Here is a 551881-nt window from a genome sequence, read left to right as displayed (position 1 = left end):
CCTAATATTTGTGGCTGCCGTCGGATACCGTCCCCTAGGTAATATGTCGAATTGGTATTATTATTTATTTATTTAACCGTTAATTTATTCAAATAAGCATTATATGAAAAGTCTGTTGCTACCGGAAGTACAATTAAGTGAGTGGTGCAAATTAGAACTAACGTATTCATTAATTTTAATATTTATTTGTTTTTATTTATTGTTTAGTGAAACCATTTGCTGTGAATTAAACTGGCCAAGCAGTTACATAGCCATAGATAATGGTTTCACTACACGTTAAAGAAAAACAATTACAAAATAATTTGAATCGAATGAATTAAAATGAATTTATCAGACGTTAAGGAAAAGCGAAGTAACCGTCGAATCAGTAAATACTCTGAAAATAATTAAATTTTAACAAATAATTTTAAAATTCAACATGTACTTTTGTGATTGTATAAGTTGCAATAAACTATACTTTTAATATTACATTTGCTAGTATATTTGTCTATGTTTCCTTTTTGTCGTTTTTAGAATTAGATTTAGAGACCACATTTGATAGTACGTATTTGAAATGCGAATAACAAGTGCATAAATGATGTTGTTTTTAAAAAGGTAACAAAAGCAACAATATTTATACCTGAAACGAATAAGTTTTGATATGAGAGCTCGGTGGCTCAGCTGGCATGTGCGTACGCTAGCATGCCAGGGATTTGTGGTTCATGGTTCGAATCTCAGTTGCAGAAAGCAGTTTTATTAAATAATAAGAGACTTAAGAAATGTGGGTTGCATACCACAAATATATAGATTCAAATGTTAGGAATAAGTTGAAGAGCAGAGTACGGAGCAACAATAGGAATAAGTAGAAGATGGTGGAAGGGCGAGCAAGTCGAGAGAGCAGCAGGAGAGAATATTAGAAGTAAGAAAAGAAGAGAGAGAGAGTACAGGAAGAAAAGTAAATAGGGGTGACGGAATTTTTAAATTTTTTCGCGGCGTGTCGTTATAAGACACAGTCACTGCTTCGATGCGTCCATTGCTCCCGGCCCATCCTACAGCTACCATGTCTCTGCGCTTCATCCCCGAAATACTCAGGCATATCAATAATTTTTATGGTGGGGGATCACCTCCAAAGAGAGGGAATTCCTTATAAGGACAATCCTTATAAGGTCTTGTTCAAATATTTCTAAGTTTTAAGTCGCCTCAAGAGAGGGGACACTTAAAAATATTCTTACAAGTTCTGACCTGTATCTGAAATGAGAGAAGGAGTACACAAAGCATACAGGATACCTTAACAATTTTTATAGTGGGGATCATCTCCTAAAAGAGGGAACTCTCTTAGAGACCTGTTCCTGAAATGATAGATGGGGTACACAAATCAAAGAATTCAATATATCTTACTATTTATTTATTACCAATAGAATACAAGTTTAGATTGTACAAGCTAACAAAATACATGCCGCCATATTGACACAGAACTTACGACCTGCATCGTCGCGCACATATAAGCACGTACAACGTCAAAATGTCCGATAAAGAAATTAGCAAATTACTCATTTTCTAGGTGATGGAAAATGGAAACAAATATACGGGGTGTTACAAAAGAAAAAATATAAGTGCAGACAGAAAAACATCTAAACACTACAAATATTGCTCGTTTTCATCCGATGCTCCGGGAAACTGATATACAGGGTGTTACAAAAAAATTGGAGTGCAAAAAGAAAGCACTAAAACCACAGCTGAAGGAAAATTTTCACGGACACAAAGAAAAGCAAATATACAGGGTGTTCCAGAAGGAAAATCCCAAGTTTAAAACAAAAAACACTCAAAACTCATAAATAAAGGGGATTTACTACATACTATTAGGAAAACTAATACACAGGGTGTTACAAAAGAAAAAATTTAAAAACTACAAATATGGTCAATATTCACATCATAACCAGAGAAATTTATACGGAAACAACTATATTTTGACATAAATTCAAAGATTTTACCCGAAAGTCAACGGAAAATTGACATTTTAATATACTGTGTATATATTTATCATTGGATGATAGCATTAACTGCATAAGGTATCCGACGGGTGAATAATCATCATATATTGTTCTATCAATCCGGCGGAAAACATCCAAATCAGCAGACGGCAAGCGACAGCGCGTGGTATTACAATAGGTAAATACAATAAAAATAACTAGTTACTTGTAAATATTAAGATGTATGGAGATTATGATAGCAAAAAACGTTGAATAGCGTACAAGATTTTATTAGATCAACAAGAAACTTTTTAATTTAATGATGCAAATGAGTGTAATTCGATTAAAAACGTTCAGCGAAAGGAGGAACGAGCAACGAGACTGTCGGCGGCAAAATAAGCGTGGTGGACCACATGGATATTGTCATTTTAATAATTCTTAGATACTTTTTTATAACAGTGCTAGTAATAATTAAATTATGCCTATTATTTTAGGAAACAGGGCTATGAATTCAGATAAAAATGCTACCACGTGTAGGTAATTTGCAAAATTAATATCCCTCAAATGGAGTAATCAATTTAATATAAACCGTCTTAACTTTCCTCGAAAAATATTAATTACACACCTACCAGTGCAATGATGAAGAGATTTTAGACCCAGGAATATATCTTATCAACTGAAAACTCGTGCAGAAATGAACAGACACTTATTTCTTATTAAGAACACTCTAACCGTCACAACTCATCAAACAAAACAGCCACACATCCTCGTTACGAATATTTAGCTGAGGGCGAAAAGAATACACGGCGATTAATAAATTGAATAATTAAAGTCTGAAAACGCGTGGCTAGTAGTGAGACGCGCTCGTGGGCCACGCGGTGAAACGACTGCCGTGAACGCTGCGCGTTGCCAGGTACAAGGCAGGTACGTCGCGATAATACAGATCAGTGGAACAAAAAAGATGTTTATAAACAAACGTAGTGGTAAATTCGTACTTGAGAAGACGAAAGTAAAAATTCACAATATTGAAATAACACACATATACGAAATCTACTTTTACTTTCAATATTTCCCGGCATAACAAAAGAATACATTGGTTTTGGGATGCAATAAGGATGAGAAAAAATAGGAATTTGTAATTTACCAATACAAATAAAAAAATTTATTGTCTTCTAATTGTGTTCGTATAAGTTTACTGAATACCTTAATTAATTAAATAATTGATGTTTACAACATCGCGACTAATTTAAATATTCTCTATAAAATAAAGTATTAAAATCGGACGAATTGGAATCGGAAAAAAAAGAAAATTCATAACAAAAAAATACAACGGTCGGTATTTTATATTTTATGAATACGACCCACTACCGCTACCTACGAACGGTGCCCTGAACACGAGTTACTTCTACCGCTACCTTCGTAGGGTGCCCTGAAAACGAGTCACTTCTACCGCTGCCTTCGTAGGGTACCCTGAACATGAGTCACTTCTACCGCTACCTTCGGTGTATTATGACAACGCGTTCGCATGCTACACTAAAAAAAAAACTAGAATTCCTAGAGCAATGAGTACTACGGCGCATGTACACAACTTTCAATATAACTGGCGTTACGGAATTTTCTCGTAATAAATTCAAATACAGGGTGATACAGAATTAAAATCAGAATCTGGAAAAATTATTATGAACTTATTATGACACCGCGTTCGCATGCTATACAAAAAAAACTATAATTCCAAGCGCAACGTGTACTACGGCGCATACACACAACTTGCATTCAAATACAGGATAATACAGAATTAAATTCCAAATCTGAGGAAATTATTCTGAACTGATTATGACACCGCGTTCGCGTGCTATACTAAAAAAACTACAATTCCTAGTGCAAGAAGTTCTACGGCGCGTACACACAACTTACAATATAACTCGCGTTAGGGAATTTTGTCACAATAAATTCATATACAGGGTGATACAAAATAAAATTCCGCATTTGCGAAAATTATTCTGAACTTATTATGACACCGCGTTCGCATGCTATACTAAAAAAACTACAATTCCTGGGGCAATGAGTACTACGGCGCATACACACAACTTTCAATATAACTCGCGTTACGGAATTTTGTCGCAATAAATTCAAATACAGGGTGATACAGAATTAAATTCCGAATCTGGGAAAATTATTCTGAACTTATTATGACACCGCGTTCGCATGCTATACAAAAAAAACTATAATTCCAAGCGCAACGAGTACTACGGCGCATACACACAACTTTCAATATAACTCGCGTTACGGAATTTTGTCGCAATAAATTCAAATATAGAGTGATACAGAATTAAATTCCGAATCTGGGAAAATTACTCTGAACTTATTATGATACCGCGTTCGCATGCTATACAAAAAAAAACTACAATTCCAAGCGCAACGAGTACTACGGCGCATACACACAACTTTCAATATAACTCACGTTACGGAATTTTCTCGCAATGCATTCAAATACAGGATAATACAGAATTAAATTCCGAATCTGAAAAAATTATTCCGAACTGATTATGGCACCGCGTTTGCGTGCTATACTAAAAAAAACTACAATTCCTAGTGCAAGGAGTTCTACGGCGCGCACACACAACTTACAATATAACTCGCGTTAGGGAATCTTGTCGCAATAAATTCAGATACAGGGTGATACAAAATAAAATTGCGCATTTGCGAAAACTATTCTGAACTTATTATGACACCGCGTTCGCATGCTATACTAAAAAAACTACAATTCCGAGCGCAACGAGTACTACGGCGCATACACACAACTTTCAATATAACTCGCGTTACGGAATTTTCTCGCAATGAATTCGAATACAGGGTGATAGGGGACTGATTATGACACCGCGTTCGCGTGCTATACTAAAAGAATTACAATGCCTTGCGCAATGAATACTACGGCGCATACACACAACTTTCAATATAACTCGCGTTAGGGAATTTTGTCGCAATAAATTCAAATACAGAGTGATACAAAATTAAATTTGCAATCTGGGGAAATTATTCTGAACTTATTATGATACAGCGTTCGCATGCTATACAAAAAAAAAACTACAATTCCAAGCGCAACGAGTACTACGGCGCATACACACAACTTTCAATATAACTCGCGTTACGGAATTTCGTCGCAATGAATTCAAATACAGGGTAATACAGAATTAAATTCCGAATCTGGGAAAATTATTCTGAACTTATTATGATAACGCGTTTGCATACTAAAAACTACAATGCCTGCGCGAATACTACGCGCATACACACAACTTTCAATATAACTCGCGTTACGGAATTTCGTCGCAATGAATTCAAATACAGGGTAATACAGAATTAAATTCCGAATCTGGGAAAATTATTCTGAACTTATTATGATAACGCGTTCGCATGCTATACAAAAAAAAACTACAATTCCAAGCGCAACGAGTACTACGTCGCATACACACAATTTTCAATCTAACTCGCGTTAGACAGAATTAAATTCCGAATAATTCTCAAGAAAAAAATGCCAATGGGGGGTGCTTGATAATTTTTATCGACGATTTTCAATAATTAATATTTTTTAAACTAGAAAAAATAGCAACCAACAAATTGCTAATTATGAAAGATTGGAAAATTCTCTATCAAATAAAAAAATAAAATAATTATATTTCCATAAGTAAAAGGTCAAAAAACGCCACTAAAAGTACAAAAAAGTGACATTTTTCAATTTTTGGCGATTTTATTCAATCGCGAATATCTCGTAAAGAAAAAATGATAAATAGGGACGTATCGCAGCATCTTAGTAATTCTCTAAAAAATAAGGTAATTAATTTGGAAATCTAAGAAATACAATTTTACTTCGAAAGTAAATGGTCGTACAAATCAACAGAAAAATTAACAAAGGGTTTTGTTGCGCTATCAGAATCTGATAAAAAAATTTGAATATTTCACAAAGGTTTTCCGCAATATGATCCGTTCCATATTACCATTAAGTGAAATATATACGGCCCCCCTAATTCGTGGGTTATTGAAATATGCAGGGGAAATGTGATAAAACATTTCACCAAATAATATAACTAAATTATAAACTTAGCAATGCAGCGCTCATCGGATTGCAAGGGTACGGCAAGTACTGTAATTAAAAGAGACCATAAGTTAAAACAAAAACATTTCATACAATATGATAATATTGTATTCACACATGGGAAAAACCGACCACGTCCCACAATAACCGACAATAAAACTGCAATTTGAAATATAAATATCAAAAGCAAGCATAAACAAACGTTTATGCACATTAAACGCACAATTTCTTATTAAGAAAACACTGCAGATGCATATTTCGACTAAGTCGGTTGCTGACCGAATATAATGCAAACTTTGAAAACAGAAGTCTGATAAAACGAAACGCGTTGCGCGATATACATGCTAGAGACCGGCACGAAACTAGCTGCAATCCATCAATAGAGATGCCGAAACCGAAAGTTTTGACGATTTATATTATTTCAATTGCGAATATCTCGTAAACTAAAAGAGATAGAAAGGAACAAATTGCAGGGTCTTAATCTACGGACAATTCTCTATAAAATAAGCTAGTTAAATTGGAAATTAAAAACATGAAATTTTAATTCATAAGAAAAAAATGGGCAAGAGGGGATGCTTGATAATTTATTTCCACGATTTTCGACAGTCAATATCTTCGAAACTAAATGAGATAGCGAGTTGAAAAAAACAATTAAAATTAATTAGGTGAAAGGTCTAAAAACGCGACTAAAAGAGCTAAAAATGGCCATTTTTAAATTTTTGACGATTTATTTCAATTGTGAATATCTCCAGTATATCTCCAGTCTAGTTTGTGTCACAGGTAGGTAGTACGTGATAAATAGAAAACTTTTTTATAAACAGCCAATGTAAATTTGACCGAAAAATATAATTAAAATACAAACTTACCAGTGTACAGCTTATCGGACTGTCAGACACAACGAGTGCTGTAACTAAACGAAAACATAAATTAAAACAAAAATATTTCATACAATTGAATTATGTTATAATTAACAATCAACACAAAATAAACAATCTGTGTTGTTTAGTTAAAAAATACTTACACGAGCCTGATGGATTTTTCTTAATGATGAGAATCAACATATCCGATTAATTTAGTAATCGACACCAAACACAACGCCTGTTCAAGTCAATAACATTGAACAGGGCAATGAACTATCGAGACGTCCACGGTCTAATCATGATGATGTCAATGGCTTAGTAAATAGGTGATAGTATATTAATTGTAATGTCTTAATAAATAGTTTGATAGCGTAGGGCGACCGCGGCGTAATCATAATGACGGAACAAATAGATGATAGCGACCTAATCATTATGTTAGCGTAAGACATGCGGGAGCTTAATGACTGTAAATGCAAATAATGTAACGATATATATATATGGAGGAGATTTTGGAAATAAACTAGTGTCATAACCTGTACCGTGCAGTTCGCTTGCCAGCTACATATCCTTGACTCTCCTCACCAAGAGCTTGTAACCTGTACTCTGCTACATATCCTCAAGCCTTGGTGCAGCTCTTTGTGGCCACCGTCCACAGACTACATCACCAGCAAGGGATTGTCCATTAATCACGTGAGTCATGAAGGGGGGGGAGGGGTTTGTTAAAAATCACGAAAAATCACCAGGGGGAGGGGGAGTGGAGTAAGATATCACGTGTATTTATTTTTTCGTCAAACGCACGATTTCTAAAGAGAAAAGCGGCGTGTTGTTGTTGGGATTAAAATACACGTGATGATGGGGGTGGGGGGTGGGGGTAATCTTAAACCTCACGACGTATCACCAAGGGGGAGGGGGGGTCCAAAAAATGAAAAAAAAAGATCACGTGATTAATGGACAGCCCCCAACCAGTACCACGAGCTACCACGCTCCACTCGCACCACCGCGTGCACAACGCCGAGTGAAGAATGTTATCAAATCCATTATCACGTAACTTATAATATACATAACAAACGCGATCAAAAACCGGCATTTCCGAATATTAAACAAATTACTATAATCCCAAAGTACAAATAAATAGTCGACCGATCTTCGAGTATAACGCAAATTTAGAATAATGATGTCCGCACAAACGATATAAGTCTCTCAAAACACGACTGGATTAACCAGCGACCAGCACGAAACTGGCGGCAATCTACCGATAGCGCATGCCGAAACAGCGTAAACAACGACGGGACAGTATATGATAAGAAAGCAAGAGGTGCGCAAAGACGGCGCGTCGAAGGCACGCGACCTTGGACGTGAATTTGCAATAGTCACATTACTTGTGATTTGCATTGTATACAAAACTACTCTTGTGCCCACGTTTCTCCATAAATATTAAAATAAGCCGTATAACTCGATTTTATGATTTTTAGTGCATCCTAGTGCCATCTATAAATGCGACAGATACTAGTCCCACAATTTAGACTATTATAATCAACTATTATATGGCATTGAGAAAATTAAAGGAAGTTAAATAGTTCAGGAGCTACAGGGCGTTATCCAAATCATGTTTTCAAATATTTATAAAACGTATGGAACGTAAATTAGTTTAGGTCATACAGGGCGTCTCCCATGTCATCTCTTTTTTATAAACCTGCCAACTTTTAAAGGGCATTTAAGGTCACTTTTAAAATGGTTAGCGGGATAAAATAGAATTCACCGTAAAGAGGATTTCTTGGCTTATAATTAATATAAGGTCAAGAAACTGTGGAAGTAAATTAGTGCAGGAGATACAGGGTGTTTTCCACACCATGTTTTTACATTTTATATAATTGCCCATTTTTAAAAGACATTTTAGGGCACCTTTCAAAAGTTTAGCAGCTTGAAAAACAATGCAACGTAAAAAGCGTCTCTTGACCTATAATATGGCTCCGAGAAACTTAAAAAAATTAAATAGTTCACGAGATACAAGGCGTAGGTAAATTGGAAATCTAGAAGATGAAAACAGAATTCTTAGGGAAAAATAGCCTAATGGTCTGCATCATATTTTTTTGTGTAACGATAAAAATATAGAATATCTTCGAAACTAAAAGCGCTAGCGACCAACGGATCAAAGAATATAAACCTTTGAAAAATTCTTTATAAAATAAGGTAAAAATATACCTTACACAGCGTTCAGAAATCGTACTATATTTCATATCAACTTTTTTATTTTCTAAAAATATCAGTGATACTTTTAATTGCACCAAGCGCATAGTGCCGAGCGCCTTGATCTGTTGCGCAACAATTCGTCCCATTTATTCGCTTCGCTGTCCTCTTTTTGTAATACTCATATTTTCAGTGTTCACGTAACAATTCTTGTAGTTTTCAATGTAAATGGACTAAGTTTTCTGAATTCCTTGCTGATATAACTTCCTGTACAATATGCGGACATATACAAAGCAACACATACATAGAAAATTAGGTGCGATGAACAAGCGTACAAGAGCGCACACTCGTTTGGCCACGCCGCTGCCACCTCCGCTGCCGCCGCCGTCACCGCCGCGGGCGTCGGTTGTTTCATGATCATTTTCGTACGTTTGCTTGCCGCCTCCAGTCGCTTCTCGACGGGATCCAATTGGCGCGCGCGTTACGTTTCCGAAGCTCACACCAACTTGCGCGTCTTTCAAACAATTAACCAACACATCAAATAATCCCTGTCGATTAAATCAGTTACAAGTTGTAAATAACTAAAACAATTGTTTGACAAAACAATGCACTAAACCTGTTTTCCAACAAAATGAAGAACTTCAGCGATGTGCCGCCGCATGTCTACGCGCTAATCGAAGAATTTTTGGTCGGAGCCGGACATGACAATGTCGATCTTCGAGAGGCGCACATTCGCACCTCGATTAAAGCATTTTTTCCGTTTATTATTATCATGTACGCGTTGATAGTGCTCGTTGGGGTTGTTGCCAACATTTCGGTCATGGTGCACGTGATCTGGCACAAATTGTGCAAAGATGCAACTTATGCGTTCATCATCAACAACGCCATCAGCGACATCGTCAAATGCATCATTGTTTTGCCAATTTCGCTCTATGTACTGGTAGTACAAAATTGGATGCTCGGAGAACTCCTCTGCTCCTTTCTACCCATGCTACAGGTGAGTTTTAATAAGGTGCACAAATACCACTAATGAAAAACAAGCTGGACTAATAAATCAGCAAGTTTTTTAATATGTACAATATTGAACGCAAACAGAAATTTATTGGCACAACAAATGTTTTTAATCAAAAATGATTAAAATGTCCATTTGATATATAAGCCCCAATATTTATTTTTAATGGAATATTTACCTATGTTGCCTTAAATGTAATCAATTTGAGTGGGTTTTTATTGAAACAACAAAAAAAAAACTAATTTTATCCTCGAAAAAACTTTAAGTAATGCTTTCTAATTTTATTATACAATTACTCAAACTTGTCTCCAACACCCGTTTCCGCCGTACGGGTTTTAACATTGCTATCACATCGCCATCACCAAGAATTAAAATTAAAATTGAGACGTGCGTTGCATACGCGAAATTAAACCCGCTTTGAGATAAAAACATTGAAATGATTTTATAAGTAGTTGACGTCACAAAGCTTTTTATTATTTCCCTAACGCAACTGTTCGTTTCGCAAAAGTTTAATGCGATTATAAATTTAGGACGTGGTTTGTTGAAATGCCATGATTTAAATACTCAACTTTGCGTCGTCTACAAGTAAGTTGAGACCGACACTTAATTTCTTGCTCAGGCGACTCAAGTTGCAAAATAAATTTAAGACATTAATGGAACAAAAGGTTTTATGCAAATTTTCAAATGTTTTGATTTTGACAATCTAATTTAATTAAAGAGAGTTAAAATATTATTGATCACAAATACAGTTTAACATGATTTATAATTTATTTATATATTTATGTTATTTATGTTGTGCATTTCTGATTATTCCTGAACTCTCAACAAGAATGTAGCAGGCAAAATCTAAATTTGTACTGAAAAATCGAAGACATTCTATAATGTGACAATTTTATATGTATTCTGGTATATTTTATAGAATGCAGTTTACCTTTTCTAATATAAATTCCGAGAAATACCTGAAACTTGAAAGTTAAAATGTTCAATGCGCATTTTTCTTTTACAACGACTTAAGAGTATTAAAGTTTAAAGGTTATAATTTTAGAAAGAAACAATGTAATATGCAATGTTATTTTAAGAAATAATTGATAATGGCAAAAACTAATGCGTAGCTTTCTATTTTTACGACTTTTAATTATGATTGCGTGTGCGGTGTGAGTGTGATATATGGGTGGGGCAGGAACGACGGCAACAGTGCAACGTGAATGAAAAATTAATTAAAAGAGGGTGTCAATTAAGTGTCATAGAAGTGCGTTGCACAACATGTCCATGCACACGGAATAGGATATCCAGGCTCGAGAACACAACATTTTATTTCTACAATTTATTCATTAAATTGTTTTTCGGCTTGAATTAATTTCTACATATTATGAATAATAGTTTGATAAATAATAAGTAGCTTACAAAACATATTAAATCCTCTCTGAATTTTCCAACTATGTTACAAACAAATGAGTTTGGGCAATTTTAGAAATGTTTATCAGTTGTTTATCATCACTGTGGTACTTTTCAAACAATTCATTATGAAGCAAAATAGTTATTTAACAAACATTATTAACATAACAGGTTGTTTACGTGGATTATATTAAATAGATTAGATTAAGACGTGGTTGTGTGTGTTTATGTTTGTGCACTTGATCGAGTATTCAATTTATAATGCGGTAATGGTTGTGGCCATTTCAACACAAATTGTTTTTGCAATATTTTACATAAGGAGGATAGGTTGATAGGTGCATAATGAATATTCATATCGGTAATATTTTTGCGAAAATTTGCACGCATAACTTTTTTCCAACTCCCGAGAATCCGACACGCAAAATGGAACACGCAGCCAACAACAGCTCATGAATTTTCATTATGTCCCCATTTGAATGAGGGACGTGTCAATGCTGTCGCCTCTTCGTTTATAATTTTTCGTTTAAGCAACCTGTCGAACCATATTTTTGAAGACGCTATGATAGGTTTTTGCTTCGTATTGTTTTTTTTTTGTTTTCTAATGGGAAAAAATACGAATTTTTAAAAAATGTCGAGGTACAATGATTGATTGCACTAACCATGTTACCATGACAGTGTTAGGATTTTAAGAAATCTCCTTGTTTTATTTTTTGGTTGCGTAACAAATAAACGCAATTCATTCCATGTTAAACATTCCAAGAAACTCGAATGTTGGAATGCTGCCAATATATTATCACTTAACTATTCGGCACATACGTACCCATTTGGTTCTGGATGAGCTGCAGCTTTGTGCTCTCGAACAGCTTGTTCCCAGATGTTTATAGATTATATAGTGCGGAAACTGTGGTCTTTAGGGAATAGGGATTTGAGAGGCATGAACCAAAGAGGTGTTACAGACTTTATCGACCGAGAGGCGAAACCACATCGTGGTCATATGTTACGAGCCGTGACTACTTACAGGAGTTACTTTTCTCACCATTGCGCTGCGATTCCAGCCATCCTCACCCCTGCAATTCCTCTCTTGGAACCCATTTGATTAAACATGCTCCTTTTTGCGTTCGTTTGGCTTCTCTGGAAATATACTGAGTGATTATCGCAACTTACATAATCCCTTCTTTGAATTAACTAGTAGGTACGCTTGTTGTGCATTTATTCTTGAAAATAAAAACTATAAATCTGCCAAAGCATAAAATCTCCTTGTAGCAAATCCTTAACCCGCATTTGATTCTTTTTTCTTTTCTTAACTCTCTGGAATAATTACTTCTGCGAATCGAATCGCCGCGTCAGTTGTTCACGAGAAGTGGAAAAGTAACACGGTCTCCCTTTTGACCAGTTCTACAACAAGTGTTTAATAGCGTTGACAAAAGGTTACTTTCGGAACAAGCAAGAAGATGAAAATGTGGCAATAGCCTAGGCCATTCCACTTGCAAAACAATCGATAAATCACATACATTTTTAAGCATTCTAAACAAGAGCAGAGTATCGATTGCGTTTCGAATAAATTATACGCCGTTACAAGTGATTCACCGAACTTATACAAATTTAATCTGACAACATATTGACAACTGAATCAACACAAGAAAAGATTTGTTTTTTATGATTTTTCAATGAACTTGGATTACTTTTTGACTCCGGATAATTCAGCGTATTGATTTCTTTTTTTGCAGGATATTCCATTCCACGTGACAACGCTGACATTTGTTTTGACAGCCTGGGACCGATATCGTTACATCCGCAATCCGAATAAACCGCGGCTACCAGCATTTGTGTGCGCAGTCGGTTCATGGCTGACAGCGCTCTGTCTGGTTCTGCCTTATCCGATTTACATTATCTACGTAGACCTGGGTGTAAGTACTCCTCTTAGTAGCTTGTTATCTGTTTAGCACATGTTCGCCGTTTCAATAATTTGGGTTTGGCCTGTTGGAACTGCACACTTAGTGCGATCTGCATGCGCGAAAACTTAATCAAGCAACTTGAAACTGGCGCCTTGAAAGGATAGTGAAGACCTTAGCAAACTATGTTGCTATAACCTCAGCTTAAAACGGGTTATTAGTTTGGAACCGTGCGGGAGAATATCTAACGAGGCCCTAATGTGTTCGAAATGGTGGTGAGGTGATAAAAGACGAAACAAAAACAAATATTTAAGATAATATGCCATTATATATGCATAGTTTTATAATTATTCATTTGTCTAAAAGCATAATAGACTTCTTAATGGTATTATAATTAAATTAAATTGAAATATACTGAGGTTACCTCCGTAAAAGTGAGATTGCATAAGCTTTATGTTTTAAAATTAATTAAAACGGAAGTAAATATTATTTTACCATTCGACATTACCATTACCGAGAATAAATAACATAAATTATAAGTAATTGAAATTCCGATCATTCCAAACTACGTAGAATTTAATCCTAATCAAACTTTTCGAGCGTTATATTTGGAGCTAATTAGTAAGTGCACGTTCGAAATGATTTTAGCTAGATTGATTACAACTCGATAAGCAAACTGAATACACTATATTGTAGTTGTTGATGGTATAATATTGTAAACATGATACGAGAGGAAGATATTTGATACGTGTGCTATTTTCATCGAGTATTTTAATTTGGTAATAGGAGCTGACACATTTGTAAGAAAAATTGCATTGAAATTGCCAGGAATACTAAAAACATTCTTTAATTTTTGGCTATTTTTGGCTATGATAGATTCCAGTAAATCCGTGTTGGTCAATATTGTGTCAACACATTTATTGGCTTGATCATTTGCGGTAATAAATCAGATTGATATTATGTAAATTCTGTACGTATATATATACAAACTGTGACCGTGGCCCAGCCTGAAACTAATCAACAGGCGGTAAATGGCGCGACAGATATGTAATGCACGGATAACCGGAACTCGCCGCACGAAATTGGAATGCTAAATGCCATTGAAATTTGGAATGGAAATTGAGCTTCTCGGTACGCTCTGAAATGAGAGATACGCGCCTGCATGAAAACACAATCACCACTTGATGGAAACACAGTGCGGCCACATTTTAATTTGGTGTTGATTTATCGTTAGCACTCATTGGTTTTCCTCTGAAGTTGTGAATCATTTGTGATGCACATCGCACAATTTCCCAATTATTAATCGTTATCGATTCACTGATTACACAGGTAACAATTAATGTGTGTTATTATTGATTTGTTTCGTTTGCTTTGCAAGGTTAGCGAAACGTGTTGGTTGGACTTTCATATTCGGAAAGCTGTTACGCATCAGTAATTAATTGTTAACTAAGTTGGGTATACGCCACCTTTAACGCTTTTATTATTTGATATTAATGGAGGATGCGAAAAAAGCACAAAAGCGAAATCATTTATAAATAATTTTTCAAAAGCTTTGAACTCTCGTTTTACGCTTGCCAATTTCGTGCGCGGCTTTATACTTCTAATAAGGCAATTAAATACGCCGCTTTCGTGCTTCGATCGGTTTAATTGATATACGTGCACATCCACGGTCAGAAACGGAACTCGGAATTAATTAGATTTTTGTTTTCCTTTGGTCTCGACTCTTGAATTTGCACTCGTGCTGAAAAGTTCCAAACTTACGTAAAGTTTCAAGAGCAATAGGAAGCAAGAATTACATTTGATGAGTGAAAAGATGAAAATTTTCGAGACGAAATATTAAGAAATGGTTTATGTATATGTATTTTCAGAGATATTCAAATGCGTTCGATGGAATTGGATTCTGCGTCGTTAATCTAACCGACGATATGCAGGAATACATGCGAGGAATATTCCTTATTATGTAAGTAATTACTACCAGTAATTAAGAATTACAAATGTTTGGGTACTTTGTGTGTTAATTTTCTATGCAATTGTTGGCTGTTAATTAACTGTGGGCTGTTATCACTCTAAATAACATTGGTATTAACATGCTGTTCTAAATTAGTAGTAATAAACGTTGTTTTGTAAACGACAACAGCTTAATTTTCACCACAAAAAAAAATTTCAACGTTCAAATTATTTATTAACGTGTTTGTAAGCAATCGTCCATTTTATTTTCTTTGTAATCGTCTACGGTTTCTAATTAATTTCCTTTGTCATTCGCGACAGTTCTGGCTTATTTACTGTGTACCCAATAAGTCAGTCAGGAAGTCAGAGATAAAGACGGATACAATACACGAATCGAGTTGACCTTCCAGGATATTTAAAGTTTGTATTATTTAATAAAGTTGCTTATATTATGCTCAACAATGAATAGGAGAATATATTCTCAAATTAAATGGTCGAACAAGTTTCTTCATTTTTCTCAGCTGGCAGGAATTTCATTACGCTTGTTCTTTACACGCTTGGTTTCTTTTTGTGAATTTCCACGACGTTGAATCAGTTGGAATAAATTCCAGCACCTGGAATTAACATCAAATGCAAAAGCAGAAATTTAGCTTTGAGAGAATTTAGAGAATTATACTAACATAGCAGTTAGAATAGAATTAAATCCAAAATCTTTTCGAAATTATTTATTAAAGGTATTTTTACACCTTGTATATACCTAATCATGGATTATATTGTTGGGAAAAAATGTATTATCCTTGCTACGCACAAAAATCCAATACTTCATAACACACATCTGTTTGTGACACGATATCTTGGATTTCTATTTCGTTTTCGGGTTTCTACGACTTGATATTCAAAAAATAGTTGTTGACTTGTTGAAATTGAAATGTCTTCCAATGAATTGCGCAAAATTTCGCGAATATATCTCAGAATTACTACAATTTCCAGGTTCATCGAAGCATATTGTAGATATTAGTAGAATTCTATTATTTTCAGGTATGCTGGTCCACTGGCGACGATTTCCTACTTGTACGTGAAGAGTTCGCGTGAGTTGCAGACCACAGCTACGATCGTAATGTACGAAACGCGACATCGCGAAAGCAGGTCACGTCCTACCGACTCCCAGCGTACTTCTATTGACATGCGGTGAGTACTAACTACCCTCCTTAATCATAAAACATTCAACATTCATAAATGTCCAGAACTACGAATCTTGCTCAACTTACTAATTCACATCTTTATCAATTGAAGCACTAAGTAAAGGAAATTTTTATTAGCTCGGGCGAATCAAGAAAAAGAGAAATATTCTGATATTTATTTAGACATTTATACACCTACATAGAAAAACTCAAGAAATTCTTGAATATTTCGCTGTAAACTTTATTTGATTAGGGAATCCCTTTCCTGATTAGATTTCTTCCCTTTTAGGGTACAAATTTGCCCTAAGCATTTTATATTTACATGCATACGTAGATAAAAAAGGATGAAAAATGGAAATCCCTTTGCGCATAAGAAAAATCATATCGGACTCGTAAATATTCTTTCGACAGTCTTATAATATTCTAGGTTTGTGATTTACTATGATCTGATTTTCCGTGCACATTTTCATTATGTGAACTGGACCATGCCGTTAAAACGAGACAAACATGCAAATGATTGATTATTTATGTCAGTTTGCGTTGCCGAAATGATGTAGCGAAATAGATTGATTTTCAGTGAAGAGCTGTTTTATCAAAATAGCATTTTTGAAAATGTACATCCATAAATTTGTCCGATTGCGAAAGATACAAATGTGCACGTATTGGAGTGTCAAATAACATTTGAACGGTTATGCGAAACGCACGTTTCACTCCAAAAGTCAAGCAAAAGTAGGATTAAATATCCTTTCGAGTTTTTTTGTGTGTGAGTGCATCCTGTTCCCATCGTTTGCTCTTATTTCCCGTCGCTCGGAAAGCACAAAGGATGCGCTGCCTCGTATACAAGCAGTGCGCACTTTTTGAGGTCGTGTAAAGCCAGGTGACAAGGCGACACGCAGGAAACTACTATTGCGCAGGGTAAAGATCTCGCCTCTAACACCGGAAAAAAACAAGAAAAGCACTCCATGGAGATTGTGATTCATGTCACAAGAGAAATGATCAACAAATAGTTTGTCGCGCACTTTTCCGAAGGTTATTTTGACAATTAACAGCTTGCAGCGCTTTATTTTAGTGATAAATAAAGAAATAAATAAATAGGTCATAAGTCGTAATAATATTGGATTAATGGTAGGCGATAAAGTGAAGGAGATCAAATTAAAGTAGAAATATCCTGGCAAGTAAGCAGGCGGTATCCTGCTTATTCTCGAGCAAAATTAGATGGCACTAATGGAGGAAGTCAAATGGAAGCACTTTTGCTTTATGAGCTTTCCACATTTATTATTAAACTAATAATCAGTTTGTGCCTACTTTATATAGCTACTTACAACTTCCGCATGAGAAAATGTAAATAATATTGGAATTGCCTTTGTTGCCAACTTTGAAGTTGAACTTGAAAGAAGTCTTCTTATTTGTGTTTTTATTTTGTTTCTTTTTGGTTTTATTTTGTGGCTTTTTTTAAGACCGGTAATTTAAAAAAAGAAAAAACGCGCAGGTTTATACATAAAAAAACATCAAACTTGTTTGCATGTAATACAAAATATTCAATCTTTGGTTTAACAAGGCTTCCGCTTCTGTGTTTCCTGTAACGTATTTTTAGAATCCATACAATATTGCAGCCGGTAATTGTCTCGTCCCTGCGCGCAAGAAGGACAAAACAAACATAAAATAAACATCAAATTGGTTTTCCGTTTTTGTACTTTGCCGTTTTCAATGTCAGTTACAACACGTTTTGTTTTCTAAAGTTCGTAATAGCAAACAAATAATATCTACTTACTCTATCTGTATAATAATAGAAGCATTAGAATAAGATTTGATTACACGTAATAAAAACACAATTATTTTTTGTATCACAACAACCCAATTGTGTCTTTTAGTATTATTTGTTGTTTATTATTATTGCGAAGCCAATAAACACGAAATTGCTTCATAAACATTTTCTTCAGGTCTTTTGTCAAATTGTAGACATACTTAGTTGTATTTCTGGCAACAAATGAACACAAGACTCAACTAGACATTTAATTCCACTTCGGGCATTGTGTGGATAATAAATAATGATTGCTAGAACTTTACTTGAGCATAAATTGGAATTAAATCCGCCCATTTCAGCCAGCACTGAATTAAATCATGTGTACGAGAATTGCGTAAGTATCTGCTTACACAGAGCACCTTTTAGATCGTAATTTAATGCTCACCAAGTATCTCCCAGATTCCAATTCTCTGCGTATTGTTAAAAACTTTTTTAGACTGTTAAGTGCATTCCGGTGGAGGATATTCAACATGTTGTGAAAATTTAACTTTAGCCTTTTGGGAAATGGCGTACATGTATGTTGGAATTCAAACTCAAAAGTTGTGGCCATTACAATAATTCCAGCAATTTACAATTTACACTGCTTCAGAACTGAGAAATTAAACGGTTGCAAAGTTAAATGAGGTTTGACGGTTAAAAAATTCACAGTGCAGTTAATTAATTCTTCGTAAAAGTTTCACAAAATTATAATTAAAATACTATTTTTTACTGTAAACTAAAAATACATTTGTAGCATGTGTTAAGGTTCAGCGTTGATTAAAATTGTAGATTAAATTAGAAGAACTCGAGTTCTTGCTGAATATTCAGATCACTGAAAACTCTGAGGATTCTATTTTTTTTTACAACAAAAGCAACTGAAGATTTTAATTAATTCTGAGAAATAATAAGTACGAGTACCAGTTTAGCTAGCTTGTTGTAAAAATAAACTTTCCACGCTTTAAATTCAATTTACATAACATTAATCGTGATTTGCAAATTTTAATAAGAATGGTATTGCTCTTTTAGATTTATTGAAAAAATTACTAAATAATTATTTACAATTTAACGCGGAAATTCGACATCATGGGAGTGATAACAATTGATGCAAATTACAAGAGCTCATACGCGTAAAACTATAATGATGTTCCAATTAAACGACTCACACCAAGAGCTCAAATCAAATTTGCATGCGAATATAACGAAGCTGAGCGGCATGCCCAACGGTGGTATGAAATTAAATTCAAATTGTCGTACAGGAAATGTCGTATGAAGGCATAAAATATGAAAAAGACTCGTGCGTGGAATTTACAAACGTTACCTTTATCTTTTACACACACTTCAATATTACGCAAGCTAAATTGCGTTATATTACGTTGTTCTTCTTTTATTTTTGATGCGAGATGTAGATATTACGTTAGCAGTAATTTATTTTACAGCAAAACTTTTAAAACCCGGTAACATATTGTTTTTATATGCCGTTTGCATGCGAATTACGTACAGCATTCTAGCAACTTGGCATGTAGAAAATTTATTAAGTAGATTTTTATATGAAAATGTTTTAAACCATAGCAAATTTACCAGGAGCTCAAGCAGGCTTCACAAAAATTTCCTGTCTAGTTTTCCAGGATATTATTAGGATTATGATCAGGTAAGACGTTAGAGAACACCGGAGCGTTTGAGAAATTTACTTTTTTTTATGAAAGATCTAAGTTACTGAAGAGAGCTTACCGGTAACTGATTTTAGCAGCGCATGCAAAATTCAGCGGTGTATTGAAAAGACGACCGCCCGAGCGATATAAAATATAAAATAAACAAAAAATAAACAAATAAATGCACGATTTTCTTGTAAAAATATATTGAAGATTACTGGTTTAGAGTAAAAGATGCAAAACGTTTTGCATCCAGAGTTTTGATTGATCTCTTGCGTAAAATATCATCAATTTTCTTTTAACAGCACTTATCTTTTTTTGTATACACCTGATCCATCCAGCTTTATAAACCTTGCTAATTTTAGCTGCCATTTTTGCCAAAAGAATTACGTTAAAAAATAAGATTCTAACATTTTAATTAAATCGTTATAATATGTACTTAAAATGTTCGTTTATGACATTTTAGCTTATTGCAGTGTTAGCTGGTCTCGCCACAACGTTTAATATTGCGCGAACGATGCAAAAAAATATATATACGTATATAATTTCGTTTTACACGAAAGAAATAGCAGGATACCGAAGGTAATATCGTCAAGCTTATAAAACGACGCGCTGGGGTGATTTTTCCGGCTTTATACTCGTAGAGTCGATTTTCACGACGGTATTTTGGCTCTGGGTGCGCCCGGGTGCGACCATAAACGAGAAAAATCTTTAGATGTCTTGTGTCTTGAACATGCTCGTTGCTAAGATTTGTCATTGAAATCATGCTCGTAAAGTGTCTCCTTGTTTTTATTGTTGCGACAAAGAATCATTGCCAATATAACAAGAAAAATGTTACTTGTAGCTGCGCAAAATATGAAACTATCAGCAACAAAAAAAAAGTCATAAATTCATTTTGTTTGGAAAATTATTACCACACTGTATAAATTCTAATGGAAAAACGTGACGATGAGCCCATATCAGAGGTAGACGTTTTGGTCGTGTCGCTTAAAAGCAGCACTCAAGTTAAATCGACCAGGGATGCATCCCTATTCCCTAACTAATGGAACTTATGGGAGGTGTTAAAGCATCTCCCGAGTATTCTAGCTAAATATTTAAGCGTATAGTACGAAAATAAATATTTTAATAGGTAATTAAATCAGTCATAAACATAAGTGTTGATATTTATGTCAAATCCACGAATGTAACAAGCGTGTGACATAAAACTAGATAAGAGAAAACGAGTGCGAATATTCTCGCACGTTGAAATGGAAAAATATCAATGAATATGTTAATTGAAGGTTATCTTCGTGCGCTAGACTGAAGATTTATAGAGCGAAAATATTTTATGGATCGAGGGTGCGACTGATACGCGAATACATTTGGTTAGGATTTTTATAGGTTTGGTGTACATTTCTCCACTTGAGATGAAAACACCGTATTTTTCTCAAGTGTCATTCACGGCACCTTGGATCAATGCAACTTTACCTTTACCTGACGTGTTTACTTTACCTTTTTAGAATAAACGATTCGGCCTTATCATTTTAAAAACACAAGCGCACAATACAAGCAAATATTGAATAAATAATTGTTTATATTTGTTTTTTCTATTGCACGTCGAGTGTTTTCATGTTCAATATTTATTTGCGACCCAAAAAAATTAATCAGTATGGATGGCATGTACGTTGTCAATGATATGACCGTATAGCAATAAATATATGTCATGTATTGTATAATAAAGTGAGTGATATATTGCGGGCTGAATTTTATTCTGCATTGTTTTTCGTTTGATCGGAATATGACAAAAAACGCCGAAAAAACATATTGACTCGTGTAGCCGTGCGAAATTCTACAATGTTACCGCTATTTGTACACCAGCCGAGCGACTAACAACATGTTGGCGTTGCTCAAACATGATTTACGAGATGGAAATTTTATATCCTCATATATTGAAACAACATTTATATATATATTGCGAGAGATACCTGCTTCTCTACTTGTGCATTCATAGTTGCAAGCTTTAATGCATGATTTTATACGCTTCGATAGTAATTTCGTAAATAAAATAGTAATATGCTTTCTGATGCATTTGAAAATGTTAACACTTGTTGCTATCGAAAGTATACAAGCTTTCTTTAGAATGTTCGATTGACCCATTCCTATTGGTATTTTAACAATACCTTAGGTTGCTATGGTAACCTGGGTAGTATTATTCAACTCTCCGTACTTCTCAACAATGAAACAATTGAAACTATCGAACACTTGTACATCGTTCAATAATTTGCATCTATAAATTAACAATCAGCAGTTATTGCGTCACTAATAATCTTTTCACGTCACTATAAGTAATATGTATGACTATCATAAATTTATGGATTAATCTATAAATTTATAACACGTGCAATCGCGTTTCCAAGAAATGCTTTACATATTTATGATTTAACCAGGAAATGAAATTTTACTTCTAGTTGCACTTTAACTTTGACCTTTGATTTAACGCAGCAAATCACTGCAATTCACTTTATATTTAATAAAGTTCTTATAAAGACATTTACAAAGACCAGATGCCGTATAAAACTCAAACCAAAAGGCATAAAATTTCATAACAACATGATTAAACAAAATTTAGAAAAGTTTATTATTGCAGAAGCCCTGTATTTATTTCCACAGAAAAGCAGTGCCTGCAAACAGCAGGAAAAAAAGGCGGCTAGGAGCAAACTATATTTAATGAAGACTAATGCCTCTTAATTACATACTCCCTTTTAGTCCATAGGGGCGATAATTAATTTAATTACGTGCTATCTACAGCTATTTATCTACTTTTATTTGAAAACCCTTCGTGTTTCCTACCATCCGACAAGCACTTCAAGGCTAAATATCAGTTAATTATCATCACTATAAACATAAACTTAGTTAACACATGCTATGTTTACCATTTGCAGTGGCAGTCGAGGTGAAAGCGACCTGCTAAGTCAGTACAGCCGTGGCAGCTACCGAAACGAACGCAACCATCTGCCAGGATCAAACCGTCACCGTTTGAGCCACTCCCAATTCGGGGATTACAACGACGAAGTCGAACTGGACGTGGGACGTGAAAAGCGCACGAATAAGTATCAGGCGTCCATGGTGACCATGTATGCGATACTTTTATGTCCACTGATGATTCTCCGGGTGGCGCGATTAGCGCTTCTGGAAACTTATGAAAATGCCGCACATTTTGACATCACGTACACTGCGTTTGTCTGGTTTGCGTTTCTTCCAACTTGTACCACTCCGGCGTTGTTCGCAGCGTGGCATATGAGCAGGTACACATTATGCATGATAATTGCTTTTGTTTCTGAGTAATGTTTTTCGTGCATTATCATTATACGTGAGGTTACTAATAATTTCTACAAAAGTAGGCAATTTTACAAGTTTTAAAATTCACAATCGCATTAAAAGAGCTATTTGCAAATAAACAGTTGGGTAAATAGGTAATAAACTTTGAGGCCAATAATCTACTGCAATTGCTCAATTAAATATACTCAAGAAATCGGTTTAAAATTAAAAATTCATGACTTGAGACCCCATGAAGAAGCTGTTTACCAATTTAGGAAGAGTCAAAGAAAAAATGTTGTTTGCGAATCGTTTGTGATGGCATTTACGATAACATCCAAGCGCTTCGATGATAAGTGATGGCAAACAGGCTGCACGACCGTCTCGACGTCGTAAGTATTTATCTAGGGGGCGTTTTATGTTTGCAGCAGGTTTTTATGCTGTGCTGCCGCCCGGAAAAAAACCGCACAAAGTAAACTCTGCTACTAAACAGCAATTGGCTAGAATGACGACGCACTTATAGTGTTAAATTATGATTATATGAATATGGTAATTTCAGCGAAGAAACAAACCTTGCAACTAACCTTGTTTAAAGTTTGACATGCTTAACTTTTCAAATTTCCATTCTGCGTTGCAGACCCACCAAGGAGCGACTGCGTGGTTACTTCCGCATCAGCAGCCGGAAAATCCGTCGGTCGTGTGATACAGTGGAAACGTCCTGCGTGTCAGCGCGCTCTTCGCCGCCGCCGCCGTTCGTGCGAACAGAATCCAACCGCAGCACGTCGCGACACCTCCAGCCGGCGCCGTCCGCCCATCCGCAGAAACACAGCCTGCAACTTGAACTACGACAGAATCACCATCACTACCAGCAACAGCAGCAGCGCCAATTTAATCCCAGTCCTGACGTTCATCGCGAGCAGGAAATTTCACATGACTTTGGATATTATACACCTCCACCGCCGTTGACCGACGACCTTGTCGAAATATACCCGGAGCAACAGGAAATGCTCTACGCCAGCCCGCATCGACTGTCATCACGGCCCGATTGATCTCGCGAGCAACACGGTCGGCCCGTGTCCACTCTATCAATCTCACCAAGGTCCTCCATTGTCTACGACAAGACCGGTCATTACACTCATAGGTTGGTTTAATCAAAGTATCGCTTAATTGAAAATGTTGTCAACTTCTCTCAACGCGTGCGAAACTTCTCAAAATGGGTTAATCTGATTTGTGTTGACGAAGTTTTCTTTAGGTCGTCAACGCCAAGAAAGTTACGAAACACGACTCACAACTCCAGGAGGAAAACTCGATCGTTGCCAAACGCATCGTTCAGTCTGGAACAACTGATCTAAGGACTCCAAATTTCTTCCCTAATGGCTGTGTATGCGTGGAGTCGAGAGTCGAAGCAACAGACTGCAATTGTGATAGTTTAGACAATGTGCAAGACAAGTAAGTTAGGATTAGCTCGCAAAGGCATGTGATGTTATGCAATTTAGCGTGACGTAATCTAATTTAAGCATAATATAAGAGTAAGACAACAGAAAAGTTAAGAAACTAGCAGAGTATCAACATAGATCAACGTTAAGCAAACAGTTAACACAGTTTTAAAGCGATTAAACCCAATCCTATTATAACATCGAATTTGAATATACCGAACACCCAACCAGCACCGAATGAATACTCAATCAGCTCAAACTATATCACATCCTAATTTGTGACCAAAATGTCGGATCAAATATTAGCATAATAATTATAAACGGCCAAAATAGTGACAAATATTTGATATACATATAACTAATTGTTAATGTATAAGTTGTAAAGTGAGTTAGGCAAACGTTATAATGAACTTTCATTACATTTTCATAACACTGAGCCCATGAAATCATGAAAGTTCTTTATACTGTTCTAACCTCAATTGTAACCTGGAAAATGCTTAAATTTTTAGGCAATTTAAGTAATAAATAAATATTGTACATTTTATATTCTCGTATTGTCGTTGAAAAAGTAGATAAAATTATATAAAAGTTTATTCGTCAAAACAACGAATAACGTATTTTAAGAATTTTAAAAGTAGTTATGTGACAAAAAATTTAAAAATACCAAAATTGTATTTCAATTGCTCTTCGATTGCTGAGAGTTACTTTTGAATCTTTTTAAATGCTGTTTTTACTCACATATTGTTCAAATGTTGTCATAAATAAATGTCTAAATGATTTAGAATAATTGAGAATAGTAATATTATACCAATAAATGTTTTATGGACAATGAACATACAATATATCCCTACTAATATTATAAATGCGAAAGTCCTGATGTTTGTTACACTTTCACGCAAAAATTACTTAACCGATCATCATGAAAATTTGTACACGTATTCTTAGTGGTCCCCGAATGGTTATAGGCTACTTTCTATTTAATAAAAAAATTATTTTTTAAATAAAATAAAGAAATTGTTTAGCCAATAATACCTCTGCATCTGGCTATTTGACTACTTTAACTCCATCTAGCATTCCAGAAATGAAGCTCAAACATAAGTACTATAGTACCATCACATTGTATTATCACACTGTATTACCGACAGCTACGTCAACATTAAATCCAATTGACTACACTATGGAGACTGTACCCTATATTTCCATAGACTATACTTTCAGCCATTTTAAACTTCCCGCCATTCTACTTCATTGTTACTTCTTCTGTGACTACAGACGCGTACGGAAGCAACTTCATTATTTTAGATATTCGCGAGCGAAGCCGCGGGTTAAAGCTAGTAATATATATTTCAAGAAATAATTTAATTTTTTCCTTTGCTCCATTTTCTTGTTTTTTATTGTAAAGTAAACGCTTAAAAAAGCAGTACGTTTGCCATTTGCCATTTTCTTCAATACGGTCATGTAACGCACTTTAACTCTTTAACACATACAACCTACTGTGTTGTATTTTATTACTTGTTTCCCAGATTTCCAGTTTCAACTGAGTATTTATTACTATTGTCGTCCTTCTGAGAAAAAAAACCGTACATTACTTAAATTGCTTTTCAAGTTCTTTGTGCGCTTTGTTTGGGTTCCTTCCTTTTTTTCAATGCGGAGATCTTTCAGAACATAAAAATAATAAAATAATAAAATCCGAATAATAATTTAATTAAATGCTCTCGCATACCACAGGACCTTTGTTGCTCACGTAAAGGTCTAATAATAGATTTTTTCATTGAGCAGCTATTTTCATCTATGATTCAATAAAAAGAGCCCCTTGTTGTGGCAATGTTCACGCACCGCTAAGTGCTCTGCAAAGCGTGTACGAATAATATTTCCAGGCACTATTATTATTACCATCAAGTGTTCGCGTACTAAAAATTTAATTTTTTAGTGGGTAAAACGTTTTTGCTCCAAAATACCTGAATGTTGCTTTTTATCGGCCTTAAAAGTCAAAGTAGAAAACGATGTTTTCGCAGAATTCGTCAAGTTGTCTAAAACGTATAAATATTTGATTGTTTTCCGATTTGAGGATTTGTGGACGATTTCCAAGAATAAAAAATGAATTTATTACCAAACAAACATTTTTTTACTTGGAAATATATCTGGCACTATACAACATTACGTGACATTGCACAACACAGTTAACGAACCAATTATTTTGATCCTAAATATAAATAAATTGTATTTACGAAAAAACGGGTATAGATTCGATTTAAATATAATATTTTAAACGTGTTTTTTTTTTTATTATAAACTAGATTTTGCCCGCGACTTCGTCCCGGTAGTGTTTAATAAAAATGTAATTCGTTTTTCATCTCTTGCTAGTAGTAAAGTGTCACTATTACAAAAAAGAGCACATTACTTGGAATGTCAATATCACTAAGGATCACCAAAGTAAAGAAAGTTCACGCGCACGTAGCCACAAAGATAGAAGGATGCACTCATAGATATCGTAACTCGTAACACAATATAATAACGTAATACTTTTTTCCGTGCTCTGAAATGCGACAGGATGGATTGGCATATTAGTTGGTTGTCAAATCTATTGTCAAATATTATCGTTTGTATTGGAAATAGAAAAATGCTTTTTTGAGGATTTTCCCGGCAATTATTCGAATTTTTCTCACCTTTTAAACCTTCCCTAGACCTCCACGAATAATTCAAGACCAAGATAAGATAAATCCGTTCAGCCGTTCTCGAGTTTTAGCGAGACTAACGAACAGCAATTCATTTATATATATATAATATATATATATATATATATATATATATATATATATATATATAGATTAAAATAAAATAGATATCTATACTCTGCATTGTAATATTGCAATTGTAATGTTATATTATGAACAAATAATAATAATATTTGAATGATAATGACCGGAATGACCGGACGGGTCTTTCATTTAAACTTCAAAGCATATTGCTTCAAATCCAGCGAATTACAGTTAATCTCATAATCAAGTCCGCTACTTTATGCACTTGTTTTTTGTGACGCGGGAATGCTTTGGTGTGTTTTACGCAAAGGATTGTAACGCTATCCGCAAAAAGCAATTTTGAACAGCTAGTGGGTTGCGATTCATTTAGCGTGCGAGCATGTGATATGCTAGTCTGAGAGAGATTACATCAGGACTAATGAGTTGCTAGAATTACTAGGTGGGCAACATTTACCTGGCATAAATGATGAAAAGGAAACCAATGAAATGAAAGGTATTTGGTGAACAATTCTTTTGTTACTTTGCAGAATCTGTTAATAAAAGCACACACATATTGGTCTAAATTCGTTACTTCTATTTTTTTAGATGATGAAATTTGTAACTAATTATTAACACTAATTTTATATTATTTGTTTATTATTATCTAATAATTAATTAACAATAATTTTCTACGTTTTCTTTTTAATTCTTACAAATTTTAATTTCTTATTTAATAAATAAACAAAAGTTTAAGCATTAATAATCATGGTAGGTGCTCAAAGAAACAGCGCGGTTGGATACGACGTGCGCAAAGTACGAGTAGATAGTGCTTCACTAGCAGATCAATCATGCAACTTGAAAAGACATACAAAATTTTCCTGAACGCAAAATCCAATTTATTTTGATCTGTGATGCATCATGCTTTCCGAGTATTTTCGTTAACAGGTATCTTCTAAACCAAAGTCGATAGGAACCAACTGATTAAAGATTATAAAAGTTTATAAATTTCTTTTATAAAATAATTTAAAAAAAGATTTAAAATTAGGGGCGTAAAGTTTTAGAAATTGTGATCAAAAGTGCAAAAAAGAGCGCATTTTTATTTTTACGAGTTTATGTTTTGATTGCAAATATCTCCTATACTAAACGCAATAGCGGCCAATGAATTAAAAAATTTTAATATATGGAAAATTCTTTAGAAAACAATTTAAGGGATTCAGTGTATTTTCTTCACTATGATTCTAAATTTTATTATTTTCAAAGTTGAATACGTAATCCATGGTTTATAAAATGTATTTATTAAAATAATTTTGTGATTTTCTTGGATTTTACAATTTTGTAAACTTTCTGAGTTTCTGATGATGCCCACAGGGCGAAACATGTAAAACTCTCATACAAAATTGTAAAATCCAAGAAAATCACAAAATTATTTTAATAAAGAGATTCTAAATTTTTAGTAAAATCACAATTTTTAGTGAGCATGTACAGTAAACCTAAGGTTTTTTTGTACTATTATACGACGCCAAACTAAAACTAAACAAATAATATAAAATTAGTGTTAATAATTAGTTACAAACTAAAACTAAAATGGAATGAATTCATGCACACAACTAAGGTGTTTTCATAAATCTGTATCGATAAACACAGGTATTTAATATCGAAGAGCATCCTAGCGTCATCTGTGAGGGGATTATGGAGTTATAGTTCATAATGCTACCTTATTACTTTATTTCTGTGGAGCCGATTACATATCTGCAATCATACATTAATAATAGCTTACACTAACAAACAATACTAGACACTAAACACTAAATTAAAACTATTCTTCGTGCAGTAACACAGTCTTTGAACATTTTCCACTTATGTACTGTCAATGTTGACAGTTGCAAGGCCAGATGGGTCATATGACTATAGTGTACATATGACCATGACAAAGAATTTCCTCTAATTTTTTAATTTCACTTTGTAGAATTGTGAATTATATGTGCCCACGTTAATACACAAGAAATACTGATACCTTATCTACTTTTTAACGACACAACAAGGTATATAACATTATCTTAGTAGGTAGAAAGAAACCAATGGAAAACTAACTATCGTATTCATTTTTGGCAATTGTAAGTAATATCTTTGTGGAGTTTAATTTACCTAATGTATTGTGCTGTAATTATTGTCTTAATTTCAGATCTCCAATTTCATACTAGTATGTCACACAAGCTTGGTGAAACAAGTTGTTACATGGATGGCATCAGAGTAAAAATCTCTGAGAAATACAAACCACCTCCAAAGATTACACTAGCAATGACTTATGCTCAAAGACTAACACTAAACCGGCAATTGCAAGACAACTTACAATCTTATAATTTTGATACAAGCTTCTGTGTTAAAGAAAAAATGAAAGAATGGAGAATGGCCAGATGCAATATAGCAACTCAACAAAAAATTAAACTAGAAAAACTTGCAATAGAAGAGAAGTTAAAGAAAAAGAAGGAATTGGAGAGTGTGCAGGTGAATGCAGTAAATGCAGATTCTAACAAAATAACTGGTGGCAAGGAAAGTGAAGAAGGGTTATTGATTCCTACACAATCTAATATATTGACACCTATACCATTAGCCCCACAGAAATATGTTCAGACCATCAATGATGCCAGCCCCATAAATATCAGTGATTTTGAGCCAGATACATCCAGTCCTTTTGACAATTTAGAACTGAAATCAATCAATGATCTGGAAGAGTTGAAAATTGTTTTACAAAATGAAGACAAAAGCAAGTATCAACACAAGTTGGATAAGAATAATCACTATCCAATACCAAATAATCAGATTTGTGAACCTAGTCATAATAGTTATTGCAATTTATCAGTTTCCTTGCCATCCACAATTCCAAATCAAGCTCATCATCAGTATAGCACAGTATCAGCAGCCACTTCCACGATGGACACGAATGGTTACGCGCCGTATTATGGCAACTCAAGTGATTTATATACATTCTACAAAAGTAGTGATCACAATTCATTGAATAACTTTACTAGAAATGTAAATAATGCGGACAGTGGTTGTGCAACAGACAAAGAATTATCACAGGCTTATAATATGGTTCCTGATATTCTAAAAGCCTTGCAGAATCAGCTTAATTTAAATATTCAACAAGAGCAAAGTGTCAATGTGGATGCAAACTTAATGGCTGCCGGAGGTCAGATGCAACATTCTAAAATTAAATCGATTGACAATCATTTCAGCATGGAGGATGATAAGTTGGAGAATCCATATCACAACTTGAGTAAATCTACTCAAAGTATTTGTGATTCCATTGCAACTATGGGCTTTCCAGTTGCAAGAGTTGCAAGGGTTTGTAAATTAGTAGGAGATGATGAGAAAAAAGTAATTAGATTACTATTATATGTAATATTGATAAATTTATTAATTATATATGCTTCTAGATTGTGGAATATTTATTATGTCAATCTCAATTAATGGATTTGGGATTCAGCGAAGAAAAAGTTACATCTGCATTAAATGAAAGCGATAACAATCGCGACAAAGCACTGGAACTTTTAATTTCATAGTATTTAAATATAACTAGCTTGATGAAACGTTAATATGCATTATACGGCTGTGCACAAACTACTTGTCTTAAGGTGCTTTGAGATATATTTATTTCAAAGAGTCTCTTGCTTTTCCTTAATTAAATTGAATCGCATTGATTAGATGATGTTTACTATAGAGTGAATATAAAATGAAATGTACATATTTGTTGTATTGTTTGTGACAGTGTTTTTTCTATGTTTTAAAATATGATTTTGTAAGATTGCTAGTTTTGCTATTTTGGTCCATTTCCTGTATGAGCTACTGTCGTCAATAAATTAAACAGATCTGAAAGTAAAATTGATGATTCAGGTACTTATTTCTGTTCGATTATTCTGTTTATTTATTTTTATTGTTTGATATCGATATGAAAGAAGTAAAATAAAGGGTGCAAGTTTTAATAAGTCTTAGAATCGAAATATAAATTAGTTTTCAAATTTCGCGTAGTGGTTGCTAGGGAAAATTTCGTGAAGTAGTGCCCTTAGCAACCACCAATAAAAACGCTGCAAAAGGCGGCCATCATTTTTTTAGTACCCTGACGTCACAGAAATTCATGATGGCCGACTTTGTTGGCCAATGAAATGGCAGATTGAAGGTCGTCTGCGTCAGTTTGAAATTCAAACTTATAACCTCTACATCATACCCTAATTATTAGTGTGATCAGCTTAAATTACAGGTTATTGCCTTAAGTAACAATCCAGAGACGAGATATTGGTCTTAACTTGGTGGTAGATATATAAGGACATCGTCGTGACATTTGAACATCTTCTAGTTTTCGTTTAACCCTTAAAAGATCCGAGAATAATTCGTAAGTATATGTATATCTATACTTTGAGAACTATATTTATATTTACAGTTATTTTCAGATTCATTCAGGAGTTCAAGTGGTGAACACAATTCAAGTTCATTCAGCGCGTCTTAATCTGGTATTTAGAGTGGACCAAGTTGTAGCAGTGGAAACAAATCATCATCAACATCAAGTAATAGTTCATCATCTAAGCCTACATTATTTGCTACAAGCAGCTCTATTGTGAGTGCTCATAAGAGACTTCCAACTATGAAGAAATAGTCTGCAAAGTTGTATGAGAAGAAGAAGCTACAATGATTAATTATTTTTAATTTAATTCCATAAAATGTCGTTCCATGTTCCATAAAATATGGAATTTATAAGACAGTTTTATAAAGTTTCTAAAGTAATCTCATTCCAAAAATCTGGGTTTCCTATTTTAGAACTTTTCATCTGCATGTTTTCTAATTCAGGTCCTTGAATAAGTAGATAATTGGTTGTATTTGTTTCATTTGAGTTTACGGGAAGCCAGTTATCCAAAAGAATTTTTCTGTAACCGAAATATTATAATAAACACTGCAAAATCATGCAACTTCATCTTACCCAGTTTGCATAAACTCGACATAAACATCCAAAAAGAAATTCATCATATTTTCATCTCGAGGCGTTCTTTTCTCCTCAGGTAATGCTTCAAATCCAAAAATGAAAATATCATCATCTCCATGTGATATACCAAGGCGTTGATTAGTTGCGGAGAAAAGCTCAGAAAGGCTAGGAACTTCTTCAGACGTGTAATTAAATCGATATGAGTATACAGGAAAATGAGTTGTTTCCGCATGCAATCTCAGCGATTTTCCCAAAGCGTAATCAAAAAATTTGTCGCTAAACATCTGCAAAATAATTAGTTAATTTATAAAACGGTCTAAAACAAGAATATTAGCTAAGTAAAGTTAAGTATGATCGGCTTTGATGATTAAGTATGATTAAGTAGATGGAATATCCATGATCTAAATAAACGCGTAGCTTCCAGCAACTCACTTTCAGGTACACGTTTCAAACATGAAATCACTTCTCTTGTAGGTACTAAAGGGCAATCAAAGTGTTTGCAACAAGAATATTAATTAGCGTACCTGAATTAACCGGCCGAAAGTCCTGTTACTAATTGCCTCGTTAGCAAAGTAATGCTCTCTAATCAATTGGGTCGTTTCGATACTTTCAACTTCAGGAATTTGTCCTTCATACATCAACACAACTGGCCCCAGTTTGTCCCAACGTTCATTAAACTCATTTAAATATGAATCATTATAAAGGAACTCTGTAAATCCACAAACAATAGATGTATTAATACATATTTCAATGCAATTAAATTTCCAATCTACCTGCGCCAGGATACAAGCCTTCTTCGGCAACAGACGAGCTGAGGAAAGGCACATGATTGAACTGTTTTGATTTGAATATTTCTATGGGATGTTGCTGCATAAAGGGTTCACTGCTCCACTTATCAACAACAGGCGAAAAGGGGGCATATGGATGGAATATCCATGATCTAAATAAACGCGTAGCTTCCAGCAACTCACTTTCAGGTACACGTTTTAAACATGAAATCATTTCTCTTGTAGGTACTAAAGGGCAATCAAAGTGTTTGCCTAAAGTCATAGCCTTCTTACGTGGAGTGGCTTGCAGAGAACGCAAAGCCGAACCACTCATAGCAATGGCTCGATGAAATAGTCCTTTTGATAGCGGTGAAAGGATATGATAATGAATGGAAATAGCACCGGCGGACAAACCGTTGATTGTCACCGAGTTTGGATTGCCTCCGAAGTACGCAATGTTGTCGCGCACCCACTCCAACGCCAAAACTTGATCCTTCAGACCCAAATTACCGGGCATTGTAGCGTCCTCAGTGCTCAAGAATCCAAAAATTCCAAGCCGGTAGTTCATGCTTACGAGTATCAATTCACGATCCATGATATATTTGCCTCCTGCACTTGCTTCAGATCCAAAACTGAATGAACCTCCATGGATGTAAACCAAAACGTTGTAGTTTTTTGTTGCGTCAATTCGATCACCGGGGACTTTTACTGAGAGATACAAACAGTCTTCTGAACCAAGGGAAAGTCCTCCAACTGGGTCGGGTACGTGGGTGATTTGGGCACAAGAGTAAGATTTATCAGCTATAAGTGTATCATTCCATGAATCAGCAACTTGTGGCGGCTGTTAAAAGAATAGAAAACAAAATCCATTAAAGAAAATAATAAAATTTATCATTATATACTTCAAATCTTAAATTTCCAATTGGTGGGTTCGCATAAGGAATGCCAGTGAATTGCATGTAAGTTTTTCCATTGTATGAAGTTTTTAGTGTTCCTTGAATATTTCCATTTGGAATTGTTACAGTTGGTAACTTTTGGCAAGCTACAAAACCTGCAACTCACATTTATTTAAAAATTATGCTCAAATATAGCTAAATATAGTTTACTTACGTAAAAATATACCAAACAATATAATCCAAATCATTTTATTGCATCTAGTAACGTTTAAAAACATTTTTCACTATTTATATCAACAATTATCTGTCCACTTAAAGAAACTTGTCCTGAAAAGATAAATTTGTAAGTATCTACTTGACGGGTTCTAAAATTATAACAAAATATTCAATGATTTTATTTGGTTTTAATTCAATTAAATCTCATACATATCCCATACATTAATTGCGTCTTTAATATACGTAAGTTTGTTATTTAGTTAAATGTCAGTATAATAACATTTCGTAAGCTAAGGAATCCGAGTTTTTATCAATAGTTCTTCACCATTTTACTCTTTCATATTAATTGTTACTAATCCGTTTGTTTTATTCTTCTTTGGGTATTTGGTTGACTAGAAGCTAAATATCTTTGCATTGATTTAATATGTAATAGTTTGTTCATAAATTTATATCATAACTATATAGATAATATTTGCAATTATTATAATGATTTAATAATACAATAGAGTAATAAAATTGCCAATTTGTTTAAATATAACATAAATAAGAATAAATACATTTTCGTCTTTGTGTTGCACTAGATTTCCGTTCGTAACATTTGATCAAATCTCTTGTTTTGAATAAATAAACATTTAGACATCATAGTGTATGATAACAATTTATCCGAAATGATGAAGTTTCAATGCAATCGAGCTGTTTATTGTGCGTTACAGATAGATACACGTTACCAAACCAAAAATTATTATTAAACCAAGAAGAATTCAATTTCCAATACCCACGTTTGCATGCGTTACCGTTGAGATTGTTATTTTGCTGACCCGATGATAATTCATTCGTTGACATTTTCCGTTGCTTCATTTTACATTGAAATTTCATCAACTAAACCAGCACGAACTTTGCGATGTTTCGATTCAATTTCATCATCATTCGTCCTCCGTCCAACCAGCTGTCAACCAAATTCTTGTGTTTGTGTGTGTTTGATTTTACATCCTGTTCTGTTCGCATTCGTTATCTCCGCAAGGCAATCTTTGTTTAGCACCAAACTTACATATTTAGTTAACAATCAATTAATGGTTTCTTTTAAATTTTGTTTAATTTCCTTCATTAGTTCAATAATTATTGTGATACTACGTTTAAAAGCTCAAGAAGTTTTTCATTATCAAGTTCTCATCTCTAAACAAATATATAATAGATGATTCTTTATCATGTTTAGCAATTAGTTCTTCACATAGTTTGCAATTAATTCGTGTGGCATTGATCTTCATGTATGCATAGATATGAGACGTAACCATACCTAATAAAATATAGTCTCTAATAGTTTTTCATCTTCCCCATCGTCAAATTTTCATATTCCTATAAGTTGTTTAGTTTAATTACTCATTTGTTACGTAAACAATTCGTTAAGTAATCATTACACAGTCGTACTTGTTTTTGAATTACTGCATCAATATATTTATTAGAAGCATTTTCAGTGTATTTTCTCTAACAAAGGAACCAAACATGAGCTCTAAATAGATATAGGCCATTGTAATTCATAGCGATAGCAGACATCATTGAAACATACAAAAACCGTCACACAACGGCGCTATGACCATAAACGAAGAATATTACAGAAGCTCGATCATTATTAACACAAAATTATTATGAAAGGGTATCACATCACATAGTATGTTTTGCCACATCGAGATCATTCTAGGAATGATTTTCACATGTAACAAATTCGTATTCTGACTCGGTTAATACATCAAAAGCAATTATTGGATTTTAATTATTCAATTACACTTGTATCCATATTTCTTACGCTCCTTATGCTTGGTTTTCAGGATAATTCGAAAACTACAAAATGTATCCGCGTAGGGTAATATCAAATATTGCATTCTACGAAATCTCAAATGTAATTCTTCCGTGTCAAACACTCATTTCCATCTTGTAAACACATTGTTCGCATTTTAAACAAATGCGCATGTAGTTAGTCAAACTCGAAATCGATTGATGTTGTACCAGCAAAGTATGAATCAAAATAATTTGTATATTTTATAACTGCTGAAAGCCACCATTTTATAAATAACTCTAAACACAGAAGTAGTTGATTTTGTTTAAAATTTTCAACGCTGCAATTTATCGATTTCTAAAAATCTGCTTTTCAGAGAAAAGGAGACATTTCGAAAAACACGACTAGGTCATTCAAAAATTGAATGCTCTCTCCTTGCTACCATAAACCAGTCTACTTTATGAAGTAATCAATTTCTTCCTCTGTTTTTATAAGATATTTCGTAATGCTTGAATATTTCTTTGTAATTATTTTAAATTTATTAGTAATCTAGCTACAGTACTCTCCTCGGGGATCTTTTTTATCATGGCTCTTAACTTTTAATTAGAATTATAAGTAAGTTTTATATTTTCAACCTAGCTAAAATGACTTGTCATTTCTTTCCTCTACTCGAAAAAGTTTGAAAGTTTCTTATCGCCTTATCATATAATGGAGACGCGTATTTGCTTTATGTAAATTTTGAGATGTTGAAATGGAGCCATTTGGGGGGAGAATGTTTGAAAATTTTATATTCAAAAAAGTTTCTTGTTTGTAATCTCTTAGTAGTTTAGTGGCATTATGGCGCAACGCTGCGTCTTTGTTCTTCTTGTTTAATTTTGAATGGTCTGGAGCAATTGGACGTTACGTTTTTGTTTTTCATTAAAAATTATATGATGCCAGTTGTCTTTCTTCAGTTGTTTCAGCTATTCGTTGTGACTATAATGAAATTCAAATGCGTATTTATAAACGTCGAAAGTTATGATGATTCATGATGAAGTGATGAATAAATATTTCATGGCAAATGGGCAAAAACCTTATTTTTTCTCTCAAACCGAAGACGTCACTTAAAATTCTAGGCGGTAAGCTGAACATGATGTCTCGTGATCTTGCAAGTTAATGGTGCAGCGACTGGCCGAAGGTGAGAGGTCAATTTTAAACTTTGTAAGCAATTCTTCATTCTCGGCGACCCAGTATCCCAACACGTCAGTGTCATAGGTCGGGATTATCGTCACTTCCAAATCCTTATCCTCCCACGTTTGCTTTGCCTCCAGCAGAGCGTTATAAACGTCCTTGCTGGGTTCAATGCCCGAAAACACATAGTAGCGTGCCCTCACTCGTTTGAAGAAATCGACCTGGCTGTAATACGAGTTGCCATGATGTGGAACATATGTTAGGTCGACGTAAACCGGATTGATCTTCTTTTTCTTTGACGGTGATTCTGATCTCTGATTTAGCTTGTTTTTGACGCTCACATTCATAGGCAGTCTTTTCTCTTTCTTTGGTGTTCCTTTGTTATCGTTTGGAGGCGCTGGACTAGGCAAACCCAGTGGTTTACCCCAAGCCCGAACTTCTTCTTCTGTTTTATCATCTGTTGGCAGATCGCCGATGAAACTAGACGTCATTAAATTAGGTTCATTGCGTGGCTGAACCCGATCGATATCCTCTTCATCACTATCCACAGGTAAAGCTCCATAAAACGATGTACTCATTGGATCAGCATGAAATCCCGACGCAGACATTAATTCTCCCTGCGACGGTTTTCTTTCAGATTTGCTAGGACTAGGTGTGGAATCAGTTTGTCGTTCCGCGTCAATAAATGCTTGAACTGTGTGTTTTTCTTCTTTTCTATCCGGAGTGGACTTACCGGACATCATTGATGATGTTTTGGTATTTTCTGAAGTAATGGAAAACTTTCTGTAGTCTGAATCATCAGCCCCGGACATAACCGAAGACTTTCGCGAATCTTTTGCGAATTCAGGCGTTGACTTACCGGAGATTGTCTCTTTAACCATCTCCAATTTGGATGTGTCGTGTTTTTCATGTAGTATATCCCCGTTTTGTGTTTTTTTCTCATCGAAAGACGAGGTAATTGTCTCCTCCATCAATTCACGGAATACATGCGCTGATTGAAGCTGCGTTACATCGAATGAGCTCGATACATCGCTAATAGTAGTTGTAGTTTTACCCTGTTCATCCGATACATGAACATCTGGACTAGATTTGCCTCGTAGAGGTGTGGATTGACCGGAAATTGGCAAAGAATCTTTCTTCGTCAAATCTGAAGGAGCTGCAAAGTCTGGGGTGGATTTACCGGAGAGTAAATGCTCTGCCTGCATACTGCTGCGTTTGCCAAAATCTGGTGTTGATTTTCCTGAGTCATCGTGATGCGATAGTTTGGTGCTGTCTGGAGTTGATTTACCTGACAAAATATGTTCTGCTTGAATACTACTCCTCTTTGCAAAGTCAGGACTTGGAGAGCCAGCAAACGAATGCGTTTTAATTTCTTGTTTTAAAGATTCAGCTGTGGTAACTATTGAAGATTGAATTGTACTTGACGTGGTTGTAATAAAACCTACTTGCATTGAAACCTGAATCAGGTGTTGATTTTCCTGACAGTGCTTTCATTTCATCTTTTAAATCTTGAAGATCAGATTTCATTGGGAAGGCGGGTTCTGGTGTAACTTTACCTGATGAAATGTCTGGCTCAGGAGTCACTTTACCAGACAATCCAGGAGTTGATTTCCCAGATGCAATGCTATCACGGGACAAACCATTTTGATGGTCAGGTGAAATAGGCGTTGATTTACCAGATGGCAAGTGGCACTGTAAATCGTCCACATCAGGAGATGATTTACCAGATAATAATTCAATTTCATCTACTCGTACTTTATGTGTTTCTTGTGATACTTTTTCATCTATTGTCATGGTCTCTAACCTGCCAAGATCAGGAGTTGTCTTTCCAGATGTTACGCTTACTGTATCCTCTGCTTGAAGTTTATCTTTGTGTGGGTCAGGTGTTGATTTACCAGAAACATCTTTAGGAATAGTGACACTATCGCGTTTACATTCCAAAGTTTGTACATCTGGACTAGATTTTCCTGATTCCTTTGTTTCCTTTGAAATGTCTGGAGTACTTTTACCCGATGGAGCTTTCTCTGTTGTTGCCTGAAGACTCTCTTTCCGAAGAGTTGCGGATTCTTCTATAGAAGAACTTATTTTCTCTGAAACAACTTTTTCTAATTTCTCTTCAATAGAAACTTTTTCCGATACTAGTTTATCATCAATCTTTGTAATGTCAGGTGTAGATTTACCCGAGACAACATGATCGGCGTGAATGCTGCTCTTGCGACTATCGCTCGCTTCACTGGGTTTCAAATCTGGTGTTGATTTTCCAGTCGCCAGAGATTCAACTTTTAAGTTCAAGCTGTCATCGAGCTGAATGCTGTCCTTTTTAGCAACAGGTACTTCAGGTGTAACTTTACCACTTAATATTGTCTTCTGATCTTTTCCCAAATCAGGAGTGGATTTTCCAGATTTCAAATTATCATCGATATGTACAGAATCATCTTTTGTGTCAACAGCTTTAGAAGGTAATATTTCAGGTCCCTTTTGACTATCAACACCTGATTCTCCATTTTGTGGGCTGGATTTCTCAACACATCCTGAATCTTTATTGCTGCTTGGTGTTGATTTACCAGAAGAAATCGAAGTCTTTTCTTCTGCTAAACTTTCAGGATGACCCATGTCTGGTGTAGATTTACCAGATAAAACTTCCCCTTTGTGTACATCCGGTGTAAGTTTACCCGAAGCTAAACTATCTGTTTCAATATGTGTGCTGAATTTATCGACATCTGGTGTTGCTTTCCCTGATGATAAGTCATGCTTCAGATCTGGTGTCATCTTTCCTGAGGCTAAACTATCCGTATCCATTTGAACACTGTAAGGCGCAACACTACTCGGAAGATCAACATTTACATCAGGTGTTTGTTTACCTGATGCAAGACTATCTGTGTCCAATTTGATGCTATCACCTTTTCCAAAATCAGGTGATGACTTTCCTGATTTTGATACATCTGGAGTACCTTTGCCAGACAATGCCGGCGATCTTGGGATACTACCTCGTGGCAATACGTCAGTTTTTGGAATTTCAGGTGATGATTTTCCTGAAATATTATTTATTTCTGGAGTTGATTTACCTGAGCCAATTTCATCTACAATATGATTTGACAATTCCTCAAGTTTTTCATTCTCGATTCTTGTACAACATGTCATATTTGACAATTCTGTTGTTACCTCGTGTGTGCTCAATTGTACTTCCTCCTTGGAGTCAGATAAAGTTTCAATTGCAGTTGTAACAGATGAAATTTCACACTTCTTATCTTCAACTGTGGTCGACGTTGATGAATTTGTTGTTTTAGTAACTTCTTCAACTGAGTCAAACGTTGGTTGAAGATCTGGAGATATTTTTCCATTTATTGCTGATTCAGTTTCTATTGAAGTAGTTTTGGCAACTTTTTCATCAATTTTAGAAATTTCGCTATCAGCTAATATCTTTTCGACTGATTTAACTGTTGATTTTTCTTCGTGTGTTACAGTTTCAACAATTGATGATTTATCAGATTCCAGTACAATACTACTTCGTTTTGCCATGATTGTATCCGATTTTGTAATATCAGGAGTTTCTTTGCCTGATTTTGGAATATCTGGAGTAGATTTCCCTGATTTTGAAATATCAGGAGTTGCTTTACCTGAGGGTATGTCCGGTTTTGAAAGATCAGACGTGATTGTTTCAGGTTTCAATACTTCAGCTGTTATTTTCTCTGATTTTATGTCTGGAGTTGATTTGCCAGATTTCAAAATAACATCATCGATTACAGTATCTTTAGTACTATCGGGAGTTATTTTACCATTTGTAATCTCAGGAGTTGCTTTTCCTGATTTTAAAAGATCTGAATCCGTTTGCTTGAATGTAGGACTTTCGGGAATCGCTACTCCTGATTTTGGTATATCAGGAGTTGATTTACCTGATTTAGGAATATCGGGAGTACTTCTGACAGGTGTTGGAATGTCAGGGGTTGCTAACCCCGATCTGCTGGTTCCTAATAGTTCTTTATCTGCTTTAGATAGATCAGGAGTTGATTTTCCGGATTTTGAAGTATCAGATGTTTCCTTAATTGAGGTGGAAATATCTGCTTTTGCTAATGGAGAATGAGGTACGTCAGGTGTTGCTTTGCCAGATGGGATAACATCTGGGGTTGATTTTCCAGATTTTGGAACCACCGGAGTACCACGATCAGAGGCAGGAATGTCTGGTGTTGTTGATCCTGATTTTGAGACGTTGGCCATTTCTTTCTCTGATTTTGGAATATCAGGCGTCGATTTTCCTGATGTTTGAATACCTGGAGTGACAGAAATATCAGGTGTTGCTGGTTTTGAGATTTCAGGAGTGGCTTTATCAGATTTCGTAACATCAGGTGTAGACTTTCCAGATTTATGACTATCTGGTGTTGCTCTATCAGTTTCAAGAATATCAGTTCCTACCGCAGTTTTCGATGTATCCGTGAGTGTTTTGTCTGATTTTGAAATATCAGGTGTTAATTTTCCTGATTTGGCAACACTTTCTACTGTTTCATCAACAGATATAGGAATATCCGCCGGAGTTGCGGTAGATTTTGGAATATGAGGAGTTTCTTTGCCTGATTTTGGAATATCAGGAGTAGATTTACCACTCTTTTGATTATCACTTGTTGCCACTTCAGATTTGGCCATATCAGGTGTAGCTTTGCCGGATTTTGAAAGTTCTGGCGATGATTTTCCAGATTGTGCAATGTTAGACGTAATTGGTTTCTCAGTTGCTGAAACAGTAGCGGAAACCAAATCATCTGGAGTAGATTTTCCTGATTTTTTGTCATCCGATATATCCTTGTCAGCAGTTGTTGGAATATCAGGTGTTACTAATCCAGATTTTGAAACGTCTGGTGTAGCTTTTCCCGAGGTTGGAATATCAGGGGTTGCTTTTCCTGATTTAGAAACATCAGGCGTTGCTTTTCCAGATGCTGCAATATCTGAAGCTGCTAGTTCCACCTTGGACACATCAGGTGTTGTTTTGTCCGATTTCGAAATGTCTGGAGTAGATTTTCCTGATTTTGGAATATCTGGTGTTGCTTTATCAGAAATTGGAATATCAGGTGTCGCTTTTCCAGACAAAGGAATATCAGGTGTTGCTTTACCAGAAGTTGGAATATCAGGTGTAGCTTTTCCTGATTTAGAAACATCAGGTGTTGTTTTTCCAGATTTTGCTAAATCAGGAGTTGATTTTCCAGATTTGGATACCTCAGTAGATTTCTCCGATTTGTTATCGGCGCTTTCAACAATTGACGATTTCCTAGACTCACTTTCCTTTTCCAATCTTTCTTCGGTTGCCTTATTATCCTCAAATTGTTCAGCAATCTCAGGTTTCTTATCATCCTTATCAACTTTGTCTTTGGTCTCAGGAATATCCTCACTCTTCATTTTAGCTGATATTTCTGGTTCCTTTTGTAAAACGGATGGAGCATCTTGACTAGATTCGGGGCTTGGAGTTTCTGGTTTCTGATTTTCATCTTTGCGTAAATCTGGACTTGATTTTCCAGAACTTTCAGAACTCTTCGGGAACGTTATTGACCCTGGAGGACAAATAACAGTCTCTTCACCACCATCTTCACTAGATGCCGTTACTAACATTCGATGTACAGTGCCAGTATCAACATTCTCTTCAACCTCTTCGTCTTCCTCCGCAATTTCATCTTCTTTACGTTCCTTAATGTCAGAAATAATCTTTGAACTGGCTTCTAGCAATTCATTGCTGGTTTTAATCAAGGTATTGATTTTACTCGTATTGGAATTTGAATCAATGTCATCTTCCATCTCCTTTAAAACCTCATCAATCTTCTCCTCCTTTATTGGGGTTATTTGACCCGGCATATCAGTAATTGGCGAATCCACAGTTGTAATATGAGTTTCTCGTAGTTCAGTTGTGTATGGAGTAAATGTAGGGAAAGTAGTAATCTCGAGTGGAATTTTTCCTTTAAACTCCTCCAATGGCGCTTCTGATTTCAAAACTTCAGCCACACTGGCGACTATTTTCGCAACATCTTGTTCGCGTTCTTTTGGAGATTTCCGACCCAAGTCAACTTTATCGATGTAATCAAACGGTGTGGGACATGGCGATTCTGGACTTTCTTTGAGATTAATTACTTCGGGAAGTTCTACATCTACATTTTGCACAACAATACTTGTTTCGACTGTTGGTACAGATTCGGCAATACTTGAATCAGTTTCTTTTAATTCTTTTGTTTCAGTTTCTTTTTCGTCAACTTTTGTTTCACCTAAGACTTTTCCAACTTCCTCAACCAACTTATCACCAATTGATTTCGTTGTTTCTTCCAATTTGGATAAACCCTTTGAGAAAAATCCACTGATAGAATCAGTTTCTTCTTTGACAGTTGTTTTAACTTTATCGACAATCTCAACTGCCTCTTGTTCAATGGCTTGCTTTGACTGTGAGATATCTTCTGAAACTTTAGATATTTCTGCTTTAGCTTCGGAAACTAACTCGGTGGTCATTTCTTTAATTTCTTCAATTTCAGTAGACGCCTTGGTAATTGTCTCACGCACAGTTTCTTTGGTAGACTCAATTTTTTCAGTAACGGATTCTTGAACTGCTGATACTTTGGTTAACACTTCATCTTGAACAGCTGATTTTATCTGTTCGGTAGTTTCTTCAACTTTTGTAATTGATGTGCTAACAGTATCATCAACAGTTTTTTCAACATCCTTCAAATCTTTTATTTTTTCATCAACTTGTGCATGAATAACTTCACTCACTTCTTCAACTTTCGAAATTTTTGAGTCTACAGTCTCTTTGGTATCTGTAAGTTTTTCATTTATGGTATCTTCGATTGTTTTTGTTATTGCACCTACAATTTGTTCAACTTCTTTTTCAAAACTGTCAATTGATGGTTTTTCTTCATCAACTTTTTCATTCACTTCGGTAACACCTTTTTCTTCTGAAATTGCTTCAACGTGCTTGACTTCATCAAGACTTTCATCTTTCTTAGTTGTCTCCTGTTCTTCTTTAGTCTGATCAGATTTGATAGTATCCACAACTTCATCAGCAATCACGGGCACTTCATCTTTAACCTCACTTTCTTTCTTTTCAGCAACTTTAATTTCTTCGGCATTTGTTTCAGTAATCACCAATTCTTTAGTTTCTTCAAAAGTATGCTTGACAACGTGTTTAACCTCACTTATTTCTTCAACTGCAACTTCTTCCTTCACCTTTTCTTCAACCTCCTTGGTTTCAGTTTGGACTTCTTTTATTTCTTCTTTCTCTACCTTTTCATCCGTAACTAATTCTTTAGTATCCACTAAGTCTTCTTTAATCACATTGCTAACATCAACGGCAGTCTTCTGAACTTCACTAATCGTTTCTTCCACAGCCTGTTTTGATTCCTCAACAATATTGATATCTACACTTTCCTTTTCAGCGTCAACCGCTTCTACATCATTTACGACAGTCTCTTTGCTTTTGTCAACAATATCCTTGGACTCTTCGATTATTTCCTCGACAACAGCCTTCACTTTATCCTTAACCTCATCGAATATTTCATCGACGACAGCTTTCACTTCTTCCTTCACCTCTTCCACAGCCTTTTGTACATCCGTTTTAGCATCCTGCAGTGCTTCCTTCACTATCGTCGTTGTTTGCTCATCCGTGGTCTTCTGATAATCGGCGTAATGGTCTGCAACCTCATGAACTGGAAGATCAGCCACTTCGTCGGGAGTCTTAACAATGTCTCTGATGTGTTGCTGTTTGTCTAAGCGAATGCCCACGACTGGAACAGCTTTAACAGGTGGTGTGGAATCAATGCTCTTCGATGGAAGTTGAATTACTGGAATCGAATCTTTTTCTTTTGTTTCCTCCTTGACATGTTTTTCTTCGATAACCTGCGTATCATCCTTCTCTTTAATTTCATCAAGTGGAATTCGTTCATCTTCGGGTAGGGTGGGTGCAGTAGTCGCGCCCGATTCAACCGTAGCTGAGAACTTTTCATCAGGTTGAGTACCACTCTCAACTTTATCAACTTTTTCTTCCGGACTAATTATTTCCTTGGCCGGTTCAACCTTTGGATCACTTAGTTTGCGTTGTTTTTCGGATTCCTCGCTGTCACGAATAAGTTTTTGAATTTCATCTTCCTGAACTTCAACTTCGACTTTCTCAATAACCAAATATTCTTCATCCGTTTTTTCTTCAATGGAAATATTCTTAATCTTGCGCATTTCCGATTCACTGGCTTCTCGCTCTTCGCCTTTCCTGAAGACAGCTTCAATTTCTTGCACTACTTCTTGCTCTTCTTGTAAATCCGCTAGTTCTTGAGCTTTCAATTGATCGAGCTCTTCGGGCGTTAGTTTAGATATGTCGCGTTTTACATCAACATCAGCAGTCGGGGTGCTAACAGTACTCGAATCGGTTGTACCCTCTTTATCGAGTTTAGCCTTCTTTGCAATCGAATCCGGCTTCTTTCTGATTGGACTACCGGTGGCTGCTTTAACTGCAGGTGCCGCTGCTGGCTTGGGTCGTCGTGAAATCGGTTTACGTTCAACTTTCTTTTCTGCATCCCCTTTTTTGTCGGCTGGCTTAGACTCTTTCTTTTCTTTGGGTAGTTGCTTCTTGGATTCTAAAACCTTTCTATTCGATGCTTCCTTTGCGCTTTTCGCAGGTGTTGTGGTTGGAGAAACTTTAGTCGCTTTCGGTTTAGTTGCATCACCGTTGGCTATCGTTTTCTTGGGTGTTGTTGGCGACGGCTTCTTCTCAATTTTTGCAGATGGTTTCCGCTCCACCGATTTTGAGTCTTTGTCTCTTATCCTTGGCGTTCGAGAGGTTGTTGTGGTTTCCTTCGCGTCTTTTGCAGTTTTTATCTCCGCTTTATTATTAGGTTTAGCTGCACTCTTATCACTATCAGTCGAGTCAGATTTTTTTATTTCTTTCTTTATTTCAGGAGTGTCAATAGTTTTGTTGTCTTGTTGCTTTGCTGCTTCTTTCGGCTCCTTCGGCTTGATGTCATTAAGTCTAGGCGATTTCTCTTTCTTAACCTCTGGAAGTATTTTCTGCGACTTGGAAGAATCAAAGATTTGTTCTTTGGTCTTCTTGGGTGGGTTCAATGAAATTTCTGAACAAATAGGGTATTTGATGCAGTCTAATTGTTTCAGTCGATCTAGTCCTTCGAATATTTTACTTTGAGGAGTACTTCCAGGGAAGAGGATTCTGGTAATGTTTTCCGAGGAATTGGAAGGCTGCCACACGAGAAGTGCACAAATTGACACAAGATTCGGAAGTGGGAACGAGAACTCTTTGGTTTTCGGGTTGGAGAATAGTCGATTATCGTTACTATTCCATTTCTGAATAAACTCGCGCACTTCACGAGAATCCTTCGCCGGACTAAGAACGTACATGTCAAGCGTTCCATGGCCTACTTTGTGATATAGGTTTATGGGCTCAGAGTCCCGGTAGCATGTCTGCGGGTGTAGATTAAGATGTTTCAAGTTGGTTACAATGTCCTGTCCCTCGTCCATTAAATTAATCAGAAGTGGATCACGATCTTTATCGCCGTCCGGGCTCAACAATGCCTTCCTTTCCTAAATAAAAACAGAAACAAAAAGACATAACAACTACGCATCAACAACCCACCAATAAATTACATACTTGTATATTGCAGAAAAAGTGTCCAATTTGTGGATAAACGGCGTTTTGTCGTTTCCGCTTCAATACTGATGTAATGCCGCTCACGTTGCTATTATTTAATCTGGTTAATAGGACGGCGTCTAATCGATCGAGATGCCGCACAAAATCCCAAAAACAAGCTTTCCTTGAGAAGCCACCGTCCAGGAGCATATTGAAACCGTTGATGCCAAAGAGTGCGGCGTCACCCTGACCGCCCGGGAACACATAGAGTGTGGGATGCGAGAAGCGAATATTGCCAACTACCTCAGAGCTCTCCAATGCTGTGACGATGTCAAGCGGAACCAAATATGGCGTGATGTAATTGAGAAAATCCGCGATTGCCAGACTACTGCTCGGCAAAACATCGACGGGATTAAGACGCACTTTGCAATTCTTCGCGAATGGTTCCTTCGGTACCCGCGTCCAGTCGCCCTCCGGTGAGCAATGAATATCAACAGATATGCCATTGTCATACGCACGAATCACGCGCTGCACTTCCAGTTCCTGAAACGCTTCCGAAAAATCCGCGAGCGAAAACGTGCCATCCTGAAAATTTGTCAATATCACAGACGTCTGTTAGTCTGACCGCCCCCAAACAAGGAAACAACATAAAACGTACTTGCAGCGCCCATGAACCGTTGGCAGCGAACGTGTAGCCCGAGTGGATGATGTGTCGGTGTCTCGTAAAACTGCTTAGCAAGTTCCTCACGCACTGCGACAGCGTACTCACGGCCGGATGAATCAATATTTCCGTCACCAAGTTCTCGGAGGCATATTGGATTAAACGTTCGCCTGTAACAAACGAAAAGTATGTATTAATCATCCACACCTAGCGCAAAGAATCGAATTTTGATGCTCGACTGCTTCACGGCAGGCGACGTAGAATATTGAATAAGTAATACTGTAATTAATATCAAATGCGTAACTGTAGCGGCGTCTCTACAGGTACGTACATTAATACTGCATGCATTAATCAACCAATTTTCCGGCTGGAAGTTGGCAGCTGTGTCAAAACTTGGGTGTCGTGCAGGCTAATGTTGCGGATTAGTCTGCGACAGTGCAGAACTAAAAATCGCTGGGATCACAGAGCACACTGCTCAACTAACTTGCGACACTAATTTAACTTTGTTGCAAGAGTTATACGTTCAAAAACTTTCCTAACTAAAATGCTGTTTGTCGTAAACTTTCATCAGGCGATGGTGACTCTCAGATGGGAAAAAATATGAAGCGTATATTCCATTTTTCATCGTTGGCTCAAACATAAACAAAATTTATTTGCCTTTTCTTTTCGTACAATGTCGAAGCTCGCTGATAGATCAATATTGACACGACAAAGCACTCAGATTATATTTACGCAGCCTTTGACATTTTAAATTTTCTTCAGTATTCAGCCTTAGACTTTTATTAAATGCTTCTACACACATTCTACTACATTTTCTTGCTTTTAAGATAGTCCTAGTAATTAATATAATGTTATGTAGTAGCTTTATATATGCCATAAAAATAGGAGTAAAGTTACCTAAAAATAAAGTGTTTGCTGAATATAAACGTACATTTACATATGTGAATAAAACGTTTGTGATGCTTGAAAAATGGAATATATTAGCATTTATGAGAAGAGCTTTATTTGGAAGCCCAATTTTGCTGTTTTCTCCCTTTCGGCCTATCGTACATTCCCGCTGGCTTTACATCCGCTGCCAAAAACCGGTAATATTAAATATGTAGCCACACCTTTCGACGCTTTATAAATTCTCAATTCGGCGTGAATTATTACTCGGTCCTTTGCTTTCGCGGTGATATACGCGAATTTAAATAAAAATTCTTTGATAGCGTATTTTATTGATGTGAACACAAAAAGTAACGCCGTGTGCATGGGAATAATTTCCGACTTTGGATTAGATTCTTGGCGCACAAAAGTTGCGCGCAAAGAAAAACGACAAGATGAACAAGTTCAGATTGAAAATATTGAATGTGTCCGGGAGTGCAAGGTAGAGTACTCGACTGCGTTGGCAAATACTCGTTTCAACAATGCTCCCCGACTTGTCGGCGACTTTTTATATCACAATTGTTGAAGCTGATGAAATGTGTTTTCTTGGCAAGCATTCCAGTAGTAACGTATATTTCGCATGTAAACTGCTTACCGATTGAAATTCCACTGGGTATTCTTAACAATTACGTATTACGCGTAAAAAATAATAAAAAAATGAAACAACGCAATAAGTAATGATTTTCTTTTTTTAGTCTGAATCAGCCCATCGAGGGGTCCAGAGAATTTTCCATTTAAACGCGTCTGGCTTTTGTTATGCCGTATTTTTCAGCTGTAGCAGAGGAAAAAACAACGCAATCTCGTATTTTTCATCTAATTACATTGAGCACGACGACGCAAACCATTTCCACGTCCCCCACATTCCAGTCGTAACGCAATGACTTGTTTTTCGGTATTTTTTGTGGTGTGGCTTGAAAGATTGTGAGATTGGAAACGTAGAAAATAAAAACCGACGAGAAATTTTCCAGCATACAAAATGTGCACCGCCAGCATTATGTAATCTGTAGTTAATTAACGCGATGGCAAAATCGTATAACAGGCTTACCGTAACGAGCCTCTTCACCTTCCGGTGCCTGCTCTGTAATTATGGCAAGCTCTTTCTCCAGGTCCACCATGCAATCGCTCAGGTCCCATGACAGCAAACCTGAAACAAGAATATGTAATATTAGAATCATTCGACGCATTCATCGAAAAATCTGCGTGCTGTCATTACATGGCAACAGCAACACAAAAAACATGAGCGATAAATGTAACAAGATAAAATAGGCCGACAGAGGGTGTAGGCTGATAACGATAAATTCACACGAAAATCGCTTGAATGAATCGGGCGTTAAAAATACATTATTTACATGGATGATATATCGGTGCTTATTTATGTTCAGGACTTGTGGTAAAGAATTTCCGTGGAGCAACACTACAAGGCGGAAAATTGTGAAAATCGCAAGGAAAAAGAAAAAAAAAGGTAAAATTCTGGGATATAAAATCCAATTTATTAGACACGCTGGCGTTGGCTCGCTACGTTTTAGCACTTTCGCACGTCCGAGCGTAATATAACGCGTTACTAAAGCAAAGTACCCTTACAGTATTTTCTAAAGGACCATATTCGTAATCCTTCAGAATTTAATTATATACCTCTACGATTACACACAACACGCTTGAGATCCTGTCCGAATTTCAGTCACCGAACACCGGACAAGTGATGATTAAGTCCTGAATGCTAACGAAAATGTCACAGAATTGTGAACAGAATTGCGTAATTTTATTTAAATTCCGAAAAGCCATGTAAACACTACATTCGTTACAATTGTATCAACATCTTGCCGCTGGGAGTTAGCACTTCTTGCGCGTATGTATGTATCTACATAAATTAACCCCGTTGGGTACAATTACTTGGCTTGGCAACTACTTCTCTAACTTTTGCAGCCCGAATTCACAACCTAATTAGGTTTCTCGCTGAAAGTGCTCGGCAAACCGAAAACCGTTTTAATTGTTGGGAATTAAATGTAGATATTGCAGTGGTGAGACGATTTATGTTTTATTTGAGTGGTAAAATGTTCAAATTAGATATGAATTATTTCATTATCATTATTGTATGCGTAGTTGATGTTTAAAATCAATAAACATAACGATCCCATTGTCCCCTTTATCGAATGTAAACGTCATTAGAAGGGAATTGAATATATCATCCGCCGTTTGGACATTTGAGCAAACAGAATAAATTTGTATTAATGGAGTAAACAGAGATGTTGTGTAAAGTTGTTATATTTTCGCCGATAGAGGGTGCAAAATCAATATTTATATAGAATGGCTTTTTGTTTCAATTTTGGTAATAGGTGGGTATCCGTTAGGCTACTAATGAAGCAGGGAAGCAGCGATTATAAGGGGTACCGCAGAAAACTTTTCCAATTATCTACAACTCGAGCAATTTCAAGAGAAGCTAATATTTCCATACAATGCTGGCGCGGTGGCTGGATTCGAGCGTTCGAAGATGAACAACATGTACGAGACGGATGGCATTAGGCGGTTTCATTTTCAGCCACAAAAGCCGCAGGAAGTGGGAAAGCAAATTAACGCGACATTGTTTCAAAATTGTTCGATACAAAATGTTTGGGTATTGTTAAGCCCTACCCTTCTCATTTCCCAACGACACTCTTTAACGTAGAATTAATTAAGTTATCTGTTTTAGTTTCGCGCGGCAAGTGTCGACGCAAACACGTTTATTGTGCGAAAGTGGTGTTTCAGAAACTGCAAATCTTTCAATGCTTCAATACCTGCACTTGTGCAGAGAGTGGGAAGATACTCAGACTAATGGGATGTCTATAATTAAAGCAACATTTAGTCTGAGTGCAATGTGAACGACCCCAGCACAAAATATGACAAGTAGAAATTTATCTAAGCACATAATTAATTATAGAAATGAAATAATGATTATTTCATTATTATGGGGGCCGTACGAAGATAATAAATTAAATTTAGATCCATTATGGAATGTCTATCAAATTAGTTATTAGTATCTTTTCCTCGGGACGAAAATAGATTGCGTTCGTTCAGTGTAGTATAGCAATGTAGCGTATCGGAGTGTTTATCGATTGTGGAATACTATTAACAAGAAACCCGTAAAGGTCAGCTGACCGGCATTATTTAATATGCACACGAAACATACTTCCAAGCAAAAGGAATGTAAATTATAATGCCAAAATTGGAAAACGCTGCATTGCAGATTTTTAATATTCGCGTCAGGAAAAGAACCAATGCGTAAACATAAATCTAAAACTACTTCACGATCACGATCAAGGCACTAGTTTTATTTAAAAACTCGTGGGAGGTGTAGGCTGGTAGACTCAAGTCTAATTTAAGAACGTTAAGAGTGCGATTCTGAAAGACAAGACGAGAAATGTTAGGTCAGGGCGTTGACAATTCGTGAGCGCGTCTTAATTCTAATTTCCTTCTTCGTGCTTCGACAACATAAGCTCGTGATGTTTCACGATCGCATACTTTGCGTCTCAGTGAAGCTTAGAGTTGGTTTATAAATAAATGTGCATGGCAAATGCATCCGAAGAGTTGCGATATTCGGAAGATTCACGTGCGGACTGAAAATAACATATTTATTTATATATCAGCGAGACACTCCAAAGTCAGTAATGTGAAGAAGCTCCAAAGTCATCGAAAACACTTGAAACATTAATAATTCTTCAGATTTATACGCAGAAACTTTGATTTTTAAAAAAAACAATTCCAATAAAATTCCTTTACGTAATATTCAATGTAAATATTATTTATAATCGGATATTCATTGGAAATTTCATTCGATTGTAATTGGAAATGTTATTTACTCAGAGATGCAAAAAGGTTCAAATGAAATTGTATAATAATTGAACATATTCATGAGTAACTTTTTTATACCAAATTATACCAAATTTTATACCAAAATAAGATGAAAACTTTCGACAATTCAAAAAGTATTCAAAAGTAAAAAGTTCCCAAAGTATAATTAATTTAAAATTCTTTCCTGAACAAGAATTTCATTCGTAGCCGGACAAAATTTCTATTACTTCCTTTGCTTTACGTTAAAAGCAGAAATAAAAATTGTTTTTCAAAAACAAGCGTTTGTTTGAGAAATTATTAACGCATCCGTAAGCTTCGCACTTGCTCGCAGATTTTCCACACAACAGCCAGCTGAAGCAGCTTTTCATTGCGTTCTCATTGTTCGCAGCCAGGATCTGTGAAAAATGGGTTTAACTTGATACCTTGCAAAAGCCCTGCATTGTGTGCAATATAAAGAAAGTGCAGTTAACACTGCAGGAAAATTAAACGGAATTTATATTTCAGATAGCTTAAAAGATTACGTTTATGGTTTATGTTTATTCGAAATAAATCATCGTAAGTATTCAATCTGTATGTGTGTGCGAGAGTTAAATTTGCAGTTCTTCGCCCTCTTGTGCTCGTTGACGTTTTGAACGCGAGCCAATTTTTCGGAGATTCCTTTTGTACTTGCTCACTGCGCGATCTAAGTGCATGTTCCTTTACGTTAGACAAGCGTGTACCACACAAAGATGAACGACAGCATCTAATATATCTGAAGGGTTTATTGTTCCTCTTTTATCTTTCACTCCGAGACGCTTGGTTTCGGCAGTCTTTATGTATTAGCAGCCAAAACCCCGGGGAAAATTCAGCGTCTATATAACATCTCATTAAATGCAGAAAATTGTAATATTCCTCACAAAGTGAATCCCAGCTTTTATCGCAAAGTGTTAATCATCAGTTATGAGACTTGGTTACGTCAAGATGATGAAGCCAAGGTGTTATGAACATGCGTAGCGCTGCATTTTAATGAATTCGTGTCCTATTTAGCAATTAACGTGTTGAACATGGAAAGCGCTTGACACAATAAATCTCCACCGTTGACCTTATGAAGCAGTGTTCACGACAGGTTGAGAAGATTGATGATGCAAGCTCAAGCTCAGACAGTGGTGTACCGCGAAATATTAAACCCCTTCTTGCATTGTGTATGCACCCACTTCAAATGCTTGCAAGACCGCAATACCAGGATGTCGGGCGCACCACCAAACCTCCACTTGTAATATTATTATAGGATTTTCGTGCGACGGATGTCGGATATTGTTGAAATATAAGGTGAGGGTAGCCAGCGTGTGCAGCAACGTGTAAAATTTAATATCCTTTTACTCTTTGCTCTCTGGCTTATCGCAAGCGCACAACAATGCGTCTCCCGGTGTGTTTACAACCTCAAAGTCTTAAAAGACTTAACAAGGACGACAGTCGCCAAAGCCTGCGGAGATTTTTATTATGCTGGTTTATTTTTTGCCATCTCGGATTATTTATCGATCTGAATCTCTCGCGTGCGCATTGCTTTTTAGAAAAGAAAAAATATGATTGATGCCCTAAATAGATCTAAAAGCAATTTTCGTATCAATTTGTTGCTCATATAGGTAACACATGCTTTCAATTGATTTTTTGATGTAACCTTAAAAATATATTCGACCAGTTAATAAACTAAAAATATTCTACGGTCCTAAACAAATATTTTAAGTTCAGGTTTATAAAATATTCAAAAATATGCTGCCACGCGCAGAAATATTTCTTGCACAGCGTAAATATTACTTTAGTCAACCGTGGATGATAATTTAATGCTGCCTAAAGAGTTTTTCCTCCGGTGGGTATGTACCAACGCGGCAATATGTCAAATTCACGTGCAACGTACACAACCCCCAAAGACCACACATCCACCACATTCATATGTCTCGCTTTTCCCGCCTGCTACGCGGAGTCTGGTCTGGTTTTTATGCTTTCATGACCATGACATCGCAAACAACGATAAATATTACGCGAAAGTCAAATAAAAAGACGGAAACACAACAGAAATATTCGCCGCATGCAAATAACCATTTATCATTGTTGTAAGTTATCAAGGTTGGATTTATTTTCGCGCATATAATTACAACGATTAAAACAAATAAGTAAGTAAATAGAACTCGGTCACTAGACGATGTGTTTCACACGCGCAGCAATCAAACATCCATGAAGGTCGCCGAATTGTCCAGTTCGGTTTCCACTCAAGCAAAACGGAAACCTAATACCCTAATACGTTTTATATCACTTGCTCAGTTCGCAATATCCGCGATACCTACGTCCAGCAAACATACTATTCACAGTTGTAGTTTATTAGTTTACCAGGCGGGCCTTTTCCGTATTTTCAACCGAAACTTCTGCGGGTTTGTCTCGCAGCCAGCGGCTTTCTCGTAACTTTCACAGTTTTATTTTATTTACCAAAATGAGGCACCCAGATCTTCCCTCTCTTGCATGCGCCACCATAATGGCACATTTCTCTACATCGCTCGTGTTTGCGTGCAGGAGAAAACACCAATCGCAATTCGCTGGAGAACGCCGCGCGTAATGTACAACAACTCCGCCTACATTACTTTTTATACAGAATATAAAATTCTCAGACGAGGCTTCGCATTCTGCGCATGGAATACGTCGGAATGCGCAATGATTCAATTCGAAACGCATTTTGTGCTTACACTTTTCAAATCTCAATAGACATTCATTCAACGACAGAAATAAACAGCTCGTTGGTTTTTTTTTTCCGCGTACGGAATGCTAGTCAAAGCAGATTTATAAATTTCAATTAAAGCTATGTGTATGTTAATTGCACATGCGTTCGTGAGCACGTGAACGCGAATAATTCCAATAAAAGTTACTCACTTGTGAAGAAAGTGAACAAACGTCCGTCTGAAGCGAACATGAATACCGCTATGAATAAGTTCCCTTGACGCGCCACTGAATATCGTAACAAAAACTAGCACACATTTTAGCATTGTTAATGACCAAAGCTGGCACAAAGCAGGAGCATTGTTCTGTGTAATTTTAGAAATTGATAATGTTTAAGACAATCAATAAAACACAATCCATTAGTAATGTCTAGACAGTAGCTAGAATTTATCACCTGCTAGTGATTCGCAATTTCCAGTCGGGAGGATGTGTTGAAAGCACTTAAATTCCCGGAATATGACATTAGTGCTTCCCGGAATCGCGAGCAGCAGTAATTCAAAAAGAAAAAAAATCTCAAGAGTGCTGGAACTAAGAGATGTACGAGTAAAATGTAGGAAGGATGAAGGAAAGAGTTAAGCGATACATAACCTCTGCACTGCAGGGAATACTTTCAGAATCTACTAGAATCTTCAACCATCAATTTCCAATAAAACTCAACGTTGTAATTTAATTTCAAAGTCTCAACTTTGAGTGTATGCTGTCAAATTGCTTTTATCCATCGATCGCAAGGTGATATATCCACTCAAATTGTGTGGAAAATAGAGTTAATTCCGGCAAACGAGATTAAAATACGAATTCGTCTTATCTTTTCCGCTTATCTCTGTTCCCACGAACGAAGAAAGACGTTGTAAGTCAAGGACATATAGGTATTGATACCACACGCAGGATATATTGAAGAGTCATTTATGTAAACGATGTTTTCGGATTTGGTATGTGTGCGACGTTAATAACGATAATTGGCAGAATATTCCGATTGCTTAGGAATGTGTGTCAATGAGATGACTAAATATTTAGGCACCGCGAAAACGCGCAATGTGTGCGAAACCGCCGCCGGCAGCGTGTGTGCAAAAGTGTGTGCTTTCGGGGTAGCGCAGAATTGCAAATTCGGGCAGGAGGGTTTTACCATCCTTCTCCTTTCGGCTGGTTGTGTATGTCGGGGTATATTGATCGATACGCAGGGGCCACGTCGGCTCCGAGGCTGCGCAGGTCAGTAGTGCGCAACTGCCGAGAACCACCACCATGGCGCCCGCCGACGCGCACATCCCCACATCGCTACCTTTCTGACCTCCAACGGCTCCCAACACTAGGCCCACGCCGGTTACGTAGTCCCTGTATTACATACTATTTTTCAGGAGCTATATTTCATCAGATATACCCGAATAAAAAGCGGGAACTAACGGAGAAGTTGTTGGCATATAAATGGCGTGGATGTCAACTGCTTGGAAACAGCTTGAATTGATTTATTTATATTTTATTTGATTTTCTTGCCCTCGTGGAATCCATGCGGACCACGCGTGGGTTACTCGAGTGTAACGTAGACGTGTTCCGGAAATATAAGTTTGGTATGAATATTAATGTCCAGCGCGAAACACAGCGTTACTCGGCAGACGTTTCACGTACTCTTATAACTTCTGCACGGCTGACTTCCATCGAAAAGAAATGTGAGGTCTCCCCAGACATCGATCCTAGGCCCGGTTTATAATTCGGCGCGTCGTTGTTATTTTATCCTCTGTCCTCATTAAAATATGTATATTCTCAATCAATACCGCCAGAATACCCGGTTTGGTCGATTGGACTAAAAGGGCATTCGGTGATGTCGAGAAGTACCAACTCGTTGAAATAATTAAATCAATTTCGGGCCGGCGAATTGGGGTTACCTCGGCGAGTATTTCTCACTTTTGTAGTAAATGCCGACGGAAAAGGAGTCCAGGACTTTTATCGATTTAACTATTTTCTTCCTAGCCAGCCAGTCTCGCCACTATTCGGTGGGCACCACACGCGACGCCAAACAAATAAAATGGAATTGTCGCCGAAAGCAGATTAAAACCCTAAATACCAACGATCCACGCGGCAGGAATATTGATTAATCCCAGTGGTGTTTTAATTAATGTCAATTTGGTTTGTTAATGTAAAATCCGGCGATAAAAACCGGCGAATTTCAATTCCAAGCGGAGAAACTCTTCAATCTATCGAATAGTTGAATGTATAATGAATTTACTTGAGAGTTGATAAAGGAGGGTTGCAGTAATTTGGAAAACGACGATACGAATGCGTATTTCGTAGGGATAATACATACGATAAAAGTTTAACGATACTCTAATGATTGCATTTATTTACTGTATACGTAATGTGCGTGTATGGGATGGCAATTGCAATGAAAAACCTCGCCCATTTTTTCCGCATGATGCGCCCGTAACTATAACCTCCATTAGGGCGAAAAACAACGGGTTGCAAACATTTTCATTTAGAAGGCGTGCAACCAACATCACTTTTATGAACAATACCGCTCGTTCAACTCCAGTTGGATGTTTTTTCCGCCGCACGCGGCTCTAATCCGCATTTAAGCACGTTTCCCTTGTTGACGAAGCATTAAATTTCATGCTCCGAAAGGGTGCAGATTTTCGCCGGCAGAGATTCCGCTCGTTGTTGGATTTCCGCACCTCAGCACACCCGTTCATTGCGTTCACAATGAAGATATAAAATACGTGTATTAAGCGATGTTATAACAATACAAACAAAACGTGCATGAGACACGCAAACACCTCACGCTCGCAGATGAGAGTGAATATAAAAGCTCATAAAATGCATTCACCTGCATGATACGAACAGTAAACCTAGTGATTCCTGTCACTAATTGATTTATGATGAATCCAACATTGCATATCGAATCGAATAACGGTGATCGATATAAAAAACTTAACGGATGCGCGACCATAAATAAGGGTACAGTACATAAAAATCAGCTGCGGAAAGATGTATGGCTTCCCGGATCCCCGATTCGTTATCCAGGCTGTCATCCCGCTTTTTCGATACTTGGCCATCGGTGGAAGCAATTCGTTATTATCGCGCATTGTGGCCGCAAAGCCATTCAGCAAAGAACGCGCCCCTCATTCAATAGAGTACTTGAGTTAACGAGCGACATATGTTTCGAAAAATATCCAGCTATAAATTTGACAGACACATTTCGCTTATTACTTTATTAGCCACAATCAAACTCAATTACCGATGAGGTCTAAGATAATATTTTCTTTGATTTGCATAGCTAAATTAATGAAAATATTGAAAATAATATGATAATCAATATTTACTATTATAACGTGAAATATAGATGAGTGGATCATGCTACTTGTGTGCGATTGGGGGTGGTAACTGTATTTTTATGCAGGTGCCGGGTGTGGAAGCAGAGAGGTCTCTCACCTTTGGCGACACGCCGCAATATAATGTCCTTATGCTCCTGGGAGTGCGGTTCGCCGATGACAACGAGCAGATAGCAGCCGGTGAGCGGACTCGGGGGCGGCGGTCCGCCGTCCGAGACGCCGTTTACAGCCTCCATGCGATATTTTCGACCCTGTGTTTATCACCGATACAATATTAAACTACAAAATCAATGTTTAATCGCGAGCCTATTTCTACTCCAATAGATTATAAATGATTTGTAAAAATAAGAAATAAAATGCAAAAAACACCGGCCGGCACAACTAATCCAGTGTCCCTCGTCTGAACAAAGCCAATTTGTGTCTTTTTACGGGAAATAAATAGGTGTGTGAGTAATTTTTTTTAGAAGAATATTTAGTTGACTAGTGTGTTCGCGCCGATGAGTCCGGAACGCACCGGAGGATCGACGACTCGCGAATGCCGGCCGCGCACCGCTATGCAGCAACTCGGCCGCCTCCCCCACTTCTTCCGCGGCGGCTCGCACTACACCCTCATACGCTTCGAGGACGGCGTCGCGGCGCACACAGCTGATTCGTACACGAACGCGCAACACCCAAAGAGGGGGCATGCCGCGGGGAGAGGAAGGTGGGAAAGACCCCGGCGCCCTGGACAACGATCGCCAATTTCCTTCGACCAATTTTACCGCCGCTAGCTACCTACAAATGCTGCAGGCGGCGAAAAACACGAGTGGCGACCCACGCAACGAAAAATTATTCTTATCGGGATGGCGGTGGTTATTCGTGTCCGTAACCGGCGCAAATTTTCATCGGAGGAAAAACCGCTGCTCTCTCGTGTTATTGCATTCCAAGTGTGTCATTAATTTCCACCTACTACGCAAGATTACGCCGTACGTGCGCCTGTCCCCTGTGTTTGTTCTAATCAGACCGAAAATAGATTATGCCGAAATTGCAGTTTGAATGCCGGCCTTCTCTTCCGCGTGTGCGAATGCCATTGAAATATCGAGCCGCTCTGCAGTTCCGCACGCGTGCGCCATGTTTGCGCCTCAATTGAAATAAAAACTAAAACGCGAACGTATCAATAACGTGCTATTCTTCTTTCACTGCATGCCTAGGGAAAGAAAAGAAAAGCATCGAGCAAATTACATGCTAATTTGGGAAGAGATTGTGCATGTACGATTTTATTACCGTCTCATCATTTGCGGCTCGTTAATTGCCAATTAAAGGCGACCCTTGGCAATCGCCAAGCATGCCTTAATCATTCGACCATCAAACTCTACCCACGTATTTTAAATTTTAATTAGAATAATAAACTTTGACGAGCCTCTTTAGTTTTACCCACATTACACATTATTATGATTTATTAATTCATAGCAAAATTAATAGAAAGGAGAAAGGTTCGTAATGTATAATAATTATTATTTTAAATAATAATACTTACTCGTATTTAATTATATATAGTTTTGTGTATATTGGGTTGCCTATAGTCGACGTAGAATAATATTGAGCTGGTGCAAGTTTGTGTAGCCTACTGCACTTGCTGCTCTCCTGATCGAAATGGGGAAGATGGTGCGCGAGTGCCGCATTCTCGCCGCCTCGAGTTCTTCACGCAGCCTCCGCATCTTCCGAAAAGTTGCTGCGACGCCTCTCGCGAACGCCCCATGGACAGGCGGACGCCGGCACCGTCGTCTCGCGATGTCGCTCTATGTATGCATGCGCATTGGAGGCAAACAAAAAAACCAGCGACGAATCGAACGACGCTCGACTGGTCACCAGCGGCAGCGGTCTGTCCGCCGCCCATGGAGATGCCTTGCATAAACACCTGTCAGCCGTCTATCATTCGTGGCACTGCGACGTCACAATCCCGCATTTTGTACCAGGCGAGCAGAGAGTAGTGAAGGCGAACGCGTGAACAAAGTTTGAATTCGTGCGAGCGGTACTCCCACTACGATCAAGCACTGTGTGTAGAGCGTAGGCAAGGCGAGGTTCCAACTCACGTCCTGATACCAACTCAATGGCTGACGGTGAAAAAAAGTAAAAAGCAATACCGAGTAGGCCGGAATCTCAAAATGAAAACGTAATATTTTTTTTATTTTCAATACTCACAGTGATTAGGAGACCAAAACCTTTGGGAGATGGTTTTTTAAACAAAATTTTAAACAAAAAACAAATGAATTTTGATTTTGTGAAGGAGGCAGCTACAATAATAACGAAAGTTCATTTAATGTAAAGATAGAAATAGAAATATTACTTGTTTCTTTGTCGTGAACAAGAAGACGAATACCGGAGTTTCTTGCGAAGCAAAAACCGATCCATCCCCATATATGATGCAACATTTATGGTTACACATGGTTGCTGAAATGCGAGCACAGCGAACAGGAACACAGCAATGTAGTAAGCGTTAGCGCGCTGTAAACGCTGTAAGGTTCGTGTCTCTCGAGACGTCGTCGAGTTAAACTTATTCAAGGCTAAGAAACCGCGCGCGTATCGATTTTATATTAATGTTTTCAAAATATAACTAAATAAATAAACTGAGAGATTATCTAAGAAATAAACTGCATGAATATATTAATTAACAACACGCAATCATTTTTTTACTTCGTATTGTTTTATTTGTGTATTGTTTAATAATATTTATTTATTTAATTGCACGTATTTAATTTATTATTTAATTTAGAGAATATATTATAATAAAATGTGTTTGCACATGAAACAGCGCGATTTTCTAGCTTTTTCCACAAAATTTTTATATAAGGTAGCAGGATAACAGGAAATAAAGACAGAGTAGTATCAGCAGACAGAAAAGACGTTGAATTTGTCACGGTGTGGATAAAACTGCACAAAAGTTCATCGCTTCTTTTATAAAATACAGAAAACACAATAAAATTAACTAAAAGCCTCGAAGGTGATTGAAATGCAGTGTTTCTCTTTTAATTGCATGTGAAGAATTAATATAAGCATCATAAATAAGTATCATAAATGAATGTTTCAATAAATTAATCAATTTTACTCATTGCATGCTGTTTACTTTTGTAAAAGAAACAATTATTTCACCGAAAAACTGAATTTTTGAAACTTCTACTTTTCTTTCTTTGTTATTTCAAAAATTAAACATGAAATATAGTAACCCGAACTGGTTTTGGCACTTGGGCACACAGTTCACACATGCACCTCCGCTCCCTCATGCGACCCTAATCGTTTGAGACATTCATTTGCATATAGGGATTTGAAACGTCCTCATATGTGGTGGCACGCACGAAGCCGCTCGCACGCAGATGTAGGAACAAAACAAAAAATCAGTCTGCCTACTGTGGGTGGAGCCGGTTGGTTTCGAGCACTTGTCGGACACACATGGGAAATCAGGGGAACTGTTTACACGTCTTTGAAAGTCCCCCAAGTGACGGGACAACAGAACCCGCGAGAATGCTGCCTTCGGGAGAGAAAGAAACAAACTGTGCGTGGATTGTGACTAAAAAGGTGCATTTCATCTTCTTGGGCGTAGAAATTGACTACTAACTACTAAGAAGAAGAAAGGCTCGAGGAAATGTTTTAGAAATAAACAAATAGACTTAATTAAGAAGTAGTAGAAGATGTCCAAGATTCAAAATGGTTGGTTATAGATTTTCTCGTGTTGATTGTGTAGGGCGTGAAATTTGAAAGGCGATTTCAACGAACAGGTACAATAACGTAGCGGCTTCGGCGCTTGCAACTACCAGGAATCTAGGATAAGATCAGTGAATGAATGCAATGTAGAACTGGATGTTATGTTACACGTCACTCACACAAACACATATTTCCAAATGGGTGTTGCTAGGAGCGTGCTGCAGTAAGCGACGAAAACTCTTGTTCTCTGTTCTCGCCTACCGCAGAAGTAGGCGTGGGGGGTTCTCTCCCGAAATCCGTCGTCCAACGACCCGGCTGCATGCTTGCGCTCCTGAACTTGATGTGTTCCTGCTACGGAAAAGTCCACAAAGGCGGTCCTGGGGGTTGGCTGTTCCCGCTGGCCCTACCCAAAACGCACACCCTTATAATCCGCGAGCACCGCTGCGCTATCGTGAATTATGGGTCCTCCAGGCGAATCCACTGAAACAAGCATCAGGATTGGCAACATTACCCTTTTCGTTTCATTGATTTTACCATATCGCCATAATGTATTTCATTCGAAACATGAGCCCAATTTTAACTGGGTGGGTGTTATGTTTTATCAACGGTCGTGTTCGCTTTAAATTCCTGTAAAATAATGTTAATCGTATCGAGTATCAACATATAAAATCAAATTATAGCTGCAAAACATGTTTATGCAGTGTAATCAGTGATCGATTCGCAATTCGAACGTTTCGCTTCGTAATAAAAACAATAATAGACGTAATTGCTTGGCGAGGCAGAAATGCGCAACGTAATCAAAATTTCCTTTTATATTAAATAACAGAGAATATAAGAGCTCGTAAAAATTGTTGTTACGTAAGTGAAAATTTGTATAAAAATGTTCTGGGTGATAAAATAATTCGAAAAAACATCGAGAATTTTCGGTTACAGATATCTTTTAAAGTAAAAGCGCTAGACACCAACGGATTAAAGAATATAAAAGTTTAGAAAATTCTTTATGAAATAAGATAAGAAAATAATTAAAATTCTGGGCGTAAAGATTCAGAAATCGTGTTTAAAAGCACCAAAAAGAGCGCATTATCATTTTTTCAAAATTTTTTTCGATTTTCTTGAATATCTCGTAAATTAAAAACGATATAGAGGCACAGATTGAAAATTCTTAATCTACGGAAAATTCTCCACAAGATAAGATATTATATTTAAATCATGAAATTTCAGAATTTCAAAGTTCTTAAATAATTAATAACCAAAAAATAGGCGAAATTTATCAATAGAGATTTTCGATTGCGATTATCTCATAAACTAAAATTGACAGAGATCAACAAATTAAAGATTCTGATTGTTTATATATCTAAGCACTCAATTAAGGTGCTACACTACTTATGTGTTTTCTGATAGTGAGAGCGCTCGAAATTTATAAAAATAAACACGAAAACACGAAATGCAAAAGTGAATCAGTGCGAATCGGCGTTGCGGTTTGTTAATCATCATGCATGCCAACCGAACCTATTTCCTATCAAACTGAATTTCTATTTAGTTAGTTTTTAATTTACAAATTAATAATCCGTAACCCCATAAACGAATTATTTGCAATTTGGAGCGCAAGCTTCACAACTCCACGTGCTGCACAAATCGAATTAAAAAGCCAATTAAAGCCAATGCGAGTTGCAACACGCGTCCCACACTAATAACATTATCAGACGTAACTAACGATTGAAAAACACACTGTTGAACATAGTTTCCAATGTTTCCATAGTAATATGACTCATAACATTGTACAGCGCACAAGCGGAATGTGTTTCGATTGCATAGCAGTACCAGTACTCGCAGTAGATACCTACAAGTATTGCTTGATGTGCGGAGACTTACCTGTACCTGCAGTAACCGTTCAGCATAATAATCTGTGTACGGTGTGTGCGCTTGTAAATGTAGTTGTAAGTACGTAGAGCGAGTACCATGCACGTGATGCGAGACGTAGTAATTCCCCCGCCTGACAACTCAGCGAACAACTTTGGCGTTCGCCGTAGTGTCCGATGGCTGTGTTTTCAGTTCAAACTATGCTGTGGCAATAGCTGCACGCGGTGCCCGCACTTTTCTTTCGCTCGCGTCTTGCTTGTGTGTATGAGTATTCAGTGCGTTACAAGTGCAAACTGGATAATTACCAACTGCAAAATTAAAAATAATTAAATTGTGGTAAGTTGATATAAACACAATTATCGGTGACTAGACAATAATGAAAAAATTGTGCAAATGGAAGCACTTCCTAAAATTATGCAATAAGAAGTTATTTTGTTGTTTTTTTGTTGAGTAAACAAAACACGCGTGCGCACATGGCGGAAGTTTTTGAACCGATTTAAAACCAGTTTTTGTCAAACTCAAAAAACTAGCGCATTGCATAATGAATTTTAGCTGTTGTATAAAAAAAAATTACTTTGTGATAAAGCGCTTTGAAGCGTGAAGCAATAAATAACAATATTCAGGGTTTTGTAATGTCCAAGGTGCGGTGCGGTTAATGTCCGAAGTTTTTCTCTTGAAACAATTATCGAATTCGAGAATCAATGATGTGAAGGTGACGCAAAAATGGAAAGCAAAAACACTTCGGCAAGGTCAAGAGAAAATGGCGTGCAATATCAAAATCTTTATTGTGAAAAGATTTGTCATTAGCATGATAAGCACGCAGTGTAGAATAGAATTTGTTTTCACGTCGTTACCGCAACGAAATGGAAAATAATTCACGCGAACGCAAAGGGAAAGTGTGGTCAAGAAGAGTTTTGCACAATCTCCGTTTACCAAACAACAACGCGCAACGTTGTTGGTAGCTGTAGTTAAGTTAAGACTCTAGATTGTTGCTCATTCATTCTATTTGTGGCTTGTTTTGTTGGACGGTGATTACGCGCTGCTCGAGTTGTGCTCGTACCTTCTTCGCAATCATCTGAATCATGATCGCCATCATGAAACCCGAGGCTTCAAATGTTATTTGATGGCATTTTGTGAGGCCAGTGGCCTCGTGCCACGACTTTATCCTTTGTGCACGCGATCGTTCTTCAGATTTATTTCTATTTGTTATAATGACCATGTTGGAAAGGCCACAAAATATATTTTTATTCAAAATAGAAAAAAATGAATAAAAATACAACAAGATAATTGTAAATTTATTAATTTATCATTTTTATCACGCCGCTTATTTGGATGAATTTAAAGCGAATTGATAACGGTGCGCACGTAATGTGCGGGTATTGTTCGCTTCATGCTTCGCATACATTGCAAAACAATATCTACGTACCTAGGCACATGAAATCCACTTTGATAAAAACAAGATATTTTTTATTTTGCAATCAAGTCACGTTTATTTCTATTAATCACGAATTATTTCGATAGTTTTGGCGTCATTACAATAGCATTGGAATGATTTCAACACAATGCACACGCGTTCCACGAAGACCTCTCGACATTTACATACACATTCCAAGAGTATTACAAGTACACTGTTTCCATTCTGTGAAGTTGAAGTGCAAGCCGCACAGGCAAGAGCATCACAATTAAAATTCTCGCCGCGTTTTGACTCCTGGACGACTCACAATCAACACAAACGCAAAACGTGCATGTCACACATTTGCATGACGAATTGTTTTCTTTGTACAGCTTATGAAATTCCATCACGTTGGTAGCTTTTGTCTTGGTTTGCAGAATAAAAAATTAAAAAAATTAAAAAACTGAAAGTTGCAATTCATAATTGTTTTAAACATGAATTCATATTTGCAAATGACGCATGCGGGCATGAACAATACCTTTATCGTTATCGCATAGTTTTATTTCACATTATGTAATTGTGTATTTTATGATATTACAATAAAGCAGGTGATAAATTTATATATCGGACGGTTTTGATGAAAATAATCAAAAATATTCATATTTAAACTGATGTAATAAACTGGTTTATACCTACATACTTCTCACATTGCTTGATTATACCGAGAAAATCTATTCGATGATGATAAAATTTATGCTATGGCCGGTTGCTACAGGTATAAAACCCGTTTAATGTTATTCACGATCGTGATCGGCCGCGCGGTGCAAATACAAATTCCTCTACACACTGAAATGAAATTATTGAACAATCGCATTCAAACTATGAAATAATTATGCAGGTAATACTTGGAAATGTTATCAGCTCAACATAATACACACTAATAGAATTATTCGCGCCTGAATAATAAGTTTTATTAAACGAGTATTTCTGATCGTTTTCCAATGTGTAGTTAATAATTCAATACTCTAAATGATTTATTTTGACCTTACGGTGTTTTTTACGTCGAGTGTTCTGGAATATATTAATAATATTCATGCATTTGGAAGTGTGTCGATATTTGGCTTGGAATATATGACATTATGAGTCATTTGGATAAGTTAACATGGTTAACTGAAGTTGGTGGTTATTTTGTTTTTAGCAGTGTTTTTCAAGAGATGCATTAATTGTTGTTGTGATGTAGTTAATGGCGAATGGCGGAGTGGTTTTTATTGTGCATAACAGATTGAAAGTGGGACAGTTGAATCGGTAGTTTCAAGTCGTACTTGTTTGCCATATTTGATGAGTTGATTTGCTTGATGTCATTTTGTCCACTTCTAGAGTAGCTTTAGGTTTAACATATGATGCTGAATTGGCAAAAATTGTTATATTTATCTTGAAAATTTAACAGATGGAGTCTAAGTTGTCGAATTTTTGTAGTGGGTGAAAAACACGCGTTGGAAATTTTGCTATATTTCAGTAATTATTTTAGTCATTCACAATTTTTTTCATACTTAGATTAGGAAAGAGTTTCTCTTTACAATACGTGTATTCCGTTACCAAAATTTCATACATACAGCCTCAAAAACGTCTCCAAAGTTGAGCAATTTTTGTTCTCGTTCAAAATCACGATTTGAAAATTTCGTTATATTTCCGCAATTATTTCAGTTATTTATAATTTATTTTCATATTTATATTGAGTAAGAGTTTCTCTTTGCAATACGTCAGTTCCACCACCAAAATTACACCCAAACAGCCTCAAAAACCGCGCCAAAGTTGCGCAATTTTTGTTCTGGTCCGAAATCACGCTTTAGAAATTTCACTATATTTCCGTAATTATTGCAGATATTTATAATTTCTTTTTATATTTAGATTATACAAGAGTTTTCTATAAGATTGTCGACAACCATCTTTAATATTCCGCTCTTTGCGCCCCCAAATTGCCGCTAAAATTTCACAAATTTCTGTTTTTCTTTATTATCTATTTATCTGTTCTGCAATAAATGAATTTTAATTGCTTCAAGAAACGTCGTTTTATACAGTGTGGGATCGGTGAGTGAGTGCAAATGTTATAATTGATGAGTGAGTAAAAGACACGATGTTTAATTATCACGAACAATGTTTATTAAGAAGTATGAAGAGAAGTGAAGTTAGTAGAACTGTAGAGTTTGAAGTGTGTGGAATAACTGTCTTTCCTAAACCCTTGTCACCCACCAGCAACCCTTCAGGTTGATGGGTGGTGACAAGAAATTTGGAAGTAGGAAGAAAGTAATAGATTGGATTGGTAGAAGAAAGTGTATGACATTGAAGAGAGGGAAAGCTGACCATTGGATTCTGGGAATCCGAGTCGTGCCAAACCGTCCGACTCGGGGATTAGGTTTTTCAAGGTAATAAAAGATATTAGGAAATTTGGGAATTTTGGATGAAGAATTACGGTATACAATAAAGATGAAGAAAGTTATAAAGTTTTGAAATACAGAAATAAGCTTTGGGTAAAGATCCCCACAGTACCCCCCTACCAGTGATAAAGTTACCGGAAAGGCCGGAAGAAGCTCTTCGGAGTTGGTATTGCATGCAGCAGAGGTGATGCGCGTCGCATTGAGATGAAATCTTGAGAACCACGCCTGGAAACAGTCGGTGAGTCGTGCCTGCTTCCCAGCTCTCGTCGTTCGAGAGTTGTTGGCGAGAGGTTGCAGCAGTGGTGTGCGCGTCGCATTGAGATGAAATCTTGAGAACCACGCCTGGAAACAGTCGGTGAGTCGTGCCTGTCTCCCAGATCTCGTCGTTCGAGACTTGTTGGCGAGGGGTTGCAACAGTGATGTGCGCGTCGCACTGAGATGAAATCTTGGGAACCCAGTCCGGAAACAGTCGGTGAGTCGTACCTGTCTCCCAGCTCTCGTCGTTCGAGAGTTGTTGGTAGAGCATGCAGCAGAGCTGATGTGCGCGTTGCACTGAGATGAAATCCTGCGAACCCAGCGTGGAAACAGTCGGTGAGTCGTACCTGCCTCCTAAGTCTTGTCGTTTGAGAGAGAGTTGCTTAAAGAGACTTGCGGATTCTCCGGGATTGGTTGTAGTTGCTGCTGCTGGATCTCTGGTTGAACTGGGATCTCTGTCGGGTTGGTCGAAGTTGTGAGCACCATGCTTTTTAGAGTACAGTTCTGGAAAACGTCTCTAGGGTAGGTACATTCGTGGCAAACGTGCCACGGCTATGGTGTTTGTTTTCTTCTTAACCCTGGCGGTTTTTCTTCTGTTGTGCCTGTGTAGACATACCACTTGTGGCATGTTGTTACACTTTAACGGCAGGAAGGATGTTGTACGGTCGAAGGACCTGGTGATGTGATGCGATGCAATACCTGGCTGTGATGATGGTACTCCAGAGTGTGGTTGAGAAGGCGGTGGGTTATTAGAGTTAGACCTACCCTTGTGGGTGAGAATGAAGTGGTATAGAATGCGGAGGAAAAGTATGTGACGGGAGTTTAAGATGCGGCGGCATGTGCGGTGGTGGACCACCATGTGGACACATGCCTGGCAGTGGAAAACAACTGCATACTAGGCATACCAGGATGAGGCGGCACCTGGTGCGGCGATGTTGGACGTCCTGGGTGATAACTCGGAACGTGCGGTTGATGCATCGTAGGTGCAGAAGTATGGAATGATGCCTTCTGCGGTGGAAGTTGTAGCTGAAGAGGCATCGAAGATTGAGTCCTTGGTAGCGGTTGATGTTGCGTTCGTCGTAGACATTGTTGTGTTGCACTCAGATATTGACTCACCAGATACCCACAAAATAAAAACTAACGTGTGTTTAATGTTCGCAAATATCACGTCGGGGTCACCAATTTGTGGGATCGGTGAGTGAGTGCAAATGTTATAATTGATGAGTGAGTAAAAGACACGATGTTTAATTATCACGAACAATGTTTATTAAGAAGTATGAAGAGAAGTGAAGTTAGTAGAACTGTAGAGTTTGAAGTGTGTGGAATAACTGTCTTTCCTAAACCCTTGTCACCCACCAGCAACCCTTCAGGTTGATGGGTGGTGACAAGAAATTTGGAAGTAGGAAGAAAGTAATAGATTGGATTGGTAGAAGAAAGTGTATGACATTGAAGAGAGGGAAAGCTGACCATTGGATTCTGGGAATCCGAGTCGTGCCAAACCGTCCGACTCGGGGATTAGGTTTTTCAAGGTAATAAAAGATATTAGGAAATTTGGGAATTTTGGATGAAGAATTACGGTATACAATAAAGATGAAGAAAGTTATAAAGTTTTGAAATACAGAAATAAGCTTTGGGTAAAGATCCCCACATACAGCTTTCCATTTTATTTTCCTCTTACTTAAGATAAAAACATACACATAATGAAAATAATAATATTGTAATTTATGTACAACACGTTCGGACTCACGGAAAGCAAAAATTAAGTCCGTGCTACATTTTCCCCACATCCACATCCGTGTTTCTCCTCGAATATTAATGTCGCTGCTGTCTGAACGAATCATCGCAAGCATTCAAGCGTTTAGTTTGTTATTAGGAGCATCAAAAGCATTAAAATTTGCGTAGGCACATACACAATATTCAAATATTTCCGTTATTTCCATCATATTTGATCATCGTCATAGATATCGTGTGTTTTTGTCAACTTTCCAATACGGAAATGAACTTATTTACGAACGGAATAATATTCAGGTACTTATTCATACTTATTCCTTTTTCAATGACACGGTTTTGATATGTTGTTGACAGAATGCGTTATCGCATTTTATCTTATCATGCAGTAGGTACCGTCGGGGAATATTACACCCAGTCGGCATGAATATTCTACCTGTAAGGTAAACACGAACTTCAATTTATCTATGTCACATCTGTGAGCGAACAGATGATCACAATGTACTCACGTATCATAATAACAATCGGAACATAGCAATACAATCGCATTCCATTTCCATGATACATAAATTTTGATTTTGTTGATGACTCATTTACTTTTTGTGTTTAACCGGCCTTAAACTTTTAAAATTCATTCCCTGATAAATACAGTTAGTAATCAGAGTAGCCTTAAACATGCAGTGAATAACATGCATCAAGTTCAAAATCGATAGTCTAATTTATTGCTAACATTAAGGTCACGCTAAATTCGTTGATTGACTGACATTGAGGCGGTTTAAATTTTAACTGTGATCTATAACATGTAGCGGAAAATAACACAAAGTTTTGTATTGAATAAATGTGTGAATGATTTTGTTATTTTGTTATGAAAGTTTAAATTTGCACGTCTGGTTGAAGGCAACCAGATGAAATCAACGGATGTTGATATTTTTAGATGAAAATGAAACTAATGGAAAGTGAAAATAGCAAGTTGCTAAATGTCTCTTGCTAATTGAACTGAACTAGCGATTTGAAAGTTTCAACTAAATCAATATATGCATAAACACTTAGAAATAAAGTAACCTTTAGCAACGCGCATAACATGCAGATTATTAATAATACAGCTGTTGAAATGCTTTCATGAATCAACATATTTCAATATAAATAAAAGTTGAAGATGCCTAACGAACGTGAATGCAAGCAAATGAGCAAAAAAGGCGCACGAAACACTCAACGTGCTTTTCGTTCATGTTGGTTAACCTTGAAAGAAAGAAATTGCAAATGCAATTAAAATTAATACGGCGTTGCGCAACCTTTGAAACTCTACGTACTGTAAACATAAAAATAAAAATAAGTTCAACTAGAAAATAGAAAATACGCAATCAGTTTTATTACCTACGCCGCGTGTTGTAAAATTTGTAATATTTCATGATACTCCTCGTAAAATATAAAAAAGATGTTTGCGACAGGTTTGCGCAATGTAAACAACTATATACTTGAAGTGACTACTTGCTGCAGACAAAGGTTAGCGCAAATAACAAAACAATAATATGTAATGAATAAAAATCAAGCAATCGTGATGTGAATGCAAACTGCACGATTGTCTTTGAATACGGAATATGAAATGAGATAAGAACCTTCTAAATAATAAAGAATGAATGTACAAACATAACAATTGAGTGTTGTTTGTTCTTTATTTTTATATTTTTATATTTTATGTGCGTTCGAATGTCTCTTACGCATATAAATTATTATACAGTGCGTTTTGTTCTTCTTCATATTAATTTTTTTAAACAATTGGATAATTGTTGGCTTTTTCTACAACATTTCGATTTCTTTTTATTCAGTTGACTGCACGCATTCTTTAGTTTTATATCTAAATAGCAATTGCGGCTATAAAACAATTAAAAAAGTAAAATTTGATTTCATGTGCAAAAAAATGACACAATTAGAAACTCAGACATTTGATTTATTTAACCCTTATTTTGTAGGTCAAGTAATTAAACAACTAATTAGAATTTTATATTTGTTTAATACCTAAACCATTAGAATCGTCCTCGTACAATTTACTATATATATAAATATTGTAATTAAACACGTATTAAATAAAAAGTTATTCTCGTGTCAGCTGCTAATGATAATTAGAGAATTATCAGGCCGGAAAGGATACGTTCTTTCTAATAATTCATGTCCACTAACTTTTATTTTTTGCGCTGGTTTCGTTCGTGGTGATAGCAGAATATTCTCGCCGTCAGTTGTCGCGTTGCATTCAACTTCAACGAGTCTTGCATTCATCGTTGATACGTTGATGATTATTTAATGGCATTACGAGCGCACGGCAAAGTGGAGCGAAGCACTTCATCGCTTGTCTGTCATTTGCTCGAACCGCACTTCATGCAAGAGTAGATAAAATACACTTGTAGCTGGATTGAACAATAAGGAAGTGATATTATCAATTATTATAATTGTTAGTGATTTACATAAGTCTTATTGCATTTATTCCTGGTTGTGGTTATATAAAAATTACTTTCTTGTGGTTTATTGTGGTTTATTTTTATTATATTATTTTTTTTGTGTGTTTGCAGATATAAAGCTTATAATCGTAGTATTATAATGCAATCATCACAGACGTGTCAGCTTATCAAAACGTTCAGTTAATCCACTTAGGATGTGATTATGGTCTTTAAAGAACGAAATTTATTGGGTAAGTTGTGTTTTTATATATTTTAAACAATTTTTTGCACTTTGGGGGCTTTTGGGGGGTTTTGAAGCAGATTGCGTGGTCAGAAGCGGAAAATATGTATCGTAAAGATAAGCTTTTAAGCTATCTATATATGATAAAAACAGATAGATAACACAAATAATTAGTGAAATATAACCCAATTTCTATCATGCGTTTTTGATGAAACGCAAAAGTTGGTTAATTTTGGCGGCGTTTTTGAGGCTGTTTTCAATTAATTTCAAAGCGTAAAAATACGCATCTTAAAGAGAATCTCTTACACTTTCGAAATATGAAAAGAGCATAAAAATATTTAAAACAGTTTACGAGATATAATTGAATTTTCATTACGTTTTTTGATAATCTATCAAATTCGGCTTTTTCCAGCTTTATTTTTATAATTTTTAATATAAATTATTAATATAAATTCAGAATATTGATGTGTAGGTACAATTGATATAAATTTTCATTGCTTTTGTGTAGGCACACATTTACAATGTCATTGTCCGAAAAAATTTCCTTGCGCTCAGAGGCGTATCCGTCATGCATCGAATTACGGTATTATTAATTATCAGCACACTCGCTGCTAAATATAAACGTGTCTGAGGCTTGATGTAAATTTTTGTTTGCATATTCTGTGTATTAAATGAGGCAGCCAGATGCGACACACTCAGAGCGACAAAATGGAAAAATTACACTGCTCTGATTATTATGCTTTGCGGCAGTGTGAAATGTAAAACAGTTATTTCTACGTGCAGTTAATGTGCCGCATAAACTCTCTTCACCAAGGAGGAGGATATATGAGCAACATTGCAGCTGTGCAAATTACGCCCCGTATTCAAACAAACTTGTTCATCAAAACATTTAAATTTGCTTACTTTGCGCAATGTATTTACATCCGCATTTCTCGCGTTATTAATGTGAGGATATTTGTTTTGCAGTTGCACTTCTAGTCGCATTATGCGCAACTGTAAATCATGCCGCGTCCATTTCAACAACGACTGAGGCGAGCACTACCGTAGCAACCACAACAACAACAACACCGACTGAAAGCGATGAAGCGCAAAAGGAAACGAACTTTAATCGCACGGATGGACGCACTGAAAATGCGCGCTCGTTAGATCTCGACATCAACAAGTACACATCCGTCGATTTCCACAATAAGGTATACGATCTACAAACGTCGCCAGAGAATGAGAAATTCATCTCGCAGGAAGTATCTAAGGTGCACACAACGTACCGAACATCGTACACGTCGCAAAACGTAAATGATTACGAAAATTATGAATTGACCACGCCGAAAACGATATTTTTGATGAAAAACATAAACAAGTTCAGAATGATATCAAAATGAAGCTCGAAATTGACCAGAATGTGCAAATCGAAAAACCGTCATCCGATGAAGTCGTGAAACATAACGAAACCAATTTGGATCTCGTACGGTACACAAACATCCTCGGCGATGACGATGTACGTAACAAAACATCAATTCATCGTAATTACGAAACCGAGAAGGGCTTGAAGATAAACTACGAGAGTGTCTATAACGAGTCCGATGCTGTACAGAAAGTGCACAATGCGAAGAGTCCATTATTGAACAACAAGATCGAGAACGACAAGGCCATAAACATTTCGAAGCGCGGTTTTACCAAGCAGCCGCAAACAGGAAATTCCACCACTGATCGCCCGGCCACCGACCTACCGCAAGACAGATCCAATTTGATACCGTCGCTTGAGACTACTACCAACAACCAAGAGCAGGCCCAGCAGGAGAATAATATCTATCCGGTTTTGGTGCCCATACCGCTGACCACAACTGCGTCCGTTTCGACCGAACCCTCCTCGCATACGAAACTCTATGAAATGACTGAGAACGATTTCGCTACGACGACCGAGAGTGCATTCGAGGTGAATGGGTCGGAGGAAAAGTTTTATGAAATGACGGAGACTGCGACGACAACTGCTGCGCCTGAGGTGGAAACCACTACGGAAAATTTAAATAAAACAATTGTAACAACCAGTACAACTCATGAGGATGAATTGATTACAACTACAACTGAACAGCAAGAAGTTTTACAACTGAAAATGCTTTACAAACAACCATTTCTGAAGAAAAAGAAGATTTAGAAAAAACTACAACTTTTGCTCCTACAACTACAATAACAGTAACAACAGAAGCAGAAAACCTAACAACAACTTTACAAGCTGTAGATGATGATGCAACTACACCTACAACTACAACTACAGCTGCAACAACAACTGAATTAGATTTAGTTACATCAACAGTTGAATCCGCATCAAAATCTGTTACAATAAATAATCAAACAACAACCGAACCAGAACTTTCCGCATCAACCTTATTTTCTCTAATTACAACAACTCTTCAACAAATCACAGACACAACAATTGGATATGAATCTACATCAGTAGCAGCGCCGAGTAATGAAATAAAAAAAGCTAATACATCATCAGATCATGAACTAGATGACTTCACAGAAGAAGTCACAGATGATGATTACATGGATGTACGTAAAATAAAACCGGTTCCACAAAATATCCCTAAAAAAGCAGAAGTAGAGGCTGTTAATGAAACACACTCAGTCACGGAAGCACCAGAACGAGTAACTACTACAACAACAGTTGAAACTACAACAAATGAGGATGCTGCGTCTGATGTCCCGGAAGAAGCTTCACGAACGCCCGAACCGGAAGGCGCAAGCAGCGGGACTATTATTGCAATAGTTTTATCCACCGTTGGTGCTATCTGTTTGATATTACTAGCTGTACTTTTGGTTAGTTCTCGTATATTATTGTCTATTGAGGTTTATAATTATAATTTGCTTTGTTTCCGAATAGTTTGTGATGCGCCGGAGGCAGAAACGATTCAATTATGGCCAACGATGCACACCTGTTAGTTTGGACGCTTACAGTATGGACAATGTTTCTGTTTATAACAGTGTGAGAAGAAAGAACGCCATTCGTGGCTCCAAACGCTCCTATGGCAATCCAGCCTTTGATGATGATGTAAGTTGACAATATTCAATATAAATCGATAAATATGTTTATTAAATTTTATTTTGTTTTATTTTTTAGACGAGTATTAGTCATCCGATAAATTTCCAAGCAATTGTGCGTTTTGCCAACCAAGCCGACGAGATCCGTGCGGAATTCGAAGAGATTCCACTCGTCAGCGCCAAGATGCATGAACTGCCCGACGGTTGCGCGAGCAAGAATCGTTACGCGAACGTGATTCCACTGCCCGAGAGTCGTGTGTTCCTCGCGCAGTTGGAGGACGATCCTACCAGTGATTACATCAATGCCAATTATGTTACGGTGAGTCTGTGCAATGTGCTTTAATCTGTGACCGAGTTTGTTGACCAATTACCGCAGGGACCCAAAGGTGCCCGAGGCTATTACATCGCATGCCAGGCGCCATTACACAACACCGTGAATGATTTCTGGCGTATGATTTGGGAACAACAGTCGAAAGTCATCCTAATGTTGACGCATCTCTTTGAGAATGGTGTGGAGAAGTGCGTTGATTATCTGCCACCATCCGAGGTCGTCGATTGTCATCGTCTCTTTGGCGATTTTCAAGTGACATTGAAAAAACGTGAAGTTAAGGACAAGTATATCATATCCAGTTTACAACTGAAAGTAAGTTAATGTTAAATTTTGTTTAATACACGTTGGTAATATTTACGTAACTTTCAGAACATGGTATCTAACAGCTGGCGAGAAGTCACGCACCTTTGGTATTCAGGTTGGCCGGAGAAGGGCGTTCCAGAGGAGGAGAACTCGATCATTGCATTCCTCATTGAAGCGAGAAGTTACATTCGCCTTGTTCAGAACGCCGAGCCAAAGGTAAGTTAACTCCTACAAAGTTTAAACAGAAACTTTAATGCTATATATTTCATTGTAACAGGAAAATGGTATTACGTCTACAACGTCAAATGGTAGAAGTTCACAGCCAGATTCAAGTCCGGTTGTTGTCCATTGCAGTCCGGGCACGGGCCGGACAGGATCCGTAATTGCATGTGATATTGCGATAAGGGAATTCGAGCTGCGGCGTATTGTCGACATTCCCCGAATCGTGTATAGGATTAGGCGTGACAGAGCTAGTTCTGTCCAAACTAAAGACCAATACCATTTTATTTACAAAGTAAGTATTTAATCATCAATTAAAATTAATTTTTTAATATTTTTATTAATTTTAATAGGTAATAAATTTATATGCTACAAAATTGACTGGCGGGGCCCTGGATTCCATATAAAATATTTGTGATATGAACTTGTTAAGATTGCTAAAGAAAATTGAATTAAATTTAGTCTAGTTGTCCAAAAGATAAATTTTGGTGTGATGTCCACGTATTGTAAATATATCTAAACGTTGTTATGTATTATAAAGATGATCATATATTATGTTATGCCTGCTCTCTATCTGTAAAAGAATAAATAAGCGAATTTCTATATCTTAAAAATGTATTTACAGACACATTCTAGGCATATTAGTATACAGATAGGTAATCACAAGAAATTTACGTCCTAATCTACGTCATACGTCATATTTGATAAAAGTATAAATATATGCGTTGCACTAATCTCAATAGTTAAATAATACAATACTGATAATTGATGGATGAAGTTGTCTACGAGTAGAATGTCAGCACTGATTGCTGATTGCCTCTGACCAATAAATATGGCGGCAGATCTTTTGTCAATGTCTCCAACCACGCCATGTATAACCGCGCTGAGACGGTCCCTTTGCGCGGCATCGGTAATGACCTAGAAAAATTTAAAAATGTAAACATAAACACTTGGATATTTTTGGCACACGTTCAACACGTTTGAACACGTGCAACTCACATCACAACTAAATTGGCATCTTTCGACTTCTCAAGAAGCAGCTCGCGCAATCTTAAATGTCTGTAGGTTTTATCCTGCAGTGCTGCCAACTCCAGCTCTGTGACCATACCATCTGTGAGAATATATAAACATTAATTAAGCATATGCTCATCTTGAGTTTTACTGCTTCCGAGTTTCAGTTTAAAACGATTTTATACCTTGCGCTGTGGTTCCTGATGTGGTGAAACCACTCAAAAGATTATCGAAGAATTTAATCGTCGAGTCCTGTGGGCGGTCGGAAATATGCAGCATTTCTAGGCTGTAGTGATTCAATCGGAACTTTTTGAGTAAGTCAGACATGCTAAAAATAAAATTTATACATGAAATGATTTATTTCGATAAAATTTTTGATTTTTTACTTTTCTTTGTCGATTTCAAGTTGATTCTTATCACCAGCGAGTGAGAATACACGTAATTTACAACTTTCCCAATCCTGGCGACAGGAAATGATATAAGGCAGCAACATTGTCAAGCCGCCATCGTCGTAAAGCCACCAGACGTCGATAACGCCTTTACCTTGCTTTTTCTTGAATATCGACAGACTGTCAATGGCATTCGCGGGGATTTCCTTCCCGGAAGGCGTTGTAAAGAGAATTTTATCCACTGCAGTCTTCTTTTTATTCTTTAAAATCCCACTTGGAGCCGTAGGAGGCGCAGACTTTCCAGTTCCAGCTGTACCGTCTGGAAATTCAGTTCAAATTTACGCAACACTCATAAAATTTTGTTTGTTTTGTCTTACTGAGGACGGTAATAGACTGCACTGAGTCCGACACAGATGGGACATTTGAAATATTCAAATTGGAGTCGGCGTGCACCATGCGCGTAATAGCGAATGGATTCGAATGCAAATCGGGACGAGATGGTGTCTGTGTTAGTGAAATATCAGTGCTGATTGCATTGTCTTCTTCATTGTCTAGGATTCTACTAAAGTCGAGTCCTTCCGGTGTGCGTAGAATAGCCACAGAGAGACGATTATCAAAAGCAGAACTGTTTACAACATAAATCATTAGTACATATATTTATTACAGCCATATATCATGGTATTGTTTGTTTTCTTACTGGAGTACTTCAAAGTAAGCGGTGAGTTCATTTGTCGAGCACACGCGCCAATTGCTTTTGAAGCCCATCATCAGCACGTTGGGCGTGAGTTTTCCAATACCGGATGTTTGCATTAATGTTTTCGCGCCCAGCTCGAAACTGATGTCGTCGACGAGCGAATAGAATGCCTTTACTTTGTTTTCTCGGAACCATTGATAAGCAGCGCGACGTTTGATCGAACGCTGACGATGCGACATTTTCTTTTGCAGTACTTCCCCGATGACAAGCAGCGCATTGTTTTTCGTTATTAAATTGGCAAAGTCCAACAGCGGTGGGCGATGCTGCGGTGAACCGCAAAGCAGTAAAATTTGTGGCTCGTAGTTTTTCACATGTTGGTTGATGCTGTTCAATTTATGACATGTTGCCAAGGCACTTTTATACGTTTGCGCTTGTGTCGAAGATCCCCAATTCACGTCTGTTAATGACATTGAAATGACTGTAATTTTCGCCGGGAATGTCGAGTTGTAATTTTACCTGGTTTCCGGTAAACGACAATGAGGTAGAGCGCCAAAATGACGATGAATGTAATCAGCGAGGATTGCCAATTGATCAGGAACATGATGACAACGCACATGAAAAACCCGCAGAGGCTTAACCATGTGTTGTAATACTATAAAACAGTTTTTTAATTTTTTCTTGGAAATCGATTTTTAAAGTCCATTTACCTTAAACGTGGGTCTCCATCCTAATGGTTTAATTAACGCCGCGTGGAACGTGCAGAAATTAATAAGAGCATACGAAGCCAAATAGAAGTTAGAGATCAATGGAGCAATGGCGTTGAGATCAGCTGCAGAGAAAAAAGCAAAACAATATTGACAGACTGTTATAAATACAGCCGAATTGATGGAAAATATCGGAAAATTCGATGTGTCAACATCTCCAGAGATATGTGAGAACGTTACTCATAACATTCATAATTTCAAGATGTGCCAAAAATAGTCGACGCCGAATTGTTTACATCATCGGCGAGTTGTTTTGGCGCCGAACACTTACCGATGAGTACAAAGGCGGACGAGATGAAAAACGTAAGCACGTAGCCTCGATAAGGCTCGCCCGACTTTCCATAACCCTTCGAGAAGAAAATCAGTCCTGGATAGATTCTATCAATACCGAGCGCTTGTAACAGCCTCGGCACTGATAGTAAATTGGTGAGTGCTGTACTGAGCGTAGCGGCAAAACATCCAGCGTAGATAAATGGTCCCCAGGCGGACATCAACTGCATCACCGAGTAGCTATTAAACAGACCATATTTGCAGGAAAAGTCGCTGGTGCAGTTGGTCAACGTTCCGTTGATCAAATCAGTAACATTTCCGCTTGCATCCCTCATGGCTGCACCACCGGCGAAAACAACAAACAGGGCGTACGAGAACATCGATATCGCCAAGGCCAGCATTGTGCCCTTCGGAATGGACGACGCCGGGTCCTGGAATTCGAAATCGACTCATTTGATTACCTTCGTATTAACACTATTATCGGGGTTTCGCAATACGTAGAAAAATATACGTCGTTCACACCTTTAAGTCTCCTGATATATTAGCACCTGCTTGGATGCCTGTCACCGAGGGGAAAAAGATCGCGAATACTTGGAAGAAATTATAATCGATGTCGTTTTGTGTGCGGTAATCAGGTGCCCAGTTATTCGAGAATGTTTCATCTGAAATTTAATCATTATTAAGTCTATTATTCATCCAAATATTTTTATTGACTTACAACTGAAGCCTGAAAATCCTTGCGCGTTTACCTCGTCACTCCCTGGACCCATCGCAGTCCCCACAAGAAAATCAACAATAGCTCCGACGATGATCGCAATAAGAAAATTCTGCGCCTTGCTTTCCCATTCCATTCCAACGGCGCAAATAATAATCATGATAAGCAGCGCAACGCAGCCAACAATACGCACGTCATTGACGCCGTTATCGATGATTTTCAAGCCTTGGCTTTTCAGCAGGTCGTTTAGCGAGTCGCAAAAACCGATTGTGTTCATTGACGCCGCCACGGCGTTGGCGAATGCAAACACGACGCCGACGGACGCGCCGAATTCGGGGCCCAGTGACCGCGAAATAATGTAGTAAATGCCACCTAGAACCATCGCAAAGAAATCCAAATAAGCAACGCGCGTCTTTTTTTAAAACATATTTATTTGTGGAAGATGGCAAGACGTAGATTTATGATATGAAACAGATTGCGCTATTTATTACCTCCTTTTACTTCGCCGTTTGTACTAATCGCCGAAAGAGAAAGTGTCGTAATGACGCAGACCACCGCCGAAATAGCAATGATTACCATCGTCATTCCTGCGAATAATATTCTAAAGTTAATTGCATTCTGTTCTCATACAACGCAGATGAGCAACAAATCAAAGTTGTTGATTTACCGATGCCAGACTGCGCCACCACCCAGGATAATCGAAGAAACAGCATGACACCCCAAATGTTGAGCAAACAAGGGATGAGCACACCTTGTATCCATCCCAGTTTAACACCATGCCCGGCTGGTGATTGTGACTCGGCGACTTCGCCATCCTTGTTCGGATCCTGCACACCAGCCACGCACAAACAAGCACGTGAAATTAATTAATTACTCTCGCTTGGTAGTAATTTCTTTTTATCACACACAATGTATCAATATTTACGGGTGGAATCGATGCACCATTTTTGGATTATCGATAACAATCGCTAATTGAAACAAGCACTCAGCCATCCAATGCCAATTAAGTTCAAGTTCATCAGCGAAGTGTTTACACAAACATTTGCACAGGTATGTGTGTCTTACGTGTGTAGTCCGATAGCCTAAACCTTGAGAGGCATTGAATTCAGTCTAGCAATTAGGTGGGAAACGAGTTTCGGCGAAAAGGCGCACTAATTGTCGACGGCAGTCAAAACGCAACAGTTGTCGCCAAATTACCGAAACATTTATGTATCGCATAGGAAAACATGTTTCAAACTATGTTCGACTCGTTAGAGATTATCACGTATTGTTTAAATATTCCCATAACAATAATATCGATATATATTTTAAGTAAAGTTTTTAAACTAACTACACGTATTGTTCAACGCAACAAAAAATTGTTTTCACGAATTTTAAAACTTAATTACACACGTAAAATTTTTTGCATTATTAGAATTGCTAGTTTTATAATTGGGAATGAAAAAAATGAATGTTTAATTATTTCAAACACATATTTCAAACGTTGCTTTAAATATTAAAGTTTTAGAATTAATCTTGTGATAAAAAAAAAACATAACGGTGGTTTATATAACTAAATCAAGTTTGAAGATTGATTGACTTGAAGAATTTTGCACGCTTACCTTAACAACATCATCTCCGCCATGTAGTTCTCCCAAAGATGGCCTCTTCAGCGCGCGTTTTGATTGCCGATAGTTTTCCAGCCGTGGAAAAGCCTCCCTTGTGAGTTGCACCAAACTTTTCTTCCTCTTCGGCGTGTTATTGTACAAACAAGTTGTCGATGTGTTTTTACCATTTGTACCATTAGCTGCGTTCAAACTACCGTTGGAAAACCTCGTCAACTGCACGGCGGTCTCCTGGGGCTCTACGATTTTTATCGAAAATCTGTGATCCATTTTATTTCACTTTTAATTCTTTTTTAAATTTTTGAAGCACTGGACACTTATGCACTTTATGTTGTTTGACAAGGTAATAATTCGCGTGCGGCAGGTAATTCACTGTACCTATAAACAATACGAACAATATGTGTACTTAACAGCGATATTATCAGTAATATGTGAACGCTGAGCGGCGACACATCGAATAAATAATAATTCCCGTGCGGAGCGCTTAAAAGTGGGGAGTAGCTTTTCAGCAACGAGGCAATGAGACACCGAAATCGGCGAAAAACGCCCGGCGCTGACTCGCTGAATACACGCACTTAAGATTTTTCGAATTTCCCGATTGATATTTTCGTCGTTACCTGCCAAATTTTACAATTTAAAAATTCTCTGAATAAATACTAATATTTTAAGTCACATTATCGAAAAAAAAGACACCTCATGAATTATTTTATATACTCATCAATAAATCCCGCAAAAAGCCTCTAATAGTCAAAATTTACTTAAATCTTACACCTTTATGACTCCTAATTAATTTTATCGCCGGTGAGAATATGTTTGTAGACACTCTGCGGTCTCTACGCGTCGTCGGCGCGCGGAGACAAAGCCCGTCCGCGGATGGTTATGTATTGGCCCGAACTAGATTCAACCAGTGCTGACCGACTCGACCGAAAAACCGCACGAAATTGGCGCAATTTTACCTATATCCTGCACTAACACCAAAGAACTAATTCGCGCATGACACATACGACGCTACGTAACACCGCCGCAGCATTGAACTTCTAATCGGGGGCTGTCGGCGCGCGCTGAAGATGACGGATTAGCGAAATTCAATTGTGATAATGGACAGAGGAGCGGCAGACATGTGTACCTGTTGCGTCGCGTATTATTTTCTCATCAAGTCAGCGATTAGTATCAGGAACCTGAATGTCTACACCGATTTGATAATTACCACCATATTATATACTTGTAGTTGTCAAGCAAATTTATGATTCAAAAACCGACAAAATTCTTACGTAAATAGTCGGGATTTATTTTGATTCTCATAGACAATATTTACCTGAGCTAATATTTGTTTAGTGACACATACAAACAAGTTTATTGGTGCATTTTCTTTAGTAAATATCAAAAATCAATTTTTAACAGAAATATTAATAACTATGAGTTATTTTTCACAAAACCACTAATACCACTAATAACAATGACCTGAATGTCACTAAATGATTGTGCAATAGTACGATTGTTGTCTTGACTTAAATACTCACTTAATTATCACATTTTTGCTTTTGTTTTCGTTAAGTTTCGGTTGAGTTTTTCATAATAATATAAATTATAAGTACATCTTGATGATTTTTCATTAGAACGACAAAGGTCTGGAGTACATTTGAAGGTTGTACATTAATTTCTCGATGCACGTGTAAAATGTGTAGCAGGTAACAACGTTGACAAACATGCAAGCATGTAGGACATAAAAACGCGTGTACCTAATACCGCACATATGACGATTTCAACGTTTCTCGTTCATTTTACTTACTTAAATCTTTTTCCTGCAGCGATTAAAAATATAAATATAAAATGTATAGTGAATTACTACGTGCTCCCAACTTGGATACTTTAATTGAAAAAAAAATGCAAACAGCATTCAAAAGTCTGAAATATGTTTATGTTTTCTAGTACGAAATTTCCAAAAAAAATCCATGGTATTTATCTTATCTATAACCACACATTATTTTACCACTATTTTGCTTTCGTTTTGTACGTGTTTTTATGCTGGTTAATAATAATAAATATATCTAGGTAAGATATCTAATTCATATTGTTTACCATTTCGGTTAGTTGTTCGCTAATTTCACGAGAAAACAATGTAGTTATCTTAATGGTTGCTCGTGCGTTCGATGCATGCACATCGGTTACAGCAATCTTAGTTGATTACAAACCAATGCAAACTGGATCGAACTGAAATCGCACTTCATCATCGCTCCAGCCCCCAATGAAATATACGACTGAAAGGTGCGCGGTGATTTACTCATCTAGGTACACAATACACCGCGGGGACAAGCACTTGTTTGGCTAATAGATTATATCAATTATATACGTGTAAATAAGCGCAATTATAAAAAACGTGTTGTGGATTCAATGTCAAATATTAGAAACGCGCACGCAGAGCGAGTAAAATCTATCTAATCGATAAATAATTGGATCTGATGGGATTAAAATTAAAAGGATGTCAAGCAGTGTGGAATAATGGCAGTGAACTTTTATTTATTTTCGCGAGTGTTTGCAGAGTAACTGTTGATTTCTGACGAGTTATACAATTCGATACGTTTGTTTGTCTAGTTTTCGACACTTTTTATACACCTAGATGAAAAAAAAAAACACAACATATAGTTAATTATTTGCTTCCAGCAATTATTTTATCAACTTCAAATACAGCCGAAACTTTCCACAACAAACGGATTTTACGCTGTCAATAATAAAATGATTGTGGTTAACCAGATATATTATTATTTGCCTGGGAGGCGTCTTTTTTCGATGTTTTGACATGACATTTACTGCAAAAAATCTAAGTCCATGTTTAAGAAGTTTAAGATTGAGTATGGTAGTTTAATAAATTCAGAATTATTACGTCTATATTACGTTTATACGCGGACTTGCCTCAGGCTCCGGCGAAAGACACGGCACAATACTATAAATAGTTTTTTTTGGTTACTTTCAGAAAAGGGTAACATATTGTAAAGCAAATAGGCAACCCAATATACTTTTGAAGTCTTGACGTGTCAGAACATAACCTTATATGTAAAAATATTATTTTTATTTCTAGAGTAATAAAAATAATGATGTAGCAATATTAAGATTGTATTATTTTCGAGTTTATACACAAACAATATTTTTCATTGACAAGTTACAACCTAGTTTTAGTCATTTACTTTTGAACAGCAGGTTTAAAACTGTTTAAAATACAATTTACATACAAGGATGGTGTTTTCACTTCGCCAACCAGGACAAAAAATCAAATTGTAAATCTAACAAATGCAAGAATCACAGTTCAAATGACAAATTTGAATCAAAAATCGAATCTTGACTGGCTGTTGTTAACAAAGCCTAAGACAATACGTCAATTACTATAATAGTACAACATTTACAATATTCTGTACAATCTATTATTTCGTAAACGGTTGACGCAGATAATACAATAACTTCCATGCGGCTTCTTCGTCTTGGAAGCGAAAGATGTCCTTTTTACATTTTGATGCCAGAATTGTACACAAGCACGTGTTAAGTTTCAAAAAGTATGCGCTGTGTTTAAGGTACACAAGAGTAGTAGGTAGGTAAGTATTCGAATGATTAGGAATCTATTAATGATCGATAAAAACGTTATATGCTTGAAGATCAGACAAAGTCGAGTAGTGCTGGTTCGGGTTCCCACGCAATGCGACACAACAAGTTGTACTACACCGCCGTGGGAGCCCGCGGGTGTCAATGCCACTTGGATTTTTGAGCGAATATATCAGCGCGGAGATTTTGAGCGAAGCAGATTCCCAGTATCTGTTATCAAACATGAATCATAATTAATAAATATTTATCAGCACTATTTGCACTGGAAGTGCATTAGATGCATTTTGGAAATATTGGAGAACAGATAAAATTAAAATAAATATAAAAGAAAAAACACTCACTTGAAAAAATAAAACTATAATGGCAAATGTGGTCAATGAAATCATATTTCTCTCCGTCCATTCTTCAACTGCCATCAAGCATCCTTTTTCATTTACTATCTTAGATACATCGTCATTCTGAATCAAAAATTAAAAATAACTAAACAAAGCAGAAGAAAACCAATGTTTGAGTTGCTGTACAAGTTTTGAACATAAATGAACTTATGTTATTTTATATCACAACGCGTTGAAGACTAAAAGAGAAAGAAAACTAAAGAAACATAGAAACCTGCTCCTAGGACTACTAGAAAATCAGTTGTAACTTGCAACCCGCAAAAACTAGTGGGGGTAAACCGCGCAAAAGTACAAATACCTGTGTTTTAATTAAACTTAAAAAAGAAAAAGAAGTCAATAAATAACTAGAATAAATAATAAAGCAAAAACACTTTTCTACATGAACCCTTGCGTTAGTCTTTAGTCTGAAGAGATACCTTAAGCACCATAATGCTGACAGTAACAGCAGCAACCGGCACCAAATTGCTTTCGATCCATTCCTCGCCCGCACGCAAGCAGCCGCGCTCGTAAATATGCCGCTCCCCCGGCTGCATGCACCGAAATGTTATCGCATTAAATATTCGTTACACACATGTGAACAATGCACCCGAGCGCGAATGCAATCGTCATTGAACAAAAAGCATCGGAGTTACCCAATCAATACTTACAAAACCCGGCTTCCGGACGTCATAGCCGCACTGCTTGTTCTTAATCAACTCCTACAATCACAAACAGATATTAAATAATATTAATTAACGGACAAGTTCAACGCACGTGTGGTTTACGCTTGCAACACGAGAAGGGAACTCCGCAGGCCTCGCGACTACCGACATCGTGCGACGAGCAATTGAAATAATTGTTTCTATCCCAGTCTTTTGGGCCCTCGATTCCACAACATTGTAGCTATAAATTAACACAATCAGTATTGTTTTAATTATTCAGATGATTGGAGGAATTACTTACCCAGTCTTCTTGAATCCAATCAATAAGATTCTGCTGATCAGGATCCTCACGATAATGAATAATAAACGTTTGAAATCCGATAGTCGCTTGTGATTTAATCTACGAAACGCGGTCAACGCATAATTTAATATTTTATTATTCAGAAGTAAAGTGAAACTTACCCAGTCTTTAAATATGAAACCCATAATTCCGGCAGTCATTTCAAACAATAGCAGTATGGCCAAAAACAATGCGTACTAAAAAAATGTAATTCGTTTAATAGTTTAATGTCTTTTAAATGAAATGCTACCATTTCTTCATCGTTTTATATGAGTAGAAAGTTGATGAGCATATAATTACCGTTCCAAGTAGGCAAGTGTTTTCTCTAAGCGCGCCCACGCAGCCGGTGAATCCGATAACGAATGTAAGAGTACCTGGATTAAAATTCTGATTATTTTTTGCGTTGTTTTTTAATAGGTAGCTATTTACCTATACACATTAAAATGAACGCCGGGTCCAAGGCGACGTTAGCAACCTTCGAAATATTGTTGAATATATCTTTCTCTGTCCATGCCCAAACTCCAATTGTAAGAATACCGAGACCCAACCACTGTAAATTTATTTTTTTTAATAAGTAAATAGAAGTAAATTGTTTTTTTTTTATATTTCTTACCCAAAAAAGAACGTTGAATCCAAATATCATGTATTTCAGACAACTGCTCACTTCGCTGGCGTCCCTCCGATATTTCCGAATGGGCACCGGCACATTTGGCACATTTACCGCTGCCATTTGTTCGAAATTTGTTCGCGAGATTAAAAATGAAGATTGGTGATCACGTTGCGTTAGAGTAGAGGTGGATTCATGGTGGCTGTGTGCAATTTGCCCTTGTTTTGCGCACTTTTTCACTTAATTTACGTTTAGAATTGCTAATTAACTCACATTCTATTGAGTGGTTGGATGTGGGATGAGAAAATGGCCGAATCAATGAGAAAACAAACAAAATCGACGTCGATTTCGATGATTTCGGCCACAGCTGTTGTTATTATTGTCTTCTCGTGCTACTGACGCTGACCTGCTACGCTGCTGCTAGCACAACAAGCAGCGCGTTTGTGTGAGTCATGGATTGTCAGTGTTGCTGCTACCGTCGACTCGCATCAGAGAGTTCGACCAATGGAAGAGGCCGCAGCGGCAGGAAATATAGCTGCAGGAGCGAAGGAGCGCAAGTGAGCGCCATCGATCGTTGCAGTAAGAGATGCGTGACTCAACGGTATTGCAGGAAACTTGAGTCATTTTGATGAGGTCAATTTGTGACCTTGGGGAGTTATACTTAGAAAATTCAAGTAAAAAGTAAACAAAAACTATAAATCATTTCTAAAGAAGTATTTTGTGTAGTAATATTGATTTTATTTAATTATTTACAGTAAAGTATTTATTTTATTAATCCTAGCTCCATCTACATTATAGAAGAGATTCCTGCTGAGCTACCAGAACTAGAAATAGCTAAAATCATCTAGGAAGCAATAATCTCCAAAGAGAAACCTGTTATGCAACTTTAATTAATCACTAGAGGTCCTTAAAATGTGTTTTCTGTCAGTATTTTTGTTTATTTGCGTATAAAATGTTTGTTTTTAATATTTTTTCTACTTGTATCACATTCAAAGAAGAATATGTACTGATTTTACCATTTTTTACTTGTCCTAGTCCTCTACTCCACTATTCTCCTAGTAAATCATATTTTACGACACCGGATATCCATGGAGCTTTTTCTGAAATAGCCTTCTATTCCTCAAAAGTATTTCCTGCCCCGTCTAAATCATCAACTGCTGAAAAATCTACTTTTCCAGTCTTTGTACACCTACAGATCCATTTACTTTTACGACCAACACAATGTGCATCAAAACATACCTGCCGTATACTCATATTGCAGACTTAGACATAATTATTACCAACAGCAAAATATTGTACACCAAATATATTCTATAGATATAAACCGTAAGTACCTCTAGCCTGCTGAAAGTTGGAAGGGTATTGCGTTCCGGCTGATAGTGATGGAGCATTGGCGCTCTTGTGAATGGCGGAATGGAGGTCTTAAGCGACATCCACAATAAATTTTTATTACCGAACATGCCATGCCACGAAAAGTGTACACGGAAAAGAATACACGTCGGCGAAAATAATTGGAAAATAAGGGCCGGCAAGCAAGGTGCCCTGCGGGTCAATACGAATGCCGATTTTCTTCGAGCAACATTTTTCTGCTCAATTGACGCCTGGAGTGTGATAAAAACTTGATTGAAAATCGCCAATTGCATATGAGTAAATAATTGGACGCAACCATTTGACTGACTAATTGGACAACGAGTGCTTTCACTAATAAAACGCATTGTTTTAATCTAACAATGCGTATATAATTTAATTAGCTATTATAGTCTATTATGAACGCTTGAAAAAAGCTTTTTTTTATTGCCATAGTTTATATTTGAGGTTATTTTTTTAAAATTTTGATAAAAATCATATTTAATCGACAGTTAACAAGCTGTGTGGACGAGATAAGCCTGTCAATTTTTGGCGCAGCGACATATAACATTATAACGACGCGTTGGTGTCAATCATGTTTGTTTTATGGAAAAACTTTTAATACTCTACTATGTACGCAGCGAGCTATGTGGTTATGAAAAGTGTTTGCCTATAGCCGCGGGAGAGTCGAAAAATATGAAGATGCGTATGCTGTAAATCAAGTATCGTATCGTCATGCAGTCAATATAAAAGCCGTAAAAAGCGTGCGCATTAATCTTTTATGCGTTGTTACTACACACTGATTTCACGTTTCGGCAGCGCGATATTTGTAGCACTGGAAAAAAAAACGTCTCGATTAAGAACGTTCGCTGGGCTCGAAGGGGTACGACGATAAATTTGTCAATTCTTTACCTCGCTGCGTGCCTGTAAGCCGAAACTAAGCTCCTTCCACCAAGTTCCGGCCCGCGATATTTTGTTCATTGGCAAATCCCGGCAGAACCCAAAGGATTATCCGCTGTTGGAGCTGGGAAATTTTCATTTTCCAATTTTCCACATGCATTTAACTATCATATTGTATCAAATATTATGATCCCTATAGTTTCACAGATTTTCGCCATCTTTTTATAAATAAAACCTTAGATTGTGTAAAATATAGGCAACCAAATTAACTTTTCTGGATGTTTTGGTACAACTGACGTGACTAAACTTGATTTTAACATTTGTAATTGATGTGTGCATTTAATTTGATGTGCCTCCGAGGTATTTTGTTTAATTTAGTAAATTTGAGCGCTGAAACAACATTCGAAATATATTCTCGTGCGGCCCAGCGACAATTAGCCGCCGTTACGACACTGCTTTGCATCCACAGCACCCCAAAGGATTGTCATCGGCGATGGCAGTTTGTTTGGTTGCGTGCACGATAGCCGCAAATGCCGCAGCGGCGGCGTGCGCGCTTTTGTGCGATCGCCGCCCGCCACTGGCGCGTTTCGACGGCACCGTTGCCGGCGCCGCCGCCAACAACGCCTGCGTACGAACTTTTACGCGACGCGCGGCGCCCGGACCGGACGGCAGTACTTCGCGCTCTCGCCACTGTTTCGGATACGATTTTGAAACGGCGGGACAATCTTGAGCCGCGAAATTAAACATCACCAACTTAATCTAATCCTTCATCTAACCACAATCAAAATATGTAATTAAATTTTAAATATAATAATCATTAACTTAGAAAATAAATCACAGAGTAAATTAATTAATTAAAAAACAAAATAATTAAATAAAAATACAAATGAATTAAAGTTTTCTATGCGAAAATGTCAACAAAATAAACGCGGTTATTGTGCGGTCGATCGCGATTGCCGAGCGTTTGTTTTTGTTGAATTATTTCATTTTGTTCGCAATGCCGCTGCGCAACTGGTTATTGCCCGTGAAGCAAAAGTGATTTGATTAGAAGATTAAATATTTAATACGCCTGCAAACATTAACACGCACGTTGTTCAAACGTAAAGTAATCATACACTTTCAAACGTAAGTATTTATGCAATTAATATGCAAATATTAAGTTTATTAAGTTTTGATTGAGTTAAAAATATATACCAACACATACCCTGCGATATTTAAAATGGTCGCCTGCCGCTTACCAGTTTACAGTTGATTATAACGTTCGCAAATCGATATTGAATTTAATCTATTTTTAGTCAATTAAGTGTGCCCCAACGGTCCAAGCCGTATATAAACGAGGCGGCATCTCGCCGACTTAATTACATTCATAATTTTTTACATAAATAATGCCACCACGCTGTGACTAATTAATTCTTATAAATTTCGCTTCGTATTTTGATTAATCGCAAAATCCCTCGGCTTTTTATTATTATTATTTGTTGGCATGATGTTGACTCAGTTTTGCACAACTTTTAACGATACTGAAAACTTTTGATATCTGGAAACTTCTGATTCATTTTTTTTATTAAAAATGTTATAGTTTTCTAACACAACAAATAAAAATTTTAATTTCATCCCCGAAAAGTTTTTATTACAAGTGTATGATATAAATAACTTCATAAATTAAAACAGATGATATTATTCTTGGATTATAAGCAAATTGCGTGTCATTCATACATTATGTATGAATTTTTACGCCACTTTATGACTTGAGATAATTTTTTCACTTTTAATTCAACATGTAAATATTCTGCATACATATTGATGTGGAATCAATTAAACATACGAACTGAATTATTGATTTCGAGTGCATTGAAACATTGCATTTATTAACGAATCCTAGTCATCCAGAAGAGTAACGAGATAATTATTACTTGTTACCGGCGGATACAAAATTAAATGAAAATAATGAATGCACGCACAAATTGGCTGCCAAATTGCTGATAATGTTTGACTATCAGCGAAAATCAAGTGACTTGAAAGAGCAACACTAAATAAACAATTTCGGTTGAATTTCAATTAAAGTAAAAACACACAAATTTAAATTTGATTGCTATTTGAATATGTGCCTGGTAATTCACTGAAATCGCGTAACTATTTATTGCATTGCGGATTACATTAGCGGGAACGCGGATTGCAATCAATAACTGATTACGATGCACTGATGTTGATTAGGGACGTTAGAATATGTTGCGTGGGTAGTCTAACGCGAATATTCAAATTAAAAAGGCATTTTGCGCAGCATATGAGCTTCAAAAGTTAATAATGTTCAAATCATGTTCAAACTTGTATTTGGATCCCTTATCATTAAATTTTGATGGTTTTGGTTTAGTACATGATGTCACACAACATAACTTTATCCGGGAAATGTTGTTGTTAAAATTCAACGTATTTATGATCATAAACATTGATCCAGCAGGTTTTTACATTCATAGATATTTCGGATTGAATTTTATAACATTTTCAGTGTGAAAATTTTAAATAGCTCCGAAAATTATTATTTCATTACCATGAAGAAGTAAATTTTTAAATGAAAACATAATAAAAACCAATAATAAATCTGTTTACGACGATTTAAATTTTAAATGTTTAATATTTTTGGATTATACTATTCCACTATTCCAAGATAGTCTGATATGCTGTTGCGCATAAACTTATATAAGTAGACTATCTATTTCTGTGCATGTGTGCGGTTGATAAGATATATCTATATCGAGTACCGGCGGTGTTCCATTCGGCGCGGATAAGGGAATGCGGTTCGACGTCGGGGTGTTCGGTTCCTTTGCGGTCGCTCTGCCGATAAGGGCGGGTGATGTTATCCTAGCGGAAAATATCGCGGTTTTGATCCAAAGCTTGTGATCATCCCTCTGTCTCGTTTAATTTGATGCATACACCGACACGCCGGAGCGCAACCAGCAGATTCTCACCGGGGGCCAAATCGCGCCGCATACATGTGCAGATGTGCGATGAACACGTTTACAGACCTTCGCAATGTTATCGGAATGCTTTTTACCGTCGTCAGCGCGTCATCGGGGCTAATTTCGGATTTGCTTTCGTAGACATTTTATTGCATATCAATTTATTATGCGCGATTTCGATTTTTTCACGTGGATAACCTAAGTTTAATACAAATTATTACTAAAAATCATGATGAATGTTATTTTTATTACAAAAATTAAATAATTTAATAGAATATTAAGAATCAAGTGGCTAAAAAGGAGTTTTAGTCACGAGATTGATTAAGAGCAATAGTTGCAATCGTTTAATCATAATTTGTATGATTTGACTTGTTTGACTGACGGCGCATGGCACTTTATATGGTCTTGTACTGCACCGTAGGCAAATGCACAGGCGCAAACGCCACCCCGTGACTATAGCCCGTGACTAAAGTAATTTTTCTTTAAATTCCAAAAATTAAAATTCGATAAAATTTCTTCCACCAGTTTCTGAATAATAAATAAATTGCTAAATTTTTATTTTCCGTGAATGTAAATAACCCCGTAAGTACTAAATGAAATATTTTATAACAATGGCTAAAGTATCGTATTATACTTGTTTCTATTATAGTATATAGTTGCACTTAGTCTCAAAACATTCTCTCAGGCCGTGTAAAGTTGCACAAAATACCACATCACTTACGATCCCGCTGTTGAAGCGCATAAAACCGGCAGTAAAATGCGATTTCATGCGTCCAGCAACAAACCGTCGCCGCCGCCGACGCTGTAGTGAGTCAACAAAATGTGAGGAGTAATAAGAAGCTAGTTAGCCGCTTACGTAAATAGCGAACGCTGCGAACATCGGCAGCGCAAACGGATTGCATCCGTGTGTTAAACACCAACACTAGTACTTTTCAATTGAAAAGCCTTCCAACAAAAGTGTTGCGCATTCCATTTTGAAAATGAAGCGATGTGAATGCGCTCCGTTGGATCGAAAGGGCAATTATTCTAAAATTACAAACAAAAAATCATAAACAATTCATTGTAGTAACTTTTAGATTGCAAAAATAAAAAAAATTAATCTACTTAAAATTATTTGGCTTGACTTGACGTAAAAGTAAAAACAGGACATTTATAACAAGAATAGCGTGTTTCCACAATTGCGTGATCAAATACCGATGCGCGCCATGAAATATCTTCATGCTTTCACTTCCATTACAAAGTTTACCAAACAAAAAAAAAACTACCTGCCAAATACTAGTAGACATTTTGATTAAACACATTGATATCAATCAAAATACCTAACATTTAAGTGTTTAATATCGGTATTATCCTGTTTTGTGTACAAGATAAAGTTACGGTTCATATTGTTGCGAATATGCGGCGGGTGAAAAGTCACAGGACATTTATTTTGTGCAACGCGTGCGTGGGTGCTTTATATGAACCAGGTTACCACCTCTACCTTCCCTCAGCGGTAGTAGTCTGTTATATAAATAATGACTAGCACAGCGCGTCGAAAACCACACCATTACCCGCCATCGCCTTTGCGTTCTCATCTGTTTTATAACTTACTGAGCCGCGACTGTTGCTGACACCCCGTGCGTGATGACGGGGGCAAACATGTCACGTACTTATTTGCGACGACGTTGTGTACGCGAGCGCGATCACTGCCTTATCGTATGTGTCGTGCATGTCTGCCGAGAGCAGATAGATCGCTTCGGCACGCATCTTGACATGCGAGTTACGGTGACTTTTTCTGCGTTAAACGCCAATTGCTTGCGATGGCGACGAGATATAAACACGCTTGTAAAGTGTCTCAGTGTTTGACAAACATTTACTACTATAATACGATGTTTTTTTTTGTTTTTGTCAATCGTTTATTGCTTATAAAAAAAGTGGAGGCGCCGGGCAATGTGGAATGACGTCATGGTTGTTGTATTGATAGATATAAAAAAATAACACATTAATCGATTTGATATTAACTGCGTATCAGGAATGGTTCATAACTTCATTACAAGTAGATCAATGGCTATTTACATGTTACACATTTTAAAAATTTAATCGATACGGTTATAAAGTTCATTGCAGCAAGAAAATGAGTACAGAAATAGAAAAAGTTAAAAGCTTTTACGTTTAATTTAATTTTTTCTTTGAATAAACCCAAGAAATTCATTAAAATACAAAGAAAACCAATCAGCGCAAATAATTCAACACTGACGTCACAAAAATATATTAAAAATCAACTGTCTGGGTGTAATTTTTCTTAACTCTGATGCTGAGTATTTATGCTAATTAGAAAAGCATAACACGATGAAGTTTGAAATACTTTAAGGACACTTTAGACTTTGGTAATCTCATAAACACCACCTCGTTCATAAATCACAATGGAATTGCTAGACGAAAGTCATCGCGTCGTCAATGTCAACATTAAAAGCTCAAGGGTGTGTGCATTTTATGTAAATTATGTAAACGCTAGGCAAACACATTTTAATCTGTTGATGTATCTTTGTTATTTCAGTAATAATGCTGCAAAGCCAACAATCAACATGAACGCCACCGAATTGTACTACTTCTCCGGTCTGGAGGTAAACAGCAGCCTGGAAGTGAACTGGACCAACGTTTCAAATCCTGAAAGAGACGCATGGGAGCACTGGAGTTCCCTGGTGCAGGACCGCGCGGTGGTTGTGTCACTTTTACTCGCATTCTCAATGGCGACCGTGTTCGGTAACATGCTAGTGATAATGGCGGTAGTGCGCGAAAGATACCTGCACACGGCGACGAACTATTTCATCACTTCGCTGGCAACAGCGGATTGTTTGGTCGGACTTGTTGTGATGCCCTTCAGCGCGCTGTATGAAGTATTAGAACACACGTGGTTCTTTGGACCGGATTGGTGTGATATCTGGCGGTCGTTGGATGTGCTTTTCAGCACCGCCTCGATTCTGAATCTTTGCGTAATCAGCCTGGACCGATACTGGGCTATCACCGACCCCATTACCTATCCGATGCGGATGACGCGGATACGCGCCGCGTGTCTCATCGCCGCCGTCTGGGTGTGCTCCTCGGCGATCTCGTTTCCGGCGATTGCGTGGTGGCGCGCCGTGCGCACCGAACCGATACCGGCATACAAGTGCCCTTTTACGGAACACCTCGGTTATCTGATATTCTCGTCGACCATCTCGTTTTACCTGCCGCTGTTCGTGATGGTCTTCACCTACTATCGGATTTATCGTGCTGCTGTCGAACAGACGAAATCACTCCGCTTAGGCACCAAGCAGGTGCTCCTGGGGGCTGGTAATCTTGAGCTGACGCTGCGCATTCATCGCGGGGGTGCGTGCAACAACGAGTCGCGGTTGTACGCGCAGGAAGACGAGCCACTCACGGCGCTTGCGAACAATGGATTAGCACGAATGGCATCCACCCGCCTGGGTCCACACAACAAGGCTTTCTCGCTCAGCCGTAAGTTGGCCAAGTTTGCCAAGGAGAAAAAAGCGGCGAAGACACTGGGCATCGTGATGGGTGTTTTCATTGTCTGCTGGTTGCCGTTCTTTGTCGTCAATTTGCTGAGTGGTTTCTGCATCGAATGCATCTGGCACGAGGAGATTGTGTTGGCGATCGTCACGTGGCTCGGCTGGATCAACTCGAGCATGAATCCAGTTATTTATGCTTGCTGGAGTCGAGATTTTCGAAGGTAAGAGAAGATTTTTCGCACCTTGAACATGGTGTATATATAATTTAGTTTTCAATCAGAGCTCTCTCTGGTGTACTCGTATAAACATGGCCATGCCGCGTTTACTTTACACCCGATCCACGGCTGACATCTGTTGATTATGCGATTTAATTCCATCATCACATTTTCGTCGAGACGTCGCAGTCTCCGGGTGTGCGGATTTGTATTTATTGTGTGAATCAACTTAGGGTGCGTGTGCGAAATGTGTGCACCGAGGTTCGTACTGAATGTGTGTAATTTTCGGGTTTACCCTCCAAGTCGAAATCAAATCGACAAGCTTCGCTCTCCTACGGCTTCTTCCAAGAAATATATATATATATTCAGATTGCAGAGAAACCGTGCGAATTGTGGCGTTAACAGATTTATGCATAAATTTAATTACGCGCGCAAGAAAGCAACACGAAAACGACGATAAGCAAAAGCTTCAAGGGGCAATACAACTTTTTTTCATCCACGACACTTTACTCCTTACGAAAACTAGATTGAATATCGATTGGTGAGTGCCTCGCATTTTCGGGTGCACCCTTTTTCTGTCGCGGATATGTTTTCGCAGCAACTTATGATAGAAGCGAAAAACGACGTCGCAGCGGGAATATTTACGAGTTTTGACACGTTTTTATAACTCGACCTTTGAGAACTCGCCAAGAAGAGCCAATCTTGCCGGTTGCGCTTTTTATTTGTTTTGGCACCTCTTCACTAACAGCCGTAATGGCTGCAGGCGCAAAACTGTATCTTCCTCTAGTGTCGGGCTGCGTGCGATGGAGATTTTTATTCGCGCCCCTCTCGAGTGTAAGTCTGTCGTTCGCATTCAGTCTCGTTACGTAATTGTTCCTCGGGGGGTTGGCGAATTTTTCTCGTTACTTCTCATCTAGCGAATTACTTTTGTGTGGCGGTCGGCAGGCGACGATAACAAAAAGGTATAAGACGCACAAATCTCATCAATTTGTCACGAAAATTGAATGTAATCCACCGAAAGCTTGGATGTCGTATCGAACTACATATATTGTCGCATAAAATACCTCTTAATATATTATTACATGAAAATATTTTAACTAGACTTTTAATTTATAGATGGCGCTCTTTAAAGTGACGTTAAAAGATTTTAACCTTACTTTATAGATAGAATTATGTAACAATTAAATTATTGCACGCAATCGATGGTAATTTTCAAACAAAATTAAATTTTCGTCTTGTAATATAAAGGAAATGAACAAGCGGCTAAAATGTGTAGGCGGGGAAGTTTCTCGACAATAGTTAGTACGCTTGATGGCTACGGAAAAACTCCTGAAAGGAGTGCAAAATCTAATTAGAAGTGGAAGTCTGTATCGTGCGAAGCTAAGAAACGACGAAATTGTGCGCAACATTACTCAAAAGTTTCCTAATTCCGATACTAGATGATCCACTTGAGTTTGAAATTTGCGCTGAAATCGTCCTCGACAAAACTTGCGCAAGCAATTCAGCGAAAATTATAATTGTTACTTAATATAACAAAAGTTTTCTTAAATTAATTATTTTGTTTCTCTTTGATTTTCTTTGCGAAAAAAACAACTTGCTCGCATATATTCTGCGGGGAATTACAGTGCAACTTCTTTTTATCCTGTTGGTAGTACACAAGTGCACTTTGGTAAGTAGTTACCTACAAAACACTCCATTAAGAAACATTTCACTTGAAAGAACAACTTCAATCCCACGCACAGACAGAACTCGCGCTTGCTACGATTTGCATTAATAAGAAACGTTTTAAAACCGCGACTTAGATCTGACGTGCATTTCATTGTCAGCAAATTGCTTTTCTAATGCGAGTTAGGTTTCCAATTTCAGCTCCGAAATAAGGATGCAAACGCGGCGGGAAAAAAAATCTCCGAGTGCGAATTGAGCACGCGCGCACGCTGAGATTCGTTCGATTTTCTGCGCCGATGTGTCGATGTTGGTTTGGCAAAGTATGGAATTAAGGAAGCAATTTATTACACGGCAAAACGATCGACTTTTATACTCGTATTTGCTATCGGAAGCTATGCAGTGCTGATGCGAAAAAAGGGCGCCACGTCAACGCTGAGACGGCGGCCAGGCGTGCCGTGGTTAAAGGTTTTCTATTTTGCACACCTGAGATGAAGAGTTGCCGGGATTTCGCGCGAGAAAAGAGAAATCGACCCGAATCAACTTCTTATTTATATAAAACGGAGTGTTTGGCCGCTTTCGTGACCCATTCGTAATCAATCAATCATGCCTCGTCTAACGCCATCCGAGCGATTGGTGGGAGGATGTCTGGCTGACCACTTTGAAATATTCATGGGCGTTTTGAGCGCACATTTGTACACGAGGCTTGAATGTGACGAGGGAATGGGAAAATTATTATGTTGTCATATTATTAATGTTCGCCAAGGGGAGCGTCTTTTGTGTGTGTGTTTTTATATTTGTCTGCTGCGCCGCAATCGTTACTTTGATAAATATTTAAAAAAACCCTGTCTAAATATAACGAGTTGTATTAAATCAATAAGAAACTTAAAAAAAAAATTAAATTGTTTCTACTTTCACTATTAAAGAGCAGACGGGCAAAGCCGTGACTAAAGTACTTTAGTCACGGGCTATAGTCACGGGCACGTCATTTATAACTGTAAATTTCCCAGTAGTGTGCGAGCGAATTTTGAAGATTTAAAACAAAAAATTCAAATACAAAAACTCAACGTGGGAAGATAGTGAAAGTAGAAAATATATCGTAAGCAACTCATGGCTAAACGTTATTAAACACTGGATTGATTAAACGCTCCCTACGCTTGCTCTCAATCAATCTCGTGACTAAAACTTTCATTTAGCAACTTGATACTTAATATACAATTATTTTTGTTAAAAAGTGTGATTTTGAAGTAAAAAATAAATCAAATCATTTGCATATAAATTCAGATACAAGGTGCTTGCTTATCATTTTTATTTCTTGCAAACTTCGAGCGTGTACTTAATAACTCAATTTACAACTTTACATTCAATTTATGTTGACGAACAAATTTAAATAGCTCTACGGATATTTTTACGGCACATACATTTATACATCTACCTTGGAAGTTTTTCTTTGAAATTAACTTCCACTAATATTTATTTTTACAAAAATAGCATAATTTAAAGTAGATAGTAATTATTTTTTTAAATAAAACATAAAACATGGAAATTTTAAACCTAAAAGCACTAAAAACACATTTTTCCATAAAATGTTTATGCAATGAAGAATAAAAATGCGCAATTTCTAAAATAAGCATTCGTACGTGTGCTACTCAATTAAACATTTTACATTCCCACTGCATCACACTGGCCTGCTCAATTATATAAATTGCCGTTTCGTTAACCATAAATTAACTCGTAATCAATAACACATATATAATTTGCATGCAACGTTAACAATATCGGCACATGTTGTTAATATCCGAAAATCGCATTATGATGCACTTTCCGCACAACTTGTTCGCGCTGCTGAATTATTGCCAAATTTATATGTGCGTATTCGACAAGGATTTATGAGATTACGCATCCAAAATATTTCCATCTACCAATTTAAAAGTAAATTATATTTTCATGGTCCGGTTAAATTATATTTATTTTAATTTCAATTTGTTTTAAGCGCGACTTGAGGCTTTGCGAAGCGCGAACGCAATTATACACTTCTTGTTTTCATTGCAATAAAAAAAACTTTCAAAATGTGTAACTGCGGGCAAAGTGTTGCATTCTTTTTAATTAAACTACGCTCTTGTTGTGGAGGCAATTGTTTATTTACATACCTCTATAATACAAAATAAAATAAACACTTTCAAAATTAAATTTTTGGCTCTCCAAGGCAAAAAATCTCCTTTTTTTAAATTTTTGTGAAAATACTATTTTGGTTTTGTCCTAATCCCTAAATCCTTAATTTAATCACCGAAATAAACTGAATAAATATGCTAAAAGTGATTAGATCAGAAATACAGAATGCAGGGCACACGAAATCGTTGTCTCTCATGCAGAATTTATGCAGGACTGGAAAAGGGTCGTAAACTTTTTAATTTCACTCGTATTCGGTAAAATACGACGAGTTGGGACACAAATCGACCAGCGCCTGCTTGCAAAATCTGTTTTCATACTGATTGTTACTAATATCTTCTAAATTTTACAAAATATCATTTACTACCACTTTGTATCCCTGAAAACAATCACATTATATTATTACAGGATTAGAATTTAATGTCTAAATTGAAATTGGCACCGCATGCGGTGGTGGGTTGTAGAATACTAAATGTAGATATGGTTTTTATTTCATCGCGGTGAGGCCCTCCTAAACGCTGCTGGTCGGGAAATTTATACTCGAACCCTGCGGGGCTCTCTGAGGTTTTTGTCCGCATATCGCTGTGTTCGCAGGTTGGCGTCGTCGTATATGAATTATAATCCTATTGTGTAAGACTTGCGATAACATGTACCTTAATCGCGATGTTTTCAATTTGGGCGGGCTGACAAAAGGCAACGTGCAAACTTTTCAGGCCTCGTCTAGCGTTATCGTGGTTGAGTGCGTTCATTATTCACCCGAAAAACGGCCATTCGGGAAAAAAAGAGTTTGAATTGTTTTACTGCGTCCGATTTTCGGACATGAACATGTCACGAGGTGGAGTTTTTAAATGTTTTATTGAAAAATGCCTCGGGTGGATCAATTTTTGTATTTTTAAAAATAAAACATATTTCCGCTTTCAATTTGACGAAAAAAGTTTAATTTATTTACGTGTCGTTGATAAATGTAAACCTATAGATAAAACCCGTGCAACGTGAATTAATGTTGAAATGGTAATTATTCAGTGCCCACGAGTGTATTAATTTGGTTAGCACATCTTACAACTTGTGCAGAAATGCGTCAACGTCAAGCGCGCTTGGAGCGCGAGGAATTAGAAATAATCCGAAACAAAGTTTGATGAAATTTGCTCGTTAATGTATTCAACAGCAAAAAGGGACAATTCGCCATTATTTCATAAACCTACAGGTGGAAACACCTCCAATTTCACAACCAAATTTATTCACTCGGTGCTAATGTTATTATAAGGCTCCCACGCTCACGAATTAACATACTCAACTATATTTGCCAACAGAATAAACAGCAATCGATGATATTCAACGATAATTCCCATGTCAGTCAGTCAGGTACTGCAATTGTACGAATTAAACGTCTAACGTCATCAGCAATTTCAACAACATGCGCTGGATTTGTAGGAAATTAAACATAAATGTACGATTACCATTTCTGCAATTCCTTTCAACCTATGTACATGAATCATAGCACTGCGATGATTTGTGTCGATATTCACAATCAATCAGTTTGCATATTGGATATTGGATGGTGCGGAGTGGGAGGGGTTTAGTACCTTCATGCATTTCCGTTCAATTTGCGCAAATAGACAAAAAACACACACAGAATGCAGCATAAAATATTTGACCGTAATCGAATTCCGCTTTGAATTGATTATGCAAAGATTTCCTGTGTGTGGGTTTCCCGAATTTGTATCCGAAATAACGAACGACGTAATAAAATCATCGTTAGATTCCGCGTATCGAAAAGAAATGTTTTAATGGATTGTAATATTATTTCGTTGCGGAATGAAACACGATACGACCCGCAGGTAAATCTAAACACAAAACATGTATTATTCAAAAGCATTATTTGCCTTTCCGCAATACCGAGAATTTTTTCACATTTTTTTCAAAATTGATGTAATAAAATATTCTCTGCAACAAGCGGAAAAAAAATACTTGCCGCTTTGCTTGTAGTCGTTCACCACACATGGTGATCGCTAGTTTTCAATAGAAAAAGAGGTCCTGTGGGCGCGCAAGGGCTGCGACCACCTCCACGGCGGTGAGGCGTACAGCCCAGCCGTCGGAGAGTTTATTCTCAGTTGGTGCGGCCGTAATCTGGTTATCCGGGTCACGGCGTCAACTAATTCAGTCACCCTTGTGGACGCAGCCCTCTCGCTCCTGTTCAATGTGATGCAAAACGTATTCACTTTGTATCTAAACGATCGCGAAGATGTGAAGAGATTGGAAAAAACACACAGCAGGACAAAAACTAACATCGAACACCACTCGTAAAATCAGCAGCGTTTAATTATTGCAGAGATGTTTGAGTTACAAGTTTACGGAAGCAGAGAGGATAGTTATAGTGATCATTAATTTAATTACGACATCATCACGCCCGCTATTCTCGTATTGGTTTGATGCTTTTCAGGTTTAAGCAGGTGAGCAAACGTGTTTGTTCCGCTTGTTGTTAATCTAATACGATTAAAAGCGGGATGGAATTGAATTCATGTCGTGCTACTACAAATAAAACATTTACTTGTTTACTCATGGGAATACGGGATTGATTAAATACTAGGTGTCGCTAGTAGTCACAATAACATAACCTAAATTTTGTTTTTTGACATTTTTTATTTCTCTTTTAACTTTGGTTTTTCTTAAAATTTTTCAAACATTTTTGGTTTTTTTAAATAAAAATAACATAAAATAAATTAATAATATACCAGTTGTCACTAGCTGTCAAAATAACATAACTTATTTAATGTTTTTTTTAATTTTGGTAAATTTGTCGGTTTTGCTAATAAAGATGTCTCTATTATTATTATCAGGATGTTATGACTGTTGTCGACATTGGCTGATGATGCTTTGTTTGCAAATTTGCTTCCCATTGTTGAAATATGCCTCCTCGAGTCGAGCGTCCAGTGTATTGTGCAAAACCGCTTCGATGCCGCTGCCACAAAACACACTATCCAATTAGCTCCGGTTCTTGTCGTTTACAGCAGTGTTTACAACAAAAGTGCGCGCCGTCTATGCGACTCACAAAAGACCTAAAAGGTTGCCTCGGTTGCTTTATGACTGGCGAGCGCATGAGTAAGGTTAATGCATGATGTCATCAAAAACATTTCGAAGCAATGTCATATGCTCCACGAATAGAATGAAGGTATAATTGCAGACGAAATCGGACGCTTGGAAAGCGGCGTATTTGCAACTTTTACAAAACCGTTTTCCCTACTGTGTTTTACTATCAGGCATTTACTTGAAGAGGCTGGGCGTACACGCAACCCGTTTGAAACCAAAATGAAATTACGGGATCTTACGGATTTCCCATCGCCTCGAGGCGGCATTTCGGAGTGAAGTAAAGTAACGAGAGACGCGCGAAAGTGCGAAGCGACGAACGCGCCCAAGTCGCGCCCGAGATAAGGAGATAAATCGAGTGCGCCAAAACAAAGAAGGTCCTTTCATCTTCGAAGGAAGTAAAGTACTATTTGCGATGGGCGGAAAGGCAGTCGGTGTTCGTTTTCAGCCTGGGGAGGATATATAGGCAATTTTAGAATAAGAATACGTCTACCCGCATCTATTCCTGGACCTCAAGAGATTATCCTCGGCCCGTTGTGTTGCGCCATATTCCCAGATTACACGCAGATAACAGATTCTTCAAAATGCGCCGTTTTTTCAAAAAATCTGCACAAAACACTCGCCGCTAATAACACAAACAGAAAATGATGTAATTATTATTTGCAGTTGGGATATTTTTTGCATACAAAACGAAATTAAGTGCAGCTGAGTGCGGGCCATGTGTGATTTCATAATTTATTGCGTGTTATTTATTATGTCGCACGCCGGTTGTGTATTCAATTCTGCTCCTGGCTGCAATAACGTGTGCGCGCCGGGCGCTTGTTACAAAATATGCGGGCTGCGAGTTATTACATTGCAGGAGTGCTCGTTGTGGTGTGTTGTATATGCCTAAAAGCACATAAAAAGAGGCCATGAGCACCACCCCAACATGTGGCGTCATTTAATTTTAATTCTAAAAGTATAAAAATTATTTAAATATTATTTGATAATCATGAGAATTAAATAATTTTTTTCCTTGGTTTGGCAACAGGAAAAAACGTAACATTTACAAATGGAAATGGAAGTCGAAAGCTACAAAAGCGTGTATGTTTTGCTCTTCACATCTCCATCCCAGTGGTTTTCTTTTATTTGTTTTCCATTCGCATTCTTTCGCGGGGATTTATTGTGCTTGCCTCGTTTCGAATAAATTTTATTGCGGTTACATCAATTTTCCCCCGGTTGAAAACTATGTCTTTATATTTAGAAATTTAAAAAGTAGTTTTTGTCAATACAAGTGCACTCAATACAACTTCCTATTACTTTGTTAGAAGTTTGGAGAATTTATGACATGCCACTATCCGAGACGAGATAGTGAAGACAAGAAAACGCCGTTATTACATTAACATGCCAAGAGAAACTTTTCGCGTCATTCATATCTCAAACGAAAACACATATAGATCCATCTTGATGTGAGTTTTTACTGGCTGTTTCCTACAGAAATATTCAGCTTTTTCTTGCGTGGATGTAATCGAAAAAGCAAACAAAACCAAGCCTTAAATACTAACATCAGTGATAGTGGCAATGCAGGATAGAAAACCAAGTCACGGAGTGTTTAGAAAACAACTGACCCGTTTTGCTTGCAGCCACCAACACTTCTGTTGTCTTCGGCTGCCAGGAAACGTGCGTGGCATTCAAATGTGGGAATACGAAACCCCTAAAGAGGGTTTTCTGTAGTTATCTCATTTGCATGTGCTCTACTCCGAGGTTTCACTGGGCGCGAAAGAAATAACAACATAGCTTTGCTTTGTAACTACGCTGTTAATATTCAATATACCGCAACAGTTACGAGTTCGTTTTTTTTCTCGTAGGAAGTAAAAATAGAAGCAAAGCAATGTTTAAATCTCATAAGTATTCAATTTACATGAAGTGCTGCACGCGCGCCGCTCGCAATCGGATTGTTTTTTTCGCGCCTTCCAATTCAAGTGACTACAACGTAATTACGTCTTGTTCGCCTATCGAGCACGAGTTCGTGCGGAACGACTAATTCAAATGAATTATGAATTTTAGCTTGCCGACCTGCCTATGTCAAGACCAGCAAAGCGCCGATGGATTGGTTTGCATTGTTGCCGACGGAGCAATTAGCGATGGACAGACGTTTTCTGCGCATTTAATTTTAATGACCTGACGAACAATTTTCACTTTAAAGCGCATCCGCTGAGCACCAAACTCGGAATTTGCGACAAGCAACGATTAATTCAACATAGACTTACTGATAATTATGCTGTCAGCCAAAGTTACCAGCGCGCAAACTTCTGTAACTATCACTTCAACTTGTGACGCAACTGTTCGAACATGCTTAACAACTTAATAATAGTTTCAATAATACAAAATAATATTTGAAATTTATATCGAAGATATTTGCATACGCGTCATGCAGGCGACCTAAAAGGGTTTTTGTCGAGTGAATATTTACCATATGTCGTATATAAATATCGTCGTGGTGACAGGTGCAGTGGACGTTTCCTGAAATATTAGATTCGGTTTTATGAACTTCAACCAGGCGTTTTGTCGATGACGAGCTTAAACGTAAACGTTTTCCAAACCTATAAAAAAAGTTATCTGATATCTACATAAATATTGTTTTTGAATTTAAAAATATAAAAATTTTGGTGGAGGCGCCGATGAAAAATTTTCCTGTCAGATAATCCAACCAAGAGAGTTGTTTTGGTCCTGTTTGCGTGTAGTCCACTCAAGCCCTCAGGTTATTGGTGGAAGGTTTCACTCTAACGGAAACTATAAATATCGCTGGCGAACGAACGCAACTAAAACTAATAAATTTAAACTGGCCGCCCAATACTGTTAATTGGCAAGATAAATTTCCGAAATATTTAACCCTGCAGACGTACATACTGATCCGGAGTGCGCTGCTCTCTTTACTTTCCTCTACGAGTACATCCAAGCGATTATATTATGATATCCGGGCGCTTGTAAGCAAACAATTAATTTCAGCGCATAACGTGCGAATTCCTGCCCTCAAGAAGCGCAAGTGCGTGTCATAAGCTTATTTCAAGCTGCCGAAATTGATACATATACAAGTATGAAGCAGTTGGGACCTTAAACACGGGTTGAAGGGAAGTGGAAGTTGGTTCTTTCACTTCGCCTGGTCTCCGGTCCGCGTTAGGTCTCGGATAATTTGTTAGAATTCCCCAAAACTGCGTGCGACCAAAGAACGACGCTTCATGCTACCCTTCCGGTTGCATAACTCTCGTCGGGAGTTTACGCTCCGTTTGCTCCATGGTGCAAAAGATTTCCACGCGTTGCAGGAATTATGACTGAGGCGACAACTTTTCTTCTCCACGGTTTCCACAGGTCGCTTTTAATGTTTCAGACGTTGATATTTATTGTTTCCGGTTGGTGGAAGTAAAAATTGATTTCAAACAAAACAAAAGATTTTTTATTTTTTATGTGAGGTTTACTTTTGATGGATCTCATGTGTACGTTTGGGAAATATATATTCAATGCATTTTTATTAAATTTTTTCCCATCCACAGACGAATATTTCAGCAAATGCCCAAAATGTATCTCGAATTTGTTTTTCAATTGAAGGCCACAAAAACAACGCAAACCAACAACATTAGATGGATGTTGAACTATTGAATTTCACTGGATTATTCCTTGATCATTATGAGCAAGTTACGCAAAATCAATATAACATATCTATGTTTTGGAAGCGGGAACCATTTCGGCATTTCATGCGTAGGTCGAAAGCTCGCGCTGGCGAAATTCTCCAAACCCGTTGGGAGGATGTGCACATGTGTGTTGGCAGCGGTGCCAACATTTTGAAGCTGCGCGACAATTGTCTGCTGACCTTGTAGTCAAGGATAACGCTTCGATACGGATCGCCAATGACGCGTAGGGCGCTAGGAAGCGACTTTGCGTCTGGTACTTAATTTAAAACTTATACACGACATGCGAGCGCCTTCCAAATCGGATCATTGAAAGTTTCCGAAACGAAAGATACATAGATACGACTTTTAGTGATCGTATGTTTATTTCTCCTCACAGGAATGGAACTTCTAACTAGCCTAAAGTAAATAATTTACAACTTTATAGAAAGTTTTTGGCTAATATTTGAGTATTAAATGTTGATTATTAAGTTGATATGTAGGAATTAGCGAGTAAATTGGGATGTTGTGTGGATGCTTTTGTCGGCGTAGATAATGCACATTCGACCGCTGCGCACGCGGGCTGGATATAAAGGACATGCTAGACTTGGCTCAACAGCTAAACGGCTTGGAATAATTCACTTCTACTTGTATAGGGATAATCACAATACAAGCCGCAGTACTCTCACGACCAAATCCCACGCTGGACTAAGTAAAACATTACAAAAGGTGGTTTTAAGAGAATTACTCAAGCGATTTCAAGATAAAATGTACATCAAGCAGTTTTATCAACATTTTGTTTTATCTATTAAAATATTTAAATTTACCATTACTTAAAAATATAATTACTGATTTTTTCTGGTAGTGTATTTAAAAACACTGTTTTCCGCACAGTTATGAGGAGTTGAAAACAATGTTTTCTAAATCAGTGTATGGAAAACAGTTTTAATCATTTTGATGTTTATTATTTCAGATTCTTCGCTTCAAAATAAAAATCACGTGAATGTAATTCATTGTTTTCCACTTTTAGTAATTAATGTACTATTTTACCATAACGTAATCTGCCCCGACGTAATCTCAGCCAGCGTTTGCACATTCACATGCATTCTACTGATATACCAACACCATTTTTTACTCGTTCGCATTACGTAATTCATTTTTCTTTTCAAGTACAACGTAATCATAGATTAGTTGGATGAAAAGTGTAGCGGGATTTGTGTCAGGTATGTACCTAATCCTCATGCCACGCGTAAAATGTGTTATAAAGCAAGGCGCCTCCGCCAACTGCGGACGTGTAAGCCTTAATTAAAGAGATTCGACGTTTAAATGTTTAAAATTCAAGCCGCACGACACTCGCCCCGTCGAGATTCCAGATTCGCAAATCCATACGGCGTTGAGCGTACCCTCCGCGCGTGCACTGAAATAACTAATGGAAAAAATGCATGCAAATCCAGGTGATTTTAATTAAAAATCAACGCCCGACCTGCCGACATTATGTCAATGGACGAATTTGTTCAATTCAAAAAATCCCCGGCTGTGAATACAGTGTGTTCCATGGGACATTGTGTTGAACTTTTTGAGAATTTGGCCGAGACGCGCTGGTAATTAATTCACAAATCATATTAACGAAAAAAAGATAAAGTTGTTTTTGAGATTTATTCGGAAAAGTTAACCAAGCGTCCCAGGCTGATAAGAACCAGCGTGGAGGGCGAAACGAAGAGAAAATGCACGAAAAGCACGGCGAAGGAATAGATTTTATTACGCTTGAACAGAATTAAAAATTAATTCGATTGAGTATAATTACGCATTTTAAAAAAATCCTCCGGGTTGATTAACGGCGAAGGCGACTAAAAACTCATCAGAACTCACGGCTCTATTTGACCGTGGTGAATTTTTACGTAATAAAAGCAAAAGTTTTTCGGCGCGCTTTGAACTTTTACCACCGCTTCGATAATTCAAGAAAATTGCGGATTTAAGTCGCTGCGGCAAATTGAAATTCACGACACGTGTTTGTAACTATCCATCTAACAGTCGTGAGAATTGGCATGTTGGATTTCAGAACTCTCGGCGAGCAAGTTTAATGAAGCGATTGATTGACGTCGGTAGCAGACGTTCGTAAAATTCCACGTACGGCGACCCCAAATTCGTTTAAGGGATGTAGAAAATACCCATGCTTTGAAATAAGCCCGAGCTGCGGATTTCAACATCCCCTTTTCACGATCTAGATCGAATCACGCAACATACGCATACGTTACATTGTTTCAAAGCTCGAAAAAGCTTTTAATTTTATACTGATCAAGAGTATTCGACTTTTCTATTCAAGAGATAATTATCTAATAAATTTTTATGTCCTGAAAGGTTATGTTATGTAATCTCACTTGAATGCGTACAATTAATTTAATGATGACACATAAAGTTTCCTCATTGGAACAGCTGGAGTCGGATACTTTACCAATGTCATGTTGTGTTCGGTGTAACGACAGCAAACCAAAATCCTTGGTGGATTCGCCTGTAAAGAAGCATGACGACCCGCTGGGAAATATAAGTCGAGACACATTTTTTACACAAAGTCTCCATATCAGGAAGCGTGCACAGCAGGGGGCGACAACGTGTCCCGCGATTAGTTGCCATGACTTGAACGCGTCATATATCAACATTTATGTGGTTAATTTTGAAAAAATCACTCGGTTTCTTTATATTTTATGCTTAGCATGAATGAAACGCATAAAACTACGAAAACGTTTTATGAATACTAAATACGTCTATTTCCATACATATTTATGTCTCCTGGATTCTTATGGAATAGAGAAATAAAGAACGTAGTTGCTTGTAAACAAAAATATAAAATAAACGACTCATATAAGGTTATGTTTTGGTGGTAACAAACAAAAACACTAATATCCACTTTGGAAATTAGTGTCTTTCTGCTGAGATCTGATTAACTTTAATAACATGGGTCGATATACATCAATATATATTACATGGATAATGTATAAATAAGTTTTTAGCGAAAACGGTCGATTGGGTGAGAATTGAATCGTTTTGAATATTGTATGCCTTCCCACGATACACAAGAGCTCGATAAATGGGTTCATTTAATACTGGCTAACTGGTATCTTGGCTAGGGTGTCAGTGGTCGAGTGCTGGCTATTTGCAAAGGATTGTTTAATGGCTTACGTCCCAACTACTTCACAACTAATTGTGCCGGACGCGGACGCGCTAAATGAGAAATCGATATTTTCAAATTGTCTTCCAAAAACAGATCATTTATACGCTCGAAACTTGCCACTTGATGGTATAGATTAAAGTTTTGTAATTGACTGCTTAGAAATGATATTAAATTTTCGAGAGGAAAAAAAATTATTGAGTAAACAAGATGATTAAATTACCTAATCGGAGGAGTTGAGTTGAGAAGTGAATTCAGCTTGTGTATCGATCTGAGAAAAGTTTTACTTTCTTTACAAGTTGCTTTGAATTAAATTAATCATTCGCGTCGACAGAAAAGATGGAACGATTTTGTCGGTGTGGGAAAAAAATCTGAAAAAATTATCATGCTGGAAGAGGCAATTACGTGCATAACGTTTGTTTCAAGGGATTTTCGCACGCCAACGATTTCGTCTAATGTGTTTCGTACATAGCGCAATATTACGATTGGTTGTTCGATGAATATTTGAACAATATCAGTGTGAATTTCAGCATGCGGTGTACGAAATATGTTCACATCGGAATTTAATATTTTTTTCATGAAGTAGATATTTTCATTCGTCGTAGGACACTTATAATTAATTAGATGTTGACTAATAAATGTTTTACTGCTACGGCATTGTTTTGGGGTATCTCCGCCTAGCACCAAACAGATAAAGTTTTGTCCTTGACACAGGCGACTAACGAGCGTTCAAATATTCATAATGTGTGTTAACTTCCTCGCCGCATCGAACTATAATGCAATCAAATTCCCAAACTGAGCTTAGCTCAAGTTTCGTATACGGAAATTTCGCATGCAGATGTGTCATTAACGCCTATTAATTCGGAACAATAATTAAGCAATTAAACGCAAAGTTTTAGAATTTTTTAAGCAAATATTTGTTTTTATAAAACAATTCTCCTTGAAGCAGGGTGACCCTTTAGGAGATCTTAAGAAACAACCCCTCCGGGTCGGTTGGTGACGACCATCGATGCGCTTACGGTTGACGATGTGCTTTTTGAACGAAACGCGAGAGTTCCATTTCAAAAGACCCACTTTACCGCCGGGCGCGCTTCAGCGTCTTCTGCGAAATGCTAAAACGGCGTTACGTTTCATTAGACTAACCATTGGATTAACTTGCCTCGTGCGGCTAAGCTCGGTTAAAATGCTATGTAACTTCATACGCAATCCCAAAAAGCCTTACAAAAGAAAATATAAAAGGGGCAAAAACCAAGTGAAGAATTGGCTTTTATTAAAAAAATCCTTGTTATATTACAATCATTACATCGACTGTACGTAAGTCTTCTGTATTGAATTCAAAAGAAAAAAAACAGTTGCGTTAATTAACAATTTGTTATAATTCCCGTGCGTACGGATAAAACTCTAAATTACAGGGCTTGTCTTACATCAATGCCATACAATGAGCGTTGTTGCGCTCGTCGAGTGTAATTTGTGCTGTCTTCCTGCGCGCCGTTTACGCAAAATAAGTTACGTGCAATTTAACACAGCCGCTTCGCCGTAAAAGATTTTCTATTGCGCCGTGTGTGTGAATCGGCGTGCTGGGCCTGCAGATCGTTTTATGATGACTTTGGTTAACAAACGGTAGGTGTGCTTTGCTGCTGCGTCTGACACGAAATGCGACGAACCTAAAACCAATGCAAATTTATACGTTTAACTTTGTGCGCGCGACGGACGTCCTGGAAATGATTTCGCAACTTGAGCAAACGCAAAGGGCGAAGCCATAGTGCATTATGCCAACGCGGCTGTGTGTATTGTTCGTTTCCTTTTCTTCAACGTCGTGGATTTGCACGCTGAAGGTAAAAGGGGTCTTATGTAAAATGTAAAGCAAACAGAACATTTAAATCTTTCTCTTATTCATAATTACGAGTATATGACGTTTGTGAGTGTATCTTCCTTAAGCGTTTATAACAAATTGCAGCTTTTCTAAATATCCTACTTTATTTATGTTTGGTAAACTGCTGGCGTTTTGCGAGTCGCTTTGTGCATTAGTTTGATTGGAATAGCTTGCGTAAACTGATCAAACGAGATATTTATTTTTGCGAATTTGAATTGGGTTCTTTTTGATCCGGCATTTACATCGCTTATATTTGGCGGAAATGCAGAAAAGCGTGATGCACTTTAGCGAGATCCGCTTTTTTTCCAGCGACATCCGCTCGCTAGAAATGAAGGTATTAGTGAATTCGAATTCCCATTTCGCAAAACGCACAATTTCCGACTCAATTTTGCATATTTAATTCGCGCAAATCACAAACTTTTATTCTAACGCATTCGCGCCGAGCCAAGCGTATCGATTACGTAACGAAAAACCAAGAACACCCACACACACACATAAAAAAAAACTTTATGTTCCATCCGACACGAGCGTTCAGATAATGCAGATGCTCTCTATTTTAGTGCTCGCGACGCATACCAACTTGTTTGGCGTTTCTTCGATACGCCTTACGATAAAAAGAGGCAATTTGTGTGTTCCGCGACGATTAATTATGGGCTCACTTAAATTAATCACTTCACAAACTCGATTGGCAGCGACAGCGAACCACTTTTAAAAAGGGGAATGTGCTCCATCGAACACGAATGCCCTTGAATGAACGACTGTAGACTGTAATCGGACCGATGACCCATATAACCATGCCCAATTCGGCGCATTTACAATCCAGCATTGTCTTCGGCAGCTTTTCGCCTCTTTTCACACGCACAAACACATATTTGCATGCGATTGTTGGGAGGGAAAACAATAAAAGCACACGCCATTTGTTTAACGATGAATTATTAAGCGTGCCTGCTAGACGGGAAGTCGAGCGTTTATTAAAAAAGTAAATTATAGTTGTTTGCATTCCGTTTCTTCCATGTCTGACCTAGACACTTCTTTTTTTCTGCTTTCTACACACATAACAAGATAATAGGTAAATAGTTAGCGCGTGCGTCAAATATTAATTAAAAACAAAAACAATTAAACGCATCAGGCTGTTGACAGGCGGCGTGATTAGTAAGCTAAGTCTAGTGGTACGTGCGCGCCTTAATAATAACACAACAAGCCTTCGGGGTGCAAGTCGATTAATTTTGATTAAGGCTGAGATAACGAGCTATCTGCTTAGTATACAGGGTGCAAAATCATAAATTCTCGGTGAATATTGCAGACGCCCTTAATATTTGTAATTATTTCATCACTTAAATTATTAAATAATCAATAGAATTATAATTGCATGTATCAACTTTAGTGTATGTTGATATTTCGACGTGATTTTGAAAATCGCGTTAAGTTTTGAGGCCGCAGCGGGTGCGGCCATTGGCAAACAGCTTACGGATGTAATTAATAAATTAATAGTGCTCGTTTCAACATGTGGAACATAAACCGAAAGTCGATACAAATACGGACGTAAAATGAATCAAAGTGAAATGTTTTAATTAAATATTTGTTGTATTAAACAATAGTTTTATATCAAAAGAAAATTTGTAATTAATTTTTTAATATTTGCTTTAAACCTTTTGAATTTCCTAAGTTTTGGTGAGTCAAATTGAATTTCGCCAAGTTTTACTCAAGAAATTTCACTTATATATTTGCTTTTCAATTCACTTGATATCTTGATGTACACGCGCAACCCCTTCTAGTGAAAATTAGTATTATTACAGCCGGTTACTTCTTCACATCTTCTCACAACGTTGCGCCGCGTGAATCCATACCAGTAATTAAATCACAATGCTTACAACGCCGCACGTTGTGTAAAATTCTGAAATATTAGCCTGCGCAAATAACACTAAACAAGTAATAACACATTGCGTAAACAAAGCAAGCGCAAAGATAAAGTCTACGCACAGACAAACAATGCGTTTGAACCGAGCGGCTAGTAGGATGTTGGTTGGCGGCGCCTCCACCATAAAAAAGGCACCGGCGTAAAAATTGAAAACAAGCGTGTGCTACTTGTTTTAATGTCGGCATAAAATTAAAAGCACAGTGCCCTCTTGGACTGCGGTGATGGTGATGCATGCTAGTCAGTCGTTTACAATGTGCACGCCATGTTTGACCCATATGAGGCCTTCATTTTGTTCTTTTTTAAGTGAAAAAAGTGTTAAGTTGGTGATTTATCAAAATTTTTAAGATTATCTTGTAAATTAAGAGTGATAGAGAGGAACGAATTAAAGATTATTAATCTACGGAAAATTCTCTATAAAATAAGCTGGTTAAATTGGAATTCGAAGAAACGTAAAAACAATTCAATACAAAAAAGTGGCAAAAAAAACTTTTGAGTATTTTGTATGTTGTTTTGTATTTAAGTATGGAAAATTCTTTTTAAGATGAGAAATTAATTTAAATTTTGGGCTAAAAGGTTTGGAAATCGTGATTAAAAGAGCAAACATTTTAAATTTTTACTTTTTTGCGAGTTTTTTTTGTTTTAATTGAGAATATCTCGTAAATTAAAAACGATAAAGAGGAATGGATTGAAAATTCTAAATCTACTGAAAATTCTCTATAAGATAAGATATTTAAATAAAAAGGGTCAAAAATAATTCATAACAATACTGAACTAAAAAGAAGGGATTACCCCACATTCACCCTTTCACTATTCGGTTTCCCTTATGTAAAAGCATTTCGATCTAAGTTGAAAGCAAGTTTACATAGTGGGTAAAAAATCATAAACGAATAAAAATCCACGAAATTTCACCAGGTGAAGCGTGGCGCAAATATGTCATGCATGCATTTATGTGCGAAGGTGTTTTCCACACGAGCGACAATCGGTTATGCGCCATATGTTATACGCTTGTTCACAATACCCGACGCTTTCTTTGAATACTTTGATATTTCGCCCGGCGCAGAAAAAGCTTTAACCTCCAGTTCCTCGCATCTATAATACTTTGCTTTCGCAGGCATACCTTCAATTCAAGATTATTGAATTTTTCTCCACACGATGCAGAATAAATTTTTACCAAAAATGCCTAGCTTATACAATAACATTTTCATTGTGATTAGAACAATAGCATTAAAAGCCGATTATTGTTGCAGAGCTTTCCTGCGCATCCTGTGCGTATGCTGTCCGCGATCCATCCGCAGACGTTATCAGCCGGCCTTCAGGACTAAAGCTAGTCAGGTGAGTGGTGCTTGTAGCGCGGCTAATCCGCAGCCACAGGTTGAAACAATAACTTTAACAGTGCGCACTCAAGCGTAGCACTGGCGTACAAATACGATAAAAGGACGAGGAATTGTTTGGCGTCGATAACCACCATTTTAGTTGTGTCAGCAATCGAGTGAACTAATTCATGCGCATAAACAACCAATTTTTAAACAGCTATCAATTAGTTTCAGCTTGTATTCTTCTCACGTTACAATATGTCAACTGATTTTGTTATAGCCTGCGGAGACATGGTCTTAAGGTAGTTACAAGATGTAAATAACATGTATATAAATATTATATACCTATTTACTGATGATTTTGGGACAAGCATGGGATAAAATGTATATATTATCCTTTTGATACTAAGCGAGAAATATTTTCGAATGATTCTGACTGGGAACGTTGTAAATATGCACTAGTAACGATATAAAACAGACAGCAGTAATATGCTTATATGCTAACCAACACAAACCTTAATATGTTCCAGAGTATCTCATCGAGCCGTTATTACTCGTCCTACAATTTGCGGCACAACTCTTGCGAGCAGACATACATTTAGCAAACGGCCCCGCCTCGGCCTACTAACATCGCGTCCAATCTACCTTTCACCCGATCGACGTCGCTTTTCTATTTTTAAATATAAAATATGTAGTTTCAAACACCACCCACACACACACACACATGCTTAAAACATACGCCCCCGCAACTAAAAACTTCCAACCACACATCAAATGATTAGGTGCGAAGGTAATAATTTTCGAAAAACTTGTTCCGACCAATAAAATCAATAGATTCAGATTTGCGTCAGTGCTACGGTTAAAATTTGAGTTCCGAGACATAACCTCAATACACATCTATACATTTACACGCAAAATCTCAATATGTCGACGCGTAACAGCTGCAGAAGGTAAATTTCACCCTCCTCCGATTGTGATATTCTTCTCTGGTTGTTTCTTGCATTTATTGTTTTGGTGAATGTAACAAAATGAGTTTTTCTGCCTGCACCATCACTGCCCCCGTTTTTGACTGTGAGCACTTAACTGAAATCTAAAGGCATGTCGTGATTTTAAATGTGAAATAAACGAACAACAAACACTCGACGAGTGGAGCGACTGAAGCGATGCACGAAATACGCATCACTTCGAATTCTAAAGGGCGCCGAGCGACGATGCCGCGGTTGTATAAATTATAGACTCGAAGCACTTTCAATAAACCGGAAACGCACGGTTGCCCTCGAATACCTAATACACTTTCAATGCGTATCCTTTCGGATGCGTTCACTGAAACACACCTTCGACAGCGGACCGCCTACGAAAACCGTCGCAAACTCAACCGGTAGATATTTACCTGAATTCCGAAAGTTACGATTTTATACCTACAGTCTTCCAATATAGATAAATTGATTGAATTAATCAATAAACAAGAAAATTATATTATATTAAAATCATTTGTATGATTAAATTTAGTTTTTTTACGAAAATAACCAAAAATAAATTTGGAGCATTCAGTATAGTGAATATAGCGCAGAAATGTGTTTCCGCTTTGTAAATCTTTCTTTATTAGGGCCCATTTATTAGCATCCGAGCGAATAAAAGCCGCTTCGCAAGGTGTTTCCCATAACACAACACCGCCAAAGTATCTCCGTGCTACTGCATGGTTTAAATAAGGAGTATATATATATTTATTTCCTATCTGGATAATCTCACAATATCAGCTCCATTCTTCTGATAATGTGCGAAATATTTACAAACAGTGTTTGGTATTATTATGTTAAGCTTTCACAACAAGTGAAAAGCTTGCCGCATTAGTATGTTTTTGATATTACCACAAAACATTACAATATTCACCATTTGGTATTTTTGTTGTGAATAAAACACCGAAATGTTGATTATTATTCATAAAGAATTCATTATTCTATCTATAAATAATAAATAAAGCTTATTATAATCCATAAATTGAAAAGTATAGGTTAGGAGTGGAAAATAATTTTGTGGATGAGGTTATGTTCTTTGACAACAGATTTAATTTAATTTTTAAAATATTTTCCGATAAAAATACGTTTTTTGTTCTCTCAGACATCAAACGCATATATTTTTCGATTTGTGTCACCATTGTTGTCAGCATAGTTTTCCGCGAGTTGTGCCGAAATTCGAAAGACGCTATCAGGAAAAAGTCATTCCATTTACAGTTTCGCGCCGCTGTTTCATGCGGCTATCGTTAACTCCAGCTTACCGAAAAAGAAATCACCATTGTACCGTCGTCGCCCGAAAGGCACTTGCGATCGCACAGGCAGGAGAGGCAGGACGCGCAGACATTGAAATCCTCGTTTTATTACGCTGATTGGAGCCGAGAACTGGAAGGAAATGTATAGAGCCTGTATAAAAGCGGCAGATATGAGTTTCTTTTATAGGTGCATCCTGGCGCGAATTCAACACGGGTGTGAACAAGTCCCGACGTATTGAAAATGAAGAAAAAAGTTAATTTCATTAAAAATATATAGAAAACCAATTACCTTGGACTTTTCTCAATTTAAAATTAATATTAAATTCAGTAAATGAAATCCCTACACATGATATTTACCCTCAATCAATATCATTATGGGCACATAAAGCGAATTAATTATTCTACACTAAATATTTGAGTGTAGATATTATTTTAACCCTCGCCCAAAGTATCGCCATGCAGTACCATCGATAGTTCTCATGGGACTAGCAAAAACAAACATTCCCTCTGGCATTCGACGGCAATCAACCACCAAAACCAACAGAAATAAGCCAGGCATGATCGTCGTCCTGATGACCCCCTTCTCTGTTTGCAAACCGAGCAACCCCATATGTGTGATATGAATGTGTATTTGTAATCTTTGCCCCTCAAATATCGTTCTGTATTTATATTTCCATTTGATGAAGTACGTGCGTGTTTTTCACAACACTTCGATTGTTTCTCAATACGCGCTTTGTTTTTGCAGTATTTCAACTCGCATCACCACGTGATGGAACCCACTCCCAGTAATACCAGTTATTCTTCGGTGAGTGGTCAACAGCATGAGTTATACACGTTGTGACGACATCGCCGCCGCTCTCCAAGCCGCCAGCCGCACAAGAGTACATCACCGCATGGCGATTCAGCGGAGTCACCGACAGGAACCAGCGGAACCAGCGCGGGGGCCGTGCCCTGCCCGCCGTCCGCCATCAAGAAGGCAGGCGATAGCAATAAGAAAACAACGCACAGGGTCATTATACGTTCATGTTCGCCCACGCCGGGCACGATAAGAATGTCCTAAGAATCTGAATATGTATTTTCAAGACTGTCAGCCATTTTTTTTGTTCCGGAACACATGAAAAGAAACAAAGCGTGGCTATAATAAGTGTTTTACGATGACATTGCAAATGTGGCGCTCAACCGTAGTCACCACAGACGCATCAATCACTAAATGTTATATTAAATCTCCGGATACTCCAATGTGAAATATGTAAATAGCATCCTGCAATATTCATGTGCTTGTGTACTTAAACTCTACAAAACTATAAAACTAGTGCCTTTATGTAAATAGATTTTTCTTCGAGATAGCGAACCAGAAACTTACTACGCCTTCAGACTTCTCTGATAAATGTTCCACTATCCGAACTCGATAGAATTAAGAACATAAAGTTGAGATTATTTTTTAAAAATTAATCAAAATTATTTACTTGTGTTTAACGCGATAGAGATTATCCTTAAAATAAATTTCGCACATGATTCAGCTACAAATTTATACATTTATCTGTGATAATATAATATTTAGTTGAAAACTGAATAGAGAATAACTTTTCCTATTATCCAATAAATACGTTAAAACTAATTTAATATGAATTCTCATCTTAAGATGTACATATAATATACACTTCATTGAATGTATCTTTGTGTGTATTTTTTATAACTATGTACCAAAGACAGATCAATCTATTCTGAACGATGTATTGTCACTAACTGTAAGTGTAAGACCTAAGTGTACATATGAGTATAACCCAAATATGAGAACGCATAAGCACATAAGTAAATACTTTGGGGAAAGGTACGTTTAACCAATTTAGCTAATGATAACTACGATGTTTGAATACTGTATAAATTAATATACATACACAAAAGGGTATTACACGTGTAAGAATGATTTTTATAAACGTTACTCAAGTCGCAACAATCCTTATCGTTACTCAATCATCATATGAATGCCAGAATTACGCATAATACAAGCTGGAGTATTAAAACTCTGCGTTTTTAATTGCTGCCAGCTTGTATTATGCCTATGACATAGATTAAGAGAGAAACTTGAAGATGATGCAATCAATTTAAAATATATGTCAAGTAAACAAGATACTTCAAAAGGTATCATTAAATAGACATCTTTTTAATGTAACTCTTTACTGTGAAATTTATCAATGTGTTAAAAACAAAACGTGGAAGAAAATAATATACTAATGAAAATCATTACATCGACTTTCAATTTTGTCGTGGGGCGGAAAGATTTCGTGGCGAAATAAAAATGCGGAAATTCCAGCTAAACTGGATTCATGGTGTGGAAGCCATAAACGTAATTTATATCCCCTTTTACTTTCCACGCGCCGGCAATTCTTAAAGATCACAATCGGCACATTATACCGAATGGACCTCTTTAAACAATTCACTCCCGGCATTTTTAGTTATATTGAAGTTCAGTGGTAGCATTTACGTCAATAAAAAACTAAAAATATGTTATAATTATGTTATTACCACGATAAACTAATAATTAGTTTATTAGTTCAAAAGTTACGAGGTATTTTGCACCTGCGTCAACCTGGCAAAGAGAAATAGAGAAAAAGAGATTCCCGAACATATTACCTTACCCCCACCACTTTTTGTGGGTCGCTCGCAGGTATAATCACGCCTGAATCTTCCAACAGTTCCCTCGCTGGTCCCCAAATTTATCTCTCCTCCCTTTTGGTCTTTGTTTCGTGTTTTGCGTGTGTAATACGTTTTGAAGTACACAAAATAAATACAAAAATCACATAATAATTAAACTTTTATTACAGTGTCAACCAAATGGCATTATTTAGGTAAAAATCGATCCAAAACACTGCCTGTACCCTGAATTTTCTTCTTCTTTCCACCAGGTTGGATTTCCGCACGTACTTGTTTCATATTTTTAATAAACTCCTTCTTAGCTTCCCCTTGGACAATTTTACGATTACGTGCCAAGTTCGCAGCGCCACCCTTACCTTTCATTTTATTTCTCGGCTCGTAATTAATCTTCGGCGGTTTCAAATACTGAAAATTATAATAAAGACATTATACCTGTATATTGTGCATGAATGTATATATTATTATCACCAGTAGTTTCTTCTTCATTTCCACTTTATCCTGGAGTGTCGGCACGTCCACATCCGCAATAACAGCGGGATGCAGCGTGATCAGATCCGGCTGTATCTTTTCTAGCAACGACTTCACTTCGTGTTCACGACGCTGTGATTTCGTCTGGAATGGATTGAGTTCTAATGCGTCGAAGTTCGGCTCGCCAGATCCAGGCACCAATAAACTGGTAAAGCCTTTATCAGTACTGACGCCTAATACGTCTTCGAACGGACAGAAACCCATGTTTCCTATTGTATTATTAAACCGGTGTCGGAGATATGGCCGCTTCGCAGATTTCGTACAACAATCTCTGTAAACCTCAACAACGTTTCCCATGCCTATCGCGAGCATATTCTGCTGCGAAAAGTTCAAATTCGAAGCCGGCGCATGCAACTTATAAGTCTGCAAGGGACCTTCGAGATTTCGGACGTCCCATATTTTAACTTCGTTGTTAATGGCGGCGGTAGCCATGTAAACTCCCCTGGGATCCACATGCAAGGCAGTCATTGATGCCTTGTGGCAAAGGAGTTTCGCTAGAGGTTTCGGCGAGCTCGGTGCCCACATGGATACTACACCTTTGGCATGACCAACGCATAAAGTTGCGTTGTACGGATTTTGTGTCAGCATCGATAGTGGACCCAGTTTTGTATTCAACCTGGATACTAATTGACCTATTGATATATCCAGCCATGCAAGATAACCTTCATCATTTGCTGTGGCTAAGAGAAAGTGGTATGGAAGAAATTCCATCCTAGAGACTTTATTCAAACGTTTAAGACAATGCAACTCAATGCCTTGATGATCATAAATGTAAACCCATTCTTTTTGAGCTACAGCAAACATAGTCTCCAAATGAAGCCAAGAGATGTCATGAACTGTTTCCATAACATTAAGTTCACAATGCAGCTTTTTTGTGACCCAATCAAAGGCTGCAACATGACCCAACTTACCACCCAGCAATAAATGCCGGCCATTTCGTGTGTATTTTGATCTGTATGGACCAAAATCAGTCAGTTTTAACTCAAAATGCTTTGAGGCTGCTGTTATATCAACACTGTCAGCAATTTGCTTCTGTGTAAATTGTGTGGTTGTTTCACCATCATCAGCATCCAAATAACTGAAACATTTTCAATTGTTTTTAAAATTAACTAATAGTGGTTTAAAATGAATTACCCTGATTGTTCAGTGAGTAATATTTCAACTCTGGCAGCCTGTTCATGTGCAAACTTCAATTGTTCTTCTTTTCTGGCAAACTTTTTCTTGTGAACACCAGTTTTAACTCCACCTTTAGCAAGACCTGTACCTCGACTGTGTTTCTCCAGTACTTTTGGATCAATTACTTTCCTGCTGGGATACTTTGGATTTGGATTTTGTACCTTTTTCTTGACCTTACCATCCTTTGTAAGTTTTGAGGGATGAATAAACTTCCTGTTTAGTTTGGCATTATAAGTAATTATATCATTTGTAGTCTTCTTTTCTTGTGCTTCTGCTCGTTTTCGCTGTTTGCGTGTCGACGGTTTTGCGTCTTCATTTTCTGGTTTATCAAAATAACGTACAACCTTAAAGTGATCATTAATTAGTTGAATAATAATTAAAATTATAAAATATTCTTTAATTTACCTTAGTCATGTTTTATTTCGTTATTTTATATTAAATTTCGCACATTCAAAACCACATTTTCTAACCTCAATAACATCAAAACATGCATGTGCAGAAGCACGAGTGCGCGTGCGCTGTTCTGTCAGTATTTATCCTTTTTGAATTTAGTTTCTTAGATACAGGAATTACAAGAGAGTCCAGATTCAAAAGTAGTAATATGCATGTATATTGGAAGGCTTAATTATTACAAAATTATTTTACAATTTGTGTTTTAACTCTTCGTGAGCTGGCAATTTTTCGAAGTGGCTATTTACTAAGGCATCACTAACATCTTCGATCCTGGCCGGATTCCACTTTGGCGACTTATCCTTGTCGATCAAAAGGGCACGCACACCTTCATAGAAATCTTTATTTGCTAAACAATGCGACGCCATACGATATTCCATCTCCAAACATTCCAATAGATTCATTTTCGCTCCGTTCTCCAACTGCTTTATAGTAATCTTCAAACTTGTTGGAGACATTTGACACAACAGTTTCTGAGTATCCTTAGCCCATTGTGAGCCATCTTTTTCTAAATTAGCATAGATTTCTTCCATTGTAGAGCCTGCGAAACATGCGTTAATTTTATCCATGTCCTTCTTCAATGCAAACTCCGAATCACTCGGTGCTGAGAACTTTTTCAGGGTTTGATTGATGTCCGACTCGTTTGCACATTGCATTAGCGCACTTTCCAAGTCCGCTAAACAATCGCTGTTTACATAATGAGTAGCAATACCAGCTTTGTATACATCAGCACCTTTGAGTCTTACACCAGTGAGTGCCAGGTAAAGTCCTAACTTTCCACCCAATCTGGGAAGGAAATATGAACCACCAACATCAGGAAACAGACCAATTTGTGTTTCTGGCATGGCAAATAGCGTGCGTTCAGTTGCCACGCGGTAGTGACCATGAACTGAGAGGCCCACTCCTCCACCCATGACAATACCATCAATAAATGCAATGTAAGGTACTTTGTAAGTACCTATTGTGCCATTAACAGTGTACTCACACCTGAAGAAATCATTACCATAACGTTCCCCGCGTAAACCAGCTTCAGTAACAGCGCGAACATCCCTCCAGCACAAAATGCTTTTCCTCCTGCACCTTTCACCAGGACAAGGGTTTTATCATGCTCCCATTTTTGCAGTGTTGGGAGCAACTTCTGAGTCATTGATAAATTCAAGGCATTCAAAGCTTTTGGGCGATTTAAAGTAATAATACCTTTATCTTTGACTGTTTCAAATAGAACATCATTTTCTGTAGACATTGTTCGCTGTTGGAATAGTTGAAGTCTTCCAGTTGAGCAATACAAATTGTTTTTCACATATGGAGAAGTTAAGAGCCGTCTTGCCTAGAAACCGGAACAATTTGTAGAAAATAGATCATTTTAGTTATTGATGAATACTCTTACCATCGTTGGTGATGTATTCGAGCTCGAAGTGTAATCTAATCAATGTTACGATTACAGAAAAAGTGCGACGACATCAAGGACACCATAACTCGTTTGCGTTATACGAGGTTGATATGTTGTATTAAATTAAATAATATTACATAACCTCATAGTAATAAACAAGGGTATTATTTAATAATGCACTATCTATAACAGGTTTAAATGCTGCCAAATTTAATGTACGAACCAATGGCCGCAATAAATAAATTGGTATAAAACTAAGCAAAAAGTTAGAAATGCAAACTTGTATTTGGGTGCAACCCAACAAGCATACAAACAATATTAAACTTTATTTATTATTTAGGTCTGTAAGGTAGTATCACTCCACCATTCCTCTCATTAATGATATCCCAACAACCACAAGTTAAAGTTTTCCTATCCATGATGTCAGTATACAATTTGCCATTCAAATGGTCCATTTCATGCTGGACGATTCGCGCCATCCAACCAGACAGTTCCATGTTCATTTCTTTGCCAATTTCATTATGCCCTAAAATATTGTATACAAAAGTATATATTGATGTACTACTCTAATATGTTTAACTACCTTGTAATGTAATTGCTTGATATCTAGGAACTTCTGCCCAGAATCCTCTGACACTTTCACAGGACTCAGGAAACAATATTTTAGTGTAATCAGTCACTTTCACTACAGGATTAATAAAAATCTATAAACATTAAATTTCTGAATGATTATAGTATTATTTGGTTGTTACTCAACTTACTTGAAAATCAAACTCTTTAATTTGTTTAATTTTAATCTCTTCTGGTGTATGTTCCTTCATTTGTTTTTTATTCATGCCCACCATTATTATCCTCAATGAAACCCCTACTTGTGGAGCAGACAGTCCACAACAATTGTATTTTGTATAAACATCTTTCATTTTATGTAATATTGTTTGAATTTCCTTGGAATCTATTAAATCAGTTGGTACTTCCTCAGCAGTTTGTCTGAGGGTTGGATCGCCAATTTGTACAACATGTTTGTATGGCGGTTTCATGCGGCGAGGTTTTCGCAATGTTTCCATACCAATCTCTTATAGAATAAAAACTTATCCTGCGAGTACTATTAAGAAATAACATTTTCTCTGGATGAAATGAGTAAGAATAAAACGTTTTTGAGGTTATAAGGAGAAATTCAAAGCAGATTCGATTAGAAATTAGAAATAAAATTTAATACTTTGATACAATCTTAAAAGTAATCCCGTTAGTGTTGAGCCTTTGAATTAATGTCGTCCTAGAAAATGCAGCTGCAGGTGTAAATACACCACCATTACCACTAAAAATAATAAAATCAATATGAATTTATCTTTAAGTTTAAGTTTTAATATCTTACTTATTTGGTAATTTATCACTTTCTTCCAATAAAGTAATTGCTGCAAGAGTCACAATAGTGCCAGTGTTTCCATAGGCTGGATCCTGAGCGGCAATTCGGCTTATAATAAGATCCTTCGGTTTATTTGAATACTTTTTAGAATTTATATCAAGGCAGCCATTTCCTTTCATGAATATTGTTGCCTTGGATTCCTTTCTTTCTTCGTCAATAGGAGCATCATGACTGAATACTCCAAATGAGAATAATTTTGGATGCTACAAAGGCAATAAGTTATGTTGTAGCAACATATAATTGTTATTTTTACCTTCAATAGTAACTTTTTGCCAAATTCACTCCGCGACAACGTAGATAGAGTCATATAAAGAAACAAGCTGCTAATAACTGAAGATATAGAATCAACGCAAAAGTACATATCAAATTTAATTGGTTGTTTGTTTTGTTCTTCATAGAAATATTGTTGGGAGCGCTTTACAACCGAAGTATCAGCGCCTGGGAACGGTAAACTCCATTGTCCAGTTATCTGATTTTTAAAAATAGTTTTCCTGTAAATTTTAACGTAAATCTAACATAAAATGCCACTCAAATTATTTCATATAATACTTTTTATCACTGCGTTTAGGTGGAACTTTGCTCCTTTTTTCATTCAGTTTTTGCCTAATCAGTTTCAAATTCGCGTAGTCATTCATCCCGTTAACCGCGGATTCCCATGTTGCATAGTTAAAGAAAGGACCTTGTCGTGATTTACTACCGGAAGATGTTTGTAAATGCGCTTCAACTGAGTCTAATACTCCCTTAAACTGTTCCTGGAGGAAAACAACGCCCAAATCAGCAGGTATGCTATCAAATCCGCAGGAACTGATGATGTAGGATTTATTTGCAGCGGCTGCTTCCGCATATTTCAGTTGGATTGTTTCGATGAATTGCGGCTCGCCACTAATGTCCAAGTGATGTGTTCCGTTGGCAATACAGGCTTTGACAATCGCTTCGCCATAAAACCTAAAGGGGCCGCAAACATTTATAATAACCTGCGACTTAGCAGCCATTTCGTTTAAAGATGCTTCATTGTTGACATCGGCGATTATTATTGGTATATGGCTTAAACTAGTGCCTGCAATGATATATTTTCAAGTATATTAAAAGTATTGTGTCTTTTCCTGAGTGGTTCCTACTTAATTCAGTACTCGCGTCCTGCAAAACTTTTTCAAGTTTTTCGCGCGACCTGCCAGCGACCCCCCATGTCAAGTTGGTTGCACCCTTTTTTGTAAGTTTATATAAAGCGGGAATCGTAGCACGACCAGTATAACCCGTAGCTCCAAAAAGCACAATATTTAGGCGATGCATGTTTACGACTTACTGAGCGCTCATACTTATGATAGCATTACTTTTTCAGAAAGATCTAAAGGTCATTCCCACTGCTCATTACTGATTTAGGCAACCAAGTATGCATTACTCTTAATACACAAAACTTAAAACTATTAGATTAATATTAGTATAGATTATGTTTGGTTTATACAAATATCAGGATCCCTCAAATAACTTTATTAATTACTAAACATGAAAAAACATGAGAAATAATTTACTTGAGGGAATGAAACGCGAACTGTGTGTAGCACCAATACCGGGTCTACCGTGCTTAACGGGCTTGTATGTCAGGGAGAATTCGCCCAAGTAATGACCAATCATTTCAGGCTTGATTTCAACCAAGTTGAAGGCTTTGCCGTTGTACACGCCGACAATGGATCCGACCATCTCAGGGACAATGACCATGTTACGCAAATGCGTCTTGACGATCTCTGGTTTCTCATTTGGCGGCGCCTCTTTCTTGGCCTTACGCAATTTCTTGACGAGGGCCATTGGTTTGCGCTTAAGACCACGGCTAAAACGCCTCCTTACACGGCAATGCAACAACTCCATAAGCTGCTCACTTAAAATACAAAATAATTTATTAATTCAAACGCATTTTTCGGACACTACGGGGTATTACTTTGGCATATCCAGAAGCTGGTCCAAATCCACGCCACGGAAGGTAAACTTACGGAAAGTCCTCTTCTTCTTAATTTCAATTTCCTAAAATCGTGAGAAAGTTAGGTTAGCTGAAATGCTCCATGTCAACAATAAAATGTTTTCCATATACTAAACGTAACAATTAAAATATAAGCATTACCTTATCCGCCATGGTGAATTTTATTTATTTGCGTCTCACACACTTTAATTATTCTTCGGATTACGAAGAAAACCACCGATTCAACTCACAAGTTTACAAGAAAAGGCCGCAGCCATTAAATTCTTGACAGAAAGAGAGTTTACGCCGACGTAACACGATCATAAACGATTAGTATGTTTACGACAGCTTGCGATGACAACCGAGGTAATAGGCAACCAAGAATACTTGCGGTTTGAAATATTTTCAACATCTTAGTTATAAATGCTTAATTTACTATTTGAAATATTTCACTCAGTTTATTGTAGTTATTTTAATTATATATTTAAATAATTATACTAGATTTATTGTTAAAAAGTTCTTATTAATTAGATTTTGACAGTCGACAACTGTCATTCATTTCAAGTTCAAGTGGACACAAATATGTGTATTACAAACATCTGCGGAATACGCGGAGATTATTTAAACAATATTGCATTTCGAGTGTGTTGTTTATAGGTATTATCATGTTATAAAGGTACCAAATAAAATGAACGAGCCATCAACGTCGTTTGTGCCGCTGGCAACAAACGAGAAGAAACTTCGTTTCCGACCACAGGCCAAAGTGTTATTCTCAAATGAGAGCCAAGTGGAAGATTTATTTAAAACTGATAAGAATGATAAGACTGATGAAGTGGATTCACCCAAAAAATGTAACAATCTCTTGTAAGTGCCACCAATACACAATGTGCATTACATTGCATTTCTTTCAGGCAAAAGTCCCTCATTGTTTTCATTCCTACAAGTTGAGCTAACCAGAGGTTATGCACTTGAAAATGACGAGGAGCGGTATTCGGCGCGCCGTGAAAAAGTATATTCTTTCATGAAAATTCCAAGAGAAGTCGAGAAATTCATGACATATGGATTTATGCAGTGTGCTGATTCATTTCTTTTTGTGTACACCTTTTTGCCACTTAGGGTGTTACTAGCATTATGGGCACTGTTTACCAGACCATTTGCAAAGTGTTTTGGGTATGCATATAGAAACCAATTATTTACTTCAGTTCATAATAAATAAATGTAATTTCAGGCAAAGAAATCCAAACAAAACACTTCTATCACCAGCAGAAATTTGTGATCTATTGAAAGCAGTCATTTTAGTCATGTGCACTGTGTTGATGTTCTACATAGACACCAACATGATGTACCATTTAATTAAGAGTCAGTCAGTTATTAAGCTATACATATTTTATAATATGCTGGAGGTGGGCGATCGCTTGTTTTCGGCGTTTGGGCAGGATACAATTGATGCGCTGTTTTGGACGGCGACAGAACCAAGAGATAGACGTCGTGAGCATCTTGGTGTAATTCCCCATCTTATATTTGCTATTGTCTATGTCTGTATCCTTTTAAAACACACATTTTACTCATCTACGTTACCTATATTGTTTAATAATTACCTTAATTATTAATTTAATAGTTTTACATGCATTATTGGTGCTGTGCCAAGCTACAACGTTGAATGTTGCGATCAATTCGAATAATAAGGCCTTACTTACGATTATGATGTCAAATAACGTAAGGTATTGCAGATAATACACCCTAAAATTACTAATTGTAATTTATATTTTAGTTTGTGGAATTGAAAGGCAGCGTTTTTAAGAAATTTGACAAGAACAACTTGTTCCAAGTGTCATGCAGTGATGTCCGCGAGCGTTTTCATTTGGTGACTCTTCTTTTCATTGTGGTGCTGCAAACAATGAAGGAGTACTCATGGAAATCCGATAGGTTTTGGGTACTTTTACCAGACTGCATTATCGTATTAACTGCGGAGATCTTCGTCGACTGGATTAAACATGCGTTTATTACACGGTTTAATGAGTTACAAGTTGATGTCTATAGAGATTATACGACTAGTTTGGCGTATGATATGGCTCAAACACGTCAGAAGCATGCATTCTCAGATCATTCGGATTTGGTTGCACGAAGAATGGGATTCATCCCGCTGCCATTGGGCGTTGTGATGATGCGCGTGCTTGGCCATGCCCTACACATTAACGATTTAGCATCTGTAATTATCAGTTTTGTGGCGTTTATGTGCATGGGTGCAATGAGAGTACTCAACAGTGTTCTCATACTGGGCTTGGCTTGTTATCTGATAACACAGCACAAACAAGAGAAAGCATCATCGCAGTCTCCGTCTACAAACAGGTCGAATAGTCCTCTGCCTACAAATAAAGGGCCTCCAAAAGATTGGCTTCGGGACACTGCAACGAGTCCGACGAAGCCTATCCTGGATATGCCGATATTGACTCAACCTGTTTCTAATGGCGTCGAGGGTAAAAAGTCACTGAACAGTGAACTTGGTCCTGCAATTTTTGCTAATAGCACGGTGGATTTAAAAAATGTTACACTGAATGAAGAACTTTTGAAGGTGGAAATAGAAGACGTACGTGTGGATAATATAGATGATATTTTTGCTCGTAACGACGTGAGCGTCAAAAGTCAGGAAATAGTGATGAAGAAACGAGCTGAGTCCGAACCTAATTTAACTAATTGCACTGATGAAGAGGAATAATTATTATTGTAGTAGGTTGAACTGTACTTGGATTGTTATTAGTTATTTTTTTATTTTTACGCGTATTTTTATACATACATGTAAATACTTTTGATACGATATATCACTATTATATTGTTTTGTTTGCAATCTGAACGTTTGAATAAATCGTAATGTTACTATTTTGAAGCAAAATTATAATATTACACCTTTCTACATCATCCGGAAATGCCCTAAACTTCCTTTTGAAAAGTGGGATTTTTACAGAAGTTTAAAAACATGACGCGGAAAACACCCTGTATATCATGAACTAATGCACCTTCTTTAAGTTTCTCATTGTCATATTATAGTTTGGGAGACCCTCTATACGATGCATATCTTTTCTACCTAATAAACTTCCTGGAAGTACCCCAAAATGCCCTTTAACAAATGGCAATATTACAAAAATTTCAAAACATGAGGCGGAAAACACATTGTATCTCATGAACTAATTAACTTTCTTTAAGGTTCTCATCGTAATATTATAGTTCTAAAGACCCCCTATAAGATGCATACCCGTCCAAAGCTCTAGCTCTTCTAGAAGTGCCCAAAATGCCCTTTAAACATTGGAATTTTTCAAAAAAATTGAAAACATGATGAAATTTTTTGAGTTAGAAGAAAATGGAAAACTCTAATTGATTGAGTTTTCCAAGGGGATGAAAAATATGAAGTCAATTTTCCGATAACATCAATATTTCGGAAAATGGGTGGTATATTCAAAACTGCTTAAATATAACTACCTCTCCAATTTTCTCTAAACTTTGCAAACTGTTGAAAAACAATACCAAGAATGCATTAATCCAGGTTTGGTTGCGTTATCTTAATTAGCTTTTAAGTTATTGACCATTTTTAATTACAAACTTTAGAGGGTTGAAATAATATGCGTCGTAGAAAGGGTCTTTTAGACTATAATATGGCGCTGAGAAACTTAGAGTAAATGTTTTATTTCAGGAGATGCAGGGTGTTTTCTACACCACGTTTTCAATTTTTTAGATGGAAAGTTTTGAAAGACATTTTAGGGCACTTTAAAGTAAATTATAGGATTACAAGGGTACGCATTGTGTATAAAATCTTCCGATTCACAATATGACCGAAAAAAGCTGTAAATAAACTTGTAAATAAACTGTCGAGACAGGAAGGAAAAGTGATTTTCTTACGGTAATTTAAGATACTTCTGAAAGGTTTAGGAAGTTGAAAGTGTATGCATTGCATAGAGCATCACTTTAACTATATTATGACGGTGAGAAACTCTAAAAATGTTAATTAATTCCTGAAATACAGGCCACTTTGAAATAACAATGTTGCTTAGGCAGTATTCGAGGTATCGCTATATAATTCAAGTCAAGATGGCGCTAAGATGCACTAATTTGCATTAAATTGTTAAAATATATTATTTTAAATCCGCTGAGATGGCGCTAGGATTTACTTATTTGCATTAAATTAAACTTGATTCCATTCAATTGTTTTGTAGAACAATAACAACAAATTGCATCAAAATTTGCACAAAGACTGACTGATAAAAGTAGCAAAATTACGAATTGCTACAATTTTAGCTGTCGCTACAACACATCCGATATTATTGACTCAGGTAAGTTATTTATATAGAAATTGATAATTATAAATGGTTATCTGTCTGTAATGACCAAAAATATCCCTGTCACACTCCTCATCCGTATAAAACAATGCACACGTATTTGTCACTGGCCAGAATATCCCACATTGAGAGCATTTCAAGGCCAATCCGTAATAATTTCCACGTCCACATCGCAAATATCGATTTTACAAAAACGGCATCCCTCTACCATCAATCGGCAGTCCTGCGCACTCCTCTATAATTTATCTCTAATGACAATGACGTTCGTACTTCGAACATGCTTGGTAAACAGAGATTGGTCGTTGTCGGGAAATACGCATCGATTCACCGGGCTTCAGCTCTCGGCAAGGAAAGCAAAAGTTCACACTGATTGTCAAGTTTACGCACACACTACGTTTATACCACGCTGGGATTGAATATACAAACACTCCATTCGGTCAACGTCCCACTGTCTCTTGTCAGAGTATCATGCACCTGTAATCATCTACATATCACGATAATCTAATCATCTAATCAATGAGCATACATGAATTAGTAATCATATGTTCTCCACATGCGTCATTCAAAGGGCAGTGTTTCGAGTTATTACAACACAGAAACACGATTTTGTTTATTTATAGAATTGTTGACTACTATTACTTTTATTTAAATTGAGGGTAATGTTTTTGCTTGGAAAGGACTAGTAGGTCAAGGAAAAGTCTATTTTCGTCGCATCGATACAAAGGGTTGGGTTGGTTTGGACCATTCCTATCGTGGCCGCAGTTGTGGTGCCAAAGTAGGGGTGTAGCAACACTGTACGCCCACGCTTTACAGAGTCCAAATGGAATTACACTATACGGCGTATGACGTCAAACGCGCACCGTATCTCTGACGTCAAGATGGCATCGATCTGCTTCCGTTGCCGTGACGTCAAACAGCCAGGACATGCGCGTGTCCTGCACGCCCTGCGTTTATGAATGAAAAGCGCTGCGAATATGGCCAACAATGGTAACCTAGCCCTAGACATTGAACCTCTCCCATCAGGGTTGAATTGGAAAGCGGTTCAATACACACAAGGCGAACCTTTCACCTGCTCATCGCCCGCAAGGATAATGAAAGCGAAATTTAAAACTTTGAATATTCAGCGGAAAATTATGACTTTTAACCTTTGGAACTAAAATATTTGATATTCATTATATTATATCCACCAGGGTGAGGAAAGTCTTGCTGCATTTCAAATCGTTATCGAAAGGTCAAACAACGTAGATTCCATCCCTGGTGTGGTATTATTTTCGGCAATAAATAATTTTTATATTAGATTCATATCATATCATGTTAATGAAATCTCATGACGCACGCAGCAACAGGTACGGACTGAATTGGATCACCATGGTAACACACGAGCAGAAAAAGGTGAAGTGACGGAAAAAGATCTGGACGCTGAATGTTTTCCACCCCGGAGAGGAAAAGTCGACTAAGTTTAACTTTAATTTCTCGCTTTCATCCAGCGCTTGACAATGTCGTATTATTTTTTATCCTTTTGCAATGTTGCACAGAGCCATTGTGTTTGGCAAATTGCAACGCGGTTTAGTCCTCAACGCCCACGCAATTTGAACAGCATTCAAATTTTGTGAGATTGTAAACATTGTATCGATAAGAAGTCTATCGGCAATTTACATTCACGGAACTAGCAGAAAAGTCACACGCTGCTTTATATTCCATATTATTATGACATAAATTTTGAATAATAAGCTGCGAGGAAGAAAAATTTGAAAAAGCGTTTGCGGTACCGACTCGTGCGAGGCTCATATCGTTACCTATATGCTATCACCGGGAAATTCTACGTAAACCATGAGTTTCCAAGAAGAGTACACAAATGGTCGTGATAATGCTCCCTCGGGTGTTCAGGGAAGCGGCCAACCATATATTTCATATAATAAGAAGCTTTGCAGATCAGAGCACTAACAAGTATGTTAACTGCGACAAATACTATGCAGTTGCACAGTGAATATCAATGATATTAGTATGTTTCCAGAGACGCAAATTTCCATGCGCACAGGATTTCACCTCTAGTGTTTCACTCATATTTAATAATTGCCCAGAATTGTCTGTTTTGGTAATAGGATGCGCTTTTGTAACATGATCCTATAGGTATACATACTATGCAGCAGCGTCGAGCATCGCTGCGGATAAATTTTCCGGGAAATGAGCGCTATTCCAGTGAAAAACCCACGCACCCCTTTGGTGCACACATTATCTCCATTAATCACGGCGTGGATTACACCCCCTTGAATTAAAAAGTTTTCAAAATAAATTATTGCACATCACCTCATCATAGACAAACATCATCCAACAATAACACTGCGCATTATAACTTAGTCATTATTTCAATTTGTTGAATAATTAATGACTAATTCGATGCAGCAAGGTAATTGCATACAATTGTCGACCACATTTGGCAGTTTGCTTCGTTATGATGTTGATGCGGTGTGGTAATAGTTTAGTAATCTTTGTTTTTTATTGTTTCATTCATGATTACAATTTACCTATGCACAGGAAACACACCATATGCTAGATAAACTCTAAAACGAAAATTTTGAAACAGTTTGCAGCCGGCGGATTTCTTAGTGGGACGTATGAATCAGTGGGCGAGTTGAAAACCATGAATGAAACCAACCTCTCGGATACTATCATTGCGTCTGCTGGTGTGTTGCTGCGACTGCGAGTGAAGCAAGAGTTAAATAAGCGAGTAATATTTTCACAACATAGGTGTTGGGTTCACCGCGCGCGCACGTTGCATGTCCGACGAAAGTTCGACACACGCGCTTACACAACGCATATTCATATTCACATGCAGCTGCATCAATTATGTCCAATAAAACGGAAAATAAATGCGTGCCATCTGTTTCGAATGTACGAAAATGCGCAGCGGATCAAAAAATCAGCGCATAGTTTAATAATTATGCGTCTGTCATCTGTTTTGGCCTATATTCCGGTTTATAACTTTGCGCACAGGAAACACACTCCTATCATTAGCATCTCACTTCGCGTCATCAATTTATAGAATGGTAGAAACTATATGTCAAGTGGAAAGATATATTTCCATGGTACACGCAAGATGTAGGTCATCATTTTCTGCGTCTAGAAATGTTTTTCAGTCGTAGTTGTTGAATGTTTTTGGTAGCAAACAAATTTTAGATTATGAGGTGAGAGGAATAAAATAAGATGCAAATAACAGAATTTGCATTAATGCACAGCGGAGGCACGAAATTGCATTAAAAGTTCGTAATTCATATGATTTTGCATTAAAAACAAGTTTTCTATCATCTTTAGAAATTCATATTTGTGAATTTTGCTTCTGCACGAACTTCCATTGCACATGTTTAAGATAAACTTTAGTTTTGAGTCTCCTCTGTGCATGAACTTCATACATTCGGTCCAGCGGTAAGTAAGTACTAACTGGCAACGCGTCGAGATTTAATCAAGGCGCTATTTGCGCGGATGAATATTGCGAATAGTAAATTGACGTGAAGTTGTTGCTAATGCACACATTAACTTGCAACAGTAAATGTTGCAAAAAAGACTCAACAGTACAACCACTGTCAGGCTAGAAAATAGAACACAAATGAAACGTTAAAAAACAATAATATCTTAATTATTGACTGAGAAAAAAAACATGGTTTGACCACAAGAGTACATATTGAACAAAGTTGATTACGACGTCGGTATTTATTTTGACTGCTTGTTCGGTGGCGTCGTCAAGCAGTTTAAGAGAGCCATCGGTCTGGCCGGACACTATAGTATATTGCGAACATCTCTCTCGCCACAGTTCACGGACGAATGCAGCATCTTCGTGTGTATTGCGCGGCTGTCAATACGAATGAATTGTACGGCGCGCACTCGAAATGGTGCGTCGTGCGTACAAACAAAAAGTAGCAATTAAAATTTGTTTGCATTGCCAACGTCGTGTAGTAGTCTCGGTAGGTACGAAAACCTGGCGACCCGGCGACCAGTAATAGTTATTGTATTTGCTATTCACACGGGAGTCCGATATGTTGATCGGCAGCGTCGTCGAAGCAACGTTGATTTTCAGAGATGCGAAAGACGTCTTATCGTGTGTGTTGACTTTAAAAATTATTTGAACGCGCGCAGAGAAAGAATACCGCCCGACACGATGGGGCCGCTTAATTGAATCCCAATAAGCGTTTAAGTTTTGTTGTTATTGTAATTAGTGAAATTGCGATGGGAAAATGACCACAGGATTAATAATTATCCTTTGTAGTTTATATTTAAATTAATAGATGTCGTTAGATGTTTAATTTTTTAGTAAAAATTTAAAAAAAAATTTTGACTTAAAAATGCGTTTTTTGCGTTTGTAATTTAAAAGTGTCAACATTTACAAGACACATTTTATTCGGATTGTCACTTGCGCAATGGAAATTTGTCAAGCGTTAATATTTATCTAATACACGCTCGCAGAATGTAGAATGTAAGAATAGAGAATTAGTTTCTTCGTTGTTGGTTGTTGGTAGGTACGCTCATTTCATTTATCGCTCACAACTTTTCAACGTATGACATTTCGCTGCCGTTTTTCCATTTATGGCACGACGTACGTAGGTTTTTCATTCAACAAATCTCCGCGTCGTCGACGCCGTCGATTATTACTTACCAGCCGAGGTGAAGTCAAGCCAGCCGCATAAAGAACGTTAGATATTGACACGTCACATCGACTCTTCGGCGAACAACGAAACGAAAGCCATTCAAGAGTTGCATTCGCCGTTCGTTGGACGCGCGAAGTCAAGATATCTGCATGCGATAACCATTAACATTTATAAACATGCGCTATTTAAATTGCAAATTTCAATTGGAAATAAATGATTGCCGCTTCAATTGGTTTTCAATTGGTAGGAAAATGGCGCGCGCGTACGCACGAAAAAAGAAGAACGAATACGCAGCAGCAGTCGCGAATCAATTATCGCTTGAATTATTGATCGAATTAAGATATCACTAATTATTTTCCCTTATTCGTTTCAAATGCTTTAATTGGCTTGAACACCGCCTTTCTCTAAAGCCAATCCATTGAGCGCTAGCGGAAAAATTCAAGCTTGGGAAAATAATTGATTACTCCGCTCAATGGAGAGTGAAATTGCTTTAATTCAAATTCACGACTTGTTATCAAAACTTAATTTAAAAACATACGGCTTTTCATTATAGAAGTAAGTGTTCCTAGGAAAAAGCTGCCACTTAAAAAGGCATGGGTGAATCATCTTCAACGCGCATCTACTGAAACTACTGAATGAATGATCCTGCGACCGATATGACTGCATACAAGAAAAACTTAACGAGAACAATTCCTTAAAAAGCCGTACGGCGCAGAGCAGTTGACGATTGACTGACCACACTGTGATGAGTGTGACTGCTGATAGGAGACGCACATTAGATGGAACGATAGAGCACGTGTGGAAGGTGGAAGAGAAGCCGGGGACCCGGTGTGGATAAATGTCCAGTTTGTGTTACTTCACGACGTGCTCGTTCCCAAACAGTAGTCGCAATAAAGTACGGAATTGTGATACCGAGCGCGAGATTAATGCCGGCGTGCCGTTGCTATTGTGTCGCCGTGCGCTCCATGCTCCATGCGCTGATAACCGATAAGGTTTTTGATATAACAAGCGCACGTACGGCCAGCGCCGTACAGGTAGTACATGTCGAATTGAAGGTTGCGCCTTGTTTGTAACTACCTGCAGCGGCAACACTGATATCTCAGATTTTAAGAACAACAAACTCGAAATGAAAATACTACAACGCAAAATGCGTAAGCACCCAAGCACATGAAATCCAAGCTGACAGCTTGTTATATTTGTCTATTACTTATTGACCAAAGTGTGAATCGAATAAAAAGCAGCGACTTGTAGCTGAGTCACTCTAATCGCATCTTTCTTCATGTGTGGGCTCAACGCTGATCGTTATTGTATTATGGTCTTATAGTCTTCGCCAATGATCGGTAATGTGTTGATATTTGCGTTGCGCGTGTATGTAGCATGCATTTATAATGATGTTGTTGTGGTTCATAATAATTAATGTTGTGGGTAGCTCTTGATTATATAGTCGTGTTGTTGCAAAATCTAATATGCCCGGCAAATCCAACACTGCGTAAAGGGGCAAAGCTCGGCTTGACTTGTAATGCCCGGTGCCTTGTTCTTCAACGTGAAACGTGAACTATGTTCTTTTGCCTCGCTTGTAGAAGAGAGGTAAGATGCGGATGGCTATCGTGGAGAGCTCGCGCCTCTTGCGCGCATTGTGTGTAGACGCACAGACGATTAGGAACTGGTTGGGACCGCACCTCCGGATAAATGTAAACGAGACACCACACACAACAACGGCGAACAACAACAATGAATGTGCAACTAAGACCTGACCAATACAAGAGAAAACTGAAATGTAACAATGATCGAGTCGGGTATGTTTTTAATTTTTATCTCGGTTTTTTTCGATTTTTTTCTCTGAGTGCAGAGGAATGAATAAGCAACAGAAATTGGAGAATCAGCACTACAGGTTTAACAACAACTGACACCCAAAGAAGGAGAGAAGCGCCCAGAGAAGACGAAGAATGGATGAATGAACTAAGCATAATGCGACGGAGAAAAATGTTTAATAATAGACATAATAGCCGGAGTTGAGTTTCAAACAAATGTTTGGTCACTTCTTGAATGGCGTCACAATTTATGATAAATATCGAGTGCGTTTCCATTGCGGGTCGAGGGTCCATTGTGATATTATGTATCCTGCTAATTGTAGTCTTATGTGCATCTTCGAAACATTCAATTAACTTTAGAGTCCATTGTTTGTGACTTTGACAGATGTTTGGTTAAAGATTTATAATTTCGTCATTGTGTATGTGCGCGCACACTTCCAGAAATGCAAATTTGACCAAATTATGAATGCTACCGCGCAAGACCAGCGGGGTATGCTAATGATATTTAAATCAACGTGGAAGGTTTTATATTTGTCGCCCTGCGTCGCGCTTTTAATGTCACCTGTTTGGCCGTTCCTCGCCGCTCTGAAAAATCGAGACATACGCGTAGGCTGTCACCCGAACCCGGCGCAGAAGGAATTCATGTACGAGTAGATTGCGGTTCAATCGTTCTCGCCTTTTGGTTGGCTTAAGTGTCCGATATATTACGACCTGGTTTCCCGTAGATTACAACTCCATAAATTCAATTTATATTCAACCGGAGTGTAAACCGAAGCAAAGCGCGAGCCAAGTGTTTGGTGATCGCCTTCGACGAGCAGAATGCGCATATAGTCGACGGTATTATTGCTTTCTTATTCTTAATACACACACAAAACACACTCACGTATAAATATATTAAAATGACACTGGCGTCTCTTCACGATTCATCTGTAATAACCTTTCGCTTTAGCAGCGAAAATTGTGTTTGAGAATAATTCTTCATTTGACTCGCGCGTTTCATTGATGAAACACACTTCGTTATGAATGAACCAAGACGGATTGCTCAAGAGTTCCATGCAACGCTGAGCAGCAGAAAACATTGAGGTAAACTTCGAGAAATCTACGCGCGCCTTATTTGTGTCGAGTAGGCAGGACTCAAATTATACATATGCCATTAGCATATCGGACGATAATCACCTCTTCGGATAATATGCGCGCGTGCGTGTATTCTTTTCCAAACACACACGCAGCTTAAAAATAATTTCGGAAATTGTGAGGAAATAAAACTGACGATCACCTATATAATTAACATGGAAGTGGCTTTATTCAATTTCGAAATGTTTCATTCATGCATGGCGAAAAAGAAAGTAAAATAAACGCGTCAAATGTAGCCACAGAGCACAACCAGAGAGACCAACAACCATTCATAAAACCGTTTCACGTTCAGCCCACGCGCGCGCCTCGTAAGTACCATTCTAGTACTTGTAAGTACATTCTGATGTACGCTTCTATAACCAAATACAAGCCTTGCAAGTTTTCCTGTACGGCAAATAGGTACCTATGGTCGGAGGACTAGAAAAATAGGAAGTGAAGTTATACGTTATTTACCAATGTGATGGTATGAGATGACTCGGCGATATCACAGTTTGCTTACTTCTTATTTTAATTCTCTGCCCAGACGATGAAGGAAGGCTTGGCTAAGGTGGAGCACGCGCTAACAGGATTATGACGTCATGTGTAGGATGTCCATTTGTTGCCCTGTTAATTATTCTCCGATTTTATTTATTAATAAATCATTTAGTTGTAAATGTAATTTTAATACTGCTGGCCTAAATTTCCACATGACGCAATGTTGTATTATTACACACGCACTTACCATTGTTGTAAAATTGAAGAAGGTGCATCATAGACTTTGACATTCATGGTGCATCATATTAATTCACAACTTTCAAATGTCAGCAGGAATAGAATTATTATTACCTGTTTTACAAAATAAAAATTAAAAACACATTTTGTTAAGTTTTAATCATTTACTTGTGATATAACACATTTTATTTGCATTTCTCAGTTTTCCATTCGCATTTGATACAAGTATGTATAATTAAACCCTCTTTCGCTACATGTATTCAAATATCACATTCACAAAAATACAAAAGACAGCCTCAATGAGTCGAATGTGTGTGTATGCTCTCCACCTGTTTCCGCCACGTTGACGTTGATCGAAGTATTTGTAGATCGATGCACGATGAAATATTGAATTAGGTAATCATTGATTCAATATCATATATATCTGGATTAAATAGGTAACATTTATGAATATAAAAAATACATTATATATAAATAGAGGTGCATCCTGCAAAAACATCCCTCAATCCGGGCGTTTATCCATCAAATTTTGTAATTGTCAACAGCTACGATAGTTTTTTTGTTTGGTTTGGTTTTCAAATGGAATTTGTTATGGGGATAAAGACAATCGTGTAGACGTTAGTTCGGGGTCCCACGTACAACAATAATTATGACAACAATCGTTAGGACATAGTGTTCAACAATATTATTTTCATTATCTTTTGCTTCATATCGCCATAAAATATTTTTTACAATTAGTTCATCACATCATCATAGTCCATATAGGTGACCATTATGACAATTAAAAGTAGTTTTAGGGTTTTCTTTCTTTCTTTCATTATTTTATATACCAAAGGTCATTGTTTTAAATTAAAAATAATACTATGTACAATATTACAATATTTATAATCAAATGTTTATAACATTTCTTGTTTTATCTCATCATAAAGATTTTTTTATGTACACTCATAACATGCACACGTAACAAAATCGCTTCACAAATGTTCGAGTATATGATTTAGGCCTTCGAAGTCATCATTTTTGTGTGATTAGTAGAAAAGCTCAGCTAAACAAGTAAATTGTTGGTGATCAGAGTTTAGTAAAAACAGAGAGCGTTTTGTGTCAAATGTAAATTTTCTGTCTGGTTTTGTGCTCTTCACATTCTACAATTTTTTTCAGTTTGTTTGTTTAATTGGAGGCATTTAGCGTTGGTAACTTTGCTGTTAAAATATCTCTTGAGCCTCGTCCTCACGTCGCTTCACAAAAGACACATGATTTAAGGCAAAAATTTCATTTTTCTACCCTTGATTCCAACGTATTTTTGGAAAAGTACATTTAGCAGTTTCAAAACGTTTGAAATTTGTCCCTGACTGTTCCACCAATTAACAATTGTATGCGAAAATTTTTAATACTGCAAGATATGTATGTTTTGTTATAATTTGCGTGCCTTTTGTCTGAGACATTAAAATAGTTTCTTTATAAATAATAAAAAATAGTTAATAAAAAACAGGAACCCATATTTCTATAAACTCGTGACATTCATTGACTATTTTCATCTACGTAACATTTACTTTCTGCGCTATATATGAATTATTGACAAGTGCTCTTCGATTCGATCAAAAACTGAAATTCTATATGGAAAATTAGCTTTTACATTATCACAAGCCATATTAAGATTTTGATTCGTTAAATACAAAAAAAAAAAGTTGCATCTTTCCGGTGTGAAATGTCCAACAATATAACTTCTAATAACATTTGTTAATTAAACTAGTACGGAATGTAATGTCATGCACCAAAAATATGAAAACAATCATTTTTAAATCTCTATAATGTTATTTGGCAACAATTTTTTAGATTATATTAATTTCTCAATAAAATAATAAACAATTTATTATCAAGTAAAGTTATTCGTATTATTAAATAATTAAAGCCGTTTTGTTAAGGTTTTCGTTTCTATTCGCTAAAATTCATTCGTCATCTAAAACCCTTTTCATTTGTGCATGTTCCACGATAAAATATTAGACACATCAACAACAATGTTCAATCAATATTTATGTATGTAGAAAACACGTCCAGATTAATTTTTAATTAATTCTTTGCTTCTTCTGCTTGCATCTAATTGGCCTAACAATTACAAATCTTAGAAAATGTTCTGCTCGTAGTTTATTCTGATGATTGCCTAAGCTCCCTATTTGCTTATCTTGTTTAATACCTGTGTCAGTCTACAAAAAGAACTGGCTTTTTGTCACCTCCCTGCTAACGTCTCCTACTTTATTATAACAATATGGCAACAACAAATCGATTCGTCATTCTCTATCTAGAATTTGTGTGTTTGTTTCTCGGGGTTCCAATTCGACGCAAATTACAAATGGCACACGATACGGGCGCACTAAGGCCAGTCACTTATATACTCATATAACTTTACCACACAACAAAGTACGAAGAGATCAATGGGGTTTCTTTTATCAGGTCGCGCAATATACCACATTGCCACACCTGCCTTTGTGTTTTCTTCTTCGCGAAAAAAATACCAAAGGTCAAGGAGATAATGTTGACTTTGTGTTGAAGGGAAGTAATTAATGCATTAAGTGATTCACTAAATTGAGATGGACGCGACTTACTTGCGTGTTTGTCTTTGCGCGTGGCGTTTAACACTGTCATATGCATTCGCGATGCTTTTTACTCGATGCGCACGTAAATCAGCCGAGCGCTCTCGGTGTCGAGATCACAGTCGTCGCGGATGAAGAGAACACATTCGCCGGGTGCCAGCTCGGCGGTGGGCAATTCTCACAGGGTCGTAGTCACCACGGGCAACGCAAGGCCGCCATCATCGCTGGTCATCGAATGCATGTGATGTTGTTGATGGGGCAACATGTGATGGTGATGATGTTGGGGTTGTTGTTGTTGCTGCGACGCCTGTTGCTGTTGTTGCTGCTGTTGCTGTTGTTGTTGTTGTGCGTTCATCTTGTTCTCTTTCTTAATGCGCTGTTTGAGATGCACCTTGGCATGTCGCTTCTTCTCATCACTACGCGCAAATTTCCTTCCACACACATCGCACGAGAATGGCTTCTCGCCGGTGTGTGTGCGTATATGCGTCGTGAGATGATCAGAGCGAGAAAACGAGCGCATGCAGATGCGACACTGGAACGGTTTTTGCCCGGTGTGGATGCGTATGTGCCGGGTGAGCTCGTCGGAGCGCGAAAAGCGGCGGTCGCAGTTTTCCACGGGGCATGCGTACGGCCGCTCGTGGACCGGTGTCTTGCTGGGTCGATTCGGGTACTTGCGCGGCTTCACCGGCACCAACTTGAGCGGAATCGGCGACTGCTGATAGACTTGTGAAAGGATCTCGTGACCTTTACTTGTTGAAGGATTGTACTCAGCTAACGCGACGCTGTACCCGGTCGAGCCCTGTTGATTTAAGTCACCCGCGCAACCGGAGCTAAAGGGTTCCTGCTTGGGAATAAGCGGTGAAGCACCTGGGACAATCAAAGTACTTGTCACCTGTGGAGTGTACTCTTGCGTGTCCCATTGATACTTCCCGGTGCTTGCCACAAGAGGTTGACCTACTCGCGAATACACCAAATCCTGCTGCATGTCTAATTGAAGTGAGGTCGCAGTGGAGCAACTCGTATATGAGGGTGGGGGTTGTTTGAGGGCAATATTCGTACTGCACTCCATGCTCAGCATCAGCTGGTCAGTCTGAGAGCGATCATCATATTGCGTGCCAGCAGGACTCGGCGTTGTCGAGTGATACTGCTGTTGTTGTTGCGGTTGCTGCTGCGGTTGCTGTGGCGATTGTGCCGCACCACTCTGTCCCAACAAACCGTACATTGCAGGATACAGTGGTTTATCGCCGGCCGATAAAAGCCATGGATTGACCGCCGAAGGAGAGTGCATATCCTGGTTTGACATCCCCAGCGGACTACCCATCTGCATGTTACCCGCCAGACTCGGACTGGGCTCGGACGTATACACCGTGTTTCGGTGCAGCATTTTCGCGCCGTTATTGTGATTGTTACTATACATGCTGCTGAGTGTGCTGCCGTTGGTGGCGTCCTCCTCGTGCATGCCAGGACTAATCGCACTCTCCTGCGGGGTGCCGCGCTCGCCTACCTGGCTACAGACGCTCGGCGAGTGCCGTGCCGGACTGCTCGTCTGCTCCAGCGATAATTCTTCGGTATCCAACGAACCTGCAATGAAAAATTCAGAATACCGCTTAGAAAAGTCCGCCCGTTTATTTCCGTCCCAAATAGAAATCAATAATGGATGCGCATTTCCTATAGTTCTTATTCCGACGCGTGTTTCATTCAGCAGTATCATTCTGAATGGAACAAGTTATTGATCGGTTGTTTTTTGCGTTGCGATAGGTCCGCACGTCGGCGCCGTCAACGCCCGGAAGGCGTGCGCGGAAAACTTGTTGATTTTCGCATTATCTCTATTTTCCCGCAGCGTATTGTGCACTAGGTCGTGCGTGGTTAGTTATAGTTTACGCTTGCCTTTGACTATAAAATCGATTCGATCGGTACTGCCGCGAAATGACGTAAGTGAAGTTAGTCGACCGGCCGTCGGATCACGGTTCCGCAATTTTGAAGCCCAGTTTTCCCACAAAATTTGACAAGGGTGGTTTTTAGTGGTCGAAGTACTCACCAGTAATCGGTGGTGGTTCGACGACGGTGGACGGTCCAAAAAACGACGGAATGTCGCTGGACGTCGTCACCGGGGTATTGAGATCGCCGGGTTGCGGCTCGGAGGGAATCGGCTCCTCAATGGCGGAGCAAGTTACCGCCGGCACGGGGCTGCCGCCGCTTTCGACCACGCTGCCGGTGCCCTTATAGAGACACGTGTCGAAGCTGAGCACGTTGAAGTGGTGCGCGGCGGCCGCCGCCGCCGACTCGGTGATGAGGAACGCCGAAGCGTGATGATGATGATGGTGCTGGGGAGGCAGCGTGTCCAAGCCGTCCATGATCATCGTGGCCGCCGGATTCGGGAGACTCGCCGCCGGCGTCGTCCCGCCTATCGCAACAGAACAAGCAGGACTTGTAGCGCCCGTTTGCACCACACTCAAATCGCGCTTGTCGCCACTCGTCTCGACCGAGGGGTGAGCTTTGAAACAAAACAACAACCACGCGCACCCACAAACAAGTTGAGTAGAAGAACCACCCGGACGCGTATTGCGTCTTCGCGCGGCGCAAAGTGCGGAGGCGCACACGGTCAAGGATGTGTGTTCGTCTCGGGTGTGTTGCTAGTGTGACCGGCCGGTACAACGATCGTTCGAAAACTGGTCGCGACGCGCAACGCGACTATACTTTTATGAATGGAGCATCTGTTCCATATTTGGAAGTCGCAATCAACACGACGGACCAATCCGCGCCCGCGACGCTCTCTCCGATGGGCCCCCGCTCCGCGGCCAGCCCCACCAAGTGGTCGCGAGTAGCGTGACGTCGGCGTGACGCAACGCGGCGCCTCGCGCTTCCACAAGACTATCTCCTCCACCACCTCCACCCGGCTCCTCGCGGGTCGATCGCCCCAAGGACGAACGCTTCCAAGAATCGGCTTCCATAAACATCCCTACTGGCTACACCCTTCAAAATAATGACCAGGGTCCTTGCTACCTGCTTCAGATATCCCCTCGCGACAGTCATAACAAGTTATTTGACTTCTGGAGTGGGCACGCGATGAAAATAGAAACTGGATGCAGTAAACTATCGTGGATTGCAACTCATGCGCTATTTTGGGCTACCGACAGCTGTTGCCTTCGATTACGCAGGGAATCATTGCCCGAAATATACCTACACGCCATCAGCTGGGCCCAACACGAATTCGTGATGTGTTACATTTTTACCCAACTGACTCACGGGTCTACGTGACGCCGGGAAAACGCGCAAACTTGCAATTACGTAACGCCGCTGAAAATATCGGAATCCACTGGAAGGATCGCTTCGTAAACACATACACATAATATAGACGTCAACGATTCGGTATATTTTTAAACCACGCGAATGTGCATGTGAACGCACGACAGGGTTAAAAATATCCTCCGTCTAGTACGCGTCTATTGTGTAAGTGCAATCGCGTTTCGTGTGGGCACGAAAGGAAAACAGAACGGCTAGCGCCAAACATTTCATTACACATCCGAGAAGCGCGTTTATAGTATAGTGCAGTGCGAGGAAAACAAGCATAGCACAACACCCCTCCATTTGCCCATCCGGCGTGATGGCCTTGGCGGTGGTGGAGGTGGCGATGTACGCAGTGACGTAAGTTCATTCATAGAGTTTCTCACCCGGGAACATTTTCCCGCCACCTTGCGTGTCCTTGGCCTCAGCTACCACACACACACACAGAGAACCACACAGACCGCGTGGAAGTGGAAAGGGGCGGAAAACGCGCACGACCCTTCAAGGACTTACAGCTTACCGCGTGACGCAGTCCGAGCGTAATCGACCCTCTGCAAACTGTGCGCTCCTGATACACGATTTCCGGCCTCGCGCCGAGTTTCCGCGTTTTCACAACTGCGTCACTTATCGCCATTGGCATACAATTAGCGCCAACGTGCGCATATGTCGGTGATTTTTTCTGTTCTTTGTTTTGAACGCAAAAAAGCAAACTAATACCGCCGCCATTGTGACGTTGCGAAAATGCGTTGGAAGTAAACCGTGTGGGTATCATACCATATGGATGCGATGGTAATATATGTTAACAGGCCTTGCCGTGTTTCAATAAAACATTCATTATGTAAGTTGGGCCCAACATGGTAATATTTAAATTGGCCGATAATTATAACAAAACAGTAGGTGTTCATTAAAGCAATCATAATTAAATTTCTGTTGCTTTAGATTTCGGCTGTGCTAGTTTATGGTCATATCCGGGTGTTGTTTAACAATTCGGACAAATTTGGCGTCGAGATGAAAATTTTCTTATATTATGTCGTATTTTTAGTTTATGTGTCACATTTACTGCGAGGTTATTTTAGCTTTCCGCGTGAAAACATCCCAAGCGTTAATTATCTCGTCATGGATACGTGCTGCTTGATTTTCATCTGTTTCTTTGGCTTCCGTACGCGGTAACACGTATATATGTAGCACGTGTCTAATTATACATTTAATGTCTTTTAAATTGAACTGCGGTTTTGTGGTCGTTGAAGAGAACAAGTTTGTATACCTGAACCTGAAGGTCCCGCAAACCAAAGCGCGACCAAATCATCCACGCTGGTCGTCGGCGGTGTATGATGGCCGTACCCGCCGTAGTAGTAAGGCGGCGCATTGGCGGCAAAGTCCAGAAGTCGTCCGCGGGGCGGCTCCGCACCACTCACCCCGTAGTTTCCGGCGCCGCCACGCGGATTCCTCGCTCGGGCAATCCCATTGCCAACCCCTCCGGCGCTGCCATCTAACAGCAGCTGTTGTACCTGCAGGATATCCACAAATTCGTCACCACTTGTTGCACTCTCGCGCGATCGCTGCCTGGCGTATCCGCTGCCGCCGCCGGCGTCATTCCGCACGTCCTCGTGTTCGCGGCGCATCGTGAGTGTTAACATGTTGATGGCGCGCCGCACCGCGAACCCTTGCACCCGCTGCGAGCATAACAATTCACTGGTAACTTGGACCACTTTGGGTTGTCGCCGTCGCACCACCACCAATGGTCACCACTTTGTACGCACAACAACTTGGGTCCGAGTAACGACGCGCTGCGAAACGGTCGCGGCATGAATGAACGCTCCTGCTCCGCGTGTTGTGCGCCGCAGGTACGGCCGTCGAGAGAAAACGCCAACACACTTTGTACGCCTCTGCTCAAAACGCGGGCAACAACGGTGACGTCAGTGGGTTCGTCACAGACATAAGGCAAGGTGGTCGCGTGAAGTATCTCCTGACCCTCTGTGCTCCAATACCCAACCATCACATCACCTCACATCCACCACACTTTTTGTTACATTGTCACAGGTCCTAGGCTATCTACAACTACCACAACTTGTCCGTTTCTATATTACCCACAGCGCCCACTAACTGGTAGTTCATTGGCGAAGTTTATAGCATCGTTATGCGATCAATTCTAAGCGCGCACCGGCGAGCGTCGACGAAAATATATGGCCGGTTGGGCCAGTGTTTCGGACACGCACAGCAGTCTCACGCCGTCACCGCGGCCGCCAGCCTGCCTTCCAACTCCTAGAAAGGCGGGAAAATTGTTATTCTTATGCGACGTGCACGCCGCTGTGATGTCATCGGCTCGTGCCGGCGCTGACTCTTTCGACTATTTATAAATCCACCAAGTGCGCGACGATTACGGACCATCTAGAATGTGTAATAGATCTCGTCGTGCCAATTTTTTCCATCTCAAACACTGCTTAGCAAATGTCTATGAAAAATGAAAACATCGGACATCAACCTAAAATCCGCATTTTTTCTCACCCACGCAACAAATTAATCCACAATGTAAACAACGCCGCGAAAATAAACACCGAATTGTATTTTTATTTCGCCGCGAAAATCCTAGCCTCCTCACCAACCAATACATTCTATATCTTGAATATTTATTGAACTTGAATATAAATGAACAACATATATTGCAAGGCAGTTTTATTTCATGCAATAAAACGGATTGTCTTTCTGCATTGTGCACCTAAAGGGAACATAAACAGCGTAGAAAGTATATATAGGCAATCGTTATTTACGAGTGACTTACTTTAATTATACGCCGGACATGTTTTATCACAATCCACCGCTGCACTTATTCTTATCATCTCGGTTACACTTTATGACTATTTCATTCATTTTCGTTCACAACATTAACTAGTTCCCTCGGCTGTGTGTACCTATCGGTCGAATACGCTTTTGGCCACTTGCGAAAATATCAAATTGCGTTCTACATCTGCAGAAAATGATTCGAAAATAACGATCGAATTTACTACGCGCGTCTGTGAGCAAGAACGGAACGAAACAGCGATAACACTCACAGATTAAACGTGTCTATCTATCTCGCAAACGGGAATGTGTTCCGGGAAGTCGCTTACTGAACAATTGATTAACGCGTCGAAATTTTTTGTTAAGTTTTTTCAATTTTCATAATTTTAATCGCTGTGTTGGCTTGCGTTCGCAAGATAAAACTGTTTAGTGTTTAGTTCTCGTTACATTGTCGGTCGCGAGAAGAAATTTTATTTATAAACGAATTTCGTGTGCGCGCATCATGCGCCGAGATATTTCTATCCTATTCAAATGTTTTCCTTGGCTTCTTGATACACATAACCATAAAGTACGCGCCATTTTCGACATTAACAGCAAATAAAAGCAAACAAATATTTTATCTGTGAATAGACACACGCGGCGAAGAAAAAAATTCTTCGCAGAATTTTACGGGTGATGATGTCTAGGAAAGATCGGTGTGCTAATTAAATATACAAGTTGCGCGGAGAATACCTCGCGCGGGGCTTATCACACCCTCGGAATAAATGTTTCGCCACTTCAACTTAAATTCAGGCGGCGCGCACACGTGCAATGAGTATTTCCACGAAGCAAAACGCACATCGGAAAGAAACGGCCGCGGAAGAACAATGGCATTGATTGTGTACGTGAGCGAAAAGTGTGTGAGTGTCGACGAGTAGTGCTCTAGTCGTGTGGACGGTGCAAAAAGACTTTTGCTGACAACAAGGCAACGCGCGCGTGAAATACCGCAGCCGAGCGGAATGGATGTGTAACGAATGATCGACTTCAGTTACTTACTTCTTGTTGGCGTTATTCGCGAAGTGTGTAGAAAGCGCCAACAAGAAGCTTGTTAATTGTCACTTCTTTCCACCACATGTCTTATCACAATCGATATAAGTCAATTAAAAGCTTTCCATTCAACTATTTCGTGTTTTAGTTAAAAATATAGAAATTGGAAAACAATTTCGGAGATATAAATAAAAATAAACGGCTTATGTTAGGAAAAATCCGAAAACATGTCGCGAAGTAACTTATTGCATTGCAACATCGAAACGATCTTTTTTTTTTTGGATTTTGAACGCGCGCCAGATATATTTATAAGTTTTCGTTGATTGTGCAGCCACTAGCCAGCAGGTTTATACACAAGATGCTAGAACACTATTATTCCAACACTCGAAACACAGAAAACAACAGAAAAAGTTGTGATATTTATAATTTCGATAAATATACGCATTCTCAAACTCATTTGAAATCGTTCAGGAATGTCGCATTCGCGTGTGTTACGACTCCGACTAATGAATTACATCAATCTGAGCTTTGATAAATTAACTCGAATGCAATTTCCGTGTGTTCTCATTTAGGCGCGCGGCATTTGTTCTCCCTCTGATGTAAACACTTAGCCAGGGCACGTGTGTATATATTACATCACGCGGTGTGCAGCTAACTGGACGTTGATGCAGTGCTTATAATTCGCTATATTTTAGCCGGACTGATATTGGATTGACAACTCCGAGCAATGCATTTCTATTCTGTATAGGAGCAGCTAAGATATTGGCTGTTTTGAGAAGCAGTGCGGCTTATCGCTGACTGGCCCAGATTGTCAATTGGAGGGAACACCTTGTGTATTAGATGGAAGTGCTCTCTGGGTATATCGGTGCATTAGTTTTATAGACCCGGAGAGATTTATGGCGGACACGTCGCGTACATTCTATACGATTTCTCTCATTCCCGACTTCCCCATACATAATTCTTCTAATAAATAAAAGTTTACATTTAAAGTACCCAATTACATTTCTAACATTACAATTAATTAATTGTCAGCGGAGCGATAGTAATTGGAAATTGTGAAATTGTACAGTTCCACATAACCTCAACCATAGCAAACAACTCAACTACGACGTTTTTTATTTTACAATTTTTGTATTTTTTTCTACTTACACTTTTAAAGCGATAGTTTTTTCATAGTTTGGGGTTAGAAAAAGTAGTAATTTAAACACAGACGCCATAGGCCATGATTATAATACTTTAGCCACGGATTTTAGTCACGGGGTGAAGCTTGCGCTTATAACTTTACATTTCCCAGTAGTGAGCGAGCAAATTTTGAAGATTTAAAATACAAAAGTTCAAATACAAAAACCTCAACGTGGAAATAGAGTAGAAGTAGAAAAAATAGTGTAAGCAACACATGACTAAACAATATTAAACACTCGATTGATTAAACGCTTGTGGCTAAAACTCCCGTTTAGTTACTTGATATTTAATATACTATTAAAATGTGTTATACATAACCTCAATCATAGTAAACAACTCAATTCTGACGTTGCTTTTTAAATTTTTGAATTTTTTATACTTTTATGTTTGTTTTGCATATGAATTTTGTTACCATGAGGTTTTGTTTCGACTCGTAGAACCGTTGGTTCTTTTTTCGTTTGTAATGATGTATTGTAATAACATTTTTCTGCCTTGGGTGTCTACCTTTCTATAATTATAGATTTATGAGCTGCGAGCGCATTTAAAATCGGTAATATTTTGAGGAAGTGTTGTTTCCATGCTCGCCGCTGCAACATCATGCTCATAGGCATCGGTTTTCCATCGCGCCTTCGTTATATCTGTAAATTATCGCGGCCGATAAACTTCCACGAGCATTAGATCGAAACGAATCTTTTTCTTTCCACACTCTCCGCAGTCAGACGGGCGAAAAGCGCTCGGAGTCAATTCGATGCGCGAGAATTATTCGTTGCGTTATAAAGCCTCGGTGCGAATGATCTAAGCAAGTAAGGTGTAAGTATAATAAGTACAATAACGACTGAAATAAGAGTAACAATATTTTCATGCCTCGGGATTCATTTTTCATCGCAAAATTGCTTGAAATTGCAAATTTATCGCATTATAAACTTGAACCCAGCTGGAAATAAAACCAAAAACTGATCGAATTAAGAAATTACGTTCACACATCACATGATATAGATTAGAATGTTTGTCACGTGCTTCAAATCGGCTCGCTTGCACCAATTAAGCTGTAGCCACGAAACAATCCGTCCGGCTAATAAGGAATGACTAATGAGTAACGCTCGAGCGGCGAAGGCATCGAACCAACGAAGTTGTCCATCACCATCGCCGAAAATACACACACACACGCCGATGGAGAAGAGTTAACCGATCGTACCTGAGTGACTCTTGTCCAAATACGGATAAACGTTGCGTCCATCCAGTCCTCACTCCTCTCGTTAATGGTTTCGAGTGGTGATGAGTTCTGCCAGCCCCAGGGCAAATATTATTTATAACCAAGACGATATTACACAAAAAGCGCGCTAGCGCAAACTGCTTTGTTTTTCGAATTTCTTTCTTCCTCTTTCCTACTTCGCAACACAACATCACAAGTGTGGAGTACTTGCAATTATATGTAAAACCCGAACCGCGTTTACGATGCTCTTCTAATTATTGAGCCAAACAACGCATATGTAAATCATCGCATTATACTTGTAATGCGTTGATACGTTAAGACCGTAATCAATTACACGATTGTCAGACGAGACTAGACGAGTGCGTTAGATGCGTTTATTTTTACGACCTGTCGTCGCAAACTAGCGACTGGAAAAGCAAACATCAATTAGTGGTGAACAGGTGTGTTCGGTGATCGGATCATGTACAGTGCGAATATCACACTTTTGTATTGACGCCGGAGATGATAATTGAAGTTCGAACCACTTTTGTGAATATTTTACGGTCTATCGTAAAATATAACAGTGCACAGCATCATTTAGGGTTGGCTGTGTTTTCGTTTTATTTACTTTTGATATTCTTCGCATGCAAATTTTCTATACACAACACTCGATGCGTCCGGGCGAACCAGCGGAATGTCATAAAAAATCGAATAAAACAAGTCCAAACAAATTGTTGCTTTTTGAACAAATCGATATCAACTTCGTCAGCTTTTCAAAATGTAAATATTCGTTGGTATTGTTGAATTTATTGCATCACATTAAAACGTTACACGCTCGGATATGTTTTATAAATGTTTTTTTCGGTGATTTATGTTTATAATATAATATTTCCATCAAGTTATCCAAACGCCCCATAACGGCACTATCAGCACGATTACGATTATCGTAATAAGAATATTTATGCGCAAATCATACGTTTACAACCTTTAAACAAATATGTGCACAAATATATACGTTTTGTGACCAGCCTGGGGCTGTATACAGATCTGTTTCACTTCCTGCTTGTCTGAACCACAAATGTCCGAAAGATTTCGCGCGGAAAAAATGAGATCTTCTAATTATTTTCGATATATTAGTCTATAATTGCACAATGGGTCTTTCGCGCTCGGAACACAGCACACACCGTTCGGAATACAATAGAACACGAATGACTGCGCCTATTAAGGTAGAAAAGGTATGGGAATACGCTGCGGCCGGATCGAAACGTGTTTATAAAGTGTTCGTAGGGCACACAAGGATACGAGCGCGCGTACTTACACCGCACCATTGTTTTGAAGCATAAACAGCAATAAATTAGCGCGCGCGCTAAACTTTTAATACTTTTGGTTTCCCTCGGCCACATATGCACTGGATGTTGTCTATGCGTACATGGGAGATAAATCATACGCGGAGCGAAACGCGGAACCATATCCACCACAACGAATTGATAATTATTCCGAAGCGTGCGGAGAAAAATATTCGACGATTATAATGATCGGCATGGGTTATTATTATGATGGTGGGTTTTTTGGTCCTGTATGTTAGAGAAGTTAAATCTGACCTTATCGATGTATGTTCTCGATTCGGGACATTTGAAGCACACTGCGATAATAATGCTTGGTTTACTAAACGAACGACGGCTGGTATGCAATTGCACTGAATGCGATATCAACATGGAACTTGTTTTCAATAGTTAGTTGTGCTATGGAAAACTAAACAGGTCAATGGAACCTTCAATTATGTTTGTCTTTTTTTGTAAACATGGCTAAATTTATGATTGATCAAAAGACGCTCTGTAAAATTTGAATTTATCTTGTATTTATCGATTATTTCAAAAAAATTTGTCTGAATTTAACGTCAAATTTGCATAAAGTCGAAATTTGTATAATTTTGTTGGTTTTTATTAATTTTTCTGTGTTAGGACAAAAAATATTTTTATTTCTATTGATTTATGAGCTAGAATATTTTTTAAAAACATGATATCGTTGGTAACATTTGAAATATTGTTGTAATTATGATACCAACATCCCTACAAAGTGCAATGCAAATTTCTATAACTTAAGCACGTTACTGCGTTACTAGAAAATCATTTAAACATAACACAAGTGAATACAACTGAGCGACGCGGAATTCTTATTTAGACTTTAGGAAATATTTACCGGCATTTTTACAAGAGTAATTGAGTATATAACCAGCCTACAAAGATTAGACCGATGTCAATTTGCGTAAATCGCAATATTTGCTTATTTTTTTGTTTCTCGATGTTTTTATTTACTTTAAATGCTTTTTTTGAGACAATTTTCAGTTTAATTGAAAAAATATCCAATTTAACATTGGAAAAGTGAAGTTAAGTTGATTTCTATACTTTTTTATTGATAAAATTTAAAAAATAAGAAAACAATACGAAAAATTAATCATTTTCCACAAACAATATAATTGTAGGCACCTAGCCGTCAAAATGTAAATAGAAACAAAGATTCAATCTTGATAGCTATGCATTGAATAAATTCGAATCGGTGATATGCCGGTCGCAATTCCTATTCCTATTCCTCTACCTATTCCTACTCGAAATTGAAATTGGAATTGTTCGTACCGTTCGTCGCGTTGCCATTACAAGGCAGGCGCATTTACGTGCACACCATTGAAATGCAAAAGCTGCTAGGTGTAGGCCAGCTAAACCGCGGTGCGTAAAATTCAATTCAATGCATTCGATCTTTTTATTGCGATACCAATGTATAGTAATGAATGACCACTATGCTATGCTAAATTCCCTGCTATCGTTTCCTCTACGGGTGACTTGAATGCTAGAAATTTACTGGACGCGTGTTGATTAAGTTCAATCGCGCTGGCTATTCAGCCAGGAGTGTTTTCAACATTAACACAAATATTTGATTTACCAAATTCGTTGCTTTCTATATATCCTCTTACACTCCTTACAAGAGTCTAGGTATACTTATAGAATTGAAACATATCTGTGTATTATATAGCGGTGTAGATTTGCATAAAATGCTTTCCTATTCGCATTCAATCCGCAGCGACGCTTTAACAAATCGCGGTTTCATTACACTCTGAAACTATTTCGCGCAGATTAGATTCGCAATAAAAACATCTAAATGTACCATTTTAATCCAATAAAGTTTACTTAGAAGTAAATAACCGGTCGAGTCAGAGGTTCACTTCTCGGATTGTCGAGCGTCCAGTTCCAGTTGGGGCCTAACGATTTCAATTGTAATGGGTAAAAGGCCGGCTGCGATATGCAAATACCTAACTTCTATCAGCATACTGAATGCGATTCGCGACCGGCACAAATGCGAATAACAAAATGATTTACGTTGATCACTTCAATTATTCCATTCAATGGCAGATATCTCTACCTAAGTAAATAAATAAGTAACTTGTATCAATTTTGAATATTTTCGCCTAGAGAAAGAAAAATTCGAAGACATACGTTGGTGGTCTATCGAATTTAAATCAAATTAAACTCACGCACAATGATTTCACATTGCGCGACATTACTGCCGTTAGATTTGTTTTTAATTTGTTACTAAAATAACATTCGAGTGCAGCAATAAAGGCGGCCATTATAAGCGAATGCGCGGACCCACCTACGGCGCCAGTCTTGCTGGATCCATCGATACTTGAAAGATTACAAATTTAACGAGTGTCGTCAATCTCTATGGTGATTTTACAGTCAATGAAACGCATTCGGGAAAAATCAATGCGCATGATGCGCGGAGGACGGCAATTTCAAAAGTGTGCTTAGTCATTATTTACGCATTGAATCTTTCATGCGGTCATTACATTTAAATGAACTTCAAGACTTTGCTTTTAAGACATTTTCCTTCAATTACATGCGCGGGAATACTATAATTGGATAACTGTTTAAAATAAAAAGGAAAAGAAAAAAAATTTGATTTTTTGAGGTTATAGGAAGATTTATTACGAAAAATTGAGCAAAATTGATAAAAATTAATAATTTTGTCCAGTTTAGTATTTATATTGGGTTGTAAGTCAGTGTAATATACATGATGATAGAGGAAATGAGGTCAGTGTTGCGTTTTTTTTGCTCTAATTAGTTTTTTTTTTGCATCTTGGCGGTTTATTTTATCAAAATTATCGTCAATGTTGGACTTGATAAACTAAAAACGTGTGTTTTGTATTCCACACTTCAAATTTCATTAAAAATTCTTCAAATTTAAGTAAAAATTTTGATTTTTATGTGAAAATTGCTTCCAAAAATTTTTTAGAAATATTTTTAACCCAAAATTGATCAAAAATTGTAAAATTTCAACATTTTGGTTTAGTTTAATACCTATATTGTACTGTAACGCTTGCTTGTTTCCTCATAGCACAATAGTGATTCAGAAAAGGTCAGACTGTCTTTAGAAACATGACCTGCAGATCAAGTGGACGTCATTAGGAAGCGCATCGAAACGTGTACGGTGAATTGACGGCCCTGCAGACGTAACGGCTGTTAATCGAATCAAGAGTTGGTCAACCAACATCGTCTTTACACTGACGTCGAACATTGTCAACGCTCGGATTATAGCTTATTGATTTATTAAACGGGCAATTAGCCGTCTTATATTTCATATGACAAATTAAAACTTAAACGAACCATAAATTTTATTTCATCAGATAATTAATTAAAATTAGATCAATATTTTTATACACACACTAAAAGAAAAACAGTAGCCAGATGATAAACTATAACAGGAAATCAAAATAGAAATCAAAATAAAACATTTATTATTCATCCATCAAACTGATGTTACCAGCTTGTTATATGTTGCTATGTGAAACATTCGGTGAGCGTTAATCACAACGAAATAATTCTGTAATAGTTTTTCGGTGAGGCTGCTGCATGCCTCACATTAAATAAGAAGTTTATTAGTGAAGTTTATGTTATCGATTTAAATACCACTACTGGCATATAACTTGTGTGTCCGAGCGCGGCATTGATTGTCAATTAAACGTAAAGGAATTTTTATTTGGTTTGACTACTGCACTGATTGTGGACATTCTCATAACGCTAACGCTTTCTACAACTCACCGGCGTTAACAACTTAACACTTGCATTCTTACCCGAACTGATTAGATTCTCGAAAATGTTTCACCAGGCAATTTTTATCGCGGCGTTTGATGGAGAATACGCTTGACCGCGCGCGTGATTAGTGTCACATGTGAGCGCATACGAGCCACACTGATAAGATCTTAATTTATTGATGAATATGCTAGGTGGAACGTCGAAGAATCGATTTACGGATAGATTGCAAAAGTGGTTTTCTAGCCGGCGAGTATATAATGAGTACAAATTGGTGGATTAACGCCTAACGCGAATTCACGTCCGTGTCGCAGAAGCTAAATGCGCGCCCATTACAGCAAATTATAGGCGAATTTCGTATGCATTGAGTGATTTAATCATTAAATATATAAATAAAAATATTCACCATCATAGCATCGCGGCGGTGAAAATATAAGAATACGTATAATTCGAGGCTCGAGATGAACATGACATGTCTTTGAAGATTAGTGTTTGTACGGTTTGTATCAGAAATGTTAACAACGTCACGCGCGCACGCCTGACGGCTGGACCGTTTACATGAAAGCTGTGACAAAGTAAATTAACAGCACAAAGAGCACTAACCGTTCATCATTCCGAATTAACTTCCATTAAAAACGAAATCCTCATTAAATCATCACGAAAAGGGTCGCCCGTGAGCTTTTATGTGCATTTCGTCTCGGTTTTCAGTTGACTTGTTATTTATAAGACGTACAAGAGTACAGAGTGTTTTTATTTTATTTTGTTCACAATAATATATAAATATAAAGCAGAATAAAAAATTATTTCAGAAATTATTGGTTTAGTTAGTGAAAATTTTGATTTTACGCTGTAATTTTTGAATTTATGTCAATAAAAAATTTGGTTATGTTTGTGACGTCACTATTGAGTTTATAAAATTAAAAACTGGTTGTTATTGGAAGTAATTTGTAATAAAAAAACGTAATCTAAACAAAAAACAGCGTATTTTACAAATTAAGCATATTTTTCTGTTTTTAATCAAGTTTTGAGCGAAGAAGTGACGTCAGAGTTGAGTTCTTTGCTCTAATTGATGTATTTCCTATTTTGGCATCTTATTTTATCAAAAATATTCATTAATCTTGCAGATATTAACCAAAAAATCGTAAGTTTGTATTTAATTTCTCAAGTTTTACTAAAAAACACAACATTTTTTGATATTTTTTACTTTTAAAAGTGTTGTAGGTTAATATCTGTAAGTCTAGATACCAATTACGCTGGGGGTTGTGCCACTGTCATAATTCCGATCCATAATCACCGCATCGGACATCGGTAGCGTATATATCAAACGCGCAAACGGCAATCATAATTGAAATTTATGGCAGCCGGGATAAATTAAGAGCCAATCAGTGTGAGCGATATACAACACAGACACACAGCACACACAACATTGTTATATATGTGTATAAAATGAATAGGACTAACAAATTGAGTTTATTCGCGGCGTCTGAATGACCAGATGGCCGGTGCCCGCCAACGCGCATCGCTTCCATCGCACGCGGTTTCACCTCCAGCTCGCGCGGCACGGGCCGAGGTGTGCGCGACACATTCGGTTCCATTCTTGCTCTTTGCTTATACTACACACAGCCATGCACATATAGTATACGTGGCCATTCAACGCAGATTCATCCATTCTCAATAGGCTTTCTGCGTAGGACACCGGCGGCTTTAGGTGGGCACACGGCACGCGCGCCGGATGCTCCGCATTTTTTATCATCATCAAGAGGCGACTCGGGATAGTAAGAAGCGACCCTTCCGAAACAAACGTCTCATTCAGAATCAGTCTATAAATATTTTTAGGTAAGCGATGTTTGAGTTGTATGATGAAACATTAAATCAAAACCCGCAAAAGTTGATTCGGCACGAGAACAGTGTCACCGTCGTTCAGTCATTTTAAAAACAATACATCTCATTTAGTGCCTTCCTCAATGCGTACATGCCATCATCGTGCGCGCGTTGAAAATGTCCGTGCGCTGGCTTATTATTTACTTGATCATTTATAAGACGAGTTTATGTCATTTATGCCGCACAGCGCTCGCGAAACAACGGGACGGAAGCATGCGGTCATCTTATGGTTATCTCATTAATAAATCAGAATTATGTTATAGAGATAAATTGGCGTGCTTATGTCACTGCGGAAAATGCGGCGCGCTCGTAATTAGTTGTTGCTTGTGCGCGGATTGGTAAAAATCAATCAATTCACGGAAATCCAAGTAAATGAGTTGTTGGGGCACGTGTGATGTCTTCGTTATTCTTATTCCATATTCTGATTCACGTTTCTTCAATTATTTTCGTTTTGAGGAGGGAAAAAATTGTGTGAATCATCACCTTGAGCTTGTCAGTACAAAATTAGATACTGGAGGAGTTTAGTGTACATAAAAGTAAATATATTTTAATAATCTTTAAAATATTAAGCTTTGAAGATGAAAAATTGAATATTTTTTGCAGAAAATTCTTTATTTTTCAGTTTTTTGTAAAATAAACAAAAATAAACGTTTTTCGTGTTTTGCTTGTGTTGTTTTTGGTAAAACTATGCTCCATAGATGAGAAATTGAATATTTGACTCAAACAAATATTTATTTTGTAGTTTTTCTTAAATTCAAGCGAAAATATATGTTTCTCGTGACGAAAAATTTAAAAAAATTTCTCAAAAAATTAATATTTTGCTTCTTTTTTGCAATTTCAAGCAGAATTAAACGTTTTTCTTGTTGTTTTTTCTTGTTATTTTGCAAAAAATTCAATTTTTTCAAATTCAATAAATAAACGTTTTTTACCTTTTCCTGCGTTGTTTTTGTTGATTTTAAAATTGAAAAATGTAGTTACCTCAATAAAAGTATTAAGTTTCGACTCTATGAAATGTTTCTCAAATGTGCTCCTTGAACGCGGCATTCTGTGCGATGATTTGATGATAATAAAGCGCCGCCTGAACAACGACGTTCTGTTCCTTATAATAAAACATTAAAATGTGTTGATGGCGTTCCGAGGCTCTGACAATTTATTTTCGTATACGCGATCACATTCGACCGCACGTGTAAACTTTACGCACGTTTTCTGGCTTGTAAAGAAGCACGCAGTCCAGCGCACACACAGGCGCGTGTATGCATTGTAAACCTTTGGAGAAGAGAAACCCGAGATGCATTCGAAGTGTATAATCAAAACCTGTTAATTGTAAAGCTGACCTGGGGCGATTTAGCCGGCCGAATCCAGACCTGCGACAAGCCACGCTCCAAACACACTTAATGATTGAAAAACTTCACCCCAGAATACCGGCCGCGTTGTGGTTGACATCGACGATCTTTCCAGATGAGTAATAGTTGATACTTTGTGGTTCGATAATGCGCATTCTCGCGTAGAAAAATTCTGGAGGCTCGTCCGTCATGCATACACGCACTGTCAACTCGTATAATAAAAGCGGCCGAGCTGTGAAAACGGCGAAATAATAAAGTAAAATATAATGGTTAATAGTCGTATAGATTATACATGCGCGCGGTGCCAAACATGTCCATAATAACAACATTAACACCTCAATGTCGACATTATGACGGCAAGCTTTATTATTAAGGGTACTGGTAAAAGGTCGGACGACGGACCACAATTACCGGTAATGATAGCTGCGTTTACATCTGCATATTATATTCGTGGAATCGAGGAAAACAAAAAATCCACATGCGGTGGAGGAAAAATAATCGTGACTTGTAAAAAAGTTTTTCGATTCGCCGTTTTTATTGCCCGCCGATAACGGTGTGCAAATTTTAATTAAATTGAGCAACATTAATGCCCGTAACGTAACAATGCGCCGATAACAAATAAAACTACACTGCAATTAAATTATGATTTGCATTGTTTACTCGTTGCGTATCGGTTGACAATGAATAAAAAATGATGCTATTGTTAATCATTTCTATATCTTTTTCTTATTGTTAAATTATGTGTGATGGTAAATAAATATTTTATTATTTATTGAACGTGTGAATGGAATAAAATGCGCTTTCCTCGAACTGTAGAAACTATCAAACTATAACCGCATTACAAGAAGTTTAATATATTAACTTCTGTCAAACGTGTTGTACACGAGAGGGTATTTATTCTACGAGAGTCGGCTGCGGCCGGCGCGCATACGATAAATAAAATAATATTAATTAAAACGTTCTGCGCCCGCCCAAATGCTCATCAATTATACGTTTTCTGCGCACGCCGCGCATTGCCGAACCGATTAATTGATAAGAGCGTAGAATAGACATCAGGAGAGATGACTAATTACATAGGAAAATGTGCTCGCTAGAGACGCAAGGAAAGAAATAATTTATAAAAGCCGCTCGATGAATTATCGCTTATGTTTGATAAACACGTACGCGTTTGGAACTTAGGTATAAACTAGAAGCACGAGCAGAGATGTGGGAAATGGACAAAACGCAAAAAAATTAGAATAATCATAAAATTACAAGGAAAAAAGAGGTAAAAGTAGGAAAAAAGTTGTTTTCTTTTTAAAAAATTGTGTTTTTGGGACTTTTTTGTAAATATCACTCATTTTGGTATAATTTTTAGATTTTGCAATGCAAATCCATTAATAATAAGAAGTTTTTATCGTAATAAAACTTAAAAATTAGAATAATATCAGAATTATAAGAAAAAAATTTAAAAAAAAGCAAAAAAGTGAAAAAATGTGGTTTTTCTTTCATAAAATTGCGTATTATTAGAGATATTTCTATTTTATTACTAATTGTGGTACCTACATTTCTTAAATTTTGAAACGTAAATCCATCAAATTTACGATTTTTTCAACAAAACGAATCGAAAAAATCGAAAAACATCAAAATTGCTTGAAAAAATTCAAAAAAGTGCAAAAAGATTTCGAAAGTCATTTTGTTTCAAAAAAAATTTTTTTTCAATATTTTGTAATATGTTATTCATTATTGTACATTTCTGATATTTTAAAATCTAAATCCATCAATGATAACGAGTTTTCTGAACATATGAAAGTATTTTATGTGTTTGGTTCTGAAGGCGATTCCACGACACGCCATTTAGTTAAGTGTCATCCGAAATAAATTAATCCGCCGCGGTTATTTCGGTCCGGCCTTAAGTTTGAAAGTCTCTTCCACTCGCAGGTACCCGTGCGTGTGCGTCACGTCTAATGAGGCGCAGCCGCATCTTCGATCCGGCGGAAAAGCTGATCACAATTTACAATTTACTCAAATCACGCAATGATTCGCATTCGCCAGGCCATTAAAATGTCGCGCGCACGTGAGACGTGTGCGGCGTACAGAACGTGCGAGGCGGGTTGCGCCGCCGCCACCGCCGCAATCCATCAGTTTATAAATATAACCATCGTGCGCCGCCAAAGATACATCTACCTGCGTTATACGTACACGTTAATATAGTCAATAAGACTATAGCTTCATTTGCACATTGAATTCATTCACACACGCGGGCAACGTGTGCGCGCACATAATGTGTGTTAATCGTGCGTAATTGTGGTGCGTGCGCGACGGGACTTTGCCGAATTGATTGTTTATTCCATGGGTGATCGCATGGCGTGCGTGTAGGGTGGATGCGGCGGCGGCGGCGGGCGCTGCATCGCAATTTGGTAACACGTGCGCGCAAGTGCGTGTTGTCTCTACACACGCTCTCTCCGCATGTCTCTCCGGTCCAGTCATGCAGACATTTTACCACAGCACTCTGCTTACTTACACGTATGCACATTAGACTGCTGGAGCGCCCAGAGCTAATGGCTGTGTTTCTTTTTCTTCGTCTTCTTCTTCGTCGTCGTCTGCGCGGCGTGTACTAGACTCCGGCACACGTGGCTTTCAACAGAAACCAACTTTCATAGATACGGTTTTAATCCCTCGACTTTCCACATCGAAATTTTTGCATCTTTTGGTTCAATGCACAATTATCTCCGTTGATATTAGAGAATCATTCATGTTGAAACTGATTTTTATTGGGAAATATATTGATATAGACAAGAAACGGGTTGTGTGGTGCAGGAAGATAGATAGGCATCGTTCTTTAAACGACTAAACATCTCCGCGCGTATGGTGAGTGGACTAGGTGCCGCACCCTTAAACCAAGAACCAAGAACCACTCTGGAGCCATCAGCATTTTGTGCTGCATGTAAGTACCGGCATGAAGTCTGGCGTTAAAAATTCAAATGCACTTCGGGCATTGTTTCCTATCTTGGTAAGTAATGTTGGTAAACGAAAAAGACAGATAATCAAATCAATAAAACGCAATTGCACAGATGGAATATAAAAATAGAATAAAACGTCATGAAAGTTTAAGTTTTGTTGTTGGAATAGTCATAATTGAGTCATACGTCATATGGTTGCACTCTCATTGATCATCTGATTGTGTGTAAGCAGAAATTAGCGTCGCATTAAAAATTTTATTATTTATGTTTTGGCACGTTGAGTTTTTGGCAATTATTTTCAAAAAAGTTGGCATCAGTTAAGAGTTAAGTATGCTAGTGACATTCAACAAGAAAGTATATTAAATATTTAGAGTGGAAAATCAGGAATTTTTCACACTTGTGATGAAAAGTAATGTTTTCCACACCGCGATGTGGAAAAGTATTGTTTTCCAATACAGAGAAAAAGATTTTTTACTAAAACTGAAAGAGAACGCCTCCGACGTTATGCAAAATACATCTACATAAGTTAAAGCAAATGTGTCAGATTAATATGCATAATCCAGAAAATATCGCGTCGCAATAATGCGCACGAACATTAAGAGCTCTTTAGCGGCGGCGCTTTTTTGCTCTTTTCATCGAGACATTAAGGAGATTTTATTATAGAGCATCGATGCACACGCAAGCACGCCATATACCGACAAGCTGCTAAACGATGCAATTTTACATCGAAAAAGTGCATTAATTGGTCATTTCTATGAATATAAAGCACGCAATAAGATGTATCAATAATGTGCGTCGTTAAGCATGACTGGAAGCCACCACCGCGCTTATCTTCAGCGTAATTGTTTATCACGGATGCTAACACCCGGTAGGTAGATTGGCATTTAACGCAGCAGTTAATAAAATAAATAAAAAACAAGAACAACGCGCACACGAATTGAGCACCATTTGCACTTCGTTGTAGGTCGGTTACATCAATGTTTGCTACCGTCTTCTACCATCGGCCATCGAGTTACCGCGCGCATGCTGCTTCATTTTTTTTTCTTCCTCGCGTCTCTTCGTCCGTAGGCGAGCCCGCGCGCCGGCACGCGTGATTCGGCACATCGCTTTCTTTCATCTACCAACAAAATCATACAATACCTTTACAGTCAATCTAACAACTGATACTGCTCAATCATTTGAGTTAATCTTGTTATTAAACACGGGCGCGCACATGCGAGATACATATTCCACGCGTGTACGATCGGCGTGTTTTCTTCGATCAATCACCACTTGATAGTATTATGCGCGCGGGCATCCGGGGATTCTGCTACTCGTTCATGATATGTTCTTGCATCGGCTACCTATTGTCTAACCATTTTTGGGCGCGCGTGTAAATACCTGTTACCGGTGTATTACTATCAATAGATCGGTTCATCTGCTGCTGGAAGTTTCGAAAAATTACACAAGCAATAACCAGGATCATTTATACGCCAGTTTAGGATCTATCATTCATAAATTACAAACGTAACTATATAGGAATACATTGAGCAATATCAATGAAGCTAAAAATTCAAAAAAATGTTTTTTCGTTTTCTTCGAGTGTATTTGGTTTTAATATGCATGTAATTAATTGTTTTCCATTCTAGGAATGTAATACCATATCATTTCCTCTTGTGCTATACCACAGAAAAAAGCGCTGGCGCAAACTCCACTCCGTGACTAAAGTCCGTGACTAAAGTACTTTAGTCATGGCCTCTCGGTTTTAAAATACCACTGTTTGTGTCTCAAAAGCATGAGAAAAACTGGCGCTTTAAAGGTGGAAAGAGAAAAAAGCATTTTTTTTTGCTTTCTTTCAATGTTTTAAGTCTTAATATGCATGTAATTCATTGTTTTCCACTCAAGGCATGTAATGCAACATAATTTCCTACCTTTTGCAAATTTTTTCATATAAAAACCTAAGTAATTAAACGTTTTCCACTCTAAAGATGTAAAATTTCTTTATTTCCTAACCTCACTTATAAAAAACCTAAAAATCTCCTATAATATTTGTTTGTACCTTTAATTTTGGTTTCCTATTAGGTAGCTTAACCCATTCCAATTAATGACGTCTCCCAGATAACGTACACACACATCTCTTGCATAATAAATTATCCCGTTCGGATGGGCCATGTACTCGGACTTCTTATATGTCGGTTGTTTGCTTGTTGCTCTTTTTCTCGCTTGTTTTTTCTTTGAACATAATCACAGTCGCACTCGCATGTGTACATTGAAAAGGGTTAAGAACAACACCTTGCTCGTCGGTTGTGTCTACGTGGATGACCGACAACAGAAGAAAGGATCATTTTATCAGCGTGTAAAAGATCCAGTTCATCAATTATCCGCTGCGCGTCGGCATCGACTCATAACATTCACTTCGGAGAAGAAAAACATTTTAAAGGTTTCATTCTAAAACAAACTTTAATCCGCTAAGCCTGTTTATTATTTATGTTGTTTTAAATGTAAAGAAGGCGAAGAGAAGAAAAAATAGCATAATCTGCGTTTAGTAAACCATTTTTCAAACTCAATCAGTTGACAAGCGCCTCGGTAAAAAACACAACACATACACAGACACACAAATACGTTGGGTACTCGTATAATAGATGGTCTTTATTTTAATGATATACATAATATAAAATCACTTTTACCGTTAATGACGCCGTGTGGATGACGCGCGCTGCGATGTCTTTCTATCTAATGCAGTTCTTGGCTATGGGTTTAATTCCGAAACGCATCAGAGATAAACACGTTTAAATTATACATTACGAAAACAACTACTAGTTTAACGCGATATAAACTACACAAACTATTTTTTTACTTCTAGCTCAACCATATGGCGTTAAAACCGCAAAAAAATCGCATTGTTTTTTTATCAAATTAATCAGAAATTTATTTAAATATTATTGATAAATAATAAAACATTTTTTATTACTTTTTTGCATAATATAAATGATTATGCACGCCATTGTATAGTAATCTGTATGTGCATTTGATCACACCTTGATTCTTCGCTCATCGTTGCGTCTCTTCGGAGATAAATCCATATTGAAACTTAACAACAATGCATTTCCGGTGGACACAGCCGTCCGTCCTCCTTGCACGTGCCATAGTCGCGTTTATTGTCGTGGCCTCTTCGTGCCACGAGAGCGTTGTTTATGATATTCATGTTTTTGTTTATACAAACAGCCTTCTCGCGTGCGCTGCGCTTCTCTATCCATCGACGGAGTAAATCTTTTTTCTTTTTCTGATGAGATGAGAATATCTATCCGTAGTTAACTAGATACAAAATAAGCGGCATGTGGGTTTGTGCTCGTTGCGGATGCGTGGGTCTCCCGAGGACCTGTTGCTTGCCGCACGGGCGACATTGTATCCCCAGCGTTTATGTTCACTGGATGCACAATATGGCACCTATATCTTTGCGCGCGCGCCTCCAAGAAACCCAAAGGAGCTCGTGTTGAGCAGGAGGCAATAGAGGACGGACTCCAGCAGGGACTGATTCATTATGGTTAATTTGTTGAGGATAAGATTGCTATGTGCGCGCGCGCGCGCCAGCGGATCTCTTTGAGTTCTTGAGGCTGAGGAGCTCGACGTTACGACCAACCGGAGCACACATTAATGTATTCAACCGCAACCAGTAGTTTTATATCATTATCATATAATATTCCAAGTTTCGGTTCACATTAATTTATGTCTCTGGTTGTATTTTGACTTCGAATGTGAATTTGTAAGGAGAAAGGCGCGCAACAAAGGAGGAAACAAATAAAATGTGAATTCGGAATTCTTCGTGGATATATCCGAACGTAAATGGAAAGAGAAAATGTTCACTTGGGATATAAATGTCGTATTAGATTTCTTATACAAATATGAACATATAAAATTAGTTGTTTACGCTGTGTCGTGTTGTCATTTGTTGGTGCGCATCGACCAGGTGGGGGTTTTCTTTTGTGTTGCATCTACCATGAATGAAATGGAATTTAATTTATTATTTTCAATGTTTAAAATAACTTTTGTGTTTTTAGATGCCAGAAAAACTGTGAAACGACAAAAAAATGTTTGATAATTTTTTTCGACGTTTTTTGATAGTGAATATCTTCTAAACTAAAAGTGCTAGAATCCAACGAATTGCAGATTATGAAAAATTGGAAAATTCTCTATTAGACTAGAATATAGAATAATTAAATATCTTAGGGTAAAAGAGCAAAAAATGTGATTAAAGTGCTAAAAATTGAAATTTTTCACATTTTCCCGATTTTTACAATTGCGAATATCTCGTAAACTAAAAGAGATAATTAGGATCGCATTGCAGCGTCTTAATCTACGGACTATTCTCTATAAGATAGGATAGTTAAAACGGAAATCTGAGAGATGAAATTTTAATTCTTAAGAAAAAATTGCCAAGGTGATACTTTTTTTCGACGATTTTTGATAATTAATATCTCTTAAACTAAAAGAGATAGCAATCAACGAATAATCAATGCTGATTATGAAAGATTGGAAAATTCTCTGTTAGATTAGAATATAAAATAATTAAATATCCTAGAGTAAAAAGGCGAAAAATGTGATTAAAAGTGCTAAAAATTTAAATTTTTCAAGTTTTGACGATTTTTTACAATTGCGAATATCTCGTAAACTAATACAGGAAAAAAGGAACGAATCGCAGAGTCTTAATCTACGGACTATTCTCTATCAAATAAGCTTGATACTTTTTAATTCAATTGCTAAAATTCAAAGAAATAAGGCCTTCTTCTTTCCAGCTTATGTTCTACATGCGTTGAGATGAATAATGTTCCATTTTTATTTCCGTCTACGTGTCGCCGATGTCGAACACGTACAATCAGGAACAAGTACATGTTGACGAGCATGTTCCTCGTACGCACAGTTGTTAGCATTCTGACCCCATGTATCAAGCGATGCTCAGCGAGCGCCGCGATAAAACAATGGGGTTTGTTCTTCCCGGCGGAGAGGAAAAGAGGTGACGGCGCCGTTCGACGTTAATCGTACGTTTTTATCCGCACCTCTGTACCTTTGCCCTTATTGTTGTCGCCGTGCGTCGCGGCGTGAGCACGTGAACACGCTGAAAACGCAACCCCCTCATTGTCTGACAATGCGATCACGACTAAACGTTCGTGAGCTTTATTGTTGTGGCATTGGTTTTGTTTTTATAATTCACATACACACATATGGTGGTTGGTGGATCTGAATGCACGACGCAACACTTATTTTATTAGTGATGCCATGGGAAAATCGGGCGCTTTTAATATAATTACGGGTTATTATGATATCATAAATACACAAACACGATACACGATGATACGCGATCGCATCTCGCCGCCACGCATCGTCGTCATCGATTCTCGAAACAAAAATTAAAAGTTTCTTTCGTAAATATAGCGTCACAGCAAAACGCCACGTAATAAAAATATAAAGATCTCGGATGGATATCTTTATACAACTCTTTGGCACAATATGCTACATGGACCACCAACAATGTCGCTCTTTAGAGAGGGCTACGTCTTTTGTCAGAACAATTTTTCATTTTTTTTAATAAAACATTAAAAATTCTTACAACTTTTTATTTTTTAGTGCAAAATTTTAAATTTCGCGCCTAATGTGACGTCAATATTGAGTTATTTGCTCTGAATAGTGTTCTATACATAACCTAACATGAAAAAAAGACGTTTATATTGTAAAAAATTAATTTTAATTTAACCCTGAGAAGAAAAACGTTAAAAATCTATTGTTACATAAAAGAAAATTGATTTTTCCATATAAGTCCGATGCTCGTGCCAATAACAATTGAAAGGTTAATTAAATTAAATATACCTTGATGTAATTCTGACATTTGGGCAGCGCATCATCACTCGGATTTCCAGCCGCAATAAATCATCGTGCATTATGATGAATAGCAAACCTCATGCGTTCGGAGTATAATAAAGAATCATGAATGTTAAGAACAAAACGAAACCGAAGGACTCAACCAGTAGCACCACGTGGGCGTTATGAATCTTTTAGGCATCAAATACACGCTTAAAAAACACCCTTTACATCAAAACTTCTCGAAGGATTCTTTTTCCCAACCACGAATTTATTTCTTCGTTAATATTTAACTTTCATTTGCCAAATATGGAACGCGTAATTATCGGTCAGGGCGCCAGCGAGATTGCACGCGCATGAATTACACACATAAACGCATAAAAACCTCGATGTGTGTTAGTGAATGAATATTGCCTGCGGTTATGCACACTCGCGTGGATTTTATTACAAGCCTACGGTAAATGTTAATTTTATAAATTAGTTATGTGAACAATACTTTAATTCGTAAATCTAACCTCAAAAATCACAAATTATACAACCACGTAAACTGTCTCTGGTTTCTCCAGTCTCTAACCTGTGTAGTATATATGATAATTAAGTACAAGAGACTATTTAAGTGCAATCAATTTCAATGCGCGCTTACTTGCAAACGGAAGTAATATTGCACTCGAGGCTCTTGCGCGTGCATATATTTGTCATAATTGCACGATAAAAACATGTTATTAATACACTTATTAGCCTATAAATCTTGTAAACTTACGCGCGGTCTTTAAGTCACAAAAAACGCGCGTTATTAATGCGAGCGCGCAGCGCGCTGAATAAAATTGAAATTAAGTTGTACGATCGCACGCGAGTGAAAAAAATATGTCGAAGCGATTCTTTGATTGACAGCTGTAATTCCTCGGCCATTCAATACGGGCACGTATCATGTCTGTCGATGATCATCAGTTTAAAGTGACGTGCCGTGACTGATTCACGTCGTGGAAAACATCTTTTTCTGATCGGCTCAGGTTCATTCAATGTGAGTAAAGAGATGAATGAGAAACAAGTGCGAAGTGCGTTATTTTATTCATTCAATGTTTTTAGATGCATTTTATTTGATTTAAAACATAAATTATGGGTTTTTATTAGTACTAGTGTGGAAAACAATGTTTTCTGTACAATTAGTACCTAAGTGTTGAAAATAATGTATTCCACATCGCGGCGCGGAAAACTTAAAAAATAAAGCAAACATTTTTTTGACACATTTCAAGGTATTTTATTTGATTTTAAATTAAGTTGAGTCTTTTTATTTAATACCTGTTTGGAAAACATTGTTTTCTGTTCAATTAAATACTTTTGAAAGCAATGTTTTCCACATTTCGGTGCGAAAAACTTAAAAAATAAAGGAAAAAAAAATTTGTCACTTTTCAAGGTATTTTATTTTATTTTAAATTAAGTTGAGTCTTTTTACTTAATATCTGTTTGGAAAACATTGTTTTCTGTACAATTAAGTAATTTTGAAAGCAATGTTTTCCACATTTCGGTGCGGAAAACTTAAGAAATAAATAAAAAAAAATTTCTACACATTTCAAGGTATTTTATTTAATTTAAATTAAGTTGTGTCTTTTTGCTTAATACCTGCTTGGAAAACATTGTTTTCTGTACAATTAAGTGATTTTGACATTGTTTTCCACATGACGGTGTGAAAAACACTTAACTTTGTAATTTAGACTTTTACTAGTGTGTCTAATTTACGTGTTATGCAAACAGAACCTATCCAACATTAAAGAAAAGTAATAACTGAAGAAAATTAACACATGTTGTGTATAATATGTAATTAAACGCGCCGCATACACGTAAACTCACACGCTCGGCGTTTCGCAAAGTTGCGTGTCATTTAATCTGTCGCGCATAAACGCCGGCGAAGAGTTCCTCATCGCATCCGCGGTGGACACATTTAATTACTCGCCCATCGGAAAGCGAAAGAAGCAGAGCTTGTTGCGCGCTCGCTTATATGGTCAACTTATCTCGACGCAATCAAGTGGCGTTTCGAATATGCAGGCATGCGTGCGTCGGCCGAGAAGTGTGAAGATTATAAAATAAATATTTCAACATTCGTCTGCATACTGCATGCGTATTATTTAAAATAGAAATTTCCCGTTTTGTTTGTACCTGCTGGGCAGGCCGCAGCTCAATCGGGCGCACAATTTCCAGCCGGAGAAGATGTGACATTAAGCGCTAGACGAAGACGCTGGAGAAAAATGAAATTAACAAAAACAAGTGTAATAAATGTATACCGTATATGGACGTCGCCGCCGTCGCTTGGAGACACATGCATATCGTTTTATAAATGTGTGTTATGTTGAAAGCTATAACTGGTTGCGGCCGAAGACGAGTAAAAAAAAAAACGCACGCGCTAATCTACACGCACACGACCGACTAATATTAGGCAGTAATTAATTAATTCGAGCTGCAAGCGCGGAGACAGTTGGGAGCGCCAGCACGATAGAACTTTTCGTATTCAAATCACATGCTCACCTACAGAGACGGTATTTTTTCCGTCTTCGTTTTTCAACGGCCATCTGCTGATTTATTTCGACTGCTTTTTAATTTATTCCACTGCGGAGAGAACAATTACTACTGCCATTTTTACCGGCGCATAAATATAATAAACATAAATGCAACCCTGCGTGATTTTTGTCTAAAAAATTTTTTGTTTGATTTTTGGGATGCACGATGCGTTTTTGTTACGCTTTAGCCTCGGCCCTGATTACATCAAACCAGTCTCCGGTGTAGAGATGCGATGCGTTGATAAATGCCGGAGATAACTGATCGCAGAGCGGACGCCACGAGATGATATTTTTCGCAGCGTGTTCTCAGTGTGTGCGTCCAACCTTTTTGGTATTTAATTAAGGCAATTAAGCACCTCATATACAACTACCCTTTAGATAAATATCGACGATGTCGATAAGCAACACAACTCGTGCGTTAATTATGTCACCAAAAACATGTCGAGTAATTAGATGATTTCATGTTAAAATAGATGGCGCTGACTGTCACAACCTATACACTAACCTATAAATTCAGCTATTGTGGTTTTTTGCTTTAAAATACCATCAAAACTAAATAATAATCACTTAATATTAAAAAAGATACGTAATCTGTTTTTAATTATTTACGCAAATGAATACCGTAATTGATGACTGCCATAAGCGTGTTGATACATTGATAGCATGCATTTACGAAGCTTAAAGATATCAAAAAAGCCAACCAGACTGCAGGAGAATAAAGCAGTGCGCTGTTTCATATGCTGATATGCATGAACACATGTTCGTTTGGTGTGCGCCGGTGAAAATGGAAAAGGGAACTCGCACCGCTCGCGGTGACAGGGTTGTGATTAGACGAAGGAACGGCCACGGCTAATGGCAAAACTGACATCGTCCGCTGCCTTTTTGTTTTTTAATCCTTTTTTTTCCTCTTGTACTACTCTTCATTTCAGTGCGCGTGTTTTTATTCGGGCAAGTTTGCGTTGTCTTTGCCATAACATTACGAGGACGCGCCGACGGTCCAAGCACCTGGACGAAAAAAATATTAATTGCGGCCCAGCCGAAACGGTCTTGCATTTATAATAAACATTCCTTGATATATGTGTGTGCGTATATACTCTATGTATGTGTGTATGTAGCATCTCGTTGTTGTTGTTGTTGTTTTTTTCAGGTCTTCTTTGCCGGAGCCGGAGCGAGCATACACGGTGCATCATGTGTCCAGGATTTATTGTGAAGATTTTAATTTATTCACCGCGCCCTGGGGCTAAATCGACTAGCTATATCCTTCTCGTTTGCGGACCGACACCGCGCGCGTTTATTACTAAGCACCCATAAGATCATAATATTCGTCTGCGATCTTCCAGTTTCAACATGCGAGACCAAAAGTAAATCTGGAAACGTTTATGGATACGAATAAGGATATTTCAAGATTATGTCTCTAGCAACAAACTAGATGCTTACGGATTTTGTGAACAATTTGCAAAGATAAGATAACGCCTTATATGAAACACGCAATGTAAACTTTTGGGCTTTCATAATTCATAGCGTTAATCGGCGCTAAGCTTGAGATTGATGCAGCGACGACATTCAGAGGCCATCCCATCCATCTCGGACGTGAGCCACATGCAAAGAGACCATCACCATCGGTGATGACGCTGATGATCAACAGTGAGGGCGCTACACAATTTTGTCTTTTTCATTGGAAAGCCAGCCAACTATAAACGAGTCTGTTCTGGAAGCCGACTTTCCAATTAAAAGCACGTCAGAAAATCTATAAATCTAAGACATATGCTCGTTTTGGAACAAATCAATAAATGAATAATGTGCGCCAAGACCATCGGAATGCTGAATAAAATAAAACTCGGCGAATATAATTTATTACCATGCAGATAATAATACGATATTTTATTGTTCACAACACTAGCAACGCAATAAAAATAAGTGAAGTCGATTTTCTCAAACGCAAGCCACGAGAGCATTCGTATTTATTTTGATTAAAGCCAGCAATAATTAAAACGAATGTTTCAATTGACTTGCTGTACACCGGCGCCTTCTGAGTGAATAAACGCTACACTGCGATGATGACCTATGCGCCGTCGTGTGTATGTGGTAGCTCCGAGCATTATTTCTATGGGGTCACGAATTAATGTTAACTACCGAGGAATGCTACGTGCGCGATGACGCCTAGACAAACAACAACAGTTGCGAGCGGAGAAGATGATTCAAAAGGAGGATATGCGCGTTTTATGCGGCGTCTTGCTGCCAGACTGGCGCTGGCTGCTTCCTAATTTCGTTATCTGGCTAATTTTAAAACAAATGCACATGAAACAACAAGTGACATTCAATTATACGCTGAAAAAACAAACAAAACAAAGGTTTTGGAGTAAATATAGAGCAAAATGTATGAAATAATAAAGAAAATTTATTTTTTTTTAATTAAAAATCGAGTTTATTTCTAAATTTATTTACTAAAACTTCACGATTTGTGTAAATTTAAACAAAAAACGATTTTTTTATTAACCGCGCATATTTGTAAAGTATTGTTTTCCACTCTAGATACGAAATATGCTATTTTTCTTTATAAAACACAAAAATATCACATTTATTTAAAATAAAAAATATTTTTAGTTATTGCCGGTTAGTTTCCCATTATTCAGATGATGGTACACCCTGTATACTATTTTATAATATTAAGTTATCACGTTTGAATCTGAAGTGCTATAAATATGGAGTAATAAGAATAAAGCTGGGTTGTAGGCATGTGCTTTAGGACCCATGTCCCAATAGATAAGCTTAATGCCGTGGCAAAGCTCAAAGCAAAGAAACAAGACGCACACGCAGCTTGACAAGCTTCGATAAAGACATTGCGGCGTTCCTCACCTTGTTGCCCCATGTTGGCGCTCTTTTCTTATTGCATCTTGCGCTGCGCCCAACATGCGTACATTTCTTATAACAAAACCGACTTTTTAACATATAAGAAGTTTAACTACAACCGCGACAGCTCGAGAGCATGCTGATAGTTTGTCTACTCGCTTGTATAAATATACTGGCGTTTATTCGACGCAAGAGCGCACACACAAGCACAGAGCCCCGACGAGTAAAAAATAAAATATATACTTATTCAAAACATCGCCGGCGTGTAGCCGAGAAGTAAACCGAATCGAATATGTCACTCGATTCGTATTTTATTTCTCCGGGTCGCTTTTCGCCGTCCTGTGTCTTGTTTAGGGGCAATCACAGACGAGCGGCCGGGCCCTCACGCGCCCAAGACATCGAATGAGTCAAATGACACATACGACGATAAGATATAGGCGAATTATATTGGAGCACCGGCGAGGAATGCCCCGGTCAGGGTACATGCGCACCCAATATCGTCGGACGTAAATCATGAAACGGGTTAAATGCACCTTTTATGGATATGTGCGTACGTACGAAACACCGCTATGCGTTGCTTTGTGAAATGTAATCCCCGGGAATATCACAAGATGACGGCTATTAATTATCCTTTATTTGCTTATCTTCACAGATACGCTTTGGCTTTTACGCGTGCATAATGATAAACGGAATGTTTCGCTTCTAAGCGATATTCAATAATAAGATGTTTCCAAATGTCGGAATTCATTAGCTGAAATTTTCTGCATTCCGAGCACAATAAGTCGACGAGGCAAATAAGTGTGCGCAGAAATCGAATGTAATTACATGTTATTACTGCAAGCGATATTTGCGAACGTAATGAACGCCTGAAACACTGCCGCACACACAAAGATGATATGTGTGCGTGTTTTTTTTTCTTCTTCTTCTGCTTCAAAGGTAAGTTTCAACTTGCACGTAAAACGTTATAATGTTTGCAGGTTTATGTGTACATTGCCGATGTGTATACCTACATGCATGCACTTATATCGGGCTAATTTCTTTGCTTAGTTTATGCTTCCTATCTGCATTAGAGCAAGGCTGGCGCGCGCGCGCACACGACCCAAGCCAGCGAAGAGACGAAGCTCCGAAGGCGACGGTTGAGAGTCGAGCGCCTCGAGACAGGAACGTCCGAAGAAATAATCATCGGCCGAACCGGGCGCATTAAGTATCATGCCGAGTTTATTTTCATGCGAATGGACAATCTAACTGCCCCAGCAAAGCGGCTCTGAAGACTTTTGTAATAGAGAAGGCTATATCTACTGGCGCAAAAACTCGCATATTGTAGGTACGTATATGTGGAGAGCACGCGATTGCCAGCGCCGTGAAACATTTAGTTACTACGAAATATTAAATATGCAATAAATGTTTAACGACGTTTTGCAGTATTTATTAAAATAATTATTAATTAACCATTTCCATTTATTATTGCTATCATGGCATGTATTATTGATTTCTTCCTTATCGCTGTAAACAGCGTGTTCACTGTTAGGTGCCAATTAGAATCGAAGATTATGATAAACGACCGATTGAATTATTATTATTATTATTATTACACCTTTAGGGCTTTTTTGGTTATGATACACACATAGAGAAATATCATTTGAGATTATTTATATTGAAATTTATTAAAAACTGGTTAAAAATCAATGATTATCAGAACAGTTTGCACATAATTCCGGTTCGCAATTAAATTCAACTAAAGGCGTGATTTGATTACTCGGAAATCCATCCATAAGCAGATTCTCTCTAATAAAGATAATAAAATCAGCATGCAAGCGGCAAACGGCTTATTTTGCATGCCGGTTTTAAAAATAATAAAATAAAACACATAAGCTGAAAATCTCCAACTCACGCGCGAGTTTATTAATTCGTGCACTATTTATAATATTTGTAATGTTTATATGGAAATAATTTTATTGGCGTCGAATATTAAGTGAGTAAAACTAGCGAAAATGTACGCTTGGCAAACAGTTTGCTTGGGTTCGGCTAATGTGAATTTTATTCCCGACATCCCGGACACGGCCAACTAAACACTTGTGTCTTTACGCGCACGGAATGTGATCCAGACGCATCTTTTCGCTGCGCTTTTGACGCCGAGCGTGCGCGCGGTTAAAGCGTGCCAGTAATTTATTTAATGAGTACAATTCTCGCGAGTTTACAATGTCTACGGACCCGGCTAATTCCCGACTATATTTAGCGCTTGAAAATCACTTGAAAATCGCAAGATTTTAAACAACAGGTGCAAAAATAAAAAGATTCATTAAACAGATAAACTGAGTCTGTGTGTGTGCGTCGCATCACCTAATGTCGAATGTTGTATCTTCAGGACACGAAGCAGAAGCTGATTATCCAGACAAGCATGCAAAACGCAAGCCACCGGGCATCAATATCGCCAATGCGAGGATCTCTGGTGTCGCATATTTGCTTCTCCGGGTCTCGGGTCAGCTTCTTCTTCGTGCCTACCTTATATAAACACCCAGCGCAATCAAAAGGCGTAATATGGTAGCTTTCACATAATTCGAAGATAAGCGATGTTGGATGCGCCGCGGTTATCTTAAACATGCCCGGTTTAAGCAAATATATTTTATACGTGAAAAAAGACGACAACATAATAAAGTTTAAAATGTTTGCGTCGATATTTCAAGCATTCTCCTCTTGCTTCTTTCTTCTCTCGGTCATTAGCGCTGCGTACTTACATGTCTGTGTGGCTTGCCTGTGGACGCACGAAATTGATGGCATGAAAACGCCTACTATTGTCTTACCATCGCCGTTGATTGTCTTCGCGTCTCGTAGATCGATAAATAATTGCAATATCACTATCGCTTTTCGTATCTTTTCTAGATTTATCTGCGCTCAACGTGAACAAATGGTCATTGTACTTTTTGTGCACTTATTTTGAACATACGATCATTATTATTATTTATATATCTTGGATCTTATTGATTTAGTGTGTGGTATAAAAAAGTGCAATACAATAGGAAATTCACACACGTCTCGTAAATTATTATCCCAACTTTAACTACTATATCTATATATAAATAAAAAAACGAGTGTATATTCAATTACCGAAAGTTAAGTCATAAAATTAGATGAGTTACGGGACACATCTTCATGGTGGTCAGCCAGGTTGAAGTCTCTCACACGCGCGCGCGCGCCGATAAACTGTTTGCCTCCTGCGCCCGTCACAATACAAAACAAATACACGAGGCTGCACGCCAAAGCTCTTTGTGCACGTTGTGCTTTCGGACCAATGACATAAACCAACAGCCATCATTCATCAGATAAGAAGTGCAGCCGTTTTGTTCTCGCGGCTACTTACTACACTTACGTGCACATTGTGTGTCAGCTCAGGTATGTTGCAGCGCCACGGCGTATATTGCATGTCTCAAATAAAATCATGGAAAAAAACGAGGAGGAATAAAATTTGCGAGACACCGTGTACCAACGTGCGAAGCGGTCGGCACGAAAAATGCGCACGTCAAGATCGATCGTGGCTGAAAATATGTTAGGTGGCACGTTTTCTTCGAGGAGGACAATTTGTGTTCTTTGCTACCTTTGCAGTTTCCTGTTGGATTTTTTTTTGTTTTGCGGGGTATTTTCTTTACATTGGACACAGATCTTTTCTTTGGTCACTTGTTGAACATTCTAGGACAATAATTTGTAATTTTTTCATTGAATTTTGTAAGAAAAACCATGGTTTATTAGGTTTACAAATTTCTACTTCTAAGTTTGACCCTTTTAAGTTTAAATTTTACAACAAAAAGTAGTCTATGTTATTTTCCAGGATTTAATTTAACTTTGGGCAAAAATTCATCAATATTTCTTCAAAAATATAAGCGTGAAAGAGTAACAAACATAGCAATTGCTTCTCCGTGGACAATTTACATGTGTTGCTCCTTTTACAGTTTTCTATTGGTCTTTTCAACATCATCTATTAATTTTCGTCTGATAATATCCACGTAACAACTTTATTCACTCTGTTAACTCCTCTAAATCAATAATATGTGATCAATTTCTCCAAAAATTAATTTTGACCCCGACGTGATTTGAACACGCAACCTTCTGATCTGGAGTCAGACGCGCTACCGTTGCGCCACGGAGTCGTTGAAGCCTGCAATATAATCACCTCTAGTCGCTTATCAAAAGTAATAAATAAGTGTATTGATTAAATCTGCAAGTTTGTGCATTAAAAACTAAGCGCAATATAATTATGTAAACGAAGGCGTCCGAATCAAGCCATGCTCCGCCCCAAAGCGCGTGGCAATCTGTCAAACCAGTAAGATATATTCAACGACAATAACGCGCGTCGCGCCGCACACCGGCTCGATTTAAGCGCATCGATAGATTTTATTATTTCTCTTTTACATTTTGTTAGAATTCCTGTTCGAGTTGATCCGTGAATAGTCCGCGTCTCTTGACTACAAATACAATAACATTGGTTATTGTAGTTTCTGCTTCTATCTCAACCAATATACCAAATGTAAATGAAACAATCCAAAGTGGCGCTTATGATTTACAAGAAGAGAATATGACAGGCTTTATGATGCGCCCGCGGTATATTTTTTTCTTTTGAAACCGGAGAACACACCTTAAAATATACACACAATAATTGAATGACTGGGCCAGTTTAATGCCCGACTAACCGACGCGTGCCAAAGCCGCTCTTCGTGTCGACCATCTTCAATCTCGCTTCTTAGCCATAACACCCATCTCTCATAGCCAAATATATCTTTTATCTGTTTCTTGCTGGTTGTTAACACGTGTTCGTCGTATTGGAATTTGACGAAAAAATCATACATATTTTAATATAATCAAGTTGGAGTGTGGATTATTATTTATTGAGTTTGCGCGGACGATAGAGGTGCTATTGTAATAAACTGGTAGAGATGGTGATTGCGTGATAAAAGAATTATTGCGCATGGTGTTCATGAGCATAAAATATAATCTATGATACGACTATAACTCGTTCTGGGTAATTAACTGAACGGGAGGTAGGATGATGAGTGCTCTTGGACATGATATGCGTGTAAAATAATGTTTTTGGTTGGAAAAGTTTATAAATTTCAAGTTTTAAGGTTGGATTTAACTTATAATACTGATAAATACATTTTAGAGCCATCTATGTTCGATTTTTATAAGTAGAACCATGATTTATACTCTTTTTAAATTTGTAATCTCAATTTTGACTGTTGTTTGTTTTATTTTTTGCAAAAAAGAGTAATCTATGTGATTTTCTATGGTTAAATCTACCACTGAACAAAAATTGGTCAATATTGCTTCAAAAGTTTAAGCGTGAAAGAGTAACAAACATATCAGTTGCTTCTCTGAAGACAATTTACCTACTTTCATTGCTATTTTATCGTTTTTTTGTCTTATTTGCTAATTTCCAACAATAATATGTGATTTTTTTTATTTGATTTTTTTTTATTACTCATGATTTACCTTCTTTCAAATTTGTATTTTTGATTTAGACTCTTTAAAATAATAATTTTGCAACAAAACGTAGTTTATGTCATTTTTCGAAGTTTACTTCTTCCCTAAACAAAATTTCATCAATATTTTTTCATAAATATAAGCATAAAAGAGTAACAAACATAGCATTTGCATTTTTAATACTATGAAATGAAAATTCCGTACAAGAAACATTCATTTTCGAAATAAATTGAACGTGAAATATAATTTTCCTCACTTTGACTGCTGTGTCACATCGCATTCGTAATATTTTGATATTAATATAAATATCAAAAAAATTGATCGCCGCGATAAGATAGCATTTTGTAAATTCGTAATTTATTAATCTAGAGTTGAGGATTTGAAAAAGCAAGGTATTTCTCGGGTCAAAGAGTTATAAAAATTCTTTGAACGTGTAGACATTTTTCTTTCAACAACTACGCGACCGAATCCCGCATGGAGATTCGAAAAAAACATGCGTAATATATTTAAAGCAACAAGTCGATTTTTCATAAACGCATGCGAGATATATCAACCGCTCATATATTTATTATATTCTCCTAAAATGTTTCTTGTAGAGCGCAGCGCGTCCACAGTCCACAGTTGTTTAAATCAACTCGCCACAAAACCAAAAACGAAAAAAAAATTATAAAAACGTTTGTGTGTGCATTCACCGCCAATGGATTGAAAAGTAGGCGAGAAATTTCGAATATGTCTAAATGTTTCTAAATATCGAAATTACTCAACATGCTTTTTTATCGCCGCGTCCCGTGTCCGAGAAAATACTTTATACAAGTAGCCGATAGCGTTGCAGTATTTATGTAGTCGAGGGTCGTTTCGGGAATTTGGTGGTGTTGACAAGAAGCGATTTTAATCAGTTTTTATACGGGCGCTGGCGGAGTGAAAGATTACAGCGCGCTGAAGGTGATTCGGTGTTCTCTATTCTTCAACGGAATACCTGGAATACCGTTCGGACACATTCCCCTCAACGCTCTTGCATGCCATTTGCTGTTACCTGTACACAATCGTATGTAGCGAATGTAAACTTCTGGTGGCTGCAAACTTAACTTGTTTCTTCGTGTTTCGCCAGCGAGTGCCGCGACACATGCAAGAAGATATCTTATATTTCGTACGTTGTAAATCAATCAATTCGGGTAACTGATAGTGATACACCTCTTTTTGCTTGAGTTATGCGCACGTATAAAGTGGCTTGTTATTTACATAATGATTCTCGTTCTTTTATCGTGTAAACTTTTAATAAAACTCAATTTATATTATATAGGTTTATTTAATCCAGTTTTTTCTTTACTGGAGGACAGCAGTCGTAATTTATTCGCGCGTTTATTGTGGACCTTAAAAAGTGTAGTTTATTGAAGTATCAAGACGTAATGCGACAATTCTAATACATTACGATATCGGTGCGTGTGCGCGCTGCATGCAGCGTCTTCGTTTGCAAAAAAACTGAAGACTCATACACTATACATGAAAGCCTAATGAGTGGTCGATATAAATTGCACACGATGAACCGGTAGACGATTAGAGCATGCTGCTACTGGTGTTGTTGCTTGTAATAACCGTAATTTTCAAGGCGCACGTCTTATTTATTGCGATAATAAAATATTTCTTCTTATTCGCCATTTTTATTATGCCACCGGATCACATGCACACTTGTAACATGAATTTTTATTAGTTTTAAGTTAATTTTTGTGATAATTTTGAATTTTTTCTGGATTGATAAATAATTCAATTGGATGGCCGACGAAAATCACTCGCTGTGCTAAGGAACTTCTTCGACATGTCGAAGATGCGTTCATGTGGTGTTTAGAACTTGTGTACCGCCTTTTGCTCTATGAAACAAACCATTTGGTATAACTCATATGTAACTGGCGGGGCGTCTGACGAACTTTGACATGATTTGACTAATGCATTCATAATAGTACAAATAAATCACGAGTTGAATACCACTCGCGGTTTTATTATACCGGCCGAATATTTTCGACATTTTCGCTTTTCAATATCGAAATATTGTTTAATCCTTAACGTAATCTAGAAACTAATGAAATCTTTCTCTTGCTGTGATTAATGGCATTGCAATGCGACGGAAAGGTATTAATGATTTGAATGCACATCGATTTTAAATGCTTTTCGGCCGCGGTTATTATTAGAATGTGGCAAGAACGAAGATTGAAGAAGAGCGTTAGCGGAGTCGAAGAGTTCACGTGATGGTTTGTGATTTTATCGAAGCTGGTGAAGCTAATGGGAGAAACGATGTTGGGCCTTGAGCCCATCCAGCAGGAGCCCGCACGAGTGCGGGATTCCTGGGGGGTCCTTGGAAATCGAGCTGAGAATTTCGCTGCAGCAGTAGATGCCATGCATCAATACATTAACGTGTGTGGAAGATTTGGCTCAAGGCGGAATCTAGGAGGCTCGTATATGCACAGGTGTTTTGCTACAGGCTCCCGACTCGTTGCCCATTAATATGCACGCCGTCTTTTACAAAGATCTATTATTGATAACAGCAGTGTATCGGTTCCGCAAAATTCTTGCTTGGAACGGTAGGTTTTTATGTTGTAAATTTATTTTTTATCTAATCTCATGGTGGAAAACAATATTTTCTGTACAGTGGCGTTGAAAACAATGTTTTCTACATCAGTGTGTGGAAAATAATTTGAAAAAAAAAATCTTAAAATCTCAGTTTTTAAAAAATATTAAATTTTATGGTTGTAGATGAATTATATTTTTACAAAAATTCATTATATTTCATTGAGATTTTCATTATGATTCATTGTTTTCCACTCTAGGTATATAATATATTATTTGAAATCCTATTAATATGCACGCCATCTGATGAAAAGATCAATTAATAATAACAAATTCTTCTTTGAAACTGCCGTTTTTTTACATTGTAAATTCATTTTTATCTAATCTCGTCTTGAAAACACTATTTTCTGTACATTACGATGGCTTTGAAAACAATGTTTTCCACATTGGAGTGAGGAAAACAACTTGAAACACAATTTTCAAGAAAAAATAGAATTTTATGGTCGTAGATGAATGAAATTCACGTAAAAATAGATTTTACGTAATTTTTTGTTTTCCACTCTAGGTATGTAATAAACTATTATAAACTTTACCTATTTTTATATCTAGAATCTCATATAAATATGCTATGATTGATTGTCATTATATATTAATCGCATTCTTCAATCAGCTCCAGACGCTTCTCAATAAAAAATAAACATTAGCCACATTTTGAACCGACGCACAAATAATAAATATAAATGCTTCGTTACTCTGATTACGCATTTTCAAAACTAAATCATGTTTATTCGTGCCTGATTACCAGCTATAAAATATTCATATAATCAATCGGTGATATTTTTAACTCGAGCGCATAATTTATCATGCTTTGTGTAGATTAATTGAACTCCGAAGAAAAATCCAACAAGATTTTAATGAGCACGGCGCAATCTTTTGTATTCTGCATATTTTAAAATTATTTACAAATAATATCAATCAGAAACGATAGTTTTTATTTTATTGTGATTGTAATTGTGATTCTGATTGGAAACACGAAATGGGCCGGTATTGCTCAGCGAAGCATCCTTCTGAGTTTAATGCCGGTGGATAATTAGTGGGTACGTCTAATTGGTAATTTAGCGGACAAACCGGGGCACGCAATACGGTAGCTCTAGACTCCGCCTATAAAATAACATGCTGGGCAGGTAAGCGAGCCACCGAAGCGCATTTCATTCCGTTTTTCCCAACCGTGTATTAAATCAACTCGAGAAACTAAATTAGGGCATATTTAGGTTTTAAAAGCCGTGCAATGACGTTTATTGAAATTAATAACCGAAAACCTCAGGTAATAAGCATCTCGGTATGGTACCTCTTTGTGGTTAGAAGATCCGCGCTTGTGTAACAATCACAACCATCAGGCGTGAAAACACATTGAACGCTGATGAAGAGAATCAGCAGGTGGGCGAATGTCAATCACTATCTTTCTTAACCCAACGAAATTCATCAATTTTACCGATGCGACCTAATATCTGACCTCGCATCTTTAATTATTTACATTTTTACTCACCTATGAAATGTCGCTGTGTTTCCACACGCGAAAAACGATAAAAACAAATTTGTTTATAATTAGCATACTGTTCTCATGCATAATTTATATCCGTGAATACATCCAGCCATTACAATGCAATTATTTTATCTATAAGGAACCAATACGTGGATGTTTGAGTGTTATAAATCACAGCTGACTTATTGAACGTAGTAAAACCGTCCGGTTGTTCGTTTTCGTTGCATTCGTACACCGATGCATGCAAATTCTCGAGTATGTGAATAAATATATATATTTTAACTTCAAATTAATACTGATAATCATCATAGATAATGTTTTATTAATACCAGCGCTTATTTGGGCATGTTTGTGACTGTGTGTGGAGGTATAATGCAAAAAGAATTAGTCGCTAACAATAGGAACAGGTTTGTGCTGGTTTTAAGCACCGGATGTTCCAAGGACCTGTTACCATCATTCAATCCGAAGGCGTGCGCAGGTAATTGTTAAATTTCTTGAGCAGCACAATGCCAACGTTTAAAGTTCAAACGTAGCAGAGAAAAGAATTGAGCATTCATAATTACGGCGCAACCTGTATCGAAGAAATGATTGAGTTTAGTGTCATTCCAGGTGTAATTTGTTGACCCTACCCAAAACAAGTGAAGCATTTCCGGACATTATAAACAATAGAGTTTATAAGAATCATAATTCATTGCACCTGTGATCTATATTCTTAATAACGTATCAGTTTTCAGAGAGAACAATGCGAAATCTGTTGTATTTTATTTTTAATTAATTAGCCTCTTGAATGGCCAGTGTAAATATTGAATGCGAGCGGTTTTTCTCTGCATTGTGAAGCCTTATTAAAAATTAATACGTGCAATAATTTATGGCGGTGTAAGGTACGTTTATAGTGTGCGTGTCTTGATTTTATTTCGTTCGTTATTAATGGGCTCGAATCGGAAAGAAACACCTTCATAATTTATACGATTTTAAGATTATGGAGTTAAATGCATGACGATCATCATTACCAAAAGGGTGATGGACAAATTTATAAATTTAGAAAGTGTAATTATATGAAATTGTGCAAACATAATCGATTTGATTACATTGCGTGTAGAATATAATTAAATGTTTATCTTGTCAGCACGTAATTTAATGTTTTCCGTAAATTTTAAAGAGAAAAAATTGTTTCAATACTATTGCGTTGTTTTCTAGGAGAAAATATGTTGGAAATATTTAAAATAAAAGCATTTATGAGAATTATGCTAAACATATGTGAATTGTAATGTCACAATACCACGTAACTAAAAGTGAATCCGAAATTGAGGAAGCGGAGGCGCGTTATGCAGACCTATTCATGTCGCAACAAGAAATGACCTCGAGATTGTATTGCAATCTGTGCTCAATCATTAATGTTAACTTTCTTAGAATATACACATGTTTAAAATCAAATAAACCTCTGCCATGAGATAACACGCTTGCAATTTTTGATAAAACAACACATATACTAATATTAAATAAATATTTATTTTATTGTTCTTGAAAATGTCAAAATAAAAATATCAGCATGCAAATATTGCATGACATATAAACTGAAATGTTATTCTGTGCTGGTTTTATACAAAATAGAATTTATTTGCTTGTGCGTTTGGAGAATCTAGCCCTTTTAAAAAGGAAACAGTTTTTATTGAAACAAATATTTATCTTGATATCCTCGCAGCGTATATATGATATCAGATGTCAGATGTATCGACACACCTTAATATATACTTGGGTGCCGTGGGTGCCCACGACGCTCGCAATACGCAATAAAGCAACAAAACATAAACATGCGGCTAAGCTACCACGCCCAATTGATCCCGAAGTAACAAATCTGTGCACAAACGCACACTCTGCACAGGTTAGTTGTTTATTCACGAGTTCATTCATGAATCTTTCATTCATGCCATTCTTGTATTCTGTGGTGGAAACGTCCCCACTTCGTGTATTGGAAAGAAGGATATTTGCCACTTCCATATTATTGAAGTAAAGGATTGACAGAAGGTGAGTGAAAAACCAAAAATTGATATTAATAAAATGATGATAGGAAAAGTTGATACTCTCGCCGTGTTTATTTGATTGCAAATGTACACCTCGTAAGAACATGTTCACAGAGCTTTGGAGGTTTGGAGGAAGCGGTGGGTATGTAAGCGTGCCGCACCTTCAACTTCCTATTATAGTAAACTTTAATCAAGGCGCTGATGTGTTTCTTATTAATGAACCAATCGCGCTTCGTCGTTGTTTCATGCGCGGAGTTTTTATTCTCACATGTTCATTCACTTACTCGTATGTGCTTGTGCAAATGACTAAGAATACGTGAAACTACTTACCAAAAACTAATAACAAACTAAAAGATTTGTTTTTACGATGTATAAACTTCTTACTTAGTAGAAAACTTTGATTTTATTCAATCTGTTTTTCATACATTTTGATTGCGATTTTCACAGAAACTAAAAGCCATAAAGAGAAAAGGTTTGAAGATTCTAAATCTACGCCTAATTCTCTATAAGATAAGTTAGTTAAATTGGAAGTAAAGGAGATGAGAACATAATTCATAAGGAAAAATGTATCATGAGTGTTGCTTCATGTTTTTTAGAGTATTTTAACAAATATTTTCTAGACTAAAAGCGCTAACAACCAACGGATTAAAGAATAGGAAACTTTGGAAAATACGATAAGAAATTAATTAAATTTCGTAAGGTTAAAGTTCAGAAATCATGACTAAAAGTGCTAATTTGTGATTTTCTTCAATTACAGTTTTTTCAATTGCGAATATCTCCTAAACTAAAAACAATAGATAGGAGCGATATTTAAAAAAATGTTTTACACGAACTAATAATGATTTATACATTTATTTTAGTTTATAACTAATTTATTTCTAATTAAATTCTAGTTATTATAGGAGAAACTCTCTGCCAACGCTATTACACAACTTTAAATAAATTACTTCAATCTACTCGTTCTGTATGCAACCAACTGAACGTTTTAACCTTTCTTTCGGCCTGTACACTTCCCATGCACGTTTTCTATTCAGTTTTACCGACTTCTTACCTTAAAACACTGTTGACTGGTGATACACGATGAATACTTCATCTGAATCAATTCCTATTAGTGAAATATTTAATTTTATACCAATCAATGGAATCCCAAGTCTTGAACATATCGCCAAAGAAACAAATCTTCAAAGGTTGTACATAAACTTAAGACTTTATTTACAAGGCATAGAACTAGGCACTCACAATAAACAAAACTTCTCATTAGATTTTATTCTAAATCAAGCCACACATGAAAACATAACAGACATTTGTAAAATTATCAAATGTGCATTGCAATTACAATCAAATACAGATGAATATGAAAAGATAATCAAAAATCACTCCATGAGAATAAATTTGATAAATTTAAAGATAATAAACACTTTACTTTCATGTCCTGTTAAAACAGAATTTATAAATAGTAACTTATTGTCAAATTATTTGAATTATGCATATACTGAAGAAGAGGAACACAAATGTTTTGTGTCTAGTATTTTACCATCATTTCTAAGCAAAAACAACAAAAATCTTGAAGTTGTGTGGTGCAAATGCATCAGTGACAAATCTTTAACACTTTTATCATCAATATCTTCATCTTATTTATTTTCTGAAGCTGGCATAAAGATTTTGCAACAAGAACAATTTTGGGAATTACTTGTACATGAATTAGTTGCCAGTGAAGGGTTTAAATATAAATCAACAATGTTTCTATTGAAATTATCATTGAATATTTTAAGCCATTATAATGTTACAATCAATAATAAGTACATAAATAACACACTTTTGTCAGAAGATAATAAATCATTTGATTATTTTTGTATTCTCTTAGATATTTCCATTGAAAAGCAGATACATTTAATACAACCATCGTTATGTCTTCTAAACAAGATGTTCTTGCCTACAATGTGGTTAAATATAATTTACAAAAAATTCCTCGGTCACTCTAATAATACAGTTGCATTTTATACACTCAACTACTTTATGGTGAATTATAACGATACTGATTTAGATTTTGGTCCTATGTTTACTGCATTAAATAAAAACGACGATTCAAAGTTAAGTAAACATATTTTACATCGATTGCAGCAATTTTGTAAAGAATTATCACAAGAAAAGTATGAAAAATTACTATCAGACAGTTTAGGAGTAAACTGGAACCCGGTTGCTTTTTATAATTTTTATCAACATGTTTTAGTTGACAATAAACATCTTGATTGTAATATAACACTGGAAATAATCCGAAATTGCAAGAAACTACCTCATAAATACATAAGGCAAGGTGTTATGTTTATTTTATTTACAAAACTAAAAGATCAAATTACAATGTGTGAAGAAGTTTCGATTGCAAAATACATAAACATTATTTTAGAACTTATGTTGGATGAAGCCTACTACAGATATGCCACAAAATTAATCAATATGAGTAAGTTGACTGTTCCAGATGAATTTATTCAAGAATTACTAGGATTTTTATCAGATCCTAATACTGTAAACATAAAAATCAAAGTTGATTTCTTAATTGAGATCACCGAGCGAAAAAACGTTCCGGATTTGCTTGTGAAAGGTTTATATCAGGATTTTAAAAAGAGAAAATACGCCACGATTGTTCTGGATCGTTTGTCGTATTTGTATCTTGTTAAACCTTCAGATTTGCAAGATTATTTAATGGAAAGGTTGGATTCGAAGGAAGAGGCTCATTCGATTCGACATATGGATAAACCTAGTTATGATTTGGTCTCAAAGTCAATCGGTATCTTAACTTCGAATAAACTTGTTTCTTGTAATCAACAATTGCTTGCTTTCGAAGTACTTTTTTATATGACCAAGAATAACTATACTGTTGTATATAATCATTGGTTTAACAAGATTTTAAATAAGTCTGAAGTAATTTTGCCTAGTCTTGCATTGAATTTTGTTAATTTATTGATTAAGATTCCTACCAATTTTGGCAGACAACATTTTGTAAGATTGTTGAATGTTTATGAAGAGTTTTTCAATAGTCAGCGCGATGATGTCTTGGTGAGAATTTATAGAAATTTTGATTTTATTATGGAGAATATTGATAGTAGAAATTTAAGTTTTTTGGAAATTGCTTGCAATAAGATTTTCTATTTGAAAGCAAGAGATGATGTGGAAAATTCGATCAGGTATTTAGTTAGAGTATAGCGTTGAATTATAAAACAATAAATAAAGAAGTTTTGGAGTTTTTATTGAAAAAGTTATATGATATTTCCCAAAATGATGCCTCAGGAGATTTTGTAATTTATTATACTACAATGTACTTTAAATACTTAAACTTTGATATTGATTTGTTTCCAATGTACAAGTTCTTGATATATCCCAACTTTATATTGCATAAAAATGAAAGGTAAGTGAAATATTTTTTGATTTTCATACGAAATTTTAATTTTTAATTGTTTTTAGGGCCGAATATGAAATATGTACTGATATATATTTAGATATACACACACCAAGGTATTTATTACAATATATTCTACAAAATTTTAAGTTTTATTGATGAATAATGTTGTTTATTTTAGTCCGTTTTTCCGTGCGGCTGAAATTCGAAAATGGGCTTTGGAAGATGTTCTATTCGATGAAAATCCAACGAAAATACACAAATCAGTGAATTATTTACTTGATCATTATCGGAAAACATTCAATAAAAGATATTTCCCCGACTCAACGGTAAATATACAATTTATTTGTAATTAAAATATTAAATAAAATGATTTTAGTTACATCTTCATAAACTCCGTACCATGCAGATATTAATCTTCATGCTACCGAAGATTATACTTCAGTCACCATTAAAATTAGATCTAAGAGGGTTTTTAATGGAAAGTTTTGCTCAAGAGAGTCACCAACCATCAGTCAGATTACTAATGCAGTATTTATTAGTCCAATTAATGAAAGACGAACAATCTGCGCTAGAAATATTGCTAGAAACAATAGAAAACTCAACAAAACACATTTGTCTACCATAATGGGCCTAGTGCCGGTAATTTACGGCTTGGATTTATTAAAACACAACCCTGAGTTTAGCCATAAAGTGATTGATTCTGTGCTGGTCTGGACAATGGGGCCAAATTTTAAACTACGATATTACGCCCAGAAACTTATCAGGGAAGTGTGCCATCGACATCATCACAATTTCAAATTCAAGAAATACGATGCCATTTACAAAGCGGTTGATGCAGCCATCAAAGTCAACCACAATTAAAGACGATTTATATTTTGATATGATGGATTATGTGTACAAAGAAAGGCCATGGAAGGATAACAAGAAATTAATTTATATTGTCACAGTGCACATTCCTGAGGTGTGTAATGTCACACCATATGAATGGGAATACTTCAAGATAAAACAATATTGGTCTAAATATTCAGTTGAGAATCAAAAAGAACAAGAAACAACTGATTTAAATTCATTTGAAGAATTGTCAGTAACAGAATCAAATGATAATATACAAAAGAAGATTGTGCCATGGCAAGATGCTTTGAATACAGATGATAAACCTCAGAACAGAGGCAAACTTATTGTTGTTACGTCTCTGATTGAAAGTGCTGCTAACTTGGGTGGATTATCACGAACTTGTGAAATTTTCGGCGGGGAAATGTTAGTGGTTGATAACATTCAATCAGTGGAAAGGAAAGAGTTTGTTAATTTGAGTATGACTAGTGAGAAGTGGTTGAAGATAACCGAAGTTAAAGTTCAGGATTTACCAGTGTTTTTGAACAGATGCAGAGAAGATAATTATAAAATTCTTGGTGTTGAACAGACGTCATCAAGTACTCCGTTGGATTGCTATAAATTTGAAGAGAAAACCGTACTTCTTCTTGGGTAAAACCGTTTTAATGTGTAATAATATATGTGAATGATGTTATTATTTGTTTTAGTAATGAAAGTACTGGAATTCCTGCTCCGTTAATTGGTTTAATGGACCACTGCGTTGAAATCCCTCAATTTGGTATGATTAGAAGTCTGAACGTGCATGTTGCTGGTGCTTTGGTTATTTGGGAGTACACAAAACAACAAATGATAACAAGTCAAGTGAAAATTTAATAAAAATAATACTATAATTGATTTTCTTTGCATTCATTTTCCATTCTTGAATTCTTTAGGAAGTGCCTTTAAACTACTCTGTTATTTAGCCCAAAATGAACAAAAATTAAAAAATATTTTTGATAATCTTACAATTATTTAGTTATCATGTATTTAATTTATGTAAATAAAACATGCATCATTAAATTGTTAATAAAATGTTATTACATTTATTGTACATATCTGACAATAAAACTTTTATAGCATATTTGTACCAACATTCGTAAATAATATACTTCAGCTAGAGTTAAAATATTCCATAGTAAAAACTCCAAGAGCTACACTCAACCCCGCAACGTAAATAAAAAATGCCATTAGAATATTATCCAAACGAATTGGAAAATATTGCTTTGAAACTTCATTTTTATCCACAAATGCATAATTCTTCTGTATGTGATCAATCAAGCCTGTTTCGTGCATGGTTAACAAATGCCAGTTAACACCCTGTCTAATCGGCAGTCCTCGTTGCATTAGAGCCCATAAATAATATCGCATATAAGGTTTCATTTCGTATAAAGCGGGAGAATGATCCTTGTTAAAAAATTTTCTATTGTTTTTCATTTCATATCGAACACGATCTCTGCTTGCCGCCACAGCACCGTTTCTATATTCGGAAATTTCCAGCAGTCGTATTACAGTTTCATCAAGACCTGCTTTAACATCACTTTAGCAGCTGGATCACCCCCTTTATCAAAGGGGTATCGTGATGCTACGTTTCCATACACAGGTATACCACTCTTGATAATATCCTGAATTGTATTGATTTGTTTCTCGTACACCGGGTTGACAAGAAATGATATAAATGTGCTTTCATATGAGCTAGAGAAAACAAAGCAAAATAAAACCCATGATAATATAACTATTCTCTGAACTGAAGATGTTGGTAATCTGATGCCTTCAGTGACTACAATTGCAAGCATCTCAAAAAAACTATCACAAACATCTTTTTTAATTGTGAAATGCTGATCTGAGCGAGTTAATATTTTAAATAAAATATTGAACAAAACTAAAGCATTAAACGCACCGAAAAAACTCAACCAAGTAACCGGATGGAATATTCTTGTAATATCCAACCATGGTGATTGTCTCTGAGCTTTCGGTACAAATAAACTAGCAGTGGTGTAAATAGTCGGCGAGCTGGGATCGAAATACTTCCATGCCAATTCAGTGACAAAAAGTAAACCAAGCATAATGTCAGCTTCACGACGATAAAATGCAGCAAACATACAACAATTGATTCCATTTCCTATTAAACCATATGTGGTGTAATTGTGCTCCACATAATGTAGGTTAAAATTCATTTGTTTTGCAATAATATTCAATATCTCAGGTTCCATTCCTCGTACTCGTATATTATTGTTGATATCTCTGATTCCGAATGGAGCTATGCCATTTGGAACTAATACATCGAACGTACAATTCGTAAAACTATAATTTCTCAAGAATACATCATGTACTAGAGTTATATTTAAATTTTCACATTTAGATAATAATTCAGTAGTAATTTGTTTACAGTTTTGTGATAATATCTTCTTTGGAGCGTGAATATTACCATCTTTATCGTGGATTATTGCTTTATATGCACGTACGTGCCACAGTATTGTTAATATTTGATCAATATCACCAGCAGGTCCTGAATAAATGACTAAATATTTGCAATCAGTATTAAAACTGGTTGAATTTGACCATTTTGCCACAAAATTCGATATTTCGTCGACACTAACCGCAATTATTATTATGCTACGTATATAATTAGTTATTTTATTGGGTAATTGCTGAATTATCACTTGTTTCGTGAAGTTTCCTATAAATTTTAATACATCTTCGTCGTATTGATCTATTACCGTGGAATATACTATCATAGTTGTTTTATTTTGTAGACTCATTGATAGCAAGATATTTTTGATACAGAGAAGTTGATCGGAATTATTGTTAGGGATAATTAACTCACTATTTGCAAATTTTACATAATATACAAATAATATAAAGAGATAAACACTGGACATGTTTAGTCAGCGGGGAACAAAATATGTATGCATTGTTGTATTCGTTTCAATGATTGTATAGGTGGTTAATAAAGCAATTATTTATTTATAATCACGTGAGTTAGTTTTTTGTTGTTGTCTCACACAATATATAAATAAATTAAGAGTATAACTACAACACGTTATATTTTACTGAAAATAAGTTCTGTGAATGTATGAAATATCATAGTTGTTACAATATATGATTAAATAATCATTAAGTGGAATTGGAGAAAAAAATTATATGAAAATACTTGATTTTTATCGTTTAGGAATACGCAATTTATATACGAATACGTTAATTTTTAATTATTTTCATTGTTAACGTGTTAGAGTAAGAGCTCGTGACGGCCAGACTTCCCTGATTTTAGGAAAGATGATGTCGTTTCATGAATTTTGAAGTCACAACGACTCCAAAGAAATTTTCACTTCGTCAAATTAGGATAGTTGAATTGTCTAAATGTAAATTTATAAAATGCGTTGATGCGATAACCAATGTATATGTTTACAAAACTTTACAACAACGATATGATAAAAACGCGAGAAGATTTTTAGTGGAAAAGGATATCTTAGCGTCATCTCGGAATTACTTTAAAAGTATAATTTGAATTCGACTCTTTGTCTATTGAATCGTTCATGGTCGTGATGTGTGAGTGATTGTACTGAATCACAGAAACTATAAAAATTCTGTTATGCTGTTTATAGATCAATGAACTAATTTACTTAATTTGAGTTTTTTATCGCCATATTATAGTTTAAAGGATTCTCTATATCTTTATTTTTCAATCATTCTAAACCCTTAGAAAATGCCTTAAAATGAACTATTAATAAACAAAAAATTAAAGTTCTTGCAGTTTTTCCGCCTCCAATTGTCCATCAAGAAACTCTCTCCAAGATGAGCCTTCATAAAACTTTTTTTCAAAAAAAAAAAAATGAAAAGCATGCTGTACCATTATGCCATCCGGAATTTTACCATAATGATTTGAGTGTCTTTGATTTAAAATGTTATTCAGAATTTGAAATTTCTTATTTGTATGAAAACCATGATTTGTGTAGTATAATTGCAACAACCCTTTGCCAATAAACCAAAATAGCTCAGTTGGAAGAGCATTAGACTGAAGATCTAAAGGCCCCTGGTACAATCCTTGGTTTCGGCATGTCGCTTTTGTCAGAGATTTATCGTAATACTGGAAAATTTCGTTTTTATTGTGGTCTGCAAAATAAAACCCAGTATCTCCCAAATTATATGATTTCTTTATAGTTTCTCACCACCGTGTTAAAGTTAAAGACTTCCCCTACATGATGCATACATTTGCAGCCTCTTAGCACTTCTGAAAATGCCCAAAAGTGTTTTTTTTATAGAAAGTAGCATTTATCATAAAGTAGCCCTTTTAAAAGTGCCCTAAAATGCCCTTTAAAACTTAGCATTTTTCAAAAAAATTGAAAACATGATGTGGAAAACACCTTGTATCTTGCGAACTAATTGACTTTTTTAAAGTTTATCATCGCCAGCTTAAAGTTCAAGAATTCCTCTACATGATGCATATCCTTCCAATCTTCCACCCCTTTTGGAAGTGCCCTGAAATGCCTTTTGAAAATTGGTATTTAAAAAAAATTAAAACATGGTTCGAAAAACAAAAAGGCAGTTTAGGGCATTTTCGAAAGTGCTGTAAGATTGAATAGGCATGCATCGTGTAGAGACATTCTTGAACTTTAATATAGCAATGACAAGCTTTAAAAAAGGAGAGTTTTGGGGTACTTCTAAACGGGCTAGAAGTTTGACAAGGTACCTATGCATCAAGCAGAAGAACTCTTGAGCTTTAATATAGTGGAGACGAACTTTAAAAACGTCAATTTCTTCCCAAGATACAGGGAGTTTTCTACACCATATTTACATACTTTATGATAAATGCTACTTTCGAAAAAAAAACACTTTTGAGCATTTTCAGAAGTGCTTGGGGGCTGCAAATGTATGCATCATGTAGGGGAAGTCTTTAAATCTAACACGGTGGTGAGAAACTATAAAAAAATCATATAATTCGGGAGATACTGGGTTTTATTTTGCAGACCACAATAAAAACGAAATTTTCCAGTTGTACGATAAATCTCTGACAAAAGCGACGTGCCGAAACCAAGGATTGTACTAGGGGCCTTTAGATCTTCAGTCTAATGCTCTCCCAACTGAGCTATTTTGGTTTATTGACAAATCATGGTTTTCATACAAATAGGAAATTGCAAATTTTGAATTACCTTTTAAATCAAAGGCACTCGAATCATTTTGGTGTGATACTGGATAGCAAAATAGTACAGCATGCTTTCAATTTTTTTGAGAAATGCTAACTTTAGTAATTTATTTTTGGGCACCTATTAATAGTAGGTACATTTTAAGGCAATAAACAAAGAGTCGAAATCAAATCATACTTTTTAAGTCATTCGGAGATGTCGCTAAGATGTTTTTCTCCACTAAAAATCTTCACGCGTTTTTATCATTAACTTTATAAATTTCGATTTCAAAGTCAACTGTCCTAATATGACGTAAGTATAAATAAAAAATATTATAGTTTAGGAATGTCTGGCTGGGGTTGGAACCATACCAGGTGTCTGGCAATGAGCTTTGTTGGCTGTTAACTGCCAAATGAATCACGATCCAGGTTTCATATTTGGGGATCGTTCTTAGCTGTGTTGGGTACACAGATAGAAACATTTTCATCTTTCCTATAATGACGAAAGTCGGGCCGTCACGGACTCTTAGACTATGTTAATAAATGACAATTATATTTATTAATATGTTTTGTCTTGAGGACATTGTCAGTTTCAGTTTATAAAACTAATTCAATTCTGGCTATTTGTTATTTATTATTAATATTTTTATAAGTTTAACAGCATGGATAAATGAAAGAATTCTCAATGAAGCCATTTAATAAAAACATATTATTGTTTTGACTCAGATTAAAGGCATTTTAATTTAATTAACTTAAATATTTATTATTTTTTAAAGACAAAAATTAAAATAAACAAAATGAAAGAGTATAAATTATTCTGCTAGAGCACGTTAAGATCAATCCAATTCAACCTTCTGAATACTCAGCATTTAATTTGATCATGATGAAAAGCTTCTGTATTTGCTTCGTGTTTGCAGTTGCAGCTGTTACTTTCATGCCACAAGGTAAGAATATTTATTTCCTTTATTTTAATGGAAAATAATATTTGCGATTCTTTAAATTTTAGTAAGGGCTGCACCTGGTCATAATGTAGCCGGTGTAGCAGTTGTTGATGCCCTAAATGATCTGCATGCCCTCAATAATCCTAACATAATGGGCGTATCAAGTCACACGGTAAATAACTGCAACCATGGCGGACATCATCCTCACCATCATGGACACCACGGTCACGGATGCCACTGATATCTACTGGATACGCAGATAATTAATTTATATTTTTCAACTTGATATATTTATGATGAGGTATTTAATCAAAATAAATAAAATAATTTCAAATTATTATTATTTGGTGTTATTTATTATATGCATACCCTGAATTTCAGGTCTGCACAAATTAAAATATTATGATTTATACAGTTTCATTTAATAACAAATAGGTAGGTACGATGTTTTAAATTTATTACTTGCATCCACCCTTCTTGTTGTTACCTAAAATGTTCACGTTGTTGAGAACATGAGTATTGCCGAGAAGGTGGCCGACATGGATCAAAGCACTATCGTCGGAACCTGAATTTTCGGATATTTATTAGAATTTGATACTTTTATGGGAATGCGCTTGACTTACTTGAATCATTGTTGCCACAATGACCACAATCGCATGAGTTGTTGGGTTTATTGTGTCCCTGGTTGTTGTTGTTGTTGTTGTTGTTGTTGTTGTTATCCGAAGAGTTATCATCCGAATCTGTATTTAAAGTAATAATTGAGTTTTAGCTGTATTCCGTATTGTATTTTAAATTGACTTGGTTACTTACTGGAACCATGGTGTCCACCCTCGCATGAGCTATCTGGTTTGCCTGGTTTACCTGGTTTACCTGGTTTGCCTGGTTTGAATGGCCACGAGTCGAAGGGGTTACTGTAGGAGTGGTTGTCACACGAAGAATCTGAATCGTGGTTTGGTTTTCTGGTTGTGGTGGTGCATCCACATGGAGAAGTTGGGCGAGTTGTAGTGATGGGTTTTGTTGTAGTTACAGTTGGTTTGGTTGTTGTTCCGCAGGGGGTTGTTGTGGTAGGCTTTTGGGTAGTGGTAGTTGTAACAGTTGGTTTTGTGGTTGTTGTTGTTGGTTTAGTAGTAGTAGTAGTTGCACATGAGGGAGTTGTGGTTGGTTTTTGTGTGGTGGTTGTTGTAACAGTTGGTTTTGTAGTTGTGGTAGGTTTGGTTGTTGTTGTAGTGGTTGTGGGTTTAGTTGTAGTGGTAGTTCCACATGAGGGAGTTGTGGTTGGTTTTTTTGTGGTGGTGGTGGTAACAGTTGGTTTTGTAGTTGTAGTAGGCTTTGTTGTTATGGTGGTAGTTGTGGGTTTAGTTGTAGTGGTAGTTCCACATGGGGTTGTTGTAGTTGGTTTTTTAGTAGTGGTAGTTGTGATTGTTGGTTTTGTAGTTGTGGTAGGCTTTGTTGTTGTCGTAGTGGTTGTGGGTTTAGTGGTAGTAGTAGTTCCGCACGAAGGAGTTGTGGTAGGTTTTTTTGTGGTAGTTGTTGTTACTGTTGGTTTTGTGGTTGTAGTTGGTTTCGTTGTTGTAGTGGTTACTGTTGGTTTAGTTGTAGTAGTAGTAGTTCCACATGGGGTTGTTGTAGTAGGTTTTTTAGTAGTTGTAGTTGTTACAGTTGGTTTTGTAGTTGTAGTGGGCTTTGTTGTTGTTGTAGTGGTTGTGGGTTTAGTTGTAGTAGTAGTCCCACAGGAAGGAGTTGTGGTTGGCTTCTTTGTGGTTGTTGTTGTCGTTGTTGGTTTTGTAGTTGTGGTAGGCTTTGTTGTTGTGGTGGTTCCACAAGGAGTGGTGGTGGTAGGCTTCTTTGTTGTGGTTGTTGTAACTGTTGGTTTTGTAGTTGTGGTTGGTTTTGTTGTTGTAGTGGTTACCGTTGGTTTTGTGGTTGTGGGTTTAGTTGTAGTGGTAGTTCCGCAGGGAGTTGTCGTAGTTGGTTTTTTAGTAGTTGTAGTGGTTACAGTTGGTTTTGTAGTTGTGGTAGGTTTTGTTGTTGTGGTGGTTACCGTCGGTTTTGTGGTTGTGGGTTTAGTTGTAGTTCCACAAGGTGTGGTTGTAGTTGGTTTCTTTGTGGTTGTTGTTGTTATAGTTGGTTTTGTAGTTGTAGTAGGCTTTGTTGTTGTTGTGGTAACCGTTGGTTTAGTAGTAGTTCCACAAGGCGTAGTTGTTGTAGGTTTTTTTGTAGTTGTTGTTGTTACAGTTGGTTTTGTAGTTGTGGTAGGTTTTGTTGTTGTAGTAGTTACCGTTGGCTTTGTGGTAGTGGGTTTAGTAGTAGTAGTTCCACAGGGGGTTGTTGTAGTTGGTTTTTTAGTAGTGGTTGTGGTAACTGTTGGTTTTGTGGTTGTAGTTGGCTTTGTTGTTGTAGTGGTTACCGTTGGCTTTGTGGTAGTGGGTTTAGTAGTAGTAGTAGTTCCACAGGGGGTTGTTGTAGTTGGTTTTTTAGTAGTGGTTGTGGTAACTGTTGGTTTTGTAGTTGTGGTAGGCTTTGTTGTAGGTTTAGTTGTAGTTCCACAAGGCGTTGTAGTGGTTGGTTTTTTTGTAGTAGTTGTTGTTATGGTAGGTTTGGTAGTAGTTCCACAAGGCGTTGTAGTGGTTGGTTTTTTCGTAGTTGTTGTTGTTACGGTTGGTTTGGTAGTTGTTGGATGCGTGGTAGTAACAGTAGGTTTAGTTGTAGTTCCACAGGGAGTTGTTGTAGTTGGTTTCTTGGTAGTAGTGGTTGTTACAGTTGGTTTGGTAGTAGTTCCACAAGGCGTTGTTGTGGTAGGTTTTTTCGTAGTTGTGGTTGTTACTGTTGGTTTGGTAGTTGTTGGATGTGTGGTGGTAGTTGGTTTTGTTGTAGTTCCACAGTGAGGTGTTGTAGTAGGCTTTTTAGTAGTTGTGGTTGTTACAGTTGGTTTTGTTGTTGTGACACCAGTCGTGGGCTTCTTGGTAGTCGTCCCACAAGGTGTAGTTGGTGGTTTGGTAGTAGTAGTGGGCTTCGTTGTGGTGTGATCACAACTTGAGGTAGGTTTGGGGTTGGTTGTTGTAGGTGGGTGCCACCATGGATCCCCGTGATGATTATCAATTGGAAAACCCAGTATTGTGGTTGGCGCCGTCCAAACTATATTAAAATATTATCAACATAAACATATAAAAAATAAATTATAAAATAAATATTTTACCGTTGCTGATGCATAATGACAACAAAACAAATGAAACAAGCATCTTGTTCAGTTAATGGTACACAACAGTTTTAAAACTTTTACAAAAAAGCTAAACTACTGCTACTGATGCAACTGATGCAGCTGATGTTTTCTCTCATGTTATAAACAGTTTATATACCTGATTAATAATCCACGCCCTTTTCATTCATTGTTCAATATACTGCGTCAAATCAAAAGAAATATGTATAAAGATAGAATAAATATGAAAGACAATTCTTTCCTATCTGATAATACATTGAAAGCTGTTTGCTTTACACTTATTATCTTGTTTAATAACAAGTAGCATCACTCGATAACATACGCAATACGGAAGTTTCTTTTACGTTTCTTGATTAAATCTATTTTAATTGTTCTTTGACGTATGTTACATAAAGAATAAAGAATAGCACTGCTATTTAAATATTTAACATGTTGATTTGATTTAAAGTTTTTTAAGAGTGTAATATTTATACATATACTATTTTAAAATGTGATATTGTTAAACTTCTGGCAATGACCGATTTGATGCAGATTATTAAACAATTGTTTGAGCTATAGTTTTACGTGAAAGTGAATATTAATATACATAAGTTAATTGTCATTGATTTGCCGTGGTTTTATGAATATGGTATCCTTTCATAACAATAACTTATAAGAGTTAAAGCGTTCTCTTTCACTTATGTGAAACAATTGAGTATAAAAAACAATAAAACGATTTGAAAATTACTAAGTAGACCAAAAGAATCTTAAATGTGAAAGCCTAAAAAATTCTACTGCAATTGGACCAGTATTAAAAATTATTTAGGTATTTATTCATAATTTAAAATTTTAAACTATTTTTGTAAACAGAAAATAGACTTATTTTAAAATTTGTAAGCAGTTTTATTATTTCAAACATTCTTTTAAAATACATTTTAATTATATGTTTATCATTTGATATATTTTCTAAAATTGTATTGGTTTAGAAATTATTGCTTCAAAATATTTTTCTAACGTAACTTTTGTGATATAAATAATATAGTTTAATAGAAATGTTGCAGTTAGTAAATCAATCTGTGTAGTTTTTTGTGATCAGATCTAACTTAGAATCCCAATAGTAAATAAAAATAACAAATAATAAAAAGAAAATATATCATTTGTAAATTCATGCTTGTATTTATTATATTAGCTTTTGTAATTATTACAATTAACTTTCAATTCATTTCATACAACTAACAGGGCAATGTAGGTTTTGTAGGTTTCGTTGTAGGGCATTCTGTCGGTGGAAGAGTTGGCGGTTTAGTGGTAGGACACTCAGTTGGTGGGAGTGTTGGGACAGTTGTTATCACAGTTGGCTTGGTTGTTGTAGGGCAAGTAGGCGTTGTAGTAGGAGGTATAGTTGGAGTGGTGGTTGGAGGGCATGTGGGTGTGGTTGTGGGAGGCTTTGTTGTTGTGGTTGTTGTTGGGCATGTTGTTGTTGTAGTTGGAGGCTTAGTAGTGGTAGTGGTTGTTGGGCAAGTTGTTGTTGTGGTAGTTGGAGGGCAAGTAGTAGTTGTTGTAGGAGGCTTAGTTGTTGTAGTTGTTGTTGGGCAAGTTGTTGTGGTAGTAGGAGGCTTAGTTGTTGTGGTTGTTGTAGGACAGGTTGTTGTAGTAGTTGGAGGCTTGGTAGTTGTAGTGCATGGAGGAGTAGTAGTAGTTGGTGGCTTAGTTGTTGTTGTTCCACAAGTTGGTTTAGTTGTAGTGGATCCAGTGCATGGTTTAGGTGTTTTGGTTGGTAAAGGGCACGATCCTGATTCACTTGAACTTGAAGGTTCAGATGATCCAGATGATCCGGATGATCCTGAACCTAGACTGAGATCTAACAGACCATCTAGGAGATCATCTACTAAGTCTGTTACTCCATCCAGTAATGCAGGTGCTGGGAATGCTACAACAACAATATCACCATAGATATTAATTATTTACTAAAATAGTTAAAACTAATTATTTACCATATGAAATGCAAGCAGCTAATAAAACAAATCGGAAAAGCATTGTATTTGTTGTTGTGGTTGCTATTGGTGTTGTTGATTTGCTTGGCTGCTTGCTGTTCCAAGGAACTGGAGGATGTGATGATCAACTGATGGATCCGGTCAGATTTTATACTAGATTTTAATGCAACTTAATGTATAGCATTTTATTTAACATCGACGAAAGTATATATGCAATATTTACCTGACTTTTCAGATAAGCCAATCAAGACATAACAATCATCTCATTTAACTTACTTACTTTACATGTCATTAACTTGTAAAATATGTAATATAGGTATTGTTTTCTTTAAATACAAATAATGTAATCTGACTTTCAATGCAGGTTACCTAAGGTTGCGCTTAAGAATGTGCACATAACTTGTACATATACAATTTTAAAAACAAATACGATTTACCCAATAAGAAAATATAATTAGTGATCAGGATATCAATAATTGTATTGCATTGATTTACAATCGATTTATTGGCGTTTCTTTTGGCTTATGAGTTTTTGAAAAGTACATCTTATACTATATGCAAAGTTTAAGTTCACAGACTGTGGATAGAATCAATTTTTGATCGGACTGCGGACAAAAACTCATGTAATTTTTAGATTTTTCCAAATCGAAGAAAAAATCGATGCAAACGTTTTTTTTAATACTTCCACCTTTAAAGCGCCAGTTTTGCAATGGTTTCCAAAAACAAAAAGTAGTACTTTAAAAACGGAGGGCAAAGGTTGTGAGTAAAGTATTTTAGTCACGGCCTTTAGTCACGGAGTGGAGTTTGTGCCTGCGCATTTGTTTGCGGTGCAGAAGACCGAATAAATACCGTGCGTCGTCAGTCAAAGAATACTTAATATACTATAAATGTAATAATAATATACGTAAATTTGTTATTATGGTTCATTTTATTTGCATTTTATTTATTGTATTACAAGTTTTCAATTTAGCCATAGTTTAATTTCTAATCAGAAGATACTTGGACAGCAACCGATTCCGAATATACTGACTTCTGGAGACCACAATGGATGTGCAGCAACTAAAATAAAAATGTAGGAATTACTTCTAAAATATTTACTAGTAGAGTAAATTAAATAAATTTTAAAGTGTAATTACCATAAGTTACAGAAGCCAAAAAGAGACCAATTAGTGTTTGATAATAGCAATCCATGTTTGCTTTGTTTTTGTTATGAACAACAACATCGAATCGTTTCTTTATATAACATTTTCTTCAGTTTACAAAATAAATACAAGTAAATACAACAATGCTATATAATAAACATTGCAGTGTCTGGTAATGTGTTTACTTTTTTAATAAATATTGCTTGTATTATTTTTCTGATACAATATTAATTATTTTATTATAATTTATTTATTTTATAATTTTTATTACAAATCAAATCACAAAAATATGGAAGTAGGTGAGACAATCACTAGAATTTATTTAATTTTTAAATTTATTTTCCGTAATAAAAGATTCACACATTTTTAAGAAGCCACATCGTTACCAGTAATGCCATTAGGACCGTCTTGCTGATTTCCAGACAAAACAGTGCCATTATCAGGGTTGAGGAATATCGTAATCAAATAATCCAACACTGGTAATGGAGTTACTATAAAATTATATATTGATTAAATCAAAATAATAAAACTTCAAAGAATAATTACCAAAATGAATAAAAGAAAATATTAAGATTAGTCCCATTAACTTCATTATAACTCAATGATTTACGCTTTCAAAAGAATATGATTCAGTACAGAAGCAGAAATTATTATATATATTATAGTGTGTTTACCATTGAACAAATCCACATGATTTATACCTTCATATATAATTTTGTAATTTATTAATAAAATAATAATAAATTACACATTTTGCAACAGTAGAATCTTCATTAAGTCGTTGAATATTAATAAAAACCCTCAGTTCAATAAATCAAGAGTTAATTTACATAATTTTAAACATTTTATTGACCAATCTTCAATCAACACTTTACAAACGCAATATAACAATGCCACTTGCTATCACATTGTTCAACTGCCTAGGGTGTCAACAAATAGGCCATTTACATATCTAAAAGTGACAGCCACGTTCCCAAAGCTTCATGTTTTCAACGCGCAACGAACATCAATATCAATAACATTAAATCTACATTTTGGGTTTCAAACGTACTGAAAATGGTAACAAATCTATCAGGTCCTCATGCGCCACACTACAACTAGACGCGGATATCACAATGGATTATTACTCGTGGGAATAAGCAAGTAAATGAAGACATAAATCATTTGAGCATCCCGCAAGGCTGGCGATTACAGGATCACACAACATGTGGATTCCTCCGTGTTGTTGCGATCGAAATTAATCGGTTTGGGTTGACCTTTTCTGCCTGGCAGGGTTGCTTGATCAACTGCTGACTCCATTCGCAACATTACTCTATCCAATAGCACTTCGATTGCCTGCGCAACATTTTGACCAGTTGCGGCACTTGTCTCCAAATACAACATACTAAAAGAAAATGTTTTAGTATTGGAGTTGTTATTGTGTTTTGTTATGTGTTACTTGTTCTTTTCAGCGAGTTCTCTCGCGCGCCATTCGGGCACAACGCGTTTGTCCTCGAGATCGACCTTGTTTCCACACAGGACTACATCGGGACAATCGCAATATGCGTGCATCTGTATCACACGAAAACTTCAATAAGTAGGTCGGGGACACACACCCGCATCAATTACCTGTAGCTGATCGATCCAGTTTTGTATTTCAAGGAAGGATTTCTCATTGGTGAGGTCGAAAATTAGAATGAAACCCATTGCATCTCGATAGAACGCTGTAGTTAAACTTCTAAACCTAAATTATTTAAAAATACATTGAATTATTTATTTTACTTATTTAATTGCATACCTTTCTTGTCCAGCTGTATCCCAAAGTTGTAAATGTACTCTTTGATTTCTATCACTCGATTGATACAACTTTAAACAACTAAATTAATAAAAAAATATTTTTTTGATTTTTTAAAAGTTTACCATTCGTTTTTCCCTAAAATCAATCCCAACAGTTGAAATAAATCTTGAATTAAACGTTCCATCTGTGTATTGGAATAAAAATGAAGTTTTCCCGACAGCGGAGTCTCCAAGGGCCAAAAATTTGATCAAATAATCGTAGTCCATAGTCTAGAAAATATAAATATAAAAATTTTAAAGTATTGCATAATTAAATAACTTACATTGTTATTTATATTATTATCAATCGCAACCTGTTGATGTGGTTACTTGGCGGCCCGACCACCTGTCTGCTGCGCGTCCCTGAAACATAACTGCCGCCTGCAGGAACGCAGGAGAATGCGATTGTTACAAGCGGACGACACATGCGCAATTTGGGCGATCGATATTCCTCAAACAGGAGCGCACCAAGCTTTCATTCATTCAGTGGCACTTCCTGATGCATTCTCCAGGTACGGATCTGTGACAAGACCTTGACAGTAAACTTCCTGATGTTTGATGGTCTATAAGGTAAGTCAATGAAAATTCGATCGATTGCACAATGACAATATTGGAATAGAACATTTCTTTAGTTTTTCAATAGCGGATATCATCTAAACTAAAAATGATAGCAACCGACGGATTAAAAATTATGAAAGGTCAGGAAATTCTCTATATGACGTAATAATAAAATGATTGGAAAAAGAAATTTAAAATTTTGCAAATTTAAAAACATTAAAAAAAAATCAACTATTTTCAATTGCAAATATCTTGTAAACCAAAAGTGGTAGCAACCCACAGATTGAAGATTATTATAGTTCAGGAAATTCTTTATAAGATAAGATAATAAAATAATTAAATTTCGTGTAGCACATGTTCTTAAAATGTAATTAAAAGTGCTAACAAGAAATGAAAAACGCATGTTTTTGGGGGTTTTTAAATTGCAAATATATCGTAAACTAAAAGCGATAGAAAAGAACTGATTGAAAATTCGGAATCTTCATAAAATTTCTGAACTCTTTGCATTCAACTAGATAAATATTGATAATTTAAGGTTGAGTATTTATTGGGTAACAGATGAAAACATACATATTAACATTGTTTGTTGGTTGATTTGAATTAGGTTGATTTATATAATTTTTTCTTTGCCTATTAATAATATCATACATATTAAAATTCTAGGTAATAGTAAAATTGATGTCATATCATATAATATAATCGCAATCGTAATTAAATGTTAGGTATTCAATAATAAATTCGATGTTTTTACATAAAGTTAAACTTTTAGTATAATAATCTTTCATTTTTACTTATTTTAAGCTTTGTCGTCAATCCGCGCATGTAATCAACATGCCGCATGCTTATAATGAAAGCAAACAAACTGCTTAATGTCACTTTAATACCGTTTTTGCACCAAATGGCCCCAATTCCTTGGGTGGATTTATTCAACGCTGACTTTTTCATTTCTAATACTGAAAACTTGATTGAAAACCCATCAAAATGTGTTCATGTGTATGTGATCAACTAACGTTGTGTTTCCAGCAAGCATCAAGTCATGTGCAAAGTTTGTCATTTCATCATTTCGTTCGTAGATTGAGCGTATAAAAAATGGTTTACAACGTTTGAATATCTTATATACAAGTTTCATTTGCAATGAATTAATTTACAACCGGAATGTTTTGGTTTCCTTCCATAATCTTCATCATCATTTGATAGCATTAATATGAAACTGGCGATTCAAAAACCTTTTCTATCTATGTGTACTCCTAATCTTATGCGAAACTTCTGTTTTTGTAGTATTACAGCTGCTTTTAATGAGCTTAGCTTATTCAATTCAATCTCTGCGCTTTGATTTTAAAGTTAACGTGTTTAGTTTGCTAAGTTTGAATCTAGATTCATTCATGGAATGTTTGTTTCTCAGATGGTTTGCAAATAAAATCAGTTTTGCTCGGTGACATGGCAGTGGGAAACAAATGTCGAATGAAAAACAAAAATTTTGGCAAAGTTGAAAGATTTTGGTTTTTAGAATCGATCGCAATTCTGAAAGCATCATTTTTACTTGGTTGAGTGGGTGAGTGTATACATTACTTATGAATTAGGACGTATTTTAAGTCGTTACAGTTAAGATAGCTTAATTAGTTTAATTCTATAATTAAACACTCTATTTGTTAACGTAGATAAACTATTCATGTTTAGTCAAATTTGCACCTCAATCAGCTATCAGCATGTTATAATATCACGCCGATGGATTTGACGCTCACTGAACATTTCACGAAAAATGTTTGCTTGGGCGACAAAGCGGTCGACACAAATTATTCATCTAACAATCATAAAAAATCATCATTTTGTTCACGTTGGTATTCAAATTTTCCTATATCACTTAGAAATACATCGTGTATATAATATTTTTGGTAACGAGAAAAACTAGAAACTGTGAAACATTCATCAACATTCATTAAATCTCTAACTAGACTAATAAAAAATGAGAACACACACGTTATGTTTTGTTTCTAGTATGTTTGTTTGACGATTTAAACAATCACAGGGAGTTACACTTGTTTGCAATGTACAATTATCGATTATTAGATAATCATCTATATAAGAAATTCAACTCAGTTCAAAACTCATTTCTAATATATGAATATTTTGTTATACAATACGTTCATATTAAAGCTATGTCACCAATCGGTTTATTTTGAATTTTTATAATCAATTAACGGTGTAAATAATCTTCAACAAGCAACACGTGCGCAAAACTCTAACAATTCGTAAAGAAATCTTCGGGATCAACGTCTACATTCGCATACTAATGGGAACAAATTGTTTTAGCCTAATTATATTTCTAATATTTACTCATTCCAATATATTTTTGGCGCAAAATGCATCAATCGTCACGAAAATCAGGCACTCCTTATACGTACACATACGTAATCATTCTTAAAGTGTAATGTTAGCGCACGATAAATATCTTTATCATAATAATTTCATAATTTCATATTCTAGCTTACGATTAAGTCATATTCGAATAAATTTGGTGCCCTATTTTGCATTCATATTTATATCAACACATTACCGCAGCTATTGAGTTGGTCAACTCGCATCAACCATCGACTGATTAAACAAAACTCAGTCGAAGGTTAATCCGTCCAATCATCGTATTAATGCAAAACGCTTTCAATCGGCTTCTTCATCAGCATAATATATAATATATATCACAAGAAGTTTTTTTTTGTAATTTTTGTTTGTTTTCTGATCCGTATCGCCTAGTTTTTGGTATTCATTGGTTTTCAGACAATACATGTACACAAATATGATAGTATAGTGTAAATATATTCATAATGCACTTCTCTTGTATTTCATTTAGCGTTCGTTGCGGTTTGCTTGTCTGTATCTGCGCTATCAATGACTAATTCTTTCATAAAACACTTAGAATATGTACAAGTTACATTCCGGGAGTTTGTGCACGAACTTAATATTAATAGCAAAAGTTTTGCAATCGATTAAGTAATTAGTTGAGGCTGTTTTTTGATCACCTTGGAGTTGCTTTTCTTCTTCTTTGTTTTAACGCGTAGTAAAAAAGCTAAAAAGGCATGTTACGTGCGTCCATTCGGTTTGATTAAGGAAGAGAGACGAAAAATATCTGCATTTTGTTTTTGTTTGTAATATTTAGTTAAAGCATTCAGTAGCATCTTCTTTTATAGAATCTCTTTATAGATTAGGAATAGAATATTACGTTGGCCGGTGATGTTACTTAACTATTAGAAAAATATTTTTTCTTTTTGTTGCAAAATCAATTGTAATCGTAACCAAACGCATCGAATGTGATTTGGTGATAAGATAATTTTCTAATATATGGGTTTTAATTATATATATATATATATATATAATATATGCTTATTTAAGAATTCTATGTACAAGTTGGTTACTGTTGTCCATCATGTTAAAAAAAGAACGTTAGTGAAATAACACAACTGATGATCAACAATAAAACGTAATATATTTGTGTGTATCGTTGCACTGCTTCAGGACGAAGAGTGGCGTGTGACGTGTATTCAATTAAGGCTATCAACTTCGAGTCTATCGCACACTGCTTTCCTCAATATCGACGATGATATGTTAAGTTCAAAGCAAACATTTCCGGCCACGAGTGTGAGAAGTGTGTGTGTAGAATGTGATGAGCGGAAAACTTAGTTTCCATCGTTTCCATAGACGTTGGTAAAACTATTGTAATGATAGAAAAAGAAAATTAAAAACACGGCGAAGGCGCTCGGGAACGTGATGCGCGCTATCACGTCGATCGTCTTCGCCACTCGGATCGGATGAGGCGGCTCCTTTTTGCGCACCTGCAATACACAAGACTACTAGAGGTTAGACCTTTTTGCTAAGTGTTGGGTGTCACGACAGGCAGACTAACGACACCAACAAAGCTTTTCTTTTATTGCTTAATTCAAGTGATAAGCAGTAAAGCATAACGGAGTGCATTTCGTGTTTAAGACTGAAATAAATATTACCTCGGCGCATCCGTTATTCGCCGAATGCGTACAAGGATTTGGTCCACAGCTGGTGCACGTGATGATCTCGTTGGGCACCGTCGGCGACTCCCGCTTCTTGTCGCTCTGCACAAACAAGCAAAGGACGTCCGCGAAACGAAACGCCATTATTAGTTCTTGTCGTTTGCCGCGATAGCAGAAAACAACATTGCATTCGGCAATCACTAATACGCTCTCGGTTTATCGGTTTAGTATTTATTAGAAGCGGTCCGTTAAAGAGAGACTAAAAAGCAAAAACTTATCGTATCTAGAAAAGAATAATCAAGGAGTAAGTAGAAAAATTTCGGCCATAAAACAAAATTTTTCAAAGTATGTATGTTACAGTTTTGTACATCACGGATATACCTGTTTAATATTAAGTGTCGTTAGGCTGTTAATCTTAAAACAGACCAAGAAATTTGATTTTTTTGGTAAATTTTGACCTAGTTGACCTCAATTTAACAAAAATTTTAAGAAAATTCTCTCTATTTCTTCAATAAAATTTTAAAATTTGGCGATTGAGCTAAGTTTTTTATTCATACAAATTTTTTTTCTTGCTTAAAGTCAACTAGGTCATAAAGTTGGTTAATTTTTTTGTAAATTTCTCTTCACGCGACTTACAAAACTCGGCTGGTCCCTTGGAAATGTTGGCGTTTCGCCGTACGCCGAATAAAATTCCTGCTCAATCGAGTCCTACCAAAAACGATCACTTAACTTCTGAATTTATACTTTGTTCGACGGTTAATTCAAGTTTTAAAAAATGCACAGTGCAAAGTGTTTGAAAGGTCAAAGGACAAAGAACAAAGACAAATAAAACATCAAGCAGAAAGAGGAAACGTAGTATACAGGCAAGTAGAACAGGCTTCTTGCATGCGAGAACAACGTGCGAATTATGTACAAACACTTACCCATCGAGAATTAACATGCCAATTCAAAACACGTCAAAATTTGGTCAGTTTATTACGTATATACTCGTATTCAATCAAATCAAAACGTTTTTTGCTCTTTTTCGTTTAGAATTTCGTTATTATAGATATTTTCGGTTTTGTTTCAGGGTCAGCATGCGCATGCAAAGCTCGCTGTGCTTGGACGTTCAAATCGGTCAATGATAAATCATCAGGCAAGGTTAGTGGGCTGAGAAGGGGGGTCTGGGTCAAATGGGGGGTCAAAAGAGAAAAAGGGTTGTGTCTTGTTACTTCAATCATAGAGAAACAGGGGCGGGTTAGTATCAATTTGGTTTGACTAAAATCAATTGGTGGCGGTGAGTAAATTATTCAAAGGCTGACAGTGGCGTTCTCAGATCGTTATATATATATATGTAATATATTCAATCATAATATATAAGGGCCTTGTTTGAGATAAAGAGATAGAGAGATAGAGAGAGAGAGGGATTTGTTTGCTAGATGGCTTACCAGGGGACTGGCCAGGATAATGCCTATCCTGCTGAGCACAGCGGGCAGTCGCTGTAACATGACCAAAACAACGTACATCTTATATGACCACACATGCTCTCATAGTCATTTGATTGGTTTTTGATTTGTTAACTAAATTTTGCGGTTAAATGTCTCAACGAAACAATAACATGTTTCTTTCGATCTGGCGATAAAAATTTCATTTTTAGTTTTTTTTCTTTGGGTCAATTATAAAGAAAAATTAAAAGTGGGTGATATTTTACTTCAATATTTTACAAAAACTTATAATTCGTTCAAAAATTTTAGTTTTTATTTAGAAAAAGAACTATTTGTGTAGTTTTGTATTTTATTAGTTAATTTCTTAAAAATTGCGTTCGAAAATAAACATGTTTTTGTTTCTTTTGACCGTTATTCTTCGCTTGACTTGTTTTGGCAGTCTGTTCGAGAGAAAATCAGGTTATGTATTTATTATTAATTAATAACTGCAAAAGTAGTAATGTATTTCAACCGCAATTAATTTAGAACTATTTTATGTATATTTAAAAACAATTCTGAATCTAGCAAAAGAAAAATTTATATATTTTTTTTCTTCAAACAAGAAAAATGCAATTACGTAATGAAAATTCTCCGTAAAACTAGAAATTTTTACGATAACTGTAGTTAATTAATAATATAACCTGGTTTACGTTCGTTGTAGACATTTATGACGAGATTAATTCACTACGTTATTATTGATAAATGAATAAAACACATATATATGTGAAGGAAAACTCTAACTCGGCAATTCAAAGATTCGTCCTGTTGTAAACCAATTTTGTTCAGGCGAATCAATAAAGCACCGTTATGAAAAACGTTTGAATCGAACGAATCGAAATAACATTGGCATGCACTATGAATAAGTTGTTTCGACATGCAGTTATATTTTATAAGAAGATAGTCAGATGATAGATAATAATATATAATATACGCAATAATATAAATATATATAATATATATATATATAGAGAGAGAAAGAGCAAGAAAGAAATTACTGAGAGAATTTTGCAATAATCTTCAATAATAAAGAAACAGTAATAAAAAAGATAGTAGAGTAGAAAGTGTGATAAGAACGAACACTGTCACACAAACTGGCACATAAAGTGAACTCTTTTAAGGTTTAAATCTTTATCTTTTATCCTTTCATTATTTCTATAGAATAAAAAACGAAATTCAAGTACGAATCTGCATGAGTACATAATAAAACACATCAAAATGATATACACGAAAAGTTTGACAAACGGCGGCGGAAAAAAATACTGTTAATGAACGAATGGCTGAATTTAAAATTCCGCTCGTTACTCCGTTGTTGTTTACAACCGCTACGGCCGGTCATAATTTTAATTAATAACGCGTAAACAGTGAGCAAGTCGCTTTATTCCAAAAGGAAATGAAGAGAAATGAAGAACACAATTTTTAACAAGCACATGAACATTCGAAGCCTATTTGCCGGGTCGTTTACAGTGCGGCAAGCGGATGGAATGGAAGGCTTAATAGTGGCCTGAAAAGTGGTCCGCACACCGCACGCCAAAAGGGGTCATTAATGATGCAGGAAATTCATATTAATTAAAGTTTGCGCCGGGTACGCTTTTGATTCCTTCGCCCTTCCGCTGCAATATCATACTCGCCACAGTATGAATCCGAGCAAATTACTTTTCGGGTTTTCGGTTTTGATGTTTTCAGTTTTGACCCTGTTTCAATTCTCTAATACAAAATATGAACTCGGGAATTAATAAAACTTTAAATGATTAAATTATCTTCTGAGATTAATTTGATTTCAGATTGTTCCGCGTTGTAATTACAGCGAATTTATTGTTCACGTCATATGCTTGTTAAAATCCGCTTTATTTCCTTCCAGGTACCTTGTGCAAGTGAAAATTAAAAATTAAAGAATTCCGGTGTCTACAAAATTAATATCTCCTCTTAATTTTGATCATCTAGCAATATATTATTTCTTTTCTTTTGCTACGCTTAACTAAAAAGATGAGAAAAACAGTATGACGTCTATATAACATAAAAAAATCATACGGATGTGAAAAACCGTGTGGAAAACTCACTTGTGTGACGGGATTTTCGCCGGGGCGATAGACGACATTGTGCAGGGGCCGTTTTCGGCCCACGTAGTTCACGCAGACGAACTCCAGCAGCGAGGCGTAAATGAAACACATACATACGCCATCCCAAACGTTCATCGCTGTCAAATTCGACACCACCGGCAACGTCGACCGGAAACCGTTCGACGTTGTGAAAAAATTGAGCATCGTCGTTACACCTAAAATTACACACGGTTATTTACCTCTTAAGTCTATCAGGAAACACAAGAGGAATGGATACCTATCATCACTCTAGCAGGCACCGCATTCCACTCCAGCCAGAAGGTGATGAACGACGACGTCACCAAGATAATGCCCGGAATGAACACCGTGGTGAAGTAGAAAGCACGATCTCGTGTGAATTTCAAATCCACTTTCAGACAGCTGTAATTGCCTGAGAACAAAGTGACATCCTTATTCTCCTCCAGATTATTTTTACAATTTTTTTATTTTTTGTTTTTTTAACAATGCAAAGCAAAAATTAACATGACATCAACCCTCCAACACACCGGTAGTAGTATTTTACAAGCGTGTAAAGTGTTAGTTACAGTTTGGAGGCATCTTTTGAAACTTTGATTCCCAAGACTTTTGTGTTTGAATACAATTTCTGCACACACTGACATCGTGATTAATTACGACACGGACACACGGATTTTGCTCTGGTGTGTGTATGTGTGTTTTGTGTGTGTTGATAATATTGTGAGATTGAGCACGTGATTGCAACGACACAGTGTGCAGACGCTTTTTGTTCTCGGTTCGAACTTGATCAAAACATAAAACTCAACAAATTTGCACGTTAGCAAAAATCATAGTTTGATATAGAGGAGATAAGAGAATATAAACTGAACGAGGCAGCTGGTATGTACCTTGCTTTTCGAAACGTTTTTGGCAGAGGTCGCAAGTGAATATCCCTCCGTTAGTGCCGATTGACTTTCGTCCTGCAAATACCCATCGAGATTTTTTCGTCAACGAAATGAAACACAAACTGAAAATTCGTATGCGCCCAAAAATTATATATAACAAAAACATCTTGTGTACACTTGTATCGATCTATCGGGTCTATTTTGCTCGTTCTTAGGAATCAATATTGTCAAAAGACTGAACAGTCACTCAATAATTTGAGAATTAGTAACACAAGCACACAAGACAAGGCACTCGAAAAGAAGTTGAGTCGAAACGTAACGTTCGGGGGTGAAGAGGGAGGAAAAGAGGAGAAGAAAAACGTTGCTTTTTTTTCTTGGTTTTGCGAATGCGTGAACACACACCACATCGAACAACGATTAGGTTACCTCGCCAACTGGACTTGGTCGGGCAGATCATCGTCTGATTCTCGATTAAGTAGGCGTTCAGCGTTGTCAGGCTCGGTGATTTGCGCAGGACATCTTCATCATTCTTCCAGACGTATTTTATCGCTGTCTGTTCATATGAAACTGGATAAAATATTGATATATGAGTGCAATAATAAGACTTTGATTATTAACATTCAAAAAATTATTATTTTTTCAGTAAAACTCAAATATCTTTGGAAATATTAAATGCATAGCACTGAAAAATATATTGAATCCTTTAGAAATCAGTAACGCATCTTTTAATTGTAATAATTTTATAGTTTATTAGATATCAAGTTGATAAATGGACGTTTTTATCGCGGGATTGATTAAGAGCGAGCGTTTGCGCTGGCGGAAACTCCACGCCGTAACAAAAACTCGTGACTAAAGTACTTTAGTCACGACCTTGGTTGCCTTTGTTTAAAATATTACTTTTTGTGTCTAAAAACTGTGAAAAAACGGTCATTTTAAAAGTGGAAGTAGAAAAAACATTTAAATTATTATTTAAATATTGATTACATAACACTGAAAAATATATTATATTCTTCAGAATTAAAAAATTTAAAGAAATTAAAATTTTTATAATATTTTGGAAATGCCAGGTAAAAACTGACGTTTTTGTTGTTTTTACCGCAACTACTAACTGAGTTTAAAAATTTTGCTAGTAAATTTTGTACATGTAAACTTTTTACCACATTATGCAAATATTATGCTATCGAATAACGTTGCGCATTACTTACTGCTTTCCATCGCAAAGGAGCAGAGCGGATCATCGAACGGGAATATATTTAAGCTACCTTGACACGAAAGGATGAGATGCCGTCTGAAACAGAAGCGGATCCATATCAAATAAGACACGCTCACATAACTATCACCGATATTCAAATTTTGAAATATTCAAAACAAAAAACAGAAAGTTTACCGCATGAGATAATTGACACTGCCATTCCGAAAGATCTTCAATGCAAAGTGGACCGGTATGAGCGGATCCTTAAAGTCGCCGTGCATGATGAAATACGTGTCAGGCAGCCAGATGTCATTGTGATGGTGGATGGCGTTCAGATGGTCGTACTTGCTCTTCGAGTCGTACTGCAGCCGTGGATCGTACCATTGTTGCTGCAGCAGGAACTCCACTTCGTATTTCTGTAAGCAGAAAAGCACAGCGCTTATATCACACTACCGTTATGGAGATGTGGAAAATCCTGCCAGGTGGCAGAGTGCACTCTAATGGAAAACGTAAAAAGATTGCCGGAAATGTATGAAAATATAATTCAACGTCTGGAAATTTTTATGGTTTTAAAACTAATAACATGAAAATAGTTTCAACGAAGAATTTATATTTTTACTCACCAGACTGGATTCGTCCGGAGACGCCAAGCTCAATAAAAGCACGCTGACATTGACTGTGAGTGTTCCTATAATAAAAATCATCGAATTAATTTCCGATTCGATACGATCACGAAATACTTAGATGGATATTTTTTGCTAATTTTATTTGATTATGAACGCATGAATACGCATTCATCCGCTCGTTTCTCTAAGGCTTGAAATGCGGAATCCGTCTTGAATTTTGAGAACGGGAAGATTTGCGAAACGAGTACATGGTGAGCGACGAGAATTCGATTTGCTTAAACACGTCGCACGTGCTTGCCAGGCGAGAGTTTCGCGCTTTGTGCAAGGATTCAAGCAATACAACACACGCCTTACGCCCTTTATTGCTGGGCTTTATTAAATTTCGAAAACCCGCGTTGGTGCAAACTTTTACTGCAATCATCTTGGCCTTCATTCACGACCAGCAAGCAAGCTTACAGATATAATAAACGATGGTTTTTATCAACACCTTTTAATTAATCATCAATTATTTAATTATAAAAGTTTCCGAATAAATTATTTGTGAATATTATTTACTTTTTTCTACTTTCATCTTTAAAGCGCTGGTTTTTTTAATGTTTTTGCGCCCAAAAAGTGAAATTTTAAACATGGGCGGTCAAGGTTGTGACTAAAGTACTTTAGTCACGGGTTTTAGTCACGGGCAGGAGTTTGCGCCTGCGTATTTGCCTATGGTGTAACACAAAACCATTTGAAATATCATAACGTAAGCATCACGTGGCTAAACATTGTTAATCACTCGATTCATTAAACACCCATGACTAAAATTCCTATTAAGCCACTTGAGAGTTTATATACTATTTGAGTAACATTTACTTCAACTACTTCACTATTAATTATTTACAGAAAATACTTGAAACTCTAACAGTTGTTTACTCTTTACATTTTAATTAATTACTGAAATTAAAGTGGCTGCTAAATATTTTGAATCGAGGTGCACGCTGTCATCGTGTCATCGATTTATCGACACGCTTGATGTGTTAATATTTAATTCATGCATTTCCACCAGAGTAATTTCCATCAAATGCATCGGAAACCTAATACGTATGAATACGGTGTCGACGTGTGAGTGCACCAAGGGATGGTAATTATTGTGTCGTTCTATAGTCGCCCTGACACTCCTGACAATATACGAGTACGTGTAGGTACATACTGAGGGATTATATACAATCGCACAAATCGATTGACGTTATATTTCAATATTTCAGCGGACGACAATGAAATACGTTTGGTGACCTAATTATTTAGTTATAAATAATTTCCCATGGGAGCTTTCAACTTTTATAATAACATGCGCGTTGAAATTATTGAAACTCTTTTGTTTTGATAAAATATTTTTGCTTGTAATTTTGCGGTTGTTTATTACAAAGAATTTGGTTGGCAAAACGTGCAATTGAAATCTTTTTTAATTTGCATTTTATTTCGTTTGATTGGAATTGATTTTGGTTTTATTGTTGCTTTTTATGTTGGCCGTTTGAGCGAGTTTACGATATCGAAACGCAACGAACGGAAAGTAAACATTACACAAGGTTCGAACCTCATCGAAATGATTTCTTTTTCAAATGCTTGGCAACATTTTTTCCAGCAGTCGCGAACGAATAAACTCGCAACTCATCAAAATCAGCAATAAACTCAACCTTTAAGGATTAAATCCACTTCTGTTTTAATGATATAGTAACCTTTACAACAACAACAAAAATAAAACAACTTTAAACTAAAACTGTTTAAAAAATTGCTCTCTTTATGTATCTCTAAAGTATCTATTAAATTAAGTAATTTTTCACATTTTTAAGATTTGTAATAACTTTTTAAAGCCACTAAAAGATATTTTTAGTTTTATCATCTTAAAATCTTTTTAAAAAATCCAACTTTTTGTACTTTGAAAAACTAACATTAAAAATAAAAAAGCTGAGAAGACGATGTTTAATTATACGCTTGAATTGGAAAAGTTGGCAAAAGCTTTTGCCAAATTAATTCCAACGGAATCTATACAAAAAACGTTCAGATCAATTCTCGTTAAAATTTTAATGTAAAAAAACTTTTTGCTATTTTTTTTCTTTCTATTTTCATATTCACTTGATCGTCCCATAACGATTTTTATATCATTTTGCAAAGCTATGTATGTAAATCTAACCTTAAATCAGTAACAGAAAAAAGTATCCAAATTGCATGCATGTGGGGATTGTTATTCTGGCTGTAAGCCAGCTCCAAAAACAGCAAGACTTAGTGCTACATGTAACATGACAGCAGCAAAGCACACAAAAGTACTTAGAAAAAGAACATCGCCAAACAGAAAACAAAAAGAAAACACCATCGAAAAGCACACGAGCCGCTTTGTGCATATAATTCTTCTCCTCTCCTCCTTCTTAGGCCTGAACTTTCAGCACAAGCGTGGACATAAATCTCAAAACGTTTGATCATGCTATCTATCCCGGAAAAGGACAAAGCGGTTTGCTTCTGGCGATTGTTTTCTTCCCTTATTCACATGACGTGAAATTTTAATCCCTGTCGCACAAAAGAAGCAGAAGACAAGAAAAAATTGAAAGAAGAAATTAGTGTACACATTGATAACAGATTAAAGGACGGAAGAGAAAAGAGTAAAGAGAGAAAAACACGGGCTAATTATGAAAAAGAAAAACGGACCGACGCGAAGTTTCGCCTTCGGATCTTTGAAGTCCGGTTTATCCTGAGGACGATGCAAGCCGCAGCAGAAGTCTGCATCTGCGAACAGGCAGAACAAAACAAAAAAATGCCATCAACATTTTTTGCACCACCACCACCAACCAGACATCACCATCAACGTTCTGACAACACCAAAAACTTGACATATTTATTCTAGGCTATAACTATTAATACAACTCGTTCTCAAAATTACAAGTGGATGAAAATATTATGAGAAATGGCACGGAGGGAAATTTATTCATGAACGGCCTTCATATTCCTGTACATACTCCTACGAGTGCTTGGAAACGCGTGTTGACGTTTGCAATTTAATATTGTGTATTATTTATTAGAACCGATATATGCGCTACGACGCCCCGCCGGCAGGGGTGGAAGTTATTATTAGTTTTTATTGCTCGTCCGTTCGCTGCCGCAATGCGCCTGCCTGTTTTAGTCGGCTACCCTTGGCAGGATACGCATTTTACATTTTTTCAACAACAATTTTCCATTATTCCAATTATTCCTGCATGTTTTCCAATAATACCTACTGATATGTCAAATTGTTAAATGATTTCCATGACATTTTAATCTTTATTCGTTATTTTAAGCGATAAAATCAACAAAAATTGTTAATGCAGAGTTTAATCTTTTACAGCATGTACATTATGGGATAATAAACATTTGGTACCCACAGAAAAGCAAATGAAACTGTGAGTTATCGCAAGGCGTATGAGTGTAACCCAGTTTAAGCGAAATTTTCAAGACTTTCAGTCGCCGCTGCCGCCGGCAGCGACAAACAAAGCTCAAACTTTGTCGGCGATGTTTGATATTGCGATTATTGCTCAGCACGCAACCACGAAACATTCCACTTCAACTTTTCACATCAGTTCATAACTGATGAAATTGAAAAAGTTGATTTCGAATAATTAAATTTCATTTGTGTAACTTCACCAAGTGTAAAACGTACAAAAACAAACAAAAATGAGGTTAATTTATGAATATTCTAGTTTAAACACTTGTATCATCAGTTTTTGCATTTTTTCTTCTACACTACTACTACTAACAGCAAGACAAACAAGATAATACCGGTTTTAACGTTTGCATAAAATGCATAAAAGCATTTATCATTTTATAACACACAAAATAATAAATGAAAAATGATTTATTCAAAGCTCTTGCAAAGCACTTGCAACATAAAAATTTAAATTTTTAATAATTTGAATGTGGGCAGTAAAAAACAACAAAATGTCGAAACCTGTTACAGAATGTGTCATAATGAAAATGATTCAAACGTTGGCATGCATTTAAATTAATACTTTGGCGGACACACCGGATAATTTCGTTGTTTCCGTTTTGCCGTCAATTATAAACAGCGATTTGAATATTTGCACATACAACACCCAAAATGATTAAATTTTAATTTTGTTAACGAAAAAGTCTAGATATTTATATTTATTGCAATATGAATATTGCAAAATTTAATAATAATTTAAATTTATTGCAATATATTGTTTGTAATATTTAGGAAACACAAATATTGAAAGCATATTAAACTACATTATTAATTAGAGATTAATTTAATGGAAACTATTTATTTATTAATGTTAATTTATATTTTATTTTATATACGTACCTCTGACGGGTGGTAAAAGTCGCTTATCATATCTATCTGATGTTAGCAATTCATCCAGAAACTCTTTATCTGACTTTCCTTCAAATCTGAAACATAAAACGAAAAAAACTCGTAAATTTAACTTTACACATAACTTTATACTGGTAATAAAATCGTAGCTTCATAAAAGAAGCAAAATTGCATCGGTATTTTTAAGTTAAAGTGCATTATGCTTCCTCTATCCGGTTTCCAGTTTGTCCAGGCTTCACCTTCCGGTTGTATATGGTTAAAATCGATTGAACTCGATGCATACCTCCACAAACTATGTATATTATAGTGGGAGTTAATCAGTATTGCGATCAGGATCACACTAAACAAGAGCCACGCATTCCGTCCGGTTGCAAACGGCTCGTATTGACCAAATTGCTCTGTTTGTATTTGGGTTACAATGGTTTACAATAACAATCTCTCGATAATGTTACCGAGCTGCCAACTCAAGAACAATTATTCCAATTGCATAATGGATCTAATTGTTATCGCAAATGTCATGAATTTACAGAATAATATGAACTTAGAGTTACCTGTAATCAATTGTATCATTTTGTGAGTCTGAATTGAGGAGCGGCGGTGGTGGTTGCAGTTGTTGCTGGGTTTTGGACCGCACCAATTTAGCAAAGAGTTGTGTTCTGAAAAAAACAAGGGTATCAGACATTTGCTTATCACAAACCCCAAAAACCGGTAGCCATAAAGCGGAAAATATTTTTTGTTGTTGTTTTTTTATTTTTTTTTACAAAAAGTTTTTAAAAAAATAGATTTACTTACGCGGGGTCTATAATTTCTTCTGCTGAGGATTGCCTAGTGGCCAGGAGGATTAGAGCCGTTGTGATTAACAACCGAGTATAACCCATATTAGGACATCTAAAACAAAACACAAAAAAATCCGTTAAAAATCAATATTTATACAATTTTTACTATTCAAATACGAATGATTTTCTATATCCCTATAGATTCAATTCAAGTAAATACTGCGCTATTTTAAAGCGTGGTTATAGTGCACTGCAGAGCACATCTAGAAAATCAATATTTATTCAGAGTTTATCCAACAAGAACCGAAACGTTTTGCTCGTTTACGGCAGTCACAACCACGCGTGTTGGTATTCCACCAGCGGATAAGGATTATCTCCTCAATAAACTCGAGATGCGCCAACCAAAACAATTGTATCTGACAGCTTCAACTCGAAAACAAAACCAAAATGCTTGTATTTTAGTTCTGTGTATTAGAATTAATGATCAGTTCGGTTTTTTCGGTATAATATCAGAAAGTCCATTAAGTCGTAAAACTTGCAGGGGTAGATTGGGCGCTCGTACATTAATGCGTAAAAAAAGGTGCGATGTGCGAGCAAACCGATACAGAGAAGGAGGAGAAAGAGGTGTTGGTGATGTAAGCTGCTGCGAAAGGTAACAGCCGCACCATAATCAACCCACTTTTCGGAGCCTGCGTGTGCGGTTCGGCGTAATAACACTGCGAGCCGAAAAATATTGCGCGGAACGACGCCGTGGAAAATGTTTATGACCCAGCAGATAAGAGCAGACAACGTTTTCGCTCACTGCTAAACTAGCGAAGGTATGAAATGTAAGTATCCAGTGAGAAAGATGTTACAGTTCCAGCATTTGATGTACTTTTGTGCCATTAATGAAAGCACTTCGGACATAACAACGCAAAATAAACTGAAAATCAAAAAAATTGTTTAAGGAATATAGCTATATGAGGTTTTAATGGAACAATGAGAATAATATTGAGTGATAATTACAGGTTTCTATAATGAAACCAGCGAGTTGTTTCTGGAGTGCAGCACTCCATCATTTAACGATCTCCTCACGTGTCGCCGGAACATTACTCCATTGCAAGTATTTTTAGTAACACTCGACACACGAGAGGCTCACGTTGACAGTGGCACGGAATGAAGTCATTTTACCATCATCACTTCAAAAATATATCGTGGTGTAAAATATTTTGATAGAATTGAGGTTAAATTCGGTTAATAACCGTTTTTATTTTTAGGTTATGTTAGGGTTATGTTTGGTTATGTAAACTGTCAAAATAGAGCCGAATAATTCGTGTTTTTGAAAAGTTTCCATTACAGTGGACGTCAATTGTGATGGATCGAAAGTTGGTTTTATATTGAAAGGTGAACAACATCCTGGATATATTCGTAATTGCCGCACCGACACGAATTAGTGCGGTACGATGGTGAATCTATTTCACTAGCACCAAAGCGAGTCATCAATTTGTCAATAACATCAATATTCCGGCGCTAACAACGCGCGGTAACAAGTTGGAAGTGGCGACGCGCCAGCGACGCAAAGGATTCTCGCTTAAATAATGGCGGCTGGCGGCTGGCGCAGAAAGGAGCACTCGAACCAAATTAAACTCGTAAATTTGATTTAATTGACTTTGCTGTTTTGATAGCAAGAGACTTCTAGCTTGGTGAGTTCAACAAAAATCACTCAATTTCAATATTTCATTCACTAAGTTAGATTAAATTAAGTGAGGTTAAATAAATTATTAAACATGTTAATTTAGTGTAAAATATTATGTGTATTACTTAAAACTTTTCACATTCGAAAACTTTTCCACTTTCCTGTGCTCGCAACCGCAGTAATTTAAATATTCCGAATGTTTTCCACTTGCATTTGAGCGAAAAACCATTTTCCACGCGCATGTATCGTAAATGCTTGTCGTTTGGGGTGCTTACGACGCCAGCTTACAACTGCTGCATGACAAATCCCTATTAGCCCGCACCTGGACTGCCACTCGTGCCGGTCTAATCCTAAACATTTCTATTATTTACGAACGCTCGAGTATTTGTAATGAGCGAGTGCACTGAGCAACACCGGCATTAGCCGGCAAAGTCGTGAGCATCAACATCAACGTGAGCTGCGAGGGAGAACTTAAACCTAGGAAGTCCTAGAAATGTGGGCCACGCGGGGTATTAACAAAACGAACGCGCGACGACAACGAAACGAGCAGAGTGCAATCATAATCGCATTAGGCTTCTTCACGATACAATAAACAAGAAAAAGAACAAATACACAATCATTAAGAAAAACATAACCTATGTGATCTTATTGATTTGAAATTGGGTTATGTTACAGTTTGACAATTTAACTACGTCATTTTTTAGTAAGATTAATGTTTTTTCATTAAATTAACTCAATAGTAACGTTGGAAATAATCTAAAGTGATTTTTTCGAGTTAAAAAATCAAAATTTATTGTAAAAACAAAATTTTTAGCTGAAAAAACTAATACTTGATTTTAACTCAACAATGACGTCATAATATATTATACCATGTGTTTTATAACGTGAAATTAAAATTAAAAAATTAAAATTTCACTTTTTGCCAATTTTTACCATTTTTTTTGCAAAAGAACAAAATATTTACTAATAAACTAAGAAAAACCAATTTTTTAAATTTTAATATGTTAAATATTTTGTCAAAATTAATTCGCTGGCTACAAATTATCCTATGCATCCTTTGTTATGACCAAAAGCAAAACCAAGCTTTTGATGTTTCTGTAATGCACGACACGCTTGTACCACAGCTATAAATAATTCTTATTAGTTGCCATTAGCCCTCGGTCGCCCCCGATAGCTTCCGCCATTGTCTGCCCTGCACAAAGCATCATTCCGTACGTGAAACAAAAGCCCAAAATACAAGCATGCTCACATTCTGGGCATATTTACCACAGGAATTAGCAACAACCTTCCGCACTGGAAAATTATTCTCTAACGAGCAATTATTACTACAATAAAATGCAAATGGGCATGATTTGATGAGAAATATTTGATGGGAATTATAATATAGTCCTGTGTTTGATCATTTGTCAAGTGGTTAATGATGTAAGCTGGAACAATGTCTCAACGTCAATTTAACGATAAGTAAATGTTTCCTTTGGAAATGATTTGGTTCCAGCTTTGTGCACGTAGAGTATTGCTTCGTATTATCCTTGGCTAAACTGTTTTAAACCCTGGGAAGTAGCCGGAAACCGCAGATTTCCGTATCCGTACACTAAACTTAACCCGTCGGGTTGAATTTCTACGTTGAACATAAGATTCTCATATTTATGCATGTTGTTTAGTTATGGCAAGTAAAGTTGTGTTCAGGTGTTCAATTTCCTTTGCTTGCGCCATGAAATGCAATATTTTGATGTGGAAATATGCACTGCACATGAAACATGGTTTCGTCAGGCTGTGATTGGTGCATTGAAACTTCAGTTTAGTTACAGTTTAGTTCTTAATGACTGAAATTTTAGAAGCTGCTAAGATTGACTTTACGACTCAAGTATAAACGTATACAAAGTAGTTTAGTCAAGTTTTACTTTGCCGAATAAATATATAGTGTATTATCGTTCCATAAACTAAATATTTTGAGATAATCTCCGAGGCATAATTTCCTCATGAATTATGCAATTAAAATTTAGTTTCGGCCCTTATACACTTTGTGGTTCGACCTAAACTATTAAAACTTTATAAACTGATAACTTTCCATCGCCTAGGAAACTTCTTCGTATTTTTTATGAATTTTATTGAATGGAATTGATGCGGAATAAACTGGCGACGTTAGAAATCGATTTGTCTCTGGCGCCGATGGTGACTAACATCGACTTAAGTTATTTCTTAATTCCTCCCGAAGCGCCTGCTTTTGTTTCAAATGTGAGGATTCTATTTCATTTCTCTTCTGCTATTCATCCTTCTCGGCGCGCGTAGAGGAATCGATTGGCTCCAAACCGACATCGGAATAACAATTACGCTCTCTCCCGCGCTCCGTCGCAATTTCGACGAATTCACATGAATTGAATTAATGTCGCGTTGAGATAAATATAGAATCTTGGAGATGGAAATAAAAGCTTGCATTTCGAAAAGGGTAATGTTATTTTTTTAGCCCGCACTAAGTGGTGATACATTTTTTCTCCGCGCTTTTCGAATGCTCCAGATGGAGATCAAGTCGTTGCGCACGCTGGAAGCTCATGAATAATAAACGTACATCGTACGAACTTCATGCATAAATTAATTGAAATTCACCTTTGAGTGAGCAAAAAATAACAGGTTGTTGAAATATGAGCTAAAGAATGATTTTAAAAATACATTCAGAGCTTTTAAATTCCAAAATTTCAAAAAATACGTCAAAGAAAAAACTGAATATAACAAAATTTCTTTATTATATTTTATAATTTACTCTAAAATAAGGTAAAAACATTATTTTTGTTAAATATTTTCTCTAGGGATCTTACTTTCATTATCTTGTTACTTTTGAAAGTAAAAAGGTGTTGACAGTTGACAGAAGGTCAGAAAAAGGTCCTGAAATAGCAAGATTATCTCATAACATCGTTTTTACAGAAAAGAGAAGATAATTCTGATCAAATATTTCATGTTTCAAGTGAATTCTGAAAAACAATTTGCGCATTCCAGTCAGTTTCCGTTTGAGTCTGCCCCGATAGGATAAATATCGCTGCATCACATCAAAAAACTTCAATTCCACGTTTTGCTCAAGATCTCTGGAAGACATGAGTCACCTCACTGTGGAATACGTGCGCTGGAAAATAATCGTCTTCGGCAGTGCTTTGCTTGGCGAGCATTTTTACTCCTCGCTCTAGAAAGCCAGCAAATTTCACCGCAGAATTCCTCCGATGGAAACTATTTCTCATAAAAGTTCCATGTTAAAACTAACTTTTATCATGAATTTTTACCTTTTACATTATTTTATCCGTGGGTATCGCAATATTTATTCAAGTCCTCTCAAGAATATATATTTACGTTTTGACTTTTTTACGATGGCAATACAAATATTTAGTCGTTGGATAATATCTGACATTTGTTTGTTGTGTTTAGTGCACGGGTGGCTGTTGTCGGCGGCGGTTGGTGGCGGTGGCGGAACGCGCCCCTAATCGATACCTCGCTGCGGAACACCGACTCGCTCTGCAACGTGTGTGCGAACAACGAACTATGTATAAAGACCAACCGCCACCGACAAGAAGAAATCTCATTTCTCGCACTCAGACACACACCCTTTGACTAATTTATTACTCAATTACCTAATTACCTAATGAACTAATTACTTTCCGGTGTTCAACAATGTGGTAGTAGGTAGACGATTGTAAATTGATGATGCAACACATTTAAAACCATATAAAAACAGAAAGAAAACTAAAAATAGAAAGAAAATTTCCATTTGAAAAATAAAAATTGCAATCAACTTGTGATGTTCAAACGCTTAAACATGTTTTGATTTGCTGATGGAAAAGCTTCACTTCACTTTACGTTTGAACGACAAGTGAGTCAATACAACATGATAACACATCGTAGAACATCAAGAAACGAAAAGACAATCAATACGCACGTCAGCTTCGATTCGAAACGAATGTTTGCTCAAACAAACCACAATAGAACCAAGAAAACCACAACAAACACAAGCATAGAGCAGATATCAGCCTGTCACTGATATACGAGTATCCTAACCTAATTCGTATTCTATTCTAACCTAGAATTATTTTTTGATTTTTCTTAGAAAGTTATTATTGAAAGTTGGAAAGGTTAGGAAAATTGACGATTCCAAGAGATTAACCTTACTCCAAAGGAAGGGGTTGCAATCAAAAAGGGATTACCCGCCCCGTCGAACGTGTTTATCACGCTGGCGGCGGCGTCGCATCACGTACATCTCCTGAAGTGTTTCTATCGGATTTTAATCATCGCAACAAGCCGCCAACAGACACACCAACAACTTGTGATCGACATTCGACAAGAACCTGCCTTGATCAAGGCTTAATCAAGAGCTAATCAAGTATACTTGTAGTATACTCCAACAACTACGCACAAAAATGTTAATTTTGTTTTATTTTTAGATAAAAAGGTGTAAATGTAATTTATTTTCGTTTTCATCTGAATTTATTCAACGTTTTAATTAAAATGAGCAACAAACATGAAAATTTCCATAATGCGTGCCGTTTGGTATCCTCCCCTTAAAATAACTCATGTTATCAAAAGTTCTTATCGCGCCTGTGGGCCAAAACCAGTGATTAACTTTCAAAATTTTGCAAAGTAGATGCAACCCATAGATAACACCTCAATTAGGTCACAATTCTAATCATAAACGAAAAAATTATCAATAAATTAATTTATTAAACCTGCGAGTGTTTTTTTTTTCTTCTGGGAAGCAATTTTTGGATTGTGGGCCAGTAATTGAGGTCGCACACTTATCCAATAATCTAATACTGGATTTTTTGCAAGAAGGTTGGCTGGCGGCAAGGACAAACAAACATTCCATCTGATTTGATTCGATTGCATTGTTGGAATTTTCGCCCTACGAAAATCTCCGATAGTGCTGTTGCAGAAGGCCATGAAATGACCCGCAACGTTCCGGGGATACTACGTGACCAAATCACGTGCCACCCCATTTAGGGAATTACCGTGCTAAGATTTTTTTCCGGAACGTAATTCACTCAGGAATATTTTTCGGCATGATGCACACGAAAATAAATCAAAAAATGTAATAAAAAGCATTTTTCTACTTTTACTTTTAAAACGCGTGATTTCCACGGTTATTGGGCACGAAAAATGGTATTTAATACACGGACAGTCAAAGTCGTGACTAAAGTACTTTAATCACGGGTTTTAATCACGGGGTAGAACTTACGCCTGCGCATTTGCCAATTTATCAAAATTTGTCAATTTTGTGACTAAAATTTTCATTTATCTACTTTATACTTAATATACTCTTGTCTTTTAATAAAATTATCAATTTTGAAATTATTGACTGAGTATTCATGCATCTCTTGTTCAGATAATTCAATAAAATTTGGGATTGGACACAAACCCAGGATGATATGAAGTCGGAATATCAAATTGATGTGTGTGCGGGTTTGACTCGTTAGCCCGATACGCCCGCGACAGATAACGACAGCGATGGTTAAATGAGACACATCTCTGTGTTCCCTTCCTGCCAATTACCTTTCCGGTGAGCACAGCGGCGTAGAGCGAGTCCGGGTCAACCCGCTTAACTTCTACGTTTCAGCATCGCTGGCACTATTCGTCCAAAACTCGAAGGCAATTTCCATTCATCTGCAATAAATATGCAAAGTATTAATTTTTAAAATATTAAATATTAGCTGATGTATGTTTTATGAGGAAAAAATCTGTCACTTTTAATATGATTAATCGGTTTGTGAAAAAGCCAGGAAAGCGTCAGTATAATTTCCCATGACAAATGGCCAATGAATGTTTGCCGAATCGAGAAACTTCGCTTGCTGAACCATGCCTCAAGTTGGGCTACTCTTAAATGACAACAATTAATCAACGACAATCTGCGCGCACGCTGGCTTCTCGAAGTTTTCTCTTTGATGAAGCGTTGGCTTGTTTTTTACGCTTAGTCTTTCACCTGAAGCCGAAATCTTGTTCCACTTGCGAATTTAGCTTAACACCGAAAATTTTCATTGCCTTGTCGTCATAAAACTCAATCATAAAATATATAATAAAAGTTACTAAAGCTTCATTTACGCGCTTTTTTGTTTTACGATGACAAAAATTCATTTTTCTCTTTTATACGCATAATGAAGGCATTAAATAATAAAAACGTTTATATTTGCCCTGTGGTCAAACGCCAAAGGGAATATATTTCTTCGGGAGTTATATTTTGCACCTCAGTGAAATTTCGTGCGCTTTTATTTTTGGTTCCGTCGATACGCCCCTTTCTGTGGCCTCTGGAAGCGCGCTTCCTGTATTTCCCACTTCAATTTCCTAATTGAATTTGCCACTAAACAAACCGAGCCGCATGACGACATGAGCATCGAGGAAGCAATCGACGCTAATAAAAATTTCAAAGAGTTCTTGGCGACACAGCAATTCACTTTTCCCCAAAAAGTAAAAACAGAAAAAAAAACTTATCTTAAAGTAAACATGTTATACTCACGTGTATTACATTTTTTCGTGCTAGAATTGGTTTTGTTTTAGAGCGTAACAATTTATTCGGAAAACACGATGAAAAAATACCATCATAAATCATAAGGTCCTTGATTAAATTCTGTTTGCTGGCGGGAATTTTTCGTTTCGAGCATTGGAAATCCCTCTCGGGCGTCCGTTACTTAGATAACCGAATCTTACCAGACGAAAAAAACCATAACTCTTTCACAAACAGGATTTCAAATTTGCATTTAATCTTCCGACACATTCACGGATTTGATTTATTATTTCACATAACAAAATATCTTTTAAATTACTCGACATAATCACGGTTTTAATTTTCGTCGCCCGAAAACTTTTTCTGTGGAGTCAGTTTTAATTTTTGCGTTTCTAAGGACTCTGGTGGAGAGTAAGTTCGCTAACAAGTGTTCTTTCGTTTTGATGGAGAGGAGTCCTTGCGGATGGGTTCATTTCATTTTATTGGAAGATTTGCTTGAATGAAAAGGATGAAGAAAAGGGACGATTTGCGTCGGCCGGGCATTTTTAGGCCGCGTCTTATCCTTACAAATACCCCGCTTTTCGCCTTTCGTTTTTACAACGCGTCGTTACACCGCTTCGCGCTTAACTGGCGCCTCTCGCGTGTAAACACTTTGAATGTTATCAGGGCAAACGGGATTGGAAATCGTTTAAAGCTTCTAGCGTGAATGAAGTTGTTTTTTATAGGTTTTAGTCGATTTGGTGTCAAAATGGTAATAATTCTTTTATGATGTCTACATCCTTCAACAAATTTGAGGTTAACTAACCTCAATTTTATTCCTTTACACCAAAAAACAAAAAATATTCAAACAGACAAAAAATTAATAAAACTCAATAAATTTGATTTTTTTTCTCTTCAGAAAAAAGGTTTTGATTTATTTATGAACATTGAACTACCTTTGGAAATACTCGTATATGTAAAACTCATTGAAATACGAAATAACTTACGACACACTGGTTTCTTTCGAGTTTTTTCTTGGCTATTCTACGTTCACGAAAGTTGTTCATTGGTTCATCCATCCATCCATCTCAAAGTCTACGCTATCTGCGTGTGGGCATCTATTGAACTTGTTCAGCTCGGCGTGCAGATAAGTTCCAACATCGATTCACTTAAGTTTCCACTGGTATGGAGCAAATAAGATTTTCAAGAGTGTGCAAGTGCATTTCTAAGAAATAGAATATATAGAAAACGCTAAAACTGAACAATGGCAAGACAGATCTATGGCATATGTTTGGCGAGCGAGGACGAACTCGGGAACAATGGGAAGACAAGTTAAAAGAACCGGAACAAGAAAAATGGTCGCTGAATAAAATGAATGAAAATAAATGAATGGAAACTTTTTGACTTTTTCAAAACCGCAAAAGTTACTTTTAAAGCCGTAGAAGTTTAATTATTTATATAATTCATTAATTGTATTAAATTTTTAATTGCCACCTGTATGTTACCACTCTGAATTCCTATGCTTTTTGTTTCCCCATTGGAATAGCTGCATTTTCACCCCTAAATAATTAAGCATTCTTTAAGCAGTGAGGAGGTGTGTGCTCGCACGCATTTTCCGCACACCATGCCCCATCCCCCAACCGACAGCACTCAAAATGAGCATTGTGAATGCAAGCGGAGCGCCGCCGCGCTGGCACAGTGGCACAGTGCGGCTCGGGGGTGTTCACCCAAAGAACGAAATCGATAGCGGCGCCTCCGCTCGGCTGTTGAACCGCCCGACGAGAGCGTGAACGGACACGACCGCCAGGTAGGTCAACCGAACATCCTGCAATTCAACCCCCAAAGTATTCACCATTCGCTATGAATAACGAAGAAATTCTGATTTCAACTTTTATGGATTTAGTTAAGTGCTAAATATAACTAAGGGAAAAGTTTCGCGTAATAAATTTATGAAGTTAGTTTTCAGTTGTTGACTGTCGAGTTGTTTTGATTGTGAAGCGACAAACTAAAAGTTGAGTTGAGGGTAATTCATGGCGTTGTTTACATTGTTGGACGTTCGTCGTCAGGCGATCATCAAAATAGAAACCGGGTTAGAATAAATTTTTATTAAATTTTATTTATTTTTTGTTAAAACAAACGTTTAATATGCTTATTTAATAAGTTAGAAAACTTTGAACTATCTGCACTCAAATTTGCATAACACAAAGTTGTCCCCGCTATCACAACTTTAAGTTGAGTTTCTCCCTTGCCGGGGCAAGCGTAATGAATGCATAACTAATTTCACCAATAAATTACGCCCACCAGCATTCGATTAACCTCCGAGTGGGTCGTCTGCTGAATTGTGGAGATTACGCAAAATGCTGTAATCATAGCGTGCGTTTAATTACTGCGGCTGTTTAATTGTTGCATCAAGAATTTATCGTCTTTGGCAACAAGTTGGCTGAAAATAAAATTGAAATAAAAACTTTCCGCACTAAGCTATTTTATGCTGGGGGGCGTTCTCAATGTCATTAAGCACACTTAAATCCAGAATATGGGCTAATAGGTAAATCAGATTGCCATTGACGTAATGTCGGCTGCAATCAGCAGTCGGTTTGGTCACGAATGCGAAATTTAAAATGCAATCCATTTGCCTGCTGGTGTGGTATCGCGTCGAACGGGTGCACATATGCACACGCAATGCTTATTATCCAGTGGGATCAACAAGGCCACTCGATGTACATTAAAAATATAAATTCAAAATGGTAAAATGCTGGTGCATTTGTAATGATGCATTAAAATTTTATTATAAACGCTGATAACAGCAGAAATAATGCGGATAGATGATATATATTTTTAGCAGAAGTAAAAAATGACTAATATTTATATTTTGCTGATAAATAAATTCATGTGCAACTTGCAGAGTAAACAAGTTTGAATTTAATGCAAAATGTGCATTCTAGCGACATCTAGCGGTAGAAAATTAAAATACATTTAATTATAACATGCACAGTGCGTTTATCTCACTTTATATCTTAAAAATCCGTCAAATAAATCTCAATTAATGTATAATTTGACAAATCATGTAATTTTTCGCTAAATACCAAGAAAAAGGAAATCATGAATAATCGTCGATTTTATTGCGTGAATATGTTGTAACAGCCTCAATTACACTAATTAAGTGCGAGGCGTCGCGATGTAATCTTCTGGAAGAGTGGCTTCCGAGGCCCGTGTTTGGTTTGGTAGAGAGCAAACGGGTTCAATTGCCATGTCGCGGCCTGCGGGTGAATTTTCGGGACAATCGCACAAAGACAAAGAACCGCTGCCAGCGTCGAACGAAAACGAGGCAAAAGCGTAGAGCGAACAAAAACGCCGCCAATCGCACACCTTTTTCCAAACGTATAACGCAAAGGTGATGGCGATGATTGCGATAACAGTCGGGAGGTTTAATTTGGTCTCTAATGTTTCTACATTAGACGTTTGAACATTTGATACGAGTATTTGCTGAGGTTTTTGCTTTTTGACAAAAAAAAGTAAAAATTTCAAGAAATTGAGTGTTAGTAAAGTTACTGAGAATTATTTGTTGTATTTTTAGTTCATTATCAATTTGTGTATTGTTAGAGTCAGTTTACCTTGAGATAAACACACTGCGCTTACCATACTTAAATATAATTCTATTTTATGCCCGTAGATGTCGCGCCCATGCACATTTTGCATTAAAAATCCCCGCGTGTTTTCGCTGCATGTGGTTCGTGTATATCCGTTATCAGTTGCCTTCCTTTAATACAACCAACCTGTCGAACAAGTGGAGTGAGAATATTTGTTTAGGCTGCGCTGTTTTCAATATTTGTATAAAATTAACTGCCGGCTATTATGATTTAATTTTGAGGAGGTAAATATACCTTCAAACAGCGTAATTATACAATTTATTTACATTCATGCATTAACAAATAAAAATAAATTCTGATTAAATTTTTGATCAATTCCGCCTCTGTGTTTATTTCTGACTGTTTCTCAAATAACCGCAATCATACTGTCAAAATATTACTTTGTATTACGTAAATAATAACAATAAATATTTCAGGCCGAAATTATGCTAATTTCTAATTCAATTGCCTCGGTTTTGCACGCCTTGGAATGACAGCACGAGGCTGGCACAGCTGCGTTAATTAACCCTATTAATATTGCAGCGTTCATTTCCTCTCTTTTCCTCATTATCTTCCAACGAAACGGGCGTTTTACACCGACGTCAGCATAGATAACATAAAAGGGAATTTGAGAATAACGCTAGGCTTGGAAAGGTGTTGCAGATGGGATCTAGTTAAATATTACTAATTAATATTTATTCAAAACTTTAAAAAAATTTAAAAAATGGTTGTTTGTAAAGTAGGTTTACGATCGAGATGTTTACGTGATAACGTCTTATTGGTGATATAAGTTTTTTTTGTTGCAATTGTTGTAACACTTCACTTGCACTTCACATTTTGTTTCACTGTTAAATATTCAACGAAAACTTAACCGCACGAGAAAATCTCCATTCGTTTGTATGCCGCTAGAGTGAGAGAGACGGAAGATCGGTCCACTCACTCGAACACTATGCCTGCCTCCGCTCGTGTGGATTCCGCGTGTCAAGTTTCACGGAATGACTGGCAGCGCTCGAGATGAGACGGGAGATCGGTCCGTCTCTCTCTCTCTCTCGTTATACCTGCGATCGGAGGCCTCGTGACACAAGTTTCTGAACATGTCACCCGACTAAAACGATTTTAAAGACGTTATCACGTCAAAAATTAAAAAATCAAATGTGTTTCTTCTAAAAATAAATACAGGAAACAGGTGAATAACCGTTGGAGCTTTAAGGATGTGAACACATTCTCCTGAGTGTCACTTAAGTGCCACCATAAGTTGAAGGCGGGTTGCCGCTGAGCTTGAAAGTAGATTGAAGCATCATCTCGAAACAGTTCGAGTGGTAAAGGTAAAAGCTCGTGACGCACCGGCAAAAGTCAAGTTTACGATAAAAACAGTTAAAATCGTATGCTAATTTTTACCTCGTAAAGTAAAATAAAATTTATTATCCTTGCTGTGCGCAGCGTTAAGATGGCTAAATTAATAAAACAAACATAAATCTTCATTTTTTGGTCGCCGCGCTTTTGTTCGTTTGTTTAGCCTGTGAGCGCATTAGAAACACGCGCCGAAATTGTTTTCTTACTTCTCCTCATTTGCATTTTTCCGCCGGCCACCAACATTAATTTCTCCGAACTGAATAATATTCACAGACTCATTTATAAACTTTTTTTTTCTCAGCGTCTGCGTTAGCCATTCAATTCAAGTTCTTTGTGTGATATTTTCCTGGTAGTCCGAGGCGAAAGGACCTTGTGGTTGTTTGCAAAGTTTTTCTTTTCTTTCTTTCATTGAATATCGTTTTCACTTGTTTGCTTGCTCTCGCAACTGGTACAACTGGGAAGTAATTTGCCACCGCAGCTAAAAGCAGCGCACAAGAGAAAAAAATACAGCGTATAAAGAAGTTTTTCTTTAAGCAGAGTGTTTGCATGTTCGGCTAGTATTTCTGGTCTAAGCCATGCAATGTATAAACATGCGGGGAGTCCGCCAGTGACTTTCAAGTTGGTGGAAAGTCTCCATGACACGCAGCGAAATACATTTTCCAGTTCATGGAAGAAAGGGGACGTAATGACATGGCGGCGTGGATGATGGTGCGGTATAATGTGTTTTCATCGCTTCATCTTTTGCTCATTTCTGAACATTGAACCGGGATATCCAAGCGGGAGAAATATGAAATATTCAAAACATTTTATTGCAGTTATTTATGTGTGAAACGACTATGCCAATATTTTAAGCAAATTTAAAATTTAAAATAACATGTTTAACATTATATTAAAATGATAATAATTTATATTTGTATTAGTAAGGGTTGTTGTCACAGATTGTCCGCGATGTGGACGTAAAATAATATGAAATCATTGGATTATAAAATAAATGGCACAGCGCACATCACGATGTAATATCGTAAAAAAAATATATGACAATGGTGTAATAAACACCAAATAAGGAGGATTTTATATCGAACAATGCAATTATTTGTAACCTACGACGTGTATTAAACATAAATGAGGTTGATTGTGATTAAAATCAGAATAAAAAGTGAAAATAAAATAAATTAAAAGCAATTTAACACAATTGTTGCTAAAAAGCGTAGTAATGTTTAATATAATAAATTATTTGTTGATGTTTTGAATATAAACAATAAAGATTACTTTGACGCAGTTATTATCAAAGTTTTATCAAAGAACACCAACTGATAACTTGCAGAGTAAACACGCTTGAATTTAATGCAAAATGCGCATTCTAGCGACATTTAGAGGCAGAAAATGGAGTTATACTTAAGTATGATACGCGCAGTGTGTTTATTTCAAATCAAATTCACTCACAACAATAAACAAATTGATAATTTAACTAAAAATGCTAAAAATAAATCTGAATACCTCTAATATTATTAATTTTGCATTTTTTGATTCAAATGTTAGTTCTCGTACTCTAACCAAGCTATCCCAGGATAATAATTGGATGCGATTCAAGGAATTGAAACTTTACACTGCAAATTAATTTTGATTCTCCGGCGTGCACGAAATGACGCGCTTGTCGAAGCAGAAAATTCGCAACGCAGATAATTCCGTTCGATTTGGTCTGGCCATGTTCTAGGGGTTGAACAAATGTCGCCGGCGCTGCGACAAACTCGAACATCCGCACCAGCATGTAAATGTAAAATGGCCACACGAATCGACATGTGTCGGGCAGCTATCCGCGTGAAGCGAATGGGACGCATGCCAATTTCGAGTTTTTCGACGATCAAAATAAACACGATACGCATGGGATATCATCATAAGAACCAGAAAAAATGTATCAATTGATTAATGGATTTCTATGTGTTATGGCGGGTGAAATAGGCGTGTCGAAATAAGCGTGTTTTCCGGCCGAGTGCAAGAGTGCAAAGGACCTTGACCGGCATACGAATTTAACTGCAGCGCGTTGATATACCACGTTGAACTCGACCCTGGTGCGCCGGCGGCGCCGATGGAGACGGCGAAAAACGCCTGCAGGTAGGCAACAACCTGCCATTGCCATTGTCGGGCGGCACCCTTCGATATTTCGCCGCAACTAGGCCGAAACCAAGCCGCCGCACGCGAATGCACCACTCTGACATGGCACACACGCCATGAGTAAATACTAAATACCAACCGCATCGATGTGGAAAAACAGTCCACGCAACAAACTACTCAGAAATATATTGTGCCCTACATTTTGATTACTAATTGGGCGACGCGTGACATATATTTTTATGTCAAGAGTAGTTAAATTTTTAATTTAACTGGTTTGATAAATATTGAATTTTCTTAATTTCCAGATGGCGAAATTAAATTTAATTTAATTCCATGGCGGTTGCGAATGCAAAGAAAGCACCGAAAAGGAATTAGTTTGTTTCTGCGTTTCAACAAAATTGAAATTACAGGATAACTGAATTAACTGACTTCCATTTTACATAAAATGTTATTCATCAAATTAAGTTTCATCATTCATTTTGTATATTGCGTAATTTATTCTAAAAATATTGAATTTACATTTTTCTGACATGTTTATGAATGATTTTATGTAAACTGCAGGTGATTCTTTTTAAAATACATGAGTTATGTGGGATATGGTAAGTATTCGCGGAATCTCAATCATTTCCGTAGGTCGCTGCCTTCCTCTATTGTGGTCTCAGCACCGCCAGTCATCTCGACATCGCACGTCTCCAACCTAATTCCTCGCCTTAATTCCGGCCGGCCGCGAAACGAAATTATAATTAGAAATGCTCAAATACCCAAATTCCCACAACGGCGCCCACTGCTCTAACATTCGGATGTAGGTACTTGTATTAAACACTTTAATTTCCACCTACAGATAGAAATAAAAAGAAAAATCTTAAATTTCCCAAGGATATTCCTTAATTTATTTAATTTAAAAATCAAATATAATGAAAGTGCTTTAAATACAGTTAAATCCTGAGAAAAATCCAAAGCAAACAAAACTCGCGGAAATAACGAAATGCAAATATCATGCAGAGCTTGAATTTCCTGAATTTTGTGGTGTGTGAGTACGCGTAGAGGAGGATTTCCGTATTTTCGGCGAAAATCTAAATCTAAATGCGCGAATGTGTAAATGTGGAAAAGCGCAGACCGAAGCTCAAAGCTTAAGGTGTGCGATCTTAAGCGCGTGAAAGCGTTCACCTGCAAACGCCCGCAAGCTAAATCAATCTTCTCTGTCGGTGTGAATTTTAGCGCGCCGGCGGTTTTCCATATGCAAATATCAGCCAGCCTGAGTGGATTTCGAAAAATTTAAAACATTTTTCATGTATTTGTATCGCGTTTCTAAGTGATTACATTTTTTTCCGGGGTTTGAAAACAGCTTGTAACATTCTGTCATCAAAAACTTAGGCTTTGTAAGCGCAAGGAAAATTACGAAAAGTTTATTGGGCACGTTTTCCACGAGACAAGCACGAGAAAACAGGAACTAAGTTGCTAAGTAGTTTACTTCGATTTTCTCTCGTTTTCTGTCCATCTTACAACGTTACCGATGAAATTTAAGTTTACTACGTTGTTGGCACGCTTGTTGGAAATTGTTTATGTTTTTGTCGTTTGATTAAAAGCTTCAGGAGCTTGGTTGAATTACGTGTAATTACAGTAAAGTCGATTGGAAGGAGATATTTTAATTAAATTGAAATAAAAATTAAAATTTTAATATTTTATTCTACAAATTGTTTAAGATAATAAAATAATTCTAAAAAAACATTAATTTTGGTATAAGGTTTATTTTTCTTTGGTTTTTCTTTGAGTTCTTTTTCGTGTTGCAATTTTTTTCACTTTTTTTGTTTCTTCGTACATTTTCTACAATTTTTCTTGTCTTGACGAAAGGAATTTATCTTCCACTTAAATATATAGCAGTGTGTCAAATTGTGATTACACTTTTTCTTCAAGGACAGCTTTTATGACTGCATCACTCATTTTAACGTAGATTTCTACCATCAAAGAACACCTACTGATAACTGATACACACGTACATCTTGCTGAATAAACACTCGGTGAATTTAATGCAAAATGTGCATTCTAGCCAAATCTATGGGCAAAATATACAATTATCTTTAAGTAAGATACGCGCAGTGTGTTTATCTCAAGGTAAACTGACTCACAACAATACACAAACAGATAAAAGACTAAAAATGCAACAAATAAATCTCTGTAACTCAATTTCTCTTCAGTTTCCCTCACAATAATAGACAATCTAGTTACGCAACTTTAAAAATCTCAACAAGCCAATTATTTCTTAAATAAAATCATATTATTTCTGAGAATATAAAATTTGAATTATGAGAGAAATATTATTCATGAATCTTAACATTTTTGCAACAATATTTCCGTCTAAACTTGAACCACTATTTTTCTAAAGTGATGAAAGCAAAATGAAGAATCTGAGAATGGTGATGGAAATTTACTATGCATGAAAGCGCTGAAATAAAGCCACCCATGCTAACATGACAAGCAAATATATTCTGTAACACATCCACATCATGGCAAATTCAATAAAATTGTTTGAATATCAAATAAAACATTGTAAAATCACGTAGTAAATGCGCAAAGTAGTGGAATCCAGGTCAAAGACACATAATTCCTATCTGGTCGAGGTTGAAGTCGTTTGCCCGACTTTTGGCGGAGTGCGTGCCCGCCTCGTATAACCGTCAAAGTCGCGACGCACACAAGAAAAGGCGTCGCGTTTCGCGTGTGCATAATATCGGAAAATCAATGAAGGCCACACAAACCAGCCGCGGTTAACTTTCTTTGACTGAATCCCTAGTTTTCACAACGACGCATGGGTATTAAAGTAATGACGCATAATTACATGCGGCATAATCGTATGATTAATTTATTTCGATTTACTTTCCCAGCCTGAGAAACTAATTCGATTTGTTTCGTACGAGTATGTATGAAAAATATTGTTATAAACGCACACGCGGCGTTTTTGTTTTGTGTTTGCGTCCGTGCAAGGGAAATGTTTATAAATCACTAGCTTAACGACTTCGTCGACAATGCTTTGACACAGTGACGCTCGGAGGGTTTTTCGGAGATGGAGACGTTATTTTTTCGCTGCGGGCGATATTTGTCGGTGGAAATGTGAAGGCGAAGCATTTTCGGGATAATTTATTGAATGGAAATGGGATGTTTGGGATTTTGTACAAAGTATTCAGTTTTTTCTTGTGGGAAATAAAGATTTTTTGAAATTTAAAAAAAACTAAATGAGTGAGTTATTTTGCAGAAAAAATGCAATTTCAATGGAAAATTGTCAACTTCATTAACATCCAAAGAAGCATAGCAGGCGTAAATGTGAACGCTCATTATGGCAGCAAGAAGACGCGCAATGAAAGGCAAATAGGGCGGCGGCAGGCTGGTGAAAACGTCATATCGTTCAACGCGCGCTGATTCTGATTAATCTCTTGTACGAGTGACACGAGCTTTTATGTCTCTTGCGTCGAGGTGGAAGACGTGATAATTTTTTTCTTGTGCGTGCTATGAGGAGTGTTTCATTTACACATTAATCACTCATTTAAATATTCAAAGCATATCTCTCATAGAAAATGAATTTAATGTGAGATTTCAATATTTCCACGCATTTTTTACAAAATACAAAAAAAAAGTTTTGAAAATTACAAATCCTGTTATTTCCGTTGTTGAATATCCAGTATGGCTTTGTAGGATAATTCCTAGCAGGACAATTCGAGCAGTATGTATGTGTGTTTGCAGCTATTTTGTTTATTTCGAGCGTCTTGGCGGTGGAGCAGCGTAAGTTGGAATCGCTCCTCAGGGAAATTTCAAACTAGAGCGCTTCAGACACACCACGCGCAGGACGTCTTTTCGTACACGCCCGCCAAAATCCATTTAAAGTTTAAGTAAATCATGATTTGCCTTTTCACCATATCTCCGAGTGGTGCTTTGATGACAGAAATAAATTTAAATTCTACTTGACGCTTCGAATTCTATTTCTTTTCTACATAGATATCACGATAAATCACGTTTAGTGTAATAAATTATAGTGCGTTGTAATTAATTACACCGGATATTCAATATAAATTACAATTATAATTTCGGTGTCACAATGTGCTGGACCAGCAAGCGCGTTGACCTACATTCCGGATTCTATCATTAAGTCATCACGGATTAACTCAAGTGAGTCCAATTAACTACAAGCCCCACGTCTTAGCATATTTACATGTGAAAGGATCCAGCCAGGACAACACAGAAAGTCACTTCAACTTCGCGCCCTGAAGTTAAGTGTCGCTAGGTTGTTTGTAGTTTGGTTTGTGATTGTTAGTCTTGTTTCAAGTATTTTACTCGTTATCCTTAAGCATCCCCAACAATGTAAAATACAAAATTTTGTATTTTGTAGTTTCGATGTAAAAATAAATGGATATTGATCGACACACCTTTAAATGGGATGTTTTTATACGCGTCCTTGACTCCTTGAGCTTTTGTTTGCTTTTAAAAATATCTGCGTTTTCCATTGATATGTAAACACGTTTGGTGGCGCGTCCCGAAACTTACGGTGTTATCCTTTTTGGACGGGGGCAGTCAAAGCGCCTAATCTATCAACCCGAACAATAAGCGAGTGTATCGATTAGGTCGGACGGAGTTTCGACGCTAATAGATTGGAACATATTCATTTTCCTCGACGCACGAAAATTCTATTCTTAAAGAATATGTTGGCGTGTGTGTTGTATCGATCGCGACAGTTTAATTAATTTTTTTCACTGATTATATTATTCAACAAGCACAAAATTTAGTTTTTGAAAACTAAATGATAAAAAAACTTAGTTAAATGTATTTTTTTAGTTGCAGAATTAATTACCGGAGATACTAATTGCGTTGAATGGTATTTCCACGCGGAAACATTTCCCGAAACTCCTTAAAAATTTACGTATGTTATTTAAAAAGTGTGGAAGTCAAAACAGCACTGAAACTGAAAGCTCACAGAGAGAAAAAAACGCAACACAGTCTGGCACTTAATATACGAAACATTGATTTTTCCATTTTCCTACGTTTTCCACCGCAGAAAGCAGAATGTGGCATGTGGAAATTAGACGCGCGCGCGCGTACACTACGTGTTTCGCTTTTATACTTTCATTTGATAAACATTTACTTTTTATGTGAAAAGCTCTTTATGTTGGACGCTTTTCCACTTTTTCCGCCCCGTGGAAATTTATTATGCTGTGTAATTGCCTGCATTATAAATGCACGCGTTCATATACATATTTATTTTTTTAGGTTTTTGACGAATCTGCTTCTGAAAAACAAAAAGTTAAGTGAAATTTATCGTAAATTTCTTTGATTTGCCAGTTTTCGTAAAGTTTCTTCTTTTTTATTTGACAGTTTGGCATGTGGAAACATCTCCAATACGAGCAATAATTCACGGCAGGACGACCTGGCCTTTTGGCATCGTGGAAAATTGGTGAAAATGCGGCGATAGCCATGCGAAACACGTCGGCAAACAGCGATCGATCGCTAGCGAGAAATGCATAATACGCACATCCTTAAAAGGATACTTGCCAACTGTGTTATCCTTGGTCTTATCCACTGACACGATAAGAATTTGATATTAATGTATCTGCGATAGATACGCGTTATTTTTTTCTTCTTGCATTAAAAGGAGAAACGGAATGGTACAAAACAGGATACAGGTAAATATCCTTCCACTTTCGCCGACGCAGTCGAAAGTTGTGTGAAATCGTAAAAAATAAAACGCGCACGCCCCTCGGATGTGTCGGAATGTGCACATTTCGGGAAGGATAACACACCAGGATAACAACACAGAGGGTCTCTACCTATGTCTCTGCGAACACTTGCGTTGAGCATCCGAACGGAGAAAAATTCTATTGGATCTGAAACGAAACCGGTCGAATGCAGGGTGAATAAAGGATAAAGAAGAAAAGTTCGCGCGCTATGACGGCACAAAGGACGAACCAAAACAGAATTGAAAACGGCATCAAAAGACAAAAGTTTTAAATAAAAGAAAATACTCGAAGGAGTTTACAAGTAGGGAAATTGAACGGATATAAAAGGACATCCAAGGGATGTGGAAATATTTATGCAGATGTTAACGCTATCTTCTTAAATTTATAAAAAAAATATTTTTTTTTTATTTCTTAAAAAATTTTGAATAAATATTGAGAAAGCAATGAAAACTAACTTTGTTATTGAATAAATGTTTTGCCTCCATACAAACATTAATATTTAATGTTGTCAAAACCGGAAACTATGGAAACTAAGAAGTTTAACCCGCTGGCGACGACACAAACAACAAACAAGTTCAACAATCAATACATAAATGATACTTATACGTTATACAATGGATTATATCACCAAGCGATTCTTGGTATTTCAAAAATACGTTGATACAACTTTTATCATGTGCATTACGCAAATTGGATTGCAAAATATTTTCTACACAAGATATATTCATCTATTGTCCTTATATGATCCTTTGATTATCCTGTTTAATACTCGGCCTACTTCCGATGACAATATGCATGTTTCCCATGTGAATGTTTTGCTTTTGGACCGATGGAGTAACCGTCGCTTTGAATATTTTATCAAAAAGCTCGGCCGGCGTGCGCGGCGTCGCGACGCGCCTCGCCGTGCCGCAACATACGAAAACTTTCAGTGCCGGGCTTCGACGGGCGTTATTTTTAGCCGACGGCGACTTTGCTTCAATTTATTGACTTTTCACGATCATATCAGAACACCACATTCTCATCGACACATACTTCGGGTAACTTGACGAGAGTCCATCAAGCGATAGTTTATGGTAATGCGAATGCAGTTCGTATCAGACGAGCGCAATTCATTGCAAAAACGTGGCGTGGATTCACCACTTGATTATTTTTAGTTTTCACTCAGCTCGATTTAATTTTTGCTCAGCGAAACCACTGCTAGGTTGTGACCTAGGTGTTGGTTAATAATAAACACCAGCTTATTTATAAAAAAATGAAATTAAACAAGAAATGACTTAAATTAAGGCTTACTTTTTGAATTGTTTGATGTCTATGTTTCCAGGATGAATTGAACACTCAAACCAAACACCTTAACCAAAGTCTCATCTAGTTCGACACTTCCCAATAACTTTCCTGGATTTGTTGATGTTTGCTACTTCATTTTGTTAAACTTTCTGGTCTTGTTTTTAATAGCGCAACGCGTTTTTTGCCATTTGTCCGCGCAGGATGTGCTTGCCGGAAAGGAGCGCAGGCCGAACTAGGAAGTGCCCACCGCAGGAACACCGAACGCATACTGCGGACTATACGGTCGCACCACCCCCACCGCCTTTGTCGTTGCCGCCTCCGTTATCCTTCGACCATGGCGACGGCGCTGGCGCACTGTATTATGCGCTATGGTTGCATAGCAACATTCGTGGTAACTGTATTTATCAAATTATTTCATAAATTTCATTAGCAAATACAGTCATATGATAAAAAATTTAATTGGAAAAGATTTATGTCCAATTTTTATAAACTTTAAAATTAAAATATTTTAAAAATTTTATTTTTTGATAAAAATGAAGTTTGACAGAATTTTTTAATGAATCAGGAAAACTTTTGCATATTTCTTTGAGGAAATCTGATTTACGAGCAGTTAAGTTAAGTAGACTTAACAGCTCGACGTTTTCCCTCTCCTAATGACCGACCCGCAGGCTGGCAGATACATAGTTGCCCGCCGGTTGTAACGTATTAATCGCTGCTGAACGTCATGAATATTTAAATTAATGCAACGCGCGCACTCGCCGCCGCAGGGCAGCAGTCGTCCGTTATTCGAGTATTCAGTATTCAAATATGCAATTTGCACGAGCCGTAAATAAGCAACGATGACACCGACTCGGCAAAGTCGGCAAGAAATTGCGCCATGTTGCACCAGACTATTAATTCACAAACGCTGCAAAATTTTTCAAGAAAAAAGACACATCTTACGATATGTAAACAACTATATTATAATTGCAAAAATAAAAAACCGCGTGTGTTTACGAATTTCAATTCGTACTAAGTGCCTCGAATGTAAAAATAAACATGCTAAATTTAGATGTGGTGATGTCGCCGACGACGGCCTAGACGTTTCACGTTCATATGATGTCACAATAGTCGCGTGTAGCGCTAATGCCAAGAGCAATTAATCCTCGCGAAATTGAAACCATTTCCGATATTAATTGCTTTCCGGTGCATCATAATAGCAGCATTAGTTTCATTTTGATTTATTGTGACTATTTTAATAAAAAAATATTTTTAATCCCGCAACCATTTATTTGCAAAGTGAATTATTACAAATTTTAGTTAAATAATTATTTGACAGTGACATGCTCATTGATATAATCAATGGTTTTCTCTGCATGTAGCACTGATAAATGATCTCCTGAAGAGACGAAAATATTGGGCATCAATTCGAATATTTTCTTCAATCCACAATCATCGAATTTACTGCTATTGGTGGGTCGAATCAGGAAACATTTACCAATTAGTTTATTTGTTGTTGATTCTTTATATTCGATGATTTGGTCGATTAGACGTTTGACTCCGTTGAGGCTGATTTTCAGAGAGGATTTGTTTTCCTCTGTTTCTTTGTAGGTTTTTAGAGCGGCGTCAACTCGATTGTTCCAGGATGGCAAAGAGTTAAGACTCTTCAAGAACTAAGAGAAAAATATTTTTTGATAAAAATTAATTAGAATTAAATTAACATTATTAATATTTACAGCAGTATCGTTGATCATTAAGATTCTATTCAGGAGTTCAATTTCGCCTGTGGCGCCCTCTCCGATGCACTTCAGAGAAGATTGAATTGTATCTGGAGCTGCATCTAGAAGAGTCACCTGGGTGTTTGCATAGGATTGTAGAATACGGGCGATTTCAATTGCCAATGGTCCTCCCCATGAAATACCAATGATATTGTACGGTCCACGTTTGTATAGGTTTCGTATTTTCTACACAAAAATAAAATTTAAGATTTTTTCAAAATTAAAATTTAAAGATAACTAACCTGAGCATAAGACTTAGCAGCATCATTAATAGACATTGGAGTCTGTGGTAACGGTGCACAAAACACTGGATACAATAACTCCAAAGCAAACTCCCTAACAATTTTGGTCTTGGTAAAACCAGGGACAATAATAAGTGGTGGTAACTCCCTGATTTTCCTTGGACCTGAAGATGGCAGTTGGATCAACTCAGGTTGTTGCGGCAGATCAATGTAATCCTCAGTCAATTCAGTTCCACTGTTTGGTAACATCATAGACAATTCTAAAATTCAATAAAAAAAAAACACTTAATTGATAATTATTTACTAATAATTCTAAAACTTACTTTTATAAAGGGCTTGTACTGTATCATGGTTAATATCGCTCACTTGATCATTCTTCACATAAACACACCCGATTCTATAGGAAAGAATGTCATCCATCACACTGAGGACATCAGTAATATTCAACCCTTCATCCCACAAAATATTATAAGTTGGGAAACCAGCATCAATACGTCCTTCAGAAATACCACTGACTGAATGCAGATAGTTAATGAACAACGCTTTTGGAGCAGCTGTCCTCAGAGCTGATTCAATATATTGTATAGATTTAATATCACTCTGTCTTAAAACTTCTTTATTTGGTAAGATGTGTACCGCCTGGATTGCTCCAGCTTGATATAACTGAGCAATTAATTCAGCTGCGTTCTCCTTGGTTTGAATTTTATTTGGCAGAGTGTTAATATCAGCCCCAAAGTGGCTCTTTAGCAAATTCAATCTTCTTTGCACAGCGATATTCAAAGGTTTACTATTGGAATCGGTCACAACAAAGATTTTCCTTCCTCCTCTGAGGACTAACCATTCTACCAGGTCTATCCAAAGATCAGCAGCACCATTGTATACTAATTGGGTACCACGAGTGTCGCAGATGAATTGATTGTTCTTTTCAATGTTCAACTGACTCAGAACAAGATCCTGTGTTAATTTTATGATAATTTTTCCAATATTTCCAGGGGCGATTAAAGTATTGAGAATACCAGCAAAGTCTTGATGTTGGACCACTTTTCTATTCAATGGTCTAATCACATATTTATCTATTCCACGTTGGACTAAATCTCTAAGTTGGATTTTAAGTTCATCACGTGCGTCAAATATTTTCTCAGGGACGACACCCATGAAGCAAGTGTTTTTCAGGAAGATACTCATGCCCATGGTGTTATTCTTGGTTTTATCAATTTTACCAAGTTGGATGAGACGTCCGTAAGCTGCAAGACAACGAGCAGTAGCGTGGAACAAAGAATCTGTTACGGTGTTCAGGATAACCTGAGCTCCATTTCCACCGGTTGCTCCCAGTAATTGTAATTCAAATGTGGTATTTTCAGAAGACAAGATATTTCTATCTCTAAGCTACAGGGGAAATAAGAAATTAATCTTTGTATTATTAATTTTAAATTTTGGTAAAACATACGCTTGAAAATTGTTTCTTCAGGTAAGCTCTCTGGAAGTCAGTTGCTACTGTAGCAAAAACAGTACAGCCCATATTGGTTGCTATAGAAATAGCCGCTAAACCAATAGCGCTGCATCCGCCATGAATAAGGACAGTTTCTCCAGCTTCCAATTTACCACGTTGGATCAACGAATAATAAGCCTAAACATAACATATTTTTTTGTTTTTAAAAGTAAAAATAAATTTATTTTTATAATTACTGTAGCATATGCATGAGGAACAGTACACGCATCTTCGGATGACCAAGAATCAGGGACTCTCCATTTCAAAATACCATCCGGAACCAGATTACAGGTACTTTTGTCTAGATATGCCAAACCAATTGTTTTCTGACTCCCTTTGATCAAGCAATAGTCAATGTTTCCAAGTCCAACATTTTTGACATTCAAAGTTTCATCATTGGAGTTGATACCAATGCAGTCCAATTTACCATCGCCAAGGGAACCACTAAAACAAAGATGGTAACCATCAATTTATTATTTTTACAATTAAAGTATACCTTTGCGCAGTAGCTTTAAAATATAAACTGGAAATATTTAATATTAATATTAGTTAAATTAAATTTGTTATAAACATAAATATTTACCTTGTCAATTGCAAATCACTCTTCACATTGGTCTTAAAATCAATGGAGCATTGTGCAGAAGTACCAAGAATACCATTCTTCTGAATCAACAGCAATAAATTCTTTCTCAGAATGGTTTGGAAGTCAACAGTCTTCTTATCCAAATCAAAGAAGAATTTCAACTGTTTAAATTGTTCGTTACTTCTGATTTCGTCAATGAATGACACCGGACCTTCTGTTGGTGTGACCTGAGCACATAAGTAGACTGATTCATTGGGTTGGGCACTGGATAAAATAGTTTTCAATTCTGAAGACCATGCCAAGGATCCCTTAATCACATCTTTGGCTGTTAAAGTATCAGCTTTCACTTGGACAAATTTAATTGGCCGTTTTTCTGACTTTGTTACCAAAGAATAAGATTGATTGTTGACATTAAATACAGCTAGAGTCATCAAATCATTTCTTGCAGTTACTTTGGAACTTGATTTCACCAAAGCAAAAGCATCTGAAGTTAATAATGCATTTGCTGTTTCAGCATGTAAATCTCCATCAACGATTATCAGAATGGGTTCGGTTTGGTAAACAATCATAATCTTTGGGTCCTGAACTGAATTGATATTAGCACTCAATTGTTTGTACTTATCAGTAACGGATTTTATGAGATTGAAGTTGGATTTTTGATTCTGTAGAACTTCATAGATTAAAATGCTGCTTCCCATTGCCTCTTTGTAATTCTGAATTGTCAAATTCAAGCTGTAGTTAATCGCAGTTTCAAGATTATCACAATAACAACCATCCAGAGTGACCAAGTCAATTGCATCAAAAGATATTGGTTTTGATACTGTTGGTAGAATGGTTGTAGTGACATTGCAAAGTTGGATTCCAGGCATATCCAATACCCCAGTAGAATAATCATAAGACATTTTAACATCTGTTTCTGATTTTGGTAGTTTTGGAATGGAGATGTTTACACGTTCAATCACCATTGGAATGGTTATATTCTGATACTTTTCACCTTGCTTGAAGTAATTTTGTTGTAACATCATTTCTAAATATTCCTGCCATGTCATATTCCCTGGCACAGTAGAGACAGAACCTTCTTTTGCAAGTTTCAGGTTTTTAATCTTTCTGAATGTTCCTGTATATTTATGTCCACGATGGAGGAACTCGTTATACAAATCAGAAGCGTTTAATTCAACAACATCCTTTGTATCATCAATATCATAGGTTTTAACCATGAATTCATCAGTTGGTTGGGGAACAGTGATTTTTCCTGTACAGATAATTTCTTCACCGGATAAGATTTCAAATTCTCCACTACCTCGTTGTACCATTCCATAAAATGGAACAGAAGTAACTTTGGGAATAGTAATAACATTCCTAAACCGGATATTTTCAAAAATAGCTTCGTTAATTTCCACAGACCGACTTGCACTGAAGATATTCATCATAATAGTCAAATATGAAGATACTGGTAAAATAATACGATCATCCAATTGATGTCCGACACAGTATCTAAACTGTTCGGAAGCAATTGAAATTGGAACGTCTTTAACGCTAACCAGATAATTAAGTTTGTCTTCCAATCCAGTACGCCAGGTTTCTCCGTGTTCCCAGCGAATGAGAGGTGCAGCACAAGCTGTTCCACGACTCACGGGATACTCCACAGTTGGGAAGATATTACCAAGGTTCAGATCTATACCAGATAAATACATTTTACCAATGGCACTGAGAAGAAACTGAACACCATTTTTGGTTCCTCTCATGGTCAATGGAATATTTGTACAACCAGATTTGAATGATTTCTTGATGATGGCTTGCAGTAAACCATGAGGAGCTATTTCAATACACACAGCATCTTTGGGTACATGTTTAGATCCTTCTTCAAACAAGACCTGACCAAGAAGATTGTTAGTATGATATGTGGCTGAACACCATTTAGCATCCTCTCGATCCCATTGGGATTCTGGTACTGAAGTACTGATCCACTTTGAGCTCCTCGGTTTGGGGTCCGGAATGATCTTCTCGAGATATTTAAGTAAGAATGGTGCAGCTGGTTTGATGTATCTGCTATGGTAGGCAATGTTGGCTACATTAACCAATCTGGCAAATATTCCCTTATCAGTCAATTCCTTGACATATTTCTCCATGTCGGCTTTAGGTCCTGATAGGGTACAACTGGTTGCGCTGTTATGACAAGCAACTTCAATGGGTTCAGGGAGTTGGTTTTTGATTTGGTTGTAACCCAAACCAACAGCAGCCATCATGCCAGGGATCAATTCTGCATCTTGAGATGCCTTACCGCGGGAATATGCACACATCATTACTTGTTCAACTGTAAGGCAGCCATCAGCATAGGAACAACCTAACTCTCCTACTGAATGACCAATGATACCATCGGGAACTATGCCCAGGGCATTCAAGATATCTGTTAATGCAGTCTGGATTGCTGCAATACCAACAAAACTATGAAGGATTTTATCAAAGATAGTTGGGTCATCAGAGGTGATGATATGGATGAGGTCTAAACCAAATGGTGTTAATACATTGTGACACTTTTGAATGGTAGCAGCAAATATGGGTAGTTCCATTAATTGCTTGCCCATCATGTTCCACTGACTGCCCATACCAGAGTAGATAAACCAGGTCTGACGTTTGTTGCCAGGGAAGTATTCAGTCTCACGGACAATTTCTTCGTTACTATCCATGATGGAATAACCTTTGTATAAATGACCAGGGATGGTTTTGGAGAAGAAGTTTTGAACTAGGGCAATGTACTCTGGATCGTAAGGTTGCTTCTTGATCTGATGATGCAATAAAAGTAAATATTCTGAAACCTAATACTTTATGTTTACTTACATCATCGAAAACCTCTTTAATGCCTTCCTCGGTTCTGGTTGATGCTAGAACCAACCTAGGGATATCATCAACAATAGGTACCTTCTTCTTGACGTTCCTCTTCAATACACAATGAGCATATGATGAAGATAGACCTATACCATGAATTGCAGCGTAGTCACCATCCCATTCTGTGTTTTTATCCACTACTTTGAGGCGACCATCAATTAAACCTTTGATGTTGGGGTTTGGAGTCTTGTACTGGATTGTGGCGGGTATAACTCCAGTTTCAAAAGCGATGAGAACCTTTGCTAATGAGACAAAGTTGGCGCATGCTTCAGCATGACCTGAGTTGGTTTTAACAGAACCAATCATCAAAGGCTTCGTACGACCAGGGGAATAGACAGCATCGATGGCATTCAGTTCAATTTCATCAATCCTCTAAACATTAGATAACCATTTAAATGATTTTATAATTATGGATGTTTTGTTATGTTTATTACCTTTAATCCAGACCCATAACACTCCACGAAACCCACATCATCAGGCTTCACTTTACAGTTGTTTTTATAGAAGTTCTTAATGAATTCACTCATGCCATTCTGATCTACATCCAACAGCGTACCTTCACGATGTCCATTGTATTCTGTGGCTGTACCCATGATGGTTGCATAACTCCTTTTTGCTTCAGAAGCCCTCTGAATAACAATCGCAATCACACCATCAGATCTTGCATAACCAGTTGCTTCAGCATCAAAAGCCTTAGTTGACCCATCCGGGGACAACAAACCCATATCATTATACAACCATCCAATTTCTGAATTCAGGGCCAAGTTAACAGTACCCACAATGGCGGCATCACAATGACCATGCCTGACTGCATCATAACCCATTTGCAAAACTTCTATACCATTAATCCAATTCGAGTCATAGGAACAACTGGGGCCTTTGAGATTCAACCAGTAAGAAATGCGATTAGCCATCATTGCTCTAGAGTGACCAGTTACTCCAAAACCAGAAACGATTGATTCGTAGAAGAGGTTGTCGTTCTCTCCAATGGATGATCCCATGTAGACACCAACACGTTTACCACGGATTTCAGCAGGGTTCAATCCTGCGTCACAAAGGGCTTCACAGGTTCTTTCTAACATCAATCTCTGCATAGGATCCATGAAGGTTGCCTGCTGGCGATGGATACCAAAGAAAGCCGGGTCGAAAAATTCAATATCAGGGACCACTCCTAACTTGTTACTAATTCCACGTTCACCTGATCAAATAAAATTTAAAATAAGATCTTCTTCATTGGGTTAAACAAGGATATCTCACCTTCCTTCCAACGACTCTCCAGAAGACTCTCATTAGACATGAGATTCTTCTTAAACTCATCCAGTTGACGGGACTTTGGGAAGTACCCGCCAAGACCAGAGATGACCACATCGTCGACTTCCTTTAGAACTTTGGACATGATGCTGATGCTGATGCTGATGAAGGTAACAGAACACTAGCTGCCACGCTGACACAATGAGCTTGTTGGTCAAATTTGCTGGGATTTATATCGACGACTTTTGAGCTTGATTTACATTTGAATGCAATTTGAAGCAGGCGAGCATTAATATTTAATGGGTCAGCACCCGTCATGTTATCAAGGTCTTCATCAGCAGCTTTGGGGACATTTTTGCAGACAACAAAACAACCCAATTTTTAATTGCTTACACAATACAAACATTAATAAACAAACAATAAGTATGTTAATCAGAAATTAAAAATATAATATAGACAATATTGTTGTTTGGAAAAATATTTGAAATGTAGAGTGAAAAAATCAGTTTTCACTTATTATGAACTTACGTCAAATGACATTTGAACTTGGCCCGATGGACGACATGCAAATCAAGACAATGCACGATAATCACGATTAAAAAACACGTTCAGCACATATCTACATATCCACGATATTTAGGAATTCGTTTACATACGATTAGCAAAATTGAAAGTATTACTTAAGTATGTTACTCAGTAAAATTTATGTGAATGAAATTTTTGTTTCTAACAAAAAATTTCAACTAAAGTTAAATTTCTGAACAAAAAAAAATCCCTAAATAAATTTGATAGAAATCTAGTATTATCCTTAATTCTATTTTTAAGAAAACTGTATCACAGGATCAGAACGTAAGGAAAACTAAATTGAATACAAAGATTTTCATCTAGATGTCGCTGGAATCGTGAAAACCAAGTTTTCCAGCTGTTGCCCTCCGAGTATCCTGCGCAACAGGGTTTCGTTCGTCCTGTTCGACCGGCCGCTGATAGCGAATTGTTAGTCCTTCGCCTCGTCCTGCCGGCAGAAGCAACCAAAGCGCGCGACGCGAATTGCGATCGTTCGACATTTACCAAATCGTAGCGTGACATTTACCCCTCTTCAAAATAAAGTGATATTTTATTATTAGCCGTTTAAAATTTTTCCAAATATAAAAAAATAAAATATTTTCACATAATTTTGTTAATTATACGCTTAATAAATTGTTAAATAGTGGATTGCAAATTGTAACTTAAGGTGAGTGGGGATATATTGATCAAACAAAATAAATGGGCTAGATTTTGCGCATGGGGGATGATAAAATAATTTTTTCCTGATTTCCTCCTCCAGTGGTCTTTGAGACTTAAGAAAAATTAATTAATTAAAAGTTGACAAGTGTCAAGCTGCAGCGACGGCGGCGGCGAAAGCGTCACGTTACTTCCGCGAGCTTTTGAAGCTTTCGCATTCAGGCCAGAGGGTTGATATATGCACGACTAGGAAAATTTTGCGCCCATTCGCCTCGACGCGGTGTAATTAAATTTTCCTTGCTCTGCTCGTTACTCACTCGTTCTACTGAAACCACCACCAATGCCTACCATCGGCTAAAAGCTTAAAAGCTTACAACATGTGTGAAAACTAATAGTATTAAACAAAAAACAAAAAAGAAATAAACTCACACGATGCAAGGTTTAATAAAGTTTTAATTAAGATTAAATCAAATTAATTTTGATTTAAAGCTTGGAGAATTCAGAGGATTATTAATGAAGTTATGCGAAATAATTACAATCAACCACATCAAATTGTATTTACTGGCGATTAGTAATTAAGAGCTAACAGTAATATTAGTATAATATTAGCCGCAATAACCGCATACAAATTACTCTTTGAAACCCATTCCATTATTATTAACTTAAGTTTCTATTTGGATTAGTATTAAACTAAAATAATAACCAATTTAATTTAATTTAATTTACAAATTCGTAATGACAATATTTTCAATAAATAAATATATATTATGTTAAATCACAATGATTCCGTATTTGCTGTGTGCAATTTAGCTTGTTAACAAATTATCCTTTGATTCTGATGAATACGCCGCTATTTATAACTTCTTTTCTGTTCACTTTTTGTTTGTTTCCTTTCAATTGCTGCTGTAACATTCACTCAAAGCTTTTGTTCTCCATTTCAGCATTTCTTACTTTTTCTACATTCCGTCCTGCTTCCATACGTTTGCAACTTTTTTTTGTGCCGCTTGTCCTTTCAATATGTTTCACTAGTGGGTATTTCTGTCGACCCTCATTTTTCACATTTCACTTTCTCAAGCATTTTTTCCATTTTGTCCACGCGCATTTTCTCACAACTTCTTTTCAGATTTCCACCCTGTCGGCATCTTTGTGTGGGTGTCTGATACGTGTTAAGCTCTTCAGTCATTTTTTCGGAAAAGGATGCTAAAACCACATAGATAATTTACGCTTTGCAAACCTTTGAAATAAATGTTTTCAGTGTGTTTTAAACATGCTACAAAGTAGACGCTATTAGTTAACATAACCCTTGACTTTGAAAATGTTGTATTTTATGTTTAAATTGCAAAAAATTTAAAAAAATAAAAACGATGAATTTTTTTGTAATAATAAACATTTACTTGTCATCTCACTGAGTGATTCTGGCAGGCGATGCATGACCCGTGTTTTCAAGTTAATGTCCTCCGCGTCCCATTGGGTTTTGCGCTTGTCCTTTCCGGCAAATTGCAAAAGTTCAGTACGTGAGTGCGATGAGTCTCCAACACGCCACAAAAACGCCACAAAAGTTTTGTTGTCTCTTTAGTCCGTTACAGCATCGTCCGGCCCAATATGCCACCCCCAACTAGAGTGGACAATAAACGCGAAAGGACAAACATTCATCTGCCATTAACATAAATCCACATTACACAAATTAATTGAACTTTTTGCGCGGTCTTGCTCGGCTATAAGAAGCCCCATTCGCAATTTGATTTATGACCGGCGCGTAATTAATTGTGCTTGTAATTGTTTTCCGAGTGAATAAACATTGTAATAAAAGTATCTGTATGAAAGCACTCGCCGCAATATGAAATCGTAAATTCTCGAAAAACACACAACGACAGTTTTATTGCTCCCCAGCTGGCGGCGATACAAATTAAATTATTATACCGTCATTTAATAGGAAATATCGAAGCAGTGTAATACAATGAATATCAATGATTTCTCGTTTCAGGTGATTTTCCGTTATGGGAAAGGGGGACAAGCGAACGCCGCAGCGCGCTGAAAGCGGTGAGTAGACGAAAGCTCACATTAACCTAACTTGTCACGTAAAAGAGTTTTCTTTTATTTTTTGTCTGGCGTCTGTTTTTAATGTTTCGTGGAGTTATTCCGTAATGATGTTGTAGAAGCATCGGTACACAAAAATAAAGCGCCGTAGATTTTCGTTAGTGTCGATACTTCATCACAGTGCTTCGCTGCGGAAAAACGGAAGCAAACGAGCGCAATAATGATGTCCATAATGGAAAATTATTACCTCGGCTTTGAAAACCCATCAGGCGTTAGCCTCTTGCGGGACATTTAAAAATAATGAAAATTGATTGAATTCTTTTACAAAAACTAATTTACCAATAAACTACTCTTGGATAATTTTAATTTATTTCCGCTTTGTGCAATTTATGTCATTAAATAGTTTTAAAACGATGATGATAGTCACAAACAGAATATGTTACTATCCTCAGGGTGATTGAGTCGTCGGATATGTTGGATGGTTTGTGTGAGGGTCGAGGCCGTTCGAAATTACTTGTTTAGCTCAGACGCGCGGTAATCCTATCAAAGAAAACGAGCCGCGGAGAGCGGGCGAAAACCGACATGCAATTCCAATTCCTTCGTCTTTGCGAGCAATTCCCCGCTTGCGGTAAGCTGCAAACCAGCCTCCGCAGTCTATGTAGAACCAGTGCCCCACAATTCCACCCGCATCCTGATCAACTACTTGTGACATTAGTGTTACAACAAATGAAGGTGTTAATTTTTTCAGAAAGAAAATATTTAAATTTTTTGTGTTTTTTGCTGGAGCATTGTGAAATTTGTAGCTTCAAAGTGTAAAAACGCATAAAACGTGTATAAAAACGTGTGAAAAGCCTTGAAAGCCTCGCCGAAAAACATTTCCGAGGACGTAAACGACGAAATGGTGGCAAGCCACGCACCGTATATATGCAAATTGAAAAGAACGTGTTTCGCTTCCCGGCACGACACGCGGATGGCTGTCACACGCGGACGACTTTCTCGTATATTCTCACTTACCTATCTCAGCCAAAAGAGATATTTGAAAGCCGCCATATTCAGCCGGGAAATATCTACTGGATCCAAAATCTCTGCGCGGGATTTTCTATAAAATCACTACGTCTTCTAAACTCTGACATATTAGATATTTGTTAAAATAACAGTTTTATCATTTGTGTGAATGGCATATTCCGGTGCGCAAAGTTAGATAATAGTTGAGAGAATGTTGTCGGTTTGTTTGTACGCGCACGCGCCCGAAGTAAATTTATAGTTCTTTATTCCGCTATGCTCGCGCATAATATTTGCATAAACGCGTGTGCGCGCCCGACGGTTTTCCGTTTTCCGGCTCGCTGACGCTACCGCTGCAGCTTGATATTCCAATTTTGGCATTCAACAATTCAAATGTTCTTATCAGCAAGAGGAAGAAGACATGTTGGTTCCACACAGCGTAAAACGTCATCAACAGATATTCAACTTTGCGTAGAATTTAATTGAAATCAAAAATCAGAAAAAAATGTTTTCTTTCAAATAATTTCGAGTTTTTTTTTTTTGCTTTGGTGATGGTGAGGATTAGTCTGATCACATCTGACAGCGTCATATCGAGTTGATAAAAGCACCCTTGAGAATGAGGGGAGGAAAAACCATTTCACCTCAGGATCTTCCACGTTTTTCCAAGATGTCAATGTTGATATGCTTGGTGTAAAAGTTAAAAATATTTATTAAACGGAAAAATACTCATCAGCTCACTGGAACTGTGTCACACACAATAAACAATAAATTAAACAAACAATACGAAGAGATATGTTACACAATAATTACATATTAAACAAATATCACAGTAATGAAGTCATATTGTCACGGATTTTTGTTTCGTTACTAACTCTCTTCGTGGTGATAGCAAATAATCAAAAACTACAATAAAACGTAAAGAATTTCTTGATTATTTCTGTGAGTAGTACTGCAGAGCGATGTCTACAGCCGCCTTGGCGAAGTCACTATCGCACGGACTCTTATCCCAAAACGCCCCGGTGCACCCCAACTGCTCAAAGCAACTGTAGCTGATGTTCTGGTTGTTGCCCTGACAGCACGAGATGATTGCCCAAACGCATCTACTTGGTTGTGCTCTCGACGGTTGAGTTGGCGCTGGAGTAGGTCTTGGAATGCCTCCGAATTGAGTACCTCCTTGAGATGGTCGGAAATTGGGCACTTCAACCAAGTTGGGACGATTCTGCACAGGCCTCAAAGAGTTACCAACGCCTGTACCTGCATTGAGGTTAGGTCTAGTGTTGTTCTCACTACGATGAACTAATGGTGGGAATGTGGTTGTTCGGACCCCTGGACGTCTGGTACGTTTGGGTGGTGCTGGTGTTGTGCGAATTGGTGGTTCAATGTCCCAAATTGGGGCATCATCAAAATTATTGCGATTATCCAAGTTAATATTCCCATCATTGCCATGTGCACTGGAGACATCTTCATAGTCATCATCATCGAACCCAATCGTGGTTGACCTCGTTGGTGGTAGATAACCCTTTGGAGGGAGATAACTTTTCCTGGGATCACCTAATAAATCCGGTTGTATCGGCTGCGGTGGGAAATAAATCGGATGCTGTTGACCTTGTGCACCCCACACAGGGATGACATACGGCCTAGTCAGTTGATACACCGGGGGTTGCCAGACGGTGAACGTGCTATGGTAGTTCCTTCTCTTCCGTTCCTTCATCTTTTCAATTGACCTCTTTCTAATCATTTTTTTCTTGTGTTTGGGCGCTGGGACAATCTCAAAGAGTCCATGACCACAACCAACTTGCATCTCGCCAAGTTCATTGGTCTGGTGGTGCTGATGGTGATCGTGATCCTTTGATGCCGTATCGGCAATCAGTAATAGCTTAACTCGGTCGTTATCATGATTGCGATCGGGATTTGCATTTAATTCGGGCACGTTTGAGTGCGAGCGCGAATGATCTGTTGCTTCGCGGCGCGGGGATGACGGCGGCGTTGGCGGCGGTGGCGTGCCGTGACGCGCATCGTATTGATCGGGGGCAGCGTGAGCGACGCGCTCCGTCAGCACAGCCAACAGCAAGCAACCGGCAAACAGCAACAGCGTGTGATTCGACACCTTCATTCTGCAAAAAACAAAAAAAAAGAACATTTATTAACAATTACGTAACACGATATGAATTTATTAAATCCGGAATAATTTGAAACTTACATGATAATCAACAAGAATAACGCTTGAAAATTTTGAGCAAAAATTTTCAAACTTATTTTGTTGTCCTCACACTTCAAGTATCAGAGTAAAACTGACTTAAAATAAGCGAGAAGTTTATATTTATACTAACTTTGGGTACCGATTGTAAAATTCTAAGATTTTCGGTGTTCTAATCACGTAGCGCACTTTGAAGTGCACTATACGTCAATAATCCGCTTAATTTTGCACCCGCTCTTGGCTTTGTTCGCGTTAAGCTGACAAAACATGCGCAAATATTGCTTTGCAGCTCAGGGTACTTTGAGTTGACGGCTACTGTTTGTCAAGCACCACGCCCACTTCACCTGATACCCGCAACGGGCTTAACTCAAGTGGCTTAATACCTTCAAATGTTCACAGGTTAACATATTTAGTTACCAGGTACTTAGAAACACTTTTAAAATATCAATTTTGTTATATTTTTGTTGGTTTTGATATAAAAACAATTAGTTTTTGTTTGTGTTGCGATCGTGACCGGTTTTAACCATTTTCCGCCGTCATGAACACTCACAATCTGCCGTCCACCGCTAAACCCTTCGCCTACATCCGGGACGAATGTGCGCCACTGGCGCATTTCGTTTCCCATTGCGTTATTACGCCATTATGTGCGCCTTCCTGTCGGGATTTGTTTGTTTGCATCATGCACTAGTGTGCAGCACGCGTGTTAAATGTAATCAACGGCCTGTCTCGCGAGAATCCAGTCAGAGGGAAAGTCATGTTTTCGAATATTGCGCCCAGCCGCTAACATCCTGTAAATCAGGAATGGGATTTAATTTCGTTTTACCTTAATTTCATTCAGTGTAATAAAGATTTACTAATCACCGCTGCAAATGACTTCCTGAATTGAATTTGAAATAATTTTAATAATAATTTATTTGTTGAAAAACAAATTGTTTATCCAGCACTTGAAAAAACACAACTCATAAAATTATTTTCTGGCTCCTTTGCGTTGAATTGTCGAAGCTAAGGGAATGTAAAAGTTTCCAGACTTGATTAAATATAAAGTTGACCTAACTGCCGAAAATAGACGGCAAGAAAGCGAACGCAAACGCAAAGAGAGAAAATTAAATTTCCATTGTACTTTTAACTTTTATTTCGTTCCGTTTGCCTCATCGCGTCTTTCCGTTTCGCGATGTGAAACTTTGCGCGCACAATGCGAATACAAAAAATAATCCACTTCAATTTAAAGTTCAACTAATGACGAAAAGTCCAAGCGTTTAGCACAATCAGAATTATTATCGATTGCAATTGTTAATATCACTACATTTATATTAAAATCAATCGCTTTGAGAATTTATGCGCACTCTTATCGTTAAGAACACAACGCACGCCGTAGAGACATTTATTAACCGTTGGAAAAATTGAATGCACGATAAAACTTACGTCCTGCCGATGAAAAATGTATTTCGTCGTAAATCGGGTGGAAAAGTGCTCGCCGGACGATGCTCACGACGAAGGAAAACGATCGGACAAAGCACACAAATTGAAAAGTGGCGCGCGACTGAATCGAAACGTGCGCGCCGCGGATTATTTAAACCGAGGCGTCGACATGCACACGCTCGCAGCACGTCACGACGTCCATAAATAATAATAATCATCATCATAATCATAACGAATGCTTCTTGCGCGTGTTTTTTTCATTTATCGCACCGGAGCAATCTGTGGACATTTAGACATGAAACCATTCGTCAATATTAATATTTGGATTTACCGCGAATTGTGTGTCGAGTCATCCATTCATAAAACAGAAAAGTGTAGAAATTTTATAAGTTTTAGGGTTTTGGGAGTGTTTGTTTGGTGAGTCAACTTTGTTACAGGATCTTAAGTACACGGATGCTGGGATTTTAGTTTCGACGTCTGAAAATGACTATATTTCCAATTATTTATTGATTCAACATTACAAAACTAAATTTAATTTAATTTGTGATCAAAAAATAAAAAAAAATCAAATCTTAACATTTTTATGAAAAATTCAGTTATTTGTATAAATTTTTGTTAATTAATGTAATTAACAAATAAAGTAAAATTTAAAAGTTATATAATTTTATCGCTGGAATATCATGACAATTATTTAAACGATTCTATGAAGCAAATAAAAGCTCGCATGAAATCGTAATCAAGCACCCGAGTTCCGATGATAGAAAAGCCGCCGCCTCACATTGCAAGAGCTCGGCAGGAATGCTTTTCGTAATTAACCGGTAACGACTGCGCCCCATGCCGCCGCCATCCGCCGACCGCTGAAATTTCAGCGCGCCGCGTTGCGAAACGTTTTCGCCGTTTCATGAGCGATATGCTGCAAGCCCTCCAAGCTGAGGACACAATGAGGACGCGCATCAGAACGCTTCGAAACTAATTAACAGCCACCACCCTTGCCTCACATCTTGCACATCACGTAACACGCATGAAATTTAGATTTTAAAGAATTTCAAATTATAAAATTCAAATTTTGGCATTAGGCGAATAAAAATTTCAATTACGAGAGTTTAATTGTGTCTGTTCCGGGATAGAAATAGGGGCTTAGAGCTGGGATGGAATCACCTCGGAAAGTTTAGTTTTCGGACGATTTCATCCGGTTTCCTTGTGGTTTAAATGTTGCATCGCACGTCGAATGTCACCTTTGTTTGTGTTTCCGGGTCACACACGCGGAAAGAGCACTTCGTGCTGGTTGGTGTCTCCGGCTCCCTGGAGCGTTCGAAGCTAACGATTTAATTGGGGACACGAAAAGTGCATTAAAGAATTACTCGTCAAACCGCGCTCAAAAATTATTTCGTATGCAGACACTGGAACTTATCTAAAGTGATCTTAAGTGCTGAAATGTTAAATGTCATTTTTACTTTCGTAATAAATGCAGAATTTTATCACCAAAAAAGCAAAAAATTGTTTTTCTATTTTTTATTTTTTATTTCGTAATACTTTGCACTTCCGAGTCAATTCACACAAACAAGAATAGTGAATACAGTTGAGGAATGAAGCAATAAAACCGTCACTCGCATTTCACATCTTCTCTCGTCTATAACTTCCACGCAATTTTGTTGGGCGCACTCAAAAGTTGATTCCATTTGCGTACTGACGCACTAGCACCAACACAATATACCAATTTCATTTTTTCTTCATAAAACTCTATCAATTTCATATAAAATTCACTGTAAACAAAGAAGCTATACTTTTCTTTGAATTTATAAATTATGCATAAATACAAAGTGCGCGTGTTGCAGAACTATTAACGTTAATCCATTATTTAGTCGCTTAAGTCCTCCCGCCGAGCAAAGCCCACTTGAGCCGGTGCTCAGCAACGATTTATGACTTCGATTAAAAGAGCCCGGTTTCGTGAAAGTATTGCAAATTTCAAGTGGATATAATGAGCAAAAACTATGATACATGATACACAAAGTTGACGTTCAAACCGCCGCTGAGTCGAAATGTGTGGTAATTGTTATTAAATATTTGGACAATCGTGGAATGGCGGTCTGTCTAGCACAGTGACCGCATTAAAGCGTCAACATAGAAGACGCCCTTGGTTTATCCGAACGGCTTCAAATCGCTGACGCAAAAGCCAGATCACTTTTATATTAGTCAATCAGTAATTACTCAAGTGGTAACTAATTTATGGTCGAGTATTTGATACGTGCAAATTATTTAATTAAAAGGTGAAGGCGTAAAGTAGCTTTAATGAGTTTATTGTGTAATGAGACGTTGCAACAAGATGACAAAAGTGTAAAATGTCATTCGGGCAATAAATGCATGAAATTAACGCCATCTATCGTCAGAAACACTTGATTTGGGAAGTGACGTATTAATATAGTATTAATACATAACCTCATATTTTATTCAAAAATTAATTAATTTTCAGTCAATAGGTATCTTTTATCTTTTAATTATGAATGATTGCAAATGACTATTTGGTGTTATTGACAACACAATGAGTGTTTCTCGACTATTGACGTTTTGACTTTGTGTTTTCCGGGTTGTAATTAATTTATTTATTTAAACTGCGGCATCGTGTGTGTCGCATTGCCGCCTCGGGATAATTGCGCACGTCTAGTGCGTTTGATCTCTGCCGGTTTGCTTTGGTACGCAGTCATTATCATCATTATGTTCATGTCAGATTGTCATCCGTTATTCGCTCACATTGTCTTTGCCAGCCGCGCTGAATTCACTGAATGTCTATGTCTCGGAACCGATCCGCAGCTAATTGAAGATAATTATCTGCTCGGCTGGCTGGACATGTTAATAAATGTCAGTGGTGATCATCTAATTGATTTTAGGCTCAACATATTAATTGACTAGGAATTTTAATCACTTTTATTGATGAATAGCAGTCAAGCGGAACAATTCTTAACTTGCGTTTGAAGAATCAGCTAGAAACAACGGATAATTGGTTGAAAATTCTAGTTATTGGCCTTTTTTTTAATAATTATTTAATTAAAAGACAATAATAATAGGTAATAACTAAAAATTCTTAAATTAATTTGACGTTTTTAATTTTTGTTTTTATCCTCTGGTTCGTTTTGTAATGATTACGATTAATCTGGATGCAAATTTTGTAGATTTGTCCCGATCACGTTTTTGGCCGATACGAGGTTTCCGAAAATATCCCAGTATCAAAGGCAAACAAGAGTTGAACGCGCAGCGGGGCCGCGAGTGCCGGGAACAAGATAAAATGATGTTTTATTAACTCCCAGGCGCGGGGTGGATTTTTTTCAGCCGGGCGAATGCGGCTGACCGAATGGACGCGGCGGCAATAAACTGCGCGAGTTGATAGCGCCCGCAGGGAACGAAACCGGAGCATCGTAGAGTATAAAAGGGATGGTGTATAAAAAAATTGCTTGGATGGGGGAATAATGAGGCGTTGTTACAGATTTTACACACTTTTTTTGTAAATTCACTATCGTAAAACACAAAAATATTAAAATTTAAAATAAAACATTTTTGAAAAGTTTTTTTGGAAAAAAAATTGTCCTATATTTTTCACAATACCCTTAAAAATATATATACAAATTTTCATAATGATCGGTTGAGTAGTTTTTGCTGAAAAACGTAACAAGCAAACTCAAATTACAGAATTAAACGAAATAATTTGCATCCAAATTGACGTTTACGTAGAATATTTACTGGCATTAACTAGGCACAGTATATCACGTTTCGTAACGATGCTTTCCCGAATACAAGTGCGTGGCGCAAACAGCAAATAATCACGTCGGCCATGTTCGGTGTTTATTAGTGCATGCCTTTATTGCACCTTTCATGAAAACGCGTGGCAGCAGTGAATGTGAGTCGTGTCGCCGGGATGATGATGGATGTAACAACAGCGCAAAGCGATGTGCGGTGGACTTTTCGCTTCACGTTTCATCGCTGCTCGTTTTATTCATGTATGTCAATTAATAATTGAATCATATCTGTCTGGATTTTCATCGGATGAAAAGACTTTTGACATGCATGAGAATTGGGATGAATAAACTCGGGGAAATCATTATTCTGGCGTGGAAACAAAATTTTGAATCGAATAAATATTTTACAACGTCAAACAGTTCTAACGGATTATTGTGTAGGAAATATTTATCAATGTAACTTGTTGCGTTTGGAAGTTGATTGAAAAATAATTATTTTATAAACTACGCGATGACTTTTATCAGGAAAATTGTTTACTTCCACGGCAGTTTTACCACGGTTTTGAGACATAAAAAGTGGTACTTAAACACGGATAGCCAAAGCCGTGCGTAAAGTACTTTAGTCACGAATTTTAGTCACGGGTCGAGTTTGCGCATGCGCATTTCCACAAAACCTTTCACATCGTAAAAATATGATTTCATATGATTGGAAAATATTTTTTTCATAAACTGCGCGTTAAATTCAGTAAAATCAGGAAAATTGTTTAATTTTAGTGATTCCATATAATCCTCTACATGATCACTAATAAAGCAGTTAATAATTAAAATTCTAGTTTGTGTCTACATTTTTAGTCGCGTGTTGATGTTGATGGTATTGATGTTTATGAATTCTAATGTCAATGTTTCTGACCTTCGCCTTCGCTTAAATTTGCATAACATTTCCTAGTTATTAACTCATTTTCATTCTTATTGGCCTGTCAATGTAGATATTGATTCGTTAACTAAGTTTTTATTGATTTTTTAGTGTTCTACCTATGCTGCAACATTTAATTTACAAATTATTACCAAACTAGGCACTGGGAATATTGCCAATGTTCGAAAACAAATAAATTTAATCATAAAATGCCTGCACAGTTCGGAACAATACAATTAATTTCATCAATAAAACATATGAAATGAAGCATGCAATTCAATTTTACTCAAAGAGTAAATAAAATCTAAAATATTTCATTTCGTAATTACATTTTAGTTAAATCATGCAGAGAATAAATCATTTGATATTCTCACATGTGAATAGTTGAGTAAATCTATTGATATTTACTTTTACTATATTGTATTTTATTTTATTTTATTTTTTGTTTGACTTGTTTGCGTCGTGACCCGGCGGCAGACAAAGAACAATTCAAGGTTTGCCTCTGACTTAATCCGTGCAGACGTGGATATACTGCTAAATTAAAGCAATCGCGGCGTGGACACAAAGCAAGAGATTTATTATTGTCTCGTAATCTTCATTGTTCCTCGAGTTGTACTTCTTTTTCGGTACACAATCGGACGAACGTGACTCGGATTGTAACACTGACGCTGCTAATACGTAATTGCTTGACTAGGATAAACCAATTTGCATTTAAACTATTCATTATTATTGTTATTAGTAATTGCTTAACGTTTAAACAATTAGTAATGCAGTATTAAATTATTCTTAGTAAATGTGCGTGTTTAACCTAAAAAAAATCAAGTAAATATAACTTATACAATAACATAACCTCAAAAAGGCATTAAATTAATGTAAAATTAGGTTAGAATAACGTTTTTAACACAAATTACTGTTGAAATCATCATTCCGGATATAATAAAAACAAATAAATCAGTTTTAACTTAACCACTGATATAATATTTAAGATATTTATATTTACAGTTAATGCGGTTGAATTTTACAGACACGGGAATCCCGTTGAATTAAAAGTCATTTTGTGGTTTCACTCGGTTCTCATTGAATTCAATGGACGATTGCAAGTGACCCAGAAATAAAATGTCAATGCAACGCTTTCCAAAAAATAAAAGTACCGCAATGATGCTTTCATTACTCATTTAACTATCGAGTTCATTGCATTTATTTTCATTGCAGATATAAAAAAATCTTTTATTAACTTTATTTTTATTTAGTAGCTACAAGCACTTTAAGAAATTTGATAGTTCAATATTTACGCCCACAGTAAAATAAGACCATGACCAAGGCGAGTTCGATAAATCTCAGTTATCCTTGGCGCGCCAAATGAGCAAACACTCAACTGTTTACTCATCTAATGTATTATTACGCTAATAATAATTAAAAAGACCAAATAATTTGAAAATTTTATTGAGGTGCTAAAAAGCCTAAGTGATGAAACGTAGATTTACGATTACGATGATTGCTCTGTTAACACTTGTGATTTCTTTCAATTGGTACTTACGTTTTTCTAATTTGCACACACAACGCCCACTTGTAGCAACTCTCTCCTTCACAATATTTATCACTTTGCGGTGGCGATGCTCCGCGTGCCTTCCTCGCGAACCATTCGACGATACAATCAAAGCTTGGCATGATGTAGTCGCGCCAATCAAGCTCTATCCCCCGATCGCACCGCATCACTGCCCATACTCAATGTTGTACATACAACGAATTCACATTATCGCACCGACATCATCAGCACCTCCTCCAGCAACCGGCGCAAGTCAACAAGCAAACAAGCAAACAACTAACTAACCAAACACGCAACAGCTACGTATTGTTATGTATAGACATTACCGATTGAAAGTGGTGTAGACAAGCTGACTGCAAACAACTTTTACATCATTTATTTTGTGTTTATCGTGTTCAATAAAAATTAAAACGTAATTAACTTAAACAATCGTTTAGAGATTATTCATGTCATTGAAGTGTTGCTTTTTGTGTAGATATGATGAAGCGTTGAACATTTTTTATACATTTTATATTGGAAAGACATTAACAACGCTTCACGTCGTTATTTTTTTACATTTATCGATATCTTTTGATGTATAAATCCTTGAAAATTGTCTTTATGCACGTTTAGCGCTATCGAAGCATTTGACGCATCGCTGGGCTTGTGATTTCAATGATAATTTTCCGGCGGGTGGTCGGCAAAAGTCGCCCCCTGATGTGTGCATTTGAAATTGCATGCCACCGCCAGAAGCTTTGCCCACACCGCATTATTATTCATGTTGCCTGTTTTGATTAAGATTTATTGCGAATCGATTACAGTTGCTGTCAGTCGTTTGATCTCAGATGCTTAAAACGCGTTCAAACAAGCGAAAATTTTCATTTTTACATTATTTTACATAAACTCAACCAACATAACCTTACCTAACCTAACTTTAATAAATATATAAGGATATAATTAATTATTTACCTTTCATTCAAGAACCGTGACTGAGCATTAAACATACTCGTGATTAAACGTTGTTTTCTTTCTAAAAAAACTATAAAACTACGTGATGAACAAATTAGACGTTGTTTCACGCATCAGGATGCATCGTTGAACGTGGTAAAAGATGGTTCCAGTAATTAATCTTAACCTGCGCTACCGAAACGATGCGCTACATAATGTAGATATCAAGATAATGATGATGATGAAATTCCAAAATTCCAAGGATGAAGTACCCAACAATGCGAAGACTTACAACTCGAGGAGCATATTATATGATGATGAAGATGTAGAGGACTCATCTCGACATTGATCCAACATCACAGACAAAAAAAATAAAAAAACAAAATAAAATTTCTTACATGTTAAACAGTGATGAAGCAATTCATGAATCCATGGGTTGTAATTGCATTCAAACAATCATGATGAACTTGTGCACACTCGTACAATTATCATGTTGTTTGATGCTCTCATCTCGGTAGCCTTTTATTTGTTACTAACTAATAATTTTATAACATTTTAACACATTTTTATTGTTTTAGAGTTTTAATGTCACGCGCGTAGTTATCTCTTGCAATCATCATGATTGATTGATTGCTGGTTTCTTGCATCTTTGACATGTTATTAATGTGAATGCTTATTGTTTAATGATTATCATTAAGTCTTTTGATGAGTAGCACATTTTATGTATTTATTTATGGTACAACACGATTTTTAACACGTTTCTTCGCACAATCGAGCAAACAATCACGTTTTGTTCCTTTTTTAGCGATTCACGTTCGCACGACGACTGAATTCGAATAAATATTTATGCACAGATGCTGTGGGAATATTCAAGTTATCAAAAGATGAAGTTATCAGCCAAGTCAATGTTTATTTCCAATACAATATTTCATACAAAATAAAATCGTATTATTTTTTAACTTGATAAGAAAAGTTATTAACTTTTTAGTCGCGTTTTTTTTTTCTCCACTCATAAAAACTAATTGCTAGAGCTTTACAAGAAAGCTACAAGCAACAAGTAAGGATCAACAAGTCAACGTTCACCACACGCCTCTCTCCAGAAACTATTATCCTTTTTTCTGCTCCCTGCGTTCGTTTCCTGACGCCTTGGCCGCGCGCCAAGCGACGTTTTTCTTCCCGCGTCCGCACTTCATTTTCTTATCGGAGTTTTTAATCGCACGTTTTTAATTGCAGGCTCAACCAATCTCGTTGGTAAATTCACGCAGAGTGTACGCCGCATCGTCGCCGATGTGAAGGACGAAGGCACCGCCAGCGGGCAGACAAAGGAAGAAGTCATCGAGACCAATGAGCGCTTGCGAGCGGTACGCATTCGCCTCGACGAGTCCTACGACACTGCCAAGAAGTCTCTCGTCGGTCTCATGGGTAAATACAACGACAGCAAGACCGTCAACAATATCCTGCATCGATATAAACTACTGAAAGCTATGATCAAAGTAAGTGATATCATTGTACACTTCAATTAATCAAGATGATGGGGTTATACACTCGCATATTGTCTCTTTAGGATGTAATACGCTTAGAAACGCAGTATTGGACGCTCGTGGATATTCCGAAACAAGAGAAACAGGAAACCGTGCCTGCTTTTGTACTGCGAGCGTGCGCCATCATGGAAAAGACGCAAAAGTCCGGCGAGGGAGTGAAAACGTCAGCGAAACTTGCAGAAGAAGCGCAAGACAAACGGGAACGCATTGATCGACTCGAAAGTAAGTTATAACACATACAAGTGCTTGATTTTTTACATCCTGTATTTACAAACGCAAGCAATGCGACGAAAATCGTGAAATCCTGAAAATGTGGAAATGCTTCGTCTTTTAATCTAGCAAATATAATGAAGTCTTGCTTCCTTTTTCCTCCGCTTCGCACCCTGTCGAGTGTGTGCGTATTTACACAGCGTATCATTGCGTGTCCCCTGCCCCGCTGTTGGTAGTGTGTATGCTTTCCAACTCTCGGGAGAATTGCGGAAAGTCGTCCTTGAAGTTTTTCATTTCGCTGCTGCTGGCTCGTTTGCACGAGGCAACGTGTTTCATTTATTTAAAATACAAAAACGCAGGTATTTGTTTTACCAGGGAGTGGTTGCATCAAAAATGAAGGTTTGGGAAGGAAAACATTTTTATTTCAGTATATTACAACAGAAAAATCAAGAAAAATTGAAGTTTTTGGAATAACTTAAGAAATATTACCTCCATAACAATGAAAAATATACTGAATTCTTAAGAAATTAATTCTCTAACTTTTTGGTTTAAAATTTTTAATTTTTTGAGAATTTAAATATCAAAAAAATGTTTTTTTGTGTTTCAGACATGACCACATCTACAATCGAAGCAGAAAACACACAAATGACAAACGATCTCTACCGACTGCTCAAAAAGTACACAGGCCTGCGAAATTTGATCAGAGAATTGAAGGTACCCTCAATCATCCTCTCCAAACACCTATAATTATAATAAACCCACATATGTTTCAGATGGACTACATGAACTCCAAGTTATACCCAATCTTCCCCCGTTACACAATGCTCAAGGACATGATCAAGGATATCATGCTGCATCCGGATTACATGGAGGTATGTCACGAGATCGACGCATAGCCACGGTCCTTCAAAGCAACGGGCCAAAACGCCCAAACTATGTAAAAGATATGTTTGGCCAAACAAGCGCTACTGTCACACATCCCAATATGACGGTTTATAGCTAGGATAAGAACCTCCTTTGTAGAACAATCGTTAGATATGAAATTTCAATGGACCATCGGTAATCGTAGAGAGAATAAAAAGGAAAACAGAAACGTACATGAGTAAACAAACATTGTGTTCACTAAATGTAATGTCTAAACATAACCTAATTTCTGTTCCAAACAAATATGTCATATCAGTAACAATTCTGCAATTCGTTTTGTTATGTTTATCCTCGTGTAATAACAATCGACTTTTGATTTTTGATTAGCCAATAAAAAATTGTTAATGCAAGTAAATGTTTAGCTTATAAAGACGCTACAGATGATTAAATGTTACTAACTCGATGTCTATTGAATGTTACATTTGTTTCTGTTGTCGCAAACGTACCATTTTGATTTGATCCAAAAAACGGGAACAACCTAAAACATCTATTTTTAAAAATTTAAGAATACAACAATAGAATGTTCGTTTTTCTTTGGATTAAAATGCAAATATCGATGTATTATACACACAAATCTACTATGCGGTTATTATTACTATAAAAATTAGGTATAAAGATGATACAAAACAATATTTATATCAATGTACGTATTAAATGTGAGATGTGATGTCAAAACGCGGGATGTTTATGAAAGATGTTGCTTACGAAATAAAATTTGTGCATTCATTGTTATTATTCTGTTTGACAGCATTTTCTACAGGAACCAGCATAGGTTTCAAGCAGGACCAATCCTAGTAAATAATCGTTCTTTTGCAGTTCCAGGTCGTTGGTGTTTTGTAATAAGTGAATTGTTTGTAGAGCACACGCCTGAAAAGAGTTTTAAGTAAATTTAAGTAAATTTAACTTAAGTTTTGCTTAGATACTTACCACACTGAACATAACATACAAAATTGGTGTAAGGATGAGATGAATGAGCGCGGTTTTCTCACTGAGATAAAAATGCATCAAGACAGCTATCAATATGCATCCATTGATAAGGATATTTAAGATATGCATGAACCAGTTGCCAACATCCAGCTACAGACGAAGAAAATTGATGAGTTTTTTTTTGCAAAAAATTGTTTTGTACTCACCAGAAATGTGAAAAAGCAGGCACCGCTTATAATTGTCGTCACGATGGCTATTGTTAGACTTGGCAACCAAAACATGTCTTCTTCTATTGTTGCAATGCATAACACTGCACCACTCCACATGGTCCACTATAAATTTATTTTACAAATATATACTTTTCAAAGCAGATTATAAGACTTACTATTGATATTATTAGCAGAAAACTTATCGGTGTGTTGTACCGCAAGGATTCATAGCACATCAGGATCACATATACTGGACAAGCAGCAATCCTTCAATAATAATTATTATTACAAATAAAAGCCAGACTTAACAATTATTAACACACGAGTTTAAACTTATTTCTTGAGTCCACTTTGGCCTCAAATAAACAAAAAAAAAACTATCGAAAAATTGAATTTTTTTCCTTTGCATGTAAATAAACTAGAAATAATTGTTGCTAGACTTACCATAAGGCAATTGCAACACCACCCATAATCCATTTGTTTGCGTTGCCATAATCACGAAGCTCTTTGCTGAAATAAACACCAGTTTTCACCTATTGAGACACAACTAATTTGAAACTAATACACAATACATTAATGATCCAGTCAATGCTCCAGCCACCAACATTGTCCGTCCCACAAGAAGTATAAACCACACAATGCGTATAAACTTCCCTCGGTTCCATTTCCCCCCGAAAGCATTATCATCTTCCTGGAACATTTTCTCCAATCAATTCAGCATAAAATGAAGTGTATATGTTTTAATGACTTATATCAGCTTCGCTGTCAGTGTCACTTTTTTTTCAATTTTTTTCATAATACATACAAGTATCATGACTTCAAGATGGGTAGAGGTGCGTGGTTCACATGATGATATTCTCAATGAAAGAGCGCATGGCTTCACTAACAAGGAAGTGCGGAAAGCGTTCATTCGCAAAGTCTACCTCTTACTGGGCATTGAATTGTTATTCTTGTTTGGATGCTGTTTACTTGGAGCCTTCTTGTATGTAGTATTTAGTATTATGAGTGTAAATGCAAAAAATATGTTATGAATTTTAGGCAACCATTGAGAATATTTGTCTTTCTACATTATTGGTCATCTCTGGGGATAATGATCGGCTGTTTGTAAGTTGTAACATATTAAGTGATTCATACAAATTATGTTCGGTTTTAGTATCGCCAGTTTTATACCGTACATTGCATTGACTTGCTATGAGCATGTGAGGAAAGCTGTGCCAGGAAACTATATTATCTTCAATGTTTTTGTACGGACTAGTAATTATTTTCTTAAAAATCACTGTTTAAGTGATTTAGAATAAAAATAACAAAAATTGTTCTGTTACTCAACTATTCACATGAAACCAAGATAATTGCTAATTTTAGTCAATTTAGTCAATTTTTATAATTATTCACTTTTCAGGTGCTTTTTATCTCAATTGGAATAATGTTTGCAACTGCCATGATGGAACCCTGGGCTTTTCTCGCAGCCTTTGGTATTACATTAGCTTTGGTCATCTTTCTAACTTTGATATCATTCATACCATGTGTAAGCGTTAACAACCTTTAAATTTCAGTTTGAATTATTAATTTTAATATGTTTAGCTTGATGTGACAGGTTGGGGTATCTGGCTATTCGCAATTGGATTTGTCGTAATGATGTTCGGCTCCATATCAATGATTTTATATATCTTCTTGCGAATAAGACTCTTAATACTTGTTTATGCAGGTCTCAGTGTCCTCGTGGCATGCTTGGTAAGAAAAAATTACAAAATACTCATAAGAATATCTAATTATCAAAGTTTTAGTATCTAGTATTCATCACGCAATTAATTATTGGTGGTAAAAGGGTGGAATTGGATCCGGATGAGTATATTCTGGGGTGCATCCTGCTTTTCACTCAAATTATTTCGATGCTAATGAATATGATGGTACTTTTCAGAAGCTAAAATTCAGATAAATAAAACCTAATGTATATATATTTAAAAATAACAATGTAGTGCGTTTATTTAGAGCATTTTTTAGTTACATTTCTAAGCATGGCGGCCAGTCTAGTAACAAATCAAATATAAAACAGCAATACTATTAGGTTTTCTTAAAATAATCAGTAATCTTTTTCTTCGGAGTACTGACCGTTGAAGAACTCACCGCCGCGGAATTGTCTTCAATATCTTCAGAAAGATTTTCTATAATTTCTTCAACTTCCATGTGTTGTTCATCGTTTTTCTCAATTTCAATAGTTGTGTGATGTTGGTCTGATACATTGCTATCAGATGATGATTTATTAGCCTGTTTAGTGTATTCATCAACACAATTCAGGAATCCCCATGATGTATTATGAGCACTCTCTGAACTTGTGACTGTCTTAGTAGGACTACCGTCAATTTTATTCATAATGGATATTAAATTGGTTGTAGTTGAAGGTGATGTTGTAGATGTACTAGCTGAATCTGATGTTTTACGTTTTCTCTTGGGTAAATGAGGTGATGATGGAGTTGTGGGTTCCTGACTATCTTCAACTTCCATATTGTTGTTAGTAGGATTAGTAGGAGATAATCTACTAGTACTTTGACCGTTTAAATTAAAAGTTTTAGTAAATCTAAATTCTTTTGGTGGATTTGGTTGGCCAAACAACGAGCTTGTCTTAAATGCACTGACGGAAACTTTAACAAACGCATCTTTCTTTGAATCAAAATACGCCTGCTGAATATAACTAAACAATTGATCAGGTTTTAACTGCGCAGCTTCAAACCGGCACAATAACCGCCACAACTCAGATATTTGTATCTGATTTGTAGCAATAAATGAATAGAAATTGTATAAATCATCACGCAGTTTTTTCGAACCAAACGTGAAATATACCAAGTCTCTACGTGCTGCACTGCACGCCATCAATTGAATAATAAACTTCAGATGGAGATTACCTCCAAAGGCACCGCATCCCCAATTACCGGTAGCAACAGCTGCTAATTGACCAGTCGCCCGCGAATGGAATCCTGCATACGCTTTATTGAGTTCGCGAAGTATCATCCCGGATTTAAACTGTTCGTTTGAACGGGTTTGTCTCGTTGCATCGATGGCCACGATTGATGTACGTCGACGATTATAATCATCAAAGGGCGTCTCATCGACATAGTTACCATCCCATTTGAATGTATCGCCGTAGCCTTTGTAGCGACTAAAACGTTCAGCGCCAGTCATAATGAGTGCTTCGCCATTGTTTAATCTCTCTGTGAATAATCGAGAAACGATCAATTCTGGGTTTATTACAAAGCGGATTTCTTCTTGGACACATCCACGGGCTAAGACTCCACCGCCAATGAATCTGGGAAATATTTTGTTATATTTTGATTGTTTCATCAATATTTTTTTGAGAAATTACTTGTTTGCAAAATCAACTTGCAGCAAACCCAAACCTTCTTCGATTATTCCATCGGAGGTGATGTGCACGCGCACATTTCCAAGGTTTTGAGACAATTGGTCCCACCTTGGTTGATTTGCTCGAGATATATGTTGACGTTCAAATGTTACCACTCCACAAGGCACTGATAACAATTAAATTAATAATAAATTATAACTAAAGTAGATTTTACTACTATTTCTAACGAAACACTTACTTTTGTCTAGGACTCTTTTGAAATAGTGAATGATGCATTTGAGTTTTTCAACCACCCACACATTATTTTGTGTAAACAGCCTGAGAACAACAATTGACATATAATGAAATATATAGGTTTTATCTTATTTATTTAACTTAAAAACTATAAACATACCCAATGAAATTTATTCGTGGGTAACTTTGTTCAAGAACCTTTCTTCCTGAAAACGTGCACAGAAACGCATTCGCCAATAAACTAGCAATCTGCAACTGACTCAAGCTAATTGACTTGCAGTGATCAGCCTGAAGAAGTGGCAAACTCCCTGGCAAAATTTCCTCCAACTGCAAGGCAAGCTTGACAATTCCAGGCAATAATTTATTGAAGAAATGTCTGCTCTCTTCTTCATCAAACTCCTCCTCGAACAAATGATGCAGTGCATGAAACTTTGGCAAACGATTATTGTAGACATTTATTGCAGCTTCTAATTCTCTGCTTGAGCTTATAGCTTGTTGCAGAGTAGATTTTATCAACTCCCAACGTGATACTAAAATATCATCACCATTATCCTGTAAAATTAAGCATTTTATGAATTTTTGCTCTTTTAATTTAATTTTTAGCAATTACATCTTTGGAGGGATATACATTTCTAGAAGAGAATGGCATTCGAACAAACCCCTCATCCCAATGATGTATCTCATGGCCTGCATATGGCTTTGGTGGACATTCTAAACTGGATTTGAGTTGATATAGTATTGAGTGATATGTAGACAAGACAATTGGTAGAGTGTGATAATGCCATGGACCTTCTCCATTGTAGATATCTTGCATTGGGGTGCCTTTAAACGACATTCTTCTCTGGATATCTATGAAGGTCAATTTATTATTATTTACCAGTTTTTTTAAAGGTACAAACCGGCGTCTGAACACAATTTCAGAATTTACATCCCACTCACTTACTAATCAAAACAAATTTAGAGGTTACTTATTATACATATTATTAATTGTTCACTGGTTTATACTGCAATACTTGAAGAAAATGTGGAAAACTTTAGTTTTTGAAGGGAACTATTACTTGTTTAAAGTTATATCAGCAAATGAAGAGGTTACTATTTATATATCAGACTTACAGAGTATTTGGAGAAAGCAAACAAGCAATGAACATCTACAGCAAATATTTAAGGTGAATCATAATATCTAATCACTGAAATCATTTGAAATATTATGAAATTATGTTACATATTATGAAATTATGTTACATATTATGTTTCAACATCCTGTGATGTCAATTTGTTTAATTTTTCAGCAAACAAACACATTATTAGATCATGAAGCACCTTCTGTCCACAATATTTATTTATTGATGTTAAATGAGAAGAACCTTGAAAATCTAACATTTGATGCTGATAGCAATGAATGTAGCTTAAAATTCAAGTATTTTATTGATGAATTGCCTGTGAAATTAAACATTAAACTCCAGAAACAAGCAGGCACTGATTACCTAAATCAAATTACCATTCCCTTAGTTCAAACTGTACAATATTTGGAATTTAAACAGAAGAAGCTGGAAACATTACTATGCCAAAAGGATAAAGAACTGTCAGAGTATAAGTTTGAATATGGCAAAATTTCTAGAAGTATTACATCTATATACCATCGTTGAATGTATTCTTACGTATTTTTTGTTTGTTTTAAGAAATTTTAAACACCGAAAAGTATGAAGCTGATAGAGAAATGAAAACAAATTTGGTACTAAAAGTGTTTTCAGAGGACAACGATTTTAATAGATTGTTTGCTGAGAAACATGGAGATATACAACAATTATTTCCAGAGTATAAAATACATACATGTTTTTAAAATATCAGTTGTTATCATACAATTTTTCAGAATTAAGGAAGAGAAGAAACCAGAGAAAAGAAAGCTGGAATTGGCACCAAGTAAATATAAGAAGACGAAATGATTATTCATCAAAGAGATATTTTTATATAACTTTATTGTTTTGATGCATTGTTATTGTTTTCATTTTTAGATGTAATGCATTATAAGTTGCATTTGACAGTTGCTTGAACTCAAAAGGTCAATATTTTCTTGAAGGAAGTTGATTGGTATTTGTGGTATTTCTAATAAAATATTACATCAAATTCAAAAACATTCACTACACCCAGCCTACTTCGTGCAAATCATTCGAAATAAATGATTTTTAAGAACATAATCATCACAACAATTGTTTTAAGGTTAGTTACATATCTGTACTCATGTGAAGTATTCCGGTATGAAAAGCTGTTATTAAATGTAATTTTAATTTGTTGATAACTTTAAATATGAATACGAATACTGTTTCATGTCTAGCTTTAGTGTTAACCAAATAACATTTAACATAAAATATCATTTCATTACATTCGTATTCTAAATAATGTTTTGTTTCCTTAAAGTTTGCGAAGAAGCTTCTCAATGGCTACCAATTCCTCTCTTCCTGGCACTTTTTCAGTCGCCTATGTGACTGTCCCAAATGAAGAATTAGCAAAAACATTGGCCAAAGGACTAGTCCGCGAGAAACTTGCTGCTTGTGTAAATATTATCCCCAGAATCACATCAATATATGAATGGAAGGGTGAAATTCAAGAGGACAATGAGCTCCTGTTAATGATTAAAACTCGCACGTCAAGAGTTGATGAGTTGACCAAGTTTGTGAGGGAAAATCATTCCTATGAGGTGTGTGAAGTAATTTCACTGCCAATTGAGAAAGGAAATCCACCATATTTGAAATGGTTGGGAGAAATTGTCCATGAATCACAATAAAGGTGTGAAAATTGGCGGGTGGAGAGGCAGAAGTGAAAGGAGAACATTTGTGCGTGATCCGAATCGAAGCAAACAAAACAAAAAACGGAGGAGGAACCTAGAGACTTGCGACAACCCGCAAAAAGGAGTGGGGGAAGACGCCCGAGGATCCTAGCTGCTAAACCTGTAAAACCCAGGTAAGAGCTGATAGGGGCAAGTTTTATACCATGGCGTACCAAGTAGCAAGGTCCCTACTTGATTATTTATTTAATGGTTCTTAAAAACTATTCGTGTGTAAAATGTATTCGTATGTTTACATAAAGAATAAACATACAATTGAATTGCTAACGTTTTAATTAAACTATATCGACATACAGTTTACATAATTATAATTTATAGTATATTTTAAGAATTATTAGATATTACATAAATTTTATATGAATTAAATGTTTCGTTTGTTTCTCTTTGTTGTATCAACGTTTGGTAATATTCATTGTTTTGTCGTATTTGGTTTTACTTGTTCCAGAATTTCTCGCATTTGCAATGCGCAATATTAATCGCATATTATATCACAATTTTGACAATGTTTTGTATAACTCACGCACACACACACCAATGATCTTTTGCTGAATTTCTCAAATGTGTTTTTCATCAATTCAATGTTTCTGTGTTTCGGTTATGATTCATTCTTTGACGCATGGTCAAATTAATGGTCCCAGCAAAAGCATTTCATTTAACCAAAAAGAAGTGAATAGAAAAAGCGATTTATATTTTGAAGCATCTGTTTGAAATTGCAAATTACATGATCAGAAACACCCTGTACATTAAAATCACGTTAGTTATGTTTATGTAGTTGCATTAAAGGATTACATCTGTTTAAAATAATCTTAGTTCATTTTTAAGAATGCAAACACAGTTTTTTAATACAAAAAAGTGTTTTGCTTCAGTTTTATTAATTTTTTGAGTTTTATGATGCAGATCAAGTGATGTAATCCTATAATAAGTATTAAGTTAAGTTTGAAGGTCATCAAATGCTTTATACATGTATGTATGTAAGGCATTTCTTTAATTCTCGTGCGTTTAATCTGATAGTTACGGTTTGTACTCGATAATGTGACTAAAAAACCAAAAACTCCGAAACTAGTTGTGCGTTACCTGCGCGCTGTGCGTTGAACTACTTCATCTACCAATAGTAATATTTAAAGTCTACTCAATGTAAACAATGCAATCTGTGTTACCTGCGTATGTTTTCGGCACAGTTTAAACACCAGTTCTTTTTCTTTTTAATATACTAATAATCTAATACGTATCTGTGGTAAACTTTTCAATTGCTTCTAATGATTATGTCACTTGTCTTGAAATTTTGTCTTGTTTTACTTAATTGTATAAGTCATATATGTTAGGAAGCTTGGAAAGTCTTGTTGTGTGTAGTCGAGAAAATTTTAGCAATTGCAGCTTTTCGCATTCGAGTCTAATTTGTTTTTCAGTACTTCAGTCTCTTCCTTAGTCTCTTGGAATGGGTCACCCTGAAAATTATTACATATTTTTATATTTAGTTATTAATAAGTTTTAATAGTTTAGTTGTACCTTAAGTTCTCTAAGTTCTCTTATTTTTCTAGACAGGGTAAGAAAAGCGTTTTCTATGTTAATGTTATCTTTGCAGCTTACTTCAAAGAACGGTAGGTCGAAATTATCCGCCATCTAAAGATTTACTGATTAATTATAATTTTTGTTTTAATTAACAGATTTTACCTTTTTGCCGCTGTCTAAATCAACCATTCTATCATTTGATTCGCATTTATTACCAGCTAAGAGCGTGACGACGTTGGGGGAAGCATTCTATAAAAAGACGAAGAAAGATTACAAGCTAGGTTTTATTTTCACTGAAAAAACTTACTTCTTCGATGTTTTGTAGCCAATAAGTGATGTGATTAAACGATTCCAAGTTGGTAACATCGTACAGCAATAGTATACCCATCGCACCTCGGTAGTAGGCAGTTGTAAGGGTGCGAAAGCGCTCCTGGCCGGCGGTATCCCAGATTTGCAGCTTGATGGGGACCCCATCGAGATTGATAATCTTTTGCTTAAAGTCAATGCCTAAAATGAAACCCGAAAATTCACTCGCTGCTGTAAAACACGGAAAGCTCTTTGTGTGCTGTGTTATTGATCATTGCAGGATGCAGTAGAGTGCATTTTCTGTTATTATTATTTACCAATGGTGGAGATGTAGGTGTCGTAGTAACGCTCGTCGCAGAAACGATGTACGATGCAAGTTTTGCCAACGTTGGAGTCGCCGAGAACAAGCACTTTGTACGTTGCGGCGAAGTCCAGCGCCATTTCGGCACAGTGCACTGCGCCCCGAGATTAGTCACGCCACCACCACCACTCGGGACTGCGGGGATGGAGCGGGATTCCTGCGAAGGGTGCATATCGATTTTACACCGCATGCGCTCTTTCCATGATCTTAGATCTTATTCACTTGTAGCATTCCTCAGGTTAATGTTCAGGGCAACATTACATCATTGTTTATTTTAACAATACATTGCATAATCGATAATTTTGTATATTAAGGAGTAAAATAGGGGATTTATGCACTAGAAGCAGGGAAATTTAAAATAGATTTTGATGGTGCTTATTTCTGATGACAATAATTATAAAAACATCTTTAAAACATACATTTATTGCTAATTTTATTTTCAAATTTTGATCTAACGTGTTTTTTGCGAAAAATTTCATGTTTTGTTTATTTAAAACTCGTTTAATTTACTGACATCATAAAATAAGTACATAAAAACATCAATTTCCTATTTGTTGCTATGTCAACGTCTTTACCAACAAGGTGGTTAATATTAACAGAAGACTATCCACGCTAGTCGTATCAATTCCGATCATCCCTAGGGAAACATATTACGTCCTCGTACTTGTGGCTTTCATTTGCCTGCTCACTTTTGAATAAAATATTAAGCATGTCCCGTTTACGTTCGGTGGATCCAGGTAACGAGGACATTATGAAGGGATATGAAAGACTCAAAACCGTTGGAAAAGGTAAAATTATACTTAAAATTTATTCGTTTTCTTTAATTAATGCTTTTATAGGGTCTTTTGGAACTGCAACTTTGTACAAACGCCTTGCAGATGATATTCTTGTTGTTATGAAACACATTCACTTATCGGAAATGGCGCACAACGAACGCAACATGGCCCTGAACGAAGTTCAAGTGATTTCTTCCTTGGATCACGAAAATATTATAAAGTAAATGTATATTTTTTGTTTTGAATGTTTATAAATTATTATTTTTAGGTATTTAGGAAGTTTCGAAACAGATTCTGCTTTGGTAATTATCATGGAATATGCAAACGGCGGCAATCTCGCACAATTAATAACGTTAAAGAAAAACAACGACGAACCAATCGCCGAAAACTCTATTTTGAACATATTTTCACAGATTTGTAATGGGATTGGTTACATGCATATGCACAAAATTTTACACAGAGATTTAAAATCGGCGAATATTTTTTTAACGCGCGATGGTGTGGTGAAAATTGGAGATTTTGGTATTTCAAAAATGCTTACGACTCGTTCAGGAGCACAAACTGTAGTGGGAACACCATATTATTTAAGTCCTGAAATGGTAATGGTATCATATACTCATACTTAGATACTACTAATTTATTAATATTATTTTAGTGTGAGGGAAAAGAATACAATGAGAAGTCTGATATTTGGTCAATGGGCTGTATTTTATATGAACTGATTTGTTTGAGAAAACCGTTTGAAGCTACTACTTTACCATCTTTAGTACAACAAATTACTGCAGTAAGTAAAATTAAAATTGATATTTTATTATTATTATTTGAATTGTTTCATTAGGTGCAATATAAAGATATTCCCCAAACTTATTCAGATGGACTTCATCGTTTAGTTCAAATGATTTTACAAAAAGAATGCGAGAAACGACCCTCTGCTCAATATATTTATCAAACTATTATTCCTGCCATTTATGAGACGCTTTTAGATGCAGATTCTTCGAATAGATTATCTTTATCTACTATATTTAACCGAAGGTAAACATTTTATGAATTTTATTAATACTGAATCTTTTAAAGAACGTTTTGTTTGTTCAGTATTCCGAAGGACAGATCTGTTTTGTATGAATTGTATGGATTTACAAGTGAACCAAATTTATATCCCGTGAAGTTGCCACACAAACAAATTATTGATTTTTCTAATAGTGGGACACACTATATCGTGTTGACTATAGGTAATTTAATATAATAAAGTAACTTAACATTAGTTTTTTATCTTCTATATTTGGTTGATTGTAGATAAACGTGTTTATTCATGGGGTGAAGACGTTTACGGACAATTGGGGCACGGCCAACCAAGTGATTATAAAAAGTTCCCGATTTATGTAGATTTTTTTCGAGGACGAAATATTGCCAGATGTTTTGCGGGAGAATCATTCTCAATGTTTCTGACTGAGCATGGCACCATTTTTACTTGTGGAGATGGAAGATTTGGTTGCTTAGGACATGGAGATTGGAATACTACATCAAAACCCACGTTAATTAGTAAGCAAACTTTGTTAACATCATACGACATTTAATATTACAGAATTTAATAAAATGTAACTGTTGCAGCTTCGTTATCAAGCGTAAATATTACGAATTTAAGTTGTGGATCGACGCATGTGATCGCTTTAGCATCCAGTGGAGTGGTTTACTCGTGGGGTTCCTCAAAAGATGGACAATTAGGATTAGGAGCAACACAACATAGGTATATTAATATTTTAAACAATATTTATAGTATAATTAAAACAATTAATTAATTTTAGTTGTAAACCAACACGTGTTCAATTGCCAAGCGATGTAAACATTCGAGAAGTCTTTGCTGGTTACGACAATTCCGTTATTCTAACAACTAGCGGGCATATATTTGTTTCCGGTAGTAATTTGAATAACAAACTTGGTCTTGGCACACTAACTCATTGTAAGAAATTCGTATTCTTGTCTGGATTGGACGATAAAATTAAAGACGTTTCGTTGGCTTTTAAACATACGGTTCTATTGACGGAAAACGGTGAAGTTTTATGCATGGGAAGTAATCAAAACCATCAATGCGGAATGGGCAGGTATGTTAATGGCATTTTACGAGTCTTAGATTTACCACAAATTCAAGTAAGTAAAAACTATCTGTCCTGTAACAAAACATTAATAAATTGAAAAATTATATTCAATTGTTTTTGTAGATGATAACCGCAGGTACTTGTTACACTATAGCTGCTTCCGAAGATAACGTATTATATTTTTGGGGTACCCATTATCTGAAAACTTCAAAACCCCGCAATTTTAACGAAACCTACACAAATTTTCAAAGTAATTCGTCTGGATCGGGTGCGCAATTGTTGCCACCGTTCAAGGATGGTGAAAACATCGCTGGGAGTTTTACGGAAGTCGAGATGCGTTTTCGACGGTTAAAATACGCGGTACCTGAGGAGAATCTTAGCACATTTAAGCCCATAGTGCAAATAAAACCGACACCGATTTTGGCACTATACGCTTCACCGGAAAATGTAAAACAGGGGAAAATTGTTTGGCTTGCTGGTATTAGCGCCAATGATAACAGTGTTTCGGTTTTGGTGCACACAACTGCACCGCCACCCATAAAGAAACTTGAAGATGATACTGGCGGACAATCATTACTTGTAAGACGTTTAATAATAAAATGTCTTGTCTATACCTTTATGTTTCAGATGAATTGGAATAAATCGAATCGTATTTATAGAAATCAGACTTTACCGAATACTCCACAAATGTCTTAAAATTATTTTTTGATATGAAAGATTGGAAAATAGTTGCTCGTGATTCTCATTTTGCACCGTGTGGAAAGATTACTTAATTCCGCAATTGTGAAAAAAAAATTCAAATTTATCATATAATTTGCTTCATTGAAAGCATTGGTAGGTCTAAAATATACTACATTTACTCTTAAAATTGCGAACAATTAAACAATTAAATGTGAACATCCTAGCGTCATCTAGGTTTGAGTTTTGTGTTTTTGTATTTTTATGTAAACATGCTATTTCTTTGGATTGGGAGGTGCATGTACACTTTTGTGTACATGTGACACACGGACACAGGTGCCCCTCCATAACAAACCTGACCACTCACTGACTTCAAGTCACCTTAGATGGCGCAGCAATACACTTTATTAAGTAAAAATAGTCGCACGATGCCGTGTGCGTACCTTGCGTTTCATTCGGCGTGCCGCTTTCGTTATTACATTCGGTAAATCGCGATTTGTTTAATTAAACCATCGTCAATATTTCCTGTTAATAAACGTGTCTTGTGTTTTGCTAATGATTTATTGCGTGTGTAACGTGAATTTATTGTGTTCTATATTTACTGCACGCGTGTTTCCGTGAGTGCCGTTATCCGTTGCCGTCGGACGCTGACCGTCGTTATTCTGTGATTTCTAATAATAGTGATTAAAATTAGTTCACATAACATTTTGGACTTGGGCAATTCAATTTTGTCGTCAAAAGCAGATCTTGTACTTATATGCCGCCTGGTAAATATGCTCATTCGAATAATTATACTTACTCGTTACTATTATCAGGAATTGTACGGAACGATAAAAGTAATCTGTTCTTTCTTCTTTGTTTTCGAATCTTCTTTCTTTACATTTTCGGTGTTGCAAGTATAACTGAATAAATTAAATCATTTATAGTGTTTGTTTGCTAAGTTAATTTACAAGTTGTATTGTTTAGTAATTACATTTTTGCAGAAAATGAAAATGGTATAAAAATAACAAGAATTAAATGGGTAAATTAGTATTAGTTTAGATTTGTTCTAATTTTTGTTTTATATTGTGAAGAATGAATACAATATTGACTTGTAATTATTGTTTTTGAATGTCTGCAAACTAAATCATTTGACACCTGACTAGAACATATTTATTTCGTTTCGGGGCTAATCCGAGTGTGTATGTATACCTAAGGGATTGTCCATTAATCACGTGAGGCATGAAGGGGGGGGGAGGGGTTTGTTAAAAATCACGAAAAATCACCAGGGGGAGGGGGGAGTGGAGTAAGATATCACGTGTATTTATTTTTTCGTCAAACGCACGATTTCTAAAGAGAAAAATTTTATTATTCTTTGTTGGGATTAAAATACACGTGATGATGGGGGTGGGGGGTGGGGGTAATCTTAAACCTCACGACGTATCACCAAGGGGGAGGGGGGGTCCAAAAAATGAAAAAAAAAGATCACGTGATTAATGGACAGCCCCTAAGTACAACGTTTTACATTGCAACAACGGATATGAATGGTAAAAATGATAATACTTTATTTGGACGACAAACATTATGTTTTGAGATGCAATTTGATAACATTCCTGGCATTTGTATAAAACGTTCTAACAGAAGTTCTCTTCTATGTTGTAAAAATATCAATATATTTTTGTGTCAGAAATAGTTTTTCCGATATTACACGCGAACGCGTGTAATTTTTTGATTTTCTAGAAGTTTCTTAACATCATGTCAAGTCCTTTAGTCTTTCTGGAAATGCCCTAAATGCCCTTCAAAAATAGCTCTTTTTCAAAAAAATTAAAAACATGGTGTGGGAAACAACCCTTCTAGAAGTACCCTAAATTGCCCTTGAAAAATAGCTGTTTTTGTGCCATAAATTTTATTTTCGGCTCCAAAAACAGGGTCAAAATCGCATTTATAGATATTTTCTGTCGAATAACAGGGTTGAACGTCTTTCCTGATGTTTTCCTTTTTAAACATGGCATTTTCTTTTTGTAACACTCTGTATATTTTCCTCAAATTTCTCAAAATCGACTTCAAAATTGTCATTTCATATTTTATAGTCAAATTGTCGCTAGACTGTGCTAGCTGTACCAAAAGCTTCAGCTCGCCACGTTACTTGTGCATTTAATTTAATTCGGTAATTGGGTTTTTTAATACAATCGGATACCGCCAGTATTTAGTGGTAACAAAGAAAGAGTCATTTTAACCGACGCGCCTTTGCCGCCCCGTAATTAATTTTCATTATTTTTCATGTTCCGTCATGGAAATTAGGTCATATCTCGGGAACGGTTTGCGCTATTGGGGTGCTCATTTTTTGATATTGTAGAAGAAGACTTATTTTAAACGAAACGCATTTGACACCCCCGGATTTCGGCCGGGAACACCCTAAAATTGGCTTCAAAATTAGGTAATTTTCAATATTTTTCATGTTTCGTTGTGGAAATTGGGTCATATCTTGGGAACGGTTTGCGTTATTGGGGTGTTCATTTTTTGTTATTGTAGAAGAAGAGTTGTTTTAAACGAAACGCATTTGACACCCCCGGATTTCGGCCGGGAACACCCTCAAAACTGGCTTCAAAATTAGTAAATTTTCAATATTTTTCATGTTTTGCGGTGGAAATTAGGTCATATCTCGGGAACGGTTTGCTTTATGGGGGGTGTTCATTTTTTGTTATTGTAGAAGAAGAGTTGTTTTAAACGATACGCGTTTGACACCCCCGGATTTCGGCCGGGAACACCCTTAAAACTGGCTTCAAAATTAGTAAATTTTCAATATTTTTCATGTTTTGCCGTGGAAATTGGCTCTTATCTCGAGAACGGTTTGCGTTATTGGGGTGTTCATTTTTTGTTATTGTAGAAGAAGAGTTATTTTAAACGATACGCATTTGACACCTCCGGAATTCGGCCGGGAACACCCTCAAAACTGGCTTCAAAATTAGTAAATTTTCAATATTTTTCATGTTTTGTCGTGGAAATTGGCTCATATCTCGAGAACGGTTTGCGTTATTGGGGTGTTCTTTTTTTGTTATTGTAGAAGAAGAGTCATTTTAAACGATTAGCATTTGACACCTCCGGAATTTGGCCGGGAACACCCTCAAAACTGGTTTCAAAATTAGTAAATTTTCAATATTTTTCATGTTTTGTCGTGGAAATTGGCTCATATCTTGAGAACGGTTTGCGTTATTGGGGTGTTCATTTTTTGTTATTGTAGAAGAAGAGTTATTTTAAACGAAACGCATTTGACACCCCCGGATTTCGTCCGGGAACACCCTTAAAATTGGCTTCAAAATTAGGTAATTTTAAATATTTTTCATGTTTCGTCGTGGAAATTGGGTCATATATCCGGAACGGTTTGCGTTATTGGGGTGTTCATTTTTTGTTATTGTAGAAGAAGAGTTATTTTAAACGAAACGCATTTGACACCCCCGGATTTCGGGCGGGAACACCCTTAAAATTGGCTTCAAAATTAGGTAATTTTCAATATTTTTCATGTTTTGCGGTGGAACATAGGTCATATCTCGGGAACGGTTTGCGTTATTGGGGTGTTCATTTTTTGTTATTGTAGAAGAAGAGTTGTTTTAAACGATACGCGTTTGACACCCCCGGATTTCGGCCGGGAACACCCTTAAAACTGGCTTCAAAATTAGTAAATTTTCAATATTTTTCATGTTTTGCCGTGGAAATTGGCTCATATCTCGAGAACGGTTTGCGTTATTGGGGTGTTCATTTTTTGTTATTGTAGAAGAAGAGTTATTTTAAACGATACGCATTTGACACCTCCGGAATTCGGCCGGGAACACCCTCAAAACTGGCTTCAAAATTAGTAAATTTTCATTATTTTTCATGTCTTGTCGTAGAAATTGGCTCGTATCTCGAGAACGGTTTGCGTTATTGGGGTGTTCTTTTTTTGTTATTGTAGAAGAAGAGTCATTTTAAACGATTAGCATTTGACACCTCCGGAATTTGGCCGGGAACACCCTCAAAACTGGTTTCAAAATTAGTAAATTTTCAATATTTTTCATGTTTTGTCGTGGAAATTGGCTCATATCTTGAGAACGGTTTGCGTTATTGGGGTGTTCATTTTTTGTTATTGTAGAAGAAGAGTTATTTTAAACGAAACGCATTTGACACCCCCGGATATCGTCCGGGAACACCCTTAAAATTGGCTTCAAAATTAGGTAATTTTCAATATTTTTCATGTTTCGTCGTGGAAATTGGGTCATATCTCCGGAACGGTTTGCGTTATTGGGGTGTTCATTTTTTGTTATTGTAGAAGAAGAGGTATTTTAAACGAAACGCATTTGACACCCCCGGATTTCGGGCGGGAACACTCTTAAAATTGGCTTCAAAATTAGGTAATTTTCAATATTTTTCATGTTTTGCGGTGGAAATTAGGTCATATCTCGGGAACGGTTTGCGTTATTGGGGTGTTCATTTTTTGTTATTGTAGAAGAAGAGTTATTTTAAACGAAACTCATTTGACACCCCCGGATTTCGGGTGGGAACACCCTTAAAATTGGCTTCAAAATTAGGTAATTTTCAATATTTTTCATGTTTCGTCGTGGAAATTGGGTCATATCTCGGGAACGGTTTGCGTTATTGGGGTGTTCATTTTTTGTTATTGTAGAAGAAGAGTTATTTTAAACGATACGCATTTGACACCTCCGGAATTCGGCCGGGAACACCCTCAAAACTGGCTTCAAAATTAGTAAATTTTCAATATTTTTTATGTTTTGTCGTGGAAATTGGCTCATATCTCGAGAACGGTTTGCGTTATTGGGGTGTTCTTTTTTTGTTATTGTAGAAGAAGAGTCATTTTAAACGATTAGCATTTGACACCTCCGGAATTTGGCCGGGAACACCCTCAAAACTGGTTTCAAAATTAGTAAATTTTCAATATTTTTCATGTTTTGTCGTGGAAATTGGCTCATATCTCGAGAACGGTTTGCGTTATTGGGGTGTTCTTTTTTTGTTATTGTAGAAGAAGAGTCATTTTAAACGATTAGCATTTGACACCTCCGGAATTTGGCCGGGAACACCCTCAAAACTGGTTTCAAAATTAGTAAATTTTCAATATTTTTCATGTTTCGTCGTGGAAATTGGGTCATATCTCCGGAACGGTTTGCGTTATTGGGGTGTTCATTTTTTGTTATTGTAGAAGAAGAGTTATTTTAAACGAAACGCATTTGACACCCCCGGATTTCGGGCGGGAACACCCTTAAAATTGGCTTCAAAATTAGGTAATTTTCAATATTTTTCATGTTTTGTCGTGGAAATTGGGTCATATCTCGGGAACGGTTTGCGTTATTGGGGTGTTCATTTTTTGTTATTGTAGAAGAAGAGTTGTTTTAAACGATACGCATTTGACACCCCCGGATTACGGCCGGGAACACCCTTAAAACTGGCTTCAAAATTAGTAAATTTTCAATATTTTTCATGTTTTGCCGTGGAAATTGGCTCATATCTCGAGAACGGTTTGCGTTATTGGGGTGTTCATTTTTTGTTATTGTAGAAGAAGAGTTATTTTAAACGATACGCATTTGACACCTCCGGAATTCGACCGGGAACACCCTCAAAACTGGCTTCAAAATTAGTAAATTTTCAATATTTTTCATGTTTTGTCGTGGAAATTGGCTCATATCTCGAGAACGGTTTGCGTTATTGGGGTGTTCTTTTTTTGTTATTGTTGAAGAAGAGTTGTTTTAAACGATACGCATTTGACACCCCAGATTTCGGCCGGGAACACCCTTAAAACTGGCTTCAAAATTAGTAAATTTTCAATATTTTTCATGTTTTGCCGTGGAAATTGGCTCATATCTCGAGAACGGTTTGCGTTATTGGGGTGTTCTTTTTTTGTTATTGTAGAAGAAGAGTCATTTTAAACGATTAGCATTTGACACCTCCGGAATTTGGCCGGGAACACCCTCAAAACTGGTTTCAAAATTAGTAAATTTTCAATATTTTTCATGTTTCGTCGTGGAAATTGGGTCATATCTCCGGAACGGTTTGCGTTATTGGGGTGTTCATTTTTTGTTATTGTAGACGAAGAGTTATTTTAAACGAAACGCATTTGACACCCCCGGATTTCGGGCGGGAACACCCTTAAAACTGGCTTCAAAATTAGTAAATTTTCAATATTTTTCATGTTTTGCCGTGGAAATTGGCTCATATCTCGAGAACGGTTTGCGTTATTGGGGTGTTCATTTTTTGTTATTGTAGAAGAAGAATTATTTTAAACGATACGCATTTGACACCTCCGGAATTCGACCGGGAACACCCTCAAAACTGGCTTCAAAATTAGTAAATTTTCAATATTTTTCATGTTTTGTCGTGGAAATTGGCTCATATCTCGAGAACGGTTTGCGTTATTGGGGTGTTCTTTTTTTGTTATTGTTGAAGAAGAGTTGTTTTAAACGATACGCATTTGACACCCCCGGATTTCGGCCGGGAACACCCTTAAAACTGGCTTCAAAATTGGTAAATTTTCAATATTTTTCATGTTTTGCCGTGGAAATTGGCTCATATCTCGAGAACGGTTTGCGTTATTGGGGTGTTCATTTTTTGTTATTGTAGAAGAAGAGTTATTTTAAACGAAACGCATTTGACACCCCCGGATTTCGGCCGGGAACACCCTTAAAATTGGCTTCAAAATTAGGTAATTTTCAATATTTTACATGTTTTGTCTTGGAAATTTGCTCATATCTCAGGAATGGTTTGCGTTATTGGGATGTTCATTTTTTGTTATTGTAGAAGAAGAGTTGTTTTAAATGATTAGCATTTGACACCCCCGGAATTCGGCCTGGAACACCCTTAAAATTGGCTTCAAAATTAGGTAATTTTCAATATTTTTCATGTTTCGTCGTGGAAATTGGGTCATATCTCCGGAACGGTTTGCGTTATTGGGGTGTTCATTTTTTGTTATTGTAGAAGAAGAGGTATTTTAAACGAAACGCATTTGACACCCCCGGATTTCGGGCGGGAACACTCTTAAAATTGGCTTCAAAATTAGGTAATTTTCAATATTTTTCATGTTTTGCGGTGGAAATTAGGTCATATCTCGGGAACGGTTTGCGTTATTGGGGTGTTCATTTTTTGTTATTGTAGAAGAAGAGTTATTTTAAACGAAACGCATTTGACACCCCCGGATTTCGTCCGGGAACACCCTTAAAATTGGCTTCAAAATTAGGTAATTTTCAATATTTTTCATGTTTCGTCGTGGAAATTGGGTCATATCTCCGGAACGGTTTGCGTTATTGGGGTGTTCATTTTTTGTTATTGTAGAAGAAGAGTTATTTTAAACGATACGCATTTGACACCTCCGGAATTCGGCCGGGAACACCCTCAAAACTGGCTTCAAAATTAGTAAATTTTCAATATTTTTTATGTTTTGTCGTGGAAATTGGCTCATATCTCGAGAACGGTTTGCGTTATTGGGGTGTTCTTTTTTTGTTATTGTAGAAGAAGAGTCATTTTAAACGATTAGCATTTGACACCTCCGGAATTTGGCCGGGAACACCCTCAAAACTGGTTTCAAAATTAGTAAATTTTCAATATTTTTCATGTTTTGTCGTGGAAATTGGCTCATATCTCGAGAACGGTTTGCGTTATTGGGGTGTTCTTTTTTTGTTATTGTAGAAGAAGAGTCATTTTAAACGATTAGCATTTGACACCTCCGGAATTTGGCCGGGAACACCCTCAAAACTGGTTTCAAAATTAGTAAATTTTCAATATTTTTCATGTTTCGTCGTGGAAATTGGGTCATATCTCCGGAACGGTTTGCGTTATTGGGGTGTTCATTTTTTGTTATTGTAGAAGAAGAGTTATTTTAAACGAAACGCATTTGACACCCCCGGATTTCGGGCGGGAACACCCTTAAAATTGGCTTCAAAATTAGGTAATTTTCAATATTTTTCATGTTTTGTCGTGGAAATTGGGTCATATCTCGGGAACGGTTTGCGTTATTGGGGTGTTCATTTTTTGTTATTGTAGAAGAAGAGTTGTTTTAAACGATACGCATTTGACACCCCCGGATTACGGCCGGGAACACCCTTAAAACTGGCTTCAAAATTAGTAAATTTTCAATATTTTTCATGTTTTGCCGTGGAAATTGGCTCATATCTCGAGAACGGTTTGCGTTATTGGGGTGTTCATTTTTTGTTATTGTAGAAGAAGAGTTATTTTAAACGATACGCATTTGACACCTCCGGAATTCGACCGGGAACACCCTCAAAACTGGCTTCAAAATTAGTAAATTTTCAATATTTTTCATGTTTTGTCGTGGAAATTGGCTCATATCTCGAGAACGGTTTGCGTTATTGGGGTGTTCTTTTTTTGTTATTGTTGAAGAAGAGTTGTTTTAAACGATACGCATTTGACACCCCCGGATTTCGGCCGGGAACACCCTTAAAACTGGCTTCAAAATTAGTAAATTTTCAATATTTTTCATGTTTTGCCGTGGAAATTGGCTCATATCTCGAGAACGGTTTGCGTTATTGGGGTGTTCTTTTTTTGTTATTGTAGAAGAAGAGTCATTTTAAACGATTAGCATTTGACACCTCCGGAATTTGGCCGGGAACACCCTCAAAACTGGTTTCAAAATTAGTAAATTTTCAATATTTTTCATGTTTCGTCGTGGAAATTGGGTCATATCTCCGGAACGGTTTGCGTTATTGGGGTGTTCATTTTTTGTTATTGTAGAAGAAGAGTTATTTTAAACGAAACGCATTTGACACCCCCGGATTTCGGGCGGGAACACCCTTAAAACTGGCTTCAAAATTAGTAAATTTTCAATATTTTTCATGTTTTGCCGTGGAAATTGGCTCATATCTCGAGAACGGTTTGCGTTATTGGGGTGTTCTTTTTTTGTTATTGTAGAAGAAGAGTCATTTTAAACGATTAGCATTTGACACCCCCGGAATTCGGCCGGGAACACCCTCAAAACTGGCTTCAAAATTAGTAAATTTTCAATATTTTTCATGTTTTGTCGTGGAAATTGGCTCATATCTCGAGAACGGTTTGCGTTATTGGGGTGTTCTTTTTTTGTTATTGTAGAAGAAGAGTTGTTTTAAACGATACGCATTTGACACCCCCGGATTTCGGCCGGGAACACCCTTAAAACTGGCTTCAAAATTAGTAAATTTTCAATATTTTTCATGTTTTGCCGTGGAAATTGGCTCATATCTCGAGAACGGTTTGCGTTATTGGGGTGTTCATTTTTTGTTATTGTAGAAGAAGAGTTATTTTAAACGAAACGCATTTGACACCCCCGGATTTCGGCCGGGAACACCCTTAAAATTGGCTTCAAAATTAGGTAATTTTCAATATTTTACATGTTTTGTCTTGGAAATTTGCTCATATCTCAGGAATGGTTTGCGTTATTGGGATGTTCATTTTTTGTTATTGTAGAAGAAGAGTTGTTTTAAATGATTAGCATTTGACACCCCCGGAATTCGGCCTGGAACACCCTTAAAATTGGCTTCAAAATGAGGTAATTTTCAATATTTTTCATGTTTCGTTGTGGAAATTAGGTCATATCTCGGGAACGGTTTGCGCTATTGGGGTGTTCATTTTAGTTATTGTAGAAAAAGAGTTGTTTTAAACGACACGCATTTGACTCCCCTAGAATTCGGCCGGGAACACCCTTAAAACTGGCTTCAAAATTAGGTAATTTTCAATATTTTTCATGTTTCGTCGTGGAAATTTTGATACCATCAAGGGTCGGGAAGTGCCTTTAAAGTGATCTCCAATTTCATCAATTTTGCTTATTTTTGAAAAGTTCTGGTGGAAAATGGTCTGTATCTTGTGTTTCTCTGGCTCGATTTCTATTTTGTATTCTTCAGATCAGAGAGAAATAGTTGCTTAATCAAATAGACTACATTTTGATACCATCAAGGGTCGGGAAGTGCCCTTAAATTGATCTACAATTTCAGTAACTTAGGTAATCTTTGAAAAGTTGTGGTGGAAAACGATATTGGGAATATTGGGAATAATGATTTGCAGTTGAAAAGTCGTAGAAGTAGAAAATTTGCACAGGGCGTTAATAGCGCCAAAACTTGCACTGCTATGCTGGCACGAAGTACGTGCCGATATTTTGCGTGTAAACAATTTTTTTGTCGCGTTCAGCGAGCGTATCGCAACAGTGATAGTGGCCGCATGATGTCGGCGTTGGCTGCGTACAGCTCAGTGTACTCGGCAGTTTCATTCCGGTCGTCGAGTAAACCATGCGTGTTCATCGCGACTAGTTCTATTTTGTCCGATCATATTTAGGCAGATCGATGTATAATTAACTAAAGTTATATTCGTTAAACAATCGACGGCATATACTAGAATCGGACGTGACCGGGGTTTTAAAAGTGTGATTGCACGCGTTGGATGTTTTTCAATCGCGGATTCAATTTCGGTTTTCCGAAGCGCGTGTCAAACGGTTATCTTTTATAATTATCTCGTGCAAGTAGGCGCTGGTATCCAGCGAGGAAGTTTGTGAGTGCACTAATGGAGTTTGCAATATTTATAGCGGAAGTTTTGGAGATGCGCTAATTTTAAGGCAAGTCTTTACTGCGATAGAATTTAATAACTGCCAATATTTTTTATTTAAAAAAATGTATCTATTGTTAAATGTTATATATTTCTTATATATTATATTTCTTACATATTTCTTTGTAGTATCCCCTTTGTCGTTTTCAGTATTGACGTCTTAAATAATATTGCATATAAATCTTATGCGCGTGTAGCGAGTGGAATATAGCTAAAACTTGTGTTGTTGTTTTTAAAAAGTAGAATAAAGTAGAAACATAAATAGAAGAATCAAATATCAATGATAAAAACACTCGGTGGTCGAGTGGAGAGGTGCACCTGCTGGCATGCCAGCAGACACGGATCGAATCTCAGGTATAGAAGGCATTTTTCTCAAATATAAAAATATCAGGTGTAATTTGGGTTGCATATATGAATTGCAACAAAATGTAAGAGAAATTGAAATACAAGTGAAGGCAATATGAGAAGTAAGAGCAAGTAAGTGGAGGAGCAGAGAACAGAGAAATAGGAGAACAAGAAGAAAGAAGTAGTAGTAGTAGAGAAGAGGAGAAGATAGAAGAAAGAGAACAGGAGAGGATCAGATTTTTAAATTTTTTGGCACGTGTCGTTATAAGACAGTCTACGGTCGATCTCCCAGAGCGCCGGAGGCGCTCTGGTCGATCGCCCACTGCTTCGATCCGTCCATTGCTCCCGGCCCATCCTACAGCTACGATGTCTCTGCGCTTCATCCCCGAAATAGTCAGGCATATCAACAATTTTTATGGTGGGGGGATCATCCCCAGAGAGAGGGAACTCCTTATAAAAACATCCTTTTAAGAACTTGTAAAAATATTTCTAATTTTTAAGTCGCCTCAAGAGAGGGGACACTTAAAAATATTCTTACAAGGTCTGACCTGTGGCTGAAATGAAAGATGGAGAACATAAATCATACAGGATACCTTAACAATTTTTATAGTGGGGATCATCCCCCGAGTGGGAGAACTTCTTATAAGGACTTGTAGAGATATTCCTTAGTGTCGACGCTCTCAGGACCGACCACAGCCTTGAGAAATACTTTACAAGTTGTGACCTGTACCTGAAATGATAGAAAGAAGGGGTGCACAAGTCATAAGACACAGCCATTGCCTTTAACATTTCTTTATTAACAAACTAAATACAATATAAGTTCATAACTTGTATGTTCAATAGTTACAAGACATATGACGTCATTTTAAAACATGTTTATGACCTGCATAGCCGCGCTATGCTAACGGCTGCGAAATTTCAAAAGATAACACTGGAAAATAGCAAATTGCGCATTGTTTTCGCGTGACATCAGTGGAAAATTAAATACAGGGTGTTTTCGAAAGAAAATCTTCAATTAAAAAAGAAAATCACCCCAAAACAATAGAGATTTCTCATTTTTCACTGAGCATAAAGGAATACATACAAGGTGTTATCATAAAAAAAATTCAATTCAAAAAGAAATACCCCCGAAAACAATAAAGATTGCAAAATTTTCACTGGACATTAAAGAAAATTTTTATACAGGGTGATACAAAAAAAATCAAAAATACAAGAGTTAATAACTGTCTCCTCCTGGATATCTAGAAGTGATATGTGCGGGGAGAGAAACATGATAAATAATACATTTATTAATAATTATAATATTATTTGTCATCTTTTAAAGCAATACTAGCCTAATATTTCTTGAACACACAAATTAACAAACACGTAAAGCCAATTAGAGGCAGAATAATAAATAATATATATAATAATAAATACAAAAGCACCAATCAGGCACAAAAAACGGAATCTAACGGGAGTGAATCCCAGCTGACGGAACGCGACAATATTCCAATACTTGTAATACAACGCGGATTATATGCGACAATGTGACAACTATTTCTACTTATTTTCAGAGTGTTTAGTTATTTGACTGATTGCTTTTCCTTATCTGGTGATGAATTTACATTTGCTGTTTCATTCGTCAAATGTTAATAGAATGTAGTATTTACGTTACACATATTCTTACGCCTTCGCAGGTAAAATAATCCACAAGAGACACCCATAATGTAAATGATGTTTCTTCAAATTAACAATTAAATAAATACACAAAACAAATCCACTAGGAATTCTTAGCCGACGGAAGATATCCGACGGCCGACAGCAAACACGTGCGTACATTGTAAAACCACGCAATTCTGGATTCCACGCGCGATAAAACATTAACTGCCCGCCGCACTCGCCTGTTAATTCTAAATCCTATCATTGCTGACCAATTATAATTCAACTACCAATTTAAATTCACAAGAAACGCGATAACCCGAAAACCTCCGCGCAAGTAAACGCGTGCACACCACGCCGCAGCGCACTATCGACTAAGGAGGAAATAGCACAAGCAAGGCTGAGCGCGACGGACGCGCTGCAACTCGATAAAAAAGCAAGTTGTTTGTACACAAACACCGATAATAGTCAAGAGTGAGAACTATGAACAATTCATGTTGTTGATACAGTCTAATGCAATAAAAAACAATTATATTATGAACATACTACTCTTTTATTCGTATAAATAATGTATTCTATAATCCAGAATTAAATACTGTCTATATTTAAAACCTGTTTAGAAGATATTGGCAGAGTCTTAATCTACAGATAATTCCCTATAAAATAAGCTAGTTAAATTGGAAATCTAAGAACGGAAATTTTAATTCATAAGAAAAAAAATGGGCAAGATAACAACTATTTTCGATAGCGAATATATTCCAAACTAAAAGAGATAGATTTGAAAAATTCTCTATCAGATAAGATATAAAAATAATTAAAAGTTGTATAACTCGCGTTACAAAATTTTCTTAAAATAAATTTCAATACAGAAAGATACAGAATTAAATTCTGCATATAGGAAAATTATTCCGAACTTATTGTGACACCGCGTTCGCGAGTTATATCAAAAAACTACAATTCCTAGCGCAACGAGTACTAGTACACACACACACAACTTTCAATATAACTCGCGTTACGGAATTTTCTTGCAATAAATTTCAATAGAGGGACATACAGAATTCAATTCCGCATTATGGAAAATAATTTCGAACTTATTTTGACACCGCGTTCACGTGTTATAACAAAAAAACTACAATTCCTAGCGCAACGAGTACTAGTGCACACACACACAACTTTCAATATAACTCGCGTTACGGAATTTTCTGGCAAAACATTTTTATACTGGGAGATGCAAAATTAAATTCTGCATTTAAGAAAATTAATCCAAACTAATTGTGACACCGCGTTCGCGTGTTAGAATAAAAAAACTACAATTCCTAGCGCAACGAGTACTACGGCGCAAACACAACTTTCATTGTAATTCGCGTTACGGAATTTTATGACCAAACATTTTTATACTGGACGATGCAAAATTAAATTCTGCATTTAAGAAAATCAATCCAAACTAATTGTGACACCGCGTTCGCGTGTTATAATAAAAAAAACTACAATTCCTAGCGCAACGAGTACTACGGCGCAAACACAACTTTCATTATAACTCGCGTTGCGGAATTTTCTGGCAAAACATTTTTATACTGGGAGATGCAAAATTAAAAGTGCATTTGGGAAAATTAATTCGAACTAATTACGACACCGCGTTCGCGTGTTATAACAAAAAAACTACAATTCCTAGCGCAACGAGTACTACGGCGAAAACACAACTTTCATTCTAACTCGCGTTACGGAATTTTCTGGCAAAACATTTTAATACTGGAAGATGCAAAATTAAATTCTGCATTTGGGAAAATTAATCCGAACTAATTGTGACACCGTGTTCGCGTGTTATAACAAAAAAACTACAATTCCTAGCGCAACAAGTACTACGGCGAAAACACAACTTTCATTCTAACTCGCGTTACGGAATTTTCTGGCAAAACATTTTCATACTGGAAGATGCAGAATTAAATTCTGCATCTGGAAAAATTAATCCGAACCTATTGCAACACCGCGTTCGCGCATTATAACAAAAAAACTACAATTCCTAGCGGAACGAGTGACAAAAATCAGCCTTTCATTCAAATTTTTGCGGGTTCCTACGGTGCCCTGAACACGAGTCACTTTTACCGCGAGCCTCGTAGGGTGCCCTGAATCGAGTCACTTCTACCGCTAACAAATACCACCCGGCGGAGATTTTAATGCTGCTTTTTTGACGCCCCGCTGAAGTTACTAGGTCGCAGAGTTCGCATAGAATAACGGAAATATACAAAATTATACCAAATACTGACAATCAGAAGTATCAAACATACATACATACTGTACATATACTAAGTATACAAAAATATGATGAGACTTACCAGGAGTGCAAATCATGAGATTGAGAATCGTAGAACAAGTATTGATGTCAAGTAGCAAACATATCAGAGAATGGATTTGCATTAAAACAAGAATTGTTCGCATGAATCGACATTACAAAACTCGAAATTTGGAAAATGGTTGAACTGTACTGAAGGGAAATTCCCGATCAAGTAAAACTGCGGTAAGAACAAATCAAATTAATTCAATGAAATATTTAATCTAAAGAATAGAAATACTAACACCGATAAATAAGTAGAAGTCAAACAATTCTCGTGGGCAAGTTGTAGGGTACGGAATAAATATATTTTTATCTGTTTTATTTTCATGCACCAACCGGCCTAGCATCTCAGATCAGTCGGAGGAGCAAACCGAAAAGAAATGTCAATAAATTCGCATATCAGGGGCATTCCAGTGTAAACATTAAACATCTGTAAAAATAAGCATTTTCCAGGCGGGCAATGCATTAAATTTATATAAATTCAAACCGGAATGACAAATACAATGACGCGAAACTGAACTATGCCCATGAAATGAAGAATTTAATTATAATCTCACACATGAACTCTCACCCTGTGTATTGTAACTCATGGAACGTCACTGGCCCTCACTGGTATTTCTTCAATTACTATAATAAATGAATAAAAGTTAAAACATGTTATATAAATGCAAAATAAAAGAATGTTATCAATTCGTGCATCAAAACACGATGTTTGTTGTCGAAATGTGTGTGCACGGTGCATTCCACACGGCGAACGAGATAAGAACACACTAGTTGTAAATAAACACCGATAAGCGTCAATAGTCAGAAGATAGAACACAATGCTAGCTGGCAATGTCGGCACAAGTTAGAAACGCTTAGATTTTAATTTGAATTTAATAAAAGATGCAAACGTTCATATGAGTTTACTGTATTAGTTAGGTTTTAAGACCGTATTGTTTGCAACAGAGCTGCGATACCGGTGGCGGCCATGATGCGCCTGAAAGGCGAACACAGGCACGGCAAACGCGACGTTACATAGGATACTTTTCCGCTTAGAACGGAAAACTAAATCAATTACATTTATTATTCTAACTTTAAATGAAGTCCAATGTTATTTACGCAAGTGCAGAATAAAATAAATAGCAATTCTTACCAATTGGAAGATGGCCGACGGCACTTCACAACAGGTAAACAAGATAGCCGCGATACACTTACGCGCAAATAATAAATAACAGTACTAAAGTTACTAAAGTCAAGTTAAAATTAAATAGTCAATTGATGATCGAATATAATACGAATTGGAAAGTAGAAGTCCGGATAAACGATACGAGTCGCGCAAAATACGTCTGGCTCAACCAGCGACCGGCATAAAACTGGCCGCAAGCTGCATAAGCAACGACGAGGCAGTTTATGATAAGAAAGCAAGAGGTGTGCAAAGCCGGCGCGTCGATCACACGCGACCTTGTGCGTGAATTGCAATAGATGCGCAAACTTGGCGGCGCGTTGATGGAACGCGACCTTATGTGCGAATTGCATTTGGCATATAACTCAATTATAAACTTACCAATGCAGCGCTCATCGGATTGCAAGGGTACGGCAAGTACTGTAATTAAAAGAAAACATAAGTTAAAACAAAAACATTTCATACAATATGATAATATTATATTCACACATTGGAGAAAACAAACTTTCTGTGCTGAGTATCGCATTGGTCAGATAAAAGTAACTTACTCAAGCACGAATAGATTTCCGATTGATCTAGCGACCGACCATGTCCCATAATAACCGACAATAAAACCGCAGCATTGTAATTTGAAATATAAACATCAGAAGCAAGCAAAAAAAACATTTATGCACATTAAACGCACAATTACTTATTAAGAAAACACTGCAGATGCATATTACGACTAAGTCGATTGATGACCGAATATAATGCAAACTTTGAAAATAGAAGTCTGATAAAACGAAACGCGTTGCGCGATATAGGTACGTCTGGATACACCAGAGACCGGCACGAAACTAGCTGCAATCAATCAACAGAGAGAGCATGCCGAAACTGCGCACGCAAGGATGCGACAGTTAACAAGAAGACTCTGTGCCTGCTGTATAAACCCGGCACGAAAAACAAAAGATGCGCAAAGCCAGCGCGTCGATGTCATGCGACCTTGTGCGAGAATTGCAATAGATGCGCAAATCCGGCGGCGCGTCGATGGCACGCGACCTTGTGCACGAATTGCAATAAACAAGGTACCTGTGATAAGAACTAAACTAAAATGTGCTGCATGCGACAGCGCGACGAGATCTTACGCGTAGCATCTCGCACGGCGAATGCGATAAGAAAGTGGTTTATACACAAATGCTGATATGATTCAAAACGAATACAATTCTATTTTATGATTTTTAGTTCATGCTAGTGAACTAAAATTTAAATCATGAAATTATGATTTATTATTTGAGTTTTATTGAAGCAAAAATTTCCGCAGATGATATCAATTTTCTAATTGCAAGAAATCAGGAAAACAGATACTATGAATGATAAAAACTTTACTTACCAGTGTATCGAACACCGCAAATCAATTGTGAGAAGATACTGAAATAAAGAAGAAACAAAACATTAGTTACACAATTTCGGACAATGAGTTCCGGCGGAACCCAAAGTTTACCATAAATTTCGTCTTCTCACAATTATTTAAATTAGTATTCGTACCAGGTAACACATTGAGCCAACGAGTTGTGCAGAAGTCAAAAATGGTTCGCGCAAGTCCAAGATATGATTTATTATCACACACAAAGTCTGCCGGCCGGCGTCCGACGACAACCGATCAGAAATCCACGCGAAAATGTAATAAACACACAAAATATTGAATTCCGAAGATTACATACGCGATTAATATTTACCGAATGACCAAACACGGCAATTCAATAAAATATAACGCAATATACCGATTTTACAACGAGAAACACAAATACTCGACGGAGAATTCTTATGTGCCGCACGAAGTAACAGCTGCGTGCCGGCATCACAACTGTGCACGTCGACTGTCACTCGCAGGAATATTTTTAGTTAAAAATGTATCGTTGCGCTACCTGAGAATACTTTATGGTACCTCCAGAAAATACAAAGCGTTTCAAAAAGTGTGGCGTACATATGAGGCAGTGAGCAATTGCCTATGTATCAGTGAGTGGTCACGCACTTAAGTGGCCGTGTCCGTGTATCACACGTACACGAGAGTGCGCATGCACCACCCTATCTAAACAAATAGCAATTTTTACACATAACTCAAAACTTCAAATATAGAAGTCAATAGGATATACTTATTCAAAAATTAATCTAATTATAATATTATTATAATTATTATTATATTATTAAAATTATATTTGATATTATTATTATCAGATGGAAATTTAAAATAATTTAATTTCATGGGCTAAATAGTATAAAAACGCGAGTGAAAGTGCTAAAACTTGCAATTTTACATTTTTTGACGATTTATTTTAATTGCGAATATCTCGTAAACAAAAAGAGATAGAAAGGAACGAATCGCAGAGAATATAATAAAATAAAATATAATATAATACAAAAACCTCAGTAACTCGTTACTAATGATGACCTCGAGACGAAACATGTGTAACTCAAACAAAATTGTAATTCTATCACAAAAACTTATATAAATTTTTTAAATAGTAATTATGTTACATTGTAATTATGTCTCGATTTTATGTCTTTAAAAATCGCAATATCAAAACAAAATGTTTTGTGTGTCCCTCTTGGTATACCACGATTTTGGCAAGGATTGAGTGCTTCTTCCTAAAACAGTAAATATAGTTGTATTAAAATAAAAAATAAGTTTATAATCAGAGGGTTAAATTTATGTAAAACCAGAAATGGATATCACTGATACAAATCAAGAATTGGCTATATCCATTTCTGATTTTCTACAGATATTTTAAAAATGTGACTATTGTAAAATTAAGTTACCTTACAGGTCGTTCCGGAACAATTAATGTCGATTTGCATCTTCACATCTTTGATTAAATGGAGTCAACAATAGTTACAGTAAGGAAATTGCATTTCAGTGTTCATTTCACAGTCCACTACACTACTTCTAGTCTACGACTACAACTATAACTACAACTACGTGCTTGCTATCACTACACTACACTACACTACGAACTGCTTGTGAACACATGAAACACAATTTTGAGTCCTCTCATTCTGACAATTGTTGATCCATTTTTGTTCACCACTGAATGTGACATTTTGCATTATAATGTTTCGTCTTCTTCACTTTCAAGTTATTTTTGCAAAACTAAAAAAATTAAAAGATATTAAAGCAATTAAAAAATGCGATGTTTGTGTGATTCATGTGCATGTTGCCCTCATGCTCCCCATGTTGAATCCCAACGGTGGCAAGAAATGTAATCCAGCTTCTGTGAATAAGAAAATTAATAAATTAATAATGATACGAGCAATATTTTATTGTGATAATCCCTACCTAAGCATCTTGGCGGCTGTTCATACCCCCGGAGGTAGTGGCCCATTCCTTGATGGGTATACACACGACCCCCAGAGGCTTTTCCTGGTCGAATAGTTGGCTGCAACAGGTCCCGGCCTTTTAAGGATCGACGTCGGCGTTGATGGAACTGCATCACATCGACCTCTTCTTCTTCGTCGTCAGCTGAGTTAACATAAGATATAAATATAATAGAATAAAATAAGCAAATAAAAAGTCTTGTAGTAAAAAAATGATTGTAATAAAACTCACCTCAGTTTCTTTCCAGGTTTGCATACCCCTGAGGGCAGTAGCCCATTCCTTGATGGGTATACACATCAGGCCCTGACCCCCAAAGGCGGAAAGATAGCTGAGCCGAGACCATCAGGATCGACCTCGGCGTGGACAGAACTGCACCTCATTAAGTCTTCGTCAGCTACGGATAAAATTAATCACACACATAAATAGTTTTATAACAAACAATTGATTCTTATAATATTTACCTCAGTTTCTCCCCGACTTTGCAAGGGTAGGAACCCATTCCTTGATGGGTATACACATCAGGCCCTGACCCGCAAGGGTGGAAAGCTGGCTGATTTTGGACCATCAGGATCAACCTCGGCGTGGACGGATAACATATTCTTCTTCGGCTCCTGATAACAATAAAAAAATAAATAAAATCAAATATTATTGCGACTAAAAATTAATTGTAACTTACCTCAAGTTCTTTTGAAATGTGCCATATTCCAACAGAGCGTCTTATCTCTTCATGGCCCTCAGGATGGAAGGATCTTCTTGTTTCACATTCAAAAGTGAAACATAACAACGTGCAACATGACTATTGACTTTCGTGCAGTGAAAAAAATTCGTGCAAACTGGAAAGAAATTATTAAATATCTCATCACTCCCGCACTATATTGCAACACTCGCGCACTCCCGCACTAACACTTGTTTAACGAAATGCACAATATAATTCAACACTCACGCACTATTAATAATACATTGCACTGCACAAAACGTTGGTATCAGTATTTATCCAATTCCATTTTGACGTATCTCATTCTAAAATTTATCAATTTAATATGTTGTTTGACTCTGATGTAGAAGTTTTTCTGCTTAGGTAATTCGGCTGTATCCAGAATAGATGAGTAAGAACAAATATCTTCACTGAAGCACTATTTCACACTAATATTGATAACACTAAATTTCACACTCCCGCACTATATAAAAACACTCGCGCACTATAGTAAAACACACAAACACAATTATTTATTACAGTTGTTGGTATTCATACCCATTCCATTTAGTTTCGTTGAAATTCTTGATTTTCACAATTAATATTGGATTCTTTCTGTTAATGCAAGGCTCATTGTATCATCGTGTTGGGTAAATTTTCTTTGCCAACCATTTGTTTGTTTCTTCTGTTCTTCTTCTTGTCATTCTTCATTTTATGCGTTTCCTATTGATTCTACCTGATCCTTAGTTACCTACCCTGATGTTGTGTTATTTTAATTTATTTTGTTTTGTATTATGTGTTAAGAATGTCAGGTAAGGTGTGCCGAAGCACACCAATACCCTAAAAACCCTGACAATGATCATGAACAGGGCAAAAAGTGTAAGGTGTGTATGTGTATGTAAGTGTAAAAACTGAAGAAAGTCGATTTTCACTCCCGCACTATAATTAAACACTCCCGCACTACACGTATATTGCAACACTCGCGCACTAATAATAAGACACTGCACAATAGTTCATTTGTTGAAAATGTGATATGTGTGTGTGTGTGGGTAAGATGTGCCGAAACACACCAATACCCGAGAACTCTGACAATGATCATGAACAGAGCAAAAAGTGTAAGGTGTGTATGTGTATGTAAGTGTAAAAACTGAAGAAAGTCGATTTTCACTCCCGCACTATAAGACAACACTCCCGCACTACACGTATATTGCAACACTCGCGCACTAATAATAAGGCACTGCACAATAGTTCATTTGTTGAAAATGTGATATGTGTGTGTGTGTGGGTAAGGTGTGCCGAAGCACACCAATACCCGAGAACTCTGACAATGATCATGAACAGAGCAAAAAGTGTAAGGTGTGTATGTGTATGTAAGTGTAAAAACTGAAGAAAGTCGATTTTCACTCCCGCACTATAATTAAACACTCCCGCACTACACGTATATTGCAACACTCGCGCACTAATAATAAGACACTGCACAATAGTTCATTTGTTGAAAATGTGATATGTGTGTGTGTGTGGGTAAGATGTGCCGAAACACACCAATACCCGAGAACTCTGACAATGATCATGAACAGAGCAGAAAGTGTAAGGTGTGTATGTGTATGTAAGTGTAAAACTGAAGAAAGTCGATTTTCACTCCCGCACTATAAGACAACACTCCCGCACTACACGTATATTGCAACACTCGCGCACTAATAATAAGGCACTGCACAATAGTTCATTTGTTGAAAATGTGATATGTGTGTGTGTGTGGGTAAGATGTGCCGAAACACACCAATACCCGAGAACTCTGACAATGATCATGAACAGAGCAAAAGTGTAAGGTGTGTATGTGTATGTAAGTGTAAAACTGAAGAAAGTCGATTTTCACTCCCGCACTATAAGACAACACTCCCGCACTACACGTATATTGCAACACTCGCGCACTAATAATAAGGCACTGCACAATAGTTCATTTGTTGAAAATGTGATATGTGTGTGTGTGTGGGTAAGATGTGCCGAAACACACCAATACCCGAGAACTCTGACAATGATCATGAACAGAGCAAAAAGTGTAAGGTGTGTATGTGTATGTAAGTGTAAAACTGAAGAAAGTCGATTTTCACTCCCGCACTATAAGACAACACTCCCGCACTACACGTATATTGCAACACTCGCGCACTAATAATAAGGCACTGCACAATAGTTCATTTGTTGAAAATGTGATATGTGTGTGTGTGTGGGTAAGATGTGCCGAAACACACCAATACCCGAGAACTCTGACAATGATCATGAACAGAGCAAAAAGTGTAAGGTGTGTATGTGTATGTAAGTGTAAAAACTGAAGAAAGTCGATTTTCACTCCCGCACTATAATTAAACACTCCCGCACTACACGTATATTGCAACACTCGCGCACTAATAATAAGGCACTGCACAATAGTTCATTTGTTGAAAATGTGATATGTGTGTGTGTGTGGGTAAGATGTGCCGAAACACACCAATACCGAGAACTCTGACAATGATCATGAACAGAGCAAAAAGTGTAAGGTGTGTATGTGTATGTAAGTGTAAAACTGAAGAAAGTCGATTTTCACTCCCGCACTATAAGACAACACTCCCGCACTACACGTATATTGCAACACTCGCGCACTAATAATAAGGCACTGCACAATAGTTCATTTGTTGAAAATGTGATATGTGTGTGTGTGTGGGTAAGATGTGCCGAAACACACCAATACCCGAGAACTCTGACAATGATCATGAACAGAGCAAAAAGTGTAAGGTGTGTATGTGTATGTAAGTGTAAAAACTGAAGAAAGTCGATTTTCACTCCCGCACTATAAGACAACACTCCCGCACTACACGTATATTGCAACACTCGCGCACTAATAATAAGGCACTGCACAATAGTTCATTTGTTGAAAATGTGATATGTGTGTGTGTGTGGGTAAGATGTGCCGAAACACACCAATACCCGAGAACTCTGACAATGATCATGAACAGAGCAAAAAGTGTAAGGTGTGTATGTGTATGTAAGTGTAAAAACTGAAGAAAGTCGATTTTCACTCCCGCACTATAATTAAACACTCCCGCACTACACGTATATTGCAACACTCGCGCACTAATAATAAGGCACTGCACAATAGTTCATTTGTTGAAAATGTGATATGTGTGTGTGTGTGGGTAAGATGTGCCGAAACACACCAATACCCGAGAACTCTGACAATGATCATGAACAGAGCAAAAAGTGTAAGTGTGTGTATTGTGTAAGTGTAGGTAATTGTTGACTAATAGTTGCCTTATTGATTCTACGAACTTCAGTTGATATTAAAGCAGATTTTGTTTACCACTTTATTTCTTTCCTATTGATTCCTTAGTTGCTTCTCTATTCAAATAATTTCTTTCTCAAATATTCTCATTTCCATATTCATTTCCTTCAATTTAAGCTCTTTTTTGCTTTGTCTCTGTATCTCATTCTAAGATTTGTTGAACTTGTCATTTTTTCTATTAAAAATTACATCTTCTCCAAGAAAGATTGGTCTTCTTCGCTTTGAAGTTCTTTTGACAAAACTAAGAAAAACAAACAAAAAATACTAAACCAATTAACAAATTCATAAACATAAATGTTTTATCGCCTGCACCTCATCATTAAGTGTAAGTGTAAATTAGTGTAAAGTGTTATAAATATGTATGTGTGTTGATGTGTACATTCTGTCGCCCGCGAGATTCTAATTTGCGCGCGAGTGGACACGGTTGTCCAGTAATGCGAATTTGTGAAGTTATGATGAATTAATAATACGCCCGAGCACCCTCAGAGGTTCCAGATGGGTGCATCCGTCCTCACCTCCGAGAGTAATGTGTGTGTTATTGATGTGCCCCTCACCACCGTCAAAAGTAGCTGCCCATTCCTAGATGGGTATACAACATCCAAGCATCAACTTTAAAGGATGGTATGGGGCTCGCGATGGACATAAACCGGTGTCAAAAATTACGGATTTGTGTGTATTGTTGATACCCTATTTCCCTTTCTTTAGTTTAGAAACCTCGACGTTGGCAAGAGCTGATCCAGTTTCTTCAGTTTCATCCAAAAGATAATGATGTAATCCAGCTACTGTAAATAATTTTAAAAATGTTTATAAGTACGTAAATTCTATAATTAAAAAAATTAATAATATTGTGATCAGACTTTAATTGATTTTTATTGTAATAACTCTCACCTCAGCATCTTGGCGGCTGTTCCTACCCCTGGAGGCAGCAACCCATTCCTTGATGGGTATACACATCGAGCCCTGACCCCCAAAGGCTTTTTCTCGCTGGGAAGCTGGCTACATCAGAATCAACCTCGGCGTGGACAGAACTGCACCTCATTTAGGTCTTCGTCAGCTACAGATAAAATTAATAAAACAAATAAATAAACTGTTTTGTAATAAACAATTGATTCTTATAATATTCACCTAAGTTTCTCCCCGCTTTTGCAAGGGTAGGAACCCATTCCTTGATGGGTATACACATCAGGCCCTGACCCCCCAAGGGTGAAAAGATAGCTGAGCCGAGACCATCAGGATCGACATCGGCGTTAGTGGAACTGCATCACATCGGCCTCTTCTTCGCCTTCAGCTGACATTAACATCAATAAAATAAGTAAATAAAAAATCTAGTGATCAGAAAATAATTGTAATAAAACACACCTCAGTTTCTTTCCAGTTTTGCATACCCCTGAGGGCAGTAGCCCATTCCTTGATGGGTATACACATCGGGTCCTGGCCCCCAAAGGCGGAAAGATGACTGAGCCGAGATCATCAGGATCGACCTCGCCGTGGACGGATCACATCTTCTTCTTGGGCTTCTTCTTTTAACATTAAAAAATATATATGAAAATAAATATTATTGCCACGAAATATTTATTGTAAATGTAACTCACCTCAACTTCTTTTGAAATGGGCCTTATATCAATAAAACTCTCATCTCTTCTTGGTCTTCGGATGCAAGGATTTTCTTGTTTCGCATTAAAAAACGAAACATAACAACATGCAACATGACTATTTTAAACAGTGACTTTTCGTGCAATCGTGCAAACTCTTAATCTGTAAAGAAATTATTAAATATTTCACGACACTCCCGCACTCGCACTAACACTTGTATAACTGTATAACGGCCCGCACAATATAATTCAACACTCGCGCACTATAAATAATTCACAACACTGCACATTAAGTTGATATCAGCATTTATCCATTTCCATTTTGACGTATCTCATTCTGAGATTTATCAATTTAATATGTTGTTTGACTCTGATGTAGAAGTTTCTCTGCTTAGGTAATTCGGTTGTATCCTGAATAGATGAGTAAGAACAAGTACCGTCACTGATGTACTATTTCACACTAATACTGGTAACACTAAATTTCACACTCCCGCACTGTATAAAAACACTCGCGCACTATATAAAAACACACAAACACAATTATTTATCACAGTTGTTGGTATTCATATCCATTCCAATTTGATTTCTTGCTCTTTTCAATTTTGTTGTTGTATCTAACTTGAAGTTTTAACGTAATTTCGAATTCTTGATTCTCACAATTAATATTGGATTCTTTCTGTTAATGCAAGGCTCATTGTATCATCGTGTTGGGTAAATTTTCTTTGCCAACCATTTGTTTGTTTCTTCTGTTCTTCTTCTTGTCATTCTTCATTTTATGCGTTTCCTATTGATTCTACCTGATCCTTAGTTACTACCTTGATGTTGTGTTATTTTAATTTATTTTGTTTTGTATTATGTGTTAAGAATGTCAGGTAAGGTGTGCCGAAGCACACCAATACCCTACAAAAACCCTGACAATGATCATGAACAGGGCAAAAAGTGTAAGGTGTGTATGTGTATGTATGTAAGTGTAAAAACTGAAGAAAGTCGATTTTCACTCCCGCACTATAATTAAACACTCACGCACTATAAGACAACACTCCCGCACTACACGTATATTGCAACACTCGCGCACTAATAATAAGACACTGCACAATAGCTGATTTGTTGAAAATGTGATATGTAGGTGTGATATGTAGGGTAAGGTGTGCCGAGACACACCAATACCCAAGAACTCTGACAATGGTCATGAACAGAGCAAAAAGTGTAAGTGTGTGTATTGTGTAAGTGTAGGTAATTGTTGACTGATAGTTGCCTGATTGATTCTACGAAGTTCAGTTGATATTAAAGCAGATTTTGTTTACCACTTTATTTCTTTCCTATTGATTCCTTAGTTGCTTCTCTATTCAAATAATGTTTTTCTCGAATATTCTCATTTCCATATTCATTTCCTTCTATTTAAGCTCTTCATTTTCCTTTGTCTCTGTATCTCATTCTAAGATTTGTTGAACTTTTCATTTTTTCTATTAGAAATTACATCTTCTCCAAGAAAGATTGGTCTTCTTCGCTTTGAAGTTCTTTTGACAAAACTAAGAAAAACAAACAAAAAATACTAAACCAATTAAAAAATTCATGAACATAAATGTTTTATCGCCTGCACCTCATCATTAAGTGTAAGTGTAAATTAAGTGTGATGTAATTATGTATGTTTGGTGATGTGTGTACTTTGTCGCTCACGAGATTCTAATTTACGCGCGAGTGGACGCGGTTGTCTAGTAATACGAATTTGTTAAGTTATGATGAATTAATAATACACCCGAGCACCCTCAGAGATTCCAGATGGGTGCATCCGTCCTCACCTCCGAGAGTAATGTGTGTGTTATTGATGTGCCCCTCACCACCGTCAAAAGTAGCTGCCCATTCCTAGATGGGTATACAACATCCAAGCATCTACTTTCAAGGATGGTATGGGGCTCGCGATGGACATAAACCGGTGTCCAAAATTACGGATTTGTGTGTATTGTTGATACCCTATTCAAATTTTTTTAGTTGAAACCTCGACGTTGGTAAGAGCTGACTCAGTTTCTTCAGTTTCATCCAAAAGATAATGATGTAATCCAGCTTCTGTAAATAATTTTAAAAATGTTTATGAGTACGTAAATTCTATAATTAATAAAGTTAATACTATTGTGATCAGACTTTAATTGATTTTTATTGTAATAACACTCACCTCAGCATCTTGACGGCTGTTCCTACCCCTGGAGGCAGCAACCCATTCCTTGATGGGTATACACATCGAGCCCTGACCACCAAAGGCTTTTTCTCGCTGGAATGCTGGCTACATCAGAATCAACCTCGACGTGGAAAGTACTGCACCTCATTTAGGTTTTCGTCAGCTACAGATAAAATTAATAAAACAAATAAATAAACTGTTTTGTAATTAACAATTGATTCTTATAATATTCACCTAAGTTTCTCCCCGCTTTTACAAGAGTAGGAACCCATTCCTTGATGGGTATACACATCGGGCCCTGACCCCCAAAGGGTGGAAAGATAGCTGAGCCGAAACCTTCAGGATCGATATCGGCGTTAGTGGAACTGCATCACATCGGCATCTTCTCCATCTTCAGCTAAGATTAACATCAATAAAATAAGTAAATAAAAAATCTAGTGATCAGAAAATGATTGTAATAAAACACACCTCAGTTTCTTTCCAGTTTTGCATACCCCTGAGGGCAGTAGCCCATTCCTTGATGGGTATACACATCGGGCCCTGACCCCAAAGGCGGAAAGATGACTGAGCCGAGATCATCAGGATCGACCTCGGCGTGGACGGATCACATCTGCTTCTTCGGCTTCATCTTTTAACATTAAAAAATATATTTGAAAGTAAATATTATTGCCACCAAATATTTATTGTAATTGTAACTCACCTCAACTTCTTTTGAAATGTGCCTTATATCAAAAGAACGCCTCATCTCATCTTGGTCCTCGGATGGAAGGATCTTCTTGTTTCGCATTCAAAAACAAAACATAAGAACGTGCAACATGACTATTTCAAACAGTGACTTTTCGTGCAATCGAGCAAATTGTTGATCTGTAAAGAAATTATTAAATATTTCACGACACTCCCGCACTCGCACTAACACTTGTATAACGGCCCGCACAATATACTTCAACACTCGCGCACTATTAATAATTCACAACACTTCACTTTAAGTTGATATCAGCATTTATCCATTTTCATTTTTATTTCATTTCTCTTTCCGAGATGTATGCAATTCAATTTATTTTCAGTTGAGGTTGATATTTTCAAAGTTCCAATTTATTTATGCTTCTTCTGGGGGTTTGTCTTCTGTCTTCTGTTCTTCTAAATAGTTGTTGATTATTTTAAAACACTTCACACTCCCGCACTATAATAAAACACACAAACACAATTATTTATCATAGTTGTTATTCATATCCAATTCTAATTTTCAATTTGATTCAATTTTTTCATTTCTCTCGTTGTATCTAACTTGAAGTTCATTCTTCTGTTAATTCAGGATCCATTTTATCTTCGACTTCTTGTAATTTCTCGTTTCTCGTTTGGAATAATTCGATTCGCCAATATTTTTCATTTTCTTAATGCTTTTATCTTTATACATCTTTGGAAAAATTATCGTTCTTCTTGGTCTTATTATAAATGATGCTCTTTGAAGTTCGCTGCCTGCAAATGTTTTCTCCAGAAAATAAAATCTAATTCAATCTTTAAGTATCATTCTTCATTTTATTCGGTTCCTATTGTTGCTGACCCAATGTTGTATTGTTTTAATTTAAGTTATTTATGATTACGTAAAAAATGCGTAGCACAGCAATACCTTGGCCCAGTCAATGATCATGAACAGGGTAGAAAGTGTAAGTGTATGTGTATGTGTATGTAAGTTTAAAAACTGATGAAATTCGAATTTCACTCCCGCACTATAATTCAACACTCGCGCACTATATTGCAACACTCCCGCACTAATAATAATGCACAACCCTGCACAAACGTTGATACGTTGAAAATGTGATATGTAGGTGTTTTTGTGTTAAAAATGTAAGGTAAGATGTGCCGAAGCACACCAATACCCAAGAACCCTGACAATGATCATGAACAGGGTAGAAAGTGTAAGTGTATGTGTGTGTGTGTAAAAACTGATGAATTTCGATTTTCACTCCCGCACTTTAATTCAACACTCGCGCACTGTACTTCAACAATCGCACACTAATGACAACACTGAACAGAACGATGATACCAGGATTTATCTAAATTCATTTTAACTTTTCTTATTCTGAGAGTAATAGTTCAATTCTGATGTTGAAATTTGTGTTTAGGTAGTTCTTCGATGTCCACATATATGCATATGTCCGAATCAATTATCGATTGCAACAATTATTTTCCATCTGCTTTGGTTTTCACAAACATTTCTTTTAGGGCTACTATAAATTTATCAATTCGTTCGTTCGTTAGTTATTTGCTTGAAGAAAACGAGCAGTTCCTTATGTTGGCAGCAATTAAATATTCAGCATTTAAGAATGACCCAGAAACTGTATGAACAAACAAACAAATACAATTTTTGATTATTAATTTGTTTTAAAAACAGTGCAAACTTCACAAACGCTCATCAAAGGTTTCGCATCCACGCACCTGAAACATAAATAAATAGATTAATTATCAATTCAAACAGAGTGCCCTGAAATACAGAGAAAATATTTAATTAGACACAAAAGTAGACCCTAAAACAGAAATACTTGATTAAACACATAAAATGGGAATTTTTGGATTGTGGAACTCATTCACACTCACAGAACAAAAACATAATAATCACAAACAATAAAATATACAACAAATAAACAAATTTCACCTAAAAGAGAAGCATATTTGATTAGCACATACAAATAAATTGCTGCAAGAAAAAGACATTAATAAGGATAAGGAAGGACCTAAAACCCTGCCTAATGACAACCAATAGCTAAATCGCGATTATCCTGAAAGCGGAAAAAGATTAGTACACAAATATCTAAAAACAATTCATCATTCACACATCTAAGAGGAGTAGGAGACTTAAAACTATTTTAATAAGACCTGCCTTTGTCCCTACCTAAGTACATGAGATAGCTTTGTGAGCACAAACCGATTATAATAAAAAAAATGAGCGCACCTAACATGACCGCGACGCGTTTGGCGATTTGTGCTCGATGTGCAAAACGATTTTGCAGCGGATAACAAAAGTGACCGACTGCTACATCCCAGCGGCAGCAGCCGGCTTTTGGTTGCCCAAAATTTAACACGACATACACAAATGAAATGAAATACAATACAGTGCAACACAATCATACAAAGTAATAATCCATTCAACAATCAGTCCATTCATTCTTAAAATTGTTTAGTTTGCAGCTTTTACTCTGCCAAAAAATGCCCCGACCGATGCATTGATTTGATTTGTGTTAATTTGTGGTGTTCTGCGTGAACAGAACGTGTAAGTGTTGTGTTGAGAATGTAAGGTAAGATGTGCCTAGACACACCAATACCCAAGAACCCAGTCAATGATCATGAACAAGGCAAAAAGTGTAAGTGAGTGTTGTGTATGTGTTTAGTGTTGTGTGTGAGTGTGTGTAAGATTTTACGTGCGTTCGAGCAAAAACGGAAAATAAACATAATTCAGTTGCTATACGAGCAAATTTTAAGCAAAGTGTTCACGGTGACACATAAATTGAATGCAAATTGTAAATAAACTGTTTGCGATAATACTTTAGGTTTGAAATAATTTTGACTTTGAAACGCGATTGAATTTACCGCGATCCGCGATAGGTATAATAAAGGTAAACTCACTACTTATAGACATCCGGCGTTTCTAGCAATGCTGGGAGGATTAGTCGAATGACCAAGTACTGGTTTCACACGCCACCCCCAGATACAAGAGTGACATGCATACGCCAGCCTTCTGATCAGTGACATCACCCCTGCCTACCTTAATCCCATTCCTCGAAATGTCGCATGGCCAGGTTTATGCAACATTTCGTAGGAGAATCCGTTGAGTTGGAAACGGTTAGGGTCGAGGGTCGGTCCATCCCTCATCTATTGGATCATCTTTCCTTCATTGGTCCATTCGTCATCCATTTGTCGATTCCTCTTCTATGAATCCATGCCATTTCCCCCCATCATTTGATTACATCTACTTTGGCGTTGCACAACACTTTAAAAATAAAACAAACAAAAAATATTAGAAATATAGAATTGTTTATATTGCATGCAGGAAAATAAAAATGTAAAGTAAAGAAGTGTTATAAGATAACTTACCAAGTCACTGGGTAATCTTTCTTCCCCTTGAAGTTGGGGGATGATTCGTTTTCTCATACACAGCGGTAATTCTCGATCAGGATAACTCCTAAAAAATGAAAAAATAATTAGTAAAATATAGTAATTCTTAGATTATAAGATTAATTTTTCGACAACTAGCGCCATTTCGTTCTAACCAAACACAAAGAATTAGGCGCGTGATTTGAAAATTTTTAGGTTACAAAATACTTACTGAATTAATCATGCTGGCATTCCAATAAGACTGTTATTGTGAAAATAATATTTGCTCTTGATGACTGTCGATTGATTCTGTAAATAGAAGTAGATTTTAAAAATTAGTTTAATTTTTCCCAAAACATTTTTAATAAGTCTTTAGCTTTTAGTTACTCTAAGAAAAAAAGTTTTAAAAAATATAAATCACTCACCAACTAAATTGTATAATCCGTTGAACAGGCTTCATTTGGGCAATGAAATTTAAAAAAAACCGTTAAGTTCTTGGTAATGAACCGTTGAGCACCATAAAGTGGCGTCATCATGTTTCGGCCAATCACGGAGCATGATTGTTAAGGTTGAAAAGATTTGGTGGCCATCATGGATGCCGACAGCAACATTGGCTTACAACCAAACACGCCACGCTGTAAAAGAAAACCGTTAGTCGGCCATTTTGGATTTTTATGGCGTCGTTTCGGTTTCGGCCAATCACAGCGCACCAAGCCGACGCTTAGAAAATTTTTTGTAGCGTGATTGAAAAAATTGATTTACTCTAATTTTTCGAGCTGGAAAGCCATCTAAGACTTATTGGAAGCAACTGAGAGGATGATTGATCGATAGATGCGATTAATTCATTAAAAAAACGATAGGAATATATGAAATTAGAAGATTTAGAATTTCAGTTCTTTGTTTCAGCTACTTATGAATTGACTGTACTTTGCTATAAAATCTATTAAAAAGTATAAATTACTCACCTAGACGGCTAATTGTTAGTTTATGCGTGTAGATTCACTATTTCTCACTTGATTAATATTCTAATTTGATTTCTTGATTAAAAAATTGAAATTTCTTGTTCAGGATTATTTCTGGATGCAACTGCAAGCAGGACTAACGCCACGAACTATCCGCACTGCACAACGACCAAACCGCAAATGGACGATGGCCGAAACTGCAATTCCGTCTTCCTGTAGATAAAGGGGTGGGGGATAAAAAATGCCAACTTTTGACTCACTTTGTAATTAGGGTACTTCCTATAATTCAAAATTGATCGAAAGTCACTATAACTAATTTGATGATTTTAAACATAATTTTCAAAAGTAGAGGTGCAATATTACGGCTAAAGTTTAAGAATTAATCCTTACACGTTGTTATTATCGGGAAATATTTACTTCCCACACAATTTATAACTCACGCGAAATCCTATTTTAAATTAAGGGAATTAAGCGCGCTTTTCAACGGTTTTCACACGCCGCTCTATAGAAGGGTTCGTGTCAGGCTTTATATCCCGATCGAAATCACGGCAAATGCGGTAACAGACGTAGTGTGAAAATCTCTTCAGCAGCTTCTCAAAAGGTAAATCTGTCCTTAAAATTAATTTCCGCAAGTTTTTAATCTCTCCTAGTTAGTGTTATCTTCGAAAATGTAATATAAGTTAATAATTTTCAGACACTTCAATCCTGCGCCTGCAACAGGTAGTTTTATAAGAAATTTACGGCTTTCCTGCAGAGAAAATCACAATTCCTCGACGGCCAATCGTTAGATCGTTTCATAAACTATCAATATCCATGTTTTTATGGTGCTGACACGTTTTATGGATAATGTAATAGAAGTGGAAACACGCGGTTTCCTGAACCTCATTTTGCAACATTGTTGTGAGCCTCTACAAGGTAATTGCAACTCTGAACCTGCAAAATCAGGTAAAATTCATGTTAAAAATTAAGGAATAGTTAAACTATGAACTAGTTTTTAAAACAGGAATAATGAGCAATAATGAGCGAAATGAGCAAAGATAGGTATAACTTAAAAATCTTTAAACTACACTCTAATTGTTTTAAATTGTTTTAATTTGTTTAAAACTATAGTTTATCACCGAATGTATGCAAAAAATTATAATATAAACGTAAATTAGTGTGTAGCGAATGTTTTATTCAAGATTTGATTTTTTAATTCACTTTTTTCAGTTACAGACACAATTTAACACCTGATATCTACTCTGCGGCTATGGGTGCTGATAACCGTGAAAGGAGAGGGAAACTTGCAATTCTAACTGCTGGTGCTTCTGAAACAAGTTAAGATAAACCAATAAACGTTTAATTTGCATTTATGAAGAGTTGAATTTAGTTTATACTGCAAGGTAAACAGGAATTGGTGCGCTAAGTGAATAATTCGATGTATTCTTGTTGACAACTTTGGATGTAATAAGAATTTTGTAATTCTGATTGCGGATTCTGATTCAGCGGATCCAAATACAGGTGAGAGCATATAAACACGTTTCTAATTGGTTTCTAATTGAGTTAATTTTAGGTTTGTAAGTGCTGCACTAGGGGAGACCGTCCGCCATGCTTCAAGTTGGAACGTGGACCGCCTTCATGTGTTCCTACCTGTCAGCACGGCCCCGCCTTGTTTGCAAGTACATATCTGCTGTACAGCCGACGCGCATGAACTCTGCGTCGTACTCTTATCAATAGAGGTTGGATTCGTGATACCTGGGTGTGCACTGTAAGCACTGCCAACGGATCAACAACCTTCATTTTGTTTTTCGTGTTTAGTTTTGTTTAAAATTACTATACGTTCAGAGAGGTAATTTTAATTTGTAAAAATGCTAAAAATGTAGTTTATATTATCGGTAATAATTGGTAAATAATTTATTTTAAGAGTTAAACGTAGGAAATTGTTAAATTTTTAACTTTCATTAGTTAGTTTTACATAAATACAGTCATAGTAACGATTATCACACATCTATAACTAAACTGATAAATGATTTATGTTAGGGTTAGGGTACCTAAATGGAATAATTGCACCAATGAACAACAGTCATATAGCATAAGGGGAGAACCAGAAAACCAGTTTGTGTTAATTCTACCCCCTAGTTTAAGCCCGAATAACAACACAAATGGCTGATGAATATAAAATATGAGATAATACTCTTAAAAAAGTATTACCTAAGTATTAGCAATAGTTTTAGTAGTTAATTGCCAGAATTCAGTCCAATTTCAATTCCATCTTTAAAATGCCAATAAATGTACTTCGCACAGACTTCAACTATCTATCAGAATACAAAATCATAAATTAAGTATTGAAAACAAGTTAATTTCAACATTTTCCTGGCGTCTTATCGACCACACTAGCAGTCTGTGCTATTGCTTACAGTCTTTAGCTTCACACTAGGGTGGTTTTATAACATGTACCTATTAACCGATTGAGAACAAATAGGTATATAAATAATGTTAATGTTAATCGGGCCATATTGCGAGATAGTGGTGTAGAATTTAAAAGGGACATCTATTGACGTTGTACTGAAGTTTAAAAACCGTTGAGTTCTCCAGCTATTGCCATAAAACGAAACATATCACACAAACAAAACAGAAACATAGATTTTCACAAGTTTTATTCTTCACCAAATTAAAACGCAATACAAATAAACATACACTGAAAAACGAGACAATTTAACACAACATATTTAAATGCCCTGTTAACGTTTCTAAGTCATTAAGTTTGCATATTATGCCCCAAATAATCAAACATTTCACTCAAGCATGACTGAAACACTGGAATCAGATAATATTGCTAGTAATATAATAAGAAACATTGCTGATATGGCTGTTTTATCAACAACATCAACAAGGAATTTTAGGACATAAAAAGACTTTTGATTCACAGGTACAGAGGAAGTTATGTTTACTACACAATTAGTAGGATTGTATTTACTAAATAAACAATAAATTAGTTCCCAATTCCTGTCACATGCAGATATACATTTGCCAAAGTTGTTATAATATTACAGGAATTTATTAACTAAAACATTTCACTATTTTATACATTTTGTATGCTGACTTTTGTTTTAAATATTTTTGTAAGTAATTAGTTGTAGTCATTCTTGGCAGCAGGCCTGGCTGGCGGGGTGTAGTTCAAGTAGAGGCTGCCAGAAGCCTTAGCTATCACCAGAGTGCCAATGGCGAATGCAACACCAAAGAGCAGATGAGAATTGTATTTTCTCTGCTGGGCATCATGGTGGGTCTTCCAGCTACCCTGAGGTATTGGCAAGTCATTGTAGGTGGTGGCTACACGATCACCAGCATGGTAATTCCTCTTGGCCACTAAACAAACAAAACACAGAACATCCCTCAATACTATCCCATACTTTACATAATAAGTGCAATAATAACCAGGTTAGAGCAGGCAAAAAGGTTAGACGTATTTTTATGAGCGGAATTTAAGAGATTTAGACGATTTGTTATGAGTTTTAATATGTGTTGTACTTACAGGAACGGCCTAAAACGCCGGAGAGAAGTCGTTGTGCCTTCTGGGCCTGCATTTTCCTAGAGTGTTTGCGATTTCACGAACAGCGGAACGTCAAATGCTCGGACTGGTCGATGTTACATAAATCGTAAGATGGCGGACGAAACAAATGAATCTAGTAACAAACTAAAAGTTCCTAGATTCAAAAATAGTTCTCTCCAGATAAACAAATTAGCAAACAAACAAATAACGCATTAAAACCGAAATAAATAAATACTACAAAAGTAGTTTATAAGTTTATATGTATCAACTATGTATAACAGTCTTAATATCATTTGCTTAATCTAAAAAGATTTTTATCTCGTTACAACACAGCGTTAAAGACGAAATTCTAGACCTTAGATTAATAGTTTTAGTCGACATGTCAGTGTTGGAAGAGTACAAAGTGTGTTATTAACTAATTTAGTAGATACTGGCCTGGTTAATTCGCACACCTAACTGAATAATAAGTTACAACCATGTTAAATTAGGCGCAATATTCGATTCGTTCGAGTTAATACAATAGATTTTTATCAATCATCAATAGATTGATATTGCTTGATATAATCACAACAAATTCTCTACGAATTAACAAACTAAGAGAGATTATAGATATTCGTAGTTTTATTTTAGATATTCGCGTGTTACTCTAGTGGTTTATATTCTACAGGCGAACTTTGAGTTCCTCCATGCGCGCCTTGATGCGCCATCTTAATTCCGCGTGTTTTTCGCGAATACGCGCAATTTCACGCTCTTCCTGAGTGTAGTACTGGTTGAGAATACCGCGGCATTCAGCGAGAGTGAGATTCAGAAACTGCGCTACCTCACTACTCACTTCCAGGGTGCTATTGCTGTCCATGAGGAACAATCTGACCACATCCTCATGAGGCCCTAGAAGGACACGTGAAAGAAGTGGATAATCTTCTGCTTTGAGCTTCTTTTGTTCTAGAAAAATCGATATAACAATCAATGGTATTACAGGAATCTGTAATCTAATTTAACATACCTCCATTATCTCTCACAGCAAAAAGTGCAAAATTATTGCTGTAACTCTCCACTTTATACTTCTCCAGCAACAGATTAATCACCTCCTGAGTGTTGACTAAAGACGTTACCCAAACACTCATTTGGCTTCCATGTGGAGGCGTAAAAAAACTCGTTTCTCTATCATAAAAATGTCCATTTATCGAGCATCTGCGTTTAATTTTCGACCTTGAGAGTCTTTTTCCGGGCCGTCTTTTAATTGCTGTTGATCCACTCTTCGCCGCTCTTCTTACAACCACTTCACTATCTTCTGTATCACGACTTGTGTCACAACTAGTCATACTAGCGGAAGACCGATCAAATTCCGGTGAATGATTCCTCATTCTCTCCAAACAATCCGGCCCTGACATGGATCTATTCAGATGGTTGCTCTCTGACCAGGAATTCTCCATCGTGGCTTTCGTATCACTAGTCTCCGTCTGTGTGGGGGTTTGCATATCAGTTCTGGTATTCGTGTGTGTGGAAAGTGTCATATCTCCATTTTCATAGTCATAATCACCATTTTCGACTGAATTATTACCATTAATCGTTAAAGTTTGTTCGGTAATCGTGCTTACTTCCTGATCAGCCTTTTCTGTGGAACTGGAATCCGTGGAAGTTGAATTTTCCACGCTGGATTGTGCGATTAAAGGCGCCGGCATTGTTCTATACAATTTCTCGCCTTCATCAACCTTCCTTTCGACCTGGAGCAAATCATCCAGCTCATCCCATTCGACATTCTTGATGTCCAGTTTCATAGGCAGTGTTTGACTTTGTCCCTGGCCATTTAAAACTTGTTTTGAATCATTATCAATGTCTTCAGATGTTGATTCATCTGTGTTATTGGGTACATTGATAGGTGCAACGCAATCTTCGAGTTTTTCATCTGGACTAAGAGTATCTGTGGATGATAGCATGACATCTGTTGATAGAGACAAGTTGTAACAACTGCTGTCTGTGGTGATGTCCTGAATATCCTCATCTGAGTCATATTCTGAACTTATTCTGGAGTTTCTTTTCCTGACTGTGACTACTGTTCTCTGATCATCATTCTCTTTCAAGTGGATGACTCCTTGTACTCCCCAGTGTATCCTGAGAGATCCTTCAAGGACTAATCTACCATTGACTTCTCTGCTTCGAATCTCGCCGGATTTTCCATCAAAGTACTGATTGTATGCTTTGAGTTTGGATTCGACATGATTGCGTGGAATAGTTGGTCCGTTTCCCATCTTTGGAGACTCTTTTTGCTGTCCGAAACTTTTGTGAGATTCAACGCGTGTTCCATGGCCGAATAATTGAGGACCAAAAAGTGCCCCATAGCAAGGCACATGACAGTAAGGAACACCTTTGTGTTCAGCATGCTGGCCGGGATTCAGACGTTTGCCGCATTCTTCGCAACGTAGACACTCCGGATGCCAGTCGTATCCCAAGGACTGCTTTCTTTCAGCTAAAAATAGCGCATGTGGTAATGAAATGTTCATGCAAAGTTTTCCTTTCAACATGATTTGATTAGAGTTAAATTGATGTTAAACAATGCAATACGTACCGAAGTAGACCGGTTTGCCGCACTTGTGACATTTCCACATTGTTGCAGCAGATATTTCGATGATTTTAGAAGGCAATTGTGGAAATTAAAGCGAAAACATACAAATAAAAGAACTCGTCGACCTGTCAGAAGACTTCTTCCAACCCACCTAACCATACCAATGAGTTAAGCCTATTTAGCGCTCCCTAGCGCACATTTTCAGCAACTTAATTATTTTATCTAAATTTTCCAGAAATCAAAGAAAATATTTATAGTATGCAAAGGATTATACGTTCTAATATATTTAAACTTATCAACAGTATGTATCACAAATATTATCATATCTACATGTTTTTATTTTTTATATAAATACAGTTCCAGTCCAAAGTGTTAAAATGTCTACAAGTAATCCAATCGAACAGTCAATGAAAGCCAAGTTATCTACAGAATTAACACCTTCTCACTTGGAAATAATAAATGAGTCTTATATGCATAATGTACCCAAAGGATCTGAGACACATTTCAAAGTTGTGGTTGTGTCTGACAAGTTTGCAGACCAGACTCGAATAAAAGTAATAACATAAAACAATTTTATGATGTGAAAAGAAGTAAAGTAACATTTTTAACTTTCCAGAGACACAGAATGGTCAATGAAATCTTACAGCATGAATTAAAGAGTGGAGTGCATGCCTTGTCCATTGTTGCAGAGACTCCTGAACAGTGGAAGAGCAGTGATAAAATTGTAGAACCTAGTCCAAATTGTAGAGGTGGTTTTGGTAAATAAACTTGCAAAATTACGCAAGTTAGTAAATTCCGGACGATATTTTTAATTTAGTTTACATGTAAACAGACAATATTTAATAAATTTAAAAATTCACATATTCATGACCTATCTAACTAGTATGTTTAAAATTATTCAATTATTTATCTACCAATTAATTTCTGGAGGAAATATCAGGCATTTCCTGAACTTAAAAGTAAAACCAACTGAAATGGGTCCACTATTGTCACATAACAACAGTATCCAATCTCAAACGACCCTCATTCTCCGTCAAATACATCAAATCAGCCAGGGTTTGCTCACAGATTGCTTCCACGGCTTTAGCATTCATCTACCAAAGAAAAAACGATGATATTTTGTGTAAATTGGGCAAAATTAAACAAATACTTACACCTTGATAGGTATATTCATCTGCAGAAGGCGCAAATTTAAAATTCGGCCCGAAATTCAACGAAACCGTCGCGTTCTTGTGCAGGGACACAGTAGGATAATAAACACCGCCGTAAATATCACTGAACGCGACGCCCTGGAGCACGCCGTTCTTGAAACACATTATTTTACTGCCTGGTAACGGTGTTAGCTTCTTCAAACATTCACTAACGTTGTCTTTTTCTTCATAGTAAAGATGAGAGCGGAATTTTACTAATGGCTATTAAAAAACATTCAAAATTATATTTTTTTTACTTAAATCTACATTAAAACAACAAAAACTTACTTTGTCTTTGTAAGCTTGTGGAATTCGACGTGTAGTTGCAACTTCCGGTAAAATAATCATAAAGCCCAAAGTATCACCCTCTCCGTACCCATCGCTGAAGTGTTTACCGCGCTGTTCGTGAAAAACAGTTCCTTTACGCGATCGCCACGAGTAGCCGAACTTGTCGTAGCCTAGAGGAGCCTGCAGATTAGCATAATCTTGCCCCCAGCCGATACGCGTCGCTGAACCTTCGGGCATTTCCTCAATGGTCGCCTCCCAATACCAACAACCTTTAGAAACACCTTTAACACCACAAAAAATTCTTAAAAATTGTTGTTGTGGAATATTCTAAGTAATATTACAATGTGTAGCACGAACAGAACAATATCCTTTTTCTCCTGTAGCTGATAAACGATCTTCAGAGATTTTCAACTGCGGGGCGCGGTCGTTTAATGCCAAAAGCACCGTGGAAGGCACCAGAGTACGATATAACCATCCAGGGATAGGTTTACCAGCCCAATCTGCACTTTCATCAAACTCCTGAATAAAAACAACGCAAATTATTCAATAAAATTGATTTTTTTTATTCTGCGTATTTAATGTTTCATTACCTGTCGATAAGGTGCATGTGGATCAGGCTCTGCTAATAAATACCGATACCCATCCTTGTTAAACGGATGATCAAGCGGATATCCGTGCGCCGGTAGTTTCACAGCACTCAAATCAGCGTTGCGACCCTTCTTGCCCATCACGTTCACATCGCCGGGAAATTTCCGCTTTGTATTGCGATTCTTAACGCCGCCGGCGACAGCTATTATAAGATATGTGTGTATTGAATCATATTTCTATTACAACCACGCCGAATGCACTCGGTGTGTTGTTATATACAAAGTGTCTTGTTATCAACGCGTAAATTGACTCACCGTGCTGAATGCCGGTTTCGGTGATGCGCAGCGTGCCACCTTTGATCATCGCTTCATAGTTGGGTTTGATTTGGGTGAGATCCGTGCATACTAGACCGAAATTCTGCCCGTCGCTGCCCTCTTCGGTTGTGAATAATAATTGAATGTCTTTTTGCAATGCCCTGAGAACTGTTGAATGCCAGGATTGTGTCACACGGCGAGATGTCGTCGTTAGTGCTTCCCAGTGATTTTCAATGTATGGTATGATTTCTTTGTCTTTGTTAAACATTGTTTGATTGCCGCCTTCTTTGGCACTTGTTTGCTGCAGATTCGCGATGGCGGTTATACACATTTGTGCTATTTCTGCAAAATTATTGATTTTTACAACCAGTATTACAATTTTTTGTTGTAGGTTTTAGTCACTTACGAGCTTGACTCTTTTTAAAGCTTTCTAAACCTGTCCTCGAACAGTTTTTACACTGGAAGATATAATTTGAGAGGAATGGCACAAGTTTGCCAAGTTGATAGCCAATGCATGACTCATGAAACCATTTATTGCAGTTGGCACAAAGTAGTTCTGCTATATTTAAGTTTCTCTCCTTGCCACTGTGGAAAAGCAGAATTTTGTTTAGATTTTTAAAACAATGGCTGTGTTGTCATGGCAACCGTACCAATAGCATGTGTTGGATGTTGTTGTCCTTGATGCAGTGGTGTCGCCATTTTCCGGCAGCTTTTCTCGTTCCAGAGATGACTCGGAATTTTCACTATCGCCTTTTTCTGGCGGTGCCGACTCCTGTAAATGGGGCTCATCCTGGTTGGCAACGGTATTATTTCCATTTGCAGGCACGTCAATCCTGTGCAAACGTAATTAGTGGAAAGTTATAATATGTAAGTGATTTTAGAATACTTTTCCGTGAATTCACTGGCCATTTTAATTGATAATATTCGATTGTTTATGTTTTTATTTGATATTCGGTCCGCGTCCTGCGAGCATAACCACAAAACAATAAAACTGCAATCAATTTGGTTTGAGCGTTGACGGTTTGCTGTATATATGGTTGCCTAAATCGGATAAACAATAACAAAACCATATGTGCCAATAATATTGTTATAATATTGGCTTGAAATATAAGTTATTAAGCAATAAAAATTAATCTAAAAGAATATGTGGATCTTTTGTTTTGATTAATTTAGTTCCTACAGGGACATCTACCAAAGATACCCTCAACTTCCCACCATACCAGCATGTTATTTATTGTTTACAAAACGTCAAAAGTAAACTAACATCTTGTATTCTGAATAAAGAACCTCAGTTCGGTGCCTTACATCCGCGTAAATAATAGATATGAAAGCATATATTATATTACAAGTGTTCAAGAGTGTGTATATCATCTGATTGCGTCCAGGAATGTCTGCAATCCCATAAATCTCCTGCAGGCGAGGTTATGGCCGATACGGATTGTATCAGTGAAACTGCAAGCTCAATTTGCGACGAGGAAAGAGTCCGAAAACTCTTTCAAGCATGCGACGCAAATGGAGACGGCTACATAGACAGGTAAATCATAAGCAACACTTGTTTTATGTTAAAATGTATACTAATTAATTAATTTTTTCTTGCAGCCATGACTTGCTCACAGTCTGCAGGGAGCTGAGCCTTGAAGACTCATTAGATGAGCTCATGTTACAACTTGGTGCTGATGCTCAGGGTAGAATCTCCTATGAGCAGTTTTTGGAGAGGAGGTTGGCTCTGCGGCCGGAGATTGATGCCTTGAAGGGTACAAAACGCGAAAGTATCACAGAGGATAAACTAGACAGCTGGGAGTGGGACTCGGGGGCCAGGGACATGAGTCCTGTACCTAAATCATTAATAAGGAAGAGTCATAATTCAACAGAGGAAGATTTAAAGGTGAGATTATTTATTTTTTAAAATATGTAGTAACTTACATCGACGAAAGAGGGCGCTGCTGGCATGATTTGCGAAAAATACAAGTTAATATTTTGTTTTACAAAAAGTATTTAAAAACAATCACATAGCAACAGGAAAGCCATTCTATTAAATTCCATCAATAAATAACAATATTCCCACTCTTTTTACAACTTATAGGCTTTAAATCAGGTAGATATTTCTAAAAATCAACAAAAATCTATTGAATATATTGAAGTTGTGTTAAGGGTTGATACATGTTACCACCGGCATCGATAAGATGATGGTTGGAATCGCGCCGCCCCCGCCAGGAATAGTTACGCAATAGCAGCGGCCGCCTTCCGCCGCCCGCCGCAGTTCTGCAGTGTTGCGTTACCCACGGAGTCTTTCGGTCGCACGCCGGACGGGACGCTCTTCCCGGCTTTCGTTTACGTTTCCTTACACTACACGTTTTCGCCCGACATTTTATCTGCTTGCAATTTTCAACCACTTACCTTTGCTATCAGAAATGTATCAGAAAATCGATGAGTGATTGGAAAATTGCGCCGTGGATTGTGTGACGATGTAATATTTTCGGTGCGATTGTGTTTTGTGCGATTGTGAAATATTTTGATAATCGAATGAGGATTATGTAAAATAAAATGTTTAAAATGTTTTAAAGTAGATTTTAATGCATGATTTTTGTAATTTTTATGCTTGATGGTTTTATTATTTGCTAAATGCTGTAAAAATAATAATTTTGAAAAATTTAGCAATATTTTTTGGTAAATTTTATTAAATTTTAATTATCTTTGCTTATTTTGCTATGAAATTACTTTTACGACACTCTGCAGCTCCAAACTTCTCAATTACACGGATTAAACCCTTCTTTAATTACTTTTAATTGATTTTATTTCTTTTAAAGCTTGGAATCATAAAAAAAACTTGAAATTATCTACTTTTTCTAATTAACTTTAATAAAACACACATAAACACAACCTAATACACTTCCTACGCATATTTAACACTTGTATTTAATTTATCATTTATATTTATTCACTTTTATCGCTTGTTTTTTAAATTTAATTAATTCTGTGATGTTTGCATGTTTACCGAATTTAATACGACGCGAATGAATTAGTGTATTAGATGACAGTCGCGAAAAACTCCATGTAATGAATACAAACCCAATGAAAGCGATATTCCACGCGCCGGTGATGATCAACAGCGACTTATCCGAATAGAGTCAGGCTGGCGGGCACGCAGGTATCGCCAACGAACGCCGGCGATCAGAGTTGTCTGACGACCTACGTGTTTAATCCGGTGGACTCGTGCACACCCAGCCCCGAGCAGCTGAATTCGATACCGCAGGATGGTGTGCGCACGCCGGAAACATTGCGGGCGGGCAGCTCGCTCACCTACGACCGTAAATCGCTCGGCCACGCGAACTACATGGCCGAGTACGAGATTGAGCTGAAGGACCCGAAGTGCTACGGGCTGTATAATGGCGGCGGTGGTGATAACAATGAATACGGCCGGTTGTATACGATCAGCAAGGAGGAGCGCATGTATGATGAGCCGTTTGTGGGCGAACTACGCACGCGCTCCTGGCTTTGCTGTCCTGGCAGCCAACCGCGGCTGGACGTCGAGCAGCCGGCGTTGTTGGATAATAAACCGGCGATGACTGCTTCGGTGAAGGACCAGCCTATTTTACAGGCACCTCCGGCGCATCTGCTATGCACCATTGGATGCGTATGTAATTTTGTATCACCCTGTATAAAAATGTCCCCGTTAGAATTTGGAAACAAAAGATTTTGATGAAATGAAATGTCATTATGAAAGACATTTGCTATTAATGTCTTTGAATGACATTTGAAACACTCTCCCTTGGATTAATTACAAAACCGGTGTAACAATGGCGTCGGGAGACATATTAAGTATTGTATTTCCGGTTTGAGTTACATGGGAATGATACTTTATTCTTTGTCTTTCAAAATTGACTGATTTTATTCTAATTCAATTTTTTTGATTTTAGTTTATGCTTATTTGATATGAAAATAAATTGTTTCCACTTATTATCTATTAACATGCGACTGATACGTTTTGATACGCTGGTTTACTTCGCTGGCTGTGTGCCAATTGATATAAATCTAGGAGACAGACCAAGGAAGTTGAGCTGAGTAACAAATCGCGTTGTGAAAGAAATAAAAAATACATCCGCTGCGTTTATCCTGCGCTCGTGCCGGCTAAAACTAAAAAATGGCTACTTTTGCGTGCGTGCTATTAAATTTTATTATTTTCCTTATCTTTTCTATTTGTCGACGTGCATTTATTCATATTATTTTCATAAGATATGATTAAACTACAAAAAATGTTTCGTTTTCTTTGTAAAAGAAGAAAATTATTATTTTTTGATGTTTGAGACGTTCGGCGACGCCCAAAACACATAAAGTAAGAATGTGCGGCGCGAAACATGGTTGACCGGCTGGCTTAGTGTTTGATATAGGTCAGAACATAAAAACGATTTTCTTTTTCGTGTGCACTTCGAGCGACTTGTAAGTGTTATTGCTTGTTACTCGTCGGATTAATGAGTTCTACACACTTTTAGAACATTTCAGCACAACATAATGGAACGAGGAAGTTATACGCTTCTATTTAAAGATACTGCAAATGTGGAACATATACAAAGCATAAATTAATTGTAGAAAAACATCTGCATATTGAATATGTAGGAATGCGACTCGTCTAAAGTTCAATAGTCTTCAATTATATTTTATATTTTTATCATAAGTATAAATAAATAACTCTTATGATATGGTATTGTAGTTGATTTTAACGAGTTGCGGAGTTTTGTGATATTAGATGCGCTGTGAATGTGAGTTCAAAAATCGATTTTCCACAGGAATGACCTAGAACAGGGCGAAAGGCGCGACTAACCTACGCCAACCGCGCTTGTTTTCTATGGGAAACGCGAAAATTCACACTGGTATTAACATTAACACCTTTAATGAGATTTGCTTAACACCTGGAATTCGCTAAATAGCGAATTATTGGTTTTCAATATTCTACACACAAAAGTAGCATTTTTAGCAGAAATGTGTTTTTTTAAAGGGCGGAAATTATTTATGATTTTCCAAGCTCAATTGTTTTCAGCAAAAATCTCCGAAACCAATATTGATTTTTCTGTGTCTAATAAAACAACTCCTCAGTCGTTAAATTTTTTATTTTATATTTTATTTTTTGCTTGTTTTAGGAGCGTTTACAGCAACAATTAGACGATCAAGCGCAAAGGTATGAAGAACAACTCACAGAATTACATTCAGTAATTGCGGAGCTCACACGTAAACTCCATCAGCAGCGTGCCATGGCAATTGCAGAGGAAGACGAAACATCAGGTTAATATTATTTAAAAAAAAAACTTGTGTACACAGAACTTATTTACCTTTATTTGTTTGTTTTCCCCTAGAAGTTTGTACTAGTGTTCACGATGATTCGATTACCTGTCCTCTGGAAGTAAGCGAATTGGAACAAGGCGACCTCTCGGACATAGAAAACAAATTACCAGTAAGCACTTTTGATCTTCTTTTTTTTTTCTTCTAAACTTTTTGTGTTCTATGTTTATTTCATTGCTATCATTGTGCAGCTTTCCGAAAGTCCATTGGAGTTACCCGAACCAAAACTAACTTCGTCCCAACACACTCAGAATGCTTCCACATCGCCACACAGCGATCTAGTAGACGGTCTGAAACAAGAAATCGTCGCGTTGAAGACACAACTCATAGAATCCCAAACAAAACTGGCGCATGTAACACTATCGAATAATCTATGCCATACGGATGATGAGAATAAATGCCTGGAATCACCCGACTCGCACATAGAAACCGACTGCGATTCCAAGCAGCCGGAGCAGAAGGAGATTAAGTATGGAAATATCGTGCCTATTCACAAAGCAAACGTCAAGAATACGAGCAATTTCACTGGCAATAACGGCTGTGGTGTGCCAATTACGAAAATGGCGGAGCGGATAAAGTTGAAGCGCGCCACAGATGGCCAGCGCGTGGTTAATCCGAATGATCTGGTTAATGGTGACTTGTCGACTGTGGTCGCCGAGCATATTGTCGGGGATATTCTGAAGCAGTGCGATGTGCAGAGCGAGCGTCAGGCCATTGACATTGAGCTGCGACGATTGGGGACGAAACTGGAGCATGCAAGGTCTCAGAATTCCGTGTTGGCGCTGACTTTATCTGAAACTAAAGCACATTGTGATAGGTATTTAAATTTTAATGTTTTTGTATTGTTTTATTTATTGTGCGTTATTTTAGGCTAGCATTGTTGTGTGGTAAATATGAATCGAATGCAATTGCCCTTCGGTTAGCCCTGGGTGTGACGGACAGGACCATCGAGGCCTACGATGTGTTACTGGCGTTGTTAGAGACTGAAGTTGCTTTAAGAGAAGAAGTTTCTGGTAATTTACCTTCAAAAAACACAAAATTTTATGTTTTACTTTGAATTTGCGTTGCAGAATCTTTGGAGAATCGCTCCGCGGCGGAAACAGTTGCCCGTCAACTTCTTTCTCATCTAGATTCACATCAAAGCACTGATGTGTTGTTATCACCATGGCAAAACAACGTTTATGGCAGTCCCACAACAGAAAAGTATGTTTTATTACAATTTTGAACTTAAACACACAAAATTTCTATGATTTTGTTTCACAGTAATGATCCGTGGACAACTGATCACGAAAACAGACTGCGTGAACATGTTTCTCGCCTGAAAGCCGAGAGGAGCAACATTCAAGGCACCTACGTTGCTTTAGAATCAACGCAAATAGAAAACGCGCCCACGAGGGCTGCCAGTAGTCAGGAGTCACGGAAAATCGATCTGGAAATGGCGGTGCTCATGCAGGTCAATTGAATATTCAACTTTGATTGTTTTATTGTATGTGAGATACCTAATAATATTATGTTAAAGGAATTGATGGGCCTCCGGGAAGAAAAATCAGAACTTATTTCACGTCTATTCCTCATGGAGAAAGAAAAATCCGCAATGGAAGTAAAACTGAAATACGTCGAGGGACAGCAGCGGGCGCAAGGCGCTGCGTTGAAAAATTTACAAGGACAGCTCAAGGATACCGAAGCACTGTTATCTTTGGCATCACAAAATAGAGTATGAGTAACATTTGTATTCTATTCTAGTCTTATATTGCACTGGTGTAATAATAATGTTTATGTTGTTTATTAGGATAGCAGAGGTTATTCGGATGCTGAACATGCACAAGGCGTGGAATTGGAATTAATGCAGGCGTTGGCACGCGAAGCGCGGCTGAAAGTACGCCTGCAGGAACTGGTAAACACATTAGAGCAAGTCACCAAGAACGCCGAGGCGCGATTATTAGAAGGGCGAGAAATCGTGCAGGATCTCAATCATACTAATAGGTAATTATACTGGCACGTGCTGAATATTGATTGTGGAATGTCCCCGATTGCGTTTTGCAGCATTCTTGCCGAGACTGTAGATAGGAACAATAAAAAGTACCAAACAAAGTTTAAGAAAATGGAGCAGCAGATGATGGGTTTGGTTGAAAGACATGCCGCACAGGTAAAAATCAACATTTTAATTAAAAATTATATAAAATTATTGATTTGGTTGCAGATTCAAAGTTTACAACATAAAATAGCGTCTTTAGAGTCACCCACACCATGATGAGAGAATTTCTACAGTTCTGTTGCTGGTTAATGATTGCAATTGAGATATTAGAATGAAATTTTAATGTTTGCTTTGAATATACAAATATTCCTATGAAAATATAGCATTTTAGGCGTTGTCTGGAAACCAGGCGATGTCTTTTTAATATGAGAATAATTATTTAGCTTGTAATCAAATGAGGATGAATAGAAACTGCAGAATGTAATAGAATAACCGAAATATCATATCATCTTCGTTTGTCATCCGGAATATCAATGAACAGAAGCTGATATCTTATTACTTATTTCGGTTTAAAGGTGTACGTACGATGTACAGGCGAACAAAAGTTCTTTTACGTGCCAAAATATGTTATTAATTCACGCCTCTCGTTTATGATATGATATATATGATTATGAAGATGAATGCATTTATGTGTTGTGGTTGGCCTTATTTGTTTGAAACATGTACTGTGATTGGCAAATTAAATTAATTTAACATTATATAACAATGCCACGAAATACTTAAATGAAACAAACTGACATGACTGAATATAAATTTTAAACAAACTGTACAATTATTGTAATATGCATTAATATACGTATGGCCTTGCGTCGCATTAATTCACAAATATTACAATGCTATTACCACGATTTGTCTGTCCTGTAGAGGCAGATGTAATTTGAGTGAGAAGAGGAACCTAGGGAGCTGCAACTGGATTGTTTGACGACTGGGCGCGGAGCGCCTTGCGCACGACCCGCGAAAAGTGGAGGGGGCAGAGCAAAGGGAGAGAGGACCCTAGAGAACTGCGACATGGACTGCTGGACGACTCAGGCACGACTGAACGCACCGGGTGCTCGCCTTTTATACCCGCGGTTTTGCACACGACCCGCAAAAAGTGGAGGGAAGAAGAGTAAGATAGGTCAGCTGTCGCAGCGCGCACCTGCAACTTTCCCCACCACTTTTTGCGGGTCGTGTGCAAATCCTCGGGTATTATGGGCGAGCACACGGTGCCCTCCGCGTTCAGTCGTGCCTGGCTTGTCTAGGAGACCAGTCGTAGACCTTTAGGTTTCTCTTTTGTTGGAATCGCCAAGGGTCGTGCACTGGCGCCAGCTATTTGAAGGGGTAGTAACTACCACTGTTTTCTGCTAACTCGTAGCGTGGAATCTTTAAGGGCTGCTTACAATCCTTATTATTTAGGACATCCACCAATAGTTGTCGTTGGTTCAAAGTGCCGGAGCCTCTTTCTAAAACTTATTCATTGCTCGACTAAATGGTCCTTCACCAATAACGAAAAAAACACAAGGTGTAAAATTACCCCCAAAATGTAATGATTACATTTTTGAGATTGGGGGGCAAGCGGTGTTGGGGACGGATTGTCAAACTGATCGTTCTTATAGTTTTGCTCAAGTTATTAATGCCCTGCCAATCTAGTTTAAGACGCAAATCAAAGAAAATTTGCGTGTTTTAAATTCATTTTAGTTGAAAAGAACCATCTTAAAGAATCCTTCAGTAAAATTGTTACAAACACCCTTGTTGAAAGCTCCCTCTCGTCATAATACCGTCATTTTCTGTATTTGAATGCACTGCAGATTATCATCCCCTGCATCTCACAATTCCACAAATAAAATACAATTTAAATTTGATTTTTCTACGTTTTTATGAAAAACGTACCTAAAAATCACAAAATCAAACCATAATTTACTCTAATAGCAAAAAAAAATCTTCTGATTTTGTTTACTCCACGTGTCCCCATTCCGAAGTTAATGAATACGATTGCTACTTAATTAATAAAGCAGCGTTCTTAATGCGTTGGCCGCGCTAATGGAGTCTGTCAGATTAAAGTACACAGTCGTTGGGGTATTCGCTCATCGCCGCCGCTCACAGGTATGTAACGCACCCCTCCGCGGAATTCGTGTAACATTGTAACATTGCGAAACGCGCCCTCTCGCACGGTGCGGTACACATAATCGGCAAAACCGCCTGAATAATTGAAAGGGGTTAAAGTCTGGCCCGGCTGGCGCGGGGCGCGCACGCCGCCAGCCCGCACACGCGCATACACCACCCCCGCGCCGACTGGAGCGCGCGCGGTTTATAAATAAAGGTAACCGGAAGTACGATTGGTCTGCAGGGGGTCCGACACCGCCAATGACTATGTGTTTCCACGCCTGCCGCTAATCGGCGCCCGGCGCGTCGCGGCGCTCCCACAAATGTAAATTTGCAATTTTACAAATCCACACGACGTAAATTAACTAAATAAAAAACAAAAACAACTGCGCTTCTAACCAGAATACCACACGTCTGTAAAAAAACAACATTTCGACGCTTTTAAATAAAAAATAATAATTTTAAAGGAAAACAATCTGGAAAGCTCTGATTGAGAGAATATTTAGTGATAATTACGTGTCAGGTGTGTTGTACTTAGATTCAATGATTGCGATTTGACAAATGGGCGTTTCCTGTCGGCCTCTCCAACGAAAAGGGGATGAAATTTTCCTCTCCGGTCGCTCTCGTCGACTCATCAATCTCCCCACCACGCGTCGCCGTCAGGTGCCTCCGTGACAGCGGAGATTTTCACGAGCACCTCATATTTCCTGTTATCATCTTTCACGATAAAGACGCAATAATCTTCTTCGTGTGTTAATTGCTAATTTGTTCAGATTTTTCAAGTGCGAGCGGAAGCGTTTTACTGTAAAGTGAGTTATGAACCTTGACCAAGAAGTTCCAGCGGTTGCCAGTGATATCTCAAGAATAGTAAGTTTTTCTTAACTTTTTGTTTGTTATCACTGATTTTTATACTTGGATTTTATAATTTTCTGGAATTATGTTAAAATTTTAATGATTTTATGGAGATTTTATACAAAAACAAACAAAAACTTAAATTTAAAAACAAATTTTTTTATATTTCTTGGATTTTGAGTAATTTTTTGATATATTACCTATTAGTTTGTTTGTGTTATATTGTTCTAGAGGAATATTATTTTGCTTTCCTTGGAAAAATGTCTGAAAATGTTAAATTTTCAAAATTTAATTTCAATGTATATTTATTTTTACTTTTATTTGGTTATCACTGATTTTTAAACTTGGATTTAATATTTTTATCAAATGATGTTAAAATTTTAATGATTTTATGCACGTTTTTGGTAAAAACAATCCAAAAATTAAATCGACAAACAACATTTTTAATATTTTCTCTATTTCGAAAGATTTTTTATTTATTTTTTAATTTCTAGCATGAAATTCATTTATTTTCCGCGGATAATGTTTGAATTTTGCAAATTAAATTTCATTACCGAAAGTACCGCTACTTTTAAGTAATTGCCATTCGTAAACAAAGTTAATACACTTCAAATAAAAGAAAAACACAAAAAGAAAATCAATGCACCGTCGCTTGTTCGGCCGTTGTGCGGTTTGACAATGTGTCACGCTGGGGCGCGAAGAGAATAGGCTGAAAAGACCAATAGACAATTAGGTGTTGGACCAATTAAGGTAATGATACAATGACGCGACTTCTTTTAAGAGCTCACACATGTCGGCGCCGTCGAGTATTTGTGCTTGACACTATTAAGAAAATTACCAAAAATTTTCAAATACAAACAGAAAACACACAAAACACAACACAGAAAACGATACAATATAAAACGTAGTAGGTAATATTAATCATTTTTTTAATGATATGACTAACTCTTCATGTACAAAGTGTGTCAGTTTAACGTGTGGAGTGGCCACACCATTTAATTATCTAAGTCAACAGGGGCTGGCCTTACATTAGGGTTGTACTCGAACTTGTTTTATATTATTTTGCTTAATATCAGTTACTTACATGGTGAAAGTATTATAATCAGTATCAATTTACTGCAGGCAATTAAAAAGAAGCTATTTATGGAATTATAGACAAAAATTTTTATCTGGTAATATTAGTCACATTGTTGGTCATGTTAGAGAACATAACCTTATCGCGTAAAATGTTTTTTTTCCTCTTCTTGCTTGTATTCAAAATTTGTTTGATGTTTTAGTAGTTATTCTGATATTTTAGAGCGAAACAAACTAGTAAATTAAAAATCATTAAAACTGGTGCACAGGTTCATGAGTTATAGGTAACATAACCTGACCTATGTCAGACTACATAACCTTGTTGGAAAAAATGGTTTTTCCTTTCTACTTGTTTATACTTTGACTTTTTCCGACGTTTTAACAGTAAATTTGCTAATCAAGATGACCACACAGCCAACAAATTAAAAACTATGAGAATGGATCCAACCTTTCGTGAGTTATAAGTTGCATAACCTCAAATATTACACAGATCATGTACAAAAAGAGATTAGAAGTGAAGAAATGACTGAAACTCTTTAAAAAGGATATCCTGTGATTTAGTTCTGAATATATATATATAAAAGGATATCTAAACATAGCATATGCACACTCTGAAATAAACCAATCTGCATTCAATTGAACATTTTTATATTCGCGAAACTTTACTTTACCGCGACACCCCGCACATCCGCAATCGAAAGTAAACGTTTCAGAAATTACGCCGCCGTAATTCGATTTGGTTGCATTAGGCGGCTGCAACATCGTCGCGCTGAAACTGGGGGCAACTGTTGCTCGACGCAGCTTTACAAATATTGCAAAGATGTGTCGATTTATCGCAAGTAATCTTAAATCGCGTCTCTACTTCTTAAATCAGGAAATTGGACAATTTTGCCGTCGTTCGCGGTGGCATTTTATATTCGTGTATTGCCGAATTTATTTCTACGTTTTCTATATTGACTTTCAGATTTATTTCAGGATAAACTCAATTGTAGTTTAATAAAATATCAGAACATCGGAAACATAACCTGTAATAACAGCTATCAACTCATCACTAACGTCACTTAACTGATTGAGTGTAAAGGGAGTAAAACTAACTATAGGCAACTTTATTTTCACTGTTTTTACGGATTTGACTCAATAAACGACACGTTTTTCGTGTTTTTAACTCAACATTGACGTCATAAGCATCGTCAACAACGTCAACAATTCATAAGGTTGAAATAACAGAAAATATGACACATAACCTCTAATCACTGCCACAAACTCACCAGAGGAGAGAAACTAACTATAGGCAACTTAATTGTTTTTGTTTTTTTACGGATTTGATTCAAAAATCAAGTTTACCATGTTTTTAACCTAACTTAACTGAAACTAACCTAAATTTGGCACTTTTTGAATTCCAGGGAACTATTTTTGGTACATCGTTGGGCCCGTCCTGCTATCAACAACACATCGAACACTACAAACCAACGTCCAGCCTAAACCCGGGTAAATTGAAAGTAATCCTTGTTTGTTTGCATTATATTCATATTAAAATTCGCTATTTTCGGTGGAAATTTCGAAGCGTTTTGTTTTTTTGCCTGTTTTTGTATGGTGCGTGCATTATAGATGATGTACTCTTGTTACATGTTGCAGGGCCGTTCCCAGCGGACTGGAGAGAACCCTGGCATCATGAAGGTAAGTAATACAGCGTAACAATGTTAATAATTAACGAGCCTAAATGCGAACCATTTAACCCCTCGCGATTACCAATCTGCGTATGCTTTCGACTTCTTTATTCATGATGCAGCATACAACGCATTCAAACATTTAAATTCCAAACGAGAATTTAATTTAGGCACAACACATAAAACAAAAATAATAAACCGATATTCATTTAATACACAAAATGGCCGAATATGACAAACGTAACCTCACTTAACAAAAATTGTAAAAATTGTTTCAGGTAATAGTTGCGAAACGGATGATAGTGAGCAGTACGTGCCAGATACCAACTATAATTCATCATTTGCATTAAATCCAGGTGAATATATTTAATAATTAAATAATTTTTTATTAATTACAGTAGAGTCCGGTTATAATGACATCGAAGGGAATTGACAAACACGTCATAATAAGCGGACGTCATACAAAGCGTTTTAAGAAATGAAAACCCTCTTTTATGTAAATATGTACATATACATATATATTAAATCAATATCAAAATTGCACGTAATCAGCACATTATAACACATATAAGTGTATTTTTTACTGCAAGTAATCTGTAATTTTTGTCTGCTTTTGTTTTTTCATTTAATTAATTTTCTTGTGATTTTCGAAGCCTCCTCGGTTTCAAAACATTTGAATTGAACGATTGCTTAATGCGGTTCTTGTTTTCTAAAAAGCATTGAGATTGTCGAATGACCCACGCCAAATTCGGATTAATGGAAAATACGGATTAAGTCGTGGTCAAGGTGCTGCTGCCCGAATGCTTATATTTATTATTTAAGCATTTGGTCTTTCCGATAATAAATACATAAAAGTAATTTGACAATCATAAAAGAAATGTAGCAATAAATATAAAAAGTTCGCCACGTGTCGAACGTCGTCGGGTATCAACGAACATTACCGGAGGTGTAAAGAATCATGTTGGTCATTATAACCGGACATAATCTGTTAAAAATGGGTCATAATAAGCGACATGTCACTGTAAGCGAAGTCATTATATCCGACTTTTTTATACAGAATTTTATATGAAAACCAAACTTGGTAGTGTAGGTACGTCATAATAACCGGTTGGTCAATATAAGCGGAGTCATACTAAACGGATTCTACTGTATTTACATGTTCTACTTAATTTAAGTACTGATGCCGTACAAGTTTGTTTCTAGTCAAACCTGTTAATGTATTGGTTCCATGGTGTAATGGTTAGCACTCTGGACTTTGAATCCAGCGATCCGAGTTCAAATCTCGGTGGAACCTACGTTTTTCTGCTTTTAATTTAATTCGCATGGATTTTTTACATGTGCCGTCTATTGCGGGCGCCTATAGAAGATTATATAATCGATCGGCCGATTCCCCCGGGCGTTTATCGTCGTAACGCCGTCACGTATTAAATCCGATAATTTTTAAAATTCTTAAACAAACACTTACATATTGACACAGGGGAACAGCATCGGTGATTAAAAATGATCGCCGCCGGCAGGTCGACTTTTATTAGTTTCAGCGATTAAATCATTCCCTCCGAAAAATATAATACTATATACAGGGTGTGATTGAATACAAAATTGTGATTATTTAAGATTAGGTTAGTTTACTTTGGTTTTACATCCAAACCTAACCTCAATTGAATGCCTTTAGTTTTGAATGCTTGTATTACCACGCCATTCTTGGCGTGTCACTGTTGCCAACATAAAGGAGAGCGCTTCGCCACCCGCTGTGAACCGAGTTACGCGCCGCAGAAAATCTCCACAGCGCTGAATGGATGTTGGTTACTTTCAAAGCTGCAAAAGAAAGTTTGACAGGTGATCTTCCAGCGCAGCGTGCACTCATTCGATTCATCTTCCTCCAAAGAGTCGAAAGTCAATAAGTGAATGCCTCACATGTTAACCAACTGATTATGACAACCATTCAATTTCAATTTCTTACACACAACGAAATCAAAATTGTTTCAGGTGTTTTAAGTTTAAAACCCGAGACGAGCACGGCCATGACTGAAATCATACATAACCTTAGCAAATCGCACCACCATCACTATGGCCCTCCACCGATTCCACCGCCATCTTATGGTGAACACTTTGACGGCATCTATGCAACCACCTATCAGACTAATGGCTGCTTTTATACGAATTTCTGCAATCGCAATACATCAGCACCTGCGTCAACAGCACATGATCATCAGAACACGTTGAGTCATCCCTTAATGCCGCTGATAAAAGAAGAACCAACGGAACGAGATTATCCAGGTTTGTGATATGTTGCAGATCATGTAGATGTTGAACCATGAATCAATATTGATTGCGTGCATACACGAGATTTAATCCAAGTTAAATATTAGTTTGTTGTTCGATTATTGTAGGCAACTTTGGTGGTAATATCAGTTGAAGGCGGGAACTGTGAAGCTGTGTGTCTTATCAATATCAACTGCCATTTAGGGATAGGGTTGATAAATTAATCGTTTGTTTGTGTTTGAATGCTTGCGTACATAAGTTAGGGGTACCTTTTAGCGGTTTAGCATGGATTTGCTTCGGGTTATGTTCCATGTATATTAACCCCAGTGGGGGAGTGGGGGTCATGCGATACGCACGAGGGGAGGTTTGATAGACGCAGATAATCGATGTCTAATTAATGAAGTGGTATGGAGTGAAGTAGTATAGAAAATGCCAGTATCATTTTTTTCGTTTGTTTTAATAAATTGGTTAAAAACTAATGGAAAACAATGAATTAAAATATGTCTGACTTTGAGATTACGAACTCAACTTTAATTACAGCAATTATTTTATAAAAATTGAGTTCAATTAAAAATTAATTAGTAAAAATTGTGTTTTTGTGCGTTTTTTGCTTTTAAATGTAGATTTAACTACAGAAATCGATGTTTTTGTTAAAAAAAATATAATACTATGAAACATCCTGTATAAATTCATAAAAAAATTCTTTTTTAATCTTAGAAGAATCAATTTTGATTTTCAATAGCACCGCCGTGTGTTATTATTATGATTAAATTGAAGTGGGGAGTCTTCACTCCTCGTTGCAGAAGGCATGCAAATTATGTCACGTACAAGCGTACGGAGCCACGCCAAATAAAATGCGGTTTGTTGGCATATTGTGTGGAGTGCCATGTATAAAATCAATGAGAATAAAACTCATAGCTTCATTCACATATTCACTTAAATGCATAATCAATATTAGTACCGATAATAAAGAACGTAATTTTTCTTATAAACGCGAAGTCAAAGCATAGGACAATATTTACACTATGCAACCCACTCAACATAATTCGTAATATTTGCAGGTCAAAATGAGGTTTGTGTAAAAGATAAAGCAAAAGAGAACTCGTCAGATACACGGCAGACGAGTAATTCAACACAAGCTACTGTAACAAATGCATCGCCCCTGCTACAGAGCACAGGACGGCGGGGATCGCTGCAGTTGTGGCAGTTTTTAGTGGCGCTACTGGATGCGCCGGATGCTTCAGCGGGGTGTATTGCATGGACTGGCAGGGGGATGGAGTTTAAACTAATCGAACCAGAAGAAGTAAGAATAAACAAAATAAATTATAACAAGTGTTTTTTGTTTTAAATCATTATAACAAGCCGAAAATGAAAGAAATCATGAATGTGACTGTAACCTCAACTTTGATCTTGAATAACTTTTGAAACAGTAAAGTTAGCAAAAAATCATAAAAGGTCATTTTTGTAGAGCGTTAAATTTCCTACAAGAATATGTTATGCTTTAACCAAGAAATTAATTCATTGATGAGTTACAAGGTTTCAAAGATACAAAAGAATATCTCTCATGTTATTTTCATTTAAAACTTTAGATGTCGTATAGATTGAGCTACTATTAATATTAAGAGCTGAAATTTGGTAGGAATTCTTTTCTATATTCAAATATAAAACGGAAATAAATGATATTAGTGATTACATTACCTCAACACGGACCAAAAAACGTTTTTAAATAGCATATTCATATGTTAATAGGTAGCAAGACGTTGGGGAGCCCAAAAAAATCGGCCAGCAATGAACTACGATAAGCTAAGCCGTTCTCTACGATATTATTACGAGAAAGGAATAATGCAGAAAGTGGCCGGCGAAAGATATGTATATAAATTCGTTTGTGATCCGGACGCTTTGTTCAACATGGCGTACGGCACACACCATTCCGATGTATCAACCTCACGAGTACATCATTCCACTCACCATCACCACCACTACAGCGCACGCAGTGACAGCGCGACAAAAACCGAATCCACTCACCATTTACCGTACACCGACATGCTCAACTTTTATAATTGCGGAATTGCACACCCTTACCATTACTTCCAGGATCCTTCAAAGCATCCAAAGTATACCACATAAGCATAATCAAAACGCGAATAACCTTAAAGCGTTTCATTTTCTCTTTGTTAAAATTGTGATCTTTTCAATTGTGATTTGCTAAGAATGATTTCGAAACTTGTACATTCATTCTGTATATCATATGTTCATGTACAAGATGTAAAATGATAATATTGTAGAAATAATAATAAAATCTGTAACAGAAATGCATTGCAAGTTAGTACATCTGGTAAAAATAAATATATTTCTTACATAAATGAAAACCTTATCATCTAAGTGTTTACATTTACATTGATATGGCAACTTAAATAAAGAAATCAGGAATTACATGTTAACCAATACTCTTGAACCTGTGATTATCCAAAACTATAACTAGTCAAACCTTTCTTCTTGATGGCTGCTGATACAGCAGCACTAAGGAACTGATCGTCATTGTCAACAGACTCAATTGCGACTGGAGTATTATTAGCTGTTCGAAATGCAGCAGTCTTGTGGCTTGTGGTGGCATCAGTTGGTTTTGAATGAGATTGTAATGCTGGTGCACTTGTCTGCAGACCATGTGATTGAATTGCCATTAGAATACCTTCATCTTCAACTTGTTCATCATTTTCGAGGTCTTCCATTACATCACTGTCAAATGGTGCAATTTTCCACATTTCAAGCAATGAGTTGATGGTGTTGTCTATATATCCCTTTGCCATCTGACTGGCTTGCCATTGCTCCAGGTATTCATCCTGTGTGTGATTGTTGGGCATTACCAGAGTGATTGGTACAGTTTTGTCTATGCGAGTTGTTGGTTGATTGTTGGAGTATGGAATGTTTTCCAGATCGGAGTCTGTGTCTGATGAATGATTGCTGCAGGCTGAATGCAATGGTGTTGATTGTTGTTGGCTGGCGCTGGATTTGAGGTGGTATTTGCCTTTGAGTTGCCAGATATAACGCGCTTTCTTGAAGGGCCGTTCTTGATCCAGGTCAGCTTTGGACGAAGAGAGTGTCTTGGGACGACAGGTCGTGGAAGATTCGCCACAGTGGCGGCTGGTGACTTGGTTGGCGCTCGTTGCGTGCATTTTCTGTGAAATCTACTGTTTTGGTGCAGGATAAACAAACACCTTTTTCTTTGACCGAGTTGGGCATATATAGTCTTGACGTACGATCGATACACGCCAAAACATCTGCTTATGAGTGTGTATGTCGTTTGACGTATGAATTGGAGAGCAAATATACAAATTCAAATGAAAAACAAAATATTGAATGTTTAACTATGGATAAAATTGGTTGTTTAATGTTTAAAGTTATTATTACTTACAATATTGATAAAAAATATCAATAAATATTAGAAATCCTTTTGTTTTGCAATCAAGGACGTATGTTTACAAGGACTTTTAAGTAAAATTTAATAAGTTTGCTTTAAAATATTGGAATTTATCTTATTTCAAATAAAAATCAATGTCTTACTCTTTACCTATGAAGATTCCATATCAAATGATAAGGTGTCGACTGATAAATGTATTGCCAATAAGTGCATTGCTGCGCCATCTAGGAGAGAATCATAATAAGAACAAACAGAATTACGTTTAAACATAAACAAAAATTGGTTTAATTTGTTTACTTTACGCTAAGGCATGCTGTGAGTCATCGTAAATTGCAAATTACGCATAATATAATCATATCTAAACTAATTTTCTTAATTGTCCACACTCGTACTAGATCAATATTGATAATATCATCAAATTTTGCTCCAAAAACTGCAAAAAGGTTTGAAAATTTATGTTTTCATGAACAATTTACCGCAATCTCACACAAAAACAAAGATTATAAACCTTTCATTCAACTTTCTTGTCAATTTCATAAATAAACTCAAAGTTTTCAACTAAGACAAAACATTTTCTGCTTCCAGACAAGATAATGGTTGCATGAAACAGCATTTATTTATTTATATATTGATACGATTACAAATCTATTTATTATTTGTGTCTGCCTTTTACACATGTGCGACCCACATCACATAAAAGTGTAGCCATACACTTTTTGCTAATAAAGTAGTAAATATTATGCCTCAAAGTTCAACCCGCACGATCTACCCGTTGATGACTAGAATGAGTTGACCATTAATGTTCTTATCGCTGCTTAAATGACCTTTGCTACCTTAAGTAAAATGTATAAGACCGACATTGTCCCAATAGTGATCATTCATCACAACCGCGAGAGTCTTCACTCAAGACGATGGAAAATTTCATCTTAAATGGCGGTATTGCCGAAATCGGAAACGCTGGTGAAGGAATTGGGGAAATCTTCTTCAACACATTGAAGAAACTCAAAGACAACAAAAACACGTTAATAGTAAGTTTCAAAATTTGAATTTTTAGATAATTTTAATATTTTTATCTGAAATTACAGTTTGACGATGCTACAAAGCAAGAATATTCAGCTGCAGATGTTTACTTGAATAGTATTCGAGCTGCATTACGTCTTCATGCTTTAGGAGTAAGGCAAGGAGATATGATTGGAATTGTGTCTGAAAATCGCGTTGAATACATCTGGACCGCCATTGGATGCTTTTATTTAGGAGCCACCATCAATCCACTAAATCCTGACTATGTCACAAGTAAGAATTTTATTCAATTGCGATTAATATTTTAATAATATTAATTTTAAATTGTTTTGTAGGAGAAATAAAGCATGCGTTCGAAATATCCCGTCCAAGGTTCGTCATCGTCGAATGTGATAAGGTTTCACGCGTGTCCGAAGCCAGCAGTCAGCTAAAACATGTCCCCACGTTGATAACTTTTGAAGACTTCCAGGGTGAAGTAGATAACGACGAGAAACTAAAGATTGTATCATCAGATCCCCTGAAAAACATCGCTTTGGTTTTGTGTTCATCTGGGACCACTGGTTTACCTAAAGGAGTGTCCCTGTCACAGGAAGCAATTAAAAACTGTTTGTATCATGTTAAGTAAGTTGTCTTCTTGATGATAGAGTATAAAAACATGTTTTAATATTGTTTTCAATGTTTTAGTGCACAAATTGGTTTCGGTATCGATGAAAAAGAAACACTCATTGCAGTGTTACCATTCTATCACATTCTGGGATTATTATCTGTCATGGCGAGCATACTTTACCAAGCAAAAGTGATAGTAATGCGTAAATTCAAACCGGATGCGTATATAAAAGCAATAGAACAACACAAAGTGACAAAGTTGTTCATAGTACCACCATTAGCGTTGTTTTTGGCAAAGGCACAAGTTGAGTTTGATTCATCAAGCATTAAAGATGTGATTTGTGGAGCAGCTCCTCTAGGTCCCGAAGGACAAGTCGCCCTGGAGCGTAAACTCGGCGTACCAATTCGACAAGCCTATGGAATGACTGAAGCCTGTGCGATTAGTTTAAGTCCACGTGATGGCTGCCCACCAGGAAGTGCAGGAGCATTGCTTGTTAATGTAGAAGCAATTGTTAGGGATTTATGCACAGGACAGTCTTTAGGTCCTGGACAAACAGGTGAATTATGTATGAAATCACCTTGTCTCATGACTGGTTATCTTCATAATGAACAAGCTACCAAAGAAGCGTTTGATGGAGATGGTTTTCTTCGAACTGGAGATATTGCTTATTATGATGATAAAGGATTTATTTTTATTGTGGATAGACTCAAGGAATTGATCAAATACAAAGGTTTTCAAGTGCCACCCGCGGAAATAGAGGATGTCTTAATGACGCATGAAGAAATCAAAGATGCGGCTGTTGTTGGAATACCAGACGAACGCGCTGGTGAATTAGCGCGTGCTTTTGTTGTGAAATCAGAAGGGAGCGGATTAACACCGGAATCTGTTCAGGAATGGGTGGCAAAACATGTTTCAATGGCGAAACGTTTACATGGAGGAGTAGTATTTGTCTCCTCAATACCTAAAAGTACAGCAGGGAAGATTCTGCGAAGGGAACTCAAACAAATGGCTCAAAATAATTAAAAAAGACTTTATTCATACTTTTATCTTATTCTAAGTTAATATTATTCTGTACGTTTAAGAGCCTGTGGCTGCCAGATCTTTTTCCTTTCATAATACTTAATAACTGCTTCAGGACACTTTTGATTTGCTAGTGTAGCTGGAATCAAATCAGCTTCCTGGCAGTCTTTGAACATTAATAAAAACATAAGTTCACCGCATGCATCTGTAGCCCCAATAATTCTATCAACTTCCAAGCCTCTTTTAAATCCTCTTGGTCGGTTATCCTCTAAAACAGGCTTTTCTTTCTCACTGGTTGTGGTTGCTCCAGTTGTCAATTCAACTTGTGGTTGTTTTACTGAATCCTCAAAGGCTTGGATTAATTCTGGACAGTCTAGATTACCTTCAGGTTCCCATGTGTTGTCTTCACTAGAATGTGAAACAAGACTTGAACTAGTTACATACAAACTGTATCATTTTAAGCATACTTCGAGTATCCTTTCCATTTCAGCAAGTATTCCACTTTGCCATTGTGAAAACGCTTGTCGAGAATCTTTTCCACTGAATATTCTTCATCGGTGTCGTCTCCTTGTTTCCGTGTTGTAGGCCGGTCTGAAATTTTAACATTAATATGTGTTTTTTAGGTAATATATTAAGTTTTACCACGAGCCATTTTATTGTACGTTTCGGACGCCGTTTTGTTATATGTACGTGAACTTAATGAAAGAGTAACCTTGGAACATGTGTGAAGGCTTGTTTTCATAAATATTTCATATAATGAACACTAGGTTACGCTAGTTGGTGGTTTTGAACCAAAATTGATTTGTGTTATCTTGTTTTGTTATTGAATGTGCATACAATAAGATATGAACATTCCCCATGCTATGCACGTTATACTTTCACTGCAACAGTCAAATAAGTTGTATTTTTGCTTGAATAAAATGGTTTTACATATATTTATTACTACATTAGCCTATTGTTGAGGTTATGTATATTTTTTAATACTTTAAAATATTAATAATTTGAGAATGCAAACCAAAAGTATTTGAATTTGTGTTAAAATTTGTTCCGTAAAACAATACTCTATTTACGCCTTTCGTTTCCTGTTTTCATCACGTTATTTTGTAAAAATAACATCGACACATCACGAAACAATTCGTTTTTAAATCGTGCTTTGATGTGGTAATAAGTTATTTCTAACACATATTTGAATTTTTAATCGCATAACAATTGTTTGTTCGTGCAATCAATTTCAACACGAATAATGCGAATAGTTTCCTTTCGTGCAATTTTTAACAATTTTCAATTATTCACGCTTGCAACTAATGAATTTTCGTGTTTTTGTGTTCTATTTTTACATCTAAGTAAATTAAAATTATGTAATTTATTCTTTTGCAAATTAAACAAAATTCTAATTGCTTCGTAATGAAATATTAAAATGAACAGAAATCATGTAAAGTTTTCGATGAACCGACAGCTGTTTTCGTACTTTTCAATTTCGTTGTGTTTTGTTGTTAAATACGAGCCGTGCAGGCACGTGCTTCGCATTCCGCCCGCTTTGAAAGTGAACAAAAAGCGAGCGAAACGCACCCGCAAAACAACAAAAACTCGAACGTTTGTCAGCGCGATTGGCCAAAAAGGACATGTGTGCAATGTGTGGGCACGGCACGCGTTCGTGGCGAGCAATGTGCGCAAATTGCATGCGGGCCCGACAACAAAACAGCTCAAACAAAAATGCAAATAAACAAATAAAAACAAATTAGTATTCTCAACTTGCCTCGTTAAATTTCATTAAAATAAAAATCAAAATTAAAAGATGTACATATATTGTAATTGTACAGTTAGCAAATGAAAAATGATATTAAACATTTGAATAATGACGCAATAAGTCAGCATTCATTAATGACAACAACAAGAATCATTCGATGAGGTGTGAAATGACGAAATAAGAATGTAATCAAGTTTGTATGAGTGACGAATCAAAGGTATTGAATGTCGTAACATTAAACAATCTTAAAGTTTTCTTACAACAACAAACCGCAAGTTAAAAATAGATTTATCGATTGATGAGCGATCTTCACCACGTCATGAATTAATTATTTCAATACGTTCCAGACTAAAAACTCAGCTTTGAACATAAACATCAGTCATACGTATTTTTAACTCTTCTTTTAATTATCGCCTAATGTATCACGTGTTTTCCTTGCTCGTGGAAATAGTTTTTAAAATGCTGCAAAACGCATGACAATACACATATTTTTTAAATTGAAATTATTCGCATTGTTAACGTAGTTAATATGCAAAAAATAAATACCTATCAATTTTGTAGTCGTAAAGTAGTCCACAATAAATAATTTTTTGGAAATAACGGAAATACTGCTAATATACAACTTTATTCAACCTTGACTTGCAATAATACAAATTTATTAGTATTATAGGAAGTAATGAAATGTTTCGCATTTCTTTCCTATTTGAATATTTCGTGTAATAACATAATAACACGCCGAACTTCTTTCGCGCGCGATAAAGGGTCACCGGTGTCCCCTCTTCGCCAAACCGCCTGTTCCTCAGCTTCGACGCGAAGAAGAGAGCGCCATGAGAAACCGTTCGAGTCGTGTGTGGTGTGGAATTCCAACTCACTTCCAACTGATTCCAACTTCCAACCACTCCGGCGCGCGGCGTCAGAGCTTCGACCAGCCGCTCAGTTTACTCAAACGCTCAGTGTACGCGCAGTTGCGACTTGACTCGGTTGTGGAAGTTGCTTAATCAACTTTTATCGTAACTTATCCACAGCAAATCGTTTCAAATGCTTGGAAAACGCGACTACGCTTGGATTTTTGAACCGCGTGTAAATTCAGTGTGATTTTCGTGTGATTTTTGGAGTAAACACGGTCTGGGAGCACGCGAAGAAAGGTTGTTGTCCATTGGTCACCGGCCCGACCATGAAGTACAATACCTTAAGCACCAGCAGCCTCTCGAGCGAAGGAAGAAAGTCGACGCTGACTTTGTACACGGATCCGGACTTTTTGACTGATAAAGTAAGTAAAACAATCAAATTCTTAGAATTTTAGATATTATTTTATAAGGTTAGTGGAATAACTTGACACCATGGATATTTGATAACATGTTATGCACGTTGAAATCAAATATTGTCGTTTATTGATAAGATTATTGACGTTTTGCTTAAAAGTAAATAAAATTTATCTTTGACGAAACATTCTTCTCTATTCTATACAATTTCTACCTCCATTATAATAAAATTGCCACTCTTTAAAATATTTTGGGTTTTTCTTTTTGCTATTGTGTGGGGCGTTTCTTTGTGCGTGGTGAAACATGAGGGGTCGGGTGCAGCCCTCAAAGTACACATATAAACGGCCAAGAAACCGTCGACAAAGGGCTCTAACGTTTCAAACCATCCGGTATAATAATGTCGATGGTAATTCAAGCATAAAGTGAGAAAAAAACGACCGTTAAATAACAACATCAGACAAAAAATCAATAAAACCTTCAGTTTACCACACTACATTATGATTAATTTGTAGAATCAAAGTTATCTTATCTCCTGGCGGACGGAATGTGTGAAATTTTCCACGATGAGTACTGTTATCAATCTTGTAATCATAAAACAACATTGCTCTGTCATTTATTTTGTTTTTTTTTTTGCGAATTTAGAACAAAAAACTGCGCAAAAACCGCAAAAAGCAAGAAAATAAATTCATTGCTTTAGAACTGAAAGGAATTTATGCGTTATTAAAGTGAAGAAGATTTTATCAATTAATTTCTTTCCTCCTGTGACTTAATTCATACTTTTAACGTTGCCTGTCGTGCGCTTTCTGTAGTGTTTTGTCATAATACCACAGTAATTATCTTGGTATGCAGTGTGCACCCAGGCTTGCTTGCAACTCAAGATAAAGTTTATGCGTTTTTAAGTGCACCGATTGCGAGATTTCTTCAACAGATGAGCAATTATTCAAAAACATCTCCAGCCTATTTATAAAAAGAATCTAGTGTACTATTTTTAGATAATTGAAAGTTTCGAAGGTAATACTTCAAACTTCAAACTTCAAACGTGTTTTGCTCGTACTTGTACTCGTATGTAAATCATTTCAAAGCATTGAAAGAAATGAGTCATTTATTGTTCGAAGGCGCTCAATGCCGATTGATGAAATCGAAAATTACCCAATCTATAATGTTGTGTGTTGTTATATTTGTTATATTTTTCTATCTGATTAAAATAAAAGGGTAATGAGTTGAAAGTGAAAACAAAATCACGTTTTGCCTGCATAATCACGCTGAACTTTCGCGTTTTTTCCGAATTTCAAGCGAGTTAAGCATCATTTTCATTACTTTCTTCGAGTAGGTATACGAGTACTCGCGTTTTGTTAGTGCGCTCGTTAGAAGAAAGCGTTGCCGATTATTCGCGCTTGGTTCGTACACTTTGTTTAAACAAACTTTAATGACATCAAGGACGGGAGTGCGAGGCATGAAAGATGAGTAATGAGAGTGTTGATGATGATGATTGCGCCCAAAGTGTGAAAATACCGAAGTGAAAGAAGAAAGTTACAAAAAATTAGTTTTCAAATAAAAACGCAGTAAATAAATATTATAAATATATAAATAATATATATAATAAATAATAAATAATATATATATAATAAAAATATAAATATAATAGCATAAATGCTACCTACTAAAACACATATTCTTAATTCTCGCATGTGAATAATAGCCGTTTAAGTTTCATTCGATTTCTCACAGTTGAAGTGTGCTATTAGTATGCGCGTTACATAAAGCACGCGAACAATGATCAATGATATAAAACGTTTAGGAACACGTTGCGTGAATTTTAATCGCTCGCATTGAACATTAAACAATTCCCAAAGTGATTCATGTTTGTTTATTTTAAATGTATACCTGCTAAAGTGGTCTAATTTAAGAAATATCCATTTAATTTAATTTCGACGCATATTTTAGCGTTTTTAAAGGAAATATGACAGTTATTTTGTTGAATTAACTTTGTTTGTAAGTATATATCCGCTGAAATTGTATCTTGTTACTAGTGATCTAGTTTATTTGTTTACTCACAGATTTTAGCTCGTATGACAGCTGTTCAAACAAAATCTCTGTATTTTTCAACCGTGGAAACTTGAATAAATTTTAAAATTAACCGTTAATCAATTTATGTGATGTAAGGTTTTATATTTTCTTTTCACAGATGATAAAACTGGTTTTCGAAGTAATTTACTCGTCTTACGCCTTCAGATTTGTTGTTTTTGTTGCTAATTTGATCGTCATTAGCCAATTCGCGTAGGTGAACTACTTCACAAATCATCTGCGAACTCTAGGAAGCACATTCCGTCAATTTACATATTTGCATAGCTGGTTTATGCATGGAATTTCTATAAAATTGTCACAAAACGACCGAATTCGCTTTGATTTTGTTCTCATTCGTAAATTTTACGGTTTTCTAAAAAGGTTTACAATAAGTAGGCGTAAAGAGGATATTTTTGAGCATAATTACACCTGAACCAAAGAAATTCTTCTTTTTGTTAGATCTTACCGACAGGTAAAAGAAAAAAAATTTTTTTTCATCCCAAACTTTACTCACAGGTATCTTCTATCCCAAATCGTCATATCAACGTGTAACGATTTGATTTGAATTTACTATTCACCCGATTGAATTTTTCGCTGAAGGCGTGCTAAATTAGATTAATGATTGAATCACAAGTTTATTAACCTTGCGATTCATTTGCGCTTTGCCTTGAAACATGTTCTAACTTTATTACCGCCGTCTGATTTCAATTAGCACGTTGTTAGACTAGACGCTGTAAAGACGCGTTTTGTGTTTGACGCTTTTTCTACGGCGGTCATTTACAATTGAACGTGGAATGAACCGTTTCGAAACCGTTGAGCCTCGTTGATCATTGACGTGTTGACAGAGTGCCATTAAAATCAAATTTAACGCTATTACAAAGATGTTACAATGATTTCGATGGTATTGTTATTCAATGTCTAGTTTATTTATTACGACAACGTGCAAAGTGAGGCGGAAAAACCGATATTTGGTGTTATTTAAAGTATAATACATGTTTGTGTACTTAAAGTATAGTATTGTTGGTAGTTTATGCGATCGAAATTTCGGTAGCGAATATCTTCTAAATTAAAAGCGATAGCGGCCAACGGATTGAAGATTATAAATGGTTGAAAAATCCTCTATTTGATGAGAATTTAAAATAGTTATATTTTGTGGGGTTAAAGGTTCAAAAACGTGACTAAAAGTGCTAAAAAGTTCAAGTTTTTATTTTCCTCGTTTTTTCAATTGCGAATATCTCGTAAACTAAAAGAGATAGAGGGGAACGGATTGAAGAATATGAAAGATTGGAAAATTCTCTATAAGATATAAACTAAAAATAATTATAATCGTGGGGTAAAATGTTCAAAAACTTGACTAAAAATCCTAAAAAGTACATTTTTTTTGTTGAATAAAAATGATTGGAAAATTCTCCATCAGATAAGAAATAATAATAATAAAATTTCGTTGGGTAAAAGGTCTAAAAACGTGACTATACGTGCGAAAAAGTATGATTTCAATTGCGAATATTTCGTAAACTAAAAGCGATAGAGAGGAACGTATTGAAGATTCTTATTCTACGAAAAAATTTCGATAAGATAAGCGAAAAAATATTTAAAATCGCTGAATTTTAAGTTACATACACTTTGAAATTTGTCCAGGTGAGCGAAAAAATGGTTTCCATATCGGTCGTTGCTTTCAACTTGTACACTTCGCGTGCTTATCACCTGTTATCAGAATTTCTTGCGCCGTAAGCCTACCAGCATTATGGTCGTCATAACTCCAACCACTTCGTCCATAATTTGCATAAATTTACATTGTTTCAGTACATAAGTTACTGGGAATGTCGCCGATAACACTGTTATCATCAAAAGGCGCGTTCGAAGCGCGACTGTAATAAATATCATCAACTATAAAGCAGGAAATAAGTAATACATCCTTGTACTGTATGAGTATATGCTGGCGTCGGTCATAGTTTGGTTTTGTTTGCCAGAAACAAAGAGCGCGTTGCAGTTAGACGAATGGTGGTCCACTGACATAAATATTATTCGTAATTTTTACTTCTTGTCTCGGCGCGCCGAGAGACATAAACCGCTCACGAAAACGTGTGTTGGCGCGCAGCATTATTTATTGCGATTGCGCTTTTCTTTCTCGCTCAGCCTCACCTAAGTCTACTTAATACTTAAGTCTTAAGCCGTATTACACGAATATCTATGACCGCTATGACTTAACGTGTGCTAATGTTCCTTCGACCAGAATGCGACGAAGAGAGAAATATCATGCTTTGAAAATGATTCAAATGTTTGGCTTAAACTTTATTAGTGTTTGTTTAGTTCTTATATTTGAATAGAATTGAACTTTACGCTATGATACGAAATGGAATCATTGTCATATGTCTACACAATTGAGAATTTCAAATTTGGGTTACACACAACAAGTAACTCCAAAAGGTGTTTCAAGTTATATAAGGTCTCAATTTAAAGGCCAAATACAAGACAAGAAAATGACACGTTAAACTTTATTTGGTTCAAGTTTGTTTTTTAAATAAAAATTTGAACTAAATCGCAAAAATAAATTCAAAATATTTTTTTTTTGCTTCTTAATCCTTGACACGAACAGTTTTACTCACAAAAGCAAATGTTAAATAAAAGATGAGCACTGAACTTGACACGCTTGATTTGCCATCGTGTTACAAATAAAATTACAATGTTTTGCGTTAACCTTTGCCGGCGTTGTTTGGCGGAGCATTTCGGTCAGTCAAGCATGATTTCTTTTTCTCGTGGATCGCAACCGAAGAAGTCAAAGTAGGTCTGTGGGTTTTCGGCCGGCGATCATTATTCGGCATTTGGCACGATCATATCATCTCCAAATCATGCAAAATCGCGTCGAATTTAATTCTTTCCCTAAAATCTTTCCTGCTAGAATAAAATCAAGAGGAAACAATGCAGCTGATTAATACAGGACGGCATTCCTTGCATATCTCGATTCTATTCAGCTCGCTTGATGCGCACATAGTTTCACCTCTTCCTGTTGCTTACTTTCCTGCTTCTCGCTTACGCTCACGTTTTACTTTCTTGCCACTAGACCAGATAGACCACTCTTCAAACGTCAAAGCGTCTTAAAATGCCGTTAATCAAGCTTGGAACAAACACGAACCACACTACGAGTTTTATCTCCGCATCGCGCATAAACTTGTTTTTAATGAGTTTATTGTCAGTCAATAATTGGAATTAAGTAATGCTTGTCTGTAAAAAATGGTGACACATTTATCACATCGATGTATATAATATCACAAGACAAAAAATAAACGCGAGTGAAAACGATTTCGGGCCACAATTCACCAAACTTATTTTCTTTTTACACTCGTTGAGTTGCTTCTGCCTTCGGTCGGAATGCGGTCAGCGCTCTTATTCGCCGCTTCCCGGCTGGGATCGGTGAATACTTTCGATTCGTTACATTCTCGCCGCACGTAATTAGCATAACTATAAATTTTTGTTTCTGATTTTTAGGTCTCCTCGTCCGAGTCGGAGATTTCGTCCGTGCGCAGCGAGCTGGAGATTGTCCAGCGTGCGCTGAGTTTGCAAACGCGTCGATGTAGACAATTGGTCGCAGAATACACTCGGAGATTGCAGGAGAAAGAGGCCCAGTATCAATCCGAGAAACTTTTGAGGGAGGATCAACTTGCGAAGGTGCTTAGGGCGCTGTTAATCTTCGAAGCACGTTTGAAGCAAGAACAGAAGTATATCAGTCATCAACTTGCTGAGAAAGATAAAATCATTACTAAACAAAGGGAACACATTCATAATTTGTCCAATAATGTTTCCAGTACTTATTGTAAACATTGCACGTATTATGGGCAAAAGTTGGAGTCGTTGGGCAGTAGTTCCGAATACGTAGTAACAGACTATCAGGATTCTAACATATCAAACGTAGAAAGTCTAGATAGCAGTTCTGAGACCTATGCTACGATTTCCAATGATTCCAAGGATGGATCTTCACCCAAATCACTCGAGGACAAAGATCCTACTGGAATCAAAGAGCAGAAGTTTCAGAAAAACAAATCTAAAGATGGTCCCAGGCGAGGAAAACGTGTGGGACATAGAAAATCCATCGGAGATTATTACGAAGTGCTTAAAATGAGGAATGAACAGATAAGTCCTTCTTCGGATAACACCAGTAATGATTACGAACACATTGATACCCAAGGTCCAGTGGAATCATCAGTCCATTCTCAGATTTCTGAAGTATCCAATCGCATCGAGTCTATCTTCCAGACGAACATGACCTTGACCGAAGATAATTTAGACAAACACGATCAACTGATCAATGACAGAGACTCTCCTGAAGAGGATCCCAATGAACGTACTCTAGTGAATGATGATGAGGAGGTGAAAGAAATTGAATCCGAAGAGGCTGAAGAGGATAAAAACGTTCAACAACAGAGTAAAATCAATGAGACCATAAACGTGTTTGAAGATGAAAGCAATGAAACCAATAACTGGTATGCATCTGCGAGTGATCCTGAAGATGATGACATCCGCCGTGGTAACCCAAATTTCCTTGAGTGTATGAATCAGATTCTCCTACAGAATATCCAGGATAATATCAATTCTCCACCGAAAACGCCGACTTTAGAACGTAAGTCACAGAAACGTGTCAAGTTTAGTGATGAAGAGGACCTCAAAGAAAACCTTGTCCAACCTCCGCCTTCGCCTTATAAGGATGCCAACACTTGTCAACAATTGAACGCCGTAAACATCAGTCATAAAATGGCTGATTATTATGAGACGCCTATTCAGAAGACCAACTTCTACGAAACTCCACAGAGTATCTACAGTAACGATTACGAGCAGATCCTGAGCAAAAGCAGCGAGAAATCTTTGATTCTAAAATCACCCCAGGATGAAAGTCACTATTATGTTGATATGGATACGTCTAGTCTAAACGGTACGAACAGCGTGAAGAGTCTGGTTGATGATGGTATCATTCGGAAGAGTAAAATCATGAGGACACCACCAGCACTTCCTCCGAAACCTGCCAATTTACTGTCCAAATACAAAATTCAGAGTCCCACGAAACTTTCGGCACCAAGTATTGATTCCGAACCGGATTATTGTTCTATATCTGAACTGAACCTGCCCCAAATGGGGCAAGTAGCTCCAACAGCGAAGAAATTGAATGTGGTTGCAGAGATTAATGTGACCCATGTCCCACATGATCCGGATAGTGTAATACTGCATTCTCCGAAAATTCTAACACCTCCCGTACAATCACATTATGATTTAGATAAAGATGATCTTATTGTTGCGTCTAAAGCTGTAGAAAAGGTTACAATCCAGATGGCGAAAACATCTCCGACGAAATCTAAACCTCCAAAGTTTGAAAAGATTGAGAAAGTGGAAGTGACACCAACACCTCAGAAACACGAACCGGAGATTCCGAAACTTCCACAGGTCTCAGAAATACTGATACCTGAAGAGGATGTGAATCCTTTACAATCTCCCAAAAAGGATGAGCGTATGATCAGCCATGACAATTACATCAAAATCAATTCCCAAATTTTTAAACACAAAATAAGTCCGAAGGTGGATTCCAGAAGACCCATTTTGATTGGTTCCTCTGTGTCTAGTTTAATCACCACGTTTAACAATCAACAACTCCTTGCTGAAATGTCTCCTACTAAGTCCCCACCACGTGGTAAACTGAATAAGAAGTTGTTTTCTAGTTTTGAGAATCTGCAAAATTTAGAAAGGCACGAAATGCACGCGCAGGACAAGAGTCCCGAGATGGTCCCGAGTTTTGAGTTTGATCTGAGTCAAAATTTCGAGGAGTTTAAGCTGGACGAGTGCGATATGGACGAATACGATGAGTTAAACCACGAGGAGGAGAACATGAAACATTCACTGGAGTCAAATCATTCTGATCATAACTCAAGTCCTTCCAGTATGGACTTTCCAAAGTTGAATACGCAAACTATAGAAATTCTGAATCAATGCATCGAGAACGAGAATGAAAGAAAGTCAGAGAAGGAAAACAACGAAAATGAGAATCATGGAATCAATCGGAGGAAAATGGGTGAACCAACTTACGAACATTTCCTGGAGTGTACAGGACTGAGTTCGAAAAGTATCCTGACACCTGCGCGCATGCTCAGTAATCACAAAAGCATTTTAAAGCCCAGGGACGTAAAGTATAGATCTAATACAAAACATGGAAGTACGATTAAGTACTGGTCTGAACCGTACGTGTAATAAAAGTATGAGTACGAGTTTAACATTTGGTTTGAATAGATTATTGCCATATTAACCATTATTACAATAATAAATGTGTATATCGTATTTATGTATGTTTGTATGTACAAGATGTTATAACAATTTAAATAAATATTTATTTATGCATAGATATAGTTTATTTTCGGTGTCTAGCTTACGTGTTATCTTCCTTATAGGTAATATTATTTTAAAATCACAGTAACTTGGCCATTATTACCTAGGTTTATGAATTATTACAGGAATCTGTCATTGTTGCTCGGGGTCCTTCTTTTGTTTGCCAATATTTTCTGCTTCGTATATGGTATCAGGCAGTTTTGTATTCAAAGTTTCAGGGAACAAAAGTGACAGGAATCCGGCTATTGTAGACAACACACCGAACAATAACAGTGGTAATGGCTTCCAAATTTGGCCCTGAAAGGTTTAAATATTTCAATTTTTGGGAGTTTTATGAAAAATTTATGCTTACCAATAAAGGCATTTGTGGTGATACCATAGAACCAATCCTTCCTATCATAGAACAAACTCCCATCATGGAATGTCTCATTGGTGTTGGGAAAACTTCACTGGTGATGATATATATGATCGTGAACGCTGCAGTAGCTCCGAATTTACCAAATAAATACACAAACAGTTGTAGATAATAATTTTTGTCATCAGCAAAGATGAATATCAACGATGAGATGCCTGTGATTAAAAATGAATAGCATTGGGTCAATCGTCGGCCCAATCTGTCAACAATCACGCATGTGGCAATATAGGCAGGAATTTCCACTAAGGAAGTCAATATAAAGTCGATGTAACTGTTGCCAGCTGCCAAGGACACCGAATTTAAGGTGAGTCCGTAGAATAGGAACGCGCATGTGATCCAACAGAAGCAACAATTGATGAAACGCAACAGCAGCGATGGAGATTTGAATAGTTTTGAGAGTGGATCACGCTGGGCGGTTTCCTCAGCCAGGGTAAGCTTATCCAAGGCGTCTTCGCTTATTGTTGTTTTGTTTACGGATGCCACACGACGTAGAACTGCTTTGGCTTCATCATAACGTCCTTGACTCAGTAACCAACGCACAGATTCCGGGGTAAGCCATAAATACGTTATCAGGAACAACGCAGGAATGTATGATGCCAATATTAATGTCCTGGAAAATTGATTTTTTAATTTTTTTAACTTAAAAATTTAATTATTTTGTGTTTATCATACCTCCATGATGTGATCCACCACGCTAATAAAGCTATGGCCACTTCTCCAACAGCATAACAACTTGAAATAATTGTTCCACTCAAGACACGTTTAGATGGACCTACGAGCTCAACACCTGAAAGAAAAACAAAACAAAATAAATTGACAGTGATTACCGACGATAATTTCACGGAAGGAATTTTGAGTTGTTTTTTATGCGATAATTTTGTTAACGAACCAGATGTAAGCAGTTACTGTGAGTTCATGGTTTAATTACATTGATTTACCTAAAATGAATCCGCATGCGTACGTGCCGGCGCTGAATGCAGCATCGAAAAATTCGAAAATTACAAACATGATGTAATTTGTTGAGAATGATCGGATAATGCCCGATAGACCTCCTAAAACCATTCCCCAGACTAAAGTCGCTCTACGTCCGAATCTAAAAATTAAAATTTAAGATAAAAATCAATTAAAACAATTAAAAAAATGATTTTTACCTATCAGAGACAAGTCCAGCTAATGGTAATCCCACAAATTGTCCAATATTATTAATAGTGCCTACAATCGTCAATTTCCACGTGTTTTCATCACAATGAATATCAAACTGAAAACAAATCAATTTTTTAATCAATCAGATGAGTTTAAGTATTAAAAAATAGTTCAAGATAACATTTTATGAAGGTTCTTTGCAAATATTTGACATTGATATCTGTAAATCACTTATAGTTTGTTACATTGACCTAATCCCAAGCGTAATCTGAACTTACATCGTTCACAATGGAAATCTTGTCAGTGTCATACACGTATCCATCCTCACAAGCATACAGGACATCTCTATTGAAGTCACCAGACTCACAATGTCCTTCTTGATTCACACTTTCGTTTACAGGCTGGAATCGCAGACAAACCGCTGGTTTTTCATTCGTGTAAGGCACTGCATTTGTTAACCATTCCGGATTAAATTCATTCAATGATTCAGTTGTCGAATTTTCACATTGTGGAATATTACATCTAGTAATTATAATAATAAATAAAAATTATAATAAAAAATTAATTGCATTTACATATTTATAAATTTTATATGTTTATCCACTGTCTGAGTTTATATTACACGTTTACATGTTGTAAAAACTTACCGATAGCCTGGATTTTTCGAAGTGAAAACAAAAGCGATGTGCATCATCGAATGCGTAATGACTGCGAAGGCAAACAGGACGAAGATGAGCACCTGATAGCGACCAAAGTCGCCCAATTGTGCGAGGACATAATCCAGCGTGTTATCTTTGCTTGTTTTGGACACTGCACCGGCCATTATTTTTTTTAAATACGATTAATGCCGATTTATGGTTTTTTTCATGTCACAGGACCCAGTCCAGCAGGAGGTCTGAACGTCGCCGTTGCCGCCGCTTCACTAACGCGATTGTTATCTTTCGCGGCGTATTATACCAGCGCCGCACCTGCTACCAGCCATCAGTAGTATTTACTATCAACTATTTATTTATTTAAGATGCAGGGAGAAAAATTACAAAACAAAAAATAATTTTTAATATCTGAGAATGTTTTTATTATAGACGCAATTTGTTTGGGTACTGACCTCTTTACAATTGATTTATAAAATATACTGACATAAAAACTTGAGTTTTACCTTGATTAGATAAATAAATATTAAATATTACTTTTATAAAAGAAATAAAATAAGTAAAACTATGTTTAAAATTTTTTGCGTTTTTTTGTTTGTTTTATCGCAGTTTTTCTTATCTTTCGCATGCACAATGCAAAAAAACGCCAAAACTAACGTATATTTCCATACATCCTCTCATGATTTGCATTTCGTAGTAATTTTCCTTGACATCATTGAAGGGTAAAGTGAACATGAGCTGGACATGAATATTAAGTCAACGCTTGACCATAAGTCGCCAAATTAAAATTAGTGTGCGCATTTTTTCGAATGACCCTCGAACGCGCGCTGACAACGAACACAACGACCGACACATGTTAATGACAGCGTTAATCTTTAATCTTCATGCGCGTGTCGTACCCGAGGAGGACTTGTAAAGAGAACTGGATATGATTGCTGCTCATGCGTAATAAACAAATTGACAAATTGTCATGTTCCGATGTGAAGATGCGAACGACTTTGATTAGCGCACACAACTTACCAGACACAACAAATAACATTTCACATTTCGACGTTTGCAGTGAAGATTTTTTTTCTGCGTTTTGCGTGTATTTCACCGACGGTTACCTTGTTACGTTTATCCTGCGGTTGGATTTATCCATGTCAGTTGTCATGGCGCGTTGTAACACGCTGCTTATCAGTGAACAACGCGCGCGGTGCAAAATCGTAAGGTTTATTGTTTCACAATAAATATTAAAACACAAAATGCGAATAATTGTTATATTATGAAAAATGTGATGACTATAAATAACTATATTTATTTTCTTCAATGTCATTTTCCGGTGTATAATAAAAATACCGATCGCAATTAAGACGAAGATTCGAACATGCTAAGCGAATTATTTCCAGCTGGTTTGGTGCAAATTACATATTAGCTGTTTGCGCTTCAATAAAATGACAATAGTACGACGACAACAATCTCGTTCACATCATTCCATGCTTCGTATCATGTCATCACGGCATTCCGCGTTATCACGCTAATTTTTAAACGCCAATAGTATTCCATTTGCGATAGATATTCTAATTTTTGTTGGAATGTGTTAAAAGAGTTGCGGAATGTTGATGGATAAGGAAAAAACAACTGGAAATGTTTTTGTTTAATATAAATAAAATAAAATTAAAAACAAATAAATGGATTTGCGTCGACGTACGAGACAAATAGTGCAATTATAAAATTATAAACGCATCAGCGTTGATTCTGGACAAGAACAACGAATTTTGTTATCGTTAATTGTTTTTAAATCAAGTTCAAGTTAGATCATACCAATTATTATCTTTTTTATGTATTATTTATCTATAAATCTCATTATAATTGCGAGTATTACATTTTTTGCATTATTTGCAAAAATTTTAAAGCAAATTCAATTTTAAAAATTTATTTCACACCTTAACTATAACCATAAATAATAAATATAATAAAAAAATTGTTTTTCTTTTATTTCGAAACTTTTTGTAAATACATTATGCAAACCCATGCAGGTACTCAAAGTGCAATACCGAGCAATAATTTATTATCAACATAAATCATGTCATAAGTGCAAAACTAAATTCTTTTAAAAAATTCGTTTTTAGACATTTAAGTTAATAAATGTCGTGTTTTTCGGAATATGTAATGTAAGAATCTGTCGTTCATGACCGTGAAGCACGCCGGGATAATAATAATGATACCTTAGGAGCGCACACGTCTGTGAAATCACAATCAGGCGCAAGCACAACTCGGCGTATAATTATTTATTTACGTTCGTTATTATGTGTCGTCATGACTCTCGCTCGTGGGTCCAGTACGTGCTCTGGACATGTCAATTGTCGCTAGTTATTTAATCAGGAGCGGCGCGGCTGTTGGTTGGCATTTAAATCGTGTCTTTTGTCGCTGGTAATCTGGCGTGACGCGGCGAATGGAAACTTGAGAGCTAATTTTTCAGTCTACAAAATTCGTCTGCCACAATAAACAATTTAGTAAAAATCAAATTTTGGGAATCAAATATTTGTTAATTACGTTAAATACTTGAGATTACGATGATACGTCATTAATAATTGTCGGTATTCAAGTGTTTTTTTTTCCTTTTACATACATTCCCTAGATTATAATCAAATGGATTTTATGATAATTTAATGATAATTTAAAAATTCCATAGCTTAAATTTGATACTTTGATTTAATTCCTAATTGATAACATGTAATTGAATTTATTTTAAAATTAATTATTTATACATAAAACTTTACAAAAGTTCATTTTTATCTTTATGCTTCCCAATATTTTCCGCTTCTTCGATTGTATCTGGAAGTTTCGTATTCAACGTCTCAGGAAAAAATAAAGATAAACCTCCGGCTACTGTAGACATGCATCCAAAAAGTAACAATGGCAGCGGTTGCCAAATCTGGCCCTAAAACATTTCGTAAACATAAAATTTTGCGTATTATTTCAAAAATAACTTCTTACTAATATGGGCATCTGTGGCGACATAACAGATCCAATCCTCCCGATCATAGAACATGCTCCAATCATCGAATGCCTCATAGGTGTAGGAAAAACTTCACTAGCAATAATATATATGATCGTAAATGCTGCAGTGGCTCCAAATTTTCCAAATAAATACACAAACAGTTGTAGATGATAATTCTCCTCATCAGCAAAAATAAAAATCAACGACGAGATGCCAGTTATCAAAAATGAATAGCATTGAGTCATTCGTCGGCCATATTTGTCCACAACCATGTATGTAGCAATATAAGCAGGAATTTCCACTAAGGAAGTCAAAATAAAGTCTACGTAACTGTTGCCAGCCGCCAAGGACACCGAATTTAATGTGAGACCATAGAAGACAAACGCGCATGTGATCCAACAGAAGCAGCAGTTGATGAAACGTCCTAGAAGCGTTGCAGATTTGAATATTTTGTACAGAGAATCACGCGGGGCGTTTTCTTCGGAGATTGTTAGTTTGTGCAAGGCGTCTTCACTGATTGTTGTTCGGTTGTGAAGTGCTACTCGACGTAAAACATCTTTGGCTTCTTCAGAACGTCCTTGACTTAATAACCAACGGACAGATTCAGGGATGAGCCATAAGTACGTTATCAGAAGAAGCACAGGTATGTAGGATACCAAGATTAAATTACTAAAATCAGTAATACGAGTAAGATAAAATAAAATTTACAATTGAGTGTGAAATAGTTCACCGCCATGATGTGATCCACCATGCTAATAAAGCTATGACAACTTCACCAACAGCACAACAACTTGCTATGACCGTACAGGCAAGGACACGTTTTGATGGTCCCACTAATTCCACTCCTGAATAAAATATTTAAAAAATATATATTGATTATAATATATTAAGTATCAAGTTTTCGACTTCCACTCTATTTCCACGTTTATATTTTTGTATTTAAACTTTTGTATTTTAAATTTTCGAAATTTAGGAAAATGCGTGACTAAAGCCCGTGAATAAAGTACTTTACTCACGACTTTGGCCGTCCATGATTAAAGTACAACTTTTTATGTCTCAAAACCGTGGAAAACTAGCGCTTTAAATGTGGAAGTAGAAAAATTGATTTATGATTAGATGAAAAGTGTTTTACCAAGAATAAAAACGCAGGCAAATGTTCCAGCGCTCAATGCAGCATCTAAAAACTCAAAAACCACAAACATAATATAATTCGTAGTGAATGCACGAATTATTCCAGCGATTGCTCCAAGTATTATTCCCCAAACTAAAGTGGCTCTCCTTCCGAATTTATCAGAAACAATTCCGGCCAAAGGCAAACCCACAAATTGTCCTATTGTGTTAATAGTGCCAACCATTGTTAACATCCACATATTTTCATCACAGTGAATATTAAACTGTAACAATAAATAAACATAAACATAAAAAGATTTATTTCTCCATAGAATAATACTTGCATCATTCACAATTGATATCTTATCAGTGTCGTACACATATCCATCATCACAAGCATTCAGGACATCTCTGTTGAAATGATCATCGTCGCAATGTTCATATTCATTTGAAGGTATATTATGACGGTTGGATTGAAATCTCTGACATTTTTCTGGTTTGCCATTTGTGAAAGGTATTGCATTGATCAACCACGATGGATGAAACTCATTTAGATCTGTTGTTGATGTTGAGTTATCACACTCTGGTATTTGACATCTGACGCCATATTAAATCATTATATTAATATTTTATTGCTTTCATTTGTGAATACGTAATCCATTGTATATTTTGAAATATTTATTTATAAAAATTTACGTGATTATTGGATTTACAATTTTATATGTTGAGTTAACATGTTTCGCCCAGAGGGCATCTTCATAAAACTGTTTTAAAATAAATTCAACATATAAAATTGTAAATCCAATAATCACGTAATTTTTTATAAATAAATATTTTAAAATTAATATTTTAATTTGTAAATATAAGAAAACTCACCGATATCCAGGGTTTTTTGATGTGAACACAAAAGCAAAATGCATTAGGGCATGTAATATCCCCGCGAATGATAACAGAGTAAAGATAAATATTTGATAACGGCCAAAATCACCCACTTGTGTAAGGACATGGTCAAGGGTATTGTCTTTGGTACATTTCGTGACTGTTCCAGCCATGATTTTATTATTATTATTATGATTTGAATGATGCTGGCTTGCTGAGCAGTCAAAAAGTGTTTATATCATCACTGTCGGCGTTGTACTAACACGAATGAAATGAGAATGAGATCTTGTAACGGACATTATGCATTTTTCAATTGACGCTGGATCAATTTGGGCCGGCAATTGTTCTCAAGGTATAATTCGCAACATAGTACTCGTATATCATGCAAGTATCATAACATTTAATTAAATTCATTTTAAGTGTTTCATTACTTTGCAAACAAATAAATATTTTGTAGCAGTTATTGTGCTTTGGCATAAATAGAGCATATCAGTAAAAATATGTTCATGACCATGAAATATTTGTACAAATTCCTTTCAACGAAATGTAGAACTAAACGATAATAGTTTTTAAGGAAGTATTTTGCTATAAGTGGCTCGTGTATTCAATTTACATGAGAGTTATTAAGGAGTTAACTATAAATATTTTTGTCAAATTATAGTGTTTTACTTTCTTTGAGAAATGTACATTTTTCACCACCTTAAACAACCACAAAACATATTAAAAACAGAAAAAATTACTATTTCTTAAAAAAATAGAACTGGTTGTAGAAAACACTCTGTATCTGGTAAATTAATTAACTTTCCACAAGTTTTTCTTCTTTATATTGTAGTTTAAGAAATTCTTTACATTATACATAGCTTTTCAATCTTCTAAACATTTAGAAGTGTCTTAAAATAGCCTTAAAATGGTGTGTTTTTAATTCAAATTTTGAAAATCTGTCAAAAATAGTTACTTTTGATTCGCATTTTAGGGTGCTTACCAAAGGTTTGGAAAAGAAATAATACATAAAAGATATAAAGAGTTTTTAGAGTTACAATATACCAGAGAGTAGTATTATTTTACTCCATTATTATAGGAGATACAAGGTGTTTTCTGTAAATATTTTTTTTTAATTATTATTTTTGTCATCATAATTGTTTTAAGACGATTTCTGAAGGTTTACAGCAAAGAAAATATATGTAAATTATAAAGGACTTCTCAATCTCAAACATAACATCAGAAACAAAGTAATTGAGAATAATTTAGACTTGCAAATAATATTTGAACTCTTAACTATTTTCATTTATAAATAAAAATTAATAAATTCAAAATACTGGTGGACAAAATGTTATTAAGTCATTTTATTAAAATAACACAATTATAATGTACATTTTTACATTCATTTATCGTCAAATAAATAATATAGTATACTTAAAAGTTAATGACTAGATTAGACTAGAACATGATTGTTTTTTCTCTCCACACACTGCTCACTGTCGCCTCAATAACAATACAAGTCCATCTCTTATGTAAATAGATTATTCATATATAAGTGCTTAGTACTTTAAGAGAGCTCATGATAACGTCCTTATTAACAATAATACGTTGATAATATTACAATACAATCAAAAGCTCGTAAGATGCAATCCAAACTTAAACGATCGGACGTAATTAATGAAATTTCAGTCTAGCATTCAAGCAAAACAATTATATGTTACCACGTTCAGTCATTCCATATAATACCCAGGACAGCACCTAATACATTCGTCATTTAAATTAAGATAATGCCGCGTATAATACCTCAATGAAACTGCGTCGTCAATCAACTCGCTGTGGTTGATAGCACGTTCACGTCGTGATATGATAAGTTATTGCACTCCTCGGCGTTATTTGGCTGAGTTCGTTTTAAGTCACTATCCACACTTTGTTTCTCTTTATTTTGGAATATCTCCACGATTTCTTCATCTTCTTCATCAGCGAAACGTATCTCATCGAGATTTTCATCTTTTCCTGGCGGAGACAACTTTTCTATGACTGTTTCTTTCTCCCTGTGCACTTTGACAGGAGATCCTATTATTCTCTTTGTGGAAAAATCATGCATTTGTATGGATACAATTTTATGATTGACATTATCCTCTGAAGATCCTCGTAGATTCAAACTTTCGCATGAGATCTTATTGTCTACAATGACCAGCGGATGGACCTTTTTATATTTTTTATTCAACAGGGGTGAATGTGGTGTTCCCTTTGCTTGAGCGTCACTCAATGTCCGCAAGCGTTTTGGAAGAAGTTCTTCTTCTTCCGGTGACTCTTTATTACTCCCCGAATCTACATACTGTTGAGTCTCGTTTTCTTCTAAGATCATTTCACCTTCTTCCAAGGGAGGAATCCAAACAAGGAATGCTGGATCCATACCTAGGTAGGAACCTGGTGCGGCACCTGCATTGACAACGTTGTAGTCGTAATAATCCATTTCCAAGTCTCCATCTCCGACAGACAGAGAAAAATCTGACCCCGGGCCGGCTAGGAGTTTCTCTCGATTGCGTTTTTCTTTCGATTCCTTTGGGTTTGTGCTGCGGATGGTCGCACGGCTGATTATACTATTTGCGGGCGAGTAGGAACCCTAAAACATGATTAGTTAAGTAAAATGTATTTTATGGATGGAATCATGTGGAAGAATGGTGAATAAAATTCTACAAGAGTTGAAGGTGAGTGTGTGGAGGTTAAACGTTCCAAAAGTGCTTGTTTAAGTTAAAATTTTGTTTTGGTTGTAAACATTAATAATGGTTCAAATGGTTTTAATTCTGGTTCAAATTTGGAAGAAGGGTCACACCACCAATTGTATAATACCACCGAATAGCTTTTGGAACGTCGTAACCCTGTCGCATTCATAGTCCCGCTGCTGTGCTCGAACATGGTGACAATGCTCATGTTGCTTAGAGTGCTCAAGATGCTCAAAGTGCTGTTTTTAATCCCGGTATTGCTCACATTTGTCAGCGTGATTGTACTGGTGTGACTTAATCTCCTCCTACAAGCTTCCGCATCCATCTTCCATGAAGTTTCTTCAGGAGCATTCTTTTCTGTGCTGCGGTCCTTTTCAGAACTGACGATGGTTGATGAGCGTCGTAGGGTACCTTCTGCATAGGACTGAGGTGAGCTGGGTAGACTACACGTTGTATCTTCGTCTGGAACATCGCTGAATGTTGTGGTCTGTTGTTTGGAATCCTCGGCATGTGTAAGAGTCATCGTGCTACTGGCGCTCAAGGTCTCCTCCTCACTAATAGTTAGGAAGGAAGGAAAATAATAAGAAAATAATGACTAGATGTAACAGAATGATGAGATGATAATGAGTTTAAGAGTAGAAAAGTAAACTTACGCTAAAGTGACTTCCTGTTCTTCATAGTCCTTTGAACAATCAACAGATTCTCGTAAGCGACTATGTTTATTACGGTTTTTATTCATGGTGGGTCTTAGGCGGGTCAGGGAGATGACTTCAGACAATAAAGTTGCATTAGAAGACGCACGATGGACACCTGTCAATGGTAAACTTGCGCTGGAAGCTAAAATAATAAACAAATCAATCATATTAACCACTTTCTTTCATAATTAAAATTTACCAGAAATATCTGCAAGAGAATCCTGATCTTCAGCCTGTGCAATGTGATATTTTCTATATCTGAATGCATATTGAGCTCCCAATAATGCCGTGGCTATTAACAGTCCACTAAGGAAGAAAATCGCAGCAATATGAACAGCTGTCAATTTAAGTGCCGAAATTGGAAGGCCTATTCCCTGCGCTACCGGAGCCACCATAGTCATATTTCTAACTGGTCTTAACTGCTCTGCATGCGCTAGGAAACCCCCACCACAGAATTGACTACTCGTAGACACTTCATCAGTAAAAAACTCCAGCAGAATATTCGGACCTGTAGAGTTTACAATTGATGGTGTGGCTTCCGGTTCACTACCCAGGTCAATCAATAGTGTTGAAGACAATGCACGACCATCACGAACTTTCAACCATTGCGTACCACAAGGTAAATGGAATTGTTCAACTTTAAATTGAATGACAAACTCATCATCCGCTTGAATTAACCAAAACGTCCTCCCTGGACAGCTTTGTGATGAAGTGGCAAGCAGCCGACGAGGTTTGGCGTGTCCAAGATGAACTATGCAACCACATCTGCAGTAGGGGCCAACTTCCGCTTGCACTTCAGGAATTTCAGCGGCGATATCATTGGCTGATATGCCATTTGTATAGAAACACTCCCAACTGGATCCTATACCAGTCCCGCATTTTTCAGTCTCTACAGATGGACCCTGGAAATGAAAAATAAAAATCTAAACAAATTTAATTTACTAATAATTTATTTATAAATGCTTCATAATAATTTAATCTGTTGAGCTGGAAGCTGAAGATACACCACTATAACTACTCTCGGTAGTTGTTGATGGTGATTCATTCAACGCAGGAGTGATTTCTTCTTCACTTTCACATTCAACAGCAGCTTCTTCTATTTGTACTTTAGTAAAGTCCCTTAAACTGTTTCTACTAGAACAACTACTAATCTCACTCTGTGAAGCACTGAACAACACCTGACTCATTTCTTCATCTAATTCAGGCTCTTCCTCCTCTTCCTCTTCAATGATTTCTTCTTCTTCAATTTCATTGGAATCAGGTTCAACGTGTTCCTGCACATCTTCTTGTGTCACTTGTGTTCCCACATGTCTCCGAACAGGATATTCTGATCGTGGTTCAACGTATTTTGGTGTGGTACCCAATTCACCTTCTTGGTAGAAATTAGCACAGGAGACAATTGATGATTTTGATAGAGCAGGCATTTGCAGACTGGAAATTTTTCAATTTCTTCCAAAATAAAATTGATTAAATTCGCTTGTTTTTCTGGTAATGTGAGATCATCTTCCACGTCCAGGAAACCATGTTGACGGAATAATTCAAAAGGTGTGATCCATTCCTCTCGAATTTTATGCGTGATATGCAAAATTGTTTGTAGTAAAGATTTGGTTCGGTGTTTTATTTCTTGATACCTTGTTTCGTTGAGTTCATTGTTAGTACGGACATTTTGAAAGTTCTGTTCGAGGATCTGAACAGCCATGCGTTCTTTCTCCGCGGCATGTTCCAGCTCCTTCAATTCTTGCTCGTAGAAACCGCAGGCTTCATCGACTACTTCGTAGTTCTTAGCTTCCTCTGTAACCTTAGCATGTTTATTACTTACTTCCTGAATGATGTCTCTTTGTGTGATCCATTTGAAAGCGCTCTCGACTTTTGTCTCCTCATAAACTCGCATGGATCGTTTGAAGAACTTTGCACGATTTATAAATGCCTCGCTTTCAGACTTTAAATTCACTTCGGTTTCGACCAACATGTTGAGATCATTATTGATAGCTATATTCTCTCGTATTGTCCTATGTGTAGTGTCTGCAACACGTGTGTCAGTGACATCTTGGAATTGCATTGATAGCGTAACCAAACGTTCAATCATTTCTCTCTTTAAATGATCTTTTGATTTAAGAAATTTTTTTTCTATTTGGTAAATCTCTCGGTTGTGGGCTGTTTCTGCCTTTTCCATCTCATCAACTTGTTTTTCGTATTGTTTAACCAATTCATCTTTCTGTACGCGAAATTCTTCTAATGAATTAAGCTTGCCTTGAACTTCTTTGATTTCCGCAACGATAGCTTCACGTTTTTTTGATACAACTGCTTCCATTTCGAATAATTGTTGACTATAAAAAATGCGTTCTTCAGCTTGCAATGCGCGAAGTTCCTCTAAATGATCAGTTAATGCCTGGACATCCTCCTCTTTTTGAAGAAGCATATTCTTCACAGCGGAAATATTTTCAGCGCGTTCTTCCTCACGTTTGGCATTCGATTCAACCAGCTCGACATTCTGCTTTTCCTTTTCTGCGTTAAAGTTTTGCAAACGTTCGATTTTGTTGCGGATTGCTTGCAGTTCCAGCTCGTAAAAAGCTTTGTCCACGGATGTCAGTAGTTCTTTACTGCCTGGTTCCTTTGCAGATACTTTTGAAACACGTTTCGGTGCCATTTTGATTGTAAAAATCGATAATGAAATGGAATAAAATTGTAGACAAATGTCAGAATAAATAATAATTGTCAAAAATGTTAAATATCACTTTTGTTCGGCCGCCTCTTTTTAATCTTGTAATAAATCTCTGTGGAAGAAAGCATCTGCTCGGTGGTACAACCACCACTCAAAATAAATGATCATTTGCATGACTTTTAATAATTGCACAATTAATCAGCAAGTTTGGGGTGATAGGAAGAATGAGTGGGCAACTAATTACCTCGCAAAACTTGGCTCCGTATCGCGGGGGCGGCGAGTCACAAAAGCGATAACGGTTTCGCGTACCGCCAATGCAGGTGCTCGAGCAGGGCGTCCAAGGACTCCATTCACCCCATCCGCCACTCTCCGATTCTAAAACAACAAATATCATTAGAAAAAAAAACACTTGACTTGTCTTAAAGTGGAGTTTTCCCTGCGTAATTTTTTAATCGTCATTAAAACAAGGGTGGAAAACAACACAACAGACGTAGGGTAGGAAACAAGTCATAATTCAACGAGGGTTGGAAGTACTTTACGAGTCCGCATGCTCTTAAACACGATGACAATTATATATAATCTCAAGGTCAATAAACTCTTTTACGAGTAACGTAGTCGTGAGTATAACGTAGACAAATTAAAAATAAGATTAAAACCTAATATGGCGTTCAATTTATTTCTGCATGGTTGTAAAAGAAATGTGATACTTTCCCGGCGTTCATTCGTTCGTTAGTCGCATTTAGAAGTCATCATAATACCCTGGGCGTTGTGCAACACCCCCGATATCGGAAGCTTTCGTCGCTCCTGCGAAACCTAATGAGGCGTAAAACTCGCGCGTTCGCATTCCTTGCATCCGCGTCTGTCTTCCTCGCATCCCTTCATCATCATCATCATCCGCGCCTTGCTTCGAACTCGAATGAATACGAAATGCGTGTGCGCGCTTATGCTTATCGTTTACTTGCAGGCACGCGACGATGGAAAAGAGAAAAAAAATGATACGCGAATGAAAATCCTAAAAAGAAGTTATGAAATGAAACACTTACACCGCATTCACACATAAAAAGAAAAAAAGTGTGGTTTAAGGGGAAAAAGTTGCAAAAGAAAACGGAGGGTGCTTACACGTTGATGCGGTGTAATCGTCACCCCAAGATGAAAGCGGTAAATCGTAAATTTTTATCGAAAGTTAGAAACGACTGCGTTGATGATTTCCGGCATAAGTTTCTTTTTGCATACTTTGTGCGGGGGTGTCTTTCTTTTTGAATTTACATCGGCGACGAGTCAATGCAATGAAATTTACAGCCGGTGCATAAAATATGGAATACGCTATCTGCATTATTAAAGAACGCACGTTAAATTTACTACGGCAAAAATAAAATGTGATATCTTCTAGTTTGATGCTGTTTTAAATATTCTTATCGTTTTATTTAATTCAATGAGCAATACTTGCGCTCAATTTATTTGATTCTATTTTTATTTTTTGCGTTGCGACTTTATAAATAAATTTCACAGCGCCGGGGAGCAAAACGCTGGCGAAAAGAAAGATTAATTGACGCGTTTTCTGCGTTTGACAACGCGCATATTTCAGGACTTCCAGAATTCGCCACGCGCACGTCATTGTATAAATAAACACATCTACAATCTTGTAACAGAAAATATACGAGTGGTTTTACCCGAGGGCGCAAAAAAGAATGATAAAGACGAAAATGACGAAATGGCAGAGCGCGGAAAAGGTCTGGATGTCTTGGAATAATCAGATTTTGCGCTCCAGGCTGCTAACCTCTCGGCGAATCTCTGCAGAAGTTGAATATGTTTTATTTTCTGCCGCTGAACAATGAAATTTTCGGTTTGCTTTCTTTCAACAACGAGAAGTAGAATAGGATTTTGTGGCGCATTTCCAAAGATGCTATTATTTGTCAATATGACTATCCAATTTTCAGCTTTTCAAAAAAAAAAAAAACTTTGAGTCGTGATTTTGAGTGATTTATTACAAATATCACTTTGTCTGTTGCATTCCCTGACATAGTGTCGCCTTAAAAATGCAGCGGTACCTTCTTGAGCTTCAAAAGTGAAAAGTGACAAACGTGACGCTTTTCTCAAAAAGCGCCGACAGCGCCTGGTATTTCTCTCATGCGGCGCGCTCATCATTTTTTCACCGCCCTTTCAGGACAGCGTAAAAACCGACGTTGACGGCCCGCCGCCTCTCAGACAAGAGCTATTGCTCTCTTCGTGCCCACTACGCGTGCACATAAAAAAATCTGCATGTAAATAAAAATCATATATGTCAGCTTTTATACATTCCCACTGCTTCCAGCCAGCAATATTTAACTTTCATATCGCTTCTTTTCATTTTATACCTTCTCTAATATTAAATATTTTATTGCCATCGATTCCGATTTTATTTGTTTCTTACCTGTGACTGGCAGCGTCGGTACACAATCCATGCGCACATCAGCCACGGCGCCTGTGATCGCTTGACTGACGTAAACAAAGCAGTACTCCACAAATCGCTCACTGAAGAGGTCACAATCGAAGTAGAGACTATGCTGACCACGGGTGACACGTTGTTCGACCACATACTCCAAGCTGGTTGGAGGTGCAAGCGAGGCGACGTTATCTCGAAGGCGGGCGTACAACCGCACTCGATCACCCGAGGATAATATGCAGGAAGGATATTGGAAGAGGACCGGGATGCCGGTGTGCGTTTCGCAGGGGAAAATGCTGCGCGCGTGCACGTTGAACACAAATTGGTCACTCCAATCAGCCTGAAAGCAGATACAGAGTTTTGCACACGGTGCATGAATAATGGCACTTTTTTCACCTTGACATACGCAGCCGTGTGAGGTATGGAGGGTGTCGGCGTGGTTGGGCGCAGGACGAGCGAGTAGTGTCCTGCGAGTCCGAACAGCTCGCAGCGCAGTGTTAAAACCCTTCGGCCTGGAAAACCTCGCACCTGTTCCGAGTACAACACCTGCACAAACAGAAAAACAAATTTAATTTTAAGTAAAAACATTACTTGAAATGCTAATAATGAATTTTTAAATGTATGAAAGCGAAAGATCATAAAATCCACCGGAACTCAATATGTCGTGGAATAGAGGATCATAAAACTTTGGCGGTGAAATTATTCTATTTGTCATTTGTGCGCTCTGTGAACGTTCGGTAGCGATGCAGGAATTTCGCACAGATGAAATGTTGAATGGCGAAAAGTTTGTTGCTCATGTCTGTTCTAGGAGTCGAGGAATTTCGCGATTCGCACTGAGAGTATTAATAATAAGTTTTACGTCAACATTTTAGTCGCTGTCTTTCAGACACCGAACGAACTTTAAGCGTTGGAATTGCGCGGCTTCCTGCTTCGCATGGAATTTCACCTCCCGCTGCAGCTTTCTTATACACTCACACTCCAATAATCCGATTAGAAGGAAAAAATTTCCATCTGTCGATTTTCTTCGCTCATTTCGCGCGAGCCGCCGGCGCGGAACGCAAAGAATCGAAGATTCCGGCACACTAAACCCGGAATGATTTGCCCGGAAAGAAAATATGAAAGAACGCGCCGCACAATGATATCCGCAAGGCCATTTCTAATGAGAAAAGTGCGGCTTTCAGGAATGCCTCGGATTGAGCGTCGATTTAAAGTAATTAATTAGAAAATGCAAATTGATTTTCCTCATGCAGATTGTGCGATTTCATTGGGTTTTAATTTGCGACAGATTTTCGTTTGCTCCAAAAAATAAAACGGAAGTGGGGCGTGCTTTGAAAGAGCTTTAACAAGCCGTTGGGGACCGTGGCCGGAAAAGTTGGAAAAATCAAATGTGCAGAGAATTGTATGCATAATGAGCAAATTTTCCTCATCTCGCCGCGAGCATGAAAAAATTACAAAGCGTGAAATTGTTAAGCAAACTCTTTTGATCATAATTCTGGGCTTACTTGAACATTAGCGTTGGTCCTATTATCACCATAGTTATTGTTGTCGTCACAGGTGAGCAGCGAGTGTCCGCAGTAGTGCAGTTCCAGCCAAAACTCCGGAATGGCCGCCGGGGGGCTGTCGGCCATTGGCGGGCAGATGACCTCCGGGAACTCCAGGATGGCCATCACCGGTCGCTCCGGGTATGTCTGCACGTACTCAGGCGTGAGCGAGAGCTGCGGCATTGGCCACCGCACGTCTAACGCACGCGTCACTATCTCGTCGTCTTGATGACGCCCAACGTCTTCCTCTTCCTCTTCCGCACTGCTGAAAGTAGTGGTTGACATAGTTGTGCCCGTATTGTTTCCATAGTTGAAGTTGAGTGCTTGTTGACCTTGTTTCTGACGAGTGAAAATTAAATTTACACGAAGAACATTGAATCCATGGTTTTGGCTCACCTTGAATAATACATAGTACTGGCCACCTTTTGAGAAATACCCACAGGGAATTGTTACTATGGTGGTGTTGAGTGCAAGGGCCCTCGCTTCGGGCAAGACGGGAAAAGTGGTTAATGCTTGAATTGTCTCGCCCTCCAACCGCGAGAGCTGCAGGAGCAGTGGCGGGAACGAGGAGGCGGCGATCTGTATGTGCAAGTCGCCGCTGAGAGCCGTATGCGACGGCGGCATCGTAATCTCAACCCCTGGTATCCGTCCATCTGAAAATGCAATCATAGAAATCAATTATTTAACAGGACAAAGCAAGAGGGTTGTCTTTATAAATATTTTATTTTAAAAAATTTGATCAGAAAGCAAATTAATATTTAATTATTTGCGCTGTGTGTAAATATTTTTATGAAATGTGGAATGCAGGATCATAAACGACAGGCCGGCTGGTAATGCGTTTGGCGGATGAAATCGAGCGCGTATAATCAAATGCAATATGTGCCTCGGTCGCCAGCGCGCCTGTCCTGTCATTGACAATAAATATCAACGCCATTCCCGTCCTCGGAGAGCATCACCCAGCGTTTCATGGTTCATATCAAACCGTTCGATTGGAACCATCAAACTCATTTAGATAAAACGGCAACAAATCATTCCTCTTTTTATATTTTTACATTTTTTTGCTTTAAAAATGATGAAATAAAGTTTAAAAAAAAAGCGCACATGCAGCTCGAGTATTAATTAATCAATTTAAATTAAACTGAATGTGAGCTTTAACGTGTTGGCACTTCTCTGCTGATTTTCGGCAAGTGGGTGGAAAGTTAAACATTGAACCTGCTTGACTCGCGCAGTTAATTGAAATCCGTTGTAGGCGCGTTGTAATTTTTCAAAACCAACACAAAAAATTGTGCGTCGTAGAAAGTACTCCAACAATTCCATTGTGCGAAAGTTTCGGACGCGTTTTTTGCGAGGGGCGGCCGACTGGTTAATTTATTACTTTACATTAATTTCAATGCTAAATTTTTCACGTTTTTTGAAGCACACGCGCGTTGCTCATTTGGAAATTTTTGTCGTAAATTACCGACAGAAATTTTCATCACTCAAGATTCCCGTAAATAATTATTTACATACTTTTATCTCTATTTAATTCAATTGCAAATATCTCGTAAAATAATAAGGATCGAGAGAAACGGGTTAAAGATTCTTAATCTATGGAAAATTCTCTATAAAATAAAAATATAAAATAAATATATTTCCTGAAGAAAAAAAGTCCATAAACGCAACTATAAGAGGTAAAAAAGTGTAATTTATCAATTATTGACGATTTATTTCAATCGCGAATATCTCGTAAACTAAAAGAGATAAATAAGATCTGATCGCAGCGTCTTAATCTACGGACTATTTTCTATAAGATAGGATAGATAAAACGGAAATCTGCGAGATGATGCTTGATACTTTTTTTTGACGATTTTCGATAATTAATATCTCTTAAACTAAAAGAGATAACAAGCAACGAATTGCTGATTATGAAAGATTGGAAAATTGTCTATTAGATTAAAGTATAAAATAATTAAATATCGTTAGGCAAAAAGGCGAAAAATGTGACTAAAAGTGCTAAAAATTGAAATTTTTAAATTTTGACGATTTTTTTTACAATAGTGAATATCTCGTAAACTAAAAGAAATAAAAAGGAACGGATTGAAGATTTTTAATCTAGGTTAAATTCTCTATAAGGTATGCTGCCAAAATCAGAAAAATAATAAGTAAAACGTTGACTCTGACAACAAAATTTAAAATATTTTTAACGTGTATAACATATTTCAAAAATCACCATAATCACTTTCTAAATTTCACCATTAATTATACCTAGATTGCAATTTGCACGACGTGTGCTTAAGATGCTCATCAAAGAAACTTTACAGCACGCCCACGCAAGGTAAAACTGCAAATTTAAATTGACTTGTGCAAAATTTCCAAACTGATAGATACATTACATCCCATCAGAAAGTTATGTGTGGAGTCGGCGTTGGTCGGATGTGGCATAACGAAAGAGGATTGTAAACGTCGAGGGTAAAATAGCGCACACTTAAACAAAAACCCTAGCAACCGAAACAACTCTCGTTCCGAGTTTGTCAATAACGATGCGTTGATGCCGGGGTGCGCCTCCACCCCGTTAGGTTGTTAGTTTTAAATATAGTGCACACTCTCAAGGGCGCATTTCGAAAACTTGCGCATTATACACTCATGCGAAGCATTCCCATCGAATAAACGACAGTTTTACGATGGTAACATTCAGTATATCCGTGTATAGTCAAGCGGAAAGCAAAGGTATATAGTTTCGGTGGTTCTTCTTAGGTCTAAGAAGTGGAAGAGGTGTAAGAAGCACTCGTCCTATCCGCTGTTGTTTGTGAAGTAGTTGGGAAACTTTGTGAACATAGTCAGCGCTCTCGTTTGCTTGGTTTCCTGTGCGACGACACGGATGTGTGACCAAAAGCTAAAAGTAAATGTCTTTTCACCAAACACTGAAACCATAGTACCTATAACGAACAATGACTTCGATCATCCTTTTTATCACAACGGAGTTTTTATTCTGTTTCGATTTACTTAGAGTATTGTGGAAAGTTTTTGCAAAAACGCGCATTTTTTGTTAGTTTGTGTTTTGTTTACTGAATCACATGGAGATTGAGATAGAGCACAAGCTGAAGAACATGTTGTAACATGCGAAAGTTTTTTTGACACTTTAGTTTTCCGGCCCGAAAGTTCCGAACTTTCTCAAGCGTCTGCCGGCGAAAGAAATTGAGCAAAATGACAGCGAGATTTTTTACTCGCCACGAAATTATCCACAAGCCCAGACGCTTTCAGAATAACTAAACAGTTTTAGTATAAATTCAGTGTTTTTTTCGTTTATTCTTCGTAGGAAAACACAGAAATAAATTATTTATTAATATATTTTTTTATTATATTTACTTTTCCGTATTAAATCAACAAATAACATTCGCAGCTTGACAAGTAAATCACATCCGTAAGCGCTATAAAACAGCGCGTCGACTTTTCCGGTTTCCTGCTGCGGTAATTGAATTTCTAGCCGGTTGCGATAAACATACATTTTTTTGTCCGTAGTGGCGTAAACAAGTTTTCTTAAATTTTTATTTGTTCTCTGCCAGTCGGGCTTTTAAGCGCAAATTACTTCATCGTTCCGCATTTTTCTCTCCACGCTATAATTCACCGTCTCGTCATGCTGTTGATGCTTTCTTTTTCGGCGCGTTCACGGCAAAGAGTAATTAGTTTTTGAGGTGAATGTATAAAACAACGGATTGAATTAACGCGGTGCGTGGGGAATTTATTAGATGCTGGTTAATAGCCACCCCTGTTGGGGGCGGCATCGTGAGGCGTTTACGAGTGGGCCAATTTTGTAACAATTAGGTCGTAATTTACTCTGCTACACAAGAAAACAACCAAGAATAAAAGATGTTCTTCGTCGGAGAATTTTATTGAAACAAATTTGAATAATAAATTTATTATTTCAATGTTTTGATCTAAGTGTAAATTATCCTGTATACAAAGTGCGCTGTATACAGCCTCGATGTACTAATTTATTGCCTCCGGGCGAGTTAATTAATGGCCAATTCACCGCCTTCGCTAGCCGCACAGAGCCGCAATAAACTATCGCTTTATTTCACTTTATCGCCCCAAAACAGCGCTACAAATCGAAGCACTGCCAATCCCCTCAAACAAATGCTCATCATTTCAAGACCTAGCTAAAACTAATTAAAATCACGCATTTTTTAACTTTCAACAAAACTGTATAGCTTTAAAGAAACTAAACAATAGCCATGATTATAATTACACATGAATTTAACTGTGACTGTGCTTGCAAGCAGACCAACGAAGTAAATAATGAAATGAAAAAGCGAAGAGAAAAAGAACAAAGAATCGTCTCGTCGTCAACAGTCGTAGATTCGTATTAAAGTACAATGCACAATGCGAATTGTTATCTTGGCTTGGATGCTTCCTTATTTTCAATTTGGCATTCAGCATTTCGCGTTTTTGTTTTCGCTAAGAAGTCAGAAAATTCGAAAAAATAGGATGCGTAATACAATGAATATTATTATTTGAAATATTTTAATAATTAGGCTAAAATGTGGAAATGTAGAGTTACATAGTTGAGTGAAACAAAGAAAGTTTATTTTGTAAGCATATTTACATGCTTTGTGAACAATATGCAATGTTTCACAATGTTTTATAAAAGTTTTAATTAATTTCATCTCGGAAGGCATTTTATTAAAAACACAGCTTTATTCATGTAATTTAATGATATGTTCAATGTAATTAAACATTAAAATATGTTTATTTATTAGTAAAACGGAAAACATAGTTTTCTATGCAAGAAACGATGCAGAAATATGTTAATCATATAATGTTTTATGTCAGGCAACCCACATTACACTTTATTCAAGTATTTTATTAAAAATAACCACAAATCTATTTATTACGTCGGTAAACGTTGTCAGCAGAAAGAAAATTACATTTTTAATTCTTCCTTTCGTGATAAATTACTTTCACGTCCGTATTTTCATTTTTATTTGTATTGCCCCAAACCGATGTTTTTCTATTAAATAAACGAATGAAAATGAAAATGAAAATATGAATGAGTCTGGAAAACCTGACGATGAATTCGCCGCGTATTGAGAATTCATTGAATGGTTTCACGCTCTTTTTTTTTAATAAAACCTAAACGAGCTTTTTTCGCCTCACACTTCAAAAATATTCATAAAATCCGCCGCGTTTATTTCTATTCTTAACTTGTCCAATTTTACCTCGCAGGTTTCGCATTGTCCAGCGAGTGTTTGATGGTTTTCTTTAGCCGCCTGCAATGCTGAGAACACTTGGCTATTTATCGATTTTATTTACATGTACATTTACATTTAGGTAACGTCGACTGGCCTATTTGGCGATGTCGCACTTTTGGCACGCGTTCAAAAACACCAACCGCCGTGGCGGCGGCGGCAATATCACGCCGTTTGCAAGGTCGGCCAAACCCACAGCCGGAAAGTTCATAAAGTCATCACACACCTTCTTCCAGGAACAGGAAGCAATTTTAACGTATTTTCTGAAAATATCTAAAAATTTTATTTTGTTGTGAATTATTTTGTGATGCAATTCATTAGGATTATTTTCTTGGTGAAATCTTAAATCTTAAGCCTTACTAGGTTTCTCAAAGGATAAATAGATTTACAATGAGGCGTCCTTTGCAAGGCTTTGGCACTTTGTTAGCTTTATCCGACGTTTGCTCCCGAGCTTTGCTTTGGACCTGCCACACCAGCTGAAAGCTTGTCGTCCGTCGCGATGATCCGAAAAGGACGTAATTCTATTAAAAGGAAATTAGGAGCCGCCAACCGCTGCGTCCGGTTTTAATTGAAACTCGTTTAGAGCTACCACACTAGACCAGCCAAGTTACGCTCAAGAAAACATCACAATAGGAAATCTTCTAAATATTAAATTTAGTTTGCCAAATATCAGAAAATTAAATTAAATTTTGTTTTACGTTTAATTCACAATCAGATGGTGATATTGGCCAAACTATTTCTAACAAGTGAAACTAGCGGAATAAGAAACTTGTCACGATAACGTCTGCTTCCGGAAAAACTTATCGCAATCCATCACTATCCGTTAACTTCGTTGAGGAACTCCTGAATCGCACGCGCTTTAAACGATCGTTTTGTGCTTTCGATTCCATAGTTTCCTCGCTCCTCTGGGCACGACTCGACAAACTTTTTCACGCGCCGCTTTTTTCCACAACGCAATTGAGCACATTTTGCGAACAGCACGTATAATTGATTTCTATTAATCATTTTGTCAGCCCGAAAGTTTTCACTGTGAAAGCGTTTTTTATCTTCTACATACCAAGAAATAAGTTCGGTGCATTTAGTTCGTATAAATTTCAAAGTGTATTAAACAGATTTAAAGAAAGAAAAAAAATTCAACCAATTATTTTATATTGCCGACAAATTGGAGAGGAAAATCGTGGAAAACTTACCAGCGCTAGTAATCGGAGTTTGCGATGCGAGCGAGATGAAAACTAAGAGGAAAATGGCTAAGGTAGGGTAGACGCTGCCGCCACCGTCGCCGCCATCGTCGCTGAACCGCCACATGTCGGCGCCGATGAATCACACATCCTGATGCAGTCGCATCGTGCTATCCTCGCCGCCGCAAGCCATAAAATATCGCTCATTGTTTGCAGCCCAAGAAAATCGCATCTTTCATAACTGCAACAAAAATTTTAACGGTTTTAACACTTAACCAATACAAAACGTATAATTTTAATAATGAAATGCAAAAAAAAAATAATTAATGTTGTATTTCCTTGAAATCCACCCCAAAAAATACAAATTCCGTCTATTACTCGCATAATTGAATGAAAACACGCCATGCCAAGTTTGCGGTCGAAAAACTACCCACCCCGCCAGCTGTAGTGCAATGTTATTGATTGAAGTAGGAAAACTTGGCTCTTCTTGTCGGCGAGTGGAAATGAGAAACAATTTATTATCGCACAGGCTGTGTATTGTAATTTCTGAAAGTCTAACGAGTTTAAATCAACTGAGAATTAAGTGCAAATTTCTTTCTTTGCCTCCCCTACTGCATGATTATAAATTTTATCGGAAATAAAAGCGACTTTCCGGCATTGTGTGCAAGGACACACGTTTCGGGGTTTATCGGTTCCGCAAATAAAACCCACGTTAATAATTTCGACGTCGGACTATTGTTGCGGCGTTTTACAGCCGGATGTCTGTGTCTACCTAGAGATTAAATTGGTAAAATGTGCCATACGGAACTTATCTGAGGAGAACACAACCTCAAAGGGCGAATTTCCGTTTTATTGCGCTAAAAAATTATTTCCTTCTTAGAAAAACCCGGCAGCGACTTTAAAACGTTTCTTATATGTCTATGCATACAGGGATGAGTTAAGAAGGCGCTCAGGAAAGAAATTTACGAGTTTATTGCGCAAAGGAGGAAGTCTACGCGGAAGCACGCACGGCGGAATTTTCGCTACACGTAAATAAAATTTTACAATTCGTTGCTTCGAGTGCAATACATACCGGATTGCGATTTAGTTATTCATCCAGTATTTCTGGAGTGGAATGCATTAAAATAGTGCATGCACTCTCGGCGTGCAAATAAAACTCAAGCAATTCAAGCAAGTTTAATGCATTCGAGTGGAAATATTGCACAGATTCTGCAAAACTATGCAGAACCTAAACCACCTGTATTATCCATATTAAAATTATTGAACTATTAAATATTACTTACTCAAACAGCAATAACATTACCTAATTGAATAGCAATTAATTATCAGCGGAGATTTGAGCCTGCAACGACTCGAAATTAATTAATCTCCATAGTTTTGCATGCGCCACGATTAGTTATTGTTTTGCGCCGCGAGTAGCGCCACCGCCGCCGCCGCCACAGACCTGCTATCTAATTACATCTTTTAATTATTACGCCAGCCGCACGTACGTGCACACGCCGCATCGCGAAATTGCGCACGTGCCGCACTTTTCATTTCTGCATTACAAAAGTCTCAAACAAGTATGGTAATTATTAAACAGCCTGCGGCTATGCGAGTAAAATTTTGTTTTCGGGTCGAAGTTTTGAATTAATAAAATGTTTTTGGGTTTGAATCGTATGGGGTTAATAAAATGGGATTCGTGTAGTGCGCATAATAAAGGTAGTTATAATATAGTGCGATAAATAACACTTGGAATAACGATTTAGAAACATAATAAACCCGACTGGTTCGCTGTTTAATGATGGTGGAATTGTATTTTGCTACAAATTGTTGAATAAAACAAAAACTATTCGATGGATTTGGATGAAACTTGGTAATAATATAGTTTATATATTAGAGTATCATATAAGATGCTATTTTTGTTAAATTTTAAGTTTAAAAGTGTTAAAAACGCGATTAAAGTTAGTAAATATATTCAATCACATTTATAGTTCCAAATAATCGACACGAGATGTCGCTACGATTCACTCGGCGTAAATAATTCAGTCAATGTCTAACGATTTGTTATTCTACTGAGACAATCGCGCATACTCAATGTCAACGTCAACAACACACAGAATATCTACTGATTATCTCCGCTGTAGCCCGCGGGTTGAGCAAAAAATGTAAATAAATATACAGACATAATAAAAACAAGTATTTTTATACATTGTGTCCAATAAAACTTCATTTCAATCATTTTTGAAATTTATCACTCTTCCGAGTAATTGAGCACGGTATCTCACATTGTCTCCCAGCCCGAAGACACCCGCTGCGAAGTCGTTACAAACCGGAAATTGTTATACTGATACTGTGTTGCATTGTACTGTGTTGCGCAGTCATTTTGTTAGGCAGTTTGTCTGGGATACGAGCACATCTAACGCATCCTGCTGCACAACACGGAAAACAGCTAAAACAGCATCCAACATGTAGCGCTTTAATTTCGGGATTCCGCGGGGTTTAAATGGATCGAAAGCTTTTAATGTGCGCGCTGTTAGCAAACAGGTAGTAGACAAATAAAACTAAACTAATGTACCTACAGTTGGTGTAATTCTAGATTTAACATACTGGAAACTTAATATGAACTAAAATTTTATTTTTTTTTATTTTTATTTTGATGCAATTAATAAATATTATTATGTGTTTACATGGTTGTGGAATTAAAGTTGAATTTGACTGAATTTTAAACTTTGTGGATCATAGGTGTAAATGGGTTCCTTGATGGGCTCAACATCCTTATAAGTCAACTTTGCAGTATAACCCATATCTTCACTCTTTGTGGCGTAGATAACTCTCTGGAGTAGTCCGTCCGGATGATAAATGTAATAGACACCCTCCTGTTGAAATTCCTGCCCAATTCCCGCTTCCGCATTGTCTTGTTTGTTCTCCACTTTGACATTATCCTTCTTAGCGCTCTTGGTCCGAACCACTCGCCTTGGAATGTACTCGGTGGTGGTTGGCACCTCAGTGGTGGTGACATCTGTCTCCGTGGTGACTTCCTCGGTCGCCACTTCCGGGGGTCCATACACGGATTGTTGTCGTTGAAAGAGTGGTCTGGCCGGCAGACGGAATTGTTCACCCTGCGGACGGTATCCAGCCGGCGCATACGGTGCAGCTTCCAAACGCAAAAATCGGCTGTTGTACGTCTGTCTGAATGGTGCGTCGGGAGTGGCTCCGACAACCACGCAGAGAACAAAAGCGCAGACTATGAATTTCATTGTTTTGGGTTATGAGAGAGGGTGAATTACACTTTTTGTCGTTACTGGTTGTGTTTGGTTGGACAATCAAGAGTTGACTGATAATGATTCAAAATTTGCGCGTGGTTTTTATATGATTTGGATGTGAATAACATTGAAGAGAAAAATGAATGCATTTGGTATAACTTGCAAATTCCCCATTTTAATCATACGATCAATTACATAATCCCCTCGTCATTCAATCGGACGTGACCCACTGCGACCCATTGTAATTATCGGCAATAAAACAATAAGCGAATGAAAGTCGCCCCGAATAACAAATTTCCAATTTGTATGCAGCTGCTTCGAAAAAAACGTGACGTGACTATGGTCACTCGAAATGCGATTAAACGACACTTATTGTGCTGATATGTGCATATTTCGAGGCTGATCGCACATATTCAATGAGTGTAACATTCGGTCAGGGCCCTTAACATAAATCACCTCAAAACATCAAACATTATCCTTAAACAAATTACACAAGAATTTAGCGATAAAATGACCCTGATTGTGGAAACAAAAATTGTATATATAAACAGCCATCCAAAATCACAGCACCATATCAGTTGTCTCCTCCAACCCACAACACCACAGTCCAATTGATTTCATTACGGCTTCATTGCCTCTCATTGATTAAGTGTTAACTGGAGAACCCAATCGTCCAATCACAAAATGCAATTATCACTCGCGTTCGTCCTGTGCTCGGCCGTAATTGGCATCGCAACATCTTCGCCGCTCTCCGTACCGATCCTCTCGCATCTCAGCGACGCGCCATACCCAAGCCGTCCGTCCGGCCAACTCTTCCGTCTGCCACTTCGTCAACAAAAACAAAAGCAAGAGGTCCAACCTAATTTGTACTACGGAGTTCCACCGCAAGTCCTGCCTGACACCACCGAGGTTGCGGAGGAGCTGACAACCACCACTGAGATGCCCACTACGACCGAAGTCACTTTGGATCAATTGAAGCAACAAGAGAAACAGGAGAAGAATGAGGATGCGGAGAAATTCGATCAGGAAGGCGTCTATTACATCTATCATCCGGACGGTTTGCTTCAGAGAGTTGTCTATGGAACTAAAGTTGAAGATATGGGTTATACGGCTCGCTTGACCTACAAGGATGTTCAACCTATCAAAGAACCCATTTATACGTATGACCCACAGACTTTGGTTTTCTCCAAAATTGAATTTTAATCGTCAAAATTAAAAACTTATTTATTCAATGGAAAAATGTTGCAAAATCAATAAAAATTCTCTTATCGCATGCGTGGTGTTTCAATTTTTCATGATTTATAGACCTATAAAACCCATTACGCTTATCAAATACATCAATACACTTGAAACTCGACTGTTTTTCCATCGTATATTTTTATGCTTTCACTTTGTGTGTATAGTGGGTTGCGGTGTGGCAATGGTTCATTAATTCGTGCAGGTATGCTCCTATGCCTCTCCCATTTTCCTTTGTTTGGTATCATAGGGCTGGTGGTTGTTTTTGTGCACTTTGCAGGCGTGTGTAAGCGCGTGCACTCCTGTTATCAACAGTTTATTCACCTTTTTCCGTGCTGCCGACGAGTTATGACTCCCGCCGCTCTCATATTACCCGCCCCCTTTTGGTCGGAGGTAAGGTCGAGCATGCAAAAAGCTGCACCCTTGTAAGAACCCGCAGACGATAGTAACTCGTACGTTTTATAGCCGCTATGCAACCCTCAAGACGGAAAGGAGTGAATGTGAATCGAGGGTGCACGCAACCCAACATTCTCCAATATGCAATATGACAGAGAGATTACGAGAACAAAGACTCAGTGTTCGAGAAGTCAACCAGCATTACCAAGGGTGCAAGAAATCTCTTGACATGATAACCGTATACCTTCAACCACAATGTTGATAAGCAACGTGGTATAAAGTAAGAAACCGCAAAGCATATTGACATCACTTTCATCCAGTTGACACCGATGTGTCAACAACATGAGCAATCCTATCTAGATCCACATAACACTTGACTCCCAACATTTACTCCCATCACACTCTACATAATCAAGTTGAAGATACGCGGCGCCCGGATGTGCGTTACGAGTTGAAAGGAATCCAGCGAATTATCCTGTGGGCTGTGGACTTCCTAGTAAATATTTAAACTACACACCCTAGGCAACTTCCAACACGTCGCACTTCCGGTGGCATTTGTATGCACACCACTATAGCATCAGATGAAATATTATCGCTTTTTATGTCCTTTATCCATTTATCCAACGAGGGTCCTCTGCATTTCCCGGTGGTCAACCTAAGGGGCATGGTGAAAACTCGGCAAACAATAGCCCCACACAATGACCGTTTCAAACTGGAACTCATAAACCCCAAACCTCACACGCGCAAGTTTTCCCATCATGTCAAGATAATTTATTTGAATCATAAATACAACTTAAGTTGAAGTTAATCTACGTCTACATTGATCAATGAAATTGATGTCTGTATTGATACTGATAGGATTGTGACCTTGGTTGTTTGTTTTCGTTAATGATTCTTTGGAAATATCCACGCGGATGATAAATGTACAAGTAGAACCCATCTGTTTGGACATCCGGAGTGTGTTCTGTATCATTCTGATCATTTTCTTCTTCATAATCGTTTGGTGTTGCACCTGGTAAAATTACAACATCTGGATCTTTATCCCATTCACCTGAACCTTCCTCGGAAGGTTTTTCTGTAGATGTGAGTTCTTCTACGTCTCGTTTCGGAGTGATTATTGTAGATAATTCATTTGTATTTGATTCTGTCGTTAGGGTTATATCAGTTGACATCTGGGCAGTAGTAATATCCGTTTGTGTTGTTTGGGTCGTTTGCTCTTCGACATTTTCCATTTTTATGATCGACGCTTTATTGTTGGGTTGGACACGCACCCTCGCGTATTGCTGACTGTACACGGCCCCTTTGTGTCCACCCACATCGACCTCTACGTCCCTCGAAGGTTGTTTTACGGTCGGAGTTGAAAGGGACGCGGAGATCAACCCGAGCGTCACCAGCAACAACAATAAAAACTGACTTTTCATCTTCATTACTCGCACAACGATAATATTATTTAATAACCTATCAACAAAGTTTGATTTAGGTTCTATCAAACCGCGCTGGATATGTTATTGAGTGTGTGGTAACGAATACCAACTGCTAATGCTTTTATAGCAGGCTGTCATGTCCGAAACATGTGTTTGTGAATTGTTTACGTGGGTTTAAACTTGTCCAAGGCACGATGAAACATTCAACGTCAATAAAAACCCTTCAAACAGCTACATTTGGCTTATGGCCATCTCGAAATTAATTATATACTAGGTGTTTACGAATTAAACATCACGTAGGACATCATTCTTGTACGTTTAACCTTCTCGCTGCAGGCGTAAAATATTAATAAGTTTTCAGTCCCGTTTTGGTCATCTGTTCATTAAAACTTGTATTTGTTGTACTTGTACACGGCCTGCGTGATGACAATAACATCGTGAGCGTGGTCGGCAACACCTCATCAATAACACTCCGATAACTCCGAGTTGGATGAGACCGGTGAGACTATCGCTATCAGCAACAATGCATTCCATCTCGTTGCATCAAATCGACTGCGCCCTCGGCCCTCTAATTGGCCCGCCTGCCCCCCTGAGTTCCAAGCCAACATTACTCGCCGTTGCCGTAATTAATTTAAAATTTAATTAAATTATTGCACGCCAGACACGCCACTGATCAGCGTCCTGCCGGAGGTAATTCTCGAGTGCAGCCAGCACACACAAAACAAGAGTGCTAACGGTGTTAATTAATAACAAAATGATAATTAATCAATTACTTCGTCTCGGAAGTACCTAAACCTGCTTTTATGTTGTCAGTTTATCAATTTGCTAATAATCAATGTTTACGGTTGAAGGAAAATTTATTTTCCTTTACCAGAATGAAATTTATGTGACATTAATTTAGATTTAACGCTTTCTTGAATTCTTCTTGGGTCAGTGGCCTTCCACGGAAAACCTGCCAAAATTACATCACATCTCAGCCAGATAGTAAAGACACTGCGTCCGTGACTGACCCAAGTCCAAGCCAGATCCAACCCTCATTAATAACTCGCTCCTCATAAAATCCTCTCGCTGCTGCCACCATGGAGAATCATGACACGTTTAAGGATGTTTAAACATGTTTATACATGCGTCCAGCAAACCCTTCTCAAGTGAAAGGTCTAATTATTCCAGCATTCCGCGCATTCTGCGCTCAAGTAGGGAATGAAGGCAAGTTGATTTCGATCATGCTCATCTTCATCATCACTACTCAGCGAGCGTCCACAGCAAGTTTTAATCACTTTATACAATTGTGAGGCGCCGTGGGGTGTTCATTCAATTTCCCATTTCAGATTTCAGCGCGCTGAGGTGCGCGTTAACAACGCGCCCGAACAATGAAACGTTTATTAATAACCAACTTTAACTTGGAGTTGAGTTATTCATCTAAGACATTAGCCGGAGTCGAGTTAAGTCGATTTCATTTTCATTATCTTGTTTATGAGCTGGCAGTTACCACAATAGCTATAGACTAAAAAAAAAAAAACGCAACCCAACATACATTAATATACAGAAACAAAAAAAGTTGGCAAACTTTGCAAATGCTGCAGTTCTGTAATCTCAGTGCGTTTCCTGCGCGCATTGTAATTGCAATTTGTAGCGGCAATTACAATTAGAAATAGTTTGTCGTGCATTCACCAGCGGGCGAACAATGCGACATTAAAAGGCGAGCAACCCACAATGCTAGCCAAGGGAGTTTATAGCGAATATATTCCACGATTTCTCAGCGTCCAAATAGTCTCAAAACAGTCAAACCGTGTTATCCAACGTGGCAGACATGCAATTATTACAATACTAGTTGTATTTTACATTCAGTTATCTAGTTGCTTTTTACCCGGAGGTATTAATCAATTTTATGCTTCAATTTATTCCAGACACATCTTTACACGAGCACAATGGGTTGCATATTATTGATTTTGTTTTGTTTTACGGATAAAAATGGAAATTTATTATTCATAGAAATTATGTAGTCATAAAGCGAGTTTATTCCTAAACTTTAATAGACTGTCTTCTTCAATTTGCAAAACTTTAAATTTTTATTATTTCATCAATCGTGAAAATTTAAGATTTTTCCGATAGTATTGGAGCAGGTGCCAATGAATATTAAAACCAACTTTGAAACAGTTTTTCCATCCGACGTTTTTCCTCGTTTTTAAGCCGACAAGCACGACCGACGGGATTATTACTTTTTTATCCTTATTATCAGAAAATTGAAGATGCTTGTACGAACAGTAGATTACCGAGAGGATAAAAAAAAACCCAACTCGGAAACCAGATGTTGAAAATCCGTTCATAAACCGAATTGAACTTGATACTCATCCAAAGATTCATAATCATAACAATTATCTTGATGTAATTCCCGCGTTTATTACATATTTATGAATACAATTCAACGTTTATTTTATTCTGAAAACAGTGATCCATTAAGATAGAAATTCAATATAAATTCATAACAACTTTCGCATTGAGGCGCAAAATGTGCGCATTATTCCGGCAAGTTCCTCGCACATTTTACGCGCGCCGCAGAAATATGCTAATGTTATAGATTCAGCGAGAACGCCCGGCGAATGCGCCTTTAATCGAGCCCGGCGCCGACGTGTTTAGTCCTTTCTTGCACTTCCATGACTCCCAGTCGGCGGCCCTTAGTCTTAGCCTGGTCGTGAATGCAATTTCCTCGGAATGCTTCGACAGATGCGACAGCGACATGCTTTGCACGCTTTGCATAGCCTTATCGTTTCGCATTCCTCTTTTTCGACATGCTGCTCATCTGCATCTCGACCGAATGATTTCTACTTCGTGTATATTTTCGTACATCATTATTATGTATTTGTTTTCAGTTGGATTTTCATGTTTTTTTTGTTTCGGTTTTATTCTCGATGTCTTCCAATAAACGAATTTTCCACGCGACCCTGTTTTGCGCATTGTTTGGCGGTGGGTCGGTATATGCGTCGTGAGTGATTGCACCGATTGAACACTCAATGGAATACAAATCTATGTAAAAAGAAGACGAAAAAACAGGAGGAGAGAAAGGAAATAAGCAGATCGGCAAATCGTTCCCTGAAGGGTGAAAAATACCTACACATATTTTTTGTGTATTTGGGTATTTCTTATAAGGGTAGTTTACAAAGAAACGTCACAGTTATTAATGAAGATAATTTGTAGAAAATGCAAGAATATCAATAGAAAAAGACAGAAAATGCAATATAAATTATTTTTGTGTAATAATAATATATTAAGTATCAAGTGGCTAAATGGGAGTTTTTCTTACAAGCGTTTAATTAATCGAGTGTTTAATAACGTTTAGCCACGTGATGCTAATGCTATATTTTCTACTTCCACTTTATTTCCACATTTAGTTTTGTATTTGAATTTTTTTTATTTTAAATCTTCGAAATTCGCTCGCACACTACTAGAAAATGTATGGTTATAAGCGCAAGCTCCACACCGTTACTAAAGTACTTTAGTCACGGCGGTCTGTGTTTAAAGTCTCAAAACCATGAAAAAACTTGAGCTTTAAAAATGAAAATAAAAACTTATATTTAAGATTTATTTTATTTCTCTCCCAGTGACATAAAAGTAAAGATATGTTACCATTTGGAAAATTTACAACACACGACATAACATATGCGTTATTCTAAGGTGTAAGACATAGAAAAAAAAAAGAAATTCCCTAAAATACCTATTTACATTTTCTTTGAAACGTAGGGGCCGAAAACGCGCCTGGAGTGGTAAACGCACAACGCCTCTTGAAAACGCTAAATAGAAACAACCAAGCGAGGTAGTCGAGAAGTGGCACAAGAAGAAAACCAGAAGAGAAGGGAGGAAGGACTCGCGTAATTTGATATTAAAGTTAAAACGAATAGGCTTTGCCGTGTACAAGACACCCTCGAAAAAGCGGATAAAGCACGAGGTAAATTACCACCGTGGAATATATATTAACATACAAGCGAGAAGCCGAACAAAATATAATATACAAGGTGTTTTATTACACATTTAATTTAAAACACAAAAAGTTTAATTCTTATATTAAACACCTTGTATATTGTTAATCTAACTTGCAATGTTTTTCTGTTATTGCTTTCTTCTGTTTTCTTTTGTTTTTTTTTTTGAAAAAAAAAAAGAAACCTAGACTGCTGCTGACTAAACTAAGGTCCCAAACAGACACCCCATAAACCAACCAGACGAGGGCTTCTACTTCCCTTTTCCTTCGTAATACGTGCTGGTATGCAACTTTCCGCACCTCAAAAAAAAACCGAAAAAAGATTGTTTTCGATACTAAACTGTCTCTTCATCGCCCGCTTCCTTGCTACTTCTTCCAGTTTCTTCGACTGAACAAAACATTCGTATGTCGCCGTCGTGCCCCTTCTCATCTCGCCCCCAAGCCGTATATTTTCCGGCGTTTTACGAGCGCCAAGCGGAAAAACTGCGTATCACCGTAGAGAGTAAATACGCGAGGGTGAATAAGGTGTAACGCGCAAGGTGGAAGAGGTATAAGGCGACGACGACGGCTGGGGAATTGCGCCCAAAGGTCTACAGCAGCACCCCCTCGCAGAAAAGCGCCGAAAGCGCACGAAATGAAGCCGTAAAACTTGCAATTTGCCGGCCGCGTAATTGAGATCAACCCTCCTCCACCACACACCGACGCCAACTTTACCTGCCTGTGGAAGACATGTGTGTGTGATGTTGTTATTTGTGCAGCCAGGGGCAGCCTGCAGTTTATCGATGCAGGTAGCAATGCCTTTGACTCCTGGAGCGTTCACAGCAACAGAAGCAGTCAGACTGCTAGACTGGGGGCAGACGGATGGGATTAGCTTGGTCTTTAGCAAGTCTGATTCGTATCCTCCCTGCTGGGTTGTTAGGAAACTCAAAACTCACAAAAAACACTAATTGAAAAGTATAAAGTAAAAGCAAAGAGTAAACTTCATTAATTTTGTTTTTATTTTTTTAGAATTTAAATTGTGACTCATGACCAGATCGTTGACATTGGGATTGTTTTGATTCATTCCTGTGTAAAAACAGGGAGCAGGGAAGCAAAAAACACTCCCAACAAGTGTTTGCGTTTGTGCACTGTCCAGTGGAGGAGTCAGAGGAAGAAAAAAGCGTCTGGCTAATGCTCTGATAGCGCATCGCTGTGGATTTAGCACGACTGTGACTAATTTAGCGAGATTAACGTTCAGCGTGATTCGCCATTCGGCGCTAATTGAAAATTCAACCAGACGCTTTAGTTGCCTGCTGATTTCGCTCACTTTATAACTAAAAGTTTGGATAAACTGAATATTTTGAGATCTAACACTGGTCACGTTTGCTCTGCCCCTCTATAGATAGCATAATCATGATCATATTGATGTACATTAACCGCTAATTCGCTTTTGGTTGTACTCGTACGTGTGGTGAGAACGTCACGTACAAAGCATTAAATCGTGATTTTCTCTCGTTTCTCGTAATCCTTCATTGTTCCTGACGCAGAAAAAAAAATTTATGATTTGAGATAAAAATTTTGGCTGAAATTCAACACGGCATCATTTACAATTTTAATTAAAAATTACGAGCGCGATTTGCCTAATTAGATGCATTCCCCAAGCACTTTTCGAATTCTCCGCAGACAGGTGAACGCTAACAAGCAAAAGAAAAAGGACAAACAAGTAGAATAAATACAAGAGAACCTGGCGCACATTAAGTGTAAGAAGCGGAAGTGTGCGAACAAAGAAACAGCGTTTGGCAACGTGAAGGGGGACATTGGACGAAATGAGTTCAACCTGCGAGAAAACACTTGAAAGTTGCACCCTCCGCCGGAATATTTTAATTTCATTTATTAATCGATAACGAGCGCGCACGCTGTGTCGAGGGCATTTCGGTAAAGTTTCGTTAGAATTTTGAGAGCGAGGCAATCAGACGCGGTCATTGCGACACGCAATTGAGTAATTAACCTTTATTTAAGTTTGTTTATCTTTGACGATGTCGCTGAGTGAGTAATTATATTTTATTGCCCTTATAAATATCTAAAGATCATGATTTTGGTTTATTTTTGTTGTATTTTAGTAAAAATAGTGTATTTTTGAGGTTAGATTAGTAAAATGTCAAAATATAACCTATTATAACCTCAAAATTACATAATTCTATTGATAACATGAAATTTATGTCTAAACTTTTAAAATAAATCATTTTTGTGTTCAATTACTAATAACCACCGAATGTTTTTACTTGTTTACCATTTTCATCGCAACTGTGTGTTTTAATTAAAACTAGTTTTTGCCCACCGGCGAAATCCACCCTTCTTGCATCAGTTCATCGATTCACAGGTCGCGGCGATGTCATTAAAGCCAGAATTTCGAGATAACACGAATCGCGGCCGGGAATCTGCGAATTGCGAATACTTTCCACATGCACTAGAAAGGGACGCGGTGCGTAAACGCTTTGTTCGTGAAGTGTGGAGCTTTATGTTTTCGCATTTCGCATTTTCACAATTTCACCGGCGTAGCGACCGTGCTGTCCGCTGATTGCGTGTAAATAGCGCGACATCCAATCAAAGTTTCAAACATTCGCACAATGGCGGCGCGCATCAAATGGCATCGAATGAAAGTTTCGGCGATACGATGCAGCGATGAGCCGGAAGTAATTGCAATTATGTATCACGCCACCACTGTGACAGTGGACAATCATCGAAAACGACTATTGTTGATTGAATACAATTTTTTATCATCAGTTTTGTTTTTGTGAAATTTTTGAGGTTAAAAATTTTAAAACTTTGAAAAAAATTGTATTGTGGGTTGCATATAATAATATTATGTTTGAAAATGATCTGTAAATTTGTGAATCTGTAAAATATGTTCAATTTGCAATCGAATTCAAATGTATTCAAATGCTATGCGCCGCCGCAAGGAAATTTATCAATTTGCGTAACATGACTAAGACGCCAGCGCGCCGCATCGAACGGAAATGACGTAAAATATTGTTTCAAGCCACTTGACGACAAACTCGCCGGCGCGCGCGCGTCGAAAAACGAGCGAAACATCCACCAGTAGATAACTCCGCAACGGCAATGGGCTGGAAAATAGAATTCCAAAGCGACGAGCGGACGCTCATACATCTCATACATACGAACATTACGGATATATTGGAATACAGGATAATAAAAAAAGTTGCAAACTTTTAATCAAACTAAAATGTTTAAACCGCAAAAGTTTTAAAATAATTTTTTTTGGGGAAAAAAGCGGAAACAAAATTGGGTTATGTGTAGCAAGTGCATGTGATGTATGAACAACCGTTGCAATTTTGTTTTCCTCTGTACATATATCCCGGATGCAGGACCTGCATGTAATGTAAAGTGACGCGTTTAAAGGCGCGTCGCGGCGCCATAAAAGTTTCCATTTTCTTAGCGTCAACCTCACGCCAACAAGACGTATAACGCAAGTGCTACGAATTTTTACCAACGTTTGCGTCGCTTTCGAGGAGCACATTAATAACATTACACTCCGCCTTCTTAACTTAAATTTATACCTGTTATTTTTACTTAAAAAATTTAGAAAACATTCAACACCCTGTATAATATATAAGTGAAGGTGGGATGGAAACAGGACGTTATAAACTAGAAAGAAAATTCACATTTGCATTGATTTATCCATCAAATCATAAGACTTTGCATTTCCCTGGCTAAATATTCGAAATTTTGCGTCAGAATTTCGGGAAATATGCGTGGAAATTGGCAACCCAGATCGTAATCGTCAAACCCTCATTCGTCTTGCATGTATTTTCATATAGTGATATACCCGAATATTACCCAAGCAGGACGCAAGGGAAACATTCAACATTGCGCATGGAAAATGTGATACAAGGTAAATCGAAATGTTTATAGAACTGAAACACTAGTAATATTTATTTTTAAAACATATTTTGATTTATCTGTAAACTGGTGCCGGCTTTTATTGTGTAACACACGCTTAAAGAAAGTGTATCGTGTGTCATATCAGATTTTGGCATCAATAGCATGTAAGTTTCATGCAGACACAAAAGAACAAGGTTTCAAAGCCCTCTAAGTGGATATCGGGAAACTTTCCGGGAAGTATGACATAATACGCCATTGAAACTCAAGGTGAATAATGCGTACGTGTTGCCAATATCAGCCTATAACAATTACCATTTCATAGAAAAGTTATTGTAGTGTTTTTTTGTGTTATTTTGAAAGAATTACGTGGAATTTTAAAGAAATTTGATGTTTTTTTGTCATTATAGTAATTTTTTATTGTAGGCAACACATTTTACATCATACGCCGTCTATAGGTAAAAATTGTTAACTACTAAATATCATTCAAAGGCATCCAAACTATATTACCATTTCACAGAAAAGTATTGTAAGTGTTTTTGTGTTATTTTTAGAAAAATTCATGAAATTTTAAAGAAATTCGACGTTTTTTCTGCATTATAGTAGTTTAAATAAATATTTATTATAGGCATTTTACACATGCGCCACCTATGGTTAAAGTTTGAACTACCAGAAATCATCTAAAAGCAACTATGTATATATTAGTTTGTGGTATAACTTTATGCCAGTTGTATCTATATGATATCGAACCGAGGGCTTTGACGCTCAACACGTGAGCAATTAAACGTCTTAATCAACCCGTTTGTCACGAGAACGTGAACATGAATATCATTTCAGATACATACAAACAGAAACAGTCACCTCTTCAACCACAAGGGGAAAGACAAAACTAATTGACGACGAAAATGACTCTAATTCAAATTCAAACAAAACATGATATTGATGGAACTCATGTCAACAAATAAATTACAATATCCTTTGACATATACCTACTTCAAAACATAACCTATTTAGTTATCTAGTGTTAAGTGTGTATAAAAAGTTTCCTACATGTCGAACAGTCAAAGACCCACCAAGTCAATATTGATTATTTAATCAAAAGCATATTATACCTCTTCCACCGGCTATAGGTTCTCCTACTCTGTACCTCAACTAAGTTTATAGTCCGAGGATCGTTATACCCTGCCCATATTACTTGATTATAGATTATGGTTTGGACTGTCATAGGCGCGTATTAAATCGTGGCGAAAATCGCTTCGAGGCGGGTTCAAACTGCATACTTCATCGATGCTTTTTGCTTTCATCCCGGCGATCCTCAACCGCGCAACTTGCTTTTAGGCAGTAATTTATATTTTACTAAAGCCCGAATGATTTTTTTTTTGGTTTGGAAACACATTTTTGGTCAGTACATTCATTCTATTTGTGATTTCGCCCTCAAAATGTGCGTTTCAGTTATTAACGTTTTGCCACGCTGTTCACAATACAACATTCGGTTGTGGGTTTGTAGTTTGGAGCACATGTAGGGCTTTCATGTCGCTTTGAGGTACAAAATAATAAATAACTCGCCATGACACCCCTCCAACACAATCATAAATATCTAATTGCATGATAAACCATTTCCAAACACGCTATTTTTAATGATGAACAAAAATAGGAATTCTTTGGATAAATATACGCTAATGAAAAATTCAACAAGGTAATGTCGTAATAAATCAATAGAATCTTAGAAAAAATAATTTTTGATGGTTTTTTGTCCTGAAAACTTAAATTTTGAGTTCAATACCGGTACATATTTGAACATATCGGTATACCGGTAATACCGGAATTAATAAAATTTAAAAAATGAAGTTATTTAAGAATATTTTGTATATTTAGAAATTTTTAGTTTAATACCGGTATTTTTTAAATAAACCGGTATTACCGGTATACCGGTATTCATAAAAAGTAAAAAAAAATGAAAATTTTCACGAGTTTTTTAAATTTTGAAACAAAAATATTTATTTTTGCAGAAACAAATACCGGTATATCGATATTAATACCGGTATTTCTTACCCCCTATTATAAACTACCAAAAAATGTAATAAAATTATCTGTAATGAATATTTTCCACAATGAAATTTTGCAACAAGTAAACTTTGCGCAAATGACGTTTTTTCTGTTTTATGTTCCCAGCAAAGTTCATTAATATCGAGATAATTCGAGGAACAGCGGCGCGTTTTGGCTTTTGACTTTAGGTTCCACTCGCTGGGCCACTCGAGATGATAATTTCGAGGATAATTCATTCACGCAAGATGCGCCTCCTGCACCGGCATGCCGGCGCGAATTTATGTGCTTTGCTAAGTGAACAAGCAGCGGAGAAGTCGAGCGCGAAGCAACCCACCGCAAACCACCACCAAGAAATTCTCAATCAAGAATATCAAGCGGCTTGTTCAACAGTTTGCAACACAAGAAATAAAATAAAATTACACGTCTCATAGGGTTTTACTTACGTACATCAACATCAGCAGGGTTTTACTCGTAATGTTTGAAAGTTTGCTTTACAACTAAAAATAATAACGAATCCTAATGCATCAACTCGACTCAGAGTAATATTTTTCTCATTCGCAGTTTTTACTACATTCGTATTTGTATTGCGGCACATAACGGAGAATTCCTAATGAAATTATAAAGCTTTCAAACTAATGCAATCTTCAGGCTTCAGGCGCTGCGCGCGCAAAAACACAATGCAAACACGCCAACCGAAAATCCGCACACATGGCTTTAAAAATGCCGCAGGGAGGCGCAAAGTTCAACGCGTATGAAAATGTCATTTTCATTACAATAAAATGTCACATTGTCCAGTATTAAAGTGAGAATTCAAGATGTATATTCATAATAATTAGATATGAATATTTATACATCGTCAGAGTGCATTTGTTTGTCGGGCGCATCTCGGCAGCCAAACACACAGCCACCTAACCAAACATATTTACTACGAACGCAAACGTAGGCTATCACCACAGTGAAATTGAATTGTTTCCGGGTTGGTGGCGATATCGTCATAACTTCACGTCAATCGGCAGCAAGCTACATGTCGCGCAGCGGACGTTTCATTAGAGATTGTAAATTTGGTTGCGGAAATTGTGATATTTTACGAATAAAGAATAGCAGCTATCAGTTATCAAATTATATTGAATTTAATCAATAGTTTTGATGTGAAATCAACCTGAAAAACACAGAATTGTTAGAGTTTCGTTAAAATAAAAATATTTTAATTAAAAAAAAAAGCAAAAAACATTAAAAATTTGTTTTAAAAGCTTATAAATGTAATTTCTAGACAAAAATTTATGTGTTATTTATAGTATTTCACCTAATTTGTTGAAATATCATGTGTTTTGCTTTTAATTTTTACCTGAATGTCAATTATTGCGTTGCGATTATTCTGTTGCGATTTGATTGCGCTTTTCACAAAATTACAAAAACAATTCGAATGTGTTCAATTAAAATTCAATTCCACTTGAAAATCACACAGATAAACATCAAATAACTCGCAGTAGCTTCCTGCAATCAATTATATCAGTTAATAAATACAACAAAAAACAAAAAATAAACCAAAATATAGTTAGACACGAAAAATTTATACGAAGCTGTACATTGAAACGCAGCACGACGCATTGGAACTACTCCAATATGCACCACAGGAAAGTGTCTACTTGCCACCGAAGAGGACAGACACAGCGGTGGGACGTCATGTTAGGGGTGAATCCGACCGCTTGAATCCGAGGGGGTTTCCCTGCGACGCGTGCTACAGTTTTCGACTTCGGACAGCGATCGACGCATTCGATACGGCCGAGAGGGGAGAACTGAAATTTCACCCTCGTAGTTTTGTATTTTGTATTTCCACCAGACGAATGCAAAAAGAGAAAGGCATGCATGTGTTTAACCTTGACTGCCCCAATGATGTCAAAAAAAGACCTTGTATGGCCTTGCAACTCAAGCTCCACGCATAAATTTTATCGCGGATAATGAATCTTTCCAAAGCTTTCAAAAATCGATAAATTTTGGATTAAAATGCAACGCCTCGAGGTTTCAAGGGGATGATCACAATTTGCATACACTAATTCCTTTTTTCTTGTTCTTATCTCACAGTGTTTTGAATGAATGAATCAAAACAGAAATTAATTAATTAATATTGTAATTATTATGATAATAAAACACGTTTTTCTTGAATTGAATGGAATAAAAAGATCAAAGTGATTTTTTTCCGATTGCTTCATTGCACAATCCAGTAAACATCTAATCATCTATGACTTTGCCCCGTGCTCGGCCCTTTGGCTGATCCGGGGCGTTTGAATGCTGAGCCTGGAGTGCGATAGATAACCATCTTGCAGCGTCAGTAACTCCCGGACGGCGTCGTTTCGCAGCCGTCGTCTTATGAGGGATAATGAGATTACCTCGAATGTTGAACGTTTGCTGTCGGACGGTTTGGGGCACGACCCGGTCGGCGAAATGCGAAATCAGGACTAGCGTTCGGGCGACGTCGTTAATATGTACATATTGTGTGAAATCAGGAGTGGATTACATTAGTTACTTGCAAGTAGTTAATAAAAGAATTTTTTTTTCAATTTAGCTTCGTTTTGACGATAAATTTTTAAATTTATTCGATTTGATGGGTTAAAATTAATTTTCATTGTGTAAGGACGTAAAATATTTTTGTTTTTAGCGAAATTCAACCTAGAATATTTTTTAAAGACGTGACATCGATGGTAACACTTGGAATATTGTTGTAGTTATGCAACCCAACATCCGTACAAATTGCAATGCAAGTTTTATAACTTACGCACGATTTTTCTCCTAATTTGTTGGTGTGCCCAAGCAGTTACTAAAAAATCTTTTAAACAAAACACGAGTGAATACAACATCTCGACACGGAATTCATATTTAGACTTCAGGAAATATTTACCGGCATTTGTACAAAAGTAATAAAGCTTGTAACCAGTTTACAAAAGATTAGACAGATGTCGCTATGCGTAAAATTTCAATATTTGGTTATTTTTGTTTATTTTTCGATGTAATAACGTAATAAAATCATTATAAAGAAGCAATACTATACTTTCATGTAGATAATTTCAGTAAATATTCAATTTATAAATGTTTTCCATTGATTTATTTATTCTGAGGCTTTCAAAATCAAAAACAGATGCAACTGATGGTTCTCATTATTTATTTATCCACCAATGTGTTAATTCCGGGAATAATTTTATGTGCCAACATTTTAATTACTAAATAATTGATTAATCTGTTTTAATTAATGCCAACACAGCACATTTCAACAAAAGAATCACGTAAAACAACACAAACAACAAATATTTAAATATTTGCACATAAAGTTAATTTAAACAAAACAAACCAACTTATATAAACAAACAAAGTATATCTAAACTCCCAAAAGTCTTATCTGCATAATCCTCCTATGCACCTGCCAAATATTTAACTTTCAAACATCTTAAAACTTAAAATTAAAGCATTTAACTACATATTAACATTGTATATTAAGATGTGTCAAATGATTCATATATATTCATGAGTTGCATATAACATACGAGTACACGTTAATTACTTATTGATTTCTTGCCTTCCTAACGCGGAGTGATGACGTGAATCTTCCGTCAGCACCCACACACGTTGAATTGATATCAACCACAATAATTATCTGCCAAAATCGCACCTCGCGCATCCCTGAACTGCAAATCCCAAACATTCGTAACATAGGTACGGGTTTTGGTTAATCAACGCACGCAGTCGATATATTTATATTCTATATATTCGGTTGGTGCGTTGCTGGTAATTACTGGTAATCGCGTTCGTACGCCCAACCGACCATATCCATAATTCGCGGCCGGGCGAAAATCGGAGTTAATTTCGTGGTGCGGTACGCATTAAAACATTTAAACAGTTTATAACTGTGGGATGAGGTGATTTATATTTATTGCACAACTCTCATCGGAGCGACGAATCGCTCGTGCGTGTGATTAAAGTAATTAGTTGCCGAAATTTGCGAAATTCACCACGCAAATAAAACACTTTGATCAACTAATCACTTAAAACCTCGCTCAAATGTAAAAGTTTATAATTTATAGGTTAGAATATAAAGGTTATGTTTACGACGCCATCTTGTGGTGAAAAATGAAAGCATTTAGTACTGATATAACCTATAATAAAAGATTGTGGAATGTAATGTGATATAATGTAATATTTTCAATTTCCAGGAGGGAAACACATTCGAAACGAATCAGGCGTGATTTCTTCGATAAATGTCCCCATCAACATTCCGATTCAATCGAGTGATATCAGGTGCATGGCATTCAAGTGCCCTGAATCGTACAATTCGACGAGTATTGCATTTTTACGAAAATTGAAAAATTTGTTTGACCACCCTTCCAACTGCTGTTTATCGCTTGGAAAACTGGAGTCAAGGGGCATGAAAATAAAGAAAAGTTGCGGAAAATATCGAAGACAAAACAAGCATTTGATTCCGTCCTAGTATTCTTTCTCCTTCATCACCATTGTAATCAAATTGATGGCGGGACATAACCTAGTGTTAGAGGGTTGTAGTTTCCCAAAGAAAAGAAAGCAAATTGCATTAGAATTACTCATCATGGTGAATGTAGAGGGACAAAACCAAATAACAAAAAAAACGATGTTCTAGAATTTCTACTCGAAGGGTAAGATGCTTGGAAGAACCGAACTAAAAAGGATGTAGGTCCTGCGTGGACCGCTGACACTCTCTGGGGGAAATGGCATTAGTTCTATTAGGTGAAAAGATTTGTATTGTTAAGGTTTATGTGAGCTTCACGGGTCGAGGGCGGGCGTCGGACGTGCTCACCGAGGACGAAGCAAGACTAGAGAACACCCTCAAGAACGTTTTGTCCCAAGTCCCTGGTCTTCACCAGTGCATGTCCGCACTTTGCTTAACACTGCGAAGTCCTTTCTTAAGCTCCCCAGACTCGCCAAGTGGAAAATTATTAAACTCTTGATAAATAAAATTAACTTTTTTGATAGTAATAATCCTTTGGAACAATTTTCTGCATTCTGGAAAGGATGTTCAGATTCTGCACACGTAAAAGAAAGCACCACGTAATGATGGCTCTAAGGCGTTGGCTGATTACACGAAAAACCAGCTTTCAGCACACCAAACAACTGGAGCGCGAAAATGATCTCGAAAGTGAGGACAAATTGCTTGTGTGATTCTCCACGAGTGGCGTAAACGTTCAAAAAGCACCATTACTTGCACCTCATGTGTGACGCAGTATTTTCATGATGTAATTACGAATTTTAACGGTTTGGGTAAATTAACCGCAAAGTTCAGCGATGTTTTGAGCGTTTTAATGGCGAAAACCTGCGTGAAGAGTCTTGACATGTCACATCAGCATCAGCGTCAGAGATTTTGGCTTTGGGAGACAAATTTCCATCCCTGCTGGTGCAAGTGCTGCTTATGTGTGGCAATTACCCGTGTCCCGCACGTCGCAACGCAAATTTCACTTCTCGTCACTTCCTCTGACGTCGGCGGCGTCTTCGAGTGATTATTACACCGCGAGCTTTCCGGAGATTCATCAACTTCCCACATGGCAATCACACAAAGACCACAATGATGAAAGCCTGACATGAAAATTGCAAAAATTTAATTTTCTTACAAAAATTTGACGAGATAAATCAGAAATCTTGCTTTAAGTGTCGAACTTTTTAAGTCCTTTACAACGTTGGACAGGAAACTTTTGTTTTTACAATCTAAGCCTAACCGGAAAGTTTGATAATGATATCAGAACGGTATGAAGGTAAGCGAAGAAAATTCAATTTTGACTTTATTATGTGCCGAAAATTTCGGCGGAGCAATACTTTCAAAAGTTAAAACTCACCTAAAGTGTGCTTTTATGTTTTAGACACTCAAAAATAAACAAGTGAAGGTAATAAATCAAAAGGGAAATTAAACTTTTACAATAATCTCAACAGAAATTCAGAAACATAGCAAATTTAAGTATTTTTAGTGAAGTTTTAGATAAATTGCATTATAAAAACGTTTGTAAAGTTAATTTTGACGTTAAAAAACCAAAATTTGACATTTATCGCACAAAATCAATGAAAACAATCAATTTAATTGAAAATTTTTATTGTAGGCAACTTTATACACACTTCAGTGATGAAATGACGTCAATATTGTTCGTTATTCTGATTGGTCAACAACATAACCTCGTTTTAACTCCAAAAACCGCATGTTTTATATTCCATTTCTCAAATTTCACTAAATAAATATACAATTTTAGTTATTTTGATGTTAAAATAAAGAATTATACTGGTGTAGCCGAATGTGAATGTTAATGCGCTCATGAAACAAAGTAATTTCACTGAAATAATAAAGCCGCGATATGCGTGTTGTTTCAAACATATTCTGAAGATGAGCCCGTGGTTCATTCATCGCCGTGGAAGCCGCTTTAGTATTAAATAATATCCAGTTTCACGGCGTGCATTGTTTCTCCACTTCCATTTATTTATTGTCGTCACTCACCGCGGCCTCACAGCGAGCTTGAATTCGGTAATAAACTTCATACAAGTCTGATAATGTGATAATAATTTTCGTCGCGCTAAAGCGGCAAATTCGGCGAAAATTTCTATATGAAAAGCAACGCATGCTCAGAGTTGGATTAAAAGATTATTTTCCGTCAGTTATCTCTTCTTTTATGTGGAGACTGTTTTGGTTACTCATTTAATCCGCTCTGAATATATTTTTACTCGTAGTACTTAAATCAAACGGTTTTTTTTTCTAGTTTTGCGATTTGTAAATGATTTCTAAAAATAATTTCAAACGATTTCGCACTCGGTGAATTGAAATAAACGCCGGTGCGTTTTTGTTTGTTGTTTTTCACATCAGACAATAACAGACGATCTGTGTAGTATTCTGTTTTACCCAAAAACGATAACGAAAAATGCGATGCTGATGCCCGATGAGATGCACTCGTGTGTGCAGACGCGCTTTGTTTTTGCGCTCCGGTAGACTTCCGGAGTGCGCTTTTCCCCCGCGTGTTATTGTTGTCCGAATGCCTCGCATCCCTCGGATGCGTCTCCAGTGGACCGAATCCATCAGAAACATCTCTCGTTAGCAAACACACGCTTGGAGAACATAAAATAACATTAAATTTGAACCGCACGAGCAAAAAACGGGAAAAAAACTGCGAAAAACTGCAAAAAACGAGAATCAAACTAGAAAAACTGAACCTGTGCAAACTGAACTTGCTGCCTATCAACGCATACAGACTAATTACAAGCGGATATTCAGGAAAAACGGAATTAATTCCGTATCGACTAAATTGTTCATTGTAACAATCGCCCGACGTAAATGGAAATAATGTTGAATGTATGTTCCAGTAAAAGAGCATAAATGAAGAGAATTTGAACACAGACAAAACATTGAAGCAAATTACAAACATTTATTAAATGTTTACACTTTTGTTTCTTTTGTTTAACAATTAAAACAAAATATTTTCATTAAATTTCAATCAATACGAAGATAAATAATAAATTACTTACCAAAAATTGATCTGATCACACAAAAATTAATCAATACGTGATACTGCTTCCACTCCACACAAATAAATTAATTTTGTTTTTAAAGTTGTTAATTAAATATGAATAGAAATGAATTTAGATTTGTGTGACAAATTTTGTGTGCAAAGTTTTCGCGTGAAACACGTTTCGCTACGATCGCTGGGAAACGCGACGCGAACGGTACGACGACGCGCACGGAACTAGAAACACGATGCCGGCGTCGCGACGCCAGCATTAGGGGACGCTCACCCTTCGATATAAAAGCCACCCTGTGATATCCACCCACCAAGGTTATACAAGCGTGTGCAAAACTCCCATAAAACATAACACAATAAATTTAATACATATTTTAGTGAAAATATAGGTAAAATACTCGTTTTTTGTATTTTTCTTTTGTTTTAATTTCAAATAATTTTCAAACAAAAATTTGATTTTGAAAGTAGAATTTACGTGGATTTTGTTATAAAACGTTAATAATTTAATTATAATTTTATAAATATTTTCGTTCTGGATATAAATTTTCTTATAGTTTTATGAATGTTTATATAAATGTCACATTGTTTAAATTGTTTTACCTCCCACTTTACACCCGGAGTATCTTTTTGACAGCTGTCAAAAAGTTACAACCATGTTTGACATTTCGCATTCGGTTTGGCTTGTTTGTGGCACTGGTGGCAACCTCTCATTTTGTGCGTCGATTTATATAAACAATCAAGGAATAAATTCAGTGGTAATGTAATCCGAAAACACACATCTTCATCAAAATGTCCGGCTCAATTGAAATCCCCTTGCGGGATACTGATGAGGTAAGCACTAGTTGTAAATTTATTTTTAAAAACCTAACCTTACAATTTGCGCAATATGTTTGTATGAAAACACTTGTTTCATTATTATTGCAACTATTTCAGGTGATTGAGTTATGTCTGGACCAGCTACCGGACGGCGAGGAAGTATGGAGTATATTACGACAAGAACACTCGCCTTTAAGTCTCTGGGTGAATCTTGCAGTAAGTTTTAAGATTACATTGCATAGTTTAATTAAGTATTAAATTATGGGTTTTATTTTATAGTTGGAATACTACAAACAAAACAAGATAGAAGATTTTATAAAGATCTTGGAGTTTTCAAGAGTTGATGCCAATGTTGTTTACAAGGACTATGAAAAAGATCAGATGCGAGCACTTGATATGCTTGCTGCATATTATGTGCAGGAAGCAAATCGAGAGAAGAATAAGGATAGGAAAAGGGAACTTTTTACCAAGGCTACACTTTTATACACCACTGCTGATAAGATTATTATGTATGACCAGGTAAGTGAATATTTTAAGCATTTAAAATAAGGATTTTCTTTAAAAATTGCTTCAAATGTATTAATTTATTTATTTTTTATTGTTTAGAATCATTTACTGGGTAGAGCATACTTCTGTCTGCTTGAAGGTGACAAAATGGACCAGGCTGATGCCCAATTCAACTTTGTATTGAACCAGAGTCCAAATAACATCCCATCTCTCCTTGGTAAAGCCTGCATTGCCTACAATAAAAAAGACTACCGCGGCGCGCTTGCTTTCTACAAGAAAGCCCTGCGCACGAATCCAAATTGCCCCGCAGCAGTACGCCTCGGCATGGGTCACTGTTTCATGAAGCTCAACAATCAAGAAAAAGCTCGCCTGGCCTTCGAACGTGCTCTGCAACTAGATCCACAATGCGTTGGGGCACTGGTAGGTCTCGCCATTCTGAAATTGAATCTTCAACAACCAGAAAGCATCCGAACCGGCGTCAACATGCTTTCCAAAGCATACACAATCGACAGTTCTAATCCAATGGTCCTAAATCATCTCGCCAATCACTTCTTCTTCAAGAAGGATTATCAACGCGTGCAACATTTAGCTCTGCATGCTTTCCACAACACTGAAAACGAAGCAATGCGCGCGGAAAGTTGTTATCAGCTCGCAAGAGCTTTCCACGTTCAGAACGACTATGATCAAGCCTTCCAATACTATTATCAAGCCACTCAATTTGCGCCGGTGCAGTTTGTCTTGCCCCATTTCGGTTTAGGTCAGATGTATATCTACAGAGGAGATGCAGAGAATGCGGCGCAATGTTTCGAAAAGGTTCTCAAAGCGCAACCCGGGAATTATGAAACAATGAAAATTCTGGGTTCACTTTACGCGACTTCAACATCTCAATCGAAACGCGATATCGCCAGGAGTCATCTGAAGAAAGTCACTGAACAGTTCCCCGATGATATTGAAGCATGGATTGAACTCGCTCAAATATTGGAACAATCCGATCTTCAAGGTTCTCTCAGCGCTTATGGTACAGCTATAAAGATCTTAAAGAAAGACGTGCAAGCAGAAATCCCTACGGAAATTCTGAATAACGTTGGAGCTCTACATTACCGACTTGGGAACATGCCGGAAGCTCATAGGCATCTAGAAGAAGCTCTTCAACGTGCCCGAGCTGAAGCCGAGCACGATCCACAATATTACAACTCAATTTCGGTTACAACAACGTATAACTTGGCTAGATTGAATGAGGCGGTTTGTCTCTTTGATAAATCCGAAAAGTTGTACAAGGATATTATCAAGGAACATCCTAATTATGTGGATTGTTACTTAAGGCTTGGTTGTATGGCTAGGGATAAAGGTCAGATCTACGAAGCTTCGGATTGGTTCAAGGAAGCTTTGAAGATCAACACGGAACATCCAGATGCTTGGTCACTACTGGGCAATCTCCATCTGGCGAAAAACGAATGGGGACCCGGGCAGAAAAAGTTCGAACGTGTTTTGAAGAATCCAGCAACCTCACAAGATTCTTATTCACTTATTGCTTTGGGTAATGTTTGGTTACAGACACTGCATCAATCAAGTAAGGATAAAGAACGTGAGAAGCGACATCAAGAACGAGCACTTTCCATGTTTAAACAAGTCCTAAAGTTGGATCCGAAAAATATTTGGGCAGCAAATGGTGTTGGCGCTGTTTTGGCACACAAAGGTACCGTGAATGAAGCTAGGGATATTTTCGCGCAGGTGAGGGAAGCGACAGCCGACTTTTGCGATGTCTGGTTGAACATTGCACACATCTACGTGGAGCAGAAGCAGTTTGTCAGCGCTATCCAGATGTACGATAATTGTCTCCGGAAGTTTTTTAAGTATAACAATGTGGAGGTGATGCAATATCTTGCTAGAGCGTATTTTAAAGCTAACAAGATGAAGGAGGCTAAAATGGTGTTGTTGAGAGCACGACGGGTTGCTCCCCATGATACTGTTTTGCTTTACAACATTGCTTTGGTTTTACAACGCCTGGCAACGCAGATATTAAAGGATGAGAAGTCCACTTTGACGACCGTTCTTCAAGCTGTGCATGAATTGGGATTATCACATAAATATTTTACTTATTTATCCGAACATGGCGATAGAATGCGATATGATGTTACGCTAGCTGGATTGGAAGCCAGGCAGTGTCAAGATTTGTTATCTCAGGCACAATACCACGTCGCTCGGGCGAGGAGAGTCGATGAAGAGGAACGACAACTGCGTAAGAAGCAAGCGGATGAGAGGGTTGCATTCAAACAACGCCAGTTGGACGAACAACGCAGGATGGTCGAAGAAAAACGTGTCACTGAAGAGCAAATGCTACAAAAACGACAGGAATATAAAGAAAAGACTAAGAATGCATTGGTTTTCAATGATATGCCATCAGAGAAGCCTTCAAAGAGCAAAGGTCGCAGCAGGAAGGATCAATATGTGAGTGACTCTGGTTCAGATGTAGAAAACCGCGGAGATCGCGAAGCCAGACCACAGAAGAAACGAAAGAGAAGCGCTGATAGAAAAAGAGCGGCGGTGGACGCAGGAGAAACAAAGGCCGATCAGATTCAGACTCGGATAGACCCAAAGGTAAAAAGAAGAAAGGGCGAGATAGTAAGGACGATGGACTTAGTGCCAAACAGAAAAGTAGAATCGTCTCCAAGGCGACGATTTCCACTAGCGAGGATGATAGCGACGACAATAAACTCAAAATTGCCAGCGGAGATGAAAGCGGTGGCAGTGGCGGTGAAGGTGGTGGGGGTAAAAGACGCCGGCGGATTTCATCTGGCTCCAGCCGGTCCAGATCTAGCTCGAGGAGCAAGAGCAGGAGTCGATCAAGATCGAAATCTCGATCTAAAAGTCGATCTCGCTCTAAATCTGGTAGTCGTTCACGTAGCAGGTCTAGGTCCCGATCCAGGTCACGTTCAAGATCTAAATCTGGAAGCAGATCACGCTCGAGATCTAGATCTAAGTCTCGTTCCAGGTCTGGATCAAGATCACGCTCCAGATCCAAGTCTGGTAGTCGTTCGAGGAGTAGATCCAAAAGTGGATCACGAAGTCGCTCTGGTTCAAGAGCTAGATCTAAATCTAGATCCCGCTCAAGGTCACGATCACGGTCAAAGTCTGAATAGACTGTTTTAAGTTAATTACTATGATGTTATTTCATTTACTTTCTTGTATGTATATTTTTTTTAGAAAAGGAACACAATTCAAAACTTGTACGTGTTTAAAGATACATAGAATAGTTTAAGTACTGTATCTCTTATCGATTAAAAGTTGTCAACCGAGGTTATGGCGTTGAGCGTATCAAATAATGCGTTTACTCTACCGGTACATATGTTATGTATGTGTGATTGTATAGATATAAAAGTGCTAACACGCTAAAAAGTCAAATATTGCTCGCTACTCGTTGTTGATGCCATGACTGCCGTTTCGTGGCATTGGCAGTGTCATCGTGTGACTGTGGCCGTGATTATATCCACTGCCGTAGCCGTGTCCGCCATGACTGTGATTATGGTTCTGTGCGTTCAGGATGTTGTGATGGCTGCCGTAGAAAGACGTGAAGGTGGTGTTGGTGCTCAGACTTAACGGGTAGGTATCGCAGCTGTTCATCGTACTAAACGTGGATAACATTTCGCTGGTCATTTCAGGGCTGTCGGAGAGTACATGTTCCCGAATTTGGCACTCGGATGTGCGGAGATTGTTGGGATGCGACTGTCTGCGATGATTATTGTTGATCCTCGCTGAGATGGGGATTGGTTTTATTGCGTAGATGTAGATCCCCAACATTGCCAATGCATAGGATAGGAAGTATAATGCATGAAACTAAAACACAACAGATTAGTAATTCGCCATTTTGTTTACCGAACTAAAATTACCTTGTAATTGAATAAAATCATTCCTAGAACCAATGTGTAAAAGTTACCAGTGATGAGAGATAAGTGCAGTGCTGTTGTACCCATATTCATGAGGAAAACTGAACTGAGGGTGCAGAATAGAAACTGACATGATGTGAACGTCGACAGTAACATACTGGAGTCTTTCCAGCTGATGGTCAATAATGTGCGCTTTTCTAGCAGGATCATCTGTACGCCGGAGACAATACTCCCGAACAAGCCAAGCAGTCCTAGATATTCCACAACATCAGTGTTTTTGACTGAGAGTTCCTGTAGAACAGTCACGATTGCAAATAGAACTGCTCCACCTAAACATAACATGTCTCCAACCAGTTGGTTCTTGCCATCTACTTTGGTATCGTCGATATTAGCCCACACTAGACATCCGATACCCATGAGACACACCGACACTGCAAGTATGTGAACCATCCGGTAGCGCACTCCCAAGACCAAACAACTCAATGCTAATGCTACAGGTATTGCAACACATCCCAATAACTATCAAATCAAAAGATATTTATGTATTACAGGTGCTAGAAATACTGATTGTCTTACTTGGATGCTACTTAGAGTAGTAAACTGATGAGCTGAGCAAAGTAACGTGTTTGCCTGCACGTCGATCAAGCATAGCAGGACATATCGCCATCCGCGGTGTTTGATGATTTGTATGAGTCCTTGATCCCCTCGGCGAAATGCTAACCAACTGGTGTACACCGCACAGAGGAACATATAGTGCGGGAAGCTTTGTCCTGTTGGTAAGACTGTGCTATCATCCCTGCTGATGAAATGGGAGAGTGTGTTCATGGATACCAGCAGAATGGAGAGGATCTGACCGAGAATTATGTTCTGCCATACCGACCTACGAGATATTTCATTCGTTTATTGTCTTTTTAGATTAAAATGGTCGAAATACTTGCCATTTTCCTAATTCAGTCAAGTAATTATTGAGCTTTTCTGAGCAGCCGGCGTTCTCAACCATTTTCGCCAACGATCGGCCACATTTAACACAAATTGTAGCCGCTTGTTTTGTTTACTTTGAGCGGCAGGGTGGGGCAGTGACCGCCGCCGCCATCGCTCCACTACTGGCGCGTTGTCGCCGTTGCCACCCTTTTGCACCGCCGTTTCCCCACATGCGCAACGTAACAGTTCAAAATACATATCTTTTATTTGAAAATTAGGGATATGTGCATCAATGTTGCAGTTTACGACACCCTTCCCAACATAAATACTTTTAAATCATTTTAAACCCTTAGCAAATTCTTGAAATTCCAGTTAAAATAACTGTTTTTTGTGATTTTTCTACTTTTTGGGAAAAAATATCATATATCTCTTGTAATAATAGGGTAATTTTAAGTTTCTCTGCGTCATGTTGTTGCTTACGGGAACCTCTAACATATGAATACATATTTAACCCTTTAAACCTTCAAGAAATTGCCTTAAAAATGACGATTCTATTTCAATACATTTCATTTTGGTTGAATAACAGGGTCGAACTATGTTCTTAAAATTTTTTTCGGTCGAAAGACAGGGTCACACTTTTTTCTTAAAATATTTTCGGTCGAAAGACATGGTCGCACCTTTTTCTTAAATTTCTTTTTGTCGAACAACAGGGTCGAACTTTTTTCCTAAAAATTTTTCGGTCGAACAATAGGGTCGAACTTTTCTCTTAAATTTTTTCCGTGAAACCGGCGAGATTAAATTGCGATTATCAGGAGAACAAAAAGGGCTACGAAAAAGAGGACTTCACATTCTTGATCCTTAAAGAATTCTCTACATGATAGCAGCATTCTTAAAAAACAACCAAAAGTGCATAAAAAAATTTAATGAAAAGATTTTGCTAAGTAAAGTTAAGTAAACACTTACTGTACGCTATACCCTCACAATATCGCCGAAACGATATATTACTAAACCATTGCAAGTCAATGCAAGTATTTGTCAAGCCTGATGTGGATAGCTATTTCGACCATTAGAGGTCTCATCAGCCCACCTACAAATACTTGACAAATACTGCATTGACCTGCCATGGTTTAGTAATATATCGTTTCGGCGATATTGTGAGGGTATAGCGTACAGTAAGTGTTTACTTAACTTTACTTAGCTTATACTCACCCTCTCGTACTACCATTGTATTTCAAGAAAAGATTTTGTGATAAAAAAGGCAAAAGATTTCTCTTTTTTATGTTGGAAATTAAAAGTTGGAATTTTTAAATTCTGATTGCGGATTCTTAACAAGCAATTAAATTTGAGTAATTTATCTTAGTAATATTTGCCCTTATCATGCTTTGTTTAGGCCCTATTGGGTTGTAAAGATTACATTTAACACGAATTACTTTAAACAGTTTTTGTCCTACCTATATCTTTTAAACCGTGCGTCAAATTAAAATTATGTACTAAAATAATCACTCGATAAAATTGCCCTCTTTGATAATATGTAATAAAAAAGTAGATTTTTTAATTTCTTGCGCAATGCTATTAATTAATAAAAATTTGGCGGAGGCGCCTGACATTTTAATTAGTATTTATTAAAAATAGATAACACCATTGTGTAGAGCCGCTCTTAATTACCCAAGTTACACAACTTTTTGTTTAATAGCTCCAAGGGTGTTTCCTGTAGATGGCTTTAAGTGAAATGTGTACTCGCAGCAAGATTTAAGAATCAATTTTCTCCGAAACTAATAGAGATAATCAGAAACCGACAACACTATGATGCACAGCATCAAATCCTAGATAGGATAACATTAAAAAAAATTCAAATATAAAATGTGAATACAAAATTTTCCGACACGATTTTCTTGAAAAGTAATAAAGTTAGAGAAGAACTTTCTTCATTTTCTTCAAGTCGTGATAAGGCTCTACGAAATGGCAGATTTAGTTTTTTCAATTTCCAAAGTTGACCAAACACCACTCGAAAAAGATCAAGAGGTTACACTTGACTCTTTTGTGGCTCAAAAATTATTTTTTACGCTAGAAGAAAATGGAAAACGCTAATCGATAAAGTTTACCAAGGGGATGAAAGATATCCAGTCAGTTTTTTGATAACATCAATATTTCGGAAAATGGGTGGTAATTTCAAAACTGATCAAATAAAACTACCTCCCCGATTTTCCCCAAACTTTTCAAACTGATGAAAAACAATGCCAGGAATCCACAAATCCAAGTTTGGTTGCGCTATCTTAATTAGTTTTCAAGTTATTGACCATTTTCAATTATTACATAAGTGTTGATAACTGAAAATTTTTAAGTGATATATAATGTAGAATTTAATCCTACACACGAATATGAAAACAGTTTTTCTTTATCTCAAATAGTTTGCAAGATAAGTGCGAAAAACTGGTTTATACATTTCCTTCATCATTTCTTAAGCAAAAAATAAAATTGGAAATTTAATGTTTTTTCTGCAGCATCTGTTAGCAAACATGATTATAAACACTTTATTTTAGTAATATTTTGTTATCAGACTAATAGTTTAGATAATAATCGCCATTTAATGATAAATATTTCCATAGCATTTCTTCAGTATTGAAGGAATAAAAATTTAATTATATTAATAGTGTATCATGTAGAGGATCTCTCAAGGATTACGCATATGAAGTCCTTTTGTTCCTAAGCCTTTTAGTTTTCGAGATATTTGCATTTGAAATTTTAAATTCAATTCGCGCGAAAATAATTTTAAGCCAAAAGTCCGACCCTGTTCTTCGAGCACAAATAATTTTAAACAAAAAGTCCGACCCTGCCTTTCGGCCACAATTAATTTAAAAAAAATGAAAAAATCTAAAAACAATAACCAAAAAACAACATTGAATGAGGGTAAAAACAAATAAAACACAATTTTTGCCAATTGACATGAATATATTATAATTTGTTTAAATTCATAGGCAATTAATTGTAAACTATAATAAATTATCAACAGTTAAAACAGTGCTGAAGCATCCTCTCATCACTAACTAGTAACTTAGTACATACATAGAATATATTAATTAGTTATGTACACATATTTTGTATCTTATAAACTTGTGACAAAAGTGAGACCTGCAACGTCTCCATCAATCATGAACCAATCCGCAGACTAGGAGTGGATATGTTTTTATATTATCACATAAAAACACAATCTATCTTATAAATGAGCGTCCGTTATCAATGAATGGCGTAAACTTTTATAAAACTCTTAAGTTCTAACAGTGGCAATACGCCCAGTAATCAGAATCGCGTGTAAATATCAACCAATGGTCCCCGCAATAAATTAACCTCAACTTACTGATACATATAAAAATATTGACTTAAAATAATTGACAAAGTAGAATACTGTTTACACACATACAAATCAAAGTATTGAACGTGAGACTAGAAGAAAAGTAATTCGTTCATAGTTTAACATAGTTTAGTTATTAAAAAATGTTTTAAAAATGTGTTTTAAAACGACGTTTCTAACGTTGGCGATGGTGTTCGTTCGGTTTTCACTGGACTCTGATGAGCTACAGTATTGCTCATTTTGGTTTTATTATCAAAATTGTATCGGGTATTGTTCGTGTTCGTTTTGGGTGCATTCGCGAAGAATTGTGCACGTTGTGCTTGCAGTCTTTGAGTGGCAGTCATCGGTGGCACCTTGGGAAGCTCTCGTTCGAACCTCTGCTTGATATCTTTAAAACTGGACAGTGCACCGCTGTCCTGATCATTAGCAGCGTAAATATTCTTCGGAGAATAATTCACATTCGGTTCCGAAGTTATTTTATGCGCAGGGTCAAGTTTTGGACTGTATTTTGGCGAAGCAGTCTTCAAAGGACTCTCCTTCGCGTCTCCATTGAGACTCGACCTGGAATGGTTCTCATCTTCCTGACAATCTTCGGGTATTGTCGAAGAGAGTACATCCGTTCGTGGATTAGCGAAGCGCCATTGCGACCTGGGCGATAACAATTTGGGCACCGCGCGTTTTTCACCATTCTTATTCGGTGAACCAGGCGGCACAAACTTCCGGTTTCGCATATTCCTTGGACTTTGACTCAAGTCCAAGATGCTCACATCATTCTCCTCCTTGATTTTCGGCTGTTGCTCCAATTGCTGCTTGGAGAGCTTCAGTTGTTCAACAGCACTCAACTTTTTGGAAACCTGTGCCACTTTTGGTTTACCATGCATGAGCAATAATCGCTTAAAGTCTAATCTTGAGGTCTGAGACTCTTTCTTGTTGCTGGCAGTGTTAACATCAGTTGAACAAGCCCAACTTTGCCGGGAGCGACTTTCCGCCGGCGGAATCTTATCAATATTTGTATTGAAATCAATATAGTCGCCATTCGGGGACCAACTCAAGCCTGGATTTCGCTTTGTCCAAGTAGCCAGTCTCAGGCCGATTGAAACTTTTGTTACTGGCCATTGAACTTTCGGAACTCACCGGTGACAAACTCGGCGAAGGTCTGTCAAGTTCCTCTGATTGAATGTTCATTTTCTTCTTTGTTTTATGTATAACCGCGTAGAGTTCTTCATTGGTCATGGAAGACTTTTTCGGTGAAAGTATCCTCGGAGTGGCTTTCAACTCTTGCACCTTTGCTGGTGTGGAGGTCTTGATCGGTGACTCAAAATGATAGTAACTGTGAGGCACGTGCGGTGACAGATTATACATATTGACTTGTGGTATCTCCACCGGTATACCCATTTGATGATGATGTTGTTGAGGTTGTAATTGTTGTAACTGCTGCTGGTGGTGTTGTTGTTGCATCATTTGCATTTCCTGTTGAAGGCGTTGTGGTGTTGGCGGCGGTGGATACTCAACAAATCCTTCAAACTCATCCTGCGTGTAATTTCTTCGTCCTTGGTACTCTTGAAAACCATCAAAATGGCGGCGGTCTTTTCTATCCAGACTATTGTACTCGATATTAGCCAATCCGCGCATTATATCCGGCGTTACTGATCGTTCCGGCAGCACCCGTGAGGAATATTGCGGTTTTCTACTTGGCAGCGTGCTGTACATGTTGGTCGGAGGAAAATTGAACATCTGGTTATTGTAAGCGTAATAATCTTGGCTTCTGGTTTCGGGCTGATTAGACGGGGAGAGTGCTCGTCCTAAAACAGAACATTCTTTGAAAACACACACTAACAGACTAATGTAGTTGGATACTTGAGCGCAGAATATGTATATAATTACAAACATTTCAACTAATTTGAGCTACTAATAAAAACGTCTCACCTTGGTGCGAATTCAAAAGCAAACGTGCGCTAGAAAACAAACAAGTCGACTGAACGTGCATGGATGCTCTTTATACAAAATACAATCAAACGACATTTAATCGTCATTAACATTGCGGTGCAGTTGCTGCTGATTCTGCGAAGTATTGCGAACGTGTGTCGTGTACATGTGTGTTGATGATTTGTGATGATTCATGGACGATTATTCGTGCGTCACACCAGAATATCAAGATTATAATTCACAATGAATTTAGTTCTTATATACATTCATCCGGATATCTTCAATAATATTTTATTGAATAGATAACTTGATAAATGTTTATAAAAACACGTAATATTATTAATCCAAAGCACCACACCATATTATAGACACACATTGCGCAATTAGTGATTTATTTGTGATTAGTGCAATATTTATGCTAAGCGTGGTGATGTTCATGTTGGTGATGAAATAGTAGTATATATTTCAGGTTGCAGTTTATTTTGTACATCAATGCTCATCATCTCAAAAATCATAGAATTAAAAACAAAAATAATGTCATGCAAAAATTATTTACACAAAATGATTACACACACAAGAATCAAATTGATATTGCCAAACCATGCAGAGAAAACACACAGCAAAGTGCAAATTAACAAAACGTAATTAAAATAAAAAACATAAATTAATTTATGTAAGGCAAGAAATCACACACACATGCTGCGTTTCGTCTGCACGTGGCGATAATTGCTCACGCAAAATGACAAAATTTACAAAGTTATGGCTAAAAAAATAAATTAAATACTTAATAAGTACAGATATTGCAGAGAAATTACTCGAAATTTTGTCATTCAACTATATCACAAAATATACAAACATCAACATTGTCGTTGTGATAAATGTGGATGATATGGCCAAACACCCCACAAAAATATTATTTAACACTGATTAAATAAGCATTGGCTGGGATGGGTGAGTGCGTGTATGGGAATCAGTAGTGATGGGTGCGTGGAATCAGTCCCATTACCTGCAAACATTGTGCCCTTGTGCCCTGCGTCCCCGTATTTTTAGTCCACGCTGTCCAGCGTCCACAAATGTGTGATTTTTGTATTATGATGTTGTAGTTGTAGTAAACGCGGAGCAACAACGCGAGAGATCACGCATCCGACTGACGAACGGCGGAAAATTCGACACTTTCGGTGAGGTGAACGTTTCATCGATTTCCGCGTTCTGCGCGCGCGCACATGGAAAAAGTGGGAGAGGGCCCGCTGTATACTCTTCACCAAATTTCGGTGTCGTTGATCCCCTTGATAGAAAGCACGCGTACCGGCGTTTTGTTTGAGTTCCCGTACGCGATTAACGGACTTGTGGGCGCTTGCGTTTGCACCCCATGACATTGCTTCTCGCACAACACCGGCGAGACTAAGGGTGAGACTGTCGCGGGGTAGTTAATTCGGTCCCGCCATAATTCCTCAGCGATTTCCTGCTCGATCAAATCTTCAACATCTAATTTCACCCGGGTGATTCGCGGCAAAGCATTATTGGCGATTCTATAACTGTCACTACGTTTGATTTTCCGCGGTGTAAGCGTACCGTTCACCCTCTTGGGGGTGGTGGTAATTTCGCGCGTTTGGACTTGATTATTGGGCTTACCTTCACCGTTCAGCACGTTCACGTACGCCCCACGCGACGTGTTGAACTGTTTTGTGGGGGTGGGCGAGACAATGGTCGAGGGTGGCATGCGGACTATTTCTGTCGCACCGCTGCTGGCCTTAATCACGACTTTACCTAATTGTGGCGACAGAGGCTGGCCATCGTCCGTCCGCTTCTTCTCAACTCTGGTGGGCAATGGACTTTGCGCAGGCGAATGCTGTTTCACAAACGGGCCCGGTTCAAAAGTGGTATGTGCTCCTCTACGACGCTTCAAACTGTCAGAACTGTAGATGACGCGACCTTCGGAGTTGAGGGTGACCCGCGCTCCTTTGCGTCGACGTTCCAATGAATCCGACGTGGCTGATGAGGTGTTGTTCACATCTGAGCTTTCATTACAGGGCAGTTCATTGAGGGAAATGTATTCAGTTTCTATTTTACCGGATAACACTGTGGTTAGGTTATGATTAACCACATCGTTATTCGCGTAAATCGCGTTGGTTTTCTCGTTGTTATTCTTCACATCTTGAATTGTCACATATTCACCTGCATCAGTACAATCCAGATTCTCAGGTCTTACAGGGGATTTACTACTTTTTGTACTGAATGCTGATAGATTAAGTTTTAACTTCCCCAGCATATTATTCAAAGGCATCAATGTTGCTTTGAATATCGGCTGGGGACTTTTACTAGGAGCTGAAACATCTTTTACTATCATGGTACCACCACTGGGTGAAGCCGATCTTAACGAAGCTTTCTTCTCAGGTATTGTATCAATAGTAGCATAACCAGTTTGTGGGTTAACATTGATCACTTGCATTTGCCCTTTGTTAACAATCCCTTCAACATTGTTGTTATTATTAATATGATTCTCTTCATCATCGCTTTGATTCGGAGTGATAACACACATTGATGGTATTCTACTGGAGTTAATCGTTGTCTTCACTCGGATTCGTTCAATCCGATCAGCGCCTTCCATATCAGACGATTCAGAATATTCAAATTCAGACCCACTCCTGAGTCCATTGGGACTGTTGATTGACTCAATTGGAGAACTGGATGTATTGTGTCCGCTATCCGGGGACACATCCCCATCACTGTTATTATTATCCTTATGAACCTGTACCACCACAGTTGATTTAGTTACTGGACTACGTTTGACCGTTCCGGTTTTTCAGAACTGTAATCCCGTTCCAGGGAACTCTCAGGAGATTTATTGGATAATGAAAGTTTGGAGAGTGAACTTTTCCGTTCGGGAACAACTGGTCCGATTATCAAAGACCTATCACTTTGAGCTGCCCTTAAAGTGGTACAAACAGTACCAGCGGAACTTGTCGTGGTGGAAGTAGACCCCTTCCCGAAGAGTTCATACTCATTCTCGGCTGTATTCACTGAGGAATTACTAAACGTCGAGGTGGAATGTAATGGCGTAACAGGTGAGTCTTCCTCTTTCAAGGTCTTCAATCCACTATCCATGTGGAAAGATGTGTAATAACCTTCAGTATCACAAGAGTAAACCGAACTGGTTTCGCCATCTTCATGTAGATCATGAATGATATCCGGGGTGAGGGTACCTTCACTGGTGACACTACCACTGGTCGATGCATTGATGTACCTTCTTCTACTGTTGACGGAACTAGGTGGATGGAGATTCAGTGAGTTGTTTGATGTAGCTGCCGATGTGGATGACTTGGGTTGGGTGGTCGTGGTGATTTCTGATCCGATTGAAGCACGTCCACTTTCTGAGGACGCACTCCAATTGCCACTGGATGAATGTGGTTCATCTTTATTACCACCGGTCCTGCGTAATCTTCGTTGTGCGGAACTATCTCGCAGTTTTACGGTTGCAATGTTCATGACAGGGATGTTGATGCTGGATTTTTCACTGGAGGAACAAGAGGGTTTTCGTTCGTGTAAAGATTTTCGTTCTTTGTCGATGTTTCGTTTACGCTTCAGCGTGACGGTTTCATACTGATGGTCTTCTTCAAAACTTCGATCTGATGATTTATCAGTGTAGTTCGCGATCATTTTCTTACCCCATTGTTTAAGGGTATTAAAATGTGACTTTTTTATCGTTTCGGATGAATCTCGTTTTCGTAATAGGTCGCTGGATTTACTCCGACCAACTATTACGGAAGTAGTTGGTCGATTTATGGGGGATTCCGCAGAATCTGTCTGGACTTCGGAGTTTTGATCTTCCCTATTAGAAAAAACACAAAAGCATCTATAGATTGATAAATTTTTAATGAAAGTTTATAAAGTACATACGCAGCAGTAAGAGCATCCCGAATTTCCTTCTGATCCGTGCCCGCGAGCGTATTCCGCCGCCTGTTGCGCGGTTTCCGGGTTTTCGTGCGTCTCCGCACGGTGCTGCCATCATCCGGTGGGGTGGTAACTACACCGCCGTCTCCAGCGACGCCCGCCGTCATCAGGGAGCGCCGCATACCGCTCATTCGGTCGAAGCGTTTGCCGCTCACGTCGACTGTTACCATTTCCGCCGGAAATCTAATTAATATTCAAAAACGTCCAGCGTAATTAGAGATGATTTCAATTTCCGGAAATAATTACTAGAACGAGGACTTACTTGAGTGCGACGACGTGAACCTGCTCCTCTGGTGAAGGCAGCTTGTGGTCGATGCCTTCATCGTCGGAGATGACGGTGCCGTCGGTGATATCACCTTCGTTGATGGCCGAAGGGTTGGTGGCAGTGACGGAGGGATCACGCCGGATGCGGACGCCGTCCGTCATCACGGTAACATCTCCGAGCGCTTCCGACGACGTCCATTTGCGGAATTCTTCGACCAGAGCAGGCTGCAAATTAAAATAAAACACCTGTTACTGTATGGCAACCAACATTACATTAATAGCACATAATAAAATTTAATGTAGGTATGCAACCCAGTATGCACAGAAACATAAAGAAAAGTTATCGCAAAAGTGCATTTTATGGGAATGTGTTTTTAAACTGGAACACATTTTGGCCGATAATGCACATAAATGTTCGACGTCGTGCTGGTTGTTGTATGTTTGATAAAAACTATCGGCGACACGAGCGACACACCACGACGAAAGCAGAATGCCGGCGTATGAAAACTGGTTTTTCACTCAGAAAAACGAGCAAGCAGCAAGTAACGACACTCACAAACTCTCTGCCAGAGTGTCGCACTCGCACAATGTTGTGGTAAAAAGGTAAAAGAGGTAAAGGAACTGTAAAAAGTACTGCACAGTGCACACTTTCTTGCTGCTTCAAATATTTACTCAAACAGAGTGTTTTGCACTCGACCCACGCTCAAAACATGTTATAAACTCGCTAGAATATCTAAATGTCAATTAACAACGTGAAAAAACCGTTTTTATACGGTCAGTAAAAAAGTTTAATTAAATTTGTGCATAAACATAAAATGAAAATCAACTTCCGGTATGTTAATGACGGTTTTATCTGTCCACCATCTTGTGGAGACGCTTCAAAGGCGAACGTCAATAAAAAGTGTGAAATATTACGTTACGTAATCCTGTTTATGACCCGCACGCAGTTGTAACGTGTGAAAAGACAATCGATGCATTATTTAAAGTTGAAACTCGCTCGTAAATTTGTGTTGATGTCGAGATGATAGTGATTTGATTCGACTAGAATTAACACACTTCATTCTAAAGCCACACACATCGATTGCTTATGTTTTGTTAGTTGAAGCATGCTAAATCGATTTGTTCGACGATGAGAAAGATGAAAAGAATTTCACCGAACGTCTCACCCACGACTGCGGCGTGGATTAACGACGTCTTAATTAAAATTTCATCGTAAAGAATGGAATTAAGCTGGCGGGACGCCAAAGTTGATGAGAAGCTGAAAAATGCCACCGCGAAACTTTTAAACAACGAAAATTAACAAAATGTATATCATAAACTTGATTCTCAAATGATTTTCAAGTTACTTGTTGAGTAATTCCATCGAGTAATAGCATTAGTAGATTAATTGCTTTACAACTAATAGAGTTTACAAGGTTTATCGGCTGTGTGGTTGTTAATATTTTAAAAGCAGCAGAAAGTGGATTGTGTGATGTTGCATCATAAATAAAAGCTGATACAACATGATAGAAAATGCAGTTTGCATGCGCATGTTGACCGACTCTCTCTCTGGGACTACACAGCTTTCAGACTAATTAATTACGAACGCTTTAATTTTAATGATCGCATCGACTTCGTTTACATAATAAAGCAATTTGTCAATCGGATGAGAAATACAAATTATTTTATAACTTTTAATATTTTTTTCTTTTGGTTAGGTTGAGTTTAGGTTAGAAAAAGTTTGACTTTATGCAACCCAATAAGCTTTTCTTTTTGTTTGTGGCAAGAATTAGGCAACCACAACTCCACCAGCTTCCAAAAGTTACATCTCACATGTACAAAAGGAAAAAACTCAAACAAACTATGCGTTCGTAATTTATGACAGCACTTAACCTTATCTCTAAAAAGTAGTACATCATGATTCATGAAGATTGACTTCAACGTTATCAGATTTCATTATTTGAACTGTTTCAACATGTTGGTTATTCGTTGTATCTTCTACCATCTTCTAATCCTGTAAGTTTTTATTTATCTACGTTTGTACACATATTCGAACGAAGTTCTGCTTCGAGCATGGCCTTAAAAGCCGGCCGTGTGCAATGTGCACCGTTAGGCCGTCAATTCATTGACAAATTTATCGAGATGCATGCTGCGCTGTACTATACGCTCAAGACGTAACGGGTCTCAACACAACGCAGGAATTAAGAAATTAATGAACAGATATTGTTGCTTCCTACACGCCTTCTCTGAAAACACATTTCGACACACGTCAAGTTCAAGTCACACTACCATATGATCATAATTATACGAATTACAGCAAATAGAAGCTATGGAAATGCACAATGTGCGTTGGGAAACGTATTATTAGGGGAGCGAGTGTAATTAAAGTTGCATATATTAGGGTGCAACTTAGAAGGTGGCTATTGTAACGCGAGGGCGTTGTTGACCATGAAAATCAACGTTCATGCATACGACTTGTAAGGAATAAGAAACGGAACAAATATGACTCATCCGGAAGTCTGGATACATGGTGTATATGAAAATATTCTTCATGTGTTTGAAAATCGATCAGTTTTACACGTTTACAGATCAAATTTTTTTGTGAACTTCGTTAAAACAGTACGCTTGCACAACGCTTGCAATTCAATTACGATTTTCTGTTGCAATCGTTGTTTCATTGACATTCTGTGCGCGTTAATTGAATTTTCAATTGCGAATGAAAGCGTAAAACGTATAAATCGTCATTTTTAAATAAAAATACACAAAATAACAAGATGTCAACAAAGAAAATGTGTTTTTAGTTTACTTTGTTGTTTTTTAACCTCTTCCAAGTCGTAAAAAGTGAGAGTTGGGTTAACAATGCGAAATTTATTTAAATTAAATCAAAAGTTTGGCACTTTGGCACCTTTGCCGGAAATCGAGCAAGTTTTTCATCCACTTTCTCTACTTTTTTATTCAACACGCCACATTTACTTTACACTTCTCTAAGGAGCAGAACGACCATCACGATACAACAGGGAATTGTAAACTTTTCCAAAAACTTTTGAATCCGCACGAAAATCTTACTCTACACATCGCAAGTCGTGTCAAATCATGATTTAATTAGTTAAGATAACAACTAGATAAAAAACTTATTACTTACCATTCGTGTCTCGATGTCAATATCAAATTTATTCCTAATTTTACGCCTGCGTCCACCGAGGATAGGCGTACACATGAAGAAGCGCGAGGATCGATGGCCATCTCTTCGCCATCTGTCCAATTGTCGCATTAGATGTACTGGTGTCTTGGCTGCGGCTTCATACAGGTCTTTAACCGCCTTCGGACGCGATGCGCGCTCGAAGAGTCCAGTGGTGAGCGGATGTTCAATGTGATAATGATTTTTTAACAGTGCGAAACTTGCTATGGTGCTTACAGCTGCAAAACAAGAAAGAAAATAATTAGTTTATGAGAAGTAACAACTTGCACAGGTTTTAATTCATTTAGGACTGACCACAGTAATTAATATCAATGCTTTCAGTGGGAAAAGTTTGTGAAACTTTCTCATACAATGTAAATTGTTTGAATGTGAAATATATTTCCCATTTATGTGATGACCGTTGTACATTTTCTTTTCTTTTATTTTATTTTATATTTTAAGGTCCGGGAGTAAAGTGGATTGAAAACAAATTTATGTAATGCACTCCGCCACGCCGCCTCTTTCAATATCCGATACAGAATAGTGATGTGAAAAATAGAAAATTTAACAGGAATCGACCAGATTCCATTTTTAGTAGGTATCGCTTTACGTATCGCATTTCCCAACCGCAAAACCAACAAAAGTTGCGCGAGTTGAAGTATTATATCAACATATCGGACACTTTTCGAGGAAACTGCGAGCCACCTACTTCAACTTGAGCGAATCGAGTGCAGCAAGCTAGAAACATATACACGACAGGACCTGGGTGGTTCAAGTTGTGTGGTCTTTTAACTCCGACCACATCCACAACATGATGTTTAAATATTTGTTGCAAATACAAGCAGCGAGACGGACATTAAACTCTCGTGTGATGTGCGATGACCGGAAAAATAGTTTGCTATTTGTTGGTAAACTTTGTTCGCAAATTGCTGAAATGGCTTTGTTTAAATTGAGATAACAAGTTGGTACAGGGCAGAGTCATTCCAGGTGGAGGTTAGCTTTCAATAGGAATGCGTTATGTTGGATAAAAGGTTCCATTGTTTCAGGATGTAGGCTCGTGTCGATACTGGCCCGTCGACTGTTTGATGTTAATTAAATTACTTTGCTCGGCTGCTCACTTCGGTCCTTTCTGACTTACTCTACGCTGTTAATACCACGGAAATCATGAAAACGTATGCATGAGCACGAAGTTTCAGAGTTTCTATAATGCTGGAAAGTGTAGATGTGGATATAAAATGTCTTCTTTATTTTATAAAAAGTTTTGTAGCAAGATTTTTAAATTACCGCAAAGTTTGATTCTTAATGGACTTTGCTACTACTGTAATCTTCAACGAGCGCCGGCGGCTACTGTGCGGTCATCAGACATTCGACAATTTAACCATCCGCAACAATCTGCACTCCGCAATGCGCAATGAGCAAAGTGCATTAGCAGCGAACGAGTTTTTCAGCTCTCTTGGCAGGGTTCACGCAGTTCAAGAGTAGAATGTTTAGTCTACGTGCGCAGTGAAACTTTTCCTTCAGCACACGCTTGAAATATGATCCAGAATCCGCGCGCAAGTTGTACGTTTCAATATGGTAATTGATATAATTAGTATAAAGGTGCGAATATGATTCTGTTTACCTGTAACCTCCACTTTCACATCAAGAGTGCACCAACCCGCAATGTGACGATAAATCAATGCTAATGAGCAATATACTTCGTCCCAGAATGGAACAATACCGACGGCAACACAATGCGACACGAAAACATTAACGTGAGTACGAACAATGCCCGGTACACCGGGTTTAGTTATCAAATTTATCAAAAGCAACCATTTCGACAGGTCTCGCGTCGAAACCTCAACAATATTCAAGATGTTTGTGTTACGGGCAAAGGAAAATCTATGACATGATTGATTATTGTTCGCCTGTCGAAACGAATAATAAGAATCGCAGAGGTGCAGAGGTGAAATGCGTCTTGACACTCTTGACATATCAAATTTTCGTTGGGTGGTGAAATAACACCGGCACGTGCCACCGAAAAGTTGCAAAACGCAAATTTAATCATTTTTTATTTTATGCGCGAAATTCGTGTCGGCGATAATTCATCTTAATGCTCTTATTTGCGTGCGCAGTCATTTACATGCGCGCCGCGTGCACAATGTTCGAGTTGAATAATTTGACATCTCGGCATGTCTGCACGTGAGCACATCTCGCGGAGTCACATTGCTTGGCACGTGTCCAACGCAGACGCCGAATCGCACAAAAATGCAAATTGAATACAAATAGCAGAGGATAAAGAGCGGCGAAGAAATGAAAGTGTTGAAATTTCATTATTTTCAGCAAACCAAAGAAAAAACACAATATATTGAAGAAATTGTATCTTTTTATTGAAAATATCAATATTATTTGAGTGGTGTTGTTATAATAACACTCTCGGTTTCCCGCACGTGACTAAAATCGACAAACATGTCGCATTATTCGACAGTATTATAATTGTGTTCGACTGGTTGCCTGCCGCAGGAGAAGCGCAAAAGGGTGGAGGAGAGTGACAGAATGAAAACCAATAGATTAACATGAAGGAAGACCCTTCAACGAAGAAGGATTCCAACGTCAAGTCCTTTCTAACCCAAGTCCTAAGAAATGACATCGTTTACGAGACATTTAGCAAGTCAACTGAAAATCCAACAAAATATTACCATCAGAAACCCAAGAAAACAAAAAATCACCAATAATTAATTATTACATTTACCAAAGTAGTAATTACACATTAAACACAATAAACAAGCGTTGCAGTACCAGTAGCAGATGCCCGACATGATGTTAAGCTGCAAAGCAGCAGAACATGCAATATCCAGCAGTGATCAGCACGGAAGCAAGTGAATACTGCCGAAAGGTGCTTACATACAGTACACACATCTAACAGGCACATTTATATAAACACAATTGTATGAGTATACTGTAATTGTTTCTACAACACCTTGTATTATTTACGAGCGGCACGCCAACGCAACTTCACCTCTGATGCATTTGCAAATGTTTGTGATGTGAGCAACGGTGTAGCAAAATCAGCGGAACGTGAAAGCTTCTTGCCTTTCACAGCATAATAATTAATTTCAAGTTTACGTTTCGTCAAAGATGAGGTTATGAAAAACACTAACGCCATCTACAAGTGTATATATGTATGAATATATATAATATGGTAATTTATTATTTCTATAGGTGGGTCCTGCCCACGTGCACATCTGATAACTGGCAATCAGCGCAATCAATCGTCGCTGGAATGTTGCAACGCTCGACGAAGTCGAGACTCCACTTCGTTTTCATGCTTCATTGAATCGCATACACAATGAGCGTTTAATTTAAAACATTCTTCCACTTAACTTGCGCGCCATGTCTTCCATCTTGATTTAAATTTAGTTACATTTTTTTCATTTTTCACATGATTGAGTTTCACCTTTTGGCTAATGACATTAAACTCGCATAAATATATTTACTTAACGTGAAAATCGTAAATTTTCAGTTTGGTGGGTTGTAGGAGACGATAACGACACTTTTACGGGTTTTAAATATCACGTTATCACCTTTTTTCCAATTTCTAACAATTTAAAGAGCTTCGTATTTCGTTCGCTTCGCATTTCGGCCACTAACAAGCAAAAAATAAATTTTTCCAAACGATTTTCCACAGCGTTTACTGTATGTGTTTACTTTTTTTTTTATCTGCGAGCGAATTTATTCGTTGATATACGATTCAACAAGCCATTTGCACTCTTTTTCGCTGTGCGGGTTTGGTGATTTCAGCGTGAATGCTGGAAGAATTTCAATAGATGCAGAAATTGCGATTCAAAGGTACATCTTGTGTGCGGTACAGAAAAACGTGAGCAAAATGAAAACATCTTGCATACGCCCTCAAAGTCTAGACTAAACAACTATTATTCTACGAATTATTATAAAACAAGATTAAATATTTTACATTATTCACGGAGTGATTTATAACATAACCTCATTACACCATAATTGTATAATTTATTTATATCGAACGTATTTTTCATTGTTTTCCACGTCGTTAACTTAAACTACCAACTCATCTTGCCGCTTGTCTCATTTTTTCAAGCGTGTATAAAAACTTAATGCCCTGTATGCGCCTCGGAAAAAAAATTGACTGCGTGAATTCGGCGATTTGTGCACTCACTCATGTGGCAGAAAGAAACATATCGAGATAAAACCACTTGAGGAAAGTGACAGAATAAAAACCAAAGAAAATCATTCGCTGGAAACATGTTGGTGGTGCTTTTTTGCGGTTAGGAAAAACAAAATTAGGTTATGTTTACTTATACAGCCATACTGAATTGAATTGCATCGTAGAAACAAAAAATACATATAAACTCGGTTGGAATTCGGACAACTTGCCAAATATGGCTTAATTGGGACCCACAAGTGTCTGAAAATTTCATTGGCATACCGTTATACTTATAAAATTCCTTAAAAACAAGTTTTTAATAAAATTTTAATGAATTTTAAGGTTAAATTAAATTACTACTGATATATATGATCCAATTTTTGAGTAGAAGACAAATTCTTCATTTTAAACATGTGTGAAGACAGTAAACACTTTAATTATGAACAATTAGCGTGGCTGATGAGTCAATTAACTTGTTCTTGTAATATATGTTGCATACAACTGAAAATACAACTTGAAAAATGATCTAAAATCTAAACGCCGACACAATATGAATGTATAGCTGTCAAAAAATAAAACGAATGTCGCAATCGGATACTTTATATTGTTTACGACATGTTGGGGAGGCTGTGCCCACGATGGCGTCGCTGGACGCCCACACATTCGTCATTTTTTTCCGTTCACGAAAAGTTCAAACTCATCCAACGCGAGGTAAAGCTCAGCCCGGTTTGTGTGCCGAGTTGAGTTGTTTAGTTGTCTGACAAACGGTTTTCTGTCGCGAAGTCTAGACTATTTGTTACTCATAGAAGAAACACAATATTTCTCCCTTTTCTGCCCCAAAAACGCATAAAATGTGACTTGTACTCTGTTACACTTTTATTGTTTCTTCGATAAAAGCGCTAATACGCCACCCTCGAATTGCGAACGGACAATAAAATTGGATTAAATCGTGTTCGCGTTTATTGACTGCGCGATCATGACTTACGGACGTATCGAACGCGCTTTTCGACTATTCGGAACGCACATACGTATGTGAGTAGTACATAATTTCATGCGTTTTATTGCTAAGGCCATGTGCAAACGCATAAAAATCATATTGCACCAGAACGCACTAAAAAGTTAATTTATCGTCGTGTAGTAGAATGTAAATTATGTACTCGCTGGGTGCACGCCCGCAATGCGCGCCGACCGCGGAGTCAACCAGCTCATAAAGCGCATAAAGTGAATTACTTTTATTGTTGTTTATCGGGCCTGTGCACCATACCGGCATGAAGCACAAATGTGCGCTGTGTGTGTCATTTAAAGTTTATCGCTAAGTCAATGTCACGAAGGCTTTGCACCGGTTTACATTATTTAAAACTTTAGCAAAATGTTTTTTGTTCGGCATTCCTAGCATAACTAAAATTTAGTAAATGTTTTGTCGTCAAAAGATGCGGAATTAATTTATCTTTGATATGATATATTTGTCAATGTTGTAGGTTTAATATTTTGGAAGATATTTAAATTTGATAGAAAGAAAATAAGAGAAAATTTAGTTTTTGTTCATTTCGAAGTTAAATTCTTTTAATTTCCTGCAAAAATCTAATGTTTTGGGAATAAAAAAAGGTTTTTGAGCTTCAAAATAAAGTCTTAAACTTAAATTTGAAAAATGTCGGTCAAAAAGCTTTATAACTCCACCGAAAATGCTAAAAACTTCAAAAATTTCGCAAAAAATCTAAAAAAATCACAAAAATTTGGTTAAAAATGATGTGGCTTTCATGTTTTTGCAGATATTTCCATTTGATTGAAACCAGACATTAGAAAATTAATTGTTTTCATTTCGCAGTTTAAAAATTTTCAGTTTTCTGCCGAAAAGGCTTAAAAATTCTTTACCGCTAAGAAATATTGCAAGCAATCCCTAGGTGTCTTATTGATGCTGGCAATCGGACAAGGATTTATGACTACGAAATATATTATTTAACGCCGAGGTCGTAAACTTTTGCGATTTATCGGCACGCATCAATAATCCGAAACTCGCGCCCATGCGAGCACATTTTGCGCCGCGGACGAATGCGCCGGTTTATCCCGACTGACATCGACGTACGTCCGATGCTCGAACGCATGCTAACCGCAACCAATCTTATTAATTAATACTGATTGGACGTGCAGACTGCGCAAGACGTTCGGGCGAGACAGATGAATGAAGTTTTTATGCTCTCGCGGTTAGTGTGCTGATTTTGGAAGTGATTTACGAGACCACAGCCGAGGAATTTCCTCGAAGAAACAAAGTTTGTTTAGTTTTGCGAGGTTTTTTATCACTTTGTGCCAGTTTTTTACTCATTATGATATATTCTAGAGAATTAAATAGAAAAATTCGTAAAAATTTGATTTTTTAAAGGATTTTAAAGGAAATTTTGTAATTATTCTGTCAAAACGCACTCTATAACTCACAATTACTCTCTAGAACTTTGTAGATGTATGAGCCTATTACTTAGTTTATTACTCAGCATAATCTATTGCATATTGCATATTGCAAACCGCAAATTGAATTCGCTCGCCGCGCGGAAACGAAAAAGTCGAATAAAAAGCCTTGAACTTGACTGCATCTCCGCTGAGCATTGAACTTGTCGCGCACTCTAATAATACCTACATACTTGCTTAGCGTCGGAGTACAACGGATGAAGAAATTTATTTTAAACTTATAATAAATATACCGACATTAATAAAAATATAATTTTAAATTTTATAAATAGTCAACCAATTCAACACACACTAAAATCTCAATATTTATTACTCCTTAGAAGATTTTACAGCTCTGCTTTACGTAATTTAATTATTTGTTTAAGTTTGAGTTAATTTGTTTTGTTTCCCGAGGATTTCCAGTGCATACTGTAGACGACGAAAATAGATAACTCGTTTGCCTACGATTCGAATGCACAAATGAATAACCAAACAAATGAATCGGGTATAGGAGTGTGGGCAAAGCGAAACGAAAAAATCTGTGGGCGGTTGCGTAGATGCGTTTTATCTCCACGCTCCAGACGCTCTTGTCTTCCACGGCAAGTTGTTGCTATCAAATTATAATGCTGCGGTTAATAGGATAGCGCTTTTTGCTGTTGCGCGCCAGCATCATGCCTTAATAAGGAGATGGAGATGGCTCATACGTTCAAGATGACACAGCACTTGAGATCTCGACTCTTTTTTGGAGTCAGGTTTAATTGAACTTCTAGCAAGATCCACATCAACAAGATGTGAGTTTAACTGATAATTCTTCCTTGAAAATGAAAAATTACATTAATTTTATGTTTATCTCTCTAATACGCCATGAAAAAATCATACAATTGGTTAAAATAACTCCTAAACGGTATTTTTAAAGAATCTTAACTCGTTAAGTGCACCCGACTTAACTCTGACCTGTCTATCTTCATTAAATTGTCAGCTTAACACTCAACATACGTTCACAGATAACGAGAGCTGTGAAATGTCATTCAAAATTTATGTAAATCGACATTGTAATTAATTATATTTCAAAAAATTTTTTGTTTCTCTAAATTTAAATCTAAACTTTTTATTTTCCGCATTCTTTTAAGTGTTTCTAAGTGACACAACGCAGAGACAAAGTTTTCAGCTGAAAAAATCTGTGAGTGACGTGGGTATCATTTACTTTTCTGCTAGTTGGTGCTAGTTAAAATTGTTCGGGTACCTAGACGTCGAGTAAAGACCTGGAGCTGGAATGTTTGTGCTTTGTAAGGCAACTGGCGGTTATTTTTAGCATTCTGGAAGGCTTCGCTTCTTGAAGTTATAGTTGGAAGCTTTAAGTAAACGACTAACCAATTGTAAAGTTCATTCAACTAAAATTTTTTACATTTTTATCAATAAAAAGGGATTCAGATCTGTAAATTGTCAGAGATGCGGGATTTTGCACTTTTTTACTTTTTTATTAAGAAAATCTCTTTGATATTCGATAATTTTGTGTCGCAGCTTCCAGCCAATTTGTATATAATGCGGGTTAACACTTTTTTGACATTTTGAGCGAAATTTTACTTGAAAATCTTAAGTTTTGAAAGTGCTTCTAAGTGCTGACATTATAAGTTAGTGCTTCATTACATTTCATCTTTATGTGCCTCATGCGTATTCATAATCATGAAACAGTCTAAAACTGATACGTTTCACGTCACATACACATGACAATATGCTGAGACGACTGGAACACTAAAGGCGTTGATGAAATTCGAAACGGTGGCCGATTCTGCGAATGCTACGGATGCTACTTTGCCATTTACCGTTTAGCTCGTTTCGCACACTTTGTCGAAACGTAACTGCTTCCTACCGAGAGTTGATGCGTTCATAGCAACTGCTTACTCAACTGGTAACATAATTTCAACTCAGAGAGTTGAGATGCGAAATCGCAGAGACGGAAAACGATGTCGTGGATTTAATGCCTGGCAACTCAGGAAATACAAACATGTTCACCATGTCACGGATATTCATCAAGAAAGAAAACTATTCCAGCTTTAGAATAGGCAAAAATAAATTTCGGACGAAATGATGTTTATATTTATCTCTCGACGTTTAATTCTGTCCCACGTCGCGCTTGTAACAAAATTGCGAACAATTTCCACGTCGTGCTATAATTTAACACATCACACCGTGCGAATGAGATGAATGCGAGACATTTCACCCACATTTGTTGAGTCCGCTGCCGGATTTACATCGTTTTTCATGCGGATTTCCATCCAACCACGAAATTGCAAACTTTTCAAACAGTACATCAACTAGTTCCACTTTTGTTTGTTTGTATATTTAATACGTTGATTAAAATAAAACTAGTCTGTAGTTTTAGTCCGCTGACCTTTTGGGTGGAGAACAATGCTGATGATCATCATTGTGTTGACGCTTGGATGAATGACAAACAGGAATGCAAAAATTTAAAGAAAGAGACCACGCAGCACACGCTGCATTCTGTGATGTTTGTCGTCGTTGTATTCAGGTCGCTTGGGTGCATCAAACAAATGTGGAAAGCAGAGCGAACGGTAGAAAAATGCAAAAACGTAGGAGTTGAATGTGTGCAACGTGCTCGGACGGTCTTTGACCCTCATGGGCATAACAATTGTCATTCCACTCACAACCAGCAACCATACCGAACCGAAAAACAAAAAATTAAAACACCATAAATTAAGCATGCAGACAAGGAAGCGATTCTAAATCGGTCTGTCATGTCCGTATGTGAACTCGTGAAGTTCATGTTCATGATGTGCATGTTGCACAGAACAACGAGTATGATGTCATGAATAACGCATTAAAATAAATTTCAGCTGGCTTCAGAGTTCATTAAAGACATTTCTCGGTAAATCTACACCTAACCTAGATGATATTGTAATGTCAAGTTGACAAGGGTCAAAGATATGCAACTCGACAAACTTTGCAGAAGCCGGGAAGACGTATGCAACACCAGAAGCATTGTTGAATGTACTTTGGAAGTGATCCTATTGGAAACGATTCACTAATCCGGCGAGGCGTCGGAGCTCTGATGAATATTCCATGAATCGAAATCGAAGCGAATCGAAACTTTACAAGTAACTATCTCAAGTATTAGCAAATACTAGTGGAGGACAGTTTAACACCGAATAGAATTAAATTAATAGTCAACCAAAAACACAAAAAGAGAAAATTTACACTTTTTATTGTAATTTTTAAATTTCGCGCCATGGCGACATGTGGAAGTGACGTTAGTGTTGTTATACATAACCTCACACTTGATAAAACAATAATTGCGTTCCAAAACTCAAATAAATGCATAATTGTAGTCATAATTAAACAGAACACAATAAAAACATGCTGACTATTCAAACTGGTCGCCTATCTATGTACGGTATCAATATTTACACGAGTTGTGCAAGTAGGCATGTTGGTTGCAAACATTCCGAACGCGAATAGTTGCGCAGAGATTTGCATGTCGAGTATGGTGGAAACAAGCAGCATCTGTGAATAATGACATCCCCATATCCAGTTAGCGCAACACATAATGCATAAATATTCCAATTATCTGTTTGCGAAAAACGTGCAGCGTATACGCGACTAATCGTGGCGTGAAATTTACGAGCGCGCTTTAATTCCGAAACGCTGCGCGTACCTAACCTAATTTATCGACTAGGAATAAATTAATCGACATGATATTAATTATGGTTATAAATAATTTATTTAAATCTAACAGTTTAACACTAGTTTAGTTAGGTATATAAACTAATTTGTGTTTAAAACCGCTGAAAGTGGAGATTTAAACGCTTAAATGATGTTAAGAGTTTTGGAAAACATAAAATAATGCATGTTGTGGACTGCGGAGTCATGTTATGGATGAGCAGTGCAAGAAATAAACCCGCTTAATGTGTTTTACGTGTGCTGAACGTTGGTTAACAGCATCGTAAAATCGTTTAAAAGTGTAATATTTTTGCGCGTCTAATATTTTCCGCTAGTAAATTTTCAAGCACATTCAGGTGGCTCAGGTACCGGTGGAATTGCAAGGATATAATAAATCCTGGTGAGGGATAAAGTACTTTGCATGGTTTTGTCGGCTTTGTGACCACGCACCGAGAGTTTCAAGGACTAGGAGACAAGTGGGAGCGATTAGCAATATTAATGTGCTTTAAATGAGCTTGTAATGTATTTTACCGCAAAAAAATTTGAATTATAAGTATTTTATAACATAACCTTAACTAGGTTATGTTAGGTTAGGTTAATTTTTCTAACCAAGAAATTAGGTTAATATATTTTTAGGTTAAGAATATATATTTTTCGTAAAATAATTTTCTTTCAACGAATGTCCTAATGCTACTTAATTATCAAGCTATTTACCAAACAATACAAAAAGAGTGCCAAGTTAAAAGCGTTGGGGAATTCATTAAATTAAGGTTGCGCCCCGCCGCTTCCTTACTTCTTTATTTTATTTCCCGTATTTTTTCATTTCTCGGCAGCAGTCTTCAATTTCCTGTACCCCGGTGGTGATGGTGGCGCGTTTCCCTTCAATTTTTCGCTTTTCATTTGTTTCGAATTCCAGCGCGCCTTGCTTTTTTGTTTAGAGCATTGAGCATCATTTAGCTGCGGACCTTTTTGTTATTCCCCGGCGCTTTATTCCTTCGACCTTATTCCGTCCGGTTTTATTTTATTTTCGCTCCGATTGATAAAAACCTGATTGGATTTATTTGTTGCAACAGTTGTTTCTAATGTGCTACGGGTATTTTTATTCCAACAATTGCTCGAAACTATTACGAAGAATTGCTTATTATACTTGTGTAGCAGCTGAAGGAAGCGATGTGAACAGCGCACAGAAAATGAAGAAAACTGAAAAGCTCACAGTGTGCGCTACTGCTGCGTGTGGAGCAACAAACCGAAAGGAATTCAACTCCCGGCGCACAGGTCTTTTAATTAAAGCTATAAAACGCATTTTATAATCGAGGAATCAAGTCAACCTAATGGCAATCGTACGTACGCATGGCAAAGAAGGAGAAACGCAGGGACATAAAGCTGTTTTATGGTCGAAACATCTGAACATTGAAAATTTTGCTTTTTAGTGCCGCTCAGGGAGAAATATGACGAAAAAACAAATTAATTAATTAAATCGAAGCTAATCTGACATAAATTTCCTTAAATAAATATGTATATTGAATTAACTTTAATTAACTTTAATTCCAATCGTCTCCGCCAGGTGGCGCTACTATATTTGAAGAAATAACCTTAAATATCAACACAAAATAGGTTAGAATACTTTTACACATTATTACTTTACATTAAAAGAAGAAAAACAACGTTTATTAATGAATAAAAGCACTAATTGTGATTTAGTTCATTTTAATGCACGTAAATTAAGGTTACCACATTAAATTGATTAAGCTCTGCACTCGGGCGTGCACGAACGCAACGGTAGCACTAAATTCACAGTGGTTGCACATCGGACAAGACAAGAACAAGAGCCACAACAATACCACTACCACAATACGCAATTCCAGTCAATTGTATTTCTATTGTCGCCCCAGATCAACACAGACCTTGTGGTAGCAGCTTTCAATTACCAGTACATCAAGTGATATTAATGCGATTAGATTAACACTTATGATGTGAGTCATCTTGTGCTGCGCTATTAATGCTATAAAAACAAGAAATGTAGACAATTTCGCAGACGTTTGCGTTCCGGCTCATTGCTCACAGCTCACTACGAGTACTTGTACTTTCATTTGGCTGTTACGATGAAAGACGTACGCGAGTACAACTCGGTTTATTGACATTAATAACGCTCGCAGACGAATTTCATGCCGAAAATAACCAGTTGCTAAAATTACTTCATGTGCGCGGCGGTTATGAATATTTCTCGTGTGCGCCGGAATGAAATTAATTTGATGTTTCAACTGTCGCATTGTGTTTTTATGATGCCCGAACGCGATAATAAATAATTAAGTGCCATTGAAGAAAATGCGCATGAGATTTAACGTTACGCGAGCTGTGAGCTTCTTCAATGTCTCGAGATGTTGCCGGTTGGAGATAAATTACAATTAGTGCCCGTCACTAATCACCGCCTGGAAATGAAATCAAGACTCAGCGCGCCCCGCACTGATTTTATATTATTAATTCAAACGCATTGCCGCGCACAATGACGACGCGACTGCTGCGAGCTTTATGATGGTAATAAACGGTTTATTTTCGATTACAACGCTAGTACAATCAATGCGTAAGTCAAGTTTAAGAATAGTCGGATAACATAAATTTTCATTACATTTATTCAATGGATTTTAACCTATTTTAACATATTTTACATAATATACTAGTGACATCTTACGGAAAATATAAAAATGTAGTTTGGGTTGCATAACATCAATTTATGTATTACACGTGTAAATATTAGTTTTATTGCTTTTTGGTAGTTTATGATCATAAATCACGTTGGGAATACTTTCTTTGCTTATTTTTGAATGTCATTTGGATGTTACAACTCGTTACACGTTATGCTAATGCGTTTCCTGCTTTCTTCACTATTTCCAATGCAAACTGATTCATTCAACTCGCAGACAGATAAAAACAACATGCCACTAAATGCAAATCATAGAAAATCACAATTCACTTACAGAATTCACTCAAAAACAACAAAAAGAAACAAAATCCAGATGATGAATGCCAAATTTATCCAAAACCAGCGCATAAATAAAAATTTAATGCTAAAGAATGATTAATTCGCTGCTTATACTCATATAAATCTTTTTTAAAGCAGCCATGGAAAAAACTTTAATTCCCTATTAAAATATTAACATATCTTGTTAACTTTTCGCTTACTAATTAATGAATCCATCATTTTTTTGATCCGCAGACGAAAATTTACATCTCATCTTGCAAGTTTTATGTTTTGCGCAAAACTTGTTATATTTGTCGCGTATGCTTGCAACATTTTCATCGTAGGATAACGAGAACGTTGACAAAACATAAAAACTACCGCCGCATGCCAGCATCCAACTAATGCGTTCATAAATCTGATATCCTCGGCCGCGCTGACGTTTTGACACATTCCGTGCGCGCGGAAAAAGCTCGTCCAGCACACGCTCAGATGACTGCGCACGTAAAGAAAAGTCACATGAAGAGGAACAGATGCACAGCAACAACATATCCTCATTTGGTGTTGTGTGTGCATGCACTTCACATGCAGGACACGCTCCATTCATCATCAAAACGTCTTTCTCCAATCTTGATATATACAAAATATTCAAAACAACAACAAGTTAAGTTGAGTATTTTTAAAGTTACGTTTTAAGAGTACGTCTCAAGCGTTTAAACATTTATTTTTATTACTTTAGTTCGTCGTCACACAAGGGTCTCAATAAATTCTCGGGGCGATTCGAATTGGAAATTCAGCTCGTGCAGATTTCGGCCTCGTACGCGCTCTGCAAGCAATAAATATTCCCGAGGGGCATGCACCACGCATAGCGTCGATTGAAAAAAGGACAAGATGCGGATGCGCTGCAGTGGCGCAACCAATCGCATTCTGTTTCCAACTTCGAAGGACACTATGGTAGAAGAGCATTAATGTCGTTCGCGTTCGTTAAACGTGCTACTTTCAAACGGCGTAAATTACGTTAAAGGACACTTGCAATTGAGGGACTAATCTACGACAATATCTAATGTCCTCTGAGTCTCATTCGGGCAGGAAACAGTCTTATTAAGATCCAAATCATAAAAAGTTCGAAGTATACAGGAGGAAATTATATAAGCTATAATTTTGTAACACGCGATGATGATTATGATTACTATCATTCACGTTAATCGAGTTTAAACTAAGTAAGATTAAAGAAAAAGTCAATTTTTGTCGTTTTTGTAGGTTATTTAAAGTAATTGAGGTTAAAAATGTCAATTTTAGTAATTTTTGTAGGTTATGCTAAATAAGGAAACTTAAAAATGTGAATTTTAACCATTTTTTTAGGTTATGTAAGCAAAGTAAGGTTAAAAAGTCAAATTTAGCAATTTTTGTTGGTTATGTGTACTAAGTGAGGTTTAAAATGTCAATTTTGGTAATTTTTTGAGGTTATATAAACTAATTGTCGTTAAAAAGTCATTTTTAGGTTATATTCGCGATTTTTCTGAATGAAAACGTCAACGACACAAAAATATTTAGGTCATTTCATTGGCAATTTATCCAATCATTTAAATTACCAATTATCGTCTCGTGCGCTCGTTATTGTCGGTCATTTTATGCGCTTTTGATCATTTATCCAGTCTCTTTGGTCCGCTGAATTTGCATAACCAGTTCGGCAATGGCGATTACAACGTCTGCTGAAAGAACAACATGAAAGGAGCGCAAACAGAAAAAAAAGTCGAGTAATAATAAAACGCTTTTGTAATCAGTGTAAATGGACCCCTGCGTGGCTCGTGCCTTGTGCACCTTGCCATCAACCCCCTTCGATACGGGCCACAATTCGAACATTGTTAGAAACTCATCTGAATATACTGCCGGACGGTTTCACTTTATACGAGTATTTGCGCTGCAATAAAAAACAGTGGGATGTAATGGCGACATGAAAAGAACCCTTTTAAAACACCCCTTAGGTTTACACGTTTGGATTGAGGGTTATTTTGACCAATAACTGATTTTATTCAATCGTTACCAGCGTGGAAAACGCTTTTTGGCTTGGATAAATTATTTTTGAGCCTAAAATATTCAGAATTCCTGAAAGTATCAAAAACACGACATAACCTAGACAGGTAACATCCTTGGAATGAGAAAACTTTGTATTATGAAAACCTGACATCACCAAGCTTCCCTTAAATTCACAAAATATGTTTTCATCAAGTTTAACAAAAAAAAAAAAAACACAAATTTTCTTGCATTTTCTGCTAAGAACTCTTCTCTCTACTATAAACTCGTAAATGAGATGGTGATTCAGAAAAGTAGTTTCGTAGAAAGTGTCCCTAGGACTCCTTTCAACTTTCATTACTTCCATTACTTCTATTACTTAAATTTCTCGCATTTCACAAAGAGGGTGCAAAGGACAAGCGCGCGGATAGTTTTCAGTTACGCACAAGCGAGGAAATCGCAAGAAAAACACGAATATCGGTAATTCCGTATTCTTCTGGTTAAGTTTCCGGCGCTGTAAGCTTCGAAGACTCAAGGGCGGATTAGTACAAGTAATTTAAGATCTTGTCGCCGGGTGTAATTCGCCTGTCCTGCGTCCGCGTCCGCCATCGTCTATTCTTATAAGTGGAGTTTTTGAGTCGTTACTTTAATTACGTCTGCGTTTTTGGCGCGCGCGGGATGGAAGCAAGCAATGTTTGGCTTCTTATCGCCATCGAGCATGTTTGCAAACTTCACCCTCTAAGCTTACAACCCCAAGTAACCCCAGAACGACAGCAGTATATAGATATATATATGCAGAAAACGTGTTTCAGGCAAAGTCAACGCGTTTTTTCGGCGAAATTTTGATTAAAATTACAAGTTTGTTGAGCGTGTGCGCACATGTAAGGGGTGGATCAAATTTTTGGGTCCCGTCAAGTTAAGAATCAATTTATTTTAAGCTAAATTTAATCATAACTCGTGTAATAAGTGAAGAAATCATCTAAAACTAATTCAATTTGATATGTTAGGTTATGATGACATAGCCTCCAAACGGAATGTTGTTCTACAACTTCCGGTCATAACCGGAAATGGCGGAACGATTCCGTTTAATGTCTAACCCCAAACGCAGAAATGCATAGTTTTATCACCCTTCGAAATGAGGGTCAAACGGTTTTATTTTATCTCCTAGGCTAGAATCCGGGATATGTGAGGGAAAGCTTGACATCTGCACATTCCAACATCTTCCGAAAAGGCAAAAATGTCTAAATTAAGTTTCTGTCAAATCATCACTCATCATTGTCAAATTACATAATACATAACCCTACTTTAGAGGTTAGATTTATTTTTTTAAGAATTTTATCATCAAAAAATCGATTTAGCTTGATATTTTTTTTTGCAGCACTTAAGAGGGGCTTAGAATACATCGAAGGGACGTAAAGTATAGTCTGGAATACGAACAATACCTACTTTCAACACGCGCGATGGCGAAACCAACAAAAACCGGATGCGAAAGGGTGCGTAATGCACATCCTGTGTTCCGGCGCTTGTCCGCACGTACTGGTTACGTCATGTATTATTTCATAGACCAAATATATACAGGGCGATAAAAAATTGATTGTTAAACGCACGTGTTCACCGCAAATCGCCGCAATTCGATTCATGCTCTTTGAATTCAAATACCACAACTGTTACGCTCGTCATTTGAATAAAACGTGCGCACAGGTAAAGATAATATGTAAATAAATAAAATTAAACACCAGAAGCCGGACCTAATGACATTCACATGTTACTGATACATATTAAATGAAACAGTTCTAGGATCATCACAACTCAAAAAAATGTGAGCAATCTTATCAACAATGTGTACATAATTTAATTGAATTGTATTATGTCAGTATTCAATTAATTTATGAGGAAATGAATGAATAGAAGACTTGTGGAATTCGTGGGCAGCTTTTATAAACGAAGTGAAAGTTGCTCACCAACTCGGCGCCGACGAATCAATTACAAACCGAACGCAGACACCTCGAAAGAGTTATGAGTGAATTTCGTGATAAGCGGATATATCAATGAACTGCTTTGCACATAGCATATGAGAAGATAAAGATACAGAATATCATGTGAATGAGTTCATCGGTATGTAAAGAATAAACAAATGATGTTTGCGTTTAGGTTACGTTAGGTTATGTTTGTTATTTCAGCGCGGGTTGAGTAAGCTTTTAAACTGATTACACTTTTGAGATTAAAACCTCAAGTGACAATAAAGTACAGCACGCAATAGAAAATTCCGCTTCCGGTATGCGTTTGATGCCCTCTGGAAAGTGGGAAGTGTGTGCGTTAAGTATTAAAAAGACAGTTTGTCGCTCCGACGCGTCCGGACGCCTACAGCCTGAGGGGAGGATGGAAAAAAAAGCTGAAAAGCTGCGTCTGCATTACATCAACCAAAGTGAAGTGAAAAAAAGCAATAAAAGGCTTAGAATACATGGTTTTTAGTAGATTTTATGAATTTTTAGAAGAAAATCTTTTTTTTTTGCTGAATTTACGCAAAGATGATTAATTTTTTAAATAATCAGCTTGTTTTAGTAGTTATAGCAGAAGTGTTTGCTCATGATGATGGTGGTGTGGCGATGAATAGATTAGGGGTTCGTTCATGCGTCGCTTTATTTAGATTTTTAACAGCTGCCCTCGAAAAAACGGCTGCCGTTCTCGCCCCAAATATAGACCATGTTTTTTATACGCATTATACCAACATAAGTGAAAAATCAAACACAAAAAATCATCGAACTTATGCTAAAATTAATCATCTGTTGTAAAAATTACAATTTTTTCTTCAAAAAATGATTTTTTGATATTTTTTTTCATCAAAAAGTGAATAAAAAAAGCCATGACATCAATTTTGTCAGATCGCATGCATCTCACAACACAATGCGTACGTAGATAATTCGAATAGCATCGATTTTCCATCGCTATCACAAATATATGCCCAAGATATCACTCAGGATATTCCCGCGCGTAGGAAACTTTCGCTGAGGGAGACGCGCCGCACGAATCCTGCAACCAATCGAACCGACATACCCACGCTTCGTACACAAAACGACAAAAGGATTTCCGAGGCAATAAATTCCGGCGTTATATAATAACCCATTCGGCTGCAAATGACACGTGGAGAGTTTAGCAATGGCGAACCAACATTGGGATTAGGATAGTCATGACTGCAAGTTAATGCGCCTAAGGAACTCTAAGTAAGACACCAGATTGTGTTAGGCAGGACTATCAGGACTATAAGAAACACGCGGGGCGCGTGATTAAGGTCCAAGCACGTAGCCGTTCTCCAAACCAGCAAATTTCTGAAAGTTACACAACGTGACTTGAAATAATTTTTGGAAATTTTAAGTTTTTACATATTTTCATAGTGTTTACAAAGTGAAAAAAAGAAAACCTGATTGTATTCGATGTGAAAACGCGACAACTTCCAGCTTTTGAGTCTACACTCACTTTGAGGCAGTTATTCTGGTTCAGACTCACTTACTAGACATTAAAGAGGGATGAAGATGATAGGATAGAGAAATGTACAGCACGTGCGGTAGGTGGAACATCTCCAATCTCGGTTTATCCATAAAGGGGATAAAAATAAACAGCGCTGCAACACGAAAAACACGAACGCTCGCTGCTTGAATGTCAGTCGAGTTCCGATCCTCCAAACATATAGCATTATTTTGCTACTCGTTCCGCCCTGAAAATTCTTCACCATGCGAAGTGTGCAGAGTAAAAATCGCGCGAAGATTCCGATGTGGGAACATTCGCCATTTCAAGTTTTATGTTTTTCTACGTTTGCGGGTGTTTCCAAGAGTTTCATGAATATCTAACACCCTAGATTGCGTTTCGTTTAATATTTTATTAAAATCATGGCTTATTCATGTCTAGCAATATAAGTTATCACTTTTAACTCTCCAGAGAACGAAATAATGTATTTTAATATTATTACACTTGCAGGTTGTGTAATATGGGTAGTCTACGTGTTTTATATTGTACTTTGGGTTGCCTATGAACTGTAAACACTGATAAAACTAATTTATGAGTCGCAAAACTTTATTATTTGATTTTGCACTCATTTGAAGCTAATAAACAAATTTATGTGTGTATCACTCATCGCATACGACGAGATAAACTACAAACGACATTTACGAACGGAAATAACAGTTAATTTAATAAAATATCGCTCATAAAACGCGCGCAAACTGTGAAACTCAAACATTTATCAAAATCCACGAAGAAAAAAATTGTTTGATTGCCGTAGATTTCAAAAGTTTGCACATGCAATTTATCGCAATCAAACTACGCATTCGTCAACTTGCGAATGATTTATAAACGCTCCAATATCACCCACACTTTTCACACTTACAATACAGAGTGTTGCGTAAAATATTAATTAAAATCTATTGAGGAAATGTTGTAATGTGTTGGTGTGGATATTCACTTGGTAGGAAAACACATTTTGCAATTAATTTCACAGCAAACCGAGCAAAAAACAGCAAACCGCGCGCACCCGGAAACCATGATGCATTGCGCGACTAATAATAACTTGGGGGTCTTCGGGCGAATTCATTTAATGAACACACTTGCTTCAAGACGCTCCGAAATTAATTAAATCGCGCTGGATAACAAAAACTACTCGTTAACACCACAAGCAAAAATTAAAACAATCAAAACAAAATTTAAGTTTAAGTAAGGTTAGGAAATCATACCTAACCTCTTCAATGAATGAATGTATTCACGCAACCATTAATACTTTGATTCATTCATAGTTTAGTCCTGTTAAACGACATGTGCGCCCGTTTTTTCTCTCTTTGCTTCTATTATGAAGCATGTATTATTCATAAATGCACTTTTTCATTGATGAACGTATGAATACACAACAGGAATGAATGAGGAAATGCAACCACAGATGTTTTACTGCTTTACATATAAAAAAACAACGGAACTGTCAGATTCTATTAAGTAATCAATTGTTATAATTAGTAACACATGTTGAAGTTCTCACAAGATGAAAATCTAAAAATATCTTATCGTTGTGCTATCAAGTTAGGTACGTACCTATTTCTAAGTACACCTGACCAAAATATAATAACACTGTTGTTATTTTCCACCCTTATTTTTAACAACTTTATTTTATCTCTTATGGCAACACATGACTGGTGGTGTTGTGCATTATGCAGGGGTCCGGATCATGTGACAGATGTGCAAACACAACAAATGCACATGCGAGGCATTAAATTTTACTACTATGTACGAGTACTTGAAAAACATAAATATTTCATCGTAAGTTTATCAATAAAAATTAAAATAAGATATTTTTATGATGGATAAGATTTGTATTAGATTTGGGAATATTTTAAGCATGGAATTGATACGAGTCAATTGAAAATTATACCAAACTTTGAAAAGTTTTTGCCCTTTTGACTTCAAAATGGAACTTTCGAAGAATCCCAACTTGGACTTGAACACGCACGCACAGGAATATAAATATAGGTCTCGATGGTAAGGAGAACCCTTAACAACTCGAACTCGCACTCGAAGTCGAACTCCTCAAGATGCTTCAGAAACTTTCTACTTTTGTATTCGCACTCGTAAAATCATAATAGGATGAATAAAAAGATGAGGTTATGGTTGAATAATTATATTTTTCTACTTCCACCTTTAAAGCGCCAGTATTTTATTTTCTCGATTTTGAGACAAAAAGTGATACTATACACACTGACGGCCAAGGCAGTGATTAAAATACTTTAGTCATGGGCTTTAGTCACGGGGCAGAGCATATAACATTGCATTTCCCAATAATATGCGAGCAAATTCCGAAAATTTAAAATACAAAAATTTAAATACGAAACCGTGGAAATAGAAAATAATATTAAATCTTCAAAAAATAAAAAATAAAAAAACAGGTGTATTTGTTTTTAAATTATCTTTTAAATTATAATCTAGATTTCTTTAACTTGGGGTTTTCTTAATCGGCAGCTGCATTCCTAAATTTCAAACGATACACACCGTTTAACTCCCTAAAATCAAGTTGATGTGTACCTACTAACAGCTGAAGAGAAGTTAATGATTCGACAATGTGGCCCAAATTTATCTCTTGTTACATTATTATTGAATGTTCAAATGTATGTCATGAATGTCATGAATCGAGATCCAAGAGGGGCGTGGATGTCAAAGGGGCGCACCTGCCCTTTAGAAATCCAAGTGTAAAATGTCGAAATTATCGATTTCGGTAAATTTAACAGCAATTTAATTTAATTCTTTTCACTCACATCATAATAACACTATAATAAAACAGGAAATGATATTAAACTTGCATCATCACAATAGATTCCAAGTTAATTGATGTAGAATTACGAGTATAGTGATAAGACGACACAGTTTCGAGTAGATATCAACTGCAATGTGAATAATCGAAAAAGTCAACAGTGTCATATTGAGATAACGATTTTGATATCAAAAGATTTCCATGTGTTTTTTCTTTCATCGTTTCATTCATGTTTGATGTTTGATCTCTGATGCTCTGAGTGGCTACAGTTTATGTACTTTATACAATAAATATTAATGTTTGTGTCGCTGTGAATTAGGACTGACTGGCTTGTGAGCAGAGAGACATTTTCCGGCTTTTGATGCTCTTTGAAGACATTGTAACTTGGTGTGATTTCAAGCTGTATCGTTCATGTGAAATTCATTCCGAGCCTCTTTTCGGACCTTTTGCTATTTCTCACGACTCGCATTCCTGTTTTCGTTTTTTGACCTACTGCCGCTTTCTGGCCCTTTCAGGAACACTTTTACTTGTGCTCCAAGGCAAAACAGAAATAAATTCACGACCTGAAAGATCGAATTTACTGATTTTACGTTTTTTGTGTTGGAAATACAAAAAAAAAATCGAAAAATATTTTTTTAAATGTAAGAAAATGCTGATTTTTAAAAACTTTAAGCCACATTCTGGAAATTGGAGATTCGTGAAGTGGCCGTGAAGAATTGAGCATTCCTTGATGGCTCCATCCCGTTCTGTACCGGCCGAAAGTCGTGCGGGCACTCACAAGTACCATGCTCTTGCTCGGAAATGAGGGCTCTTGACTCGGTGGGAATCCACCTAAGTGTCTGCAGGTCTTCGTCTTCGCCTTGCAGGCGTGCTTGAGCCAAACCTCAAAGCTCAAGTCATTCTCGGCATAACTACGCGTACGAACTGGACTTTTTCAGCTGGTTTTCTCCGAGTTGGACTCTCAAGCGCATTTCACAAGCTCTACCATTGAACTTAGAAATGTAGTAGCTTCCTTATTTGGCGCGAATGCTTTCAAAGTCATACCAACTTCGGAAGCTCGTGAGAAGCAGCCGTAGTTTGATAATTTATTTCGACGAGGAGATAAACAAAACGCATCGAAACATCGAAAACAGATTAAGCGCGTTATTAATTGTCTTTTCAGCCATTAGTAGCCATTAGTGATTGAATTTATTTCAGTTTGGTTAATCTTTATTGTTTTCCACATTAATTATCAACTTGAGTTTATCTTTTCTTAAGAAAACAAAAAATATCAACAAGTTAACTGTTTTAACTCATTTTTTACAAAAAATCAAGAAATGAAATTTTAAAGAATAATAACTCATCATTTACAAAAGGACACTTCCAACCCTTTTAATACCAAGGGTGGGTGTTTTGACCTAATGTGGAATTATAAAATAAAATAGGATTTAATCCTCGTGCGGTTGCTGCGGGGGTGCGGCTTATCCGTGAACCCTTCAAGATTTGTTATGCACCGAAAGCGCCGGTATAATCACACGAATGTTTATCGCATTGTTACGCATGCAATAATATTAAAATTTAACGCCTACAATTTGTTTGCCCGGCGGGCGCTTAACAGCTTACCGGGCCACAGCAATAATTTCTCAAGTGGACCCGTCGTAAAGCGACAAAAAATATAATGATACGCTCAAGTGACCGTTTATGATTTTCATGGAATTTCATACGACTGTAATTGCATACTGCCACACAAATTACTTTATTTCTCAAGCTGGCAGAGATAAAAATGTATTCCCGGAAATTCACACAACTTTCTTTTCTTTGTAAAAAATTAACCTCAATTTTAGGGATTTTAGGGTTATTTTTTGTTTTCACTAAAAGAAAATTTTATTTTTTTGAAGTTATGATGTGTTCCTGTGTAAAAATTTAGTTTTTTTCTAAACTTGACATAATAAAGTGGTTTTCTGTGTAAATTTAGCCTCAAAAATAAAAATGGTAACAATTTAGGGACTTTTATTTTTATTTTTGAGGTTATGATTTGTTTCTGTGTAAAAATTTAATTTATTTCAAAACCTAACAAAGATAAAAATTAATTCCCTGAAATTCACATGCTTAACTTCCTTTTCTTTATAAATTTAACCTCAAAAATTCATTTGGTAACATTTTAGGGAATTTTACTTTAATTTTTGAGGTTATGATTAATTCCTGTCTACCTAATATTCTTCCCAAATAATAAAACACATCGTACACCATAATACTTGTTAATAAACGCACTAATAAATCTAGAAAAACTGATTTACTCCTGTAATTACCACATAATAATTACATCGCAGTTATAAAACGTAACACATTGTTGCGCTCTTGCACAATACGACCGAATGTCGGCTGTTGGCGTCGTAAATAAATATCTACTTTACGAGAAACAGCCGTGTCCCACGGCGCAAAAAAATATGTCCGTAAAATTATAACCATTTAACCATGTATCGCTTTTGATAATAAAAGACCCGCCGCAATTTAAATAAAAACCGCACCTTCGACCGGCAAGAGAACTTTGTGTCTGCCTCGATACACCGACAATCCATATTTGGTGAATGCAAACAAACTCGTTTACGTTTACCGCGGTACAGTAATATACGAAGAACTGAAGAACTAACTGAGTACCAGTGCATATAAGTATAGTGTTGTATAAGGAAAAAGCTTCTGATTACGTTATTTCTACGTCCTGCCATATGGTCGGTAACCCTTTTAAAAATCCGACTTAAATCAATTTATGACCATAAAAAAAGCGAGGAATATTCAATATTTGTGATGTTTGATGCCTCAAAAATAGTATCTTGTCTATTTTAAGAAGAAATAACAATTTTTATCAATTTTTACGACCGCTGAGCACTTAAACGAAACGCCGCCGCCGTCGACGTCTTAAAAGTAATAAAACCCACTTGATAACACAAGATATTAATAACGCCCTGATGAGGGTTGCACTCCAGCGGAAGTTTAATGTTTGACTCTCGACAAACAACATCCAGAAGATCCCTGAACACGAAGAAAACTTACATTGCTTATCATCCCCTATCATTTAGGTCACAGTTACACTATCTGTTTTTATTTTATTACTAAACCGACAATAGTTTTACGATCTCACAACCAATCAATTATACTCGTCTGTATATTATGTGGTGTGACCTAGTAATTTTTGTAAAACGAAGTGAAATTCAATTGTGCCGTAATGAAATAATTAGAAGCGTCACGCACGCACGCTCGCATCAATCATCTCGTTGTTAAACGCCGCTGTTAACGTGTGTAAAAAATACGTAAAACTTGCGTTTTTGTTTATTTGAATGACCGTAAAAACTTTCTCTTCGCGTAGGAAGTGTGGTAAACATATTCACGGGAGGAGTAAAGTAGATGTTAGTTTAAATTTAGCTCGCAATTAAACGCACGCAGTGTAATCACATTTTAATACCGTCCTCAAGACGTGTTTACAATTTACGATTCCGGTGAAATTGTGGTAAGCTGCAAGGGTTTGGAGAGTCGGGTAAATTATGCCCAGGAGATTTACATTTTCTTAAAACCCTCTCGCTGTACACGAAAATACGTTGGGTGTAGTTCTTAAATTAGGTTATGTATGTAAAGTATAAATACTTTATGGAAAGATTAAAATTTATTTTTAAAAACTCACATAATTTTCATTTCTTCATAAATTTAACCTCAAAAATAAAAATATGGTAATTACTTAATGATTTTTGTTGATTTTGAGGTTATGTTTGGTTTCTATGTATTAATTTACTTTATTTCTGAGCATGGAAAAGATATAGAAGTATTTCTAGGAATTCACTTTTTAAAACCCTCGAAAACCTCTTTCGACACAATAATCTATTGAAAATACGTTGAGAATAGTTCTTAAATTAGGTTATGTATGTTTATACCAAAGCAAAATATAAATTCATCATAAAAACAAAAAAATTCGAAATATTTTCCTCCGCATTGCAATTATAAAACGATTTTAGTAATATTAGCACAAATTGCAACCTTTTCCACTCTCTCTCAATCCAAGACTGAGGTAGAGAAATAAATTGATGAGCAAAGAAGCGCGAAGACACATCAACGCACACAAAGCCATCCGCCGATGGTCCAGTGAAGCCCCCAATGGTCAGAACGAGTATTTTCTAACCATATACCTCGGCCCACCAGTCACGCCGCACGTTACACGCTCAACAAATCCATCCTTTTCTATAAAACCACCATGTCGTTCAAGGTACACTACAGAGAAGAGAAACACACCAAGGTAAAACGTGGTATAGAGGTATAGAGACCGTGATACGACCCCAACCGGCTTCACGAGCGAGAGGAATCTTCACACACCATCAACATTCCCAAGGTGAACGAAAATCCCATCGGAACGAAACTCGAAACTTGCTCGCACACTCACAGGGCGGCGAAAAATACACACAGAAGAGGAAACGCCACCCGATGCGTACAAAAGGGCATCAACTTCTTGGAAAATATGAACAGAGAGCTAAACCACGCTTAATAAATGAAAGCAATGAATGAAATACTTAACAGGAAGTTCAATAAGCAGAAAAGTCACACTTTTAGGAGAATTAAATTCTTCTAAGTTAAGTTCAATATCATGTTGTAATTAGTTATTGATCACGGCGTGAACTCAATTCGCCGCACTTTCAAGGCTTCCCTTTCATGTGAGATCCAGTTTTATGACATTGCAAGACTAAGAATAGGACGAAGTAAAATAAATTAACAGTTTCCTCTGCGTGTGAAGTCAACTTCCGATCAGCTGGCAACTTTTTAATTTCAAGTTATTTCGCTACATCCCTTCGAGCAAATTCATGCAATGATGTTCGGCAGGTAAATACTGGTCGTTTTTACCCCTCGTATAATAATGGCGGCCAAATGTTAAGCCGATGACGGACAAGCGACGGTTACGTTACTTTCCGGTTCACGCACGCTTGCACATCATTATACACGAATAGAGAAACGCGTACATCACGAATTTTTAAAGATACTCTAACAATATGATGAGTTTCAAATGAAAAATCAGAGCGCAAGTAAAAACTTCAAAAATTAAAATGTAAATTGCTTCCTTATTAGCTGTTTAACTGCGCGGCAGTATAAAACTCAATTACGTCAATTTTCACACAACAAAACCTGTAGAAATCTAACAAGGACGCAATGTTATTAACTCGGCGTTAAAGTGAAACATATCATGCATTCTAGATGAACGAACGCGGTTTGTGACCTTCACGAGTGCAATTCACGAAAATATCACAAATATCTTCGTTTTCAATGTTTATCTTTCACGTTTAAATATTTAAGTAAAATTTCTATTTGTATTCGATATCAAATACAGGATGCAAGGTGATTTTAAATAAATATTTTACTTTTTAAGGTGCTGGATGCGAAAATTTTGAATAATCGATAAATAACTAGTAGTTGTTTGATTCTTTTTTGTTTTTTGCCGCTCGCCGCGAAAAAAACGCAACAAACAAAAGCGCGCAAGGTCGTAAATACGCGTCCGCCCATTCGCTATGCATAAAATTGCTTTGTAACATCTCTCATGCCGGCAACATTTTCTCATTCAATCCACACGGGTATTTTAAGTTGGAATTTAAGCGTACTTACGAACTGAGACTTTTTTCGGATCGAAGCTGGCCACTTTGGTGTCCAGCGCGCCGATACGCAACTTGAGTTTATCCCCGCGTTCGGTGATTTGCTTCAGGTCGCGACGCAGCTCGCTGAAGATGTCGTCGGCGGCCAGCACCAACGACGCCAATTGCCGGAGAGCATTACACAGCGTGTTGTTGGCGACCGCCTCCAATTCATAATCGTCCACGAGCGGTTTACCATCCGAATCCGCTAAACTTGTCCGACTAAGGTGTTTCGGCTCCACTACACGCTGCACAAACGGCATTTCGGCGAGTAATATCTTCGAAACTTTTCCAAAAAAATAATCACATCACGTATAACTTCACTTAATCCCAAATTTGGCAGGTAAAACAATTGAATTAACTTTGTTTTAAGTTGTGAATGCACATTTTGAGTAGTAATTGTGGTATTTTTAACTTGCGATTCAAGTGGAAATTGTTTCACATAGTTTTGTATTTTGTATTTACGATCGGGTTGAACGAGTGGGTGATAAGACGCGTTATCGCGCACTGAGCGCGCGTGTTGATGCGGCAGCAACCGAGCCGAACTGCGACCGGCGTGCGAATGAAAGGAGAACGAACTAAACGCCGGCGAATGCGTCCACACGCAATGCTACAAGAAGAGGAGCTCGAACTTCAACCGTTCCACTCGCAGGTTCAAATATTCTATAGTTGAAAATTCTCTATTCGTACTGGCAGCGCCATCTGGTACCGAACTATTAAGTTAACAACTATAGAATTATAGTTTTATGTTTCAAAATTATCTCAAAACACGGATTACAAAGTTGTAAACCAGTTTTGAACAGATATTAATCAATTTCTATATAACTATACTTGTTATCATGTTTATTTTGCAGAATATCTGGGAAAAAATTACTAATTGATGAAAACTGTAGGGTTATGTCAAAAAAATGCATGAAAATGATGAAAATTTTCAAAAATTTCAGTATTTTGAAGTAAAATATGATTAAAAACAGTTTATCTCAACTATTTTGATACATTTGCCCCATTTTTTAAGTAAATTGATAGTAGACACGAGAAAAGTTTATATGTAATTTGTTTTTATTATATATTTTCCAAGATTATTAAAAACTTTTCACAAAAGACTAGAAACTTAATAACAGTTTAAAGAAAAGTCTAAGACCACATATATCATCAGAATAATAATGATAAATTAGCAACCAAAACAAATAAAAACTTCTATTTTGTCTTTGAGCTGTTCCCTCATCAATACTTTTAAAAGAAAACTACTTTCTAAGACAACCAGCATCAAGAGTAAGGTTTAAGATCAGTAAACTTAAAGTAAACCAAAAAATTACTATCTATCATCCTATAAGGGGGGAATAAGTGAAGTATAGGGATCTAAAACTGTCAAAAACAGTTATTAATCAATTTCTTGCAAACTAAACTAGTTTATTCTGTAGAATCTATTGAATTAGTTATTAATTCATGTAAAACTGCATGAAAATTTTGAATTTGCTTCAAAATAATTGACTAATCACTGTCACCTTGTCTCTGAAGTTAGATTTCATCACTTAAACCCCGTCTTAGATAAAATTACAAATCCTACATAGAAATTTAAGTCATTGTTGAATATAAAACGTCTAAAAATCCAATAATTGTTTTGCAGTTATATAGTTTCTCCTGTGCTCTCGTCTTGTGCACTATCGTTAAATTTCATACTCTTAAACTTATCGCCTAATATTCTAACATGAATAATCAACAGCACGAGGATCTGGCAGCTTCGGCTTCCACCAAATTGAAGTCCATACCGTTCGGACGCGCAAAGCCAGTCTTAATGCCATCCCAACCGTCTTCGACTTTATATTCACCGGTTTGAATACGATTATAAACTTCCTGTGTCACTTGTATGAAGGCGTCTTCAACGTTAACGCCGGTTTTCGCTGATGTTTCAAAGTAGATGAGTCCATGCTGGTTGGCGAACTCTTTGGCCTCTTCTTTGCTCACTTCCCGCTGGCTGTTGTTCGCCACTTTGTCGACTTTGCAGCCGACGAGGGCAAACACAGGTCGGTGAGGTTCAATGTGCCTTCTTGCTTCCGACATCCACTGCGGGACATGCTCGAATGTTTCCCGTTTGCAGATGTCGTATACTAATAGTGCACCGACTGAATTTCTGTAGTAGGATTTCGTTATGGAACGAAAACGTTCCTGTCCGGCTGTGTCCCATAATTGCAGCTTGATTCTTGTCCCGTCTTTTACTTCTATGAGTCTTGCAAAGAAGTCTACACCCACTGTTGGGTCAGAAATCTGAAATATTCAGTTAATATAATGAATTACTCAAAGAGTATATGAAATAAAACTAAAAATCTTTATATTTATTGAATCTAAGGTAGAAATCAAGCAAATTCTAAAGAAATGTTGAGTGTAGTTCATTATTTAACTGTAAATAACTTTATTTTTAAATTTTATACTGTCTACAAGTTGTTATAAACAAAAAATCACTGTTTTAAACAAGTTTGACATATGCTGACTTCTTCAACAAAATAAACTTATTACGTCAATGCATTCTTTAATTTCTTTACTGAAATTAATAGAGAATTTAACGTAGATTCGTCTAGTGAAAGAATTATGTTCCTAGCACGTTTAGTTCCTAAGTAAATCAACAAAAACTTAAACAAATGTTGATTTGACAATATGATGCGCATTTTTAGTTGATGCAACACTCACCTCAGCAAATTTGCCGTCTGTGAAGTATTTCAGCAGTGAACTCTTGCCAACGGTGCTGTCGCCGATGAGGATCAACCGAAATTGATAGTCGAAGATTGGCTCCACCATAATTACGCGTTATGTTCGGGGCTGGAGCATTTCATAACAACATCTTTGTTTGTGGTACAGAATGAGAATGGCAACTAAACTAACCTGACTGACGTCAACAGATGACTAAACCACATACACTGTGTTCAAAATTGCACTCGTTGCTATTAGTATTAAATTAGAACAAAGTCTATTTCGGTTGCTAGTAACAGAATGTGCAAAATAATTGATTTTGATGTGAGTATTATAAATTGTACATTCTAAATCAACACCAAGTTAAGGAATGATATTAATATATTGAATTGCGTTCATTGTGCGATTAATTAGATTCATGATACATTAATCATTGTATAAACATAAATTAATGCAGTTAAAATTGGTGACATTGGATTGGGTTGTAAATTTAACTTGTCATGCACGAAATGTATAAATAATTCGTGTATAATTGCATAAAAAGTAATCTAGAAGTAGTAAGTGAAATTTTAAGTAGAAAGAAACATGTTTTCTACTAGGATTATATACACAAAACGTATAAAACATAATTATTAATCATTTAAAAGTGGATAAATTGTAAAAGAATTTGACATTAACAATATATAGTTTCCTGTTTCCTCACAAGATGTTTGTCGCCTCTTGTTAGGCAACCAAAACAACACAAATTTTGCTCCGAGGATCGTTTGTAAACGTTTTCTCTTCGAATATTTATGAATTATCCTAAAATCAACAATTAATAAGTTGTACCAAGCATATTTAATCACCTTTATTAAATAGTAAGTAAATCTACTTTAAAATTTGATATTCCAGCTTAACTTTTCTCACATTTTCAGAATTTATATACATTCTAACCTAAAATGCCAAAATATTATTGTGATTACTGCGATACATATTTAACTCACGATTCACCCAGCGTGCGAAAAACCCATTGTACCGGCCGTAAACACAAAGACAATGTCAAATTTTACTATCAAAAGTGGATGGAGGAGGAAGCACAGCATTTGATTGATGCCACCACAGCTGCTTTCAAAGCTGGCAAGATCGCAAACAATCCATTTGCAATTCCTGGTAAAGGGGTGGCTATTCCACCTCCAACAGCAATAGCCATGGGACAGAGACCACCAGTGCCTGGTACACCAGGAATGATGCCACCAGGTAAGTTTTTTATTATCTGATTTAGTATTAAATTATGATTAAAACCATTGTTTTGTTTAGGTATGCCACCAGGAGGACCAATGCCACCCATGATGATGGGCCCACATGGACCAATGATGCCTCAGATGATGGGCATGCGTCCGCCCATGATGGGAATGATGCCTGTGGGCATGGGACCCATGACTGTTAGACCTCCAACACAACCACCTGTGCAAATGACAAAACCATAAATATTTATTGAAAAACATAATTTTAAGTTAGTAATAATTTTACAAGTGTTCTAAAGTAAGTATACTGACAACTTTTATCAGAATTTGATAAAAATAAGAAAGATAAATGGATAAATGTAAAATTTTTACAGAAATAATTGCATGAATCATTTTCATATTAGATTTAACGCATTATTTTTATTATTTTGCTCTTCAAGTTAATGTTTTACAAACACAAGATAATATTAATAACAAAACAAACAAGATAAACAACCAACAACCTGGCACACCTGAGTATTTGCACAAATTGCAAAAAAGTAATACATTTACGCAGATCAACCTACATACTGCGAGTTCATTGACAAATTTTGCATTAAAAACAAATAGATATAAAAAACTTTACGTTCTGATTCGATGACGCAATCCGCGCACGCGTAATACAAATCTTCCACCACATCGCAACGCCGAAATGGTTTTAACGGCGTCAACTCACGATTTATTTCAGTGAGTAGCAGCACGCCGAGTTGCGTGTGAAAATCTAATCGAATTTTACGTGCGCTCCGTGTTTCCGACTTGTTGGGACACAGCGTATGCGGCGGCGCTTAAATTTCGATCAAAATTTGACACATGTAAACATGGTGCCCATACGGTGCGCATTTGTGAAATAATCATGAAATCACACGTGAATTTAACTTGAGAGTGAATTGTGATTAGAATTGCGCATGAAGACATTCGGATATTATTACGTCGAAGAATAGAAGAACAAAAGCAGGATGGTTTTCGAGTCGGTGGTCACCGATGTGTTGAATCGCTTCCTCGGCGATTACATCGAGAACTTGGATAGCAAGCAGCTGAAATTGGGAATATGGGGAGGTAGGATGAGAGATTGGCATCTACATTTCAGTTTAAAGTAGTTTACATTCAACAGATAAAAATAAATATGAGTGTTTGCGAATATAGGTTATAGTGGGATGTATACACGCTTTCTAAAGCTAAACACACACAATTTTGAAATGTGCGCCATGTTTTTTTGGGATTTTATCAAATTTTTCAGACACAGAGTAAACTAGAAGGAGATTTTTTTCTGAATTATATGCTGCATTAAATTCTACTCGTAAATGTGTATTATTTTATGTGGAATTCAATTCTAGCTAGATTTTAATGAGTAGTTTTTACATTTAGTAAAAAACAAAATAACGCTGCTCTACATCTCGATGAAATCATCGTTAGCATCATTAAAATGATGATTAACGTTACAGTTTTATTATAATTGTTATTAAAATTGATAATGTGATTGGAGTTCAATTTTTGTGATTGTTTGGCCTCAATTAGGCGACATTTACATAATGTGACCTTTTGTAATCAACGTGAAAAGAATGCCGACCATAATATCATGACATCATGCTTTTAAATACATCAGTGTTTACGAATGCAACAAATATTGTGTTCATTCACTATCTGGTTCGAAATATGTTCATGCTTGTCGATTCTGCCTAGTTAGCCTAGTGACTAACGAGCCGGGTTTCTGAAAAGCAATGAAAATTCTATAAATAACCATGTGATTGGTGTTAAATGCGCGGAACGCCAATGATTTCTACTTTTTTTTGAATAATACTCATTATTTTGCGGTTTTAGGTTTGTGGTTTTCAGTTAATTATCGTAGAAAATTGATTATATGTTTTAGAAATTATTTATTTTGGCATTTAACAAGTTATTGAAACTACGGAAGAAGTGAGAATGGGAATCATCTGTAACACGAACCGAAGAGAGAAAAGGTTAGAGGAGAGGGCTACCAGCAAAAGTGGTGGGGGTAGGTGGAGTGGGTCTGTGACTATACACGTGCAAATTCGAATATAAACAATGCGCGACCCGAGCGCAAACAGTACGCCGGTTCCTTCCACTTTTTGCGGGACTTTTGCAGGTGTAAAAGGAGGAGATATAAATTCGTTCGTGAGTGGTACAAATCCAAATGGCAGCTTTTAGGGTTCCTCTTTCTCTCTTCTGGTTTTGCGTTTCCAAGATATCAAAAATGTTTATAAATGTAAATTTGCGTTGAAATTATGACAACATTTCTAAAACCTATAATTCCTATTCAAATTCTGCAATATAAATAATATTCGATAATGTAATTTTAAGGCGACATCGTCCTCACCAATTTACACCTAAAACAAAACGCACTAAAGGAGCTGGACCTCCCTATTCAAACAATTTACGGACGCCTAGGTAATAAAAACATTCGCGAGTAAGATAAAAATACTTTATTACGTTACATTGCATTGCCTGTTAGATAAATTGGTTGTAAAAATCCCCTGGTCCAATTTATATGGAGCTTCGGTCGAAGCTACTATCGAAGGACTCTATCTCCTTCTCGCGCCGAACAATCAAGTCGAATACAATGCGGAGAAGGAAGAACAACGCGTGTTCGAGAACAAAATTGCCGAACTTCAACGAATTGACGATCGAAAAAAACTTGCTGAAGGTATTACTCAACACATAAACAAAACAAATTAACAATTATTCTATAATAAAATAATATATTTTTACGATAAATTTAGTCAAAGCCAAAGCTGATGATACATTCGTTGAGAAATTAGTAACGCAAATCATCAAGAATGTCCAATTGAAAATAAAAGATATTCATATTCGTTACGAAGACCGCTCTCTTGCCGCCCCCTTTGCTATGGGTGCCACATTGAGCAATCTCATCGTGCAAACAACAAATGAAGATTGGAAGCCGACGGTTCTTCAAGATGTTGTCCAGAAAATCTACAAAATCGTCACTCTTGAAGGTCTGGCGGTTTATTGGAACTGTGGCACTGAAATGTTTTCGGAAATACCTGAAGATCAACGTCGGGAACTTTTTATTAGAGATATTGCCAACAGACAATCAAAACCGGATAAGTATAACTACATCCTCGGCCCGATTAACTCCGAATCTAGGCTTGTTCTGAATCCGAAACCAGAACACAATTCTCCACCTTTTGAAGCTCCCAAAGCGCACGCAGAGTTAAAAATCGAGACTTTATCTGTTGGTATATCAATGCGTCAGTATCGGGATATAGTCACGTTTGCTGATTCCATGCAGCTGCAGATGGTAGGTCTCCCATTTAGAAAATACAGACCGAATGTACCTTATAAGGATCATGCGCGTGAATGGTGGAAGTTTGCGTACACATGCATCTTGGAAACTGAGATAAAACGCCGGAAAAGAAACTGGGACTGGAATCATATGTGTAATCATCGTGAAATATGCAAATCTTATGGAGAATTATACAAAACCAAGTTGACATCTAAAAAGGTACCAAAGGAAGTCGAAGAGGAATTGACCAGATGTGAGAAGACATTAGATTTGTATAATTTAGTATTGATCAGGCAGCGGATTGCAATGGAGGTGGAGATGTTGGATAAAATGCGTAAAGAGAAACAACCCAAAGGTTGGTTTAGTGGATGGTTTGGCGCTTCTAAAGCTTCAGATGACGACGAGGAGGCTAAGAATTACCTGAAACGCTTCCAAGCAGCTATGACACCCGATGAGAAGCAGAAATTGTTTGCAGCTATAGATTACAACGAAAATGACGCACCTGCAGCTTACCCAACAAAATATATCGATACTGTTGTACGTTTTGAGCTAAAACAGTTCAAATTCAACATCCGGAACGATGAGAGTCAGCTACAGAGCGTTGTTAAATTAAAACTTACTGATGTAAAGAGTAGTATTGCTAGGAGACCAAAACAAAACGGCCTCAAAGTGCAGGGATTCATTGGTAATCTACTGGTAACTGGTGTGTTACAAGGAGATATCCTTCCAGAGATAATCACATCGAATGTTAACCATCAAGGTGACCAGGTGAACCTGGTTGAAATCATGTTCGAGATGAATCCGTTGGATATGATCAACGGTAACAGGGTGCATTTGACTGCTAACCCGTTACAAGTGACTTATGACTTCGTTACCATCCAGGAAGTCATCAAAGTTTTCCATGTGCCTTCTTCTAGTGCTCTTGACGAGCTTTCCAGAGCAACCGCACAACAATTAAACGATGCTAAAGAGAAATCTGCACTAGGTTTGCAGTCTGTTATTGAAAAACACACCAAACTTGATATTTATCTGAAACTATCAGCACCTATTGTTATTATTCCTCATAGCGGGTTGTATTCTGGCGCTGATAATGTCCTGGTGATTAACCTCGGTACATTATTGATCAAATCATTGCTTAATACTGATATGAAAGCTGTGACTGATTTGATAAAGTCTGGTTTTGCTAAAACCGAAGTCATGGATCACATGATTCTTCAATCCTATGATAGATTCCAGATCGATTTGACTGGTTTGCAAGTTTTGGTCGCACAGAGTGATGAAAAGTGGTTGGATCAACTGCTTCTGGCCACAATCACACCGATGCACATGTTATGCCCTATAAATTTATCAATATTACTGGAAACTTGTATTATTCAGGATCCTTCTTTACCTTTGTGTAAAATATCTGCTGAAGTGCCTAGTGTATTCTTTAGTATAGCCGATGCAAGATTACACTTGGCGCTGAGTTTGGTTCAGTCATTATCGGCGCAATTCACAGATGAACAGGTGAAACTCACCCGATCAGTCAGCACATCATCCCTGAAAATAATCGGTGATAAAACCAGTAGAGCAGCGAAACGCGCAATGAATCAATCAAAAACTGCACAAGATAATCAGAATAAGGTGCAAATGACTCTGGCGAGGGTCAAGTTTGAACTGCAGAACTTCCGATTTCTGTTTACACATCAAGAGACTATCGCTGATGAAACTACTGATGTCTTTGATATACAGTTGACGTCATTAACAATGGCGTTCTATGAGAAAACTTCGATAAGACATGTGGCGCTTGGTTTGGAGAGTATAAAGATGATTCAATTTATTAAAAATCTCCCGCCGCTGCCCGTAATCAACACACCACTCAGTGATGAGAATAAATTGTTTAAGGTTGATTTTACACAGGTTCAGAGATCTCATCCTGAATTTGCTACTACTTATAATCGAACATTGACGATTCTCGATGTTGATTTCGCTGTTTTGGAGCTGTTTTTGAATCATGATGCGTTGATTGATTTGGTTAGGCATCTGAATGAGATTCAGATGGCTTTCGCGGAAAATGACAGCGTTGCAAGATCCCGTAGGAATTCTGTGTCTTCGATGAGTAGTCTTCAATTGGTGAAAGACGCCATGAAAAATGCTATAGAAGTTACCCGAGAAAAGATACAGGTGATATCAGATGAGATTTCATTCAAAGTAACCGCGAATCTTGCCCAGATTGATATTTGTTTCTATCGGGAACAACCTATATCATCGATAGCGATATCCGGTTTGCATTCGGATGTGATCCTGACTGACCACTTCACAAAGATTCAGTGTTATTTGAATGGTATTTCCGTGATGGATTTGAATTCGAAGACTTTACATTCGAAAATTATTGCGGTGGATCAAATGGAGAAGGCGATTGATTTGGCGATTATTTTGTACAATCAACCAGCGCATGATGAATGTGATATACACATAAAAGCTACTTTGGGCAAGATTCGGGTATCTTTTGTTTTCTGGTACATTTCTACAATGTTGAACTTTTTGAATTCATTCACTGTCGCACGGGAAGCCATTGTGGCTGCGTCACAGAAAGCTGCGCAAGTTGCCAAGGAGAATATCGAGAATATTTATGAAAAAGCGACGAAAATGAAATTGGATATTCGACTAAACGCGCCGGAAATTACAGTCCCTGAAAAATCAACGAGTCTAAATGGTCTCTTTATTGATTTGGGTTTAATTACAATCACCAATGAGTTCAACTCTCTTGAAACCATGAATGAAAAGGGCCATAATGCTGTCCTTGACGAAATGCAGTTGAAACTTGTTCAGCTTGGCATCTATAGCATTTCCCTAACGAAACATCTGGATGTTAAATCCAAAATTCCCATTCTGGAACCGTTGAGTTTCACGTTGTCGGTGAATCGCAATCTATCACTGTGGTACACGGCTATACCTGATATTGATGTGAATGGAATCATTGATAATATGCACCTGAAAATGGGCCAAAATGATTATCGAACGTTGATGAAGATTCTGAATGAGAACATGAGCGAAGGTAGTGTGCATAAATGCACGTCCACACATGCTGATTTACATGACGTTGCTACCATTACTGATGAGAGTATGATTTCTACAACTGAATCATCACAAACCCGAGCCTTGCAAGATGATAATGAAGATGCTTATATAAAGACCAATTTCCGCTGGAACTTTGCAATGCATTCATTCAAAATCAATCTGTTCAATGTGCACGAAACGGACTTTGATTCTTTTACTACAAGGATTGGTCTAGGAGAGTTGTCCATGCAAGGTTTACTGGTGAAAGGGAGAATGTTGTCAAATAATTCAATCACGAATAATTTACTGTTGATGAATCTGGTGCTGAGTGATACCAGGCCTAATCGAGATGACATGATTTCTGAGATATTTTATCGGACACCTACAATCGTCCCAGGGCAAACCCATATAGGGATGTCTTTGGAAACTAACAGCATTTTACATGAGAATCGGAATATGGTTGATATGACACTACAAATGAAGAAATCTGATATTTTTAGTGAGTTTTTACATTTTGCTGAGATTGTTTTTAGTAAATTTTTACATTTTTAGTTGATTTACGAGTGTACAGCGTAACGTTCATTTTATCAGTCGAGTATTTATTGAGGCTTGCTAGTTTCTTCCAAGAAGGGACCGACAACAAAGACACGTCGAGACCTGCAATGAAAAAGTCCGCTGCTTCAGTTGACCGAAAAAAGACCGAGAAATCCACGGCAACGAATGGGTTGATATCGATTGCGATAAAGTTAGAGAAACCGGATGTGATTCTAGTGGAAAATGTTGATGATTTGAATACCAGGGCCTTGATTCTCAACGTAATAATTTCAAATTTGTATTTTTTAGGAAATGTTTTAAAAAAACTGTGTTTTAGTGTGAATTAATGATGAGATTACGCATGATTGGTGAAAAACAAACGATCAACGGCTCGCTATCAGATTTTCAAATGTACACCTGCATGTTTGATCCGGATATCCGCGAAAGTACGAAGAATATGTTCCTGGAGCCGTTTACATTGAGTATTGCAGGTTCCACACCCGAAGGTAAAGGTATTCACGTTGAGGCGTACCTTACGACTATTTATATTGGTGTTTCGGTTTATACAATTGAATTGTTGAACAATGTCTTAACAACTATCTCCGCCACTGGCGAAATGCGGAAGACTATCAGGGAGGAACTGAGTGATATGTCTAATTTATGGAAAATGCGCCAGAACAAGCAATTTTGGTTCTTGCAAACAGGTTGGGCCGTTTTTGTGAAATTTTCTTTATTCTGTATTTTATTGGTGTTTTAGATGAAGCTGAAGACGCTCTAACAACCAAACTGGCTCTACCTGCAGAGAAAGTGAAACACCTCACTGAAATGTGTTTGGTTCACGTCCCGCAAATAATAATTACACTCCAAGCGGGTGTCGGTCACAAAACTTACCCGATTCTAGCATTGGAGTCGTCATTTTCGGGAAAAGTATCCAACTGGTCTTCGCAATTATTTTTCGAAGCAACTCTATCACTGCAAATGGGCTACTACAACAATCTTCTAGCTTTGTGGGAACCAATCATTGAACCTGTTATCATAGATTCAGAGAATCAATCTGAACCGAAAACGACTCCTTGGGAAATCCGCTTCGAAATAAACGTGAATGAAAAAGAAGATGATTCGGAGGAAAATGTGGACGACGTTGTTTCTGCAACAAAAGAAATTGTGCCGCAACCGGCCATGACAATTGATATTTCATCATCGCACAATCTTGAAGTAACCATTACCAAAACCGCGCTGGAAGTTTTCACAAACGTTTCCAAAATGTTCAGTGCTGCCACAAAAGCATCTTCTGAAGATTTAAAACGCGAAGAGGTTACTGGGCTGTATAAAATAGTCAATACAATTGGCACAGATGTAATTTTAAATTTAAATCCGAATGAGTTGATACACAAAAGTAATGTTTCGGCGACCCAGATCGAAATGAAGCAAAACAGTGAAGTTTTCTTGGACCCGGTCTCTCAACGCAATCCAACTGATAAAATTGAGTCTTTCTGCAGCTATGGTGCTACTCTAAAAGAAAAATTTATTTCCGTAGAGATACCCGAGTTTCAGATTACGTTATCCCTGCCTTATATGCGAGCTGTGAGTAGATACTACCGACTTCCAGATACAAACAACGCTAAAAAAGATAAAGCAGCAAACTGGGGAGTTGTCTCAACTGTTACCGTTGTGAACGGCATTAATATCATCACTTTGAGCAGTGTTGTTCAGGTACATAATTGTTTCAACGTCCCCATTGACATTTACTACATGAGGCACTCTGGGAATGAGCTGGAGTTGATCGAAACAATTCAACCGAATGCCACACTTTACGTCCCGCTGAACGCAGTGTATTCTGCAACTTCTGAGTTATTCTTTTCCGTTGAGGGGTATTCGATCACTAGAACACCGTATGTGTGGAAGGATTTGCAACTGAATGTTGCGGTGAATAAAAGTTTGGTTTGTGTGTCCAAGACGGACCAGGGAAAATCGTTTGTGATTAAGGTAGTTGGTGAAATGAAACAAATCTTCTACGAGAATACCACCAAGCATACCATGTCGAGCACCATGTATTTTATTAATCTGCGACCGGCAGTTATCTTCCGAAATTGTCTTCCATATGACGTACAATTGAGCGTGGTTGAACCAATCGGGGTTGTTATCACCCCGGGTAATTCACTTGAGTTGCCGAATGTGGATCCTGGTCAAACGGAAGTGGTTATTAAGGTATGAGGTATAAATATGATTAAAACAACGTAAGTCATTCTGGTTTTTATATCTGTTTAGTTGCCCAAATATTTGGACAAATCTTGGGTATGCCGGCGGGAAATTGCACTCATGCCACCTCAATTTTCGGTTTGGACTCTGGACAGTCACGACAGTATCGCGAAAATGTCCCTGGACCTCGGCATGCATTGCTTGAATCAAGAAGGGAGCTATATTATGTCCCTGTATTGTCCATTCTGGATGATAAACAAAACCGGCCTTATTTTAAGTTATCGGGTAAGTTTTTACGTCCTTAAACTTTTATTTCTATATAATGTAATGCGCTAAGTATTTTAATATTTAACGGTTGATTCAATTTCAATTTGATCGCATTTTAGAAATCTAAGAAAACTGAGAAAAATGAAAACTCCGGCAGTCCTCTTAAGGTATCCCCATTCAATTAGGTTTCTTAACAAGTTACTTTGCAGTTCATTGTTTTGTTTTTTTTGTAACAACTTGTAGACTAATATTCGGAGATATTGCTTTTAAATTTTGTTTTGCGCCATAATCCTATCATAAGTTTAATTATAATATGAATTATTCTAGACAACAGATGAAAATACCAACGTTCTATACCATCCAGCGTACCTAAGAGAACCGATTTTGTTCTCATTCAATGCTAGAAACTTTTTCGGCAAGAAGAAGGCTTGCGTAAAGGTCAACCAAGGGGAATGGTGTGAAAAATTCTCCATTGATGTAGCAGGCTCCTCTGGTGTGATTATGTGCACTGAAAACAGCAGACTTTATCAAATCGGCGTACAAAACGAGCTCTCCTACAACGGCCTCACTAAGATGATCACGTTTACACCGTATTTTGTTATTATAAACCAGTCCATCCGTGCTATTGAGTGCCAGGAAGATAAACGTCCCGGCGATAAATGGTTGGAGGCCAGTCCCAAGTCTTGTATTGCATTCTGGCCAATAACTGAAACTGATGATAAATTTATTCGAGTGAGAATTAAGGATAGTGATGAGATAAGTATACCTTTCTTGATCACTGAAAGCCACACGACTTTAGTGAAGCTAAAGAATAAAGTTGGAGGTATCAACGTGGATATTCAGTTAACTGAAGGTGCAGTGTATATTAACTTAGCGCTGTACGACAAGGGAATGGCCCCGCATTGCTTATCAATAATACACCGCATACAATGAACATCTGGGAGAAGAAGTCGATACATATTCACAGGTTACTACCCGATCACAATATGTATTTTACTTGGGATTATCCATCTTCTGATCGGGTCCTTGTATGGGAAACGGGCAACAAGGGTCAAGAAGAAAATGAACTGCGAATGGATGGAGTGGGAAGTTACCAGGTTGCTAATAATATAGATGTGTACTGGGTGTCGTTCCTGGACGGTATGCAGAGAGTTTTGTTATTTACATGTGATCAAAATGTAGCGGACAATGCGCAAGCTACAAAACAGTTTGAGATTATTGATAGGGAAATTACCCTATCGCTTCATGGGTTGGGTCTTTCAGTGGTAAACAATTTATTGCGTCAGGAAATTGTATATATTGGCATTGCTTCCACTGGAATCATTTGGGAGACTTGTAAGCATAATGGAAGAAGATTCAAGCAGATGAATACCGCTCTTAATATGACTATTGAACGAGAATACCAGCAATATTTATTGAAAGCATCAACAGAGGAAGCGTCGGGATCTGTTGTAGCATTTGAACCACACATGGAAGTTGATTTTGAGGAAATGGTGCAGATTAAGCCTAGAAAACGCAAAATTCAACGAAGATTCCAGACGGGTGTTTGGGTGCAGATGAAAACATCGGAACATCAGATGCAACTGCACGCTAAGATAAATCGATTACAGATTGATAATCAGCTGCATGATTGTACTTTCCCTGTTTTGTTGGCACCTGTACCACCTCCAAAATCAGTTGTTATCACTGATGGTGAGTTTTAAAGGTTTTAATAAGTACAAAATAATGACTGATTAATTTTTAGCTAATAAGCCATTTGCTGAATTAAGTATTGTTCAACTCTTGATGAAAAACAGTCAGATTCAACAGTACAAATACTTCAAAGTTTTGGTCCAAGAATTCCACGTGAAAGTGGATTTAGGTTTCGTTAACTCTATAATGGAGGTGTTCGATACCTCAGCAAAGTCAGAAGAAGAACAGGTAACGTTTTCTGATGGCACTGTTCTGTGGTACTTCTTGTTTTATTTCTTTAATTCCAGAAAGAACACTTTTTGAATGATGTGCAGAGAGTTTCTGATGCACTGTATTCACATGCGACGCAAATATCTATTCAAGAACAAAAAGTTTCTATGACTTGCTGCATTTTTCACCGTTGAAGATACACGTCAGTTTCTCCATGACACAGGGTGGGCAGTCGTCTGGAATGGGAAATATTCCTGTTTTTCTTGGTGTTTTATTGCAGGGTATTGGAGTCACGTTGACAGACATGCAGGATGTTGTTTTCAAGTATGTACTTTCGATAGTAGTTTTGGGCGGCCATTAATGATTGGTCCTGTTATAGGTTGGCGTACTTTGAAAGGGAATATTCTTTCCTTACCCAAAAACAACTCATTAGTGAGGCAACCGCGCATTATGTTGGACAAACAGTGAAACAGCTTTATGTGCTTGTGTTGGGGTTGGATGTAATTGGAAATCCGTACGGTTTGGTCTTGGGCATTACGAAAGGAGTGGAGGATTTGTTCTATGAACCTTTCCAGGTCAGAAAATGAAAATATTAGGACAAACATTCCGAAATGTTTCTTGTAAACGCAAATTTTCAATTCAATAAATTCTGTTTTAGGGCGCAATTCAAGGTCCTGGCGAATTTGCCGAAGGACTTGCTTTTGGTGTAGCCTCTCTTTTCGGCCATACATTTGGCGGGGCTGCTGGTGCAGTTTCGCGAATTACAGGCGCAATGGGCAAAGGCATCGCTGCTTTGTCATTCGACAAAGAATTTCAACGAAAACGCCGTGATCAAATTAATAAACGTCCTGCCACTGTTAAAGAAGGTTTCGCCCGAGGTGGCAAAGGTCTTGTCATGGTAATTTAAACAAACATTTAAATGTGAAGCAAAATTTTTGCATAAATGCGTATGTTTCAGGGCGTTTTTGACGGAGTTACCGGTGTGTTCACGAAGCCAATCTCAGGTGCCAAGGAGCAAGGAATTGGCGGTTTCTTTAAGGGTCTAGGAAAAGGAGCTGTTGGCTTGGTAGCTCGACCAACTGCAGGTGTAATGGACTTTGCCAGTTCATCATTTGAATCAGTTAAAAGGTAACAAATCCTTTTCAGAAAATGTTATTATATAATGCAAATACTTTTGTGTTTAATAGAGTTGCTGAATTTAATTCAGCTTATGTGACACGCCTGCGTACGCCTAGATTTATCCAGATTGATAAATTAGTGAAACCATTCAATCCTCACAGTGCAGCTGGTAATAAATTACTTGCTGATTTAGAAAAGGGCAAATATTATTCGACCGATATTTACGTTGGACATTTTACTATCATTGAGAAGAAGGAAGTTTTCCTGATGACTGACAAACGCATAGCTTACATTTCTCATAATGATATGTTTGGTGGATGGCAGGTACGTGATATAATTTTAATATAGCATTGGTTTTATGGCGGCTGGGACATTTTTGTATTAAATCTATCTTTTCTACAGATGGAATGGACTCATATATGGCAAGAAATTGATGATTATCCTGTCGTAGTACAAAAGGGTGTTCAGATATTTGTTGATTCCAAAAAGAAAGGCCTCTTCAAAGGAAATGATGCATCAAAAATACTTTTAGTTTCGAATCCTAAGATTTGTGACCGCATCGTTGAAGAATTGTCCAAGTTTGTGGTCATAGGTGAGAAGAATGACCTGGGCGAGGGTATGGCTCCTCGTGAATCAAGGCACCCGTAATTGTTTACAGGTTTATAAAGTTTAACAAAATATGTATGTATATCAAAGAGTTATAAATTGTTTTAATTCATACTTCTAATTGCCAGTGTGAAATACTTTATATACAGCTACATTTTTCTAAACTAGTATTTAAATACTTTGAATCTAATGTTTTTCTTTAATTGGGTCTTATATTGGGCAAAAAGCACGCATTTAACATTGATGTCTTTAATTATTTGCGTTTACTCGTGAGTTGTTATTTAAGCTTGCATACTAAGCTTTTTATTAAATACATTTTTTTAAAAGATTGCCCAATTATTACTCTGCCAAATTTAATTATTATAATTATATTGGATTAAATGTTTAAGTTACTTTCTGCAGAGTAATTATAAACGTAAGTTTAAATATGAACATTTCTAGCGTCATCTAGGTATGAGTTATGGCATTTTGATGTTAAAATGCTACTTATTTAGATTGGGAGGTGCGTGCACACTTTTGTGTACGTGTGTCACACCGACACGGATGCCCCTCTTTAACAAAGTTGAACACTCACTGACTTAGTCAAACATTCTCACTGACACATATGCACCTCCACACTTTACGAAACACTCTATAAGTTGTGACATTGAAGTAGAGGTATTCTAAAGAATTCGTAGGTGGCGCATCGATGCACATTTTAACTAAAAATAGTCGAGCGTTGAAGATTACCGTGCACCGTCGCATCTTCTGCTACAGAACACGTTCTTTGATAAACTCGGCGAAGTGCGTACATCGCGTGTTTTTATCTCCTATGTTTGTTGTTATTTTTTTCTGCCTATTTTCTGTTCCTTATACTTTTGTATTGCGTCGCGATTTAAAATACTTATCTCAATATTAATAAAAAGAAAATACATTCTAACAATTAAAAAACAATGCAAAATGGGAAATACTAAACTAATGTTTTAAGTGTTTACGTTTTGATTCATACCTTTCACATAATGATAAAAATGTTAATGACAGTTTAAGTTTTCGTGCGTAATTCAGAGGTAATTACGAATATAAATTACCTTTCACATGCGTTCATCCTACACAGAAGCGCACTTTATTTTAATTCTACAATTGATTGGGAAATGACCCACCATCGAGTTATAGCGAGTAATATTATATGTAAGTACACACATTCTTCTTACTTATCAATACTCTATATCAAATTAATTGATCTTTACAGTCTAGACGACATTTTTCTTAAACTAAATGATGTCGAAATTACCCAATAATACACCCAGCATAATAGTTGCTATTCTTTTGGTTTGCGCACAACGCACGATCCAATTTGATATCGATTTCAATGGATTTAAAAGTTGTAAGTCAATAACAACATGCGATTGTCTCCAGCCGACCGATTCGGCACTTCCCGTGGAAATTCATTGCCCGGATTTTACTGACGATCAAATGCAACTTTACTACCGAATTAACGCTACTCTTTTGGTACAATGTTTACCCCCGTTAAATTGGAACGCATACAATAACGCCGATTATTCAGTGCAATCAGTTATAGAAGTGCTACGACAAAACGGAAATATAAGTCATTTAAAAAAAGTGCGCCTTGGTTCAGTGGAAGATGTCAAAGTGTCACATTGCAATCTTACTCAATCTAATGAAGATTTGGAATGGCTGATAAGTGCTACAACACCGAAATATTTATCGTTGCGGTCAAATATTTTAAGTGACACTCTTCTATTCAGCAATAATACTCAAATTTTGGATTCAATTGAAACTCTCAACTTGGAAAATAATAACTTAATCGACATACCATTTAAACTTTTTAAAAACATGTTGAATTTAAAAGACATCTCTTTAAATTTTAATAAAATTGTGAACGTAAATCAAAAGTTTGACGAAACAATTGTAAGTCTACAATTGGCACAGAACAATATTGTTAATCTTGATTTACATATATTTGAAGGTTTGAAACAATTAAAAACATTACATCTTTGGGGCAATTACATAACTGATATTCAAAGCTTACATTTTCATGATTTGGAAAATCTTCAGGCTTTGGAATTGTCACGAAATTCATTAAAAACACTACCGAATGATGTGTTTTTGCATTTGAAAAATCTCAAAACAATAAATTTAGAATCTAATCAACTAGAATCATTACCGTACGGACTTTTTAGTCATAACCCACAGTTGGAGAGTGTACGAATTGCCAGAAATAAACGTTTGACTAGTTTACCAGATAATCTATTAGCAAATTTGAATAATTTAAAAAATGTGCGGTTAAATGAGTGTAGTTTAACTAAACTTGGCAAACACATGTTTGAAAACTCACAAAACATTGAAGTAATTTATTTAAATGATAATTATTTGGAGAGTATTGATGCAGATTTATTTAAAGGATTGACAAAATTGAAAGTTTTGAAATTGTCTAATAACCGGCTAACACAGTTACCTGAAATGCTATTTATTGATGCAGTCAGTCTGAATGATTTGGATTTGAGTGTTAATGACGTAAAAATTAATTCAAGTGATGTTTTGTACACACTTTATTCCAAACAAATTGTATCTAATAAATTTTAGATTTAATTCAATGTTTATTATTTATCATGTTTACATTCATTTATTCAGACGTCGCCACACTGATTCACACTGATACATACGCATGCCCCACTCTGCGCAGCACTCGTTGTTATTGTAAAGTCATCTTAGGTGGCGCATCGATGCACCTTCTAACTAAAAATAGTTGAGCGTTAAAGATAACAGTTCACCTTCGCAGTTCATGCTACGAGCCACGTTCTGTTATGTCCGCGATGAAATGTGCGAGGCGCATTGTAATTTAGTAATCGTTGGTAGTATTTATCGTTAAAAGACGTGTTTGGAATCTTGCTAATGATGTCTCGCGTGTGTATTAAGAACATATGTGTATCTGTGCATTCGTGGGTGAGTTGCCGTCGGATACCGGACATCGATTCCTTGTGACTAGCTTGTGTACAAATTTGGACTTGGTCAGACCATTCTTATTTTCCGCTGAAATTTTCGAAGAAGATTACGAGCTGTGTTTGTGGTAAATATAATTGAAACCTACTTATTACTTATAATTGCTTTATACGATATTACTTGGGCGCCCTCACAAACAAATAAGGAAGGTCTAAAATAGATTTGCATTATTGAGATGTTCTCTTTTTCTTCTGGTAAAGGAAGAGACATGTTAAACGATACGTATTTGACACCCCTGGAATTCGGCCGGGAACATCCTCAAAATTGGCTTCAAAATTAGGCAATTTTAAATATTTTTCATGTTTCATTGTGGAAATCGGCGCATATCTCGGGAACGCTTTGCAATTTTATATCAAAGAGATTGTTCAAAATAATTATTTTATTCCAGTTTTACTTTTATGTTTGTAAATAATACTTTTATTCATAAAAAAATTTGTCGCTACGCTGCGCTAGGTGTGCCAAAATTTCGTATTTCAGTTGTTTTTGTTCAATACGTCGCGTTCATAGATTGGCCGTGTGTAGTCTTATCTATGTTTACGATGTTCACACTCAGCCTTGACGTGCGCTTGTTAGTTTCTCTTTTCGCGCACGCAGGTATATTATTACATGATAAGAGGTCAGTTTATTTTTACCGTTGGTTGGTTGGTTCGCATACTGCGCTTCAGCTCGCCACGCTAATTGTGAATTTCATATAATTCAGTAAATTGTGTTTCTTAATACGAGTACAATCGCATACTGTCAGTATTTAGTGGTAACAAAAGGGTATCGAGTTTTCGTAATGTCGTGTGTATTATTAAGCGTGTTTCTGAGGCGATTTGCAATTTGTGCGCGTGTGACCTGTCGTCGTGCGACGGCCACCGTATAATTTTCAATTTACGGATATTGAATTGAACCCGATGCAAATAATCCAGGTAACAAAATGATACCCAAACCCACTAAAAACTAACTTTAAAATTTGGGAGTTTTCAATAATTCTCATGTTTTATCGTGGAAATTGGCTCAAATCCCCGAAACGGTTTGCCTTATTGGGATGTTCTTTTTTTGTTGTTGTAGAAAAGAATCATTTTAAAGGATACGCATTTGACACTCCCTGAATTCGGCCGGGAACACCCTCAAAATTGGCTTCAAAGTAAAATAATTTTCAATATTTTGTATGTTCCGTCCTGGAAATTGGCTCATATCTCGGGAACGGTTTGCGTTATTGGAGTGTTCTTTTTTTGTAATTGTAGAAAAAGAGTCATTTTAAAGAAAACGCATTTGACGCCCCTGGAATTCGGCCGGGAACACCCTTAAAATTGGCTTTAAAATTAGGCAATTTTCAATATTTTCCGTGTTTTGTCGTGGAAATTGGTTCATATCTCGGGAACGGTTTGCGTTATTGAGGTGTTCTTTTTTTGTGATTGTACAAGAAGAGTCATTTTACAGGATACGCATTTGACACCCGCGGTATTTGGGCGGGAACACCCTAAAATTGACTTCAAAATTAGGAAATTTTCAATATTTTTCGTGTTTTGTCGTGGAAATTGGCTCATATCTCGGGAACGGTGTGCGTTATTGAGGTGTTCTTTTTTTGTTATTATAGAACAAGAGTCATTTTAAAGGATACGCGTTTAACACCCCAGAAATTCGACCGGGAACACCCTTAAAATTGGCTTCAAAGTAAAATAATTTTTAATATTTTGAATGTTCCGTCGTGGAAATTGGCTCATATCTCGGGAACGGTTTGCGTTATTGGAGCGTTCTTATTTTGTGATTGTAGAAGAAGAGTCATTTTAAAGGATACGCTTTTGACGCCCCCGGAATTCGGCCGGGAACACCCTCAAAATTGGCTTCAAAATTAGGCAATTTTCAATATTTTTCATGTTTTGTTGTGGAAATTGGCTCATATCTCGGGAACGGTTTGGGTTATTGGGGTGTTCTTTTTTTGTGATTGTAGAAGAAGGGTCATTTTAAAGAATACGCATTTGACACCCCCGGAATTTGGGCAGGAACACCCTTAAAATTGGCTTCAAAATTAGGCAATTTTCAATATTTTTCTTGTTTTGTCGTGGAAATTGGCTCATATCTCAGGAACGGTTTGTTTTATTGGGGTGTTCTTTTTTTGTGATTGTAGAAGAAGAGTCATTTTAAAGGATACGCATTTGACGCCCCCGGAAATCGGCCGGGAACACTCTCAAAATTGGCTTCAAAGTTAGGCAATTTTCAATATTTTTTTTGTTTTGTCGTGGAAATTGGCTCATACCTCAGGAACTGTTTGCGCTATTGGGGTCTTCCTTTTTTGTGTTTGTAGAAGAAGAGTCATTTTAAAGGATATACATTTGACACCCCCGGAATTTGGGCGGGAATACCCTTAAAATTGACTTCAAAATTAGGCAATTTTCAATATTTTTCATGTTTCGTCGCGGAAATTGGCTCATATCTCGGGAACGGTTTGCGTTATTGGAGTGTTCTTTATTTGGGATTGTAGAAGAAGAGTCATTTTAAAGGATACGCATTTGACACCCCCGGAATTTGGGCGGGAACACCCTTAAAATTGACTTCAAAATTAGGCAATTTTCAATATTTTTCATGTTTCGTCGCGGAAATTGGCTCATATCTCAGGAACGGTTTGCGTTATTAGGGTGTTCCTTTTTTGTGTTTGTAGAAGAAGAGTAATTTTAAAGGATACGTATTTGACACCCTCGGAATTCGGCCGGAAACATCCACAAAATTGGCATCAAAATTAGACAATTTTCAATATTTTTCATGTTTTGTCGTGGAAATTGGCTCATATCTCGGGAACGGTTTGCGTTATTGGGGTGTTCCTTTTTCGTGATTGTAGAAGAAGAGTCATTTTAAAGGATACGTATTTGACACCCCCGGAATTTGGGCGGAAACACCCTTAAAATTGACTTCAAAATTAGGCAATTTTCAATATTTTTCATGTTTCGTCGCGGAAATTGGCTTATATCTCGGGAACGGTTTGCGTTATTGGGGTGATCCTTTTTTGTGTTTGTAGAAGAAGAGTAATTTTAAAGGATACGTATTTGACACCCCCGGAATTCGGCCGGAAACATCCCCAAAATTGGCATCAAAATTAGACAAATTTCAATATTTTTCATGTTTCGTCGTGGAAATTAGGTTATATCTGGGGAACGGTTTGCGGTATTGCGGTAATTCCGTAACGCGAGTTATATTGAAAGTTGTGTGTATGCGCCATAGTACTCGTTGCGCTAGGAATTGTAGTTTTTTTTAGTATAGCATGCGAACGTGTTGTCATATTAAGTTCAGAATAAATCCTCCAGATGCGGAATTTAATTCTGTATCTCCCTGTATTTGAATTTATTGCGACAACATTTCGTAACGCGAGTTATATTGAAAGTTGTGTGTATGCGCCGTAGTACTCGTTGCGCTAAGAATTGTAGTTTTTTTAGTATAGCATGCGAACGCGGTGTCATATTAAGTCCAGAATAATTTCACCAGATGCGGAATTTAATTCTGTATCACCCTGTATTTGAATTTATTGCGACAAAATTCCGGAACGCGAGTTACATTGAAAGTTGTGTGTATGCGCCATAGTACTCGTTGCGCTAAGAATTGTAGTTTTTTAGTATAGCATGCGAACGCGGTGTCATATTAAGACCAGAATAATTCCACCAGATGCGGAATTTAATTCTGTATTACCCTATATTTGAATTTATTGCGACAAAATTCCGGAACGCGGGTTATATTGAAAGTTGTGTGTATGCGCCGTAGTACTCGTTGCGCTAGGAATTGTAGTTTTTTTAGTATAGCTTGCGAACGTGGTGTCATATTAAGTTCAGAATAATCTCTTCAAATGCGGAATTTAATTCTGAATGACCCTGTATTTGAATTTATTGCGACAACATTTCGTAACGCGAGTTGTGTTGAAAGTTGTGTGTATGCGCCGTAGTACTCGTTGCGCTAAAAATTGTAGTTTTTTTAGTATAGCATGCGGACGCGGTGTCACATAAAGTCCAGAATAATTTTACCAGATGCGGAATTTAATTCTGTATCACCCTGTATTTGAATTTATTGCGAGATAGTTCCTTAACGTGAGTTATGGAGGAATTTGTGAATGCGTGCAGAGGAGTGTTGATTTATATTTAAACATCTTTGTTGCATTTCCAACTCTGCCCGTTTATCGAGGATTGTGTATAAACAACTTTTTTATCGCGTTGAACTAGTTCGATCGTTTCAGTTTGTTCCTATCAGCGCGCGGCGGTCCATCTTTCTTCTTTTCATTTCAATTCCGTGAATTGCATTACATTTTATGGATTAAAAATAGAACCTAATGATAATAGATGTGCATTGCGTTTTGCTATTAATTTGTACGCTGAACATTTACAAAACTCGTGTCTTTATTTGTGTGTTAGTGGTCCGTCGGCCAATGGATTAGTTCGATGCTGAGAATATGAATTGAAATTATTTTTACTTCTGCCAATTACCAGTACGTGTAATCAACGTCTGTCCTCGTCAGAATGGAACATTTTCTGTTATATCCGTAATATTGCTTGTAATGCAAGTCTATTATCCGACGGGACGGACTTTATTAATACGCAGAGTAGTGCGACTTCTTACACATATGTTTTGTTGTTTCAGTGCATTTCTAGATTACCCGATGCAGCGGTAAGTTTGTAAATATTATTACATCATTATTATATTTTGCTTTTTAATCGCGTGTACTGAAAATATCGTTCTGGTTTAAAATTGTCACGTGCCGTTGCATACATTTTTGGCCTCGTTGCAGAAAGTTGGTTTTACTATATCTATTCATCTCACATTTTCTGTTGTTTTCTTTATTCTGTAATCGAGTTGATACGTCTAGTACGACAATTTTTCAATGTTTTCTTCCGCGTGTGCGTGCCGTCGGCCGGCATTTTGTCTGGAGATTGCGTCGCAAATATTATCTCTTAGTGGTATTGTTGTTGTGTTGTCTTCACTTGCATTTTCCTTCGCTTTCCATTGTGAAAATTGTAACATTTTTATTTGACTAATGTTCTCCTTCGAGAATTTTGACTTTGTTATTATATGTAGTGATTTTCTTCTGGTAACATCCTATATGTCACATTTTTTGCTCCCTTACCAAAACCTTGCTTTTCTGCTTGACCTGAGAATTTTCTTTTTAAATATTGTAATTTTCTTTTGGCAACACCCTGTATATTCGTTTTTCTTTAATTTCCAATCAATCCTTAATCAATTTGTGTTGGAGTGTTTTCTTTCTTAAACTTTAGATTTTCTTTTTGTAACACCCTGTATATCACTTTTCCATCTTGCGAAAAATGTGTTAAGTTTATTGTTGCAAGTTTTCTTTGGAAGCATGATTTTTCTTTTGGTAACACTCTGTATATTAGTTTTCCGTGATAAATTACTATTTTCTAGTGCCTATGTGTTAGTGTTTAGAATTTGGTAATTGTCTGTATGTGTTCGATTATGCAGGTCGTAAGACTTGTTTCAAAATGGCGTGCTGAAGTTTCTATGTATCTTATATACATGTATATAATTTGTTAATAAAGAAATGTTAAGAAATATTATGTCTTATGCTTTGAATGTACCCCTTCTATCATTTCAGGTACAGGTCTCTAAGAGAGTTCCCTCTCTCAGGGGCTGATCCCACCTATAAAAATTGTTAAGGTATACTGTATGATTTGTGTACTCCATCTTTCATTTCAGCTACAGGTCACAACTTGTAAGAACATTTTTAAGTGTCCTCTCTCTTGAGGCGACTTAAAAATTAGAAATATTTTTACAAGTCCTTAAAAGGATGTCCTTATAAGGAGTTCCCTCTCTCTGGGGGTGATCCCCCACCATAAAAATTGTTGATATGCCTGATAATTCCGGGGATGAAGCGCAGAGACATCGTAGCTGTAGGATGGGCCGGGAGCAATAGATGTACTGAAGCAGTGGGCGCTCTGGGAGATCGACCGTAGACTGTCTTATAACGACACGTGCCAAAAAATTTAAAAATTCCGTCTCCCCTATTCTCTTTTCTTCCTGTACTCTCACTTCTCTTCTTACTTCTCCTATTCTCTCCTGCTGTTCTCTCTTCTTGCTCTTCCACCATCTTCTACTTATTCCTATTGTTGCTCCGTACTCTGCCTCTTCAACTTATTTCTAACATTTGAATCTATATTTTCTTGTGGTATGCAACCCACAATTCTTAAATTTCTTATTATTTAATAAAACTGCTTCCTACAACTGAGATTCGAACCATGAACCATGAATCCCTAGCATGCTAACGTATGCACATGCCACCTGAGCCACCGAGCTCTCATATCAAAGCTTATTCGTTTCAGGTATAAATCTTGCACTTTTATTCATGTTTTAAAAAGAACAACACTTATGTCACGCACACATGAAGCTTAAACCAAATGTTATTTTTGTACGATTCCTGAAAACAACAAAGAGGATACCAAAATAAATAAGCGTTCATGTATTATATTAAATTATCTTTTATTGGAATTCATACAATCAAGAAAGTACTTTGTAATTGTAATTGCTTGGCCAGTTTAATTCACGGTAAATGGTTTCACTACACAATAAATAAAAACAAATAAATATTAAAATAAATGAATACGTTAGTTGTAATTTGCATTAACGTCATTCACTTAATTGTCCTTGTTAGCTACCACGCTCCACTCGCACCACCGCGTGCACATTGGTCCTTCGAACCGGATCTTCTCCACAACAGCGAGAAGCCACACCATCTTCACGGACTTACAACCCGTGGAGAACTAGGACTTCGCCACCAACAGCGCAAAGTCTTTCATTCATCTTCAACGGCTAAACCGGCCGCAAACGTCCACGGAGCCAAAGCCTACCCGGACATCAACCTCGGTGGCCTTACAACCCACCCAAGGATCTACCATCTCCGCCCGAGAGATCTTCAATCCCGCCGCACGAGCAGGACTACGCTGACCCGAAACAAACACCTTACCGCCTCCGCACGAGAGACAACCAACAACAAACCCTTTCATCACTTCGCCCAAGAGCCTACCATCTCCGCACGAGAGATCTTCAATCCTGACGCACGAGCAGGACTGCGCTGAATCGAAACGCGCACCTTACCGCCTCCGCACGAGAGACAACCAACGACAAACCTCCATAACTTCGCCCAAGAGCCAACCATCTCCGCACGAGAGATCTTCAATTCCGCCGCACGAGCCGGACTACGCTGAACCGAAACAAGCACCTTACCGTCTCCGCACGAGAGACAACCAACCACAAAATCTCCATCACTTCGCCCAAGAGCCAACCATCTCCGCCCGAGAGATCTTCAATTCTGACGCACGAGCAGGACTACGCTGAACCGAAACGCGCACCTTACCGCCTCCGCACGAGAGACAACCAACAACAAACCCTTCATCACTTCGCCCAAGAGCCAACCATCTCCGCCCGAGAGATCTTCAATTCTGCCGCACGAGCAGGACTACGCCGAACCGAAACGAGCACCTTACCACCTCCGCACGAGAGGAACCTGTAAGTGAAAAGAGAAAAACACAATGGCAACAACCGCTGCGATGGAGCAGCTGAACAGCCTCGCCCTGGAGCAAGAAATGCGAGGCCAAGAGCTAGGAAAGATTTTAACCGAAATATCAAAATCCAACGTAACAAGAAACAAAGTCAAATTAGCCCAAGTTGAACTAGAGAAGGTATGGAACCAAATCCAGATGAACCATGAGCGGTGTCTCGCCCACAAGATATCAACACATACCTATCATAGAGACGCCTTCTATGATAAACTCCGAACAAAGTACGAAGAAGTGTTACGCCGAATCGCTGCCACGGCGCACGAACGAGCATCGACCACTGACGAACTAACTACCAATGACCCGCCCGAACTCATTGGATATAGAAATCTTATCGACAACTTTAGAACACTCATTGATCAATCCAGCAGACTCACAAGTATTCCCCATTACGAAGCAGATGCTTGGATGCACCAATTGGATCAGAATTGGACCATGATTACCCAAACCCAACTAGCGATCGTTACCGCCAATCTACCGTTTGACGCAGCAACCCACAACGAACTATTTCGTGAGTATCTGCAGGTGAAGAACCGCATCCAAAGCAACATCGAAATCATATCGTCCAAGAACAAGGATTATGTCGCAACTGTCTTGGGAGAGATTTTGAAATAAACTAGTGTCCTTCCGCTAGCAACAGACTTTTCATATAATTTCATAGTAAGAAAGGTTGCTTATTTGAACTAATTAACCGTTGAATAAATAATTAATAATACCAATTCGACGTATTATCAAGGGGACGGTATCCGACGGCAGCCACAAATATTAGGATAAGTCACTCAATATCCGATTCTATGCGCGACAATTCAATAACTGTAAGCCACACATTCTCAAATTCAAATTGTCTACTAATATCGACGTGAGTAATATACTCACAAACAAAACACGTGCTCACGACACCATCGCGCACGACCGACTAAGGAGGAAAGAGAATTGTCAGCCCGCCGGCTTTAGTTGGGGACACCAGGTAGATAATTGAAGTATTATATACTTTGATTATTTATGTATAGGTATATCAATGTCAATTAGTTTGATACAATTTGCATTTTTAATACAAAAATTGGTTTTTACACGTCAATAGGGCTTTAATCTATAATTGTGTTACTGCATTCAGAATTTAATTTACTTTCGAAATCCAAAACAAAAAAAATTAAAGCACACATCAGAATTTTATTTTGAATTATGTAAAACAATTGGAAAAGTGCAAACAAGTAAAGTCAATAATGGGTTTAATTTTCAAATGGCTGAGGAAATGCGAGAACATACCTTGATGCAAAATAAATTATTGCGTTTTGGTATATCCAATAAGTTGTAGACCTTAATTATGCACATTGTAGAACCGATGAAATACGCGTATAATACGGCGACCGACGGAACATCACTCACGCTTAACCTCTGAGTATGTACAATCCGTGTAGTACGAACGCCGCACATCAATCGCGCACAATCGATGAAGCATTTAGAAACCTAAGAATAATAAAGAAAATGTACGTGCAGATCATCTCACGACAAAAATGAGACTAACGTGGTACGAGCAAGCCAACCGCGTGGCGATCGCACAAAAATTGCACGAGATAAGAAAAACATGTTTGTAAACACTGACACTTTCAGTGTGGTAGTGCAGAGCATGAATAGAACTGTACTCGTACTATGCATGGAATTATTAATTTCGATAAAATTTTAAATCGGAAACCAGATAGATAATGTAATTCTACACCTTTTTTGATAACATTAACCCTATTTACAATCTTAGTGAAAAATGCATTCGTTTTTCATAGACCTTTTTGTTCTTGACATAATCGCCAAATAATTCGAACTTGTTCTTCGATCGAAAAACATTCAAATAAAATAGTTCGACCTACTATTCGAACTATTCTTGGACCGAAAAAATTTTAAGTAAAAAAGTGCGACCGTTTTTGGACCGAAAAAATTTTAACTAAAAATTCGAACGAAAAATTTTAAGTAAAAAAGTTCGACCGTTTTTCGAGCGAAAAAATTTGAACAAAAAAAATCGAACGAAAAATTTTAAGTAAAAAAGTTCCAGTGAAAAAATTAAACAAAAAAATTCGACCGAAAAAATTTAAACAAAAAAAATCAACCGAAAAAAATTAAACAAAGAAATTCGACCGAAAAAAATTGAACAAACAAATTAGACCGAAAAAATTTTGAACGAAAAAAATCGACCGAAATAAATTACGTATTATGCGTATCATTTAAAATGACTCTTCTTCTACAATAACAAAAAAAGAACACCCCAATAACACAAACCGTTCCCGAGATATGAGCCAATATCCACGACAAAACATGAAAAATATTGAAAATTGTCTAATTTTGAAGCCAATTTTAAGTGTGTTCCCGTCGGAATTCGGGGGGTGTCAAACGCGTATCGTTTAAAATAACTCTTCTTCTACAATAACAAAAAAAGAACACCCCAAGAACGCACACCGTTCCCGAGATATGAGCCAATTTTCACGACAAAACATGAAAAATATTGAAAATTGCTTAATTTTGAAGCCAATTTTGAGGGTGTTCCCGTCCGAATTCGGGGGGTGTCAAACGCGTATCGTTTAAAATGACTCTTCTCCTAAAAAAACAAAAAAAAACACCTCAATAACGCCAACCGTTCCCGAGATATGAGCCACTTTCCACGACAAAACAGAAAAAATATTGAAAATTGCTTAATTTTGAAGCCAATTTTAAGGGTGTTCCCGTCCGAATTCGGGGGGTGTCAAACGCGTATCGTTTAAAATGACTCTTCTTCTAAAATAACAAAAAAAAACACCTCAATAACGCCAACCGTTTCCGTGATATGAGCCAATTTCCACGACAAAACAGAAAAAATATTGAAAATTGCTTAATTTTGAAGCCAATTTTAAGGGTGTTCCCGTCCGAATTCGAGGGGTGTCAAACGCGTATTGTTTAAAATGACTCTTCTTCTACAATAACAAAAAAAGAACACCCCAATAACGCAAACCGTTCCCGAGATATGAGCCAATTTCCACGACAAAACATGAAAAATATTGAAAATTGCTTAATTTTGCAGCCAATTTTGAGGGTGTTCCCGACCGAATTCCGGGGGTGTCAAACGCGTATCGTTTAAAATGACTCTTCTTCTACAATAACAAAAAAAGAACACCTCAATAACGCCAACCGTTCCCGAGATATGAGCCAATTTCCACGACAAAACAGGAAAAATATTGAAAATTGCTTAATTTTGAAGCCAATTTTAAGGGTGTTCCCGTCCGAATTCGAGGGGTGTCAAATGCGTATTGTTTAAATGACTCTTCTTCTACAATAACAAAAAAAGAACACTAAAAGAGATAGCCTTGATACTTTTTTTCGACGATTTTCAAAAATTCATATCTCTCAAACTAAAAGAGATAGCTACTAACGAATTGTTGATTATGAAAGATTGGAAGATTCGAAAAACGCGACTAAAAGTGCTAAAAAGTGACATTTTGCAATTTTTGCCCATTTTATTCAATCGCGAATATCTCGTAAACTAAAAGAGATAATTAAGATCTGATCGCAGCGTCTTAATCTACAGACCAATCTCTATCAGATAGGCTATTTAAAGTGGAAATCTGAGAGATGAAATTTTAAGTCTTAAGAAAAAATTGCCAAGGGGGGGTGCTTGATACTTTTTTTCGACGATTTTCAAAAATTCATATCTCTTAAACTAAAAGAGATAGCTACTAACGAATTGTTGATTATGAAAGATTGGAAGATTCGAAAAACGCGACTAAAAGTGCTAAAAAGTGACATTTTGCAATTTTTGCCCATTTTATTCAATCGCGAATATCTCGTAAACTAAAAGAGATAATTAAGATCTGATCGCAGCGTCTTAATCTACAGACCAATCTCTATCAGATAGGCTATTTAAAGTGGAAATCTGAGAGATGAAATTTTAAGTCTTAAGAAAAAATTGCCAAGGGGGGGTGCTTGATACTTTTTTTCGACGATTTTCAAAAATTCATATCTCTTAAACTAAAAGAGATAGCTACTAACGAATTGTTGATTATGAAAGATTGGAAGATTCTCTATCAGACAAAAATATAAAATAATTATATTTCCTACAGTAAAAGGTCGAAAAACGCGACTAAAAGTGCTAAAAAGTGACATTTTGCAATTTTTGCCCATTTTATTCAATCGCGAATATCTCGTAAACTAAAAGAGATAATTAAGATCTGATCGCAGCGTCTTAATCTACAGACCAATCTCTATCAGATAGGCTATTTAAAGTGGAAATCTGAGAGATGAAATTTTAAGTCTTAAGAAAAAATTGCCAAGGGGGGGTGCTTGATACTTTTTTTCGACGATTTTCAAAAATTCATATCTCTTAAACTAAAAGAGATAGCTACTAACGAATTGTTGATTATGAAAGATTGGAAGATTCTCTATCAGACAAAAATATAAAATAATTATATTTCCTACAGTAAAAGGTCGAAAAACGCGACTAAAAGTGCTAAAAAGTGACATTTTGCAATTTTTGCCCATTTTATTCAATCGCGAATATCTCGTAAACTAAAAGAGATAATTAAGATCTGATCGCAGCGTCTTAATCTACAGACCAATCTCTATCAGATAGGCTATTTAAAGTGGAAATCTGAGAGATGAAATTTTAAGTCTTAAGAAAAAATTGCCAAGGGGGGGTGCTTGATACTTTTTTTCGACGATTTTCAAAAATTCATATCTCTTAAACTAAAAGAGATAGCTACTAACGAATTGTTGATTATGAAAGATTGGAAGATTCTCTATCAGACAAAAATATAAAATAATTATATTTCCTACAGTAAAAGGTCGAAAAACGCGACTAAAAGTGCTAAAAAGTGACATTTTGCAATTTTTGCCCATTTTATTCAATCGCGAATATCTCGTAAACTAAAAGAGATAATTAAGATCTGATCGCAGCGTCTTAATCTACAGACCAATCTCTATCAGATAGGCTATTTAAAGTGGAAATCTGAGAGATGAAATTTTAAGTCTTAAGAAAAAATTGCCAAGGGGGGGTGCTTGATACTTTTTTTCGACGATTTTCAAAAATTCATATCTCTTAAACTAAAAGAGATAGCTACTAACGAATTGTTGATTATGAAAGATTGGAAGATTCTCTATCAGACAAAAATATAAAATAATTATATTTCCTACAGTAAAAGGTCGAAAAACGCGACTAAAAGTGCTAAAAAGTGACATTTTGCAATTTTTGCCCATTTTATTCAATCGCGAATATCTCGTAAACTAAAAGAGATAATTAAGATCTGATCGCAGCGTCTTAATCTACAGACCAATCTCTATCAGATAGGCTATTTAAAGTGGAAATCTGAGAGATGAAATTTTAAGTCTTAAGAAAAAATTGCCAAGGGGGGGTGCTTGATACTTTTTTTCGACGATTTTCAAAAATTCATATCTCTTAAACTAAAAGAGATAGCTACTAACGAATTGTTGATTATGAAAGATTGGAAGATTCTCTATCAGACAAAAATATAAAATAATTATATTTCCTACAGTAAAAGGTCGAAAAACGCGACTAAAAGTGCTAAAAAGTGACATTTTGCAATTTTTGCCCATTTTATTCAATCGCGAATATCTCGTAAACTAAAAGAGATAATTAAGATCTGATCGCAGCGTCTTAATCTACAGACCAATCTCTATCAGATAGGCTATTTAAAGTGGAAATCTGAGAGATGAAATTTTAAGTCTTAAGAAAAAATTGCCAAGGGGGGGTGCTTGATACTTTTTTTCGACGATTTTCAAAAATTCATATCTCTTAAACTAAAAGAGATAGCTACTAACGAATTGTTGATTATGAAAGATTGGAAGATTCTCTATCAGACAAAAATATAAAATAATTATATTTCCTACAGTAAAAGGTCGAAAAACGCGACTAAAAGTGCTAAAAAGTGACATTTTGCAATTTTTGCCCATTTTATTCAATCGCGAATATCTCGTAAACTAAAAGAGATAATTAAGATCTGATCGCAGCGTCTTAATCTACAGACCAATCTCTATCAGATAGGCTATTTAAAGTGGAAATCTGAGAGATGAAATTTTAAGTCTTAAGAAAAAATTGCCAAGGGGGGGTGCTTGATACTTTTTTTCGACGATTTTCAAAAATTCATATCTCTTAAACTAAAAGAGATAGCTACTAACGAATTGTTGATTATGAAAGATTGGAAGATTCTCTATCAGACAAAAATATAAAATAATTATATTTCCTACAGTAAAAGGTCGAAAAACGCGACTAAAAGTGCTAAAAAGTGACATTTTGCAATTTTTGCCCATTTTATTCAATCGCGAATATCTCGTAAACTAAAAGAGATAATTAAGATCTGATCGCAGCGTCTTAATCTACAGACCAATCTCTATCAGATAGGCTATTTAAAGTGGAAATCTGAGAGATGAAATTTTAAGTCTTAAGAAAAAATTGCCAAGGGGGGGTGCTTGATACTTTTTTTCGACGATTTTCAAAAATTCATATCTCTTAAACTAAAAGAGATAGCTACCAACGAATTGTTGATTATGAAAGATTGGAAGATTCTCTATCAGATAAAAATATAAAATAATTATATTTCCTACAGTAAAAGGTCGAAAAACGCGACTAAAAGTGCTAAAAAGTGACATTTTGCAATTTTTGCCCATTTTATTCAATCGCGAATATCTCGTAAACTAAAAGAGATAATTAAGATCTGATCGCAGCGTCTTAATCTACAGACCAATCTCTATCAGATAGGCTATTTAAACGACGGGCGATGTTAAAACTTTGCCATGTTACTGTCATTCCGGTTAGAAATAACGCTGATTACGAGAATATTATTAAATAATTTATCAACTACAGTATAATATTTTTGCTGGCCATAATTAATTTCAATTGTCCGTTTGTCGCCCTTTTGACACTTCACATTTAACATTGGGCATTCGATTATTTGCCCTATTGTGCAACGAGTTCTTTATTCGCGCACATTGTTGGGCGGTGTTTCCTTGTGCGCCCATTTCCGATAATAGGCACACCGAATTGGAAACAACTTTCAACCCCGGCGTCGCAAAACAATACGCCTACAACAATTGCCAATACCGGCGTATCTTCTGGCGCACTGCCACAGCATCGTCATCGACTTCCATAATTAATTGACAAAAATCATTTATCCCTGCGGCGGTCGGTCGCCGGTTGCGCGTTATTTCATCGCCGCGCGACAACCAAAAGGGTTCACTGAATCGGAAAGCTATAGAAAATCAATTGGGGCAATTGTAGGCTTGCATCGGTGTTGGCTTTGTGCGCGGATTCGCTGTTAAAACAGTGCTAAATAAGTGAATATATGAACAAACGCGTGCGCTAGTGGCACAAAGTGAATTGTGTGGTATAACAAATCCATTCAAATGTTATGATTCGTAAGCCAATTGATAATGACGTGCAGGTTTTTCCCTGTAGCCAAACACACGGTACGATTTGTAATAACCTACGCAAACACCGTTTGCCAACCAAAATCAATCAGTCCGGGCATCTGCGTAAATCAACAATTAATTTTGAATCAAATTAAATTTTATATACCCCGACCCTCTCTCGCACCGCAAATCGTATCAATATTTGAACTGGTGCCAAATTCCAAGCAATTTTCGGACCGCGATTTCTGAAATAGTTTTTAATTATCCGCCGCACGGTGTGTATTTTATTCATCCTTATTACACTGTCGTTTTTACTTAGCTGCGGCACACGGCCAACGCCTAATGGCTTTTTTAATTGCGGCGTCTGGTGGAAAAAGACCCAAAGCAGAGAAGAACTATGTATCTGCACCAGTGCGCACACGGCCGGTGCATAGTTTCATCGCCGACACGCTACAACGGCTAATACGAGTAATGCGGAAGTGTTAGAACTGTTAGGAAAGCGGGTGACGGCAACGGCGACGGCGGTGGCGGCAATGTAGAACGTGCGGCGCGCGTTAACGTCTGCTCCGCCGAGAGCAGACCGGCGAACCGAAAACTGCAACCGCGCCAGAATGCTGCAAAAGTGGAGAAAACGCGCTCGGACTGTAAATCAAAACGCAATTTATTGCCGAGGCGGCAGCGGCGGCGCGATTGCAACGGTTTCATAATAGTCAACGGTTGGCCCATTGGCGCAGAGCTTCGGACGCGTTAAGCTCAGCCGTAAGATGTTACCTTAAAAACGATTACAAAACGAGGATAATGAACAAAAAACGAAAAAAACACAAGCTCGAAGCAATAGCACCACTGTTGGAAACACCAGGAAACTGTTATCTGTTTGCAACACTCCCGGAATCATTAGTAACAAATGTTGCGCAATATGTTTGCCAAGGCAATTAGTGCCGCCTTTTTATAAGCGAGTAAAAATAAAATAGAAAAATGTTTCAAAAATGCAACTTGGAATGAAAATCAATTTAAACTGTTTCACGTCGGTCGGTCTATTAAAAATTCTGCGCGCTCAAAGGCAACTCAATAATCTTCGAGTTTCTAATTAAATTCTTTCCGTTTTATTTCCTTCCGCCTGTGCGCGACGTCACATCCACTCCCTCCGCCCTCGCGTAGCATAAAAAAAACCTTCATTTCAACTTCGTTTTTATTACTACTTATAGATTCCTTATTCTTCGCGTAGTTGTTTGCGTTTGTTCTTGTTGTAGCGTCTCTTTCATTTTGCCAGAGAGTAGCACATTGTGTTACGGACGTTACGGTATGCAAATTTGCGCGCAGCGGACTTTGTTATTGCTGGCGCGATGTTAAAATTCGTCAGGCGAATGAAAAGAAAACGATTCACTTCTTACCTTCACTCAATAGTGGCGGGCGGCGCGCATACAACGACAGAAAAGTTGATTGTATTTTAAGGCACGTTTACTCGAAACGATTGTATAGGGAAAAATCTATTAACGATAATTTATTCCTTTCGCCAGCGCAGCCGGGCGGTCTGGAAAGCGCACGACGATGAAGAATGAGTCGAATCAAACATTATGCATAAATGATGTATCGCTGCGCCTGTCATTATTAAATTGATTATTCCGAGTGGCGCACGAATGGATTTAATTGACATTTAGTGATAATTATGTCAACTAGAAATAATTGCAAAAATAAAAGACTACAATTTTACCTACCTGCAATCAGTTCGAGCTCAAATCGAAATGGAAATATTCCCGAAGGAGTTAAACTTGTGGGTATCCAATTTGAGTTCGGTTTGTATTCGAAATTGGTCCAGGGAAGACACGCTCCTCTACTCGCTCGGATTGAATCCGCATTAGAATGTAGATTCGAATTTCGAATTTGTGTAAACTGCAAATCCTTGATTGTGCCAAACCGGAATTGATTCTCTCGCGATGCCGTCCCCATCTTATCTCGACCTAAACAGATTTAATTCAACAGTTAGTATTATACATACATCTATATTCAAATGCGAAAAATTATAATAACAGTGCCCACTAGTACATGATACAAGGATATTCAATTTCTTGAAGATAAAGGAAGCGGGTGCGCGAATGCGAATACGAAGCCGCTTTCGAATTTAGGGTCGCGATGAAAATACCACAAATTCTAGCTCTGGTCTAGTGTCCTGCTCACCCTTGTGGAAATCCTAGAATCTAAATTATAGGACTTGCTAATACCTTTCAGGCGGCACTCGTAACGAAATTGAGGTCTGCAGGTTGCGAAGGAAAATGACGAGCATCGCCGTATTTAATACAACATGTATCCAATTCCAATTAAATATTTGATATAATCGACGAAGCCTTCCAATTGGAAAGCTGGACGGACGCTAAGAGAGAGAACTGACTAGCCGGCAACGATATTTATTTCATCGTCTTGATTTTAATGAAGCGCAGTCGTCGAAGAGATGTCGATAACAAGCGCGACCCGTACTTCGTCTTCGTTATTTCAAATTAATTATCTTGCAAATGTTAAATTCACTTGTAATTACATTCATTACGTGCGCTTCAATTGCAGCGCAAGACAATTATCAATGTGCGTCACAAAAGGAATTATCGTAAATAATCGCGAATCCCAAATGAAATTCAAAATTTACGACGTTACGTGTTGACGCAATTGTTTATATATTTACATTTCGCTTATCGTCCGGCTTTTTTGCCGCTCTGCTGTCATCCTGGCGGGGCATTTCGAAAATAATTAGAAAACTTTGCACTCCGCGCGCTGGCAGTTGGCACAAACCGCATAACTTTGCGTGCTTTGCGTTGTGTTTCGGTCACATCGAGCCATCGGGAGGCAATCGTGCGCTCGTTTTTCGGCGGCGGTGGGGTGCATGCGCTCACAAAACTCTCATAAAAGTTATAAAAGCATTTTGTAAACGTTATGGCACGGAAGTGACGGCAACTTAGCCGCGCGGCACAAGGCAACCGCGCCGTCGAGCTTCCCTTTTGTGCAAAATTATCGTCATTATCCGGTCTTTCTTTATGTTCCTTGTTGTGCCATCGAATGTGCGCCGAGGCAAGCAACTCCACCGCAAAACAAACTCCTACGTTTGTACAAACACGTTTCACAAAAACAATTTTATCCTCCTACGCAGCAAATATTATTAATTGTAATATTTCCATCGGAATACTTCGATTGTGTGTACGCGCGTCCTCAGAATATTGTCTCCATTTATATCTTCTATGTCTTTCTGTCAACAACTATATTGCCGCCAACCGCACTAGTGGCGACCATTTAAAGGAAGCAATAAAGACGATTTGCAAGATTCAATGAAAGAATGCAATAAAGGAAATGTCGCATTAACATAACGTAGTAGCATTCCAGGAAATTGTAAACAAATTCCCTGCGAGAGAATTGTCTTGAAATTGCAGGAAGCAAGTTTTAACGACTCAAATTTAAATCGTTTATATTCTGCGCATCCACCGCCCCTCTTGGAATCAGAAACTCGCGATTTTTTTACGCGCTCGCGCTATGCTCGGTTTGTGTAAATAATAAATTAACTAATTAATTTCCCCAAGTGATTAATTATGCCAATTTTCCGAAACGTGTCGACGTCAGCGCGAAGAAAATGCACGCCGAGTGATTCCTCATTTCGACGCTTCTCATTTTTGCCGCCGCTGCTGCTGACGCCGCCGTCGCATACCCGGCAATAATCATTTATCTCTTCCGTCTTGTCCTCTCCGCCGTGCCGTGCATTATATCCTTTGTAACATTCACGCAATGCTTTATGTTTCGTGTTTTTCGGAAGACTTAACTGTCTTATCGCTCATCTGCACATCTCATCAGGTCGGGGCGGGTGGCGGCAAGCACTAGCCGATCCGACGTTCATTAAAACTTTACGCTACTTCATCACGAGTGCTTTTACTTCTTAGAAATTTTTTATCATAGCTTTCATTTGAACCCGGCGCCAGAAAAAAAACATACTTTTTCGAATAATAAACAAGTAATTGTAAGAAAACAGTTTTTTTTCTGTAAGTTTTCTTTCTATGCGTATAGACTTTACAGTTAATAAACGATGACGATGTTTGCGCAAGCAGTAAAGTGAAATTGAAGTAATTAAAAGCGCAGGATACGACAGCCCAGAGTCCTGCCTAGTAGACCTTCGAGAGGGTCCGAGTGCTCCCTTAATGGGACAACACCTTCTTAAATGTTGGCGGAAGTACAAGGAGAACCACTTAAAAGCTCCAACATGATTGGTTATAACAACCACGCAGCCCGGTATATACAGGGTGTAATATCAAGTATAAGCTCCGAGCCTTTATCCAAACATTCAAAGCTAAGAATACGAAAAGTGGGAAACTCCAGAAGCAATTTGGTCTGCAAGTGGTGCAATGGTGAGGGTTATTATGGCCAGAAAACTATGCAAAGCTGTCTGCGCGCAGAGGGCTAACGACTTCAACGAAACACTACGCAAGTACCATTAAGGTCCTTTACTTGTTTTGAATAAAGATGATAATACCCCCGCATAACCGTCGCTTAAACTCTTAAACAATCCATACTTTCAATTATTACCGCAATTTAGGGCGCAAATTGTAATGTAACACGGGTGCGCGAAAGGAAAACGAGCAAATAATCGAGCTACAATCAGCCACGAATACTAATCTCTGTCGCGTTTTTTTTTTCTCCTACTTTCTGCCCCCGCTAGCAGGCCGGCGACGGGCGTGCTAACAATTGAAAGCAAATTTAGGTCAAACGCATTTATGATTAATGACCGAGGGTTTTATTACGTGTATTATGAGTATTGCCTCGACGCATATTACAGTTATTTTTCTAGCTGAATATTTCATCATTTAGTTAATAGGGTCAACTCATTGTGTTTTGCAATGCGAGGCGTTTACCCCAGTGACAAAGATCGGATCGGGAAACAAAAGGAGTGGTTGTGTTTGTTTTTTCTGTATTCGCTTGAAGGGTGCACACAATTTTATATAAATGAGATAAGCGCGCGATGCCACAGGAATATTCATGATTATGCTAAAATTAAGTGTTTTGGCTTTTTCCCGTGATGAGAAAGCCTTATCGCATTATTACGATCTAAATTAGCGAAAAACAAAACGAGAAAAAAAAAACGAAAAATTGTGGTCAGTGATCTTTTGCACAACTGATGACCGGCAGCGCAGGGGCGCGCAGCAACACATTCATATGCGTTAAAGATGGTGAGAAACGAGTCTGGAGGTGGCATGCCGTCGAGTTGGCGTAGGTCCTGGCAAAATCGCGCGCATGCCGAGTTCATTCCAAGCACAAACCGGCGCGCTCTTGCATGCGACAAGGATGTTGCGCGGTGGTGGTGGCGGCAGAGGTCGGCGGCGGCACATGCCCGCATTTTCCGCACAGCTTGCGCGACGCCGGCGACGTGCAAAGGTCCTAGTTTCACGCCGACGCTCGCGCCGATCGGTTCACAACTCGCGCATTTCGTGTGGTTTAAAACTCGTGAAAATCAACCACCACGATTAACCTCATCAAACACAATCAACAACAAACTCTTACAGTAAAATATTGAACTACTTCCGCATAATATCCTATTGTGCGATGAGAATGTTTCGTTTTAACCTGCGTTAGCAGCGAGAGAAAAAAAAAACACGGAAAAACAGAAATCGTGCGCGGTCGCGTTCAAGGACAACGCCAAAAATTGATTTAATATTAGATAACGGCAATGTAAGGCAAATATAGGCCAAGCGAAACGTTCACCGGACTAACCTCTAATAATAATAACAATATGTGTACTTATCATAGACAAATACATCATGTGCAAAATAACAAGTAACCACGTGATTCATTAATGTCTGATGTTTGACATTGGACCAACTTCACTGACCAACTAATGTAAGTTAATCAAATTAATATTCATCTCAACCGGAGGGAACATTTTTATTTGCGAATGCTTTTCGCATATCAAACACGCTCTTTAGACGTCGTCTGCTGAATCACATTCAATATGTCTTATTAAAATATGAATGAACTATCAAAGCAGTGAATGATGAATGGAATGAAAAGCTCTTCACTTGCGCACAGTTTAATTAATTGTTAATCTAACATTAATTTTATAACTATTCAAGTAGTGGAAGATGATTTTCAATGGGCGTTTGAGGCCAAAAGCATTTTTACTGCGCTTAATATGCAGCCGCGGGGTTTACAAAATCGTGTAGCTATTATTTCGCGTCGCGCAAACTCTTTATTTTCCTGCTGTGACATTATCAACATCATTTCGCGTTATGCGACACGGTCGGATGCCTACGCGCTTTTTTTTACACTTTTCCACTTCTTGTGCGCTAAAGAAACAGGGACAATGAATTTATCAAATGCATGACAAGCTAATAATTCACACATTCTTTTAAAGACGCTGTCTATGGCAATAAAATTTAATGTTTTGTATTTGAATCAATTGTATTCAAAAGAAATATACGTATCATTCAAAAAAGCGCTGTACGCTCGGGTGACACGCATGTCACATTTTATTTCTTACAATTTGTCACATCTTTCATATGTAATATTGAAGAAGCGTATTTTTATTGCGCAATGTTTCTGGTTTTTACACGTGACAGGTTAAAGGAGGTCACTTTTTAAAAAACGAAAAAAACTAACATTTTGACTCTTTTATGTATCTTGAAGATCACCAAGTTATCGATCGTTTTACATTGAAGGGTGAGGCCTGTGGCAAGCACTTGTCGAGTACAAGACGAGATTTATTATACGAGCAGTATGAAAAATGCAATATACATGTTTTTGTGGTCCAAGTTTATAAAAATCATAGACGAGAAATGCTGGCACATGCATTGGCGGAATGCATAAGAAATAAAATAAAATTACCAAACATGTGAGAGGAATGCGGAATATACCTCTCTCAAACGCGCACAACCTCAGTCGCAAAAACAAAAACTTCAAAAACATAAGGTACGTCAAAATATGAAATATGAAAGTAAGGGATGGTTTCTCTCTCAACTTTTTCCCATCTCACTGTGCAGGATAGCACCGGAAAATATGCGAAAAGTATTGGAAAATTCCAAATTGACAGACACCAAAACAATAGCATTCTCGACAAGAAATACGAAATAACTTCCGTTCGTGTTTCGCCCGCCTCAAAACTACATTTTCATATGAATTAAGATATGAGTTCGCCTTAATAGTTTTAATTCCGTATTCCGGACGGGTTTCTTCGCCCATCCGCGCGATAAAAACACGACAATCTGGCAGCGCATCTGGTCCTCCCTTTTGTTTTCCGTCCAACAATAAGTGGAAAAGTCCAGAACTAAGTCTTTAAGTGTCGGACTTCTTGCGGCTGTCACTTTCCATCTATTTCTGCGCCGAGATTCGAGATTTTCACTTCGCTCCTTGCTTCTTTTGTATTCGAATGCTTTTATGCGTCTACACGTCACACGATTTCGGTTTTCTTATCGCCCGCTGATTTTCCTCACTTCTTTGTCTTTTTTTATTTTATTTTACGCGGGGGGTATCTTTCAATCTGCCGGTTCAGCAGCGCGCTTTTTTCCCGCTATGAATAATCCGATTCAATCAATTGAATATTGCACCAAACACGTCATTTTACATTCGGAAAATTTGATATTTTTTCGTTACGGCTTTGTTTGGAAATAACTTTTTTCATGCGTATTAAAAAAGTTTTTCATTACATAATATTGAAAAGCAACGGAAATTGAAATTCCGCCGGCAATTTGTGACATCTGCGTGCAAAAATTAATTTTATTATTTTTAATGGTTATAATTAATTAACTGGCAAAAATAACAATATGTACTGGATGAAAACATTTGCTTGGTGCTTTTGGAAGCATGTCAAACATTTACGTTTACATACCACACCACCAACCGAGTACTACTCTCCACTCCGCTTGGTTGTAAAACTTTTTGCGAATAACATAAACATAAATTACATTATAATTCCGTGTTCAATTTCATTCGCAATTGCAGCTTGCGCAGTTTCTGCTTTGAATGCCAATTTACATGGGCGACGGCATTTCGGCTTCAGTGCACACACAACCACACTTCCAGCGCTACCCAAAATTGAAATATGCAAGGACACTCTCCAAGCCATGCAGCCGCCCCCAACATGAATGGTCAAAACGTGCAATAACACAACACGAAATGCGAAATGAGGTCGCGACCGCCGGTAATTCAATAATTGCATTTTCTAACCTCTACAAATTAAACCAAACAATTTACCAACACTAATCATCCACTAATAAAGCGTTATTCGATATTATCAAATCAAATTTCTATTCGAGTGCTTCGTTTTGAGTTGTTCCGACTTTATTGTGTGCTTTTATTAGGTACAACAATAGTTATTACCGTTTATTACCTCACTTATTACCTTTTGCCATTTTATCTCTCTTGTGAACTGTGCGCGTATCCGAAAACAAACCAAAAAACTTCGCCTGCAAGGACTCTGGAAAAAGTTGGAACAAAAGTTCGGAAGCAACTCGAAAGTTGATACTTATTTCACTGTTACATAGTCTTAACGCTAACGGCCAACTAGTACCAGCATGCGAGTGTCTTCTTCGGCCAACTTCCAGCCCAAGTACACGCGTAAAGCGGCTGCAGACATGGACGGGTAAAGAAGTAAAGAAATGGCAGCGCAAGCGACGAAGCAAGTTTGCCACTTTTTTGCGAGACCTCATAACAGTTCATAACTTTATAAGCTTTTTGCCAGCCAGCCATAACCAACTAATATAATATTAACTTTGACTTGTCTCAACAACCGTTGTAATATCGCATTGAATTATTAACTATTCGAATATTTTTTTATTAGCCTGATTGTGATTTCAGAGACAAAAAAATCGTGACAATAGTTTTCAATTTATAAATTCAATTTGGCGATCATTAGTTTCATTTGGTTTTACGTTTATTTTCGTTTTTAATCAAATCCTACATATTTATCTACCGGCTTAGTTGGCAATTTTATTTGAAAACAAAATACCTGCAATATTGACCATTTCAGTGTTGAACAATTGTTTTATTTTGTTATTCTATTTCGTGACGCTTGTAAATGCACTGCCACCAAATTAAATTTTCAACGAACAAAACACGTACCATTTTTTTTGAAACTATATTATAGATTATAAATTTGCAGCAAATTATTTATTATTCACAAAAAACTTTTTTTTGTAGTTATAACTTTCCTTTGAAGTTGAAGTGTATCAGTGTTTGTGGACAAAAAAAGTTGTCAACAAAGCGGAAGCACCAGCAGCAAATTCACTAAGCCTGCAAGTCGTTTCGTGTGCGTTTATTAAAACAATAAAACATCCGAGAACGTCATTAAATGTCCTGGAGGCTCGCCCGTCGGTCGTATATATCATGTTCTTGCTTTTTCTGCTTACCGCGCCGTTTCTCCCCGACATACAAATATTGTACATGTTACATATGTATATGGTTATCAAATAGGTGCGCATATATCTTCAAAAAATGTTTGTTTTGTTGATATTCTCGGATTGGTTATTAAATGTTAGATTATTGGCTATTTGCCCCAAAATACGAGATAAAAGCACTAAAATCCCAAACAAACGGTTAGATATGAGAGTATGAGCGTAACACCATCGACAATTTTGCTTCCGCACGATTTTCTCGCCGAAAAGTAGCAGGAGTTGGGCTGCGCACCATCCATTTACCACTTTTGGCGGGTGCAGCACTGCGGCGGTAGCGGTGGCGGCGATGGCATTCCGCGTCCGCCACTTTCATCGCTCTCGAGGCTACTTATAACACTTACCATTTACCAATTTCCACTTAGAAGGGCTATACTCGTATGCTTAAAGCCTTTATTGATGGCCGGAAGACTCACAGTTAAATGTAGGATGTACCATAAAACTGTCATTTTTATCAATAACAAACCTAATTAATTATTTCAACCCCGTAAGTGTCTATTACCTATCGTAAAACAAATATTTTTCCAATTTTATAGTTTAAATATAAAATTTTAACGTGTTTGGTGTCTAAACATTGGGTAAAATTGATTGCCTCTTGTGTTAGAAACACTTGGTATTATCTATTTTCCAACAAAGCCGCACCAGTGAAAACTTGGAAACTGTTCATGGAAAATCCTTTGCTGTGGTCTAGCAAGACTCTCCCGCCGCCGCCAGCCGTGTAGAAGACCGTTCCGCAACGATTTATTGTTTGTATTGAGTATCGAACTCAAAACGTTTCGCCCATTAAATTTTATCGCCGGCACCATTAGATTGCACCTTATTTTCTTTGCACACTTTCTGCGGCGCTCCATATCGACATTTTTATATTTACTTTATATTATTTTCTTTTATCTTTTCACACTTTGCAAACTACAAAGCGTCGCAGCGCGGAAACACTTGTTCCGAACATTATTAATGTTTGCGAGAAACTAGAAAGTCAATTTCGTAAATTGCACTTGAATTTATGCGCAATCTTTGAACTGGTGCGAAGTTTTCAGTATTAAAACATTGAAATTGAAATGAAGAGAGCAAGGTGGCTATGAAAAGTAAACTCTTTTATTGCCACTTTTCGGGACGACTTGAACCAACTTTATAGATATGGCGCTATTATTTCAATTCCTATATTTTGTAAAAATTTACTCCAAAAACAAAGGGCGCTCGAAAAAGCCGGGAGAAAAACATCTTCGTACGTTAAAAATTAAATAACGAAAACAAACTGAGGCGGATGTAAAAAAATAAGCACATCAAATGCACAAAGCAAACAAAAAATATATAACGCAAAGAATATATGAGCAGTTACCGCTGCGAGCTGGAATTAATAAAAGTTTTATTAGAAAATAAACAAGCTACATCCAAGCCGGAGGAGAAGAAAATTGTCTGACATGTATGCAAACTCAAAAAAACGCGATTTTTTTTTGCTTTGTGCAAATTCTACATTACAATAACAATCAATGAATAATAAATAAAATATAAATTTGGTACTTACAGTGATAACGTCGTTGTTTTTCTGGGCAACCAAACATCCAACCCCTGAAAAAATAAACAGGGTGTTATAAAAATGAACACTCAAGAAATAAACTTTCAAGGACGTTTAAGGAAGTGAAACCAGTGGAAAATTAGGAATGCGTGCACGGTATGATGATATATGAGAAGAACGCGGCGCTCGGGTAATGATATACGTCCACAAACTTGCTCTAGAGAATCCTGAAGCACCCCGGGAATGTCAAGAGAGTAGAAAGTGCAAAATTACAATATGACAGATAGCATTAGGCTTTGAGCGCGCGCACATTTTTGCCCAATCTCATTACTCATTAATGACACGTGTGATGATTTCATTCATTGCATTCATGAAATTACACTGAAAGCCTGGACAAACTCCTGTTAAGTAATTCACGCGTGGCGGCGCGCCGGAGCAAATTGCGAGAGTTGCGGAATAGTTGAAATTGGTTTGTGTCCTGCCCGGCAAGTGTCCTTGGGTGTGTGCGGGGGCGGCGTATTACACAACGCGTTATTGCATAACGTATGCGGGGGTAGACTTTAAATAGACTTTCCTACATTTGCTCATGTTCATTTCTTACCCGACCACCGCCATTACAAACATTATTCGACCGCAGGAAAGAAACAGAAACTTACCACCACACAACCAACACGCTAGGATTTGTCGCCTTTGTTGACAAGCAACTCTATTCTCCTTCCGCGCGTAAATGTAAGGGATGCACGATTAAATACGACGTGATGTGACAAAAGGGTGAAGAGCGGATAAAGATGAAAGGGCGCCTGGATTAATATCAACACTTGCACTACCCGACTACTGTGTGTGTGAAATGTTCTTTTCCTTTTGCGGTGCGTCACATTTAGTATGAAAACGTCGCCGGGGATGGAAACGCGCATCAGCATAACGTATGCGTCGGACTTAATTTACCGCATAACGGCGGGTAGGTTACAGCGCGCCCTCGGCAACAACCAGGACCTACTCCCAAGTAGCAGGTTGTTGTGCGAAATGAGTTACACGCGCACCGAGGATGCGACACTGTAGATTTGTTTCTATTCCCAGCTTCCAGGTCGGCCAGATTAATTTCGCAGCGTTTTTATTTCCTTAGAGTACGCCGGACATGAGGACAATAAGTTAATAAAACTTTATTTTAGCAGGTTTTAGGTGTCATAATAGGCAAATGTTGCATTCGCATTGAATGACCAGTAATATTTCATTATGACAAGAGTTTCGTATGCGCAGTGTGTTTGGTATTCATTGGGCTGTCAATATTAGCGCGGGTGCCATATTTGTTTTCGCGTCTGATTTGCTGCACTCTCTAACGCGCGTAGGACCGGTACGCAAACTTTGCTCAGCGCTGTTTGCACGCGCATTCGTATTCGCCGTATTTACCGTGTAGCTTGTTGCGGCTTTGTCCACACCCCCCCAAACAGGCACACAGTTCTATAAACACGAAGGCGGGCGGCGGGCGCGGTGGCGGCGAAACGTTTCACTTCGTGTGTCCGAAAACGCAATACGCGGCTGCGGCCAAACTAATTTGTTTGTTTAGGTCTTTTGACCCACGACGGAATTGCCGGCAGATGTATCGGAAATTGCAAAATGTGTTTTTGCATCACACAACTTGAAAAACCGCTAAATCTCAGCGTAAATTTAATTTTTCAAAGGTTTAAATCACAAAACCCTCGAAAAGTGATAAAACATAACCGGAAATTAAAATCCTCCAAAAATACCTTTACCGAGCCAGCAGAAATATTGCATTTGGAGAAAATCAATCCAATATCACCTGTAATGATGATCCTAACCCTGCCGTAGAAAAGTAATGGCAGTTATCCCTAATTGCCTCGTTCAGGTTTTTACATATCCCGAAGATTGCAAGCCGGGCCATTCTTCCGCGTGTGCCTGCTCCGCGCTCCTCAATATTGATGATATTGGTCGAAGAAAATCGCAACTCGCAACTTCCGAACCAAATTGAGCAGTCGTATGCATTCCTCAGCAGAAAAAAAACCTCGAGTCTTCTTCTCCCCAAAAAGGGAAACGGAATAACATACGTAGCGACGTAAACAAATTGCTAGCGCACTCCAGGGAATTGGAGATTGATCGAGTGTAACGAACCACTTGTACTTACTTGTCGATAAAATAAATATCATCGAGACGCGTTCATCCAAAACGTCTTTCCGAAAAAAAAATAAGAAAAAACTGATGATCCGTATGAATGTTCATCTATCTCCGGATAAACTTTTTTCCTAAGCGAAATCTTAGCTATTTTTAATAAAGTTAAAGCAACTCGCCGGGCATAAATATAAATAAAAGATGCGGGCGCAGGAAAAGATATTCAAACCAGATATAAAAATTTACCGAAAATGGCGAAACGATGACGAAAAAATTGCCTACACAATTTTCGCCGGGGCCTTGTCTTCGCCGGGGCACATGTATCGTCGGCGATTAAATTATACTTTTAAATTTTATTTCATCCCTTTATCTGTGTGAGCCCATTCTGTTTCTACGTGGCTCGCAACATTGCTTTACACTCATCTTTTCGTATCCTGCGATGTTTTTTAATATTCCGCGCATTTCTTTCCATCTTTTACACGTTTTTTTCCTCCGTTCGCCGTGCGCTGGAATATATTATATTTCCGAAAATTGAATTAGGACTGTTTGGATTCGAAGACATTTTCGTACAAAAAGGACCTTCGATGATTCAATTAAATATTTTTTAGGCGTGATTTTTTGCCGGTGTCCCGACCGGGTAGTTTTAGTTCTTTGTTCGGTGTTGGTTTAGAATGTTTATGCAACCGAACCGAGCTCGAAATCTACTTGTAGTTTGTTGGTTCAGCTTACACACGAAAGCCATGGTTAATCTTGCCGGAGTATTTGCGATGCAGTAACATCTAAATTCCTGTTTCAACTTCATCCGGTTTGCCGCTTTCGGCATCGGCGGCCCCGGGTGTTAGCGCCAACTTCCGGCCAGCTTCTGTTTTCTGCCCGATTTGGTTTATTTGTTTTTGCGACTCGCGCTCACACCTGCCGCGAACGCGACCATGCACAAACTGTAAATCTAAAGTCGATACAATTATCTAAAAATGTATCTAAACTTGAGGAAGCCAGCAGACTCCCAACACCGCAGGGCTTTTGTGCTCTCCTATGTTCGTGGTTAATCTTACAAGCTGGTAGTGTGAGGCTTACATGGCTTTTCAATACCGAGCTGAATATTTCACATAAACGTAGGGGGGATTGCGCAATGGAAGCAAAAAGCTTTCCGGGGAACTTTCGTGCTTGCGTTTCTCGTTTACAACTGGTGCGGTTGAGGCAGGCGTCGCTGCGGTGCACTTAACTACCAACTTAACGCGATTTGATTTAAGCGAACCCCTGAGAAGCTAAATGGCTGCTATTCTAATACCAGAAACTAATATTATATCATGCCGCAGGGCATGAATATTACATTTTTCAACTTTTTTCCATTCGTATTTGTTCGTGATTGTTCCTTGCCGCTAACAATAATAGAAAATGTGTAAATGTAAACCCGCATTGTTGATCAGATCCGATAATTGAAACCGATGTCGATTTTCAATTATTGACAAACATTAAATCCGGCGACGAAGGATAACAAATCGAACAAGCGCTGAAATCACCCAAGGTTGTTTCAGGATTGTGAGGTTAGTTGGGTTGAAATCTATATCCATAGAAATCTTACGATTATGTTGCAATCAGAGCAGTGGGCGGTTGAAATTATCACGCAAATACAAAATAATATATGGATTTAACGATATTTAGTACTCACGATGCTGACTTTGGTGATTTTCATGGTGAAAACACGATTTTTAGTTGCGATCGATGCGTCGATTAGAAATCACTTTGCAGACTCTGACTATATGCAACCACAAATGATTGTCAAGTCAAATATTTTTGCATACAGGATGGTACATAGTAATTGTCATATACAGGACTTAAAAAAACTTACCAGGACTAATTTTCCTTCAAAATTATTATCATGAATGTTAGTTTTGTTTAATATGTCAATATTTACTCCTTTGTTAGTAACTTTTGTGATGTTTTGGATAAAACTTCACTTTTTCGTTATAATCATGTGCACCCTGCAGATAGGCAACCACACATACACCTCTTTCAAAATATTTACCAATTTCCTTTCATTATCTCAATCTCCGCCTGCCGAAAACAATAGTAATTGATATTGTGTAAACCCCTCTGAATGCCGGTTGTATCCGATAATTGAAACCAATGATTGGTAATCAAAATTCCGCTGACGTCCGATTGACTTCCCAATCATTGATTGATGCACTCGCCAAAAATCATCCGCTTTTTCGCCAACTAGCAACTGTGACACCGGCTTATGACTGCGCACAAAAGTAGAGCACAAAGGAATCATTCCGGCTCACATCCCTATCCGCCTGATACATGTGAGCGCTCGACCGTGCGTGGATAGTGAGTGCATTATCAGCGCCAGAGACTATTGGCGAAATGCGCGCGGGCAGAAACTGGAATGGGATTCGTATTAATGAAGCGTTCGGCGCTGGACACGCTGGCATGTCCATATGATGCGGGAGCAAGCAATCAGTTGTGTCTTCTCAGGATACATACCATGCGGTTGAACATCACCAACATCAACTTTGACACTCACAGAACTACTGCAATTCAAACCTCAAACATCTTCAAGTGAAAGTTGAACTATAGGCAACTTTATATACACAAGTATTGAATAGGTTGCATATATTTTAATGATGACTTTGATTGGTGTCGACGTTGCAAACTGTATGAAATGAAAATGGCATTCGGATGCTTTCTGGATGAACGAGCGACGCAAGCTCGCCAGTGGGCGACAAAGTCACGTTTGCACGTAATTCTTTCGTGTGTGTGAGTGATGCGACACAATACAACAGAAAAAAAACTCACGCTGCTGGCTGATACAACGCCGCAGGAATACGAAAATAGCACGTGCATGATGAAAATTGCAAAAGTGGCCTGTCCAACTTCCAACATCGCATCCAAAATGGAAAATGCTAAATTACGGAAACGAACGAAATGGAAAAATGAAAAAAACGCTCTGTTAGCAGCTTCAGGCTTCACTAAGCAGTTCGCAATATACTGGACGTGATCGAACGCCAAAAGAAATCGAAATCAAATACTACACAACTACAGAAGCGATAAGATGGCGCCCGCAGGACGTATAATAAGAAAAGAGTTGCTCAGAGCCATTGATGAGAATGTTGATGATATCAAATAGGTAGAGAACAGGATAAAATAAAAAGAATTAGGAAAGTAAATCCGGATATTGCGTACGCTGGTTTTACACCTCTTCGTTTGAAGAGGCGCGCTGGTTCTGGATAAATAGGATGGATTTATGCGGACGGCGGGCGAATAAAGTGTGCGCTTGTAGAAATAAATGCACGTAAACGTTAGAGTAAACGTTGACTAATTGCGTTTCCGTGTTGCTTAATAAAATATCAAGGTGTGCGTTAATTGGATTTAGCGGGATGGAAAAGGCAAGCTCCGCCGGAGACTACAAGCTGAAAATTCAGGCAAACTGAGAAAAGTGCACCAAGAGGGGATTCAATTCGAAATTTAAAACTAAAATAATGTAAAATAGAAATTATATTATCAGTAGCCGGAAGTATTCCTGATTTTTCTTTATATTTTCATGTTTTGATGCAAATTGAAATCAGAAAGGAAGCTTTTATGTGAATTAACATTGATATCCGGTCGGATATAACCTAAAAATCTTTGAAACGTTATTATACATGAATGCCATGTTCAATTTTAATGATTTGGATCTTAAATTATTTTCTATATGCAAAATACATCAAAATTTAAAATTTACATTTGATTTTCATCAATTTCTTGCATTAGAAGCAAAAATATAAAGACAAAAAGGTTTTTATATGAATTAACATTGATATCTGATGGAATATAACCTAAAAGTCCTCAAAACGTCATTATACATGAACACGACGTTCAATTTTAATGATTTTGATCTTAAATTACTTTCTACATGTAAATTTTATCAAAATGTGCAATTTACATTTGATTTCCACCAATTACTAGGTTGTGAAAGGAAAATATAAAGAAAAAAGGTTCTTATGTTAATCAACATTGATATCCTGTAGAATATAACCTAAAAATCTTCAAAATGTCATTCTACATGAACGCGCGCTGCAATTTTAATAATTTTAACCTAAAATTACATTCAACATGTAAATTTTATCAAAATATAAAACTTACATTTGATTTCCATCACTTTCTTGGCTTTGAAAGGCAAATATATAGAAAAAAAGACTCTTATGTGAATTAACACTGAAATTCTGCCAGCCATAACCTAAAATCCTTAACTCATAGTCCAATTTTAATGATTTTAATCTAAAATGACTCTCTCGATGTAAAAATGTTAATTCTGCCTTGAAAAATGAGTCTAACAAGACAAGATATTTCCCACTGACGTTTTACATTAGAAGTTTTTCTTCTTTTGGTATTATCTCCATCTGTAAGCTCGATGCAAATGGATGGCAAAGCGAAAAGACATGAAAAACTCCCCGTTGGACATCTACATATATGCCGTCACAAATCCAAGCCTTCTAATGCAAGAAGATAAAGAATAAAGAAATGCGCCAATAAGAGAAGTACGAAGAGTCAGGAATGGCACAGAACGATGGAGGTTTAACCCGTTCCGTGCACGTTGAGCTTGGCGCAACTCGAGTTTCTCAAGTTTCTCGAATTTCAACAAATTTCCACTTTCATTTTTTTTTTTACTTCTCTCGAGCAGCTAAAAAGTTTCCCCTGCGTTCTATACACATATATAAATTTCCCTACACTCAGGCAGTGATCTTTTTTCTTCGACTCCGTTTTCGTGCTTTTGCTTCTTTGTGAGTCCAATTCGTTAGAATTTACCGACTTTATCTGCGAACGCCCCGACGAACTAAATGCGTGGCGGCGTGGTTTTTTCCGCGCCGAGTTTGGTTTTGCGTTTGGCGGCCGTTGAAAATTGTAGGAGGAATTGTAGGAAACGCATCTATTCGTATGGTTGGCGCTTCCGTTCAGCGATATTCGTTTAAATGCGGACGCAAAACGCATGAATGCACACACGCCGAACGCGGAAGAAGGAAAGACGGAAGGATAAGGCGCGGATTTGCTTTTTATTACCCGCGTCTTCCTTCTAGTTCTTGTATGTAGTTATCACCAGCGAGGAAACTATAAATTTCGCATTTTGTTTTTATTCAACAGTTAAAAATTACATTTTTATTTTTTGTGCTAAAATTAAAAAAAAGTTTTTTTTATATAAAAACTTGATTTCTACGCTCGGTCGGGAAGAAAATCATTTCGTAAAAAGTTATTTCTAAAGAAATATGTATTTCCTTTCAAACCATTCGCTTTTGTCGATCGTGAATGTGCATTACTTGCAATTCATTCACGTTTCACAAAAAAAGTTCTTATTTGGCAACTATTTGCACAACTGCGTTGGATTATACAATATATTGTTAATAATTCAATTAGTTGAAGTGAAACGAACTTAATTCACATCAAAGCGTGTAATTTTTAATTAGTTTCACGTTTTTTCCTTCTTGCTGCGTTTGTATGCTGCATTCAGTAATAAATCTTTACAAACGCGTTTGCTGAAAAGTAACTTCTCACCCCACGCGCGCAAAGTGAAACAAAAGAAAAGCCCGGCTTTGGCGAAACATTCCCTCCGCAGTGTCTTGGCAAGTGTGTGTGGATCCGGGTAATAGTGGCAATGAACTAAGCCCTTTTGTAAGGGACGGCTAACCTCCATCCCTTTGCGAAACTAGACTAAACTAAATCTGACCGAAATACCCGAAACACCATCGACCAAAGCATGTAATACGACTTAAATCGGATCGATTCGAAAGAAAATAGCGTAAAAAGCATCAAACAAGCAATCAAATTAGTAAATATTGAAGTAATTAGGTTTAAAACTAAATATATGAAAAGTTTTGATGGTTTTTGATGTTTGTAAATGTAATATAACGTGTTTAATTAAATATTAAATATCAAGTGGCTAAACAGGGGTTTTAGTCACGAGTGTATAATCAATCAAGCGTTTAACAACGTTTCGCCACGTGGTGCTTACGCTGTTTTTACTACTTCTATTCTATTACCAGGCGCAAGTTCCACCCCGTGACTTAAGGCCATGACTCAAGTACTTTAGTCACGATAGGCCATCCGTGTTTAAAGTATCACTTTCTGTGTCTAAAACCCATGGAAAAACTAGCGCTTTAAATGTGGAAGTTAAAAATATGTGAATTTATAATGATATTCAGTCGACAATTACATATTTTGTTTTATAAACGTAAAAGCCCTTTAATTCCTAAACCCATTGGTCAATTTTAATGATTTTAAGCCAAAAGCATTGTTAGAGAGTTCAACTAACAATATTACTTAAATTTTTCGCCAAAATCATTTTATACCAACTGGAAACAATCAAAAACGGAAACATTGCGTGCGCTATTAATTAAAATTGGATTAAGTTATTAACTCGCAGAGAAGTTTTAAGCCTGACAAATTAATAAACTCGTTGGGCGCGCATTTTCCGAATCGGATCCCCGCACACTAGACGGTCGCTAATCCGCAATTGCGCACAACACAAACTTCGGCCGCCATTGTTAACTTTTAACTTTTAACCGATTGCTCACTGGCGCGCCATTCGCGCAGAGGAAGCGAAAGTTTGTATGGAAAATTGTGCAGTGTGCACTCTGCTCACCTAATCTAGAACTGCGAATGTTGAAATAGAAAAAATCTACGACACACGATGAGTACATAAAGGTCCGTAAAGAGATTCTGACTAATACGATGCTAATGAGGAAAGTTTAACGTGTTATTCCCGAAAGTTACTACCTGAGTGATTCAAAACACGCAAAAAATTATTTAATAAAAAAATAAAATTATTTAGGTTAAATTTCAATTTTTATTCACCAAGAGTGATAAAATAAGATTTTTTTTTAGTATTTTGAAACACTCAGTTTATATATATAATGTAATTTTCTATAGCTTTATCTACTTTGAGATTTGGGATTTCAACGTTGAAAGTTTTCACATCTTAGATGAGCTTTTCTCACAATTTCAAGCTAATTTCGAGATTATAGTTGTAATTCCTAAGTTTTCCGCCTCGCAGGCGCAGAGAATATGAAATTATGCGTTACACGTTTACTATGACGTCACAAACAATACTACTTTTCACATATTCCAGTAAAACATCGTGATAATCATGTATTTCACGCTTAGAGTGGAAAACAATGAATTTCATAACAAACAAATTGTGTTTTCTCCACTCAGTGATTAAAACCCGTGACTAAAGTACTTTAGTCACGGTCTTGGCCATCCGTGTATAAACTACCACTTTTTATGTCTCAAAACATGCTTAGAGTGGAAAACAATAAATTACATAACAAGCAAAATAATGTTTTTTCCACCCTGTGACTAAAACACATGATTAAAGTGCTTTAGTCACAGTTTTGGCAATTTGGGGTTTAAGATACCACTATTTATGTCTCAAAACCTGCTTTTAGTGAAAAACAAAGAATTACATAACAAGCTAAATAGTGTTTTCTCCACCCTGTGACTAAAACCCGTGACTAAAATTCTTTAGTCACGTTTTTGACCATCCTTGCTTAAAATATCCCTTTTTTGGCACATATCATCCTTTGATTGGAAAACAATGAATTACATAACGAGGAAGATAACGTTTTCCACACGTCGATGTGGATAACATTGTGTTCAACACGTATGTACATAAAACCAAGTTTTCAAAATGAGGGAGAAGATAAAATTATATTTACAATTTTCTGAAATTTCCGTGAATATCTCAGCCATATTTTATATTCTATCCAAACACTTGTACGACGTCGCCGAGACAACATCCGTTTCCTTGCTGCTGGAGCTGCATTCATGTGGATGCACACACTGTTTACACATACGCACACTCTTGTTACATTTATGTACGCTCGTAATCATTATTATTGCGTCTCTGGGAAGACGTACACGCGGTGTGCAACTTCCTTAAGATCCGCTAGTTCCTGCAAGTTCTTGCGTCTTCTATGCGCGCACCTACTTAGACCACTTAATTTTATGTTTATTCATTGTGAACGCGTTGCGTTTTATGTAGTTGTTGATAAATTTGTTTGTTTTGCATTTCGAGTTAGTGTCAACGGAGTGCAGGATAGCAATATGCTTGTTTGGAGTTGAGCGCAAGGATAAATTGCGTTCCGGCGGCGCAACGAGACGCTAAAATTGCGAATGCGCGCCAAACTATGTGTGGAAATTAGTTACTGATTAAATGAACCACTTCAACTTTGTTCATTTATTTCTGATTAGCTGGAATATCATATGAGTGGTCTGTTTGCATATTGGCGGCGGAAGTTTTGATGAGTTTATGCGCGGTTTTTGGATGTTTTTGTTGTAAATTGTAAACAAATTGCATTCGGTTATAAATAGATTTTAAATTATTAACTAATAAAATTTAGAAATTGTGACCAAAAGGGCTAATTTGAATGCTCTCAATCAACACAAAATAAACAATCAGTGCTGTTTAGTTGAAAAATACTTACCCGAGCATGACGGATATTTCTGAATAATGAAAATCAACATGGGGGCGATATACGAGTTATATACGTATATCCGATTAATTTAGAAACCAACACCAAACACAACGCCGAGTGAAGAATGTTATCAAATCCACTATCACGTGATTGTAATATACATAACAAACGCCATCAAAAACCGGCATTTCTGAACATTTAACAAATTAATATAGTCGCAAAGTGCAAATATATAGTCGATTGGTCTTCGAGTACAACACAAATTTAGAATATTGAAGTACGAATAAACGACGCAAGTCTCTCAAAACACAACTAGATTAAACCAGCGACCAGCACGAAACTGGCTGTAATCCACCGATGAGGCATGCCGAAACTGCGTAAACAACGATGGGACAGTATATGATAAGAAAGCAAGAGGTGCGCAAAAACGGCGCGTCGACGGCACGCGACCTTGTGCGTGAATTTGCAATTGGCACATTACCTGTGATCTAAACAAAACTAGACTTCGCTGCATGCAGCAAGTTGATACGGCGCTACGAGACAGCGCGTGCGACACATGCGTTCACGAAGTATAGATATAAGGAGTTCGAACGTCATGTTAAATTAATGGTCACGATCTAGGGGACCAAACATTCGCCAATAGAGCGCGCCACTATGCGTTAGTGTACGCGTTTAAATACTTACATTACTATGGACACCGCCAATATTTCACAAGATAGGTACATGAAATTATGACATATTTTTAAATCTTTGGGCTATTAGTTATAAATTAATTGTTTATAACACATATTTTTCAAAGATATTACTCACCTTTGGTGCTTTGAATAAAACTACTTTTTCTACCTTCTCACAGTCTTTCGGCCACTAAAACATCCTGGAATAGACATTCCCATTTTTTTAACACTACTAATTTTCAATAAATAAATTAGTTCAAAAAATAATACTATCACGATCCAATTCAAATTAATGTATACATACATATAAAAGTTAACAATATGAATAACGCATTCGCCAAAGTTAAAAAATATGTATTTTTAAATTTAATTGAATTCAATTAAACATTCACAAACCAGCACGTGTTCACGTGTAATAATAATCTCGAAGTATCTATACACAGGAACGTCATGTAAACAAATTGCCTCAATGTTGCTATGAACACGAACCAACGTACATCGATTCACTCGCAAACCATGCGCAGCCAGTGGCAGAAAAGAGAACTATTAGCTTCGTATATAATTGTGCACCATGACTACGACGAAAAAGCCTATACCGTTCGGACTCCTTATATCTATACTTCGTGCATGCGTTAAAAACGTGGTTTACACCGAATCGCAGATAACAGCATTTTATACAAAATTATTCACGTGCCCACGTTTGTCGATGAATATAGAAATAAGCCGTATAACTCAATTTAATGACCTTTAGTGCATCCCAGTGCCATCTATGAATGTGACAGATACTAGTCCCACAATTTAGACTATTATAATCAATAATTAATTTTAATTTCCACGTGTTTCCACTTTTGTATGCAGTACATATTGTCAATTAACATGTAGAGCGTCTCCTAAACTATAACATGACCTTTAGAAACGCACAAAATGTGAATTAGTTCACGAGATACAGACTGTTATCTAAGCCAACGTTTTAAAATGTGAAAATAATGTTGATTGGTAAGCCATTTTTCGATCACTTGTAAAAGGTTGAAAGAGTCGGGAAGAAGCGTAAGTTATTGAGGAACTTTTAAGTATCATATGAGCACAAGATGTTGCGATTTGGTACTAGAAATATGGTTTCCAGGTAAAGTGATATTTCCTTCCATGATCAACTTTTACACAAAATTAACACATTGTCAAGAGTCTAGGACGTATTATAATGATTAAAAACTTCAATGTGATAGTGATAGTAAGGAACAAATCGCCGAGTCTTAATCTATGGACAATTCTCTATAAAATAAGACAGAAAAATTGGAAATCTAAGAAATGAAGTTTTAATTTATAGGAAAAAATGGGCAAGGGGGAGTCAGCTAAATAATCATCCACGTGCGGTGCCCTGAACACGAGTCATTTCTACCGCTACCCTCGTACGTTGCCCTGAACACGAGTCACTTCTACCGCTACCTTCGTACGGCGCCCTGAACACGAGTCACTTCTACCGCTACCCTCGTACGGTGCCCTGAACACGAGTCACTTCTACCGCTACCCTTGTACGGTGCCCTGAACACGAGTCGCATATACCGCTACCCCCGTACGTTGCCCTGAACACGAGTCACTTCTACCGCTACCTTCGTACGGTGCCCTGAACACGAGTCACTTCTATCGCTGCGGTAAACCGACTGAGACTCAACTATACAATTGCAATTAATTGCAATATAATTAATTAAACAAGGAAAAATCAACGTTCTTGTCATATTCGAGTAAATAAACAAAAAATTTATTAGATAAAAATATTATATAATTATATTTCCTGGAGTTAAAGTTCCAAACATGCCACTAAAAGTGCTAAAAAATGTAATTTTTTGATTTTTGCTCATGTACTCGTAAACGTTTGATTTCGCAATAATTATGCACGAAATAATCAATAAAAATTAATCAAATTCAGCAAAATGAGAGTTAATTAGTTATTAATTATATGTACAAAATTTGAAATACATAACTCACTTAATTTCCAAGTTATAAACTAATAAACTTTACCTAAAATCAATTTTGAGTTAAATTACGCCGAGTGCTAACTTTATTAAATTCACCTATCCATGAAATTGATTAAATCCTTTCTCCTTTCGCACATCTCCCACATCTCCCACAGCATCTTCTTATTTTGTCTCTTTCATTACAAGACACTTCCCAGCCTGCTTTCGTGAAGTAAATGGGAAATCTAGGAATTCCCATGACATCTTCCACTACTACATCCACTTCTTCAAACTGTCAAGATACGAGCGCAGCAGCGTCTCTATTCTTGCCGGCGTACACGGTCTACGAATACTTTTAATTTAATTTTAATATATCACGCACATATTCCGCACGTATCATTGGATATTTTCGGAGTGTGCGCCGCTTGAGCACGAAAGTGATTAAATCATGAAAGTCGCATGGAAGCGCAAAGCCCTCCGGGTGCATGGATGAATAAGTATAGGAAAGTGGCGGCTGTGGAGGCGGTAGTAGACAGGGTGGAAGTAACGAAAATTACAGATAGACGCCGAAGGCAACTACAAGTAGACTCGTACACTTGCTCGTGAACTTTGACACAAAGTACGCTTTCTAATTAATCCTCTGCTACACGTATGGAAATAAATTTTTCAAAACTTTTTGCATTTGATTTGAGAGCAATTAAAATGCATTACATAACATCTGTCGGTGCGGTGCAATTTGCGGAAATTATTGAAACTCAAACAGACAAATAGCGCGCGGTTTGCGCAGCATATTTGCACAGTCCATAAATTCGCAATATTTTATTGTTGTACAAATCACCCCTTCATGTGCAAATTCAAGCAATTTATTATATTGCATTGCGCAGCACACACAGGCCATTGCATGCAAAAAGTTTTAATTGATACGTTTTTATAGCCGGCGACTCCCGGAATCAATTTATTTACTTGAAACAACAAAAAAAAAGAGATATAGCTCAAATGTGCTTAAATTGTAGAAAAAAAAACATTGAAAAAGCGACGCTTTGTTCTAGAAATTTTAGTGATTGTGGATTTTTTTCCAGGCATCATTATTTCAGCATGTTGTCTATGTGCGCTTTTGTTGTTGATGGGTTTGCATTTAATGACTTTTTTTAACAACGCTGTGTTTTGCTATTTCATTTTTGTATGCATTGAAATATTCGTTGATTAAAATCGATTTTTTGTAGCAAATTTTTGTTTGTTTGCTGTTTGATTATTATTTATTCATGCTTCATGGTTTGAAGGTAGCCAAGACACGACTTTAGGGTTGTAAATGTACAATGCACAGCATTCAAGTATAATTTATGTGCGTGTGGTGTACATTTTAAAGTGACAAATGTGTTTCAAATTCAAACGAAAAAAAAAAGTATGAGTTAATATTAAATTTTAATAGTCCATAACTTTTAAACTACATGGAATAATTTATTGAAATATTGTACACTTTGTAATCAATTAATTTTCTATATGTGAACTAAATTTTGTTTGTTTTTATAAATTAGTTTGTTGTTTATATCAGTTGAAACAAAAAATGCACTGTTTTGATTTTATTTATTTTGATTGCTAATAACAGCAATATTTGTTATCTCTGATTGTAATTTTCAATATATATTTGTTAGTAAATCAAAATAATTTCTGTATAATTACAAATAATTCGTACTATTTTCTTATGTTTTAGGGAAAAAAATGTAAAATACTGTTTTTATGTTTTATTTTTTGATATTTTATTTATGATTATCTCGTATACTAAAAGCTCTAACAACCAGCAAATTAAAGAATATGAAAGTTTTGAGAATTCCTTATTAGACAAAATAATAACCTATATAATTTTTGTGGGGTAAAAGTTCAAAAATCGTGATTAAAAGCTACTTTGAGCACTTTTTCAGTTTTTTTTTCTAGTTTTTTCAATTTCAAATATCTCGTAAACTAAAAACTATAGAAAGCAACAATTTAAAGATTCTAAATCCTTGGAAAATTCTCTATAAGACTGAATATTAAAATTCAGAAAATAAAAATTAACAAAAACAAATACATGACAAAAAGAACACAGTGTCCACAACTTGTCCACAACCGCAACTAGTGTTAATATATTAAAAAAATAATATATATTTATACACTAACAATATAAATTAAATTCTGCATAATGCACACATAATATACATGAATACAACTAAAAAAATACCAGAAAACACCGTTTGCGCTCGAGTTGCACTCGCAACATTTTAATAAATACGATTTTTATGCGCATTTGTTAGATGTGTTGAATATTTATATGCGGAACACACGTCGTGCAACGTGTCACAATCGCGTGATGCATTCGTTTTGTTCGTGCTGCTACTAATGCAATAAAGATACAAAAATGCTAAACACAATAAATAAAAAAACAACCAACAAGACAAAACAAAAACAAAAATCTCGATGTTACACACAAAGAAAAACGTACAAGATGCGCTTGCATGACGTGACCTACCTCAATAAACATATTTCATTTATATTCCAGGAGAAAATTCGAAAACTCTCCTCTACCGGGTAAAAAAATAAATAAAAATAAAAATATAAACCTAAACTAAACTAGTTTTAGATTATTTAGGAGTCACAGCCGGAAATGTTTGCCTAGTTGATGCACTTGCATTGAAGTTTGGCAGTCATAAAGAATCCATAAACTTTATACGACTGAGCAAAGAATACTCCTACGCCTGTATCGTCCAGACTCGACGATGACAACACGAAATTCACTTTGGCATGCTGAGGAAACAACCCAGAAACTAAATTCAGCGCAATTCCATCTCGACCTATTCTATTCTTGTCCGAGCTACAGCGCAATATAAAATATATACGATATATACATACATATACACGGCTTTTTTAGATGCGGGGCACTTTTGGTGGAGGAGCCGGGGCGTTGTCTGTTTATTTTGACGTGCACTACGCTTGCACTTCTCAATTCTGACGCGCTGTACGCAAACATGCATTCATTTTATTATGCAGAGCTAACCAGGTATGCAATCGTAAATATTTACATGTTCCTGAATAACTAACCATGGTTATTATAGCGGTGGAGGAGCATTTTGTAAATTTTGAGTTTCTAGTCAAAATTAACCTAAAATAACAATGAAATTTAAGGTTATTTATTAAACCAAAAGAAAATTTTCTTGTTTTATTTTTATTTGCGTGTAAATTTTGCGAGTTAAGTGTTTTATGTCAAGACACTCCGCTAATCTCCGTTTTGATTGATTGATAGTCGTTTCATGTTCAAACATGGCGTGCACAATAATCGCCACACGCCAGGTAACAACTTTAGTTGTCGATGGAGATGTCGATAACGATTGATGGACGTGTTGTGCAAACACGAGATGCATTTGTTGTGTTTGCTTGTCAGTCAATACTGCTCAACACTATTTGTAAACAGATGGCGCTGTTGGTAGAAAATATTCCGGCATATTCTATTTTTGTTTGCAGACGGACATTTCAATCGCCGGATTGACAGCAAACTTGAATTTTTAAAGATCAAAGCAAATCCGTGCGGAAAACATACACGTACACAGATATATTAAAGTCGGGAGATCAAAGTGCGCGTGGATCAACTCCGGGGAACAAAAGACAAACGCCACACGAGCCGCAAAATCATCTCTTGTGGAGTAAAATTGAAAGAAAATGTAAAACGTCACCATGTGGGTTCAGACAGATTGAAAACACGGCTTCCTATTTCATATTCTTTATTCTTCACTACACTAAAACCTTGTGAGTATAAATAAATAAATTAAACACGAATTATTATTAACTATTGTTGAATGAGTATGAGAGAAAAGCAGCTATAAATTTACTGTTTGTTACGCAGATGTTTGACATTTATGATGAAATACGATGTGTAGCAGTGTTTTCTCGCACATTTTCGAAATTCAAAGGGACCACAAAGGCTTAAACGCTTCGTACAAGGGTACAACGCACCCACGGGTAATATATAACGAAGGTAGATTCCTGTTTGCATCGACTGATGCTGATTTATTGCTGCTAACGCAACATAACCACACAAAAGAGAATTAACCTAAAAATTATACATTCACTTTGAAATATTGGCCAAAATAAAATAAAATGATAAATATTGCGTTTATATTTATCTAAATATGAGATGTAAAGGACAAAAAGGACACGATACAATCCATGGATACGATTTCTGCCTGTGTTTGTGGGTGTGGGGTTTGGGTTGATGCCGTTTCGCTTCGTAACGAGCAATAATTGAATCAGCAGTTAAGCGAGTTAGAGGCGGTTATTCTCGACCTGCGCCGCTGCGTTTGTTTCGTAAGCGGGGGCGGCGCGTTACGTTTTGCCACGTAATTGTAATTGGAAAGAATTACTTCACGTGGCCGCGGGCGCGCTGCGTTCGTGAGTGAACCGAAACAATCAAAAGGTATAAAGACGTTTTTTCCTTTCAAAGATAACACAATAAACGAAATAATGAATGATTTAATAAAATAAGATAATGATAAGACAGAAAAAAAGCAAACAAAATGAATCTGCGCGCATTTTTTGTGTGAGAAAAGTTTTTTTTTATATAATTACGCCGGAAAAAGTGTGTTCTGCTTGAAGCTTGAAGTTTGCGAGATTCTGCGACGTGGCATTAAGGTTTTTTTGTATATCCTTAAATGAAACGTCGCACCCTCGTCACGCAGCCCGCCGCCAAAAACTCACAGCAAATTTCGTCCTTTCACACGATGATATGTTTTCCGCCAACTGTCCACGAAGACGTTTTGCTTCAATTCATAATGTACAACAACAACAAACAAAAAATGATTTTCTAAGATTTACGTAACTTAGGCAACTTGTCACACACTTTCTTCATGTCTGCCTAAAATATATACAACCAAATATACACAGATCAAAAACTTTACTTTTATTTATTCTGTGTTAATACAAGTATCTAAATTTTCAATTGCTTCGTTAAGATGTGTTACACCAGCAACAAAAGCCTCTAACAAACATGTTTCAGCTTCTTCTTCTTTGATTATCTCAATAACCTCGTTAACAAACGTGTTTACATCAGAAATTACATCACCAGCTGTGATAATCACAAAACCCAGCAACTTGCGCACTGCACCCACAGCTCCGGGTATATCTTCAGTCAAAATAAACTCCACAATCGAATTTATATGATCTTCTAGTTCAGGCACTGCGTTTTCTAAGGTTTTGTTTACTGCTTCGCCTAAATCAGCGAGATGTTCGTGGATATCATCAATACGGTGTTCAATACAAGCCAAGCCTTCAAATATATCCTCAGCGAGGTATTCAATAGCGTTTGATAAGAATCCTTCAAGGCATTCAACTACATGCGGGTCGAGTTCTTTTAAACTTGAAGATTTTGAGGTTAGGCGTGAGATGGGAGATAAAGAATCATGAATCTTTTGATTGATGAATTGCTTGTCAATTGATTGAGCTGACGATACCTATAATATAAAAATTAGAGGTTATGTTAATGCCTAGGTTGGTGAAACAATTATTTTAGGTTATGTTAATGGATATAACCTTAAATATTGTATTAAAATGTATAAAAATTTGTTATTTTACTTACAGCGAGGCACAGAGCAAATAAAATGATTGATTTGTTCATGATGAGGCACTTTAGACAACTACTTGCTTGTTAATTGTAGGTGTTTATTTATAAATCGATTGATAAGATGTTATCAGTTGCATAATACGTTTACCACGTATATTAATCGTGTTATATTGATGAAAACAGCCCAAAAACAAAGTAAAAGTTGTGGTAGAATATCGAAAGGGTGAATATTAGCGAACCGGAAGTGGAAGTGTAAGTAGAAGTGGAAGCGTAAACAAAGCCTTCCAAAATCACCAAAAACCACAGAATCTAATCGAAGCTCTCAGGTCTACAACCCGAACTAATTTCCACGCAGATAAACAAACCAATTTCGTGTGTTTTTCTTTGATTTGCGTCAAATATTTGCTCGGCAAACCAAAATGGCGGCGTTTTTAGCGTTTTTATCATTTAATTTGTTCGTTTTTTATAAAATACGGCGTGGTTGTGGTGAAATACGTTTGAGAGTTTGAAGATAAGATAAATTTCCAAGACGGAGGTAGCGTAGCCGCCACCGCAGCAGCACTCAAGCCGCCTCCGCAACATAAACACGCTGCCAACATGCCAACAAGTAATCTACGACTACGGCCAAATCTAGAAACTAGGAACGTCGACAAACAAGAAAAAAAAATAAAGAAGAAAAAGAAGGAATTCACCTCATGTAAGTGAGCCCGGAGGCTAAAGAACCGTAAGCGTGCGTAAGTAACCCTCGGAATCGCCGGCATGGACAAAGAAAAACCGAAAATAAGGGCGACCTTTAGGGAGGCCTGGGAGCAGCAGTGCTTGAGGTTCCGTTGCATTGATTTATGTCTCCCTTGGAGTCATAGTCGTAGTCCTCTGGACACTCAATGTGCGAAGCCGCGTTTGTGCCTCACAAAGAATTATCTGTTATTACAAACAACACCGACCTCTGCGCGGTGAGATAAAATACTCGAAAGTTTATATTTACGACGAACGCGTCGCGTGGACGTGTTGAACTCATTGATTTATTGTCACTTTATCACTTATCTTATTGGGTTAGTTTTTCGACATAATTTATTATCAATTTGGTTGAAATTGTTGATGTCGGAAGTTCTTGATGAATCAAGCCGCAGGGCGTCAATTTCCATTCAGCTGGTTCTCAATTTCGCGTGCGCCGTTTGGCAGTTAATACCGAAATGAGCAAAATACCCAAAATTCCATTCATACTTCCAGCCCTCCAGCCGCGAACAAACGAACGCCATGTGCGTATTCGCAGCGGCATGTAAAGTAGGCACGGCACATTCTAGCGAATAAATAAAGCGCCCATACCACATCGGGGGGCTGCTGGAGGGTTTACCAACTTCTCATATTGTTCACTATCAAATTCTAAACAGCAATTTCAGTGAAAACCAATTTCAATAGCATTATACACATATGAGTGGTAACGTAACGCCACCTATCGTCAGGAAAATGAAATAAATATTAAAAATAAGGTTATGCGATATTTTCATAAAATAAATGAACGTATATTAATTATAAGGCAATAATGGAGCATTTACGTGCCGCACGCTCATTGGTAATTAACACCAACGCGTGATTATCATCATTAAGACGCTGAAAAAAAATTTAATCACTAATGTAACTTAATGTTGAGTATCACGACATTAAATTACGATTTAGACATTGATAAGATAATATGACACATGGTATAACCATGCAACAGCAAGCAATTAATTACACACACACATAATAACGCCGTAAATCTTTGCGATTACAGGAAACTGTATTGTTGAAGTCGTAAATGTCACGTTGAATAATTAACACATTTAGTTTAATTTAATTCTAATGAGGTTCTTCTTTATTTGTTACAGGAATAAAGATCATCTATGACAGCGTCAGATCAACGTAACGGTGAATCGTCCTGTCGGTAAGATAGAGCTCTATAACGTAAATAAAATTCCTCGCGTCTTCGTGGTTGTGCACGATTCTCTCCGCTTGAATGGAGCGAGCGCACATAAAGCGAAATGCATTCTCGTCGTGCCATCATCATCATTGAGATCAACATCATCATCAGCGGAATACTTTTCAGATGCTTGCGCGCGCACTAATTAACTCGCACCGTAAATAATTCTATCTTCAAGTTGCAAGTTTCGTCTTTGAAACATTGCTTTTTGTTTCCGCCGGCTATTGTTGCGCTGCGTTACGAGTGTTTTTGCGAGCGATAAATTCGAGCGTGTTTACAGTTGTTTTTACAAAGTTTACCTATAACAAAAGGGTTTAAGCACACGAACAGCTGGTTATCAACAGGGAATGTTACCGGAAGAAGATTTCAGTGATTATTTTTGGAATAAAAGTAAACATTAAAATTTTAAGCAGATAAACAATAGCGTTACTGTAACTACAATCAAGTATGCATCCAGATTAATCTGGCCATTGGGGATTAATGACGAGACGAATGCACAATGTGCGATTAATTGATGCGTCGGATTATTATCGACTGATGGCGTCCGGCGTGCGTTGTGTTCGCGATTGGCTGATCACAGTGTTGCGATATGGTTTAGCTAACACATAAATTTCCATTAACCTCAACTAACATCAACATAATAGCTGATTCTCTTCGCCACCAGGCGGCACCACACGCTCACACAATACATAACCAAAAAAAAAATACAGTTTTCGTTCTTTTACTTTCAATTTTGCGCAGAATGCAATAGTTGTTCATGCTTCTTGTTCACACAACAATGACACTTATATTTCAATATTCAATTTGCTACTATATCTCAATATCTACGCTTGAATGCAAATCTAATATTGAAATATTGATGGAAACGTCAGCGAAATTTATGTAAATTGAATTCGTTCCAGGAAACGACGCACACACGCAATGGGCATGCGTTTGATAACTCGCCTCCTGCTGCTGGTGTGTCTGGTGAGCCTGCTAAGTCTGCTGTTTTTATCGCGTTGTGGGCTCACAACACTGGAAACACCAGACAATGAAGAACAACCAGAAACACAAGCGTTACTATCAGGTATATATTTACTACATGTATTTATTTATTGATTACAATTGATCACGTGGCATTCTCCACTCTTTTTGAAATTTTGGTTTCTTAATACACTCTAGCATCTCCTGGATTTTCTCTATGTAGTTAAGTATCAACTTGCCTACGGATTTTGTAACACAAGGTCCAGCATTCTCTTCTTCGATTATATCAACCAAATTGTCAATAAATGCACCGAATTCTTGGAAAAGTACTTCGTATATTTGCATCACAAGTGAGAGTGATTTACGGGTTGCCGATACAATTCCGCGTAAATCATTCGTCTCCATTGCAAGTTGCATCAGTTCCGTGAATTGTGTCTCAATCTTCGGGAAAACATCAACTAATGACTCACCCATTGTGTCAAAGAATGTGCTTAACTCATCGGCCATATCGATGTCTTTCACGCAATTGCTTACGCGCATTGCATCGACCATTATTATCAGAATAAGTTCGTTTATAAAAGAATCGATGCATGCGTTTACCTGCGCCTCGTCAGCGTCATATTGCAAAGCTAGTTGCTTTTTGAAGATGCTACTTTTAATATGCGTGTTAATATCAAATGCATAGGATGCCTGGAAAAGGATGCTCATTTATCTTGTTCAAATGTATAAAGTTTTATACTTACAGTAAAGCAGAAGCACAGAATAATTAGTAGTTTAGTCATGTTGCACAATGTAGGTAGCAATTTTGTATATCTACTCGTACTATAGTCAGAATTGAGTTTATAAATGATGCATTCAATATTAGTCATTATTGCGCATTTTTAGATATGCATACACTGATAAGATAATATTGATGTGATACCAGGTTCTAGGCTTTTCTTGGTAGAGATCAAACTTGCACAGGAACAAACGCGGGGTTTTCCATGGTTTTGAGACACAAAAAGTAGTATTTTAAACACGAATGGCCAAGGACGGTCAAGTACTTTAGTCACGGGCTTTAGTCACGGGGTGGAGTATGCGCTAGCGCATTTGCCTACGATGCAGCAGTATTTTAGTAGTAGTATTTTAAACACGAATGGCCAAGGACAGTAAAGTACTTTAGTCACGGGCTTTAGTTTGCGCCTACGCATTTACCTACGGTGCAACACAAGAACATATGAAATGCTATGTGCTGTTAGTCAAACAAGTCAAAGTTTGCGCTGACGCTGCTCAGGTCGGTGCGACGCGGCATTTATAACCTTACATTTTTCAGTAGTATGCGTGCGAATGTTGAAGATTTAAAATAAAAAGTTTAAGTACAAAAAAATTAACGAGGAAATAAAGTTAAAGAATTAAATGTTGTTAAACACGCACACTCGTGACTAAAACTCCCATTTAGCCACTTGATATTTAATATGTTAATATGCAACCACACTTACAAATAAAAACCATCCTCTTACAACTCACTACCAATTATTTACCGCGCAAGGAACACATTTTTATAAATATATAAATATTTTTGATAAGTACTCAAAAATAAGCCTCTTATCACCTTATCAGGATACAAACGTAATAAACAAATTCAAGTGGATTGTTTATAGAATGTTTTTTTATTTCTTCATTGCAATAAAAATACAATTTTATTTGACTGAAGGCTTAAGGCTTAACACAGTCAAGGAAGCTCTGTGCAAGTGCATGAACCTCATTACCAAAGTCAACGAAAGCCTGCTTGGTGCATTCATAAGCCTCAGGATAAACTGCAGCAATAGCCTTGACGCCATCTTCAATGATCTGCGCATTGTCACGCACATTCTGCGCTACAATCTGTGCGACATTGTGCAACGACTGCATACGGCATTCATCATCTTCACAAGCAGCGAAGACTTCATACTCGGCTTCAATGGCGGCCTTAGCACCCAAAAGCGACTGCCAGACATCTTCGTGGATCTGCATTACTTCAGGAATGCAGTCAGCGACGCATGCGCGAGCAGCTAAGCCGTTCTTCTTGAAAGATTCCAACAGACCATTCTTCAAGTCCTCAACGCATCCGGCAATGTTGGTGTCGTACAAGGAAAGACTCTCAGCAATGTTGGTCAATGGGTGAAGGGTGCGGATGATGGAACCATCGAGTTTTGCCGAATATGGCACAGCCAAAGCAGACTAAATGATTGGAAATTGACTAATTATTAAGTAAAATAAAATAGGATTTAATGACTTAAGTCACTTACGGCGACGCAAAGGGCTAAGATGATAAGTTTCGACATTTTGGAATAGTTTGCAATGTTTTCACAACACAACTGATAGAGAAACTTCACCTTGGAGAATTTATATGACGATCTAATCAGATAAGTGCGTAAATTTCAAAATTGTTTTTTTACAAATCACCTTAAAATCAAAGGAAAATATGTCAATCTCTAAAAATAGATAAAGTGCTCTTGATCAATGGACCCCGAATAATTTTTTATCTAGATCTCAAGCGGTATAAAAACGTGCAAGTGATTTAGCAAAGGTACAGTTGTCCCGATCCGATCGAAACAGCAGCTACCTTCTCAAAATGGCCAAACTTTTGCTCATCGTTGCCTTGTGCATTGCCGTAAGTCAAAAAACAATTTTTTAATTTTTTTTAAATCAGTAATTATTTATTTATAACAATATCTTAGTCCGCTTTGGCTTCGCCAAGCTTCAACATCCCCCGTCGCCTTGTTGCCAACCACCGCATCCACCAGCAATTGAAATCTGTTGATGGTGACCTCGCCACCTGCTTCCAAGCCCTGGAGGCTACCGTAGATGAAGCCATCATCCGCAATGCTGAACAACTCGTTGAATGCACCAAGGATTGCGCTGAGGAATTGGCCGCTCTTGAGGAAGATCTCGTTGCTGCCGTCCAAGGTGTAGAGGAGGCTGTGCAGAAACTCGTTGCTGATTTCCAGGCCTGCGGTTCGGACCTCAACTGCAAGGCTGCTGTCATCAAGGAAATCGTTGCCACCCTCCAGAAATACATCCAAGACGTCAACGCCATCGTCGAGGAACACTTGGCCGGTTTGGAGGGTAAATTCCCCGAAGCCGCTGAATGCGCTCGTGCCGTCTTCGTCCAGTTGTCTGGAGAAATCAAGGACGCCGGTGTTGCTTTCATCAACTGCGTTAAGGCTTAAGATGTTTAATCCTCAATAAATTTTTATTCATAAAAAAACTTTTTTCTTCTATTTTTTTCCTTTTTTTTTTGAAACACAAAAAGTGATACTTTAAGCATGAATGGCTAAGACCATGACTAATGTAATTTAGACACGGGTTTTAGTCATGGGGTGGAGCTTATAACCTTACATTTACCAATAGTCTGCGAGCAAATTTCAAAGATTTATAATACAAAAGTTGAAATACAAAGTACACAACGTAGAAATAGAATGGAAGTGAAAAAAATAGCAAAAACATCTCGTGGCTAAACGTTGTTAAACACTCAATTAATTAAGTGTCTGCTATGCTCTCAATCATTCTTGTGACAAAACTCCACTTAAGCCACTCAATACTTAGTTTTATTAAATAAATGTATTTCTACAATTGATGCAGATCTGAATATTGATGACAAAAATATTTCTAGAATGATTTTGGATAACCCCAATCAAACATTTCAATAGGAAATCACTTATATATTATTATATATGTTTTTGGAACAAACACTCAAAATTTCCAGACGTTTTCACCTTTAGACTGTCTAAAAATCAATTCACAGGTCAAATCCGGTCAAAAAACTAAAACGGAATATTTCCACGCTGATTAAACTCAAATCGCTTGAATATTTAATCACTTATTTCCTAAACATCATCTGATTAATAATTTTAATAAAAATTAATTCTCTTATAGATTAATAGTGTTTTTATTTGATAAAATATTTAAAATATTACACATTGTCGGTTTCATTGATGCAGGCCATAAAGTTACTACCAGCCTTTTTGATAGCATCAACCAATGCTAAGTTGATATCATTAAAGCATTCAACTCCTTCAGGTAATTTACCCGCCAAGCTAGTCAGATGTTTATCAACAATATCTCTCAATTCCTGGACGAATGCAGCAATAAAATCAACAATATCTTTCATGGCGGCTGTTTTACAGGCTTCGTCACTTCCACAAGCCTCATAATCACGAAGCTTAGCGTAAAATTCAAAAGAAGCCACCTCAGTGCTTTGAACAATTTCTTCCTCAAGAGTTAGCAGTTCCTGAGTGATGTCTCGGCTGCAATCCAGCATTTGATCGTAGTTGGTCAAAAGGGCATCAATAATATTGAGAACCATTGGTTGAAAGCATACTTCAAAGCCATGATCAACTGACTTAAGTTGGGAAGCTAGACGTGTCAATGCTACACTGCTGCGGGAAAATTTGAAATTTGGCACAGCCAATGTAGACTATAACAAAATAGTAATTAATATAAATAATTTTTATTTTTATAATAAAAAAATGACTTACGCTGAGGCACAAAGCAAAAATAAGCAAAAGTTTCGCCATTTTGTTTCTGGTACTTGATAGGAAATCGTCGGAGGCAACTAAATTCATCCAGGCTCTTCCACTTTTATATAACTCTTAATCTTGATGAAATAATACAAAATGATTACTTTACTTATCAGTCAAGTACGTTTTGGGTTTTTTGGCTTTTGAAAAGTAACGGGTTAAATCTGGCCGAAAAACCAGAATGAATGATTAAACTAAAATCCCTTGAATATTTAATTATATATTTCCTAAACAACATCAGATTAATAATTTTTTTCTACTGCCATTTATAAAGCGCCAGTTTCCACGGTTTTCAGACACAAAAAGTAGTACTTTATATACGGAGGGCCAAGCCGTACATTATATTCAATATGCACTTGCATTATGCACGGGATGGAGCAAGCGCCTGCGCATTTGCATACGGAGCAGCACAAGGCGGTAAAAAGTGACATGCGACGTTAATCAAACACGTCAAAGCAGGCAGTGCTGCTGCTCGTATTGGAAGAGTACGATATGAACCGAAGCGTCTCATGAGCCTATGCGCAGCATGGCATTCATAACCTTAGAGCCCCCGCACACTACAACGATTTTGTATCGGCCGATAAATAAGTTTGAAATAAGTAGCCCCCAACTGCGTTCAAACTAAACTATCGGCCAACCAGGCCAACTATCAGTCGACTGCGATATCAGTATGGAGCTCGTCGCGAGCGCGCACACCGACCGATTGTTTAGTCGGCCCACTCGACCAAGCGTTCAGTTCGCTCCGTGTTTTGGCGCTAGTTTTTGAAGCTACTTATGGTCATCCAATAAAATGCGAAGAAATTTTTTTGGGTATTCTAGTAGTTTTGAATGCATCGTGTAAAATTTTCCATTAAATAATCTATCACTGTGGATGGGATGCACCCAATACTCTCGGACTCTCTTCTGGATTTTTCTCCTCCATAGCATCAGAGCAATTATAATATTTCTGAACAATATTGTACTACTAATAACTTTCATTATGCGACCGCTCTCTTCAACAGTAGCTGACAAAGTAAAAATAGTCGGCCGACTGTTGTCTAGTGTGCGCACTCACCACAAACCCAACTGTTTAGTTGGCGTAGTGTGCGCGCTCACAGCCCGACCCGATCAAAATATCGGCCGATAAAAAGTTTGTAGTGTGCGGGGCTATTAAGTGTGCGAGCAAATTTCGATGATTTAAAATACAAAAGTTGAAATACAAAAACCGCAACGTGGAACTAGAGTAGAAGTGGAAAAAATAGTGTAAGCACCTCGCGGCTAAACGTTGCTAAAGAATGTTATGCCCTCGTTTAGTCACTTGTTACTTAATATACTATTAATCAAAATCAATTGTGTTATAAATTCATAGTGTTTTTATTTGATAGAATATTTAAAATATTACACATATTAAGCATTGATGCAGGCGACAAAGTCACTTTCGGCAGTTTTGAAAGCTTCAATCAACGCTAAGTTGACAACATGAAGGCACTCAGCAGTTTCAGGTAATTTACCCGCCAAGCTAGTCAGATGTCTATCAACAATATCATTCAACTCCTGGAGAAATCCCTCAATCAAATCAACCATGTCTTTAATGGCGGCTACTTTACATGCTTCGTCATCACCGCAATCCTCAAAGTCAAGAATCATCGCGTATAAGTCCAAAGCAGCAACCTCGCTGATTTGACCAATTTCTTCTTGAAGCATTAGGAGTTCTTGAACGCTGTCCCGGTTGCAATCCATCATTTGATCGTGGCTGCGCGAAAGAGTATCAAAAATATTACTAAGCAATGATTCAAAGCACGTTTCAAAGCCTGAATCAACTGACTTAAGTTGAGAGGCTACACGTGTCAACGCAAGATGGCCGCGGGAGAATTTGAGATTTGGTACAGCAAAAGTAGACTATAGAAAACAATTAAAGCAATTATTATAAGTAATTATTAGTTTTATTGCAAAAATTGACTTACACTTAAGCACAAAGCAAGAATAAGCAAAAGTTTCGCCATTTTGTTTCTGGTACTTGATAGTAAATCGTCGGAGACAACTAAATTTATCCAAGCTCTTCCAGTTTTATATAACTCTTAATCTTGATGAAATAATACAAAATGATTACTTATACTTATCAGTCAAGTGCGTTTGGGTTTTTTGGCTTTTGAAAAGTAACGGGGTAAATCTAGCCAAATAACCAGAGTGGATGATTAAACTAAAGTCCCTTGAATATTTAATCATATATTTCCTAAACAACATCAGATTAATCATTTTTTTCTACTTCCACTTATAAAGCGCCAGTTTTTCCACCGTTTTCAGACACAAAAAGTGGTACTTTATACACGGACGGCCAAGCCGTACATAATATTCATTATGAACTTGCATTATGTACGGGACGGAGGAAGCGCCTGCGCATAATTGGGCATAGTATAGTCCTGTAATTGTTTTGCCCTTTTCTAGGTAGTCAATGTAGATTACCCCTTTTGAATCCCAGAAAACAGTAGCCATCACCTTTCCGGCCGATGGGACAGTCTTCGCCTTTTTCGGATATACGTTCTCCGGGTGAAGTCCATTGTTTTGACTGTTATTTTGGTCTCGGGTGTATACCAGTGGATCCATGTTTTGTCAACAGTTACAAAACGACGCAGAAACTCCTCAGGGATTGCGCGAAAACAGCTATTAGTATATGACGATCTAATCAGATAACTTGTGTAAATTTCAAAATTACATTTTCACTTACAAAGACACGAACCTTAAAAGTCAATAGTGGTAAGCTCGGTGGTTTGAAAATTTGTCAATCTCAAAAAATAGATAAAGTGCTCTTGATCAATGGACCCCGAATAAGTTGGAAGGAAAATTTTTATCATAGATCTCAAGCGGTATATCAAGATCTCAAGCGGTATAAAACGTGCAAGTGATTTAGCAAAGGTACAGTTGTCCCGATCCGATCGAAACAGCAGCTAGCTTCTCAAATTGGCCAAACTTTTGCTCATCGTTGTCTTGTGCATTGCCGTAAGTGAAAAAAACAATTTTTTAATTTTTGACGTGATAACGTCTTTAAAATCGTTTTAGTTGGGTGACATGTTCAGAAATTTGTGTCACGAGGCCTCTCAAGGCCGATCGCAGGTATACCCCCTCTCGTTATAACGAGAGAGAGACGGACCGATCTCCGTCTCATCTCGAGCGCTGCCAGTCATTCCGTGAAATCCACACGAGCGGAGGCAGGCATAGCCAAACCGATCTTCCGTCTCTCTCACTCTAGCGGCATACAAACGAATGGAGATTTTCTCTCATCGTTGCCTTGTGCATTGCCGTAAGTCAAAAATCTCATCGTAAACCTTTTTACAAACAACCATTTTTTAAATCAATAATTATTTATTTATCTCAATATCTTAGTCCGCTTTGGCTTCGCCAAACTTCAACATCCCCCGTCGCCTTGTTTGCCAACCACCGCATCCACCAGCAATTGAAATCTGTTGATGGTGACCTCGCCACCTGCTTCCAAGCCCTAGAGGCCGCCGTCGATGATGCCATCATCCGCAATGCTGAACAACTCATTGAATGCACCAAGGACTGCGCTGAGGAATTGGCCGCTCTTGAGGAAGATCTCGTTGCTGCCGTCCAAGGTGTAGAGGAGGCTGTGCAGAAACTCGTTGCTGATTTCCAGGCCTGCAGTGAGGACCTCAACTGCAAGGCTGCTGTCATCAAGGAAATCATTGCCACCATCCAGAAATACGTTCAAGATGTCAACGCCATCGTTGAGGAACACTTGGCCGGTTTGGAGGGTAAATCCCCCGAAGCCGCTGAATGCGCTCGTGCTGTCTTCGTCCAGTTGTCTGGAGAAATCAAGGATGCCGGTGTTGCTTTCCTCAACTGCATTAAGGCTTAAGATGTTTAATCCTTAATAAATTTTTATTGATAAAAAAACTTTTTTTCTGTTATTTTTTTCCTTTTTTCACGGTTTTAAAACACAAAAACCCGAATGGCCAAGGCAGTGACTAAAGTACTTTAGTCACGGGTTTTAATCATAGGGTGGAGCTTGCGTCTGTGCATTTGCTCTTGTTGCAGCACAAGACCATATGAAATGCTATGCGTCGTCAGTCAAACAAATCAAAGCATTCGCTAATGGCGCTGATGCTGCTCATGTCGACGCGGTATGGCATTTATAACCTTACATTTTTCAGTAGGCAAATTCAGTGCGAGCAAATTTCGAAGATACAAACGTTCAAATACCAAAACATCAACGAGAAAATAGAGTGGAAGTAGAATAATAGCGTATGCATCACGTGACTAAACAATGTTAAACACTCGATTGATTAAACGCTCGCTCTCAATCAATCTCGTGGCAAAAACTCTATATTTCTACAATAGATGAAGATGTTATGATGATATTATTGACTAAAAAGTATTTCTAGAATGATTTTGGATAACCTCAATCAAACATTGCAATAGGAAATCACTTATAAATATGTTTTTGGAACACCCACTCAAAATTTCCAGACGTTTTCACCTATAGACTATCTAAAAATCAACTCACAGATCAAATCCGGTCAGAAAACTATAACGGAATATTTCCACGCTGATTAAACTAAAATCGCTTGAATATTTAATCACATATTTCCTAAACAACATCTGATTAATAATTTTAATCAAAATTAATGGTGTTATAGATGAATAGTGTTTTTATAGTGTTTTGCTAAGTTGATATCATTAAAGCATTCAACTTCTTCAGGTAATTTACCCACCAAAATAGTCAGATGTTTATCAACAATATCTTTCAATTCCTGGACGAATGCAGCAATAAAATCAACAATATCATTCATGGCGGCTGTTTTACAGGCTTCGTCACTTCCGCTAGCTTCATAATCACGAAGCTTAGCGTAAAATTCAAAAGAGGCCACCTCAGTGCTTTGAACAATTTCTTCCTCAAGAGCTAGTAGTTCCTGAGTGAAGTCTCGGCTGCAATCCAGCATTTGATCGTAGTTGGTCAAAAGGGCATCAATAATATTGAGAACCATTGGTTGAAAGCATACTTCAAAGCCATGATCAACTGACTTAAGTTGGGAAGCTAGACGTGTCAATGCAACACTGCTGCGGGAAAATTTAAAATTTGGCACAGCCAATGTAGACTATAAAAAAATAGTAATTAATATAAATAATTATTAGTTTTATTACAAAAAAATGACTTACGCTGAGGCACAAAGCAAAAAATAAGCTTCGCTATTTTGTTTTTGGTACTTGATAGTAAATCGTCAGAGACAACTAAAATCATCCAAGCTCTTTCACTTTTATATAACTCTTAATCTTGATGAAATAATACAAAATGATTACTTATACTTATCAGTCAAGTGCGTTTTGGGTTTTTTGACTTTTAAAAAGTAACGGGGTAAATCTGGCCAAAAAACCAGAATGGATGATTAAACTCAAAACCCTTCAATATTTAATTATATATTTCCTAAACAACATCAGATTAATAATTTTTTTCTACTGTCACTTATAAAGCGCCAGTTTCCACGGTTTTTAGACACAAAAAGTAGAACTTTTTATACGTACGGCCAAGCCGTACATAATATTCATTATGTACTTGCATTATGTACGGGATGGAGCAACCGCCTGCGCATTTGCCTACGAAGCACAATATGAACCGAAGGGTCACATAGGCCTATGCGCGACATGGCATTTATAACCTTACAGTTTGTATAAGTGTGCGAGCAAATTTCGATGATTTAAAATACAGAAGTTGAAATACAAAAACCGTAACGTGGAACAGGAGTGGAATTAGAAAAAATAGCGTAAGCACCTTGTGGCTAAACGTTGTTAAAGAATGTAATGCCCTCGTTTATCCACTTGTTACTTAATATACCTACTATTAATCAAAATCAATTGTGTTATAGATTCATAGTGTTTTTATTTAATAAAATATTTAAAATATTACACATATTATGCATTGATGCAGGCGACAAAGTCACTTTCGGCAGTTTTGAAAGCTTCAATCAATTTTAAGTTGACAACATGAAGGCACTCAGCAGTTTCAGGTAATTTACCCGCCAAATTAGTCAGATGTCTATCAACAATATCATACAATTCCTGGAGGAATCCCTCAATCAAATCAACCATGTCTTTAATGGCGGCTACTTTACAGGCTTCGTCATCACCGCAATCCTCAAAGTCAAGAATCATCGCGTATAAGTCCAATGCAGCGACCTCGCTGATTTGACCAATTTCTTCTTGAAGCATTAGGAGTTCTTGAACGCTGTCCCCAATGCAATATATCATTTGATCGTGGCTGAGCGAAAGAGTAACGATAAGATTATTAAGCAATGATTGAAAGCACGTTTCAAAGCCTGCATCAACTGACATAAGTTGGGAGGCTACACGGGTCAACGCAAGATGGCTGCGGGAGAATTTGAGATTTGGTACAGCCAAAGTAGACTATTGAAAACAATTAAAGCAATTATTATAAGTAATTATTAGTTTTATTGCAAAAATTGACTTTCGCTGAGGCACAAAGCAAGAATAAGCAAAAGTTTCGCCATTTTGTTTGTGATACTTGATAGTAAATCGTCGGAGATAACTAAATTCATCCAAGCTCTTCCACTTTTATATAACTCTTAATCTTGATGAAATAATACAAAATGATTACTTTACTTATCAGTCAAGTGCGTTTTGGGTTTTTTGGCTTTAGAAAAGTAACAGGGTAAATCTGGCCAAAAAACCAGAATGGATGATTAAACTAAAATCCCTTGAATATTTAATAATATATTTCCTAAACAACATCAGAATAATCATTTTTTTCTACTTCCACTTATAAAGCGCCAGTTTTTCCACCGTTTTCAGACACAAAAAGTGGTACTTTATACACGGACGGCCAAGCCGTACATAATATTCATTATGAACTTGCATTATGGATGGGACGGAGGAAGCGCCTGCGCATAATTGGGCATAGTATAGTCCTGTAATTGTTTTGCCCTTTTCTAGGTAGTCAATGTAGATTACCCCTTTTGAATCCCAGAAAACAGTAGCCATCACCTTTCCGGCCGATGGGACAGTCTTCGCCTTTTTCGGAGCGCGTTCTCCGGGTGAAGTCCATTGTTTTGACTGTTCTTTGGTCTCGGGTGTATACCAGTGGATCCATGTTTTGTCAACAGTTACAAAACGACGCAGAAACTCCTCGGGATTGCGCGAAAACAGCGTATATGACGATCTAATCAGATAACTGCGTAAATTTCAAAATTGTTTTCTTACAAATTAGCTTAAAATTAAAAGAAAATTTGTCAATCTCAAAAAATAGATAAAGTGCTCTTGATCAATGGACCCCGAATAAGTTTTTATCAAGATCTCAAGCGGTATAAAAACGTGCAAGTGATTTAGCAAAGGTACAGTTGTCCCGATCCGATCGAAACAGCAGCTACCTTCCCAAAATGGCCAAAATTTTCCTCATCGTTGCCTTGTGCATTGCCGTAAGTCAAAAAATCATTTTTTAAATTTTTTTTTAAATCAATAATTATTTATTTATAACAATATCTTAGTCCACTTTGGCTTCGCCAAGCTTCAACATCCCCCGTCGCCTTGTTGCCAACCACCGCATCCACCAGCAGTTAAAATCTGTTGATGGTGACCTCGCCACCTGCTACCCAGCCCTGGAGGCCGCCGTCGATGAAGCCATCATCCGCAATGCTGAACAACTCGTTGAATGCACCAAGGACTGCGCTGAGGAATTGGCTGCTCTTGAGGAAGACCTCGTTGCTGCCGTCCAAGGTGTAAAGGAAGCTGTGCAGAAACTCGTTGCTGATTTCCAGGCCTGCGGTGAGGACCTCAACTGCCAGGCTGCTGTCATCAAGGAAATCATTGCCACCCTCCAGAAATACGTTCAAGACGTCAACGCCATCGTCGAGGAACACTTGGCTGATTTGGAGGGTAAATTCCCCGAGGCCGCTGAATGCGCTCGTGCTGTCTTCGTCGAGTTGTCTAAAGAACTAGCGGGCGCTGGTGTTGCTCTCCTCTACTGCATTTATGGTTAAGATGTTTAATCCTCAATAAATTTTTATTGATAAAAAAAACTTTTTTTCTTCTATTTTTTTCTTTTTCCACGGTTTTGAAACACAAAATGCGGTACTTTATACACGGATGGCCAAGACCATGACTAATGTACTTTAGACACGGGTTTTAGTCATGGGGTGGAGCTTATAACCTTACATTTACCAGTAGTCTGCGAGCAAATTTCAAAGATTTATAATAAAAAAGTTGAAATACGAAGTACTCAACGTAGAAATAGAGTGGAAGTGAAAAAAATAGCGAAAACATCTCGTGGCTAAACGTTGTTAAACACTTAATTAATTAAGCGTCTGCTTTGCTCGCTCTCAATCATTCTTATGACAAAACTCCACTTTAGCCACTCAATACATAGTTTTATTAAATAAATGGGGAATATTATGAAGCAATTACAGAATGGCCAGAAAATGACTCCGAATGAATTTCTACAATTGATGCAGATATGAATAATGATGACAAAAATTCAAAAATATGTCTAGAATGATATTGGATAACCTCCATCAAATCCGGTCAGAAAAATATAACGGAATATTTCCACGTTGCTTCAACAAAAGTCACTTGAATATTTAATTACATATTTCCTAAACAACATCTGATTAATAATTTTAATCAAAATTAATTGTATTATAGATGAATAGTGTTTTTATTTGATAAAATATTTAAAATATTACACATTGTCGGGTTCATTGATGCAGGCAATAAAGTCACTACCAGCCTTTTTGATAGCAACAACAAATGCTAAGTTGATATCATTAAAGCATTCAACTTCTTCAGGTAATTTACCCACCAAAATAGTCAGATGTTTATCAACAATATCTTTCAATTCCTGCACGAATGCAGCAATAAAATCAACAATATCTTTCATGGCGGCTGTTTGACAGGCTTCGTCACTTCCACAAGCCTCATAATAACGAAGCTTAGCGTAAATTTCAAAAGAAGCCACCTCAGTGCTTTGAACAATTTCTTCCTCAAGAGCTAGTAGTTCCTGAGTGAAGTCTCGGCTGCGTCACAATGCAATCCAGCATTTGATCGTAGTTGGTCAAAAGGGCATCATTTCATTGGTTGAAAGTATAGTTCAAAGCCAAACAACATCAGAATAATAATTTTTTTCTACTGCCACTTATAAAGCGCCAGTTTCCACGGTTTTTAGACACAAAAAGTAGTACTTTATATACGGAGGGCCAAGCCGTACATAATATTCATTATGCACTTGCATTATGCACGGGATCGAGCAAGCACCTGCGCATTTGCATACGGAGCAGCACAAGGCGGTAAAAAATGACATGCGACGTCAGTCAAACACGTCAAAGCAGGCGGTGCTGCAGCTCGTATTGGAAGAGTATGATATGAACCGAAGCGTCACACGGGCCTATGCGCAGCATGGCATTTATAACCTTACTGTTTGTATAAGAGTCCCCGCAGACCACCAACTTTTTATCGGCCGATATTTTGATCGGGTCGGGCTGTGAGCGCGCACACTACGCCAACTAAACAGTTGGGTTTGTGCTGAGTGCGCACAATAGACAACAGTCGGCCGACTGTTTTTACTTTGTCAGCTACCGTTGAAGAGAGCAGTCGCATAATGAAAGTTACTAGTAGTACAATATTGTCCAGAAATATTATAATTGCTCTGATGCTATGGAGGAGAAAAATCCAGAAGAGAGTCCGAGAGTATTGGGTGCATCCCATCCACAGTGATAGATTATTAAATGGAAAATTTTACACGATGCATTCAAAAGTACTAGATTTTATCGGATGACCATAAGTAGTTTCAAAAACTAGCGCCAAAACACGGAGCGAACTGAACGCTTGGTCGAGAGGGCCGACTAAACGATCGGTCGGTGTGCGCGCTTGCGACGAGCTCCATACTGATATCGCAGTCGGCCGATAGTTGGCATGGTTGGCCGATAGTTTAGTTTGAACGCAGTTGGGTAGCCTATCAAACTTATTTATCGGCCGATACAAAATCGTTGTAGTATGCGGACTTGCATACATCTTCGTACTGATTATAAGCCCGACCAAACTATCGGCCGATAAAAAGTTTGTAGTGTGCGGGGGCTCTAAGTGTGCGAGAAAATTTCGATGATTTGAAATACAAAAGTTGAAATACAAAAACGGCAACGTGGAACTAGAGTAGCAGTGGAAAAAATAGTGTAAGCACCTCGCGGCTAAACGTTGCTAAAGAATGTTATGCCCTCGTTTAGTCACTTCTTACTGAATATACTATTAATCAAAATCAATTGTGTTATAGATTCATAGTGTTTTTATTTAATAAAATATTTAAAATATTACACACTGTTGCCTTCAGTGACACAGGCGACAAAGTTACTACCGGCCGTTTTGATAGCATCAATCAATGCTAAGTTATCATTATCAATGCATTTAGCAGCTTCGGGGAATTTCTCCAACAAACTAGTCTCATGTCTATTAGAAATTTCATTCACATCCTGGATGTATCCAGCAATAACTTCAACAATATCTTTCATGGCGGCTGCTCTACATGCTTCGTCACTACCACAAGCCTCAAAGACACGAACCTTAGCTAGAAAGTCAATGGTGGTAAGCTCAGTGGTTTGAGCAATTTCTTCCTCAATGGCTTGGACTTCTTGAACTAGGTCGTGGGTGCAATTCAGTAGTTGATCGAAGTGGACCAAAAGAGCATCATAAATAATGCTAATCATTAATTGGAGACAAGTTTCAAAGCCTGCATCAACAGACTTAAGTTGGGAAGCTACACGTGTCAACGCAAGATGGCTGCGAGAGAATTTAAGATTTGGTACAGCCAAAGTAGTCTATAAAAAAATAATTAAAGTAATTATTATGAATAGTTAGTTTTATGACAAAAATATTACTTACACTAAGGCACAAAGCAAAAATAAGCAAAAGTTTCGCCATTTTGTTTTTGTTACTTGATAGTAAATCGTCGGAGACAACTAAAATCATCCAGACTCTTCCACTTTTATATAACAGCCTCTTAAACATAATGAAATAATAAATACGAGATGATAATTTACTTATCAGTCAAGTAGATTTTGGGTTTTTTGGCTTTTAAAAAGTAACGGGTAAAATCTGGTCAAAAATCATAGGGAATTTTGTATGCTAGTTGAACAAAAATTCCCTCGATGTTTGTTTGGATCAATAGCGTGCTAATAGGTTCGTGTTCGTTTGTCGAGCGCGTGCGACACATTTCACCCGCTGTTGTGAATTTGCATTCGTACAGTGGGTTGCGCACGTTTTTCACCCAACGCGGGTAACAAACTATACCAAGTTTCTAACCTATAATAACCTTGATAACCAAACAAAGAAGACGTCAATTGACATAATCAGTTCGCAGCAGACCCGCATATCGCACCCTCTATATTTGAATAACACAGACAAATTCGCCTCTCATCATCATTATCCGCGCATAGAGTATAGAGTGAAGACTATCCATGAATCTATACAATCATCTCGTAGCAAATATAAGTGTATCATCAACCCTCCGTCTTCACAGGTTCATCCTTTAACCCTTTGTGCCAGGACGCTAATATGGTGCTTATTATGCATGCGCATTATGTACATATGTTAATGCGGCGAGGCGGTGGTGTTGTGTGTGCTGCCTATCGAAATCGGGCATCACACCAACCAAAAGCTGCGAATCTTCAGCCTTCAATATCGTCGAGGGGAGGAAAAGCATGAAAACAGAGAAGGGGCGCCAACATGCGAGGACGATTCGCATGCCTGCAACGTATAACAGCATGACAAACACGTAGATGTGTGTTTCCAGTTTAAGTAACACGCGAGCTGGCATTAAATTGCAACCAGCGTGAAATTTACTGCCATGACTGCGGATGAAATGAATGAACTTTAGAGGAGGCATCCGACGAGGAGGGAAAAGATCTTATACGGGAGCAATTTACGTGCGAACGTTGTAAGTTTTGTCAAATGTTTCGCTTCGCATTCCAACACGAGGTTTAATCTCAGAATTTTAGAATTTTGTATTCACATTCCACAACTCACATAAATATTATATTGATTAGAAGTAGAGTACAGAATTGGGATTGTAAAATCATTACAGTTTATGACAGGGATAATATACTAGTACTAGTAGTAAAGTTTAAATCGTTTGCTCTTCATTTCAACACTCGTAGAATTAATGATAGAATTGTGCCACGCTTTAATTACCGCCATTAAATTGGACACAGTTTAATTGGTTGAGTTTCTACAGCAGGAAATAAACTCTTCTTCAACAGTTGCAAATTCTACAAATAAAATATCATACAATTCTTCAAATAGACTTAAATTCTGTGAAATTTTGTCTAAAATTTCCGAAATGTAATCGTGGATATCCAAAATCAATCCCGAAATGTTTTCATCAAGTAAATCTGCATCTTGACCAATTGTAGAAATACATTCGGAGTCATCTTCTGGACATTCTGTAACAGCTTCGTAATATTCTGTAAGTTTATTTTTTGCTGAAGCAATTTTAAGCTCGATTGCTGCGTATTCTAAGTAATACTTCAATGTAAATTGTAGTAGTGTTGAATCTATGTCTTTTTCTGTATCTTTTGGTAGTTGATCCATTTTTTCTAAGACTACCTCCACACATTTTTCTATATTAATACCAGTTTCATTAGCCAGGTGTTTTTCGGTGTCAATTTTTTCGTAAAGAGGACTTAGAATGTTCAAGTAGAGGCAGGTGTCCTTGTTATCTAAAAGTTCTCTGGTATTTTCCATAAATTCATCGACCAATTGATTGATTTCTTCTAGAAGTGGATCTAGTGATGAAGTTATTGTGAAATTTATATCGGAGATTTTCTCAAGGACATCATTTTTATTTGTATTATCAGCTGTGTAAATAATCTACGAAAATATTAACTGAGGACTTAGAATTTGGAGACTTAGAAATGGTAACTTACTGTTATCCTGCTAAAAATCACAAAGATGCAAAAAATACATTTGGTAAACATGTTTATTCTAGAAAATTCTACGTTTGACTGATGTAGATTTACAGAGACAAACACTTTATCAAAATAGATAATAAAGATATCAGGATATATTTAGAAAAGATGTTTATTGATACAATGTACAATTAACCTTAAAATTATTCTTTCAAACATTGGCGAACTTCTGCGCTAAGTTCGTTGAGGCCATTGATGTAGTTAGTGTTGATTGGTTCAATACAGGTCACCAATTCTCCCATAGCTTCCTTGATTTCTTCAGTTGAGCTAGAAACCAATTCACTGACTTCTCCAGCAATACGCTTCAATACCTGCGCGAAATTCTTAGCAGTTTCTACATAACATTCAACATTTTCGCAACCTTTGATGGTTTCAATCAAAGTAACAACTTCTCCCTCAACTTCCTCAACAAGAGCAACCACTTTCTCATAAATCTCCGAAACAGATCCCAAGGTGGTTTCTACGCATCCCTTAACACCAGTCTGAGTCTCCAAGATTAATTCTTGCAACCTGGGAAGGATTTTATCAATGCATTCTTGGATATCAATACCTAATTGAGCAGCTTCCTCCCGGATTGCTTCGATATCTTCATGTAACTTAGCAGCTAATTCTTGAATTTTAGCCAGGGTGTCAGCAAGGAGTTTCTGGGCGAATTCTACAATAGCATCGCGTGCTTCTTTCAAAGCAGCAACACCTCCCTCGATGAGATCTTTCAAAGCCTGCTTCACCTGGGCAATCAACTTGGCAATATCTTCTTCAATATTCTTAGTTGACATTTGAGTTTTTGCAGATGCAGCAATGCATGCCTTGATGTCAGCGACGATGGGAGCTAATTCGGCCTTCAAAGTTGCAATTTCACCTTGCATGCACTCGACGGTAGCCGGGATCTGTTGTTGCATTTGTCTCAAAGCCCTGTCGACAATAATCCTAACCTCAGAACTGGTCCTCATCATTTCCTGGACTAATTCCTGAGCGGTTTCACCTCGGCATTCCCAATCTTGACATTCATCATACTTTTGAACCAAAGCGAAGATATTGTCATAGGCGTTGTTAGCAGCATCAAGGAGATCTTCATACATCTTAGTGAATTGAGCAATCATATCAGCAAGACATACAGAGACGCCTTCCTGGGCTTGTTGGGCAAGAGCCTCAAGACGGGGCAATTGCTCCTGGATACAGCTGCTGACATCATAACCTAATTTCTCGGCTAGGGTTTCAAAATGTTTGATTTCTGCAAGTGCTTCTTCTTTGATCTGTTGAATTTGCTTCATGGACTTGTTCAATTCTTGTTGGCCAATGACAGAGACTTGATCGGAGGTTTTCTTGACAGTTGCGATGCTTTCAACGATGAGTTTACTAACGGATCCTTTGATTTCATCAACAATTTTGCCTACATCTTCAATGATTACTTCTTCTTTGTGTTGGGAAATGTATTTTGCTTCAACAATTCCCTAAACGGACAAATATTATTAAAAATTATTATTTTTTAATTAGAAAATGTTTACCTGAAGGGATAGAAGAGCTACCAAAGTGACAGTTAATAATTTAAGACCCATTGTGATCAAGTTTTGTTTTGATTACAATGAGATTTCTAAAATCCACGGCTTTTATATTAAACAATCTACTATTTAATTAATAATTAATATCAATTATCGCGATACAAACACTTCAACTTTGATTCACCTTAAATGACTAAATATTGTTGCTAACTAATCGTAAATCACAAAAATCGATTATCTAGTAATTAAATACTTGTTTATAACAATTACGAAAGTCCTCCTCACTGTTTCTAATACTTTCATACAGCGATAGATAAAACCCTTGAATATGATGATACTGCTGTTGCATTTTCATCATAAACCCTTCAATTTGTTGCTTAAACTCGTTGACATATCCGACATTAATAAACTTTTCCACGTCGTCAATTTGTACTAAGACAATCTCGAAACAACCTTTCTCCAGATGGCAGTCAATTAATAATCTTTCCGCGTCTTTTAATTCGTTTTCAATGAGAGTTGCTTTGTGTACAAAATGTTCGTACATGTGGTGATACTTTGCGATAAAGTCAACTTTCGAAGCGTTAATGTCATCAGCCGTTGCCTTTGATAACGTCGACATAATCTGCATAATCTTAGCAACGCACGTGTCAACGTGAATTCCGCGCTTTGAAGCTTCGAATTCGACGTTTTCGATTTCAAAGTAAGCGTTGCGGATGAGATACGAAGTGACAAAGTCGCCATGTTCGACGATCGCGGTAAAGTTACGGATGAATGCGTCCTCTAGTGGTAGTAAAATTGCAAAATGGCGAGTTTTGACTGTTTCCAGAACTAGACGGGCTTCGGTTAATCTGTGTTTGATTATGTTTTCATGGCGATAATTTCTTGCGCTTGAAAACTAAAATATGTAATTATATAATGTTTGCAACCAAGTTTACAAATAAAAATTACTTTACCTGGAATATAACTAAGGTTATGAAGATGAATAAATATGTTGATATATGCATTTTGACCGTTTTTAACACAATGAATCAAAGTATACGAAGAGATGTTATTTATATACAATGTGCTTACAGAAATTTATTCATTTAAAGCAATAATTTGAAGAGTTTTATTTGTCACTTTAAAACTGGTAATATCACGCATCATGTGAGTAATCGGTAATTTGTAAAACTCAAGTGACTTATTTGTGTTGTTATCAATTGTAGTAGAGTAGAGTAAAATGACTTTTTAAAAAACGTTAATTTCGTCTGGGTTTTCAAGTAGTTTCAAGTGTTTTCATTATTTCAGGCTCCACAAGTGACGATATCAATCAGCAAGATAGTCAACAAAGTTATCAACAATTACTGCAACAAAGAGAAGAAGAAAATCGCCTGGAAGTTGAACGTCTCACGTCTGAAATACGATCATTAAAACATCAACTTTTACAGTTAACTGCAAGTAAGAATTCAACTCGTAGGTTAAAATAGTATAAGTTATGCACATGTGTATGTATGGTTGCAGACAGTGGCAGTAATAGTGCACAGATCCAACAGCAGAATCAACAGCCCGAAACGCAAACATTCGCTATCAATCTAAACCTATCTTCGCCAACTTTACCCTCAACTTTGACAAACAACGAATGCGCTCAATACATCCGCAGACAAGTTCTCCAATCCGAAACGTTACGTGGTTTACCCCTAAATAACGAATATGAATTGATTCCCTTCAATCATTTCACCTACTCACGGGTATACCCGATAGATTTAGGTCTTGGTAAACGTGTCGTAGAAAAACCAATAGGGTTCAAGCGTAAAGACCTCCTGGAAGCTTTGAACAAAGCCCTGGATACCCTCAATAAAAATCAAACACTTCCGGGACCTACTTCCGGGAAAGATCCAAAAAATTTCGGGAATAAATACGTCCTAGATGATTTTCTAGAGGGTCTCTACCGGAATGAACCCACAACTGGCACCCAATATGAATTATACTTCCGGAACAAGAACAAAGCCACAGACCACCATCACCTCAACGGGTTTGTAAAGGTAGTGGTGGTACGTCCGTTTGCACCTCTACAAACCATCAGTACTTCCTCCTTAGCAGGACCCAAGGAAAAGGAGTTGATTCATATAATCCTACCACTTTCGGGACGAACGGCAACCTTTCAGAGCTTCATGGATAAATTCGTGAAAATAGGTTTGAAGAATGACAGACGTGTTCATCTGACAGTGGTCTACTTTGGTGAGGAGGGTCTATCGGAAGCAAGGAATATAATGTCGCGGGTGTTAATGACCAAGAACAGTGGTGGTAACGCGCAGAATCTACGCTTGTTAGCGTTGAATGAAACATTCAGTCGTGGTAAAGGTCTGCGTGTGGGTGCGGAACGCGCGTGGAGTGAGTTCACCACATCGGGTACCCTCGCAGTGGAACCGCATGATAAAAAGGACGTACTGTTGTTCATGTGCGATGTTGATGTAGTGTTTAGTGCGCGATTCCTCGACAGATGTCGCTGGAATACTCAACCTGGTAAAAAAGTCTACTACCCGGTTGTCTTCAGTTTGTACAACCCAAATGTGGTGTACACCTTACAAGGACGTGAGGTACCTTCAGAAACTGACCAGCTGGTCATCTCGCGAGACACTGGTTTCTGGCGTGATTTTGGTTATGGTATGACGTGTCAGTATCGTTCGGACTTTCTGAAAGTGCGTGGATTTGATGAGGACATTGTGGGTTGGGGCGGGGAGGATGTTATGCTCTATAGGAAATATGTCCGGAGTCAAATGAAGGTCATAAGGGCGACGGATCCAGGGATCTTCCACATATGGCATCCTAAGGTATAAGAAATTAATTTTTATGTAGTTATTGAAAGATTTTGAGGTTATTTTTATGTTAGGTCTGCTCTGGAGGACCCGGAGGACAAAAATTATCAGCAGATCAATATAGGGCCTGTATACGGTCACGTGCCCTGAATGAAGCATCGCATGCCCAACTCGGTTTCCTCGCATTTCGCGATGATATCGCCGCGAATAGCCCATCGACGAAATACCAACCGATGCCGAACAAGCGAACAATGGCCGACGAAAAGACAAAGAGCAAGAGCAAGTCGACCTGATGAACGCCGCGCCTGATGAATAATCAATTCGTAGATGAATTTTAATCACATCACATCGTAAAATATTGATTTTGACAACTCGAATAAACTGACAATCCAACATCTTATTCATTATGCTAATAAACATCAATTTTGTAGGTTATTACACTACGAATAATACTACCGACGTTTTCACTGTTCAAGTAGACATTAATTAAGATATTGATTTCATTGGATGTCCTTGATATGTGCTTGACAACAATAACTGAACATCGAATAGCTTTTTTTGTTTTTTTCATAGTGTAAATACGGTACATTACGAAATTATGATATGAAGTATACATATGATTAGCTAGGCTTGTTATATACAATGTGTCCCTACTTGAAAACAACCGAAAATAATTATTTGAGCTTTAATGTTGTAGGTTTTAGTTTGTTGCGTTTGTTGTTATCATAGACTATATCAAACTTGATTATTATTATTCTTATTATGGTATGAAATACAATAAAATGAAAATTTTATATATTTTTGTTTTTTTTATTGAAATTTTCCAAAAATTCCCGAAAAAATCAAGGTAAGTCAAGCATTTATTGTTTTGGTTCACCATTAAGAAGGCATGTATTGATGCGATCCCAAAGTAATCCCAAAACCTCACCATGTTCCTCATCAAATCCAGTATATGCGCAAATTCCCAAATTTCTTATCCCATCATGAGTGAAATATGCCACTGATAATTCATACTCCGATAATTTTTTCGATAAACTTTGCTCGATCAGTATAGTATAGGTATAAACAGGTTCTTGACATTTCTCGTCTCCATCACAGTAATTCCAGAATCCAGTCAGTTCATTGATCAATTTCTCATTAGCCAGTCCGGTTATCTCGTCACCAGCTTGTAAAACTGCATCTTTGTCAATGGTCGTCGTTGCAATGCAGCCGTTCAAAGTAGCGAATAATTGATCGTTGGCTTTGGTGAGGTTATCTGCCTCGGAATCGTAACAAACCGCTGTCCAATTACCATAGTCTTCATTGCTCTGTTGCTTTGCTAATTCAAATGCCTCAACGGATACGTTTACAAACGATTGTGCAAAGTCTTGTAAGCGATTCGTGTATTCATCGAAAACCGAAATGACATAATCGTTCTTTTGTGCACTTTGGGAACCAATAAGTTGGATTTTATCTAGAAGTACGAAAAATTCTGCCTCATGACTTCTGATGACGCCGGAATGAACAAGCTAAAACATAAAATAATTAAAAAAAAATATTAATGATATAATTTTATCAAAAATATAGTGTAGCCTCTTTGCAACAACACGTATAGATCTAAATTACGTTATTTTATTGTAAACTTAATAAAATCTAGTTTGTCATGCCTTTAAAAAATATTCTAGGTCACAATTCACTAAAAATGAAAATATTTTTCGTCGTTACACAGAAGAACTTAATATAAATCAACAAAATTGTAAACATTTTGACGTTATAAGGAGACTATACTGTATTTTTATGATTTTTATAGGTAAAAGTTTTTAAAAATTCCATAAACTTACCTGAATTGTAGCGAAAACAAATATCAGACACTTGAAATGCATTTTTTTAAGGTGAGGATAGAGACGTGTGCAAAACACTACTGAATAACATTAAATATTAACTCAACAATTTATACCCATTAGTTACTTTATCTATTTATTTATCAATCAATTACTGATGTTCAGATAAACAGTTCCAAATAACATTAAGAATTTCCACCGAATTGTCATTCAAATCTGTATAAGCAGCACGTACACAAATTCCGACTGCATCTATGTCATGAGTATGAAAATTAAGAATAGCTTCTTCGAATTGACTCAATTCATCACTGAATTTCTCAGCCAGACCTTTGAGTGTATCCAGAACGCCATCTTGGCATGTGACATCACCATCGCATTTCAAATATTCCCCATCCCAATGGCTAACTTGGTCATGTGCATCTTGATTAATCCTGATGCCTTTGATAGCAATGCTATCAACTTGATAAGTTGCATTAGCAATACATCTCTCGAAATCATTCAGTAGTTCTTTTCTTGCTGCCTTCACGTCGTGTAGAATTGGTGGAATTTCGAAACATTCACGTGCCCATTCACCTTTTTCATCGATTGTACCATTTTTGTAAATTTCGTAAAATACCAAGACAGCTGCACCGACTCCTACGCCCGTGTTTCTTATTTCGGCGGTATTGTAATGGAAAGAAATTTTGAAGTCCTCGCCTTTTCTTACACTTGTAGATCCAATGTGCATGATTCTCTCTTCAAGTTCAACCAGAGTATCTTTATTGTCATACGATTTGACTACAGCTGCATTGATTAGCTAAATAATAATAATATACACAATATTAATGTAAATTATTAAGAATACAACTTCATTTATTTATTTTTTTACCTGAATTGAAAGCAAAACGCAAAAAACGTATTTGAACACCATCTTGAAGAAGTTCGTAAAGTTGTTCGTAGTGAAGTTGATCGTAGTAAAATATTACTATGTAAGAAATACGAGAAGTGTTGGTATTTATACATTTTGATATCAAATAATCCAATAATCTTGGGTTATTTTATATATCACGGGAAAACCAAACAGAGAGTATGCTACGGAAATAACCGTACTCTAAACACTTAACCTCTATCATAGATACTCAAGAGTTTAAAGACAATACGTAAATTGATAGATTTACGCTTGTGATAATTCCCACGTGGAATCGTTGATTTCTCAAGGTGCAATCTGATTCTAATTTAAGCCTAATAGTAACAATAAAGTAAGTATTAAAATAAATAATTTGATTTGAATTTATAATTAACAAAGAATATGATTTTGTCATGACAGGTTCTTATTGTTAAAGGATAGCATAAATAAATCCAATGTAGATCAATGCAGATGTATTGATGAGACCTTCACTGGTCAAAATAGTTCTTTGCAACAAATTTGACAAACCCTTGCATTGATTTGCAATGGTTTAATTAATACGGTATCCTTTAGAAACAATAAATTTTTATTTACTTAACAAAAATATATGCTGAATTAGATCACAGTGCACAGTGCACAGCATAAAATGTGCATTAAAATCGTGCTAAAGTAATAAATATTTGCATTGCAATTTTTAAGGATGTGGGAATTACAATAGCAATAACATCTAAACTAATATTATCTGTAACAGACAAAATTACTGGAAATAAATATATGTTTCATCATTGTATAAAGCGATGTAATATAAACCAACCAAAATGCACAAATTTCACCGGTATGCAGATGTAGGATCGAACGGCTAACATTTGAGAGCCTTTCAGACGGAAGAGCACACTTGAAGTGCATTAGGGCTATAAAGACGACAGACACCCTTTTAAACAGTTATCATTTAGAAGTTTTAGAGGTCTGGTGTGCGGGAGTTGTTCGAAGATTTAACTGACTTTATTTTGTGTAATTTTGATATTTTTGCCGATTTTACTGTTATTCATATTCATATTCATTAAATTATTATCATCTAACTGCCAAAAGTCCATTTTATTATTATTTGTATTAACATTGGCTCAACCTAAGGACTTGCTACAACATCTGGAGGCTAAATCTAAGGACTGGCTACAAAATCTGAAGGCTCAACCGAAGGACTTACAACGAAATCTAGAGGTGTAACCTAAGGACTTGCTGCAAAATCTGAAGGCTCAACCGAAAGACTTTCTATGAACATTGAGTGTGTGAGTGAACCTAGACGATAACGACGATTAACAGTGACGTAAGACGTAAAGAAGCATAAAGTTGCAGCCGTGAGCAAAAAGTGAGGAAAAGATGGAGATCAACTGTTTACACGACAATCCGCGTGCCGCGAAACAGATTGTTCATGCACCCGCCAGTTCACTGAGATTGATGCATGAAGTGATATTTGATGTTGTTGCGCCGCGAATGAATCGTAAATTTGTACGCACTTTTTCGGGTTTCGGTTTCACCAAAAACTCAGAAGAGTATGAACAATTACGAAGGAGAATTTACGAGAAATTCTCAGTGAAGAAGTTAACAACCGCGTGCAACATGTTAGACATTGACGACAGTGGAAATAAAGACGAGATGTGTGATCGCGTGTGTGAAGTGCTCAGAGACTTGAACAACTTGAAGACGTACCAGCTACCCGAAGATGACTCAAACGACGAGGAGGACGACGACGATGAAGAAAACAATGACGACGACGACGGGAAAGACGACAACGACGACGACGACGACGGGAAAGACGACAACGACGACGATGAAGATGCTGACGACGACGTGACTTTACAACATTTAAGACAAAAAATGCTTCGTTCTTGTGATCGAAAAAATTTGGATAGCCGTGCCAAAATTAAAGACGACGATCAATCAAGAAGAAGCCAAAGACGTAAGAAGAGCAGCACCAAAGTCTGCGAGGAGAAGAAGAAATTGAGAATACGATACGAGGACGACGATGAATTCGAACCACGAGGATCCACATCGAAGTCAAAGTTTACTTTATCCTTTCGAGACGTTGAGGATATGGTTAGACCGTTTACGGGCGAAGACGCGTATGGTATTGAGACATGGACCGAAGAGTACGAAGAAATTGCGGACATGTTAAACCTCAATGCTTTACAAAAGCTGATTTTTGCAAAAAAATGTTTGAAAGGCCCAGCTAAGAAGTTTGTCCAGAGTGAAATTGGACTAAACAGTTGGCGGAATTTAAAAGACGCATTAAAAGATGAATTTGGCGACCAGTTAAGTGGTGCAGATGTTCACAAGAAGATGATGAGCCGTAAAATACTCCAAGGGAATCAGTCCAAGAGTATTTGATTGTGATGAAAGAAATGGGGTATAAGGGTAACCTTGATAAGCAGTCGGTTATGCAGTATGTGATTGAGGGATTGCCAGACGGGCCAAACCTTACACTGCTGTACGGCTGCAAGAAATTTAAGGAGTTCAAGGAAAGGCTCAAAATATATGAGAAACTATGCAATAAGACGGAAGAGACAAAACAGCTCTTAAAGACAGAAAACAGACGTACGACGATAAATACGACGGAAGATAAGACGATAAAGAACGCATGCTACAACTGTGGAGAAGTTGGACACATTTCAGCAAGATGCAAGCACAAAGAACCAAAGTGCTTTAAGTGTAATGTGTTTGGGCACAAAGCGAATGATTGTCAAGTTGTGGAGGTCCAAACTGTTTTGTGCGATGCTGAGCAGTTTGTAAAGAAGTAAAGATGGGAGAAATTAAGTGCGAAGCGTTGATTGACACAGGCGCCGCAGTCAACATTATGACGTCCAGAATTTACAAGCAGGTAGGCAGTCCGAAACTGAACGGGACTACAAAGATTTTAAAGGTTTCGGAGGATGGATGACAAAACCAGATGGTCATATCACATAACCGATGACGATAGACGGAAAGACGTACGCTAGTAAATTCTACGTTGCAAACGAAAAGAACTTTGACGTTATATTAGGGCGAGAATTTCTAAAGGACGTGAACATGACGATTAAACGAGGAAAGATAACGTTTGACACGTTAGACGACGATGTATTGCCAATTATGTCGATCGAAGCAGAGGAACAAGATGAGATATTGCCAGAGACAAAAGATGTGAAGATGAACGAAGTTGTTCGAAATATGAGTGAAGATTACCAGCTGATAGAGATAAAGAATGGCAGAGAGCTGTTAGTCGTTCCCGAAGAAATGGAAACAGAAATTATTGAGAAGGTTCATGAAAGAGGACATTTTGGGGTACCTAAATGTAAAGAGGTAATCGAGGAAGAATTTTTATTAAACGCTTGGAGGAAAAGCTAGAAAGAGTAATAAATTGCTGCGATAAATGCATTTTATTAAACAGAAAGATGAGAAAGAAAAGATGTTTAAACCAATTGTCAAAAGAAGATATGCCGCTTAAGACTTTACACGTTGACCACCTCGGACCACTAGAGACGACAAAGACGAGTCATGTTCGAGGACGAACACCTCCAGGATGGCCGAGTTATGTAGGATCGAACGGCTAACATTTGAGAGCCTTTCAGACGGAAGAGCACACTTGAAGTGCATTAGGGCTATAAAGACGACAGACGCCCTTTTAAACAGTTATCATTTAGAAGTTTTAGACGTCGGGTGTGCGGGAGTTGTTCGAAGATTTAAACTGTTATTCACATTCATATTCATTAAATTATTATCATCTAACTGCCAAAAGTCCATTTTATTATTATTTGTATTAACATTCCTACACAGAGTTTGTTGTGAAAATGTCGTTGCATGATTTATTTTCAACCAAAAATCTAAAGTTTTAATAATTTTCCTGTTATTACTGCCCAAAAACCAACAAAATATTAAAAAATCCACAAAACTATTTCTAATTGTCTTAATTGAATCAAAAACGAATATCATACACTTGAAATACGTTTAATTAAGGTTAGGTTAGGTTAATGTTAAATTCATATTGATTTATCAATTCATTTAGTAATCATTTATTAATCAATTTAATCAATCAATTACTGATGTGCAGATAAACAGGCCTCCACAGCATCCTGAATACCCGTAAAAGTTTCGCCCAAATCATTAAAAGCGTTCACTTCACATTCTTCCATTCCTTCACTGCCCTGATTATTAAAATATTGAATATCTGCTTCGAGTTGACTCAATTCCCCACTGACTTTCTCTGCCAGACCTTTGAGTGTATCCAGAACGCCATCTTGACATTTGACATCATCACCACATTTATAATATTCATCATCCCAATGGTTAACTTGGTCGTGAGCAGCCTGATTAATCTTGATGCCTTGGAAAGCAATGCTATCAACTTGATAAGTTGCATTAGCAATACACCTCTCGAAATCATTCAGGAGTTCTTTTCCTGATGACTTCAGGTCGCGTAGAATTTGCGGAGTATCGAAACATTCACGTGCCCATTCGCCATTGTCATTGATAGTTTTATTTTTATAAATTTCGTAAGATTGCAGGGCATTTCCACCGACTAGCACGCCAATTTCTCGAATTTCGCCAATATCGGCATGGAAAGAAATTTTGAAGTCTTCGCCTTTTCTTACACTCGTGGATCCAATGTGCATAATTCTCTCTTCAAGTTCAACCAGAGTATCTTTATTGTCATACGATTTGACTTCAGCTGCATTGATTAGCTAAATAATAATAATATACACAATATTAATGTAAATTATTAAGAATACAACTTCATTTATTTTATTTTTTACCTGAATTGCAAGCAAAACGCAAAAAACGAATTTGAACACCATCTTGAAAAAGTTTGTAAAGTCGTTCGGAGTGAAGTTGATCGTAGTAAAATATTACTATGTAAGAAATACGAGAAGTGTTTGTATTTATACATTTTGATATCAAATAATCCAATAATCTTGGGTTATATTTATATATCACGGGAAAATCAAACAGAGAGTATGCTTGCACCGGTACAGAAATAAACGTACTCTAAACACTTAACCTCTATCATAGATACTCAAGAATTTAAAAAAAAATGCGTAAATTTATAGATTTACTCTTGTGATAATTCCCACATAGAATCTTTGATTTCTCAAGGTGCAATCTGATACTAATTTAAGCCTAATAGTAACAATAAAGTAAGTATTAAAATAAATAATTTGATTTGAATTTATAATTAACAAAGAATATGATTTTGTCATGACAGGTTCTTATTGTTAAAGGATAGCATAAATAAATCCAATGTAGATCAATGCAGATGTATTGATGAGGCCTCCACTGATCAAAATAATTCTTCACATCAAGTTTGACAAACCCTCGATTTACAATGGTTTAATTAATACGGTATCCTTTGACAACAATAAATTTTGATGGGTACAGCGTTTTCCTTGATTTGTGTATTAATTTTATTCCAGTTTATGCAAAAACAAAAACTATTGCATGGAATTATTTACTCAACAAAAGTAGATGCTGCATTAAATCACAGTGCACAGTCCACAGCATCAAAATTTGCATTAAAATCGTGCTAAAGTAATAATTATTTGCATTGCAATTTTTAAGGATGTGGGAATTACAATAGCAATAACATCTAAACTAATATTATTATCTGTAACAGACAAAATTACTGGAAATAAATATATGTTTCATCATTGTATAAAGCGATGTAATATGAACCAACCAAAATGCACATATTTCACCGTTATGCAGAGTTTGTTCTGAAAATGTCGTTGCATGATTTATTTTCAAACAAAAATCTAAAGTTTTATTAATTTTCCTGTTATTACCGCACAAAAACCAACAAAATATTAAAAAATCCACAAAACTATTTCTATTTATCTTAATTGAATCAAAAACGAATATCATACACTTACGTTTAATTAAGGTTAGGTTAGGTTAATGTTAAATTCATATTGATTTATCAATTCATTTAGTAATCATTTATTAATCAATTTAATCAATCAATTACTGATGTGCAGATAAACAGGCCTCCACAGCATCCTGAATACCCGTAAAAGTTTCGCCCAAATCATTAAAAGCGTCCACTTCACATTCTTCGATTCCTTCACTGCCATGATTATTAAAATATTGAATATCTGCTTCGAGTTGACTCAATTCCCCACTGACTTTCTCTGCCAAATCTTTGAGTGTATCCAGAACGCCATCTTGACATTTGACATCACCATCGCATTTATAATATTCATCATCCCAATGGTTAACTTGGTCGTGAGCAGCCTGATTAATCTTGATGCCTTGGAAAGCAATGCTATCAACTTGATAAGTTGCATTAGCAATACACCTCTCGAAATCATTCAGGAGTTCTTTTCCTGATGACTTCAGGTCGCGTAGAATTTGTGGAGTATCGAAACATTCACGTGCCCATTCGCCATGGTCATTGATTGTTGTATTTTTATACATTTCGTACGCTTGCAGGGCATTTTGACCGACTATCACGCCAATTTCTCGGATTTGGCCAATATCGGCATGGAAAGATATTTTCAAGTCTTCGCCTTTTTTTACACACGTCGATCCAGTAAAGAAGATTTTCTCTTGAAGCTCGTACAGAGTATCTTTATTGTCATATGATTGGACTACGGCAGCATTGATGAGCTAAATTATGACAATTTCAACAATAAATCATTAAAACTTAACAGATTTCTTGAATATTTTACCTGGATTGCAACCAAAACACAAAAAACGTATTTAAGCACCATTTCTGACAGCGTTGTGAGTTGTGATTCGTAGTAAGGTATTACTATATTGCAAGTACTTAATTTGTCGATATTTATACATTTAGATAAGAAATAATCTGATTGTATTTTATATTTGATAGGAATTTCCCGAAATGTGAAGTTGGTTGCATAGGTAACAAAGTGACGAAACGCTAAACACTTAACCTCAATCATCATTAAATCATAGATGTCGAAGATTTATTGATTTATGCGTGTGCAAAGCCACAAATTGAATCATTGAATAATTACACATGTAAATTATTCAATTCAACAGTGCGAAGCACTCTGGGTTAAAATTAGATCACAAATTAATCTCCCACTTGAAGATAATACCAAATCTTAATTTAATAATAGATTTATCAAAAATATTTTCCCACAAACAACAATACAATGAAACTTGTAACTTGTCCGATTGCGAAAATTTCTCTGCGTTGTTATTCTCGACCTTGTTGCAGTGAAGAACAAAGAATTTCGCTTGATTTCGTGCGTTTCGTGTTGAAAATAAGAGAAAAAAATGCAAATTAATACGATTAATACAATTGTAATGCATTGCATCATAGTTTCAATTATTTATTTGCATTGGTATTTATTATGTTTAGCTAATTGCGGCGGGCGCCAAGATCGCATTAAGTAATTGCAAAACAAGCTGTTTTAATGAGCCATTGTTCTCTCTATATTCAATCATATACTAAGAACGCAACCAAATATACACCAAACTTAATAATTTTATAATTTCTGAACCACTGCATCGATTTTTATCATTTTTCATAAAGAAATAAATGAATGATGCAGAAATCAAACATCCGGTGACATTTTTTTATTCAAAATTCACCTTCAAACACGTTATAATTATAATATTGTGCAAGGTTTCTTCCTGGTTGGAAATGTGTGCAATAAATACTTTATAAACACGTTCTTCTAAATGAAATGTAAAAAAATATGAAAATGAACAATATGGATAATGACAAAATAATATTCTTAATATAATTGTCTTATAATTATTTTCCGCATATTTTTCAAATATGTGTCAATCCTATCAGAATGACCATTTCTGCGAATGGAACTAAATCTGTTTTGTGTCTGTTGTTGGCACATTGATCTCGCAACAATAAAATACGCGCGCAAGTTGTACGCGTAGCGCGCGAGCACACAACTAATAACGATAATGATAATATTTAATTGGGTATGACGTTGAAACGCGACTACCGGATGCTGGCGAACATAACTTTTCATCGTGGATCGTGTGTATATTCGTAATCGTAAGATTTTTGTACGGACAGCGTGCGTTAAACGATAATTGCTTCGCTTTTTTCGCTCTCGACGTGTTTGTGCACACCGCAAAACAAACACGAAACAAAAACGACGATGTCATCGCAATCTTGTTTCGTTCTACATTTCGCTCACTAGGCCAAAATTCAGCGCGAATTGTGTCGCAAGACTTTTTCTTGGTTTTCTTTGCGTTGTATTCGAGTGTTGGCCAACTTTTAAGTACATTTTTCACAAAAGATCACAAATTATTTATTTATTAGTTAATAAATTATGTAAACAGGTTACAAGCCGAAAATAATTTCCAAGCAAAAGTGAAACTCACTTTTCATTGTTTTTCGTTGTTTTTGTGTACTGTTAGTTTGAAACTGTAAATTTTCAGGTTGTAATTAAATATATTTATGTAGTGGATACTCGACTAGAGCATAAATATCATGAATACATTTCATGGTTATTCACTGGTATGGTTTGACTTTCATCACATCCTTCCGTTGTAAAGAATTTTTTGTTTCGTTTTTACTGCAAATTGTGCGCGGAAAAAATGATGTGGTTTTTTAGCTTCACTAAAACTAGCAAAAAATCAGTTATGTTGTAATTAAAGTCAAAATCACGTATAACTTGGAAACTAAAAGAAATATATTATTAATTTTTTATATGAATGTGCTACATAACCTTTACTATAAGATAACCTTAAAATAAAAACAAATTTTCTTTTATTTTCTTTGTTTTTAGCAATTAAACTGTTCTCATCCATGAAAATCTAAGCAAATTTTGCTACTATTGCTGTTTTCTGCAATTTTCACGATTTTCATTTCATTTCTCAGGTGCAAAACAGTTGCGTTGCCTTTTGCATTTGCGTAGTGTTACTTCCAACGTTAGGTTTGTTACTTTTGTTGGTTTAGTTTCGTCTAGTTGTGGTTACATCTCGAGTTTCTAACAGCACCAACCCCATTTGGCTGTTCACAACAAAAACAAAAACTTTATATTTACAAATTTGCACTCAACTCCACTTTCATTAAAATTAAATCCAATTTATTTTATGTGCCTTTATTTTACTTTTTTAGAACTAAATTAATCCAATATAGAAAATAATTAAGAAAAGACACTAACATAAACATAAATTATACGGAAAGAAAATCCTGCAGATATTGCAACGCTGTATATTAAGGAAAATCCTCTTATTACCAATCCGCCACCTTGAAATAGCCACAGTACTGTCAAAAGTTAACAACGCCGTGCATTTTGAGTGACACAAAATATGTTTCACATATTGCGGTTCGGAATTGTTGAATATTGTCACAGTTTTCACAAAAACTAAACTATATGATACCATTTTCGCCATTCCAGAATATTCTTCCATCTGAGCCGTGTATCTTATTTGTGTCTTGTCGTGGTACAATATCTCCATGCTTTCAAAAGCCGGTTCTGTTTTGGTTTTAGTGTAAATGTTACTTAATCCACCTAAATATACAGCGTTTATGTTGATACAACAAAACATGTAACAAATATAAAGTATTTTCGTGGATAAATTCGTAGGTATTATACGAAAAGATGATCCTGTAGCTATTGCAACGCTGTAAATTAGGAAGAAACCGTCTATTACCAATCCACCATCTTGAAATGCATAAATTCATATGTAGACAACCATTGTAACAGAAATAAGCACTAAAATAACTCGCCATGTTACCGGGTGAAACACTTTTAAAAGATTTCGATAGATTTTTATAGATTTTGCTTTACGCATTGCAAAACAATAAGTATCAATGAAAAAAGATGGCCCCCAGTGTATATCATCATTTAAACCATTCTTCCATTCATGTATATAAGTTCTAGATAATATCCCATCAATTTTATTATGTTTTAACATATTTAGAGGACAATTTAAAGTCCCTAAAGTTAAAAACTCTTTTGTTCAGGTTTCATCATCGATGTTGACAAATTTAAGGTTAGAAACAATTAAAATTAGGTTAGGAGCAAATGAATATAGAGATATCTGACCTAATAATTAATCAAAATATAATAAATTATCTAAATCGTTAATTTCATTATTTTATATCCCAAAATGATAGTTTTTGGTGTTGAATTCCATAAAATCGATTTACTTTTATAAAAGTAAATGAGTCACAGATAGAAAAAGAGGAAGCACATGACTAATGCGGCTTTAGCTTTAACTTGAACATAAACTTAAACAATCAACACGCAAACAAGAACAAAAATCATTTTAACTCATTTTAGAATAGCCATTACGTAAATTATCTTCTGCTACTGTTTCTATTATGTATATAGTTTTTTTTTCCGACGTTAATGTCTTCACGCAAGAAGCCAGCGAACAAACGAAACGAAATAAGCAAATTGCTTAAACAATCTGTCATCGCAGTCATCGCGGTGCTTAATGGAATAATATCATCTATATAAGCACCAAACGTACAATAGTAGATTTAACCTTACATTAAATATTAAATTGCTTTATAATCATCATTCAGCTCACTATATAAAACAATATAGAACTCATTTCCTTTATCTTCATCTTTTCAATATCACACCAACAACCAACAACATGTATTCATTACTTGTAATAATTTCTAGGTTATGTTGCCTGAAACAAGCCGAAATCAACTTAATAAACGCGATAAATATTTACACAGGCATCTATTATGCAAATACTAACAACGTATTGTTACACATGTGGGATATACATGAAAATTTAGATTCATTATTCACGTATAACTTTTCCGCACGCGGCGCGGTCGCAAGTTCCAGCTGTAAGAAGATGGCCGAGTTGTGTTGTCATGACAACCGTGGAAATTTCGCCAACTGCAATAGCAATACCATTTACAGCTTGCCAACAGATCGTAATGCTGCAATCGTTGCCGAAAACAATGACTACAACTCTACAGATAACACAAAACACAAAACATTGGTTATTTATACAATCAATAATGATAAACAGTTAACCTATGTTTGCTATATGCTATATTCATCGGTAAACATAACCTCAAATGTGTATCTTATCATTTTGAGTGAGAATATGAATATTTTTTCTAACCTCAAAATAATCCAACGTGTTTTTATGGAATTAAACACTAAAAACTTTCATTTTTTGATATATAATGATGAAAATCATAATTTAAATGATTTACGAAATGATGATTATAAATTTTTATGGACACCGCATGCTGAGCCGTATTTTGATCAACCGTTGAGTCAGACATCGCTATATTCATACGTTTTAAACCTTATTTCATCTGTTTCTAACCTTAAATTTGTCTACATCGATGATGAAACCTGCACAAAAGAGTTTTTAACTTTAGGGACTTTAAATTGTCCTCTAAATATGTTAAAACATAACCAAATTGATGGGATATTATCTAGGACTTATATACATGACTGGAAGAACGGTTTAAATGATAATATACACTGGGGGCCATCGTTTTACATTGATACTTATTATTTTGCAATGCGTAAAGCAAAATCTATAAAAATCTATCGAAATCTTTTAAAAGTGTTTCACCCGGTAACATGGCGAGTTATTTTAGTGCTTATTGCTGTTACAATAGTTGTCTACATATCAATTTATGCATTTCAAGATGGCGGATTGGTAATAGACGGTTTCTTCCTAATTTACAGCGTTGCCATAACTACAGGATCATCTTTTCGTATAATACCTACCAATTTATCCACGAAAATACTGTATATTTGTTTCATGTTTTATTGTATCAACGTAAACGCTGTATACTTAGGTGGATTAAGTAACATCTACACTAAAACCGAAACAGAACCAGTATTTAAAAGCATGGAGATGTTGTACCACGACAAGACACAAATAAGATACACGGCTCAGATGGAAGGATATTCTGAAATGTCAAAAATAGTAGCAAATAGTTTAGTTTTTGCGAAAACTATGAAAATATTCAACGGTTCTG

General features: G+C 37.0%; 62 protein-coding genes, 8 long non-coding RNA genes and 4 other non-coding genes across 113 annotated transcripts; 29 read left to right on the top strand and 45 right to left on the bottom strand.

The window, feature by feature from the left end:
- Positions 1–9309: 9309 nt before the first annotated feature.
- Positions 9310–25704, top strand: LOC135790569 (neuropeptide receptor npr-1). 4 transcript variants are annotated; one of them, XR_010547819.1, is made up of 7 exons: positions 9310–10083; positions 13221–13400; positions 15254–15345; positions 16371–16520; positions 22867–23229; positions 23877–24380; positions 24492–25704. XR_010547819.1 is itself a non-coding variant. In XM_065300810.1 (6 exons), exons 1-6 carry the CDS (start codon positions 9718–9720, stop codon positions 24286–24288), a joined length of 1563 nt encoding a protein of 520 aa, XP_065156882.1. In that variant the 5' UTR covers positions 9310–9717; the 3' UTR covers positions 24289–25704. The 4 variants fall into 4 exon arrangements, 1 of the variants encoding a protein (XP_065156882.1); XR_010547818.1 differs by having other exon boundaries at positions 24482–25704; XR_010547820.1 differs by having other exon boundaries at positions 23877–24435.
- A 3444-nt stretch (positions 25705–29148) lies between these two features.
- Positions 29149–31295, top strand: LOC135791357 (ubiquitin-associated protein 1). The gene is made up of 3 exons (XM_065301739.1): positions 29149–29527; positions 29596–30791; positions 30851–31295. The coding sequence occupies exons 2-3, from the start codon at positions 29616–29618 to the stop codon at positions 30974–30976; spliced, it is 1302 nt and encodes a 433-aa protein (XP_065157811.1). The 5' UTR covers positions 29149–29527; positions 29596–29615; the 3' UTR covers positions 30977–31295.
- An 802-nt stretch (positions 31296–32097) lies between these two features.
- Positions 32098–34318, bottom strand: LOC135791356 (carboxylic ester hydrolase-like). Its single transcript, XM_065301738.1, has 6 exons — positions 34266–34318; positions 34058–34206; positions 33162–33996; positions 32913–33097; positions 32386–32672; positions 32098–32332 (listed from the first exon to the last, which is right to left on the bottom strand). Exons 1-6 carry the CDS (start codon positions 34297–34299, stop codon positions 32173–32175), a joined length of 1650 nt encoding a protein of 549 aa, XP_065157810.1. The 5' UTR covers positions 34300–34318; the 3' UTR covers positions 32098–32172.
- Positions 34319–34435: 117 nt separating this feature from the next.
- On the bottom strand, positions 34436–58812 carry LOC135791358 (microtubule-associated protein futsch). The gene is made up of 6 exons (XM_065301740.1): positions 58373–58812; positions 49431–49529; positions 47459–47631; positions 46822–47385; positions 39013–46754; positions 34436–38525 (listed from the first exon to the last, which is right to left on the bottom strand). The coding sequence occupies exons 1-6, from the start codon at positions 58506–58508 to the stop codon at positions 37142–37144; spliced, it is 10098 nt and encodes a 3365-aa protein (XP_065157812.1). The 5' UTR covers positions 58509–58812; the 3' UTR covers positions 34436–37141.
- A 5172-nt stretch (positions 58813–63984) lies between these two features.
- On the top strand, positions 63985–76800 carry LOC135790125 (uncharacterized). The gene is given in 11 exon segments (XM_065300179.1): positions 63985–64146; positions 72186–72304; positions 73261–73620; positions 73623–74441; positions 74444–75111; positions 75176–75343; positions 75413–75652; positions 75710–75976; positions 76034–76183; positions 76245–76481; positions 76540–76800. Coding segments are annotated over 10 exon segments (2991 nt in total). The 5' UTR covers positions 63985–64146; positions 72186–72276; the 3' UTR covers positions 76594–76800.
- On the top strand, positions 67268–69520 carry LOC135791041 (uncharacterized). Its single transcript, XR_010547904.1, has 2 exons — positions 67268–68415; positions 68504–69520. It is a non-coding gene; the product is annotated as an uncharacterized lncRNA (long non-coding RNA).
- Positions 76784–82282, bottom strand: NKCC (sodium potassium chloride cotransporter). Its single transcript, XM_065300178.1, has 14 exons — positions 81631–82282; positions 80697–80856; positions 80521–80616; positions 80033–80401; positions 79837–79976; positions 79316–79745; positions 78988–79109; positions 78797–78932; positions 78284–78737; positions 77964–78211; positions 77584–77905; positions 77383–77525; positions 77186–77297; positions 76784–77104 (listed from the first exon to the last, which is right to left on the bottom strand). Exons 1-14 carry the CDS (start codon positions 81901–81903, stop codon positions 76969–76971), a joined length of 3141 nt encoding a protein of 1046 aa, XP_065156250.1. The 5' UTR covers positions 81904–82282; the 3' UTR covers positions 76784–76968.
- A 2446-nt stretch (positions 82283–84728) lies between these two features.
- Tsp26A (Tetraspanin 26A) lies at positions 84729–87718 on the bottom strand. 4 transcript variants are annotated; one of them, XM_065300940.1, is made up of 10 exons: positions 87214–87718; positions 87030–87150; positions 86901–86974; positions 86723–86797; positions 86562–86660; positions 86373–86501; positions 86267–86317; positions 86036–86146; positions 85566–85682; positions 84729–85434 (listed from the first exon to the last, which is right to left on the bottom strand). In XM_065300940.1, the coding sequence occupies exons 1-10, from the start codon at positions 87328–87330 to the stop codon at positions 85366–85368; spliced, it is 963 nt and encodes a 320-aa protein (XP_065157012.1). In that variant the 5' UTR covers positions 87331–87718; the 3' UTR covers positions 84729–85365. The 4 variants fall into 4 exon arrangements, with proteins under 4 accessions (XP_065157012.1, XP_065157010.1, XP_065157011.1 ...); XM_065300938.1 differs by lacking the exon at positions 86036–86146 and having other exon boundaries at positions 87214–87409; positions 87481–87714; XM_065300939.1 differs by lacking the exon at positions 85566–85682.
- A 2425-nt stretch (positions 87719–90143) lies between these two features.
- Positions 90144–119453, top strand: Dop1R2 (dopamine receptor 2). 5 transcript variants are annotated; one of them, XM_065301257.1, is made up of 5 exons: positions 90144–90579; positions 94948–96120; positions 114878–114962; positions 115224–115245; positions 115474–119453. In XM_065301257.1, exons 2-4 carry the CDS (start codon positions 94976–94978, stop codon positions 115242–115244), a joined length of 1251 nt encoding a protein of 416 aa, XP_065157329.1. In that variant the 5' UTR covers positions 90144–90579; positions 94948–94975; the 3' UTR covers position 115245; positions 115474–119453. The 5 variants fall into 5 exon arrangements, 4 of the variants coding, with proteins under 4 accessions (XP_065157329.1, XP_065157326.1, XP_065157327.1 ...); XR_010547875.1 differs by having other exon boundaries at positions 114878–115893; positions 117955–119453; XM_065301254.1 differs by lacking the exon at positions 115224–115245 and having other exon boundaries at positions 117955–119453.
- Positions 119454–120011: 558 nt separating this feature from the next.
- On the bottom strand, positions 120012–122114 carry LOC135790144 (WD repeat-containing protein 46). The gene is made up of 4 exons (XM_065300206.1): positions 121974–122114; positions 121527–121912; positions 120333–121470; positions 120012–120269 (listed from the first exon to the last, which is right to left on the bottom strand). Exons 1-4 carry the CDS (start codon positions 121980–121982, stop codon positions 120051–120053), a joined length of 1752 nt encoding a protein of 583 aa, XP_065156278.1. The 5' UTR covers positions 121983–122114; the 3' UTR covers positions 120012–120050.
- Positions 122115–122154: 40 nt separating this feature from the next.
- On the bottom strand, positions 122155–123547 carry LOC135790147 (3-hydroxyisobutyryl-CoA hydrolase, mitochondrial-like). Its single transcript, XM_065300208.1, is given in 3 exon segments — positions 122155–123069; positions 123072–123345; positions 123406–123547. Coding segments are annotated over 3 exon segments (1137 nt in total). The 5' UTR covers positions 123409–123547; the 3' UTR covers positions 122155–122209.
- Positions 123548–123674: 127 nt separating this feature from the next.
- Positions 123675–124595, bottom strand: LOC135790148 (peptide deformylase, mitochondrial-like). The gene is made up of 3 exons (XM_065300209.1): positions 124170–124595; positions 123992–124112; positions 123675–123934 (listed from the first exon to the last, which is right to left on the bottom strand). Exons 1-3 carry the CDS (start codon positions 124470–124472, stop codon positions 123741–123743), a joined length of 618 nt encoding a protein of 205 aa, XP_065156281.1. The 5' UTR covers positions 124473–124595; the 3' UTR covers positions 123675–123740.
- A 2-nt stretch (positions 124596–124597) lies between these two features.
- LOC135790146 (saccharopine dehydrogenase-like oxidoreductase) lies at positions 124598–126194 on the bottom strand. The gene is made up of 5 exons (XM_065300207.1): positions 125950–126194; positions 125381–125888; positions 125085–125322; positions 124781–125034; positions 124598–124723 (listed from the first exon to the last, which is right to left on the bottom strand). The coding sequence occupies exons 1-5, from the start codon at positions 126119–126121 to the stop codon at positions 124618–124620; spliced, it is 1278 nt and encodes a 425-aa protein (XP_065156279.1). The 5' UTR covers positions 126122–126194; the 3' UTR covers positions 124598–124617.
- Positions 126195–126304: 110 nt separating this feature from the next.
- Positions 126305–127103, bottom strand: RpS15 (ribosomal protein S15). The gene is made up of 3 exons (XM_065300211.1): positions 126945–127103; positions 126765–126847; positions 126305–126704 (listed from the first exon to the last, which is right to left on the bottom strand). The coding sequence occupies exons 1-3, from the start codon at positions 126954–126956 to the stop codon at positions 126329–126331; spliced, it is 471 nt and encodes a 156-aa protein (XP_065156283.1). The 5' UTR covers positions 126957–127103; the 3' UTR covers positions 126305–126328.
- Positions 127104–127341: 238 nt separating this feature from the next.
- LOC135790821 (protein TAPT1 homolog) lies at positions 127342–129659 on the top strand. Its single transcript, XM_065301100.1, has 5 exons — positions 127342–127633; positions 127694–127952; positions 128011–128321; positions 128401–128498; positions 128554–129659. Exons 1-5 carry the CDS (start codon positions 127471–127473, stop codon positions 129496–129498), a joined length of 1776 nt encoding a protein of 591 aa, XP_065157172.1. The 5' UTR covers positions 127342–127470; the 3' UTR covers positions 129499–129659.
- Positions 129660–140076: 10417 nt separating this feature from the next.
- On the bottom strand, positions 140077–147682 carry sr (zinc finger domain-containg protein striped). 3 transcript variants are annotated; one of them, XM_065300587.1, is made up of 4 exons: positions 146544–147682; positions 144033–144398; positions 143499–143575; positions 140077–143195 (listed from the first exon to the last, which is right to left on the bottom strand). In XM_065300587.1, the coding sequence occupies exons 1-4, from the start codon at positions 146914–146916 to the stop codon at positions 142173–142175; spliced, it is 1839 nt and encodes a 612-aa protein (XP_065156659.1). In that variant the 5' UTR covers positions 146917–147682; the 3' UTR covers positions 140077–142172. The 3 variants fall into 3 exon arrangements, with proteins under 3 accessions (XP_065156659.1, XP_065156658.1, XP_065156660.1); XM_065300586.1 differs by having other exon boundaries at positions 140077–143575; positions 146544–147599; XM_065300588.1 differs by lacking the exon at positions 144033–144398 and having other exon boundaries at positions 140077–143575; positions 146544–147680.
- Positions 147683–178011: 30329 nt separating this feature from the next.
- On the bottom strand, positions 178012–178083 carry TRNAW-CCA (transfer RNA tryptophan (anticodon CCA)). The gene has a single exon. It is a non-coding gene; the product is annotated as a tRNA-Trp (tRNA).
- Positions 178084–186162: 8079 nt separating this feature from the next.
- On the top strand, positions 186163–188789 carry LOC135790945 (uncharacterized). The gene has a single exon (XM_065301244.1). The coding sequence runs from the start codon at positions 186617–186619 to the stop codon at positions 188735–188737; it is 2121 nt and encodes a 706-aa protein (XP_065157316.1). The 5' UTR covers positions 186163–186616; the 3' UTR covers positions 188738–188789.
- Positions 188790–188805: 16 nt separating this feature from the next.
- Positions 188806–190658, top strand: LOC135790946 (probable methyltransferase TARBP1). Its single transcript, XM_065301245.1, is given in 7 exon segments — positions 188806–188939; positions 188996–189046; positions 189112–189259; positions 189310–189526; positions 189529–189775; positions 189777–190415; positions 190472–190658. Coding segments are annotated over 7 exon segments (1560 nt in total). The 5' UTR covers positions 188806–188847; the 3' UTR covers positions 190638–190658.
- Positions 190659–193784: 3126 nt separating this feature from the next.
- TRNAF-GAA (transfer RNA phenylalanine (anticodon GAA)) lies at positions 193785–193857 on the top strand. The gene has a single exon. It is a non-coding gene; the product is annotated as a tRNA-Phe (tRNA).
- A 966-nt stretch (positions 193858–194823) lies between these two features.
- TRNAF-GAA (transfer RNA phenylalanine (anticodon GAA)) lies at positions 194824–194896 on the bottom strand. Its single transcript has one exon. It is a non-coding gene; the product is annotated as a tRNA-Phe (tRNA).
- A 1301-nt stretch (positions 194897–196197) lies between these two features.
- Positions 196198–201152, bottom strand: LOC135790804 (mucin-2-like). Its single transcript, XM_065301081.1, has 5 exons — positions 201051–201152; positions 200297–200986; positions 196674–198998; positions 196487–196603; positions 196198–196428 (listed from the first exon to the last, which is right to left on the bottom strand). The coding sequence occupies exons 1-5, from the start codon at positions 201091–201093 to the stop codon at positions 196322–196324; spliced, it is 3282 nt and encodes a 1093-aa protein (XP_065157153.1). The 5' UTR covers positions 201094–201152; the 3' UTR covers positions 196198–196321.
- A 1871-nt stretch (positions 201153–203023) lies between these two features.
- On the bottom strand, positions 203024–204637 carry Rab27 (RAS oncogene family member Rab27). 3 transcript variants are annotated; one of them, XM_065300529.1, is made up of 6 exons: positions 204292–204637; positions 204092–204238; positions 203970–204037; positions 203801–203915; positions 203631–203743; positions 203024–203576 (listed from the first exon to the last, which is right to left on the bottom strand). In XM_065300529.1, exons 2-6 carry the CDS (start codon positions 204233–204235, stop codon positions 203381–203383), a joined length of 636 nt encoding a protein of 211 aa, XP_065156601.1. In that variant the 5' UTR covers positions 204236–204238; positions 204292–204637; the 3' UTR covers positions 203024–203380. The 3 variants fall into 3 exon arrangements, with proteins under 3 accessions (XP_065156601.1, XP_065156603.1, XP_065156602.1); XM_065300531.1 differs by having other exon boundaries at positions 204322–204365; XM_065300530.1 differs by lacking the exon at positions 204292–204637 and having other exon boundaries at positions 204092–204247.
- Positions 204638–205087: 450 nt separating this feature from the next.
- LOC135790272 (glutamate-gated chloride channel-like) lies at positions 205088–242419 on the bottom strand. Of its 11 annotated transcripts, none has more exons than XM_065300440.1 (16): positions 242137–242419; positions 227114–227224; positions 219929–220024; positions 219688–219792; positions 219128–219213; positions 217477–217554; positions 214795–214859; positions 214367–214587; positions 214185–214267; positions 213406–213546; positions 212358–212510; positions 212081–212295; positions 209988–210038; positions 209197–209268; positions 208558–208662; positions 205088–208404 (listed from the first exon to the last, which is right to left on the bottom strand). In XM_065300440.1, the coding sequence occupies exons 3-16, from the start codon at positions 220012–220014 to the stop codon at positions 208234–208236; spliced, it is 1632 nt and encodes a 543-aa protein (XP_065156512.1). In that variant the 5' UTR covers positions 220015–220024; positions 227114–227224; positions 242137–242419; the 3' UTR covers positions 205088–208233. The 11 variants fall into 11 exon arrangements, with proteins under 11 accessions (XP_065156512.1, XP_065156513.1, XP_065156514.1 ...); XM_065300441.1 differs by having other exon boundaries at positions 205088–208389; XM_065300442.1 differs by lacking the exon at positions 209197–209268.
- A 959-nt stretch (positions 242420–243378) lies between these two features.
- Positions 243379–250671, bottom strand: LOC135790131 (fatty acid synthase-like). The gene is given in 12 exon segments (XM_065300184.1): positions 243379–243782; positions 243846–244073; positions 244130–244389; positions 244453–245515; positions 245577–245756; positions 245816–246062; positions 246115–246141; positions 246202–248984; positions 249040–249459; positions 249522–250285; positions 250345–250468; positions 250471–250671. Coding segments are annotated over 12 exon segments (6627 nt in total). The 5' UTR covers positions 250657–250671; the 3' UTR covers positions 243379–243437.
- Positions 250672–251313: 642 nt separating this feature from the next.
- LOC135790498 (uncharacterized) lies at positions 251314–268735 on the top strand. Its single transcript, XM_065300727.1, has 6 exons — positions 251314–251569; positions 253544–253599; positions 266562–266821; positions 266893–267091; positions 267687–267793; positions 267853–268735. The coding sequence occupies exons 2-6, from the start codon at positions 253557–253559 to the stop codon at positions 267973–267975; spliced, it is 732 nt and encodes a 243-aa protein (XP_065156799.1). The 5' UTR covers positions 251314–251569; positions 253544–253556; the 3' UTR covers positions 267976–268735.
- hdly (hadley) lies at positions 255290–266146 on the bottom strand. Of its 3 annotated transcripts, none has more exons than XM_065300719.1 (2): positions 265727–266146; positions 255290–256712 (listed from the first exon to the last, which is right to left on the bottom strand). In XM_065300719.1, the coding sequence occupies exon 2, from the start codon at positions 256709–256711 to the stop codon at positions 255530–255532; it is 1182 nt and encodes a 393-aa protein (XP_065156791.1). In that variant the 5' UTR covers position 256712; positions 265727–266146; the 3' UTR covers positions 255290–255529. The 3 variants fall into 3 exon arrangements, with proteins under 3 accessions (XP_065156791.1, XP_065156790.1, XP_065156792.1); XM_065300718.1 differs by lacking the exon at positions 265727–266146 and adding an exon at positions 264393–264646; XM_065300720.1 differs by lacking the exon at positions 265727–266146 and adding an exon at positions 256799–256912.
- Positions 268578–269848, bottom strand: LOC135790499 (uncharacterized). 2 transcript variants are annotated; one of them, XM_065300728.1, is made up of 6 exons: positions 269712–269848; positions 269584–269649; positions 269316–269406; positions 269137–269262; positions 268931–269080; positions 268578–268870 (listed from the first exon to the last, which is right to left on the bottom strand). In XM_065300728.1, exons 1-6 carry the CDS (start codon positions 269837–269839, stop codon positions 268736–268738), a joined length of 696 nt encoding a protein of 231 aa, XP_065156800.1. In that variant the 5' UTR covers positions 269840–269848; the 3' UTR covers positions 268578–268735. The 2 variants fall into 2 exon arrangements, with proteins under 2 accessions (XP_065156800.1, XP_065156801.1); XM_065300729.1 differs by having other exon boundaries at positions 269705–269837.
- A 14-nt stretch (positions 269849–269862) lies between these two features.
- LOC135790497 (protein lifeguard 3-like) lies at positions 269863–271110 on the top strand. Of its 5 annotated transcripts, none has more exons than XR_010547795.1 (6): positions 269863–270121; positions 270178–270243; positions 270293–270383; positions 270539–270664; positions 270734–270870; positions 270931–271110. XR_010547795.1 is itself a non-coding variant. In XM_065300724.1 (6 exons), the coding sequence occupies exons 1-6, from the start codon at positions 269883–269885 to the stop codon at positions 270946–270948; spliced, it is 690 nt and encodes a 229-aa protein (XP_065156796.1). In that variant the 5' UTR covers positions 269863–269882; the 3' UTR covers positions 270949–271110. The 5 variants fall into 5 exon arrangements, 4 of the variants coding, with proteins under 4 accessions (XP_065156796.1, XP_065156795.1, XP_065156797.1 ...); XM_065300724.1 differs by having other exon boundaries at positions 270721–270870; XM_065300723.1 differs by having other exon boundaries at positions 270721–270870; positions 270924–271110.
- Positions 271093–273563, bottom strand: LOC135790492 (poly(ADP-ribose) glycohydrolase-like). The gene is made up of 5 exons (XM_065300715.1): positions 273339–273563; positions 272889–273280; positions 272733–272812; positions 272498–272660; positions 271093–272440 (listed from the first exon to the last, which is right to left on the bottom strand). Exons 1-5 carry the CDS (start codon positions 273561–273563, stop codon positions 271201–271203), a joined length of 2100 nt encoding a protein of 699 aa, XP_065156787.1. The 3' UTR covers positions 271093–271200.
- Positions 273564–273572: 9 nt separating this feature from the next.
- LOC135790496 (uncharacterized) lies at positions 273573–274852 on the top strand. The gene is made up of 5 exons (XM_065300721.1): positions 273573–273894; positions 274018–274348; positions 274408–274543; positions 274599–274648; positions 274741–274852. Exons 1-5 carry the CDS (start codon positions 273580–273582, stop codon positions 274776–274778), a joined length of 870 nt encoding a protein of 289 aa, XP_065156793.1. The 5' UTR covers positions 273573–273579; the 3' UTR covers positions 274779–274852.
- On the top strand, positions 274804–275837 carry LOC135790502 (protein CutA homolog). The gene is made up of 2 exons (XM_065300733.1): positions 274804–274945; positions 275144–275837. The coding sequence occupies exons 1-2, from the start codon at positions 274905–274907 to the stop codon at positions 275508–275510; spliced, it is 408 nt and encodes a 135-aa protein (XP_065156805.1). The 5' UTR covers positions 274804–274904; the 3' UTR covers positions 275511–275837.
- Positions 275826–277838, bottom strand: RabX4 (RAS oncogene family member RabX4). The gene is made up of 5 exons (XM_065300730.1): positions 277703–277838; positions 277387–277586; positions 277242–277328; positions 277077–277190; positions 275826–277015 (listed from the first exon to the last, which is right to left on the bottom strand). The coding sequence occupies exons 1-5, from the start codon at positions 277824–277826 to the stop codon at positions 276932–276934; spliced, it is 609 nt and encodes a 202-aa protein (XP_065156802.1). The 5' UTR covers positions 277827–277838; the 3' UTR covers positions 275826–276931.
- LOC135790489 (serine/threonine-protein kinase Nek8-like) lies at positions 277804–301318 on the top strand. Of its 2 annotated transcripts, XM_065300708.1 has the most exons (14): positions 277804–277912; positions 278346–278534; positions 278586–278742; positions 278791–279121; positions 279178–279306; positions 279361–279554; positions 279615–279751; positions 279816–280061; positions 280131–280266; positions 280325–280667; positions 280739–281194; positions 281243–282060; positions 300122–300192; positions 300918–301318. In XM_065300708.1, exons 2-12 carry the CDS (start codon positions 278456–278458, stop codon positions 281309–281311), a joined length of 2277 nt encoding a protein of 758 aa, XP_065156780.1. In that variant the 5' UTR covers positions 277804–277912; positions 278346–278455; the 3' UTR covers positions 281312–282060; positions 300122–300192; positions 300918–301318. The 2 variants fall into 2 exon arrangements, with proteins under 2 accessions (XP_065156780.1, XP_065156781.1); XM_065300709.1 differs by lacking the exon at positions 300122–300192.
- Positions 292957–299114, bottom strand: LOC135790503 (uncharacterized). 2 transcript variants are annotated; one of them, XR_010547797.1, is made up of 5 exons: positions 298843–299114; positions 298688–298725; positions 297289–297738; positions 296396–296780; positions 292957–296331 (listed from the first exon to the last, which is right to left on the bottom strand). It is a non-coding gene; the product is annotated as an uncharacterized lncRNA (long non-coding RNA). The 2 variants fall into 2 exon arrangements; XR_010547796.1 differs by having other exon boundaries at positions 292957–296780; positions 298843–299112.
- On the bottom strand, positions 299765–302634 carry LOC135790504 (uncharacterized). Its single transcript, XR_010547798.1, has 6 exons — positions 301347–302634; positions 301132–301281; positions 300902–301064; positions 300632–300814; positions 300115–300566; positions 299765–299943 (listed from the first exon to the last, which is right to left on the bottom strand). It is a non-coding gene; the product is annotated as an uncharacterized lncRNA (long non-coding RNA).
- A 14629-nt stretch (positions 302635–317263) lies between these two features.
- Rassf (Ras association family member) lies at positions 317264–319729 on the bottom strand. Its single transcript, XM_065300716.1, has 3 exons — positions 319589–319729; positions 318026–319489; positions 317264–317964 (listed from the first exon to the last, which is right to left on the bottom strand). Exons 1-3 carry the CDS (start codon positions 319626–319628, stop codon positions 317684–317686), a joined length of 1785 nt encoding a protein of 594 aa, XP_065156788.1. The 5' UTR covers positions 319629–319729; the 3' UTR covers positions 317264–317683.
- Positions 319617–320448, top strand: LOC135790501 (bolA-like protein DDB_G0274169). The gene is made up of 4 exons (XM_065300732.1): positions 319617–319752; positions 319821–319886; positions 319943–320139; positions 320202–320448. Exons 1-4 carry the CDS (start codon positions 319749–319751, stop codon positions 320349–320351), a joined length of 417 nt encoding a protein of 138 aa, XP_065156804.1. The 5' UTR covers positions 319617–319748; the 3' UTR covers positions 320352–320448.
- ash2 (Set1/Ash2 histone methyltransferase complex subunit ash2) lies at positions 320375–323000 on the bottom strand. The gene is made up of 9 exons (XM_065300717.1): positions 322852–323000; positions 322616–322798; positions 322372–322550; positions 321966–322307; positions 321654–321853; positions 321405–321582; positions 321064–321344; positions 320740–320997; positions 320375–320679 (listed from the first exon to the last, which is right to left on the bottom strand). Exons 1-9 carry the CDS (start codon positions 322872–322874, stop codon positions 320575–320577), a joined length of 1749 nt encoding a protein of 582 aa, XP_065156789.1. The 5' UTR covers positions 322875–323000; the 3' UTR covers positions 320375–320574.
- A 187-nt stretch (positions 323001–323187) lies between these two features.
- LOC135790491 (colorectal mutant cancer protein) lies at positions 323188–330160 on the top strand. Of its 4 annotated transcripts, none has more exons than XM_065300711.1 (12): positions 323188–323499; positions 323565–323850; positions 327101–327242; positions 327317–327411; positions 327491–328116; positions 328170–328312; positions 328370–328502; positions 328563–328752; positions 328819–329013; positions 329089–329282; positions 329343–329445; positions 329500–330160. In XM_065300711.1, the coding sequence occupies exons 1-12, from the start codon at positions 323390–323392 to the stop codon at positions 329548–329550; spliced, it is 2268 nt and encodes a 755-aa protein (XP_065156783.1). In that variant the 5' UTR covers positions 323188–323389; the 3' UTR covers positions 329551–330160. The 4 variants fall into 4 exon arrangements, with proteins under 4 accessions (XP_065156783.1, XP_065156782.1, XP_065156784.1 ...); XM_065300710.1 differs by having other exon boundaries at positions 327314–327411; XM_065300712.1 differs by lacking the exons at positions 323188–323499; positions 323565–323850 and adding exons at positions 324114–324499; positions 324989–325599 and having other exon boundaries at positions 327314–327411.
- A 1986-nt stretch (positions 330161–332146) lies between these two features.
- Positions 332147–339477, top strand: LOC135790979 (ETS translocation variant 1-like). The gene is made up of 7 exons (XM_065301283.1): positions 332147–332283; positions 334746–334830; positions 334978–335019; positions 335288–335365; positions 336996–337286; positions 338333–338574; positions 339021–339477. The coding sequence occupies exons 1-7, from the start codon at positions 332233–332235 to the stop codon at positions 339396–339398; spliced, it is 1167 nt and encodes a 388-aa protein (XP_065157355.1). The 5' UTR covers positions 332147–332232; the 3' UTR covers positions 339399–339477.
- TRNAQ-UUG (transfer RNA glutamine (anticodon UUG)) lies at positions 336232–336303 on the top strand. The gene has a single exon. It is a non-coding gene; the product is annotated as a tRNA-Gln (tRNA).
- Positions 339478–339602: 125 nt separating the features above from the next.
- On the bottom strand, positions 339603–340643 carry LOC135790981 (uncharacterized). The gene has a single exon (XM_065301284.1). It carries the CDS (start codon positions 340442–340444, stop codon positions 339734–339736), a length of 711 nt encoding a protein of 236 aa, XP_065157356.1. The 5' UTR covers positions 340445–340643; the 3' UTR covers positions 339603–339733.
- A 904-nt stretch (positions 340644–341547) lies between these two features.
- On the top strand, positions 341548–343536 carry LOC135790622 (uncharacterized). Its single transcript, XM_065300897.1, has 4 exons — positions 341548–341717; positions 341775–341982; positions 342045–342330; positions 342394–343536. The coding sequence occupies exons 1-4, from the start codon at positions 341601–341603 to the stop codon at positions 343337–343339; spliced, it is 1557 nt and encodes a 518-aa protein (XP_065156969.1). The 5' UTR covers positions 341548–341600; the 3' UTR covers positions 343340–343536.
- LOC135790623 (chromobox protein homolog 3-like) lies at positions 343333–344135 on the bottom strand. The gene is made up of 3 exons (XM_065300898.1): positions 343979–344135; positions 343804–343927; positions 343333–343744 (listed from the first exon to the last, which is right to left on the bottom strand). The coding sequence occupies exons 1-3, from the start codon at positions 344076–344078 to the stop codon at positions 343381–343383; spliced, it is 588 nt and encodes a 195-aa protein (XP_065156970.1). The 5' UTR covers positions 344079–344135; the 3' UTR covers positions 343333–343380.
- Positions 344136–345968: 1833 nt separating this feature from the next.
- Positions 345969–354786, top strand: LOC135790264 (uncharacterized). Its single transcript, XM_065300392.1, has 2 exons — positions 345969–346353; positions 351896–354786. The coding sequence occupies exons 1-2, from the start codon at positions 346258–346260 to the stop codon at positions 354635–354637; spliced, it is 2838 nt and encodes a 945-aa protein (XP_065156464.1). The 5' UTR covers positions 345969–346257; the 3' UTR covers positions 354638–354786.
- On the bottom strand, positions 354773–362212 carry LOC135790803 (solute carrier family 22 member 1-like). Its single transcript, XM_065301080.1, has 13 exons — positions 361950–362212; positions 361418–361670; positions 361096–361357; positions 360694–360808; positions 359960–360632; positions 359743–359903; positions 356978–357169; positions 356609–356852; positions 356339–356445; positions 356126–356280; positions 355860–355974; positions 355125–355797; positions 354773–355069 (listed from the first exon to the last, which is right to left on the bottom strand). The coding sequence occupies exons 1-13, from the start codon at positions 362123–362125 to the stop codon at positions 354905–354907; spliced, it is 3291 nt and encodes a 1096-aa protein (XP_065157152.1). The 5' UTR covers positions 362126–362212; the 3' UTR covers positions 354773–354904.
- A 1068-nt stretch (positions 362213–363280) lies between these two features.
- On the bottom strand, positions 363281–402301 carry gogo (golden goal). Its single transcript, XM_065301209.1, has 11 exons — positions 402095–402301; positions 378393–378621; positions 372374–372630; positions 371939–372316; positions 370833–370982; positions 370425–370776; positions 368259–368389; positions 365552–366254; positions 365311–365494; positions 364923–365211; positions 363281–364557 (listed from the first exon to the last, which is right to left on the bottom strand). Exons 2-11 carry the CDS (start codon positions 378505–378507, stop codon positions 363757–363759), a joined length of 3360 nt encoding a protein of 1119 aa, XP_065157281.1. The 5' UTR covers positions 378508–378621; positions 402095–402301; the 3' UTR covers positions 363281–363756.
- LOC135790928 (cilia- and flagella-associated protein 157) lies at positions 366285–368240 on the bottom strand. The gene is given in 2 exon segments (XM_065301211.1): positions 366285–366755; positions 366758–368240. Coding segments are annotated over 2 exon segments (1671 nt in total). The 5' UTR covers positions 368000–368240; the 3' UTR covers positions 366285–366326.
- On the bottom strand, positions 380982–381683 carry LOC135790948 (uncharacterized). Its single transcript, XM_065301246.1, has one exon. The coding sequence runs from the start codon at positions 381617–381619 to the stop codon at positions 381062–381064; it is 558 nt and encodes a 185-aa protein (XP_065157318.1). The 5' UTR covers positions 381620–381683; the 3' UTR covers positions 380982–381061.
- Positions 402302–402744: 443 nt separating the features above from the next.
- On the top strand, positions 402745–406707 carry LOC135790369 (RNA polymerase-associated protein CTR9 homolog). The gene is given in 5 exon segments (XM_065300576.1): positions 402745–402918; positions 403021–403119; positions 403183–403422; positions 403510–405939; positions 405942–406707. Coding segments are annotated over 5 exon segments (3420 nt in total). The 5' UTR covers positions 402745–402876; the 3' UTR covers positions 406551–406707.
- Positions 406577–408411, bottom strand: LOC135790370 (solute carrier family 35 member F2-like). Its single transcript, XM_065300577.1, has 4 exons — positions 408233–408411; positions 407871–408174; positions 407298–407813; positions 406577–407244 (listed from the first exon to the last, which is right to left on the bottom strand). Exons 1-4 carry the CDS (start codon positions 408292–408294, stop codon positions 406822–406824), a joined length of 1305 nt encoding a protein of 434 aa, XP_065156649.1. The 5' UTR covers positions 408295–408411; the 3' UTR covers positions 406577–406821.
- A 2732-nt stretch (positions 408412–411143) lies between these two features.
- gukh (NHS actin remodeling regulator GUK-holder) lies at positions 411144–448604 on the bottom strand. Its single transcript, XM_065301206.1, is given in 8 exon segments — positions 411144–412616; positions 412618–413366; positions 415123–416293; positions 416296–417319; positions 417388–417624; positions 417704–417930; positions 420827–421101; positions 448004–448604. Coding segments are annotated over 8 exon segments (4863 nt in total). The 5' UTR covers positions 448293–448604; the 3' UTR covers positions 411144–411725.
- A 466-nt stretch (positions 448605–449070) lies between these two features.
- On the bottom strand, positions 449071–451055 carry Rab39 (RAS oncogene family member Rab39). The gene is made up of 2 exons (XM_065301207.1): positions 450715–451055; positions 449071–450294 (listed from the first exon to the last, which is right to left on the bottom strand). The coding sequence occupies exons 1-2, from the start codon at positions 450820–450822 to the stop codon at positions 449746–449748; spliced, it is 657 nt and encodes a 218-aa protein (XP_065157279.1). The 5' UTR covers positions 450823–451055; the 3' UTR covers positions 449071–449745.
- Positions 451056–451223: 168 nt separating this feature from the next.
- snRNP-U1-C (small ribonucleoprotein particle U1 subunit C) lies at positions 451224–452317 on the top strand. Its single transcript, XM_065301208.1, has 3 exons — positions 451224–451571; positions 451629–451950; positions 452011–452317. The coding sequence occupies exons 2-3, from the start codon at positions 451653–451655 to the stop codon at positions 452178–452180; spliced, it is 468 nt and encodes a 155-aa protein (XP_065157280.1). The 5' UTR covers positions 451224–451571; positions 451629–451652; the 3' UTR covers positions 452181–452317.
- A 295-nt stretch (positions 452318–452612) lies between these two features.
- On the top strand, positions 452613–465233 carry LOC135790921 (intermembrane lipid transfer protein Vps13-like). The gene is given in 19 exon segments (XM_065301205.1): positions 452613–453032; positions 454296–454382; positions 454447–454638; positions 454715–458776; positions 458830–459092; positions 459149–459515; positions 459569–461019; positions 461080–461295; positions 461397–461444; positions 461605–462172; positions 462175–462969; positions 463022–463197; positions 463257–463338; positions 463341–463503; positions 463559–463754; positions 463838–464077; positions 464138–464307; positions 464367–464622; positions 464701–465233. Coding segments are annotated over 19 exon segments (9678 nt in total). The 5' UTR covers positions 452613–452932; the 3' UTR covers positions 464947–465233.
- A 2205-nt stretch (positions 465234–467438) lies between these two features.
- LOC135790926 (uncharacterized) lies at positions 467439–468044 on the bottom strand. The gene is made up of 2 exons (XR_010547873.1): positions 467993–468044; positions 467439–467934 (listed from the first exon to the last, which is right to left on the bottom strand). It is a non-coding gene; the product is annotated as an uncharacterized lncRNA (long non-coding RNA).
- Positions 468045–474338: 6294 nt separating this feature from the next.
- LOC135790209 (uncharacterized) lies at positions 474339–497616 on the bottom strand. 2 transcript variants are annotated; one of them, XR_010547713.1, is made up of 4 exons: positions 497527–497616; positions 493743–493786; positions 484529–484771; positions 474339–474436 (listed from the first exon to the last, which is right to left on the bottom strand). It is a non-coding gene; the product is annotated as an uncharacterized lncRNA (long non-coding RNA). The 2 variants fall into 2 exon arrangements; XR_010547714.1 differs by lacking the exon at positions 474339–474436 and adding an exon at positions 476061–476900.
- Csgalnact (Chondroitin sulfate N-acetylgalactosaminyltransferase) lies at positions 488195–538029 on the top strand. 3 transcript variants are annotated; one of them, XM_065300278.1, is made up of 7 exons: positions 488195–488672; positions 510426–510707; positions 514386–514441; positions 515380–515543; positions 535724–535873; positions 535937–537246; positions 537306–538029. In XM_065300278.1, exons 3-7 carry the CDS (start codon positions 514401–514403, stop codon positions 537522–537524), a joined length of 1884 nt encoding a protein of 627 aa, XP_065156350.1. In that variant the 5' UTR covers positions 488195–488672; positions 510426–510707; positions 514386–514400; the 3' UTR covers positions 537525–538029. The 3 variants fall into 3 exon arrangements, with proteins under 3 accessions (XP_065156350.1, XP_065156349.1, XP_065156351.1); XM_065300277.1 differs by lacking the exon at positions 510426–510707; XM_065300279.1 differs by lacking the exons at positions 488195–488672; positions 510426–510707 and adding an exon at positions 513166–513214.
- Positions 511835–512670, bottom strand: LOC135790386 (uncharacterized). The gene is made up of 2 exons (XM_065300589.1): positions 512533–512670; positions 511835–512407 (listed from the first exon to the last, which is right to left on the bottom strand). Exons 1-2 carry the CDS (start codon positions 512569–512571, stop codon positions 511862–511864), a joined length of 585 nt encoding a protein of 194 aa, XP_065156661.1. The 5' UTR covers positions 512572–512670; the 3' UTR covers positions 511835–511861.
- LOC135790208 (uncharacterized) lies at positions 515534–516948 on the bottom strand. The gene is made up of 2 exons (XR_010547712.1): positions 516184–516948; positions 515534–516130 (listed from the first exon to the last, which is right to left on the bottom strand). It is a non-coding gene; the product is annotated as an uncharacterized lncRNA (long non-coding RNA).
- On the bottom strand, positions 517073–517848 carry LOC135790206 (uncharacterized). The gene is made up of 2 exons (XM_065300284.1): positions 517708–517848; positions 517073–517639 (listed from the first exon to the last, which is right to left on the bottom strand). The coding sequence occupies exons 1-2, from the start codon at positions 517741–517743 to the stop codon at positions 517136–517138; spliced, it is 540 nt and encodes a 179-aa protein (XP_065156356.1). The 5' UTR covers positions 517744–517848; the 3' UTR covers positions 517073–517135.
- LOC135790207 (uncharacterized) lies at positions 517934–518669 on the top strand. The gene is made up of 2 exons (XM_065300285.1): positions 517934–518072; positions 518140–518669. The coding sequence occupies exons 1-2, from the start codon at positions 518034–518036 to the stop codon at positions 518629–518631; spliced, it is 531 nt and encodes a 176-aa protein (XP_065156357.1). The 5' UTR covers positions 517934–518033; the 3' UTR covers positions 518632–518669.
- Positions 519327–520070, bottom strand: LOC135790205 (uncharacterized). The gene is made up of 2 exons (XM_065300283.1): positions 519940–520070; positions 519327–519878 (listed from the first exon to the last, which is right to left on the bottom strand). The coding sequence occupies exons 1-2, from the start codon at positions 520024–520026 to the stop codon at positions 519375–519377; spliced, it is 591 nt and encodes a 196-aa protein (XP_065156355.1). The 5' UTR covers positions 520027–520070; the 3' UTR covers positions 519327–519374.
- On the bottom strand, positions 521311–522038 carry LOC135790470 (uncharacterized). The gene is made up of 2 exons (XM_065300683.1): positions 521925–522038; positions 521311–521859 (listed from the first exon to the last, which is right to left on the bottom strand). The coding sequence occupies exons 1-2, from the start codon at positions 521961–521963 to the stop codon at positions 521368–521370; spliced, it is 531 nt and encodes a 176-aa protein (XP_065156755.1). The 5' UTR covers positions 521964–522038; the 3' UTR covers positions 521311–521367.
- LOC135790354 (uncharacterized) lies at positions 522862–523872 on the top strand. The gene is made up of 2 exons (XR_010547735.1): positions 522862–522957; positions 523342–523872. It is a non-coding gene; the product is annotated as an uncharacterized lncRNA (long non-coding RNA).
- Positions 527291–528005, top strand: LOC135790373 (uncharacterized). Its single transcript, XM_065300578.1, has 2 exons — positions 527291–527405; positions 527475–528005. The coding sequence occupies exons 1-2, from the start codon at positions 527367–527369 to the stop codon at positions 527964–527966; spliced, it is 531 nt and encodes a 176-aa protein (XP_065156650.1). The 5' UTR covers positions 527291–527366; the 3' UTR covers positions 527967–528005.
- LOC135790427 (uncharacterized) lies at positions 530238–530965 on the bottom strand. The gene is made up of 2 exons (XR_010547764.1): positions 530854–530965; positions 530238–530789 (listed from the first exon to the last, which is right to left on the bottom strand). It is a non-coding gene; the product is annotated as an uncharacterized lncRNA (long non-coding RNA).
- Positions 533034–534600, bottom strand: LOC135790893 (uncharacterized). Its single transcript, XM_065301179.1, has 2 exons — positions 534443–534600; positions 533034–534388 (listed from the first exon to the last, which is right to left on the bottom strand). Exons 1-2 carry the CDS (start codon positions 534491–534493, stop codon positions 533081–533083), a joined length of 1359 nt encoding a protein of 452 aa, XP_065157251.1. The 5' UTR covers positions 534494–534600; the 3' UTR covers positions 533034–533080.
- Positions 538021–540065, bottom strand: LOC135790203 (uncharacterized). The gene is made up of 3 exons (XM_065300281.1): positions 539920–540065; positions 539052–539847; positions 538021–538739 (listed from the first exon to the last, which is right to left on the bottom strand). The coding sequence occupies exons 2-3, from the start codon at positions 539091–539093 to the stop codon at positions 538092–538094; spliced, it is 690 nt and encodes a 229-aa protein (XP_065156353.1). The 5' UTR covers positions 539094–539847; positions 539920–540065; the 3' UTR covers positions 538021–538091.
- A 1249-nt stretch (positions 540066–541314) lies between these two features.
- On the top strand, positions 541315–542322 carry LOC135790800 (acidic leucine-rich nuclear phosphoprotein 32 family member A-like). The gene has a single exon (XM_065301077.1). The coding sequence runs from the start codon at positions 541315–541317 to the stop codon at positions 542320–542322; it is 1008 nt and encodes a 335-aa protein (XP_065157149.1).
- Positions 542323–542336: 14 nt separating this feature from the next.
- Positions 542337–542898, top strand: LOC135790796 (uncharacterized). The gene is made up of 2 exons (XM_065301072.1): positions 542337–542728; positions 542772–542898. The coding sequence occupies exons 1-2, from the start codon at positions 542337–542339 to the stop codon at positions 542896–542898; spliced, it is 519 nt and encodes a 172-aa protein (XP_065157144.1).
- A 1066-nt stretch (positions 542899–543964) lies between these two features.
- Positions 543965–544871, bottom strand: LOC135790204 (uncharacterized). Its single transcript, XM_065300282.1, has 2 exons — positions 544722–544871; positions 543965–544649 (listed from the first exon to the last, which is right to left on the bottom strand). The coding sequence occupies exons 1-2, from the start codon at positions 544761–544763 to the stop codon at positions 544005–544007; spliced, it is 687 nt and encodes a 228-aa protein (XP_065156354.1). The 5' UTR covers positions 544764–544871; the 3' UTR covers positions 543965–544004.
- Positions 544872–545885: 1014 nt separating this feature from the next.
- LOC135790343 (uncharacterized) lies at positions 545886–546704 on the bottom strand. Its single transcript, XM_065300539.1, has 2 exons — positions 546633–546704; positions 545886–546570 (listed from the first exon to the last, which is right to left on the bottom strand). The coding sequence occupies exons 1-2, from the start codon at positions 546672–546674 to the stop codon at positions 545926–545928; spliced, it is 687 nt and encodes a 228-aa protein (XP_065156611.1). The 5' UTR covers positions 546675–546704; the 3' UTR covers positions 545886–545925.
- Between the last annotated feature and the right edge of the window lie 5177 nt (positions 546705–551881).

The sequence above is a fragment of the Atheta coriaria genome, unplaced genomic scaffold (genome assembly GCF_025399875.1).
Source record: "Atheta coriaria isolate IRGN ID8LTWV9N9 unplaced genomic scaffold, Caltech_Dcor_3.1 hic_scaffold_4_pilon, whole genome shotgun sequence".
Classification (NCBI taxonomy): domain Eukaryota; kingdom Metazoa; phylum Arthropoda; class Insecta; order Coleoptera; family Staphylinidae; genus Dalotia; species Dalotia coriaria.
The sequence above is the reverse complement of the archived record's forward strand: the minus strand, read 5'-3'. Positions and strand labels throughout refer to the sequence as shown.

What these genes read in the sequence shown, in the direction of transcription:
- LOC135790343 (XM_065300539.1), bottom strand. Translation starts at nt 546,674, where the DNA reads ATGGTGCTTAAATACGTTTTTTGTGTTTTGGTTGCAATCCAG. An exon ending in GTGTTTTGGTTGCAATCCAG is followed by an intron (nt 546,571 to 546,632) that starts GTAAAATATTCA and finishes GTCATAATTTAG; the next exon opens with CTCATCAATGCTGCCGTAGT.
- LOC135791356 (XM_065301738.1), bottom strand. Translation starts at nt 34,299, where the DNA reads ATGATTTGGATTATATTGTTTGGTATATTTTTAC. An exon ending in AGGCTTGTATCCTGGCGCAG is followed by an intron (nt 33,098 to 33,161) that starts GTAGATTGGAAA and finishes GTGGATTTACAG; the next exon opens with AGTTCCTTTATAATGATTCA. An exon ending in GTCGAGTTTATGCAAACTGG is followed by an intron (nt 32,333 to 32,385) that starts GTAAGATGAAGT and finishes TTTCGGTTACAG; the next exon opens with AAAAATTCTTTTGGATAACT.
- LOC135790623 (XM_065300898.1), bottom strand. Translation starts at nt 344,078, where the DNA reads ATGAAAACAAGCCTTCACACATGTTCCAAGGTTACTCTTTCATTAAGT. An exon ending in GTACAATAAAATGGCTCGTG is followed by an intron (nt 343,928 to 343,978) that starts GTAAAACTTAAT and finishes TTAAAATTTCAG; the next exon opens with ACCGGCCTACAACACGGAAA. An exon ending in AAATGGAAAGGATACTCGAA is followed by an intron (nt 343,745 to 343,803) that starts GTATGCTTAAAA and finishes TTCACATTCTAG; the next exon opens with TGAAGACAACACATGGGAAC.
- sr (XM_065300586.1), bottom strand. Translation starts at nt 146,916, where the DNA reads ATGTTAACACTCACGATGCGCCGCGAACACGAGGACGTGCGGAATGAC. An exon ending in TGCGGGACCTTCAGGTTCAG is followed by an intron (nt 144,399 to 146,543) that starts GTATACAAACTT and finishes CTGTTGCGATAG; the next exon opens with GCGGGACGACGCCGGCGGCG. An exon ending in CGAACCACCACCGATTACTG is followed by an intron (nt 143,576 to 144,032) that starts GTGAGTACTTCG and finishes TTTTCATTGCAG; the next exon opens with GTTCGTTGGATACCGAAGAA.
- LOC135790491 (XM_065300710.1), top strand. Translation starts at nt 323,390, where the DNA reads ATGGCCGATACGGATTGTATCAGTGAAACTGCAAGCTCAATTTGCGAC. An exon ending in AGAGGAAGACGAAACATCAG is followed by an intron (nt 327,243 to 327,313) that starts GTTAATATTATT and finishes GTTTTCCCCTAG; the next exon opens with AAGTTTGTACTAGTGTTCAC. An exon ending in GGCAGTCCCACAACAGAAAA is followed by an intron (nt 328,503 to 328,562) that starts GTATGTTTTATT and finishes TTTGTTTCACAG; the next exon opens with TAATGATCCGTGGACAACTG.
- LOC135790146 (XM_065300207.1), bottom strand. Translation starts at nt 126,121, where the DNA reads ATGCATCGCCTAAATATTGTGCTTTTTGGAGCTACGGGTTATACTGGT. An exon ending in GGACGCGAGTACTGAATTAA is followed by an intron (nt 125,889 to 125,949) that starts GTAGGAACCACT and finishes ATATCATTGCAG; the next exon opens with GCACTAGTTTAAGCCATATA. An exon ending in GCAAAAAGTTACTATTGAAG is followed by an intron (nt 125,035 to 125,084) that starts GTAAAAATAACA and finishes TTGCCTTTGTAG; the next exon opens with CATCCAAAATTATTCTCATT.
- LOC135790496 (XM_065300721.1), top strand. Translation starts at nt 273,580, where the DNA reads ATGAAGGTCAATTTATTATTATTTACCAGTTTTTTTAAAGGTACAAAC. An exon ending in ATACAACAATTATTTCCAGA is followed by an intron (nt 274,544 to 274,598) that starts GTATAAAATACA and finishes ACAATTTTTCAG; the next exon opens with AATTAAGGAAGAGAAGAAAC. An exon ending in AAAGCTGGAATTGGCACCAA is followed by an intron (nt 274,649 to 274,740) that starts GTAAATATAAGA and finishes TTTCATTTTTAG; the next exon opens with ATGTAATGCATTATAAGTTG.
- gogo (XM_065301209.1), bottom strand. Translation starts at nt 378,507, where the DNA reads ATGTGGCGGTTCAGCGACGATGGCGGCGACGGTGGCGGCAGCGTCTAC. An exon ending in ACGGAGCCAAGTTTTGCGAG is followed by an intron (nt 366,255 to 368,258) that starts GTAATTAGTTGC and finishes TTTCATTTCCAG; the next exon opens with GGTCCATCTGTAGAGACTGA. An exon ending in GAACAGGAAGTCACTTTAGC is followed by an intron (nt 365,212 to 365,310) that starts GTAAGTTTACTT and finishes CCTAACTATTAG; the next exon opens with TGAGGAGGAGACCTTGAGCG.
- LOC135790148 (XM_065300209.1), bottom strand. Translation starts at nt 124,472, where the DNA reads ATGGAAACATTGCGAAAACCTCGCCGCATGAAACCGCCATACAAACAT. An exon ending in TTAAAGAGTTTGATTTTCAA is followed by an intron (nt 124,113 to 124,169) that starts GTAAGTTGAGTA and finishes TAATGTTTATAG; the next exon opens with ATTTTTATTAATCCTGTAGT. An exon ending in TCAAGCAATTACATTACAAG is followed by an intron (nt 123,935 to 123,991) that starts GTAGTTAAACAT and finishes ACAATATTTTAG; the next exon opens with GGCATAATGAAATTGGCAAA.
- NKCC (XM_065300178.1), bottom strand. Translation starts at nt 81,903, where the DNA reads ATGGATCACAGATTTTCGATAAAAATCGTAGAGCCCCAGGAGACCGCC. An exon ending in GCTTACTTTGAAGTACTCCA is followed by an intron (nt 78,212 to 78,283) that starts GTAAGAAAACAA and finishes TGTTGTAAACAG; the next exon opens with TTCTGCTTTTGATAATCGTC. An exon ending in CTTGAAATCGACAAAGAAAA is followed by an intron (nt 77,526 to 77,583) that starts GTAAAAAATCAA and finishes TTTTATTTTTAG; the next exon opens with CATGTCTGACTTACTCAAAA.
- LOC135790207 (XM_065300285.1), top strand. Translation starts at nt 518,034, where the DNA reads ATGGCCAAACTTTTGCTCATCGTTGCCTTGTGCATTGCC. An exon ending in TCGTTGCCTTGTGCATTGCC is followed by an intron (nt 518,073 to 518,139) that starts GTAAGTCAAAAA and finishes ACAATATCTTAG; the next exon opens with TCCGCTTTGGCTTCGCCAAG.
- LOC135790489 (XM_065300709.1), top strand. Translation starts at nt 278,456, where the DNA reads ATGTCCCGTTTACGTTCGGTGGATCCAGGTAACGAGGACATTATGAAG. An exon ending in ATCAAAACCCACGTTAATTA is followed by an intron (nt 280,062 to 280,130) that starts GTAAGCAAACTT and finishes TAACTGTTGCAG; the next exon opens with CTTCGTTATCAAGCGTAAAT. An exon ending in TTAGGAGCAACACAACATAG is followed by an intron (nt 280,267 to 280,324) that starts GTATATTAATAT and finishes AATTAATTTTAG; the next exon opens with TTGTAAACCAACACGTGTTC.
- LOC135790499 (XM_065300728.1), bottom strand. Translation starts at nt 269,839, where the DNA reads ATGTTCCAGGAAGATGATAATGCTTTCGGGGGGAAATGGAACCGAGGG. An exon ending in GGTGTTGCAATTGCCTTATG is followed by an intron (nt 269,407 to 269,583) that starts GTAAGTCTAGCA and finishes TTATTATTGAAG; the next exon opens with GATTGCTGCTTGTCCAGTAT. An exon ending in TTCTGCTAATAATATCAATA is followed by an intron (nt 269,263 to 269,315) that starts GTAAGTCTTATA and finishes ATAAATTTATAG; the next exon opens with TGGACCATGTGGAGTGGTGC.
- LOC135790796 (XM_065301072.1), top strand. Translation starts at nt 542,337, where the DNA reads ATGGGGTATAAGGGTAACCTTGATAAGCAGTCGGTTATGCAGTATGTG. An exon ending in GCTGAGCAGTTTGTAAAGAA is followed by an intron (nt 542,729 to 542,771) that starts GTAAAGATGGGA and finishes TGATTGACACAG; the next exon opens with GCGCCGCAGTCAACATTATG.
- LOC135790204 (XM_065300282.1), bottom strand. Translation starts at nt 544,763, where the DNA reads ATGGTGTTCAAATTCGTTTTTTGCGTTTTGCTTGCAATTCAG. An exon ending in GCGTTTTGCTTGCAATTCAG is followed by an intron (nt 544,650 to 544,721) that starts GTAAAAAATAAA and finishes ATTATTATTTAG; the next exon opens with CTAATCAATGCAGCTGAAGT.
- LOC135790497 (XM_065300723.1), top strand. Translation starts at nt 269,883, where the DNA reads ATGACTTATATCAGCTTCGCTGTCAGTGTCACTTTTTTTTCAATTTTT. An exon ending in ATATTATCTTCAATGTTTTT is followed by an intron (nt 270,384 to 270,538) that starts GTACGGACTAGT and finishes TTCACTTTTCAG; the next exon opens with GTGCTTTTTATCTCAATTGG. An exon ending in GTGTCCTCGTGGCATGCTTG is followed by an intron (nt 270,871 to 270,923) that starts GTAAGAAAAAAT and finishes TCAAAGTTTTAG; the next exon opens with TATCTAGTATTCATCACGCA.
- Tsp26A (XM_065300940.1), bottom strand. Translation starts at nt 87,330, where the DNA reads ATGGCAGCGGTAAATGTGCCAAATGTGCCGGTGCCCATTCGGAAATAT. An exon ending in ACGTCCGGAAGCCGGGTTTT is followed by an intron (nt 86,147 to 86,266) that starts GTAAGTATTGAT and finishes CGGTGCATGCAG; the next exon opens with CCGGGGGAGCGGCATATTTA. An exon ending in TCAGCATTATGGTGCTTAAG is followed by an intron (nt 85,683 to 86,035) that starts GTATCTCTTCAG and finishes TTTTTGATTCAG; the next exon opens with AATGACGATGTATCTAAGAT.
- LOC135790470 (XM_065300683.1), bottom strand. Translation starts at nt 521,963, where the DNA reads ATGGCGAAACTTTTGCTTATTCTTGCTTTGTGCTTAAGT. An exon ending in TTCTTGCTTTGTGCTTAAGT is followed by an intron (nt 521,860 to 521,924) that starts GTAAGTCAATTT and finishes TGTTTTCTATAG; the next exon opens with TCTACTTTTGCTGTACCAAA.
- RpS15 (XM_065300211.1), bottom strand. An exon ending in CAGCTTCTGGATATGCCAAA is followed by an intron (nt 126,705 to 126,764) that starts GTAATACCCCGT and finishes TTGTATTTTAAG; the next exon opens with TGAGCAGCTTATGGAGTTGT.
- LOC135790205 (XM_065300283.1), bottom strand. Translation starts at nt 520,026, where the DNA reads ATGAATTTAGTTGCCTCCGACGATTTCCTATCAAGTACCAGAAACAAA. An exon ending in TTTTTGCTTTGTGCCTCAGC is followed by an intron (nt 519,879 to 519,939) that starts GTAAGTCATTTT and finishes ATTTTGTTATAG; the next exon opens with TCTACATTGGCTGTGCCAAA.
- LOC135790622 (XM_065300897.1), top strand. Translation starts at nt 341,601, where the DNA reads ATGGAAAATTTCATCTTAAATGGCGGTATTGCCGAAATCGGAAACGCT. An exon ending in ACAACAAAAACACGTTAATA is followed by an intron (nt 341,718 to 341,774) that starts GTAAGTTTCAAA and finishes CTGAAATTACAG; the next exon opens with TTTGACGATGCTACAAAGCA. An exon ending in AAATCCTGACTATGTCACAA is followed by an intron (nt 341,983 to 342,044) that starts GTAAGAATTTTA and finishes ATTGTTTTGTAG; the next exon opens with GAGAAATAAAGCATGCGTTC.
- LOC135790370 (XM_065300577.1), bottom strand. Translation starts at nt 408,294, where the DNA reads ATGGTTGAGAACGCCGGCTGCTCAGAAAAGCTCAATAATTACTTGACT. An exon ending in CTACTCTAAGTAGCATCCAA is followed by an intron (nt 407,814 to 407,870) that starts GTAAGACAATCA and finishes TTGATTTGATAG; the next exon opens with TTATTGGGATGTGTTGCAAT. An exon ending in TGATTTTATTCAATTACAAG is followed by an intron (nt 407,245 to 407,297) that starts GTAATTTTAGTT and finishes GTTGTGTTTTAG; the next exon opens with TTTCATGCATTATACTTCCT.
- LOC135790893 (XM_065301179.1), bottom strand. Translation starts at nt 534,493, where the DNA reads ATGGGTCTTAAATTATTAACTGTCACTTTGGTAGCTCTTCTATCCCTT. An exon ending in TAGCTCTTCTATCCCTTCAG is followed by an intron (nt 534,389 to 534,442) that starts GTAAACATTTTC and finishes TTGTCCGTTTAG; the next exon opens with GGAATTGTTGAAGCAAAATA.
- LOC135790272 (XM_065300440.1), bottom strand. Translation starts at nt 220,014, where the DNA reads ATGGGTTATACTCGGTTGTTAATCACAACGGCTCTAATCCTCCTGGCC. An exon ending in GACCAAGTCCAGTTGGCGAG is followed by an intron (nt 212,511 to 213,405) that starts GTAACCTAATCG and finishes CTTTGTTCTCAG; the next exon opens with GCAATTACAGCTGTCTGAAA. An exon ending in GCGAAAATCCCGTCACACAA is followed by an intron (nt 210,039 to 212,080) that starts GTGAGTTTTCCA and finishes GTCATGTTACAG; the next exon opens with CGACTGCCCGCTGTGCTCAG.
- LOC135790144 (XM_065300206.1), bottom strand. An exon ending in TTACTCACTGAACAATCAGG is followed by an intron (nt 121,471 to 121,526) that starts GTAATTCATTTT and finishes AAAATGTTTCAG; the next exon opens with TTATTTGGATGCTGATGATG. An exon ending in AAATGAAGAAGAAACTACTG is followed by an intron (nt 120,270 to 120,332) that starts GTGATAATAATA and finishes TATAATTTTCAG; the next exon opens with TATTTGAAACCGCCGAAGAT.
- hdly (XM_065300718.1), bottom strand. Translation starts at nt 264,568, where the DNA reads ATGCGGTGCGATCGGGGGATAGAGCTTGATTGGCGCGACTACATCATG. An exon ending in TGTGTGCAAATTAGAAAAAC is followed by an intron (nt 256,713 to 264,392) that starts GTAAGTACCAAT and finishes TGTTTTTTGCAG; the next exon opens with AATGAAGGTGTCGAATCACA.
- LOC135790979 (XM_065301283.1), top strand. Translation starts at nt 332,233, where the DNA reads ATGAACCTTGACCAAGAAGTTCCAGCGGTTGCCAGTGATATCTCAAGA. An exon ending in AGAACCCTGGCATCATGAAG is followed by an intron (nt 335,020 to 335,287) that starts GTAAGTAATACA and finishes AAATTGTTTCAG; the next exon opens with GTAATAGTTGCGAAACGGAT. An exon ending in ATCATTTGCATTAAATCCAG is followed by an intron (nt 335,366 to 336,995) that starts GTGAATATATTT and finishes AAATTGTTTCAG; the next exon opens with GTGTTTTAAGTTTAAAACCC.
- RabX4 (XM_065300730.1), bottom strand. Translation starts at nt 277,826, where the DNA reads ATGGCGCTGGACTTCGCCGCAACGTACAAAGTGCTTGTTCTCGGCGAC. An exon ending in CACCTACATCTCCACCATTG is followed by an intron (nt 277,587 to 277,702) that starts GTAAATAATAAT and finishes GTTTCATTTTAG; the next exon opens with GCATTGACTTTAAGCAAAAG. An exon ending in ATTTAGACAGCGGCAAAAAG is followed by an intron (nt 277,191 to 277,241) that starts GTAAAATCTGTT and finishes GTAAATCTTTAG; the next exon opens with ATGGCGGATAATTTCGACCT.
- LOC135790492 (XM_065300715.1), bottom strand. Translation starts at nt 273,563, where the DNA reads ATGTCGTTTAAAGGCACCCCAATGCAAGATATCTACAATGGAGAAGGT. An exon ending in ATGTATATCCCTCCAAAGAT is followed by an intron (nt 273,281 to 273,338) that starts GTAATTGCTAAA and finishes TTAATTTTACAG; the next exon opens with GATAATGGTGATGATATTTT. An exon ending in CAAGTTGATTTTGCAAACAA is followed by an intron (nt 272,441 to 272,497) that starts GTAATTTCTCAA and finishes AATATTTCCCAG; the next exon opens with ATTCATTGGCGGTGGAGTCT.
- Dop1R2 (XM_065301254.1), top strand. Translation starts at nt 94,976, where the DNA reads ATGAACGCCACCGAATTGTACTACTTCTCCGGTCTGGAGGTAAACAGC. An exon ending in TGGAGTCGAGATTTTCGAAG is followed by an intron (nt 96,121 to 114,877) that starts GTAAGAGAAGAT and finishes TTATTGTTGCAG; the next exon opens with AGCTTTCCTGCGCATCCTGT. An exon ending in TCAGGACTAAAGCTAGTCAG is followed by an intron (nt 114,963 to 117,954) that starts GTGAGTGGTGCT and finishes TTGTTTTTGCAG; the next exon opens with TATTTCAACTCGCATCACCA.
- LOC135790501 (XM_065300732.1), top strand. An exon ending in TATATTTAAACTTATCAACA is followed by an intron (nt 319,887 to 319,942) that starts GTATGTATCACA and finishes ATATAAATACAG; the next exon opens with TTCCAGTCCAAAGTGTTAAA. An exon ending in CAGACCAGACTCGAATAAAA is followed by an intron (nt 320,140 to 320,201) that starts GTAATAACATAA and finishes TTAACTTTCCAG; the next exon opens with AGACACAGAATGGTCAATGA.
- Rassf (XM_065300716.1), bottom strand. Translation starts at nt 319,628, where the DNA reads ATGTGGAAATGTCACAAGTGCGGCAAACCGGTCTACTTCG. An exon ending in CGGCAAACCGGTCTACTTCG is followed by an intron (nt 319,490 to 319,588) that starts GTACGTATTGCA and finishes CGCTATTTTTAG; the next exon opens with CTGAAAGAAAGCAGTCCTTG. An exon ending in TGCTGTGAGAGATAATGGAG is followed by an intron (nt 317,965 to 318,025) that starts GTATGTTAAATT and finishes CGATTTTTCTAG; the next exon opens with AACAAAAGAAGCTCAAAGCA.
- ash2 (XM_065300717.1), bottom strand. Translation starts at nt 322,874, where the DNA reads ATGGCCAGTGAATTCACGGAAAA. An exon ending in CTTTAAAAAGAGTCAAGCTC is followed by an intron (nt 322,308 to 322,371) that starts GTAAGTGACTAA and finishes ATAATTTTGCAG; the next exon opens with AAATAGCACAAATGTGTATA. An exon ending in CGAAACCGGCATTCAGCACG is followed by an intron (nt 321,854 to 321,965) that starts GTGAGTCAATTT and finishes ATCTTATAATAG; the next exon opens with CTGTCGCCGGCGGCGTTAAG.
- LOC135791357 (XM_065301739.1), top strand. Translation starts at nt 29,616, where the DNA reads ATGTCACACAAGCTTGGTGAAACAAGTTGTTACATGGATGGCATCAGA. An exon ending in TAGGAGATGATGAGAAAAAA is followed by an intron (nt 30,792 to 30,850) that starts GTAATTAGATTA and finishes ATATGCTTCTAG; the next exon opens with ATTGTGGAATATTTATTATG.
- Csgalnact (XM_065300277.1), top strand. Translation starts at nt 514,401, where the DNA reads ATGACAGCGTCAGATCAACGTAACGGTGAATCGTCCTGTCG. An exon ending in AACACAAGCGTTACTATCAG is followed by an intron (nt 515,544 to 535,723) that starts GTATATATTTAC and finishes TCATTATTTCAG; the next exon opens with GCTCCACAAGTGACGATATC. An exon ending in ACTTTTACAGTTAACTGCAA is followed by an intron (nt 535,874 to 535,936) that starts GTAAGAATTCAA and finishes GTATGGTTGCAG; the next exon opens with ACAGTGGCAGTAATAGTGCA.
- LOC135791358 (XM_065301740.1), bottom strand. Translation starts at nt 58,508, where the DNA reads ATGGAGGCTGTAAACGGCGTCTCGGACGGCGGACCGCCGCCCCCGAGT. An exon ending in ACGGTTCATGGGCGCTGCAA is followed by an intron (nt 47,386 to 47,458) that starts GTACGTTTTATG and finishes ACAAATTTTCAG; the next exon opens with GATGGCACGTTTTCGCTCGC. An exon ending in ACAACTCCTGATCTTGGCAG is followed by an intron (nt 38,526 to 39,012) that starts GTTAGAGACCAT and finishes TGCAAAGAGGAG; the next exon opens with TAGTATTCAAGCAGAACATA.
- LOC135790206 (XM_065300284.1), bottom strand. Translation starts at nt 517,743, where the DNA reads ATGTCGAAACTTATCATCTTAGCCCTTTGCGTCGCC. An exon ending in TCTTAGCCCTTTGCGTCGCC is followed by an intron (nt 517,640 to 517,707) that starts GTAAGTGACTTA and finishes CCAATCATTTAG; the next exon opens with TCTGCTTTGGCTGTGCCATA.
- LOC135790821 (XM_065301100.1), top strand. Translation starts at nt 127,471, where the DNA reads ATGAACGAGCCATCAACGTCGTTTGTGCCGCTGGCAACAAACGAGAAG. An exon ending in CCATTTGCAAAGTGTTTTGG is followed by an intron (nt 127,953 to 128,010) that starts GTATGCATATAG and finishes ATGTAATTTCAG; the next exon opens with GCAAAGAAATCCAAACAAAA. An exon ending in CGATTATGATGTCAAATAAC is followed by an intron (nt 128,499 to 128,553) that starts GTAAGGTATTGC and finishes TTTATATTTTAG; the next exon opens with TTTGTGGAATTGAAAGGCAG.
- Rab27 (XM_065300529.1), bottom strand. Translation starts at nt 204,235, where the DNA reads ATGGACTACGATTATTTGATCAAATTTTTGGCCCTTGGAGACTCCGCT. An exon ending in ACTGGATCGATCAGCTACAG is followed by an intron (nt 203,744 to 203,800) that starts GTAATTGATGCG and finishes CGTGTGATACAG; the next exon opens with ATGCACGCATATTGCGATTG. An exon ending in GAACTCGCTGAAAAGAACAA is followed by an intron (nt 203,577 to 203,630) that starts GTAACACATAAC and finishes ATTTTCTTTTAG; the next exon opens with TATGTTGTATTTGGAGACAA.
- LOC135790498 (XM_065300727.1), top strand. Translation starts at nt 253,557, where the DNA reads ATGGGAAAGGGGGACAAGCGAACGCCGCAGCGCGCTGAAAGCG. An exon ending in TACTGAAAGCTATGATCAAA is followed by an intron (nt 266,822 to 266,892) that starts GTAAGTGATATC and finishes TTGTCTCTTTAG; the next exon opens with GATGTAATACGCTTAGAAAC. An exon ending in ACGCATTGATCGACTCGAAA is followed by an intron (nt 267,092 to 267,686) that starts GTAAGTTATAAC and finishes TTTGTGTTTCAG; the next exon opens with ACATGACCACATCTACAATC.
- LOC135790502 (XM_065300733.1), top strand. Translation starts at nt 274,905, where the DNA reads ATGATTTTTAAGAACATAATCATCACAACAATTGTTTTAAG. An exon ending in ATCACAACAATTGTTTTAAG is followed by an intron (nt 274,946 to 275,143) that starts GTTAGTTACATA and finishes GTTTCCTTAAAG; the next exon opens with TTTGCGAAGAAGCTTCTCAA.
- LOC135790569 (XM_065300810.1), top strand. Translation starts at nt 9,718, where the DNA reads ATGAAGAACTTCAGCGATGTGCCGCCGCATGTCTACGCGCTAATCGAA. An exon ending in CCTTTCTACCCATGCTACAG is followed by an intron (nt 10,084 to 13,220) that starts GTGAGTTTTAAT and finishes CTTTTTTTGCAG; the next exon opens with GATATTCCATTCCACGTGAC. An exon ending in CGTACTTCTATTGACATGCG is followed by an intron (nt 16,521 to 22,866) that starts GTGAGTACTAAC and finishes TACCATTTGCAG; the next exon opens with TGGCAGTCGAGGTGAAAGCG.
- LOC135790800 (XM_065301077.1), top strand. Translation starts at nt 541,315, where the DNA reads ATGGAGATCAACTGTTTACACGACAATCCGCGTGCCGCGAAACAGATT.
- Rab39 (XM_065301207.1), bottom strand. Translation starts at nt 450,822, where the DNA reads ATGGTGGAGCCAATCTTCGACTATCAATTTCGGTTGATCCTCATCGGC. An exon ending in CAGACGGCAAATTTGCTGAG is followed by an intron (nt 450,295 to 450,714) that starts GTGAGTGTTGCA and finishes TGAATATTTCAG; the next exon opens with ATTTCTGACCCAACAGTGGG.
- snRNP-U1-C (XM_065301208.1), top strand. Translation starts at nt 451,653, where the DNA reads ATGCCAAAATATTATTGTGATTACTGCGATACATATTTAACTCACGAT. An exon ending in ACCAGGAATGATGCCACCAG is followed by an intron (nt 451,951 to 452,010) that starts GTAAGTTTTTTA and finishes TGTTTTGTTTAG; the next exon opens with GTATGCCACCAGGAGGACCA.
- LOC135790373 (XM_065300578.1), top strand. Translation starts at nt 527,367, where the DNA reads ATGGCCAAAATTTTCCTCATCGTTGCCTTGTGCATTGCC. An exon ending in TCGTTGCCTTGTGCATTGCC is followed by an intron (nt 527,406 to 527,474) that starts GTAAGTCAAAAA and finishes ACAATATCTTAG; the next exon opens with TCCACTTTGGCTTCGCCAAG.
- LOC135790804 (XM_065301081.1), bottom strand. Translation starts at nt 201,093, where the DNA reads ATGCTTTTCCGATTTGTTTTATTAGCTGCTTGCATTTCATATG. An exon ending in TACAAAACCTACATTGCCCT is followed by an intron (nt 198,999 to 200,296) that starts GTTAGTTGTATG and finishes ATTTTAATATAG; the next exon opens with TTTGGACGGCGCCAACCACA. An exon ending in GGGTGGACACCATGGTTCCA is followed by an intron (nt 196,604 to 196,673) that starts GTAAGTAACCAA and finishes CTTTAAATACAG; the next exon opens with ATTCGGATGATAACTCTTCG.
- LOC135790386 (XM_065300589.1), bottom strand. Translation starts at nt 512,571, where the DNA reads ATGAACAAATCAATCATTTTATTTGCTCTGTGCCTCGCT. An exon ending in TATTTGCTCTGTGCCTCGCT is followed by an intron (nt 512,408 to 512,532) that starts GTAAGTAAAATA and finishes TTTATATTATAG; the next exon opens with GTATCGTCAGCTCAATCAAT.
- LOC135790945 (XM_065301244.1), top strand. Translation starts at nt 186,617, where the DNA reads ATGAATACTTCATCTGAATCAATTCCTATTAGTGAAATATTTAATTTT.
- LOC135790264 (XM_065300392.1), top strand. Translation starts at nt 346,258, where the DNA reads ATGAAGTACAATACCTTAAGCACCAGCAGCCTCTCGAGCGAAGGAAGA. An exon ending in CGGACTTTTTGACTGATAAA is followed by an intron (nt 346,354 to 351,895) that starts GTAAGTAAAACA and finishes TCTGATTTTTAG; the next exon opens with GTCTCCTCGTCCGAGTCGGA.
- LOC135790203 (XM_065300281.1), bottom strand. Translation starts at nt 539,093, where the DNA reads ATGCATTTCAAGTGTCTGATATTTGTTTTCGCTACAATTCAG. An exon ending in TTGTTTTCGCTACAATTCAG is followed by an intron (nt 538,740 to 539,051) that starts GTAAGTTTATGG and finishes TTTATGTTTTAG; the next exon opens with CTTGTTCATTCCGGCGTCAT.
- LOC135790981 (XM_065301284.1), bottom strand. Translation starts at nt 340,444, where the DNA reads ATGCACGCAACGAGCGCCAACCAAGTCACCAGCCGCCACTGTGGCGAA.
- LOC135790948 (XM_065301246.1), bottom strand. Translation starts at nt 381,619, where the DNA reads ATGAAATTCATAGTCTGCGCTTTTGTTCTCTGCGTGGTTGTCGGAGCC.
- LOC135790803 (XM_065301080.1), bottom strand. Translation starts at nt 362,125, where the DNA reads ATGGCTGGAACAGTCACGAAATGTACCAAAGACAATACCCTTGACCAT. An exon ending in TGGTGGATCACATCATGGCG is followed by an intron (nt 360,633 to 360,693) that starts GTGAACTATTTC and finishes TACTGATTTTAG; the next exon opens with TAATTTAATCTTGGTATCCT. An exon ending in AAAGATAAAAATGAACTTTT is followed by an intron (nt 357,170 to 359,742) that starts GTAAAGTTTTAT and finishes TCGGCATTAATC; the next exon opens with GTATTTAAAAAAAATAATGG.